Source organism: Rhea pennata, chromosome 4 (genome assembly GCF_028389875.1).
Source record: "Rhea pennata isolate bPtePen1 chromosome 4, bPtePen1.pri, whole genome shotgun sequence".
NCBI lineage: Eukaryota > Metazoa > Chordata > Aves > Rheiformes > Rheidae > Rhea > Rhea pennata.
The window spans coordinates 76,947,791-77,424,879 of record NC_084666.1 but is presented as its reverse complement, the minus strand read 5'-3'; the positions used below and the strand labels follow the sequence as shown (position 1 = coordinate 77,424,879).

Here is a 477,089-nt window from a genome sequence, read left to right as displayed (position 1 = left end):
AGTGACATGTCCTGCCATCCTTCTGCTGAGATTTTTGTCACAAATTGCTTTCTTAATAAGATCTAATATCCTGCCATGCAAAATGGGGCAAACAATGTGGATATGGTGGGCTGGTGAGTTCCAGCAGCAAACCTTGGTGCTACATGAAAGTCCTAACTAAAATATGGCTTTTTAGTGAAGTTGTTTTTCATGTTGCTAAAGATGTTTCTGGTGATCAAGGCACCTGAAGAGCAGGTGGGTTGATCTGCAAACAACAGATGCTTATCAAGACAGCTCAGCTCAAAATGCTGGCAGTAGGAAGGAATAGCTGAGAAACCAAAGGCTGATTTGCCTGGAAACTTTGCACTGAATTTGGTTAATATAGATCAAATCAGTGCTGGAAGTGGGACACCAGCAAAGATTCAGCAGTGTGTAACAGCTACACGTAGGACTTTTTTTAAGTGGAGGGGAATTAGCCATTTGTAAAGGGCTTCTGGCCAAACTCCACATCCTCATTTTTCCTTGGCTGAGTGCAACTGTGAAATAGGCTACGGAAAGATTTGCACCTCACGAATCTCTAAGAGATTACCCCTGCAGCGACTGCTCTGTTTCAGGTAGTACCAGATTAAAAGAAGTAAGGGCCAGTTCACTTAAAACTCTTTCCAAACCCGATGCTACTCCAGGATACATCAGTGGATTTTATCTCTACACCCACCTTTAAACCAGACCAACCTCCCTGTGCATCATATAGCACCACCAGCACTTCTTTCTTTCCAGTGTCTGCAGATGACTGACTATTCTCTGGAGTGGCTGTCTACCCCTTTCTCTCCACTTTTTCCAAAGATTTCAGTTGTAGCGTGCCCCACCAGATCTGAGAACTGAGGCCCAAACTGGAAATAGTGATGCCTGCTCAGAAAGGTGGATCCAGCTGCCTACATTGTTCAGCATGATCTTCATAGAAAGATCGTCTTTTCCTGACAAAACAAGGTTGATGCTGACTTTCTCGTAGGATAATTTTACCCACCTCTGTACTGCCCCTTTTCCTGTCTGAGGTATCATCTCTGGTGTTTCAGATGAAGTGTCAATATTTCCTTCCTGCCGAAACTGCTATCTTTTTTTTTGGAATCCCATATGTGGGATTGTGCACAGGTCTTATCTGTTGCCTCCATATGGGGATGGAGGTAGGTCTGAAAATGCCAGGGACATTCTGTTTCCTGTAAAACTAATTTCTGTGTGTAGATGTGTGTATCATCTGTGTAGGAAAAGATAAAAACATGGCTCCCAACTGTGGCCATGTTGGATACCTTGCATCTCTGTGACAGACCATATTGTAGGTCACGGGTTTTGTAGAAAGTTTGTCTCTCATGCTGCTCTTCTCTCTAGTTGATGTTCTTTGTGCATCCTCATTGCCAGACCCTATTGGGTTCACAAACCCACATTCCCTAGAATTAGAGAGGCAATAGGTCCACACAGCCATCTTACTCTGCCAACATCCAGAACAGGTAGCAGAATCCTTTTCTGCCTAGATCAAAGGAAATTGAATGCCAGAATGTCAAAAAAAAGAAAAGAAAAGAAAAAGAAAAGAAAAGAAAGGAAAAAGAAAAAAGAAAAAGAAAAGAAAAGAAAAGAAAAGAAAGAAAGAAAAAAGAAAAAGGATGCTATGCAAGTCCCTTCGATGTTCAGGCAAACACAACTGGGTGTCGCAAACACTGCAGCATGCAGCCAGTAATTCAGCTCCAAAACATTGCCTAGTGAATCAGTAAAAGGAAAGATGTGAAGGCAGCCAGCTAATGGCCCTGCAGACAGGATACACGAGAAGAAAGGACTTTCCAAAAGAAGATCAGGAGATGAGGGCTTAATGTAGGCTAGCAGGAAGCTTTCTAGAATCTGAACAATGATAATAGACATGGTTGGAGTGGAAATCAGTCCTTTAGCTGGGGGAGCATCTCTTCCATGGCCATCAGGAAGACTAAACCCCTATCTAGTGTGCTGAGTTCGCTTCCTTCTCTCCAAATAGGAGAGGACAGAGTGGCTTCAGAGGCTGACTCCTGCACTGTGTGTGCCAAAGCTTCCCTGAAGAGTCTGGGAAGGAGCTGGCAAAGGAAACCTGGGTTCAGTTAACTCCTTCTTACAGGAAGTAACGTGGTCTTGTTGATCCCCCTGAGCAGCGGGTTGGCCTAGTGCTGTTGGACTTGCATCAGGCTGCTAGGAGAAGGAAAGGACAGTGGGAGATGCTCACGGAGCCAGGCTGCCAGGGTAAACATGTGCAAGCCTGTGATTAACACCACATCAACTTCAGACTGCTTCTCTTTGAGGTGAAAAGGGATTGAATAACTCAGCCTGGAAAAACTTGGCATCTTTTCAGGAAAGCCAGCGGACAGAGGTGGTATTTGAAGGAGACAGAGGGAGAGACTGCAAGAGAAGCAATAAAACCACTGAGATGCAGCAGCTCCTGCTGACTAGTCTCTCATACAGCAGCTGGACAAATGGCCATCAAGAGCTCAGCAATGAGTCCTGGAAATCCTCTGAGAAGGTGCTTAGCAGGCTGCTCTCCTCACTTGCAGCTGGCTGAAAGCACCCCCAAACACTGATTCACTTCTCTGTGACGCGACCTGCTGCTGTCTGCAGAGCAGTGGCCATGTTCTAGGCTCAGAAATAAAACATCAGGGAGGCAAAGTAGAGATGATATTTCTTCTGAACCCTTCATGCATGCTGCAAGATTTTACAGCCTCCTGGGACAGTGGAAAGCATCAGCCCTCTGAGAGAAGATTCCCATGATACAGGCTTCCCAACCTTCATCCCTTGGGCTCCACCATCTGCTGCCCCCACATTGCAGGCTGTGCAGGATTCAGCCTGCCACCCAAGGAGATGCATATCATCCAAGCAAATGGCACAGTATGGCCTATAGCTGGTGTGGTCCCTTCACTGTGGTCAGCACCAAGTGTGGCATGGGGCTTTTTGAAGCTGATAATGCCTAGATCTTCCAACAGAAGTTCCTGTATTACTTGAATATATGGCAAGTAATATAAGGAGTATGTCAGATGGGATAGCACCCATCATAAACTAAAAACTTCCTAGGTAAGAAAGGCAGGCACCAAGCAGACCACATCATTTTCTGCCCTACTTTTTGATGAGGATTAGTGAGGATTAGTGGTTAAAGCAGAAGGATGATACTTCGTGGAGCCCTATTCTGCCACTGGCTGCCTGGGGGAGCCCGACCCGTATCTGACCCCATGACTCAGTTTTCCTAGGTGAACAGCATCCAGACGAAAAAAAGAGACCCACTTGCTAAGAAGCGAAAGCTTGAGACGGTTCCCATGTCCTCTCCTTTCTTTCAGTTCTCAAAAACAGGTGCTTTGCCAAAAAAAAAAATCAACCCCAAGATAAGCGAGCATGCAAAATGCTGCTCCATCAACTTCCATCCCAGAAATGGAAAGGAGATGTAAGGGCCAGCCTAGAACCAGAGCAGCAGGGACTTCACGCAGCGATCACACCAGAGATGGGGGAAACAGCAAAATCCCAAAGATCCAGAATGCACTGAGCAGGCAAAGGTCCTGGACATTCATATCCGAGCATCCCTTGCCTCCTTTACTCGTATTTCCTGAGCCAAATTAAACCAAATAATAGGACTGCTGATGTCTCACACAAACTGCTTTGTACTGCAATACTGAGTTTTCCTCACCCTCCAGCATGCTGCTTTCTCTAGAAAGCAAGAGAGCAGTGTGAAACACCACTCCAAGTCCTGCTGGGTCGTGTCTCAAAGCTCATTAAGGCATGGGCTTGTCTTTAATTGACCCAGACACTAAAATTCAAGCTCACAGTTAAGCGCATTGCTCGATCTGGATCTAAATCTCTTCAAGTGAGGGAGCTCTGCAGCTGTGAGAGATCCCGCTGTTTTTCCCAGCCTGTTTTACAAGGTCTCTGCTCCATTTCTGCCAACACTCCTGGTTGCCCCCATCCACAAATCTGGCCCACCCTGCAGAAATAAGCCCAGTGTGTTAAACCTTCAAGGTAATTATTAGGTCAGCTTTAAAAAGATACACACCTTGCCTAGAAGAAGGGTTTCAGACTCACACCCAAAGCAAGGGAAGATGCGTCGTGATCTCCTATAGGACAACTGCCCCTGAACAGAGCTGAAGAAACATCTTTCAAAATCCCTCAGGTTTAGAGAATAGGAATAACCCAGCTGCTCAGGATTTACTCTGGGTGTCTTATGGTGCCTACATGTCCCTGAGATGGGAGCAAAGGCTGATGTATCTGGAGGGGATGCTGAAATAACACCACTTTTACTTCTACAGATAGGCAGGAAGTGATCACGGGGAGAGTAAACACGGGCAGGCTAGAGACCAGAAAGAATTTCACACAACTGGAACAGAAAGCCCAGCTCTATTTTGTATTTTTCATCAACGACAAGCTGACATCTTACTGATTCATTTTTATGTAGCCTTTTGATAGCATTATGGGAGTCTGCAGAGTTCTGATTCAACTCCTGATTCAATTCTCACTGCTCTCCCCACTCCTCCCATCACACCACTGCAAAGCCCGAACCCCCAGTCCTTCCCAGATACGCCTGAGCTGGAGCGATTTCTGGGATCTGAAGCCATTTGAGGGATATCTGTAATCGCACTGTGGTTTCAAGGAGTCTGCAGCATCCTGTGCACGAGACAGTCGTGGCAGGCTGCTTGCCAGGGGCTGTTTAAAGGGAGGCAGCTAGGTGAGTCATGCTGGGCACGCATGCCTGCGCGTGTGAGTGTGGCAGGGAGAGAGGGGAGACAGCAAGCATAAAATACATAACAAGCCAAAGTGAGAGAAAGGGAAGGAAAAACTTCACGCTTGGCTAACCTTGACTGATCCTGACGGGAGGGAATGAGGAGGGAGGCGCTCGGCTCTCACTGGCTGGCAGACCTGGGGGATGCCATTACTGCCACTCACCTTCAGTTATTCACTCTCTCTCATCCCCCATGGTTACTACCTGTCGCCTACTGGGCAAGTTTTCTGGCAGCACTGTTCGCCAAACTCATGATGCAGCCAGAAGAAGCAGTATCCTCCTTGCTGGCCTCCCACACCAAGGAACCATGAGTTGCCCCTATGTTAGAGGAGGCTGAGAAAGTCCTGTCCTGAGCCTGGCTGCACTGCCAGCCCACCGGGAAGCTGCTCCCGGGGGGCAGCTCAGAGCAGGGTGTGGAGTGCTCAGCTGTGTGGATGTGACCTCCCTCCCTCTGACATTACTGGGCCAAAGATCTATTTCTGTGCTTCCCTTTAGCTGTCCCTGCTGACGTGACTCTCTCTCTCTCTGGCATTATGGTAGTTCTTTCTTGCACGCTTGGGCTGCTCGGGATGCTGGGGGGAGACAACTCACTCACCTCTAGTAACTAAACTCTCGTGCCCAAAGGCTGGCTCAGAGCAAAAGACGTGCAAGTGTCCTGTAACCCTACCAGAAAAAGAGGGAGAAACAAAGCCAGCAGCACCAGCACCAGTGGAAAGGTAGCCCTCCAAGGGGAGAAAGGCAAGCAGGAGAGAGTGGGAGTCATCATGAGGGCTAGTGGTAAAATAGAGATACAGATACCCTGGGTACCCAGGCACACTGTGCTGCCTGACCCTCTGCACACCAGACTGGCCCATCAGTCATGGCTAGTAAAGCAAGCCTCAGCCAACTGCCCTACCCTGCCGCTGCGGTCCCCTCTCCACTGGTAATCTGGACATGCCCAATGACCCCAGGCTAGGGGTCTTGCTGGCGGGAGGTGGGTGAGTGGAGAAGTTCTGAAGGCAAAGGAGGAAGCTCTCTAGAAGAACTAGCAAGCATTTATTTTGGGCTGCACAGCATGACAAGCTTTGGCAGGTCTCAGCACCCAGGAGAACATGTGATGAACTATCAGGCCCTTTCTGGGGCTGGGTGAGAGGGAGGGTGTGTTGCAGAAAGACACGGTCTCCGTGACCGATGTGGGTGGCTCTTGGCTCCCTTCTTGGAAATCCTATCAGCAGAGGTAGGCGCTCCCTCTGAGTACTGTGAGCCAGGCTCCCAAGCCACCTTCACATGTGCAATGCAGTTCCCTGTCGCCTTTAACCAGCCAAAGTCTCCAATGGAGGAATTCAGCAATTGTAGGTGGAGATGCGGAGTGAAGGTGGCAATAGGGTCTTCAAAACATGTGTTGGCTGGCTCTGGTTTACGGGACAACAACCCCCAGAAATACAGAGAAAAAATGTTTGGGCTACTCTTTGCTCCATTTGCCACTAGTGGAAGATCTTGGGGGGACTTTGCACCTAGATGTATGTGAGAAGTACCAAACAACCAGAAAAGTCTCCAGGAAATATTCCTGTGCTCTGGATTGCACAAGCAGTATTCAGGCACACAAAATTCAGAGCAGCATCTGCTAAGATGAAGGACTCTAAGATCCCTCTGGTTCCTCATCTGAGATGTGTGCTCACCTTGGCGATACAGCTGCCCAGGCAAGGGCTGAAAAGCCTTAATAATATCACCCGCGAAAGACAGCACTGATCACTCATCTCTGCCTGGGACAGGTGAACATGTTCGTGTGTATTTGCTTTCTTTCTGAAACTAGTTGTTAGCAAGGGTGTCACTTGCTTTCAGTTGACAGTGAGCAAGGCGTTGCTACAGGAGTCTTCTTAGCATGCCAGAACTTTCTCACGGTCAGGAGCGCTCCTGGGCATGGGAAGGGTAGAGAAAGGTGGGGTGGTGTCACCTTCTGAATGCATGTCTCATGCATTGAGGAAACACTCACCCAAGCCAGGAGGAACAGGAACTGTGCTGAGGGGATTGCATCAGGTCCTTCTCCCCAGTATCTCATCATCCTGGCTATTTTAGTGTATCTGTCTTTACCCTGGCCTACTTCTCTTAAAATGAGCAGAGTTTTCCCGCAGATTTCTCCGCCCCTGCTCCCTCTTCATGAGGCACCTTGTGCTCTGACTTCAGCAAGCCTGCCAGGCCTTATAGTTCCGTGGGAGCTGGTCTGCCTCCAGGTGCATCTGACAGCTTCAGGACAATGGTAGCACCTTGCAGCTGAGCACTAGAGCTGACAGCTCTGAGGTGCACGTTACTGCACTGTTTGGTGCTTTCACAGCACACGCATATCCCAGTTAGGGCTACCTATGGCCTCACATCCTCCTCTAGTAGTACTTCTTACACCTCTGCTTTGATCCCATGAAGTTCTCTCTCCGTGCAGCCATCTTGTCTCTCCAAATCCTGCAGCGTTGCTTCCAGGCCCTCCTCCCACCCTCCTGCTGCACAGCCTGCCTTTCTGGCCAGAGTTCACCTCGCACCATCATTAGAAGGTATGTTGATCCCCCAGAATAACACCTGCACATTCTTTAGCTGCACTGAATTTACTTTGCAGCTGTTTTGCCTGATGTGTGCTGCTATTGAGTCACACAGTGCTTGCTGACTCACAGAAAGCATTCAAGTGAAAAGTGTCAAGAAAGGTAGGAAGCAGTCTGGAAAGGCTCTCTCCCAGTGGGAGGTGGACAAGGCTCATCTGTTTAGCATAGAAAGAGACCTCATGCGCCTACATGCATTCGTATGGAAAGAAGACTTCTGACAGTAGAGACTTCTACTTTATTAGGCAAACACAAAACCAGATCTAGCAGTTAACTGTGAACACCAGACAAATGCAAGCTGAAACCAAAGCTAAACTTTTTCTAAAGAAGGTACTGGTGTTGCTGCGGTTGCCTCCACCATCTAACATCTCAAGCAAGTACTTGCTGGGGAAGGGAGAACTGTTCATGTACGACATCTTCTAAGGAGCAGCCCTGCCACGTGCTTCCAGTATGATCTCCAGCCTTTCTTATGCTGCAGCCACACATTGCTGTGTGATAACAGTGAGTCCCAGTGACACGGCTCCTTTGCTCTGAACCACTACCATAAGGGATGAGGCACCTACAAGGGTCAGGAGACACTAACCTTATGCCCACCACCCCTTCCAAGTGTCACAACTCTATCAGTATGCACCAGCATCCTTCCCCAGGGATATATCCAGCGCACTCTCACCGGGAAAGGCCAGTCTGGCACTGCTAATCTCCCCCCTTCCCCCTCCCCCACATACACAGCAGCTGGTCTGGGACTCTATAACTGCAGTATCTCTTGTAAGGTGCTTTCTGACAGGGTTCTGGCAAGATAGGACAGCCTCCACCAGAATCAAGACTGGGGCCAAGACCAGATAAAGCTCATGGAGTGATTTATTCTGCTAGAATAGCTATTTCTCATTTCCCAGCTCAGCCATTTTGCACAGCTTGCAGATGTTCCCCCCCGTAAATCACTGTGGGTGTGCATTTGAAATGCCCCTGTGCCTGCGGAATATCTACGCAGCTTTAAGCAGGTCCTTAATCAAAACGTCAGAAACAAAGCAGATGCAATTTCTCTAGCTAACTGTGCTGGACCCTGAGGCTTCTGGAGAACTGTAGCAAGGCCCCCACGGTGTTGAGGGTGAACGAGAGCCATGTTAGTGGCACTGAAGGGATGACAGCCGGCTGTGAGTTCTGCTGGGCTGCACGTGTGTTTACCTCGTTCATTCACATCTCACATGTAGGGAGTTGCGGATTCAATTAGCAAATAATACTCATTTGCAGCTGATCGCCCAAGACATCAGCTCTAATAGCAGATGGAGAGAGTTAGACGCCTGAATTGGTTCTGAACTGCTCTTCCTAGTTATTATGCTTCTAATTAAGACAAACCTGCTATTCGTCAACAATGTTTTATCTAAGGTGGGGAGACATGGCATCTTTCGGGAGGTGGCTCAGACTTTCTATTAGGTGTTACACAAGATGGAGTCTACTACATACCCCCTCGCCTTTCAAAGAAGTATCTGATTTCTTCTGTGCCAGTGAGGATGTAGAGGCAGCCTGGGAAAAGCCAGTCTGGCAGCATGGCGGCATATCCATTTCTGTTCTAATACGCAAGGGGTGCTTACGTGTGCGCCAGCATATTTATTACTCTGACGGGATCCAGTCTGTGAGAAGATCTATTCTAGCAGCCATCACAATCTTCATTCAAACAATCAGGGCATCAGACTGCCGGGAAATGGCCTAAAACTTAGAACAAAACTTCCCTAACAGGGTAAGTGTTTGTAAAGAGAGAAAGGTCATCTATTTCTTGCTCCTATTAAAACAGTTCAGCAAGGGCTGGTCAGTGAATCTTGGTAGCTCAGTCTTGGGGACCCTCTAAGACACAATTTTTCCTGAAGAAGCTGTACAGGGGAGCAGTGTCCATTCATTGCGTGTGCGAAGTGCTTTGCTTGCCTTGATCCAGGACATAAGGCAGGAGCACTTAGGCTGTCTAGTTCAGCCTCCTGCAGAGTCAACCATTAAGTAGCATTCAGTCCTGATAGGGACACAGGGTGTCCACTCCAGATACTGTAGGGTCACTCCAGTGATCCATAGCAAGCTTGAGTTCTTCTAACAGAAAAAAAAAATCCTGCCCTAGGAAGACAGCAAAAGAGCTTAAGGTCATTGCCAGTGTCCTTGGTGTCTGCATGTCTGCAAGAGAGGGGACTTTGGTAAGTGAAATTCCCAGATGTGCCTAGCAAATAGATCACATCCCTATTACAGAAGGCAGAATGACAACTAACCCAACCCTACTTTTCCTAGCCAATCTGACTTGAAATTCCTTCCTGACTTCAGATGTGCTGTTTTCTTTAACTCTGGGTAAAACACGTTAGCCGGGCACTCAGAAGGCTTGCTAGGACCCATAGATGCAGCATCATCCTTCATATTTAGCTGTGGTTAATTTCCAATGTAAAAGCAGGTGTGTTTTGCATCTTTCCTTCAAGCCCTACCTCTGCCCTTTTCATGTGGCAGTCCTGATCATGGCCTGATCTTCAGGCACTGACAAAGTCCATCTTAGGACATGCAAAGGCAGTTCCCATAAGAGCGTCCTTGGTAGTAGCATCTCCCCCTCATTGGCTTCACCATGAACCAACCTCTTCCTTCTGCAGAGGGACATAAGCAAGTCCAGTGGGGAAATAATCAACCATTCAGGACAAAAAGAGCCCAAAGATCCCAAAGAGCTGGAGTTTCAAAACAGCAGCATTGCCTCTTCCCGGAGAGCTCTTTCAAGCAGAACAGAAAAACAACTTGTCTTGTGAAAATCACAGGAACCAGTTCTGGGCAGGGCAGAGGAACAGTCAACAAATTTCACCTTCCTGTGACCCTAACACACATCAGTTTAACCCATATGCAATGTATTAGTGATATATATAATGCCACAAAGAGCAGATGTCTACTAACCACCAAAAGGCATGTAGTTAAACCATAAGCCTAAGTGCTTATACCTATAGCGAGGTATCATGGTATTTGCCACAACTTCTGAAATCCTGAGCTCCTAGAATCCTGTGTCCTTGACAGAATCTCAGAATTTTATTTTCAAAAAAAATCTCCAGAAGATAGACATTTCTCTCCAGTTCATGGAAAAACTTGAGTTTGTTCTAAAGGTATGCGGAAAAGCCCTGCATTTATTACCTCTTCTAAGTCTTACGAGTTTTGGAGGGCTGGAAACACATAAGTGATCTGCTAGATGATGAGACAGAGCACATCCTCACCAAATTCATGGATGACACAAAACTGGGGGGGGGGGAGTTGTTGATATGCTGACAGGTGGGTCAGTCATTCATAGGGACTGTGATGGACTGGAGTAATATACTCTCAGAAATCTCTTGAAGTTTATCAAAAGCAAGTGCAGAGTTCTGCACCTCCTGCACCAGGGAATGGAGCAAACCCACTCTAGGACAAACTGGGGGCTGGATGGCTGGACACATCTGGGGAGCAGATGTGCAGAAGAGAACCTGAGAATCCTGGTGGAGAGCAAGTTGAATGTGAGTCAGCCTTCATGGCAATGAAGGCCAACCACATCCTGGGCTACATTAGCAATAGCACAGCTAGGAGAGTGAGGGAAGTGATTATTCCCCTCTGCATGGAGAATGCATCTGGAGAGCTGTGGTCAGCTTTAGGTCCTGCCAGTGCAGGAGAGTTATCAATATACTGGAGCAAGCCTGGCATAAGCCACCTAGATGGTCAGGAGCCAGAGCAGAGTGTATGAGGAAAGAGGCTGAGGGAGCTGGCCTTGTTCAGCATGCAGAAGCATCTGACTCCGTTTTTGCCATTATCCTTCATCAGGTAATTGCAGAAAGAGCTAAGTCCCCCCCCCCCTCTTGGCTGAACATACTCAGCTTCCTCAGCTTCTCCTTGTACATCATATACTTCTCCTCTTATTTCAGCCGACTGCACGTGCCGTGCTTGTGGGAGCCAGCAACCCTGTAGTTTGTGGATGCCACCAAGGAGTAAAGAGCTGAGGGAAAGGGAAAGAGGAACGAATGAAATCGCCAGTGAAGCACTGGCGGCGGTCTCTGAGCCAAGAGTCCTTTGCTTTGCAGAAGCTGAAGGATATGGCTTGGAGAGGCAGAGAGCCTGCACTGCTTCCCCCCTGCCCCATCACTGACATGCACCCATATGTGTTGCCACTCAGAGGAGGGTGAGGTTTTTCATCGTACTTCAAGCACACTGTGAGCTATGAGCAACCATTTGGACTAGATGACTGTTCTGCAATCCGCTGCCTACTCCGGGGGATTAGCATACCTAATGAGTCCCCTGCCTCTTCTAATTGTTGCATCTATACAATTACTGAAAAACCTGCTTCAAAATGACCCAGTATTCTCTCCCAACATTTGCTAATTGCCGCAGGTCCTTACCTTCATGCACGTGGCCATAGCTACTGGGAAATGTTCTCTTGCTTAGATAAAAACTGTAGCACATGGATTTAAACTGGGTGGCTTTGTTTATTTGTCGAGCTGAAAAAAAATAGCTGGAGGAAGATCCAGCTGAGCTCACAGCATGAGATGAGGAAGTCAGACACTAACATTTGATTCAGCCGTGTGCCATGCCGTAGGACCCATAACGCATGTGAGAGGCCCCAAAAGGAAGAACTCCTAAGCCACCTCTAGTCTAAGAAATGGTCCTTTTTGGGGTAATGAGCATTGGCAGGCTCCAGAGAAAGCTATAAAAGCTGCAGTCTGCTCCGAATGAGCCCATGGGATGGCTGAGGGAGCCCATTCAAAGCCTGTTTGTGGCCAGCAGCGTTGATGTGACTGGGGAAAGCTGGAATAAGTCCCTGAGATCCAGCACGGGTACTCCAGCACCTGGATTAGGAAGTTCAGGCCACAGCTCATTTGCATTCTCTTTTGTCTACTAAAAAGAGAATTCGCATTCTCTTTTGTCTCCTAAAATCACTTATCTCCCATGACACAGCTTTGGCCAGTTGGTCTCCAAGGATGCTAGGTGAGGAACTATTTGTCACTCTCTCTCTTTCAGATATCCTCTTCCAGCATCCTCAGATGTTGCTGCATCCCTAATGCTGAGATATGGACTTGAAAAGGGGATGAGGATCCTGGATCTTTACATTTAATTTTCCTAAAGAATGTGATGAGAATGGGCAGGGACTGTAGAGCTCCTTCCCTACCAGTGGGTTTGCTGCTGGGGTGAGGCAGGCCCTTGAGCAGAGGGAATACGTTGCAGACATCACTTACTACAATGCCCCCTTCTCACCATTAACTATGTTGGTACCAGGCAGCAACTTTAGATTGCAAAACCCTGAAGCAAGGTGGAATGAATACCCTCCTGGATGTGCAAGATGGGGTTTGTCTGAATCTAAAGCCACCTCTTTTCTCTCTCTCTCTCTCTCTCTTTTTCTGGTTTATTTTCAATAAAGTTTTCAAAGGAAAAATACAGTGGACTTTGTGGACTCAGGTGTACCATCAGGTACTAGGTGTATTGTGGTGCACCATTTGGGAATCTGTCCCAGATTCACCTCAAATTTCTCTCTGGTCCTTTAAGAACTTGCATACTAATTGGATTTGGTAGTACATGTGTGTGCAGATGCAGCTCCTCTTCCCAAAGAGGAAACTTAACCATCAGGTTCCTATAAGAGCAACCACCACATCTCCACTGCACAGGTATAACCACAGATCTTAATCTGCCTTTTCTTTCTTCTGTTTCTAAGGACTGGCCTCTTTTATATGACAGACCATTTTGACAGGCCAGGAGCTCACAAAGTTGCTGCACCTTGAAAGGGAGGGTGAGAAATACCCATTTGTAGACTGTATGGACTACAGAAAACTTAAACGTGTGCTGGCCACGCCTGCATCTCAGCAAAAACTGTTCAAATTACACCTTGAAGAGAAAGTAGAGCCACAGAATATGACTCCTACAATGAACAGGCATCGTCTCAACATAGTAATTAAAGTATTGTGCAACCACTGTGCTCCTTAAGAATCTGCCATAATTATGCCCCAGGAAAGTAAGCCCAACACATGCTCACAGCCTTCCCCTAACGTGTGGGTTGTTTACAGGTTCATGTTCCAATCCCATGTTTCTGGCAGCTTAGAAAACGCACCTAAAAATTTGAAGCTGCATTGCTGAAATGGCCCTCTGACAATGTCATTCGATCCAAAGGCTTTTGAAAATCACCCTTGGAAGGGAACCAGTCCGAGTTTCAGCAGTGGATCTGCGGGGCTATGTGCTCATACAGACATGAGTTTCTGTACGGTGCCTGCAAATAACACCTGATTTCTATGCATACTAGTGTCACCAGCTCCTATAGATGTAGTCCAGGTCTCGTGCTTGTGCTCCCTTGCTGACTGTCACAGCGTTACTTGCACTTTCAGGTTTACAGAGCCCAGGACCCCACTGTGAGTGAAGTCTGGAGAAGACAGAAAAGATCTGCTTTTCCATGAGAAACCTCACACGTGGGGAAAGGCCAGCTAAGAGCAGACAGAGAGCTGGGCATGTGCTCAAGCCCTGCTGCTTACTTAGCAGTACAGCCCCAGCCAGCTCAAGCCAGGTGTGACTGAAGGCTACTCAGAGAAGCTGGTCATGTTTTAGCTGTGTCCATCTGGCTCCGATAGCCTGGCAACTGACAGCTGGTGCAAATGAGCCCAATTTCTTTCTCATTTCAAACCTGATTATTAAGGTCTTCCTATTATTAGCATTTTTTCCTGTTTGTTATTTTGAGGATGGAGAGCAACAATTCTAACATGAGAATACATCCATAAAATGCCAAGCTAAAAGGTGGCAGTATAAAGCACTGAAAGAAAGGCATTATAGAAGCCTCCTAACTGTAATTACTGTTGCTGCCCTAATACTGGCCCTTACACATCATTCTTTCCTGCAGACACAGGCTACTTGATTTGCTTTTCTTATGAATCTCTTGGTTGGGTTAACACCCAACCAAGTGGTATGAGCACAACAGAAGGCAATTGCATGTAACGTAGACCATACCGTTCCACAGGTTGGGGAGACAAGGAATGGGGCTTGCTGAATTCCTTCTGGCCCGGCTTCACCAACTTTCTGCTTGTGAACTGCCTACAAACCATTTTTCCCCCCAGCCCAATAGCTGCTAGATGTGTATCAGCCAGCGGGCCCTCAGCTTTTCCTGGGTGTCAGTGCACTTGTTATTCAGGCTGTATGACTGGTCATTGAAGTCACTCATCATTTCTTTCAACTCACTACATAATAACGAAGCACAAATAAGACCAGTTCCTGCAGAAATAGCTTCAGCTTGCCCATAGACCTGAAGTTCTTCAAATAAGACAGCCCCTCTCCAGGGCATGCTCTGCAAGTTTTGAACAAACCTTTGTGAGCTAAACACTGAGTATTTTGAATTTCCACAATAGTAGTGCCATGGGCCTGATCCACAAGAAAAAAAAAGAGAGAGAGAGAGAGAGAAAGAAAGAAAAAGAAACAAGAGTAAACACTTCCTGGAGAAGTGGAGTCTGAATGGATGGTAGAGAGAAGACCCTCTGCATGCCAAAAAAATACTCCAGTCATTTGAAAAGACATGGCTTTTCCTGGGCTAATATTTCATACAGATTTAGGCTTAACAGTGAGGTCCAGAGAGGTCCCTGGGACTCCATGATGGCTATCACTTCTATCTTCAATTGCTGCATGCTTCGCTGCCTCAAAAGCCAGGTAGACTGGTCATACAGAGAGGAGGCAAAATATCCCAGACAACCCCAGATAAACTACCAAATTTGGCGATGCCTTGTGGAGTGTAGCCCAAATTCCAGGCCTTGCTGAGGTGCACTCCTCTTGACTCATGGCACAAAGATGACAAACTACTCTGAATGCAGTCTGTAATTAATTAGCCACAGGGAAACCTCTAAGGCGAGATGAGAACAATTTGACACAGCTGTCAGCGTGACAAAAGATGCTGAAATTCTGAAGGATTAAACCCCTCCCTTCCCCTCACCAACCTGCCCCTTAACAAGACTTCCCATGGGCCATTCCTCTGAAGGGGAAGGTCCCAGCTCCAGGACAAATAAGTTTAGTTTGGTGTTAGTTTTCTAACTAACTTTTCTTCGGGGTTAGTTTGCCGAGTCGTGAATCTGGCTCCCTCCCATCTTGCAGTTTTTATTCAATAGACAACGAAACCGGGTAGGATGACTCAGTGGAAAGAGTGCCATCAACTTCTACAGCAACAGAAACAGGCCTTGCTCTGCTGCTGCTCTTCCAGAGATGCTTCTCTCCCGAGACACAGTCTGTCCCTCTGCTATCCCAAGCACCCTCTGATCCATATCCCAGATCCATACGATAGTAAGTCTTGTGCACAAGATTGGCCTCCTTCTGACTCTTGCAGAATGGTCAAATGGCAAAACGAGTCTGCAGCATGGCAGGAGAACAATTTGTACCCAAATCTGTATCCACAGAGATCCTCGATCAACTTGTCCTGCTCTCTGGGTATTTCCCCCAAACGCATCTGTTTAAAGGAGCTGAAAATAGGTTGAGCCTGGTGAGCAAAAAGAGTCACTTCCGCCATGAGGGGAATTCCTCCTCTACCTTCCAGCCTACGTCCTTCATAAGTGAGTTTGTCTCATTGTGGGCTTGCGTCTGTGACATTTAAGAAAATGGTGAATTAATTCACCATCACAACATGATGCAGAGCAGCACACTCATAACTTCCCAGACATTTACTTAAATTACTAGTGAACAAGTGAATCAAGCTAAATCACAGCGAGGAGAAGGAAGAAAATGGTGTCCTTGCCTTCGATTTCGGTATGTCACCTAAGTTCCAAATTTACTATATAATTACATCTTCTGATGTGTTCAAGATGTAGGGGAAAAAAATGAGGGATATGCGTGGGTTCTAAACCATTTACCTAAACAAGCCTTCTGCTAATTTTGAATTGGAAACTTCGAGAAATAAAAGAGTTATTTTTCTCTCTTAAAGGCATGCCACTTTAAACGACCTCTGGGGTACATTTCCCCTCCCGCCCTGGCCCAGCCCACCGTCATTTCAGTGTGAGCTGCTTCCCCATGACTGCCCAAGTCATGATTCAACATATTCTGCCACTACGAGGAAATCTGCTTCGGCCAGATATGGGCCAAGCAGCAGCAGTTCTGTGAAGACAGCGTGGAGTGAAGACATCAGAGCAGTCAAAAGCTCAGCAATGGCCTCGTTGTCCAGGCTGCAAACACAAAAAGAGTGCCCAAGCCGTGGCCCAAGGACTTCACTCAGTTTGAAGGCTCAAACTGGAGGGTGCATCTGCTTTCTGAGGGCAGCTGGGCTGCACTCCCAGAGCCCTCTTGTGGCAATGAGGGAGAGTCAAGCGAAGGTCCTTGCCTCCCCGAAAGCCAAGAGGAAGTGCCCTGGAGGGGTTTTGCCACCCCACTGTCACACGCTGAGGGCTGAACTCAAAGCTGACCTCAGCTGGTACATCTCCCCTTGATGGCAGCAGAAATGTTCACACCACAGATTGCTTGATGCAAGACCCACGACGGCTTTCTGTTCTGAATGTTTGTTGCTGGTCTTGTCTCAGTTTAAAAAGGAAGCACTTCCAGCTGGTATTTCCACTGCCTTTTCATGGTTTCACATTAGAAAAGGAGAAGAAATGTAGTAATTTGAAATGAGTTGGGAGCCTAAGATTGTTCATAAATTTGAATAGAAATGCCTCATCCTGTGGATCTGGACTGGGTATGTTTCCAGGCTGACTACATGTGACCACAGCCAGCTAGGACTCAAACTCGACTTCAGCCAGAGATTATCCTAAGTTTCTCCCCAGATATTCACCCAGAGAGTATATGAAATGTAATGGCTTCCTCAGGTCCCAGAAACACGTATTCTGGATTTGGCTATTCAGGAAAGAATTTTTTGCTCAACATTGCCCATGAGGAAAGAGCTTTCAGTCTTCCTGGTAGGTAAAGGCAGGCAGTAATCAAGTTGTATTTGAGATGCCCCGATGGATGAATCTCCAGCAAGGTGTCCAGCAAGGAGTTCAACACAGCAAGGTCAACTTACTTTGGACAAGAAGAAACGTCCACATGTGGACAAAGAACAAGACACATCTCTCCTGGCACTGCTCACCTAGTATCCTGCACATGAGGAGCAGGCGAGTGGAAAATCCTTATCTTCAGTCACAGATACATCTAAGACACCTCAAAGAAGCATGTCGCTTGTTTGTGGACCAGCCCAAAGAGCTGGAACAGCACAGACGTAGACTAGCTTTACCTGTGGGCAGATCACAAGGTGCACATCTGTCCTTTCATCCTACCAGTCAGATCTAGGCAAGCAGATATCTGCCTGGGGTTGCTCAAGACAAACCTGTAGGCTGCATGGCACACTAGAAAGATCATTTCTCCCACACCAGCTTGCCCTGTTCCCAGCTGACAAACAGTAGACTCTTTTCTAATGCCATTTTATATTACCGCAGAGATAGAGCTGGTGTCCAAAAGGACTGCTTGATCTGTTGGATTTTATTTCCTTGCACTCTACCTGGCCAGGAGACATTGACTTCAAGCCTAAACTCTCAGGACAGCAGATTCTGTGTTGCGCTGCAGTGCTTCAGATTGAAAAACCTTTAGAGGCAATGATACACCTCCAGAACACTATGTAGATATGTATTAAGTCGACAGCCAGAGCAGACATGCAGTCTTTGGTTGTCCACAAGTCCCCATCTAGTTAAAACCTAAACCCAACTTTTAAAACTGTATTAAAATCAGGCAAAATTAATCTTAGACAATACTCATGCCAAAAGGGAAAATTCAAAAATGTTAGGACGGCTAAGATCCTGTACATGAAGGCCTCATCAGACCCTCAAAAGCATGACTTTTAAACAGGTCTTAATGAGTGCCACATGCCTTGGTTTAAGGCCACTGCCATACGATACTTGAGCATAGCTATTTCAGGCACCCTGGCAGGGAGAAACTGTCCTCAGTATCCCAAGGCTTAATACCTCCAGGGCTGTCAAAGGTGCATGCTTCAGAATTTCCTGCTTGGATCTGCATTATCCGGTGCTGTGTCTGCTGAAAAAACAATGAGTAACATGTTGGGAATCAACCCTGGCTCTCTGGGGTGAGACACCAACCCCAGCATGGGGAGTAGCAAATAGAGCAAAACCCAGCCAGGCAAGAAACAACAGCTTTCCTGTATCACTGATGAAGCTCATCAAGCTCTCCTCCTCTAAGCAACTATTAAATTTCCTTCTTGTGTTTTTTTTCTTAAGAGAGTCTCTTGACAGTTATTAGCCTCTAATCTACCCAGTTTCCTCTTACAATCTTTTTCATTAAAAAGAAATTAAGACAGTAGTTCATCACCCCAAGAAAGCCCATTGATAGCTTTTCATAATTCCTAATTCATCTTAATCCTGAGACAGGCCCTGTCCCAGGCAGACAAAATGCTGGATTACACAGTAGGGGATGGTATCCTTGCAAACACGGAAGCCCCACACATCACAGCAAATGACTAACTGAATATGAGCTCTCAGCATACAACACTGGCTAAGACAACAAATGCTTTCCTGGGTCTATCCAGGTGAAGCAAAGGCACACAGCATTTCTGAAGGCATCACTGCAACAGAGCCTTCAAACGAAGCCAACATCAGGCTTTCAAAGGCAGTACAAACTGCACTGAAAAGTGGTTTCTGAGTCCCAGCTCATCTTCCATGTCACTGAGTTCCTAGAAACTTGCTTCGTAAAAAAACTAAGGAAAAAACAACCCAGGATGCTCACATGACATGGCTCCCAGAGATGGTGCCAAAGTAAAACCAACTGCTGGGAAGGGTGACACCACAGATCTCCTCCTGCTGCTCCTGTAAGAGCCTCTCATGTCTGACTCTCAAGGAAAGGATCACTTCATAGTGTTTGCCCCTCGCAACGCAAGCCTGCACCTTGCTCTTCTGCAGCTTATACAAAAAAAAAAAAGGTTTGGTGTTTGTTTGAAAAGATCTTCTTTAACACAGAGGCCCAGAAGAAATGTATGGGAACAAAAAATACTCTTGTAGCTAAAGCACCATGAAAGTGCCCTTTTTCTATACAGAACGGTTCAATCTACCAAGAAAGGTGAATGCAGCTGTTACCCTCTTCCTAGGATTCAATGAAAAAAAGGAGCGTTTTTATTCAGTCGGCACGAGTATCTGCATAGCACAGGAATTCCTGCAGGAAGATCAGAATCTTCCTCCAAATGGACCATTTGGTCTTGATACAAGCAGTCCACAGGACAAAGAGTCTCCCAGCTCTATAGGCATATTGTTCCAGTGGCTAATTAGCTATCCACGCTGTTAAAGATGCAGGTCTATATTCTTTTATGCGGTACAAGTGATTTATTTCATGGAATTTTGAGTGATTTTTATTTCACAAGATTGGAGAGCTGTAATGGCCTCCATTAGCCAAGGAAATATTCGCATCATCATTTAATCTTGGGGGGGGGGAGATTTAATATTTGATGAAGACAAAGGGATAAACTTTCTGGGCAGCGCATTCCATCCTTCCTCCTGAATCACGGTTTGTAATCTTCTTACCATTCATGCTTGGATTCCCTTGCCCTTTCGTCTCTTCAGGAACACTAGCTAGAAAACAGACCGTCCTGCTGTAAGTGCATCTCCAAGCCCTGCCATTTACAGCAGGATCACGCTGCCAGCTCGCATTTTGTCCATGTTCCTCTGCAATCCCCAGATGTTTTTTGCAGTGCTGCTGTTCAGCCAGTTATTTTCCATTCATAAAAAAGTCATAGCTCGCAAGCTCACAAGGTCTTTAATTCCATCCATCTAGCTTGGCATTGGGAATCTGATTTCTCCTTCAGAAGCGCAGGGTGTTACACTTGCCTTTCATCAAATTTTATCTGGCTGATTTCAGACCTGCTGTCCAGTTTGACGGATCATTCTGAACTTTTAATCCTTACTGTCAAAGTGCTTGTGATGTGGCCCTGCAAATTTGATAGCATGCTCCACCTCCCCTTCCTCCACCTCCCCAAGTTCTTTGTCCAACTCATTAAATTTCAAATGGCATCTGGACTGGTATGAATCTCTGGGAGGTAGATCTGTAGAGACCCTCTAGTGTGACAGTAAACTGTCAGCAACTACTTTTTTTTTTTTTTAAATAAGGATGCATTTATTTTTAACAAGAGTCTCACCTATGCTGTGATTCCTGGCTTGCTTCTGAGATAGTCACTGAGGACAGCCTTAAAATGTCTTCTGTCAAGGCATATCACACCTATGACAGTGCCCTCACCCCAAGGCTAACTGCACTGTCATGGGAAAAAAATTAGGTTGAATTGATATAATCTGCTCTTGACAAATCCACGCCAGCCATAAGTGCTCTGAATATTTTATAGCAGTGAAATGTTTCCAGTGAACACTGATTCTGCCTAGTGTTCCCCTTTGCTGGCTCTTGTTAAACAGGCTGCCTTTCAGCAACTTTTTAAGCGGAAACCTTTGGGTTTTGGTTTCGACCGGTTCTAGTTGGTGGATGCCGTAAAAGGTCAGACACAGCCAGAGAAAAACTGATCTATGCACTGCGCGCCCCTCTTGCCATGTCCACTCCTTCTCGCTCTGGAGACCACCCTGGAGACCACCAGCAAGGGCGTGCCTTCAGCAAAGCGTGCAGCTCTCCTGCACGACATCTGTGGCTCTGCCCAGGTGAGCGATGGGCACGTGGCATGGGGGTTTCAACCACAATGTTCCTTAACTTCGCATCAAGACCTCCATCAAACACACACCCGGAAAATGTAAGCTTCAGCACTTCCTTCTGCTGCACCATTTGAAGGCAAAAAAAAAAAAAAATCTCATTAAAGCGGAAATAAATCCTACGTTCCCATCTGTTAGTGGTGATACCACCCTGATAATGCAGAAAAACCACTCCGAGACAGAGGCATCAATTGCACTTGAGAAGCACTTCTGAGAAAACAAAACTGAATGTTGTCTGTTGTTATGGATATTAAATAAAATGTGGGGGAGGAGGGTTACTAGTGCTGTTATGGGAACTAGTCTTCTCCTTTTTGTGCTGGATTCAGGGAGCTCTAGGAAGCTTTCAGCACACAAATGACTAAAAAGGAAGTGATTTCAGTTCGATTGAATTTGACATCCAAATCTCAAAGAAAAGGAAAAAGACCTTAATGCACACAGAGCAATGTACACGCTACCCTTGTCTTCTGTCGGGTGGAGGTTTCCCAGACTGTGGGCTGTAATTTTTTTCCTGCCAGGTATCCACCTGGAAAGAACTGTTTGGAAATCTTCAGGAAAACCGGCTCAGCTGTCTGCAAGAACAAAGCCAGCGACAAATTAAGCCGCTAGCAAGTGTTACAATGCTCTGGGCTCTGCTTTGAAAACGTTGGCTGCCCACAGCATTAGAGCCACCGCATAAACCTGAGCTCATGGCACAGCTGAAGACAGAGGCAGGTTTGCTGGCCAGCCCTGCACGAAGACTGGGAGAAGGAAGGTACTTCTGAGCACAGGAGCACTGCTGTTTCCCAGTGATTTATACATCCACTCAGCTCTGGATGGATTTTCTACCAGCTTCCAGAGAAACTGCAGATTGCAGCTTGAACCTTGGAAGCTTTTATTTTTTTTTTTTTTTTTTTTTTAGCTGAGGTGAAAGATGGATTTTTCCCCCAGCCTCACTCTCAGAAACGGCTATGCCTGTTTTGACTGAAAAATACTCAGCCCAAGGCAGACGTGGCACTGAGAGTGTCAGACCTGACAGTCTGACGAAGTTACAGGCAAGCAAAATAGGTTGTTATGAGAAGCGTCAGGCAATCATATTAAGAAGCGCAGCCTATCGTACTGCGGTAACACAGTCAATTCCCATACGGTTTGCTCCTCCAGAGCGAGTACCGGGCCATTACCTTGTCAGCCCACATCCATCAAGAGTGACTTCTAGCATCCAAACAAAAGAAACCGGCACAGGGTTGGGCCATATCTGACCTGGAGAGGAACCATGGAGCACAAAACACCGGCAGCACCGGCCTGGTGTTGTTCACTGTCCTGGCTCAGATCCCTTGCCTGTCTGATCCAGAGCAGGGCTTGGGCTGGAGCATCCCATCTCCCAGCAGGACACTTTAACTATTAGGTCTCAAGTCTCAGTCCTGAATGGGTTTCATTCGGAGCGGTGCTTTGCTGGCGAGTTTTATGACAAAGGTTCACTATTAAAAACAGAAAGTTTGCTGAAACCTGAATGAACAGAAACCTTTAAACAGCCACCCAGTCTGCAGTTTCTGCTATTGGAAACTTTTTTTTAAACAAAAGGACTTCCAAAAATACCTATTTCAAACAGGCATTTAGGTGTGTTGGAGCTGAAATACCTCCTTCATCCTCCACAACCTCTCCTGAAGGCAATTGTTCCAGAAGGCTGAAAACCCTTTGGACTCCTCACCAGCCTCTTTTCAGCTCAGCCAGGAGGCTGGCAGCCTCCCTCCCTCTGCCTGCTCTCATTGCTCTTCCCAGAAAAATTCAAGGGGGTGAACCTTTTTCTTTTTTTTTCTTTTTTTTTTTTAAGCAAAACCCCTACATTTCTGCCTCCATGGGCAGCCAGGAAGGATGAGAAGGTCTGAGGTGGAGGTAGCCAAGGAAGGGGTTTGCAGCGCACAGAGACGCTCATGGGCAGAGCAGGTTGGGTTTTACCTAGCGCCCTGGCTACTGAGGGCCTTGGGGTCAGGAGAAGGGTCTACATCTGCTCGGGCATCTGCATTACGGAGCAAACCCCATGGGATGCGAGATGCTGGAAGGGTCCCCAGTGCTGCCCCCAAAAAAGCCTTTTCTGCTGATGTCAGGGTTCCTATGGCAACAGGAGGGATGAGTCATTGCCGATGGCCTTAGAGGAGTGGGGTTGGTGCTGAACACATCCCCCCCATCCAGGCAGGGGGTATCCGGCCCCTTCCTCCCCCTCTATGTGGGTCTCTGTCTGCTCAGCTGTCTGGAAATTGCCCTTGCTCTATTTCCCTCCCTCTCAAGGAGAGTCTCCACTCCTAGAGAAACCTTCACATCCAGAGGGTTAGACAGATTTTTCCCTTCCTAACTAATCCTGCCCAAGCCCGGGCTTGGCCTATGGACTGGTCTTCTTGCAGGCAGGGAGTTTTCCAGCGGTCACTGCTTACATGGATGCATCTCAGCTCATACCTGTGCCCTTGCCACACACTTGAAGTTATGACCAAAAGAGTTTCAGCTGTTGACACCCACTTCTAGGGTGGTTTTGGCTTATCTTTTTACATTTTAGAAAAAATTATTTTTGGTGTGGTTGGTATTTTTTTTTCCCTTGGGAGGGGAAAAAAACATAAAAGCTTTTCCCAACTGTCTCTTTTTTTTATTCCTGCCACCTGTTTGTTCCTGCTTTCTTCAAAGTAGTAATATCCATACAGCGAGCAGAAATCAAAAGGGCAGTTTCAGTGTGTGTCTCAGCGTGCAAGGTTGGCCCCATGAGCCCTACACAGCTTTTGAAGTTCATGGTAGCGCTACTTCTCGCAGGAGTAGCATTGAGCTCACAGGCACCGCCGCGGCCCAAACTGGAGCAGGAACATTCCCCCCCCCCCTTTTTTTTTGTGTGTGTGCAAACAGCAGGAAAGATGCAGTCTTGGGCTCTGTCCTGGGCACAGTTGCTGAAAATGTTTCTTCCATCTCTGCTGGCAGTTGCCGTGCACCGTCCAATGGCCCATCTGCTCCTGGAGCTCAGTTACTCATTCAGATGAGCTTCTTTCTTCATCACCTGCTCTTGCATCATTGCGATTTCCATCAGCGATTTCCAGCCTGCCCAGGGGAGCTCCAGGGTCTATTTGCCATCTGGCCTTATCCTTCCCCTGAGAACACTTGGGCAACGTTTCATTTACTTTTTTTTTTTTTTTTTTTTTTTTTTTAAATGCAAGTCCAACATCTCTTGTTAATAAATTGCTCCTGATATCCCTTGGAGGCACTTCCATCTCCTTTGGTGACTTCTTGCTATTTCTGTTCATTACTGTGGCTTAGCGTTCACCTGCCTTCTTGCCATTTCGTCTGTCCACATTTGACGAAAGAATAACCCCTGAGTCATGATCCTATTACCTTCTGGAGAGTGCTTCTTACTTCCCAAGATTGCTTTTCCCCTTAGCTCTACTCTTTTCTCTTTTGCATTCTCTTTTTGTCTTCTGTCTCATTCTCTGCTCTTCATTACACATCTTTACTCCTGGCACCACTCTTCCTTTTCCCTTTGAAAGACTAAGCTAATAAAGCCTGCAGCAGATTTTTAGATAAGGAGCTTTTTTTGTAATTAACTTTTTATTGGCTTTCTTCAAGAGAATAAAAAGGATTTTTGTGTACTGAACACAGGAAGGGACAAACAAAGATAAAACCAAAGATCTTATTTAGGCTAAATAATTGGAAGAGAAGTACAGGATTATATTTAAGGTGATGCACAGACAAAGAGAGAACAGCAAATGAAAGAAAAATCTGGGAGTGCTTTCACCTAATCAACTACTAAAGACATAATCTAAAAAAAAATTGGGTTCTTCTAGTCCGATAAAAATACATACCTGGGATCTAGGACTCAGATTTGCCTCTCTGTCTATTCCCTCTTGGCCCTGACTATGATACGTGAAGGATATGTCTCTTACCCTCCTGGCACCAGACAGATGCATAGGAGCACAGTAGGAAACAGTCTCCAGAGATTCCCAGACTTGTCCTGGCTCCCACACTGAGCCTCCCCTTCTTACACTTTCTTTTCTTCAGAGCTCTGCTCCTGACATTTCATGTAGCTGGTGAGACATACGCAGCACTAGAGCACCGGTTCTAGCAGGTCTCTGATGACTGTGCTCTACCTCCCACCCTGCAGTCTGCATCAAGGGCAAGATAGGTCCTTAACAAGAAGGCAAAATCTAGGCAGGTTGTCCTTCCAAGGAACACAGCCAGCTCCCGTGTCCTACCACAGCCAAAACAGTTCCCCAACTGTGGTGTTTCAGAAGGGAATCACAGATGTGCCTGTGGTTTGTTTGTTTGCTTTGAGGTTTTTTTTTTGTTTGTTTTTTGTTTTTTTTTTTTGTTTGTTTTTTTTTTTAATATAAGGATGAGGAATACAACCCATAATTGTGTATTACTATTCAAGGGCTGAGCTGGTGGACTCCTGGCCCAGGTGAGTGACAGAGAGAAGTTCTGACTCATTTGCAACAAGGCAGAGGAAGTGGAGTTACACCGTGCGCTCAGAATTAGGGGCAGCAGGCAGATTAGAGTTGGAAAGGCTGCCTGCTGAGAGCACAGTGTATTTAGAAACATCTAAAATTATTTGTGTGACTCAATGCTGTTTTCCTAACACCGAAAGCAGCATGTGGTAACTCTTCCCCCTTAGGATGCTCTTTTTATCCTCCTCAAATTTTTGACGTGTAGTTGAGAAGGGGGAAGAAAAATGAAGAAGAGGGAGAATTTCACTGCTGTGCAGCTAAAAAAAAACCCCACCACTTTGCATTTCTGCACCGATTCAAGGTGTCTTTCTCATGCCAGAGACTTGGAAGCATAACAGTGTAGGACATCACAGGCAGTTTGTACACACAGGTCACGGAGCGAGAAGGAAAAGCCATTTGTAGTCAGCGTCGCTCAGAGATAACCACACACCTTTACTATCACATACAGTAGCAGATACCATGCGGTACTGAACCAGATCCAGTTCCAAAATCTCCAGATTCACCTGCGAGATGCTAGTGCTCTTGCCTCTGGAGAAAGGCCACACCACTGCAGCCTGCAAAGCCCAAGGCTTCACCACCAAGGCTGTGAGGGCTCCCGCTGCTGTCACAGATGCCACAAACATGTGACTAGCTGCGTTTCTCAGTTTGGCAACCCAATCAAAGCAAAGCAAAGGAAGGAGGAGGTTAGTCGTGGTTTCTCATGTTTTGTGTCAAGCTGAAGGACTTCTTTGTCCTGGAACAAAGCATTTTCTTTCTGTTAAAGGCACTTGTACGCAATCAAAGCCATGACGAGATGTGAGAACCACTATGAAACTTAGGATGTCTAATACAGCGACTTGGAGCCATGAGGACCCAACAGCAGCAGAATTAGGAAATACTACAGTCAGATGGTAAGGTCTCTACTACAGCATCTAACTCACTCACCTCTACACCTCTATGTACCACCATAGGTCTACCACCTATGTACCTCTATTACATAGGTCCTTGGCCAGCCAGAACTACCAGAAAATAATATTTGTTTTCTTCCAATTTTTGTCAACTACTCAAACCCCATTATCCTCCCCACTCTTAACCTAATCTAGTAGGATCATATAGAAATGGATATCCGCTCTTGATGCATGGACTTCAGAGAATTTTCTAAAGACGTTGTCCAAGGAGTTAATTTTCCTCCCAGTTAATAAAACTAAGCTCATCATGTCTTCCCTTAACATGTTCCACTTCCAGTTCCAGACATTATATTGGCCCCTATCTACTGGATCACACAATAGTTGGGGCCATAAGGAATCTCTGGGGATCATCTCGTCCAACCCATCACTTAAGTAGGGTCACCTACAGTACGTTACTTAGGACCCTGTTCAGATGGCTTCTGAATATCTCTACGGACAGATAAGCCCCAACCTCTCTGGGCAACTCGTTGCACCCTTTCAGTAAAAAACTTTTTCTTCATGTTCAGATTGAACTTCCCGTATTTCAGTTTGTGCCTGTTGCCTCTTGTCCTGTCGCTGGGCACCACTGAAAAGAGTCTGGCCCATCCTCTTGACACTCTTCCTTCAGATACTTAAACACACTGACAGGATCCCCCCTGAGCCTTCTCTTCTCCAGGCTGAACTGTCCCAGCTCTCACAGCCTTTCCTCATATGAGAGATGCTACAGTCCCTTCATCATCTTTGTGGCCCTTGGCCGGACTCGCTCCAGTAGCTCTATAGCTCTTTTCAATTGGGGAGCCCGAACTGGACACAGCATTCCAGGGGTGGCCTTGACAGTGCTGAGTAGAGAGGAAGGACCACTTCCCTCAGTCTGCTGGCAATGCTCATCCGAACACAGTCCGGCATGTCATTGGCCTTATTTGCTGCAGGCCCAAATGGATTGCATACTATGAAGGTAAGCAGGCACGTCAGTTCAACTAGAAGCATGGCACCACCACAGTAGTGAGGATAACATGGCAGTACCCAGGTCAGCTATTCCCATCAGTGATTCATTATTTTTTTCTCTCTGATCTCCCTCCCTAGCCATCTTTCCTGACAAAATTAGAAGCTACCTACTGTACATTTGGTGCAACCAGTTCCAGCGAAGAGGAGAAATAATATAAACGGAAGCAAATGGATCCACATTAAGCCCTGAACAAGAAGCAGCTTACATTTGCGTTATTACATCAAACTGAAAGGTGTGCTTTGACTCATTTAATAGAAGCCATCATGGAGAAGAGCCTGCCTGGCAGAAGAGAGGATGGCCAGGTCTGGATAAGAAGGGATCTTGTCACACCAACAGTTGTCTAAAAAGCTGTGCAAGTATCTACCACAACGTGTTTCTTCCTTCAAATCCACTTCGGCATCAGTCACTTTTTGGGCTAGAGCACAGCCTCATCCACCCAAACCACAGAAAAGATGGAATGGGCCTACAGTGAGAGATCTATCAAGCTTTCCCTCCTCTACAACAACCTCCAGGGCTGAGCTAACTCAGCACCTGCATTCTGAGAACTAAAAATGCAGAGCAGGAAAACTCAGCTGGGGACACATGAATTCACACGCAAATAGTGCAGACTGGTACCCTGCCTGACTTCTTTAGGCTCCACTGGTTTTGTCTGGGTACTTCTGATCTACCCAGGATCTACTGGTGGAATGAATCTACTCCTTTCCATGATTGAGTTGCAGCTTAGTTTCCTCAAGCATTCAGAGGTGGTGCATCCTTCACAGGAAAGACAATGTGCAATGCACTATCAAAATGCATTGCACTGAGCAATCCCTTGCATCTACATGAAAGAAAGCAACGATCTCAGGTGAGTAGTAGACTACATGCACCAGGTAACAGGCCTTCTCCATACCATGAAACTGGACCCATCAGAATTGTTCCAGTGGACAGCTATTTAGCTAACCCTGCTATCGACTGATTTGAGTAGAGCCAAGTGTTGGCACAGCCTGACTCTGTCAGCCAAAGGCAAACATTGGAGCAAAGCAAGAAGGGACCTCCTCACCAGCCAGCCATGCACAGCTTTGAAGGAACCCATTCTACCCCTTTCCAGAAACCATGGGAGTTGGGAGGAAAGTCTCATCCCACTGATTCACCCTAAACCCCCAGCAAAGTCACCAAAATGAGGGCTATCTGCCAGAGTAGGACACTGGCCATGCCCTGGAAGTGTGCAACCTGCTGATAGCCAGAACATCCCTAGAGAGAGATCATCAAACCCATGAGTGAGGCCTTAGCTCATTCCTAGGTGTCCATCAGTCATACTGCAGAGGATATAAGAGGAGTCACAGACATGCTCTTCCACAGGGGCAGCCAGTGCACGGACGAAGCAATTGTTACAGCTTCGAAACATTGCTCCCACTTTCTTTTCCTAAATCACTTTCCCCATGGAAAACATCCCAGCAGAAGCACATTTTACCCCACAAAGTGACAAGCTCCAGACACAACAGCATTCTCGTCGATTCAAGGTCAGCTCCAATCCTACGGCACCAGTTTATTTTTTCCAACAAAGTGTTACAAAACCATGGTAATGGGATCAACCTTTGCCTGCAGGCTGCTAATGACTTCCTGGTGAGCACCCAGGGAATGGATCCACTCCGGTCTGCGTGCTGCTGGGGGTATTTAACTGCTGGAAGGGCATTACTCAGCTGACTTCCAGCACTTCCACAGAAAGAGGAGGCAAAGCAATGGCTGGGTGAAACCCATAGATTGCCAGGGGGGTTGGCTGTTGTCAGATGCTGTTAAGTCTCACAGCGCTGCACAGCCACTGAATGTCCCTAGCAGACAGGGTGTTTTCCTCCCGTAATTATTTGGGAGCAAAATGCACTAAGGTCCTTAGGCAAGTATTATTATTAATTCTGATTATTCACTACTGTTTTTGCTATTACCATACACCTCAGAGAGGGCACAGTGACTCAGATCTACCACTTAGAAAGCCAGGGAGAAAACGCATGGACCACGGACATGAGCAGGCATGACAAGCTTATGTCTCAAGCAGTCACAGCAAATCCAAAGATCCCACATGCTGTCTGCAGCCCACTGTTGGCTGCTGAGCCCTCCTAGGGCATGTGGCAGGCATTTGAGAGGAGACCGCACCCCTCATTTCACATGATGCAAATCAGAAAAAGAAAAGGAAGGGGAAAGGATTTTCTGCAAACAACATCCCACACAAATGAGTCTGAGCCAAATCTCTGTGTCCAGCTGCACCATGAATATGGCCTAGCAATGAAATTGGCTCTTTGGAAAAATACATAAAGCAAAATCACATCAAAACTAGGCCTGTTCCTGTTGCCCTTTTGGACCCAGCTCCACTTTTGAGCTCTGGTTTGCAAAGCCATCCCACCGACAGTCAGAATGGGAACAAGTCTTCAGAGGATAAGAGAGGTGAACCTCTTACTCAAATTACCCTGCAAAACCTGACATAGCTGTGAGGGTGGCCCTGCTTGTAGTGGGGGTTGGATAGAGATCTCCACAGATGCCTTCCCACCTAAATCTTTTTATGATGCTGTGATTTTTTCTGCTGAAAACCATATGAAGGGGAAAACACAATGCTTTTCTTTTCTTTCTTTTCTCTCTCTTTTTTTTTGGGGGGGGGGGCACAAATCCTTTCTGCTTCTAACAGCTGGCAAAAGCCTCTCGGGGAAGTGCACTCTCCTCTCCAAGGAATCATGAATGTGCACCAACCCTTCCAGCACCGCTCGTTAGCACCTTTTCAGCGGCTTTTTTTTTGCAGCTACCGGACAAGTAAAAATCAATAACAGTTTCTCTTGTCCTTCCACTGAACTCACAGGAGGACTGACTCAAGCGGCTTTGCAACCACCTAGCTAAAACGCCCACACCTGTAGTCCAGAGGGATCTAACAGAGATCTTCCCAGCTTGGCCTTGTATGTGCCTTGTCACCGTGAACATGCCTGATGATGCAGGCTCTTGGCTGAACCTGGCTGCCATGCCCATGCCTGCCCTGCTCGCTTGGTTCGGGTGCTGTGGGGCTTGACCCCGGTCAGTGAGGCACCAGCCCTGCCAGCGGTATTATCACAGTCAGCTCTTCTCCCCGAAGGAGCAATGAGCCCTCACTGCTCCTTGACACTTACTCTGCTACTGAAGCCCTCAATTACCTTGGGGAAATTGCTCTCACCTATTCTTGCTTTAGCACGGAGGCTTTTAAAAACAGCACTTGATGACGGATGGGGACTGCAACCCAAGTGACAATCCAGATAAGGATAAAAGTCTTGGCTGTAAGGTTAAGTCTGAGTCACTAGGGTAATCATCTAGGTCTGTGGCTGTCTTCACTCATGTGGTTGTCTTCAGTGTTACACTATCTTGGATTCTTATCTAGACTTTGTCTCTGACTCTGCTGTTGCTCACATGGTGGAATCCCAGGAGATTTGCTTGTCACAGTGTTCACATACATGCAGACAAAACATAGTCTGTGTGTTTGCTGACAGCCCAAAGCTAACAGGCATCATCAGTAGAAGGGGGGACCTGGGAACACCAGAGATTGGCTGGGCACCATAAGCTGGGTCCAGAATGCCAAGATGCTGTTAGGAGCTGAGAGCTCTTTCATGGAAACCCAAAGTTGGAGACAGGCCAAAGTGAGACGTTGGTTTTGCGGGCTGGCTTTATCTGTGATCCAGAGACACGTGAGCAATTACCTCAGTTTTTTGAGTGTGCACCAAAGAGTGGCTTTCACACAAGAAAAAGGATCAATTAAAAAAAAGGAAAAAAAAGAAAGAAATTCAAGACCGCAGACCTGGTTCTTGTACGGCTTCAGCTTTCAGCTCATCAAGGATTCCCTTTCTTCCACAAAGAGGTGATGTTTTTCTGCAACTTGTGCTTTCAGGTGAACCCACCCAGTGCTGGATCCTGGACCTCTGCCTGGGCTAAAAGCTCCCCTTATTTTCCCTCCACCAGTGAAATCCACAGTTACAGCTTATGGAGTCTTCAAAAAGAAAAATATACAAGAAAAGCAGCTCCCCTCCCAAATATGCCAGTGTAACAACTATAATTTTGTAGCACTAGATTTGGTTACAAACGCTTTGCCACTTGTCTGAAACTTAGGTATCCAATCTAAGCAACTTGGCATAGCTCTTTCCAGATGGCATTCATCTCATCCCAAGGTGAGTGTCTAAGATGGGCAGATGATTCATTATCTGCAGGTATCAGTGTTTCCAGTCCCTGCAAGTACTTACAAGTACTACGACCTGGTACTTGCTCCGTACTCACCTCCAGAAATGGTACTTTGCTATTCATCAGCTACTATTTAAGGGAAGAAAGTATAAATACAATAATGCCTTGTTGCAACAGATCTTCTGATTGAATCTGAAAGTGACCATCTGACAGTAGAGAGATGACGGTGTGCTACACCTCCTTCCCTTTGCCACTCAAAAAGGAGATCTAAAATGAAAATTTAAGGCTATAGCAAATGGGAAAATGGCAGGAAAGGGTTAATAGTTTCAGCAGAGTCACCCAGAAAGGAAGATTATGGTAGCTTTTCAAAGCTTACTTCTTACACCTTCTCTCATCAAGTCTTTCCCTGAGCAGCAATCTTTTTCCCTCATTCCCACAGAGAATGATCCTTTTGCTTGTCCAAGGAAATAAGAGCAAACAAAAGCAAAGAACCACCTTAAATTGCTCGGGCAGCAGGAGTGTTTGGTTTAACTAATTGCCTTAAATTTGCAAAAACATCTGGCATGCTGTTTACATCCTAGGAGAAGCAGACTTCCATTAGGAACTGAGTAAAGAAGATAACTGAAAATCTGCAAAGTCTCACCCACAGGCGAGCATGAGTTCTTTAGGCTAGTCCTATCGAAACCTTCCTGCCAAGTACATCTGCTTGCACTAAATTATTCAGTGTGAGAATTTCAGAGTAACGGAGCTTTCAGTTGTTCACAGGATCTTTCATCCTAAGGGTGGCGGTAAATGGAGAAGATAAGAGTCTAATCATAATTTTTGCAGGTAGACTTAGACTTTCTGACACTGCAAAGTGTCCCTAGTCCTCAATCAGTCACATGCCAGCATGGATGCAGGGATCAGAGACAACACGCTGCAAACAAAACCACTGGCTAGAGCCTTCATCCAAAACTCAGGTCTGTGTGTTTCTTGGACAGAGTACTGGTCAAAAGAGGCTTTAGCTATTTCCATTCCATGTTTCTCCTCCAGGAGATAGGGCAGCATGTGCCCTTCAGAAACAACACTGCTCCTCACCAAAATGAAAGGTATCTTTTCTAAAACACAACGTTGCTTCCTAAAGTCACAACAGGGGGCTTGCACAAGTGCTGCTGCGTGCCCTCAGCACTCCTAAACTTGGAGGAACTGGTAGGTGAAGACCTTGCTCTCTCTGACTGGTAGGAAGCCCAAGGGAAGACAATTGGCTGGCTCAGACACCCCTTTCCAGCCCTGAGCACATGAGCTGGTGAATGCAGAAGCAGTGCAGACCCAGTGGGAGGCACTCTCAAACTTCCCAATGGGTTAAAAGCTCTTCGTGCTCTGCATTTCCAGCTGGGAAGGACAGGGGCAGACTGAAGGATCTTTTCTGCGTTTACAAAACACAAAGGAGAAGAGGGGGAACAGATCTCAGAAAATAATCCTGTAAATAATTTATTGAACAGTGGAGGAACCAGTTCCTTCTGTCTTTCACGGTACATCTGGCTTAGCCATTATTTCAGCAGCCCACCAGCGCAGAGCAGGCAGAGATGTGTAGAGTGGGCGGATAGGTATGGCTCATCTCATACATCATTTGCAGCTAACTGCAGGGACTGTGTGGAGCTGGCAGAAGCTTTAATTAGGAAGAGAGGTATGTTGCGCTGAAGACAGCGTTCTTGCTGTGCTTCTACTGCATGCTTCCAATGCTGAACATAAATGTTTCTCCTTCCTCCTAAGGGTCAATTCTTGTTCCAGCAAAATCAGTTTCTGCCTGGTCTTGTAACTATACACATCCCAACATGCTCCTTCAGTTTGGTGCGGAAGGCAGTTTTTGAGGCCTCAGACTCTTGTCCCATTCTCCTTTTTGGCTGGAAGGATGTTTTTAACCTAACTTTGCATTTCTCAGGGTGCTTCACAGGCAAAAGTCTTGTGAGGTTTAGGAGGTATTTTGGCTTTGATTTAGCCATGGCATTATCAGTCATTTCACCTTCCACCTTCCCTGCTGTTTTTCAGCACAGCCTTCCCCATCCATCTTTCAGGCTCTTCAGCCGCCTTCTTTCACTATTGTTAAAGCTTAATTAACAACCTTTTCAATCCTCTTTCTGGAGCGGGCAGCTCATGTACACAGCTATTCGGCTGAGCATGTGCAAGTGAGTACACAGAGAAGAAATTGTTGACCCTGTAGTGAATAGAGGGTAGCAATGCACTTGTAGGACTCTGCTGACACCAGACACCAAGGTCATGGCATACGCTCTTGGAAAGTATTAGCAGAGCCCATTTAGTGCTTCACTTCTCTCAGGACTGGTTTCTTTTCTTCATTTTATTGATGATATATTACTTGCAAAGATCCCCTATGAACTGAGGAGACATCACTTCACTTTTTAACGCTGGATCACTCGAATGGCTCTCTTTCTAACATCCAAAGGCGGGGAGTGGAAGCCACGGCAACTGCCACATTGAAGGCTGCATCGGTCACCGTGCTAAGACACGTCTTTCTTGCTGCAAAAGCTGCCACCTCATGAGGCACTCTAGGAGTCTTATCGCCTGATTTCAGCCATCTCCTTAAGCTCAGCATTGTGAAGTCCCTGGACAGAGTTTACCTGATTGTGCAAGTGGGAAGAACGGAACTCAGCCAGGAAATGATGCACTTGGACTAAAATGTGGGTCTGCATGTGCCCACAGTAAGGTGCTGACTTCATCCTCTTCAGGAGTGGCTGGCGTAAGAGCAGTCAGTCCTCACTTTCCTGAGTTGTCTTCTGGCAAGAGGGCAATGGATGAACTTGTCTTGGGTTCCCTCAGGCTTTCTTCAGGCTAAAGCCAGATTCCAGGATGACTTCAGGCACCTGCTCTCCACAGACAGGGCATCAGAGGACCTGAAGAAAACCCAGCACTAGTGGCAGACCATCTCCAACCCAACTCTTTGGGCTCAGTGGACCCAAGCAACGCTGGATTTTTGCTTCAGTCAGTTCCCTGAAATGCTTAAAAAAATATCACCATGTATAGCCTAAGTGAACTGCTCTAGTTATTAAAAACATCCTGATGTTTACCCCTCAGTGCTAGCTATGACCTCTTTAATACACGCCGATAAACCCACTCTCTTCCTAAAGCACAGGCCAGAAATAGACTGTGGCAGTGACTCAGAAAGGGAGAGAGGAGAAGACTCATTCTGACTCAAACGCTGAGGTGGGTCTCCAGAGGATGGCATCTGGGACTCTTCTCAACAGCATTCGCAGCTCTCTATGTCTCAGCTGCCCAAGATCACGCCCCGACACCTACAGCGTGCTGAGAATGTCGCTTCTGCTCCCAAAGTGGAGGACGTGATGCTGTGCTGACTCTGCAGTATGACTCAAAGGCCTTGCATCTCCAATAGGTCTCAGTTATGGGCTGAAGTCCCAGTAGATTTATCTAGGCTGGTAAATAATAAAAAAAGGAGGGGGGGCAAGTAGCACAGCAGAGCTCTCACCCACATAGCTATACTATGTCAGTGCATCCTGGGAGCAGCTCCTGGCCCATGCTACTTCCTGAACCACAGCCAGGCACTGCTGCAAGTCAGGACAGTCAGAGCCATGGCGAAGAGTAAAAGGCTAGTAAGTAAACCGTGCGGACAGTCTCACCACTGAGCACACAACGCAGTGCAGACGCAGGGAGAAAAGCCAAGATAATGAGCACCCACATTTAAGTGTTTTCCTAGGCTGGTCCCACTCTTGTAAGCACCAGCTGTCCAGCCAACCAGTATCTCCTCTAAAGAAACCATCACTCCATTGCCCCACTTGCTGAAGGCACAGCTGAATGGAAAGCTTCTCCATGGGAAAGAGGAGATAGTCTGCAAGAAGATAAACACATGTGTTACCCAAAAAGAGAGAGCAGACCTTCATTACCAGAACCTGAGCGCCAAGGAACAGGGACTTCTCTTTTCTCTCCCTTGAGCACAATGATTTTCTCTCCTTTCCTGTTTTTCTCATGTACTGTGCCTTTCCCCCTTTGCCCAGTGACACAGCTAAGGCAATAACATCACAGGGACTCTCAGTATCTAGAAGCCTGTATAAAATGACTGGATAAAACAGGGCAAAGCAGGGCAAAACACAGAAAAGGCCATTCCCAGAGCAGCACCCTGTCCCCCATCCCCTCCACATCACCATGAGAAGGGGGTTCCCTTCGCAACCTGCTTGAGAAAGCAGCAGGGAGACGGTGCCCCAGCCTAGGGCAGGCTCACTCACAGTGGGGAAAGCAAGTCAGCAGAGGATGTAACCACATCCTCGCCACTAAGAGGAACACATTCGCCTCTCCATCCTCACCACTTGAAGTCCAGTCCGCAGGAGCGTTGTTAGTTGCTCTGGCTGGCTATGAAGACCAGCAGCGGTCAGTCCAGGGGTGGTCCTGGAAGAGCTGAATACTTCTACTTCTGGCTCCCAGACACCCACCTCACTGATTTGTTTCTTCTCTGGCAACCTGCCCTCCGCTCCAAAATACACAGGTACCTCTCTGTTCATGGAGCAGTTGCTCTTACTAGTAGCTAACTACCTGGCTCAGATTTGCGCCAGGCAGTGAAACAGGCTCGGCCCACACCTCTGCCCACCCCATGCCTGGGAAAAGGAAAGGGAGGATCACACCTTTGGGAGTCTCTGCCCCAGCCATCACTTCACTTCCTCAGGAGTCCAGGAAAAGCCGATCCTTTGAATCAGTGGCAGCAGTTCGGAGAGCAGCTTTGTGTGCACGACCGCCTACAGCCCTTCAGCAGCTTCCGTTCCTGGCTTATTTCCCCAAAACATTAGAAATCAGGATGCTCTTTCTGCCAAAACACGGGGACATCTGGGACCTGAGCCAAGCAGAGGAGCTACCTGCTTTTGGACTCTATTCTAGTGCTAAATTTTGAATGGCAGGAGGTTTTCATCCACAAAATTATAGCCTTGATCACTGCAACATCTAGCCAGAGTTAGGAAAGCTCAATCTTTGGCTGACCAAATGTCACGTTCTGCTTAAAAATAGAAAGAGTCCTGAAGATGCCAGAGATTTTTTAATGCATTGTTTTCCCTCAGGGTATTCCAGGAAACAGCCAACTAATCTGGGCTGCAAGTTTCCAAAAAAAAAGTCAAGCCTGGGCCAGACAGGCAAGCAGGGACATCATTGCTTGAGTGGATCATGTTTTGCCTAGAGATCACATCTTGAGGGCCAGCTCCTCTTCCTTTAAAAAAGCTGGCCAATACCACCGGTCTTTATTTTAAAAAGTCATTTAGTGCCTGATCATGAGAAACGTTTCCATATTTTTAAGGTTCCACTGGGAAACACTAAAAAAAAAAAAAAAAAAAAAAAAAAAAGTCAAAATAGAAACATAGAAACACATTGCTTTTCTTGGGAGATTAGAGTGATCTCGAGGTTTTATTCTGGAGCCCGTTGGCAGTATTCCTCGTCACACGGGTGGTATGTGTATATACAGGTACATTCCTCATATTACTTTCTGATCTTGTTTACACCAGGGTTAAGAAGTGAGCCCAAGGGTGGCCAGGAGGCGCACCAAGCTTATGCTGGGATGAGGCAGGTTTCTTCTGGGAACCTGTCCACCACATAAGCGGCAGCACTGAGCAAAACCAAGCACATTAATTTTCTGCAATGTGCATCTGTCATCCCGTCTTGTGACACCCCAGTTTCCGGCACGAAGCAGCGGAGCCCTTGTTGTGAACGCGTAATTGATTCTGCAGTTCACCGAGATGAACATGTAATTGCTTTTGTTATTGCCATCTGTGGGTTAATCACAGCTGACCCCTAACGTTTTTCCATGCGCGCAAAGGAACTTCAGCTTCTGTGGCTTGACACCGTGTTGCAAAGGTTTGTTGCTACACAGAAACCACGCCAGTCACAAGGCTTTCCACCCAGGAGAGACCGCGTCCCTCCGTCTCCTTACTCCCTGGCTGGGGGTGCTGATAGTTAGCACCACACAGCCAGTGCAGTGGTGTCCGATTGCAATCGCTCTCCCAGAAGCTGTTAGTGGGCAGGAGCAAACATTGCTTCGTGTAAACTTGCCTCGTGGTCTGGCAGGTTGAGCTTGGGATTTTCTCGGCTGCAGCCACAGTTCCTGTCGGGAAGCTGTGCTCCAAGCGGTACAAAGTTCAGCAGGCCTGCGGCAGCGCTCTGGGAAAGCGCTTGGCCCCTCTCTGATCCATGGGGGAATTGTGGCTTGCTCACTCTTGGGAACGAGCAAATTGTGCCCTTTGATCTGCACTTTCCTTATTCTCTTCCAAGTGCAGATCTGCAGCCTCTGGTCCATTTTCTTTGCTACAGCTATTGGTCTCTCAGGATTTATTTTTTTCATGTCACGCCCAAAATTTAAAAAGTAACTTTTTTAAAAAATAGAAACTTTCTTGCTCCCTGCAAATGGGAACAGATGATGCCAGTGCAACTTGGACAAACACTTCTTCATACTTCTCTGAGTACAGCTTCAGCGGAGACCAGAAGAAGTTTACCTAGGGCCACCTGAGAACAGTCTGCACTATAGCTGGGCTGCTCTTCTGCCTCCTTCAGGCTGGACCTATGGTCATCTGTCCAGTGTGACCCTGAGGCAGGCAGCATGGCAATTACCCTCCTACGCTTTCCCTCACATTTTGGCCAGGGAAGGGAGCAAAGAGTAGAGAGGACTGTCCAGCTGGCGGCTCCTCCTTCACTCAGTCTGGAATTAAACACCGCTTCTCCCATGCCACCTCACATTTCAGTAGACTGATGCAAAAGAGGTGCATTTGGCACCTTGGCAGGATGTGAGAAGGGAAGATGGAGACAGAAAAAGATAAGAATCATTCTGCTGGGCGTTCAGAAGACATCAAAGAAAGGCTATCACCAAAGACAGCATGAGAGGGAGGGCTGAAGGCCCTATGACCAAAGACCCTCTGCAGCCTGCTGTAGGATTCATTTTGGACTGGTTGTTCTGCCCAGAAAATCGTATCTTTCTCAGCCATTTTTTGGGGAATTGGCCCATTATTCAAGCCTGACCCAAAAGGCAAGGGAACACACTCCAGTTAGCACGCTGGCTAGAGGAGTGATGGACCCCTTGTTTAGTTTAGATCTCTCCCAAGGCTTAGACAGTAGCTGAGCAGGATGGCTGAAGATCTGCTTGATGGGTTTTTTAGTGTCCAGGGTTTCAAGCTTCCTGTGTCCTTAATTTCTTCTTTCCAAGGGGAAAGCCCCACTTCTTACTTTGCCGGGTGAGATACTATGAGCAGGGATAGGGGAAGGCTGTGGAAGCGCTCAGCTCCCACTGTAACAGTAACTTCCCAGCCTCTCATAGCTAAGGAGCCACCCTTGAGTCCTATTTATTTGCTCTTCACACCATCAATTTCTTTTTGCCACAGGACTTAATACAACGGCAATGCTGAACCATCAGGGACCACCCACATGACTCAATACATGGAGAAAGCTTTGTGTCCCCACTCATCCCAGGAACCTGGACTCATTTCTTAAAGGTCTTCTGAAGAAGCTTAACAGAAAATCGCATCTGGGAGGACCAAAAGGTCTTAGTTGCTTGGCAAAGGCTGTTGGATCTAGTTCATTTGGTGTGATGTAGCATTTGCCACTCCTTACCAAAGGAAAAGCTTGATATGAATTATCTGAAACAAATCTAAGGCTGAAATGTCTTAGATTTCATGTACCCATAATGCAGGCTAGAAGACATATTTAATGGCTTTGACTGTATCAGAACGGGAGAAGTCACAGGGCTGATTTCTTTCAAACTAGCAAATCCATCCGAGTGAAGACAACGGATTTGACATTTCCCATCACAAACACTTTGAGTGTTTGAACTTTGCTCTTTTACTTACAGATTTCCTTTATGCACTTAATACTCGTTGCAACATCTCCATGGAAAAAAATCTTCATTTGCTTTTGCAAACAGAAAGCCAAGGTCTGTTCTAACCAAAAGATGCACTCCATGTACATGAAATACATGTCCCCAGTGTGCATTACAAAGATTGGTTGATAAATTATGTCACCCGACAGGTAGTCATTCTCAGCAATGATTTATTATCAAGGGGAAAATGGCTGCAGGGAGAGAGGGTCTGTTTTTTCTTGCTGACTTATGCAAAAATTCTTTTGCAGCACGAATATAAGGGTTTCAAGGGAAGAGCACACTCTCATACAAATCCATAGGGAAGAAAGCTGTGCAACATATAGAAGAATGGATACTCACAATGCTGTTTTCATTCTTGGGTTCATTTAGCTGCTACCACCAGAGGCAAAGGTTTTACACTGGTTTGTTAGAATCAGAAGGAAATGGAAGGAAAAAAATTACAAAGAAAAATGAAGAAAAAAATCTTTTTGAAAATAAGATCAAACTTATTGAAATAAACTACTTCTATCAAGCTCAGATGTTTTTCACTTTATCTCAAGAGGTTCTTCAAGACCCTTTCATTTTCATTCTGATCAAGTTACAAGAAAACACCAAAACTTGGAAAATCTTTGCCTGGTTTCCTCCCCTTGCCACTGCCATTCTCAGCAAGACTTGAACAGGAGCGTTGATTCATTTTCTTATGCCCTCCATTTAATCTGACCTTAAAACCCAAGAAGAATTCTCACTTCTCCCTTTGCGCTTTCATGTGTAGGTAGTACTTTATGGCAACAGTCGTTGTTAAATGTGTTTGCAGGGACTACAGCCTACAGACAGCTAAGACTCCATGCTCACAACTGTATCAGGAACTGAACATCTTGGAGAGATCACACCTTTCCATAACTTCAGCTGGAGAGCAACAGAAATCCATTTTCATTAGGGACAACAGCAGAATTGTCACACGTGGCACGGAAAACCAGCATGTAACTCCTGATTCATCTCCCCTTGAGTCTTTATGTGCCTTTCTGAGTCAACCTGGTAATATTTTTGCAGCATGGCTCAGGATTTGCTGGATTTTGGACTGGACATTCACCTAGGAAGCTGTTCCTGGCTCCCTGCCACCATTTCACAGTCACTAGCTCTCGCACAGAAAATCACTTTGGCCCTGGACTGGGGTATCTTCTGGTATAAATTTTGTCCATCTCTTCGATTGTATCAATCATCCATAGCTGTGTCCTGCTCAGAGCATCTGCTTCCCCCTTTCTTCTTTAGTTTCCTCATGACTAATTGATGGAATTGTTGAGTGTAGTTGTCTGGGGAACAGCCATCTCCTTAAACATTTTTGGCCCCGGAAGGAAAACTGATCTCCTTTATGGGACAAAGCATGAAACCTTCGCAAGGCCCCTGACAGGACCGCAATGAAAACAGGACCCAGCTTCTACCACGAGAGTTTTGCCAGAGGCTAAGACACGGAGGTGAAGGCTGTACCTACTGGTTAGGGCTACTGGCAATAACGCTGGGCTGTTCCCTAGCTGCTGCAGTGTTTAAAGGGAGAGGTGCAAATGCACAGATAGGAAGGACCATGTGCCGTTCACCATACTCGGCGTCCACATGGTAAACGTACTACTCTCCAGGCCGTTTTTCACCAGGCAATGGCTACAACAGTTCTCAAACTTGTACTGATGGCATTATACAGCTAGTGTGAACCACAGTGCAAGGCAGAAGTGGGCATTTTTGCACTGTCACTGTCTGCCCTCTTCTTCCCCTGCTGTTCAGCACCTAAATGCCCCGGCAGCATGCTTACAACACTCCTGGGTGCCTTGCACAGAGAAGACCCAGAGTGCCTGAGCCTCAACTCTGTGGTGTTTTTCTCTCTCTCCAGCGCTCACACATCACACCTACTGCTACGCCCTGGCTGCCCAAAGAGGACTCTGCAATGAGTCAGATCCTGCCTTGCAGGGCTGCCGAGAGACGGGTCTCCTCCCTCCTTTGCAAAAGTGCCGGGCAAGCCTACCCCCTGCTGAACGGCATGCACAGAGCCTACCAAAAGGATTATACAATCAAAAACACTGGGACTCTTATCATCGAAAGACTTGATTTACCAGCGAGCCTCATTACGAGATAGCGAATGAGACGTAACACATGGTGAACACCACTGTCTCATGCATAATTTCCTAACTTGTGAGAAGCCCAGGGGACCAGAGCATCTTCTCTGGATGCAGTCTGGCTCCACTTTTGCATGAGCCAGGGGAACTGAAGTCGGGAAGACTCTAGAGCTGGCTTCAAGTGGGGGTTATCTCTCCTCTGCCGCAGCAGGGAGGAGCTCTGACCTGTTCAGCTGACTGCCACTACGTAAAACTGTTAATGCCAGTGCTGCTCTGTCCATTGGTCTTTCTTTTTCGTGAATGTTCATTGATGAGTGAAAGGACTCATGGTACACTACTTTCTCAGGCTGACTCCCTCTGCTTTTATTTGGCTGGAAGAGAGAGTAAATAACAGTTCAACAGTAGCCCAGAGATGTTTATGGTCCCTCAAGCTTTTGCTCACAGCAGCAGAATAATCCTTAATTGAATTCTACTAGATGTTAAAAACTAAGTATTGCAGCTACTTGAGGCTGATGAGAGATGACACAAGGCAGTGTAAATCACTGAATTTTGCTATTAGCTAGCACAGATGTTGCAGATGCCAAGACCTTGCCCATCAGCGATTTTTTTTCCTCTAAGCAGGCACGCAAAGTACTGCATCCACTGGTCCAACCAGTAAAGACCAACAGATGGGGCCCAGTGAGTGCAAACACTAATAAGCGACATGTTTTCTGACTGCCATGGCTTTGGTTGGGAGGTAGTGGGTGGCTACGCCCCTATGCCAAACTATGTCAAACAATCCTAGCACCATCTTCTCCATCCAAAACAGGAAAACATTTTTTCAGTCTCAGTAGCTTTCAATATCACATGCTCTAGCCTGGATCCAAGAGTGGCTGAAATCAGAAGCAGGAGGCATCCCTTTTACAAGGGAAGCTAAATTAAGTAGTCCAGTCTATGCGGAAGCCCTGGCCTGGGAACCAGGAGCTCAGATTTCTAGTTTCGACACTTAGCTATAGGTCTTGGGACTAGTCTTGAGTTAGTCTCTTCTGTGGTCACACATCCTTTGGGTAGAGACTCCTTCATACACACAACCCCTAGCACTTGGCACAACAAGCCACTAGAAATAACTGTAGCCTGAAAATGAATTAGCAAAATCCAAGTCTTTGGCCTTGTGTCTTCAGAGCTTTCGGACTAAATGCATCTTTTCCCCGAGGAGAACAAGCTTTTGGAGCTAGTTGTATCAACCAAAGAAGAAAGGATCCAGCCTACCACCGTCCCTTCAGTCCCAGACACCATTTATCCTGGGTCACCCATGCTATACCACTTATGGCCCACCTTCCCCCAATACAGAAGTGGGTTTTTTCCATCAGAGCAATCAGCTGATTACCCCAAAGGAAAGAATGAGGGAAAAAAAAACAAGCAGAGCTGGTGAATATGGGCTGAAACTCCCCTATTGCCCAGAGAGGCAGCAGGTGCCCAGCCTGGGGGCAGACATTTGCCATAGGAAGCAGGAGCCTGCTTGAATTACAGACAGAAATCCAGTTTTAAGAGGATTTAAGGGATTACAAATTGTTTCCTGAGCAATGGCTAATGGCAGGTAGTAGGGGCCCCAGAAACAACACAGCATCACATTTTTATTTTCTGTTGCTTGTGATCACAGTGTCCAGCTGCTATTTTCATCCACCTAAGTAGTATAATGGATAATTCCATTCACATTTCTGCTCTTTTACTTTGCCAGAGGTGTCACCATTCCTATTTTTTATACGAACACAAAAATGCAAGATTCTCTCCCCCTCCCATTGCTTCAATTCTCAACTAATATAAAGTGGCAAAGTCAGTGAAAAGTCTATTGAGCAGACTTCTCCGTAGGAACAGCTTAGCAGTGTTATGCATAATATGGCTTTGCTTCTTTTCTTTTTCTTTGAACAAAAAAGATGGAAAAGGGAGCTATTTTAAATTTATGAACTGATGAGACAGTGAGTAATGGTGAATCACTATTTAATATTTTAGGCAACCAACTGCAAGGTGAGCTGTACTCTCATTTCATATTGCCAGAGCTAAGAAGACACCTTGAGTTTTATGAATGGAATCAGCCTTGCATAAACTCAAAAAGGCAGGATTCAGCACCAAAAACAATCATATTCCACCCAAGGATCTCAAACACACCATCTCTGAAGAGAGAATAAAACAAGCACAACCATAAGCACAGTGTATTGGGGGCAGGGGAAGAGAAGAGTAACACACTAAATAATAAAGCTGCGAGGATAAGCTGGATTTTTTTTTTCGTTTGTTAGCTGTGACATGCTGCAGGCAGAGATACAGGGAGGAGCTCATTCCTGGCTGAGCAGAAGCCAATGCTCATGGTGCCAAACTCTGATCACCTCGTCTTCCTGGGCTTCCAACATAGATGCTAATGCTTCAGAGGCACTAAATCTCAGGCCAGCCTGGGCTTTTTGAGGTGGTTTCCTGGAAGAAGGAAGCACCAGCTTTTCTTTCCCACTTTCTCTAGCATGGTGACATGTGCAGACTGTCTCTGTGCATTGGTGCCGCAGCTACCCCAGAAGAAAGCGCAACAGCGCATGCAAGGGCTGAGGAGGCAGCATCTTCCTGTGCGAAGGTCTGTCAGTAGTGGGGCACTGCAGATCCACAGCGGACACCAGCCTTGCAGACCAGTCACCTGCCCGATCTGCAGCGACACTGTTGGATCAGATAACTTCCTTTTGCCCACTGCTCATACCCAACTCCTCTGCTCTTGCGGCCACCGTGCATGTGCGTCCAGTAAAAAACAGCCTCTAGGCACAGCCTCCCAAGCTGTCTTTCTCCAAGGACATCTTCACGTGCCCTCCCTTGATTAATGTGTGTTAAGGCTGACTAACTTCATACTTCCCATCTCTGTAGCTGCTTTACAGCAGGGGGAAAATGCAATTTCCTCTTGGTTGTCAAGTGTCACCAGAGCTTTGTGAACCATGACAATGTACATTGCTTACTGCTGAACCCCACACAAAATCTAATGGGATACAAATAGCAGCTTTGCAATAAAGGGGAGTTATTAAATTACTATGGAAAGTCAATGCTACAAAGAAGGGTGCTGTGAGCATCTGTGGCTCAGTAGAAATACAGTTCTCTGTACAGCAGGCAGAGTGCAATTGCTCTGGAGGAATATACGGCCCTGGCCGATTATCACAGGAGTGGGGGGGACAAGCTTCATGTCTTCTGCATCCTCTGCATCTGGAGGAAGACCACTTGTGGCTTTACATTGCTGCAAATGGCAGAAAGCTACCCCACTGCATCCAGTTCTTGCAAAATGTTTTATTTATACATATGAATGGACAGGTTAATCTCCACAGTGGTTGCAGACTCTCTAAATTCCTTCCACAGAAAGTGCTTCAGCCACTGGGCAATGAAGCCTGATGTCAGCTTGATATAAAGGCAGAAATAATTCCTCCCCTCCCTAAAAGTAACCTACTGCATAATGTGTAATAAAAATTTGGGGAAACTGAGATGAGCTGATTTAGACTGGAAATATATCCCACCCTCCTCCTATGGCAGCAGTTCACTGCCCTCACTGTAAGATACACAAACTTTATTCCGCATTGCAATTTGTCAGCCTCTGTTCTTTATCAGACCTGTCTCTATCAGCTGAAGGAGCCTCCTGGCATGTAGTGTCTTATCCCTGAGAACATATGAAGACACCCTGTTCAAGTCACCTCCTGAACTTCCCAATTAACTTGGCAGATTTGAGGAAATGACATTTTAGTGCTGAAGAAGGTGCTCATATTATCTGAGAGTCTCATCTCAGGGAGGTAATCTGGCACTCAGAAAAATGTAGGATTGCTTTCTGAATGCTGTGTTTCTTACATAAAAGCTCAAAAAGTTTGCTCACAAACTTTCAATATCTTGAAGGGACAAAAACAGAAGAAAACAAAACACTCAAAAATGTACTTCTTTTGTCTTTTACAGGTCTTACAAGTGAGAAAAACAAAGAACAAGAGAATTTCCACCCTCTTATCTTTTCAGACTTAAAAAAAAATCTCCAAGGAAATATATTTTCCTATTTTTTCTGAAGTGAGAGAAGCAAAAGGAAGAGTTGTTAAAGAGAGGATCTCCCTCACTTCCTCAAAATGTAAGGAAGAAAAATGCAAAGGCCTTTTTTTTTTTTTAAGTTAAGATGAAGCTCTGGCTTTTCCAGCCCTCCCCCAATCTATACGTGCTTTGATATACGTGGGAACTACTTCTTGAAGCCCCTTCAGGAGCTGGCCTTGGCTCACCATGCAGGTACCTGCCTCGTGGAGCAGTGAGCCCAGCCTGGATGAGAGGGGCTGCCTGGCACCATCTTTTGCACTCCCCTTTCTCCTGAAATCCACCACACTACAGAATAAAAAAAATATATTAAAAAAAAAAAGAGAGGGAAACTGCTATGGTAACTTAGTGCTACGGTTTGGCTAGGAGAGTCCAGCATGGCAGTGGAAAAAGACACCCTCCTACTACGGCGCATACAGTCATTTTGCCTCCCTGAATTTGTCTGAGTCTCTTACTGTTCCCCTTTCTCTGCGCACTCATCGTACCACACAGAGCCCCGGTCTGAAAGTCTCGTGTGTATTCATCACCACTTCAGAGCAGATGATTCACCTACCCCTCTTTATAATTTTATCTCAAACCATCTGAGAAGTCAAAGTCTGCATAATGCACCATTGTTGTTTTCCGAAACGGGCTTGTCACTGTGATATGAATGACACCAGGAGAAAAAGTATGATTTGAACTGAAATAAAGGGTCAGTAGGTAACGATCTTGGACTCCAGAGCTAGCAGATTAAAAATAACAGCAGTGCAATCACGTCTTCAGGTGGAAAATAATAATAAATAATAACAACAACAATAATAAATACAATAGCCCTGAGGATAGCACTGTGTAGGAGGGTGAAGGTTAAAGGACATATATATATGCTTGGCATGGAAATATGCAGGAGGACTGGGACAGGAAGGTGTGCTTGATATCTGGGCCAGATCTAGCTCAGTCTCTATGAGAAGATGTTAATCCGTGGAAGGCATCAAATAATCTTGCCCTAGGCTGCAGCTTTGTGCTCACCATGAACAAGAGTGTACCTGTGACAGGGAAATCTAAAATAGCTCTGAGTGGCACACTGGGGGCTGAGGTCTCCTGCATGGTCAGCAAACACCAATGGGATTTGCTCCAAAGCAAAGTGCTCTCATGCCACAGATGGGCAAGGAGCAGCTGCAGGCTGGGTGTCAATGCCACCTTACAGCTCTTTGGAGCTGCACCATGTTCTCCTGGATGTCACTGTGCCTTTTGCTTACTTCAGCCCAGCTCTGTTGACTGCAATAGAAATGGCATCCTCTCATAGCTCCAGGAACTTCTAGGATGGTCCTTGAAGGCCACAGCCTGCAAGCTGAGTCAACGCATGTTGTTCCTTCAGTTCATCTCTTTCACCGTCCAGGCTCAGATGGCAAGAGACTGCTAGCCAACCTCCCTCTGAGCACCAGCTCCCGTAACAGCACACGAAGTGGGGTTGCCCTCTAACTTTCAGTGTATGAGCCTGCCTCTCCCATCCATCGCTTTGGTGTCACCCCTGTAACGTACAGGGTTGGTCTTAAAACTCCACCTATCTCCCTCCCATTTGAAAAGCTATATTGCTAACGTGTCCACAGAACTACTTCCTCAGATAATAAGTAAGTAGTTAGCGCCATTGGAGAGACAGAATACTTCACAGTGAGTCAGGCCTACTCCATCCTGAGCTCTCTGAGGAAAATGTTGTGAATGGAGATGACATGGACATCTCTAGATACTAATATATCAGGTACAGAGATTAGTACATCACTGTTCAGGTCTTCCTACTCAAAGAGCAGCTCTCCACTCTAGGACACTCCCCCAAAACCCCAGCCAACACATTGTAAAACTGACTGATACCCCAGGGTATTCAGCTGGCCCAAAATAAAGATGATGACAGGGTGGATTGTGACGCCTGGGAAAAGATGAACTGCCAGAAGACAGTGGCTCTTGCTAACTGCTGGGCTACAGTGCCCAATCTGACAGCACATTCAACTCCCCCAAGAGTGTTTGGATGATGAAATGCATGTTTGTTTCCCTGGCTGTTGGTGTTGTCACCCTGTGTCCCGCTAATTGAATTGCAGAGATGGAGTCTTGAATGCAGCTGTAACTTCCCTGTTCCACTGTGCTCACAGAATTGAATTATCTATCATAAAGGACATGTCTCATTTTTCTACGTTGTCAGTGGATTTTGCACAGAAATTGGGCCAGATGGAAGCAAACCACTTCCCTAGTACTGCTGGATCCCTGCCAACGGGGCCAGATTTCCACACACAGGAGCTATAGGAAGGACATTGATGGCATGTCTCCCTGTGTATCTTGCAGAATATGGAGCAGGCAATGCCCTCATCTCTAAATCTCCCCTGAGATTTTTTCTTATTTAAGGCTGAGCTTATTCTTGCACAAGCATTCACCCCTTATGCCTGTGCTCTTGATGGTATGTCACAGAGCCGCTTAAGATCTGCCAGAACGTCACAGGGCTAAAATCAGCTAGCTTTTAATGTGTTGCCACAGGCTTCTGCAGAGCAATTGCTGTCCTTGGTTAAGCATCGAGTTGATGAACCTTTTCTATTTCCACTGGCCACTGAATCCCGCAATCATGCCCCTCTTTTTTTATGAGGATCCTTACTCATTTGGGGAACTAGGGGTTGGGTAGTGTTTTCCTCTCCATTCATCCCAACGTGTTTCACCTTGTGACAACATTTGGGGATTTAAGACTTGGCTCAGCTCATAGTTTTTTTGACAACAGTAGCCCCTGCCCTGAGACATCAAGGCCCACCCACCCGTTTCATTGCACCAATCCTGCAGTTTGTGTGGCCAGTCAGTAAATTGGATCAGAGAAGTGATACTGCTGAAAAATAATCCAAACAGACAGAGAAAAAAAAAAAGGACTGTTTTAAGCGGAGCCAGTTTCTCAGACTACATTGGTACAATGCAAGGAGCTGGACAGGAGCAGGAGTGTGTGCTAAAGGGAAAAGGAAAAAAGTACGACACTTCTAATGGCAGGGCCTGTCAAACTATTCCCTAAGTTAGAAAGTGGCCCCTCAGCTCCATCTGTAGTCAAAGCAGGAGAAAAGGATGTATCAGAGCTCCTAAGCTAAGCTCCAGCTCCCAAATGCCCTCCCTGAAGGCCTTTAAAATGATGAGCATTTTAAAGGACAGACGTAGTGTGAATACCCTCCTACACAAGCAAGAAATCTCTCACTATTCCAAGCTGTGGCTCCACGCAGGCTGGCTTGACTCTTTAGTTGTGCTACCACCAGCACAGTTATTAATCACTTCTAGCATGTATTCACCCTCAGTGATGATGAATCCTCTGCGGTTCCTCTGGGCATCACATACCCCCTGCTGCTCCTTTGCATGAAAGAGATGGTAACCTGAAAAGCAGTAACTCACAAAACCACCTGGTGTACTTGGAATAAGCAACCTTCACAACAGAAATTGGCTCAGAAGCAAACATCCCACAAGGACATCCATGAATTATGGTCCATGTGGATGTCACAGGCACATGCTTCTGTGTCCTGGGGCAGAATATAGACCTATGTTCTGTCCCAAGCCTACCTAGGGTGGTAAGAGGCTACCAGAAAGAACCAAAATTTACTGACGTGTGGATTAATGTGTTGATTGGGTTAACAGCTTCAATTAAACATGTCTTTCAGCTACATATCTATCAGAGAGATTGATGAAGTCTCTGAGTGCTCAAAGAAAAACAAAAGGAGCAGCTTACTCTGTCCTCTCATAGTTACAGGTGGAGACACCTGATGCCACCAAGCTTGGATATATGGCAAGGTCCCATCAGGACTGTGCAAATGGGATTTATCTTGCATTACTTCGGACATCTGCAACTCAGACACTTCTTTGGTGTGTTCTCCCAGGCTCCCTTGACAGCCAGTAGGCAAAAGGGGGTGGTGAAAGGCAGCTCCTCAAAAGGCATGCCTCCGAAACAGGCCAAGTATATGTCCATGCTCTGGAGAGAGACTGTTGCTTGTTCTCCACAGACAAAAATGTCACACCCAAAAAATGACATCTGCACTTTTCTCTTCATAGAAACCATCCTGCAAGGCTCATCAGCTCATTCCAGAAGCACTGTTTACTATATTCCTTTATCATGCTCCTCCTTCAAAGACTGGCTTACTCTTCCTTGAAACCAACAGCAAAGTTCACTTTACTTTTTGGCTGGAAAAGACAATGTTTATAGATCAGAACATACGATAGCTAAAAATCACCCTACACTTCACCAGCTCAAAGCATCTCACATCACTATCAAACTGAGAGCCCAGCCCTGCTGCCCATGCTCTCTGAGATCTCCCTACACCCTGAGAGAAATCTTGGTGGCATAGGAATCCTCCTGTGGGGATTTATTCTGTTTCTGTGGCTGAAGGATATGTTGTTGAACACACAGCTACTACGGTTTGCCTGCAGCAACTGTCCACAAGGACTGCTATTTCGGGAAACACATTCTGCCTGGAAAAAGTAATTCAGTTATTTTTTCTTGAGATGAGCCTAGTAAAAGCTAAGGACTTGCCTTGATTAACTGTCTGCTACTTCATGCATATCCACAGGAAATTCATATAAAAGCCAACAGAGACCAGTGTGAGGGGGGAGAGTATGCATGGTTTCCAAACCATATCACACAGCTAAGCAATAATTCTACAGCAGGTCTGAAAATACAACAATTTTGTGGTTACTGAGTGAGCAGGTCAAGGCAGACCCCATCTGTGCTCCATTTTCAGCAGAAAAGTATGCAATATGTCCAAAGCACTGCTACTAAGTCTTAAACCAGCTCTGTCTGCCTGCAATGGTTGCACAGACCATAACAAACATGCTGCCAGTTCCAGTACCCAGCAGTGACTGATGCTGCGTTAAGAGGACATGAGTGGTTCCGGTCTATTTACATTTCCAAGGAGCTTGGCTGGGTTTTGTGCTGTCATTTTCTTTTGCTACTACCAGCTGTGGGAGACCAAAGGGTACAAAAATTACTGCAACTCTCAAGCAAGGAAATGCTACTGTTGAGAAAACATCCTATTTATGCCACATTTTAAAAGGAGCCCCTCTTAAAGAGTTTTAAAGAGCTGCCACTAGCAACAAATGCGGCTCTAATTTGGCCTGGCAAGCAGGGTTTGCTCAACACCATTTCAGGTTTTAATTCATCACATGCAGATTTGGAATTGGAATTCTACTAGCAAAACCCTCATCAGTGTGTTTTTTTCAATCCCAGCTCCCTTTCTTTTTACAGCAAGCCCATCTCCCCCTTTTCTCCCTCTGTCTTCCACAGCTGTCAGCTGTCATCAGCCAGGAAAGCAGATGAGCCATTCCCTGCCTTGCGAGATCTGACCTAATCTCCTGCAAAACAGATGCCCAGATCCCAGCTCCTGTCGGCTCCCCAGCCCTTCATTTGTCTATGGAAGCTGCATGTCCTACTTGCCCTCCCGCAAAGGGGGACTCCGTCCTGGGCAGGGACAAGTGGCATTTTGGGAAGCAGACCAGGGAACTCTCAGAGCAAATGCGGGCATCCCCATCAACCGCACTCTCATCGTCCTCTGACGCAGCCCTCTCTTGCTGCTTTGAAACTGCCCTTGTAGCTTTGCCTGACCTACTCTCAAGCAAAAAACTCCTTAGTGCCTGCAAGACAGACACAGTGATGTCCTCTGGCTAGGAACTGGGTAGTGGGCTACTCCTAATTCACCTGCACAAAAAGGGTCATCGAAAGAGCTATGCAGCTGGCACCTTGCTTTTTACAACAGTCAGGAGTGCGTCTGCTTACTCAAAGCCTGTACTGGGACAAGCACACAGGTTTCTCTTTCCTGACAGGTCTTGCCAGGTACCTTAGGACCATGCTGGGACAGAATTTGTACATGACATTTAAAGCAAGGAGTTATATTTTCATAGCACAGTGCTCCAGACTTCAAATATTGGAAGCCAAATGTTTAACAGGAAAGAACTGAACTAGCAACCTCTTCTATTTCATGTTTCTGGTATTTTGATATCTGTTTATTTACTATTTTATTTTACAGTAGGGCACAGGAGATGAACATCACATTGGAGTGACTTCCAAAAATCAGATCCCAGCCTTTTTTTAGCAATCAGGCTTTTCAGAATTAAGTGGAGCCCAGGGAGTGGGGAGTGCCTTTGCCAAGAGAGCTGAGCCAGCTGCCAGGAGAGAGTAGAGTAGCACGAGGAGGGCAGGTTTCTGAGGTGGGCTAAAATTCCCAGGAAAAGGAGCTGTCTAGATCCAAGAAGAGGAGTCATGTTTTGAAAACTGCTTTCTGAATGAGTCAGCAGAGCCATCTCCCAGGGCTCTGGAGCCTGCCAGAAGGAAGAGCAGATAGTTTTGTTGTTTTTTTTCCCCTTCCACTGTTGGGATCGATTATTCACCATCTTGAAGTACGTCATCAGCCTTGGGAAGCTGTTTTTGACTAGAGCACTTCTGTTTTTTTCTATTTCTGAGGACATTTTCCAGCCTGCCTTGCTGCTGCTTTGTCAGAGCTGTTCTGTGACAGCGAGGCATGGAGGAGAAAGCAGAGCAGACCAACATGTCATCCCCACAAGCCTAGCCTAGGGATGCTTTTCACTTCCAGAATGGAAAGCTGTGGCTACCAAAGCACTCTTCATCAGGACACACTGACATCTCATGCTCTCCCCTCAAAGACAACTTCTTCCACTTCTCTTGCCTTCTCTTTCTCACAAGTATGAAATACCTTTTCTTCCAGAGATGATCTCGCTGGTACACATCTAATTAAATATTGAGCAGCTGTTCTCAACTTGGATTAATCTTTAAAGTCTGCTGCTTCTATTTCAGACCTGAGGAAGGGACAAAAACACGTCTCTCTCATTCAGCTATAGCTATTGGTCCAAGAAGGATATGCTCTCTCTTGCCCTGAGTTTTTCCAGTCAAGATGATTGGTGCAGTAAAATGACTTCCAAGTGACACAGCAAATGCTCCAGCTCTTCAAATTAAGACCCATTCAACACAGCCATCCTTTCCAGAAGAGATGTTTTAGCTATTCATCTGCCCCATGTCATGGCTCTGCAGGAGGTATTGCAATTGTACAGGCCAGAGGTAGGCATAGCGGGTTGGCCTTGAGGAGGTCCAAATTTGACATTTGCCTTGTTGCTATGATGATGAATGTGAAAAATTGAGCTGTTTTACCAGCAAGCATTGTTGCATCCATGCAAGAAAATATAGTCTGGCTGATCTCAGGGAACGGGCTAGAGTTACCTCTCTCAGACTGGGGACAAGGAGGTGGTCTCCAGCAACAAAAACCATAGAAACAAGAGACACCGGTGCTTTGTGCATCAGCAAATAACAGCTAGGGGCCAGAAGCAGCCTAAGAGCAACAGCATCTCCATGGACTTTCTTACCATACGCCAAGTGTAAGTCTTGGTGAGTCTAAAAACTAAAAATCTTAACTTTCCCACACATCTAAGGCCACAGATTCTACCATAGATTTTATTTTCATGGCATATTGCAATTTTCCCCACCATTTCTTCCTCTTACAGAACAAACTAAACTCTCAGTTTTCTATCCACTCTAATTACCAGTCTCTCCCTTTTCCCAAAAAGGCTAGCCATTTCTTCATTTCTTCCACCCTTATCCTTCTAATTGCCTAACTGATTAGCATAATTAAGTTAAACCCAGAGCAATTGCTCCTGACTTGGAAGCAGCAGCTTCCATTCCTGACCTGGGGACAGGTTTGTGTGCTGGCAAGCATGTCCATCCCCTCCCTGCAATATCAGACAGCCTAATAATAGATACGAGTTCTTACAGACCACACTGCTGGCTTTCTAAGGCACGATGCTAGGTTGCTTTTTGTAAGCCCTTTTCCACAAACAAACACATATCACTAAGAATCAGCTTGATAGTAAAATGGCCAGAAAGGCAAGATATGAAAATCAGCGTCTGGCTGCGTTTGGGAAGGATTAGCTCCGACAGATGAAGCACAATTAATGCTAATTTGTCACTGCTGCAGCCAGCTTTCCTACTTCTGACCTCCTGAGGGAGCAGGGATTACCACTGCGCCAGCGGATTCATCTAAAAACAGATGTGGTCTGCTCCAGGAGCCAGTTTTACACCCAAATCTTTATGGTCCAGTACCTCTTTTTGTGATTTTTTTAAAGCCAAGCAAAACTATTGTGATCCCTTGTTCTGATCTGCACAGCACAAGGCCAGGTAATTTTGGCCAGCACTGTCAGTCAGTCTTACACTGACTTCCTTCACTTGTGATCACTTCTATTTGAAAAGCCATCCTGCTTTCCAAACCTATCACCTGCAAGTGACCGAGTTTTTTTAAAGCAAATCAATTACTGAGGTTTCAAATGACTTTAATCCATACCCAGACCACCTTGCTCTAGTGTGCAAAAAACTGCTGCTTTATTCAGAATACCCAATTCCCTGGGCTTAAGGCACCTTGCAGCAATCAGATACAACAGAAACAGTCCATTTGACTGAAATAGCCAAGTCCCCTTAAAACAGGAGGTTCTTTGTCTGTTTGTTACACATTAGTACGCACACGCACGCAGTGGAAGTTCAGAAAGAAGAGACAACATAACCTCTGGTTTATGCATCCTGCTGGCCACAGAAGAGGGTTCAGGGTACATCTCTCTCTCTCTCTCTCTTTTCTTTTTTTTTAGTTTCTCCTTCATGTGATAACCTTTCACCCCAGGCTTTGTGCTCTTTATGTGTTTATCAGCAAAGCACATCCATATGCCCTTCAAGGGAGAGATGACTCATACCTGACTCACAATCACTCAAGCAAAGCTGCAACCTTTAGTTCATTTCCTGGGAGAAGCATCTGCTAGATTCATCTTGGAAGATTAAGCATTTCTCACTGTCATTTTACAGATGAAGGCATTTGTGACTGGCTGAGGAAGGGTCAACCAGTTCTCTGCAATGAACGGAAAACAAACTTCTTCGGCAGTTGAAGCTAAGCATTGGGAACTGCGAGATACTGTTTAGCAAATGCTGTCAATCCCCTCCCGGTAGGTAACTCTTCCTTTGCAGAACCTCTAGTTTCACAGTATGCCTTAAAAGTCACCCTTCCTGCAGCAAGTGTGCAAGTGTACAATGCAGGCAGCCTGCGTGCTCCCATCCCACATTATTCATATACGGTCCCTGACTCTCTCACTGGCTAATTAACTGCCATACAGGAAATGCAAATTGCCCTTCAGTTTGTGCTTGGCCTGACTGCAGAGTCACAGCCTAAAAGTTGCCTATCATCTGGCTATAAATAAGAAACATACTATGCAGAAAGCATCTTGTTTCATGCAGCTGACAGCTTTTCTCTCCCAAATGTTTCCTGGTAGCTTTGGTGCATCTGAGCGCTTCTTCCTAACAGGGCCTTTCATTCCTGGGGGACAAAATGGAACAGATCTGCCAGGCACATCAACCAAGGGCAGTGCTGAAAACCTGTTTGTTGCTATCTTCCTTATCAAAGGAGCATTAGTTCCCCTTTGGGCTAAATCCTCATATGCAGGATTAGCTTCACCTAACTTTTAGACTCCTTGTGTCTGCCAGATAGCCTTCCATTTTTTCAGAAACAGAAGGAGACCTAGCAAAGACACTGCCCTGATCCATTGGACACATGTCTTAGGATCAGAGGAATAGCTCCTGTTCCTCCTTGTGAGGATTCAGTCACATGGATGTTTAGGCACAGACATCCCAATGAACCCAACCTAGCCACATTGTATCAGCTTTTCTTTCTTCTTTATGCCACATAGCAACAAAATGCTAATAACAATGCATAGTCCTGGGTGCACACATTCCTCTGCTCACCACTGTCTCTTTTCTTGGCTGAATAATAACAGATAATTCACTTGTCTGGATATGACTCACAGCTACTTTATTTCACACAAAGCAATTTCTAATTGCATGTTGTATATCTGTGTTATGAAACCCAGCACTATCTGTTATTACAAAATTAGTGCAGAAAACTCAAGGGAGAGGAAAGCAAGTGACAACCTAAAAAGGGGCATGCCAAAACTGTGTGAGGTTTCCCTGCTCTAGGACAGACATCTTTGCCAGAATCAAGCATATCTTAGCCACTTACAGAGATATTTAGAGGCAGCGAGACAGCTAGGGCTCTTGTGTCTTTCTTTATCTTCAGAGGGACTGAAAATATTTTGGCAACAGAATGCCACGGCTATTTGGTCAGTTAGTGCTTGGCCTTATATTTGTGCTCAATAAGGTTTATAGCAACACCCATGCAGAGTCACACGCGGCAGCTATGGGAGGCAGATGCTAACCCCTGCCAGTCATTACAGTTCTGATGGCACCTTTAGGTGAATTTTATATTCCTCGGAAGGGCAAGCGGAGAATCAGAACAGATCATGATTGAAGTAAGCAGAGTTGATATTATAGACCTCGCATTTTTCACATTTTTGGATAAGGCCAAGTCAGGAACATGTGAATTTTCAATTTTGCTTAGAGCTCAGCCCAATAGATGCTCCAGTGCCCTCCTTCAGAGCATGGCCAGGGACACTCCAGGAAAGTTAAGAAGAAACTTAGTATCAGGCAGATAGGACATATTCCACCCCTTAGGGCAAACTTCATCCCCACTTCTAATGTTATGTCTAGAGTGTTAAAAGAAACAGAGCCAAGGAGAAAGATGAACTCCAGAACCCTGGTTGTCCAAGCTACTTAACCATTCACACACTGCAGCCTGATTTTGGCCCATGCTAACATGGTCTTTCCCCAGGACACAGCTCAAAGGACAGCACACACCAGTGACCGCTCCCAGCAGCGATATGGGCAAGGCCAGGTTTGGCTCTTCACTGTTATACATTTCCCTCATGCAGCCCTGCAGACTGTACATCCTCATGCTCCTGCATATCACACACTCTCAGTTTTGTGCTACAAAAACACTGCTCTCGGGTGCTGAAACATAGTCCTGTCATTTATTTCAAGATCTTTGAACTGGAAAAACATCCCTACAAAATAAATACAGCCGTATCTTGCTATCCACTGAGGATGTATTTCTTCCCTTAATATCAACAGCCAGACCTGGCCAGAATGACAAACTCAGGACAAAACATTTTCAATCATCCATCTATCCTAGAGCTTAAGGGGACAGAAAGGACCATCTAGAGGGACTAGAAAGGTCCTCAGCTGTGTATGAAGAAGGGAGTTGGTAGATGCTGACTGCCCATAGGCAATCAAAAATCATGAACGGGAAAACTAATGCCAAACAAGACTCGCCATGCATGTCACAGAGACAGATTCTTAGCAGCAATAGGTACTTAAACACCCGGAAAGACTGCCACAGGGTATGGTGTTCTCCATCACTATCATTTTTATTTATAAAAATGAGACATCTTCTGAAAAGGAAATCTCAACTCAGCCAGCACTTCTGGGCACAAAGCGGAAGTCACTGGATGGGAGTCACTGACCTGTGCTATGCAGGTGGGCAGTCTGGAAGCGCCAATGGCTCTTTCTGGCTTCAGAGCCAGAGGATATATTGTGATTTAATCAAGCATGAAAAACCCACACAGGCTATGGCTCAATTTTGGTGAACTAGTGAGTTTCTGCAGTGGGCTGTAGATGATGTTCCCTGTCCTTTACCTGTCATCTGCACCACTTACAATCACAGGAGCTGGTCCCAGGGCCCAGGATAACGCAGATACTCAGGACCCATCAGGATTTGAGCTGTAAGCAGCCAAAGAAAACAGGCAGGATGGGTATGACGTAGGCTTGCTGTTTCTGAGGAAAGTAAATGACAAGGACAGTGCTGGGTGATCGTTCAGGTCCACAAGGGGACAGTCATGTTAGAGAAAATGGCATCGTCTTTCCTCAAATGCCTCTTCTCCAAGCCCCGTGAACCTCTCCGACAAGCTGACTTCATTCATGTCAAACACAAGAATATGAATGAGAAACCTTAGAAGTGGAGAGGCAGAGGGGGAAGGGAGGAGAAAGGATTTCATGCTACCAGAGCAACGGTCACCATGGCAACTATTTAATTAATGAGCTGCTGATGAACCCTACCAATATGGTTCCAGTGAAGTCACGCTGTAGTAATTACCAGAGTTTCATTCATCCTGTCTTGGCAGGGGCTGCTCAGGCTGCCTAGAGAAGGCTGAAAGCTCCAGCAGACGGGAAAGAACAGCTTGCTGAATCAATGAAAGGAAAGCGCGTGCCTTGGAGCGTGCTACATTGTGCCTCTGAGCCAGCTCCCGAGGCACTCGAGCATGGTGTGTGCATGCAGTCCAACCCATTTTACAGTCCCACACTGTCAAAGGGCAACCCAGCTGGCTTCGTGCCACCAACACGGCTGCGTTCACAAGCAGTCTGCAGGACTAGCTCTCCTCCTCCCTGTTATGCCTTCAACTTCCAGGATTTAATACAGAAAATCAGTAAACAAGTAGGTGATTTGTGTTCTCTGCCTGGAAGATTTCTCTTTGCACACGAGCAGATAGCAGCATAGCTGCTGCATGGACATCCCAAGTGGGAAGAGAGCTCACAATAAACATGGTGAGGTCTCAGAAAGGCTGGTATGTGCCCAAGCACTCTAAGGAAATGAGGGCTATTCTATCTGGAAGGAAGGTAAATAAAAAATACCAAGGACAACTTATGCAAAGCAAAAAATGCTATCAAAGGTGAGCATCAGGTCAGCTGACTTACCCACTCCCATGACACCAGAAGATGCTCCATAACACTGCAAGTGCTGAAAACACATCACACTACTAGCCTGTGGTGTTACTGTTCTCAGCTCCTCGAGCTTTGTGGGACACAAACATGATTCGCACCAATCGCACCGATTGCTAGGACACCTTAGAGTTATGTTAGATTGACAAAGACATGGAGATTCACAAACACATGTGCTGCAGGACATACCCTTTTTTAGCACTTGCAGTTCTCAAACCACTTTCCCCATGTAGGGAACACAAACAAATGACTGCCAAATATTTTCACAGAAAGTGAGAGAAAGCACCAGGATATGCATCCCGCCCAACAAAATTTCATCCCACAGGATTAGTTTTGCACCCTGGAATTGCCACCAAATGCACTGCAAGAATAAGCATCCATTATAGAAAATTCACAATACATCATATTGACCATCTTGGAGACCAGGACTAGAAGGAGTGGGATTTATTTTCCCCTTTTAAACAAGCACATCTACATCTGAGTTGATAATGCATACTCCTTTTACAATCAACAGAGAGCAATAAGCACTTCTTGGAAGTGGTTTTAGATGTCTACTCCAAAGAAAATTTCCTTCTACAAGGTCTCCTTGCTAAGCAAACAGCATCTGCCAAATCAGTGAGCTTGGATGCAGATGCCTACACAATGGACCTCTGTACCTGAAGGGAGCAGTTCTGCTACAACATGCTCATTTCTACTCTACCCATAAGCATTAAGCTGGCTTGAGCCAATGGTTAAATATAGCAGCATGGTTAAATATCCCCAGCAGGAAACAGCTCATATGAAATACTGAGGCATCAGCCAGGTCTCTGGGACACACTTTCATTAATCCTCAATTGTCTGCTACTTCAGGAGCAGAGTAGTAGAGAAAAACAGATGCAGTCCGGATCATCACAGCTGTCTGGGGTATCACATCCTATGTATACTCCAAAAAAAAAACCCAACAATTACGTCATAGCCTGAGATCCAGATCACCTAGGAAAAGCCATTTTCCAGCATCTCTCCCTTCCCTAAGAGGAAAGTAGAATGGTTAAACAAACATTTATTCTTATGCATTCAGCGGGCATGTCAGATGTTATATCAGCGTTCCCTGGAGCATGCAAAGAAAGTGGGAGGCAATGATTCTTCCATTTTCCATTAGTATCCTCACTCATGTGAGCTAAAAATGCTTCCATAGTGTCTTCTGGGCATACAGTGGGATTAACCATTTGCAATGAGCAGAAAGACGAATCACATTCATCGTTCAAGAGAAAAATCACATCTGCCCAAATATTTTAACCAGAGCTTGAGTCATGAGCACATTCTGCACTCCAAGCTGACTTTATCCTTGGTACGTTTTCTGATTTTCCCAGTCAATGGATATTGCACACTGCCAGGACCCATCCTGGACCTCTGGTTTATCAGTTTCCATGTAAACACACCTCTGTCTCTGTGTTCTGACAACACCACAGATGTTCTCCACTCTCTCTGTCATATCTGCAGAACTGGCTTGTCCTCAGCTTTGTCTCTTTTAAGGCAGTGACAGGGCTTGTGACCTGCTACAGATTAATGTTACTTTGAGAGTAAAAGCACCACAGGGGAAATTTGTTGTCTATACCACTGTTACAAGGCTAGCTACAAGCTTATGTGTGGACCTTCTCACTGGATCTCCTTTTTACACCATAGAGTCACAAAACAGTAGGAGTTGGAAAGTATCTCTGGGGATCACCTGGTCCAACTCCCCTGCCTAAGCAGGGTCACCTAGAACACTTTGCCCAAGACCAAGTCCACATGGCTTTTGAATATCTCCAAGGATGGAGATTCCACAACCTCTCTGGACAACTTCTTCCAATGTTCAAACATGCTCAAAGTAAAGAAGTGTTTTCTTATGTTCAAGTAGAATTTCTTGATTTTAGTTTGTGCCCATTGCCTACCATTCTGTCACTGGGCACCAGTGAGAAGAGTCTGGCCTCATCTTCTTTATGCCCTCCTATTAGATCTTTTTACACATTCCTCAGATTCCCCCTGAGCCTTCTCATCTCCAGGCTAAACAGTCCCAGCTCTCTCAGCTCCTCCTCCTATGGGATGTGCTCCAGCCCCTTAATCATTCGTGGACTGAGTTTGAGAAAGCACTTTTCAGTCATTATTACCCGATTATATCTCCCATTTGAACCAGGAAAAAACTATATATGTATTTTCTCAAAGGCTAAAACTTGGCTGTTTATCTGCAGTGTGTCAGCAAAGAAATTAGTACTAATTTTCCCCGAGTTTGCATTATTATAGGGAACACTCATAAGAACGTTTGATGCTGGCTTTCCATTGCAAGGACTTGAGCCTCAATTATTGCATCATTTTTAGTTAGTCCCGGCTCTCCTGTGAACTAGTGAATGGATATAAGAGATAGGATCCATCTCACACAACTTCAGATGTCCACCTTAGTGGATATCTCATCTCTCCACTTTCTGCAGGAAGGAATTCAGATAGCTAGCACAGAGATAAAGCATGATACTGAAGATACCTCAGCTTCAACAGATGAGTTGTCAAAGTAGTCAAAGAGACTAAAGGTTACATTGAGCAATAGATTTAGGCACCTATTGCAAGGTCTAGGTGAAACCAGAGCACCTACACCCAAATTTAGCATCTAAAATCACTAATTAGCACCCATCTCACCCCACTGACTTTTAACTGAACCTTGCCCACTAATGGTAAATCTAAATATCTTTCTCTGTTCAAGACCACATCTAAAAGTGCTCTTCAAGATAATATCCCAAAAGGTGTGGGCAAACAAGGGTGTTAAAGGTGCACATATCAAGGCCTCTCTCCCTTTAATTTTGCACACCAATGGCTTTTATACAACAATCCTGTTGCAACATTGCTCAAATTCCAGGAGATCTAAATTCAGCTTCCTTGAAACTTCATTTTGGGGCCCTGAATACAAACAATTCAGTGACACTGACCCTAGTCTGGCACCACCGAATCAGCCTTGCTGGTTATTTCTGTGGGGAAAAAAAAAGGAAAAATGATTTTGCCCAACTTCCAGGTTTATTCTTTATAGAGTTCAAAATGGAGACAAGGCAGTGGTTTGCCCTCAAAATCAGCCACCAGATTAACTTTGTCATCCATGCTGATCCTAAAACATCCACTGCTTTCAAGCAAGAGCCACCAGGAGCCCTCATAACTCAGCATGTGCAGGCTTTGTAGCAGAGGTCTGCCATTTTCCCCTAAAAGCCCTTCTATTTATACCCATCTTGGCAGGCTTCAAAGTACCTGCCAGATGGAGATACAACTGACATCCGGAAAAGACACTCCACCAGCTGCTGCGTGCAGGGGTTGGGAAGCATGGGGGCTGGTTAATGAGAAACCTTTTACTTCCTCACTGTTGCTAGCTGCCCGTTCCCTTCCTAGAGCTTAATGGAATTTGGAGACAGTATTTCAAGTCAGGCCATCTGTCAGCATACATATATCAGAGAACTCCCAGCACCTTGCCTGCATGCCAAGCACAAGCTTTGTTCTGCACATGAAGCCCTCTGCGCTCTCTCTCTGATCTCTACAACTTCCACAGTGATGCCCACAAGGTGAAGATTTGATCATGAATTGTACTTATCGATGATGAGATGTCGGGCTGAGACCCATGCAAATAGGCAGGGGGCTCTTTGAATAGCTCTTGGCTGCAAGTCCAGGGCAGCTTAGCCCAGGGGAAGCGTATGAGGGAACTGTCTTCCACATCACTCAAAGACAGCCAGCCTCCAGGCCATGGCAGCTCTGGGTTAAAAGGCCCTAGGAGTGATGGTGGACACAAAGTTGACTGAGTTGGCAATGCATTTTCATTGCAAATAAGGCAAACCACATCTTGCACTATACTGGACAGGGGGCCAGTAGAATGAGGGGAGTTGTTCAAAAATCATGCCAGTTCTTACCCCTTGCACAAATCACATAATTTTGAAAATGCACCTATATTTATGAATTTCCTACCAGTCTTCCTGATATTGTGATCTTCATCACTTACTTGTTATTTTGCTAAGAACTGTCCACAAGACAACATAAAAACTGTATTTATGGACACCCTGAAAGACGATGTCTTGCACTTTACCATGTTTACATTTTCCTCTGCAAATCCAAAAGCCAAAAGCTTTCTTTTCCTTTTCATTTCAAGCATGGAGCTTTGCATAATCACAGGAGTCCAGCAGCTGGGGCTTTCAGACCAACTGCAACTTGTGTGAGGCTCCTGATAAAATCACAGGCATTTTCTCCATGTTTCTCTTAAAGACAGTGTTTTGTTCTCATTTTATATCTAAAGGGCTGCCTAGACTCCCTTAACAGATGATAGCTGTGCTCCAGAGGGTAGCAACTGAACAAAAAACACAAACATTTTTGCAGTCTATTGACTGAGGGGCTCTACGGGAATAAAGCCACATGCTCCCCTACACTGCATCAGTTGCTGTTGGCTAAATCACCTCATTTCTCCCTCTGTCTTCACGCTCCTGTTAGTAAAACAGGGATCCCATTCTCCTTCAAGAGCTCCTGAGAAGGATTATTTATAATAGTAAGGAACTGTTGTCCTTCAGCTTGCAGGGAAGGACTCCAGCCTGCAGGTAAAACTTAATTAACATGAGATCGACTGACAAGTCAGTTTGCAGCTGCTTTTGTTCTCTGAAAACCCAGACATAAGAGTAAATACTATGTTCTGATGCATTAACATGGCACTTACTTGTAGTTCATTCACTGCAACTTACTTCTGTCTTATTAGTACATTTACCTAAGAGGAAGGATAAATGGGAGCAAAGAACTGTCTGAATATTTCTTCCGGGTAACATTATTTTAGAGATCTGCCTTGTAAAATACTAATATGAAATATATGTGACAAATATTACAGCTTCTCCACGTGTATGATCTTATTCATAATTAGAATAATGTTGAATAACTCTCCTGAAATCAAAATTGAGTATGTTTTAATTTAATTTAAGGGCTGGAACTGAGATCAGCATCCACTTAATGCAGTTCCATGAATGGATTCCACTGCTCCCCAACAGTTTTGCCTGCACTTGCAATTTCACTCCAAAAAATGGCATTTTTTTTCACAGAGAACAAATCTTGGAATCTTTTTTTTTTTTTCCGCTTTTGTTTTAGTAAGGGTTGTCAATTTCAATCCCATGGAGTTAGGAAGAAGTTTGAGACACTCCTGTAGTAGGAAACAATTCACAGTGAATTGTTTCAGAAAACTTCAAGTTTCCCCAGGTGATTTCACAGCTCTGAAAGTGTGCTCAAGTTTGGCGTTTAGCAATGCCAGAACGATTCTTTGAGCTGATGCAAGAGGTAAACCACCACTTCCGATTCCTTGAAAGCAATAGTTATAGAAGCAGCTATACTCACGTGTAGGTGATAACCAATGATGAGTGAATTATACTTGGGAGAGGGAGTCAGAGGAATGAAATGGGAGAAAAGATCATCTTGAACAGGGACACCAGTCAGCCATACTGACACCGTAAGCATGAGAGGATGAACTGAAGGAGATCCAAGTGATGCAGGCTGAAAAAAATCTAGACGATCTCAGCATTCCTTCCATGATAGCATTTAGGTGTCCCAGGTTGGAAAATTCAGGAAATCAGCTGTTTTTCTTCTGGGGGGAAAAAAGATCGTATTTTAAGAGCAGTCAACCCCAAACAGGCCCCGTTGCTGAAGAACCCTGGCCCAGAAACAAAATTGAGTTTCCAGTCCTCTTCAGTAGGGCATGGTTACCAATTAAACTCAGTTTGGTTTTAGGTGACAGGCTTTTCCCATGCTTTGCAGCTGTCAGCATCACAAAGACACATTCCTGACCTGTGATCCAACTGCCAACAGCCAGGGAAATGACAAACTTTCACTACAGTGGCAGTCTGGGAATGATGAAGCAAGAGCAGTGGCTAATTGCTAGTATTAGAACATAATCATTAAAGGTTGCTAGTTCATGTAAGTACTCAATTGTCACTCATTTCAGCATGAAATTTGCTGCAAGAGCATAATTTCAAGTGTCCTGAAACAATAATCTACAACATTGTAGCTCTTGATGATCTCTTAATGAAGGGAAACATTTAAAAATTAATACTTTGCCACTAGAGGATTGGCCACTTTGTCAGGGACTTTGATGCTATTAATATATTCTACAAAAATGTCTTATCACATCCTTTTGTGAGCAATTTCAAGGGGTGCCCTCTGGAAAAAAAAGAAAATGGACTTTTTTTTTTTTTTTTGTCTACATGAAAAGAGCTGTATCGAGTTTGTTCATGAGGAGGCAGGAGTGAAACACGCACCCGATATGGAATCAGTAATGTCACTGCCATGCAGCCTATGATTAAAGCAAAGCTCAGCCTTCAACTAACAGGATTTAAATCAGCTTTTGTAAACTCAAAAGCTTACCCTCTCTATGCTACTACTGGGTTCCAGGAATACAGTGGTATATTACCTTCTTCCTAGCTCAATACTGAAATTGCCCAGGTAAGACATCTGTTGGGATGTATCTGCATAAAGATCTGAAGAATCCAAAAAACGACAGGGGCTTTGCATGACAAAAACTACTTTATTACTTACTTGTCCATCCCAAAGGCTTGCTGTATAAGTCAAGTGGGATATTTTTAGGAGAGGCCATGGTGCTACATAGAATTCATTACAACACCCCACCGGAGCAGTATGGGGTGCAATGCTTTATGTAATGCCTCTGCCTTGCCCACAGTAGTGAACAATCATCTGTGCCCAAGAGACACACTGTGTCTTTATTTCTACACTATTTAAAAGAGGGTTTTTTTTAAGTAGTACAATGAATTTTTCATTAGATGAGAGCAGGAGCTGGCGAGGGCAGGATGTTGGAGAAGGCACACTGAAGCTACCCTTTGCACACAACACAAAAGCCATCCCTCTGCAAATAGTTCTCAGTGAAAAGCCAACTTGGTTTTGCAAGAATAGAGACCTCCTGTGTTATTATGCTGCAGGCAATACACGAAATAATAAATGCTAATTCTGCTCTTACTTTTCCTTTTTCTCTTTATTTTCCTCCCATTCTCTTCCTCCAGTTTTTATGGTCTCTTTTTTTCCTCTGCTCCATTGTCCACCTTCTCCCTGCCTATTTAAAATGTAAAAGGAATCTGCAAGAGAAATTAAGGTGACTTGTAATGTGAAGAAGAAAAGGTAGGATTAAAATATTGCAATTTTATTAGTAATTTCATTATGGTTAAATGTGGACGTTCCCAGGTAAATGGTAAACACCTCTGATGAAAAAGGCAAAGCAAAAGCCTCCATCTCATAATCTGGCTGTCTGAGCAATACCTGAATTTGCATGCCTCTCCCTTCCCCAGGCAAGCTGTGCAGAGGAAGAGAAAGAGGCTGCAGCCTGTGGAGAAGCTGTCCTCATCAGGACCGCATGTTTCCATCTCACCACAGCATAAAGAAAAGAACTCAAGAGACAAAGCACGTCCCTCTTTACCTTTGCTTTAATGAACGGACCCTAACAGGTCCAATGTCTTATACTTAAATATGTGCATCTCCCAATTTGGCAGTAAATATTTGTGACTTAAAATCACTGTTCAGCCCGATTTGACAATTGCCTTTGCATGAAGACAATGAAAATGTCCTTTTTTATTTGCATAGACCTGGAAGAGAGAAATAAAGAGTGGGTAATAATGTAAGCATAGAGATATTCACAGAGAATGTATTAAAGTGGAGATTTTCTGGACAGTTATGTAGCTTCCTTCCTTACGGGAGGCTTTCTGGGCAGAGAGAAGTCTGCACAAAGCAACATCATCTGGTGTGGAGCTAACAGCATACCTGGTACTTGGATCCTCGAGATTTTTGCCCTGGATGGATCAAGTTCTCCCCAGCAAAGTCAATGCAGTAATGCCCTGGGATATGAATTGTGTTCTTTTGTTCCAACACAGCTAAGTCTTCTTTGTCTTCTCCTCCAACAGGATTTACACAGAAAGATAGAACTTTCTGATGCCAAACTCATAATTCAGCTCAATTTCTTGTTGTATTAAATTGCTAAATCCAGTGATTTATTGATTCAGTTTTAATTGTGACCTTATTTTCATCTTGTCTTGTTCCTCTTTAATTAGTTTCATGAAACTGTAGTAAATTAGCCTTGTTATGTGCTTGATAAGCATACTTCTTTTGATAAGCTCACTTTTTTTCTTCTACTAAAACCCATAAAGGGCACCTGGGGGTGGTCTATTCCATCAAGCCATCATGTGGGCCATGAACATTTGATTCTGCCTAAGTATCTAAGTATCTAAGGCCCAAAGGAGCCTAATGCCTATGTTAATAGAACCTGGTCTCATAGCATGAAAACATCAGTTTGGCTACATTCTGCACAGGACTCTCAGGATTAGTTGCTCTAGCACTTGGCTGGTTTCCATTCATCATACAAGGACCACACATAAAATGATACTGAGGGCGATGGCATGCTTTCCACAAGTACGCCCCACTCCAAGAAAGGTCCAAGTTCAGTGGGGAAACAGTGCAAGCAGGCCCAAAGCAAGCCTGAGCTTTACAGATGGGTTCATTACCAGAGCAAAGCAAAATGCTCAGCCTGAAAGGTCGCTAATCCCCAGTCAGTCAGAGCCCATCCTTTTGTCTGCTCTGGGCTTTCCGCATCCAGTCAAAATATTTGGTAATCAAGGTCCATGACCGATACCATAGTCAAATACAAAATGAAATGCACATTTTTAACAGTTTGGCAATCCACAAGTGGACCATGCACCCTGGGAACCACCACCTGGGAGTTTTTAAATCCATACTGAACCAGCACACTCCCCTAGGAAAATAGCAAATAGGGAAGTCCTGTGACCCAGACCACTGCAGTCCTCTCTGGCCTTCCAGTCTCTTGCTACACACCCCTTACCAATGACTATGGTAGTTTTTTCCTCTTTTGAAAACTGCACTTCTCATCTCCATCAGATTAAATTGTGAAGGGAGAACTCACAAGGTCCCTGGACAGTGACCACAATCAGTGGTCAGTTTGGAGAACTGAATGAAAAGGCGCAGCCACATTCAGGAGTTTTGCCTTCTGGGCAGAAAGTAAAGGACAATTTAGTCCTTTATTACCATAAGTAAATGGTCATTTCTAGAAACAGAACAATTCTGCCAAATACCATCCCAACTTGTGAGTTTTCCTAACAAACAAATCAATTACCACTCTTAGTTGTGATCATCACACAGCCTTGTTCCTTTCTGCATTATTAGCTCAGTAATATTGCTCTATTTCTTCATTAACTAGCAGTGATTTGGAAAGAAACAACCATAACTCATATTCCAGAAGTCATCCTCCCATATACCCATTCATTCACCATTCTCAATTAAGTTCATGAAAGATTAATTCCTTAATGATTATGGTTTGTAATGTTAATTAATTAGCTACTTTTCCACTAAGCATTCAGAGGTTTGCAGCATTACATTGATCTCTTAATTAGCCCATAGCGACTTTTAAAAAAAAAAGTGAGTAACCTTCTTTATTCTTCCTGTCCCTTAGGCAAATTATCTGCTGCTCGATCTTCCAGTTCACTTCCTATCCCTCTCTGTGCAGTCTCTTTCCTCCAGTGCTGCAGACATACATGCTTTGTTCACTCATCTTGCAAAGACAGTAACATAACCAAGGAACAGGCTCAGTTGACTCACATTATTCTCTTCCTTTGAGAAGGAGACGCTTTGATATAAATCTTACCTCTCTTCAGGCTCCCCAGTGTGGGGCAAATCTGTGACTAAAAGCTGTCTACTACCCTGCTGCACTGAGACTGTAATTACTAAGTTTTGTAATTACTAGGTAATTACTGTCCATACATGCATCTCTGATCAGGAACAAGCAGTGAAAGCCAGAATTAAGAGAAGACCAATACTGCAAACCACCTTGCAGCAACCTCCTTTCTCCTGTGGCCCAATGAAGTGTGAATCAGTGGCAGTACACTGCAATCTCCATGCAGACACTCTTATTATAGCAGCATGTGTTTCTCCCCTTGAATATGAGATGTTTCAGCTATTTCTAGTAAAGGCAGATTGCACTGAAGCAAATATGCCCTAGGACAGCCACATCATCCTGACAAGACCCTCGATGGCTAGACAAACTGATGGGTAAAAGGTTCTCCTGTTAACATCATATGCATCTGCCAGGAAGACTCTACATCAACTGGTGACATGGGGATTCAAGACAGTGACCATAGCTGAGCTATGTTCCCAGACCACCTTGGGTGACCTTTCAGTTTAGATGCTTTCTGCCTGTCCAGGAAAGCCTTGCCCCTGTGTCCAGTTCCCACCAGGAAGAGCTAAACAATTTCTGAGCCATCCCTCCTCCCCTCTTTCTGCTGTTATTAGTGCTCAGTGACTCACTCCCAAGTATGCCCACAACCTGCTAAGCCATTGCTGCTGGAAAGCCCTGTCAAACACAACACTGCCTAATCAAAATAAATACCACCTTGCTCCTTCCTTCCCACCAACACTATCACCACTACAGGCAAACCCGTGAGCACAGAAGAGATCCCAGCTCTGCAAAATGGGGCTTGGGGTGAGACAGAGTGCAGAGCAGTCAAAACCTGTGTGAATTAATAGGGGAAAAGGGAGATGAGTCAGCTGGGAATGACCCTTGCTACCTGCTGAGAAACACCAGGCCTCACTCAGAAGCTCCTAGGGGCCTCTGCAATTGCCAGGCAGAGATCTGAAAAGCTAGTGAGGCCAGGCATGACCCAGATATCTTCACTCCTGCACAACCACATCATTTGTGCTGCCCTGACAGTATCTGCTGGAGCACTGAATCCAGGGTAATGGGCTATTTCATACTGAGTTATAGGTATCTCCAACATGGCAAGGAAATCAAGCAGTTGTGCATTACTAGCAGTGTGGGGACAAACACAGTATATTACAGTACAATATTATCTGGCTGGCAGTATATATGGTCCATTGAGTTCTTCACCCTAAAAGAAATGATTCATATAAAAAAATTAATGCAAACAGGCAGCAAGGAGCCTGTATGGCGAGCAAGACTGCCACCACGTGGACAAGGACAAGTATGCAGACTCCCTGGACCAGAGCAAGAGTGCGGAAAAACACCCCCGCACCTCCAACCAGCCCTGGCCTCTTTAACCAGCTGTGACCAAATCCTGATGTCTCAGCTTGGGCAGCTAATCTGGCCAGGAACAGTGGTTCTTGTACATATTCCAAGAGCTGTTACCCTTCCCTCCCCTCCAAGTCACTAAAATCTCTTGCAAAAAAAACACCAGAGTCTTGCAAAGCAGGGAGTCCTAGGAAACAGACGGGATCCAGTTGTTCTCGTTAGGGGAGATCTGAGCTAGTTCAAGAGCTCTCCAATGATCAGAAATGTCTGAGCTCAGAGCAACCTGGGACATTGGTATATAAAAATACAGCAGCTCTTGCAGTTCCTAAATTCTCACTGCTTGTGGAAACGATATTAATTTGAAAGCAGGATGCTTCCAGTAATGGCTGAGGAACCTTGACTCCTCATATTGAATTACACAGCAGTTCAGGTAACTGTGATTCTGCTCTTTCAGAACAATGTGCTAAAGATAGAAAATATTTTTTCTTCCTCCCTTCATTCCCCTCCTCCCCTCCCTCCCCCCCAAATCCCCAAGAATTTGGAGAGAGAGAGAGAGGAGTTAAAATCCAGAATAAAATTGAGATTTTCCCATTACACATGACAATGCCCTTTATCACTAGAGAAAAAAATGGTAGACATAAATATTTCAAACACTATTTTGAAAAGTTTTCTCTAGAATGCAAGCTTCAGCTGGACAGAGCTGTTAGAGAAAGAGAGGATGGTCAAAATCCCCTCCTTTGTGAGAATTAGGTGGGACACTGAAGAAGATGTCTTTGGCTTTTCAAACTGTCTTCCCATAAGGAAGTAAGACTTGCAGAGTTGGAATGAGTCACTTTCGAGCACCATGCTCTGTCTCAGAAGCAGCTTTGCTCCCAACCTGCAAGGACACTCTCTTCCCTTCGATAGCTAAAAAAAGCTCAGTTCGACAGCTGAAACAATCCAATCTGAGTTGTTGCTCTATAGCTGCATGCCATCCATGGGGTTTAGGTGTAATGACCAAAAAAGGCAAAATATGACCAGTCTTCCAGGGTAAGTGCCCTTAAACCAGTGTTCTTTAACAGTGTCAATAATTAGAGAAAGCTTTTATAGCCCGTCTTGAAAGTTTCTGCTCTTTGAGATAGCTTTCGATACCCTTAATATGAGAAATGAGACTGGGAGCAACCAACTCCCTCCAAAGAGCTTCTGATCCCGGGGCCAATCACCAAGACAAAGCCCATTTCCCCCCAACAAGATGTGTGTCCCTGGTCTGCCATGCATCATTTGAACAAGCACATAGACAAATCAAGGAGATGATAGATGGGCTGAGGTGAGTCAAAGGCAACAGCAAAAAAAGACTTCTCGAGGAGAGAGGAAAACTCCACTGCTTTCTGTGCCTTAAGACACCCCTGCGGGACCATTTTAGAGCCTCCAGGCACTACTGAAGTCCCTTTCCAAGACCAGTTCACAGTGGTCCACCCACATTTCTCCATCAGGCAGAAGGCTGCTGCTTTCTGCAGTCATGGTGACTGGTGGCTAGGGCAGATCCTCCAGGAGCATCTCAGTCACTCACAGTAGCTCTTTCCCAACCACCCCACAGCATGTGCAGGATTCCCATCCAGCAGCACTGCCCACAGGTGCGCAAGGCTTCTGAAGGCCACGGTAGGAAGCAGCACATGTAGACGCTACAAGATGTTGACCCCCCTTGGGAGAGTACCCCCACACACATTATGCACAGACAGAACAGAAGCAGGGACACAAAGTGGTCAGCTGGCCAGTAAATTAATTTCAAAGGCAGGCAGGTGATAGATGAGGTTCACATGGGAAACAGGAGAGAATAAATTGCCATTTGTGGCAGATGTGGCAAAGAACAGCTTAGGATGGAGCAAAATGAATGGGCCCAGAGGAATCAAGGAATGAGAGACTGAGCAGCTTGTACATAATTGAATCCCTGAGGCCTAGATCTTGCCTTTCAGGCTACATGGGATTGCAAATGCAGGAGCAGAGCTGAAGTGAATGATTCATGGGCTGTGTGTGACAGATAGGACCCCCAGAGCAATCTTTTATTGGCGTGGGGGTGGGAACGCAACTGACAGAATGGTGAGGGAATTTGATGAGATCAGGAGCTTCCTGCACATCTTTCTGTGAACCTTTGAATCCAGCCCTTACGGAAAAAGCCTGAAAGAGTCTGCCAAAATTAAAGGCAATGCCACGACCACAACTCAGAGCTCTGGTCCTGGCCAGGGAGACAGCTCGTCAACTGGAACCAATTCCTCCCACAAAACAAACTAGACTTTATCAGAAGGTTATTAGTCTTCTCAGTGCTGCTGACTTTTTCCCTAGGGGAATCATTGTCAGGGGCACTAAAACACTCATGGAGATCACTTCTCTCCCCTCTGCCCTTTTTCTGCCTTGCTGCAGTGCCAAGTTCAAGTTAGGAGAAACAGCCAAACAGCAAGCGCTAAGGCATTTTCAAGGAATTTCCACTCTCAGCAGAAGCAGAGGGCCCTCCAAGAACTCAAGAAAGAGCCCAGAAGAGAGGCTTTCAGCAGTATCACTCCTGGGCTGATGCGCTGAAATTAGCTCAGAACATTTTTCCCTTGTCCTGTGCTATGCTCCTTCTACAGTGGTGCTTGCTTTCACTCCAGTAATTACCCAGGAGGGAAAGCACCCTCCCGTATGTGTGGCCAGAGACTCACATGCACAATACAAGTACAGTGGGGGGATGCAGACTGCAATGCGCCCCAGTAACGTGCCTTGCCAACTGCACCGTGACACTGCTTCTCACTGTTCCGTGGAAATAACCATCCTCCTCCACGATAGGAGGCTGTGAGGGGACATTAACTACGGATCATGTCGGCAGCCCCCTTCTCATCAGTCTCCTCTCTCCAAGACAGGCTGGTAGCGATGGTCCAGGGAAGAGAAAAACAGCACAGATGCATAGCCAGACTTCCCACATGTCACCTACCACCCCACAGGACGCTGCAGATCAGGGCCTGTTCGAGTGTGAACCTTCATGTTTAAGAGCCCTGATTGTTTCTTCCTCCACAGCTCTAGTTATTTTTCCCCATATATAAACTTGGTGACTCCTAGTCTGTTCCCACCTTGTCCTGGCACCTAAGCCTATGCTGTTCTTATCCTTGGGCAGAGCTGAGAATCATCTTGACTCCTGTGAGCAAACAGCTATCATCCCACCACACAAGTGTGCAAAACAGCTTCCCCTTGTCCAATCTTCACCAAAAAAATGTTGTTTCTTAGTAGACTCAGTAGCCTCACTCTCTAAAACACCAGGAAATGCCCTGACTAGATGCTTATCCATTAATTGAAATGCTTTCTATGAATCAGCTGATCACTGCTTTAGTACACACACAAAAGAAAAAGGCAGAGGCTAAACGCTACATCCATATACCAGAGAACTCTGCTAGGGTTTATACCAGATCCCCATCCAATTTCTCCAGGTGGTAAAAGAGTAAGGAATTTACTGATGCACTCTGCACGGCATTTCTGCACTCCCAGAAACTGCCTGTGTCTCACTGTCCTGTTCCTGCGGAACTAACAAGGATCGACAGCCTGCCATCCCTTCACCTTTGGGGCATCCATTCTGGCACATGAATGCCATGTGCCAAACCCTTTTTCCCAACACAGTCAATACTAATTCAAATAATGGGGAAAAAAATGGCACCACCACATATATCCTTAATGCCTGCGCAAGCTGCACCTCCAGGGTTTCACTGGTATTGAAATGCTACAGAATAATACTGGTGAAAGTTCTTAGCACAGACATGAGCTCTGGGCTTTCCCTCGCTGGAAGTCTCCATCCACCAAGTGCATGATGCCCGTAGATTTCAAGAGCAGAGGCCATGTAACTGAATGCAACATCAATCACCAGATGAAAGCTCTGAATAGATTTCAAGAACAGGGATATAGACCCACGGCAGTGCTAGCTGGAAGGAGCCTCCAGGGTCTCTAGCCCAACCTCCTGCTTGGACCAGGACTATCACCAGCACTAGATCAGGGCAGTTGTAGCTTTATCTTACTAAATCTTATAGTTTTATCTTGCCAAGAATAGAGATGTCACAGTCCATATCTTCAACGCATTTCCTTTCAGAGGAATGCCAAGAGTGGGGTAAGCTGTATTTTTCACAGGGGGACTCAGTATTAGAAGGGAATGGCAGATAGTGCATATTTGTCATTCTTTGTCTAAAAGCTTTTCTTTATGTTGAATCCATTCCATATTCAACCAAACTCTTTTTGCTGCACAATTTGTTAACGTCTGCAATAATCACCGGCTATTTTATCTAAGACTTACCCGATAGTGACTCTGTATAAAAACTGCTCCTGTTCTGCTTAACACAGTTGGGGGAGATCAGGAATAAACACTCTCATCTTGGAGTAAGTTGGGGCCATCCACCCCAAGACATTGCGAAAGAAGCTGCCATCTTCCAGCTATCCACTTCAGTCCAATGCAGCTGGGTTACTTGGGGAGTTCTAGCAGTAGATCTTTGCTCACCTTGGTGATTTGGACAGATTTAAAATAGGAAACACTCCCAAAGGCAGACCCAAGCACTCAAACATCTCCAGCAAGCAAAACTCTCAAGGAGCTGTGGATGAGCTAAACAGGTGGGATCCTAAGAGGACCTCACCTTCCTGCCACCAACACCTGAGAACAGGCATGATGATGGTCAATCTTTGTAAGAGGTCCATCTCAGGTGCACCAGGGCTAGCACTCACAGAGGCAGTGGCAAGACTAAGGAGCACCGGGTTTACACCCTATAGGCTGTAAAACCTTGATTTTTTTTTCAAGATGCAGCTAAACTACAGGCTAGCTTTGAAGTGCCTTTCCATCTGGAAGCAGTGGTAAATGCTAAAATACTTAGTCACTCCTTATACAATCACCATCTTATTTCATGAACACTAAGGCTCTAAAATATGCCTTTTCTCCTCCGGGCCAAACCTAAGACTCATGTGTGACTCTTCTGCATGGCAAAAGAACACAGACAGGCACTTCCAGTGTGACACCTGCCCTTAGTCAGTTCTGCTGCTTTTAACATTTTGCCATCACAAAATCTCCATGTGCTGGGTCACAATCTTTCTAGTACTTAACCACTGGTTAGCAGAAGAATATGGAGTTGTTATGAACTCACCTAAACAGCCTTTTTCTTTCAGAGAATCCTGCGCAATTACTTAGAGAAGTGACTAAAGTTCAAACAAATTCTCCCTTCCAAGTGCAGAGGGTTATTTCACTGAGCATAAGGCAGAAACAGGCACTTCTCTGTAGGAATGTAACTTCTAATTATGTATTGCTCCCTGCAGGCCGTATGCTGGGATTTTTATTCTCTGCCATGCTTATTAATCATGATGTTAACAAGGAGATAACTTCTAGAAGATATGCAAATAGTTCTGCAGCTTTTTTTTTACCAGTGACGCAGCATTAATATCAGAAGTGCATTAACAGGATACAAAGCCTATTAAAAAGCCCTCTGAATAATTATTAACTTTCTTGCCTCCAGTTCTTAATAATTTATGGAAGAAAATGGGTATTTTCTGATAGATAGCCCATCTTACCAGGAACAGAGCTGCAAGATATCCTTCCTTCTTTAATTTAAAGTCTCTTTTCTTCCACTCTCTCTTTTCTTCTGTAAAGACCTGCAGGTAAAATTTTGTTCAAATAAGGTAAAGCTAAATATCCTCAATGGAAGGAAATTTGAATAAATGAAATGCTGCCAGCAGCAGCATGGAGGAGACTGGACTGGCACAAAGTTAAAATATGAGTATCGTGTTGAGACTTATTCAAGCACTTGCAGATTACTTTCCCATATTTCCTCTGCAACATCAGAAGGTAGCCTCTGGGACAGAAAACATGGCTTTGAAGTGTGGGCACTGTTCAAGCAGGCATCCAAAGCTCAGAGAGTTTCTGAAGCTAGTTTCAGCTATCTCCAGCTCTTTGGCTTGCAAAGTTGTTCCTGTGCAACTAAGCACAAGCCGTGCTTAATTGGCAACTACTGCATAATTTGGGGAGAGGGGTTCCCCAAGAAAATGATGTGGATTAGTGACTCCACAGGGACCTGAGCTGGGGGGAACCAGCACAGACTTGCTTGCCAAGGATAGCATTCAGGCACCTTAACCCCACACCCCCCAGCATGCCAAAGTCAGGGCCCTGTCCCTTCTCTGCTCCTGGCGGTACCAACAGAGGTGCCTGTCCTCTCCCTGAGCCTGGGGGTGCTGCAGCATCCCTCCCCACCTCTTTCAGTGCCCCCTACCCCACAGTTGCCAGATCTTCCCACTGCTGAATACAGGGTCCCCACTCTCCTGTGTGTCCAAGGGCCTTCCCACTGCTGTAGGTGCCCCTGGGTTCCCTGACCCACACATCCCAGTGCCTTCCCAGTGCCCTCTCATTCCCTCCGAGTCTCATCCTGGTGCCTTCCCAGGCTCAACCCCAGCCCCAGCGCCCTCCCAGCCCCAGGCCATGCCCAGACTGTGTCCCGAAGCATGGACTCCGGGTCCTCCCAGTGCCAGGGCCCTCCTAACCACAAAGGCTTTGCAGTCCCAACCCCAGTGCTCTCCTAGTCCTTACACCAGTGCCGGTACCCTTGCCCTCCAAGTGCCAGCCCCAGTGCTCTCCCAGTCTCGGGGCTCTCCCATTCCCAGTCCCACTCCCAGCGCAGGGCGCTCGCCGCGGCCGTTGCCCGGCGCCGCCCGTTGCCCGGCCCCTCCCCGCGCCCCGCCCGCCGCCGTCGCCAGTTGTCGCTGGGGGCGATGGCGATGGCGGTGCCGGTGCCGGTGCTGGTGCTCCTGCCGGTCGTCCTCGCGGGTAGCGGCGGCGGCGCCGGGGGCGGCGGCCATCTCGGCGGGGTGGCACGGGGCCGGGCGAACCGGAGCCGGCCCAGCACGTCGGGGCCGGGCCGTTAGCGGGCTGGGGAGGGGGGTTGGGGTGGGGGGGGGAAGGCCGGGCGGGCGCGGGTGCCGTTAACGCCAGGTGCTCTCCGCAGGGCTCATGTCGCTGCCCTCCACGACTGCTAGCATCGCGGTGAGTAGTCCCGGGCGCGGTGCCGGCGCCCGCTCCCGGCAGCGCCTTGCAGAGCCGCGCTGGCTGCCGCTGAGCTCTCCCGAAACGGGCGGGCTGTTGGTGCGGGACGGAGCGCTTCGAGAAAGCCGTTGCAGATGGCCTGTCTGCCTCGCTACCTGTCTCGTCTTTCCCTAGCCCGCGTGCAGCAGGTACGAGACGCCTGGATGTCCGAGGGACTACAACCCAGTCTGCGGGACCGACGGCGAGACGTACCCCAACGAGTGCGTCCTCTGCGAGTCAAACAGGTAGCCCTACCTCCCCTTCCGTGCGGCCTCCTCCGCAAGGAAAACACCCACCCTCGCACCCCCGCTAACTAAAAAACTAGCGGCTTTGGATCGTGCAGTCTTGTTAAACTGCAGTTTTAACACCCCCTCAAATGCCAACCCCTTGCAGCATTTTTTTTTAACCATCAGACTGTGTCCAGTTAGCTGGTAGTACTGACCTGTGCATTTTTGCAAGTCTCAAGGAGGAACATCTCAGAGAAGGTTTAGCCTGTAGTGTTGTACAGTGGCACTTCAGCATTAAATGTAATTCCAGACTTTTCCAAACTTGCTATCAGAGAATCACAGGAAACATGAAAGATCCTATCTACATGTGGAGTGCAGCTTTTGCTACAAATTTTTACTTCAAGAGCCAGTATCTTGCACTTCTTTCACAGGGAGGAGTAAGAATGCCAAATGTTAGCAGAAAATACTATTTTCCTATTCCAGTTGTTTAAACAGAAAGAATACATCTTCCTAATATTTGATAGACATGTATTTTGCTCTGAAGGACACAGGGCGCTCAGATACTGGGTTTTTTTTAACGATTCAGTAGTTGGCCTGCTCGGTGGCTTTCTAGTGCATTCTGGAGAGAGGGCTTTGTTTTGAAGTGTTTGGCTTGGCATGAGCACAACAAGGATGGAACACTTTCTTATTAGAAGAATTTCCGTTTGGGAAAGCTGCGTTCATGGTCATAAGCAACGGCCATTTCACTTCGGGGAGTGCACTGTACAGTTTGTCACACTCCTTAGAAAGGGAGAACTAAGAGATCCTTCTGCCCCTTTTAACAAGCTGCATGCACAGTAATTACTAGGATATTTAGTGGCATGTGCTGATTTAGATTAATTTTGGTGATTCTCAACGGTCAGCTCACTGGTCACGTCCAAGCCATTTAAGCCCATTAAAGTGGAGTGGTCCACTTAAAAAGTGGAGTTGTCCTTCCCTGGCGGCCAAGACAGTACCGACCACTGGCTCTCCTAGCTATGTAAGACCATGCAGGCTCTTGGAGGCTGGAGCCATGCAGCACCTGGAGAGTCTCATGTGCTGCAGAGCATCATAGCACTGCAGGAGATGTTGCTGACGCTGGTGCATGGCAGCTTGGGATACCCAGCCACCTGTATTTATTTATTTATTCATTTATAATGCTTATATCTAATCCATTCTGGAATGGGTACTCAAATGCAGATCTCAGTGACAACAGCTGATCTCAATTCAAAGCCAGTCTGGCAGCAGCACAAGCCCTTTGGAAACAGAGCCAGCAGTTGGAGGTGCCTCTGCACGGTGTAGCATGAAGGCTGTCTTCAGCTGGGCTTTTCCTTACATCCCTTAGGCATGTGTGCTTCTAACAGAATCCTTGACTTTTCCTTTCATGTTCTTAAGTTGCTCCACCTCCTTCCAGTAAAAAGATCTCTGGTACAACTGTTACAACAGATCCTCCCTACTTTGGGGTAATCAAAAGCCACATGAATTTCCTGAGAAGCAAATAGCTTGTGCATGGTCTGATTTTACTGAGATATGGAGGCAAACTGAAGATTTATGACAGCTTGCATGATGACACTTTCTTCTTATATTTGCACTTGTTGGTAAACTAGTATTTGTAAATGGAGCACGCCAAACTACCACGTATGGGACTTCCAAAAGAAGTCTACCATTCCCAGACCGAGGGAGTGTTGGCTAAAATTTTCTTTCAGAAGATTCCAACATTCAGAGACCCAAACATTCAAAATTTAGTGACGTGAGGGATGCAGAGATGCACCAGGATACACACCTTTCCCACTGAATTCTCAAATGAAAGGGGTACATTTTGTCAGCATTAGATCTGGTTCCCACTTCAGGGACTGTGCAGCATGTCTTGGATTAGAGAGTGCTTCGTAATGAACCCTTCATCCCACAATGTGGGATTGCTGTCCTGCGATTCGGTACTTCCCAGGTTTGCAGATGACTTTTTCAGCTTTTCATAGGTAACAAAGTGAGGTTGTCTCTGGTAAGCTACTTGCTCTAGGTGCGTGATTCATAGATCTTCACATCACAGTTACTGTGCAGTAAGATTTGCTGAAAACATCATTACACTGAATGCACAGAACTGGAAGAGGTCGCTCTGTAAAATGTCTGGTAAATTAAAGTGGAGTGCTCCTCTTCTAAAATATTTTTGTTCTGCCTTGCAGGGAAAATAAAAAGAATGTCCAAATTTTCCAGAAGGGAAGTTGCTGATATGACAGATGGAAGCTTTTAAGAAAATGAGAAGGGAACACGAGTCAATCCAAATAGAAACATCTTAATGTACCTTCTACATATCCTGTCTTAATAAATAAGTTTGCCTGCTTAAACAAGACTTGAGTACTGTTACTGTATTAAAATCAATGTTCTTATAAACATAGCTGTAAAATATTTGTAATCTGAACCCCAGTGTATTCCCTGCTGTAGGACAGAGTACAGGGAAGGGGAAAAAAAAGTGCCCCAGCTATATAGCAGTAACCGTTATTCAGAGAAGGAAATGGCATGGCAGTCAGCCCCCGGGCAGCGCTGGGGGCAGCGGCAGCTCGTCGTTTCAAGGATCTGAGCGCGCAAGCACCGAAAACCACCTGAGGGCGTTCCCGTGTGGGCTACCAAGCTCCCGGTGACGGCGCCGGGATATGTAACGAGCCTTCCCCGGGGCGGGGGAGAGGGTCCTCACCCGCCAGCGGGAGCCGAGGCGGAGGGCAACGACCCGCGCGCCAGCTCCGCCACCCCCCACCCCCGCCGTAACGGCTGCTCCGGACCGTTGAGGGAAGGGCTGGGGCGGGGCGCCCGCGCGCGCCCCGTAACGGCTGTTACGGAGCGCTGAGGGAAGGGCTGGGGCGGGGCGCCCGCGCGCGCCCCGTAACGGCTTTTTCGGAGCGCTGAGGGAGCGCCCGCGCGCGCCCCGTAACGGCTTTTTCGGAGCGCTGAGGGAGCGCCCGCGCGCGCCCCGTAACGGCTGTTTCGGAGCGCTGAGGGAGCGCCCGCGCGCGCCCCGTAACGGCTGTTTCGGAGCGCTGAGGGAGCGCCCGCGCGCGCCCCGTAACGGCTGTTTAGGACCGTTGAGGGAGCTGGGGGAGGGGGAAAGGGGAGGTTGTACGCGCGCTGGCCGGCTGCGGTTGCCTCCAGCGGTGCGGTCGCAGCGGTGCCTCCTCGTTTCGTTGGGCGCCGCAGTCACCGGCCTGTCTGCAGAGTGACTTCCCGCGGCAGAAATCGAAGTGCAGTTGGAAAAATAAAGAGCCAAAGAGCCGTGTAGAAGAGCGTGCCTCAGAGTGGCTCTGGAGGACCTTCCGCTGTGGAGGACCCGTGTCCTTCCCCTAAAGGCAAACCTGGGTTGCAGTTCTCTGATTTCCTCACTCGTGTTGTAAATGGAGCAAAAGAAAAGTGGCGTTTCTTGCTTCTGTGCCATTCTGCCAAAACACCTTTGCTGTCTGGGGGTCGAATAGCAGTGAAAGGTATTTGGTGAGTATTGCACTGCTTTGGTGCTATAAGGATGACCTCCACATAGGAGCACACTGAAATGGAGTCTGCTTTAATTCCAGCTCCAGGTAATGGCTTTGTCAGGCATTACTGGGCAGCAGCAATGCAGGCACGCATTACAAGCGTGATGAATGTTCACAGGTCACTGACTTTGAGTTTTGACAAAACAATAATCCATTTGACTTAACAGTTATTTTAAAAGGTCAGTGCTATCCTTATCCGCCAGCCTATTTTCATTTCCTCAGTGCAAAGAATAATCACTGAAAAGAGTTGCTTGACGTGGTACAACTGGAAGCTTAAGATAAAGTGATCACAGTGAGACAAAAATGCAAGGCTGACAGATGATCAGGGTCTCCCCAGAAATGATCAATTGTTGATGGAAAATCAACTTTTTCTGTTGGTGGCAAATCTGTTTTCAAAAGTTCCTGTGCAAACCCAGGTCTTGTTTCCACCTCCAGGTCTGGAAGTTTTTACTTATTCAGTTGTACCAAATGCCAATGCGCTTATTTGTGTAGCTATACACAAATAGCTTAATATGAATTAAGGAATGAACAGGAAAAAAAACTTGTTTGCTTATTTTTTTTTCTATTCTTGTTTACTATTTGTGCTTACAAGGCAACTTTAACAACGGCAATCTCATTAGTTATAGAAATGCCCCTTCAGTATTTGAAGAAAGTGTTTATGCACTGCATTTTCTGCAAAACTCAGAAAAAAATAGTAGCTGCATAGTCTGTTCTTAGGAGACTGAATTACTACACATCAGATGTTTATGAAGCACCACTGAAGAAAACAATCAAAAAATACCATGTAGGATAAGGATGATCATTATATAACACTGTTTCCAGCATAGGAATGCTGTAAGATACCACCTTTGGATAGATTTCAAATCCTACTCTTCTTCTGCGTATTTACAAAGTGGTGCATTGAGCACAGCATGTAATTAGCACCAAATCTGCCCCAAATATTTGTACTTCATTTTCTCCAAGTTAGAAAGTGATAACAATATTATGGAAAAGGTTCCCATGTTGCCTTTTCTAGCCAATACCAAGATGCTGAAGGTTTTCTATTTGTTTTGGGGGTATTTTTTAAATACTATCTTTCATTTGGTTTCAAAGAGGATGAGGAAGATGTCTCATAAAAGTGCCAGTGGATTTTGCACCTTGTCTATGCTAGGGTTGCTGTTATATTTACTCAGAAATGGAAGAGGGGAATCTAGCCAAAAACATTTTTTTCTGAACAAAGAAATTGGGACATCTCAGTGCAGAGATCTACATGGAAGGTAGGGGAAATCGGTCTTGTGTTTGGTAATGTGTAGGACACTTCAGGATCTTTAGAAACGTAGGCCACTTTACAAGTGACAGTAACTTCTGTACGACTGTCTGTAAAGACTAATGGGGAGAGACTGGTACGTGGATGTAAATAATAATCTCAATGGACATTTTATACAATTTTAAGTAACGTTGCCTCAGTTCTTATTGTATGTTATATTACGAAATCCTACTCTTGTTTTATGTAGTCCTATCTTTTTGATGTGCTTTGTGATGATGAAAAGTAAAATGTAGAAAAATGAATGCTGTCATTTGGATCCTTGCAGAGCAGAATGTGAAGCATAATTTATGTCCTTTCCTAAACTTAGTATTGTACTGTAATCCAGTTTGGTGTTTAAGGAGCTTTATCAATGAAAAAGTTGGTGACTCAGAGTTTCAGTATGGTGGAATTCATTTTACTCTAAGTTAAAATTGTATGGTGCATTGAAGAGTTGTCATTCTTGTGGTTCAGTTCATTTGTCTTCAGTGGCTCTGTTGGAGATCCATTTTACATACAGTACGGTAGGAAATTGCCTAGTTGGTGGAGTGCTAGAGCAGCAAAATGATGGTAGAAAGGGAAAGCCACCTTTTGGGTGTTGCAGCAGTAGCTACTGTGGATCAATGGAGGTGACTAAGTGACTTCCACATGCTGTAGTTGCCCTGCAAGTCTCCCAAAATTAACGTCCAAGCTGCCTCCTTGGCTGCAGAAGTAAATCTGCCGCTGGCAGCTCTAGCCTCTACTACTCAGGGAAGTCACAAGGCATGGAGTTTTTTGGAGTCCGGCTGTGCTCCCATCCGTCCATTTGCTGGATGTGTGATGGAGGGGGACACGATGAGGCAGGCTCTGGGTAGGACAAGGTGCCCAGGCATTGAGGCCGTAGCGACATTTCACTGAGTCTAAGTAAAAGTCTCAGTCTTGGTACCCTGAGCTACTTCGAGCAGATGGCATTAAGATTTCCACTAAACCCAGTCAGATGTTTTTCTTTTCTCTTGCGAGTTTTTTTCTCTTGTAAGCAGTTAAACATTTTACATTGCTCATTGTAGTAATTAAACAGAATGATTGAAAGCAGAAGTTGCTGAGGATCTCCTTGTTTTTGAAAACTTCCTTTTAATCAGTCTTCTAGTTTGATGTATCTTACTGTTCATGCTCCAGGCAACCTGTTAGTGAGGCAAACTGTTTCTGAATAGCGGAAGGGGCGGAAGAGTTCTGAAATTCAGTGGCAGTTGCTGTAGCTATATTGCCCAACTTTTCTTTTCCCTTTGATGTTATGTTTTAAATTGTGCCTTACACTTTTAGTTATACTTCAAATTGTCTAAACATGCATTTCCAGCTGAAGCAAAGAGAAATATTTGTCTTTAATGAAGAGAGCTTGTGGACTTTGTTATTGCTCACTAGGTGGCAGCACTTATTTTCTTTTAAATCCCATTTTATGTTCTTAGTGCAGGTGTAGTAGAGACCTTTTATGTATAGTTATCTTTTGTATATTTAAGTGTTCTGTTAGGGGCTGATTCTTTTCATCTGTATTATTAGTGTCATTACACTCTGATGCACAATAGATCTCTTTTAATCGGTCATTGAATGCAATTGTGTTTGCTGCAAGATACTGTATAGTTTTGTATTCTGTAATAATTTTATTCTATGGGCAGATGTCTCATAGATGAGCCTGTGACATTCATTGCTTTTCTTAGGATTGCACCAGGTTCTGTCTTAGCTTTGTAATTCCGTAACTGGCCACATAACAATTTTTGAAAGTTGTTTCATTTTCTTAAAACTCCTAAAAATTTATAGAAGCAGCATAGCCTTCTGGATAGAGCGTTCTTAACTGGATAACCAAAGTAAAAAGCCACTTTCCTCAGTGACTGTATACTTTAAGGAAAAATTTACTCCTTTGAAGTGCTTTCTTGTCTACTGATGAGAAATTATGTAAGATTCTGCTACACTTGTTTTATTTGATATTTCAAGGAGCTCTGAATAACTTTTCTTGATGTTCAAAAGCCTTTAGAGTTGACCTAAAACTGTTCCTACTTAAGTTAGTGGGGTCCAGTTTCACCAATGATGGAGTTAATCAGGTGCTGAAAATCCTGTTAGGTGCTCAAGGGCAGACAGTAGGACTCAAAATGAGCTGTTAAACGTATTTAGTGATTGTCTGGTGTCATTGTAGGTTCTCTGTGATATCGCATCTGGCTCCAACTGCTAGCCTAAAAGGACCTGGATCTCCTGCAAGTTCTTTGTTATATCTGCCAATCCCCTGCAGTCATTTTGGATACCCAAGAAGCTTTGCATTTACTTGGAAGTCAAAGCTTTTCTGGGGTTGCTTTTTATGGAGTAACTTGTGTGCTGTTAATTTGTGCCTGTGCTTCCCCCATGTTATACTACAATGCACATACCTTCTCTAAGCTTAAGCTAGGAGACATAAATACAGCTACAATGCACAAAGTGGTAATGAAATGAGTGTGAATAGTAAGTCACTTCAGTAGTTAAGTCACCTTGAATACTGTTTCAGTGCTCATGAAAAAAAAATGATTTTTACCTGATGAGCAACTCATATAAACTGTGCCAAGAATTAGCAGGGAAAACATTACCAGAGTTATTTTTCGTTTGCTGGTAGTCAGTCATTGGGCTACAGGAAAGGAGGGCTTTTCTTCTACCTTCTCTCCATCTGTTAGTTCACTGATCAGCTGGGAAAGGACTTCAGTCCTTCTCACCGGAGCTTTGCTGTAAGGCAGATTTAGTGAACAGTCAGGAGAAGACTGGCTCTTTGCTGACAAATACGCTTAAAAAAAAAAAATGGGAAATCCATACATACCATCTTGTTTTAATCTCTTCTCTTGTTCGTGTTAAAAGCATCAAGATAGAAAACCAGGGAGATTCTCAGGGTTGGTGAAGAAAAACTCCAGACAGTGTATGATCTCAGTCTTTAAGGAATTTTGACTTGTTTGTCCATTTGACAACACATCGTTCTCCTGGCTTTGGGCTTCTCCCCATTCTACTGTTCTGAGCTTGTTTGGTCTTGGGCACTAAAAGAAGCAATGAAAGATAGTCTTGGCAAGCACATTCCTGAGAGTTTTCCCACCACCACTGCCCTGCTGATGTGATGTGCAGCAGCTGGCAGAGAATCTGCTCTGTCTCTGTTTTTTGTCTCACAGCCACTTGTTCCCCATCCTGTGTTTTCCTATCAGGACACTAACATTTATTTGGTCAAGGCTGGATTGGTCACTGACAGCTCTGAGAAAAGCAGCTCCTGTGTCGGTTCTCCCAATCAGTTGATCTTACACATTCATTGCAGCTGCCATTCCTGTAAGCTGTGGGCTACAAACCCACCTGGTAAGGGCTTCAAGTTTCTTAAGCTGCTACAATCATTTCAGTGCTATCCGCCAACGGTAGCTCCCCACACTCTACTTGTCTTATGCTGGCAATCTTATGCTGGCATATTTCCTCCCTTCGTATAGATACTTTGTTCTTGGCAGAGAACTTTGTCCATCTCCCAGCTCAACCTGCCCTGCCTGAGCATGAAAACAGAGAACAAGGCAGTCAGAAGAGATCTAGTGCTCAGAGACTGACCTTCTTCATAGCTTATCTTCTCGATGCAGAATATTGACCTTTGCCAAGAGAACAGATGCCCTGCCACAGGGGATCAGTCCCTTGTCTCAGAAAAGCCATTACAGCCTGATCCTGTGCTCCCTGGCCATGCGTACATGCTGCAAGCAAAGTAGGATTTCCTAACCACGACCCAGATACAGTTTCTTTAGCTCACTTTTTTTTTTATAGGTGTTTGAGCTTGTTTGAGCCTGTTGGGCTCTCCCATGGGTTGAGCACTATCCAGGTGACTGCCTATGCAGCACAGCACCCTGTTCACATTGCACCTCTTTGTAAAACACCCCCATCCACCTACTCAATCAGTAGCTCCCTAGAGATACTTCAGGAATCATCTTGCCTCCACTCTGGGCCCTCCCAGACAGACATGCCAGACACAACTGCCTCTCTGGGAACTGAGTGCTCCTACCCCAAGATGGGAGCACTGTTTAGATCTGTTCACTTGCCACTTCTGGGCAGTCACTCAACATTTCCCCCTGCCTGTGTGTCCTCCTGTGCTCAGTGTGTTGGCAGGGCAGGAGTCCTCACCAAGGCTGAAGTCTTGAATGTTCCTGACTCTGTTGTACTGACCCAGCATTCCCTGTGCTGACCAAAGCCCCTCGAGAGGAAATGACAGCAGAACTGCAGTAGGAAGAACACCACTCTCTCTCAAGTAAGAGTTCCCAGTTCAGGCTCCCAGCCCATACCAACTCAAACTTACAATAAACACAGTGCGGTAACCCAGAGTCTCTCCGATACAGATCAGCAAGAATCACAGTGGCCCCCCACAATGTTAATTAGACAAAGCAACTGCAGTGGATATAGTAGAGAATTCAGCATGACCCAGACAGAACTACCATGCAGAACTATGCTTTGCACAAAGCCCAGTGCAGTCCCCTTCTCCAAACAAGTCCCTTCGTAGGAACAGTCAGGGAGCTCCAAGTGACCGAGGATGTTGCTGTGCAAATGATTGCTTCCCCGAGGTATCAAGGCTGTCAGAGGAATAAATAATTTGGCTGTGAGCTTGCTCACCCGGCTGTCCCCGTGGTTGGCCATGTAGAGAAGACTGTTCGCAGCTAGGACTCAGGTTTGCTGTGAAGTCATACTTGTATGCTGACTTCCTGAAAGCAACAAAAATCAAGTTACTACGGGCAAAACCAGCTTTTGAGTTAATCACACAGTGTCCCTGAAGCCTCAAAGAACTGTTCCTGACATTCAGTAGCCAGCAAGCACAGTGTTAGTCTTCATTTCTCCCCTCTTTTTCAGTTGCCCTGCCTGCCCCCCTCAGTCACCACCACCCACCATCGTAGCAATGCTGGTTGTTTTTCTTCACCTGTTGTGATTAAGCCAGCATCTAGAGAGATCAGGGCATAGATTGAAACTGCTGATCCGTGGCCTTCCGATAATGTGGCCCAGCTCTAACATCGGTCATTTCTGAAACTAGTTGGGAGAGACTGAAATCTAGAAACATTTTGTCTAGATTTTTCCAATTTTGGAGGTGTAACTGAGTAAATACCATTCAGAGAGACGAACATCTCACTATACTCTCACCAGCAGGCTTATAAGCAAGGCTGTGTCATAAGTCTATCTCTGACCAAAAGGAGACTAGTTTGGGAAAGACACTCTTGAATGGAACAGACTTCAGAAATGCTTTTCCCCTGATACCTGGCTGGGTTTGTTTACCTGATGAGGTTTAAGAACCTGAGACAGAGTTTAGCTTGCTGAAATGGCATTTCAGAGCAATGCATACTGATATTATTTCCAGCCTGTTAAGAGATGATGTTATAGAACAGTTGGCCAAAAAAGCTATCCTTTGCATCTTCCTTAACTACTAAGTCACAGCTAATGTCTCAGTTCAGCAAACTGAGAAGGGGTAAGAGAGCTGACCGTTACAAACCCACCTAGGAGATAAGCTGTGATTTCTCCCAGCAAAAGTCGTACTTCCCAGCTTTGGTTCATTTAAAACAAGCACTAAATAGGCATTTTCACCAGTTTCTGAAAGCTGTCGAGCAAGAGTTAGCTTATGCTAGGAGACTGACTTCTTAAAACAGAAAGCATTACAAACTGTGCTTTAGAGATGTACTGCAGCGCTGATGGATGTGGGAACGCATACTTGTTAACGTGAAAGCAGGTCTGTACTCTGGAAAGGATTGTACTGGGCAGCCCTACAAAGCACCGCTACAAATCTGCCCTTCTGCTTTAAAGCTGTCAGCACAAGCTGAGGCCCCATTTCATGCAGAATGTATAGTGTCGGCTCGGGAATGTGCCAAGTGATTAAACAGAAGGCATGCAAAATGCTCTGGGAATGGCTGACTGGATCATGTTTTCGTCCCAAACAGGTCCCAGCACAAGGCACCTACCTGTTTCCATAGTTCCACTCCTAACTGGGGTTTGGGAGATACAGACTGAGACAGAGAAATGTCTAGATGGCTGCTGTAGAAATGTTTCCTCCATGTGTTCGAAGGTGTCTAACTGTATCTCTCCAGAGTTTTCTCCAGGTCAACTACCTTCCCTGGTGAGAAGGAAAGGAAGAGCTCTGCTCCTGCCGAAACCCCTCTGACCCTTCACTCATCCCACAACACGCAGGATCTGAACCAGCAGTGTACTTCCTGTGCCCTGTGCAGAGCAGCCCAGGAGTGCACCAGCCCCCCTGGTAATGTACACAGAGTTTGCACTGTCACTTAAAGGCCCAGGAGCAGATTTTTTTAATGATTAAACTAGGAGTCTCTTACTGCCCATCCTGAAGCCCAGCTCCAAGGCCACAGGAGAAACCCAACCTGGGGCACAGCCAGTCCTGACATGCCACGCTGGGCAGAAACAGGGTCTATCAGGGCTGGGGATGGGGCGGTTGGGCCCCACCACCCTGCGGGCACTCAAGCCCCTTGTACTATGCTGGGACCCAATATATCAGCTTTAGGAGAGCTGCTGAGCTGGGGGCAGCAACCCAAGGAGCCCCCAAGGGGACTGCAAAATGTGGTCATCTGCAAATACCCGAAGGAGGCCCTAGGTGCTTTGTATGGAGATGCCTGCGTTAAGCACACTCCTGGCTTTTGGGTCTGCAATGATATCCCAGGAGCCTGTAGCTCGGCATGGTGAGGGCCTCCCCAAGGTCAGCTTTCAGTAGGCACCTGCGGTCACCCTGTACCACTCGTCTGCCCAAACTGGTCTGACGGAAACTGAGCCCACCACCAGCTATCACATAACAGCTGTTGCAAGGCAGGTGTTGGGGCCGGGCACCTCCCACAGTGCTGGCAGCCAACACCCACAGAGGGAAGCAGCCTCCCAGTCCCCCTGCAAAAAGTGGCACTCCAATCAGAGGTGGAGAAGAGCCTACCAGGAAAGGGAGGGAGGTCAGGAGATGGCATAAAAAGCCTGGTGAGGTTTCATTTAGCTAAATGGATGCCTCTCATGTGGCCCAGGGCACTGATTTATCATCCAAAAAAGCCCCACTATTGACACAAGAGGTAGCAGGGAATGTTCTCAGCATGTCCTGCTGCCTCACAGGGACATGCCATCGCAGGGGGGATTGAGCAGGCAAGCTCAGTCCCCCAGCGACAAACATTACAACGTCGGCAGGAGCAGCTCCAGCACAGAAAGCGGGGTATCCTGGGGTAGGCCTTCAAGGCAGCATGCTATCCTGGAACAGAGAGGAAGGGCAGACTCTGCTCTGCATTTCTATGTAGGCCATGTCTGTCACATGTGAACCTTGCAGCAAAGCTCACTTCTGGTGAGAATATGCTCCAATGGCTTTTGCTCTGGATCCCAGAGAGATAAAGTCCCCCGTGTTGGCCTGGATGTAAATATTTTGGTCAGGATTTTCAAAACCTGCTTGCTTTAGCCTAGAGGATCTGTCTAGGACTGATTTCAGCAGATATTTTCCAGTCTCGCAGCTGCCTGAGTTGCTCTGTAAAAAATGCATGACTGTCTGAATTTCCAGAAGGATTTTTGGAAGGTGTTTGCTCTTCTTTGCGTTCCTCTGGCATTCCAGGAGTAAAGAGCAGATCTGCTCGTCTCCTGCAGTTTCTTTCCTGCTTTTCTGATATCCAATGCTGGAGCCAGTGTTTTCCTGGGCTGGGTACAGCAGGCAGCTCACATGTGTGATGCCCAGCTGGTTCTCTGCGTGCTAGGGCATGCTTTGCCTACAAGCAATGGCAACACTGTTGAAAAGTCTCCTGGCAAGGAGCTGCAAGTGTCAGTGCCTGTTTTAGTCACTTCAAAACAATCTGGTTAGAGGAGGAGGGAGGAAGACTGTACCCCAGGCAGAGATTGCAAATGGAAATACCAATGAGATGACACTGTTCTCTGGGAAGTGTTGGAACAACTGGAAGAGCAATAAAATGCTACAGTTTCCATCCACATGGCTGTATCCCATGGACAAGGAAAAGGTGGGAATCATTTCGGAAATGACAAGTGATTCATATCTCTCTGGTCTTGGCCAGTTCTGCCACTGAGGAAAAAGAGGCTGAGCCCTGCTTTCTAAAACAAAATGAAACTCCATCGAACAGGAGTGTGGCCGAGACTATTGCTAAGCCTGGGTGGGCTCTTGGGCTGCAGCTAGCATTGGTATTCCCAAAGAAAATGTGGCAAGGGGGCAGTCCCAGAGCTGTGGCAGTAGTGGCTCAGCACTGCCCCACAAGCGTCTACAATATCATGCTTTTCTGATGAAAGGCTGTTTCAGTATGCAGTGATTCTTGATTTTCTCATCATCCTGCTGCTGTTTTGCCAGTTTTGTGATCAAAAGATCAGTGATTAACTCAATTTCTTGTGTTTTGGGGTGTCCCATAATAGCAACTTTTAGCTGCAGAGCTGCTGATCTCCTAAGGTCTCGTGGGGCAAGTGGTTTTTGCAGGTAGAAATCTCATCTGAGTGCAAGAATTATCCTTTCAGTCAGTACTGGCCTGTTAGGAAACTCTTCTGAATGGAAGGCAAAAAAATCAGTAAAGCTGTGTTTTCAGTTACATTTTTCAAGTTAATAGCCAGAAAAACCCAGTACATCATTAAGAGAAAAAAAGAAAAAAGTGAAAAGAAAAGAGAAAAGAGAAGAGAAGAAAAAAAAAAGAAAAGGGGAAGGCAAGGCAAGGCAAGGAAAGGAAAGGAAAGGAGAAAAGAAAAGAAGAAAAGAAAAGAAAAAGAGAAGAGAAAAGAAAAAGAAAAAAGAGAAAAGGAAAAAGATAAAAGAAAACCACTGGGGAAAAAAAAGGAGAAGATGGCTTTTGCAGTTTTCCTTTGCATTGGTTTGTTCAGGGAAGGGGAGGTTTTGCTCCTTTTGAGGTTGGTTTTCTTGGGGGGAACATAGTTTCTGAGAAACATACTTTTTTATCTCACCTAATTAGAAAAAGGAGAAAAACTCTGCTCAGTGCCCAGACAAGAGATGCTGGGATTAACTGCAATTTACAGGAAGAAAGACATCCCCACAAAATACAGGAGAGAGACGTGTGGGCAGAGGTGATGTGAACGAGTCAGAAAATCAGGAGACCTGCGTTATACTCCTCCCTCTCTTCATGGGTCAGCACTTCCAATCTATCCTCTTCATCATTTTTTCACCCTGTTTCCACGCTGCTTCAGTGGAGCAGCGTTTGGGCCAGGATGGCCATGAGTTATATGTCCAACGCCCCTGACAAAGCAGCTCCAGCCAACGTGCTGCTATCATGCAGGTCTTGGAGGTTCCCAGGAACAACAGTGAGTCTTGAAAGATTGCAGGATCCAAAAAGCGTTAGAGTTTTCCAGCCAGGCACAGTCAGATTCACAACATGACATTTGTGCTGTCACTGCAGCAGTCCCGGCAGTTCAGAAGCCATTTCAGTGGCATGTCTCAGCCTGAAGCATAGTGCTGCCAGGTCTCCCAGTGCAAGTCTGGGCTGGGTTCAGAGGCGAAAGCAAAAGGTTCTTTCCACATTAAAGACTTTCTTTCCATTGATGGTAATAAACAAGGGAAGAGAGGAACCATCCTTGTTCCTGACAGCCAAGTTACTCACATTTTGCAAAGCTTGGGGCACATACATGCAAGAAAATAAAAAGACAGCATGCAAACATGAAAATACCTGCTCTGTACCAGACTATCTTCCCAGCTGTCCTGTCTGCAAGGGTGGCCAACAGCAGGTGCCTGGGCAGAGCACAGGCAGAGGGCAGCTAGGTAGCAATACCCACCAGAGCCTTGCTGGGCATCTGGCAGGATGAGATTCAGAGCTTCCACCTGTGCTTCGTACACCAGGTTCAAAATCTAGGCCTGCGCCCCCCTGCAGGGGTATGTTACAGCCCCTTTGAATGCACTCTCATTCCTCCAGCCACAGCCACCAGGAGCATCCCTCTGGACACGTCCTGAGACTTGCTTCTCTATATCTAGTGCTACCCACGTTACGGTTGCTTAGCACTGGCAATAAACAGGACATATCCCCTTGGACAGGCGCCTGCCCGAGGCACGCAGGAGCAAGTCTTCTACCCAAAACCTCCTCTGGCAGGGATCAAACAGCACCGCTTGGTTTATCAGGCAGCGAAGCTACTTGTATAGCGCAAGTACTCTTGCTCAGTTGGCATCAGCCTGCTAGGAAAATCAGCATGGATCTGTCTGCCCTTCAGCACTGATCACTTCGCAGTCCCCTCATCTTGGCCCATGTCTCCCCTGACACTACGTAGCCATCCAATCTTCAGGACAGTTTTGGCTCAATTGCTAAAAATAGGGCAGATTTCTTGGCTGGGTTTGCACAGTCACCTCTCCCAAGGGGCAGCGATCCCTGCCCCAGGCTCCAGCCAGCTCTTCAGCTTTTTGCTTCCAGTGCCAGTTTTCCTTTTGCTCTGGCAGATAAGCCATTGCAGCCCGTCTGTCAGTGTTTCACAAGCCCTTTCTCCAACCCCTCTGATTTTCCAGCATCCTGAGAGCTGAAAAATAACCAGCTCCCCCCACTAAAATGATGCCTCTCTTTACGCTGCTGCCTAATGCACCCAACCCGCCCCGTCACAGAACTGGAGGCTTGCGGCTGCTTTCGCCGGGGAGAGCGCAGGCTGTTGGCAAAGGGGGATGTCCTGCCCTCCTCCCCAGTCCTGGACTGGAGCCCTGCACCGGCATGGGTGCTTGGGCTGCTGCAGCAGTTTGGAGCTGAGACCCAATGCTTCCCAAGCTCTGCCTGCCAGGATCACTGGGCTGACTAAAGCAACAGCAGAGCCAGGAGCCTGAAACCTGGACAACTCATTTTCAGGGGACTAAAGCAAGATAAGAAACCAGCCCCCAGCCAGCCAGCCAGGGAGACCCAGCCAAAGCACAGAACGGCTCGGCGCTGTGTTCTCCTCACTCTGCTTTCGTCTTTCCTGTGACTCTGCAGCAAGCAGCCCCCCAGCCGTGAAACCCCAGCAGTCTCCGGCAGGAGACCTGCAGGACAGCAGCTCCCGGTGCCGGACGCAGTGGTGACAAGCGCCGACGGCTGCCCGCGCCCCCAAGAGCCCCGGAGTGTGTATAACCATGCGCTGAGCCCTGCCAAGGCGGGCGGGTGCCAAACCTGAATTACCAGCCCAGAGAGCAGCTGTGGATCCCAGGAGCTCTGGCGATTTGTGGCAGGTTTTTCAGGTCCCGGCCTGTCACACACGCGCACGCAGGTACTTAAGCGGTTGCCGAAGACCTGTGGTTTTTTGATTTTTTGATTTTTTGATTTTTTTTTTTTTTTTTTTTTTTGCACACTGCCTGCTCCCTGCCAGCTCCAGGTAAGTGCAGACTTTGATCTGCGGGGTGCTGGGGTGGGCATATGGTCAGGGATGGACTGGAGGATGGCGGGGGGGACCTCACCTGTGCTGCTCGTGCTGGGGAGGCTGGAGCAGCACCCGGCCAGGCAGAGACCCTCGAGCAGGACCTCTGGGGAGGGAGAGTGACGGAGGGAACCACAGGGACCTGCCTAGGCTTTGGCAGCCGCTGCTCTGTTGTTTATGCTGCTCACATCAGGTATTTTCATCTAAAAGGCCCAAGTGGATAGTTTGCAGGATGTGTGACAGGTGACTTTTCCTCATTTATGGCAGGGTCCTGTTTATTTTGAAAGCCTCCGTCCCACCTTATCCTGTGTGCCGTCCCCGTTGATGTTATCCACAGCTGCCCCCGGGCTCAGCGGGAGGCCAAGCAGAGCTCAGGACAGGCTGCAGCTCTGTGGCTGATCAAGGGATCAAGGGAGGGCAGGAGGGGCTGCTCGCTGTGCTGATCCTGGCGGTGGCAGGAAACAGCTGCAAGCTAAGAGCGAAGATCATCTCTTTGCTGGAAAAGCAGCTGCTTTCTGCCACAGCAGTAAACACTGATTGCACTGGCAATACTGGCCGTGCACCCCCAGGAGAGCAAGGGAAGCCCTTTCCCATCTCATGCCAGAGCTGGATGTCCTTCCTCTATCCCCCCACCCCACCACCACCCGGGGTCTCTCTGGGGAGCTGGGTGCAGCTGCAGGACCAACAACAGCCATGAGAAGTGACCCCCAGAGGTGCCTCTCCACCTTGGTGCTCCAACCTCGCAGTTACGTTAGGTCATTCAGGGCTGCGAGCTTTGGCCGGGGCAGCTCTCACCTTGCTCCACCTAAAAGCAGCAAGGTTAGAGCCAAGAGTGACTTCCTCAGGACTTCTCAGCTGGGCTTGTACCACAGAGCAAGTGTCTTCGGTGCCATGGTTTTGCTGTGACAGCGCATCCGGCATTGCCACCTCTGCCCCAGTGAGTCACCCCCGGGTGCCAAACGCCTGTTCCTGTGCTGCTGAGGGTGGACATGGGGCTGCTTGCAAACCTGAATGCGTAACAGCCCTCCAGCCTTTCTGAAAGCCAAACAGAGAGTTAATGCCTTCTATGCTGAAAAAGAGATGTTCTTCCAAAGCCTATGAAAGTGCAGACAGGAGAAAAAAATAATATATACACACGTATATATATACAGAAAGAAGTGCTTTTAAGCAGCTGAGCAAAATGTTTGTGTTTCTCTATGTTTCTACCAAATTAAAAGAAATGTAGGCAAGAAAATCACCTCTCCTGGAAGGGGGAAGGGTCCTGCACGGCCCTAGGAGCAGGCTTGGCCCTAGGCTTCAACAGGGCTCCCAAGTGGTGGGTGTGTGGTGGTGGGCTGGGTGAGGCTGCTCAGGGTGCTGAGAGGCTCTTGGTACCCTCAGGCCCTCTCATATATCCCTATTTTTACCAGCGGAGAGGTTCTGAGTGCCAGGTGGCATTCATGGCATGGGGCACGTGGCTCCCAAAAAACCACCTCGGGCCCAAGGGGAGCAATGTGGAGAGACCTGCAGAGCCCTTCAGGATTATGGCGCTCTCCTGCAAGCCTTCACTCAGGCCCAGGGTGGAGAAAAGGCAAGGAAAAAACATCAGGCATCACATCCAGGCGCCAGAGCACCGTGAGCTGCCAGTGGGTAGGAAATTCTGCACCCGACAGGAAAATGCCGCGGGCACCCGGAGATTGTCAGGAAAAGAAACGGCCATGAGCGTGAAGCGGGGAAGTTGGATTGGGCGTTGCTTGTGCAAATCCATGCGCATACGCTAATGCGGCACGCCGCAAACAACGATTGATGAACTGCTGTGCCCTGCTACTGACGGTGATCCGGTTGGACGCATCCTCTGGAGGTGACAGGAGATGCAGGAGCCTTGTAGCTGCTGTGCAGCCTCTGATTTGGATCAAGGAGGAGCTCTCCTGACGGAGAGCCCGGCTGCTGCGCTGTGCTGGTGTTGGAGAGCAGCAGCACACCGGCTCACACACGCCAGGACATGGATTTCGCCTGTCCCCTTCCTCTCCCAACACCTGAGAAGCAAGTTCACACTGGAGCAGCCAGCTGGCCTCATGGTGCCCGAGGGTTAAGGGTGGCCTTGCGCAGTCCAGTGCAGCGGTGACGGATGAGGCCGCCCACCAGCACGCTCCATTACACTGGAGGACGCTCCAGCCTTGTGCAATGGGTATGTTACAATCCATATTTAAGTGACTCAAGCAGATGAGGCTGTTTCACAATCAGCACTGGTCTATTTATAAGCCCCTACTCGACTGCTAAATGATCCGTTTATCATTCAAAGCAGCCTGGTGCATACGAGGCTCGGTGGGGCGTTGCTTCTTGGATTGAGGCTTGGAGGAGAGGGTCTCTCCAGCCCATTGGGTGCAGGAGAGCTGGCTTCCTGCAGGCTGTGGAGCAGTTTTGGAGCTGAGCCCCTTCCCAGCAGTGCTGCCAGGAAGCAAGAGAGCCCTGGGGCAGTCAGCACATACCGGGGTAGAGCACGAGCTGAAGGTGAGTAAACCCCTTACCCAGAATGGCAGTCAGGTTTAAAGCTCCGCAGCTGGGGTGCAGCACGATGGAGGTGTGTGGCAGAGACGGGACAAGTTGCTCGGAAAGCGGGAGAGCAGATCAAGAAAGGCCACATTTTTGAATGCAGCTCCTCCCCGCGGCCACCACCCCACCTTGGTTTCGGAGACATGGAAGTAGGTCATTGTGTAAACCCAGTGAGGGACTTGGGCGCATCTTCTGAGGGCGATGCCTTCGTGCTTTTGTCAGCCACAGGGGCTGGCTCAACTCCGTCGCCCGTGGGAGCAAAACTCGGAGGCCTGTAGAAGAAAGAGATGGGAATTACCCATCTGCAGGAGTTTTGGGCGATGCACAAGACGGGCAGAGCGGAGGAGATTGTGGGTGCCTGGCTTCTGGCACTGATTAGAGCCAAAGGCAGCCAGCACTCAGGTGCGGTCCTCCAAGGACAGTCCAGTGAGGCTCGGGAGCAACGCAGCTAGCTGTATTTCCTGACGCATGGTAATGGAAAGGCGAAGCAGCCCACCCGCTCGCAGCCAGCCTTGCTGGCCACGCTGCTGGAGGAGCAAGGAGGAGACCAAGGTGTTGAAGAGGAGGGGAACTGAGGCCACTGCTGAGTCTCCAAGACCACGTTCCCAGTGGATCCTGCATCCTTTGGCTTGCAAGGCACCTATACAAACTCAGCTGCTGGTTACGGAGAAAAAGAAAAATCCCATATTGATTTCACTAGCCTGGATGCGAGACCCTGCCCCAGAGAATAAATAACATTTTTAATTAATTAACAAATTGCCTCCGCCCTGACGTGCCCATTGCCATGACATCACCCCAAGTGACGCCCAGGCCTAAATATGGCTGTAAACAGGAATCATCCCCGCGGGAGTCATACTGGCTATAAATACAGCGACAGGGGGCTGCCGCTGGACAGGCAGTGTTTTCCTGCCAGCTGAGGATGGTGAGACAGCTCAGCCCGGACGCTGCAGGGCTTGGGGCGGCTGCGGCGAGGAACCCAAGGCAGGGGTGGCCAGCAGCATGCCTTTGGGATGGGTGCTGTGCTGCACCGCAGCGGGGGGGGCTAGCGGGCATGGGGATGGCCCGCTCCCGGTGCGGGCAATAACTGCGGCCTCTCTCTCTGCAGCGCCCAGCCCCGTAGCCCTGCCGTGGGAGGAGATGGCCACGGAGCAGCCGGTAGCACCCACCGAGGAACAGCTGGAGATCCTGGAGTACAACTTCTGCAAGGTGAACAGGCACCCCGACCCCACCACGCTCTGCCTCATCGCGGCCGAAACAGGGCTCTCCGAGGAGCAGACACTGGTGAGTGCACGGCCCTTGTCCTGCATGCTGCACCACCCGCGCACCCTTCTGTGCCCCACATGCTTCATACTTGTGCCCCCCACACACACCTCTCCAACCCCATGCTGCACACCTGGCACATGCTCCTGCCCCCTGCATCCCTGAAGCCTTCGCCTTTGCAATCGCATGCCCAAGCGCCGCTGCCCCTCTATCCTCCACAGCCTCCTGCACCCTGGCCCTGGGCCCCACTGGGATCTCCGCAGTCCTGCTGAGATCAGCTCCATCCCCAGCTCAGACTCAGCCCTTCCCACAGCAAGAGTGAGGGTACGTGCCAGCAGGCACTGGCTAGCCATAGGGTCCTGGATATACAACTGCACGTGGTCTGTTCCTTCCAACCCCTTTGCCTCTCCGGCAGATGTAGCATCTCCCAAATGTCCCACCAGGCTGCCCTTGTCTGGGACCTCTGCCAAGCCCCTGTGGTCCTGCTGGTACCTGCAGGTCCCTACAGGCTTCAAAGCAAGGTGGTGCCTTCCCACCCCCTTCACACTGCAGCGCAGCCCTGGCTGTGATGGTACCACAAGGGTGCTGGTGCTGACGTTTCCTCCTTAGAAATAGCACTGGACCTTTTTTTCTTAAAGTGAGGACTAAACACAGGCCATGTAGGCCCACCATGCCTCCGGAGATATCTTCACTGACAGCCACATCTTCCACTGAATCCAGGGTGCCCCTAGAGATCTGGAGATGAAGGTCATGTTAGGGGAGGTATGGAGAGCCGGGCACTTAGCTGCAAAGTGCCTGCATTGCGTATGACACGGAGAGTCGCCGTGTCTGATCTAGAGAGCTTTATCAGCTATATATAGCAGCTGGTTTACTACCAGTAAAAATGTGATGCGAAGCAGTAGAACAACGCAACAGGACACAGCAGTTCAGGACAGGAAGTGAAAGAGGAGGTCAGCCACGACTGGACGTGGTCCAAGGCAGTGCTAGCGCGAGGGAGCCGCTGGTGGTGGACAGCACGTTTGTACCTTTAGACACCACAATAGCCTCAAAAATAGCCACGAACAAATATAGCAACCAAATGAGCAGCAACAAAGCAGATCACAGGCGCGTTCCCAAACAAAAGGCTGAGCTGTGCTTCCAGCACATGTGAATTTTACCTCCGGTCTTACAAAAGTGATGTGGCTTTATCCAAGCTGCGTTTTATCCCCCATTTCGAACTGCAGTTGTGCTGCAGCAGCATCAGCAGAGCCGGGGGCTGGCTTAGCAATGCCGAGTTACATAGAGAGTAGCACAGCCATGTATATTGCTTGAAGACTGGATCATTTCTAATTCATTTTTTAAAGCTATTTTTCCTTAAATCTACCAAGAGTCACTGAAATTGGTTTCTGAAATGAGTTCACTTTGGGATCCCATCATTTTTGGTTTCACTGCTCTGGGTGCTTAAGCAGATGCCGTCCAGCAGCTGCTTAACCAATCTCTTACTCTGTTTATAAGAAAAACCTGGCTCCGTTTGCTCTTTAGCAAGGTGATTAGGCAGGTCTGTTCAGCCCAGCACACTCAGTTCTTGGGTTTGGGGTTTTTTTCTTTTCCCCTCCAGAAATGGTTCAAGCAGCGCCTGGCGGAGTGGAGGAAGTCTGAAGGGCTGCCCTCGGAGACTGGGTCCGTCAGGGACTAGAGGATGCTGCTGCCATCCCCATACCTGCCGCAAAAGATGGCTGCGCTCTTCGGCTTTGGTGCGTTTCCTTGGGTTTCCCCTGTCGCAATAAGTTTTGTGACACAAATTAATACCCTACTATTTAATATAATTTTTATTTAAAATGTACATAACCAGGAAAAGGGGGAAAAAAGATTATATACAGATAACGTATATGTATACAGCTTTCGACAGCTGCATAACCTGTCAAGCAATTCACATCATTGACACTGACTGCCCAGGGCCAGGCAAACTCATGCCTGTGTCCTGGCCTCTCAGAAAAGCTACCATGAAAGATCCAAATATAGGAATGAGGGGGAAAAAAAGGCTTTCTTTTCCTTATGGTCCCCAGATACAAAGTATGTGGGCTAGCTTTAACATCTGGAGCATTCCAAGCAGAGGCCATTTGGAAAACCGGAAGTGATATTGGTGTGTTCTTGGTTAGCTCCAGATGCAAACAGTAGCTCTAAGGTATTGGCAAACCGGTGCCCAGACGGAGCCAAGACCCCTCGAATGCATCTCTCACATCTTTGTTAAATGTCACCTAGGGGAAAGAACTGGTTGGCTTTTTTTCTGGTGCATTAATAAAATGCAAAGTTTTCTGGCTCAGAGGAGCTGTGTCATGTCCTTGCCCACGCTGCGTGTCCCGGCAGCAGGAGACAAACGCCTCTGGAAGGGCCGTGGTTCTCCAAGGTGGCCTCAGCAGGCACCACAATGACGTTAGCAGGGAGCCGCATCAGCCCCTTTTTGGCCACCTATGAGCCGTGGTGACATGGCTGTGCTGGAGCTCTTGTGCTCCAAACTCTTCCCCCTTGTTTGTACAGGCCTGTGCATGGGCAAAAAGCAGAAGCAACACCGTTGCCCACTGACCTTACCTTGTTCAAAAAAATCCTCTGCTTAGTGGCTTAGCGGAGCAATTAGTGGATCCTCTGATTAATCCCCTTCTGGTTTGTGGTCAGCTGCCTCTGTTCCTCAAGCGGAAAAATCAGCTTAACACAGGGAAGATTAAGATACATTGACTGGCACCAAAACTGCCACAGGCTCAGGAGAATCCCTATTTTTGCTTGTTCTTCTCCTTCAGCTGCACTTTCATTTACGCCTTTTGTTCCTATTTGCAAGCATTTCTCTTGCTTCAGTATTTCCAGCCCAGCGCCAATGGTTGCCAGTGCAAAACACACTGAACTCATAGGAAGCATGGAAATGATCTCCTGTGTGCCATGTCCTACACTGAAGGCACACACAGCCTGCGCTGCCCACTCGGCAATCCGGCTGCAAAACTGACTTACCTTCAGACCAAAGCTCGGAGTTTGTTTTGCAGAGTCTGGCACCAATACCCATTTCCTTCTTGGCCTTTGCAACATGCCTCCCCACCTTATGCTGAGGGGAACTCTGCTTTTTTGGGTTGGACTCCAAAAACTCCAAAGCAAAGCTCAGCTCTTCCGCCCCACATCACACAACTGAGTATCCGAACCATGCAGGCTCAACCAGCCTGCAAAGCTGGTATCAAAGAGGCGCGTGAAGCAAAACACTGGGTCTGCCCATTCCCTGGGCCTTCCGGAAAATGGGGTCCAGAAGAGCCATGTCAACTCCATACTCTTCCCCCCCAGCACCATTTCCAAGCTCTTAACTAAACCTTTGCACCTTGTCAAGCGCAGCCCTGGATCTTAATTTTGCAGCCTGGTGCGTCTCTATTTCTGTTGCAAGCACAAAACTCTGCATGACGCTAGTAACATCACTAAACTTGAGCAAACATTTTGAAACGCAAGGCAAGGAGTGGCATTACGTGTCACATTTCTGCATGCGAAAGAACAGGTCCCGTGCTGGCTTCCCCCAGCAGCACCGTTATTTCATTACTTCTTTGATATTAAAATGAAGCAAGAAAAAGAGTGGTTAACCCCCAACATAACCCCTCCTTGCGAGAGAGGCTTCCCGCATCAGGCCAAAGTCCTCTCTTTTCCTCTGTCGACTGTTTTGCTCTTAAGGAAGGACTATTTTATTTAACTCCCTGGATAAGCCCAGGAAAAGGGAGCTGCTCACGCGGAGGCCCGTTCCTGCCCCTGTGCTGCGCTCTGGGAGATCTTCCAGCCGCAGTCCAGTCCAGAGGTTGATCTCAGCTGTCCAAAGCGGGACGTGTTTCTGCTGGAGCTCAGTGCTTAACGGGGCGAGCCAGATCTTGGAGTCGAGCAGAGCAAGTCGCCTTCTTGGCGGTCTCCTTCACCGTGAACGCCTCTGGGTTGAACTGAGTCAAGTCCATAGGAGGCCTGGGTGAGTGAGGACAGAGCCAGTCAGGCTGCACCGTGGTGGGGCCAGCTCTCGGAGCCGCCCGTCGGCTGTCGCCCCTCCGCCTGCGCCCTGCCTTTAGCAGCGGAGGGCAGCAATCTAGTTGTGCCAGCCAGCCAGCTTTTTAATTGCAGTTAAGATACCCCAAGCAATCACTCCTAACAGCTCTCCTAGTTCTTCTGGGGTGCCATTCCGCCTCAAGAGTGCTTTTCAAACTACAGTCCATGCAGCACTGACACAGCCTGCCGTAGGAAATCCATGCATTTTTGGCAGCAGAAGGGCAGTGGCTTAATTGCGCCAGCCAGACCCAACTCTGTAAGGTGCCATGGCCTGCACAAAATGGGCTGAGAGCTGAGCAGCACCTACCTTTTGCGAGGCTGGGCCAGCTCCACGAGCCTTGGCGTAGCCACTGCATGCAGCGCTGCCTTTGTCACCAGCCACTCAGCATCTCGCAGGGGCATGTAGTCGGGAAGCAACCTTTTTGCCCCAGCCAGCTCCAGGGTTCGAGGACTTGCGACTGCTTGCTGAGCTGACTTGGACACCTGTGGAGGAACCGGGAGGGAGAGTCCTCGTGGGTGCCCTCAGCATCCAGGGGTGACAAACATGCAGCTCAGCGTACCCAGATCTGCAGCCACTGGCTGCACAGAGATGGGACATTGTCCCGGCTATGGCTGTGTCCGGTGCCAGATGAGCTGTGGAAGGGGAAACCACAGTCTGGCCAGTCCCACAACCCAGCTGCCAGGCTCTGCTTCTTCATAACCCTCAGCTGACTTGTCCACCAGCACACCCCGGCCTGGACATCCCAACTAGACGCTCGTCCACCTCTTCCCAATCCCCAGCCCACATCTCACCATGCTGAGACACCAGGCACAGATCTGCCCTTCTCCTACTGGGAGCCAGGTCAGGCGCCAGAGAGAGGGCTAGTCCTGGTCTCCTGCCCAGGGAGCAGCTTCAGGGACACCACCACATCTGAGGCTGCCATGCGGAGCTCCAGGGGCCCCATGCCTCCAGTGCAGGCAGCAGGCACCCGTTGCCCTCCCACCAATGCCTTACCGGCCGAATGGCAGCCTCAGGGCGTCCCCGGTCATAGCAGCAGGTCTCCTGCCTGACCCGGGGCTCTGCGAGACGCTGCAACCGTAAGGATGGTCTGGCCAAGGCTGCGGCGTTCGTAACGTGCGTCTCCACCTGCACAGGTTCAAGGTGGCCATGGAGGGACGTGCGCACGGGCGGCAGCACCAGCCTGTCAGGAAGGCTCTGTCACCCCACAGCCGTGGCATCCCAGGATGGCATAGCGGACACCCTTTTGCCCCTAACACATCAACACTTCATCGTTTTTTGTTTCACCCCAGCTATAGGGGTGATACATAGGGGATTTATTCCAGAGTAGAGAAATCCTCTTCATACCCTTCCTTCTGACTGAATCCAAGAATTTTCTTGCTAAGGAGAAACACTCAGATTTCAGGTGAAGGGTGAAGGTGCAGTTAGCTGCATTCCTATAGCAAAAGAGATTGCTGCAGTAGCACATGACTCCTGGCTCTCCTTTTTGCAGTTTTACTGATGTCAACTCCAGCACCTCCTCCCACATCTCTCAGCTCAGAGACCGAAGCCAGGAAACTTGGCCTTTGCCGTGGAAATAAGAGCAGTCTGGGGTTGCCCTAAGCACTTTTCCTGCTGCCTAAGCAATGATCTGCCTAAAAGGAGCAAGTTCAGAAATACCTCTCTAAATCAGGATTCTGGCAAACCAGTATCAAAAAAAAAAAAAAAAAAAAAAACCATATATATATATATACTGCTTGCAGGCTTATACCCGGTCTGCACGCAGCTTGGAGCATGGCTGCCCAACTCCAAACCTGGCTGTGCTCCCTAAAAACCTCGGGCCGCCGCACCACCTCACCTCTCCAGCTGGCAGGAACGCAGGGTGCAGCGCCTTGGGCCGGGCGAGTTGCAGGATGCGCGGGGAAGCTTCGCAGCTCAGCGCGCCCGGCGGCACAGGCCACTCAGGCCGCTGACGGGGCCTGCAAGCAGAGAGATATGGTGCAGCTCCAGCCCCACATTCGCCCAAAGAGAAAACTGAAAGAAGCCCAGATGGGCTTCTCTGATGCAAGCCCTGAGGACTCACCTATAGCACCCTACAGCTCACCTATAGCACCCTACGGCACACCTATAGCACCCTAGGGGCTTTCTGGCATCTCACCTTTGCCGCAGGTAAGCTGCCTGGCATTTTTTCGGCTCAGACAACTTCAGAAGTCGATCAGACGGCAAGCCAAAATCCACCAGCAGGGGACGCTCCCAGATTGCCGATTCCCGGCCACAGCTGTACAAGAAGAGGGGTCTTGGGGGGGGGGGGGGAAGCGTGGAAGAGTTAGTGCAGCCAACAAACAGCAAACATGATCCTGGCAAACAGCATCCAAAGGCTGGATAAGTAGCTGTGCTTGGTGCAGGTACAAAAGTTGGCCCCGGCACCCACGGAAAAACCAGGAACCAAATGCGCGTTTACACGTGGTATTATCTGAGCTGAAAAGTAAACGCTCGTTTGCCTACGCAAAGGGCTTTTTTAAGCACCCCCAGTACAACGTTTCCATCAGGGCATGCGTGCATACACACAATGTCTCTTTTTTCAAGCAGAAGGAAAGCTGGTTTTTGGAGGACTTTAGACAGGAGAAGGTTTGGATAGCAGCAGAGGAAATTACTCCCATGTGCTTGGAGACTGAGATCAAGGCTGGCTCCCAGGGCAGCTAATCCAATCTCTAACCAGAGCTGCAACCACAACGTTGCCGCGGGAGCCCTTCCCACAACGACAAATAGCCCCTGCCAGAGGCTACGAGGAAATAAAAGGGCACCAAAATTGAACACTCCCCAATTCCTTCTCTTTTTGGAAGCACTTTCTTCCCTGCTGCACAGAGCTCTTGTTCCAAGCGTCGGCACAGCCCAGAGGGTCTCAGCAGTGAGGAGCTCCCCATGGGAGGGCCCGAGGCGGGATGCAGCTTCACTAGCTTCTGCCCTTCTCCTGGGAACCAGCACATCCCCCTGTCTACTGAACACCACCCGAACCACCTCTTTCATGGGGACGCCATCCCACACCACTGACCTGCGCTGGAGCTTGCCATCAAAACTGCGCTTGGGCTTGGCCAGGGCCACCGTTCTTGGGGATGACTGAGCAGTGACGGCGCCCCGTGAGAGGGTCCAGATGGTCTGTTGGTTTCCCCATCTTAGCCTAGCAAGAACAGAGTGTGAAACGTGCCCTTCAAATGTGCACGAATGTGAAATGTGTTTGCTGGGGCTGGCTCCCGTCTCTGCCTAGGGTGGGATGTGCTCCTGGTCCGTAGGGCTCCCGCGGTGCTAAGCGTCACAGCCATCCCCTGAGCTCATGCCACCTCTGACACTGAAGCTCCTACCATTGTGTGGGCAGTTGCTGTCAACTTTTTTTAAAAAAAAGGACCTTCAGGTGATGAATATGGTTTTACAGCTCCCAAGGCACACGCAGAAAGGGTCATTTCATTACATCTTGAAGCTCCTGGTGAGGACGATTCACAACTGCCTTTTACTTGCCTCACTAGTACCATCTAACTATGCCACAGGAATGATAGTAAGAATACTAGTAAGGTTATGATCAGGGTGTGCCGTGGAAAGTGGGTGACGTTTTGCAGCATGTTCGTGCTAACTCGCTCACCCCCGAAGTGAATTTGGAGTTGTTATCTGCTCACTGAGAGAGGGAGACAGCATGAATCTCTGCCATGGCGGGAGAGAGTACCAGGGAAGTTGGGGTAGGACAGCAGGGTGGTAGGTTTGCAGAGCCCTTCTCAAGCACAGCAACATGCAGCTGGACAACAGAGAAGAGATGTTATCCAGAGGCTGATGCCCTTGCTTGATCCTGTGCCAACAAGGGCAATTCTGTTTCTAAAGTGGGGTTGTGTCCTCCAGGGTACACCGGCCTGCAGCTCCAACAGGGTCTGGTCCGCTTGCACCACAGCGGACCACACTGCAACATCTGAGATGCCAGACCAGGGCAACAAAGACAAAAACTGGGCCAAGCACTGTTTTTGGATTGAAAACAGAAAAAAGCAAACTGAACAGAGACCCTGGCACCTCGACTGTCTCATTTTGCTGCTTTTGGAGCCACTTCTGCTCTTGAGATCAAAGCCACAGCAAGACAGAAGTCTCAGGCCATGCCAGCCGAGACCTTGTCTGTCCCAGCCAGGTTGTCCACGTGCCTCCTTACCCAAGAACTCTCTCCAAGTAACTGTCCATCCATTTAACCTCCTGGTGAACTCACCAGCCTGGGGGAGTTCGTGCCATCTCTTGGGATGCCAAGACATGCATCTGCAATTCTGCCCTCGCTGCAGGGTCCCTTCAAGATGTGGCAGGGAGAGGAGAGTTTCTTGGTTAATAACATGCCATGGAGCCCCAGCGGGTGGGGGATGGACAACTCCCCAGCCCACTCAACCCCAGAAACACCCATTGTCATCACCCAGGTGTTTACTAAAAGGCACCATGGAAACGACACTGTTGCCACAGGGCTTTAGGAGCACAGGTGAAGACGTAGTCCTTAAACTTCACAATTTAATTTATTTCAGTCCAATTATCACCCAGGAGGTCTTAGATGCCACAGAAACACAGGCATATACCTGTGCCCCAGGATCACGTATTACGCAGCCCAGATGTTTCTACTGAATATTCAGACCAAAATCAAATGTCACTGTCTGGTCCTGCTGATCAAGTGTCCTAGGCCTGACACCCCAGGGGCTCGGAAGCATTCGTGCTTTGCGATCCTGGGCACAAAGCAGAAGGATGAGAGAATGTCACTGCCACGAAGGCATTGCAGAGCGTCCTGGTGCATCTGCCCACCAGGGCTGCAGGCACCTGCCCTCGATGAGATGGAGAACAACCATCCAACATGGGTGATCATGGTCATCTGTACCACAGAAAAGACCACAGAGGGTGAAAGCCTGGGACATTGATCTCCTGCTTAACATCCCTTGGCAACGGGGCAGTGTAGCCCTAGAGAGCGGCGAGGACACCGATGTAGAGAGAGATCGCTCACGGCAAACTGCCTGCGCTTTGGGAGCAACCTCCTGAGCACTGGCAAACATTTGCTGGAAAGCTCGGCACCAGCGAGGGTCCTCAGGTGTCCTCACCACACGCTGGCTGCGAGCGACACGCTGTTTTTTCTCCTCATCACGCCTAACCACTGCTTATGACACCACAAACACAGGATCGCAGCAGGAACTGCCCTTGGGACTCACTTGACAAGCACTAAGCAGGTTTTTCTCCAGTTGTTTCCCTGGTACCTTCCCGGCAAAGCTGCGCAGCAACATGCTCCAATCCTCTCTAGTAGCTGCTGCTGACTGCAGGCTTCCAGCAGCTCCCAGGACCGCAAGACAGCATCGGCGCCACATCCGCTCCCCATCATCACCCTCCTGGGACATGCACCAACACCACTGGTAACCTGTAGGCTCCCGCTTGGCACAGTCTAAGAATCTATTACTTCTTTAACCGCAACTTCAAAGGGAGCTTTGAAAGCCTCAGAGGAGTAGCGGCTGTATTCAGTTGGACTCTGTAAAGCATCAAAAGAGCCGTCACATTTTAAGATGTAGGAACGGGAAAAACTTGAGATGCGGCAGTGCAGTAGCTGCAGAGAAACGATGTCAGGTGTGATGAGGGGCGGCCACACACCCCAGTGGACCCCAATGGTGATGACAGCCAAGCAAGGTGCAGAGATGCCTTTGCCTGACGAATGCTGCAAACTATCACTTCAACTTCAGCACTTCTTCGTGAATTTTGATCCCCAATTCCAAGGTGTGCGTGCTGGGAAGCGGTTTAGCTTCAAGGGCCAGAGGAGCCCCACCATGCAGGGGGAGCCCACCAAAGTCCTAAGGTGCTTGCAGCACCCTCCTGCTCTGGCTTCTCATTGATTTCCCTCCCCCTTGGGCTGACCTCAGCAGAAGGACTTGCTTCAGCACCTATTTCTCAGGCCAGCAAACAGAATGAAAACCGTGCTACCAAGAGAAGATAGAGCCTTATCGGCAGTGATGAGTGAGCTGAGCATCCATCCCCTACAGAAGAGCGAAAAGTTCTGATTTTAAAGGTAACTGCCCAAGGAGGCCCCTGAAGCCATCTAAGGGCATCTGATGCCCCAGTCCTTGTTCGGGTAAATGAAGCCCAGGCCACCGATTAGCATAAAATTTCTGCTTTATTTATCTGTCCCTAAGGACAAAACTACAAAACCCTTGTACAATAAAAGCAGTTACAAAACGCTCGTGTGCCTTTTACAGCATTGCCTAGAAGCCGAAGCATATTGTTGGGGCGAGTTAGGACAGTACCAGCACAGGGAGAGCAACGCTCCCTGGCAACGTACTTTCCTCATCTGCCACGGTAACAGAAGCCACTTTCAAAACTGACAGATTATCACCTGCTTATTTTTCTCTGGCACAATCTGGACTCAACCAAAACAAACTGATGAAGCTGATGAAGGAATCCCTCCATCTTTGGTGCCAATTTAACTTCAATGCTTTAAGTCTCTGCATGAATTGACACAGTTCTGTTTTTTTTCTCTGTAGGCAAAGAAGCTTAACGTCTTACTGCTTTCATTTCCTTAATCTCATCCACTAAATAAGCAGGAAACCAAAGTTTCAGAAGCAGCTCATGATTTCGAGTATCAAACTTCAGATTCACCCACCAGCCCAACTTCCAGCCATTTCCCTTAAAGAATGGGATCCCATACAGCTACCCCAACAATCATTTGTCACTGTTGAAAAATCTTCTTTAAAATAGAAAGTAAAGGTGTTTCAATTACAGGCTAAGACACCAGACCATGTTAAATTCACTGGATGCAACTTTGTTTCATTAAAGTCAGTGCTTGATTAGCACCTGGCAAGAAGTCACTTTGGCCTGTCTGAGCTGTATCTTCTCACCTCTGTTTTCCGAGAGTCTCATTTCCCCCTACAAATATTCTAAAAAAATACACTGCTTTTCAAAGATATTTTAAAATCACTAATTAAAGTAGACTTTTAACAATGATGCATCATTCTCACAGGAATGTCACACCTACAGAGAAGGGGAAAAAAATATCTGCACATTTCAGCTGCCCTGTGGTAAACCGACCATGTACAAACATTGCATCTCTCACAGCTGTGGTTGCCATGTTGTGGGAAAAGAGCTGTCATTGCATTTCCAAAACCAGCTGCGTTATCAACTCCTTTGCATCCTTCATGCTGGAAGAGATCTCAGAGCCATCTTCTGCCACGTGGGTACCAATCAAGAACATCTTCCTCCGGTCCCCAATATCAGACAGCGCCAGAGCATCGTGGATATCCGTGATGCTAAATGCACCTTCAAGGTCCTGATACGCAAAAACAAAACAAGCCCGTTAGTTGCAAAGGACCGTCGCACCATTCCTGCTTTGAGCTACTGCTGTTGTCCAGGAAGGGGAAGGGTTTCAGATGCTCAAGGATCACTATCTTGTGCCCTCTTTGAGATCAAGTTCTCATGCTCTACAATGCTTTGGGGGAGAAAAAAATAACTTTTATCTAATTTCTTCTCAAATAAGTGTACAGCCCTACTTCCAGTCATTGCAATGTTCCAGTAACAATGTAAGTCTAGCTGTAAAAGGCAGCTGAAGGTTTTGCTGGCCCAAGACCCTGTTTCTGACAGCAGAAGCCCAGTAAAGAGTTACAAGAACAGGGCAAATACAGCAATTCTTCCCCAGATGCCTTCTCACCATTTCTTGGTCAGGAACCTAGCAGATCAGAAGTAGCATTTGTGCTTGAGGAGGCCAAAGTCTGCCATTGTGTGCCAGAATAACACAAAGGATCTAAGTCGTTAGAAATTTAGGAGGTAACAACACAGAGTAAACCAAGCACAGAGCCCGCGCAGAAGAAAAGGTGGGGTTAAAAACCCTGGGCAGTTCTGTCATCTCATCATACACCAGGCACAATCCTGTTCCAAGGATAGCACCAGTCACTGAGACTTTAACAAAGGTTTTAGGAGAAAACACAACCTTGTGATGAAAGCGAGTCTGCAGTTTCTCTTCTCTCACACCACAGCAGCAGCTTTAGGACAACTGTGCTTCACTATGTGGCTGCTGCCAGGGAAAGCGACACTTGTGGATAAACACTCAGATCACAACCCCTGACTCCAGGTCTAGCTGTGGTCTCCCTTACAGTTCCCTAACCTTGCAACCACACAGCAGTTTTCATCACTATTTCCACCCGCAGCTCAGATCGCACTGCCTACGAGCACAGGACCTGCATCTAACAAACAGATGCACAATTCAGCCTCCGATTATTTTCTTCTGCAGTCAACAGGTACCCTGGAAAGTCCCTCAGCTACGTGGCCTCCTGAAAGGCATCAGGTCTCCTTTGAAAGATTTTCTTGATGTTTTTGGAGCTGCTGCCAGGCCAAGCTCTTACCTGCTTGTTGGCCAGGACCACCACTGGCAGGGTGGAGTCGTTCTGGATGAGCTGATGAAGCAGCTGTTTCGCCACAGGCAGTCGGGCATGGTCAGCTGAATCCACGACGTAGACGAGCAGCAGCACTTGGGGCAGGTACATCCTCCAGTAGGAGCGCAGAGACTCACTGCCCCCGACTGCAAGAGAAGACAGCAGCACAACATTCACCAAGCAATCAGAGCAGCGCCACTCCTAGAGGTGCAGGCAGCAGGCCCTGGGCTGAAACCTCCCATACTTAGGCTGCTGTACGTGAGACTGGAAATGGCTTTATTTTCCCCGAACAAGTCTCATGCAAACCTATGTGTATGATCAGAAATATATATATACACATATATATTTTCAATCTTTCCATTTTAGGCTCTTATTTTGAGAGGTATCTGGGCTCATTTTATTTACTGCTGCTTATTGCTTCCTTCGTTATTCCTCTAGAGCTAGAAAAGAAGGGGGATGAGACGCTCAGCATAAAGACCACGTGAGAACGTCCTCACTCAACCTATCTCCACATGCTTGCCTCACCTTAAGACAAAGCACGCCTACAATTTCCAAGGGAGAAATTCAGTTCTGGGGTGAGGTGAGAGCAACTTCGTCCTGCGGCATCAGATTTGGGCGACACTAGGGACTCCCACAGCTTTCAATAACCAAAGCTGCTTAAGGAGAGAGCAAAATCAGGTCCCAGACTCTTTGAGTGAGCAAGGGGAGAAATCTTTGCACAGGAGATGTTTCTACCTGACTTTTTCTCTGCTGGATGTGAAGGGAAGCTAACAGCCTTCAGAAGCAGGGCTGATGGTGAAGCCATATACAGCAAGTAACCCCTGGACTAAGCAACGGTACAGACCAGGTAAGTAACCAGATTAGAGCGCCGTGCATGGATTTACCTGGCTCAAACTGGCCTGAGACATTTCATTCACATGGGTCAGTCCGCAGCCATCACATCTCAGCCACTACCAACCTGGACCAGAGAGGGAAGGATGACTCAGAAACACTGGGTCCTGCCGGGGGCCGCCCAACACCGAGCCCAGACGGTCCCCAGGCTCGCAGGAGCACGGGAACGCGGTGGTGGTGGTGAGGGGGTTCCCTGTGCTCAGCTGCGCAGCTGGCCTCCACCTCCAGCAAAGCCGGGGGGACACAGCGGCTGCTGCCGTAGGGTCAGGGACTGAGTTGCCCGCAGGGTCTCTATCTCCCCAAACCCTCAACGGGGGCTTGCCCGCCCCTCGGACAGTAACAAGCCACTAGCAAACAAAACCTATGAGGCTTTTAAAGAAAAAATACCCCCCCACACACACACAAAAAAAAGAATAAGCATCTTTCTGCTCTGAGCTTTCAGATCCGATAAGCTTTCCGATCCGATAAGCTGAAAGATCAGGGTGTAACGGGCTGGCGGGCACAGGGAGCCTCCTCGGGGAAGCTGAGCCCCTCCGGAGACGCCAAGCGTGGCCGCTGCAGCGCCGGGCGCGAGCGAGCGGGATGCCTCTGGGGCACCGGCTTGGCTGCCCGTCGCGCGTGACCCGGCGCTCACTCACTCTCCACGAACTCCATCGGCGCCTGCCCGGCGTGGATGCAGACGACGTTGAAGCCCTCGGTGGGGGCCGCGCCGCGTCGCCCACGGCCAGCGGCCAGGCAGCGCAGCACGCTGCTCTTGCCCGCGCCGTCGAGGCCCAGCACCAGGACGTGCCGCCTCTGCCCAGCGTTCGCCGGGGCGGGCAGGGAGCCGCGCGGCTCCGACGGACGGCCCTGGCAGCGGCTCCGCACGCGCGTCCAGACCACTGCGGCGGCAGCAACGGCGCCCACCGCAGCCAGCGCTGCCCCCCAGAGCGCCACGGGCCGCAGGCGGGAGCCCATGGCGGCCCCTGGCTCGGCTCGGCTCGGCTCGGCTCAGCACCGCCTCTTCCCCCGCCCCACGCTCCGCGCGCCCGCAGCACCACCCACCACACACATACGAGAACATGGAGCTACTGGAGCGAGTCCAGCACAGGGCCGCTAAGACGATTAGAGGACTCTCTCCTATGAGGAACGGCTGCGAGAGCTGGGCCTGTCCAGCCGGGAGGAGAGAAGACCAAGAGGGATCTTCTCAATGTCTACACACACCATAAGGGGTGGGGGGTGTCCAGACTCTTTTCAGTGGTGCCCAGCAACAATAGGCACAACCTGAAACTCAGGGAAGTTCTGAGCATAAGGACAAACTTCACTGTGAGGCAGACTGAGCACTAGAATAAGCTACCCAGAGAGGTGGAGTCTCTCCGTGGAGATGCTCGAAATTTTGAGTTGCTTCGTTCTTAGCCTTTTGCTATTCAGCAATCAGATTTGCTCCCCCGAGGCAGGGACGCATCCCCAGGGCGAGCAGCCAGGGCACCATTCAGGTAGCCTGGTCACAGCTTTGGCAGCGTCGCAATCAGCATTTCTAGCCGCTTAAAGCATTTCAGCCAGGTTGGACCAGAAAAGCTGCCTGGAGAACATAAATCAGTTCTCCCCCACTGTCTACCCCCTCCCAAACACCCTCCTTCTAGAAGCTAAATGGCAGGAGGCCGTGGCTTGCTCTCTTGTAGCCCCTAGCCATGGGCTAGGAGGCACATCATCCAGACCAGTTATGCAGAGGAAGCCTTCCTGTGCAGCAATCAGTCTGCAGCAGCAGGCTCTACGAACCATTTTTAAAGCTGTTTTCTGTCCTCTGTGCTTTCTTCTTCCCATTCACAGAGCACGACACACATCGGCTCCCTTCCAGACACTCATGCTGTACAGACAAGGTAACAAAGCCTGTATTCTACTTAATAGATTGTCTCCATGGGGACTCTGTCTTGTTTTTTAATCCACAGTAACGTTTCACAGGCTTCCAGCCTCTTCAGCCCTTGGCTTTCAATTCTTTCAGAGAAACCTTTATGTTCTGGGATGACATCTGATAACTCTCCCTGAAGGTGTTGTTTGTATCTGTTGGAAGTCCAGGCCACTCTCTCCCTGCTCATTTGAGATTAGCTGAAGCCAAATCACCAGAACCCTTCACCCAGCCTGGCACCCCTCTGACAGCACCTCAGATACTCCTGCATCCAACATCCCAGGCCACTTGCTCGTGCAGAGGGAACATAGCAGATCTCAAACCCACTCCTCCCACCCCCTTGTTCTGATCTACACCCCCCGAGCAGGCAGAGCTGGAGTGAGACAAGCCACAGTGCGGGCAAGCGTGAGGAAGGCAACTTGGTGAGCAGACAGATCATGGTACCTACACCAGCCCATCTCCCCCAAGACTGCCGCCAGACAGGATCGAGTTTTGGGTGCCAGGAGCCTTTGGCCACCACTTGCTTTTGACCTTTATTCTGCAACCAGCATCTTCTATTGAGGGAGGGAGGCAGGCCACACTCCCTTCTTTTTTTTACCACCCTCCTTTTCCCCCTTTCTTCTTCTTCTGCTGCTGTTTCTTCTTGGTGGCTGGGGCCCCAGCTGGCTTTTGGTGCCTGGGAGGGATGACGTTACTTGTGGCTGACAGAGCAGCAGCAGCGCTGCCAGGCCGAGGGGAGGTAGGCGGGCTGCTGGCAGTCCTACTGGCATCCCTGCAGAAAAGAGGAGAGAAAAGGATACCACATAGGCTCACAACTATCTGCAAGATGGGCAACTTCAACAGCTGGGCCGGAAACTGACAGCAAAAAACAGCTGCTGCCCCATGAGCTCTAGATGGCATCATGGGTGTGAGGGCATTCAGGCAAGAGACCTTGTTCATCTGAGATGAGCTCCAGCATATATAAAAGGGTCGATGGAAATGTGCCTCAAAGGGCAGGCAATCAGCTTCTAACTCTGACGTTCGCTAAATATTACAAGTCCCCAACATCAAAAGCAAGACTCACTTTTGAATAGCCAACAGTCTCCCAAAAAGGCTTTTCGTGCTCACATTTTGGAAGAAAGCTGTATAAAGGGGAACTGCACCAGTCAGCATTGTGAACTCTCTGTATTATTCTAGAGAGTTCTTTCTTCTCCCAGACCCAGACAAGTCACCATCTTGCTGTGAGGCCTCATACACAGCAGCAAGCCTTGATTCCAGCCCAAATCAGTGTCATGTTATAATGGAGCATCATTTTTTCCCCCAATCACAGCTAGCAGCTCTCCAGCAGCCAAAAGACTGGAGACAGGTGGACATACGTACTTCATCTCATCTTCGAAGCTAACAAAAGGTGCAAATGATAATGCAGAGCTTCACCTGTGCTACTCGGGGCTGGTAGGGCAACAGAACCAGAGGAAACCCAGCCCTCCTGGCTGCCCAAGATCTACATCCCACGCTGAGCCCTCCAAAGGGTACTCACAGCTCAGAGGAGCCAGCTGTCGTTGAGCCCTGAGTCCCCTTGCCAACCTGGTCCTTCTTCTTGCCCTTCTTCCGCCCACGATAGTATGAACGCTCTCGCATTGGGAGCCACCGCTCAGGGTCAGGGGTTACCTTAGGGTCATAGTTTTTGGGCAGCTTTCCTGCAGAACAGCCAGTGCAAGGAGATGAGATTGGGGTCAACACACTAGAGAGGCATCAACAAGGGATACACATGGGATATCAGCAGACAGGAGATGTGCAGAGCCCAGCAAGTCACAGTACATTCCCTCACCAAGCCAGGAGCTGCTCTCACTTCTGTGGAGGAAAGCTCCAATCAGAAGAAGCTGTCATGAACAACGGGGTTCACAGAGACCCAGTCCCAGCAGAGAGCTCCAACTCCTGAGGAAAGCGCCAGGGTGCTCAGGGCTGGCTATCGGACGAAATAATCCCGTCAGCTCTCTGGAGCTGAGCCTTGTCAATAGCTAGGAAACTACTCACCCTTCTTTTTCTTCTTTTTCTTCTTCACATCCCCTTGCCTAAAAAAGGAAGAAGAGGGGAAACAGCAGCTGTGACACAGCTCAGACACAGTGACAAGTCAACCAGAAACTATCTCTGGAAGAAGCTGAATCATTCTCATCTCTCTCAGAACTTAAGTTTGCTGCTATGTGAAGCTCCCGCACAGAGTCACTGAGCTCCCACGCCACAGCCTGCTATCTACAGTGATACCCCTACCAGGCCAGGTGAGGTTCTTCTGCCACCCAAAAAAATGATCAAAGCAGCACTCTTTACCCTTGCTCCTTCTGCTGGCTGTCGCCAGTGAGCTTCCCAGCTTTCTTCCGAATATAAGTTGCTCCATGGGAGTTTTCCAGCGCATCCACATCTACTTTCAGTGACATGGTGTCCGAGGAAGGCAAGTGTTTGCTAAGTCTGCAAAGCGAGAGTTCAGGGATGCAAACCAGGAAAGCTGACAAGTCAGCAGCAAGGGGCAAGCACAAAAGGTGAACAGTCAGCTTGGTCTGAACAGATGCAGATGGGCAACTCCAGCTTGAACAAACTCAGCCCGTTAGCAATACAGAACCAGACAGCTATTCCCAGCTCTGCTCACTGCGCATTTTGGGATCAGTTCCTTAATTTCCCCCTGCCTCATTTTTCCCTTCTTTGAGATGGCTGCTGAGGGAGAAAAAAGCTGTATCAGAACCCAATATTTTGGGTCAATGAGAGCTTAGCTATATTTGGTTGGGCACAGTCCTGCATTACTACCATAGGTATAAGTTTTCAACAGAAAAGACAGAAGATCTCCAATTTGGGTTCTTCCCAGTCTTAAGATGCCCCTCCTCAAAAAGAAGGTGCCCAAGAACAAAACAGGCCTGGGATCCCCACAGGAATCAAGCCTCAGTTAGTGAACAAAGCAGCTCCAGAAGACTTGGCCTGGACACACAGCTGTTCTGGACACCTTCCTCACCTTTCTTCAGGTGAGAATAGGCCAAAATTCACCAGATGCTTGAAGACCAGGGAGCCAAAACACCTCTTTCTTTCCCCAGACATGACTATCAAAAGGATACACTTTAGCTTTCTCAGGGTCCACGAGGGAGTATGCAGAGATGAGCTGTGCCAGAGTATGCACATCTTTTGGGTTTTGCCTTTGGAGTAAGAAAAGAAAAGATCAAGTCACCAAGGCACACATTCATCCCAAAGACTGGTACCAGTTTGCAATACTGGCTGCCTCAGCACAGCCGCTATCTGTGGGGACAGACACGCCAGTTTACGGTCTCCTCCGGAGCACATCGCCACATGCCACCAACACAGACGAGGAAAGGGATGGAGAGGTCTCCAAAGTATTATGAAGCAGGCAGTCAAGGAGGAAAATCTCTCAGGTCCCAAGAGCAAAAGGGAATTAACAGTCCCCCCTCAAAAATCCCATCAATCAGACAATAAAATGAAAAACTGGAGGGCTGCCAGTCACCCAGCTATGTGAGACACCACCTGGCACGAGACAGCATGCACAGAGGTCTCCAGGCTCTTTTCAGTAACTTCTCAACTCACTTCCAGAGCTCTTCCAAGTCACTGATTGCTTCCTTCTTCCTGCCATGCTTCAGTTTAAAGTTGGCAGCTTCCCTTATCAGTGACAAATGCACGGGAGACTCTGGCTGGAAGACATAACAGCCGTGATTAGTTCCTCACTTTCACAGCATAGACCACAGCTCTAGCTGGCTCTAATACCCCAAGGCCCGGAGCCCAGTGCCCTGTCATGCAGAAAGCAGGGCCACCTTTGCACTGCAGGATGCGAGGCAGGGCTACCTGGGACACAAGACTGCTCACTGCTCTGCAGAGCTCTGCAATCAAGCAGAAGGCCTGACTGCTACATTTGAGCACCCGTTATCCTCACTCCCTTGGTGTGACAGGAACCAGCAGGACTGGGACTAAGCATCAGCAGGAAAAGCTGAGCTTGGAAAAGCTAGAAAAACTAGGTAAAACCTTGCACACTGCATCCTCTGATTTGACTTGCCTGGAACTGCTGATACCACTGGATAGCCTGTGTGAAGACTTCAATTGCACTGTCAATGTCTTCTTCATGACTGTACATTGTCACCAATGCAGACACCTGCAAACATTCAAGAGCAGCTTTTAGCAGACCCTCAAGCGAGTCACCTGTAGCCAGGGAGTCAGCAGTTATTTAAGGAATTTCCTAAAAACGGAGTCAGTGTGAGCTTCTTGCTCTGTGTTCCTAAAACCAGCTGTGGTGACAGGCAGAACAGCCAGGCAAGACTTTCCTGATAGGTCTCTCCCGCAAAAATGTCCCTGCTAATCTTTCTCCTACGGTACAACCTTAAGGCAGCAATCACAGAAAAGACCTCCTTGCCTGGCACTTTCTCTGCTTGTCACTTGACAAGCATTTCCTTTCCCATTTCCTCCCCGAAGAAGCTGAAAGAAAGAAATCAGTGCTAAAGAGATGCGATGCAGACACAATTTATCTCCTCTATATCCAAGTCACAGGCAGAGATGATCCAGGGCAAGGAACTGATATCGCTGACTGCCTCCATAAATTACTTCAACCACTTGCACATGCAAGTGCAACAGACCTATAGCTTCCGCTCAAGAGGCTAATGCTGTACACTTGAGTGTTTTCAAGGTCCTGAGGCTTTTCTCGATACCAGATACACACACGCATGCAGATGGGGGTCATGCTGTGGCAATGGGACATGTGGGATCTTCTCCCTAATGCCTGTTGCCCCAAAGCAGCTTCAAAAACTTCCCAACGGCTCGTACAATGTAAGCAGCTGCTTCAGCGATGTTACACGAGCAAATCCAGGCAACATGCAAATCGGAGGGTGATAAGAAAGTGGAAAAGCAGGTCAAGAGCATCTCTGCTGACAGATAAAGTACTTTTACAGCCAAGTCAGGCCATCTGATGCAAATTATATCCCCAGCTTTGCCCAAGACAAGGAAGATGGGCTCAGATTCCCTGCAAACGTTCAGTTCAAGGGAAAACCAAAGGAAAGGAGCAGCAAGGAGCAACCAATACAAAGCTGTTCTATGAGGGAAAGCCTCACGCGGTTCAGACTGAGTTTTGCTTACCATACCAGGCTTGTGCTGCAGTTCTTCTATGCTCCTCAGAATGATGCAGGCTTTGGTGACACTGCCTAGGAGAGAAGGAGGGAAGAGCGTGCTCTGAGCGGCATGGTAACACTTCACCCTGTCTGATGGGCAGGGCAAGACACCAGCCTGTGAATTTCCCCTAATTGCAGGTGCAGGAAGGTAACAGGGACATAACGATCCCTTTTTCTTCAAAATATGTCTCCCACTTCCAGGAACAACACACAGACCTCCACACCTCCCAAACTTTGATCTCCAGACCTCCTTCCTGCCCTCGCCACCTCCCACAAGGGTTCAGGAACAACCTTTTACAAGCAGTTTCTTCACTTTTGGGAACAACTCCATGCTATCTGAATCTATGCAGGAGAGGTACTATCAGGGAAACCCGCTCTGTTCCCAAGATAGATTCAGCCCTATCATTCACAAAGATTGTGAGAGGCTCTTCCAGGGATCTGTGGACCCCAGACATCCATACACTAAGACATGAGCTCTACCCTGCCAGAGCCTTATATACAGAATGCCTGACTGCAGGTATCTCTGCTCTGCACCCCTGGCACAACACTGACAGTCTAGGTTTTCTTCTCCTTTGTATCGTTATTGTGTACAGACACTTCCCAGCAACAGGAGGACGCTGGATACCTTGAGCAATTTTTAGCTGGGCCATCGTCAGCTTGATCTCAGCTGCGTTGGCAGGGTGCTGGTCCGCAAAGTCCTGAGGGTCAGAGGAAAGAACAATTCAACATGTGTGGGCACCAGGCAGCTGCTCTGCTGAGCCGAATCACTGCAAGCTGGCAAGAGCTAAAGGAAGTTTTCCAGCACCAGCAGGTTTCAGCAAGTAGCAGAAGAGGGCCCTAAACCATACCAGTGGCCCACTGTGCCCTCAGATTTTAGTACCAGGCCACCACTCCCTCCAAAATGAAGCTGTTGCAAACTGCTTGGAAGTGGACTGCTTATCCTGGAAGAGGCTTGCTACAATCTCCTAAGTACAAAAATCAAAGGTTTAAGGGAACTAATTCCCTTTTAAAGCAGTATAGTTCAGTTAGTGTAAAAGCTGTCTAGCAACATTAAACTAAACCAAAATAAGCACGGTCGGGTAATCCCAGAAATTTAAACGAAACTAAGTGAAATAGCAAGCAAGAAGGCAGGCAGCACCAGTTTAAAGGGAGACAGGTGAAAAGAGCAGTTTGTCTCACCTACCTGCAGAAGCGCTATCGCCTTTGCATGCTGCTTCTCACGACACAGTTGGGCTGCCTGGATCAGCACAGGGAGCAAATGCTCAGGGCTCTGCAACTGCAGGCTTGCTGACAGCTTGCGGCACTGATCTGCCTGAGGGGTAGGAAGACAGAACACGCTTTGCTCAACCTCTGCGAGCATCTAATGCAGTGACCTTCCCAAGGAGAACAGGAATAGGGTTGACGCATGAGCTACACCCAGGAAGAGCTGCTAGCAACGACTCGCCTGAACGGGGCACACAGGACTAAACAAGATGTCTTGGTGACCGTTCAGATGCATCTAAGAACCCCACATTCCTCTTCCACCTAGTCAAATTCTTGCTAAATTTGTAGCCAGCTCCTGCAGATCAGTTTCCCCTACCTGGTTAGTGTACATAGCCAGCAAAGCTTTGTTGAATTCAATTGCCTGGAGCTGTTTCTTGGAGAGTTTATGCTCAACGCCTTCTGCATTGGTCAGCTTCACCTTTTTCTTTGAGTCGAAGACATTTTGGTCCTGTGGGAATTGCACATCATCAATTTCACAACAATGCTGGAACAAGAAAAGGCCTGTGATTTCATTTCTGCTTTAGGAAAAAGTCTTTCCAAATTATCCCCTTTCCCTTCACATGACCACAGAAACAGTCTGAGCAATGTCCAGGAAGACCCACATTGAAAGCGGCCAGGTAATTCTATACCTTGTTAATTGTGATGATGTTATTTGCAATGACAGCAAGCAGTCCTACGTCTGTTGGCCTGTGGATTAGAAAAAGAAGAAAGGATATTGTTATAAAACAGCAGTCTCTTTACAGCTGGAAGAATGAGTTCTTGTTTTAGAAAAGCCCCTACTTTAACTTGATTATTTGATTGTAGAGCTGTAGAGCATCCTCTGTACGACCCTGCAGTTGCATGATATAAGCCATCTGTCCATGAATAATGGCCAGTTCAGCCTCAATATCTTCCTCGGTTACGTCCTGAAGGAAAATTAAGGCGGGAAAATAAAAGGGCAATCTCACCTCTTTCCCCCTGGCTTCAGCATTTTGCTCCCAAATGTTTATAAACTCTGTTGGCAGCAAAGACCACCAGCTACTACAAGGGAACGTTGCAGCCATAGCACAAATACAAACTTATCTGGCTTAAACCAGGACAGAGGAAAACTCTTTACCTGCTATTCTGAGAGTGAGAAGACACCCTCAACCCGTACACTGCACCTTCCTATGCTCGAAGCACACCAACAGCAGGGGGTACGAATCACCTCAGTTTCCCACCGCCCACCCAGCAGGTTCATCCACAGCGTGGACCATCCTGCACCAAGCCTGCCCGCGCCGGCACAGGCACTTGTGCAAGGCACAGCAGCAAAGAGCTGGCAGCATTACGCTTCCGCAACCAGCACGACAGGTGCGCAGCCTCACAAGCTGGTATCAGCAGCAGCGCAAGCCTTGCTGGGCAGTACGGCGCAGCAGCGCTGGCTACTGACTGCCCGTTTACGGTACGTTTTCTGACCACACACTTATTTGAAAAGCAAACACCTTTCAGAATGTCAGCAACTTACAGAGTCTTCCGAGAGCGACTGGCGGCACAGCTCTAGGGGGGAAAAATTGAAGAACCTGATTTAGAAAACTTTAGAGAAGACACAGACTAGAAGCACATTGGGAGCATATACCGATCACATGCATCCCTTGCAGATACTAAACCTGAGACTTCTGCAGCATCACAAGGGCACATTAGATTACCAGCCAAAAAGATACATGCAGAAGAAACATCAAATACACAGGAGATACTGTCTGTCCCAGAGACTGACAGTAAGCACAGCTGTGCACTGGTTTTCTCTCCTGATTAATTTTTGTTAAACCTAGTTCCAGATCTTTTATACAGGTACCGCTCAGCTGTGACTAGTAACCACTGTGGTTAGTAAGTGCAGCAAGCCCAGAATATTTAGATTGCACCCTCTTTCAGGGGCAGCAATTCCAAATCTTTGTCTTCAGCACAGATACCACTCATTTCTTAACTTTCTCATCATTTGTTTTGTTCTCTAAAGGATTACTAGTACAGAGCAGAGGTTCATTAAGCCCAGAAATTACACACGCTCAAGAAATTAGTTGGATGTATGTATGCTATCACCAAAATCAGGACAGAATTGAGCTATTCATCTGCAAAAGTAAATAAATCATAAAGAAATTCATCCTCTCCCCCCTGCTCCCTTATTCCCCCCCACCCACAAACACACACACACACACACACACACACACACACACACACACACACAAAATACCTCTTCACTCTACAGGAAAATATCCAGCTTACAAAAAAAGCTCATCTATTTCTTGTACTAATTTTATACATTACTCAGACAGTGAAGTATTTTTAATATATACTGAATAACTAAACTAGGATTGGGAATAGATTAAACATTTTAGGCTTATGTGAAAAGATTATTCATATCTGCTCCTCACTTCAAAAAAAACTGCTCAAAGGAATTCTGTCCCAATCAGGAGGCTGGGAGAATGCCAGATGCTACATACACTGTGGCTCCAGAAAAGATTTGCAAATAAATGTTTCTACAAACACACTAAACCTGGCAGGAAGCATCTGAAAATCTACAGCAAATTCCGTTTCAGGTCAATTTTTAAACTGAGTCAGAATCTCATTCTCTAAGTGTGTATATAGAGAACAAAACTACCAATACACACAGAACTTCCTTCCAACCTCACTATATCTTTACCTTCTGCTTTCTGTAGTTTTTTCATTGCTTCATTCAATTTTCCTTGCCCAATCAACGTACATGCACTGTTATAACACAGCTCGTAGGTAGCTTCTCGAAGGCCCAAATCTTCCTAGCATGGGAAACAAATGTAACACAGCATAAACACCAACTGATCTATACAGATTTGACAGGCAACAGACACAAGCTGCAGTCTTCCCAAATACTCAAGCTGTTCTTTGCAGAGTAGGATTTGCTACGGAAACCTGCACTCAAGAGGCATTTTTAAAAGGGCAATGCATCTGCCAAGTCAGTCACAGCGTAAAGGACGTTCCATTACACCGCACAACAAAGCCAGAGGCAACCAGCAAGGTAGCAACTGAACTCCAGCCTGAACTCGGGGATTGCCTAGGCTGGAGGAGGACAGGTAAGAACTGCTACTCTGGAGAGCAGAAGAGGATCCGCAGCACAGAACAGAATAGAAAACTGAGCAGGTCACGCACAACTCTGAGGACAAAGATCTTTGAAAGATGAGAGCACTAAAATCTGCACTGCTCTTTAACAGAAATATTCTTCAGCATAGTTGGGTGACCCGGGCAGTTTGTGTTACCCAGAGCAAGAGCGCAATGAGAAGGAGAAAAGTGCTAGTCACCACTTCATGCTTTGCTGAGACATCTACTAAGACGGATCTCCTCGGAACCAAAGACCAAGTGTAATTCAGTAGTCCACAGACCAGTTAGTGCATTCATTCATCAATACAGGGGAAACCCTGAGGCCATCTTCAGTACATTCAAAGACAGGAAAACATTTCTCTCCTGATAAAGATCTAGGACACCAGATACTTTTTCTCCTGTTTTTCTCACACACATTCAAGCACATACTTACTGGCACCACTCTCTCCCACGTGCTCTGGGCTGCCACAACAGCAGAAAGGTTGGTTTTTCTCTCTTCCTCATATTCATCTTGGGAGTTGCGGATGAGATCCCGGTAAGCAGCTAGACAATCATCGTAACGCTCCAACCTGTACAACTGAGAAAAAAAGGGATTAGTCTTCAGAACAGTATTTCCCTGCGTACGCCAGCAATTAAATCCTCCTTCCTCCCCACAGACTGGCAGTAACAGAGTATTACATGGTTTAGGCTCAGCATTACTAATATTCACATCCAGCCTTCAGGGCAAGTTCTGTGGATGATTTTTGCCAGGACTCAAGCAATGGTAGCAGATACCCAGACACAGACCACACCGTTTTTTTCTCCTAAAAAAGCTTCTTTTTAAAAAAAGTAGCTTACACAATTTTGTTCTCAGACAGGCTTTTTCCTGATTAGATCACCTCTCTGAGGCAAGTTAAATGAACAGCCTTCCATGCTACTGAAAGGACAGTCAGTTCTTCAAAGAAACTATTTTGATCAACCAAAGAGAAACCAGAGGTGAACAACAGCTTCTTTTCTAATTCATCTCTAAAACCCGAGATGCCAGGTCCCACAGACCTTCCATGAACAAGTATCTGACGCAAGCAGAGGGCTCAACCACAGAAAAAAATCCAATCAGCCTTCTTCCATCCCCCATCTCTTTCATTTCTAAAACTACACCAGGCCAGACCTGGGAAGGGAAGGGAAGTCATGAATATACTGCTTTGGTTTAGTTCCTGTTCCTTCAGCAGCAGGTACTGTACACCTCCTAACCTTCAGGACAGAGAAGGAAATCCTGTCCCCATACTTGCCCCACATTAGAGCGTGGACAGGACATCCAGCACATGAAACGCCACTGGGAAGAGATGCTTGTAATTACCACTTGTCCATAAAGTTCTTTCAGTTTGTCTGTCTGCTGGCTGGCACTCTGAATGGTCTTGAGTGCGTTCTCAATGCGATTCAACCTGTATTCGCAGTAGGCCTTCTCAAATGCAATAATGTCACTGTAAGGACAACACAAAAGCTGAAAACAAGCATCTGGAGTCTTCATTCAGCAGCACTCACCCACCTGACCATGCTTGTCTAAGCTGTCCTAATTAGCCACACGCTGCTATACTCCCACAGGTCGCAAACATCAGAGTTAAGCACTTGATCCCAGAACACTGAGTTATTTATCTGTTGAGTACTGAAAATATCTTATATATGGTTTGTATCTAACAGAAAAGAAATATCAGAACTCCAGCTTAAAGAGTAGGTTCATTTTTCTGGTCTCTCTAGACATCCGGCATTTTAAACCTGCTATTTATACAGGCAGAATTTTCCCAGAACTCCTACTGATTATGTGAATCAAATGCTTAAAGATAAAACAAAAGCAAACGTCATTACATGACTCCTTAAGGAGAAGGCATATTGCTACAATAAAAGGTTGTTGCAACAAACTTTCAAATACACATAATCACGTCCCAGAGAGAGAGAAGGAAAATGGGATAAACAGTCCGATATTAAGCCAATGGCAATACTGACCTATTTTTAAATACCAATACGGTAGAACTGAAGTGAAAGGATTTGCTGATATAAACATGAAATCAGCATCAAAGCCAAATTCACACCGGCAGAGAAGTGCTATCAGTGAAGCCGAGTCCTGCAAACTACGTCCCAGCTATCCCCCGCTACTGCTTGAGCCAAAGGCAATGCAGTAAGCGATTCCCTTAGTTCATCACTGGTGCTGAGAAGGCAGTAACAGGCAGTTGTCACCAGCCACTTCTCTATTTAAAATGTTCTGGGCATAGCTAAGTAAGGGCGGAGGGTCCGAGAATAAACGAACAACATTAAGAATTGAAACAAAGGACGGAGTAGGCCTCAGCGCAAGACAGGGAAAATTGCAAGAACCACAACTTTTCCTGCTCTGCAGAACAGAGAGCGAGAGAGAGAAACAAGATAAAGGAATCACAGGGAGAACTCTGAAGCCAGTTGAACTTACAGAAATCATTCCTCCTTCCCAACACACATTAAGAAAACAAGCTACAAGCTTGAAACAAACCTCTTTCCTCCCAGGAAAGAAGAAACTTTTGAATAAACTAACCTTCTTTATTATTTATTTATAATCCCAGGTGTGAATATAAGCAAGGAAGTGTTTCATTACTCTGATACTAAACACACTTTTCTGTTGTTTTTGTTCCTTGAATAGAATGCAAATCTTGAGCATCTGAAATGCAAAAATGTTGCTGTCATGCAGTTACTGAGTGGCAATTTTCATCCTAGTCATTGCACAAAGATCAGAAATAGGAAGACAATTACAGAGGCTGCTTAATGACACAACCAGAAATGCTGAAGCTCGATTTGCTCTCGAATCCGAGTGGTCTCCAAGGTCCTGATCTTGCAAACATACACACACAGCCACACCAACCCAAAAGTTGGCAAAGAAAAGGACCCCAGGAGCAGTCAGATGAACCAACCAAGCAGAAATGAAAAGCTCGCAACCACTGACAAGGGCTTCTGCCTCCTCTCTTCACCCAGCTATGAGATCCCTCTCCTTTGGAACAGCCCTGGTGTTCACCCATGTTGGCAAGCAAAATCAGGTCATGGAAGCGGCTGAAAACTAGATTAGGGACATTTCCTTCAACAGTAACAGCAAACTGTTAGATAGGCTCAAACTGACTCAGATCATCTCTCTTGCACCCAGAGGACTTCAGTGTCTCGCTAGAAATACCACCCCCCCCCGGCTCAGAGCACCTCCTGCTCTTGGTACTGCTGGCCATTAGTCCCCTCCAGCTTCTCAGGGACTCAACAGTTTAATTTTTTTTCTCCCCAAGCGCATCAAGACACGACTCACCTGGTTAACACTTTGGTGTGGGTGTTGATTACGCTGAGGGCTTCCTTGAAGCTCCCATTCTGGATAAGACACACCACCTTACACTGAAGGGCAGTCACATCATCTTTGCTGATCTGCAGTACTGGAGAGGAGACCAGTTTCAATAACACGCGCTAGAAAGCTAAGCGGGTTTAACAGGTATGTGATTTTTATACGCAAAGCTAAGTGGGTTTAACAGGTATATCGTTTTTGGGGGGTTTTGTTTGTTTTTTTTGTTTTTTTTTTCCTCCAAGCGATTCCAACTCCCAGATCCGCCCGGACGGGAGATCGGCCCCGACTCCCGGTGAATCGTGCGAGACGAAACCCTTAAGTCGTGAGGAGCCTCTCGGGGGCCGCACCATTTTGGATGGCCAACACCTCCACCTGAATCCCTGCCCCCGGGCGAGCCGAGAGCCACGCGAAAACACCACGCGGGGGAAAAAAAACAATATATATATACACACACACACACACAAATTATATATAATATGTATTTTTTAATATATATATTTTTTTTTTCTCGGGGCTCGTGGCCCCGCAGCTCAGGGCTTTGCTCGCTGCAGCCCCCCGGCCGGATCGAACCGGATCGGGCTGGACCACCGTGGGGGAGACGGGGGTGGGGGAGGGACGAGACCATCCGCCACGGCGGCGGCGGGCGGGGGGGGGGAGTGGGGAGTGGCGCGCGCCGACTCACTCTTGTTAACGGACTTGAGCGCGCGGGCGAAGTCGCCGTTCTGGCCGCAGCGGTTCACCTCGCTCCACAGCGCCGCCGCCGCCGCCGCTGCCGCCCCCCCGCCGCCACCGCCGCCGGCCGCCGCCATCTTGGGAGCGCGCCGCCTGGTACCGGAGGGGAAGGCGGGCCCGGAAGCGGAAGGGCTGCGGCGGCCACGTCGCTGATGGGGGGGGCCGCGAGGGAGGAAGGTGGTCGGACTTGACTATTTTCGTTGGATTTTTTTTTTCCTCCTCCCTTCCCTCAATTTTTGTTTTCCAGAGGCGTTTCATCGTGTTAACACTTTAACACCCCCACCTAAAACGAGATCAACTCCACTAATAGGACCAAAGGGAAAATGCCCCCCAAAAATAAGTAAATAATAAGTAAGTAAATAATAAGTAAATAATAAGTAAATAATAAGTAAATAATAAGTAAATAATAAGTAAATAATAAATCTATCCTCCTCTCTCGCTTAGATGAACTGAAGACCCGAGACACAACCAGCAAAGCCACCTCAGTGCAGCGAGCGGTGCACCGGGCGACCAGTGACATTTTACACCTTTCCTAAGCAGTTCGGAGCGCTCTGCGCTGATCTTCCTCGTCTGGTAGCACAGGCAAATTAAGTCCGAAATATTGGTACGTTAAACGTCTTAAAGTGGTTTCACAAAAGAGAAAACACGGGCAACTGAAAGGGATTAACTTTTTAAACTCTACCCAGTGCTGATTTTTGAAGTTTTGGGGGATTACAAATCCTGTGCTCCTTTAGGATGATCCTAGACTTTCAAAGACAGACACTGAAATACACTTAAGAACTACTTAAGAACCCGTTGAAGAAATTTCCCCAGGAATGACAACCCCGTTAAAGACAGGAGAAAAAAAAGCACAAACAAATTAATACTTTAAACAAAATACTCTTTTATTAGAGTATTTTTTTATTAAATATACAGAACTCGAATTGCTATTTAAAATTTTTATTGTTCAAAATTTTTGCCTATAGAAGGATGGTAATGCTATCTCAGTGCATATTAAATAAAAGAGTGCATCTCTCAAACATCTAGCTCAGAAGTGAGAGCAAAGCTGCATGTAGTTGGTGTGCAAGCTAAAGAACATAATTCTGTCAACACAATTAACACATACACACACATACAAAAAAAATAGCCATTACATGGACATGGACAGGTTAATGGCCCAGAAAGCAGGACGGTAGCATCACACTGACAAACAGGTTAGCAGCATGGGAATGAGAAAGAAAACTGTCCGCAAAAAGAGTCCGTAACAGATTCAAAAAAGGTTTGTCCAAGTCCCAAGTACTCCTCCTTCGCAAGGACAAAGACTGCACGCTTAACCGCCAGTTCAGAACATTTTCAGAAGCGTCTGCTGTGGTGGAAGGTGGGTGGGGGGTGCAGAAGTTACACTAAAAAAGTTCATAAAAGGAGTGATTCTACAGTCCTGAAGCACCCTCCATCATCATCATGAGTTTGGTGAGGCATTTACTTATGGCTGAAATGCTGTCTGCTGGAGACTCACTTCTACACTATGGTCTTGACACCTATTTCTTCATTTAGCAGTACAGATAAAAATTGACCTCTTATTTTATATACAGGATGACATTAGTAGAGTAGCAAGTGTAGATAACCACACCCCTCCTGCTGGTATAAACTCCCTGAACATACAACATAGGTAACTACCATGATTACCTCCGACTTCAAATATTCAAGCTTTATATTTTCCTTACATCTGCACACAGGAGTATTATAAACAGAATACAGCTAAGACCTGCTATTCTATGCCTTTTCACACCGCTGCACTGTTAAGCAGATCTAAGCAATCACACACAACAAGTTTCTGAGATTTTTTTTTGAATAAAAATATAGTTAGAAGCAATTTTTGGTCAGGTTTATCACTGCATGTGGTACAATGAAACCCAGTTAACTGGTATTCATCAACTGTCTTGTGATGGAATGTCTGATAGCAGATTTCTTTAAAAGATTCAGACAATTGAGAGGTATGCAGACAATCTGCCTTAAATATTTGAAGTTGTGTGTAATCTTATAGAACAAGAGCTACAATTAGAGACATAACATTAAATATTAACAAATAGTGCATGAGAACTTAAAGTCAGTGAAATCAGTTCAGTCAGCGACTTGCAAAAGAGTCATGCATCAACTGCATTGTGTGGAGGAAAAAAATTCTTGGGTAAATTAAAAATATAAAGTGTAATCTACATTTGAAAAGCAGTTTTACTCTCTATATACTATGTATAAAATAAATTAAAAGGGGGAGGCAAGGAATAGTTTTGTATATGCTTCAAATAAACACAGATCAGTAGTTCTATTAATGAACATTCTACCACATCTGTGGTGATAAGTGGCCAGAAATACAATACTTACAAATAGAAACAGTCCAAAAGAGAACTACAAAAAAATGGCATTTAAACATTATTTTTCCCTTTCCTCACAATGCAATTTAGTTTTGTATATCGTGGCATCGATAAATTTACAGAATATTTGCATGTCACATTCACACAGAAGTTGAAAACACAGCAGGCAGAAGTTCTAACGATATTAATATTTAGGATTTTTCCCCAAGTAACTCTACCTGCTCCTCAACCTTCTCTTTAAATGAATGTCATCAACATTCATCACACACAGCAAGGTACGAACAGTAGAAGAATCTACAACTGGTACTTGCCCGCATTGTTCTTGCTAAAATTCAGTGACAACCTATGTATCTGCTAATTGACAGTGGTCATGTACAACCTCTTACCTCACCTCAGCTTTTCTGCATCATAATTTAATCACCATATTCAAAAAATAAAGTTTTCTGAAGCTTAGTTTTACTGCTAAACTTAAAAAAAAAAAAAAAAGTTTAATTTTCTCTGAAAGTATTCTTATTCCGGCTTTCAGGTTTTACATAAACACAAAAAAGAACAAGAACAACAATTTTAAACCAAGAGAGCACCTAAAAATATACTGTAGGTAAAAGTGAAATCAATCGTCTCTCCACTTTGTAAAACCTAGAAATCCATCAGCAAAACAGCAGTACGCTCAGAACGAACACGGAGAAAAGGAGTAGCTAGAACACTCTAGACGCCTGCACTGCTGCTTCTCGTTATTGCCCATTCTCCCGTTTGTATGGATGGCCACTGAATGACAAGATGTCTGCGATAGTTCTGTCTTCCTTTCACCACTGCTGCCAGCTGAAGTCGTCATTGCTGCCAAAGACCAAGAAAAATCCTAGGATTGTAGCAAAGATGACTGTGTTCCCTGTGAGAACAAGTGCACACGCGCCCCAATAAATCTGCGAACAAGGGGAATTTAGTTAGACAAGCAGCGAACTCAATACAGGCAAGACAAAAGGCAACATCTTGATGTCACGATAGACAGAAGTTGAGCAACAAACTCACGCAGCAAGGTTTTGGTATTTGTTCTTATGCCAAGAAGGCTGCGTCTATCCAAAATGACTTAACTGACTCGTATAGCTGGCCAAACAGCACTGCATTTCCTTCCAGTAATGTTCAACATGCTGGCTAGCAAGCTGTTTCGCCGTAACATCCAGAAATAGTTAACTAAGGCTAGGTAACAGCACCACCCAAGACTGCAGCCAACCTGGTAACCCTATTATACAACTTTTTAAACAGACAGCTAAGGATGCAGGTCTTTAAAATGTCAATATCCTAGTACAAAAAATAAGGAGGGGAGTGTTTGTTTTCCAAGGAGAGTAAGAGAATTTGCTCAAAACTCTGTCAAAGTCAAAGGTATCCTGCACTCAAATGGCTCCTCTGGACTGTTCTTGCCTAAAGAGATTTTATGAAAGTGTACTTTAGTTTTTTTGATCTAGTAATGTTCTCTGAGGATTTCCAGCAAACAAGACCATCTTTTAAAGGGTTTAAGTGACATAAAACTAAGTCATATACTGAGAAAGAGCTAATGATAACCTGAAGGCTTAAAAAAACAAACAAAAAAACCCTCCATGTCATTTACATTGAGTGCCAAAACGCATTGTTTATTCATGCTTTCTTAGCCCAACTATTTCATAAATTACCTTTGGCATATTCTGTATACTTTTACCTTTGCTTAATTGTCTGCTAAATTTTCACACTGCTATTTTCTATCTCATTGTCTTTGCCTTGCATATATAGGATGTTTGGGTTTATTCCTAGCATGTAAAGCAATTGGCAAGCATCAGTTTTGCCATGCTTCTGTATTAGCCTTTCTTGCTGAAATAATTCTCTTATTCTGTATTCAGTTTCCACTGCAAGCATCTTAAGTAGTTATTTATAAATAAGTCACTTAGTGCATCAGAGCTTTACCTTCAATAAAAGTGATAAAGAACAAAGTTAACTAGCAAAGAACAATTTTGGAGATTGAAATACTACTAACCAGTTCTGCTCTGGCAAACACTATAGGTAGCCCAAATGCTGAGACAACAATGCCTGTTGTAAGAAATATTGCTAGCTCCTTGCAGGCATTACTCGTAGCATCTGTGTCATCTACTAATCTTCTTGCTATGCAGTACGGGATAGGAGAAAGGATGTAAAAAAACAGAACAAACAGTGGCCAGTACTGGCTGAAAAAGAAAGGAGAAAAGTTAAAGTTAACTTAGTTTACATCCTACTCTTCAACATCAACGTAAGGTATTTTCCCCATGTAGCATCAACATTTGGGAAAGACAGACACAAGCCCATGCAGAGTAAATTCTTTGCTCTGGAACAAGCTGCCATTAATCCAACATACTGTGCTTTGGAAATGCTTCAGCTGATGTCAACTGCAGCAGCAGAGAACTCATTAACAGGATATTCACAGAGCAAGGTTTCACCAAGCAAGCCTGAACACCTGGCAAGATGAGCTTAACTTATGTTTAGCCTGCCAGATTTACTTAATAATTGAAGAGATCGCTGCATTTCTTAGCTCATTTTGCCTGTAAACTCTCAATGCACATACACAGAACAGCCTACTGCTCTTAGCAAATACTCAACAGGCGTCAGGCATCAAGACCTTTGATGTATTAAAAAAAAAAAGAAAAAAAAGTAACCACCACTACATAAATTGTACCATCGTATCTGGCAACATTTTCTTCCATTGTTTGCAGCTTGCTAGTATCTGATTTCTCAGAAGCACTGAGGCATATACCCATTTTTAAATAAATACCTTATTGCTTTATTTTAAGGATGACTGCACAATGATCATCCTTCTAAGCCATCATTTCACCAGTACCAGTTTTGTAACAAACAAGAGCTGGCAAAACAAAGTTAGTCATACAAATAGAGAACTGTACTCCCTCTAACACAAAGACTAACAAATACATTGGTAAACATATATATATATATATTTTGGAAGATTTTTTTTTAAACTAGCATTCGTAAAAGCCATAAGCCTGACATGCACCAATCCTTTAAGAGATTAGGGGATATGAGATAAAAGGGCAAAATCAACAACAGCTGAGTTGTAGCAATTGTTCCAGATGCTACTTTACCTAGTGTGTTCAACAGCCAAGAGTCCCCCTTTGATAGTATCCAACAGCCCAAATGTCATGAACTACTCTGAGAAAATGCAAATACTTTATTCCTTTTAACACATACATGCTACCTACTTCAGTAGATACTGCTAGTTTATCTGCCACAGAGAGAAAAAATACTGGAAACATGTTTTGCCAGTGTATTCTTTAACAGTTTGTATCCAGTCTGGTAACTTATTTTTTGTTGCTTTCTTTTCTATGGCGAATTAACTCCTGGATGATCTTCTTACCATCCCAAACTTTGGAAGGCATAAAAAAAAAGGAGGAAAAAAAAAAAGTGCTGCCTACAAAAATGTAGGACTTAGCACTTACTAGCTATGGAAACTGAACTATTGTGGATCAGAGGCATGCAAAAAGAGGGACCGCGAGGGGCGCACACATTACTTGTACTGGGGAAGGGCGCATCCGAGCATCAAGAACATTAGTCCAACTGCTCCCCCAAAGGACAGGCTAATCAAAGCTATATTAAAGGAAAAAAAAAGAAAAAAAAAAGGTCAGTTTAGGGAGTGACACACAACCCCACCCTGAACCCTCAAGCTTCACCATCAAAGAAACACCGGGGACAGGTCGGCCTCGTCGGCTCGCCGCCTGCGGCGGGCGGTTTCCCCCCCGCCCGCCAACGCTCCCGAACCGGCGGGGCGGGTGGCGGCCCGGGAAGCGCTGCTTCCCCCCCCCCGGAAGCGCGACGGCGCCCCGCAGGCAGCCGAAGGCCGCCCGCCGCCGCCGCCCGCACCGCCGAGGGAACATGGCGGCCGCCGCCGCCCCCCAACGGTTGCCAGGGTAACCGCTCTGCGCCCCCCCCCCCGCGCGGCGCGCGCACCTTTGATACCGGCCATGGCGCTGCCCGTCCCGCGAGCCGCAGAGCCGCCGAGGCGGAAGTGCGCGGCCCGGCCCAGGAGACGCTTCCGGGCGGCGCATGCGCGCACGCCCGCTTTGCGCGCGAGCGGCTCCCGGCACGTGACCGCGCTCGCGACGCCTTGCTCCTCCCCTCCCACTCTCCTCCTCCCGGCCCCGCCTAACGGGAGCGCGGTCAACAGCGACCAGCCGCGCGACTACTCGGAGTAATACAGCCCCTCCCGCAAGGAGCGGGGAGGTACTTCCACTTACTCGCTTCCCATTGGCTCTGCTCGCTGCGTGGGCGGAGCTTAGTCGCGGCAGGGCGGCGCGCATGCGCCATTCGGGGCTGCCGTCACTTCCGGCCGGAAGGAGCGATGCTGCGGGGGGAAGGTTGACTCGTCGCCGCGCTGTCATGGCGGCGGGAGGTCGCGTCCGCGCCGCTGCCGGCTCCGCGCTCGTCCTGCTCCTCCTCTGCGCCGCCGCGGGCCCCGCGCACTGCTGGGCCCAGCCAGGTAGAGCCACCGGGGTGCGGCGGGCTGTCGTGCCGCTGCCGCGCCCGGCGTCGCCATGGCAGCGGCGCGCCCGGGGCCTCCTGGGCTAATGGCGGCCCGCGGAGGGTGAAGGGAGGGCTCGGTCGGTCGGTGCTGGCAGGCGGGCGGGCCGGCTCACCGTGTGCCTGCTCTTGCAGAGAGGGTTCTGCTGCGGGAGGTGCAGGCGCTCACCCTCCACCGCGGCCGGTACACGACGGCGCGGCGAGCGGCTGCCGTGCCGCAGTTGCAGTGCACGGGAGGCGCCGCGGGATGCGCCGCCGTCCCCGAGGTTGTCCAGTGTTACAACAAAGGCTGGGATGGCTACGACGTGCAGGTAAAAGCGTCTCAAGTTAACGCTGCGCGGCAAAACCGTCTTTCGGCAGACTTTATATTTTCTGAGCTAGAGAAGAGAATAAAGGTTGAGGTGTCAGTTCAGTTTCCTCCTGTCAAATGATCTTTTATAAACAAAGTTCAGCTTGAGTGTATAAGTCTTTCCAAGTGATTTTTGAGAGCTACTGTAGGTATATCCTTGAAATATTTCTAAAGGATTTAGGTTAAGAACACTACGTAAGAAGCTCTCAGTGGTTTTACTTAAAAATGTTGTTTGAGTTTATACCATGAAACTCATGCAAGACCTTAACTCTTGAAGATGCTCTTGCGTTGGTGTAGATAAATGATTTCCCAATTGATATAGAATAAAAAGGTCTATAGAGACTTTCATTGCTTCATATAAATTTGAAATAAAGGTCAAACTTATATGATATTGTCTTGTGGGTTAGTACTTATCTCGGATGTTTCAAGAGAGGGAAAAATAATTCTGCTTTGATAGCTATTACCTATGCTCCTACCAATAGATTAATCAGGAATCAAAGCTGAAGTTACTTTTTAAAGCTAACACAGTATTTTAAAAATACAGGCAAATCTAAACTGAGAATAGCTACTGCAATTCTGAGTTATTAATTTAGAAACTTTTCTTTCCCCAAAATCTCTACCATTTATGGATAGTGGTGATACTTAAGTTCACATACTTCAAGGAAATACAAGACTGAAGAAGAATCCACATAACAATCAAATTGCAATTATGCAGTTGAACTTAAATGAGTTGTATATAAATGCCCATGAGGGTGTATCACAAATTCTTTTTTTTTCCTTCTAGATATAAATGTAATCACATGCGTTGGGTTTCAGATTGTCATAGGATTTCCTTGGAACTGCCCCACGGGCTACATGAGAGAGGCATTTATTAAGTCACTGTTGCACAGTATGCAGGTTGTTTTGAGAAGCGTTGGTATTGATATATGAATATTTGAAAAACTAGTGCAAAAATCTTAAGAGTTGCAATCTTCTGTGTTCTGAACAATCAGCTTATATTAAACTCTTTTAAAATATTCCTTGTTATTTTCAAATTAAAAATACTAAGAAATTCCTTAGCCTATGGGCTTTTAAATGGTTTGTTGATGGTTACTGCCTTATTTCATAGCATATTTGGGGATGCTCAGAGATACTTTCATCTTCCAAGAAGCAGGTGCTATTTTGTATTACTTTTTTTTTTCTTTCCAGTGGCAGTGTAAAGCAGATTTGGAAAACAGCTATCGTTTCGGACAAATAGAAGTGAGCTGCGAAGGCTACGATTATCCAGATGATCCTTACATCTTAAGAGGATCCTGTAGTTTACTGTTCAGGCTAGAGCTGACTGAGGAAGGTGAAAGGAAGGCAAAGAACTCTGGAAGCTTTGGCTCTAGCTATTACCAGTCAAGAAAGGATTTTTCTGATTCTGGTGCCGGAGTGATTGTGGTAGTTGTTCTTCTGATTCTTGCTTATGGAGTTTACAAGCTCTTCCTCAGTAACCAGCCACCTCAACAGAGTTTTGGTGATGGATTCTCTAGGCCTTTCTGGCAGAGTCAGCAAGCTCCTCCTCCTGGTTTTAAAGCCAGCTTCACAGGTAGGGCTCTAAGTCTATTATGGGACTCAGTTGGGTTGTACTGTGCCAAATGCAGGTGGGATAGACTTTAAACTAATACACTGGCAGCATACTGTGCTGAGCTTGTTGTAGATGCTGCAGCCAGTTTTCTGTTCTATTCTTTGTTCGAAGGCAAAAATTAAGAGCTTGTTTTCCATGGGCTTTCAAGGCAGGCCATTCAGCAAACATTTGAAAACCTTGAAACTTTGAAAGCCCGTCCTCCAAAGCTCTGCAATTATTTATTTATTATGCCTGGTAATATCAGATGGAATGTGAGGATTGTGGTGGGGGAAGAATAACCTTTACCAGTCCTCTGGAAGAGAGGAGAACAAGCTCACACAGACAAAAGAAAACTCGTGCTAAAGAAGTGCTTTGAAACTTCGCAGTAGGGCCTTTCCACTGCTGGGCTGCCTGACCCTTATTTCATTAATTCCTAATTTGCTCGAGCTGAGGATCATGTACCAATCATCTCTGTAACAGATGCTTCAGTGTAGCTGCGGTGGTCTAAAGCTGAGGCTCCCAGAGCAGGGGAAATGATCTGTGAACTATCATTAGAGGAGCAACAGCTGCATCTTATGCGTGCTTTTCATCTGGAATTGAAAAATGTATCAGCAATGACAAGGTAGCTGCTAGGAAAAAAGCCTCCTTTTTCCTTTCCCACAATACTAATAACTCTAATTTTGTCATTTAAGAAGACTGCATTAGACACTCAGGGCACTTAAGAGCAATAAACGTTACTTATCTGGTGTCTGACTGACTGATTTTACTCTGCAGTCAGGTGGAGTGCTCATGGCACTGGATCAGATTGTGTTCTGACAAGTTGTTTTCTCTCTGTCTTGTTTGTCTTCTGTGACATAGAGAAGTGATCCTATCAAATAGATAAATTGTAATGATTAAATTTACTTAGACTTTACTACTCAAATAAAAACTCTTGACAATTAATGCTGTCTGTGAGAGCAGAATTTACGCCCACTGCTAGGTTTGCTCCAGCCAATTAGCCAACAGAGGGTGCCAGTATGACTCTTTAGATACTCTTGTGCAGGGCATGCGCAGCAGAGACTTTCAGGTGGACCTAAAGTGTTTGTGCTTCTGTATTACTGATGACTTTGAAAATTGGTTTCTATTGAATTATTTCAGACTTCAGGCAATCTGTCTATGCTATATATATGTTAGTGATCTTGTGTGTATGTGTGCTGCAGATGTTATTGTGGTAGTTAGTAAAGAGCCCTGGTCATATGACAGGGCTCCGTGGTATTAGGCAGCAGCCAAACAAAGTAACATGTCATGTTTTCTCTTTTTCTTACCCTCTCTCCTCCTCCTTCTTTTTATTCTCTCTCCTGCTCTTCCTCCTATTTTTCTCTCTCTCCTGTTGCTTTTCAGTTATTTGCACCAACACAGCTTTCCTTGCAAGCGTCTGAAATCTAGCAAAGTTTGAGAGGCTGAAAATATTTTCTCTAGATTAATACTGAAAGTTGAGAAACTTAAATGCATGTTGGGAGCTGTATATGGCTTAATTGATGGCATTTAAGTTACCTCGTGGATTTAGTGTCTACAGTTCTAACGTCAGAGCAAAAGCATGTTTCCGAGTGTATATGTGCATGTATACAAAGCATGTATTTACCTTTCAAATCTAGTAATGACTAGCAATGTAGTTCCCTTGCTGCTGTTAATATTTAGTTTGCTTCATTTTAAATCCTCTTGACATGCCAAATGTATCCTGTGAAACTTGTTTAGCTAGCGTATCTTCATTATATTCCACTTTTCCTCTGTTAGTGGTTTGACGTGATCCTTAATGTTTACTCTAGGTTTTTCAACAAAAGATGACTACGTTTTCTGAGTCAGTGTTCAGCCATGGCGCTCTTGAACAAATGAGTTGGTTCATCTCCCTGGTTAACATAGCTTTTACAGTAAATTAAATGCTATATTTGGTTCCAAAGCAGCATCCTTTAGTGGTTATAGCATCCCTGTGAGAGTTACTTTTCTTCCAGTGCGTTCAAAATGAAACTCAATATCAAGTCTAATGTAGGATTAAACTGATAACTTAAATTGGGATTTCTGTATTCTGTGACATCAAGCAATCCTCATCAGTTTAAAGAAGAGAAATCAGGCCATGTACAACTCTTGCATACGAAATATCTGATCCACTTATTTATTCCAGTCTTTGTCTTTTTTGCTTTGTTATGAAATAGATTCAAGCTTCAGTTAGGCTTATTCATGCATCCCTTTTTTTGGTCTAGAGGAAAAAATGATTCAGCTTTACTTTTGCAACTTTGCTTTTTGATTCTAAACAAAACACATTTATTCTGAGTCAGAACTCTATGCTGTTCAGTTCACACGTAAAATCAATGATTCTTCTACCCTCAACCCACTTGATATGCTTGTAGTTTCATCAAGGTATTTGTCAAGCTGGGTGATTCATGCATAATAAAAACTTTGCCATGTGATTGCAGTTAACAAGTCTTTTGATGGCAGATGCCAGGCTAGAACTATCAGAAATAATACAAAGTAATATTATCTACTAAGCTAAGCAACTGTTACTCAAAAAGAGCAGATGTTTTGAGTGAGGTTCAAAGCAATGTGTCTTAGTGATTAGATCACTGCTAGGACTTAAGATACTTGATTTTTTGTTCCCAAGTCTGCCCTGATATGCTGTGTGACCTTGAGCAGATTACTTTTTGCTTTTTTTTTTTTTTTTCCTGTCTGCTTTGTATGTTTACAAATCTGCAGGCAGGGGCTGTTTGTGTTTTGCAAACATTGGGGGCTGTAAGATTGAGTGGAAGCTAATTTTTAACATAAAGCAGCTTACATTTGTTGCTGGTGGGATTTTTTTTTTGGGGGGGGGGGGAGGAGGGTTCTGCTTTCTAAACCATGATGCCTTTCAAGTTAGATTCAATCTATGATCTACTGAGATCAACAGGAATTTGTCTACTTTGCTTTTAGTAAGACAGAGCCTTGTAATAGCTGGCATGAGGATTAGGTGCCATTAACTGATATGTTTTTTTTTTATTTTCCACTTGATTTAAGAACCTGACAGCTTTGGGACTCATTCCAGTCATAGAACCAATTCAGGACCAGGATTTTGGACTGGATTAGGAGCAGGAGGCTTGCTAGGCTACTTGGCTGGTAGTCAGAGGTAAAATGCTGTCACTCTTGCTTTAAGCCTAAGTATTTATGCTTTGGGGGGGCGATATGCTCTGCTTACATTATTTCTAAGTTTTTGTCTTGTGTATTCAAACTGTAACATGCTACTCCTAGGGCAGTTTAGAAGAGTAATCTGTAGCTCCAGCAGTGAAACCATTTCAAACCTATTTCTGGGAGAGAGGAATTGGGAGAACTGAAGTTCTTTGTTCTGCTTTATCTGAGTACTCTGACCTGGCAGATGGCCTGCAAACTTAACATGAGTGTTTAAACAGTTTTCTGTACAGAGCGCCTTAAAACACAGATAAAAGTATTAAGCATAAAACTATTTGCAAATAGATCTCTAGTCCCTAGTATCAACTCTACTAAAGTCAGTCTGGGTGTCAGCTGCTCTTCTGTGATATTCAGAGTGGCCAAATCAGAGAGGTTTGACTCTCTAGTCTCACGATGGCCCATGTATGGCAATCCAAGAGGTGTGGTTTTTCCAAAGGACTTGTAGGTCATCTGTAAGTTGCGTTTTGGAAAAAAATAACACAGCATTCAAAAGCCATTTCAGTGGCTGGAGCCAACATCTGCTTTTCATATTTGGTAAAAACTTTTAAACATTTAAAACACTTTATTTTTAGATAAACAGCTTAGTAAGGGAAGCAATTGCTGCCATTTTAGGCTTCACTAGAGGGAATAAGTGGCTCCTACAGGAACTCTGTAAAGCCCAAGTAGTTTGCTGTGTTTATCAAACAACTCTGTGTGTCTATCAGTTCTCCTTCTGTAGACATGTAGTAATATAATAGGTTTTATATAACTAGGGACTTTTTTTTAATTGAAGGTGGGAGAGTAACATACCATGTGGGCAAGACTGCATTGAAGCATCTTCCTGCCTTGTAAGGTTGCTTAGTAAAGATAGAAGCCTGATCAGGATTGGCTGTTTATTTAAAAAAAATGAAAGCTTGAGAGGTATAAAGAAAAAAAGTGTCCAGTAGGAAGTCTTGATGCTGAGTCAAGTGAGGTAAAACTGCGACAGTGATTCCATCAGAAATAGAAATTGCCTATAAATTCATTTTGAAGAGAGCTTTAAAGATCAAAGGACAAAAGGTCACATCTTACTGTATTAGCCGTGCTAAAGATTTCTAATGGGTAGGGAATGTTAAAAGTTTCCTTGGCTGGATGCTTGTTACATTTTTAAATGCAAAGTCTGTATTATCGATTCTATGACTCTTATTTCTCTTGTTTTTCTGGCCTGTTCTTGGCACTCAAGATACTAGCGGCCTGACTTAGCACTTAAGTCCAAATATATAAGTAAAATTTCTAATTTAGACTTATTTGATGTAGTATTACTTTTTGTTCACTGTTTTTGAAATGATGTGTCCAAAAATCCTTGGTGATTGAAAGTGTGAGATAGCAATTTGTGAATTTCAGCAGCAGCAAATTCCATATCCATAGAAGCAAGTAATTTAAATCAGTGAGTCAGAGGCTGTGACACAGTAGCTTTCTTGATCCGACTTTTTCATGGTAGTTAGTGGCGCAGAAGAATGCTTTTTTACCTAACACAGGTGGGTCATAGGCACTACTAAACTGCGTTTAAGCTTCTGATACGCTGAATCTACTTTTTTTTTGCAAGTTCTGTATGTGTTGTGTATGATAACATTAGCTATCCTTGCTATCAACGTGTTAATTCTTTTAAATAGAGAAGATTACAACTTTGAAACAACCGCATGCATTCAGTTCTCCCTCATAGATGCGTTTTCTTGTTGTCTGGGTTTGTAATACCTGCTTAATTTTTCATGAGGTCACTATAATAATCTCTTCTGACTTTCTCTCGTCAGAGCACAGTCACGTTCTCCATATTTCAGTACATGGACAGATCACATGGCCGTACCTCCGATGTATGGACAGTCAAGCAATTCCACACAAGCTAGTAGTTCAGGAACAAGAACTGCTTCTGGTAAGGCACTGAACACTTTAATCTCCTAAAGCTCAAGAGACTTTGAGCGTATCCAAAGTACACAGATGTAAGTTGGTGCTTAGCAAGCGTTTTGGCCAGGACTTCGTTAGAGATGGCCATGTACTCGTGTCTCTTACCTCTATTTTATATAGAAATAAGGTGGCATTGTGAGGCATGAAACTCCCCCACAGGCCTGCACTTAGCCTGGTACTGCCAGCACTGGATTTGTCTTCATCCGCGAGGTGCATTAGTTAAAGGTTTTCCCTTTGGAGTGCACTGCACGTGCCCTTCTCTAGCAAGCATGTACAAACACGACTTCTTTGTAGAAATCAGGTTGTCTTAAGCTGCAAAGAATTTCTTTCAGGGCTGTCAGCCCACAGTTACTTACTGCTGCACTTTATGTGAGTTCGAATCAATTCACTTACTAGCTTGCCTTCTTTTTTAAAAAAAAAAAGAAAAGAAAAACGCTTTTCTTATAAATGGGGAGAGCCTAGGGAAAAGGCTGTGCTGAAGTTGATTTTTTTTTTTTTTTTTTTTTTTGCAGGCTTTGGTGGCACAAAACGAAGATGAAATCCTTGATGTTATTACATCTCCATAATTGAACTAAACCACGTTCATGTGTGCTAGCACTTTTTTTTTTTTTTTAACAGTAGGCTTTGGGAGTGAATATGAGAAGAGATGTGAAGGACTCAGCAAATAATTCTTTTTCCCTGTGGAAATGTGGACTCTCATTCTTGTTCAGGGTATTGCAGGTACTGGAACATCCACTATCACAAAAACAGCTTCTCATAAGAAAAGAAGTCATAAGATACAAAATAAACTCTTCCAAGTTAAAAGAATGTTACAATTGCCTATACTTGACTGATGATGTCATTGGTAGCCTTACCAGATTTTCAAAGCAAGTAGCTTACTCATGCTCTGGAGTAAACTTCGTTTAATCCAGAATTTTCTGTGTATTTCAGTTGCTTTCTGTTTTCTTTTGTTTTGTTTTTCTTTGTGATCCAGCACCAGGAAGGCCTAGTATGTAATCCGTCTGATATCTAAGGAGTAACACCTCTTTTTGCTTGTCTTATAGTACTGTTCATTTGATTTTAATAAGTGCAGTGAGCTGATCAGATGAGTCTTGGGGTTTTCCTGTAGTGGAGAGGAGGGCAAAGCTGTAGAGAGACTAACACTAATGTTTGTCTCTGTCCTGTGTGATTTCCTGGAGTCAAAAATGAGTGGATTTGAAGATATCTGTGTTCTAGGCTTTGTCCAAGTGGGCACACAAACTTGGAGGATTTTTATTCTTTTTGTAATTAATAAGCTGAATTGTGACAAGATGCTGCTTGTGTAATCTAGACCTTTTTCTGGAAGAGGGAGGTCCCGTATGTTAAGGTGGTTATAGGCACTTTACCCTCATTAAGATCCCAATTTTTTTTTTTTTTTTAACTGGGAATGTTAGCAATATTGTGAAATCTGCAGATGTGAGGTGGCTTATGTCAGCTCCTGTTCTTCCTATAAGACCCACCTGTCCAGGACAGATTAAACCAAAGGTGCTTATTACAAATGGAAAGGGAAAATTCTTATTCCAAAGCTGGTAGTATCCCTAGAACATAGCAAGCCTTAAGACTAAGCAAAGAAAGGGACCCAATATCTGATGGGACACAAACCTTTTGAGAATGCCCTTTTTTTCCTCCTTTTTCTTCTTTTTCAGTGCTGTCAAAGAGTGAATGGGACTCTTTCAGTATGAGAGAGGCCTTGCTTTGTTCAGTAACGATATTTTTGGACTCTGAGAAGTATATTAGTCCTTGTGTGATTGGCTGTGTTGTGGGAGAGGAAGAGGAATTGCTGGAAAAAAAAAGTGACGTTTCTCATGACTTTGTCAGGAAAATGTGAATAAGGAGCTGCTTGACTGGGCATTTTCCAGAAGCCCTACCTTTTTGCTAATACAGCTCAGAAGCATCGGTGTGTACAGCTTGCTTGTGCAAAAGGAAAGTGTTCTTGCTGGTATAAGCTGCATCTCCACAAGGGAGTTTAGCAGGTATGGTTAGTCTAGGAAGATGACTTTAGTGTTACTCATCCAAAAAGTAACTGTGTCTTCTCATGAGCGCAAAAATAATTGGCTAGAATGGTTATGCCTGAATTCAGTATCTGGCTTAGGGATCAGGAAGTGTACAGAAATCTTCAAGAAGCCAACAAAAGCTGCTAAAGATAGTGGAGCTTGTCCTGAAAAAAGTGAAGATTTGATGCAGTTGATAACTTGTTGATTAAAAATAATGATTTATCATTTGAGAGGTGCATGTTTTTAATATTGGAGGTCAGCTACACAGAGCTGCTTGAGCATTATGTGTCTGGAGGAAAATATGGAGAATCCAGTGTGACTAACAGCCTGCTCCAGCAACCTAGAAAGCAAGGAAAAAGTGAAGACCTTACCGTTGGCCACTTAGAATGTCTGCTTTGAGGTGAAGTATCCAGTAAATCTTTTATCTTTTTGTCAAGTAGAGCAAAGTAACCCATTTTAAATGTGCATTTTTTATTTACAAGTAAGTGTATTCAGGCTGAAACTTGTAGCAGTGCTCTGTGTACCCACTAATTAACGACGAAACTGGATTTTTACTGTCTGAGTGTGAAGCTAGATCTAAAATAATGATATGCTGTAGAATGTTCTAGATGTTTTTGTTTATACTTCCTGCACTGAATCTGTTGTGATGCATAAACCTGATGACTTACTGTAGCCTCTGTACTCTGAGTCTGTTTAAAGGATGTTTTTGCCCTTCCCTTTGATAAAGTAATAAAGAAGAACTATGGGGATATTTGCCTCTGAAGCAGTATCTTGAGGCCTGCAGGGTTCTCTGCATTACGATGAATGTTTCATACACAGTAGCACTAGTTAGAATATATGACAGCACTGTCTGTTTTTTTTTTTTTTTCTCTCTATTTTGGGGGGTTATTTCTACCCATCAACTTTCCAGTTGATGTAGTATGATCCTTTACCTACAGCTGCACAGCTCACCGGCTGCATATTTTATTTTGACAAAATAATACAGTAGTGGGAATAGTTATCTTACTGATTAGACTTTATATGGAAATACTGAACCCTGTGAAGAAATGAAGGATTTAATATAGATCAAGGTTTCACTTCTAAGCTGCCCTAGAAGATCCATTATTTTAGTTTCTAGTTTTACAGTGGGTTAGCTGAACCTTTCAAAAGAAGTTGTGATCATTGCTTTGGTTGCTCCTTGAGAATATTACAAACTCTAGGTCTGCTTTTTATACTGAGAACATGCCACTGCTGAGCAGAGACATGGTCTACAGGTAGAGGTGATACAACTTTTGGATGGTAGTTGTTCAAGGTTAAACCAGGGCCTGCAAATTTCAGGGTGCATTTTGGTTTAGCTCAAGGGTGTTGGTGAGACTCCTGAATGAAAAGAGCAGCTTAGGGTTCACATAAATATGAAACCCTGAGCTTTCTTCCTGAACATCTGAACTGTTGGTCTCAGTCTGCTTTCTGCTGCTGGACAATATTTTGGTGACATCTTTAACTTCACAATTGCAAGGCATATATTAGTGTTTAGAATGTTTTACACCTTTGTATAGTTGCAGTTCTACTTTGCACATGGGCCTAATTCTGCTTACACCTTCACACAAACCTCATTACAGGGATGAAATTCCTGGTTTACTGCTCAATTCCTCAGAAGCATATGGTGAAAGAAAACAGATGCAGAGAGAGAAACTTTGTCTGTGACATGTGGTCTTGTGATTGAGCTCAACTCCCAAATCAGATCTTGGCTAGTTCTGCAGACTGCCATGCTGTAAAACCTGCCATTTTCTCTGGCTGCAAGGTATGTTAGACTTACCAGCAAGGTTAGATTTATTTATTATTTTTAATGTTCTGTGAGTGCATAATCCTATAAGCCTCCCAAATTCTTTGGTTCTAGAGAAGTTTTCCCTTGTCACAGTCTCAAATTAAATTTGAAATAATCTTCTTGGGTTCAGGTTCATTTTGAAGTTGAGCCACGTGATATGACAGGAGAAAGCTTGAAGGTAAACTTTCGTAGTAACCGTTAGACCTGAAAAAAGTGTTCTGTCTCTATCGGGCCTTTTTTACAGTGCTAGGAAGGCAAGCCATCTTCTGCAACCTTCGAAACAAGGTATTTCACCGCTGACTTCTCTGGGACAAATCTATTTGTTTCGCTTAGGTGCTGCTATAGCCAAAACATGTTATAGCACTTCCTCTCTTGAGTTTCTGAAAGGCAAATGAAAAACAAATTCAGGAAAACAGATTCTTCTTTTGTCCTCAAAGGAATCTAGCTGTGTTTGAACACATTATGAAACAAGTTGACTGGCTTTACATCACTAAGTCTCAAAAGGAAGTAAAAAAGACAGGTGCCACAGTTCTCAGCAGTCAGAGACGGATCACAAAGAAATCACTAGAATAAGGCAGCAGGTCAGGACTGCCTGCACAGCCATCTGAAAGCTGAAATTGCAGTATTTACGAGCAGAGTCCAGTTGCAAGCATTTTGTAACTCTGCTTATTAAAGTAAGTTGATGTTTGTTCTTAATACTTCCATATTATTTATCAACCAATGATTCTACCATAGAAATAGCCTTGCTGTCCACAAACTAAAGTACATGAGCAAAGCCACAGAATAAAGGAAAAAACCATAATAGAGATTAGGATTGTACCAACGGACAGTGCTGTTGTCATGCTGCATGTAATAAGGCTACGTGTTGTCAGGGACCTTGTCCTTCCATACCTGCTGTGGCAGTTCAGGATTAAGTGCCAGCCTGGGAGAGGCTGCATATCCCTCAGCAGGTTTTGCTGGAGCTGACTCTCTTGCTCTCCTAATATCCTGTCTGATTACAGTAGTTCTCACTTTCAGCCATTTCTATCTCACCTTTTCTATGGCAGCTGTGGTTTGCCAGTGATGTTCCTAGTGCTAATGAAAATAATCAACAGACTCCCTTTATATGGCCTGTATTTCTCATCTCCTGCTGTACCTGAAAGGATAGCAAATGTGATGAAGAGTAGCCAGTTTACCCTTGTACTAGCCAACGCCAGGGCTGCAGGTGGAGCCTTTCCCCTACCTCTCTCTATCTATATATATATCCTCCTTTCCATCTCCTACAACAAGAGGAAACTCCAGGAAATAACCGTGGAAGTTAATTCTGATACCAGGCATATCAGTAATGTTAGGATTTTTTTTTTTTTAAGAGTTGAAAGTTTCCTTTTAATTTTGTTCAGCATGCACCCCAAATGAGTCCCAAGAGGGAATATAGGTGCTATGTACCGGTGCCTTTTTATCTGTGTGCTATCTGAGTCATAGCCCTGTTCAGCCCAATGTGAAGGTTGATGAAAATGCCACAAAATCATGTTCTTCTTAAAGACCAGGTACTCCTGAGTTGCTATACAGGGTATTTGGCTTGTTTAGTAGATTTGTCTTGACTTTGCTGGCACTAAATCTTTTATGCAATCTTTGCTATGCAACTTTCTACAGATGTCAGTATACGGGGTCTTCTCAGAGTCGGCCCTGAAATGGTTCCCTGGTAGTCCTCTTCAAACACAACCCCACAGGCGGCCTGTAGTTGAGGAGACAGCAGAATTACCAGCAATGCAAAACACCCTTTGCTGCTGACTGAGGGGAGTTACCTGTCTCCTAGTCAACTCATGTGCTTTATTACTGTGGTTTTGAATAACACCATCAGTGCTTTTTTTTTTTTTAACTACTTCAGCAACAATAGGAGCCCTAGAGCTGTGGTAGGTTTGATGGTTGATAAAGTCAGACCTTTTCTGAGCAATCTGTCGTTGGAGCCACAACTCGTGAAGAGCGCATAGTGCAGCAGCAAGTGAAGTTCAATCACTGCAGAAATTCATTTGGTCAGAGGCGTAGATAATAACTGATCTTTGTTATTTCGGAAATTGAGGTTAAAAGCTGGTCAAAGCAGTCTGACATGGCTCAGAAAATTGCTTCCATCTTTGCTTTCAAGTCCCCACCGATTGAAATGCATCTGCTTCTGACAACCACTGTCAGCAGTGGATTGATATTTTCCTTATGTTGACAAACTCCATGTTCTCATTGTGACTATTACAAAAGTAGCCAGCCCTATAGGTCACAGCGCAGTTTGATTCTCTCTTGGCAAACTTGGTGGGTTAATTCTGCATGCTGCCCTTCATAGCAGATGGAAGGTGTTTTTTTTTTTTTTTTTTTTTCCCTTCCTTTTTAAGAAGGATCTGGCCATAAGGCTGTAACTAAGCAAATGTGTGTTGAGCTGAAACACTGCAAACAAATGACAAGACTACATTTGAATGAAGTAATCCAATTTTGCTCAAGATAATACATGCCCTTTTTAATTAAAAAAAAAGAAAGGCAACAACCTCAAATCTTGGAATTTATTTTTCTGAAGAATGTAGTCTGTCCCTGAGTGCTTACTGCCAAGTTCACTTTTACTTCAGCTAATGCATTTCTTAAAGAGAAACTAGCATTTGGACAGATGCTGACATACTGCAAAGTCTCATTGGCAATAACCGAGAAACAAAACTTTGCACTTCTGTACTTACCTCCAGAGGTATTCAACCTGAGAAGAGCAGAAGGAATCCCAAGCAGCAGGGTATAGGTAAGCGTTTGGAGCCTGGGAAACACTGCTGGAACATCTATTTGTCTTGATCTTTTGTTTGCCCAAGCACTTGGTGGCTCAGGCCTTGTGGAGCAATGAGTGCTACCACTTAGCCAAAGCTTGGCAGACCTCCAAGAGAAGAGGACAGGACGGGGGTGAGGGAAGGTTGTTTGATGCCCTTTGAACAGCATGTCGATGGAGGCCCAGAAAGACAGCAGAGCTACAGGAATGTTCCATGCCCTGGAATAAGAAATGAAGCGAGAGAGGAATAAGCCATGATAGGGCAGTTTAACAGAGCATCCTGCATCGCTTTTCAAAGCCAGACAATGTGTTGGAGGATATTGCTATCCTCTATCTGCAGTGTGCTAAAGGAGCTAAACCTCTGTGTCTGAGGAAAACCTTATCAGTTCAGCTGCTGGGTCAGGCCCTCGTGATGCCACGCTCTTCGGCATACCTGTAACTTTACTAGGGCTTTTGCTGGCATGGTTGGAAGGAGGGAAGAGTTTTCACTCCTGTCCCAACATATGTTCTTGCAAAAATTTGAAATGTGGAACAAGCCTCAATAAAATTGAATTGGTTAATATTACTTAATATTAACCAATTACTAATTATTACTTAATATCAGTCGCTCCTCATGGAGCGCTTCTATTTAACTGATTCAGATGATAAGTTTCCCTATACTTCAAGCATCTTCATACTTTTCAGCCCAAAACTGCTAAACAAGTGTAACTTTGGAAATGCCAGACAAAGGTGGGTAATGCTATTACCTGCCTTTTCCAGAAGGAAATTTCAGGCATGAGACATTGTTATTACTATTGTTCGTTTTAGTGCACGACCCAATTTCCCACTGAAGTCAGGAGAGAAGACACGCTCAACATTTCTGACACCTGTGCCATTTGTACCGAGCGTCCTAAATAAAATAAAAAAATACTGAAATACTTCATTTGTATTTCAAAATAGGCATCTGTAGTCAGTGCTGTATTAATAGTGGTCACATAAGCTACATGTTAATACAGCAACAGCTTCACAGACTTGAACAAATAAAATCTCAGTGTACCGGTGCCCATTTCCACCTGAGACAAGGTTGTAGAAGCAGCCTTGGCCTAGCAAGAATGCTCTATGTTTATAAGTCAGGTGAGATTTCTAATGGGGAAGAAATATCTTTTATTAGACCAAATGAAAGGAGCTTGGGTGTTGCTTTTTCCTCGCTCTGCTAGTTTGTTTTTCGCTAATGACTTGCTTTGCTAGTGGAGCCTGCTGAGTTCGGATGGCTGCAGCTGAGATGCTTTGAGCAGGACGACTTGTTGGCAGCAGAAGAGTTAACACTGCTGGCATGATTTTCCTGTGCTGCCGTAGTGCCTCCAGGGCCCCAGCCCAGACTGGGAGAGGAAACCGATTGTATTGGGCACTGCATCTATGGAGTAAGTAAGACACAATCCCAGTCCTGATGGGCCTGCAGACAAAAGGGTGGGGGCAGGGATCATAGCACAGGGATGGACATGATGCGGTTTTTCCTGTTTCTTTTCTTACCTTGTGGGCAGCGTTTTGTTAAGGCCGAGATGAACTGCATAGATACTCCAAGGGAAAGCGTGGAAATGAGTGCATTCGTTACTGGGTTTGGAAATCAACTGCCTGTCTAGGTGAACCGATGAAGTAACACGTCTTTTAGTGAAAGCGATCGGGGTTTGGGGTTTTTTTTTTTTTTTCTGATTTCCCATTCAGAGAAACAGGCTGGCACTGACTGACAATAGGAAAGCTATTTTCTCCACGCAGCAACTGACTTTTCTGTATGTAAAAGAAATTTTAGGTCTTGCTTAAATCTGCATGTGAGCAGTAGCTGCATCAGAGAAACCTCCCTCACAATTCCTCAGCTTAACCTGGGTGTGGAAAAGGCAAAAACACTACCAGGGACTTTGTCCGGCCAGTAAATCGGTGTTCTGCCTCGTGCAGCTTATGGGTAATGAAAGCCACAGCATCCACACAGAGTTCATCTTTTAGAAAATCCTGTAAAAACTCTAGGAAACTGTGCAGAGACTGTAATTCCTCAGAAAAACCCTAGAAGTGGAATTGATACATAGTTTATATGTTTGTCTAGGCTGTGTTTTTTTTGTTTTTCCACCAAGGTAGTTGCGCTGGTGCAAACAGCAGCGGTTGGAGAGCTGGACAGGAGTAAATAGTTAGTTGGACTGATGAAATGAGATTGTATGCTCATGCGTTTTGGAAAAAACAGTGCGCTGAAGTAAGTGGCAAAATTACATTTACTGCATCCCCAAATTGAATGCTGGTGGTATTTCAGTCCTGCAGCGTAATTTAAGAGTACCGTGCAGTTGCTACTGTCCAGCCCCTTTCCTCCCTGGTACTGGAAAGCTCCAGCTCTTCCAGGAAGTCAAGCCCAAGGTTAGATATTTTCTGGTTGTCAGTGAGCTGGTCCTGCAGTCGATGGAGGGAATGGGCAATGGCTCGTGTGCTGGGGGAGATATGACTGAGTCCACAGCCTTCAGTGGAGGAAAACAGAGGGGAAGAGCACGCTCCTAAAGACGGGTTGGACATCTTTACATTGGCTGAGTAACCGTTTCAAGACAGTAGGCATAGGAATCCCTGTGAGAAGCAGGAACGTGAAGATTTAGGGTTAAAAATAGAGATGGTTAGGAAAGTTGTGTGGAATTTTGGAACTTCGCATGAATAAGCCAGACTCCTCACAGCAGGAGAGATACTGAAAGCAGACATGCAAGCATTAAGTTTGACTCACTGGGAATGAGGGGAAACCAAGGTACAGGATGCATGGACAGAATGGCTAAGCCCTACTACACAAATGTGTCCTTTCTAAATAGGACCTTCCTCCATTATCGTCCCTCTTACCCCATAATTGCCTTTGATGTCCCCATTACATGCTCTCTCCGCCCCACATAATCCCTGTCGCTGTCAATTAGCCAGTGGCAGGGCAAACAACAAAGAGGGCTATTGCTTAAGAAACAACTGCTCATCCAGAGAACTGTTGTCAAATACCAGAAGCGCTGTTCCCTACTCTGCAATCACCCAGGACAAAAGGCAGACGGCTTCAAATGCAGCTGCCTTAGAGAGGATCCAGTTATACCAGTACAAACTCCTCCAATTCCATGCTAGAAAGGTCATTAACAACAATTCTACATGCTGCAGCTCTCTTTAGGCTGTGGTGCTAACTTCTAGTACAACATCACCCTCCCCTCGAAACAGTTGCACTGACAGCTTTACTTGTATAGTCTAGTAGCCAGGAGTTGCTGCACAGGATTAGGTGTTACGATTCCTGGATGCAACACCTAGCTTCGACACCTGGTTGAATGGCTTTCAGCTACAAACTTGAAAGCAGATTTTCTACAGCACTCGGTACCTACCAGCTCTCCCCGCTGCGGCCTGAAAGCATTTGGAAGCCCTGCCACGTAAACGGGAGCTGCTGGATGCTGAGGCTCTCTTGAAAATACTTCATCTCTCAGCTGCAGCTCCTCTGTAAAGTGGAGGTGACACTTCTGAACCTCACATGCAGCAAGGTCTTCAGCCAGAGGCACCCTAAAAGTCCAAAAAACAACTACATTTTGCAAGAGGTCACTTAGTCTAAATTAGTTCTGTGCTATTTCTTTACTCCTAAAGATGACTGTCTGGTGGCCTACTAGCCTGTCCCCTTGGTGGCAACAAGGCCACATCCCCTCGTACACTGAATGTATTTGTCTTAAGAGCTAATGTGGATTTCCTCTAGCTCTTCAAGGTGGGAAAAGCTGACGCTGCTGGGGAAAGAGGAAGTTTGGGGGGTGGTAGGTTTAACAAGTGGTTTTCTCCTGATACAGGTACCCATGTGGCTGCAGCAACGTTCACAATGGAACGAGGGAGAGGCTTCCACCACGGTGGGTACAGCTGGAAGATGCAACCGCCTCTTTCGGCTACGTTGCTGACTTACACTAGTTTGAACGTCCATAGAGCGCAGTGTTCCTATCTCTATGAATTGTATTTTAATTGCACTGACAGTAGAAACAGTTTTTTTCAAAATGAAGGCTGGAAATTTCTGAAATATGAGTGATTCTGCCCAGGGCTTGAAATTTTGGCCTCTTAGGACCTTCAGACATGAGATGTGTTATGAGTAGCAAATGAGGCAAAACAAAACAAATGGAGCTATCTTAACACAGGCTTTAGTGACAATATTTCTTCTCCATCAGCAGCAAAAGAGAGTCCTCTCAGAGCACATCAGATATAATATATCTTGTGATGCCCTAAATAGCTTGTTAGAGGTTCAGTACAGGCTATATGGTGTTTTTAAAGCAAGTGTTTATCCTTTTTTCTTTTCCTGGAGGTAAAGCAATTAATAATCAAGTTATTTATAACACTGTAACCATACACACGTTTTCAGAACATTACCATTGACAGTTACAGCAAATTGGTGTACTTGCAAAGTACAGAAGTTGAGAAATCTGGTCAGACTGGTTTCCAAAAGGAGAAGGAGATCTCTGTGTAAGTGATAAACATTAAAACACTATTGAGATAACATTAATACTGGAGTTTCCAAAGGAACTTAAGGGATCTTGTCATTTAAAAAATACAAAATGTTGAAAACCAGACTGTACAAAAAAAAAAAAAAAAATTTCCATGGAAGGAACCTAAAAGGACACTTATGTCAAACCCACTTGTGGAATTATACATGAAGGAAAGAACCTAAGTTCTAGCAGTAGCCTTAAGTAATTCAAAATGCTTTAACAGTTAAAATGCAGTGTCCCTCCCCCCCCCCCCCCCCCTTTTTTAACAGATGGGTTTTAGTATGCTTTCAACTCCCTTCTCCCCAGCTCCTCCAGGATGGAAACGATCCATCCTAGAGTTAACCTAAGGTTCTTATTTTGGCAGAAGTCTTTATTTACTATTACGTTTTTTTGCAGACATTAGTCTTTGATGTGGGTCGTTTCTTTTAACGTACAGATTCACTGCAGAATTATCTACATTCAAGCTGCTTGAAAGCTTTCCAACCACAAAATAATTGCTGTAGCCACTTCCCATGTGCTGATGAGATTTCTTGGGGTGCATACGTGGGAATTTTGGAAAGCACTGGAGAACTAACAGCACTTGACTGCCGGAGCAGCTAATGAGTGGTGTAATTTGGGTTTTAACCTATAACTCTGGCAGGGTAGACGCTGGACCTAAAGGGGTCTGTGACAAAGAAGTTGGTCTTTAGGGACCAGAAATAGGGTGAGCAGACCTAGGGCTATTTGGGGAAAGATTTGCAAGCTTGGCTGCAAATTTCTGTAACTGCTAATGAACAACTCTTGTTCAAAAACACCAAGAAAATTATGCAATGAAGAAACTCTTCCGCAAAGGCAAATTGCAAAAGGCGTTTTAAAAACGTGCTTCAGAAGAGGTGGAAACCAAATGAAAACTCCTTTGAAATCGCTTAAAAACGTAAGCCTTATAGAAGGAAAGCTAGATAACGGCAGGACACTTATATGCGTCGGCAAGTTTTATGCGGGAGCGTTATGAAAGACAGAAAATCCACGTAAGGCTCCGTTTATATACTTACATGGGAACATGGGGCGTACGGGAACGCCTCGCTTCCCCCGGAGAGTTAACAGCCTACGGTCCGCTCCAGAGGCTGCCCTGGGGTACTTGCGGCCTGACCCCCGCACCTGTACGAAGCCCCCCAAGGGGAGGAACCGCCAAATAAGCCGGGCTTTTTGCCTGCGGAGAGAGCCCCTGCGAGGGAGGAAGGCGAGCGGGAGGGTCCGCCCGCGTGGATCGGATTGCACGGCTCGGGTTTTGCCGGGAGAGGAGATCAAATTAAATACCGTAGGGTCGCTTTGAAGCCGAGCTCCCCTACCTGACTCGAAACCGGTCTGGGGGACCAGTTTAATCGCATACATTTAGAAACCAAAAACGACTGAAAAAAAAAAAAAAAACACACTAAAACTAAAAACCCACCTTTCCAAACGTGGGGAGGGAAAACGTGCAGAAACAAATGGCATACAAAAGCCGTCAGCGAGGGAAGCTCAATGATTTTTCCGCAACTTGAAGCGCATGAAGCAAGCCGGGAGTATCGACACCGACTGGGCTCAGCTGAGCTGAAATTCCTGTTGAGATAAAGGCCACGAGGAGAGCGGACCAGGGATGCTCAGTGGGGCAAAGCCCTGCGCTCCTTAAACGAAGCCCGACGTAGCTTGAATTCTCCAACCGTTGTTGCTTCTAGGGAAAACAACGTTTGCTTTCGCTGTTTTCTGAAGTTTCCGCTCAGCCGGCTGCTGAGCCTGCTGCCTCCTTCACGTCTTGCGCGGGCTGCAGCGAAGCGCACTTCGAAGTCGATAAGGGAAAAAAAAAATCTTTTTTTTTTTTTTTTAAAAAAAGAGGATTTTGTGTAAGCTTCCAGTGCTGCACTCCGGCTTAGGGGCTTGACGCTTACAAATCAGCTCCAATTAAACGTTTACAAGCCCAGGATGACTTCTGAAATATCAATGTCTCGGGGCCGTGCGCCTGCCCAGGCGAAGCATTAGGGGGTTCGGGTTCCCATTGCATCTGCTCGTTTAATATTTATCACCCATAGAGACAAGATAAGTTACCATTCTCACACACCGTATTTTTTTTATTTCTTTTAGGAACCTGCCATAGCAAATAGTCATGTGAGTGGCCTTTGCAATAGAAATGCTTTTTTATCTTTCTTCTTTTTTTTTTTTTTTGGTTTCGAAACAAAATCACGGTACAGGCACGTGGTCCTACTATCGCTTGTGATACTTGAAATTTTAAGGGCAATTTGGATTACGCTTAACTAAGCGTCGAGCAAGTGCCAAGGCAGAACGGAGAGAAGATGAAGACACGGGAAACGCGCTGGTGAATTTTGCTCTTCTTCCTCCCCCCCCCCCACCCCCCCGCCCCCCCCCCCATAAACTCAAGGAAAAAGAGCAAAGCGAGGCAAATGGGCACCCAAAAGTACTTAGTTTCAAATCACCTACACCCCCCATTGCCCCCTTGCCCCATGTCCCCCCATGACCCACCCCACCGGCCCCCTCTTTCCCCATGACCCACCCCACCGCCCCCCCTTGCCCCATGTCCCCCCGTGACCCACCCCACCGCCCCCCTTGCCCCATGTCCCACCCCACTGGCCCCTCCCTTGCCCCATGTCCCCCCATGACCCACGCCACTGCCCCCCTTCCCCATGTGCCCCCAAGACCCACCCCATGTGCCCCCAAAGACCCACCCCACTGGCCCCCCCTTGCCCCATGTCCCCCCATGACCCACCCCACCGCCCCCCTTCCCCATGTGCCCCCAAGACCCGCCCCACTGGCCCCCCCTTGCCCCATGTGCCCCCATGACCCACCCCACCGCCCCCCTTCCCCATGTGCCCCCAAGACCCGCCCCACTGGCCCCCCCTTGCCCCATGTCCCCCCATGACCCACCCCACCGCCCCCCTTCCCCATGTGCCCCCATGACCCACCCCACTGCCCCCCCCCTTCCCCATGTGCCCCCAAGACCCACCCCACTGGCCCCCCCTTGCCCCATGTCCCCCCATGACCCACCCCACCGCCCCCCTTCCCCATGTGCCCCCAAGACCCGCCCCACTGGCCCCCCCTTGCCCCATGTGCCCCCATGACCCACCCCACCGCCCCCCTTCCCCATGTGCCCCCAAGACCCGCCCCACTGGCCCCCCCTTGCCCCATGTGCCCCCATGACCCACCCCACCGCCCCCCTTCCCCATGTGCCCCCAAGACCCGCCCCACTGGCCCCCCCCTTGCCCCATGTCGCCCCATGTCCCACCCCACCGCCCCCCCTTGCCCCATGTCCCCCCCTCGCCCCCACGTCACCCCACCAGCCCCCCCCCTTTAGCCGCGCGTCACCCCGCGATCCCCCATTGCCCCCCCCACCCCAACCGCCCCTCAGCGCCCTCCCCCCCCCCCGCCCCCCCGCACGAGGCGCGCGCGCGGCAGCGGCAGGCGGGCGGGGCGGGGCGGGGCGGGGCGCGCGGCGGGGGCGGGGCGGGGCGGCGCCGCCGCTGCGCGCTGTGTGCTGGAATGCGCGGCGCCTCCCGCCGCGCCGCCGCCGCCGCCGCCGCCTCATCCAGCCGCCGCCGCGCGCCGCCGCCGCCGCGCGCGCGCCCGGCCCCGCCCCGCGCCCCGCAGCAGCCGCGCGGCCGGGCGGCCCCGCGCCGCCGGTGAGTGCGGCGGGGCCCCGCGCCGGGCCGCGCCGGGCCGGGCCGGGCCGCGGGGGGTGGTGTGGGGGCGGGGAGGGGGGAGCCGCGCCGCGCCGCGCCGAGCCGAGCCGCGCCGGGCGAGAGGCGCTGTCCAGGGCTGATCTGCGGCGGGGCGGGGGCGGCCGGGCCGGGCCGCGCCGCGGAAGGACGGGGCGGGAGCGAGCGGGCGGGCGGTGCTGGGGGGGGATCAGCACCACGGCTAAGGAGCGGCGCCGCCGCCGGAAGGCGATGCCGCCGGGCCGAGCCGGGCCGGGCCGGGCCGGGCGCAGGCCGCGGTGCCGGGGCGCCGCTCGGGCGGGCGCCGTGACCTTGCCGCTCCCGGGCCGCGGGGGTGGAAGAGGAGGAGGAAGGTGGGGGGGAGCGAGGGAAGCCCCCCTCCCCCCCCCGCCTTTCCTCCTTCCTCCTCCCTCCTCCTCCTCCTCGTCGTCGGGCCGGCGGCGGCGGCGGCGGGCGGGCCCGGGGAGGGCCGCTTTGTGTGGGCAGGCAGAAAATGGCCGCATGCCTGGCTGCGAGCGGGGAGGGAGGGAGCGAGGGAGCGAGGGAGGGAGGGACCCGGGCCGGCCCCCCCGCCCCCCGCCGCCGCTGAGGCCCGGCCGGCTCGTTACACCGGTGCCCGCGCGGGCCACCGCTCCGAGGGGGCGGCCGGGGCTGCCGCGGCCCGCTGGAGATCCGCCACAGCCACCGCCACCCCACCCCGGGAGGGCTTCACCCAGGTTTGCCACCCCGCAGGTGGCACGGAGCAGATGACGCCCCCCTTTTTTTTATTTATTCCCCCCCCCCCCGATTAATTATTATTAATTATTTCTTCACGCCACGGGCGCTCTTTTTCTCTGTTTCAGCAGGATTGCCGCTATGGCGACTCAGGTGCTGGGGCAGTCCGGTGGGAACGGCCTGTTTCCCGGCAGCGCCGGCATCGGCATGGCGCTGTCTAACGACATGTACGACTTGCACGACCTCTCCAAAGCGGAGCTGGCAGCTCCTCAGCTCATTATGTTGGCAAACGTGGCCTTGACGGGAGAAGTGAACGGCAACTGCTGCGACTACCTGGTCGGGGAGGAGAGGCAGATGGCTGAACTGACGACGGTGGGGGACAGCAACTTCTCCGACAGCGACGGAGAGGGCATGGAAGATAGCCGAGCTGCGGAGAGCGACCGTGAGGCGCCCGAAAACGTGGAATTAAGCTCTCTTGAGGTTCCTAGCGTGGACACCCAAGATGCGGTTGCTTGCTCCGCTCCTGAAGCTCCCAGCGCGGACAAAGATGTCCCACTGGAAGCACCAGGTACTCCAGAAAGCACGGAGGACAAGTGCAAGAGCTTGAAGAGCAAGCCGTTTCGTTGTAAGCCGTGCCAGTACGAGGCGGAGTCCGAAGAGGAGTTCGTGCATCATATCAGGGTTCACAGCGCGAAGAAATTCTTTGTGGAAGAAAACGCGGAGAAGCAAGCCCAGGTCAAGGAGTTTGATTCCTGCAGCACCGAAGAGGTGGATTTCTCTAAGGGCCCAATCCGTTGTGATCGTTGTGGCTATAACACTAACAGATACGATCACTATCTGGCTCACTTGAAACACCACAACAAAGCGGGAGAAAACGAGAGAGTCTACAAGTGTACCATATGCACTTATACTACCGTCAGTGAATATCACTGGAAGAAACACCTAAGAAATCATTTTCCCAGGAAAGTCTATACCTGCTCACAATGCTCCTATTTTTCAGACAGGAAGAACAACTATATTCAACATATTCGAACTCACACGGGTAAGTTTTTGTACTTTTGGGTTGGTTTTGGGGGTTTTTTGTTTTGTTTTGTTTTGGATTTAAGTATGATACGGGTGCCGGAACACTGATGAATGGTGAAAACCAAGGCTCTTGTTATGTGCAAACCTATTGCAACCTGCCCAGGTTCTGTGCTCTCCTGTTCTGCTCAGCGCTACCGGGTTACTGCCCCATGGAAGTGTGTTAGGTTTGAGCTCCGCTCTGGAATCTGAGGGGCCTGGGAAAACCTCTCAAGTGTCAAAAGGCCCAAGAGGAGATGGAGAGCGCTGTGTCCATCCTGCTCAGTACTTTTAAACGGCCTCTTACGAAGAGGGCTTGACAGTGCGTGCGTGTGATGAGTTTCAGGGCCTGCAACGTGAAAGGCTGCACAACCCTCTCCCATCTGCAAAGCCAGAGGAAAGGTTGAATGGATTTCCTTTGGCACGCACAGGCCCCATTTTTCGGAGGTCTCTATCCCTGCAGTAGCCAGAAGAAGTAGATGCGTACTTCTGTTGGCCTATGGGAAGCCCTCAGGGGGGACTTCAGCTTGATTTCCTGTCGTCTGCTGATGTTGGTTTGTGATCACAAGAAAAAGTGCGGGGCCCCTTTCTACTCTGATTAATACTGAGCGGCCTCAGAGGACCTTCAGTGGGGCAGCCCGGAGTAGAGGAGAGCCTGGCCAGCCTCTTACACGGGACCGGGGTGGCGGGGGGAGAGGGGGTCGTGCAGCGTGTAGCCAGCTTGAGACTCCTTCAGAGCCAAAGGCTAAAATCTGCGCGGGGGATCTGTGAGCGTGTTCGCCTGTGGGGCAACGAGGTACAGTCGTTTCACCTCCCCGTCTGCTTTCGTGACAGAGAAGTCGCGGAAGACTCCTGTACCTCTTTCTCACAGCTTGTGAGCAGCTTTAATTCGCACCTTGTTGGGAGCGGACTCGCTGGAGAATCGCTCCGTTGGGAGCCGCGCTCGGTCGCGCCGGCGGCGCGAGCGGTTTTGAGGCTTTCGGCTCAGCTCTCTGCAGCTGTTTGGAAGGGAAGGGTTGGACTCCGGAGGCCTCTGGGCCGGGACCGAGCTGCAGTGTGGCGGAGCGTGTGGAGGAGTTCCTGTTGTGCCGCCGTGCTTGGCGGCTGCTTTGCTGAGGGGTTTTGGTGGTGGTGGGGAGGGGATTCTGTTTGGGTTTTTAGTATGTTGAAACGTACTTTTCTCTTTATAATAGCCGTGTGCTTTGTTCAGCTTAAAAATCAGTTCTGTCTTAAATAGTTTTCTTAACAAAAAAACCTCAACAAAGATATTTTGTAAGAGGTGTTATGAAAATGGTGTGTTTTATCTTGCATTTTCTTTTTCCTTTGTGGGTGTCTTTAGTAGGTCAACAGGAGAGAGAGAGAGCAGGTAAAAATGACAAAATAGTGTGAGAAAACTTTTATCATCCCAAGATCTTGGGACCAAGTGGGAGCCCGGGCGGTGGTGCCTGTCGGTTTTACATTTGTCTCGACTTCAAATTCACTCCCACTTGTGTGTGGACATAACATTAGGTTCCCACTGGGATCTCTAAAAGCTCTCCTTGAGTTTTACGTGCTAGGGGCACCCACTCTGAACCCACGATTGCTCAGGAAGCGCTGCTTCTGGAGCCAGGCCATGCAGGGCAATAACCACAACTGCAAAGCTGCGCAGAGAAATCAGTGAGCGAAACAGTGTCCAGGACCCGGCTTACATCCCAGAGCGCCGGCCCTGGCAGGGGGTGCCTTGCAGTTGGGAGTCACTGCTAGGTGTTTTGAACTGACAAGTGCTTGTTGCATTTTTTTTTCTTTTTTCTCCTCGATCAGTTTGTATCAGTGAACCATATTTAAAAACAAACAAACAAAAAACCACCACCAACAAAAAAAAAAACAGGCGTGTTAAACTATGTAGAACACTATCCAGTTCCTCTTTTCTCCTTTAAAAGTAGTGGTGAAGCCCAGGTTTCTGGTTCTTTGGTCATGTCTTTAATTTTTTTAATTACATTGAAATGAGCAGTTATGAGATTTCAGCACTTTTTCGTTCTTCTCCAGTAGCTGCTTTCTTTGCTAGCTCTTAACTTGTTAGTTAACTTGTTAGTTAAGAGCTACAGTGATAGATCTTTCAGTCAGTTCTTGCTTGGTTAAAAACCTTTTGTATATGTTAGGAGACTCATTTGGGAAGATGCCTTCTTTGCAATAATGCTGATTTTGTGGGGGAGGGTGTTAATGCTAAAGGAAGAGTATTTGAAGAACAAATAAGCTACTGGCAAGTATGTTTACCCACCAGGCTAAACAGTTGCTGCTGGTACTAGTGCTTAGTTGTTTTGCCTTAAGAATCCCAGCGGGTATTTAATAGTCAGAAGTGTTTGTAGGCTGTTAACATAGCAGTACCGAAATTAAAAAAAAAAAAAAAATCTCTGGCCAATGCTGAAATATCTTTGGATTACGGTTTTCTCACTTAAGTGAGTGCCACATACCTGTTCCTTATTTTCTTCCTATTTTATGGATTCACATTGCTGAAGAGAAAATTGCAACTGTTTATTTCTGAAGTTTCTTGGTTGCGAATAGGGTTTATAATTTTGGATAGATATACTTTTCCCTCTCTCTCTTTCTTTCATCTTTTTATTTTTCTTTTTTTTCCCCTCCCTTCCCTTGTTCCTCTCTGTGCTGTGTTTGAGCCGTCCGGTTTTCCAAAACACTGACTCCGCAGAGAGCTGTTCTGCGGGATCAGATGCGCTGCTGCTGTCGCTGAAAGGCAGAGCCTGTTTTCTCCCTGTATCCTGGGACTTGCTGATTCAGCTCACTAAGAAGGCGGAAAATTATTCCTTTCTTGCTCCCACGCTTGGTTTAGCGAGGTCCCGTGCGGCCGGGAGTGGGGAAGGGGGCTCTGAGCTGGTGCCGTGCGTGGCGGGAGACGGTGTGTGCCCTCCGCGCGCGCCGGGACCGTGGGAAGGCAGGCGGAGGTTGTCCGCTTGCTTCCTGCTGTGGATGCCTGCGCTGTCCACGGGTGCCCATAAGCCTGCAAGATCCCTTGCAGCTTTGTGTTGGTAAATATAGGGGGGGGGATCTTGGGTGGAGGGATGGTTTCGAGACCCTGCGGGTAGCGATAACCTTGTCTGCTGGGAAAGCTGCCGCAGGAGGAGCCTGTCCGCGGCCTCCGGAGATGGCTGGAGACCTCCGGGCTGTTCCCTTCCTCGGCTGACGGGGTGCAAAGGCCCCCGTGGATCAGAGCCGGAGCATCTTGGGCTTGACTCCACTCATCAGACGCGTCAGACCAAGTGTGAACATGATTTACTCCCACCAGCTGTCCACGCTGCTGCTAATGGGCCTGTACTTAGTGTGAAGCAGTGCCATATTGTCCCCCCTATTTTTTTTTATTATTTTTCCTACCCTTTACAAGTTAAAAACAATCTCGAGAAAACTTAAAACTGCCTGAAAATCACTTGCAGGGCCGTACAGATAAGGCCTCCACTTCAGGGAGTCCTAGTCTTGGAGAGTTGGTTTTTATTTTGGTCTGTCATGGGAGCTCTCTCCTGCTTGCAACCGTGCTGGAAGTTTCGCAGAAGCAGTTTGGTTTGGAGGAGACAGAGCTTTAAATAACATTAGAAGAAAAGCTTTAACGAAGATCTTAAATCTGTTTGCAGACATCAGCCTGCCTGGTTATTTCCATACAGTTAAGTGTCTACTTAAGCTTTTGCGAGATTGGGGCTTATTCTTTAGTGTCTCATGGAAAGTTTTTTTTCCTAGTTTGTTTGCATATAACGAGCTTGTAAAATTACAATAAAGATCCTCTGGGAAGTAGCATTTCATAAAACAACCCTTACAATGTAGTCATACATTTAATTCTCAAGTGGCAGTAACATATATTTTAAATTAGTTGCATTCATCATACTTTAAATCTAGTAGGTTTAGTTGCAGTATAGAAAGTATCTCAAAAAATCCCATTTCTGTGTTCTTAAAGTTGTAGGTAACATTAAAGATACAAAATGTCAGGTACTGGGAAGAAGGCATGACTGAATATTCAAGGACCTTTGGCCACATATTTTCAGACTGTAAAGAGTCATTTAAAAACACAACCGGTTCTTTATAACAAAAGGCCTACCTCTCCTTTGTATGGGACTTAATGTGACTTAATTTTATTCTGCGTATTGCACCAGTCTCCTGTCTCCTCTTAACTGGAGGAAGGGGGGGGGGGTTGCAGTTGTTGGGGGGAATATTCCTTTAAGCTGCTGATCTAATCAAGAGTGATAATCTAAGTGAATTGAGGGGAGGAAGAAATGTGGGATTAGTCTGCATGACAAAGACTTTGCTCCTCCTGCTAGACCAGCAAAGGCTTGCAGCAGCGGAGCCTCGCTTCTTGTACAGGCAGATGCCGGGCTTTCGCTGACGTCCAGGTCTCGGTGGTTTGGAGACTACTGATGTAGTAAAATGCTGCAGCGCGGCGCTGACCCTCACTGGAATAAATATTACAGATGAGCACTTCTGCCTTCCCAGCCTCACTTCCATCCCCTGTTGGGTGTATCCACGGTAGACTAAAAAGTGTCTTTGCGACTGTAGGGGAGATAAGGCAGCCTAGATCTTTCAGATGTGTTCCCAGTTTGGGGTAAACACTCCCGGGACTTATCTGGACCTGCCTAACAGATGTTAATTCTATAACTGTCTGCCTTTATTTGGGGCTTGTCTTCACTTGAAAAGGGTTTTCAAGTATCATTGTACTGATAGTTACTAGCTAACTGTTTTCCTTGTGGAAACCTGCTTTACAACAGGCTCGTTTCCATTCTCCAGACACAACAACTCTGCAGGCAAAAGGATCCGAGTCTTCAAAATGTTGCTGCCGCTCTTGAGCTTTTGCTGGCAGTGTAGTTTCACTGAGCAGGGCATCGTGTTTTGCCACACCCCAGGCTATTTTCATTCTGCCAATAAAGCTTCGGAAGTGCAGTCCCAGCCTCTATCTGTGCTTGTATTCTGGCAAGTGCAAGTGTGATCTGAAAGGGTGGTTCCTTCTCTCCCCTTAATCTGAATTAAATGTAGAGGTTTCAGGTAAGGTGTTACATAAGGCAAGAACATATGGGGTTTCCTGTGGGTGCATATCATTTCTTGTATCTCTTCTGAGTGCTGGCAGAAGTAGCCTGGTGAAATCAGCTTTGGTGGCTTAGGACTTTCCAAAAGTGGTTGTCCTCGCCACTCTTGCCTGAGGTTACTGTCCGACCCCAGCTGGGCCCGGTACATGGATACATGAATGTGCCTCTCGCATGCTCTGCCCCTTTGCTGCCCTCATTTGTAAGACATGACGTGTTGCACTGGTCTGGCCAAGGCACGAGCTTCTCACTGTGGTCCTTTGCTGAGAGACGATGTGCCCTCTGTCTCAGAAATACAACTTGGGGATCTAGCGAGGGTTCGTGATGGCCTCATGCGTATGGCTTGGTAATCGAAAATGAGAATCAGCTGTATTTTGGTGACTAATCTGCTGTTTGTTTCACAGGAGAGCGGCCCTATCAATGTGCTATGTGTCCCTACTCCAGCTCTCAGAAGACCCATTTGACCAGGCACATGCGCACTCACTCAGGTTGGTACGAAGCAGCAGCGGCATGACTCGGGAAAGGGGGGAGCGGTTCAAGGCAAACAGCTCGTCACATTTGGCCTGAGCTTCAGCTCCTGCTGTTACAGTTAGGTTGTCCTTGCCTGCCTTGAGCTTTACCGCAAGTTGGATGTGGGGTAACGTGGGCTGCAGAGCAGCAAGTCTTTCAACACAGGGGTTGGAGACGGGCGCTGTGTTAGATCATTAAATGAGACAGTTTTCCTCAGATGTCGTTTTAATCTTACTGTCAGACTTCCTTCCCTTAGTGAAGGAGTTTGAGAAGTGGATGGAAGAGGCTAAAGAAATGCTAAATGTTGGTTAAAACAAGTGATAATGGAGGACTTCCATTTCCCTTTCTTTTCCCTTTGCTTTCCGAGATGTATTCTGGGTTTCAGAGGCTACTTTGGGCCTCAGCGTGTCCTACAAGCAGGTATAACATTGTGGTGACATAGAGGCAGATCCCTCCCTTCTGTCTCCTGCCGTAACTCACTGCGAATCAGGGAAGCTGGAAAAGTTTTGAGCAGCTGAGAATCTCTTCTGAAACATCTGCAGTCTCGTCTAGAGACTATGAGAAAACCCTTAGCTTAGTACTACAAAGAGAAGCAAAATAGGATCTGCTTGTTGCAAGGAGACGCAGAGGAGGAATGAGCAGGCTCAGAGGGTGCTTACGCGTGATTCAGCCCAGTGGGACTACAAGCCAATTTAGCAATTTTTATTAGCTTTTATTTCTTGTCTTTGTTCATAAAGCTCTGCCCGTGATGTTACGACCATCTCCTGCTCTTTCTCCTGTGACTTTTTTTTTTCTTTTTAATGATATAAGAGCTGTTACAGCGTAGGAGCAGCAGGCAGAAGTACACCTGTGCCTTGTGAGCCCCTCAGGAAAGCCTCAGACAGATCTCAGTCCATGCTCTTCTTTTGCTAGTGTCTGGATTGACACTAGCAAAAGAATTCACACTAACTAAGAATTCACAAGGTGAATTCTTATGCCTAGCAGACAGTGGTGAGAACCTCCCAAACAGTAATGGTTTCGGTTTCAGGAGTTGAGGCTTTTAATTGAAATCAGAAGACAATTTTAACTGTTTGGAGCGGGGGTTTGGAGCCATTAAAAATAACCAGCTCTAAGATGGCATACCAGTATTTTGGTTTGAGAACTTTCAAATGAAACGTTCTGCCCTCAGAAATGAAAATCATTTGTGGCTGAACCTCCTGGGCTAAGTGTGAAATTGCAAAAACGATTTGGTGTACCCCGAACGTCAGTTCTTAGTTTAGAAACTCTTTCCAGAACATCCTCTCCTCCACTTGTCTGTGCAGAGAAATCTAAAATCTGAAAGAGGTGAAGAGTGTGATTTGCCCTTGATCCTGGACTCGAAGGTCAGGGAGGGAAGGTGGGCATGAGCCTTGTTGACAAAAATGGGAGTACTCGCGGGACTCTTGCTCTCGGGGGTGTTTTATCACCGGCTCTCATAACTCCTGTTGCCCATTTTGCCCCGTTGCCAAGGCAATCTAACCTCTTCTGTGGCAGTTTCTGTGCAACTTCTAGACTCCTGCAGTTCACAGCCTGGTCTTTTAAAGCAAACCGGTGCTGACTGCAGCTTTCTTGGAGTGTCAGGCTGTGAACTGCAGTGGTTTAGAGGCTGCTTCACAGCTGCAGCTGTCGTCTTAGCCATCCTGGTGCACATGATCTCTGCTTATGCAGCCAGAACCCTGGATTTAGTAGAGGCACAAGCTCACGTACAGCCTTTGAGTTATCCTGTTGCACTACAGTCTTAGCAACTGCCTCTGAGCATTTTATCTCGTAACATGGAGCTGATCCGTGAAGTGTAGGTGATAGAGGTTCATCCCTGGGGGAGGGGTACGGTATCTGTTCCAGCGTAGTCCTTAAGGGCTAAAATTGTGGAAAGGGGATGAGAAACAGGGGAGAAAGGAAAGAAAATAGGCTGAAGATGATGGGCAACCAGCATAATCCTGCATTAAATAGCGAAGAGATGCTTTCATTCTTGAATGGGAAGCTGGTTCTGCTGCAGCAGCATATGCTGAGCAGAGCACTTCCAGGAGTGCTTCTGTGAGAGTTGTTGCAAAAATGTAAATGCATATTTCAGTAGCAACATGATGGCTTTGGACTGGAGGCGGTTGGCTTGCCAAGAGTAGCCGGCAGCCAACACACCACATGCTTAATACGCCATAATTCAGTTTGCTGAGTTTTTCATTTCAAATGTTATCAGAGGTAAAGATCATCTGAGCAGTGTATGTTTTTTCACATGCTTTGTTTTTTTGCTAGCTTATTTTCCCTCGCTTCCTTTTCAATGCAAACATGAAGTATGCTAAATTTGTGTAAAGTTGGACTTTTTTGAAACCTGTGTGTGAAACTGCTATTCATCAAATGTTAATTTCCGTTTTTCTACAATGCATTCAATGGACCAGTTGGGTATGGATTCCATTTGCTAATATTACTGTAGAGAGATCTCTGCCGGTATGTATGCATAGCCAGAACCTGTGACGTTGTTACTGCTTGTTTGGTTGTGGATCCCCTTCCTCCCAACCCTTGCCCCTTCTCTCTCTTTTTTCTTTTTGTATATTTTTTGTTGTGTCTTGTGAACGTGTTTGTGATTTGTGGATTCCTCATACTGACTTTATTTATTTAATTTTAAAGGCGCATGGAGAAATTTCGTTTTCCTTTCCCCCTCTATTTATCTGTATTAGCGGGAAGCAATGGTTTTTTTTCCCCCTCCGTGCTGAATAATCACCAGCGTTCCCTTCCACCCCTCCTTCCACAGGTGAGAAGCCGTTCAAATGTGATCAGTGCAGCTACGTGGCCTCCAACCAGCACGAAGTAACTCGTCACGCGAGGCAGGTTCACAACGGGCCAAAGCCCCTGACTTGCCCACACTGTGACTACAAAACAGCTGACCGCAGCAATTTCAAAAAGCACGTCGAGCTCCACATTAATCCACGCCAGTTCCTCTGCCCCGTTTGTGATTACGCGGCGTCTAAAAAATGTAACCTGCAGTATCACATCAAATCCAGGCATCCCGATTGTTCTGACATCACCATGGATGTTTCAAAAGTGAAGCTACGGACTAAAAAGAGTGAGGCTGATTTTTCTGAGGGCGTTAACGACAAAGCGGAGAAGGAACAAACGAAAGGGGATTCGGCCGCAAAGAAAACCGAGAAGACGGTGAAAGTGGAGAAAAAAGAGAATTTGGCGAAGGAAAAGAAGCCAACGAGCAATGTTTGCGCGGGCCAGGTGACAACCAGGAGTCGGAAATCAGCTTCAGAAAACAAGGAGGTGGATATTAAAACTGAGAAAAATATTGAGAAACCATGTAAAACTAAGAAGACCAAAAGAAAGGCAGAGGCTGAAGTAACTTCCTCAAAGGAAGAGCCTGAAAACGACGCCTCAGCAGTAACAAAAAAGAAAAAGAAAGTGGAAACTAAACCCAGAGATTGCCAGGAAGCTCAAAAGAGTGATATTGCACCAGAGGAGGAGCCTAAAAAGCAGAATGCTTGCCTTAAGAAAAACAGAAAAAAGAAAGCTCTGAAAAACAAGCACAGTAAGAAAAGCAGTAAGCCTGATCAGGAGAAGATCGAGGAAGAGGAGAACGCAGAAGAGTGTCCCTCTGCAGAAGAGGAAGGGTGCGCGAAGCCCGGCGGTCAGGGCAGCAGCCAGGAGGAGCAAGACGCGGCCGACGGGGCGGCGTTGGACGACGTCGGCGGTCGTGCCCCCAAGGGGGAGAGCTGCGATCCCGGCGGAGGCTGCGCGCAGGAGCCAGCGCAGCTTTGCTTGCCGCCTCGAGACGCGAACATGGAGGCCGAGGGAGAAGACCAAGAAGAACCTGCCGCAGCAGAAGACGACAAAGACGCTACTAGCGAAAAAGAGGAGGAGAAAGAGGCAGGAGAAGGGCAAGACGCGGGCTCTGAGGAAGCTCCCGGCGCGGCGTCTTCTGAACAGAGCTTGGATTTGCCCATGGAGGTTTCGCCGGCTCCGGCACCCGAGACGGAGCGGGAGGAAACGCGCGTGGCGGGAGCCGCGAGCAACGCGGACCCGCTGGACCTCGCTACGACGCGCCCGCCAGCGACGGAGCCGGCGGGAGACGCCGTGCCGGCCCCCGCGCCCCCAGAGGGGTCTGCGCAGAGCCGTACCGCAGCTCTGGACTTGCCGCCTCCGGGTAGCACAGCAGTGAACGAATCTCAGGAGATGGAGGAGGACGAGGGTATCCACAGCCACGAGGGCAGCGACATCAGTGACAACGTATCGGAAGGAAGTGACGATTCGGGGTTAAACGGCGCTCGCTCCGTTCAGGAGGAAGCGAGCCCGAAGGCATCGCAGGGAGCCGCAGCCGCTGCCGCGGCAGCCAGCGAGAACTATGTGTGCATTTTTTGTGACCGCTCGTTTGACAAGGAAGGTGAATACAGCAAGCACCTCAATCGTCATTTAGTCAACGTGTATTATCTGGAGAAGGCAACGAAGGGGCAGGAGTAGAAACAGCTGTGGTTTGGGGGCACATTTATCTTCTTTTGTAAGATCTTATACAGCTTATGTACAGATACTGTAGATTTTTTTTTTTTAAGCACGGTTTGCTTTAATTAGCATCTGCGTTTTTTTTTGGAGTTGAAAATATTTTTGCCAACTTTTTGTGTAATGGTGAACTCAGCTGTTGGATCTCTCTGTTAGAGAAGGCAGGTCGGGTATACGAGGCAGTGTCCTGTGAAATCAGTGTAAGCTTCTAGTCTATTAGCTTACGCAATTATTTTCTAAATTGAGCTTTAGAAACCAGAGTGTAGCTACCCATACACAAGTGAGACGTTTATAGTACCATTGGCATTAGTCGCTTTTTTTTTCATTCTAGCAGCCAATTCTTTCCTCCTTTCTCTTTTTAGTTCTTAACGTGTCTTGGTGTTCGAAGCGTTAAACTACTCAGTGGTTTTTCTACCGGGAAGATAGCTTCTATTACATAAAAGAGCACTTTGTAAAACAAATCAAAGTTGGCTAGCAATGAACATAACTGTTGGAGATAATTGTAATTGTGAACGTACATTTCAGATCCCCTAAGCGTGAATGGTGAGCCAAAATCCGGGAGCAGTCCTTCCAACTTTTGATTGGAGAACCTCTATCTTGATTAATATCTTAATAACTATGCTGTGTAATGGGCTTTGTTGTGGGGGAGCAAGTTTGTTTGTTTTTTTAATTATTTTCTACTCTTCTTTTTTTTGATTGTGCTTTAAGGGCTTAAAATATTGCACATTATGTTTTTGATTTTTTACCTATGCAGTTTAATCCTTTAGGAATAGCGCTTGTGCAGTACATGTACACTTTATATATGCATGTTTGGTTTTGTTTGTGTAAGCTTTTATTTTTATTTTGGAACATTCAGATTCGTTGCTTACCATGGGCCAGTTTTCTGTGATGCTCTTTCTGCAGGTTTTCTTGTTTTCATGGGGTATTATTAGCTGTGCATGAAATAATTGCTGAAATTACGAACTGTTTGGTTACGTATTTTTGACTAGCTTTAAAATTGTGTAGTTGGTGGGTAAAAGGATACCAATGCAAGTTCAAAACACTATTTTGAATTGTAGTCATGACATTTTCGTAGGTTTTATCCCATGGAAATGCCACTTGTGATAGTTTTAATATGTATACAGAGTATGAATTGTTATTTATAATTTGGAATCGTCAGAAAGCAAAATATTCTCAGTGGAAATGGTCTGCAGATTTTGCAAGTCTAGATGATTTCTTTCCCCTTTTCATTTCAGTGGTGGACAGCAGTCAAACTTCATGAGCTAAAAAAAAATAATAATAGTAGTAATAGTAGTAGCACTGATGTAAGTATGGTTCATCAATATGTAACATCTCACGCACCAAAAAGAAAAAAAATAAAGATAAACCAACTGGTAAGCAACAAACCTGGCATTAAGAACTGTAGGAATTCCTGCTCCTTATTCATTCAAGTTGCAGTCAATAGGATCATCTTGCTTCCCTGCAGACAGAGAAACACGTAAGTGGTCAGACTGTGACCTCAGGTCTACGTGCAAGAAACGTCCTACCGCGAGTTTCTAATTCTGACCAGATTTCTCTTCTGGCACACAGAAATGTAAGAGAGTTTGCATGCCAGTGGCAGAACACAAACAAAAATCCAAGCCAGGAAAGAAAGAAAGGAAAAGGGAAAAAAAAAAAAAAAAAAAAAAAAAAAAAAAAAGCAAACTCCTCCAGTCCCATCAGTGCTGCAGAAGACTTTCTTTAGGTCCTTTCCAGTTGGAGCAGTGGGGGCAGCTTCTCCAGCTGTCAGCTCTAAAGAAGCAAATTTGGAGGCAGGTATCCTCTGGGGAGCCTGGAGTTGAGGAACTCGGTCAGTATTTGCCAAAGCACTTGATGGCAAGTACTCGCAAAGCAAGCGAGCTCCGGAATAAACTCCGTTCCTCTCGGCCGGACCCTGCACCGTCCTCGCGGCCGGCCGGACCCTCTGCCTTGAATGAATAGAGAACAAGAACGCTACACTGCTTCGGGGCGAGATTGGTGATAGGAGGCCAAAGATTTGAGAGGGAGGGCATCCCTCGTGGCAGAAATAAATTGTATAGTGAGGTTTTTTTTTTTGTTCGCTTGAATAGTGTTCGATCCTTACCTTGGCTGCGACAATCATTGTCAACTGAAGATCAAGTTGCAACTATATTTATGTTGAGAAAATAAATCTAGTTGAATTGTTTTTCTAAGCAACCGGTTGTAATAGTCATAGATGTATTTTTCCTTTTCTTGATAATAGTGTGTTTCCTTTGTATACAAGCGTTGCCACTGTTTTGTGAGCGATGAGAGCAGATGCTGGGAATTCCAGTATTATGTAGAGGTTTTATAGCTCCCTTTATATGCTTGCGAAGAGCCTTTTACCATCTCGCGAGAGACTTCAAGGACTTTAGCTATATTCAGATAAACTTGTGGACCGGCCTCGCTATTTTTGTTCGTTTTTTTATTTTATTTTAATGGAGATACGGTGTTGATATTGACTTTGACTCTCTCGCTACGAGACGAACACAAAGGTATGGCTCTCTGAAACACGCTGCTGTACGTCGCTGTGAAGCGGTCGAGGCTCTAGTGCTTGATCTGACAAGAACTCTTGGGAGAGGACAGTGCTTCTGTTCAGCAGTGTTTCCTACCACAAGATTAGAAGCTGAGAATAAATTACTGAAACATTAAGAAGAAAAGTTGATCCTTTCAATTGGAAACCCTACCAGCAACGACCTGAAATACCCAGTGTCAGGGCGTAACTGCGTTGGAATTCTCCGTTTTGGCTTTTTAAAAGAACTAAAAGACCAAGATTTGGGAGTATGTTAAGGTAAGGCAGCAAATGTGTAACGTGTCCTGTGTACCTAACAACATTAGACATTGCTAATGCTGAATATTTGACGCAGGGTTTACAGGGTAGGTAACCCACCATGAGCAGTGGTCCCTTTAAACAGTGATTTCCCCCCCCCCACCCCAGTATTTTTAAATTACCTTGCGTAGGTTTTGCCATTGCTAGCCTTTTCCCTGTTTCTTGGCGCCAGCACCCGTACGAGCGTTCAGTCTCCAGCACGTGGCCGGAAGGATTAGCGCAGCGATACCCCCGTACTGCTTCTGCCCGTGTGGATCTCTGTACGCTCAAAATAACTGCCCCGAGACGTGATCTAGATGGGGGGTAGCTAGGCATTTATAATTCACTGTATCGTAATTGCTATTTCTGGGTTGGGATGATCTAGGCCGGAATTTTTAGGCTTTTAAAAGAATATTTAACAGCTGACAGGCCAGTTAGGATGCGGTAATGCCATCGATTTCAACAGATTTAATGTAGCTTAAAAGTATTAACCACCTTCGAGAGTCGTCCTGAATGGTGGTTGTGTAGATATGTGACTTGCATACAATATTAACAGAATCGAAATAGCTAATGGAATTGTTTTATGTGTATATATATTTCCCTCTAAAATTACACTAGCTAACAGACCTTTGTAAGCTGGCATGGAAACATGTTTATGATGTTTGGTTGCACCATATTTGATGCTTTTACAGTGCAATACTTGTATTCTCTGAATTAAACCAAAGGTAATTTTTTTTTCATGCTCTTTCTCTACTGTAGTGCATGACAGCCTTTTCTACTTTTGTAATAGATGTAAAACAAGCCAGATCATACATCCTGTTTTTACCTAAAACACGTATAAGTCTTTTGTCCAAAATGTAGTGTAAAGTTAAACTAAATTGCATTATATTAACCCTTACAAGTGTATTTTCCTAAGCATAGTTATGATTAAATAAACTTTATTAAGGAATTTGTGGCTTCCCTTTACCACTCATTAATGGCTATGCTTATCTAACAGCAGCAGCGCGAGCACTGGACAGAGCTCTTCGAGCCCAGCAAAGGCAGCAGGTGTCAAGCCAGCGTGGTCTTGCAGAGCCAGCGCCTAGATGCCACGTGCACCAGCTTGGTTGCAGACAGGGACAACGGCTCTGGAAACGTACTCATTTTCCATCTGTCCCGTGGCTGGAACATTACTTAGGTTTGCAGGTACACCAAAGTTTGGATCGAGCAAAGTTCGAGGACAGAAATGCCAGGGTCCTGATGGTTGGTTGGTTTGGTTTTAAAGCTTAGCAGTGCTGGCGCAAGCAGACAGTCACAGGATAGGCAGGGAGAAGCTGTTCCTAGCAGGCCAAAACCCTTCCCCAAAATACCACTTTCTTGGTGGTGCTTTCCAGGGGCCGGACGAAGGTCACAGCTGGGTTTATTTCTGCTGCAAACAACTAAAGCAGAGTCAGGGGCAAAAAGCTCAGCAGGAAGATAGTGACTGCTCCTTTGGACACAAGCACGCGGGCAATGCTCAGGCTGGTCATGAAGCAGCAGGCCCACCTCCAGAAGAGATGCCCCCTCCCCCACAAGTGTCTTCAGCAGGGACTCCGAAGGTGAAACCGCCACCGAGGAGTAATTTTTGGTTGAAGTGGAGACTTCAGGAGCTACCTTGCCCTCTCATCCGGCTCTGCTACCTGCACTGCTTTTTGGATGCCCTGAGCCCTGCACTTACGGAGCAAAAACCAAAAAGGCAGCTGAGCCCTTTGCCCATTGCTGGGTTGGGGGACCTGGTTTTAATAAATGTCTCTTATTTATTATTTTCCCATCTCTTGCCTTTCTGCTCTGCTGTTTCCAAAAGGCATCAAGTCCTGGATCTGCTCAGAGCTGTCCAGAACGACCCTGCAATGATTTGAGGGCTCTTTTTGACCCCCTCTTTCATGACCTTGTGCTGCCTGATGAGGCTGAGTTGAAAACCTGAGGCACAGAATAATTCGGAGCTGGGGCTAGAGCAGCACCGGGGCACCTAATACTCATGGCATGGGAAGTTATCGCCAAGTCCTCACCTGCAGCCGGCCAAGAAGTCTCCTTGTCACTTGAAGAGCTGACCTGGGTCACGTAGTCCTCCTTCCTCCAGCACCGACCGAGGCACAGAGCTGCTCTCAGCCTCCGCTCTGCCCCCAGCGATGCCATGCAAAGACAGTCGCCAGCGAGAGGAGGTTATAGGGAATTACGAGCTGTGAATCACAGGAAGATCGTCAGGAAGCAGATGCTCGAAACGTCTGGCCCGTTTGGCTCCCAGCCCCGATGCGCCCATCTCCGCACGACAGGCTGCTTTGGGCCCATAAAAGCGGGCAAAAAAAATCTGAGAGCGAGCTTTGCTTGGGTGTTTGCTCTCACCATTGGGGAAAAAGAAAAAAGGAAAAAAAAAAAAAAGCCTTTTTCCTAGGTTGGGAGTCCCAATCTAGGGACTGACAAGCGAATCGCCGCTGGGCAGGGAACGGAAGCTGCGTTTGATTTTTTTCCGGCAAATCAACGCCAGATCGGACGTGCGCCAAAGCAAACGATCCTGGGCTCCCAGCCGCAGCAGCAGGTCGCTGCGTGCGGGGCGGCAGCGAGACGCGACCCTCCAGTGCCTGGCTTGGCCCTGCACGTCGCCGTTCCCCGAGCTCCGCGGGAAAGCCGGGGCGCTGCCTCGGCTCTCGGAGGCTTTGCCACTGGCTTTAGCTGCTGGGTGTTGACACCCGTCCCGTGGGGTCCTGCCTGTATTTTATGCACCCCACTTTGGGCCAAGAGCAAACTTTTGCTCTGCTCTCCAGCAAATACCCTCCGAACACTCCTTTTCCAGATGATGTCTCCACTCCTTCGGAGCAGCTATAAGTAACAGCACCCAGGTGGTGAACACTGGGAGAACCACGAAGGACAGATCTTCCCAGGGTTTCTGAGCTTTCCTAGTCCTTCCCTTACGCCGTGTTTTTTTTTTGCACACAGACTCAAACCACCTTTGCTTTTGGCTCTCATGGTAACATTCAATTAGCTCTAGTCCACAGACACGTTGAACATTGCCTTGCTTTTCAGGCTGTCCAGCTCAGGCGTAAAACAGACACGAGCTCCCGCTTTGAGAAGCGTTTCAGAGCCAGGTCCTCAGCTCTAGCATAATTCAGCCCCACAAGCTCATAAAAGACGTTTCTAGGCTTCTATCAAGCTAATTGCTTCCGTGTTACAACCTTCTACGTGTCAAGCTTTAGTATCTGTCGGGAATGTACCCGACTGGTATTACGAACATATTTTTATGCCTAACCTCTCCCAGACTTACAGCAGTGGAGGAATGTTTGGGGGAATCCTGTTTTATATTTGTCAAGCTAGCCGAAACAGCTCACAACCAGACCCTTTTCCTGTTTCCAAGTTTAGCTGATGGAGGAGTTTTGTTTTTTTTTCCACATCTGCTTTTCCCAGGACTGTTGCACATAACCTCCACAAATGAGATGTTAGCAGAAGAGGTGCTTCCAGCTGCTTTCTCCCACACCCACCATGTTTGAATTAAACACGCTACTAGCATGACAGAGGGTCTCCTCACAGCACAAAACAGCACATGGCTGTGTACCAGCTTAAGTAAAAAAACAAATGCCTGTTGTTTGCTCTGGCTGGGAACATCATTTCAGTGTTTCTGCAGACAGGCCATGCTGATCTGCCTAAATGGAGCTGCAGCACAGGCTGACAAAAAGGCACCGTTGCACATCTTCCAAATTACTTCTCAGTCCAAGCTGTCCTGCTGGTGCATCTGTGTAGTTAGCGGGCCAGTTACGCCTGCAGAAGAGTGCTTTGCCAGTGATCTCAAAAGGAGACTAGGTAAACATCTTTGAAAGGTTTTATTACATACCCAGTTTCAGAAACCTTCAAACAAGCTAGAGATCAAATCAAAGCAGTGAGTTGCAGAAGCTTCCTCTCCACACGTGTGAGCAGCCCTGCTTTTTGTTATTCACCTTTCCCATCTCCAAAAGCAGGGCGATGTACTGCCTAGTCTACTCTAGATGTTGAAGGGCTGATAGGACCTAACTTCTGGTTGTTATAAACAGATGTAGTCCTACTCTAGAAGCAGCACAGAGCCAGCCTAGGGCAGGCAACTGAGTTTCCAACCTGTATTTTAAGGGGGGGGTGGAGAGGGGAAGAGGAACTCTTCGACACTGGCTGGTACCTTGAGGGAGGTGAAATGTAGCTTCTCCCCGAGACCAATCACTCAGCTCATCTGAGATGGCTGCAGTTCAGTAGTCAGACCAGGACTCGCAGAGTCCTGAAGCAGATGCTTTACTTCCCCCTCCAGGTCTGCTCTCCAGAACGTGCTCGTGTTTTAAAAGGGAGTCCAAGCTCTCCTGAACATCAATAAGCAAGGAGGTTCTCCAGAGGCTTTTTTTCCTCCATCTTCTTCTTCTCCTCTGAGACAGCAAAAGATGTGGACTTTGGTTGCTATCTGCTCCCTGTGGTCTTCAGGTTTTCTACCCGGGAAGGAGGCTTTTTGGTCCTATAGGCAGCAGTGCCTGCGATCCGGGCACCTCTGATGTTACAGATGTACGGCAAAAGCGGAGGCTCCCGCACCACCAAGGCGGTTCCCTTGGGAGTGTAGGCTCGCAACAGCAGTTTCTCTTGCGCGTGAGCTGTCACTGCCACCCAGCCTGCACAGCCAAAAAACAGATAGTTAGCAAAGAGGGTCACTCATAATAGAACAAGGGCACCCACACAAACTCAGTGCCTCCCGCTTTGGTTAAAAACTACCTGAGCTACCCACACTTGATTTCTTTGAGAAACCTAGCTGAGAAGGTGATATCCAGCCCTCTGACAGAACAAGGCAGCACTAAAAATACATCTCATCCTGGCGAACTTGGAGATGGTGGGAACTACCAGGGACACAAAGAAAGAGCTTTCCAGTCTACAGACCCTTCCCTTTCACTTATCCAAAAGCCTGCACAGTGTTACAGCCACTGCTGATATTACGGTACTTGTTTGGTAGAAGGAGCATGACGTATTCAAATGCAATCATCATGTACAACCAAGGCTGTGCAGCCCCCTCTGCTCCTGGAGGTTGCCAAGCCTCAGCTAGACAAAGTCACAGTTGTTCTGACTGTGGCAGTGATAGTTCTGCTCCAAGCAGGAAGCAGGGCTGGAACCCTCTTCCCACTGATGTTTCTAGGCTGATGATCCCGCATAGTAAACTGTAATGAGAAAACATTAAATTACCTGCGGAGGAAAGCTTGATGTCCGCGACTGCCTCGGTGGTACCAATTCCCTCCAGCGTAACGTCCTGAGGGATAAGTGGGGGGAACTCCTTCATTCGCTCTTCGCCACCCATAGGAACCTAACATCAAAACAAGGAGAAAGGGTTTAACAGCTACCAGATGCCTCATAACCCCTAAGTTACACTGGTGAGCAAGACACAAGCAGAACTAAGACTATTACACCTTTTTTACTCAAGCAAGAGCTGTCTCAGATACCCCTGGAAAAGCTGTTCCAGGCTTGCCAAGAGAAGAACCATGATCACATCCAGAGCAACCCAGTGGGAACTCAGAGATGAGCAAACACGGAGCGTTCACTGCAGGACCCAGCTGGCGCCAACACTTGTTCTCACAGCGTGCAGAAAGGGGGCTGCCAAGGCAAAGTCAGCTCACCCTGTCCCTGACCAGCCTGCAAGTGCCGCGTGGTCTGTGACAGCATGAAGGAAAGCGTCAGAGCGACAAAATATGCAAGGATGCAGAGGACCCAGCAGGTGAGGAATGAGAAAAGTATGTTTTTTGACTACAACCTGCTGCGAAACCCCACTCTGAAGTTTGCCATAGAAAAGTTCCCCACAGCTGCCAGTACTCTACCGCTATTCAAAAAAGGCCAAGCAAGCATGGACAAGCAGGGCAAATCCTGCAATCAGCCTCTACGCCGGAAACAGAAGCGGTGCCGAAGATGCGTCAGCTCTCCCTAGAAGCACACCGCAGCCTCGCTAGGGCAGTCTTTCCCAGCTCCGCCACAGCCATGTGGTCCATGCTCTGCACCAACGGTCTCCTTCCTGCCACCCTAGGAGTCCCAGCAAACAAAACTCTTGGCACGTGCTGTTTCCCCCCCCCCATCAATCACAGGGCACTTCACAAGGCAGGATGACCTACCTGCAATCAAGAGCCCATGACAGCACCTCCATCTCTTACCTTCAGTAACTCCTTGCCAGCATACTTCTCATAGATGGCATCTGCTTTACTCAGGGTAGTAATGTAGACTGGCAACAGATTAGAAGCCACGACAGAAAACCAGGCGGGTTTTTCTCCCTGATGTACATCAAAAGGAGGGGATGTTACTTATGATAATAGAAAAGGACCCCAGACTGCGCTCTCACGCTCCATTTCTCTCCTACACCTTGGAAGCCTGTTTGAGTGACATCTCTTCCATGCCTAAGGGCAGGTCATTGCCTCTGCATGACTGCAGAGCAGCCAGGGTTTATCACGGAGCTGAGTTTCCATCCACGGCTTCACCATCCCACTCTGAAGCCTCCCCGACACTGCAGCCCCTGCTGTATCTGCCTCAGGCAGATCAGCTCAGGCAAATCACCCAAAAGATGTCTTTCCTCAAAGTTTCGTTCTCAAGAACAAACTCATTGCAGTTACCTAGTCTGAGAGGTGGCGGACCTCTCCTGTCAGAGGCATCCTTTCCTATCACTTTGCATATCCAACACAACTCTCACCGAGCCATGCTCGGATCCGAGCTGCCTCACCCCTCCCTGCTTTGTGCTGATTTGTTTGTCGCGGAAAGCCCACCAAGCTGAAAGTGCTGGAGAGCATTCAAAAGCAGCGTTACACAATACAATTATTCCAGGCCAGTAAGCAGTATCGGACCCTTCAGCTGCAACTCTCATCCTAAGACACTTTTACTTTATGCAGTGCTGAATTAACAGGTCCATCATCTCAAGAGCAGCAGATAAGGAAAGGGGCTGAAAACTACCCAGACAGCCATTTATCTTTTAGTACTATAATGAGAGCTGGAGCAATTGCTCACAAAATCTTCTCCCCTCCTACCTGTAAGTAGTCTATACGTCCCAAGGCTGCTAAAAACAAGACCATTTCTGGCTTGAGGATGAAGGTCCGTGGAACAATGGCATGCATTGGCAAAACCAGCTTTATTTCCTTGTCTGTCAGAAGATTCAAAACCTGCAAAAAAATTGCACAGCCATAATTCATTCCAGATGTTTCAAAGGGGACAATGAAATTAGTACTTCACAGAGGAAAAGGATCAAATAGAACAGTGTGGAGAACATCTAACAGAACAGTTCTCCAGACATGGTAAGTGATAAACAGGAGGAGGTAGGGGTATGTGCGTTCTGCATGGCGATGCAAGGTCCATAACAAAGTCCAGCAGCTGCCAGCAGCCTGCTAGACCAGGGATTTGAGAATTCTGGTCTCGCTGAATCAAGCTCACACATGATTTACAAACTAACACTACAAAGTATGCAGTTCACCCTCAGTTGGAAAGCTGCTCATCTTTTTTCTCTTTTAAAACCTGCTCACGCTCCTAACAACTCTGCCTGCAATACCAAGAGTGCAGACCACAAAAACAACTGAGTCCGTGGTCCACATATGGTCTTTGACAAGGAAAATCTTTACTTGCATTCGGTGTGCTTTACCATGAGCGCAACCATCTGCGGAACAGCTAGAGGCCACCTTTAGCTACAGCTACTTAGCTAGCTGCATAAGGCGCGTCATCAAATCAGGTGTTGGCTGCAAGTCTCAAGTGTTTCAGTGCAAGCAAAGTGCCACTTCACACTGTGAAATGAGCAGTCCCATCCTCAAGAGCTCCCAAATGCTCCTGCTGCTTTGTCTTCCTCTCTTCTACCTTCCCTTGCTTCCCCTGGCTTATCTGTCCAGCATCCGTTCCCTAAACACTGGGAACCAACAGCAGAAATGCTTCCAGCTGTGCTCCCCAGCCATGCCACAGCCTCATGAGAATTCAAGTTCACTTAGCCATGAGGATTCGTCTCATTAAAAGGCTGAGCCACAAGGGTTGCGATGCAGCCAGAAAAACAGATGCTTTTCCTACGTTGGTAAGCAGCTGATCTTGAATTTGAAAGCCTCAGCAGCCTTCACCATGGATTCTGAAACACCAGGAGACTTTGCCCTGCCAGCTGCAGGTTTTGTGATATGTTTGGCAATGCTTAAACCACAATTTGAGAGTTACCCTTTGCTATGCTTTCCAAAAGTTTGGCTATGTAAGAAAGTATGCAGAAGCATCTGTAAACAAACCTCTAACGAACATGGACAAATACATTAACAGCTGCTTTCCCTCCCTCCTCTTCCAAAATATAAAAAAAAAAAATCTCCCCCCACCCATAACTGGAAATCTCCCCTCCCAAAATCTGGCACACAGACCACCCTGCTTCTCGTCCAGCCAGAGCAAACACTGACTTCAGAAACAAAGTTTGATCTGAAACTTGACACATACTCCCTCTCCAAAGGCACAGCAAGAATCAGAAACGTTATTGCGAATTTCCTGGATGCAGGAAAACCCACTCATTTTCCACACTTACTCAACTTCAGAAGAACACGCCCAATCTCTGGTTACCAAGCCAGGGCTCCAAGCCCCTGACTCCTTTTAACCAGATGCTTAGCAGCCATCAGAGAGCGAAGAGCCGTAGCAAAGCAGGTTATGATCTGGCAAAAACATCTATTAGAAAACTAGTAGTAGCTCTTGCTATGCAGCCTCAGTATATTTCTTGCATTTCATCCTCTTTAAAACTTTCCTACAGGAAGTTCCGCCTGAACGTGAGGGGGAATTTCTTCCCTGGGAGAGTGACGGAGCACTGGCACAGGTTGCCCAGAGAGCTTGTGGAGTCTCCTTCTCTGGAGATCTTCAAGACCCGCCTGGATGCAACCCTGTCTAAGATGCTCTAGGTGACTCTGCTGAGCAGGGAGGTTGGACTAGATGATCTCCAGAGGTCCCTGCCAATCTTACTGATTCTATGATTCTACTTCCTTAAACTTTATAATTCTCCCAAAAAGAATGACCTTCAGCTCTGCACAAATAACAAAACAATCAAAAATCCAAACACATCTTTTCCAGACACATGTAATACATCAACACTAGCTTCAGAGCTGCTGCTCTACTGAAACAGAGCCAGGCCTCACATACTGGGGCCTGTTGGCTTCAGGAAGATGGGAAGACACTTCAGGTCTTTCTCAGAGATTTGGTCCAGTTACACAGCATTAGTTATTCTCCTAATGCTCCAAACGCGATAACTTCACCTTGTTCAGTAGGCCGGCAGAGCTAAAACAATGCAAGCTTCCTTGAGCAACACTGGTATAAACTTGCTTGTAACAATATTATTTACTTCTCTTCATTTAAACGTTAGAAGAGTTTGCCCGGACAGTTCCTTTGCGAAGATCACAGCGTACATCACTCAGAACACAGCAGGTAAAACAAACAAACAAGAAAAAACCAAAAATTCCCCTACCCTTTAACACAGTCACCCAAACTGAAAGATTCCTAAACCTAGGAGTGCAGCACAGATTTTCTTGCCTGTGCCCAACTAAGGCAGGACAGTCCTCCCAAACCCCAATCTCCTGTGACAGCACCACCACAAAGTACCTACGCAGTTTTCCTTTGCGATCCCTGGTGTATCAAAACACCAGCGAGCATCCTTTACTTCATTGTATGTGAACTCTTCCTTCTCCTTGTGCTTGTGAGGCGAATAGCTGGGATCTTCGTCCACACTGTACGAGAGCACGTCAGGGTCAAAGTCAACCACAGGGCTAGGCTTCGGCCGTTGAAACGTTCTCCCGACTCTTCCTGGATTAAAATGAAAAGTTTCCTGGTAATTAATTTATTACCTTACATTTCTTTTAATTGGAACTATAAAGGAGACTGCTTTTAATTTTGGGGCCTGAGCTTTCAAAGACATAACTATCTAGATGCATGCAAACTGTGCTACAGTCCAACAAGGTCCCTTTTTCATTTTAGGGAAAATGGATTATTCCTCTTAGACTTGCTTTGTGTAATTATTACATCAGTCTTATGACACAGGTGTCCAGACACGGCCGTGCCTCCGTTTAAACATGAACGATTGTGTCTTATCTTTGCTCTGGATACAGAGCAATGAAGGATGATCCAAACTACCATTTCACAGGTGACTGCAGATTTCACAGACATTTCAGGCTCCTGAAGTCAAAAACATCTTTTGGCAATCCTCTTTTTTAGGCCACATATTAAATTGATGTGCAGCTACTGTGGCCTGCTAACAAAATGTCACCATTAAAATGCAATTTCTTTGCCTCCTTTAGGAATGAAAGACGTGCTATTATGCAGCATTCTTGCAATCCACTGCAATATCTGAACTGAACGGAGGTGCACAGCACAGATGAAGCCTCAGCCCCATGACTGTGACAGCTGAAAAACAAGCACTCAAAAGAAATACTAACGATACTACTTTGGGAGGAGCTAGAGCTCTTGCACACATTACTTGGGATGAAAACTGCTTAGAGTAACTTCGATGTCTGTTTGAAAATTGCTTATTGTAGCTAGCGTGTTCTTCCTGTAAATACACGAAAATGAGCGGCTTCAGAGTGGGAAGAAATTACTCGTCAATAGCTGGACTTTATAGTAAATCAAGGAGTTAACAACCCTTCCCATAAAACAGTATTTCATCAGGACAGAAGGGGATACATTTTGTCAGACAACACTCACCCACTAAGTAACCTTGCTTTTTAAGGTGATTAAGGTACTTTAATTCTTCATTACTCAGCTGGTCTTCTGTTTTTTCTGCCTCTGCATTAAGCCTCTCCTGCCTTCGGAATATCCTGTCACAGGTGGGGTTAATGATTGGAAATTTTAGCAGATTGAGTGTTGTTCCTGGAAAAAAACAAACAAAACAAACGTTTAAATAAATCTTACTGCCTAGCGCATTTAAGCTCTGAGCAACAAGAACAGTAACAAAAAAAACCCTCTGGTCCTCCAACTTTGGGGGGGAAATCAGCAACGCAAAGTCGGCAGGGGAATTAAGCACGAAGCAAACAGCTAACCCTTTGTGGAAGCACCGAACCTACTCTCGGGAGAGCGGCTGGCACCTCGCGCTTCTCCAACAGTGGAATTAAGAGCGACTCAACACGGCCTCGCTCTGTCCTGCTCGCGGGCGGCGCGGAACGGCTTTGCCTACGGCCAGCCCGCAGACCCTCCCGAGTCCAGCTCCCGGCCCCCCCTCCCTAGCCCGGGGAGCATCCCCGACTGGCAGGGGCGCCGAAAACGGCGGCGCGGCCCTGACCTGGCCAGGACGAGACGGTGGCGAGTCCGACGGCGTCGGGGGCGCGGGACTTGCAGTAGTCGGAGCGCAGCAGGGCGTTGAAGAGCGTTGACTTGCCCGAGTTGGTGGCGCCCAGCAGGTAGACGTCGCCGGCGGCCCGCCACGAGCGCTGCAGCCGGCTGACGAGCCCCTCGAGGCCGAAGCCGGTCTTGGCGCTGGCCAGCCGGACGCCCGCCAGCGGGGCCCCGCGCAGGCCCGCCCGGGCACAGGCCGCCACCACCCGCCGCCGCAGCCGCTCCAGGTGCCCGGGGCCGTCGCGGGGCAGCAGGTCAACCTTGTTGCCCACCACCAGGACGGCGGCGGCGGGGGTGGCGGCGCTGAGCAGCGCCGGCAGCTGGGGCAGCACCGGGTCGGGCAGCTCCAGCACGTCGAGGACGTAGAGGAGGAGCGGGCCGCGGCCGTGGCGCGGCGGGTGGCGCAGCGCGGCGCTCACCACCAGCCGGTGCCGCTCGGCGGGCAGCTCCAGGCGCGGCGCCCGGCCGTGGTGCGCCAGCAGCCAGCACCGCTGGCACACGGCGGCGCGCAGCCCCGCCGCGCCGCCCGCCGCGCTCCGGTACTTGTCGGCCGGCAGGAAGCCCGGCGCCGCGCCGTCGCGGCACTGCAGCTCGGCCCCGCAGCCCGAGCAGCTCACGCCGCTCGGCGCCTCCGCCCACGGCTCAGCGCCGCCCGCCGCAGCCGCCGCCGGCCCGCGCCGCCGCCGCTCCTCCTCCGCCGCCGCCGGCGCCGCCTTCGGGCGGGCCGCCGCCGGCGCCTCCCTGCGCTCCGGCACCGCCTGCGGCGGCGGCTCGTACTCGAGGAAGACAAACTGCTCCTCCTCGCCGCTCGCCGCCGCCCGCCGCGGCACGGACCCCCGGGCGCGGGCGAACCCGCCCAGGAGCGCCCGGCCTAGGCGGTGCATGCCGCGGGGCCCCGCACGCCGCCGCCCGGCCCGCGGCGGAAAGCGGAAGGGGCGGAGCCCCGCAGCCGCGCACACGCCCGCCGCCTCGGTGCTTCCGGCGGGGCGCCAGGGGACGGCGATGGCGGCGGCGCCTGCGCAGAGCGCGCGGCGCGGGCAGGCCCCGCCCCTCCCCCCTCCTCTTCCTTCTCCTCCGCTTTCGCTGGTGGCGGCCCGCGGTTTCCCCGCGCTCCTCGCTCTTGTGTCGGCCGCTGCCGCTCGCGGCTCCCCTCGCCGCCGCCATGTACGACGCGGATGAAGGTGAGGCTGAGCGGCTGTTCCCGGCGGAAGGGCAAGGAGAGCCGTTGCGGCCGCGCGCGGCCTTCTGGGGGGGGGGGGAGCGGCAGAGCCGTTGGGCTCGCGCGCGGCTCATTGTTGTGTGTGGGGAGGGCGGTAGAGCCGTTGGGCTCGCGCGCGGCTCGTTGTGGGGGGGGGGGAGGGGGGGGGGAGGGGGGCGGCAGAGCCGTTGGGCTCGCGCGCGGCTCGTTGTTGTGTGTGGGAGGGGGGCGGCAGAGCCGTTGGGCTCGCGCGCGGCTCGTTGTTGTGTGTGGGAGGGGGGCGGCAGAGCCGTTGGGCTCGCGCGCGGCTCGTTGTTGTGTGTGGGAGGGGGGCGGCAGAGCCGTTGGGCTCGCGCGCGGCTCGTTGTTGTGTGTGGGAGGGGGGCGGCAGAGCCGTTGGGCTCGCGCGCGGCTCGTTGTGCGTGGGGGGGGGCGGCAGAGCCGTTGGGCTCGCGCGCGGCTCGTTGTTGTGTGTGGGAGGGGGGCGGCAGAGCCGTTGGGCTCGCGCGCGGCTCGTTGTTGTGTGTGGGAGGGGGGCGGCAGAGCCGTTGGGCTCGCGCGCGGCTCGTTGTTGTGTGTGGGAGGGGGGCGGCAGAGCCGTTGGGCTCGCGCGCGGCTCGTTGTTGTGTGTGGGAGGGGGGCGGCAGAGCCGTTGGGCTCGCGCGCGGCTCGTTGTGCGTGTGGGGGGGGCGGCAGAGCCGTTGGGCTCGCGCGCGGCTCGTTGTGCGTGTGGGGGGGGCGGCAGAGCCGTTGGGCTCGCGCGCGGCTCGTTGTTGTGTGTGGGAGGGGGGCGGCAGAGCCGTTGGGCTCGCGCGCGGCTCGTTGTTGTGTGTGGGAGGGGGGCGGCAGAGCCGTTGGGCTCGCGCGCGGCTCGTTGTGCGTGTGGGGGGGGCGGCAGAGCCGTTGGGCTCGCGCGCGGCTCGTTGTTGTGTGTGGGAGGGGAGCGGCAGAGCCGTTGGGCTCGCGCGCGGCTCGTTGTTGTGTGTGGGAGGGGAGCGGCAGAGCCGTTGGGCTCGCGCAGAGCCACTGTGGCGGCTACGGAGCTCCCGACACCGCCCTGAGGGGATTACGGTGCCGTGGTGCCCCTCTGCTTCGTCTTCCCCCCCCTCCCCCCCTTTAGTAGGTAAGTAGACATCACGGTTGAGGTGATTGAAGTCTTGACTTGAACGTCATGTTTTCTGGACAGATATGCAATATGATGAGGATGATGATGAAATCACTCCTGACTTGTGGCAAGAAGCATGCTGGATTGTTATTAGGTGAGCTTCTAAAATTCTGGGGTTCTCCTTTGTCACTAATGTTCTTAATGCTTCAGGTCTTAAAGGTAAAATCTAGTTTGATAGCAACCTGTGATGGAAACTCTGGAATTATTCATACTAAATTGTATATTTTGTTGCTTTTTGAATGGAAGGATTTCAAGCAGAAACAGCAGGGTTTTGACTAGTGCTGTGTATAGATTGTTAGAAAGTGAAAAGCCTTACTGATTACCAATTCAGCTAGACTGTTTTGACTGAAGTATGAAATGATTTTGATCTGAAATCACATTCATCATCTTGCCCATTACTGTTGCAGTGGGTGCTGGATGCTAGGATGCAGCATTGGCATTCAGGTTTGGATTATCAGAATTAGGTGTATTGGGAGGTGACACAAAGGTTAGGCAGAATCCAGAGGTTGCAGGAAGGGGGGAAGCTGGTCATCTCTGTGTGGCTGGAATAGAGGAGGGGATCTGAACTAAGAAAAGTTATAAGAACTGTTATCTTGAATTAAGTATGTACTCAATTTACTGCAGCTTGGAAAATGATCTGAAACAAAATAGTTTGTCATCTACATTGCAGAAAATATTAGCTGAAGCCACCTTTACAGCTATGTTTGAAACTTGTGCCTCAGGAACAGTCAGTGTTTATGTTTTCATTTTGTATTTAAAGACTTCTGGAGGTTTTGTAATAAATGAATATTGGACTTGTCGATATATAAAGTGAGTTAAATTAAGAGCTGTTATTGAGTGATTTTTTTTCTTTTTTAGCTCCTACTTTGACGAGAAAGGCCTGGTCAGGCAACAGCTGGATTCTTTTGATGAGTTTATTCAGATGTCTGTGCAGAGAATTGTTGAAGATGCTCCACCAATTGATTTACAAGCTGAAGCCCAGCATGCCACAGGAGAAGTGGAAGAGCCAGTAAGTGGAGACCCTACAGAGCTAATTTGGTTTTGCAATGCAAAATGATTTTCTGTTATTTAAGCGGATTTTATTCAGACCTCTATCAAGAGTCAGAAATAAATTAAGAGGTCTGACGTTGTTCTTGCAGTGAATGGGACAGAAGTGTGACATGTCTGGATTCTATGAGATACATGCCCAAGTTTTCAAATAGTCAAGCTTACTGCCAAGAAAAATGTGTAAGAGCATTGTTATCCATGGATTCAGACTTTCCTCTTCTGTAGAGTTAGTGACTCCTGCTAGTTAAATTATTCTTTGAGTTGAGGAATGACAGATTTGCTGCTGTAGATCATCCTGTCACGATACCACTTAGGACGAGGAGAAAGCGTCGCTGGCAGGGATGTAGCGGAACAAGCCAGCTAGCCAAAAGCAAACGTTATTTTGATGGGGTTTTGCACTTTCAACAGTTTAGCTTTATAGTGACAGGAAAAGTTTATGACTAAAATATTCTGTGCTAGCTTGCTTCAAATGAAGCTAGGCACAGGTTTTCAAAAGGTGTGTTGCTTGTCGTCTCCCATTGGTACCATGTTCCAAAGGAGAACAAAATGTTTAAGGTCTGTCTTGTGTGATGGGTCTTCATGAGTTGTGTGTGCCTTCTCTGGACCACGGTGCTTTCATCTGTATGCGCCATATGGTGTTTTAATCCCCATTCTGCAGGTGCAAAGAGTGATGATCCAGTTCCCTAACACCAGTCACTACCTTGCTGCTTCACTGGTAGAGATTTAAAAGAACTTTAAGAGGACAATTTGTTTCACAGTTAGACTGTCCACTTGCATTTTTTTGTGGGAAAACAATTTTATACAGAGAAGAGCTAAGATTTCTTTCCTTTCTTGGCTGGGCATACGGTTCATAAACTTTTTTCCTCACAATAGTTCCCCTTGATGTTACCTCCATTACTCAGCGTATATCGTGCTAAGTTCTCTAGGAGTACAATTTGTAAAATACTTTTGCTGTATGCAGTTGAGCTTCAGATTACAGGCTGGTACGTACCTATATTCTTCTTTACTGAAATATGGTGCTGAACTTTCTCGAATTAGAGAGTTTAGGTTTCTTATTTTTACCATCATATTAAGGTTAGTTAGGGTTAGGTCAAGACATGAAAAAAAGGAAATCTGTTTTTTCCTTTATACTTGCTTAGAGACAACCTCCTGCCACATATGAGGATACTTAACGTATTTAAGGAGACTTTTTGATCCTTCTTCTTCCCTCCACTTCATGGTCTTGAATTTTGAAGGCTATTTGGACTAAATTTATAGCACGAAGGAGCAGTAAGAATGACAATAAATGTATTTCATTGCTCCCAGGATAAATTGAGAAACTTGCTGCATCAGACTAGTGCTGCTGGAAATCCAGGAAAAAAACGTCCATTTGAGTAACAACTGAGAGAATGTTTTGACTTAAAAAATATATGCCAACGAGGTGGGGAGCAGCTCTCCTACCTACCATTGTAGGAAATTTTTCTATCTGTTGCATTTTTTAAAAATAGATGGTTTTCAGGTCTTTTCAGATAATGCAAGTCTTATATTGTTTATTGATCCTATAGGATCATCCTAGGAATAGATTTTACCCAACTTGCTCTGTTTTCAGATGCTGAAAATGATCATCCTTTTTCAGTAACAGTTTTGGTTAGTAGTAAGAGAGAGAGAAGATTCTGAATACAGAAGGCTCTTTGTTAGTATTTCTTGTGGATAGCCACAGTGAAACTTCCATTTTGTCTGAAAGTTGTGTTGATTTTATACATTAATACATTTTTTTTCTTCTATAGATCAAACATTATCTACCTCATATGTTGAAAGGGTGTTTTCTGTTGCTCTGTTTAGGACAAAATGGATGGAATGGATGATTTCCTCCTTTGCCTGTAATAGTGGGTTCAGAGAGAGGGTTGAGTGTGAGGACTTTGAAAATAGACTTCGGAAAGCCTATAGCCACTTGCAACATTGCCATAAGCTGACTTTTTTTACTCTGTATTAGAACTTGCTCTGCTAAACCAAGTGTTGCCTTACTGGCAAGCTACAGCAGAGACTTTATAGCTCAGATATGGTAAGGTGCCTACATGGAATTCAGGTTCTATTTTAGTAACAACTTGACTTCTAAGCAGATACTTAATTGGGGTGTCAGCACTGTAGTTCTTTATTTGGGTGAGCTTCTGTTCCATAGAAGGACATGGTGTGAGTTTAGGAACTGAAGACAAGGTTTTAGGTCAATGGGTCCTTCATGTTGCGTACATGCAGGTCTGATGGTTTGCTTATATTTCCATGCACCTGGATTTTGATCAGTGAATAGAGTGTCTCATCTCTAGGTCATTGGGCACACAAGCAGGCCAAGCTTGTGATCAGTTTCCACAAGTTTGTGCATTAGGCCTGAAACCATGCATACAAAACACTTGAGCAAAGTTACTGTTGTGTAACTGCTTACCTTCTTTTAAGTTCTATGTCCCATGCCAAATTCACAAATGCACTTTGATCAGAGTATTGTTTTAAAACTTACAGACCTTTGCTCTGAAAGCCAAGCTTTTGGTTTAGGTAAGGTGAATGCTGCAAGTCTCATCACAGTAGGATTCTGAATAGAATGTGTTGGAGGTTAAGGCAAAGTGAGGATCCTGAGAATTCTTCTGTTGCCAAAGGTGTTGTAACAACCTGAGAGGATTTCTGTGGAACTAAAATAAAACTATTAAATTTGGTATGTTTTATGCAAGGGAGCAATACTTTATGAAAACCCACACCCTATCTAGATGTGTAATAATGGTCTCATGCAAGTATTGAAGAAGTTGCAACTTTTGCATTGTAAAACTGCTAGTGTTAACTAAACCTACATAAGGAACATTTAAAAAAAAAAAAAAAAAAGGAGAGAGAGAGAAAAGGTATATTCTGTTTGTTAATATACTCCCTGACTTGGCAGATTTTGAGTTTGTTAGCTATTTCACAGGAGAAGGCCTATTGGGACAGTGTTTTTCTTCTTTTGCCAAAGGTTTTGATCTGTCCGTTTCCTCTATGTGTTTTTATTAATGATCTGGTTAGAAAGTACTGAAGGTTTTTAAGTGCTTTTTCAATGTAGCCATTTGAAGAGGGATTGTTTTCTTACCCTGAGCTGAATACATGCAGCAGCACTGGATCTTAACCTCCAGGGCTGCTCTTACACAACCAAAATCAATGTTTCTTCTGTTACGGATAAATGTTGTCTTGTTTTGCAGCCCCGCTATCTGCTGAAGTTTGAACAAATCTATCTCTCCAAACCAACACACTGGGAGAGAGATGGTGCACCATCCCCCATGATGCCAAATGAAGCCAGACTAAGAAACCTCACGTAAGAAAGACCTCTAGGGGTGTAGCACAAGGAGGGAACAGCTTTCTGCATTATAAACTGATTGTCTTTTGCAGTTTAGTCATACATTGAAAACTTAATAATTACTGCTCTATTTAAATCATGATGTCTAGTTGTTGAATACAGATGATAATTTGGTAACGATGCTCAATATTGCTACTGAGTGCATGAATAACTGTTTTCATCATCCTTCTGTGCTGTCTGGAGTAATAAGAGAGAACATGATGTTATTTTTGTTCTGTAGGTATTCAGCCCCTCTGTACGTGGATATAACTAAAACGGTTATTAAAGAAGGGGAAGACCAGTTACAGACACAGCATCAGAAAACTTTTATAGGAAAAATCCCTATTATGTTACGTTCAACGTACTGCTTGTTGAATGGCTTAACTGACCGTGATCTTTGTGAACTGAATGAATGCCCTCTTGACCCTGGTGGCTACTTTATCATTAATGGATCAGAAAAGGTAAGGGATGATATCTTGCACAGTCTGCGTTACAGACGCTGAAATTTTTGTTACCTATTGACATGTCTTTTGCCAGGAGCACAAGTGCTTTTGTCTCAGTGTGTTCCATTTACTTCAGGTTCTCATACTCTTGTAGAAAGATGAGCTTTTAGTCCTCTGTTTAGTACTCCCTTGAGCCATCTTTTCTCCTCCTTCTGAAATGTATTTCTTCCTACAGTTTTGTAAACTGTATTGAATTGACTGCCAAGTACTTCGATATTCTGCTTTTCATTTTCAACACTGTAGAGCAACATTCAATTTAAGCTTGATTATCTGTTGGAGGAAGATAATTCCTTACAGTCTTTCCCAGGTTGTTCACAGCTGTGTAGGCTCATTTTATGGTAAGAGTAGTAAAGTATTCCTTCCTTCCCTTCAAAGCTGCAGACCCAGCTTTAGTAAAGCATATCTTTTATATTCCTGTGCCCTGTCAATGAAACAGTCAGTTTTTAGTGACTGATACCTGGACTAACCGAGGAAAAGAACTATGTAGAACTATTAAGTTTTTGTTTGGTATCATTCTTGCCAAAAAGACTCTGAGTTTGACCATTGGGGCTGGTGTTTCCATCTTTGTGTAGTGCATTGGCCTTGCAAACAGAGAGGTAGGGAAATGCTTTCTTTATCAGTGTTGTGGCTAAAGCTAGCACAAATGTCTCAGCACGGCTAGCAGCTGTGCTAAGTGCATCATAGTGCTCTCAGTGACTTTTGTTTCTGGTATTCCATCTTAACTAGATGTATGTTTTGCTTAATACTGTACTTCTAAGGTGTAGAGAATAATCCAAATGAGTTTGGCAAGTTGACTTCATACTGTGTTGCTGGCAGCACTCTTGAAGATAAAGCACCTGAAGGAACAGAAGAAACACACTGTGCATGTTGCTTTCAGCATACCTTTTTGTCAGTTGTTTACTAATGTTCTTGTTTCTAAAACAGGTTCTGATTGCTCAGGAGAAAATGGCTACAAACACGGTGTATGTGTTTGCAAAGAAAGATTCAAAATATGCCTACACAGGAGAGTGTAGATCTTGTCTGGAAAATTCTTCTCGGCCAACAAGTACTATATGGGTTAGCATGCTGGCCAGAGGTGGGCAGGTATGTCTAAGCAGTAAAACACTCTCTTCCCTCCTTCCCTGCCCTCATGGAAACAGCTAATACTATGTCTGGTCTCATATTAAAGATTGTTTTAGTTCTGTTAGTGCCCTGTCACTTCATGTCATTTCCTTTGGGGATTTTGAGAAGGAATTTCTTTTGATGTGAAGTTGTGAATAAGGTAAAATGTATGAAAATGTCTTTCGTTCGTCACAGATTGCGCTTGTTTTTGAGACAAATGTTTTGGGGGCTGAAATGAAGACTCTGGCAGGCTGGGAGATGTGGCTAAAGAATCTGTTTAAAATTACTGTAAAGGAGTTTTTAGAAAGTCCAAACAAACTGCTTAGTTTTTGACAAAGGTCAAGAATAGGAACAGGGACGCTATCTTTGCTGACAGCCAAGTTAGCATTTAGATATGTTTTACAGGCCACATATTAACTCATGTTTAGCATCTTAAAATTGTAGCACCTGTCAAAGTCCAGACACTGTGCAGTGATTTCCCCATACCAGAGAAGTCTTGTGAGGAGAAATAAGTCCTAATCGTAACAGCATATGCAGAGGGTCTCGGAACCTATTTACCACTACTTGTGTTTGGATATTCCCAAATGCTTTCGAAGGTTACCTTTACCAGAATCCTTGCAACACTTAAGAGTGCCCCAGGCATGAGAATGGTTGTCTCTCCCACCTCACAATTAATGAAAGTTATTTGCTGGGGGGAAGAGAGAGAAGAAGTATTCAAATAATCATTGGAACAGAGTGTTTCACACAGTGGAATAGATCAGATTTTTTTTATTTAGGCTGTAAAAAGGCAATCAAAGTGGAGAGGATTGCCATCTATAAATATACAGGGGGAGGACAGTGAGGCGTATCCGTGAATGAAAGTTAGTATTTATTTTTTTTTCTGACAGGGAAAAAACCTTCATGTTTTTGTAGGCTTAAGGGTGGAAACATTGAGGGGAGAGGGGAGACTGCTGGAGGAAGGTTTCAGAACAACCCGTTAATTGGCCTACTGAGAAGTCATGTTTTCCTATAGTGCTTCAATCGGTGCATTTAAAACGTATCATTTAAGTCCAGAAAGAGATTTTTCTTTAAAGGCAAAATCATTTAAGACTAATGTATTTTTTTCCTATCTTTTAGGGTGCAAAGAAGAGTGCTATTGGCCAGCGCATTGTAGCAACTTTGCCATATATCAAACAAGAAGTGCCCATCATAATTGTCTTCCGTGCGCTAGGGTTTGTGTCCGACAGGGACATTTTAGAGCACATCATTTACGATTTCGAAGACCCAGAAATGATGGAAATGGTAATAAATAGAAATAATTTTTTTCCTTGCTTAAGATTAGGTGATGTCTGGGTGTGGCAAGTTGTTACAGTGTTTAAAGTATTTTATTTCTTTCCCAGTTATGATATATTTTTTCATTATTTTTGTGGGTTGTATATTAGAAATGATAAAAAGCGCTCTACCTAAGTGCTTTAATTGAAGTGCAGTAGAAATTTTAAAGGGCTAATCAGTATTTGGAGAGGTAGAGTCTTATCCTGCTGACATTGATTTTACTTCTAAAATCCCCATTTATATTTGAGACAGCAACAGGCCAAGAAGGTACTTGAATTAGAGCCATCTTCTGAAGTCTAAATTTTTGTTTTATGTGCTTCCTGCTGTGATTCCTTAGTATTTTCTACTGCTTTTGAAAGAGCAACTGTAGTAAAGTTTGAAGCTGTTGTTAGAATTGGATCTGTAATTAGCAGTTCCCCCAAAAGAATCCTCAACAAATTGCTGTGTAGTTTCCTTTAACCGTAAAGGACAGGGGATGCTTCAGGGTTTTGCTGTGTTTTGTGCATTAGGTCAAGCCTTCTTTGGATGAAGCGTTTGTCATCCAGGAACAAAATGTCGCTCTAAACTTCATTGGATCAAGAGGTGCAAAGCCAGGTGTCACCAAAGAGAAAAGAATCAAGTATGCTAAAGAAGTCTTGCAGAAAGAAATGCTCCCACATGTTGGTGTCAGTGACTTTTGTGAAACCAAAAAGGCCTATTTTCTAGGGTATGTCGGTTTTTTTCTTAGGTGTGCTGTCATACGTCTGCAAATGAACACTGAATGAAGATTGTTTTGTAGTTTAACTTCTTATGAAGTACATGATTGATAAAAGCAAATAATGAATATGAGTTTTCATTTATTGTGAAAATACTTGTGTCCGGATACTCGATGATAAATCCGAGGGCACTTGCATGTTTTCCCAGCTGAGAAAAGGCAAATGATGATAAAATAGCAAAAAATTAAAAAAAAAAAAAACTCCATACACCCTGAATCTTAATTTAGGTATGATAGTCATGATAATGTTCTTTTCTTGACATCACATTGCATGGACACCATATTTTCGTAGTGGCTGATAACTATTGACAATCTGTGCGTAATGTAGTCCACTCAAAACTATTAGCATGTCCCTGTGATCACTGTTTCCTGGTAGGCAGATGAGTCATGGTATCAAGAGACTTATCATTTTACACCTGATTCCACATTACTTTTGATATGCATCTCGTCCAGAGTCCCACCAGTTTAAATATAGCCTGTCTTAATGTATGGGACAGACATGTAGCAGAAGGCCAAGGTGCATTGTGATATAAATATTAACTTCACTTGTAGTTATCTGAACTTGCAGTGGGTCATTCAGCTTTCAGGATTTGTGTCTTGTAGAGCTTTGTATTAGAACAGCAGTAATCTAATTTGGTCTAGATTTGGCGATGTTTGTGAAACAGTTTACTGGTGTACCTTATGAAGTGTGTAATTTTTGTCATGAATGTCAGCCCATAGTTTAAAATATAAACTTACTTTATTTGATTAGGTACATGGTTCATAGATTGTTGCTGGCAGCCCTGGGAAGAAGAGAGCTTGATGACAGAGATCACTATGGCAACAAAAGACTGGATCTTGCTGGACCACTGTTAGCTTTCCTGTTCAGAGGGTAAATAAAATAGATAAATACTCTTTGGAGATGCTTAGTGGGAGCAGCCTTGCGAATTCTGTGCTTCTAGTTAAATTAGACTGTTCTGTCGTGTCTGATAGCCAGTCTTGGGCAACACAGCCTGTATCTGATTATGGCTTTGTTTGTGGAGTGGGGGTGAATTTTCTTTAATAGTAGATGGTTAATATCAGCTTATGTTTTGAAGCATAAGAGGTTGATATTATGCCATATTTTTATTGCTTTTTGTGTAACTCAGTCCAGCCCTTATGTACAAACAGATGAGTTTGTTTTTTTTTTTTTTTTTCTAGGTATAAATTACTTGCTCCTGTTCAGGAGGCCAGTGACGTTTTTTGCAAGTAGCGCTAGATAGACTGAATTGCTACAGTACTGTTTAATCGTATTTCTGGGCATCTTCTTTTGCAGAATGTTTAAGAATTTGCTGAAGGAAGTGAGAATATATGCACAAAAATTTATTGACAGAGGGAAAGATTTCAACTTGGAACTGGCAATTAAAACAAGAATTATTTCAGATGGTTTGAAGTATTCATTGGCTACTGGAAACTGGGGTGATCAGAAGAAAGCTCATCAGGCAAGAGCAGGAGTATCTCAGGTAAGATAGCAAAATAAGGCATGATGGCATTTTTCTGGTTTACCTAAGAATAAAATTATATTGTGGAAGAATTTAACGCTGCAGCCAGAGGCCACTGTTGTCTTAAACAGAGCTTTCCTCTGAAGGAAGTTTCCATACCTGAAACAGATTAGGATCCAAACAGCTGAAAGAGGTGTTTTTTTGTGGGTTTTCTTGTTTGTTTTTAACTATTATGGTCTCTGCAGGATGGTTGGTGTTACTGTGTAATTGCTCCTTTTTTTGTTAGAGCATGTTCTTGTGTGTCTGGTCAAGATTCAGGGAATATTCAGGGAGGGTGAATTTCTTTCCTTTAATTAGTTCAAATGTTTCACAGCAGGCTGGAAAAACTTGAGTAGCTTTTTGTAATATTACAGGTACGTGTTCCACAGCTATTGAGGAGGAGCACTGACTTCATTAGCCCAGAGCAGGGCTTAGTGTAGAGCCTGTTCCTCATAAAGCTGGAAACAAGAAAGAACTGAGAGTTCTTGAATGCCAGCTCATTCTGTTTTCTGGGGCTCATGTGAGAGTGTAGCTTGGAGAAATCAAAGTGGGGAAACAAGGGAGGTGGTAGCTATCTCTAGACGGCTTGTTTTCTGCAAGTCTATAAGGGGGCTGTTTTATTTATTTATTTTTTAAGTAAGCTCTCAGGATATAGGCTGTAAAATTAATTTTTCTTACATTTCTGAGAAGCCTTGAGCAGGCTCTGAAAAGATAATACAAATGTTGATTTGCTCCTAACGACTAAGTCTGCAATTGAAAAGATCTTTCAGTATTACTGTAGTGGCAAAGCCTCCTGGTAAAAATAAAGCTTAGAGAGTGTTTTTGCAAGTATCACTTTTTATTTTTATTATCTGATCAGAATAAGATATGTTATCCAAAAAAAAAAAAAAAAAAGCCTCCTTGGCTAACAGCATTGGTGCTGCGGCTTGCCGTGGTATAAGAGTTCTCTTAAAAAGAAAAAAAAAGAAAAAAAGAAAAGAAAAGAAAAAGAAAGAAAAAAAAAGAAAGAAAATTGGTGCTAAGCAGTGTTTTAATGGCAAAAGCTTTTAAGGGTAGACTTGGCCTAAGATCAGTGGAGGTGAACTGAAAATATAGGTAACAAAAATCAGAGATGTTTTAGTTCTTTTCAAAATCATTAATTTCTTGAGAGTGTTGATTCTTTCCTCTAATATATTACAATCCCTATTAGAACAACACAACTAGGAAGCTTTTGCTAACTGAATTCATTACTACATGCAGGTGCTAAACCGTCTGACGTTTGCATCTACTCTGTCCCACCTGAGACGCCTGAATTCTCCAATTGGTAGAGATGGTAAACTAGCAAAGCCCAGACAGCTGCACAATACACTGTGGGGAATGGTTTGCCCTGCTGAGACTCCAGAGGTAATGAAAGTAATATTTACATTAGTACTTATTCATTTCCAGCTGCTTTTATCTGGTTGTCACTTGACAGCCTTAGCACTTGCAGTGATCACTTGCACTTTATTTAAAGTACTAACATTAGCTTTATAGCTAACTGTGCCGTTTGATGGTAGAAATTAGAGTAAATAGCTTGTTTTGTGTCCAGTCTCTTGAGGACTCAGTTTAAGTGCTCATTTTCTTGAGGGAGCTGTTGATTTGGAAATAGAAAATTATTTCATGTTTCTATTAGGGCCACGCAGTAGGGCTTGTGAAGAACCTAGCCCTGATGGCTTACATTTCCGTGGGGTCTCAGCCATCCCCAATTTTGGAATTCTTGGAAGAGTGGAGTATGGAAAACTTGGAAGAAATATCTCCTGCAGCAATAGCTGAGTATGTGCAAATGAAATTGTTTAGACAAGCTTGAGGGTTTTTTTATCCTGTGTATTATTTCATTTTTTTTCTCTGTCTTTCTAGTGCTACTAAGATTTTTGTTAATGGCTGCTGGGTAGGAATACACAAAGATCCAGAACAACTTATGAATACTCTAAGAAAGCTGCGTCGTCAGATGGACATCATTGTGTCGGAGGTATAGACTTCAGATATCCCTTTAAATGAGCTAGGATAATGGACTGACGCTACTTTGCAAGCTCCAAACACGATTACCTCCAAGTCTATTTTTGAACACGTCACACTGCTTTTTTTAAGAGGTCCAGTTGTGAAATGTTCTTACTAAAACAGTCTCTTGAAATACTTCTGCTTATAGGAATTTGATAAATTTCTTGTGCTGCTGACAGCAGCAATAAGGTCTTTGGTTTAGGGAACTTTGTTACCTTATTATGTGTGTCAGAGTTCTGACTCAAGGCTGTGACTCTACTCACTGGGTGCTCACTGCTTATTCCTATAGGTCTCAATGATTAGGGATATCCGGGAACGAGAAATCCGCATCTATACGGATGCAGGCAGAATTTGTCGACCCCTTTTAATTGTGGAAAAACAGAAGTTGCTGTTGAAGAAAAGGCATATTGACCAACTGAAGGAGCGAGAGTATAACAATTACAGGTGAGATGCAGTTCTGAAATTCAACTGAATGCCTAGTTTTCCGTACTGGAAGCTACGAATTCCTTCAGATTTGAAGTGAGAAATGTTTAAAGCTTTGTGCAGCATAAAGCTGCCTTCTCTGTCTGATGATGTAATTTTTTTTTTATATATGTGTGTATACAATGCAAAAAAATCATGCTATGGTGATGATGGTAATAAGATGGAGAAGTTCTTGTTCTTGATACTGCTGAAGAGACCTGTTTTGCATGTTAGTTGAATATTTCACACACTGGTTGTTTAGCTGGCAGGATCTTGTGGCCAGTGGTGTAGTGGAGTATATTGATACCCTGGAAGAAGAGACTGTGATGTTGGCAATGACTCCAGATGACTTGCAAGAAAAAGGTGTTGCATATTGCTCAACGTACACACACTGTGAGATTCACCCATCTATGATCCTGGGAGTATGTGCATCTATTATCCCTTTCCCTGATCACAACCAGGTTAGTAGCATTACTTCTGACATCCTGCTTTTAAGGTTGATAGAAATCTCACAGTTATATGTGTAAAGAGCTTGATGTGTATGTGTATGTATGTGTGTGTATATGCATGTATACTTGTGCATATATATGAGACCTGGATGAAGGGACAGAGTGCACCCTCAGCAGGTTTGCCAACGATGCAAAACTAGGAGGGGAGTGGCTGAGAGACCAGAAGGGCTGTACTACCATTCAGAGGGACCTCAGTAGGCAGGAGAGATGGGCAGGGAGGAACTTCGTGAAGATCAGTAACAGGAAGCAGAGAATCAGTCACCTCAGAAGGAATAACCCCACACACTAGGACAGGCTGGGGTTGACCTACTGGAAAGCAGCTCTGCAGAGAAGGACCTGGTTCTCTGCATGGATAGCAAGTTGACCATGAGCCAGCAATGTGCCCTTGTGGCCAAAAAGGCCAATGGTATCCTGGGGTGAATTAGGAAGAACATTGCCAGCAGATCAAGGGAGATGATTGTTCCCTCCTGCTGAGGCCTCATCTGGAGTACTGGGCCCAGTTCTGGGCTTCCTAGTAGAAGAGAGAGACAGGGCTACTAGAGTGAATCTGGCAAAGGGCCACTAAGGAGATGAAGGGACTAGAGCATCTCTCACATGATAAAAGGCTGGCAGAGATGTTCGGCCTGGAGAAGACTGGGGGGGCGGGGATCTTATCAATGTGTTGAACTATCTGAAGGGAGGGTGTAAAGAGGAGGCCAGGTCATTTTCAGTTGTTCCCAGCAATAGCACAAGGGGCAATGGGCACAAACCAAAACACAGGAACTTCCATCTGAACATAAGGAAAAACTTCTTTACTGTGAAGGTGATAGAGTACTAAAACAGGTTGCCCAGAGAGGTTGTGGAGTTGCTGTACTTGGAGATACTCAAAAGCTGTCTGGATAGTGTCCTGGGAAATATGCTTTAGGTGACCCTGCTTGAGCGGGGGGGGGTTGCACTAGATGATCTCCAGTAGTCTCTTCCGACACACACACACACACACACACACACACACATCATTCTTTCTTTGTCTGTTTAGTCTCCTAGGAACACATACCAATCTGCTATGGGTAAGCAGGCTATGGGAGTTTACATTACAAACTTCCATGTTCGTATGGATACGCTGGCACATGTGCTGTATTATCCTCAGAAGCCCCTTGTAACAACTCGTTCCATGGAGTACTTGCGATTCAGAGAGTTACCAGCAGGTATGTTGTCAGTGAACGTTTATTTAAAAAAACGTTACTGTTGTATTTAAGCTAAAAATGTTGTGGGTTTATCTTACATAAATATTTAATTTTTAAATGAATGACAAGTTAAAATGTTAACTTGCAGCTTGGTTCCTAGACTACAAAAAACATTAATAGGCTCTTAGTGTTGCAGTTCAGACTGTTTATCTGTATAGTTGCCTAATATTTAGATGAAAAGTGCATTTTTTCAATTGATGTTTGCTAGGTTCTCCACAAGGGGTCATTCTTCTCCTGATAAAATCTCTGATCTTTTTTCTACTCAGTTGCATTTACTGATTAGTACGTACATGGTTTTCACCTGCAGTTTATGGAGATTTTATCTAAGAAAGGATAGCTTCAATGTAGAAAATACAATTTATTTTGAGTTATAAGTAACACCTTTCTAGTATGCACGCATCTTTTCAAAGTATTTGTTCTGCATATTATAGGTATCAACTCGATTGTAGCCATTGCATCGTACACAGGCTATAACCAGGAAGACTCTGTCATCATGAACCGTTCTGCTGTGGACAGAGGCTTTTTCAGGTGTGGTATTTTGAAGAGTTTGGGGCAGGGGAGACAGTGTTTTAAGTTGTTCAGATACTTGAGAAAAGCTGATCCTACACCTGAAGACACTGTTCTCCAAATTTGTTCAGGTTGAAAAGTGGTTAAAAAAAAAGGTGGAGGGAGAGAATAACAGCACAATGAAAATGGTGAATGCTGTCATATTTCCTGTTAAAATGTTCTTACTTAGTGATAGTCAAATTAACAGGACTTCAGAGTTAAGTTTGCATGGCATGTGACTGTTTTTAGCTTTGTTTATTGTTAATAACAGTAGCCACAGTATGTGGCAAAATGTGGTTATAATGAAATTTAGATGTATAGGTAAGGAAGAATGATGCTGATCTCATAGCAGAAAGCTGTATGACTTTGTTTCAGATCTGTGTTCTATCGCTCATACAAAGAGCAAGAGTCCAAAAAAGGGTATGACCAAGAAGAAGTTTTTGAAAAGCCTACCCGTGAAACTTGCCAAGGTAAGATACAGTAGTGTATAACAACTAGGTTTGTTAAATAATTTTTTTTTTCTGGGCAAGATAGTTAATGTTGAACTACATGTTTTTTGAAACATAGTAGCAGAAATGTCTGTGTTAGCAAAGTGCTTTGGCTCAGATGCTCATTTAAAATGTTCTTTGGGTGTTTCAACACTAGGCTGAAGTTGCAAGCACACCTGCTGAATTTCTCCAAAATGTCAACATCAGTGTGTTGAAAATTTGGGGAATCTAAGTTTGTTTGTTTTTTCTTTCCTTCCCCAGGCATGAGACATGCTATCTATGATAAACTTGATGATGATGGTTTGATAGCCCCTGGGGTACGTGTGTCTGGGGATGATGTCATTATTGGCAAAACAGTAACTCTGCCAGAAAATGAAGATGAACTGGAAAGCACTAACAGACGTTTCACAAAGAGAGACTGTAGCACTTTTCTGCGAACTAGTGAGACTGGTATTGTAGATCAGGTCATGGTAACCCTTAACCAGGAAGGATACAAGTTCTGCAAAATTAGGGTAAGCATTGACATGTATGCATTTTCTGCTTAATGCTTTTTCTTCAGGACTTGAGTTATCCACTGAATATTTACCTATGGCTTACAGGTACGCTCCGTTAGAATCCCACAAATTGGAGATAAATTTGCCAGCAGACATGGTCAGAAGGGAACCTGTGGAATTCAATACAGGCAGGAGGTAGTTTTTGTTTGTTTTGTTTTCCTACCCTCCTCCTTTTGAACATTTTATCTCTGACCTTAACTGACTTGTCTGGAAAACCACTAGTGTGTGATATATTGATTGAAATTTAGCTAGAATGTGTTTAGAAAGGGACACAACTTCTCCTTATCTTACTAGAGTGTCCTTGAAATGCTTTAAAATATTTCCTGTGAATCCATGGAGCTGCTTTTCTTAAAGTTGGTTATCTGGGAAGTACTGACTATCTCTCTTCCTGTTCTAGGATATGCCCTTCACCTGTGAAGGCATCACACCTGATATAATCATCAATCCCCATGCCATCCCTTCCCGTATGACCATTGGTCACTTGATTGAATGTCTTCAGGGGAAGGTAAAAAGAATGACTTGTTGCATGTCTGAGAAATATGAATTAAAACAGTTTGCTTTTTTTTTAAGATACTACTCCCTGCTATTTGTTAATCCACTGAGAAGTCACAATTGTCCTCCATTTATTTGACAGCAAAAGCAAGTTTCTTGAGGGGGACGTACAGCCCTGTTAGTTTTGTCCAGCAAGTGAGATTACAGTGTACTCTGTAATCGGTTGTTTACATTTATTCCAAATATTCCCTGTCACTTAAGAAAAGGAATAGCAAGATGGTTGAAATTGTGCATTTTTGTAAATCTCAGCTATGTAGGTGATAAAGCAAGATAGGCTACTGTCTTGGGCATGAAGTCTTAAGTTCTGGTATTAAGAGTTAAAACTTTTTGATCAGCCTTTCAGAAATCTGACAGGCTTTTGCAAATCTTTTCTCTGTAGGTATCGGCAAACAAGGGCGAAATTGGTGATGCTACGCCTTTTAATGATGCTGTCAATGTGCAGAAGATTTCCAATCTCTTATCAGATTATGGCTATCATCTAAGAGGAAATGAGGTATAACCTAAATATCAATTCATTATATGTTCTTTTTATTTTATTTTTTTTTAAATACACATTTTATGGGCAGTAGGGCTGATGATTTCAGTGACTGCATTGACTACTTCAGGTCCTCTACAATGGATTCACTGGCCGAAAAATCACGTCACAGATTTTCATCGGTCCTACCTATTATCAGCGATTGAAGCACATGGTAGATGACAAAATCCATTCTCGTGCAAGAGGGCCAATCCAGATCCTTAACAGGCAGCCCATGGAAGGTAGATCTCGGTAAGGATGTTTATTGGTTTCTATGCAAAGTTTCCTTTTTCTTTGGAGTCTTGGCCCTAAAAATTAGCTGCCTCGGCTGCGTAACTAGAGCTTAATCAACTTACTGTGATTAGCTATCCGTTTTGGTGTGTTTGGCTTAGATGAGCCTAATTTAATCACTTACATCATTTTGCAGTTGGGTTGTCCTGTGGCTGTTAGCTGTTTGACATTTGCTTTAGAACTGCTCAGCCATATTGACTGCAGCAGTTATACGTGATTGTGTTAGCATTCTCCCTAAGAGTTTTATTCTGAAGAGTTAGAGGAAAATTAATGCTTAGCTTTATTCCTGCCTTGTAATACTGCCATTGTGATTCTGCCAAATTACTTGTCCCAGCAACAAGCACTGATATATTTTGTCAGTGAACTCAAAATGTCTTTTCTTCCTCCTCCTCAGTGATGGTGGCCTTCGCTTTGGAGAAATGGAGCGAGACTGCCAGATTGCTCATGGAGCAGCCCAGTTCTTGAGAGAGAGATTATTTGAAGCTTCAGACCCATACCAAGTCCATGTCTGTAACCTCTGTGGAATCATGGCAATTGCAAACACAAGGACTCACACCTATGAATGCCGGGGATGCCGTAATAAAACTCAGGTAGGTGTGACTTTCATCAGCCAGTGTTTCTCATGGTGGGTAAGAGGCAATGTCATGGAGGTGAACAGGACGATGGAGAAGTGGATGGCTAAAGAAACTGCTGAACAATTGCTAGGTTAGCTTCGTAAGTACAAATGTTTAAGCGTTTACAGTGTGTTAGTTAACTGAGATATTTCCTTCTGAGTTTTGAGTATTGGTTTGTCACTTGGCAGGAAATGTCGTTCAAGTATTTTGCAGTGCAGGGTTTTCAGAGACTTGAAAAGTAAAGACTTGAGAGCTTATTTATAGACTATTGAAATAGTAAAACTCTGAATCACAAGAATTCAGAGCTGTCACCCTTGTGACTGTCCCTGTGAAGATGTTATGTTCCCAAAGCTCTACAGTGTATGCTTGGTTACAGAGCTATGTCAAGGGAGTGGCAGCACGGATAAAAATAGTTGTCTTGAACAATCTTGTTCTTGTGCTGGGGACTAACTGCTGCAATTCTAACAGTGGCTGGGGCTAAAGAAGAGATGTGTGCCTAAAGTCTTCACTGCATTTAGTGCATGCCAAACAAAATTCTCTATGCACATATTTCCTTGTTAAATGGCTCTTGTTTAAGATCAGATTTCTTGGCTGCAGGTTTTATCACTAAAAATGAATTCTTAGTAACTGTTGTGTAGCCTCTATAGATCATCTCAGCCTCCCTCTTGCTTTGTTATTGCCTTTGAGTGGTTCTTGTTAAATGCTTCCATACATAACTTCAGATCTAGTATTGAGCCAAAAACTTGACAAGTTATTATGGAGAAGGTTGGTGGAAGTTCATGCTTTAGAAATGCTAATCACAAGTCTTTTGAAATGTATTTCCAGATCTCTTTGGTTCGAATGCCCTATGCCTGCAAGCTCCTTTTCCAAGAACTGATGTCTATGAGTATTGCACCTCGAATGATGAGTGTTTAGCCTTTAAAAGGATTTCTTTTTAATGGTGAGACTGAAGTGCTTAGGTTTGGTTTCGTTCTGGGTAGGTTGTATTCAAAATACAATTTTACACATCTGCTATCTACTGCTCAGAAGTATGGTATGTTTATTTCCTGTAAATAGAATTAAAATTTGTAATCAAACTTGTGAATCTGTTTATTTGTATATGTGCAAAAAAGTGTGCAAGCAAATCGATAGTCAAGGAATAACGAAGGTAAGAGGGAACTGATCAGTGGGGTAGAAAAAGCCAGAGGTTGCAGCTTTCCAAAATACTAACTTAAAACTTGCGTAAGTGAAAGTTGTCACATCACAGCTCTGCACCATCATCTGTGGAAAAACAAAAACACATTATGCAGTGTATTGTTCCAAAGGGTAATATTACGGCTTGGGCATTAGTACAGGGAGCATTTTTGATGTCTTAGTTGAGGGTGAGACTTGACAACTTGATCCTAACTTTCCATCGCCTTCCCCAGTCCAGCAGCATGGGGTGGGAACTGACAGCCTTTTTCCATGCTGAGGTCCCTCGAACATGGGCCACAGACTTCCTAAATCTGTAGCCATGGAGGAGTGAGTCGGAGAGTTTGGATTCCATTATCAGTGTCCTTTACATAATTGTGGACTGCCAGCTTATTGCTTAGCTATGGCCTGCTTCTTTGAGAGCTTTCCTAGAGCTGAAAAGAAACAGCAGTAGCATGTGGGGTGCATATAAGAAACCAACCATGAAGGAACAACACTACTACAACCTGGCAGTAGTGTTCTTATGAGAGGGAGCAAATCTTTTCTGAGCTGTGGCCAAGTGTAAGTGTGCTGCTCATGGCACAATACGGTAAAACTCAATTTCAGACAATTCTGTAAGTAAGAATACAGATAAGTAAGATATTTGAAAAGGGATAGAGAATAGCTAAAAATCTTACGTGTAAGTGATAGTGGGATTCATTTTATGCTCTTATTTCACTACCAGGCACTGTTAACGTTCTCCTAAAGGAAGTCTTGCAGCTATTCAGGGATAGAAGGATCCAGGAACTCAAGACTACCATTCTGATAAAGGTTAGCAAGCAACAGCAAAGCTAGTGAGATTCAAATTGGGCTTATGTTCTAAAGAGGACTTAGGCATCCCAATACTCCCTAGCTGGATGCTTGGCCCCCTAGTGCCTCTGCCTCCAGCACTGTTACAGTTACTGTCCCAACCTTCAGGACTCGCTCCTAAGCACAAGCAGTGTTGGTACTAAGCCATCTTCTTTGCAGCTGGAATGAGGGTGGTTGGCTTGCCATCAGCTTTGCATACAGCCTGGCAAACAATCTGGGTTTGGAGACCCAGTCAAGCTGGAGAGGAGAGACTACAGGTCTTGCCCACAGGCCTGTAGTTGTCCAACACTCCCGGGAGCAGGGGCTAGGTTGTTTTCAGATTGGGGAAGAACAAAATGGTGCAGAGACTTGGTAGGAATTTAACTGCATTAAGTACCCCTGTGTCTTGGGGATGATTATGCCAGTACTTCTCCCAGAAAAGTAGATGGCAGATTTGGAAGTGTTTGGAGAATACCGAAATGTATCTTGAAGATACAAATTTGGGGTTAGAAAACCACTGAAAGTTCTTTTGTTAAAAGCCCCAAATTATTTTTAATTTGGTATCTTAACCTCCAGTATTCAACAGTACTTGGGGACTATTTGACAATCTCTTAAGAACTCTAGCTGCTGAGACTTGCTGGGGCTGTTTTACCAAACATAGGAAAAGTTGCATGTTAAACTTATTTCCAGTGTAAACTTTTAGCAGAAAGCATTAAATAGAGGCAGCCCTTCTGTATCAGAGCTGAGCAAACTTTTGGAGAAAGAGCTTCTGTGTTTATCCACAATACCTTCATGTAGAGTTTCCACAACATGGATTTTTGCAGAAGCTGTTGCTTCTCCTTTGGCATTTGATGCGTGACACTCGTATTCTCCGGCATCCTCTTTGCTCAGAGGAGATATCTAAGGGAAGAAACCCACCCCCCAATAAGTATCCTGTGTGTAGTTCATAGTGCTTCTGTTCTAAGAAACCTTTTGTAACTTCTGAGTAACTCAAGATGGATAATGCAGCAACAAACAGGACAGACAAACAGCTAGTGGAAGAAACAGCAGTTAATCCATAGGGACCATACTGACTGCAGCACAGTTCAGACCTGACTTCTTCTGTGTGCGATCAATGTTCTGGTTTAGATAGTAGGAGCTTTCTTTCCCCTGTCAGGATTGGGAGGCAGTAGCCCCCAAGGACAAGCACCCACTCCTGCAGTTCAGCCAGGTCTGGTTTTGTTCTGCTCTACTAGGCCAGATGGAGCATGCCTCTGTGCTCTTTAGTGTTTGCTTAGTTTGGAGATGTGTTGGAGCACTGCGCGCTTGGCATGGGGAGGGAGGCAGGGAGAAAAAAAAAGTGTCACGGAATGTGCTGCGTCCAGCGTGTTAGCTCAGCACAGTCAGGCTCAAACCCTTCCCTGTCTGCGCTTCCACCTCTGCTTTGGCAAGCAGTCTGGGAAGGAGATGCGCTCCCTTGCTGCTAGCTCCTCTGCAGCTGGGAGCCCTCACCTGGGGTGTTCTCATACTGTCAAAGCTCATCTGCTTGCGAACTGATGGAATTCCCTTACTGTGGTGCATGGCAGTCCCCTTTGTTCTCCCCACCACTTCCATCTGATGTGTGGCAATGATTGATTAAGCTGCAAGGAGCTGCTCTTGCTTAGGAGGTCTGTTGAGTGGGAGAGCAGATGCATCTCAGGTGATGTGCTTCATTAGGGCAACTCGGCTCTGCCAAATCTATAAGGGTTCCTCAGCCCTTCTTTCTTAAGGATGCCCTGCCTCTGTACTGATTGCTTTCAAGACACCAAGACGATTTCTCCTTCCCAATAACAGCAGCAGCAAACAGCTGGCATACTGAAAGGAGATCTTCCATTTAAGTTTAGTCTTCTCTGGACACAAGATGAAAAGATCTCTTCAGCTGCTGTTCACTGAAAAACTGCAAGGGCGAGACTGGAGCCAGCAGCCACCTTTGTGTCTGATTCACACAGATGTTTTCTGCTTCTAGAAGCTATTGCCATGTGTTTTCTGTACTGTACTGTTTTTTGTTCAGGAATTGTTTGCAAACTGCACTGTACTATTTATGCAGCTCTGTGCATGCACAAAATACTTACCAGTACCCAGCCAGTCACTTCATGTTTCTCAGGCCCTCCTCGGGTCTGGATAGCCAAGTTCTCTCGGTCCCCAGGCAGAAGCTCCATCCTTTGGACACCATACTGTCCCCGAATTATCTAAATGGAAGGGCAGAAAGGCGTGAGGGCTTGGGGGCCCTGTTTATGCTGGAACTATTAGGACCTTAGCTGCACACAGGCAAAGTGCAATACTAGTTTTGCATGAGTATATTTTCTGCAGTAGCAGTTGTTTTTCTAGAGCCTGCATTTTACCCCGTCCTCCATGTTTTGCAGCTCCACTACAGTGATGCCTCTGTGTCTGCACTGCATTCCCCCTTCCTCAGCAGGAAGGGTTAGAGCAGCCCAGCTTTGCATGGGTGGGGCTGGGCAGCAGGGTGTGCAAGCATGCTCTGTGCTGACCTTGTCTCACAGAACTCCAACGCACGCGCCCGAGGGAGCGTTTAGCCCAGGAAACGACGCCTGTGCTGAACAAAGAGGATCCAGCTGCCTGCAGCTGCTGGTTCACCAGGCCAGAGTATCCACCTTTTGGCTTGGGTAGGGTGTGGAGTCAGCAGGAGCTGACCATTGTCCTCGTTAGGAGAGGCCACACTCACAAAACTCTTGATGATCAGGCCCAGAGCAGAGCACAGAGGAAAAGTTGTGTTCAGCCTTTGTTATCACCAGGACAAGCAGTCTTACAGGCATGAAGAGCAGAGAGCATCACTGACAGCTGGTGTAAGCACAGCATCTGAGAACAAGTGGAAAATGCTACCTGGGTCAGCATGCAGTCTTAGGAATAGGGTTCCCAAACATCCTGAGATGTTTGGGCCAATTTAGTTTTTCTCCATAGTATTCTTAATGTAGTATCCTTTCAGCTCAATTTTAAGGCCCTTCCAAAGTGTCCATGAGCCTGTGGCATCTGAAGAGGCTAAAAGGGCCAGGCAGTAGCTCTCAAACCCAAGGTTAAGGTCCCTTTTGCTCAAGATTGATTCCTGCTCTAAGCCAGGTGTTATCAGCACACTGCCAAACCAGCACACTGTTGGCTGCCGGGAAAAAAACTCCGTGCAGCTCGCATGGCTGACCTGGGTGAGCTGCACCCAGCTGTCTCAGAGTCACTGCCATCAGCAGTGTGAGAGCAGGTCAAGGGACATTCTCTGCATGCTCTGAATACCAGGCGCTACCAAGAAAAACACAAGTCTAGTTCCACATCGGGATCAACAAGAGTTTAGGAAAAGAGACGACTAAACATTAAACAAAACCAGATGTTTGGGGGTAGACAGAATTGCACGGATGGGAGAACACATCTGAGATGTGTGTTTATAAGGAGGGGTTTGCTATGGCCTGGAAGTCTGGCCGCTTACCAGGTAGTTCCATCTGTCTCAGCTTTGCTAGGCCCCAAGAACTCCTAGCAGGACCATTACCTTGTTCCAGATGAGGACAGGGGTTGGGATGCCTATCACTTCACAGCTCAGGTAGATCTGTGCGCCCGTCATGTTCCAGATGTCCTTAGGAGGAGTCACGATGGAAGGTCCTGCAAAGAGGGAGAAATGCTTTTAAGCACTGGCTGACTCCAAGTCCATCTACTTGCAAGCCTTTTAAGTGGGGCCAGTCGCTTCCGATGGGTTTTTTAGGATGGGATAAGTGGGGCTCTGTCTGGAGCAAAGCTTGCTGGACTGTTTTCATATCACAGCGTTTCTCTCTCCAAAGCCTGTACCTGTAGCCAGCCTTGAACTGTACAGGCTGATGACTGGCCTGGGCACCTGCCTCAGATGGAAACTCCAGTGTTGAGCGGTTTAGATCAGTCTGGCTACTCCCAAGAGCGATGGTAAAGGTAAGATGGCGTTTGTGTTCTGGTATCTTAGGAGTTGGGCAGGATTTTACTCACCATGGGGTTGCCACATGCATCTTATCACTGGATGTCTGGCTGGTGTGGAGAGAACCTGCTGAGTGGCACGCAGCTGGGGGGGGCTCCCGCTTTCCCATGGTGGGGAGAGCTTGGCTAGCTTCACAGCATTCTTTACCCACCATGATTTTAACACATAACAAAGCATGTGGCAGTTGTGTAGTGGGGTCTAAGTTGGTGCTGTGCTGCTCCTGTTTTACCTGCGTGCATATATTCAGCCAAAAGGGGCTGGCTGGAGGGTCACAAAGCTTTCTGTGTGGGGGTCAGGGAGGGGACCAGGTGAATGCCAGGCTCTCGTTTCCCCAGAGAGCTCTGATCCCTGGTTGAACAGGGAGTTGTTTCTAAGGCCAGAGAGGAACAGAGCTGTTTTACAGATCTGGCTGGAGATGTTTATCCCTTAGGCTGGGAACTGTTGGAGACACTAGCTGTATCCTGGGAAAGAAGAAGGGCCTTTTCTGTTTAATCCTTCCTTAGCAGGGCTGCTTTGCAAATTGCAGCTATTTCCCACAATAGGAAGTGCAGCCCGAAGGAGCACATAGTGTTTATTTCCACTTGTTGATATACCTTGAAGAACACAGATGATTTTCCGCAGGCAGTTACAGGGCACTGAGGTTTATTTCACCAAGAGAAGGTGTTTCCTGTAGGAACAAGCACCCGTGACTCAACCTGACTGGTAGTCCTTGGCCTTGCTTGCTCATAGCCAATGGCTCATCCCCAGCTCCACAGAAGATGGGCACGTTTGGGTCCCGATGCTTTTTCAGGGGTCATGAACATGCATTGACCTCTGCACCTCCGCTCTGCCCTGCAGCCTTCTCTCAGGTAGTGGGGAGCATCCCATGGCTAAGACCTTCCAACACAGAGCTGGGGCATGGTTCTTTTGCCAAGAGCACAGCTGTATCTCCAGGCAGTGCTGCGCACAAGCAACGCTATAGCAGTGCTCACCTCTACACTCTCAGCAACACCCCACCATAGGTTGTCCCTCCTAGTACAACCACTGTGTACTGCAGCGTGGTGAGCCGTGTGGCTAACATCCCTGTCGTGTTCTTGCCCAAAGCACTGCCCAGCCCCTGTGCAGCAGCAGGACTGGCCAGCTCACGGTATCACTGTCCCTGTGATGGGGCCAACTCAGGTCGCACAGTCTGCTCCGCTGCCCCAGCGTGGCTGCTTCCGGTGGAGCCGTGCTATTGTTTTTCTGGTATCCCTTAAACAATAGGGCGTTTGGCAGTTCCGTTGGGACCCGGATGTCCCCAGGCTGCTTAGCTCATCCTGTACCCTGCAAGAATGTCCTACAGATGTGCACTGAGTGTAGCCTGCTGCTGCCTTCAGTTCCAGCCATCCAACACCCTCCATGTGCAAGGTGCCTTTTCTAGGGCAGAGCTCAAGGCCTCTCCCGGGAGAAGAAGTGGGAGGTAGGGTTAAGTTTACTCCTGTACAACACCTTCCTCTATCACCGTTTGCTGAAGTTCTCTGTGATGCAGGAGAAACCCAGCTGCCTTAAGAATAGTCACCACCTCCCTCCATAGAAGAGAAGAGACTCTGATTATGTTAAATCACGGACAAATTTTAAGGCACCGTTATGCTCTCCCATGAACTGGCTCAATTATTTCCTGGCTGGGAACAGGCAGCATTCAACACCCCACTAAATTCACTGATTTCAGGGTCTCAGTCTCAGCTGCCACCGAGTTGAACCCTGTATCATTGTGGACATGGAGCAGGAGGGAGCCAGTGGAGGTGAGCTGATGCACTGAGCGTTGTGTTTGGGAGCTCAGCACACCACCTGTTCCTTGCCACTATGCGTCTGGGTCCCCAGCCATCCTCGGCCCATCGGCGTTTCCCTCGCTCTGCAAGATGCAGGACATGCTGGGCTTTTTCTGCAGCAGCTGGTGGCAGAGGAAAAGAGAGAGGGAATTTCACCCGCTATTCTGACTGGGAGGAGAAATTGCTCATCTGCCCTGCAAACAGGAATACAGCTTCATTGCTAAGCTTCGGCTGGCTTGGCACAGAAGCCAAAACCCGCGAAGAGCTCAAAGGCAGCCCTGAGCCTGGTACCCAGACCTGGATCTAACGAGGAGGAACGTGAGCGGTCTGCCTTTGGCTGCAAAGCCCAACTGTGAAGCTGAACTGGAAGCATTCACAGGCCTCTGTCTCCATCTGACAGCACTGAGACTAGGAGGGGCTACATACACATCCCGAAAGAAACACCCGTGTCATGAGAAGAGTTACTTTGGTCTCTTGGGGTATCCAGAACTCTGGAGTCAGACTCATTCCTTCACTAAAAATAAATGAGGAAGGCCAAGAGGTCAGCAGATTTAAACTAGGATCACAGCAGAACATGCCTGATTTTTTTCATCCTTTAGGGAACACCACTTGGTTCTCAGAAGAAAACCATCGTAATTCAGTGATACCCGCACTCCTGACACAGCTCGTTGATATCTGCACGCATGGAAGGATACCCTAGTTACCACTCATGTTGGTACAATGTCACTCACAGTGACACGTTGCCTCCCACAGCCTCCTCTAAGTACCCCTCACCCCAGAGATGGGCAGGGGACCCGACAACCTGCAGCAATCAGTGAGGAAGTAGACGCCCGAGCCTTGCGGGGTCTTTGGAGGACGTGGGCACATTTCCTCCTGCAAGCAGCCCCTCTTGCTTCAGGGGTCAGGTGAAGGAAGCAAGGTCACCGTATACTTGGCAGGACTGAAAACAATCCCACCTTGCACAGAGCAATTTAGTTGATTCCTGCCAGCAAGGATCCTGCTAGTCCTACCCTCACTAACGAGAACCCCTCCGGCCTTCAGAAGGCATCTGGCATCTTAATGGCCTTTGCGCTCAACTGGATTTTTGCTGCAGTACTCCCTGTGAAGGGGAATGTTTCTCTGTCTGCTTCCTTTGGGCCAGGAATTTGCAGCTTACACGTGCTGATGAAAATGCTCACCAAGATGGGAGCCCCCCTCCCCAAGAGGATGGAGACATCAACTTGGCCAAGTGGTCTCTGTTTCCCCCCTGCCAGGGATTGACTCGGGGTGCTGTGCATGCATAGGATATTCCTCCCCAGTATTTGCCCTGAGCTTTTTGGCTGAACAGAGAGTGCAGGCTGTTCATGGAGAATAGCTGCCTTCCACAGGCACTGCAGGCGTTTCTATACGGCTCTGCCCATTGCTCTAAGACTTCTCCGTGGCCAGGGAAATAGCTTATTTACAGAGCCAGCGAGCTCATTCACCCTGGAAGAGGAGCCTGCAAGTCCAGGGCTTGTTTTTCTGCAGATCCTAAGGAGCTGATGGTCTGTGTTATGTCACAAGCTGCTGTCAGAGAGGAGTTCCCATGGCTGTTATTTAGTTGCTTTTCTGCCAAAGCACCATACGGCAGAGCCCGTCACTTCCTCGGTGAGGTTATCATTTGGCATTTGTTTCCAGCACCCCTCCGGCACCTCTTCCCTGCTCATCAAAATACCAGATTTCTACTTCTCAGCACCCAGCACAACCATACGCCCCTCACTCGCACCACAGGGATGATCCATCACAGCTCAGCGTTAGCTGTTCCTTGCAAATATCGATGCTGGCATCTCTGCAGTGCTCAGTCCTGTGTACAGAATGTGTACATTCTCCCTTGCTCTGGCTTACTCCAGGGAAAACAAGGACAAAACCCACAACTGCTGGGGGGGAAGTGCCTGATCATAGTGGAGACAAAGCTGTCCTTTTCCATACCCCAAGGGGTTGCTCTGCGCACACAAGGAATAAACTCCCAAAAGGCAGCAGACACAGGCAGAACTAGGCACAACCTAGAGGCTGTTGAGTCTTCAAAAAAGCTTCAATAAAGTTCTCCCCCAAGCCCTCCAAAATCATAAGATCAGAGCAACACCTTAGAAATCACAAGCTTTTAAACACATGGTAATTCAGCCTTTTAAATTCTTGGAGTTTTCCCCAGTGAGAGCAAAAAAATCTCACTTTGACCAGTCAAGAAGTGAAGCGCGCCCCAGCTGGCATACTTGGCCTTTATTCCCCAGCTATTCGAATGAATCCAGTTAAAGATGGTCCCTCTTCCAGTGTGCTTATGCCTCTCTTAACGAAGCATTTGCATTCTTGTAAGACTCAGTGGCCTGTGACTAAAGCAAAACAGTTTGAAGAGGCACAAGGAGATGACGGTAACTAGGAAACTAACCCCTGTGATATGTCTCATTGCCTGGCATGTGGACAATACAGTCATTTACTGGACATTTTTAACGTAATGAGGGGAAGGCTGGTGACCTTAAGGTAGCTGCCTTGTCGAGCAATGTCAAGAGGATAGTGTATCTCAGATTAATGCAGCCAAAAGTCACGAATGAGGCTTCAAGCACACACCGGCAGGCAGAGCGACGACTCTTGCCGAAATCATGCAGGTATATAACTGAAGGCAGAAATAGGCTTAACACTTACGCAGTGTGGGGCAGGCTTTGTCACCCAGGTGTGCGTGGGAAGTCCCAGCCACAAGAATATGAAGCTGTGTACCACACACGAGCCTGTGTGGGTGTCAGCCTGGTTCCCTGCCAGCCTTCCCAAGCGCTGCAGCTCTGGATAAAACACTGACTAGGAACACTCTCTTTGAGACAACAAATTAAAGCAAACCCAGGCGGTTTGCGCTCTCATGTGCTCCTGCAAGCTTGGAAATAGACCCACTCCAGTCTCCTAAGCTGCCAGGAAAGTATTTTCCCTTCAATATGACTTTATATGGAGAAGGGGAAACCTTCTGTAAGCAGCATTTTCTAATTCTAGCTTACATGCTGTCAGCTGCTCCTTCCCAGGGCAATGCTCTGGGAGGGGCAACAGCAGACGGGAAGTCTAGCTTCAAAGTAGTTTGTCTTTTCCCATTCTCAAAGCTGCCTGCTCTTTTCTGGCAGATTTACAAGCGTGGTTCCTTCCTCTGAAGGTATTTTTCTCCCTCCTTGAACCTGAACTCAAAGAGACCAAAGAGTTACAGAAAGGTCCTCTGAGAGCAATGTGCTGCAGGATGTCAGGACCAAAGGAGAATACAGATGCAGGGCCTCCTCAGATACCCTCTCTGCTCTTGCTCTCAGACTTCAGCAATCCAGAGACCCCGGGGAAAGTCTGCAAATGCAGACACAGCCTTGCCAAAGAGCTATTTCCTTGCCCCAAGCCCTGGAGAGTTGAGGCTAGGGCAGCATGAGGCCAGGCCCAGTGGCTGGAATACCGTCTACCACAGACCTTTTCCTGCTTCTCACCCCTCTAGGCTCAGCAGGGAACAGGGACCTGCACAGCTAGAAATCTTTCCCCAGTTTTTTTACCACAGTTCAGGCATGCTACCTTCATCACATAAAGAGACCTTGTGTGTGACCTTTGTATAGCTATTTACCAGTCCTCCTTGGGGGCTTATGTGTGGGGTAAAAGGCGAGGAGGGGAAGGCGGCATTGCAAAGAGCGAAACCCAACCCATTTTTCTGTTCTCTGACAAATTCAATTCTCCATTGGCTCTAGTGTTTAATACAGAGAAAAGGCTGCAATTCTGCATGCCTTCTGCCAAGCACAGTCCTCTGCCGCATTCAGCAGCACCCTAAATGCAACCTAGATCTCAAAGCTGCAACAACAGGGAACCCAGTCTTTCCACGGCCATAAGCAAAAGGTGTTTTCAGCACTTGTGGTGTTGCCTGATGGGGAAAGGCCAAGATCTTGGAGCAAAGATGAAACAGCCCTTGCTAACAAACTGCAACAAGCCAGTCTATGACAACTGTCTTTCCTTTTCCCTCTCTCTCCTGCTCTTTTTACCCACCTCACCTTCCTGGTGTTGGTCTCTTAAGAGCTGCTGTCCCTGTGGTCAAAACAGATGTTGGCTTTCTGTAGATGCCTTCACAGCCTCACAGCCATGTCTATTATGTACATTTGTGTTTTGATCCTGACCTCCTATCTATAAAGAAATTCTTCCCTTCCTGCTTTCCTCGTTTTCCCCTCTTTTCTCTGTGTAACCTTGGCTCAGTTTTATAGAGAAAACCTCTTATGGCATGAGAAGGGCCATGAGCTGAAGCGAAGCAAGACAAGAGCTAATCAGCAGCTCAGTAGGGTCTCTCCCAGATAGTGAGGGTGTTAATGCTCAGCCTAGCAATTCATTATTCCCAACTTCACCGCAGTTTGCTGTCTGAGCTGCTCCCTTCGGTGCATATGTAGTTGGGGGAGTTACAGGAAGTATTGGTGTGCGGTTGTGGGAGTGCACTGTGGCAAGGCAGAGGAGATCTAGGAAATGGCTCAGAAACTCAGCCTCTGAGAACACCCTCATTGGTGACTCCTGCTCGCAAGCCGTGGGCTTGTTCAACACGCCGAGCTGCTCTAAGCCACCCTCTTGAGCAGAAAGGACCCCGTTCTTGCAAGATACCAGTTGTTAATCAGTTTGTCTCCTTTCAAGAGCTCTCTTGTCAAGCAGACATAAAGCTGGAAGGAACGTGAAAACCTTGTGGTGTGAGGGCTGGGAGATGCGGAAACTAGGCATGGCAGCATTTATTCATGGTAAAGTGAACAGGGCTTTCAAAAGTCCAACCTGATTAGACTCATTAATTGGTAATCTCCAATTTAGTATGAACCTCAATCAACCTCTGCCCAACAAAGGATTAGAAAGATTTTTTAAACACAGCATGCTTTTCCATCAGCAGAAATAACAAACATAGGGAGGAATTTGCTGATCTAAAGTCATTCCTCCCTAGCAATTTTATTATGCCATGATTTTGAATGAAGACATAGGTAAAATATGGAATACTCTTGGTTAGCTGGGGTGTTGAAAAGCCCCAGATATGCTCATGCTCTCCTAGAGGCATGCCAGGTAATGTGCTCTGAGCTGCCAAGTTATATATTAAACAGCTTCCCTAATAAGATCTTAGCCGTAAAAGCTCAAAGTGTATTAAGCTTCAATGAACCGAAACCTTTCCAAATAACTAAATGTCTTTTAAGAAGGAATTATGGCCTATCCTTTAACAGGGGAAAATCCCAATGTCGTAGATGAATTAAAAAAAATCAATTACACAACTTCAGCCCTACTAACCGTGTCTCAAAAATCCTAATCCACTATGTGCTGGAAGAGCAAGCATGGCATTGAAGGACAGCTGCTTCCATACCCCTTTAACGCTTCATCTCAAAGGGCCCTGTGGTACAAACAACCATGTTTCCCCAGCACATGCACACATGGCTCCACTGTGCCATGGTCTCTGCAGACCCTGCTCAAGGACACTTGCAAGATCCACACACAGGTGCATAACTCCCGTTCATGGTGGGAAAAAGCAGGTAGCAAGCCACTGCCGCAAGACCCTGTGCTCCCATGTGATGCACAAACCCAAACCAGCTGCACAGGAGGAATGGGAAATTTTTCTCTATCACATACTTGGCAGAAACTGCCCTAATCTTCTCTTTCACCAGCAACTAGAAAATGCTCATAAAATGTGGATATTCTTTGGACTCCCTTAAAATCCAGGGAAGGAAGAGCAGTAGGAAAGGGTTAAAGCAATCCAAGCCACTTGATAATTATAAAACACAAATCCAGGAATTTCTTACAGAATGTGATCTGATATGGGTTGTGCTGTCTAGTGCCTGAAAGGCTCAGGAGCCTTTGAGTTTAAGGCAGATGCGTCAGGAGAATATGAGCCTATGCCAGTGATAAGTAGAAGCCTCCCAAGATCCTTCCCTAAAATACCCTGCTTCCGCTCTACTCTGGCAGTGGATTAAAAATAAATAAATAAAACAAAATACTCTTGGCTCCACAGCTGAATTTAGATGGAACAAGCTAGCAAGTGATTTATGTTTCTTATTTTAAAATTGATCTGTGGGAACTCATTCCTTCTCTGTTTGCAGAGCAGAATTAGCTTTATGGGATGCTGAGCCATCTGCAAGGAAAAAAGCACCACTGAGGTGAAGTGGCAGGAATTTGTAGGGGCACATTTCCCCCCAGGACTGTCGATTTCCAAAAGAGCCTGGTAGGCCCAATCCTACATCCATCCTCCCATTTTTTAATCCTTGTGGACAGATGAGAAACCTTGCACCCACCTTTTCCCAAGACCCTGTGCTGGCCAGAGACACCCACCAAAAATTCTTCTAAAAGAGGGCTGCTACGTGAGCATCCAGCAAGCCAAAAAACATTCCTCTGCTGCAGAGGCACAGCATCCGTAACCTTCTGAGGAGAGCACAGTTGTAGCAACTGGGAATGCCTCAAACTGGGCATCCTTTAGTGCTGGTTACAGACAGCTTTAGAAGAGTCTCTCCCCTGCTCCTGCTTGGTCTAAATTTTCCTACAGAAAAGCCTACAACCTCACCCCAGAAGTCTCCCCTCTAGGGAGAACAGGCACGTCTCCATGCATGTAAATCTCCAAGTGATTTACAGAGGATCCTGGGTCTGATCTCCATGTGGCTCTGCAGGGACCGCAGTGCCCCCGCAGTGGGAACAGGGTTCTCCAAAGAAACGGCTGACTGGCTGCCATTGCAAACCGCATCCTGTTCATAGGCTCCACATCTTTCCACTTTGTGAAAGGAAACAAATGTGACCTGTGCTGGAATGTCCAAAAGAAATCACTTCGAACCCCACAGCCCTGCGGGTCCCTCAAGTCCTACAGGTTGTAATAAGGCAACTTCAGTGGCGTTCAAGCAGTTGCAAATTGTCCCTTGAAGCAGGGATTTGCCCATGGCTAATGATAACAGTGACTCAAGACAGAATTTGTCCTGAACGAGGAGCCTGTCTGTTCTTGCACTCATTGGGCAACAAGTGCGTGCCTGGCATTTTTCTGCTCAAAGAGATCGTCACACCAAAAGTCCTTCTAGCTTTTTGATGGGGGTTGGTGCTTTGAGGGTTTGTTCTGCATGGCTTGAGCTGAGCCATGCAACCCTGATTCCCTATGCCAGCTGGCTTTGAATGGCACTGGATACCACAGTCCTCATGCCCTGGGTCCTAGCTGCCTGCAAACAGCCTCAGTGCGTGCATTTCTGCCTGAAAAATAAAAGCCGCCAAGCCCGTAAGAGGCTCTTCTCAGCATCTGAACACACCGATGGCAGCCGAATGGCCACCGAGGACAGCTCCCAGGCTGTCACCAGAGCCTCCCCTCCTGGCCAGAGGGCTAACACAGCTGTCCTGCTGCGCTGGTCCCACCAGCAGTATTCTGGTTTGTGTCCATGCCTGCCAGAGCTGGCAGCAGATGTGAATGTAACTATTAATATTCACAGAGCAAAGTGCAAACAAAAGCCAATCCATTTAAAGGCAATGCTGGGTAGCGGCTTCGCAGCACCCATCTCCCTCGGGGCCTCCGGACCAGAGTTACAGAGAGGCTCCTGGAGCGCAAAGGAAAGTGCTGCAGGTAGTGGCACCCTGGCAGGGAGCGGGGTGAACCTGGAGCCCGCGCGAGCCCCGCCAGGAGGAGCACTGCAACATTGCAGCCTGTTTACCTGAGAGCAAACGCATGCAGCTCTGGCATGCCCTGCTAACGCAGCCCCGGAGGCAGGCACACAGCCTCAACGAGATGGGAGTCTCAGTGCAAAAAGTTAAAAATCTCCGGCAAAGAGATTATGCCTTTCTCCAGCCCCTTCCGGATGGTCCTACCCGTGTGCAGCCTACGCCAGGAAGCGCTGGCTGCATCCCTGCACCTGTCAAACATGGATCGTTACTTACATCCTCCCAAGCTCTTCTTGACTGACTTCCTTTGCTCTCTAGCAGGTATCTTTGGCTGCTCTGGAAATACCTTTTTCTGCACTGCTTCACTGTTTTCACACAAAGAATGCAGGCATCAGATTAGAGAGGTTTGGAAAACACATAGCACAAAGCAAATCCCAAGTACAAGGTCAGGGCAAATTATTCAGGCCCAAGGCCTGGCTCCTTTCTTTCACTTTAACAACAAGAAATGTCCAAGTCATTCCCAGCTGGCAGGCAGTGCCTCTCACTAAGCAAAAACCACAGAGGGCTGTGCAGCAAATGCGATGAATATGGAAAGTTCAACAGGCCACGTATTTTGTCAGCTTTGTCAAATAGCATTTTAATTAAACTTTATTCCCTTGGAAATAAATCTATGGTGGAAAATATGTGCATCTTTAGCAATTACATGCTAAATGTTATGTAACTCCCTCTGTAATGAGTGAGTTCTTTGTTTCTGAGCTGCTTTATTAGGTCTGCAAATGATCTTTTGTGAAATCCAACGCAAGTACTCAACTGGCACTGCCTGTGCATTTTGATCTCCGAATACTTCGTTGGACGCTTCTGTGCACATTAATCTTTATCACACACGCAACTGGCCAAGTAACAGAGATAAAAAGCATGCTCTGTAAGACTTCCCTCTGGGGTGGTTAGAAAGGTGCTTAATGTCTCCTTAAGTGGGACTGTTCAGAGATGATAATGATGCAACAGATTCAAGCAGCGGAAGAGGTAAATAAATCGACTTGCTATGCCTGCACAGTGTCACCTACAACAGATCAGTAGGAGTGGCCCTCCCAGAAGGCAATGAGATACTCAAACGCTTTGAATACCTGGTGTATATGTGATGAAAGGGAGACAAGATGGCAGGAAGGATATGAAATGCAGTGTCAGTTAAACAAGTAGGATCTCAAATCTTTTAATTGCTTGAGGTGACCCCTGTGTCTCATGCACGTGTTTGAGGCCAGAAGGAAGCTGTGGAAAGACCCACTGCCATCTGGCCCAGGAGGTGAATTTTGGGCAAACACCAGCAGGAATGACGAAAGGAATAAAAATGTCAACGTTTGCCCCACTTGCATCTCTGTGTCTCGTCTCCTGCCCTTCAGCTCCCAGCACACCATGGTGGTGGGGTGGGTGAGGAAGAGCCTCGTTCTCTTCTTCCGCTACATGCTCCATCTCTAGCCACCTCCCTTCCTGCAGACGACAGTGAAGGCCAACAGCAGACACAGCTCTGCATTTCCTCCTGTACAAATAAGCAACGTTAAATCAAAACAAGCTCTCTCTGTCTGGCTCCACTCGAAGAGAAAAAAAAAAAAAACTTAGATATATATCCAACAGAGTCAACATGTAAACATGTTTTTCTCGATCGCTTCTCAGACTTCAAAGGCTGCTGCCTGTTGTCCCCAAAGGACACAAGCCCAATAGTCCAGGGATTGCACACAGATCCAGTCTGCCATGAGCATGAAGCCCAAGTCCCCTGTCTCCCAAATTGTACTTTCTGTGCAAAACACACTTGGAAGCCATCACACACAAGACTGATGGAGGCAGGATCTTGCCTGATTGGGTCCTTCTCTGCAGGATCTCACCTCAGCGAGCTTGCAAGGAGACCATGCCTAATTGTGGCAGGAAATGGCAAAAGGCCAAACTTTCACTTTTGGACCTTCACAACACTTATGTTTCTTTAGAAACGCAGAAAAGAGTTAACATCTATCTGGAAAGACACAGAGAGATTCTGCCCTGAGGCTTTGATGGGATGGGATGCGCCTTTCTATTGCTCCCACTGTTGTTTCAAAATCAATGTTGAGATTTACAACTCCCCTTTTCTCCCTACCCAGAAGTCCCCAGAAAGAGCTGAGAGGCACTCTTGAGGGCCAGAGAAATACTTCCAGATGTCTTAGTACCAGGTGTGGGGGCTGAATCTCTGCCTCCCGGCTGTGAGCCAGAGTGATATGTATCACCAGAGGAAGGTCTGCAGCACAAGGGATGATAATGCACCCGAGGGAGGGCTGAGAAGGGTCTCTTGCAACACGGCTGCTGAGCAAAGTGTGCCTCTCCCGCTCCCTTCCCTGCCATGCCAGGTCAGAGCTCTCCTTTCAAAAGGCAAGCAGCTCCCCAGAGCCGGAGAGGAGGAGATATTTTACCAATGACTCATCACCGTATCTCCAGTGGAGCTTTTAAACATCAGATAATAGAGAGTCAGTGCCAGCCTGCAAAGGTATCCTGCTGCACATTCACAGGGTCCTTTTCCAAGGAAAAGGTGTAGTTCGGCTGTGTGGTGGATGTCCCATACATCCTGGTCCTATTCATAGCTCCCCGACTGCCACTGTGACTAGCAGAAGATCAAGAGAGTCTTGTGGAAGTTTTCCAGGCTGGTGGGTCAGAGACAATCATCTTCCCCTCTGTGCCTCTCACCTTCTTGCCTGACAGGTCATGTTCACAATTACCCCTTTGGACTCTGTCTCCATAGCATGGGTCAAAGCCCAGCCAGGCCTCGCAGGCATCCAGCCTGGGACAGACACAAGGAACAGCAGCAGCTTACAACACAAGTACGGATACCTGTTCTGTAAGGAACTCCTGGATAACCTTGGGCAAAGGGGTGGAGAACACAGCCCTCCTCTAAAGCACAACCTCAGCCATTGCCTTCCAAACACATCCACTTGCTTAAACTGAGTTAGCGGGGCCAAGAAGCAACATGATTGTTCAGAAGTGCTGTGCCCATCTTCTGACTCCTCTGGGCAGGAGAGGAAAGAAATCTTTCCCAGTGCTAGGCAGAGGCTCAGGCAGAGGCTCTACTTGTCCCATCCCACCTTGCCACGAGGGCAGGAGCCCCAGTTTGCTGGCTCCTGGCTTGCACAGCAACCACCTGCAGACCCCAAGGCAAACTTACTGCAATACAGATGAGGATCCTTTCCAGAGGCTGCCAGCCTGGTAGTGTGTTGGCAAAGGAACAGTGAGCCTACAAGGATCTGTCCTGCCGCAGGAAGCGTAGAGAGACCCAAGCTAGTTTTAGGTAGCTGCTAGCACAGCTAACCTGAAGCGCAGTACGTGGTAGAGCGGTCTCCACCCTCGCTAGCTTGCTCTGCCTCTCAGTGCGTTCCCTCCAGGGTTAACATTTTGCTTCACAACATTCCTGGCTAATGTACAAGCCCAATCCTTTGCACAAGGTTCGCATGGAGCCACGCAAGGTGTCGGTGGGGAGCAGCAAGTTGCATAATCCGATTCTTGCCCAGCCTTTACTGCTTTCCTTGGGCCACGGGTGTTCCAGAAACATTGTTTTGCAAGACATAGTTGGCCTAAGTTATGGGAAGAAGGAGAAGGAGGAGGTGGAGGTTGTGACCCTGCACACACTGCGCTTATGAAAACATTCCTCCAGCAAAATAGCATTGGCGCTGCAATACTGTCCTTGAGACGTGCTGCAGGCTGCGCGACTGGGGTGTCCTGTGCCACCCTGCCTCCCAGCAAAACCCGCTCTCCTAACCACTCAGCTGGAGGGCAGCTCGGAAGCCAGGATTTCTAGCGGAGGCTTCGCAGCTGAAATTTCTTCTTCCTAGAGTGCTTTCTCTAAGCAAAAGCTTGGGAAGAACTGAGCTCCTGCTGTTCGGATTGGACATGCTGCAAGTGCAAATCGCTACAAGCTGATTCGAAGAAAGCTGCTACCTGTTCTACCGCATCAAACCAGAACAGCGATGGTAACACGGACTCTGAATTTCTGCGGCTTTCACATCCATTTAATCGGAGGATTTCCGAACCTCCTCTTCTCATCGTTTGTCATCTTCCCCTGGGTGGCTGTAGCCCTTCGTCCCGTGTCACGGCATCCCAAATCGCAAGCAGCAGCTGAGCACATTTGAGCACAACAGAGCAGGAGGGCCCTGTGGCTCTTCCACAGCTGGAGGCCCATGGAGAGTGGCTACGTCTCTGTGTATTTCTGGGACACAGCTAAAGTTTTACTCCCAAGTTTAGGCAGCTTCATGTGACTTGGACTCCCAAGTCCATTTAAGGTAGTTTTGAAATCATTCCGACTGTAGAATAAGCATCCCAATAGGACAAAACACTACCAGGAGCTTTCAGCACCAGCTTTTGCACCGGGGAAAGACAGGTGGCACAGCTGGACATCTGCTGGTACCCCGGACAGCTGCAAGCACTGTGCCAGCCTTAATCAGGCTTTTAACCTGCTCGGCACGAGTTTGCCTTGGCATACAGACACGGCCTCCCTGGCACGGCTCAGCCGCACGTAGCTGTAAGAGGAAGACAGCCACCAGGGCGACATTACTTACGTCGGGGCGCTCAGCACAGTGCTTGTTTTACCAAACGCAGCTTGTTCTAAGGGAGACAGGGAGAGGAGAGCAGGTGACACCCAAAAGGCAGCTAAACCCTGCTGCAACGTAGCGCTTTCTCGGCTTCCTCTGCTCTGGGTGTATGGGGGGGAACGCAGGGCCCGTAAGGCATTTGGAACAAACCGCGCAGGGAAAAAAAAATAATTAAAAAGCGAAGAAAGAAAGAGAAGAAAGGCTTAGCTCGGCCTCGCCGCCCCGCCGACAGCGGCAGCCGCCCGGTGCCGCGCACTCTGCACGCGCTCCCGCGCTGCGCGCCCGCCCGCCCCGCTGCACGCCCGCGCACCTTGCTCGCAGGCTCCCTTGCTGCGCTGGCTGATGGCGGGCTCGCCGCGGCTCTGGGCGCGCAGGCTGGCAGCGCGCAGCTGGCAGCCGCTGCCGTAGGTGAGCCCGTCGCTGCCGCACACCGGGTAGCGGCTTTTGCACACGCACACGCCCAGCGGGGCGGCGGCGGCGGCGGGGCCCGGGCTGCCCTTGGCCTTGCGGCGCTTACGGCTCTTGACGCACTCCAGGCCGGCGGCGCAGCGCCCCTCGCCGCCGCACGCCTCGCCCTCGCCGCGCCCGCACTGCCAGCAGCAGCCGCAGGCGTCGCGCACCCGGCCCAGCGGGCAGCCCCGCGCCGGCAGCGCCGGGCACCGCGCCGCCACGCACGGCCCGCAGCCGCCTGCCTCGCCCGCCAGCAGCGCCGGCGCGGCCGCCGCCAGCAGCAGCAGCAGCAGCGCGCAGGGCGCCATGGCAGCACGGCCCGGCCCGGCCCGGCTCCCCCCTTAAGCGGCGCCGCTCGAAACCCCTCCCCGGGCGGGCCCGGCCCGCCCCCGGCCCCGCAGCGCAGCCTGGCTCGGCCCCGCGCTCCAGCTGGGGCAGAGAGTGGCTCGGCACCGGGAGCAACGCCGGGCCCCGAGGCAGGGTGCTGCGGCACCAGCTCCTCCCCGGCGGCATCACGGCCGCCTCCAAGATGCCCTCTTCCAGCGGCGTAAGCCACCTGGTGCTGGGACGCGCTGGGAAATAGTACTCTGGTTGCCTCCAGGTCAGCGTAAATCTCTCAGCACTCCAAAAATGCAATACCACCCTGGCAGTGTGATGCTCTTAAACTTGTCAAAGGGCAGCGGGATTTGGATTTGGAAGTGGCACAGAGGGGTCTTTCCTGGCACCACGTTCATTTCCTCCACCCCGGTTCCATCGCACTGGGAGGGCTTTGACTCATGCTGGAAAGCCCTGGCCAAGGCACTGCCACCGCCGCTTCTCCAGCCCTCCTACTGCCATGGTGTACACCGTTGACTCTGTCGTGGCGCTTTGCAGTGGAGAAGGACAAAAGTCACTAGTTTCCCTCCCAGTGAAAGCGGAGGATGTAGCGCTGTGAGGTCTCGCCTGCTGCAGAGCAGCAATGCTGCACGGCCCCAGCGGGTTTCCAGCGCCAAAGCCTCTCCAGCTGGGCTCCAAGGGGGCCACATCCCTTCCCACGCGGAGCAGCCTATACGCTCGCTGCCGTGACTTTGGCCAAGAGCAGCTTCATGGGGCAGGAAGTTTCCCAGACTCAAAAACTCTGCTCCAGAGGGACAGATTTGCTCCTGCTGATTCTGCTGCTGACAGTGTGGGAATGGACTCCCGGCGCGCTGCTCCCTGGCTCCCTCGGGCCCGCGCCTCTGCCCGGAGCAGAGGCAATTCCTGAACTGCGACCTGAGAGGGGAGGCCTCAGGATTTGAACACGGAGCCTCTCGGAGCCGGATGCCTTCACAGAGCACCAGCAAGGAAGGCGCAGAGGGCTGCAAGTGAGGGAAAAGGTGCAATGGGGAAAAGAGCCGGAGCACAGTGCTGTGAGAAGGGACGGTGCAGGAGAGAGGCACCAGGAAACGGCATTTCTCCAACAGCTCAGCCCCGTGAGTGAATCCAAGCAAGGTCAATATACCTGAATATCCAGAGATGCGCTGCGGGCACTGTTGGCCCCTCGGGGCTTGATCTCCCAAAAGCCTGGTGCCCCCCTCTCTCTGTCTCACCATTTTAGCTTACACGTGAAAGCTGCATTCTCCGCAAAAAAATGGCCTTGGAGGCGAGAGCAGCTCTGAACACCAGCAACGGCTGGATTTTGTGGCTTTTGCACACCTTCCGTCGCGTTTGTCCGCTCCTGTTACCCTAGGAGTGCTCTGTGCTCTTCTCCTGAGAGAAGTGCAGCCTTCTGCAGTCATAATCAAGCACCGTGCAAATCTCTAAGTGTCTGAAAAGTTGTTTGCATTGGTAGCTCACTATAAAAGTGGCAAATTCTACCCTAAAGTACGGTCACATCTTTAAAACCCAATTCTGGCCAGAGGAAGCCATTTGATTTTGTAAGCTGGGTATGAAAATCATTTTGTGCGGTTAAGCTCTTTCACTTGCCCTGTTCTCTTGCTGGTTCCTAGGCATCACTCTCTCAGGCCTCCAAATTTCTTTAGAGGCAGAATATCACATCTAGGGGGCAGCAAACTGCAGGGCATTTAAGAGAACTGCAGTGCCTTATCAAAGTGAACCTTTCCAGCAGGAACTAACTGTCAGTAGTCCATACAGCGGGAGGAAAACACAGCTCAGCAAGGGAGAAGGGCATAAATAAGAGTCCCTTCCTTCCCTGAAGTTACACATTTCTATGTAAAATAGGAGGAGATTTCCCTTTGCTCTACCTGGGGCACATTTGCACTTGTGGAGGACATACTAGCTTATGCCTTGGGATAGAAGGACCTCTGGCGTCTCTCCGACTCTCATACTTTGGCCTCACAGCTGTAGCTCAGTATTCCTCTGTCTAATGTATCTCAAACATCCTCCTAAAGCAACTTAACTTGGTAGCACAGTGGTGGTATTTGCAGCATGTTCTTCAGGAGAGTGGCCATTGAAATCTTGCACTTCATACTGGGGACAGGGGAAGAGATCAGCAAGGGTGCCTCTGCGAAGGGAAAAGGCCTCCTCTGCAAGCCCTGACCTCCAGGCACCAGGCCAGCATTCTGCAGAGCACCTCATTAAAGGTGTCTAGGAAACCAGCATGGCCAGATTTGAAGGGAAGCCGCTGCATTGCCCAGGAGGAGGCTGGAAGAAAGTGGAAAGTGCCCCAGGGTGTGTTTATTTCTTCTTCCAGTCAGGGGGCAAAAACCAAGAAAACTCGTGTTTGTGAATTTGAAATTTTAATTGTTGCTGTTTCTGAAGGCTCCTAAAGCCCAGAGCTGGTTCTGCTGGCACCCTAGGGAGAGTGCAGGGCTGCACAGCTCAATGCCAGCCCTTGCAGAAAAGGCAGAGCAGAGGCGCTGGGCAGCAGATCACATGGGAGCCCAGGCAGGTTGGTTGCCCCTTGGAGGAACTGATCCTCCTGCTCAGGAAGGGGTGATGGAGCTCCTTGCGCCTGTCAGAGACTGGCAGTTCCCAGGGAAGGGAGCTGCCTGCTTCTGCTCACAGTTACTCCGCTAATTGAGATGGGGGAGGTTTGTGTTAAGCAGTTTCATATGGGTGGAATTTGTGTGTTTAGTTTTTCAATATCTTTTTGTTTTTTAGGAGTCTAAACAGAACATTGGTCAAAAATCTTCCACTGTCTTGTAAACTCAAGTTCTCAGATATTAGAATATTACCTCGATGAAAGGTTATGTGTTGTGTTACACACTTAACTCACAGCCCACCTAGACTTCCACACTCAAGACAGGAATTGCTGGTGGTTGGAGGGTGCTTGAGGAACAGACCTGATTTTGCCATCTGTAAGATGCCTGCTTTGGTTGTTATGAAAGTCATAGTTTACAGAAGGCAGAGCACTACAACAAGTGATAATTTCATAGCTAAAGCCAGTAGGGGCTGGTCTGGGAAGCTGGATTCTCACCTGCCCTCACCATAGGGTCCTACAAGACACTGAGCACAGCTGGCTGCATAGTGACAGCTGAGAAATTGCCCTGGGAATCGTGACCAATTGAGGTTGAGCTGCCAAAAGTCCCACTACCAGCATCCCTGCTCCTGGGGGACAGACAGGACTGTGGCACCTCTGGGCTGCTTCATGGCAGGGGCAAGAGCCATTCGGGGCTGCAAAGCAGCTCTGGTCCACCATGAGGCCAGGAACCAGTGGCTTTGTGGGCATCAAAAGGCCGTGAAAATCAGTGGTGTGCCCCAAAAAGCCCCTTCAGTTTTAGGCAGTGCTTGAAACTCGGCCCTTTGCTCTTCAGGAGCCTTCAGGCCTTTGGGAACCGGCTGCTTCCATCATCTCGGTGCCCTCTCCTGACAGCGACGTGGAGCTCTCCCTGGACAGCAGCCTTCAAGAAGAAATTGTAGTGAGCAGCGTAAGGTATCTCGCAGGTCTCTCTAGGGAAAGATGCTCAGGGCACAGCTCATGCAAGAGCCACGACTAGGGAGGGAATATGCTTTCAGTAAATGGGGTGGTTTCGGCACTGGGGCAGCGCTAGGAGCTCCCATCCATCCCTGCCAGCTGCCCCACAGCTCCTGGACTTGGCACGGCCCTGCTTGCATCACAGAGGGCAGTTCTTGCCTCGGCAAGGCAGCTGCGCCCGAGCTGCAGGCTCCGTCCCCGCGCGCCACTCAGGGTCCCTGGGTCTCCTGCAGCAGCATGGGCAGGTTTCCCAGCACCCTGTTGGCCCCAGCTGGGAGGAGGCGAGGATGGTTTCAGTGGAGGGTGCCGCAGCACTGTCTGGTAGGAGGTGCCAGGTGCCACCGGGACGGTGGGAGAGGAGGCAGGAGAGGGGCTGGGGCCAGGACAGGGTGCCTGAGGCTGGAGGGATGGGGATCAGCCCTCCCCAGCCCTGGTGGGCCCTGGAGAGCGGCAGCGGGCCCTCAGCAGCTGCCCCATCCTGGGTGCCCCTGGCTCAGCACGGAGGGCTCAGCCGTGACCTGTCCCCTCTCCCCTCAGGGCATCCTCACCCCTTTTCTCACTCTCCTGGGGACTGTGCTGCAGCACTCATGGCAGCTCTGCGTGGGCCACCTGAAGGCCAAGGTGTCCATCTTGCAGCATCCCAGAGGAGGGAAAGCGAAGGCCACACGTATGTGGCTGGGTAAGAGCCTCACGGCCAGAAGCCCCCAGGTGCCTGGCACAGGAGGTGGGGTCAGACCCCAGCCCGGTCCTTGAGGGCATGGGCTCATTTTGGGGTCTGAAGCACAGCGGCACTCCTCTTGCAAGGACAACCTTAGCTGGGGGATGCCAACCGTGGCAGCCGGGGTGACGGCAGCCCCGTTGCACCTTGCAGGAGCCACGCGCAATTGCCGCAGGCAGCCCCCCAGGCTCAGGCTGAGCCATGCTCCCCACCGGAGGCAGCTGGATGACTCCTTGCTGGAGCAGGTCACCTCCACCTCGGTAAGCCCCAGCCTAGCCTGGGCAGTGGGGTTCCCCCAGCACCCCTATCACTGACACTGTCCCGCTGGGTTTCTCACAGGCATCACCTCATGTTCCTGGTGACAGAGAACAGCAGATGCAACAGGCTTTGGACATCCCGCAGCGACAGCCCCCAGACACGCGCGTTCCCTGTGAGGTAGGGGAAAAGGCTGTTGCATGTCTTCCCTTCTCCCTCCTTGTCCCCATAGTACCTGCTAGCCTCAGTTTCCCTCTGTGGCACACTCAGCTTGAGGTGGGGGGGCAGGTCAGAGGAGAATCAGGCTTGAGGTTCTCCAAGCAGCTCTGGAGCCATCGAGCCCAGAAAGGCCTCACTCTGCACAAGAGCATGTGGCACGTGGGCTGAGCTGTGGTCAGAGTGGGGCTAGGAGTGGGAGCAGTGGCCTCCTTGGAGGCCTTTGCTGAAGGCCATGGATGGCATACCATTGCAGTCCCTCACGATGAGCAGCCAGGCACCGAAGGCCCCCAGAACGAGAGCCCGGTGGGGATACCTCGGGGACGCCACCCTGCTGCTCCCCAACAGGCTGCCGCATCCTGTCTGCGTAAGAGGAGTGGGCAAGGGGCTTGGCTAAGGAAGGGCTTGGGGAGCAGGAGGGGTGGGCAGAAGTGGGGGCCTTGCAGTCGTCCCCCTCCGAGGGAGGGGAGTCAGGGACAATGTGGAGTGAGAGCTGCAGTGTCAGGTGCTGCAGGTGGAGGGGGGCGTTCTGGTGGCCCTAGGCTCCTTGCTGGAGCTAAGTGTGGGCTACGCTGGGGTGTTGCAGGGCTGGAGGGAAGGGTGGGCTAGGCTGGTGGATGGGTTAGGGCCAAAGCTAAGGAGTGGGCTAGATGGAGCTGCTTAGGGCGGAACTCTGACTCGTGCTGGGACCCACTGCACTGGGAGCACACGCCCTCCTGGAAGCTCCTAGAGCCCCAAGCCAGGTGCCCGCTCTCCTCAGCAGCTCCCCACGGACGTCATGCCAGCAAAGGCCCTGGGTTCGAGCACCTTGAGTAGCCAGACCCGGCACATCCGCCAGTGCCTGGACATGCTTTCGGATGCACCGGAGGTGAAGCAGATGCCTCTTCTCTGTGGGGCGGGCGACACTCCATGGAGGGGACTAGGAAAGGGTGTAGCAGCCAAGCCCGGCCATCTGATGCCATGGGACAAGTCAGGAGGGAACGGGAGCACCCAGTGGCAAGTCCTCATGGACTTTGGGATCTCGGAATTAATCCCTTGGAGTTTTACTGCCTTGGGGTTATTCCTTTGGGATGAGATCGTGTGCCTGCCACCTAGAAGCCCAGCACCCACCTCCAAAGGGGGAAGAAGGCTGCTTCCGACCCAGCGCACTGACACTTTTGTCCATTCTCAGACTCTGAAGACGTGCAAGATGCTGCTGCCGGTCTACAAAGCCAGCCTGAAGAGCGTAAGCACTGCTCACAGCCCTCCCACGGCTTCAGCTCTGCACTGCTCTCCTGGCAGCGCAGAGCGCAGCCGCTTTCCTGCGGACAGGCTGCTCAGCACAGGTTTCTCCGGGCCAAGAGAGCTGAGCATCCTGTGGCCGCTGCAGGAGGTGCTGGGAGCCCGTGTCAGGGCCCAGGCTCACAGCAGGATCAGCATGCCTGGAGTGACTGCCCTGTCTGCTGGACTTGTCCCAGCCCCACAGTGCCGGTGGGGATGTACCCACACCTTCCCCTTAAGACGAAGCTCCTTAATGATCCGCCCTACCTGGTTTTGCAGGTCACAGAGAGGAAGCCCACAGATGTGGCCAGTAAGGTCCCACGGAGGCTCCCCACCAAGCGGCACCTGGCAGCACCTCCAGCACACGAGCTGCCTGTGCTGGTGAGGGCTGGGGACAGGGCACCTATGGGGGATCAAGTGCCACATGCCCGAGGGAGGGGGATTTTCTGGGAGCTGCCAGGCAGCAGGACCACTTGTGCTCTTGCCGGGACCAAGCCTACTTCTCTTTCTCAGGCTCCGAAGAGGGCCAGGAGGGCCAAGCCAGATGCTGACCCACAGCAGGCCCAATCGAGCAGTGGGGTTGGTGCCCAGGTATCAAACACAGCTGCTAAAGCCATACGGTTTTTTGTCAGGGAGGGTTTTTCCAGGGCTCTGCCACTGGCTGCAGGGCCAGGCTCGGGTCCTGCTCCAGTGGACAAGGATTAATTGCAGCCCACGCAGAGCAGGAGAGCATCTTCCCTGCTCTCCACCAACCCCACCACCACCTCCTCCTTTCCCCCACCACCTTGCCTTGTGTTGACCTCACCAGCGCCTTTGGTCCTTGCAGGGCTTTGTGGCCTCCCTCCCATGGACTCCCAGTGAGGTCAAGGATTGCCGTCCTCGAGCAGGGCTAAAAATGAGGAGCGTGCGAAGCCACTACCAGGCCAAGGAAGATGAGGAAGTGAGAGCCTGCGCATGGCAGCTGTTAGGCACCCATGGGCTCTGCCAGGGTCCTGACTTCTGCTGCCCTTTTGCCAAGCTCAGCAAACCGCCCATGCTGCTGGTGGGCCGGGCACAACCATGCTGCAGGCCTCAGCACATGGTGGTGGTGGCTGCAGCCTTGGAGGTGCACAGGAGGATTGCTTTTGGCCCCAAAACTGATCCAGCGCTTGTACCCACAGGAGCTGGTGCTCCCCGATCTGTCCCACATCCGCCTGGAGATCACCACACTGCCAACCTTCATCTGAGCACAGCAAGGAGGTGAGCCAAGGCCCATTGAGCTCAGGGACCACCCAACACTCTTTTCCCACCATTGCTGAGAAAACATCTCCTGTGGGGGAGGCATAGGGGAGGGAAGCATTGGAGGGGCAGTTCCTGCCATTGCTGAGCTTGGCAATGGGTGCCATAGCCCAGCACGCACTGGGAGCACAGGCAGGAGAGCCTAGATTGTGCAAAGTCCTGCAGATGCCAGAAGGGCACCCAAAGATAGAGCATGCTGCAAAAGCCCAGCATCATGTGTGCCATAAGAACCTGCAAAGCAAAAGGGGGAGACATTGAGCCCCAGCTCCTGCTCCTATTCAGCGCAAAAAGGCTCCCAAGAGGTTTGCTCTGAGAAGCACTCTGGTAAGAAAAGCTCTGCTGGGAGAGGAACAGCACAGCTCTAGGTTCACTAACACTGACGGCAGCTAAGCTTCACAGTGCTACCAGAACAGCAGGCCTGCAGCCCCAAAAGATGCTTTTTTGACAAAGGTCACAAATCCAGGAACTGATGTCAGCAACAAGCTTTATAACCTGCACAATGCCCTTGCCTCTAGCCCCAGAAGGCAAGTAAGCACCACCAGAAGACAAAGCACCCGTTGGCACCATTAGGGAATTTCAGAATCCAAAAACAGTTGAGGCTGGAAGACAACTCTGGAAATCTTCAAAGTCCACTTTCCCTGCTTAAAAGCAGGGTCACCAAGAGCCCAGGATCTCATCTGGATGGCTCTCCAGAGAGAGAGACTCCACAACTTCTCTGGGCAACCTTTCCAGAGCTCTGTTACCTTCTCAGTAAAGAAGTTTTTCCTGATGTTCAGGTGGAACTTCCTGTGTTTCCCTTTGTGCCCATTGCCTCTCATTCTGCCACTGGGCACCACTGAGAACAGTCTTGCCCCATCCTTTTCACAGCCTCCCTTCAGCTATTTTAATTCCTTGGATAAGAGTCCCCCCTCAGTCTTCCCTATTCCAGGCCGAGCAGTCTCAGTTCTCTCAGCCTTTCCTCATATGGGAGCTGCTCCGGTCCCTTAATCATCTTAGTAGCACTTCATTACACTCGCTCCAGTAGCAACATGGCTATAATTCCAGGGTATTTTGGGGGCATGTCTGTGAAATCTATTTGTAATTTCTGAAATGGCATTCAAGCCCAAGGGTGCCCTCCTTTTATTTTAGCTTCTATCTGTGACTTAGCATTTTTCTGTGCATACTAAACACCCTCTCATTACTTGTAAAATTGCTTGAGTCAAACCTGGCGCTGCCCGTGACTGGGAAATTTGGTTCTCTAAATAAGGCATTCCCCAGTACATCCATCCGTGGAGTTCTCTTACTAGCAGCATCAACATGACCTTAGGGAGCAACAGTTTTCCCTACAAAACCCATCTTCCATTTTTTTTGTTCTGCTCCTAAAGAGGTGGAAGAATGGAAACATTTAGGTCTGGCTTGCTGTTCTTTTCTCTGTTCTTCATGAGCCTCACTCCCTACCCTTTCTTCTTGCAGCTCCAGGTTGGTGGGCAGAGGTTGTAGCGCAGCTGCTTTCACTGCGGCATCAGCGAGGTTATCTCCCTTAGTTGTATCTGAAGCATCTCATCAGTGAGCCTTCTCATACAGGATTGCTAACTCTGCAAAGGTTTTTCCAAAAGGCTTTTCCAAAGCCTTTAATAACTCTAAAACCTGATCTTGGTGGGCTATTCGATGTCCTACTGCTGTCTGAAAGCCTCTTTCTTTCCAAGTTATTCACGTTGCAAATATCACTCCCAAAGTATATTTTGAATCTGTATAGATATTAGCAGTCTTACTCATGGCAATAATACATGGTCAGGTTAAGGCTATCAGTTCTGCCTCTTGAGCCCCAAATTGTCCTCAAAGGGACCCAGCTTCCAGCACTATATATCGCGTAGCTACTGCATACCCTGCAACCTTTTCATAGTATGATGATCCATCACAGAACAATATTAAATCCAGATTGCGCAGGGGCTCTTTTCACAAGATGTAGAATACTTGGCCTCAAATCTGTCATTTCCAAATAACTGTGAATTAATTTTTCTTTGGACTGCAGTATTTCTGGTAGCAAAGGAGCTGGGTTTAGCATATCACACTCTTCAAAAACCGCTTTTGGTTCAGTGAGCAAAACTAGCTCATACCAGTGCAAACGTTAGTGGGTAAATAACGAGCGACCCTGCTGGGTCAGGAGAATTTTCACTGCATGAGGCACTATTACAGTTAAAGGGTGCCCTAAAACGATATTCCTCACGTCCTCAATCATTACAGCCATTGCTGCTACAACCCTAGAGCACGTTCAGTTCCTTGAACTACTGGATCCAGCTCTGCTGTATAATAAGCTATTGCATGCCAGCCCTGGGCAGTTTTCTGAACTAGAACACACCACTTGCAATTCCCTTTCATTCACACTAACATACCACAAAGGACTTTCCATAGTCCGGTAATGCTTCCATAACTGCCTGCTTTAACTCTTTAAAGGCTTATTCCGCCTCCAGAGTCCACACCACTAAATCTGGTTCACTATCTTTAGTTAGCTGTGTTAACTCTGTTGCTTTTTCACTAAATCCAGATATCCAATACCCATTAAATCTTGTTGCATCTGAAAAGGCCCTAACCTGCCTTTATATCTGAGGGACTGGTACTTCTTGGATTGCTCGCATTTGCTCCCATGAGATCAATCTCTCTCTTGAGAGAGGACTGAATTATCCTCCCCAAACAATTAACTTGTTGCTGGCACAACTGCATTTTGGCAAGAAAGACTTTGTGTCCCTTTTCCATTAGGGCACACAACAATGTTCTAGTGTCATGCAAAAAAAATACCACAATCAGTACTCGCAGTCTACAAGGCACCTGCATACTGTATCCATTTAGTATTTTTTGACAGCGTAATTGTTTGTAAATCTCCTTTCAATATTTCCTAGAACATGCACAGTAATTTGGGTTCAACTGTCCCCTACCCATTCCTGCTCGTCTGGTCCCTCTTCCCTTTTAGCCTCATCCTCTCGTGTTTATATTCCCCTTCCTTGCATGTTTGGAATTCTCCCAGTGCTGCTGCCAACACACTCACTTCCTCCTGCTTTTGTATTTCCTTCTCTTTCCTTCCTTTTTCCTACCTTCCATTGTATATAAAATCACTAACAATAGTATTTTCTGTAAATTCTCTCCCTGCCACCCTGGAGTGTGTTTTCTGAAATCCTCATGGGTATCTGGTGCCGCTTGCTGGACAAATACACTCATTGCCGGCCTTTCATGAAAATTTTCATCCCTCCATAGCGTAACAAGGCTTGCCGCAAGCAATTCCAAAAATCGCTCAGGTGTTTGTCAGACTTCTGCCTTACTTCCTGAACCCTTTCCCAGTTAACGCCCATTTGCCCTGTAGCTCTTGTTGCTAAAACTAGATTTTGGCATGCCATTTCACATGCTGCTCTATCATTTGCATTATTATAGTCCCAATTTGGATCTACTCATGGCCAAGGTTGTCAGCATACATCTCTGTCTGCCAATTCCCTGTCTTTTTCCAGTATCCATCATTCTCTGTCCCCTGGCTGAAATCTGTTTTAACAATGCTTGAATGTCGTCCCAGTCTCATTTTACCTTCCTTACCAAACCCCTCCATGACTCGCGCTGGCCTGGCGTTAGTACCTTCCGAGAGAGCGCTGCCACCGCAACGACTCTCAGGCTACGGCCACCGTTGAGCAGCTCTGTGCTGGGTTTGCTGTCCACCTCCCTCCACGGTACACCAGTAGGTCTTGTGACACAGTGCTGCGACTTGTCCTTCCTTTCTGTTTCATGTTTACTTGCCTGTTTCCCAGCTTCCTGTTTCTGGATAGCTGGGCTGACCCAGGTGAGGGAAGGCACGTCGCTCCTGCTCACCCAAGTATGCGCTTGTCCCGCTGCACTGCTGCTCTACAGGAAGGGAAATGGGAGCATGCCAGAGTCTCTGACCGGCAGGAGACTTTGCACCGCAGGCTGCTTTCCACCCAGGCCAGGCTTGCCCGGGCTCAGCAAGAGCAGTTCAGGGCAGTTGGCATGCACTGCAGGGCTGCAGAGAGCAGCCACAGGTCAGGCAGAGCTGCCAGGGATCGCAGGCTCCATCCCTCAGGAGTGGGATGGTGATGAGGACAAACTCCTCCAAGGTCTCCTCCACAGCCTTCAGGTGGCCCTGCAGCATCGTACAGGTGGGAGTGGGCCAGCACCACCAGGACGTCACTAGCAGCCGTTCCCACAGCGGCTGTCACACCCTGAAAGAAGGCAGTTTGCGTGAGCAGGAGCACGAGCGGCCATCTCCCATGGCTTGGCCTCGAGGCAGGATGGGGAACCAGTACCTTGGCTTCAACTCAAACAGCCCTGCGGCCACCACTGCACAGTTCCAGGTCACTGCCTCCACTCATCGGGACATGGCTCCAAAGCCTCTCCTGTAGGATGGCCATGCTGAATGCAGGTGTCATGCCACTGTTCTCACCACACACAGGTCCAGACTAGGAACCTACACGAGTGGAAAAAACCTGAAAGGAAAGAAGCAGAGAGTTTGCATAACTTTGGCAGCTGGACGGACTAGCCCTGAGTCAGGGCAAACATCTCTCCATCTGGAGCACAGGGCATCAGGAGAGGCCAGTGGAGCCAACTCTGCATAGCATGAAGAGGAGAAGCCTGGGGCAGCTTGGGGCTGGCCCCAAGTGTGTGACCCCAACTCTCCCCAAACTGGGAACATGAGTGCAGGAAGGTCACGGTCACCTCCACCAAGCATGGCGCCAACCCCCACCTCAGAGCACTCACAGCACCCCCATTGCAGCACGACTCTCTGGACAGATGTATTGCTCCACCAGCACCTTCTCCCTCAGGATTCACATGCTACCAGGACAGTGCTAGCCCAACACTGGCTGCTGGCCACACAGGGCCACGGAGGCGGGGAGCCAGGGGTCAGGCATGGCCACACTAGGGACCCCATGCCTGCCCTTCCTTCCATTTCCTCCAAGGACTTATCTCCTGCTCTAGCCAGGACAGAACTGGGCAGAAACCCCAAACCCGTCACCATCCCAGCTGCAGTATGAAACCAGTGACACAGGAAGGACTGAGACCCTTTCCCCAAGCCAAGGCCCCCCAAGCAACTATGGGCAGCTGGCCCTGCTCCCTGCACCTCTAACTCTAGCACAGTGCATCTGTATGCGATCACACTGCAGGTGACCAGAAGGGAGCAGCCCTGCCATCGACAGCATCAACCCAAACGGTGTCAAAGGATCACTCCCATCCTATGCGGTTTGGCTCACCAGGGGAAAATAACCACAAAGAAAATGAAGCAAAACACAGAGCCTTCCCAGAATCACTGTTTATTTTCCACTCCAAATCAAGCCACACCAATTCCAGGGACAGATACGTTGCTCTCCAGGCAGCTGAGTTATATTAAGGCATTTTGGGATATCTAAAAACTTCTCCCTACCTGCAAGGAAAATTTGTAAGGGGAAAAAGGGAGAGAACTTGGGCATCTGATTGCCAAGATGATGCACTGCTCAGAGAAATCAACTGGCTTCTGCACTTCAACTGCCGGCTCCTTGGGCCCGCCATTTCAGCGTAGCGTCACCAGCTCTTCTGCAGAAGTAGGGTGAATGGCAACCGTGTTGTCGAAGTCGGCCTTGGTAGCTCCCATTTTTATGGCCACAGCAAAGCCCTGCAGCATTTCATCACAACCCAGGCCTTGCATGTGCAATCCCACCACCTTCAAAGAACAAGGGAGATGGCAGATTGAGCAAAAAGGTGGGTAGACAGTCCTGCTCCAGCAGCGCTGAAGACCACTTGCAGTCCAAATTTCCTCCCGACTCTCCACACATGCAAGTTTTGCCAAAAGGCCTTGCTCTGCTTGTGGCCTTAACAGACTAGGGTAACCTCCAGATCTTCAGCAAGAGGGAAATGAAATATTTACTGTATCCAACCCTTCCACAAGGAGCCCTAACACTGTCTTCCTGGAAGTGTCCAGCCAGAGTATTTTCAGGACTAAGGCTACAGCCAGGAAATGCTTCCTTTCAAGCCTCTGAGAAAACACTCTATTCTCTAGCAAAAGGCACAGTCTAGTATTAGGCTTGGTGTGGAGGTAGGTGGATCTAAGTCTAAGACCTAATTTGTGCAGGTCAGAGCAGATCACACAGAACCCTTCTGGCCCTGAAACAGGCCAGTAGCAAGTACGTACACGAATAAATACTGGTGGCCAAACACAGGGAAAAAGATGACAATCAGCACTATTCCCAGCAGTGTCACTGTGCGGGGCCATCATGCTACTCCAGGTGAGAGCTGGACACATAACCGAGGTCTGAAAGACACCCCAGCCACCTTCCTATGGCACTCAGCCAGATCCCTTAGCCCCTCACACACCTTCTCCTCCTTGCCAGCACAAACCAGTTTCATCACACACTTGGTCTTCCTTTTGGTGACTGCATGATACATGGGGGTAAATGAAGTCCTATAGATCTTCACATTCTCTCCCCCATGCACAGAAACAGCTTCATCTGGAACAGAAGACAGCACATCAGACAGCGGGAGTGTTAAAGGGTATATCCATGAGGCGTTTGACAAGATGAGTCGAAAGGCATTTTACAAGACTTGGACTGAAGACACCTTTCTGAAGGTAAGAACATTTCCTTAAGCAATAAAATAATCATTGGAGCCACTCAGCTTCCATTTCTTCAGCCTCTTTTTATGTAGTCCATAGCGGTCTGTCAACGCAAGCATCATGGACTCCCAAGCAGTGGTTTAAAGACCCTGGACTTCCAAAAGATGTGCAGCAGCTCTTTTCTGAAAACCAAGTCCCTTTATCAGCAGCTTGTCTCTGACCTTCCTTGAAGTACCCTCTCGTGACTTTGCATCCTGATTTCTATCTAACTGTACAGCACACAACTGCAGCAGAAAAAAAAAGTAGTGTTCCTGCGCAGCAATAGTAGTCTACAGGAAGCCCTGTGATCACCCTCCACCCTTCTCTGCCAAAGGACCACTGCTATATGGTTAAACTTGTTACAACACCATGCAGCATGGAGAACCTTTGCGTTTCTTCAGCATGTTCTCAAAGAGCTTATGGGCTTCCTCCCCTCGCCGTATGTTACGGATACCCCTCACAGCAAACAACTCGCCTCTTCCCAAGGGGCATCTTGAAATAAAAGACAACCTACAGTTTGGCTACAAAAACAAGTATCCCCAGGAAGGAATTCCCAGCTCTCTCCTGCGAGTGCACTAGCTGAAGCGCTAACTGTAAAGCAGGGGACCGAAATTGCTCAGGAAGACCCTGTCAGATTCATGTTACACCTCAGCTGCCAATAGCTTGAGCTTAAACTAACATTTGAGCTTAGTCCACAGAAAATCAGATCCCTTTGAAGTCAAACATTCTCTTAAAGCAACTGCTTCCCATATCTACCTTAGTTGTGGTGCCTAGAGGCAATTCTATCCCCCACTTCCTTAAAAATTGGGGCTTGGAGAACTGTCAACTCAGAGTAGGAAACTGAAGTCAGAGCAGCACATTCATCCCATCCCTACCTTCGGTGAGGCCCACGGTCCCAATGGGTGGGTGACTGAAGACCACGGTGGGAATGTTAGTGTAGTCCAGCTTGGAGTCCTGCTTGCCTTCGAAGAGTCTGTGCGCAAGCTTTCTGCCAGCTGCTATCGCAACTGTGAAAAGGGAAACAGAGCCTGAGGCACAGCTCAGCTCAAGTGGATGGGAACCTGGTGGCAACAAGCAGGGAGACACACACACACATGCATACATGCATGTGCACAGCAAGTTTAGGCAGAAGAAAGCACAAGAGATCATCCTTTGCTGAAGAGACTCTCATCTCTTCAGATTAGCAAGGTCATCTTCGTCAGGCCCTGTCACCGCCAGGCCTCCTGCAGAAAATCCCTCCAGTTTTAAGCTCCTGAGGTCATACTCTTGCTGATCGATGCAAGCAGATGATGCAAGCAAACATCTCCTTTCAAGGGCATGGAACATCAAGGTGACACCAACACGTTACCTGGGGTGAGGAGAGCTTTTCCACAGACATCCCCGATGGCATAAATCCCTTTCCTCGTGGTGTTCTGGAACTCATCGACCAGAATGTGACCTTTTGCATCCAGTTCAACACCCTGCCAGTGGAAATAGCAACGGTATCAGTATGCACACAGAGTACTGAGAAATAGTGTGGCGGTCTGAAGGAAAGGTTGTTCTCAACAACAATCTACAGATCCCCATCAGAAGGAACAGAGCTCAACAGAAACATGCAAAATTTTCATGCTCATACATGCCATCAGGAAGCTCTACACGTGCAGTACAAACCAACAAAAATGTTTGTGCCAGTGACAGCAACACCTGCCTCAATTTTAGAGCCAGCTCAGCGACACAGCAGGAATATAATCCTGCTGCAAGCTCCAGGTGGACAAAGGACTCTGCGAGCAGAACATCTGCAGCAGGGATGGGCCACCACACACTGATATCCTCAAAACAGGGAATGACTGACGTGCTCCCATCTCACCACTTGGTCCAGGAAAAGCCCTTCTGTGTTTGGGACTCTCCCCAGGGCCCATAGAAGGCAGTCCACATCCTCGATCACTCCAACCGTTGGCTTATGACCAGGCACAGAGGATGTCACTGTCACATCCAGCAGTCCACCAGGGGACCTTGCAACTGTCTTGACCTGGGGGGATTAACAGCCAGAAAACAAGGTTAGAAGGTGCTCACAGCTTCTGGGGATGATCACCCTCTCTTTGAAAGAAATCATGTAGTTTTGCCAGAGAAAGTTGAAATTGTATTCCCCATGAGACGAGAGATGTTGAAAACCTCTTTGCTATCTCACGTTCCTGCTCACCTGTCACCATTAGTGTGACAAAGGCTGGGTCAATCTCTGCCCTGCAAGATGCAGTAATGGCTAGAGGAAGCGGTGCTTTCAATAGGCAGGCTACTCGTGAGGTGACACAGAGGCCACACCGCACAGCCAGGGCTGCTGGCTGCAGCCAAAGCCATCATCTCGCAAACAGCGCTCAAAATGTAGGCTTTTCCTTTGGCACATCAGCAGTGCTCCTTCCTCGTGTTTCATGAGCAACGCGGCAGGCCAAGGGCTGTTTTGCAAGTCCATACCAGTGCGTGCTTCCACACGTCGACCCCGGTGTTCTCCAGCTCCTCTGTGCAGTTTGAACTTATCAACGAGTCAAACGTCCTCAGCACCTGGGCAGAAACCCAAACATCGGTTTCAGATGACAGTCCGTGTACATAGGCACCAGCTGACAGCTCCATCCACTGGCATTCCTCTACCTATATTCTTGTCCCATTAACTGGCAGATGCGTTGGATGCTTCTGGTTCATGATGCAGTTTATTTTATCCATCTTCCTTCCAGGTTGTGACCTGAAATAAAGCTAAGGGAAGCTGGGCCAGCAGTATGCACCTCTACATCAATGCTCTGCACACAGGTTAGTGCTGCAGAAACACACTTAGCAGCACATCTGTTCTCTACTTCACTCCCAGAGAAAACCCTGCCTGGCCAGTCCCAGGCTCTCATTCTGCTAAGAACCACTGAATAGCTAATGACATCCTCGTCTGCATCTCCATGCATTCCCATTATGTATCAAAACATCTAAACAGCAAGTAAGCATTAAAGATGGCCCAAGTATGAGCCTTTGCTCTCTCCACGCGAAGCTTTTAACTCTGCAACTTGAAAAGTGCTGAAGAACCAGCCTGAATGAGGCGCTGTAGTATTTTTACACTCGTGTTCTTTCAACGCCGCGTTCACATGAGAAGCCCCAACGTCCAGGGAAACACCCAGCAGTTCCGCTCTCGCCAGAGGGCTACAACACTGCCGGCTGGCTAGGAGACTGCTGCAGAGCATTGCAGCGGGAAGCACCATGGGGGCTTGCTAACAGCAGTACCTTGTCATGACGTATCAGCAAGGAGGACTTGGAGCCCAAAGTGGAAAGGATCCCTGCCATTTCTACTGCAATGTACCCAGCACCAACAATAACGCTGCGCCTGTGAAGAAGCAACAATACAATGCACAAATGCACAGCTTCAGGGTAACACGTTCAACCTGAACTGACAGTGTGAGGCACTTCCTAGAAGCCAGACTTTCCCCTGGTCTTTGAAACGCATCTTTGTGTCCTCCTCCTCTTGCTCCCTGCTAGTCCTCTGATATAAGAGGAGGGGAAACCATCTTGCACTCAAGCTACCTGGAACCTACAGCATGAACTTGCCATTTCACCAACCACAAGCCTCAAGAAAAACCAACTCAGGTGCTGACTATCTCTTGTGTCTCTACCACACTGCAAGATGGGGATTTCTAGCATTGCAGTTGTAATCTGGGCTGACTTGCATCCCTGTGGCTCTCTGAAATTACACTCTCACTTTCCCTCCCCCAATGCAAGCAAAGAAAAGAGGAAGGGAGGCAGAGCAGTACAGGGTGCTGCAAGCAGGCAGGGCAGGGCTGAGGTGTTGCAAGAAGTTGGTTCACTGTGCTCAGGCAGGCAGGTTATCCTCGGGTCAGCCAAAGGTGCTATGACCAGACATGCACAGGCCTGGGTGCTGTGCCTAAAGAGACTTGCTGGAAGTCTGATGAGGACCAGGGCCAAAAGCTTGGCAGTATTTCCTCCATCCAAAACGCAGAGAAGCACCAATGAGATACTCCCAAGGACAGCAGTTCTGAACTGCTTATCTGAGGAAGCACAGCAGGTTGAGCCCTATAAAACAGGGCACCCACGCAGCCACAAGCTTGCAAAATGAATCAGCTGGATGCATGGAGGAGTCACAGAGCACCAGGGATCACCTCCCTGCTCACAGGCTCATTAGCCAGAGGGAGAGCATCGCTTTACCTGGGCAGCTCTTGAAGATCAAAGAATCCATCACTGGTGATACCCAGATTGGCACCTGCAAAGCAAAGCCAACTTTCGTGCATGTCAGAACAAGTAATGCTTCTGGTAGGAAGCTTCCTACTCCTTGCTACTTAAACCTACATCCCCCCCTTCAAGCACTTTAACAAAGATGGTCAGACTCGGATGATCTTTTTGGACAAAAGAAGAATCCCTGTTTTGCCTGCAGAGAATGTGTGCACAGTATCACAGGGCTAACAGGAAGAGGAGGAGTTTGGAGAGTGTATTTTAACCATGTATCTCCTGAAATCCCAGCAGAGTGGAGATACAGAGAAAATGTTCTCACTTTTCCTGTGCTGTATTGGGCCGAGAACCTTTCACGACCGCTGACTCTTTCAAGCAACGCAGTCAAATGCAGTATCAAGTTTCAATTCTCTTGGTCTTCACTTGCCCACTGTTTCGTACTTGACAGCCCCAAATGTCCTGAAAACAACCTTAAGTACAGTCCTTTCAGTAGGCTTTGGTAGACCTCTTTGAAGGCAACCCACAGATAAGAAAGACCAAGCAGTATTTTCACCATGGAGAAGCTCTCCACAAATGCAGGAGGCTTTCTAGAGCTGAATAATTTCCTTTTGAAAGATGCAAAACAAAAAGGTGGCCTGAGCGTCATCTCCACCCTACAGAGGTTGCACATTGCAGTATCTCTTGCATCATGCAAAGACTTACCAGGAATCTCACTTTCGAGAGGGACTGATGGTCGTCCGCCAGTAGCTATAAGGATGTGAGGAGCTGTGTACTTTTTACCATCGACTTCAACTGTAGGCTCTGGATCAGACGTAAACTTTCCATAGCCACGAATGATTTCAATATTACTCTAGAAAAATAATTGCAGGGAATCCAGTTATTGTATTAACCACAGAACTAGATGCTAGATCCAGCTAATGAATCTTTCCAGTTTATGAGTTACCCAGCTACAGAAGGTAGACAAAGAAGCTTGTAAGGCTGGAAACGTGGCCTAAAAGGCATACCCTCCCGCGCTCTGGATCAGCCGCTCCATTCCCGAGAACGGTGAACTGAATGATGAATGCCGTGCAATACGGATGCATCGCACTCCAAAAATCCCTCTCCGAGTTAAGCCCTTATCTTCCTGCCATCTCAAGCTGTCAGCCTGTCTCAAAAGTCACGGTAGCTTTCCGGAGAGTTACAAGTGGCCCAACTCCAGGCCACTGGTACACAGCAGTGCTGGCAGGAGTATCCTTACTCTTTCCTCCAGACTAGGCATCAAATGGTTTCCTTGCTCTGCTTTGCAGAGAAGGCACTCTTGCAGCAACCAGCTACCCAAAGCAGACCCTCACTTTCATTCTGGTCCCAGAGGGACAATTCCCAGTTACTAGAATAGGAAATTAAAACAGGAGCTCAAACCAGCTTAAATTCTCAGAAAATCTCTCGTGGGGGGGGGTCTGAGGAAACACAGGTGCACAAAGGAGACTGATTCCAGATCCGGTTCATGGAATGAAAATTTACTCACCTTTTTTACGTTATTCTCGTAGATCTCATTCAGGCGTCTCACGTAAGCATCACGTTTTTCTTTAATAGTTCTGTAACAAAATAGTTTGTCACTACACAAGTTCTTCCTCTCCTAATGAGCACAGAGCTTAGCCAAGAGATGCAAAACTCTGCAGCACATGGTACATACACTACAAGATAAAACAGGTATCAGCTGACAGTTTTTCCCCTGTACTAGGTTTTCATGCTCTTCCTCCCTACCACGCATAAATGACAAGAAACCATCTTTTGCCGAATGTTTTCAACAGATTGTTTGCAACTCCTCTCTTCTAAAACACAGGATTCAAAACCCCATCAAATTACCAGCTCTACTGCAAACCAAGCTCAGCACCCATCCACGCCAAGCCTCAAAGCAGACAGGAGCACAACTTGGGTGTGAAATACGAGCTCCCCGCTATGGGGACACAGCACCAAACAGCAGATGCTCAACCTTTGCTTTGCCAGAGGATAGGCCTGAGACCCCACCACGGTCGCTAGCAGACATAAATGCAGCAAAATATTTTCAGAGAAGCACATCTAGAAGACTGAATGCAAATGGGTCGTTTTCAAACTCACCTCCAGTTAAATTTGCTGCCAGCCACCTCAAACCCGTAATCGGCGTGATCGTGCATGAACTCCGCGTGAACCGCTGTGTTCCACATCACCTGCTCGCACAAAGAACAGCGCGCTCAGCGCACAGGGAGCCGCAGCGCTACACGCTTCAGCACAGGCCACTCGGATCAGGAGGAACAACCCAGCTCCTGCTGGCTCTCAAATACCCATCTATGTGCAGCATGATGCATTTTTTCCTCCACTGGCTTATACTGGGACACAGAGGCCAGGGGTTTTAGCTCAGTTGCAAGGCAGAGATGCACATAATCCTTGCAAAAAAGCACAAGGGCAGCGGACTTGATCCTACAACCCTCTCTCAGGTACTTAAAACATCATGAAATTCATACAGCTCAGAGCACACAACCAGGCCTCTTAAGGGGAAAAAAAAAAAAATCAAAAAACAGGCATCAGATTCTGCTTCAAGATCCTGCTGCAGTGCAAACTCGCAAGAGAAAGCCTGTGAGTCAGGTTTGTCCTCCGAATCATTCCGCTTCTCTTGTGGCTTCTCACATACCAAATATATTTTTTTCCCCCTCTCAGTATAGGTGCAGAAACACCTGCACCAGAACAAATCTGAGGCCAACATGCTGGAACTGACTGGACAAGTTGCAAAGAGCAGCAAAAGCACACTCACCTTTTTGGGGACACAACCAACATTGACCTACAAGGGAAGAAGAGCACAACATTTAGATTCTCTATGCTCCTGCAAGCATGACACAGCCTATCTGACAATCCCACAGCTGGCAAATCCCAATCCTCTACCTAGCAAAACAAAGAAATAAAACAAACAACAAAAAAGCCCCAAAAATCAGTCCACCCACAGGACTGTGCACTCTCTGAGGCGAAGAGAGCTGAGCAATATTGCCATGTTTGCAGGCTGCACGTCTGTTGCTTTATCTTTCTTCACTTCCTTAAAGAGCAGGCAGTCCTAAGGTCTTCAAGTACAAGGTGCTTTCTCCTCCCACAACTTAAACGCAGTTCTGCTGCGAGCAAGCACCTCAATCCCCAGCCCCCCTTGTTCCCTGTGCTTCCAGTCGGAGCAGGGCGACGCTTGCTCGCGGGGGGCACGGAGCAAGAAGCGCAGAAGCAGGCTTCCGCGGGCAGCGCGAAATCCATTTCCTCCGCTCGCCGCTGGCGCGGCCTTTCGCCGTCTGAACTGGGCCGGCCTTAGGCGCTTTGCCGACCTCGGCATCCCGCCCGCCAGCGGGAAGGAGAGCAAGAGGAAAAAAAAAAAAAAAAAAAAGAAAAAAAAAAGAAAAAAGAGGAAAAGGAGGAAACAAATAAAGGAAAATAAAAAAGAAAAAAATAAAGGAAAATAAAATTAAGGAAGCAGGATCCACTCACGCAGGTGCCGCCGAGGCGGCACGGCTCCACGAGGGCGACGCGGGCACCCAGCTCGGCGGCACGGCGCGCCCCCGCCAGCCCGCCCGACCCGCCGCCCAGCACCAGCAGCTCGTACGCGGCCGCCGCCATCGCCTCGGCTCCCTCCCGGCTTCCTCCCGGCTCCGCCCCGGCCCCGGCTCCGGCCCCTCCCCGGCCCCGGCTCCGCCCCGCAGCACCGCGCCGCCACGGTGAGGCTGACAACGGGGAAAGAGTTTATTCGTTCCAATACACCGAGGCAAGCACTTCCATGACAAATATACATAGGAAGAGAGAGGGGGAGGAAAAAAAAAAAAGTAACAAAAAAAAAAAAAAAAAAAAGAGAGAGGGGAAGGGTCAACACAGAACAGAAATCGAGCTGGAAAAGGGCAACGCCACTGTCACCTTGTTATGACATTCCCTCCCCCCCCCGCCCCTTTCCAGAAATTGCTTCCTTGCTCCAGTTAAGTCGCTTGTCTTCCAATAAAACAGGAGTGGAAGGTTAAGAAGTTAGTGTCCCTTAAAAATAAACTCCAAACTCTACTTCATGCCAGTTAACCACTAGAACTAAAAATTTACAAAGAAGCATAAAAGGAAATGGAAGTGTTAAGAGTTATCTTTTCTCTCTGAACAGTCCAGAAGAAAAAAAAAACAAAACAAAACAATGACCACAAATACAGCAGGCAAACTGACTGTTGGACTGATCGGTATAGGATATATAGTGTTGTAAGGAATTCAGTCTCAAAGTTGTGCTAAACACTCTTCGTCCTCAGTATGGCACATTTTGGTCCATGATGGGGATTGCAAGTTGAGACGAACCCCAATTTCTTAGAGAAATGTGTAAATATTGTTGCTCTTTAAAACGCCAGGTGTACTTCCTTCTATGGAGGTTAGGAGACATTTATAGGAAGTAGTCTGGGGTACGACGGGTAACATGAGGCTCTCCACGACGAGGTGCTGGGTCAAACTGAAGGCTACAGAAAAAGAGAAAGAGATGGTTTCTCCCCCTCCGCACAACGTATTTTTAAACGCGGCACGTACGAGATGCTCTCCCGCTGCTGTTGCTTCCGTATCCCAGCTGCTCCCACACAAAACGGTTCAGACTTCCCACAGCCCTGCATCTAAATCCAGAGGCCATGTGAGGTCCCCAAAGCAACAAGTGGTAGGAGGCAAACTCATCAACTGATAGAAATTCTGCTTACACAGCGAACATTTCCACAGCCCGTCTGTGCAAGGCAGGTCAGCTGAATGCAAAATTCACTCACTAACCTTTACAAAGCCCGGTGCTACCCAAAAAAGACACATACCCCCACAAAACAAAACGAAAAATCTTTTCTTCTCCCACAAGTTTGGGCAAAGGAGTGATTAACAGAATGCAGAAGCGAGGAGAACGAGGTACGCAGTACTAAAGAGCTTTTTAGTGCTTAATTCACTACTTATTTTTAGATCATCTTACAGAGAGAGTACATAATGTGAAACGCAGCCTGGTTTAAGCAGCTGGCTTTTCACAAAAGTCTCCCTTAGAAAAGGATCAGCCTCTCTCACCAACGCAGAACTCTAATTAAACAGGAAGAGAGAACAGCCTGAACCAGGTTACTCACAAGGAATATTTTAGAGTGTCATCTAGTTCCATGATAGCAGCCTGGTTCCCACAGCGGTAACAGTAATTGGGCGCACTGAAAATGGTAACCACATTTCGATCATGGCACCAATTATAACCCTGCCGGAAAAAGGGGAAAAAAAAACAGTTAATGTTAAATCTCTGCTCTCAGTCCAATCTGAATTCCCTCCTAAGGCCTAAAGAGATAGAAGTCATTTGTGAAACGGTACATTTTTTAAGTGTTTTCAACTGACCTAATCTTCCTTTTAAAGAACACTCTACAGCAAGAACAAGCTGTAGTTAGATAGCAAAAAGCTTAAACTACTCTACACAGAACACACAAGCCATTGTCACTTGTGTGATCATCCATTTTGTACACCAATTACGCGTTATACCAGTGAAAGAACCAGAGGGCTGAAATAAGCCTTCAGATTTAATTCACCAAGTATTAGAATTCACCAGCTCACACACGAGAGACTGACACACACTACTACTACTCACATAGGATCGACTTGAATCGGATTTAAAAATAAGTCTGCTCCATTGACCCACCTGGCATTTTTCCAGTAAGGCATACAAGAAAGCCTACCAACAGCAAAAATTATAGCTTAATCTGTCACATCTGACTGCTGTCTATTACAGGACTGCCTATTTAATACAGGAGGGGAGAAACAGTCAGCATTTAAGTAGATTATTACTTCCACATGTGCTACGTGAGCAGGTCTCTTTGGCAATTTACTGGAAGACTGGGAAGAAGCACAGAGTATCCCTTATTTAGGTAGCAGGTGAAGGATAGCATTCCACTTTGCTTGCTGTTTTCACACAATAAAAATTTCTCTCAGGTGTGTGCCTGCTTGGCATTTAGGTGTCAGCATCCACAAACCCATCAGTGGAAGATCCCAGAGCAAACACCAGCATTTGCAGCCCCACCCAGCACAGCACAGAAGGCTCCTGCCCTACCTCCATGACAAGTTGGTGAGCACGGGAGACCAGTGTAAGACCATTGGCATGGTTAAATGTTTCAGAAATATCTTGCCCAAACGTGTAGCCAGCACCACGAGGAGATATACCCCAGCCGCCACGATCGTCTGGATCCGACCATAACAGATCACACATAGGGCCCTAGGAAGAGATCAGCATGCTTCATTAGTCTCCTTTTATTAGTAATACAGATATAAAAAGACCCTTTGAAAACACATTTACAGTAAAAGAAAAAAAGAAAAAGAGAAAAAAGACTTGCCAACATTTTATTCTATGCACACAAGCCACAAGTGTTTATATATCATATCACCAGCTAGTTATTCAGTGTATCAGTAAACACCCTTTCACGGGAAGCAACTGTGTATGCAGCTGATAAAGAAGTCCATGTTACCAGAAAACTGTTCCCACCTCCTGCACGCAAACAGTATATGACCTAACTTCAGCTAGCATAAGCAATACGAAGACACGGAGCGCAGATCCACATTCTCACTTCTGACACTCGAAGCTTAATAAGGCCCACATGTCCAAGGAAAGGCAAGGGGCTAATTACACCAGCCAAGCTGCAATAAATGAAAGAAAGAGCAAGGACCTGCAGAGGGCTACGAACTCTCCACAAGATGGACGTCTAGTCTTCAGCAGCCCTTCTGCCAAGGGATTTACTATTCATCTGATTTCCTCTCCTAAACAGCATTGCTAGACTTGACATTAGAAGATTGATACCAGAATATTTCCAACAGGCACAAGTGAAGCTTGGTAGTTTTTCTTGTCAAGTTATTTAGAAACTAAGTGTCAGTAGAAACACCCACCAATCCAAGTCTGTTGCTGTTTCTGGCCCACTGTTCCGAGCTAAACAGCAGGTATCACACTAACCACACACGTAAGTTTTCAGGAAAGTCAGATTTCAGCACACAGATATGCAGCAGGGGACTGCGGAATCCACAGAGCAACAAAACAATCATCAACGCTAACTACACTTCAAAACCCCTCTAGGTGACTTCCTAGTGCAGGGACAATTCACGTAGCTTATTTCAGGCTGTTGGAAGGTTTGAGCAGACCTTGCTGCACAGTCCTTGGTGTTGTACCCAAGACACGCAGTGTTTCAGGAGAAATGGTTCTTTTTAACCAGCAGACATCCACCTCTCTTACTAAGCCCCTGCCACTCCACCAAGGCAGAGTCATCCGCTCCCCTGGGCCCTTGAAAAGAGGCTTCTTCAGTCCAGGTCTCAGCTGAGCATCCCCCAAGCTGCCCCACATGAGCACATCTCACAGGGCAGGCCCTGGAAGAAAGGGCTAGCAGTCCCAGTGACTCAGCACAGAACACAAAAGCACTGGTCGGGGAGGAGGGATGGACGGTGACGTGACACAGCTTCACGCAACTGCAGCTTGCTTGCAAGCAAGTCTGCGACCAGGATGAAGGTAGTAAACGCTTTCCCTGCCAAATAATTCTTCAAGGCAGCGCTACAGTCCAGAACAGCTGTAAAAACCCAACAGCTCCCCTTCTGCAGACTGCTGTAATTGGAGTATATTGTCTGGGGGCTGTTTTGCCCAAATTGATGTTCATCTGCTCTAGCTCTAACAAAGGCAATAGTTTGCTGCATAACAGTGTATCTCACTGTGTAAATGCATTTCAAAGCAAGGCTGCACTTGCATTGTCAACTAACAGATACCTAAAGTTAGAATACATTTCTTTTCTTGTTACCTCATGTGGAACTTCCTGCAGGCGGTCCAAAGCCCTGATATGGTCCAGTGTATCTATCGATGGAGAGAGGCCGCCATGGAGACAGAATATCTGTTCCAGAAAAGAGACCAATCTATTCAGTACATTCTGTTACCGGAAGATTGACCTCAGAAACAGCTATGCGAAACTCTTACCGTTCCTTCGCGGTTACAACATTCTTACCCTCGCAGCAAAGGAACTAATCACAGATTTAATTCCAGAGAACGGAAACAAAACTAAAAGGCTACGAATTCTATACGAAGATCAGAGCAGCAACAACGATAATATTTCTTCAGTTTCAAGGATATCTTGCCTCACATTAACAACGCAACTCTCACATAACAGATCCCAAAGGGCCTCCCACTTGTTGGGAGTTTATTTTAAACTCAATGTGTAATACCCCAGTGTTCCTTAGGGAGCAGAGGCAAAGGCCTTGCTGCTCTATTAGCTTGCACTAATACCTCATTAAACTCTTCCCACCATCCCTAATAAGTAAGTGAACTTTAAGAAGTTCTGCCTACGAGCTAAGGGAGCTCACTTGAGACTGTTCCCATACAGGTCAGACAACACAGCCTGCATAGCTCTGCCTGACCTCCTCTCTATGAGATGGAGACTTCTCCTTATTTAAGGCACAAAAGCTTACCTGGCCATCTACTAGAGCCGTAAGTGGAAGATAATCAAAGAGATCTGTGAAATACTTCCAGACATTGGCATTTCCATATTTTCGCAGACATTCATCATAAAAGCCATACACTTGCGTAATTTGTCTGCTTTCGTGATTTCCCCTCAGTATTGTAATGCGTTCTGGGTAACGCACCTATCGATGAAGAAAACATTATTTATTTATTTTTTTAGAGCATACGCATTGTATGGTCAACGTGGAAGAAAACGCTAGCGGTAATTTTCAAAAGGCAGCCAAGTATTCAGCTCTTACATAAAAGCATTTGTCCATTAACATTCAATTTTTACAGGTCTAGCTCAAGCCAGCCGCAGTGTCAATTCCCTCCCCCAAAAATCCGTCTTACCTAAGACTGCTTAAAATAAAAGAGTTGTCAGGTCATACCTTTAATGCTACTAGAAGAGTTACTGTTTCCACCGAGTAATAGCCTCTATCCACGTAGTCTCCCATGAACAAGTAATTTGTGTCCGGCGATTTGCCACCAATTCTAAAGAGTTCCATAAGATCATGGAATTGACCGTGGACATCCCCGCAGACAGTGACAGGGCAACGTACCTCTTGCACATTCGATTCCTTTGTGAGAATTTCTTTAGCCTAGCAAGAAAAAAGACAGTTAGGACTAAGAGCCATGGAGTGCCTCCATAAGCAGATTGCAAATTATTCCACCGCGTTCGCGTCACAACTCTGATTTTGCTCTGGTAGCTCAAATTGACCACTGGAAAAGCAGACTGCTGGATAAGCAAAGACAAAGCGCATTCTACAGATTGCTGTGGAAAGAGATAAGCAAGTCTGTTACTGTGAGGCCAGGTCATTAGGATTTCATTAGTACTACAAGTAACAACAAACAAATTTTATCTCTGATAAGTAAAACGCACTAAAATTCTTGGCAGACTCAAAATCAGCTGGAAATGTTGAGACTGGAAAGGGCTGAATACTACTAGAAGGCAAAATGCTTTACAACAGAAGAGTCATAAAATATTTCAAACAATAAGGAGACTGTCATTTCTTCTGGAAATTGGCTTTCCCAATGCTCAGCAATTCACTCAGTTTGCCTTTATTTTCAATTAAAAGCTAAAAGTCTTTTTCACAGGCCTCTATTGAAGCACAGAGAGCTCTTCAAAGAGCTGTAACCAAACAAGTTGCCTCTCAGCCTCCCCTGGAATTCAGAAGTGTGAATTCCAAGACTTCCATTGGATATAAGACTACCATTCCTGGGGTTCATCTACTAATCTTGTGCTTTAAAACTTTTTTTTTTTTTTGAAGTGCAGACAATATAAAGCACTATGCCAATACGTTTCATTAGTCTCATGTGCGTGGCCTTAAGCACAATTTTATTTTTTAAAACATATCAGTCCCTTCATAGATCTCTCCATCCACATGTTCAACAGAGCTCAAAGCCTGTTCATCTCAACTAAATGAGTTTCAGCAGCAATCAGCACTCTGACAAAGTCAAGTACCCTTAGGTATCTTGATACCAAGAAGCTGTTACCTCAAGAACTACAGTGATCCCCCAACTAATGCAAGGCCATCCCACGTCCTGTCACCAAGTTCAGCGCAAAATTGGTACAAATAGAGCTTACTCAATAATTTTGCTCTCCACACTCAGGTCAGAAACACCCAAGGAGCTGCTGAACATCACCCAGGCAACTATTACAACTTCTTAAATAACTCAATTTACAAAAGCATGCATGGAAGTACTTGGTATTAACATTAACAGGAAAACTATGACCTCCTAGGCATCTTGGAGAATTCACCACACTTGCAATGATGCGCAGCATGCATAAACTCCCTCCTGCCACACCTGAGGCTGGCTACCATCTCAACTGCTTGGCTGACTGTTCACAAGCCCCACAGAGCCACAGGGAACTACACACGCAGCCACTTTTGCTGGCAACACAGCAGCAGGCTGGAACACCACTTCTGCTGCCACACAGTGCTCCTCTTCACTGCCTTCCTCTCCTGGGATCACTCAGTCCCTACCCCTCCCCCCCCCCCAAAATCCCTGCACACTCATAATGCAAACACGCTGCTCCAAAACCCAGGCCTCTGCAGAAGCGGATCCGTGCCATGGCAACAGCACTACGAACAGCTTGTTTGTTCTGTATCTGCTAAGTCAGCTCATCGAGTGATCACAGAGCGGAGATGCTGTTAGGGAAGGCTCCACGTGAAGAAGCGACTTGTCTGGCACAAAAGCTGGGAACCGCTATGGCGCCAGCGTTGCTCAGCAGAACAATACCGAGTTGTGAGTGCCTATTCACTCTGGGGTGGCCCCAGCTCCCCGGAGGCTCTGCACTTACTCATGGCAATGCTATCTGAAAGAGATAACGGGAACCGTACGTCAGCAAAGGGAGCCTTTCTTTGCTATTTCCAGCCGTTCCTGGAACACTTGGTCACTAACCAACAAAAACCTCCTTTGGAGAGGGGCAGATCTCCTCTTTTTGCTAAAGCGACTGAGGAAAACAAGTATTCCTAATGTTAACTTTACTAGCCTTGCAGAGAACATCACTATACAGTGCAAGAGGAATTTCTGTAGCACTCTTCGCCTGCCAGTTTTCCTACCCTCTTCCCAGCAGAACACTTCAAGAATTTCTAAAAGCAGGACAACCTGGAAAAGCAAAGGGAGAGACTCTAAACATACAGAGCCACAACCAGCTTCACAGGCACTACCCGACCACTGCCAAAATGACCACGGACAGAAGGAAGGCATCCTTGGGCTTAGGCCATATGTTGCTGCTGACTGTGATTAGCAGAGAAATCACTGGGTGTAGAAAAAGATGACTATCTGCATCACCTTATTATTGTTATCAAATACCACATCTGTTTTGTTGTCTCCACCTCATCGACTTGAGTAGATCAGAGCCCCAGGCACATCTGAGGTACAGAGAACACCCACGAATAAGCTCAGTCCAGAGCGGATAAAAGGAAGGGAAGACCACCAGTGCTAAACAGTCACCACACGTGATCTTCTGGCTACTCGTCACCGAGTCTCTCGGCTCAGGATGACTTAGGCCCCCACCTGCCATTAACAGCAGGAAAAGCTGGTTACTGAGGACACTCTGGCTCCCTGACGGTGCAGGTCTTCACACTCAAACATTAAGTTACGTACTTCCCCTGAAAGAGGCAAAAGGGGTATTTGGAAAGAGTAACTAAAACCCGAGCAGACAAGGGCAAAGGCACCACACAGCTGCCATGTGTAGAACAAGGTACGTGACTCCAGAGATGCGACACTGACACTCAGATATCTACAGCAGACATCTCTGACTTCATGTTGTGGAGTTTACCTTACAGTTCTGTACTGACTGGAAACTGATTAACACATTGCACCTCTCAGTGCAACAGCCTTACCCAAATTCCCTCTGTTCACAGGGGGCTTGTCTTTAAAAGCATCTGTGCTGCCTCCTGAGAGCTTCCACACTCTGTGAGAGACAGATACAACCACAAACCATCACAAAAGTGTTTCTCAGTGTGTTCTGACACAAGTTTCATGAAAGAACTTTTTTTCGTGTGTGTGTGTGTGTGTGTGTGTGAGAGAGAGAGAGAGAGAGAGAGACAGAGAGAGAGAGACAGAGAGAATTAGAGTTAATTCTATAATACCAAAAGATATTAGGCATTTTTTGACTTTTTAGGTCATGCACACTGCTTCTTTCCCTTATGCATAGAAAGGAACACCCTTGGTTCCAGTCTCTGGGGAAGAGATACAGGACACTGCATGTACATATTATACATAATTCCTCATGTCTCAACCATACCATCGTCCTCCATCTCACTAATCTGTACAGATTGCAGATCTGATTGCAGATCACTGCCCATCCTCAAACCAAGTGCAGGTAAAGCAGCACGGAGGGTGGAGAGAGGAGGCTCCTTTTCTGCAGTAACAGGTCCCACACGCTCACATCAAACATATACTAGGAAGCCAGACCAGTGGCCAGACTCTGGAGATTTCAGTACTAGCAGCATCTAGAAGTTTTCCCACAGCAGAGAGGAGAAGTTAGCAGCTGAAAGGGGGCAGTTTCTTAAGCTGCCTGCCAGCTGTTACCATTTAGCCTGTTTTAGCTGTCTCTAGGCTTGAACAGAACTCTTTCATGCTCTGCTCTGAAACATGAGACACTGCACTGGCTTTAAGGCTAAAGTCAGGATTACCATGAGGCCAATCCCTGCAGCATAGACTTACATCAAGTCTGCATCAAATACCACACTTTTCAGATCTGGCTACAAGAATTGTGTAGTCTGATTCCATGGCTGAGTGGATCTAACTAGAAGACAGATTTTCAGCATTGGGCTTTCTTCAAAGATCCCAAGCACCTGAGTGTTATACAGAATCTTTTGAGAGGACAGCAGCTCATCTCCTTTTGGAAGATTCACTTATTGTGGGATGACCTCAGTTTGATGCTCCCAGGCTTTGAATTCAAGATCTGAGAAAACAGCTACAGAATTTCTGACCAAAATACAATTCAACAGTCATTTGATTAGCTGGTAAACATCAAACTAGAATGTCCATTGGTACACTGAGGCTATTAAAATATTAAAATCTTACAGATCCCCAGCGAGTCTGGCCTAAACAAGAACCAGCAGCATGGTGAATACCAGTTAGATTACCTCTAAACTGAGAGCAGAAACTGGAGGGATGGAGCTGTCCTGCCCTTCAGCAGCAAGGCACTGGAGGACACTCAACAGCCCCAAGAGTGACCCAAAGCAAATTATCAATGTGCACACATGCTTACAGAGAGATGTGTGCTAGCATACCCTAGGAAGAACTTCATCACAGGAGAGATGACATGCTCCTGGCCACAACTCAACACAACACTTGGAATTTAACAGTTTGAACAGCATCCAGAATGCTACTTGGCTTCATCACTTGTACTAATTTCACTAATTAGTGCAGAAGAGTTTACAAGCTCATTCTATGAAAATTCCTGGGTGAAATGATCTCAGAGGGCAGCAGTGTCATAGGTATGTGTCTGCAACAGCAATATTCCCTACAGCATTAACTGGCTCCTCCTGCTCAGTTTGAAGAATCAATTTAAAAATCACCATTTGATAACTGTGCAAGAAATGCAAGTCTTCCTTAGCTATTAGAATACCCGACTCCATCAATTCAGAGCACAAAGCTCTTAAGCTGCTGGCAGCTACAAGACTGTAACCCCTTATTCCACATAGAAACAAGAATCAAAAAAAAAAAAATTAAGCTGCAAGGAATTAGATGCTGATGGATGGCTGTTTGCCAGTGCTTAAGAAACAGCCTTTTACTTGCCTTCTTTTACACTCCCTTGTATACCCAATGAAAACAGTTTTTCATCAACATAATTAGAATTAGGATGGCTCTCTGCCTGATCTGCATCTGAATTAACTTGCTGACCCAAGCTGAACTTTAAAACAAGAGGCATGCATTCAAAGATTTCACCGCCTAACTGGGGATTACTTCCTATTAAATGACTCCAACTCCCTGGCCTCTTAGCCTGACCTAAGCTACCTGAAAACACAGTTTATACAGGGCAGCAATAGCTAGGAAAGTTCAAAGCCAGTTCCCTAAAGCAAACACTACGCTGCCAGCAGTACCTGAGTTAACAAGTTTAAAGATAGCATAAGCACAGCTACAAAAGCTGCCATTGCATTGCTGATGGAAGTGCAGACATAACCCAAGACAGAACGCTAGGTTTTAACTGCCTATTTAGAGTGGAAAACGGTTTATAAAACGGCCTTCTTCTATAAAGAGAGTCTATGATGATGATGTCAAGTGAAGTAGCACAAGATGCAAGGCATCTGATGCCATTCGCCTAAAGTGCCAGAACATTTCTCATTTCTGCAGGCTCCACTAGTAATCATAATCATCTGTCCTTCTATTATTGTTTTAATGTTAGCATGATTTTAGTTACATTTCATTTTCCAGATCACTAAAACCAGCAACGAGTGCTTTCTTATTTTCTTTAGATGAAATCTTGGTAACTGCATAAAGTTACAGATGCATTAGCAGCCAAAATTATATTGCAACTGGGAAGCTGAAGCCAATTGACAGAGCATGATTTTACAAGTGAAAAGTTCAAGACCTCTCAGTATGAAAAATAATTTGGCGTACGTTAAGCAAGCCTAACTACATCCAATCTTTTCCTCATTACTGACCATTACGCTAACAACTAAAATGAAGAATAAGCCACACTTTGAAAGTCTTGGAGAATTTTTCACAGTTTATTTCATTTTTTTTAATGCTATTTTGTTTTCAATGTTTCTGTTCTTTTCCCATTGAACACTTTCACACATCTAAGCCAGTGGCATGAGGTACTGCCATGCCTGACCTTTTAGAAATGAGTCGCATGAAAGGGAGTGCTTAAAAAAAAAGTTTATAAGGATTTCTCCAGACACTATCTCAGGCAAACAAACCAAAGTAGCTTTCTGGCAGAGCTGCTTCACACTGAAAGCAAGCCTACATACCCAAGTGCTCCCTTCTACTACCATCTAAATGCTACCACTCTCTAAAAAAACTTAAGTAGAGTAAGACTATTGCAAAGCATTTACTTCATACCCAGGTTGTTTCAATCAATTATCAGCACCTTTCCTCAATACAAGGCAGTGTAATAGCTTACATCAATTTAAAAGGAAACACACCACAGCTTCAGAGTTCCTACTCATCACGCAGATGGCAAATGTCCCCTTCGTCTTCAGCTGTGTTCTCTACTCTGTGCCCTAAGTTGCCACTCCGTACAACCACAAACTGCTGGTGTTATCCTTCAGCTTTTCCAGACATAGCAACCACAGCTCCTTAATTAACAGCATAACTAGAGGAGGAGAGTGATGTCTTATCTCACACCTTGCTGGTTAGAACAGCAGTTCCCAACCAGCAATGCTTGAAGCAGGCTTAAAGCAGCTCCCTCAGAGCAGGTGAAGGCGGAAAGCCATAAAGCAAGTGGACAGCCATGGTATGAGATGAGGAGGGTAGAGCAGCAAGAAAAGAAAGGCTGACGGACCTATCTAGAAGGCAGAACCACTGACGAAAGCACTGACCAGGAAGCCAGAGTCTAGAGTCCTACACAGCCTCCACCCGCAGCATTCAAACAGACAGCTCCTACTTTTCCAAAGGGCACCCTTGGCACTTAATGAGCTTTCAGCACAGACCCTCTCTGTCTGTATCACTGCTGTAGCCTACCAGAGACCTGGGAGAAAGAGAGAGCTGCATCTTCCAAAGTCTGCACTGAGATATTGAGATGCTGATTAGAATATGTTGCCAGCTATAGGTAGGTATCAGCAAACAAAGCTTTTGCTTCCAAGAGAACTGAGCAAGACACACAGGCAATATACAGCCATGTGAAGTTCACCATCAACAGCATGATGGTGAAAGGAAGGCTGAACTGATCTCCCCTATATACTTCCTAGTTTATCAGTCAGCTCAAGAAAGCAAGCCCAGAGCTTCTTCCAATAGCCTGATGCACAGCAATCATCTCCGCTAGTTAGTAAAATAAATAAGAAACAAGTAGAAAGAACAATCTTCGCAACTATATTAGGAAGAGGCCTATTTCAATTCCTCAACTCTCTTCAAAAAGAAAAAGACAATCCTCATTTAGTCATAGATTATTGTACTGAGGGAATCTTCACAGACAAACATCTAACTTCTCAGTCAAAATTCCACACGAATATATAAAGACATAAAAATCTCGAACTACCTGGGAAAAAAAAAAAAAAAAAAAAAAAAAAAAAAAAAAAAAAAAAAACAAGCCCAAACAGGAGCCTGCCCAACTACCGCCGCGAGAGCAGTCCCGAAAAGCAGATAAAGTCCTTTACGCTCTCCCAGCTCTGTGCCAGTGCCCCCCGGCAGCCCGTGAGCCCCGCACTCAGGTGAGCGCTACAGCTCGTCTCCCAGCAGCTCCCTTCCGCGGCACATCACAGGCCGCTAACGCGGGCGCTCACCTTCTCGCACAGGCTGCGGACCTGGCTCTCGCTGAGCTGCCGGCACTCGTTCAGTTGCTCAATCCACTGGTCCAGCTCCTTGGCGAAGCCCTTCTCCTCCATGGCGGCGGCGGCAGGAGGAGGAGGAGGAGCAGGCCGGGCCCGCGCCCGCCTAACGGTCGCGGCGCAACCTCCGCGCCGCTAAGGCCCGCTCCGCTCCCCGTAATGGCGGCGCCCACCCGGCCCTGCGCACTTCCGCTCCCGCCCGTCCCCGGGGCCGGTGACGTGCTTCCGGGCCGCGGCAGCGCACGCGCCGTCGCCTCGCGACGGCCCGCCCCGCGCCCGTAACGGCCGCGGCGCGAGGGAGCCACCGCCGTTGGCGCCCCGTGGCTCTGTATCCCGTGGAAACCGCTTAAAATCAGGGCCTTCCCCTGTTCTTCCTTTCAGATAGAAAGGCGGAGACATTCATTTCAGGTCCCGAGGTTGCGCTTCGGTATTCAGCTGCCAGGAATAACGAGAAAAGATTCGGTTCGTGTTCCGAGATCCTTAATTCTCGCCGGGTCGGACAGACAGACGTGTCATGCTTCCGCTTCCCTGAAGTGAACTGGGAAATTAAGAGAGTTTAAAACTCCACGAACCCCTAAATGAACTCACTGGTTAAAAATACGTTTAAGAAAGAAAAAGGATTTTCTACATAAAATACTCTGAAGCCTGCCCATCCTTTGCCATGGCAGTATCAGCGGAAGGCAAGCCGTTAGGGAACTACTCAGAAATTCCCATCGCCTCTCTGCAGCAGAGAGCTTCCGCTTAACTTGGAAAACGCAGTCAGCAGAGCTCTGAGTGCTCTCTCTCTGTTCCTATAATTCCTATATATGTAAAAACAAGGCTGCTGGCACGGTCTGTATGTGCATGCTATAGGTTCTTGGATGACCTTCTCTTTACTTGGAGCTGGTATCCAGAAATGGAGAATAGGCAATCTTTATGATTTTGTAAACATCTGAGGCCATCCCATTAAAGATTGTGATCATAATGCTCTGGTTATTTCACAGCTTACTCTGGCAACCTGTGTTGAGCACCTGTGTCCAAATGTTACGTCAGACTCACGGCTGCCTCTCTGGGTAATTCCCTGCTTGGCTCTCAGCAGCTGGATGCTGGCACAGCACTGAGTGCATGGAAAAACCAAGTGAGTTTTACTGCTGCCTCTTATCTATTAAGGCTGAGGTGGGGGAGGCCAAAAAAAAAAAAAAAAAAAGAAAAGAAAAGTCTCCTAAATCAAAGCATACTAACATTTATCTGTGCCTACCTCAGGATGCACAACTATCCCTGCCATTCAAAGCAAAGGCACGCAGCAGCAGCAGGCTTACCCTGTGCTTCTCATAGCTGGAAGGAGTTGGGACCTCTGCACTTCCGGAGATGTCTGCAGTACAGGACTCTGACACTGCTTACTGGGGCCTGAGACTCCCAAGTCCCTCCTGCACTGTTAGGTAGGTCAACCAGCATCATATCCCCTCCTCCCCCCCTTTTTTTTCCAGCAGCAGATTTTTCTCCGGTTGCTCAGCATTTGGTACATCAGCAGGGAGAGGGCACAATTTCTTTTTCTGGCCCAAACAGACCTCATATAATCAATAGCCTTCCTTACTCTCATACTACTAGCCATTTCCCCCAAATCTTTCCTGGAAGACAACATTAAATGTTCAAGCAATGATGAACATAGTTATATATAGTTGTACTCAAGCAGTAGTCTGGCTAATGGTGCTTCCATAAGTATAGTTCTGTAAGATGGTATAAGGTACACAGTCAACATATGCAGAGAAATAACCATATTTCTGCAAGTTCAGCAAATTCTCTGGTCAACAGGTGAAATGTGTAAGAGCAATTTATGCTTGCCAATGGGTGAAATGCATAGGAGCAATTTATGCTTGCAGAAGGATCCTAAATCACATTTAGCTCCCCCTGAAGCTCAGAGATGGCCAACTCAACAGATTTGCCTTGATTCTCTGATGATTTATCCTTCAGGAATGAAAAGGAAGCCATTTCTTCTTGGCAGTGAACTAATTCAGGGAGAAGTGCTGAACTGAACCACAACAAGCCCCATATCTTTGTTCCTCTACTTTTTTTGCTGTTGAATTTTTTAGGAAGTGAACTGTTTTGTACATCATAACCACTTCAGTGTAGGTCTCAACAGCTTTGGGCTTTAAAATTATAGGACTGAGGCTGTTGTACCCAGCATGTTTTCATCAGATATCAGAATAATGCTCACAGCTTCTTCCTGCAGAATGTGAAGATGCTTTCTCAGGGCTTCAGAATGCTCTGTACCACTCAGCATCAATCTCAGCATCAGCTCCTCCAGCCTCTCAACGTCTGCAAACAAGGCTTTTTCCAGGATCTCTCCCACACAGCAAATAGTGGGATGGGAAATCAAAACATTGGGGAAATAAGGATTTTCTTGTGCTGATTGCCTGTGACTTTTGCAGTGACTTGACACTTCTGTCCCATGTTTCTTATCTATCACATTGTGTGATTTTTCAGTTTTAAGATCTTTGGCAAAGGGCTCATAGACGTCATTTAATTAGGACAAGGCCTTTTAGTTAAGTTCAAACAGAAGTTGTTTCTTCTCTTGACCAGCAGCTTTATTTAAAGACATCTTTTTATCTTTCCAAACAAGGCTTTTAGCAGCATCAAAAAATATTTGCTCAAGGACAAAGAACAATACCTGCGTGTTCACTGGTGCACAAGTTTTCATGAAGGCTACCTTTGTAGAGATCATTTCCATTATAATCCACAGATGTTCCTCTTTCTCTGCCCAGGAGCAAGTGTTTGGAAGGCTCCTGAAGATGTTTATCACTTTCAGAATATTTTTCTTTGACTTTTCCAACTCTTCTGGTGTATTTCCAGAATTAACTCTGCAGGTAAATGGCACAGAGAGAGAAAAATTATCACAATCTGAATTGTGCCACAGAACTGCTTCACGTTCGTCTGTCTCTTGCTTCAGTTTCAAGAGTGGGTAGAAGGATATTTCCTTCTGCTATTTTCTCAAAGACTTCTGAAAAGCTGCTGTGATAGCTGTGAAGCTCCCTGAAGATATTACATTTCATCCGTCCAGAGATAATGTCCCTTCAGCTTGCCGCAAGATCCCTGAAAAAGCAGTGATGGACAGCAGGGATTTGTGCACCGAGCCTGCCGGCTTGCCAGTCTCCCCTGCCCCCCGCCCCCCCCCCCCATGGCCTGGAGAGCGTGGGAGTGCATCAAGTGGCAACTCTTTTGCTTCCCCTGTGTTGTCCCCTTGGTGTTTAGACCTGGACTGTTCCACCATTTGCTTCGTGCTACCTGCCTGCTTCCTTGGCCTTTTTCTTGCTTTTTCTTTTCTGGGAGAAGTGATTGGAAGATGAAGTTCTCCTGGCTGCTGTGAAATGGTGACCCTCGAGATCACAGCTCTCCCATAATGTGTTGCATGTGGCCTTGTAGGATTTTGGTAGGGGACCCCTGTGTGTCCTCTGGCTGACTTTACCTATGATTTTCAGAGCTCTGTGAATCCTCCTGTGAGCTTTCCTCAGATGAAACACAGCTCCCGCAATTTTGCTGTGGAGGCGCTTGCTCTGGCACATGGCCGCCTCGCCCCGGAGCACCCCGAGGGCGCTTCTCACACGTCTCTCAGACCGTGCAAAGGCTTTCACCCGTCCCTTGGCCAGCGAGGTGTCTCTGCGGGCAGGCGAGCTGTGCTCGGGCCCCTTCATGCGGGGGCACCGCCATGCGGGGCCGGTTTCAGCCATCACCGTGATCTCCAAGTCAGGCCAGACAGCCATCGCTGCGGAGCAGCAGCCGCTGTCGCCCCGCGTGCTGCCCTGGGCCAGGTGGCCTTGGAGGCACCGGTAGGCCCTGCCAAGGCCCTTGCCGGTGGCATCCCCCACGCAGACCTCAACCTCAGCCCCCAGCCTCAGGCTCTGCAGAAGCGGCTCCGCAGGGTCATCCTCCACCACCGCCACTGGTGCAGCCATCGTCCACGGGGTGTTTCCAGAGCACCGTGCATCCCCTGTAGGTGTTTCAAATCTCAGGCCCTCAAAGGCATGCGTTTCTTCAAAGCTGTGGGGAAGGATAGCTGCTCGGGGCTTGTCTCGGGTTAAATCCCTCCGGGGAATGGACCAACAGCCGCCCACGTCCCCGCTGGCATCGCTGCAGCCTCTGCTCCCCGGGGGCTCACAGGGATGCGCTCCATGCCAGCTGGCTCTCTTTCTGCACCCTGGGATCCAGCCGCAAAGGCCTCTCCCCACTACACGGTCCAACGGGGGGACACAAAGCTGGAGCCCCAAGTCACATTTTGCCAATTTGCGGCTGGGCAAGGGAGCTGCTCCTCTGGGGTGGCAGCTGACAGACCCCCTGGTGTCCCAAAACACTCGTGGATTATGGTGGTGTGGGCTCCTCTGCCGAGCTTTCTTGCTGCTGTGCTGGTCCTTCTTTCTCCTGGGAAAGCAAAAGGAGAAAAAGGACCCAGCTCTGGCCATAGGAGCTGCCTCTGTCCCTGCGTCTGCTGGGGCTGCTCGTTTTGTCCCTTGGCTATTCTGCATAGAGGTCTCTGAAGTTTAATAATTTCAGTGATGAAATCTTCTGAAAAGCCAATAGCCATGAAGGCAACGTAAAGAGGCACAAAAGAAACGCCGGCTCTGGAGCATTCAAATGCTTAACTTGGACCCTTGGTTTTTGATTTTTCAAGATTTTTTTACTCTGTGGTGAGTTGCTCTTTTAGGGTCTGACACAAAATGCAAGGGAACAAAAATCACTATTTATAACAGGAGCAACAGCAGGTAAAGCGGAGAGTAAATCTGATAAAGCTCACAAATGAAACGCCACAAAAAGTGTTTTCGAGTCCTACCAGAGCGTTAAGGAACTCCTTCGGGCATTCAAAGAGTATCTCTTACCACCTGGTGACCAATAAATTTTACTGCAACTGCTGCATACGGCAGGCATTGCCTGGGCTTATCCACCAGTTTTGAAAGTTTTTTATATTCATAGCATTATACTTGTGTTTTAGGGGAAAAAAATCACAGCAGTGAAGTCATTGCTTCTATCAGGCACTAAAAGCACGTGAACCAGGACAAGCCCTTGCACTAGAGTCACTATATTCCTTCTAATAGGCTCAAGAGAATAAAGATGATGATGAAAAAAATGAGCTATTTTTATTTCCAATTCTAACTACATGTTAATAGTGCATTCACATCATCTTTAACTAGTTGTGCATCTTTGCACTGCTTTCTTTCATGAGTTTCTTAAGTGTTAATAATGTTTCCACGTGAAACAAAAAAATGGATTAAAAAATGGATAAAACATGGACTTTCCAGTCCCCTTGCTAGGATTTTGCATGCTCTTTACTTAGCACGCCATCAAAAAAGGCTATAAATAAAGAAAATCAGCTGGGTGGCAGGTGGCCGTGCCCTGCAAACAGTGCGCTCTCCTTAGGGTGCCGGCGTGCCCTCGCAGCACCGATCACGGAGTAGCACTCCCCGCCTGCGATGTCCTGGGAGCAAAACTAAGCGTGGGGAGACGGCGGCGCAGCGATGAGCCAGCAGACAGGCTCCCACGGTGCCTCTAGGCAGTTGCATATTAAAGCAAAGAAACTTTACTTACCCTGTGAACAGTCCTGAAGGCTTTTAGCTGATGGGAGGTTTGGAATAAACTAAGCTGCCTGTTTGCACAGCTTTAAAAAGCCAAATTTGGCCCCAACACAGACCTTATGAGTATGAAATGGAGGTGGTTTTGAGGAGAAAAGGCCCACGTACCTGTCAGAGCAGCTGCTGTCGGGATGGGCTTTTGCTTCCATGCCACTCTGTGGAAAATCAGCTGCTTCTCCCCCCAGGACTCACCAACAGCCCCTTGTTCCTGCGCTGCAGTCCCTCACTTCAGCACTTCTCCTGCTCTGGGATTTAAAACCTGTGGAGCAGCGGGGAGAAAAGAAACCACTGGCTGTGCTCAACACAGCCCCGCTGCCCGCCCTCATCCGGTGATGAGCCGCAGGGACCGTCTGCAAAAGCCTCGATAAACTGGGAAAAAAGGGTGGGGAGAGACCTTTCCATCAGATTTACTGGGGAAGCAAAGCAGCAATCGCAGCCTGGAAGGAAAGAAGGCAAGAGAAGGGTTTCGTGCAGGACTGGGCGAAGGACAGGGAAATAAGCCCCGTCCCCCCCAGCACTCAGCTTCCCCAGGGGACAACGTGGTGCATCTTCAGTCACGCTGCTCAGCCGGGATGTGGCCAGACCGCGACGAGCCTGCAGGTCTGATCGGCCCTCTGGCAGCCAAGCTCTGTTTTTTTTTGGAAGGAAGAGACCTGAAATAAAACGCTTTGGCCAACGACAGTCATCATCAATCAATAGAGACCTCCCATGGGCTCCTCTGAAATATTTACTGGAGATTTGCATACATTTTAAAGCAGCATAAAGCCCCCTAATGGAGCAGCCCATGAGCTTTTTAACCAAAGAATAGCTTGGGGGGGGGGTGTGGGAGGGAACATGAAAACCTGAAGGTGCTGCAGCAGGTTTTGTTGGACAGCAAACACGAATCTGGAATGTGTGTTCATTTCTTTTATTCAGTCCATTTCTTTTACTTAATCTTTGATTTAATCCATTTAATAATTTATTTCATTTTGTTTAATCTCATTTGTTTAATCCCTGGAAACGCATGTGAAAATGGCTTTCTCAGCCCTCTGTAAGCACTACTTACCAACAAGATGCCTCCAGTGCTGGACCCAGAGCTCCTGTTAATGCGTTGCACTGTAAGGCCACACCGGAGTTATATTGGTCTTGTAACAGAGAAAGGGGTTTGCTGAATCTCAGCCTGCTGCTCTCCGCGGCTTTGGGTTGCTGCTGCTTTCAGTGAGCTCCTCGCAATAAATCCTTTTCATTCCCAAATGCAAAACACTGGCTTCCAAAATTACTTAACCTCCAGAAATCTGCTAGCAACAATTTATTCCCATAACTGGGAAGAGCACTGAACCCCAGCAATCCCTCTAACGTGCACTTACCATATAGAGCAAAGGGGCAAAAAAGACATAAAACTGAAAAAAAGAAAAAACCCCTGAGACAAATGTGAGATAACCGAGAGGGAAACACTTATACTCTGAGTCTGAAATTATTTCCTCTGCCAGGCAGATACATCTCCTCGTCGTGTTCACAGCAAGCACCCAGGCGAGGAATGCCATAGAGGCACATCGAAGCGGCTGATCCCCGAAGCAGCCATCCAAGAAACCAGATTGTAATAAGCAGACCAGACAGTTCAGACTACACAAGTAAGCAAATTTATTTTAAGACAGAACAAATATTGTGGCAAACAACGATATGCAAATCCAGTTGGTAACAGGGGTAAATACCAGACTCCGTTTTCAAATAGATATAAAACATACTCAGATTTTCTCTTGTCCAAAAAGCAGCTCACGCAGGGATTTGGGGAGGGGGAGCTGTTTGCTCCCTTCATCCGACAGGCCACAAAACTGCGGCATCGGGTGGGAGCTCCTCTGGCAGCCAAGATGGGCGATGTTTGCCCTTGTCCCTGCACACGGGGGTGCTGGGGCTAAATCCAAACGCTTTCAGCCCTAGTCTCCCCCAAAAGGCAACCCCTCCACAAGACCTCCTCCTCCCTGCTGGCTCTTAGGGGATTAACCTCCCCAAGCCGAACCCACAAAGCAGGCGGGACAAAACTGCCTCCCAGCCAAAACAGGCACCTGCGAAGCTGCTTTCTGGAAAAGCCAAATAAAAGCACACATAGAAAACATCGGATTGTCAATGGTACTTCGAAACAAATTCAAGTTTATCGCTGCGTGTGTGTGTGTGCATGTGTGTGTCTTACGTCATACAAACAGACGGGAAAGACGCGTAGACTTCAAGCAGTGATGAGCGTGTCCTCAGTTAGCATCCACAGGAGCACCATCAGATACAGGAGAATTAGCACCACTGAGTTGTGGGACGTAACTGATAACACGCGTCACCGGAAAACCCGGAGCGGGGGCGGGAGGGACGCGTGGGGACACGGGACAGTCCGTTATAAACGATACAAGGCAATTTATGAGTTTTCATACAGTACAATACAGCCACTGATCAATTCACCCTTTCAGTACAGTACAGGACAAGTAACACTTTGCACCCTGTTAACACTAGAACTGGCCACGTCCCTCGCTCGGGATGCGGGCAGGAGGGAGGCGGTGGTGGCGCCGGGCGCTTGCTCCCCAAATTGCCACTGCTGCCGGCTCCCTAGGCACCGGCATCCCCCCCCTCCCCCCCAAATCCCAATCACCGGCATGTCCCAGTGGCACCGTGCCAGCCAGACTCTGCCCCACGCCTGCCGCTGAGCAGACAGGAAAATCCCTTTTTAGAGAGATTCCAAAATTTGCGCTTCCTTCTGGCCAATTCCAGTAATGGGATATGCTGGAAGGATTCAGAGCCTCCCCCTCTTTCCGATGCACTAATGCAAGTGGGGACAGCACCGAGGCACACGGAGAAACCGCCCGCCAGCCCCCTCCCGGCCAAACCCACCTCTTACCTCCGGGACGTAGTGAGAACAGGGTCCATTGGGAAAGTGCTAAGTTACAGTACATTTGCATTTTTATATGTCGACTATTGAACAGCAAAACAGCTCGTTTGAGAACAGATTCAGTATCGTACAGTAAAGTTCACACTTAATTCTTCACCGTTTCTACACTGGTAACACATGCATTTTATTTCCGTTATTTTAATGCCAGGAGGACCAACATCCCTCAGAACAATGATCTAACATGAAACAAAACTTCCCAAGGAAAATATTAAGCATCACATAAGTTTCAGAAAACCTGTTAATCAGCATCACAATGTACTCAGATTTACAATTAGTTTTTTTCATGCCATGACTTTAAAACACCTTTTGGTTAATATCTCAAAAAATCAAAAATAGAACAGCTGGGGAAAAATATATATATATATATATATATGTATATCTATGTATCCGCACACATACACACATGCACATACACACAGATAGGTGCATGGGTATATGTGCGTTTTGGGACAGCTTCCTGCAATGCACAATTTTGTTTTTTTTTGATAAACTTGACTCATTTCAAGGTCATCTGTATGTGTCTGAAATACTTTCCAAAAAGAACTCTAAACTATGGAAGGAAATTAAAACGTCCCCTAAAAAGAAAAGTTGAGTAAAACACTGTCTGTGTGCCGTTACAATGCATTTTCCATGAACTACCTTAAAACCAAACAACTAGAAATCCCTAAAAGAACTTTTTTCCTCTTAAAAGGTTCTTCAAAAGAAAGAGGTGCTATGCTCCAGGTTACACTTGGGCCTCATGTTGTGCCATGCAGTGGAAAACCCTTTTTTTTTCTTAGTCTCCAAAGGACAAGATGCCAACTTGAAAGGGCAAAACACTACATTTGTGGGGAGGGGGGAAGAAAAGGGAAAAAAAGGCGGGAGGGACCCTGTGTCTCTCCTCCCTTTCTTGCAAGCTTCATTTCCAAAGACTAAACGAGACCGTTCAGCTCACTGTGGGGTTACAACACAGGGGCTGAATTTTCAGAACTACAAGCCTACATCTTAGCAAAAGTGAGCAGGATCTAGGCTCTAAGTCAGAAAGCTACTTTCTGGAAAGGCTGTCCCCACGTCCACGATAATTTGAGGGCTAAGATGTAGCAACGTTGCCAGATAGTATTTCTTTAAAGATGGATTAGCAAAGTTAATCTGGCAGTTAAAAAAAAAATCTGGATTCTAGTATCACTTTAAAAATCAAATGATACAGAATATATGAGCGTAACTCTTCAGGCTGCTCAGGGTTTGTTGTTTTTTAATCACTTCTGACTGAATACTCAAACCTATAAAGGTCTCTTGAAGAAAAAAGCTTAAACTGAACCCAAGCAAAAACACCTTCCCATACTGGAGTTGGTCAGGAAAAAATGCTTCATCTGAGGAAAGAAACAAAAACTATATTCCTACCTTTTTCTCTGAAGGTTGTGGGTTTTTTTTTCACTACATCCACTTGCTAGCGGTGAAGGACAAGATTCTCAGTTCGCACCGATCCTGCGACTGACTACTACAAACAGTGGCCCTTATCCATCACGTCAGGGCAGAAACTGCTACCAAGGGGTATTGCCAAAATGGCCTCAACAGACTCTGCTAGACCAGGATGAACAGGAGTCTGCAATGCCGACTTCCCTATGGAAAGGACGTGCAGCACCCTGGCAACGGCCATGATGCTACCCAAAACCCATCAGGGTTTGGAAAGACGTAAAACACCATGAGCAGGCTGCAAGTTTACAGTTTGGGATATCAAACCTGGAACAGTCTGCATGACAAAGATCATCGCCTAATGCCGAATCCCCAAGGATCACAGCTATGTTTTGCTGTTTGGGACAAACTCTGTCCGATCGGTTTCCTGCCGGTGAGGGAGCTCAGGTCGCAAAGCATCCATACCTTGTGGCACAGATTTAACCAGAACAGCAATGCACGTCAAAACTTCTTGCTAATGCCAAACCTGATGAACTCCCACCACCGTTTTTGCGATTCAACAGCAAACCCAACGGTCATTATGCTCCGGCTTCAAAACCATCTGCAAGTGTTTTGTTTTAAACCATCTGTTGTAGTTTAAGCCCACACCCTATCTTGACAGCACTTTCAGTACAGGCACAGTGATGGCTTTTATTGCAATGGCTTGAGCACAGTCTTTGTCGACATCAGCATCTAAGAGTGGTTTTAACTTTGCTTCTCATTGACCCATTCTGATAGTGAAGGCCAAGTTCTCATGCCCAAATTGAGAGTACCTGCCACACGCTTCTCGTCGAGCGCTATGTCACATCCTGTGGTCTGTGCAATTCAGGAAGTGTAAAATATACAATCTTGCACCCTCCCGGCCCCCTCTGCAACTCCTCCTGCATCTTTGGTGTTTTTAAAAACCATGCTCTCAGTCCTCTAGGTGACTTCCAAGTTCAGAACAACCATGTCCACCAAGATTTCAGTGATTCAGACGTTCGTTCTGTGATTTAAAATCAGTTCTGATAGGTTTATTCCTCTAATTTATAAAATCGCTAACACGTACGCAATGGAAATTAGGCAGCAGACTGTGGTCACGTACACCTCAAAATGATGTTCTGACAGCCCCTACACGATTAATGCTGCGCATCAGAGGCTGCACGGACTGGGAAAAACAAATGGTTCCAAACTCAGTGCTAATAGTACTTACAAAAGTGCAGTGCTCAATATAGTCAGGAGAAAAGTGACTACTAGTACTTAAAGTGCTAGTTTTAAAGTTGGTTTGGTTCAGTGTCCAAAATGTGGGGAGACCGTGTATGCTAGGTAGGGACGAAATCAAAAACATACAGTACCGCAACTGCACGTGCCACATCAAAAGGGCTTCATATCACAGCACTGCAGAGCGGCGCACGCTGCTGCTGCCCAACTCTTGGGCACACGGACAAGCAAACACGTCGACACCGTTTCAGCTACGCTAAAGATATGGTTCCATTAATGCCATGAACACAAACCGGTTGGGAAAGCAAAGGGACACGGCTTACAAGAAAAACAAATGTCTCTCAGGACAGTTACTAGTCTTTGCGATTACGGTACTCCAAGTCTAGCAAAAGCAAGCCTGGCGAGCCTGCCCGGCGTCACGGCAAGCTGCACCGCTGCTCATCATGCACTTTATGGAGGAGCTGCTCTGCTGACTGCCTCCTTTTACATGCTATCTTACACTTAGCCTATTTACTTACTTATTTGTGGGTATGGGTATTTTTTAAGCTTGCTGACTATGCGTTAAGCTAGTGGTTTTGTTTTTTTTTTTCTTAACCACCCTACCAGTGAAAGGACATTTCATACAGTAACAAGATGATGAAAGCAGCCCACTAAACATGATGATTCTAATGTTGGATCTTCATTTCTGTAAAGGGAAACATGCCAGAGAAGGACTTAGGATAAGCAGGTATGACCTTAACGTGTCTATCGCTGGGTCCTGCCTGCCTATGAGAGAACAAGTAACAAGCTACGTATGGTAAGGTGTGAGGCTACATGAATACAAAGCTGAGCACCAGCCACCAAATGGATGCCGGGTATATCTGTCTGTGTCAGACGCTTCTAGGAGTCTCTCATGCTCCTCAGAGCAGGGCCAACGTCTCTGCTAGGTCTTGCGCCATCGTTCAGGCCAGTAAAGATGCACAACTGAACCATAACATAACCAATCGCACCCCTGAACAAGCCGAGTCAGACAGAGGTCCCAGCTAGGGTCACCTTGAGAGAGAAAAGCAGTTGCGATTAGATTTTTGTAGCTTTTCGTCCCCTGATTTTGGGAGCTCATCTCAGTTCAGCAACAAGGTGTTGTTTCTCAAAGTAAAGGGGGGAGGGAAGAGGAGGCGAGTAGGAGCCGGACTTTCAGTCCTCAAAATGTAGGCACCAAGAAAATGGTCACTGCATATCCCGAATGACACCCCGGGCCCTCACAAGACAACAAACACAACACACCTCGTGATCAACCACCCCGAGTGCTTGCCAAGAAATGAGAATCTTTTTATGGAGAAAGCTCCTTTAAAAACAAAAGTGCTCGCTTGCTGGAGTTTACAGTCAGAGTCCATTGTTACCGTTCGGCAGCACTTTGCATGTTTTGTAATCATGTTGGGGTGAAGCGCATGGATTTGAAACATGCCTTGCGTTTGTAGCGGTACATTTGGGTTAAAGCTGTCAACGTTTTCATGTACCTTCATGTACCTCGTAAAAGAGCGGACACTAGGGAGAGGCGTACTCCAGGAGCAGACAACACAAATACCATGGGAAAAAAATTGCAAAGGGCAATAAGTGACCTACAAAATAGGTCACTTATATCCAATGACCTGTATTTAAACAAGCAAAGAGCTAGGCCGCGCAGCCAGGAGTTGAGATGCAGACCCGGCACTCCAAGTGCAGAAGTGGAAAGCAACGGCTGGGAAAGGCTCCAGAAGGCAGAGGAGGGGAGCCCAAGATGCTGCCCAGCTCCTGCAGCGAGGGGGCCCCTCTCTGTAAAGCAGCAAATTCACATTCATAACTTTACATTTTTAATATGAACCCTCTACACAGCTTAAGGCAGCAACGACTGAAAATAAAAAGCCAGCCTGCTCTGCATCCATCCCTTTCTCCCTTCCAAAACTCACTAGGAGAAAAGTGTCCACACTCTCACAATATTGCTTTGAGGTAAACGATGCTGGAGCCTTCCAGTAGGGAAAGCAATTACTGGGCAAGGCAGCATTTTCTATGACTGTTGTTATCAAATACAATGTGAGCTCTCGCAAGTCTGCGTGATCACATATTACTGTGTCATAATTTCTTATAGCCAAAAAGGAACAACGTTGCTAGTAACACTGACCTCAGAATTGAGGCCAAAGCCAAATATTGTAGATACTGCAAATCTGCAGTACCAAAATTGTTCATTTGCTAGGTCTTTTTATTAAATATTCCTTTCTCACAGGAGAGTGTGTTAGCTCATGGTTTTACCTTCAGCTGGAGCTCTGCTCAGAGCTGCTTTTTAAAGAAATGAGTGAAATAGTGCTTTAGCCAGTGCACCAGACTTTCATGTAAATAATCTTGGCAACTTCTCCAGCCTCCGAAAACAAGACTAATTTGAAAGTTTATTGGAAGCAACGTTTTATTTTTGGATGCAGAGGCTTTTGCTGCATCAAGGCCTGCAGGTATCCATATGCTACAATTAAATGCAGGCTTTCAGGGGTGAATAAAGTGTTTCCCAGACAGATCGTACTGCAGAGTGAAAAGCAATCCAAGATTGCACAGTATCAAAGGCGTAATGCAAACACAGGGCCATTTCTAATTATACGCAAATTATCTCTACAGAAGAACAGACTCTACAGCGGAAGACTTCCCTTCCAGGAAGATATAATCATCCATCTTTTGTACACATTCACGCTTGGGGACTGCACTCTGCAAGCAATAGAGTAGTACAAGCTTCATGCATTGGAAAATGTACCCTACTCAAAAAAACACCAGCTGTAGGTTTAATGCAACCCACAGAACAAAACCGACAGTTGGAAATTCATGCTTTCAACTTAGGGGGAAAAAAAGTGGGTTTTTTTTTTGTTTTTTTCTCTGCACAAGAATATCCATTGTGTAGGATGATAAAAAACACACCTTTTTTATATAGCTGAAAATAAAACCTATTATAAAACAAAATAAAATTGTGCTGTGAAACTATTCCAGTCAGACTTGAACCTGCCAGAGTCGGTCACAACCAAGAGACAAAACAAGCATCTTAGCATGTCCACCTGTGTCAGTGCCTGCATCTTGGCCACGAAGACAGCAGTCTCTGCCAAAGAGCAATGCAGTTTGGAGCGCTGGCAGTTTTATGAGGCCAAAAGACTAAAATACCACTTTATGCCTGTTCAGTGTTACCTAGTCCTACCAGGATATTCACATGCATTGCTAGATGTTGATGCCTGCACCCAACGGTATGAGACACGTTCCTGAGAAACTGGGGGGCAGCAGAATAACTCTAATACATTGGTTCTTGAAAATGGGAACGTTGGACCACAGGGACCGCATGCTGAAAGCAAAACATTTTATTACCATCAGTTAAGTTTCGTAATGCACGCTTATGAGTAAGATAGAGGTCATATGGAGATCTCTTTGCTTGCTACCAACTACAGCTTCTGGGCTTAAACAGAGCAGCTGTCGAGTATAATACTCCACTGGAACGGAAAGGGAGCAACGTACAGCTGAAACCATGGTGGGAGTTTAGCTTGGCAGGAAACAATCTCTTAACTTGAAATCCAACCAGGAATCACGAATCAGTCACCAAACACCGCAGCATCCTTTACAACAGCAGGCGATCAAGTATTACACCAAGAGCCAACGGCTCCCGAAGGACAGCCCTCCAACACCATACCTGCCTCGACATTTACCACACCTACCCGCAGTGCCACACGGACACAAGAAGGGAAAAATCAGAGGGGCCACCACTAACTTGGGGGCTCTGCAATCAGTGGACTGAGACGTGACTCAGGGCAGGACGCTGCCTTTGCGAATACGAGAGCTGCTGGCTAGTTGCACCTTTGCTCTGACATCAAAGATCTACGCAGCTTTCCTAGATGTCTGAGGTCATGAAAAAGCTATTCCAAACCATATACTAAAGAATCAGTAACATATTTTAACAGCACAATTTTTTTCCCCCAATCAGTTTACGCTTCAGCCAATCTTCTACAAGCAGCTCAAAATTGCATCAAACTATATCCAGAGGATCACTATGTTCTGATCTCCCCTTTCTTGATATTACAACTCTTATTTCACAGTAGCTTCTGTGTTTATACAAAACTTAAATGAGAGGGGGAGGATTCCTTCACTGGTAAAAGGTAACTCCAAGCATTGCTAGCACAAACTGCTGATTTGCCTTGTTTTAGAAAATGAGCTGCTTGGCTAGAAAGCTGGGAAACCTTTGGTGGAAGGCTGAAGTGAAGCCCCTCTGGGAATGAATTTAGAAGAACATATGGTCCAGCTACCTCAGGCCAAAACTTCCCTGGGAATCACATTTTCTGAAACTGATACTATTTTGCCCCACGGTGTTATGTCATGCAGCTCACCTGGACTGCTCAGTTTGCCAAGACTTTCACGGTGAGCTGGACAGGAGAAAAGAGCTCTTCTACTGAACTGTGAGGATTTGCAAGAATGATGGCTAAACATGCTCTGGGAAGACTGAAAGACTGGAGAAGCCTGGTGTTTATGCTGGGGCAGGTGAAAAATACCCAGTTCTTACCCTCTTGCTTGTCCTCTTTTGCACAGCATCTTTGGCCTCTCCAGTGTGGTGAAGAAGAGGAGGGCATAGGTCTCAAACAACCAGAGAGGACAGCTGTAGGGCATACTGCGATAGCTCAAGGGTGGCAGGGTGGCAGCTTGGACAGAGCCCCACGTGTGAGCAAGGCTTTCACTGCATTTACTGTACTTGCCTCAATGCTCAAACGTTGCAGTGGTAAACTTGCCCCAGGTGTTATTACAGTGCATCTCATAGGTTTTGAAAACAAGTGCGGGCATTTTGGCAAATATTTTTCTTTGATTTTCCTCTATTTTAAAAGGGAAATGCACCACTTGTGAGCAATTAAAAAAAATACTGAGTGCTTCACTAGGCAAAGTTAAAATTCATTAGAGCCTAAAAGCAAAGAGCAGTGCATAGACAAATTTATGCTTTCTTTGTCACTGAGATAGGTGAACATTGAGTGCAAAGTAGCAGTATGGAGGGGGATTGACTGTGTTCTCCATACTTCATGCTGTCAAGATCCTTAGGATAGCGAGGAAGTTACGGGGATCTCTCAGTTTAGGCTTTTCTCTTTCTGATCCTGCAGTAGAGAAGAGGATCCCTGCTGGAGAACGTTTAGGAGCACATCTCAGAAGGAAGTTCAGAGATGGATAACATGAGCTGCAGCCCAGTCCTCCCCTAGAGAGCTATCGTGCTCTCCAGAAGGACCCGTGAGGTCCAAGCTGTGACTCAGCCTTTACTCTTACCTCTTGCCTGTGTTTCAAGGGCCCGTTCTTCTAACTTTCTTTTCCTCCTTTCAGGGGCTTGTAGAAATACTTTGGACATGGCATCTTCTGAACCTGAGTTCCTAGTGCTGACTTAGAGATGAGCCAGCAAAAATGACCATTTCTTCGCCAGGTGTGGAATTGCAGTCCCTTCCCATCCTTGGTCAGTTTGGAAACGGTAAGAAGTTTTCAGGAATTGCACCTGCTGTTGAAAGCTGGTGAGACTGTGGGTCATCTAAAAAGGAACAAGCACACTTCTGGAGGTTATCCCTACTTTAGAGGCTGCCTCCTAAGAGTAGAAAGGAGGTCTGTTCAGAAAAGCAACAGATTAAACCGTGATTTGTTTCTGCTGATGTCGGGAGGGCTAAGCAGGCACTTCCATTCTGGACTGTGGGTTTTCTTTGGAGCATCCACCTACACCAGCACAAAACACACACTACAGAACAAACAGGACAGCAGGGCAGTTTTAGGCTTTCTTCTTCTTCTTCTTCTTTTTTTCTTTTTTTTTTTTAATACATAAATCTCTGTAGTGGGCCTTGATCGACAGATCCCACAATCCCTGCACAGCTAAAAGCTGACAATATCCATGAATATGTTTGTTGGATTACTCCAGCATCTCCTCTTTTTACCAGACAGCCGGGAGAAACACGATGCTTTTCTTGAGCACCAGGCAAGACTGAAAATCCCACAGGACAGCCAAGGAAGGTTAAAACAGTTGGGCTCTTGCAGTACCCAGAAGAGAGTTGTTTTTGTCTTGTGTGTAGTGATATTGTGATATTCAATACATGTGGGAAGCGATCCCTTGCCCAGCTCAGGTTTCTGTGACTCAAGGCCTCCTGGGTCTCTGTGGCTGCTTTTAGCTCAATGGGTTGAAGTAATGCGGGACTTCAGGATCACCTGCCTTCTGGTTTTTGTCCTGGTCAACAACAGCGGGGGTGCTGGCAGAGGTGCTCCCAAAAAGCTATGGATGAGGGGGAATCTCTCTTGAAGGTACAACCCAGCTCGTCCTCCAGCTCATTTTCATATCCTGCATTTTTGGAGGGTAGCTGGAGCGCCTTCCCTTTGCTGCCACTTCAGCCTGTGTCCTGCGGGCAGTGCCTGGTCGTCCCTTGTCCTGGTGGCTCCCATGATGGCCACACACTGCTGCAACAGGAGCTCAGACGGGCCGGGGCACTCGCCTCCTCTGCGGGTAGGGTCCTCACGGTGCCACACTGAGGCTCAGACAGAGTGGCAACATAATTGGGGGGGATGGGGGAGGGCAAAGCAGTGTGACAGCTCTTCCTGACACCCCAATATGCTCATCCCACCTACCAGGATTTACTAACTCACACCACTCCCTTGGGTTGACGCACAAATCGATATGGAAGCGCGTTGCAGTTACACACACAGGAAGGCAACTCCAGTTACTCTGCAGCTAATTTAAACGTCCTGGGGAAGAGGAAATTCTGGCAACGTTTAGCTTAAGATGTACTTCCAGGCTACAGCCTATTTCTGCCTTCAAGGAAACAAAAACGAAACAAAATTAAGGCTGCACATTACAAAGGATCCAGCCACAGCAGCCAGCTGTGGTGAGAAGCAGGAGTCTAAGCTCCAAGCAGTATTTGTAGCAGATGCAATCACACTCCTCCCTGGGGAAGCTGTTACACACTGACTACAAGCAAGACGTTGCACACTGCCTGGTACCCGCAAGCAGCCAGCTTACAGTAAGTCCACGATCAAATCTGCCCCAGGTAACTGATCTGTGCAGCCTGTCTGAACATGAGAATGAGCACAGAGGGGATGAGTTGGAACCACTGGATGGCTGAATAACCACCGTTTTGCTGCCACATTGCCCAAAACATGACAGGAACCTGCTGCAATCTGCAGTTAACATCTCCCAGACCTGCATCGTCCAGTAATAGCTGCATGGGCTTTGCTGGTGCAGAACAGGATGCCTTTAGCAACAGGAAGAGTTAAGGCTGAAGCATACCAACGAGACATAGAAGAAAACAATTGCCTGGAAAAAAAAATAAAGCCAACTATGTATCTTTTTTGTCCTAAAGGACTTATTGGCTGCTGCAGTTAGCAAAGGCATAGGGAAAAAGGGAACCAAGGCTATTAATTGTCTCCAGGAATGAGAATAGAAATAAAAGCACATTACACAGTTGGGTGTGGAGTGGATATAATTAAATGCTCAAATTAAAAAAAGCTACCTACAGTATTTGGAGGTTAAAGTAAAAATGTAGGCTAAAATTTATGGACAAGCTCTGAGCCTGCATGCAGACATGCAAAGAGAGTTTCTTCAAGTGTAACAGCTCACCACTAACTACTGTAAAGCTCAAAAAACATTTGGGAAGCATTCAGCAAAAGATTTTGTCTCCCCTTTCATAACTCAGAGAGGAAGAAAAGTGATTACATCAACAGGAGGCACACTAAAGCTTTAAAGGATCTAAAGGTAAGAATTTTTGATGATTAGGGGGGATGGATGTGAGAAAAATCACTTTCCAGTCAGCATTTACAGATTTGAAACATGTAATTACTTTAGTCAAACAAAGTTTTAGTGCTGGGCCTTGCATTTAGTTCCTCCCTGGGTATTTACCATTTTCTTGCACATGCAAAAACATCAGAGCTTAGGGGAACATGACAGTCAGCGCTAGCAACTCTCCCGCCAGCAGGTCTCTGAGGAAAGAAAGTGCTTTTTCATTGCAGCTTGGGTACCCTAAGTTATGTTGTTCTGTATGTTGTCTGTCCGTCCCACGTGCAATCACATTTTCCAGATAGGTGGACAAAATGGTGACCTGCAATCTGGGCCACGCAACATGCCAGGGTGTTGAGCATTGCTGCATCTATCTTGTTGATATTATCACAGCAAATACATGATTTGGAAGAAATTGAAAGGGAAGCAGTTTTGTGGCAATTGCACATGCAATCAAGAATTAATGCGAAGAAGCATGCAACTGCTTGGAAGCAATGCCTGGTCGAAGCAGCACACTAGGATAACCCTTCACCCACTGCCAAAGGTGAAGAGAGAAGAAAAGCAAGCAGCATGTTTTAACTAAGTTTTAGGGTACAGGATAAGGAGTAATACAGTGAACTAAATTAAGACTTCTTCATCAGCTTGCTGCTGTAAATGACCTTGGTCTGGTTTGAAATGCGTTTCAAATCCAGCACGTGGTAAGCATTCATTAATGGAGGTATGAGCCCTTAAAGAACCCAATAGTAGGAATTCAGCAAAGTCTACGAAAGCAGGATATTCCAGGGATAATACTGTGGCAGGTGATTCCATATATGTGTCTTTAAACAGTCCTTCACAGCTTTTTTCCGGTGGAGTCCCTATCCACACACAGGTAACTTCACAGATCCCAAGCCACGCTTTTGCCAGGACCCTCGCAGCTCTGCCCTACTGCAGCCCATGCCTGGGAAAAGCTCCTCTCAAATCAGCGGCAGCCAAGCGCCAGCAGTTTTTAAACCCTTCCCAGAGTTTACTGGCACCTCACCAAACAGGCTGTCCTCAGAGGCAGTTCAGTTCTGCTGCAATTATTTGTTCTGATCATTGCTATAAAAATCGTGGGGGTATTCAGAAATCTGTGAGAAAAAAAAAAAGTAACCATCGTGGATGCATCGCAAACAGAAATACATCTGCTGATTGCACATTGAGTTTCATTTGATACACAGAAGCTGTAAATGGTTGTTTCTGTGTACATTTACTGCAACAATTCATATTTTTACTACTAAGGTTTTTACACAAGGCTGTAGAATTTATTTCCATAGTAGCCCCTGGCCACCAGCTCCATCTTCTGACTAGCAGAGCAAGGGGCTAGATTGTCATCTTCTGAAAAGCTGAAACCTCAACATTTCCCAAAACAAAAACACCTCCCGAGATATGAACGGAGGCGGCACTGCTGTTCTGAATCTGAAACAGTAGCTCAGTGCTTCCGCTGTCATGTGGACAAACTGCATCCAGCAGTAACATGAAAATGAGACTAATTCTTTACGGGGATAATTGCAGTTTTACTCAGCTGTTCCTTGAGAACAGAGAGCACCGGAAATCTGAGGGATGGAAGGTAACTACAGGCTACACGAGAACCCAGAAAAGCCTTGTTACAACCGTGAAGCCCTGGACATGTAGGAAGGAGGAACACCCCAGAGCCTGAGGAGGACAGGAGGAGAGCCCATCTCTCAGAAAGACACATCTTTTTTTGCCCCACATCCAGAATTAGTGATGCAGGAACTGACTTGCAATTACCTCTTTGTCTGGAAGATGAAGAAAAGGGGCCAAGCTGTGGAGCAGAGCTGTGCTGCAAAAGCTGGTGCCCTCCATGCCCCAAGCAGGACAGCTTGGGGTTTGGATGCCCAGAGGAACCGGGTCCTCACACCTCAGTACATCCTTCCTGGCAGGCAGACGGAAGGACAAGTAGAAGCCTAGGAATCATTTCAAGCCCTCTTTACAGATTATTTTCACATTCATGCATGAATCCTTACGCTCTATAGCACAACACAACTTCTGCTAAGTATTCTATTATGGCATTTGCTGTACACTCACTTGAAATTATTTTTCTCTTTTTACATAACAACATCAGACTCAACTATGAGCTGCAATTTGCCGTTTTGAAAGCTTCCTGCTTGTTGTGTTCTCGATGAAATAACACAAGCATGTGACTTGAAAATTATTTCAGGCCTCATGAAAATGGGGAGACAAAATGATATTGCTATACCTTGCAGGACCTGAAAAGCTATCGGTAAAGATTAGACCAAGAGGAACAGACGTGACTGGAAATTTATTTGACGTGAGCGTAGATGAAAAAGTAAAGAAAATGACAAGATGCCATCTGCCCAACCTGTTAGAGCTGCTTTGCAGTGTTAAGGTCTTATAACAGAATGTAAGCAAAATTTAGAAGATACTCTGACTTTAAGGAAAAACATATTGGAAACAATCTGTGAAATTTCAGGAAGGAACAAAGCTGGATAATTTTTTAGACTACATTTATAAAAAAAACTTTCTCTGGGAGTACTGGGCTCAGAGAGCGTAATGAATTCTGCTATCTGAGGGATTTCTGAAATTCCAGCGCTGTTATCCTCAGACACATGAAACGGAGAATGGGACCCAACAGTGAGTGCTTCCTTTAGCCTTTGAGATTAGCACTACTGGAAGAAAAACACATTCTCTTAAAAAAGCCAACTCCCGTTAACACCATTTTTTCTTAAAGGATGCAATGAAGCTCTGTGGATAAGAGGTGAGCTTGCACCAAGGGTTTGAGACAGGTGACACTGCCTGAGGAGAACCTGGAGGAGATGCCTTGGGCTGCTCTTTCCAATCCTGGGCTAGGAGCGCCGTGAGTGCAGTGGGCAGCAACAACAGCAAGGAGGTTACGGTCCAAAGAAATTAGCTGTGGCGGGGCAGCTCTGCCCAGAATGAGGAGACTAGTTATTTGAAGATGGCATCACTTCCTTGGAAAGTGCTCAAAGCTGATCTTTAGGTGCTTTGACTGCCATGACACTAGAAGAAAAAGCTTTCTCCAACATGTCAAAAGTAAGTTACTCTCTTCATTTTCAAGCCCTTCCTGATTCCCAACCTGCACTTTCTCCCATTCGACAGCAACAGGCTATTTCCTACTTCTCAGCAGACAAAGGTGCCATTCCCCACTCGCTGGTACTACCTTTTTCAGAGAGGGCTGGGGTTAGAACTGAGACTGATCTCAACAGGCTCAAGAACAATCTGGAAAATGATAAGCTACAACTTGCTCAGGATAAATGGAAGCTTCTATGTTAAAGCTGAAAAAAAGCCTCTGTACAGATATGGAGCGGGAAGTACCTGTTTTGCTAGCAGTTCTGCCAAAAAGATCTGGGAGGACACAGTCACAAACTGAGCACGAGTCAACGAGATGCTGTTGCAAAAAATCAGCATTTTGGGTGTACAAGCCCTTGTACCATTTGCGGCCCTTCTGCTCAACCCTGGGTAAGATCGCAGCGAAGGTACTTTTTCCAGTTTTGGATTAAAGAAAGAGATGGACTGGACAGAAAGAGTCCAGATAAAGGAACAAGAACTAGATGAGGGCTAAAAATTACCCTTGGTGGAAGGCTTTGTATTTGTTTAGGAAAGGATGCAGGAGAGACTTGACAACAGTCTTCAATTATGGAAAAGCGCTGCAACAAGGAAGGGAACAAACTGTTTCCAGATCTCTTCTCACAGTACATGCCCAAAAGATGAAAAGCGACAGACTTAGATGGTAGCAAGCAAAATATGGGTTTGACAGGAGGAAAATTATCTAACAGTAGGCTCTGAATATCCATTTCTGGAGATCCTGAAAACCTGATTTGACCAATTGTTTAACTTAGAAAAAACATAGATGCACTTTACTGTGTAGACCCTGAAATACACTATTATAGGTAAGGACCATCAAAGAGCAAACTGAAGTTTAGTGTTAACTGGATTATTTTCTTTTAACTTTGTGCAGACTGGTGATTATTTTGATACATCTTACAAAACATCCTCTCACTCTCTTCATCCTTGGACTTCTTGTGGTCTTGTGGAAGACACGGGAAGTCTGGGGCAACAGAGAAGCTCTGCTCAACACCAGCAAATCAAAATTGTTTAACGACCCAGCATTTTTTGCAAGAAGCCAGCATGCCAATGTAGAACAGTAAAACATGTAAAACAGTGGAGAAAAAAAAAGCCGTAAAACTGAGCAATCAAGTCAGGAAGTGCCATAATTAAGGAGTGTCTGAGTAACTTTAATTCCGACCTTTGGACATATGCATAGAGAATTTAATTACGCTATCTCTTATATCTTTCCCCTCTCCTCCAGCACACAGGTTTCTTTTTCATTCTCCATGCTGCGCACAGTCCAAGCTTATCCTATATGTATCTTCCAACCACCACATGAATATCTACTCCGTATGTTCCTCACCAAATTTCTTCTTGCTTTGTTTTTGGAGGATATCAGTACTGATCAGTACCAGATCATCTCACAAACTCCAAAGCCAAATGAACTTATCTTTATCATACCCCTTTGAGGTAGGGAGATATTAGTCACCCCATCTGATCAGTGGGGAACCTAGGCACAGGCAGAATAAAGGCAAAATTATGCAGTCTCCGTTATCAGGAGGGCCTGGGTTGAGATGCTGACAGATTTTTCACGGTACTTGCAATTATACAGCACTTTTCTTCTTGAAAGCGCAGTTTTCAACAGCCATTAACACCGACCACTTCTGCAAGTCAGACCTCAGTGTACCAGCATTGGTGTCCAGGAGAAAAAAAAAATCAGGCTATATATGGGGCGATCATCTGCAAAATGTCTTGTTAACTATGACACAAACCCTTTTGCAAAGCCAGGCACAGAATTTGCTTCTTGAAAGCTGCTTTCACCAGGGGCTATGCTTGCTTTCCCTCTAATCCCCTCGAGCTTTTGCCACACCTTTCCTCTTCTGCAACGAAACAGCTGCCCTACAAATGATGTTCTCCTCCGTTACACAGTCCCAAACAGTTCCTGGGAGCATTAGGCAGGCAGAGCAGCGAGTGGAGCAAGACTCTTGTGAAAAACACACAAAAATCATGCATAAACTGAGATGCTTGAGCAAACTTGGCAGGCAACCAACCCTTGTATGCTCCCCTAAGCTACCACACACAGCCTGTGCGAGCCTCAGTCTCCTCTAGCAAAGTAAACATAAAGTTATTTGAAACTTGCAAAAAGCAACGTGAAAAGCAGTATTCCCATCAGGTGCGCTGACTCGGTCCTAACAGGATTTATGGGCAAGACCAAACGCTTCAGGCCCGCAGGACTGCAGAAACTTGGACTGGTCGACCACTGAGCAGTAGCACGCTACTGCTGGACAGACCCAGAGTGGCAGGAGACCCACGCCTGCTCCCTGCAAGCAGGACTGGGATGCAGGCACTCTGCTCCATTCTGCGGGCAAACACCTTCCAGGACCAACGGCAGCGCGGACGCGGGTCACCATGGCCCCGCAGCTCCCTGGAGCGCCGGTCGTGCCCTTGCTCCCTTGCCCTTCCTCCGCATCAGAGGGAAGCGCTTCGTCCTGCTCCTACTCAGCTGCTTCTGCTCATATTGCACGTTGGACATATCCGATGCAGAAAACGGAAAAGACGACATTTAAAAAATTTAAGATATCAAAAGTTAAGGACCTACTGGAAACAGGAAAAAGATAACTATTTTTTATATATATATATATATATAAATATATATATATATACACACACAAATATACATATATATATACACACATACATATATATACACCTGTGTGTATTTTTATATATAAATATTTCCCTCTCCCCTCTATGCTAATTTGTGTGCTTATATATATAAATTCATAGATGTTGTATCAGCACTGTGCTTGGTGGGGTTGGGCAGAAAGCCTTAGCTGCCTTCAATCAACTGACATGAAGAGTGATCTTTTTCCCAAATTAATCCACCTATGGTAGATTACCGAGATTAAGAAACAGCTAGAGACAAAGTCCTTCTGCCTACAGGACGAATTTGCCCCACATTGATTAAGGACTCAATCTAACTGGCAGTATTTCTAACCAAAAAATTAAAATCCAGGAGCTATTATCCTTCCCTGTTGACTACTAGTAAGTATGTAGGGTAGGTCTGAGATGTCTACAGGACAGAGCGTATTTCTGCAAGGAGTTTAAAGTGGCTACTTTCTAAAGAGTTAGCAATTCCCATTTGCCACTTTACGCATTTAGAGGTAGCCTGTCGAAGACGAAGGGGAATCCAAGTGTCGCTGATGACAGTTTTATTGGAGTGGGGCCCAGGCACCCCAGTGGGGTGGGACTGGGACCTCTGTGTACAACACAGACACAAAATGCATACAACAAGTGGGAAAGGGCCAGAAAAGAAATCCAGTGTATAAAGGGCCAGAATTTAACATAAATAAAAGACCCACGAGGGTTGGGGTTTATGTTCAAAACGATGCCTCAGCATGTGCAAGGAACAAGTCAATTGCATCAATCGCAGAAATGCCAAAATGATACCAAAGTGCTAAAACCAGACATTTTTGGGAAACCAATTTTTAAATCAATGCCATCTAAGACTTTTACTTATGTTAAAAAATATTTTAAATAGAAGTAGTATTTCCCTATGGAAGAACACAATTGAACTGCTCCAAGAATCAGAGGGGAAACCTGCTCCACTGAAATCTGGCTGAACAGCTGCTTTCGGCGTGCTTTTAAGCACCCCAAAGGAAAGCTGCCATACAATTTAGTCGTCTACTGTATTTCAACAGCTGGAATTTTACTGAAAACACACCATTTTGGCTACACTGCTGTTCGTGTTTTGTTCTGCATGCCACTACAGCTAAGTGCAGTTTACGTGCAAACCGTTCAAACCTGTGCCCATCATGGGACAGATTGCTCTCTGGGGAGCTTCTGAATCTGGATTTAATAAATATTGTTGCCTTTATGGTGATGCAGGTGGGGAACCAAACACAGGCACGACAAAATATTCGGAAGAACAATTCTATTACAATGACAGCTGCTAGCACCAAAATGACTTTCCAAAAACTGGTATCAGCCTATTAAAGCTTCTGCATACTTTGAAGAGATGTAGTGGTTAAAGATCTGGCTTTCACTTTTTCAAAATGCCTGAGTCCAGAAGCACCTTGTCCCCCGGCAGGGGCTTTTGTCTGTGATCAGTGCAGAATTCAGCTGTTTTTAGGCAAGACAGTTACTATAAAGAACGTCAGCAGCTAGGATTTCGTAGCGCCGACAGACTAAGGGATAACAAACTACAAGCACGTAGGATGTAGAAGGAAACAAAGCAAGTTCACAAAACCCTAGTTTCACGACTAGAAAGAACAAAATAGTGCAACAGATAAATCTTACGTTTCTCCAGATACTCAAACTTGCTTGTTTTTGTTTTTGCAACTGCAGCTTGAGCAAACAACACTTCATGTGCAAATGCAAAGAAGTTTTAACGACTCCAGACAAAACCAAAGAACAGTGGGGTCAACCAGAGACTGCTACAGATAGCATTAACGATATAAATAACATATAGCTGTCACTGAATAAAGAATATGTCCTGCAGGCATACCTATGGAAAAACAACTGAGAAATAACTTGTGGATACTGCAGCATCCACTTGTATAAGGAGATTGGCTTAAATCTCTTGCCAAAGTGCGCATGCAGCAGGATGAGGGCCGAGGTCCAAGCCTACAGAGGAATTACCGAAGTGTTTCAGGCTCACACCTTCCCTTGGGGGGAAAATCTCAGACAGGATGGGGCGCACGAGCCAGGTCTGAGCTTCCTAATGTCAGACGGCTCCTAATGGAAAATCTTGGGGAACGGCCACATTCTCTTTTTTTCTCCTACATGCACAAAACCTGTGTGTGGAAAAAAAAAAAAGCATATGTGCGAAAATTTGGATGTAAAGCAGCGCAAGATACATTGGACTGTGGCTTTGCACTGCAGTGCAACTGTTCGTGTCACTAGGATTAACTCCAATAATAATACTATTTATTTCAGCAAAGGCTGTTGGATTACAACTTCACTTGTGTTTGCAAATGGGAATATGTTTGTCCAGGTATTGGACATACGCATTATTACATACACATCCCCACAAACTGCTGAATCCTTAACCGTGTTATTGTGATCTTTCCAAGATTTCTGCTGAATTCATCCAGGAAGAAGACTGAAATGGAAGCAGTTTATGATACGTTATGATATGCTAAGTGTAGTCCATATTTTCACTCTTATTTGGATAAATAAGGGAATGGAATAGCATTTTAAATACCACAACAAATAAGTAATTAAAAATAAAGGCCATTTTATTTTTGGAGGAAAAGACATAGAAAATTAAATGGAAGGTATATTTTTCTTTAAGAATTATTGTATAAATTATACGCACATGCGCATGCTACGAACAGCAAAAAGGTATGAATGCAATGGAGCTAAAACCTGCTTATTACTTCATTTTCCAGAAGGTGCAAGATCTCCACATTGAAAGCACACAATGATAAACCCTTTTCTGCTATAAAAATTACTACACTTTTGCATAAAAGGACTGTAAGTCCACTGAGCAGTAGGCTTCCTAACCGCCACCAACTTGCTACCCCATGAGTTTAGGTCACTTGAACAGGCCACGAGAGAAAAATGATGCAATCATCAGACTAAGATGTCCGTAGCAGAAAAAAAGTATGCCGATACTGATTTGGGTAATTGCTTGGTTTTTCCGCTTAAAGGCCAGTTCTGTAACACTAACGGCATGTTTGAGATTTATGAAGTTTGTACCAAAGGTTACAGTTAGGGGATTTTAAGATGTGGCCTGCAGGACATGCAGCTATCAGTGGAGCACAGCTCTTTGTTCAACCGAACAACGCCTCGAAGTACACGATTCTCCTTTGTTTTCAGCTATTTTTTCCCCTTGCACCTTCACTGAAAACCGGATGCAAGCACTCAGAAGCAGAAATCTTAAAAGGGCCACGATAAACACCATGTGAATAGCTCTCAGTGAAATAGCACGTTTATCCAGACTCGTAGTAGAAGGAACTGCCTTTTATGTCCCATTGTTAGACTGTGTTCTTTAGACAAATAGATTATTTCGCTATGAGCTACTACAAGGTACAATACACACACGTAAATATATTAATGCCTATATGTAAATATGAGTTTTTATATACTGAATACACATAAAACATTTATGACAAAGAGCAGATTACCAATACCACCGCAGCTTCTTTCTAGGTAAAGTACACGGCACGCATCACAGAGACATATCTGAAATATGCGCCCGGGCTATGGGTCAGCGTTTGTACCTTTCGCTGCTTGAGAACAAACCTCTCTCCGGCGTGAAAGCACGGCTGGGGCATCGGCAGGGCCCGGGCTGGACCTCTATGCAAGGTATTGTCACTTTTTTTTTTTTTTTTTTTTTTTTTTTGCATTTCGTCAAGCGGGATGGTCTACGCAGTACGCAGTCACCAGTTTGGGGACTTTCCACAGGTGAGCCTCACCGCACCAGTGCGGAAAGCTTTCTGACTCTTCCCGAGCGCTCTCCTGTAATAGCACTCTAATGAGAAAGCAAGCTTATCCTAAATGGGCTGGAGTCAACACCGAGTGTCGCCTTGCGGCGCTGGAGAAGCCCACGGAGTCCCCTGCACCCGGAATAAACTTCCCAGGGCCTGCAAGAGCTTCTACGCCAACAGCAGAGAAAGCCAAGTAGCACAGAGCGACTGTGCTTGGCTTTGCCAAGACCACAGGTAGAAACCATATGCTTAAATCTCAATGTAAACACTCAGGGCCTGATGTACAGAATTCCTGAGGAGCCACAACGACAGCGAAGGCTGTCCAGAGCTGCGGACACTCAGCAGCTCTGAAAAGTCAGAATGAAAACCAGACTCTCGGTGATTTGGTCGGATTTTAATACAGTGCTTGTCCTTCTCTGATGTACGGATGGAATGGGATCAAGCAACGGTAGATCTCTAACAGATGTGTGCATGCAGGAGACGACTTCTTTCTCAGACTACGTTACCGAAGCACCCCCTACTAGACCAGTAGCAGAAATGTGCTCCTATTATTTACACAATATAAAGTGCATTATGATTTAATTATTGAACTGACAGACTTTCTGCCTGGACCATACAATTTTGTAACAGAGGTGAGGGCTTAAATACGAAATTCTCTCATGAGAAAAAGAGGTTCAGACTGGTGCTCTTCACCCTGTCCTCCTAGAATTGTTTTTGGCCGTTCTTTCTAGTGCAAATAAGCTTATGTTTTCTCAAGTTTAAGGGACATGGCAGTTTTAGGGCAGAAAGAATGAAAATTTAAAATGCATTAGGAATTCAGCATTCCTAAGCATTGCACTGGGCCCTTCTGCGCATATGCAGCCTACATTATTGCGGCCGTCAAAAGTTGAAAACGCACTGCCAAAAATAATGAGGAACCCGTTTCCAAATCTAACCATTATAATCTTGCATTGCTACATTTTGAGTTAGTCTGTTTTTATCCTCGAATAACAACATTTGCAAACATCAGTGCTTTACATTTCCGTGGAAACATGTTTGCTTGCAGTTTACCCACTGGTAGTCGGCTATTAACTTGAAGATTTCGATCCAGTTTCAGATACTAAGGTGCAACCCGCTCGGGGAGAGTAAATGCATTAGTTAATCCTACAGAGTACCTGCGGACCAGAATTGAGCCCTACCCAGTAGCCAGCAGATGCTGATTTCCTGGGCTGTATTTACAATAACCTAATGCAATTAGAAGGCCAATTAATGAACACAGGAAAATTTAAAAAATGGTGTAAGCAGATGCTGATCTCAGTTTAACCAAGATGCAGCCAGACTGCATTTAGTTACCCATTAGTCAAAATGGCAAGCGGACAGCAATAACGAAAGCCATTTTGCATCTTTTTTTTTCTTTTTTAATCTGTGAAGAAAGATACCTTTTTAATCACCTTGCATGTAGCAAATATTTTCTTCACTAACTCTAAAGGAACCCATGGAATGCATGATCGCTCACAACATACGCGTAACTCAGGCAAATTCCAACATAGGAGCTTTTACTATTCATCGAGGCAAACATTTAGTTTTGACTGGAAGATGTCAAGGTTGTAAGGGAGGAATGCCACACAGGAATGTGAAAGGGGAAACACAAGTAAAAAGTTTGTACATTCATAGCTCCCGTCAGTTGGAATCTCTGCTAAGTTACTCTTTGCTCCAGGCACTGTGATGGGCAGCAGCAGTCAGCGATACGCTAACTTACGCATCAACGAATCATTCACTAAACTCTTACCAACAATATGATACAAATTCATCTTAACGCTATTTTTGACTTGCTAAAAACACTGGGACCAAAGCCCTAAAAGCCAAAACAAACCAGGACCCACATAACCTCCAGTTGATCCATCACGGTCCACTAGCAGTTCAGGTGGTGGAATGAGGAACCTCTGATACTATTTTAAAAGTACCTGAAAGAACAACCTACGTGTAAACGGATGGTAGTTTTGACACTAAGCCAAATCCTTGTTTGCGGTAACTGCTGTGTGTGGTTTTACATAAAGGGGATATCACCTAAAACAGTGAAATTAACTTTCTTACTTCCTGTCACAACTGTAACATTTTTCTAAAGGTTCTTTGGTGACTTTGGTGCAAGCTTATATTTTTTTTCTTTTTTTTTTTTTTTTGTTAAAACAAATTGACTACTTTCAGAATCCAAACTTAAATGCAGATTACTCTCTTACTTCCCACCTCTGCATCCCCAACCTTTCTTGTTGTGGCTAACAACATAACAGAGAACAGCATTTGGATTTTGCGTGGCCATACAGCGTGCAGGTGGATTCAAACTAAGAGTGAGGAACAGTTTGGTTTCAGGTAAATTTGTTTCTAAACAGATTAGAAAGAACACGTAATGGTTGGATCAGAAGATTGCTGGCCTACATGCACATGAGGCCACTCAGTAAAAAAACAATTCACATGGTTATAAATATTTGATCTGATACAGTAACACATACTTTTTAAGAAAACATCTTAAAAGTAGGCAACACAATACTTAGAGTATCTGGAGCTCAGTCATACTCCCATTGATATCAGAAGAAGAGAACTGGTCCCTCAATAGCCAAGAAAGTCCCTTAAACGATACATATTCATCTTTGGAGAAATGCCAAAGAATTCTGAAAAACCTTCTGCAAGCCTCCTAAACAGGTAATTCTACGCATTTTCCCTCCAGGCAGAGAATTTATATTGCAAGAGGGAACACCTGTAAAACTGATGTTACGGAGACTGATAGTTCTCTGTGGGACTTTGCAGACCTACCAGTAGGCAATTAGGTATCAGCTCGCTTGATCGTAACCTCAGCTTTGACAAGGTGGGAAGGAGGTGATGATAGGACACGGATATTACCTTGTAATAACAACATCTGTAAAATCAACACGATAGAAAACCTGACGCAGCTTTAACCACGGCATTGAAAACGTACTCCAGATAAATATGATCAAGATGCATTTTTATGCGAATCAAACGGTGCACCAAACCCCCCAAAGGTCTTTCTCACAGAAGGAGCAGAAAAATGCCCAGATGCTTTCCTCACACTTTTAACATCATAACTGCATTGATCTCCCATTTGGGAGAGAACCCTAGAATTTCAGTAACAGCAATCATTCCACACCTGCTTCACAGCCGCTTGCTGGAACCCATAACACCCCTACTATAAAAATATCTTTTGAAATTTTGAGAAATGCATTAAAAAAAACCCATCATCCTCGCAAGGGCAGAACACAGAGATGAAGAATGGATTATTATTCATTGCCATTAATTCAGAAGGTTTAGAACTCAAGCACAGCTTAGCATTCCTCGATACTCAGGTTATTTTGGTCAGCATAAAACCGCAAAATTAAATAACAGGTCTCCCATCCTTTACCACCGCATTATAAAGGTCTGACCGGTCATCAAGATTTTACCCATACAGAATATGGTTTCAAACTCAGTAACCAGCAGATACCAATTTCAAAACGTCCACCTCTCCTCATACGTGTATGAGCAGTTAATATGAAGTTGGCAGTTTTAGTAAATACCCTATGGCTAAGCTTCCCAGCCTTTCGACTGAGCACAGACAGAATTCATTTCCAGAAAATCTGTCTTAAGCAGAAACTAATACATTTCAGCATGAGGTTTTCTGTATCGCGTTGAAGTGCAACGCAAGCCTTATCTAGACTATTTAAAGGTCAGAATGTCGATTCTTTTTTTGTGCTGATATGCATACTTCCATAGTCTTCCACGCTCGAAGCAGCTGACTCATACAGACTTGGGAGGTTGGTATTTCATAAGAAATACAGAGATGTTTTGAGTGTGATTTAACATAATAACCAGACTCCTGCAACATTATGTATTGGAGTTATTACTAAATACCCAAAAAGGATTTTTACAAAAAAAAGGGGGGGCAACTTCAAATTACTTTAGATCAGTCAGTCCCTCTCACGAATTTCTGCCTTTTATTTTTTTTTTTCAATTTTGCCAGATGGCCAGTTCAATGCACTCTATTCAAGACCCTCTTGCTCTTCACCACTGTCCCCTCTGACATCCATTCTTTTTTCTTTATGGCTGTTGTAAATCCTCCTCATCTCTTCTTCATACTTGATAAAATTCTCCCCAAACCTTGTCCACGCTTTGTACGGAACAGTGATGGTGTTACGGTATGGCGGCCTCACCTCACTTACCTTCAGAAAAATGCCATACCTGTTGGATCCCACATCAAAGTAGAACCGCTTGTTGTCCACTCGGAAGGAGGTGCCCTCGGGGAGCTCTGGGGGCTCATCGCCTCCACCTCGGCGGTCCTCGATGTCCCCCTCGCCGTACTCTTCGATCAGCTGGACCAAAGCATCCCTGAACTCGATCATCCCTTGTGCCGGGAGGACGATCGTCTGTTCCTGCCCCAAACTGTGGCCAAAGTAGCCGATCATGCCGGGTCCTCGACTCATGGTTTGCCTAATGCGTAAGAAGCGCCCCCGCTGATTCTCCTTCAGATCCAGGTAGTACTTCCTGTTGTCCCGCTCGATGTACTCCGTCTTGAGAACGCTATGCGGGTGCTCCTCAGAGCCCACGGACACCGGAGGTGAAGGCGGAGCGTGCTGCTGCCTCCGTCGCAGGTGCTGCTCTTTGCCATTGCTGTGCTCCTGCCGGTGGCCGTGGCCGCCCTTCAGGCCCAGGTGGGCGTAGTGCTCGATGAAGTCCCCCAGACAGTCCTTCAGCTCAGCAGCCACGGACAAGGAGAGCGTCAGCTTGCTTTTCCTGATGTTGTCTTGCCGGCCTCTTCCGATCCAGACCTCCGCTATCTTCAGGAAGCGGCCTCGGGAGCTCTGTTTCACGTCCAGGTAAAATCGCTTTTTCTGGATGTCCACCCTCTTGGAGGCCAGCTCCTGGATCTCCATGCAGCCCCCCGGGGAGGAGGCCGGGTAGTGGTACTGCTGCTGAGACTGGGAGTAAATGCTCCTGTGCAGGCCTGAGCCTCCCAGGTTCCTTCCTCCTCCTCCTCCTCTCCCTCTTTCCATCTTTACCGATCAGCTGGAAATAACACATAACAGAGACACGGATGAAAACAGCAGCACCGGGGGCCTGCTCGGTGCCTCGGCCGCGGCTCGGCACGGCTCTCCCCACAAAGACGCTGGCATCGCCGCGTCCCCCTCCCCAGCGGGTCCCGTGCGCTGCCAGCGGGCCCCGCTCCCCCGCTCCGCAGCGGCTCCCGCCGCCGACCGCGGCCGCTGCCCCTCGGGTCCCGGAGCAGCGCCGGCTCCGTGTGTCCCCCCCCTCCCCGCCCCGCTCCCAGCCTCAGCGCCGCGGAGCCTGAACAGCCCCGCCGGCGCTTCGGCCTCCTCTCCCGGGCCCCCGGCCCCCCGCGACCCCCGCCTCTGCACCCGCCGCTGCGGTGCGGGGTCAGGTGGGGGGGCTCCCTAGGGCGGTGCGCGACCCACCTGGCTCCCTCCTGGGGGGCTGCCCCCCCCAGCGCTGCCCCCCAACTCCAGTGCCCCCCCTCGCGGTCCTCCCCCCCCCAGCTCGGCAGGGCCTCACCTCACTGCCCCCAACGCTGTCCCACTGCCTCACTGCCCCCCAGCGCTGCACCCCACCGCAACCCCTGCCCCCCCGGCGGTGCCTCACTGCCCCCCAGCGCTGCACCCCACCGCAACCCCTGCCCCCCCGGCGGTGCCTCACTGCCCCCCAGCGCTGCACCCCACCGCAACCCCTGCCCCCCCGGCGGTGCCTCACTGCCCCCCAGCGCTGCACCCCACCGCAACCCCTGCTCCCCCGGCAGTGTCTCACTGCCCCCCAGCGCTGCCCCCCAATGCCCACCTGCACCGCCTCACTGCCCCCCAGCGCTGCCTCACTGCCCTGCCTGCCCCCCAGCGCTGCCCCCCCCGCACCACCCCCACTCGCCCCCCCCAACCTCGGCGCCTCCCGCCTCCCCGGGGCGGTCACTCACCCCACAGCGCCCATCGCCGCTGTTGCCCTTCAGCCGCCGCCGCCGCAGCCGGCAGCCCCGCCGCCCCCCGCCGCGCAGAGCCCCGGGCAGGCGCACCCCGCCGCCGCCCGCTCCGCTCCGCTCCGCTCCACCCGGCCCGGCGCGGCGCGGCCCGGCCCGGCCCGGCCCGCCCGGCCGCGGACGGCGGCAGCGCGGTGGGCGCCCCCGGCTCGCCGGAGGGTGCGCGGCCCGCCCGGCCCCAGGACTACACTGCCCACAGTGCCCCGCGGCCAAGGCGGTGGGGGGGGCCGCCACCGCCCCCGCCGCGCATGCGCGTCACCTCGGGTAACCTCCCGCTGCCGCGGCTCGGCGAGACGGGCCGCGCGGGGAGAGGCGGCGGCGGGCGTGGGGCTTCTCGGTGACGCATTAAGCGCGCGCCCTGACGCTTAGTGCGTGCGACACCGGAAGTGTGCGGCTGGGTGCGCGGTGAGTGATGGCGGCGGCGATCCCGGTCCCGGCCTGATCTCGCTCCCGCTCCCCCCACCCCACCTCACCCCACCCAACCCCGGCCCGGCCCGGCCCGCTCTTCCTGGTCCTTCTCGCTTCCTGCCCCCGGAGCGGCCGGGCTCGGGCTGCGGCGGCCTGCAGGGGCGGGGAGCGCCCTGGCCGCGGCCCTGCCCGCCCCTGAGGCGCCGGCCGGGCTCTGCCGCCGCCCGCTGCGGTCGTGAGGGCGTAACGCCCCCGGGGGGGGCAGGCGGGCGGCGGCTTTGGGCGTGGAGCGTGGCTCTGCGGGGTGCCGGACTCGGGTTCAGGTCCCGGTTCGGAATAGTCTTCCTTCGCTGGTGAGCGGATCCAGCTGACGGGGCTTCTGAGCTAGTTAGGAGGTTCCTGTGCTGTTCTCAAGAGGCTGCGAGTAAATCCACTCCGAGGTGTGTTAATCTGATTATCAACGACTGCGTGGGCCGGAGGTGGCAGTGAGAATACCCTGGCATCCAAATTAGTGTTCTGCCTAAAACCAAACTGAGCCTACTCTCTCCCAGAGGAGCTTTCAAAGGCTTCTCCTGTTTTACTTTGTATTATTCTTGGCTACCTCTGTATTATGCAAAGCGCTTCCGCAGTTTAGTGCAGGTAGCTCTATAGATTTCCCTCCTTGTGCACAGAGTGTTCAGGGTGGTGATCCTGAATTATTTTTTTTTTTTCCTTTTTTCTGGCCTAAAAATAGAAGAAGTCACAATAACTTGTCTCTATACAAATGACTGACTTTTCTAATTCTTTATTCTCTTTCAAAAGAAAAGTAACGGACATGTGAGAAACAAATGAAATGGATTTGCTAACTACTACTCTGCACAGTAAATATCCTCAGTGGATGCTTGCACAGAACCAAGAGGGAATTCTTGATGATAAAAAGGTACGCTGTCACACTAGGAAAACACAGCCAGTTTCAGGCTGCACAATAAAACAGTGCTGGCTTGTGTGTATCTAGTTAGGCCCATGCCTCTGATTTCTGTTGTTGGAACGTTTACAGCTGTTTTGTCAAATGAACTGTAATTATATTTAGGTTCTTTTGAACATCTTGTTGCTGTTTTAATTAGCTTGTTTAACTAAAATACTGATCGTCAGTATTCTGTCTAGCTTCTAGTGTTAGCAGTTAACGTGTTTCTAGATGTATTTTTTTCCTATATAAATAAGCAGTTTAAGTATAAAACTCTTCAGCTCTTACAGCTTTTTATTTTTTTTAAATGAAAGAGCATTAACAATCAGAACACTAAATAAAAAAAAAAAAAAGATTAACTTTCAGCAGTTTTCATCTATAAACTGGGAAGAAAACTAGTAGTGTGGAGATTTTAAAGTCAGTTGAAACAACATGATTTTCACTTTCTCTGCCACAACCTTTATACTGTGGCACACTGCCCAAAAAACTATTTGCAGAGTATTTTGATGAGCTCTCCTTCATTAACCAGAGGAAATAACGGTTTGTGTAAAAAGGAAATTGTTGGCATCTTTGCTTGTGGTTTCAGAATCTCCCTTTTCCAGGCTGTTTATCACTTCATTAACGCAGCTTCAGAACAGTTTTATGTTTTTTTCTTTTTTTTTTTAAAAAAAGCTTTTTAGTTGACAAGCTTTTTCTGTTCCTTAAAGAATAAGGTAAATGTCCCATATTAAGATTTATTACTTTTTGTAGCTTACTTGCATATTTGTTACCAGTCTGAAGGTTCTGCATGCGAGTGGGCATTTCCAGATGTTTTGCAGTTGGAGTAGGTTCCTAATTCAGCTGTGTTGGATAATTAAGCTTTGGGGGGGGGGGCAGAACCAGCACTGACTGGAAAGTTCAATTTCACCTTCTCTTGTGTGTTTAAGCTTTAAAACTGTAAAGCAGAATTCAGTTGGTGGGGAATATCAGTCCATTTGAATATTGGGTGTGGTTTTAAATCTGTGGATTTAAACCATGTGCGTGACAGACTTCACAAAGATCTAGCTGCCAGTGTTTAGTATAGAGTGAAGTGTGTGTGTACTTTATATAATATATGTGTATATACGTGTGTGTGTGCGTGCATGTATACAGCAAAATGGGCTGGCAGAAACACGGGACCAAGGAAATAGGTAACTGAGCTGTGGCATACCCTGCAGTGCCTTTGCTCATAGCAGCATCCTTTCCAACTGCAGCTTACCTGCAGACGTTGTAGCTCTTCGCTGCTTCTGCGTTCTCCAAGTATCGTTGAGCTGCCCTTAGTTTACTTCCACATGTTGCACGCCAAATGTGGTGTAAAAAGAACATTAATTAAATTGCGGGGCTGAATACCCAGAAGATGACAAATGACTCGATTGAGAATTACCTCAATTTTGTTCTCGCGGAGTGATGCAGCTTGTTTTGGAGAGCCTCAGGCACATGAGCTACTGTTCTCAGCTGAATTTGTTCTGCAAGTGGAGGTGCTTCAGAGCTTATAACCTGGCCAAATATGAACAAATTTCACAATGACCTTCAAAGGCCACTCCAGTTTCTGAGCTGGGGTGGTGCTACAGCATTTGAAGTAGCACTGAAGGTTTTTAATGCCCTCAAAATTGCACTTTCCCCCCCGAAGTGGGTGTTTTTTTTTAATGAATTGAATCTGTCTGGAGTAATCCAAAAAAAGAAGTAATTTGAGGTGCAAATTCGGTCTGAATGCTTTCAGTCCAGACATTTGGAGCTTAGCAAAGAAATCAAGGAGTGAACCCAAAGTTTCTGATTAGGAAGCATTAGTCCATGATTAGTTAACAGTGGCAGTAGCCCTGCACAGAGGCTGGTCCTGCAACAAGGTTTTAGTAACGACAAGTCCCAGACTTGTTGGGATGCGACTCTGAGATAGCATTTAACGGTTGTAGTGTTGATGCCTCTCTGTAGCAAGGGTACGTGTGGCCTAAAGCAGACTCTCTCCCCGCTGTCGTTCGACAGAAGCCTAACGTTCGCCGGAGCGTTCTGGAGGACGGGCTGCCCTTCCTCGAGTTCCGTGGCTCCGTCGTTTACAGCTATGATGCCAGCGACTGTTCCCTTCTCGCTGAAGATATCAGGTACTAGCTCTTCCTCTGTTTCTTTGGGGTGTATTTTTTTTCCCCATGCTGGAAAGGATTTGGCTCTTCTCTCTGACTGCTTCTCCTCGCTGTTTGTGCGTTTTGCATACCCAGAGGTCAGCCAGAGAAAAATTCTGGTCCTGCTGGTCCATACTGTTCTCTTTATGTGTGGTAAAGCGCAGCGGTAGCAAGCACGAAGGGAAGCTATTGCTCGTGACAGCCAGTTATCCGCATTGAGGGACATCCCATGCTCAGCCGCAGTGGGTGAAGTTTTCAGAATGCATCTTTGCCTTCTGCTGTACGATTGCGTTTTTGCATTTGGGCTTTTCCTGGGAGATACCGTGGTCGAACCTTGCACTCACTTGAAACGGAGTCGTGCAGAAGAGGCGCTCATGAAGACTGTCACGAAGTCGCTTCCGTGTCCCGTGGGTGTGAAAAGAAGAATATCCTAGCTGCAATTCTTGCGGACGTCTTTATACGCGATGACTTAAGTCTGATATTTTAAGTACTGATAGAAGGAGAGTTGAACGTGAAGTATGTCGATCTCTTTTCAGGGAGAGCTTATCTGATGCGGCTGCTGTTGGATTTGATATCGAATGGCCGCCATCGTATACTAAAGGAAAAATGGCCAAAATAGCTGTAATCCAAATATGTGTAACTGAGGAAAAATGTTACTTGTTTCACATCTCTTCAATGTCAGGTACTGTTCTTCTCCATCCATATCAGTCTGGGCATGAGTTACTTACCACACTGCACTTAGAGTACAGGAATTTGTTCATGGTGGCTCACCTGGATATGTCAGGAAGATCGTGGCCCAACTCCTGCACTGTATTCTAGCCTGCAGCTCTTTGGGTTCTGAACAGTATTTTCTCTTGAGAGTTTCCTCATGGAAAAAGAGTAGCTGAATTCAGGTTTTTCTTTAATTGCATATTCCTGTACACTTCTGCCTTCTTCTTGTGCCAAAATAAAAACCTAAGTTTAGATGGCTGTGCTTCTTTTTAATTTAGATTGAATTTGACAAAAATTGCCAAAATGGGCCTCGTGCTGCCTGTAACCATACCTGCATTTTTTTTGCAACGCTGATTTTCACAAAGAACTGTGAATACCTGGTGTGCTGTAGCCATGGGAAAGGCGGGGGAGGGGGGCGCCAGGCAGCATGTGAACTCATTATGGTTGTGAATAAAAGCTCCCAGATAGGAATGGGGGTGAGCCAATGCGATTTTGAAACCTTTAGTTTGAATGTTAGACTGAAAGGATGCCTGGGAGGTGTCTCTGATTTCCCCGGGGTGTGTACGCTGAGGTGTAACAGCGGTAGTTTAAATGGTAGTGTTCAGTCCTTTGCCTTTTATAGCAAATGGGGTGGAAAACTTAATTGCTGGCGCCTGTTCAACCTGGCAGGCAGAATGGTATGAGTGCACAAAGGAGATCTGAGGGAAAGGAAGCTAAGGAAAGAAGAGATGCAAAGAGTGGAAATGCCTTTAAATCTAAAGGTGAAATTATTTGATGTTGGATGTAGTTGCCCGTGAGCTGCCACTAGGCACATTGCAGCTGAAGGCAGTGTTTCTGCCTGGGTTGCTTTCTAAAGCTTCCGTTTCTGGCAGTGGGAGATGCGCTTTGAACTGACAGAGGTAGAAACCTCATGCCATGGACCACGGCCGGTTTCCGATTATTCAGAATGCTTGACTTACAGGGCTGTTAATGCTGGCAGATCTAGTCAAATGGACAAGGCTTACTATATTTTGTTGCAGAAATACGTATTTAATTTTTAATGTTCTGAACGTGATGAGTGTATGTGTATGAGTCCAACAACTTTTTCTCCTCTACCTACAGAGAGAAGGTTTTTTTTTTCAGTGAAATCCTTTGTAATTTTCCATTTCTTAGTCACTGTTTTCCTTGAAAAACTTTTTTTTAAAAAACGTGGCCTTTTTCTCAGATTGTGGCCTCTCTATAGCATTGAAATTAGACCTTTGTAGTTCGTATAGTGGTTTTTTTGCTTTTTTTTTCCCTTAAATGATGTGGCAGAAGTGGAACAGAAATCCTCCTCTGTGAAGTTCCCATCCTTGAAGGTTTTCATGATGACATTAAGTGAAAAGTTCAGGAAGTTATTGGCGTATGTTGTATGCCTTAATCCAGCTCCTCTGTATGTGTCTCCCCTTCAGAAGGTCCCCCAGAGTTGGTACGGTTGAGGCCCTGTGGCAGTGTCGTACCTGCATTTTTGCAGCCACAGGCTAACGCGGTTTTATCCTGGAAATGGTGGTTTTCTCACATTTTGGTTTGGACCTGCAACTCCACGGTACGGCTGATTGCCGTTATCGTTCTGTTAGTCTGTACAGGATATCGGCAGAAGCGGTAAAAGCAGAGAGATTTTTGTGTCAAATAGAATGCCAGTGATCACTTTGCATCACTGGCATATATAAATGTTTATTATGTCAGTGAAGAGGTGAAATCTAAAGTCAAAAGCAACCAAGACCCTAAGTGCTTTGTGTTTGTGAAATGCTGCACTGGAATTAAACTTCAGACCAGTTCAGGATATCCAGCTGTGGGTTCCTGGAGATATATGTTTAAATAAGAAGTCGTAAATTTTAAATATTGATGAAATTGGGGGGGTGGGGGTGGAATGCAGCTTTCATTTTGGTATCAAGCACCTGTGACTGTTTCTTCTAGAAAATGGGATTTAAGTGTGCTCTTACTCAGTCCTGAAAACTTCAAAATGCCTTTTGATCTGGGATTGCCATGAGATCAATTTGGACTGATTATTATCTTTTTGATTGACCTATCTGGGCTAGGTGGAGGATCTGGTTGCCTAACTGTGTGTTTTCAGTGTACTGGTTTTGGACCAGCCTGGTGCCAGCGATGAGTATGTACCACAAAGTCTGTTCTCCTGATGGTTCCCCATACGTACAGTATTAAGTGTTTCTGCTGAACGCAGAAAGGCAATAATTGGGAATGATTATCATGTGGAAAGTAGTAAAACAATATTGCATTTGATTTCCTGTGCATCCAATTCTGTAGATTAAAATGTTTTCTGCCCTAGAGACACTGTCTTTTTGTCACCTGGTTTGATGATGAGTTAGACAAATAGAAGTCTAAAGCAGACTTTACTTGCTTTCAGACACAAAATGAACGTGCAAATTTTCAATACTTGTTTTCTACTTGTCTATATTGCAAGCAAGTGTTGTTCCAGTCACTCCAGAGTACAAACTCAATCATATAAATGTCAACTTCTTGAGTTTCCCTCCCTATTAAAAAAAAAAAAAAAAAAAAAAAAAAGGCTTTCCCTAGTGGTCTTGTGCTAGGATTTTCTCATTTCCATTAGAATATCTGTTGTCTTTCGGTGTATTGTTTCTAAAGTTTGGGCTTAATCTATTTTAGGTTTTCCCAAGGGACTCAAAAGACTGCTGGAGGATGAAGCAATTAAGAAGGTTGGCGTAGGAATTGAGGGAGATCAGTGGAAGCTGATGAGTGACTTTGAAATCAAGCTGAAGAGCTTTGTGGAGCTGGCTGACCTTGCTAATGAGAAAGTAAAACTGGACTCTTTTTTGTTCTGGGAGGGCTCCTTGTTACTGTGCTAAGCAAAAGGAAGCTTGTCCTGAATTTTAATGTAGTTATATCTCTGTGCCCATTTATTAGGGAAGAGGGCGAAAAGCTCGTTCCCTTCCAAATCCTCTGCGTTGTGCATATTTCTGTGTCCCTCCAAGCTTTTCTGCCTTTTTGTATATGCAGAGCTCTTCCTTACCTGTACTCAGTCTGTCAGTAACCTCCCTTTTCCTGTGTTTTTGCTTTGTTTTGGGAAGGGATGGGTTAGAATAATAGTACCAGTCATATTTTCCTGGTAGAGAACAGACATATGCAGAGGAATAGTATTTCTCATACCTTCCTCTGTTAGAGACAGAGGGATGTGAGCAGTCTTCAGCGTTCAGGGCAGTGCTCCCAGACTACTGAGCCACTTGAGATTTCAGTTTGCAGTGGTCTGAGCTATAAAAATGAAATTTATTTGCTCAAGTAGCAGAAGAAGCTGTGTAATGTTTTCTCTCCCCAGACCTGTAGTTCCCAGAATTCATGTCTCCTTTGGGAGTTTTTAGTTGTTTTGTTTGTTTGTTTGTTTTCCCTAGTGTCTACGTCCAGGATTTTTTTTGAGGATGAACAATGTCATCCCTGATAGCAACTCTGAGGTCTTTCTTAAAGAGAGAACAGACTATCAATAAACTCTAAAAGGTGAAGCTTGAGACAGGAAAGACTAGGATTATATATAATGGCAAAATGTGGGGGAATTGGGGAGAGGACAGCCCTAAAAATAGCAGATAGCAGGTTTTTGACAGCAGGTGTTGGAGTGTGAACTCATGATGCCCCACTGCTTCGTTACGCTTGATGGACATTCGTGTTCTGCAGATACTTCCAAGTTAGAGCAGTGGAGGACTGTGCCTGTGAGTCTCGTCCTTGGTGACTTCCACTGAGCTGTTCCAGAGTAGGCTGCGCTCTGAGTAACTAGTTTGTACTGACTAACGCAGCGATCGTTGTCCCTAATGAATGTGCCTTGCTGCTTTTGGGAACATGTTTTGCTGAGCTCGATTGCTTTTCCCCTTTAAACAAGTCTTCTTTGCTTGCAGCTGAAGTGTAAGGAGATATGGAGTCTAAACGGTCTGGTAAAACACCTTTTTGGCAAGCAACTTCTGAAAGATAAGTCTGTCCGCTGTAGTAACTGGGAAGAGTTTCCACTGAATGAGAAGCAGAAATTGTACGCAGCCACAGATGCTTATGTACGTATAGAGAGATCACCATTTCTTCCTTACTCATTAATTCCTTTCCTCCTGTGCTGTTTGCAGCTGTTTTCTTGCCTTTCCGCTAAAGAACATAGCGAACATATGAAGACTGTGGTCTGCCATGGGCATGGGATGCTCGAAGGCGGAAATGCCACCAAGTAGGCTGCTATTGAATCCTTTTTCAGTCTTAAGTGGTATTTTAGACTGTGGTGTTAATCTAGAGGTGATATAAGATGTAATGCAGTTAAGTGTAAAGGTTTTTTTTTCTTAAAAAAAGAAATGTCACGTATGGGTAATGTTTCTTCAATTCTCTTGTCTGCAGATGTTTGCTGTAACTTGTTAGTGCTTTCAGGTTGTTCTCCCAAGGGTGTGTGTGTGTTTTTTTTTTTTTTTTTTTTTTTTTTTTTTTTTCCCAAGCTTCTTATGAACCAAAATTCAGTTTCCTCAGCTCCTTTTAAATATATGTGAGATTAATAAGCATCTTCGAAAAAACAACCTTCTCCAGTGATTAACGGCACAGAACCAGTGTGGCTTACCAGGAAGAGTAATTAATACGGTTGTGTATGAATTTTTATAGCTCTGTAGCAGTATCTGCTGTTTTCCGCTTTGGAAAGCGGTAAGTTTTCCCTCCCTTCTGTGCACTGGGAAGGGATTTACGAAGGTGCAGCTGAGTGCTGTCTGCTTACTGGGAGAAAACTGTTCGCTATGAACGCCCTTGAATGCTTTACTCTGTCTCATTTGCCACTCGTGGTTTTATTCCTGTGATCTGGCTAGATAAACTTGTGCCACTTTTCTCCCTGTATTTTCTTCTATGACTCTGACAACATTGCATATTTCTATTCTAGTTAAATGTTAAACTTCAGCGGGGTTAGCTCCTCTGAAGGAGCAGGAAGCAGTGCAAATACTAAACACACACGATGTACCTTGCTACACGCTGATACACACTAGATTTTATTTACCTATTTATTTACTTCTACCTTGCTGGATTCGTAAGTGTTCTCTCGGAGTGTTATGTAAAACCCGACTGAACTGGAGCAGCTGGTGCGATGGGGCATGGAGTATTCGGAGCTCTCCGTTAGCGGCTAGTTTTTATAAGATAAAACCGGGATCTACTTGGAAGACCGTCCGCCATGGTTTGGGCCTCAAGTCAGGGCTTCACCTTGCTGTAATATTCAATGAAATGTTAAATGATTGCGATTGCTCTGCCTCAATGCTCTGTTTACAGTTGTATGATGTGACCCAGGAGCGCCCTATGTGTGGTATCTGTAAGGAATTCACACTGTGGCTTGCTGAGCTAATTCTCACCTTTTTTTGTTTAGTCTTTAAAATGCGTACCAGTCACTGAATTTTGTTTGCTTTTCTCTGCAGGCTGGCTTCATCATTTATCAAAAACTGAAAAATATGAATAGTGGTAACCAGAAAATATTTGGTTTAAGAAGAGGTAAACTGACTTTTCATCTTTTTTTTTTCTTCTCCTCCTCCTCCATAGTATCTTTGTGTCAGGATTGTGTCCGATTTACTGGAGATTAGAGACTGCTTCCAGAGAGAGCAGACAGCAAGGCCTGTTACACGACCTGTATTACCATACTTCTGAAACTTTTCTACAGTGATGAGGGAATGCAGTCTTGACATCCTATTTTTCTGCTGTATGAGTGTTACAGTGTGAGGAGATGGCAGGAGTCTGTGCTCTCATTCCAGCTTGTTAATGCGATTGCTTCAGTAGGTTGGTATCAATTCTGCTGATCCAGGGACCAAAATCTAGTTTAAGATGGAAAAAACTGTTGCTTACAGTTGTTCTTGAGGCATGCAAATAGGACCTAGATATTTTTCAAAGCATCTCAGCTTTATTTGCTTGATCAGAAGTAGTGACTCTGAGATCTTGATTTTCACTTCTCAGCTGTATGCTTCATGAGGAAAGTGGAGTGTTGCGTGTAGTACATGGCTTAAAAAGAAAAACAACCTTTTCTTTCCTGTGCTGGCTGCATCCTCCTTTTCTCTCGAAGCATGTTGTTATGCTGAAAGCTACAGTAGTTTTTTTTTTTTCTTGATCTGTGCTCAGGAGTGACTTTACAATAAATTTCTGGATTCTTTTCTTGTCAATACTGCAAAAGTCCTGAAACGCACCTTCTCCTTGGAAAGGAGATGGCAATCTGTGTTCCAGACTGCTGCAATCTGTCTTAAAATAGTCTTGTTTAAAAAAACAAAAGCAAATAAACAAAACAAGCAGGTGAACAAACAAAAACAGCAAGTAAACTTATTTCTCATTCTCTCTTGATTCTTGTGAGAAGAGACCTTGATGTTTCTGAAGGGCTTTTACTTAGCTGCTTCCAGGGACTCGAGATGAAAGGGCTAAACGAAAGAACAGCCAGCTGCTGCAAAAATGGAGAGTGCAAGTGAGTTCAAAAAGCCATTGGACCAGGTCACAGAAGAAAGTGTGGGCAGGCCGGTCAGCACGCAGGCTTCCCCGTGCTCTGCCACTGCTTTCTGGAAGCTGGAGGATAGACTGGGGGAAGGATCACTTCAAAGTGGTGCTGTTCTGTCGTCTTCCCCGAGCATATGTAACAGGCCCCTGGAAGAGGTGCAGTGCTGGAAGAGATGGAAGCTTGATCTGATTCAGTGTGCTTGATCTAAAGCACTGAGGAGGCTGGTATTATTAGCCATAAATCTTACGAGGCTCCTTGAACAGAGCTTCTTTGAGTATAGATGTTAAATATCGTGAAGTAACTCTGTGGCACCTCTTACAGATGAGATGTCAGATGATGTGAAGGAGCGGTTGACTTTATTAGCTGAAGAAATAGTGGATCTGGCTGCTCATGTCCCTGGCTCTTCTGGACAACTTGGAAACTTGCAGAGGTTACTTTTCTTCTGTTTTTTGTTTTTGTCACCTATCACTGTTTTGTGTACTTGATTTTTTTTTTTAATCTGCTGAGGTCTGACACAACACAGGGTATTTGTGTTAACAGCTATCTGTTATTTCTGCATCCTGCTTAAACAAGAAAGCAAAACTCACTCGATGGGTAAATGCTACCTTTATACCTAGATGTGATAAATATAGCTCTCTTTTCTTTTCTTTATTTTTTTTCCCTGACCTAATTGCAGTGGGTTTGAAGTTGAACTTTGCTAGATGCACTTCTTGCTGAAATGCACAGTAAGACCTACTTCCACAGGTATTCAGGGCTCTAGTGTGACTGATGATATCAAGTATCCAGACTTCTAGTAAGTGTGGGAGCAATACCATGAACGGTGTGTTTGGAAAGTTCTTGTAGCTTTTCTTTGGTGTTGAAGAGACTTGACTTGTGTTCTGATGGAAAGCAAGCTGCAGCCCAAGTGATGAGTCCTTGTGTATGAGGTTTGGGAGAAATCTGAAGAAACTGAGTGTCTTAAAATTTTCATGTTGTTTGGGGATAAGACGTATGCAATAATACTTTGTCATTTTTGTTCAGCTTTCCTATTTTATCTTACAGAACTGCAGAAATACTAGCTGATATATCAGAAAAAGTGAATGCTTTAAGAAGCACGCTGTTTGGTGGTTCTAGCTCCCCGTCCGAATCGGAGAGGAACTGTAGGGCACTTCCCGAGTCAGATGTTGAAGCCAAAAAAGCTGAAGTGTCTGAACTTCATAAAAACCTGCAAGGTGACTTCAACATCTGCTCAGATGCTACGTTAGCTGGCCTCTGGGAGGGAGAGTTTAACGAAGGAAAAGCAGAGTGCAGTAACACTGACAAGACAGACGGGCCTGCAGCAGCTGATTCTAAGGACAGAGCGGACAGAGATGACTTCATGTCACTAGACATTACTGAGCACGAACTACAGATGTTGGAGCATCAGGCTGCAAAAGAGCTTCTGAATGAAGCTGTGCCTGAGGTAATGAGAAAAGCCCTTGTAAAGCATAAATGCTTACCAGAGGAAGTGATCTCATCCTTAATTTCCCATGGGATTTTAAAAGCTCTTCTTGCTGAGAGAAAATTAGGGCAAGCTAGAGGAAGGGCTTGGAGTCTGGAAAGTATTTGTGGAGGTAGTCAAATGCTGAGCTGCTCTTCAGACTGTTGGGAAAACTAGTACTGACTATAAAAGTTCAAGATACTCTGATTAGTTTTACTCTTTCAGTTCTTAACACACTTATGGTAAGAAATTCCTGCAGTATGAGGACAAATTCTGCAGTCAAAACCACCTCCTACTTTGGTCATGAATAGAAAGCAGATCTTCTTCTAAGCAGTCTCTAAATTTTAGCCCCTCTAGTGATTGCTGAATGTGGATTGATGCCTCTTGCATCAAATCATAATTTCCTTGTGTTCCAGGTGTTCCCACATCTGGCAATACCAGGTTTGTTTTCGTATCACAAGACTTGTGCTTTAATGTGTCCAGATGTTTCATTATGGGCAGGCATCAGAAGAGCTCAGTGCTGAGCTGAGTTACTTTCAATAGGAGTTAAAAGCATAGAGAAATTGCTTATAGCAGGTAAGAAGCGTGGAGGGACTTGATAAAATAGGAATAGCTTTCATGATAAGATAACTTTTTTTTTTCCTCTTCTCCATAGGAGGCATCTTCCACAGACAATGAACAAAATATTTCCTGTGTAATTGAAAGCGATGAAGAACTGGAAATGGAGATGCTTAAAGTAAGTGCCTTTGAGTTTACTCTTGGGTCAGCATGCAACACAGCATGGAGGGGAGGGATCGAAGCAAAAGGGTTGCTTATGAAAGATGTGCAGAAGTCAGGTGAGCGTGGATACTGAAAGAATTCAAGTTACCTGCATCAGGCCTCAATATCTCACCTATCCTGCCTTACCACCTTGGATTTTCCCTTCCATCCGTGTCATGCATTTGTGTAGGTTATAGTTGACCAGCTGATTTGCTCTGAATATCACACATTCAAACCCTTGCCTGGGGGTTTTAGCTGAGGAGGCAGGTTGTGCGCTATGGATGCTGCTCACCTGAGCTGCAGGGTCGAACAAACTGCTTCGTTCGTAGCCATGTGTTTTGCAGGGCTCAGTTCTTTGGCATTCTTATCGATTCAGATGTTCTGTCTCGTCTCTACCCTTGCTTTGCCCCGACCCTCTGGAGTGTTTATGCATTTCAAGTGAGGCAGTTAAACGGTTCTGTTATGGCAGTCCCAGGTTTCGATGAGACTGGGCACGTGTAGAGGTTGTGTGTGTTGCTTACAGCTAAATAAGAAGGAAAATACAAAAGGTCTGGGGGAAAAAGTGTTGCCCTTCCTTTTAGGGAAGGACTGACCAGATCTGTCTTAAAGGGGTCTATACTGCATGTCCATTTTCTAGAAACACAATTTTAATCCACATCAAAGTGGATTAACTTTCTCCTCAATTCTTAGTCTTTAGCAGATGTTGACAATTCCAAGGCGGTTTTGGTTGATAGAGAGTCTGATAAAACCGGGAAAACCTCTGAGACAGAGTTGAACCTTGCACCAGATGTTGATGAAGACGAAGGTATTGAGGAGGAAGAGGAGGAAAGTTGGGGTATGTTTTTATAGTGTATAAAGTGTATAGTGTATGGATTAAATAATAATGTACTGTCTGTAGAAGCAAATGTGGAGGTACAGTGGCATGTTGTACTTGGTTTGTCAAAGTGGAAAGTAAAAGCTGATTTCCAAAGGAGCATTTGTTACTGTGTCAAAACCTAAAGCTAAAGGTGTCTTTGGCTAAACCCAGTTGACTTCTGCCATGATCAGTAGGCACTGTGTGTACTTGCTGGGAGTAGGAGTGATTTGGGAATGCTGAGGTAATGCACGATAGGGGAGATCTATTCAGAATATAACACCGGAGAAGACACTGCATGCACTGCATGTTTTCTTCTGCGGTACCACCACTGCTGCTTCTTTGCTTGGTAGGAATTTGGGAAAATTCTGACTTGGAGGCGATCTTGACGTGATACTTTAGAGCTGGCCCTGTAAATGGGAGAACAGGCTGAAACGTGAGGCAAAGTACCCCTTGGCTTGTTTCGGGCCTTGCTGCCTGGGAGCCTCCATCCCCAGTGGTACAGGTTACGCTTTAAAAGGTGCCATTGGTGGAACATCTCTGTTACTGCTCCTGAATGTATTCCAAGCAGTGCAGCTGTACGTTAGGGTATCTAAGGAGGTAACAAAGCAGTAATATAGTTATATGTTCTCTCTGCATGGGGTTTCTCAGAAGCCTGTTTGCTTTTTTTTGTTTATTTGTTTTTTAATCCTTAATTTTGGCTCATAAATGTCTTTTTAAAACTGATATACCTCTTTTTACTGAAGTTACCCACATCCTAGGCCCTGAGCATCACTAACCATAAGCAACCTGTTGTCTTCTAAGCCGTTGCTGCTTCTCTCTAAAATGGAATCGTAGATGAGTTTTCTTTCTCCCCCTTAAGATCCATTGCTGCCAGCACCGAGTGAAAGCCAAGTCACCTGTCTGAAGACTTACTTCGGACATTCCTCTTTTAAACCGTAAGTATCTCTTCAGTTAAACTGTATGCTCTGGGCTTCAATTTTTCCCTTCTGTCAACTGGAATGACTTTTTTAAATCACTCAACCACTAACAAACTTAGACCTTTGGGAAATCCTTAGAAAAATAAAATCTGCCTTTGCTGCAATGTGTTATTGAAATAAATCTTACAGAGAAGTATCTGGAATACTGTACTTTAACAGTGGAGGATGAGTTTCTTGACTCTCCTGATGGCAAGACTCCTGTGCTCAAAGCTTAATTGTACCAGATCTATGGTTGGAGAGCAACATTTAGAAAAAGCTATTTTAATTGTTTAGACAAAGGGGTAAAAGTAATTTTTTTTTTTTAATTCACTCCATTTTCTTATGGACACATGAAATAATAAAAGGATCCGAATTGTATTTGGTCCTCTATATTGTGGTGGTGATGACTATAGCTCTCATAGCGTGTGCCTGTCAGCTTATTAAAGTGTGAGAGAGAATTTGTTTTGCAGTCTTCTGTGAATGACTGCACAAATGCACCTTGTCTTACTTCTGTTGAGAAATACCCCTGTAACATCAGTAGGACTTCCTGCAATACGATAAGCAGTATTTTGCTCTATGCAACATGGAAGGAGAGGAAACTGTTGAGCAGCCAAAGGATTTCATTAACCTGAAATTTGATCAGATAGGCGGCTTCACAGAATTGCGTGTTGTGTGTGTGTGATGGCAAAAAATAAAATATTCCCCTTTAATTTAAAGGGTCCAGTGGAAAGTGATCAGTTCTGTTTTAAAAGACAGAAGAGATAATCTTGTTGTCATGGCAACTGGTAAGTTACCTTTAATCCATGCTTAAGGTGATGTGTGTCTTGTTCCTTCAGCAGAGGGGGCAATTTTTACGGGGCTCAATGTGATGGAAACGTTGTCTTTTGTAGCTGCACCGAGTGACAAAAACCACAATGCTTTGCCTAAGGTTTTGTTGTTGTGCTTTTTCTTTAAGGCTATGGGAAAAGCTTGTGCTACCAGTTTCCCCCTGTTTACACTGGATGTACTGGAATTGTCATCTGTCCTCTCATCTCTTTGATGGAGGACCAAGTGCTGCAGCTGACGTGAGTAATGCAGTAGTAATTAGCGGCTGCTGCTGTAGTATTTCCTCTGGGAACCCCCCAGATTCTGCTTGGGGTGTTGGGTGTTTAAGGCTGCAGCTTCATACTGTAGGCTGTTTGTGTGTCAGCTATAAAACATGTGTTTCTCAAACAACTGTAAATAGTCTCAAGATCGCTGCGTTTGCCAACTAGATAGACTGTAGGCTGGCCGTGCAAAGGATCTCTGACGGTGGGTGGCTCGTGAGGAGGGTTGTCCTCAATTGCTTCCTGATCCACAGGCCCTTTTCTGTTCGGACCAGGCAGATGGAGCAAACTCCAAACGCTTCGCTGGCTATTCCAGCCTGTGAGAGCTGCCCTCAAGCTTGCTGGGCATCCCTTGCATCTGAACAGTAGCCTCTGAACAGCATCCGGCTGGAGGTGTTTCTGGTCAAGGTTATGGCACAGACTTTTAAGATCAACAGTAAAGAGATTTCCTATAACTTAGCCTCTTTTTTTTTTTTTTTTTTTTTTTCCCTCCCTAGTTATGGGGGCCTGATGTAGGAATTGCTGGGTGACAACGAATCATTCTTATATGAGCAGTCATAGGTGTGGCCAAAATATTCCCCTTCCTGTTTGCTATAGTTAACAGCTCTCCAGTTCTGATATATTTATTTTACTGAGTGCTGCGGTCTGCAGAAATCGCACTGAGTTGTCTGGATCACTTCTGCCCTGTCCAAGTTGGAACGAAAATCCTTTTTATGAAAGAAGGTATACAAAGACTTTAAGAAAGAAATGTTTGTGTGGTATTTTCTGCTGCAAATTATGACTTCGTGCACCTGAATGGCTGCACAATCTAAGCTGGCATGAGAGCCAGCTCTTGGGCCAAGTATTGATCAGCAGAGTGTCTATAATATATTCAATTTCTTTTTCTGGCTATTGTACTGTTACCGTCAGCATAAGATGATGAGAGCCTTTTTATTCAGTGGCTCATTCATTTTGATGACTGAAGAGACTGAATTTCAGTAGCCTTTTGCATCCAGTAATTTGGCTGTCAGTCCGGATGCAGTCCTACCGCAGACTGAAACATGGAGGAAGGAGAGGAGAGAAGGTAATGAAACAAGTAGCTTTATTAAAAAGCAGTAAGTCACCAAGTGAAGAGGACGAGGGTCAAAGGGTCCCGGGAAGGACTGGGTATCAGGTGACTGAGTTGGTAAGTGTAAGTGTTGAACCTGTCACTAAAAGCAGCCACCCTGTTGAAACTTGGTGGATGTGGTACCAGTAGCTCAGAGAAGATGTAGACGTGAGGCCAATGACGAGAGGCCTGTAAGTCTGACTTCTGGAAGTGATGAACTCCATAAGACAACTGAAGAATATTCCTTATCATATTTTATTTCTTCAGATTTCTTTTAGTCAATGTACCTTTTGCAAAAGGAAAATGGTTTTAATTTGCTTGACTGTTCTAATAAAGTGCATGTGTTGTGGTGAACAATTGGAGAAGCAGAAGAGCATTTGAGCGGGTGGAATAGTGACTGACCGTTCTTGTTTTTCAAGAGTGTTTTTCCACAGAGATCCTTGGAGGGAAATACTCTGACCCCATAGCTTGAGGTTTCTTTAAATGTTTTAAGTGCTTTGATAATTGGCCTAAGCTGGAAAGCGAGGCAGGAAACATCAATTAGATCAGTTCATGACTGTACTTTTTTAACTGCAGAATGTCAGAGATTCCAGCCTGCTTACTTGGATCAGCTCAGTTGAAAAACATCAAAGAAGGCATCAAAGCGTAAGTCTTACCTAAGCTTTCTGGGACTGCAGGTACTGACATAGTTGTATTTGAGTCAAGTAGGATGCTGTGATCTGACAGCTCTGAAGCTCTTGACTGTGGCTCGGGCCTGGAGCTTGGCAGTCAGCAGTGCTGCTTGCACGTACCCATTAGCAACGTGAGTGCGTGGGAGGGATGTAGCTGCCTTCCCGTGCCCTGTGGCTAGGGAGACGAGGTTTGTTTGACTCAACTTTGTTAGGTTTTGTACAGGAATTACAGGGTGACAAATACAGATTTATTGAAGTGTCTTCTACTTCCGAAAGCTAGTACATCTTTTTTCTGTTTCTCTTTTCCTGTTGCATTACTTACTGGATCACTATCCTGCTGATCTTGCATCCTTTCCACTGCATTCATCATTCGCTTGCTTTTATTCCTATCCGGAAGTCTGTCCTTGTCCCCATTTAAATTATCTAGGCAGTCATGCTTTCATTTCATTTGGTTTCATTTGGTGGAATTTTGGGGCGGCTTCTCTGACAGAGTATTTTCCTGATGTTGCAGGGGTCATTACAGAGTCATATATATGACTCCCGAGTTCTGTTCAGCGAACGTATCATTGCTTCAGGATCTTGACCGAACAATTGGTAAGTTGTGGTTAAGGTTGGGGATAAGTTGGTAGATGGCTTGAATTCATAATTACACTTAAACTTTTTTTTTTTTTAATGCTTTGAGGGTATTTTCCACCTCTATTTCTCACCACTAAGCAGCTTAGAGGCTGAGGTGGTGACTGCCAATAAGCTGGTATCAGAAGGTCATGTCACTAATCAAAGATGGTTGGAAGCAAGTAGCGTGTAGGGCATGCTCTTCGCGTGGGAATGCGGAAGACAGCAGGGTTGCTGTTAGAGGATCTTTTGGTCATACGATGAAAATGTGCATTCCTAAACAATGCTTTGGCATATGTCAGCCTTTCAAGTATTTTAGTCATCAGACTTCTCTCAGAATGTGACAAAATTGTGCGTGTTGAAACACGTGATGCTACGTCGTAGTAAACTGTCTTCTCATCAAGTAGACTGATGCAGCTGCCACATCTCTTAAATAGTAGGGCGAATTTAGGGAACAAACTTCTTTTTCTTTTATGATTCAGAAATTGAGTTTTCAGTGTTGTAGGCAGGCAGGACCATCTGGGAATAAGCTGAGCAAGTTGAATATCTCTGGAGACCTGAGAAGCTGTGTGCTTGGCTTGTTCAGGGCCAAGATTAGAATATGTGGTATCTGTACTCAGACTGAGGAGGGTTTTTGTTTCTGCTTAGGAATACGTAGTGTTAGTTTCCAGGGGCATGTTTGATCCCTTTCCTGTCATGTTTTTCTATGCTTGTATTTTTCTCCTCAGTACTTTCCAGAGACTCGCAGGCTTTGTTTTACAATCAAGGAAATACAGCTAGTGATATCAGTAAACAACGTGTGTAATAACTGGTGAGGAAGTGTGGAAGTGAAGACTAAGTGTACTCTAATTGTTGGGGATAGCTCATTGGTTTGCCCCGTTGGGAGAGATGAGTGAGATTTGGAAATTGGAGAAGGAAACAAAGGTAGGAGAAAAAGCTGTAAAAGCTCTTAGGCTCTCTTGTGTAAGACTGCAATATAAAAATGGGCTTGAGGAGTCATTACAGCAGAGGACATCTAGGAAACAAAAAGGAGAGCAGGCTGCCAGGTGGTGCCTTCTCAGTAAAGCTTGAAAAGGAGCAGAATGTGATAGTTTGTGTTTTCCAGCTTCTTGTGTTTGTTCGTTTTGTTACTGAAGTACTGTGCCTGTGTTGTGGCTTTGTCTCCTTAGGTATCACGCTCATAGCTGTTGATGAAGCTCACTGCATTTCAGAATGGGGACATGACTTCAGAAACTCCTTTAGGAGTTTGGGCTTGTTAAAGAAGGCTCTGCCATCGGTAAGGTTTCGTGATGTTTGATTTCAAATTGGAGAGAAGGATTCCACCCCTCTCTATACGATAGATTCTGGTGCTGCTTTTCTCTAGGTTGACTTACCGTGCCATTTTGGAGTTCGTACGTTCTCTGTCAGTCAGTAGCCTTTGTGGTTTTTTTCCAAAACTCGCTATTCTATTTGATTCCCAACTTTTTTTAATGGTGGTTATTCTGTACCTGGAATACTAGATATTTCTGAAAGTTAGAGTTAAGATTTAGTTGGATCCCTTTATGCTGGAAGATTGTGTCTCAAAGCTTCTCGCTTACTATCTAAGGTTTTTTTTTGAAACTGGTCAAGTGACTTGTTAGGACAAGCAGCAGAGATTTCTAGGCACTCCTGAAGCACTGTTGCATAAGGTCCCAAATTAAGCTACCACATCAGAAAAATACTATAATTCACTGAAGATACAAATAAAGAACACACAAACTCTGGAAAAAAACCTCGTAAACAGTGTTTTATCCCCTCTCCTGAATAGTATAGACCAAAAGTTTAGGAGGCTAAATATGACCTGTGTTCTTTCAGATCACTGAGCTGTAGTGAACATAAGATTAAAATGCCTGTTCTCATGCTGCTACTTAAGTTTTGACTCGTGATCTAAAAAAGCATCAATGAGGGGTCTTGAACTACTTGATTCTACTGTTTTTAATTACAGGTTCCCATTGTTGCTTTAACTGCAACTGCAAGCCCTTCGATTCGAGAAGACATAGTGAATTGTCTGAACCTGAAGAATCCCCAGGTCACATGTACTAGTTTTGACAGACCTAACCTGTACTTAGAAGTTGCACGACAAAGTGGAAATATCCTTAGGGATTTGAAGCAGTTTCTTATTAGAAAAGGAAGGTGAGGGTTTAAGCCTGTACTCTCTGTTCCCTCAATACTTACCTGCAGTGCACCAAGAACAGGTGGTATCTTTAAACTGCTCTGGTGAGCAAGACATCAAGCTCAGCTCTGATGTAGTTGGAGTCACTTATTAGGTTCTCCACAACTGCGACACATTCAAAAAAACAAAAAATCAAACAAACAAAAAAAACAAAAAAACTCAAAACCCTCTTTTTTTTTTTTTTTTTTTTTTTTTTTTTTTTTTTTGAAGCAGGGAAGGGTGATCCCTGACTGTTCCCTTATGAACATACCAATGTGCAAAATGACTTCCAACTCCCTTTTCCTAAAGGACAGATAACTTCTGTTCAGTCCAACTACTTTCATAAAAGGGGCAAAACACCTTTTCCTCCTTTCTTTGTTAAGAGCTCATTGGCAAGCTCTTTGCATCATATGGTGAAGCTCAGATTGGTCCCAAGCACTGAAAGCTACAAGCAATGCAAAACTTATGAACACAAACTGACTTTTGTTGGACTAAAGCAGCTCCATGGGAAGGTGCTGAACTGGTTTTAAGCTGCAGCACCTCTGAAATGTGTGGAGTGATGACTTTCCATGCTACCTGGGATCTTATCCATATAGAGAAATATTTAAAATAAGGGGGGTATAGAAAACAAATTTTAAAACTCTTTAAACCTTTAATCCTGAAGAAGTTGAACTCCTGCGAAAGCTACATCCCCTTTTTAAATAGGGTGAAGGATAGTTTTTGCAGATGGGTAGCTTCTTCTCTGCGTCCTTACGTGTTAGCAACATCTTTGCATGTTGCTGTTTGTTTTTCAGTTTTGCGTACGAGTTTGAAGGACCCACTATCATCTACTGCCCTTCAAGAAAGGCCACTGAACAAGTTGTTTCTGAGCTGGTGAAACTGGACGTGGCCTGTGGTGCATACCATGCCGGTATGGGAATCAAAGAAAGGAGAAACATTCATCACCAATTTTTGAGGGATGAAATTCAGGTAACACGGAAAAGTAAGAGCACACGCTCCGATCTGTAGCAGTAGGGTTTCTGGTGGAAAATGGGTTAGTTATTGTGTGAATGCGTACAGAGGGAAGAAACTGGAAACATCGGCCTATTTTTCTGGTTTTCTCTGTATATCTTCTATTCTGGGCAAGAAATTGCTGGTCTATGGTGACAGTAATATTGCTGCTGTATGCTGCCGATTCCTTTACTAAATCTCTTAAGGTGTAGGGCTCAGGAGCTTCCTCAGATGCTATAGGTTGCTTTTTTCTTCCTGCAGCTGAGCGGGCAAAGAATTATCCTGGGGCTTCTTGCATTGCCCTTCAGGATATGTTTTATGCCCCTCTTCTGGGGGAAAAACTGCTTGAAAACTCTAGTATCTGCCACAACACGTTGCTCATTATAACCCTGTGCTCATGCTCCTACCAGCATTGGGGTTCTTGAAAGCGTAATCTCAAAGCAACTCTACAGAAGTAGGAATTGAGTGTAAGCTTGTAGCCTGTGTATTTTAGGCTGAATTTTGAGTCTGTAGTGAGAAGTTATTACCCATTATCTGAGCATTGATAGAAATCTAGACATGTTCTCAAGGTTCAGTTCAAAACGTACTCTGTGCGGTCGTTGTTTTGTAGTGTGTTGTAGCTACAGTGGCATTCGGAATGGGCATCAATAAAGCAGATATCCGGAGGGTTATTCATTACGGTGCCCCTAAGGAAATGGAATCCTATTATCAGGAAATTGGGAGAGCTGGTCGTGATGGGCTTCCTGCCTCTTGTCATGTATTGTGGACGTCAGCGGACTTGGCTTTAAACAGGTAAGCGATTGAGAACAGGTGATTTGACGTGGATAGCCAAAATTTACCACTGCAAAGGGAAGAGAGGCAGGGGAGTTTTGACTGAAAGAGTAACAAATTTAACAGTGTGATTCCAAGAACTGTTTTCTGCATGCGTTCAGTACCAGACACTAAGTGACACAAGCAGTATTGGCTTGTTACCCACACCGTGCGTGCCGCAGGGATGTGGCGCGGGTGGTCTGGCTCACGTGCAGCAGCTCAGAGCATGGGCAGAGTGAATTGCCCATCCTGCAAGGTTCTCCCATGCTATTTTCTCAGTTGCTTGCTTTCAGGGAATACTCTGGGGGATGTTAAATTAGACAATAGGTGTCCTAATCTATTGCTCCTTGATTTCTTAACATGGTGGCCGATGCCCTAGCACGTTTGTAACTTGGCCTCTAGTGTTGGTGAGAAATTACCAGAGCTTGCTTGGAAAACTGGAGGCTGAGAGGGATTTTCCTGTATAGCTTCTTCCTTTCCCGCCTTGCACCTTTCTACATTTAATTCTGTAGCTTAGTGGTTTGTGGGGTTGGAAGAGGCTCTGGATGTCTCCATCTGCCCTTTTGAGAATAGTTGCCGTATGCGGAAGGGTATGAGATGCTACAAAGATCAAGCTTCTGCAGAAGCAGGCAGGTTTTGGCCTACTTTTTGTAGGAGGCTTTTCCTTGCTGCTTCCAGTCGGCTGGGTTCAGACAGTTCTCTGGCATGTTTAAATTTCATTGCAAGACAGAGGGATAGTGCGCAGTATTTAAAGTTACTCCTTTTTCTTCTTGGCTGACAGACATCGTCTAAATGAGATACGCAATGAAACGTTCCGATTGTATAAATTAAAGATGGTGGCAAAAATAGAGAAGTACCTTATCTCAAATAGCTGCAGGAGGAAGTGAGTACTGTATTTATTTTGTGTTTTCTGTAATCTCAAAGCATCAAGCCATTGCAGCTCAGTTGCAACTGGAGGCTTTTCATTTGCAACGTGTTTTGCAAACATGTTCTTCAATATTTAAAAGCATCAAGAAAAGCATTTAAAATCTAGAACCTATATGTTTTATATGCATGCATCAAGCTTTTGTTATTTACTTTTCAGGGGAAAAAAAAAAGCCCTTCCTTTAGCGTAATGAAGGCCAAATAATTGGCTCCCTGGTGAATTAATTAGTGGTGCTGATTTCAACTTGTTTTCTGGAATGAATTTCATGGGTAAATTCTTGTGCTTTTATTTAATTCCCCATGCTCCCTTGGGTAGAATCATCTTATCTCATTTTGAAGACAAACAACTCCGAAAGGTCTCCTCGGGCATCATGGGCACAGAGGAATGCTGTGATAACTGCAGGACCAGGTAAACGTTCTTCCCTGAAGACTGATACGGGAGGTTAGGTTCTCTCGGGGTGACTTACCAGGCAAACAATCAAAAAAAGGATTGACTACTTTTTTTTTTTTTTTTTTTTAATCCACTTCATCTTGCAGATGTTCAGTCTGAAGTTTTATTTTTGAGCAACTGGCTCTGTTAACTTGCTACTCAGTAGTTGAACAAGCCAAGAAATAGCTTGTCAGTGCTAAGTTAGGCTATGGAGAAGTCTGTAAATGAAGTATGGTCATGGTTTCTGAAACGGAGTAAACGATTCAGAGCAGTGTTCTTAAAGGCTTTGAAATACACTTTTTCTTTTTTATAGCAGTCTGCAAGTCTGGCATCGGTGCTGGATAATTAATCCCTGAAGAAAATACTTGAAAATGGGGTATACTGCCATGTGTCTGAGGCTGTATGGCCTGAGTGCCAAGGGAGCCCTTCTCTTGTTACAGCGGGTGCTGACCCATGTTCTTTTTAGCGTTACTAATGGTCTCATAGATGTGCCGAGGGGAAGCAGGGAGGTTGGTACTCGCGGGTATGAATAGCACGAGCAACATGAGTACCTCCTCTGCCTCTCGTGCACGTACACACACTTCTGCAATTATGATAAATGGACTATCTGTGCTTGCTAGCAGCAGAGTATTTTCCCATTGGAGACCCCCCAAAAAATGATACTCTGTGCAAAAAGTCTGTTTTGGCTACGTTTCCTGTATGCTCCGGACTTAAGGCATTTTTTTGCTCAAGGTCTTTGATAGCTTTCAAAGAACAGAATTTGGTTTAGGAGATTTTTGTTTCAAGCTGCTAACAGTGACTTTGTGTTAGGAAAGGACCACGTGGTGGATTTGTGGGACAGATCTGAAATCACTTGAAATAGAACATTTTTTTTCCCCTCCCTTGGGGTGATCTCTAATTTTTCAGGTAGGCTCTTCCTCAAGTTACCTTCAATAACGAGCCATAGAAAATCTTTAGTAGGGGTTCCCCCCCTTTTTTTCCCCCCCTCTTTTGTAGGGGAGAAAGAGTCCTTAGGCTATTAGATGCTATTAAAAAATGTCTTAAGTGCTAAAGACAGTCGAAATACTTACATACTAAATTCAGAAGACTATTTAAATAGTCTTCTGTCAAAGCACGTGCTGAGAAGAACTGCTTAGTGTTTGGTTGTCCGGCTGTTTAACTGCACGGGATTTTGGTTTTTGCTTGGTCTCGTTTTCATTCCTAGGTCTTTGCTTTCAAAAGTATGTTTAATTGCTTAGTGAATGGAACTTGCAAAGTGTGTTGTTTTTTTTTCTTAAGTTTATCATGCCCTAAACAAAAAACAAAAAAAAAGAGGGAGGAGGGCTGGGGGATTTGATTTGAATGTAACTAATCTTGGTTTTCTTTATACATTTCAGAACTTCAGGTTTTGCAGCTTCCAGTGACTCAGAAGGAAGTTTACAGGATTTTGGAAAGCAAGCCTATCAGCTGATGGCCGCAGTGAGCGCCCTGGATGAGAAGTTTGGAACTAAACTTCCCATTTTGTTTCTCCGAGGGTCTGTAAGTGACACTTTAAGAACCCTTGTGTTTGGGGAGTGGAGGCCTTGTTATGGGAGCAGCACTTCCCTTGCAGTTCGTGAGTCTCTCTTAAATGCTACTGCAGTAAAGATAATGCGCTTCCTAAGTGTGTTTCACTTGACTGTGTGCAAGTACCACTAAGGAACAATTTCTGTCTCCAAGACCTCCCTGTCACACCTTCCTTTTCCTGGAGGTGGAACAGGGGCCCTTCGTGGTGCAAGAGCTCCGCTTGGAATTAGCGTCTGGTGCTTGTGTTGTGGGGAGTCGTCCTATGTTTTTGTGGGCAGTGTGTTTGAGCTGGTTGTTAACAGTCCTGTGTTAGGCATGTAAAAAATGAGACAGGTGTCAGCAGAAGTACTAAAGAAAGGTCTTCTGGTAGGCCTTGAGCTTTCATATTCTTCTTAGTGAATTGGATGTTTTTACAGAGATGGTTAAGTTGCTTCTCCACGATTTCCGGTATCCTGGGAAAAAGTAGCATTTTTCAGAGCTGAACAAATGCATCTTTTCATGGCAATCTGCTGGTTTGAGATGTTTTTGTGTTCTTCCTTAGTACTGCTGACCTGCTTGGGGTGGTGAGATGAGAAATAGAATGTTATAATGAATAAAAAATTAATATAAACTGTTTATGCGTATCTTCAAATACAAAGCTTTTCAAATACTAGAGGGGAAACTTCCCAGAAATACTACATGGGAGTAGTAACAAAAGTGCTTCAAATGTCTTCAGCCTGGAAAAAATCACCTGCAATGCTTTATAAAACTAGCTGAATGCTGCTACCTTATCTTTTTTCCCCTGACCCTCTTCTTCCCTCCAGTTTTATTCAGAAAGTAACTTGTTAATAACTTCTCATAGATGTGTCCAGGAAAAAAACATGGTTACAGATTTTAAAGTAGTCTGGGCTGTTAATTTGTTAGACATTGTTGGGAAAATTGATCATGTCAAATTTGCAGTGTAAATTAAGCTTTTTTTTTTTTTTTTTTTTTAAAAAAAAAAGCTTTACTGTTTTTCCCCCTCAAGTACTAGCTAACATAAAACATCTGTTTTTTTACTTTGTTGCATTACTTCTAACGTAGAAAAAACATGGTGACACTTATTAGATAGTCCATAAGTTACACATGCTATCTATGTCTGAACATGACTGGATTCTGAGTTCAGGGGGTGACAGTCCATCAAACAGGAACTAACTGGGGTTTTCATCCCACTTTGGATCATTGCTAAGAGACCAGTAAACCAGTGAGTAAAACACACCCTTTCTGGAGTTTCGAATGGAAAGGATCAAACTCTGTAAAAGGCAACCAAACCAGAGGAGGAGAAGGAGCAGAGGCAACATGCTGTGAGCCTGCTCTGCCCGCAAGGAGTTCCAGTCTCCGCGTTAGGTCACTACTGGAGAAGGGAGCAGCACCCTTGCCGCCCCCGGGAGCACCCCACCTGGACCGCCGCTGGTTGGCCTTTCTGCCGTAGCTCGGCACGCTGTCCAGTCCTCTGACTTAAGCAGTGCTCGTGGCTTTTTTTTTTTTTTTCTGCCTTAGGCGCTTGCTGACTGAAGAAGACAGAGGTAAATGCTTGTTTGAATTCATGTGATGTGAGATTGATTACCCTGGCATGGATAAACATGAGCTGTGCTGGGTTATTTTTATTTTCTGCCATTAATGGTTCCTATAATCTGCATGTGAGGTGTTTAAGAGCTCTGATTTTTGTGCAGCTTTATCCTGGGTCTTACTACATGACCAGTAAGTCACTGGTCGTGATCTCCTGGCAGGAAGCCCAGAAGTGGATTAGGTTAGGTGCAGCTGCTGCTTAGGTGATGTGAACAAGGACATGGCTTATCTTGTAATTCAGCTGTTGTAAATGAGATCGTCTTAATGGGTATTATGGAAATCTGAATAAAATACTTTCATTTGTAGTTTCACAGAAATGCTCTCAATGTCTTCCTCTGTGCTTAGGGGTTTAGCTCACCAGTTATACTAGATTCTTTTTTTTTTCTTTCCTTTCCACAAAAACTACAGCGATCTGACCAATTCCTCTGATAATTTCAGAATTCTCAACGTTTGCCAGACAGATACCGAAGACATGCACTTTTTGGCAGTGGGAAAGACTGGCCGGAGAGTTGGTGGAAATCGCTGGGCCAACAGTTGATAAATGAGGGGTTCCTCAGGGAAGTCTCTGGGCATAGCAAGTTTGCAACCATATGCGTGCTTACTCAGAAGGTAATTTTTTGTTTTAAAACAATCCCATCGGAGGCTTCTGTTCAGCAATCCAGAGCTAAGCCATATGCTGTGTTTCTTACAGGGTAGAAATTGGCTTTCAAAAGCTGGATCTGTCTCAAGTCCAAGCCTTCTGTTACAGTCTAGCGAAGACCTAAATCTAAGGAAACCTTCTAGAAGGTAATAAGAGCACACGCGTTCTCTCGAGCGCTCCTTTCGTATTTTTTTAACATCAGACAGCCTGTTTGCTACGGTTGCTTTTGAAGATGACTGGAAAGTCTAGTATAGAAATCTCCTGTCTGGTCTAGCTGAAGCGTTCCCTTTGGCAGCTAGAGACGTCTATCCTGGCAGCTGCTGCCAACCTTTCTCAGACTGTGAAGCTGCCACAGATAGAAAAGGTAATATGTTGTGTAATGCTCTTGAAAGTGCGCGTTGCTGCGTAAAAGCTGACAACGTCTCATCATTGAGGTCTTCAGCGCAGCTAATCAAATGGTAGTGTAACCGGGAAGCTTTGCAGGGAAAGGGAATTCGCAGAAATCTTCCTGGCCTCCCCAGCTGAAGCTATTCAGAAAAAGGAGTTTCTTCATTATCAGTTATTATGAGTAGATAGAAAGCACGTTATAGAAACATGGGGAAAATAATTGGCTAAAGAAAAAAGCAATTCATTAAGACCTGCTTTCATTTTAATGCTAATATGCTACACTGAGTCTCATGTTGGAACTAAAGCAGTTATCAGCTTGTTTTCCCAGCTACACACTTGACCAACATTATCGTGAAAGCAAGCTAACTGTCTGAAGCGGAAAAGCTAGGTACAACATGCTTATGCTGTAAAAAGAATTGTTTCAGTGCAAATGTCTTTGGTGTTTATTTTCTATTTATTTTTGCAAAATGTCAATTATTTGAAGTCTTAAGTGTAGCTGCCAAAGTTGGTTGTTTTATTCATCGCCAGGTGTTTGCAGCAGAGTATGCTGTTAAAACAGAAAAGTGTGTGAAGCTTGGCTTGTAGTCTTTCACTTCCAGTTGCATTTAATAGACAGCAGTTCTGTCTTGCTGCTGGTTTTCACAAATACCACTTGTGGCTCAGTCTCCTGAAGGGCAAAACAATGAACCAGAGGTTGCAGCGACTTTGCTGTAGCAAAAATAACTTGAGAACTAAGGTCTTCAATGGAGACCTTGCAGGTGTCTACATTGTCATTACCCATTATTTTTTAAATTATTATTTTATCAACACTAGGACACAGAGTGGCTTTTTTCTTCTTTTCTGTAATTTTCCATTTTCGTAGGTTTTTTTAAGCAACTGTCTGTGGGTCGTATAGAAGGAGAGAAACTTTTCTTTGTTCTAAAACAGTAAGAAGCAGTGAAAGCAGTGTTCTTAGTGCACAGCAGAAAGCTTGTACCGAATTTTTTCCTCCAGAAATGGGATGTTAAAAGTAGATTTTTCTTTTTTTACAGCAATATTGCTGTAAAGATTGTTTGTCAAAATCCTTGTCATCTTTTTGTAGGACTAGATTCCCCTTCCCCCAACCTCCAGGAAAAAGTTCTAGCATGCTTTCATCTTTGAGGTCCTTGATGTTTCCCTATAGAATGGGGGTTTTAATATCTTTAAGAAAATCTATAAGAATTTTTTCCCCTAAAAATAGCCATATTCGAAGTGCAGTTCAGTTTGCTTAGCTGCTTTTTTAAAAGTGGCAGCTTCATTGTGCAAATGATTCTGTCTGATTTTTAGTAAGATTAAATTCATTTTCTTACAGCAGTAGACCTTCGGCTGCAGTCTCCGAGCAGTGCTCGCCAAACGGGAAAGTAACAAAGTTTTCACCAGTCAAACAGGTCTGTATGAGCACAGCTCTTCTTGCATTTTTGTTGTGTACATTTGTGTTTGTTGCATTAAAAGTTTTAACCCTATTATGATCTTGCAAATTAATGTTCTGCTGCTTATGTCAAATGCACTGCAAAGACTGTTAAATCAGCATTTGTTTGTCTTGTGTTTCTAATAGGTGTCTTTATATGAAATGTTTTCATATGAGAGAAAAGATAAAATTTCTACAGGAAGCAAGGACACACTTAAAAGGTACAGTATTATAAATTAAAACAGCTAGCAATGGTTTAACTGCATAATAGGGATAGTTTGTAATATGACCCTTAAAATAGTATTCCTGTCTGAAGCAACCATAAAACATGCCTGGTTATGATTAAAAGTTACTGATATATCATTTAAACTGAATAATTACCACTGTAGCCATATGGAGAGAGATCACTTTAGGAGCAACCGCGTTCCAAAGCAAATGTTATTTCACACTTGGCTTAGTAAATCAAGGAAAAGAGCCTTTATTCTAGCTTGTCTGCTTGCAATATTGCAATACTGTTTTGGTCCTATTTACCTCTAAGTGGGCTGCTGTTGTTGTAATAGGACCCTATAGGCTGGTTGCTGTGACACCGCTCTCATCGTGCGGATGCACCTAGCACTAACAACAGCTAATTCTGCTTGCAGCACAGCAGCTGCATCTCTGCCACTGATGCTTTTAAATTCATTAGCTCTATTTTGGCTAGGATCAACATTGTCAGCAATAAGGGAAAAATGCAGCATTTTTGCTTGTGGAATGCTGTCAGAGTAACATTATGAATGGGCAAGAGCTTGTGAGAACACCTTTATTAATATGAGAATCCAGCTGTAGGTAAGGATGTAGGTGCTTTGCTTACAAAACTGTAGTTTTCGTTGTCTGCTTGAGGTTTGGACAGCAGAAGGTTAATCTTAAGATACGGGATCAGCCATAGAGAGAGATATTAGGTTTGTTTTTGAGAGACTGTCTGAAAAAAAAATCAAAGGGCAAAGGTGAAATAGCTTCTTTAGAGGCTGTGACTGGAAAGAGTAGTGATGCTACAAAAATGCTCAATGCTGGCTAATGTTATGATCTGCTTGCAAAAGATTTTTGCCTAAAGCTAGCGCTGCCCTGATCAGCTTAAGTCCTGTGTCAGTGCTCCTGCTAGCACGAGGTGCCAGGTCACCAGACAGCAGGCAAAAAAAATAAGTTGGGCAGCTGCTCTCCCACAGCCTTCTGTACAGAACATGAATAAACTGGTGCTGTGCAAGTGCTGACCTTGTGCTTCTTTATTTTTTTTATCAGCATCCCTGTGCACTCGCCAGTCAAATCTTTTCCTTCAAAGTCCACAGAATCTGTTTCATCTCAAGAAAAAGAACTGCAGGTAAGTCTGAAAGGGAGCATACCTGTGAATTGCAGTCCAAGTACAGTTTTGCTGTACTGGAGCAGCTGTGATGGGCAGCTCTTAATATCAGAACATTGTTCTGAACAGAAGTTCTAGGAGAATTTAAATGTGTTAAGATTGTTAATAGGTTGCAGTATTTGGTTTTGCACATTTGAGGAAAGATGATGCATGCTGTAACTTGTTTTTGTTTTTTTGGGTTACTTTAGATGTGCTTGATCTAAAGTTTCTTCAAAAGAGTTTGGCTCTCTTGTTCACAGACTGCCCTGTATGGCAAGTTGTTGACAGCTAGGCAGAAGCTAGCTAATGAGAAGGAAATTCCTCCAGCTGTCCTAGCAACCAATAAGGTCCTGGTGGAGATGGCCCGAATAAGGTAAGGTCTGCATGCATGCAGGCATGTAACTGTGAAGGATTGCAAGCCAGGTCACTAAAATAAAACTAAGCTACTATGCAACTTCTCTGGTGTCGTTGGCTTGAAGAGCTTTGTTCCCATATCTGCTTCTGGTTCTGTTAGGTTTTATATCAGCAGAGATGTTAGCAGATTTTCAGCTTGTTAGAGAACCTAGTGCCACCAAAAAATGGGGGGGGGGAGATGGGGGGGAGTAGAGTGCATCTGCTGTATGTCTGATGAACCTCCCCTGATGTTTCATTCTACTACCCCCGTTTAACAGGCCTGAGGAGCAGTGAGATTTTGCACAGTAATAAGATGAAAAGAGTCACATCTGCTCTATTTGTGTGAGAGCTACTCGGGGTGCGTTTTCTTGCTTATGAGCTATCTACAGACAAACTTTGTGTTCCTTTGCTGCTGCCCGACTATAAGCCTTTCATTGACTTGTGCTTTGAAACTTAGGAACCTCCCTGCTGATTTTGTTGAGAGAGCATGCCTTGTTGGTAGAGTGGCAGGTTTTTCCCTGAGGATCTTTTACTGTAGTGCCCTTATGGACTGCTCACCTGTGTAAGTTGAATGGTGTTACTGACATCAGACTTGCATCTTCAATGCAGCTTAAAAAAAAAAATCTTTGCACATGCCATTTTAATCAAACCTCCTGACAACTTGACCAGTCAGAGGGAAAGAGGTACTGTGCAGATTCATACTTTTCCCACTTTCTCTCCAATATGCATGTGGTTTTTCAATCAGTTTACTATGTTCTTATCCTGATAAGGATTACAAAAGCTACAGGTCAAGAGCTGTCTCCTACATGTCCATGGGTAGCTCAGTAGCATAAATGAATAAACACAAGTTAGTGTTGCTCTCAGCTATGAAAAGGAAACAAATTCCTTCAGCTTTCCCACTGTAAGACTGGGTATCGGAGGGCAGCTCAGTTTGTAATGCATCTGAAATGCCTCTCCCAGCTACTGACATGTTATGTAACTGTTTTGGAATGTGTATCTTATTCCATGGAAGATCTCTGTTCTTACACATGCTTGGAAGGGAAGAACAAATTAAGATTTGTGTGGTTAACTGATGCTATGAAGTGTCACGCAGCAAATCCAAGGCACCTGCTGTGGCAAAGTTGCCTGACACAGAAATGCAAACAGAGGAATTCCTTAGGAGTTGCAGAGATGATGGCAGTACAGTACTGCCATGTTCAAGTAATGACTGAGAGTTGTGGTTAAGGTGTGTGTTGCTGTTCACAGACACGTGACTTTCCAAAGCATGAGCTTAGGAAGTTTCCATTATTTTTATTGTTCACCCCAAACCAGGCCTACGACTGTTGAGAATGTGAAGAGAATTGATGGTGTGTCTGAAGCCAAATCTACCATATTGGCTCCTCTGCTGGCTGAAATTAAGGAGTTTTGCCAAGTGAATAATTTGCAGGTAGGACTGAGCGAAGTGTCTACTACTGTGCAGACACCTTAAAGAACTAACAGTGTGCAACTATCCAATTTTTCTTTCAAGGTTTTTATTTTATTTTTTTTTTATTTTTTTTAAACACAGTTATCCCATTCAAGCAGGGCAGCTGAACTATGTTAGCTTTGCCTATGAATGTTTCCCAAAGCGGAGTGTGCTACTTAGCGCTCTTAGCTCCCGCTTAAGCAGACCTCCATGGTGATATTGAAAGACCAGGGTGTCTGGGCAGGACACCTGGACCTGGCTGATGTTCTGGACCGCTGTTTAATGCGTGAGAGCAACATGTTTTCCACTGTAAGGAGTTTCTTTTCTGCTTCATAGATTGAGCTGTTAGGACCAAGCTAAGGGAACCGAAAGCATTTGTGCTTTTAAAGAAATCTGTGCACGCGTATGTGTGTGTTAGGCGTAAATTAAAATAAATAGATAAATGGAGGGAAATTCTCATACAAAACAGCAGACTGATTATCACCATTCTAATGAAATAGTTCCACTTATGTATGTTAGGATTACTTACTAAAAAGTTCTGGTTTTACCTATATCCTGTTTTTTGGGGGGCAGGCTTGCAAGTCCCTTGGACAATCCCATGCTTGTTTTATTAAGGCAGGAATACGCAGATGTCCATCTTGTTTGTTACTTTTGTGGAGTTTATTTTATTTATTTATTTATTTTGTGGAATATGGAGCACCAAACCCCAAACTTCCTCAAAGAGGAATGACTCCGTTCCTGATACTACTTCAGATTACATAGGGGAGGCTGATCCAGCGGTTATTACTGGGATATCCTAAATCCTTTTTATATCCTTTAGATGGATGCATTCCCTGTATCTGGACCTAGAGACCAGAAAGAAACAACTCCCTGGAAACATGCTGGAGTACTCTCTCCATCTGAGCATGTCACATACGTCCTGTTCCAAGAGAAGAATCTGTCCCTGGTAAGCTTTTCCCCATGGAGGTCTTTTCGTCGTTTAAAATTAACAAGCGGGGTATTGTGTCTAGGAAGTGAGGGGTTTGCAAGTTTGTGCTCTTAAATCCTCTGCGTAGTGCTGGAGAGGGTTTCTTTAAGGCACTGACCAACCTGAAAGCGTGAAGAACTCATCTTGCTGTATAAGGCTACAGCAAGGTGGTACCCAGCTCCCTATTTATTATAGAACTATTGCAGCTCTTTCATTGGCGTGTTTTAGTACTTTCATGAACTATGTTTTGCTCCAGCCTCTTTCCTCTTTAATTTGGCTTTTTTGATGTATACCTTCCTGCTTTAAAAAAAATGCTGTTTGTTCCATGTATTCCTGTGTATTTTTGTGGTGAGCATCATGAACTGTTTGTAAACAGTTTTATTTATTGCTTTTTAATCCTGCAGTAGGAAACAAGTTGCTTGAAGTTTTACTTTGCCATTCCCAAGAGTATGGGTAAACCCTGTCAGACAGTCACTAAAATAAAGTGTAACTAAGCATTAATTAACAAGAAGCTATGGTATAGTTATTAGTTGATAACTTGACGTTCTGTATCTACTAACCCTGACTTTTGCGTGCACTGGATGTGTGTTGTTTGGGGGAGAAGTCAGAAGAATGAAAGCTGTTCTTCCAAACAGAAAAAGTTAATCGGTTTGAAATCTATCCTTGAAAAAGTCCAAATTTAGGTAGCAAAAGTTTTGATAATTCTCTTCAAGGCAAATATCTTCGGACTTTTTAAATGAAAATGTGAACAGATGTGAATTTGTTTTGGCACTGTTAGCCGTGTTCTACATGATGTCCTGAATCAGACAGACCCTCGAAGGTCAGGTGTAGATGAAGGACTGCTTAGCAGAAGACGTCTGAAGCTTCAGCGAAGAAATGCCCAATGAAGTAGAAGCTGGGTTAATGCTTTAGCCTACGAGGTGAAAATACTCATTTGCTATGTAGTAGAAATTGCTGCGTTCTGAGACGTAGGTGCCATATGGTTGGAATGAGGATGATGGTGACAGTCTTGACGCAAAGGAATATGAGATATAAACAGGCTGCAGGAGAGGTTAAACCACAAGGATACAAGAGGAGAATATCCAATAACATCTCCTTGTCTCTTTTTCTACTCTTCCAGGGTGTCTGGACTAGCTGTGTGACCTTTGGGCTCTGAGCCTCAGAGGTGGTCACACAGAACCTCTTGTTATCTGAGATAAGCTCAGGCTGAGGCTTAGCACTCGAGTTCTGGAAGTAATAACCTCAAGACAAAAATGGTCTTCACAGTCAGCGATATTGGGTGTAACTAAGTGCTTTGGGTTTTCTTGTTGTGCTGTCCAATTTCAGCATCGCCTGGTTACTCCTTGGGAATGTGAGCTTGCCAGGCTTTGGGCATTTAGATGTATTTCAGATGCTTATCACCTTAACTTCTTCTGTCATTGTTTCCCCAGCGGACTATAAGTGAGAGCAGATCTCTTCCTCTTTCTGAGGTTGGCACTCACCTGTGCCAGGCGGTGAAAGCTGGCTACCCTGTCAACCTGGAACGAGCAGGTTTGACCCTGGAAATTCAACAGATGATTTCTGATGTTATCCGTAATCCTCCCATTGACTCAGGTGAGAATCACAGCCCTAATGTGAAGCTTCTCATGATAGTGGCATGCTGATGAAGAAAATGAGAAATCTGACAACTTTTTTTTAAGTAGAACACATTATTTTAGAAGGCTCGTGGCAATATCAGGGTAGAGTATGGCAATGCCAAGGGCACTCCTGTCCTTTCAAGGTTATCGTCTGAAATAAGACAATTTTGACTCATTGAAAAGTAGAGCAGAGTAGCTCTTCACAGATCCTTCCTCAGCTCTATAGCTGTAGAAATGATTCAGGCATTATTCTTGACTAAATCATATTTACACAATTTAAGAGCAGGTAAGTTGAGCACGTCAGCCTGGCAACATCTCCCTGGTATCTGCAAACAACATGTGCATTAAGAACTGTAGAATTTCTCCAGAAGAAATCCAGAGAAGTTGCTTGTTTGTGATGAGGAGATTGAGTCAGTGCAGGAAAAGCAATTTTCAGTTTTAGCCTGTTTTTGTTTTCACCCCCTGAGCTAGTATCAGTTCACAGGTGAATGGGCACCAGAGCACTGTTAAGTTGTGGCTCTGAGGATGAGCAACTTGAAGTTTAATTGTGCCCCACTAACTTAATTTGGTTTCTGGAGTTTCTGACTTCCTAGCTTCCATACTCCAGTCACATTGCAGATTAATTGATGCATCTTTTCAGCAGCAGCTATGGGCCCAACCAGACTTCGTTAGCTTGCGTGGCACTAAGTTTAAGCACTCCATTCTAGCAAGGGAGAATGTGAGGGCTTTTCAGCCTGAACTAACAGTCTGCCTCAAACACGGTTGGAGGCAGATGATTATAATACTTCAGTCTAAAGTTAAGGACAATACGACTGTGTGAGTAGGAATGAGTTGGAAATTTACCCCGTGAGCTCATGTGCTGTTTTCCTATGGGCCCAAACCACACACTGTGTTTTGTTTCTTAACCTTTTTTTATGCCTTAATCTATGCTAGGCTTTAATGAGAACAAATGCTTCTTAAAGCGTAGAAGCACTGTGAATAAGGGGCAGGGGAATCTAAGAACATACACGTATACATACAATTTTTTTTTCCTCAAGACACAACCAAAATTCAAGCAATTAGAAAGCTGGTTCCTGCAGATATTGAAACATATCTTATCCGGATGACTATTGCACTATTGGAGAAGGAGGATGGAAGCAGGCCTCAGGATGGTTTGAGCTACAAAAGGACCCTGGTGTGGTCCAGCAGGCAGCAAGAAAAAGCAGGAGCAGATGAAGCAAGCAGGGAAAACGCTTCAGGGACCAAAACAAAGGTTAGTAAGAGAAGCTATAAATGTGGGTTTGTGTGTGTGTGTGGGGGGAAGCATGTTCTCCCTGCCCCACTTTTCCTGCAGCTCTGAGCAAGACTGCCCCGCTTTCTTTGTGCAAAGCTCAGGCTAGAACAAGAGGGTTCCCCTTGCAAACTGTTGACCTAGGAAGATGACAGATGCTGCCCCTGCGCAGGCATGCTTGGGCTAAGCTGTTTCTCTGTTGCACTGTCCGCTCATATGGAGTGGGTCCTGGTAGTGCAATCCAGGAAGAATGCAGATGCTTAGTGGTCCGCTGCCTGTGAGCATCACAACTGTGACTTAACAGTAATTCCAGAGAGTAAGAATGAACGCTTTCTCCTGTCCTCCACCCCTTCAGAAAGGGGATGTGAGTAGTCCACTAAGACTTACAGTAGCTGGGGCAGTGGAGGCAAAAGCTGACGTTCAAAATTCTCCTCAGTATGAAAACCCAAGCTTGAAAAGCTTGGACCCTTTGTAACCACAAAGTACATGTTCTGCCCTCACCTCAGTTCCATGCGTTGGTACTTTATGTGGGGAAAGTGATTGCCTTTCTGCCTAGAAGGACATAAAACTCCAGGAAAGCTTAGAAAGTGAGGAAGTCAGTGACAATGCCTACTGGAATTGTCTGACGATCTTCCATGGATGCCTCGATCTTCCATGGATGCCTCGGTTGCCTTGAGGCTGCTGGACATAGCTGTGATCACAACGGAAAGCATCAAGCTGTAACTCTGAGTCACCCAGAGGAAACTTCTGTTCAGAGCAGAAAACTGCTGTTTGAGGAAGGCCAAGCTGGCCTCTGAATTTCCCACCCATCTCCCAAGTTCTAGCTCAGCTTTTTATTCAAAAGGCCACCTTGCACTGAGTAGCTCATGATGGGATTGTTAAACAAATTCTAAACTGAATCCTTTCATATCCCTCCGCTAGGATTTAATGTCTGTCATTTACAGGGGTTTGAGTGTGTGTGTGTGTGTGTGTGTGTTAACTTGGATTCAAAACTTTTTTTTCAAAATGTGCCATTTCACCATATTGATTTTCTTGCCTTTCTGATCCCTTTTTTTTTTTTTTTTTTTTTTGTTTTCAAAATGTCCATGTTTGAATGTTCTTTTTCCTGAAGTTGACTCCCTGGCAGCTATAATTACACTTCTTTTTTTTTTCCTGTTACAGTTAGCTGCTGCAGCTAACAACAAGAAAGATATGCTATTAGAGGTCAAATTAATACTATAAAAATGAGCAGACTGGGAATCCAAAAGATAATTGAAATAGTCTTCACTGACTTTTGTCTCCTTCAGAATATACCCTCCTTCTAATAACTATCTCTAGCAAACTGCCTTGAAAATTGCTAATGGATGTTCTTAGATATTTACAGCTTTACTTCTGTTGTTTTTACAGGGTAATTTGATCAAGCCTATGCTGAAGGAAGGAGCTGAAAAAAGCCATCCACAAGTGGTGCCATCAGCTGTGGTAAATAGGTGTTCTTCCTGTAACAACACTTGCAATAGGTGTTCCATTAGTAATGCTTTAAGGAAGACTGAGATGTGTACTTGATGTAAAATTTCAGCTTTGGTTGTTTTGAAAAGCTGATAATTTGAAACTTTGCCCCATTGCACACTAGACAGCAAGGGTTATACAAGAGCTTAGAGAAGTCAATGTGTCTGTGCCTACTACTCCATTTTTAACTAACCTCTTTGCTGGAAAAACACATCTGAAAACAACATTTCTGAGTTAAAAGTAAGTATTTCAAGTTCTTAGAGCCACTGAGATGAAGTGTCCTCTGCTATAAAAGGTGCTTAAGTACAAGTTCAAATTCTCTTGTTTATGAAATAAATGCATCTCGCATGCTCATGTCTTACTGGGTGAAATGGATAAGAAGTACCAGTGATCTCGTGAGGCAGAGGTGTTGGATCTCCTTTCAGAATTGCAGACTAACTTGCTTTAAAAAAACTTTCAATTCAATTTAGTTATTCAGATTGCAGCCTTAATGCAGTGATAAATATAATAGCCTGCTTTATTACTCTCAAAGTCTGTACGGAGCATGGATGACAACCAGCCTGGTAACAGTAAAGGATGTGCAGCAGGTGGTCAGATGCCCATCACACTGGCCTCTTGGAATCAGTCTGCCCTCAGTCTGGATGGGGAGGAACTGTTTCCTGAGTGTCAACCAAAGGTGAGATTGCCTGTAGTGCTCTGCTATGAACAGAGTGCAGATCTGGTCATTTGGATGTTGATGTTAAACCAAAATCCCAGCTTTTATTTTGATTCTTCTCTGTGCATAAAACCTTGATAGAAAGGTCTGGCCTGAATTGCCAGCCAGCCTCTCTTGTTAATATGCTTGATGTAATGACAGCTTCCCCTTTTCTGTTCTTGCTTGTGCTTGAATGTGCCAGTGCAGAAAACTTCTTCCCCAGTAGATCTTGCCAGCCCTCTGGTGGAAGAGGCTTCCAATGCTTAGAGAACATTTTGCTAACTGACTTTCACACAGAAGGTGGTGTGAGATTGCATGTTGACCATGTTAAGGATTTTTGCACTGGTGTTGTATGAAAAGAAATCTCATAAGCACTTGTGTCGTTTGTCTAAAAGGAGCTTGTATTGCTCTGAGCAGCACCGTTCCTGGTATGACTTGCCTTGACTCCCAGTTTGAAGCTGGGATACGGATACGGATGCGAATGCAAAAACCGAACGCAAACAAACCATCGTGCAGTCTGGCCCGTTTTTCGACAAACGTCCCAGAGAAGTTGTTGGGTCTGTAATTCTTTGAACACCACAGCAGCTATTTGATCTGAACCATTACTCATATGAGATGATCATCTATGTTCAGCTCTGTGTTGTGTTAATCCATTGATACTTTCCTGGACACAGACACTGCTTCAGTGTAGTTCTTATCTTCACCCAGTGGTAGTATCGTAGTAGAAGATGCCCTCAGCTCTGGAAACCAGATGTAACCCTAGTAATAGACCTCACACCAGGCAATTATTTTGTTCTGTGGCTATTAAATTGTGAAAATTGAGTCTTAGAATACATGCCTTTTCAGCAGCCTCAACTGAGTTTCGAGTCCTGCAGATCTTTCCTTATTCGTATGCTGGTCATAGCTTCAAAGAGCATCCAGAACATCTGTTGTGAATAAAACCTCTTTGATTATGCTTTGTTCTCGCTTCTGAACAGCGTAATGCTCTGTGCCTGCCTGCTGCTCCAGCCTGAGCTTTGGCTGGGAGCCCTGTGTGCACACCTCTGCTCCAGAACCGTACCAGGCTCTCCATCACTTTGAGATCAGGCCTCCTGTTGTGTTCCTTTCAGCAGCTTGGCAGCTGTCTTGTTCGTCTTGATCTGAGGAAGGATAGGCCTCGAGGAGATGAGGTCTTGCGTTGTTTAAACGCTGAAGAGCTGGCAGAAATTTACCTTCTGTTAAGGTCATGACAGCTGTGGGGGTTTCTGTGCTGTTTCCTTTTCGTTCGGTTAGTGCGTTTAAGGCAATTCCTGAAGATTTCAATAACAACTTGATAAGTTTTTTTTTTTTCCCCAGTTAAATGTTTTCAAGGCTTGGTTCTTTATGCTAGTGGTGTGCGATTCCTGTTCGGTGAACTACTTTGAAAAGGTGTTGCATTTGGAGTGGGTGATGAACCTTCCAGGAACGCTGTGTCCACTTGAAGGAGCGTGGCTCAGCATAGAACCAAACATGTTACAGTAGGACTGCTTAAACTTTCTTTTGCATGTGCAAGTAAGTGTGTGTAATATAATATAAATTTTTCTTCCAGACTTCAGCTGTCCCTTCTAAGAGAAAGATGCCAGAGTGGTTTGGAAACTCCAGGGCAACCATTTTATCTGTTGAGAAGAATAAGAAGCCAAAAGCAGACCCAAGAAGAGGACTTTTTAAGTGATTTTTTTCTTTCCCCCCCCACCTTGCTCCCTCCTTCCCTGCGAGAGCCATCACTGCCTTGAACGGGGAAGTACATTGAAGCTTTTCACTATGTGAAACTTCTTGTGGAAAGACTTTGGAACAGAAATAACAATAATAATAAATAAGTGAAAGGCAGGCGCCGCTTGAGTCTCCCTCGTGTGCGGGCGCCGGGCGGGGCCCGCGGCGGCGGCGCAGGCACCGTGTCGCCACGGCAACGGCGGCCGCGCTTCCGGGGCGGGGCGGCGGCGGCGCGGGGGCCGCCGGGACGGCGGCATGGCCCCATAGGCGGAGGCGGCGGCGGCGCTGGGGCTGCGCTCGCGCTCGGCCGCGCAGGTGAGAGAGCGCGCGCGCGGGCGGGCGGCCGTTGGCGGGGAGGGGGCGACCGTTGGGCACGAGGCGGAGGCCGCGCGCCTCGGTTACCTCAGGCGGCGGCGGCGGCTGGCGGTTGGTGACGCTCCGCCCGCGCGGCGTTGTCGCGGCCTCCCGTGCGCGGCCCGATGCGAGACGGGGCGGGACTGCCGGTATGGCTGCGCTGCCGCCGAAGTTTGAGCTTTCTATTTTATTCCGTTTTATCTTATTTTTAATTTCAGTGACTTTAAAGCTCCGCGCTAGTGTTGTGGAGCTTTCGGGCAGATTTGGAAAAAAAAAAAAAAAAAAAAAAAAAGATGGAAGCTCGGTGTTAAGCAAATAGGCTTTGCATGTATTTTCAGAAGCGTGTGCGAACTTGAGTACTGATTCAGAAAGTGTATTCTGCGTTCTCAGAATCTTGTTTGGAAAGAAGTGTTTTTTTTGACACTTAAATCCCCGTAAAGGCCAGTTTCTTAGAGTTGGGAAAGGGAAGGAAAAAGACTGCACACAACTTTATAATTAGATGTTTATACTTCTGATTGTTTTATTGACTCTATCTAATCTTTATTTCTCTTAACAGAATTATGGATCCAAGCTTGCTCAGAGAGCGAGAGCTATTCAAAAAGCGTGCGCTCTCTACACCAGCAGTAGAAAAACGTCCAGCACCATCTTCCGACTCCTCGTCTTCCAAGAAGAAGAAAACAAAGGTAGAACAAGGCAGCTCGTCAAGCTCAAAACAAAACACAGGTTGGTGAAAATGTCCTGCCTAATGGATATTCTATGTTCTGCTGTCTGCCTCTGAGGTCTAACTCACTGGCATGAATCAGTCTGTGAATTCTGGTAGCAGATGTGGTCATTCTTGCTCTTGAATTCTCACTTAGTAAAAAATTTATTTGCACAGCATGAAAAATTCTTGTTACCACACATACAGGTCAGGCCTTGTCCTGTTGCTTGCATGCTGTTAGTGAGTTGGAGGAAGGGTTGCTGCCAAAACAGTACTTCAGATGAAGCTGGGCTTTGATTTGTGAATAAAAATAAACAGTAGACCGCACAAGATAAGTAGTAAGTCACACCCCTTTCATCCCCTTCTCTCTTTATGTCCCCCCTAATCTGGCAAGAAAAAACGAGATGGGTTCTGTAACTTCTGTAATTACTTGATATACTGCGATTAGTAATTATTCTTGTTTTACCTGAGAATGAGTCTTTATTCACAAATGCCAGGACTTTTGCAGGTTTCTGTTTGCATCAGTTAGGAGTTTGAGCATTTCCCTAGGATGGTGATGCTGACAACATATGTCTCATAGAAAATAAGCAACTAATAAAAACAGCACCAAAAAAGCGCGAGTAAATGAGGAGTGCAACAGTTGGAGCAGTAGGAAGAAGATTTGCATATGCACAGCAGTGTGCTTCGTCTGCTGTTACTGTGAGAGAAGATCAACTTGAATGTCTTGTGAATAGTTCTCTGAAAACAGTTTTCTGATACACTCTAAAAGGTAAATCAAGCTAGGAATTATTAAAAACAGAAAACACATTGCTGTGTGTGTCCATTGCATGCTCGTGTCTCAAATACTGCCTGCAGTTCTCTTCTAAACTCAAAAAGTAAACAATAGAAGTGAAAACAGTAGAGAAAAATGTCAAGGACAATGGGAGGAGTGGAGCAGCTTCTCCACTCCTGAAGAAAGAGTAAGGAGACTATGTACCTTGAGCTTCTCAGAGCCCTTAGGGCACACCACATAAAGTTTTCAGCTAGGCACTTGAAAATAAATGAAGATACTTTTGTGTCTAGCCCTGGCAAAAGGGCTTGTTGCTGGAGTGAGATATTTGATACAGAAAGTGTAAATGACCTCAAAAACTTTGTGAGGGTAAAAGGAATGGAAGCAAGTGTTTCCTCATATGTGTATGGGAGCTAGCATAGAGCTGCCATTTTCTTTTTGCTACTGCCAGTGATAATTTGGAGGTCTGTGTCCTCTGGCACTTTGGGCAAGGAACCTGTGCACCTAGTGCAACAGCAGGCTCTTGACTTGATGGTGCTGTTCTGATGCCACGGCTGCTTGTCCTCGTTTCTCTGACTGAGGCTCTTCCTGGGCTCCAGGCTCTGAAGAGGATTGTAGCCTACGTTAGGCAAGAGCATGCAGATTTCCACAAGCACTGTATGCTTTGTTTTGCAACCTGGACACTGCCCCACCAGGGAGGCTAGGTTTCTCTCAGCTGCTTTGCCACATTGCCATCTACTACTGGAATCAAACTGTATATGAAGTATCCTGAACTGTTTATCCTGGCCAAGAGAGGTTTTCAGGGAAAGGGGGATGAAGGAGGCAGGAGGAGGGCAGATGGTTCAAATGTAACTCTGGTGTGGAGGATTTGAATAGGTATGTGGCCAGCCAGCAGGCCATAAAGAAAATGTAACTTCTGTGATTTTGTGGGCTCTGTATTTCTGTGAGTGCTTTTGAAGTTGTAAAATAATAAATCTAACGTAAATAAGATTGTGTGGCTGTGAGGAAATAGACTTTTTTTATTTTTTTTTATGCTGCCAGCTTAATTTTAGATAGCGTCAAGAAGGTTTCAGGGTTTATATAATGTTTTGTGTGGAATGGGTTTAGTCTCCTTTTGGTTTTCTTCTTTTGGGTTTCCCTAAAGGGTATATACTAACTACTGTGGAAGCAGCAAGGATGAAAGAAAAATAACAGAGAATGAGTGAACGAAATTTCTCCTTAGGAATGGCTTCAGAACAGGTATTGAGATTAACTGTGGGGCATCATGGGGTGGCTTGCATTGCTTGTGGCAGTTTTACCTGTTCTGTAGATAGATAGAGGTCTTGCATAATCACCAGTGTCATGTGTTAGAACTGATTTCAAACTTTGAATTCTCAGTTCAAATGTTTGCCAAAGTCCTTTTGTTCAAAACCTGTTTTTTCTTTGAATCACCATTAGGCCTATGTAAGGATATGCATGTAGCGAAGATTTTGTCTTGGGGAAATGGAGTAAAAACTACTCTTCTAAAGAATCCTCCCTTGAAGAAATGAAAATTAGGAGGATAGTCCCTAGTTTTGCTGTGTAGTGATTGAAGATCATAACTAATGTCTCAGTGATTACGTGTTGGCATTTATAGTCCCTGGGTCTGTAGAGTATGCAGGTTCCTCATCATTCTGTTGTTCTGTGATTCATAGAACCTACCCTGGTCTTTTTGGGTGAGGAGGGGCATTGAGATCACACTAATCTTCAAATGACTGTATAGCTAAATCAGTCCTGTGTATGTTTTGGGTTTTGTGGGGTATCTTTTTGGGGGTGTTTCTGTTTTTAAGCTTTTTTTTGTTTTTGTATTTTTGGAACCTGCCTAATGAGGATAGTTATTACAAAGCTAAAAAAAATATCACACTTTTTTTTTTAACTCAAGAGTAACTGGAAAATAAAGGAAATATCATATGTGTTTATTTCTTTTTATTGATCAATAGTAAGGTGTGGTTATGGTCTCAGTCTTTAAATAAAAGACCTTTGCCTTGATAGTCCAGGCCAACCTAATTCAAGAGCTGAAATCTCCAGGAGCTGTGTTTGACAGTTTTGTTTCTCTGACATAGTTTGTGTGCAGGAAAGAAGTGAGGGCCCAGGGCTGTGCATGGCAACACCTTTTTGTCTTCGGTTCCTTGTGCAGGTTCCCAGCCTCCTGTATAGATGTGTAAATATGTGGCTGAAGTGAGTCCCAAGAGTCTTCACTATGTGTGCTTCTCAGGAGAGGCGTAAGAACGTGATGCAAGTGTAACGAAGGCTAGCTGTGTTATTTCATGCATGCTGCCTTGTTGTGTGCAGTGAGGATACATGTTGCGTAGAAGCAGCGCAAGTGGAAAACAATCCTATTGCTCTTTGGAGTGTTCACTTTCAGGAAGTAGACGTGTTAATTTGGTATGTCCTAATGGCAACTCTTGCCCCTCTTAAGCAAGACACCAGTATTTCAGAGCTGACCTCGTCAAATACAGCAGAGGACAGTTAGGTGTCTTCCCAGTGTCCCCTGATAGCAGAAGACATTCACATGACTAACATGTTCATCACATATCTTAGCATGACTTTTAAATTTTCTTATCTGCGGTATCAGCTTCCATTAACTGTGCTTACAGTTAAGTATTCAGCTAAAAGCATCCTCTGCATGTGGGACCAGTAGTAGTGACAGGCAGTATTGGCACATCTGAGATAAATGTTTGTGGTGGTGGTTGTCTCATTTTGTGATTGAAGGCGTCGAGATGCCCTCTCCAGACATGTCACTGGAGTAGCTGTTTTGTGTAGCAGTGGCCTGGGTACCTTGTGGCTCTTATCAGCCAAGAAAAGCATGAGTCAAAATTGTGAATCTCTTAATGTCTACATCTTCTGGAGCTTGAGCATGTTGAACCTGAGAGAAGGTGTCTGTCAAAAGAAGTAAGAGATAATTACAGGTATTAACCATTGTGCAGAAGTATTTCTGACTTGGATAGACTGCAAGATCAGTGTTGTAACTACTTCTGTTTGGCTACTAGGCAATTTTGTTTCCTTAACAACGGGAATATTATTATTATTTTTATATCATTAAATACTTCATCTTACAAACCTCTCTGGTCCGCTTCTCTGCGTGACCTGAAGCACGTGCGACTTGGTGGCTGGTACTGACGGCCAATGGTTGGACAGGTATGCTGTTGTATTATGGTAGTTTTTTGTAACTGTAAAATTCTTCGGCTTTAAAAGCTATAGATGTGGCACAGTAATAGAAGAAAAGAAGAATATCTGGTGAGCTAGAGGTGTAAAAATTGATGGTCCAAGCATAACACAGTCTATTTGTTAAGAAAGAGGTTTGTGTGTAAACTGTGGGACGCGTTTGCGGGCTGATGGAGCGTGTTGAGATTTTCTTGCGAAAAACGAAGTCGCTTCTTGCTGTGCTTCCATCCCACCATCTGTAACGCAAGGCTTATCACAGTGTAGCTTATTCCGTGAAGCATGTTGATGCCTGCTGATGAAAACTGTATGCAAGCTGGGTGGAGTTACTGTCATCAGCAGAGGAGATCTGCTACTTGTCTGCTTGCGTTTCATGGTCAGCTCCAGTTTGGCTTTGAAAAGTTGAGATAGGAATGATATATCCAGCCTGTCTAATTCCCTACAGCCAGGAGCAATGGCTAGGTGATTTATAAAGCATAAGAGAAAATCTGTGCAATTTTAGACCCAAAGATAAGAGTGTTGTGGTTGCCATAAGGGCCTTGAGGCAGAAAGCCACTCCTGTTTCTTCTGCATCGTAGTCTTGGTTCTGTACGCTCCTGGGGGAAATAGTAGGGTGGTGCTGTTGAAAGCACTAACACAGTAGCTTACTTCAGGGTAGTTAAGCTGCTGTGTTAGTGCTTTCAACACCCAGAAACTGATAAACAAGTTGAATATGAAGTTGGGGAAGGCAGTTGTCTGGACAGCAGGGAGAAGGGGTCATACTTTGGTGCAGGAGGTTAGGAAAGACTAACATTTTGGGGATGGATTTCATGTTGGCTTACTTTCTTCCCACCTTCCTCTTTTCCAAAAACAAAGAATCTGGAATAAGAAAAGCTGCTGAAGGTGAGAATTGGTTCAAACCTCTCCTGTCTCTTGCTGTCAAACCCTCCTATCTCATAAATTTTTTCCTCTCTTTGTATGTCTTCCTTGTCTCTGTATTATTGACCTCAGTGGGAGGATATTGTTGTGTGTTTGCCCTATGTATGATTGCTGAGCAACTTTATAAAACGTTTTCTCCAATTAAACAACAGTTTTAAGCACTTGCAGCAACATTTGTTGGTTCAGGTAAACAGATCTACTCTAGTAACTTGATATCAACAGCAAAAGTTCATTTAAAAACAGAAATGTTTTCTTCCCCCATGACACTGCAACAGATCATCCTTTTGCTAAGCACTCAGAAAGCCTTTGCTAATTATTCAAGTTCAATATAATTAATAGCAACAGTTACCATTTTATCTCTGGATGTGAAGGGGAGGGGGAGGGGAAAAAAAAGCAGGTGACTTGATCATTTGTAAGATTCAAGAGGCTTTGCTGGAGGTGTTAAATGTTCTTCAGGTGGTGATGATCAGTCCTTTCTACACCACTTCTGTTTCACGCTTTCTGAAGCTGTCCATCATTGCTCTGACAGGATTGGGTTGATTCTCGAGGTCTTTCATAGTTTTATTTTTCACACAGCAGCAGCAGTCTAGCAGTTCATAGAGGAAAGCCAACACCACCAGGGAAACTACAGTAAAGATAAATATAATCAAAATAATAAAGCAGGCTGTGTTCCAATTGTCATGGAAGGGGTAAATTTTTTGCACTTGAAAGCCTAGGTATTGGTAAATGGATGTGGTCTCGTTCCAGTGAGTGGTGTTGAAGGTTGCCATTCTTGGAGAGTTTCTTATTGTATTCAGCGTCACGGATCTTGGGGCTGAAAAAGAGAAATAAAGTTGTTGAGAATTTTTTACTGCATGCACTGACACAGTCATTCTGTGTTCCAGACAAGTCCAACTTGTACATTTTGGTTCGATACTTCTTGAGCAAACATGTGCATATTCAACAACTCTGTTTGTTGCAGGTGTGACCGCTTGTTGAGATTAAATTCTTCCAGTTTGGGATTTAAAAAAAAGGGAGGGGGGCACACAAAGAACTTGCTTTAATTTTTAATGCGCTGATCAGGAATTTTCTTTAATCTCACTGAGTGGTCACACCTGCAACAAACAGGGTTGTTGAATATGCACGTGTACAAGTTGGACTTGTCTGGAATGTTCGTTTTGAGAATGACTGTGTCAATGTGTGCTTTGTGCAGTGTAAGCTTTTGTGTGATTGAAGAGCTTTGTTCATTCTTTTAAGTGCATACAAATACAAAAAGGTTGCAAAGATTATTTTCAAGGTATGCAGTAGTTTCAGCTACTTTCAGTTCTTGATATGTAGTACTTGCATGGTGTGGAGGCCTGCAGGACTTTTGCCATTCATAGAAAAACAAGAGATCTGCGTAGCATCTCCCCACAGGAGTGATTAGAGCAGTGATTAGAAGAACTTGCTATATATTAAAGTCAGGTGAATTTGCTTGCTTGCTTGTTTGTTTCTTTTCCTATTTGGGAGAAAGTTTTAAAAATTAAGCAAATTCTTTCTATTAAAACTAATTTAATTTGGAGGATATTTCCAAAGAATGGAGTTGAACTTTTCATTTGTTCTATTTCATACACATAGTCTTGGTCTCCAAAAAACCACTATTTTAGATTTTCCTGTTAGCACAGACAAGTTAACATTGCAAAACTTTTTGACTTATGAGAGCCAGATCTATCGTAAAAGAGAACTTTTTTATTATTATTATTTATTCTTCTGCCATTCCTAGTGTTGAGTAGAAGATTTTGCTGAAGAAATCCAGCTGTTGTTTTCAGCTGCCTGAATGGCACTGAGTGCATTTGAAGATCTTGTCTTGTTTGTGTTGTGGTAATTAGGGTAAATACAAGGAACACCCAGCCCAACCCTTTTAGAGGACTTCTGATTTCTTCTTTTCAGCCTTCTCCACTAAACTTGCAAGGTAAGGATGTCATCTGTTGTCCAATACTGTATTTCTATCAAGTAAGACAAGACTATTTTGTGATTTCGAGGAGATAATGGGAAAGAAATTTGGCTACAGCAAATCTTTTTGGCTTGGATGGTGTCACTGCAAAGGTCTACTATTTTGGGAAGCCCACTAATTGAAAATATGATAGTAGGCAATGTCTCAGTACTCTTTCTAGTACATCTAGAGGAAAAGCAGCTGTTTTCTTTCTGTCCCTTGATTCCTGTCTGAATTATGGATAAGCAGCCAGGTGAGGTGTTTGGGGTTGACATCTTCACAATTACGTGTCTGGTTTTCCCCTGCTTCTTTCTTCTCCAGACCTTGTCTTCTAACACTTGGGCAACTTAAAATACTTCTGTTGTGTTGTCTAATGAAATAAATGTCCGAGGAGCCACAGTAGCTCCTAGTTACCTGGCTTCACATACTGGAAGACTTATGAATCTCTGAATCCTTTAGGCAATTTAAAGCTGGGTGTTGGTGAAGGAAATAGATCCAGATCGCTGTGCGTGTTAAGGGGAAGATACGGAGCTTTTAGGTGACACGTAATGGTGGGCAGCACTTGACTGCACATCTCCTGGAGGCCTGTCAGCTAATATATGCCAGCTAACAGGCAAGCTGGAAAATGTGCTTTTAACTGCTCAGATGCCCTAGAAAATGTGGCTTTTTTGGGGGGTGGTAGTGCAAGAGATACAGGATGGTAACTGTAGAAAACTAAACTCTTAGACATGGAACTAACTGAAAAGACTTTTGCTTTGTGTTTAAAGCAACAAGTAAAATTACTTACTAGAAAATATTCTTTTTTATTTATTAGAAAATATTTTAAGTATTTATCGGAATATATTCTTGACAACCTATATGTAACTTAATTTTGTCCAAGTGAGACAATAGTCAGGACTACGGAACAAAGGGGCAACACTGGTGTTCTGTTTACTAAATAAGCTCACAGATAATACTTTGAACCTCGTATGTTACTGAAATAATTCTGCTCAGTGTGTTTAGAAGGTGAAAACCACAAAATGCCTAAATAAATGGAAAGTGACAAAAGAGAAGTGTGATGGTGTCTGCTCATACAGATTGCTTAAAGTAGTCTAAGTACCTGTCATGGTTTTTAAATTGTGTTGTTGTTAAGAAAGAGTATGATGAAAAACAGAATGATGGAGCCAAACCAGCTGCTGATGTAAGTCTTATTTTGTTGTTCAAATACTGTGCATTTTGTCTGTCATTCCATCTTTAATGAATTGAAATTGAAATAGGTTGGCCTTATTGCTGAGAAGAGAACCTGAGTTAGGGTTTGTGCTACAGCATTTTGTTGTAAGAGGTGCAGTAACTTACAGTTTCCTTTGTTAAATTTGTGATTCAAGGTAAAGGAATTGACTATGTGAAATACAATTGAGATGGGTAGGATTAACTCAGCTGGCTTTCTTTAAACGAGAGTTTACAATGTAAACCACCGTAAAAGGAGTATGGAAATGAGACTGTTTCTGGCTTTGAGAGAGCAACTTGGTTTGGTTATGATCTAAGACGGAACCTTGGTTGGCCTGTTTTATGGGGATGGTCCTAAAAGACAGGAGGGTTTTTGGTGGAATATTTGAAGATTCATTTAAAAAAACTTAGAGAGACAGATAAAGGCTGAATAAAAGGATGTGGAGTCCCCTTTGAGGGGTAATTAAAATAAGTGAATGTAAGAGTATATTTTAAATAACAAGAGAAAGAAGAGAGAGGGTTTTGTTTCAAACTTTCTGAACAGGTTCCCAAGACTGTTGGAATATGTTGCATGTTAATGTGTTTGCTTCGTAAACACTAGGCAGAAAAATAAACCTTTTCTGTTGATACACATTAAAAAAAGAAACAGGATTTGGGCCAAATAGAGAGGTCAGACTTGTTTACATTGTATAGCCAAGACCCTTTCCTGTATCTGTATAGCAGTCTGCAAAGATGCTAGCTCTGGCCTCAAGAGGAGGCAAGCGGCTCCCCAGGCAGCCGGAAGCCCTGCTGCTCCGCCACGGGCACGCTGTAGCATCCCACCCCTTCCCGCAGCCCGCACAGCCACCGTTAGGACAGGATTTGCACAGTGAAGAGAAGCTCGTCTTTACCCAGAGAGGCTGGTTTTAGTGCCTGTGCTGGAGGTGATTCATGTTTGTTAAAGATAATCATCTCCTTAGATTTGACTGAGACGAGCAGATAAATATCAGCTACCTGTGTCATTTTAATTACTAAAATGCAAGACTGAAGGAGCTGTTTCTGAGCCTTCAGAATTGGCACTAAGAAGGTTAGCATCTTTGGAAGCTGTCAAAAATAGTCTAGTTTCATGCAGTTTTACCTGTTTTATAACAGCATAATTTAAATTCATATTGTGAGCCAGTCGGATTTGTGTGCATTTCAGCTATTGTATGTGTCCAGAATATAGTAAGTTAAATATTTAATGAACTAGCTTCTGTAATTTCTATATTAGGCTTTAAATTAAAAGTACTTATTCTTTAGAAACTGCAGAAAAACAGATTTATTTGAGATTATATTCATGGAGCAGGGAGAAATGACTAGCAAAATTCATTTTGATGCAGTACTGAGGAAGTCCTGTGTAAGAAATGATTGAATAGACATCTTGGGGTAACAGCATTTACAAGTCTCAGATGAATTCTAATCTGTTAATATTGTATGGATCGGTGCTTCAATATTTACAATGATAATATGCAATAAGATCTTGTTTTTATTTTTCTTTTTCCCTGCCCTAACATACCAGTTTCTGACATACCAATTTCTGGAACATATTTCTAGCATATCCACAAACACATATCTCTTGTAGGTAACTTAACTGATGACACGAGATAATCACTTTGGAGAGAAAATTCTTAAATTTCAGGTTATAGTGCTTTCTTTGTCCCAGCTCCCCACCCCTTTTTTTCTTTTTTGAAAAATCCTTTTATTATTATTTCCTTAAAAGAACGTAGAATAAATTACAAGTAATGTGAGGCTGCAGAGAACAAGCTACCTCACTAATAAGCATTAAATCCATTTTGTTTACTGAATGCTGGCTCGTGTATTAGCCTTTCTTGTAAGATGGAGTGGTCATCAATTTTCCATTAGTGCACAGATGGTGAAAGTGCTTGTCTGATAGTGCAAGACAAGCTCCTCTGTGATTCGCAGAATAAAATCCTGCTAAATATAGAGAAAAACCAACCTGATTCTAAGAAGCTTTTTGCAGGCTTATAGGTTACAGGCATATTTTATTTCAGTAATCAAGATAAACCTAAGACAATGTTATAAAATGATACACACCTACCTCTTGTTTGAAAGGATGCTGAAAGAGCGCTGCTCGTTCCCTTTTTGTAACGCAGCCTAGGGCACAGCTAAGATGGAGCTTTCCCACTATTGGCCAGAGCATGATGCTGCTGACAACTTCCTTTATGCTCATTTGCATCAAGCCCTCAACAGCAGAAGAAAATCATTCATAAATTTGACTTTGTTTTGAATTAGAAGTTGGTCTTTCCACTCTGATTTTTTGCACACTTTTTTTTTGCAGTGAGCGTATTAGCTGAGAAGCATCTCAGGAGCATAATGGTGGCCGTGATCTGCTTTACTTTGTGCTCGAAACCGCTGAGTGAACCATGACGTTTAATACCTGCAGATTCCAGCATCACAGCGTGGTTAGATTTACCTGTCGTGAACAGTAGCATGCTGTAGCCAGACAGATTAGGCAAGATAATCTTCCTGATGCAATTGCCAAAACAACAAATAGTAAAGATTTATTATAGATTTGTAATGCTGATTTTTATTTTGGTCATTTTAGATCTTCTACTGCACTTTTTATTTGTAAAATTGACTTCACAGAAATAAATATTTAATCTTAGAAAAGGATCTGGGTGGGAGGAATCTGTATAGGCTGGATTTTTAGTGGGAGCTGGCTTTGTATTTCTCCCTTTTTAGATCCTAATGAAGTTATTAACCAGGAAAAAAGTTTCTTATGAAATTGAAGGTGTGTTGATTCTCCTGTGTTAAGTTCAGAATTTTGGTGCTATGTAAAATCTCTAAGATGGTCATGGAATAGCTTTAAAATGATCTGTTGCTGAATTTTTAGGTTTGACACTTGTTCTGAGGGCATTATGTTTTTACTTTACTAGCACCTATTCCCATGCAAGTCTTTGTAAAAACTATCAAAAGTGGATTTTTTTTAAATTTGACTAGATGCACAATTTCCATTGATTGTTGCCTTTTTATAGTATCTTCTACATAAACTTAGTACTAGACTTTAGGCAGTGTGAGAGGCGTAAACAAAATTCAGCTAAAGCATATTGACTTCAAAAACTTAATTAGCAATTCCCTTAAAGAATTTAGCAAGGGCATCTGAATTTAAATACACTGAATATAACATTTTCCCCAAGTTTGCAACTTAGTGGAAGTAATGAGTCTCTGGTGTACATTTTGGATGTATTTCCTACAATATTATGAAGTGTGTTGAGCAGATGGTTTTGATTTCTTCTTGTACTGTCTCAAGCGGGAAGGAACATCAGTGCTTCCTTCCCAGAAGATGGGAACTCTAAGATGTCCATAACTGGCCAGAGAAGGGTCAGGAGTTTCAAAGTGACTGCTGGCTTTTGTAAGCTTCTGCTTTGATGCATCTGGCTTGAAGTATCTGCTGCTGTACAGTTGCTAAGAATCAAGCTTTGTCCGCTTGCGCTTCCCAGATTTGCAAGTTGAGCTTGGAAAATCTCAAGTCTCTCCTTTCAAATGGGGATTCCTCTCTTGCTCTTACATTGATAAAAGAGCAGTAAGGCTTCCTTTTTCTTTTGACAGAAACTTTAGAGCTCTTCAGGCCAGGAGGGTAATGCAGCTGAGTGTCACACTTGCTATCTTTTTCTAATTGCTAGTGCTGCTACCTTTTGTCTGCCCAATCGGTGAAAATGGGTTGTGTAGAGGGATGTGCGCTGTGCTCGCTTGTGCTGGGATTCCCCAAGATATTCCTGTGTTTGCTGCCAAGCTTTCTGAAAATGCTGCCTTTTTTCAGGTACAGGCTAGCTAGACCAATTATTTGTATAGCAGCAGAACAAATAGATAGTAGTTCCTGCAGCCTAGTTTGCTAGACACACTGCAGGTGAAGAACAGTACTTCCCTTTCCTCACCCCAAGCTTGCAAGCCCTTTCTCTCCTCCTTAGCACCTGCCTCATCCATAACCTTCTGTCTGGTGGTTTTTAAGTGCTCTGCTTAGCAACTTCTGGAGCCTTTCCTTGAGCTAAAGGACTAACTTTAATTGCTCTCTCTTATCCCTTAATTGATTTCCCTTCTCCCCTCCCCCCCTGCCCCCAGAATAATAGGAACTCTGAGATATCTTTTGTCTTGTCAAGTTTGATTAGAAATTGCCAGAGGATTAGAGGAGGAGGAAAAAAAAAAAAAAAAAAAAAAAAAAGCCTCCTGTGAGGAAAATAAGAGAATTTTCTTTCTCTGGAGTAATTGAAATTCTGAATAGCTCTTCTGTTCAGTGTGAACGGTGGTATTCTTGTAGTGGACATCTGGCTTTTCATAGTGGTTTGTGAATGTTTCTACTTAATAAGTTGTGTTATAAAATTAATGTAACTGATAAAACACAGGCTTGTGAGAATTGAAACAAACTACACAGTAGCAAACTCCATGATATGTTCAGACAGAAACAGACTTAAGAACAGAGTGGACACTGAATTGTTGTACTAGCAGTGCAGTACACCAGGTGAAACACTTGAAGGGGGTTTTGATAAATTCTCTGTTAGAGGAGGAAGAAAAAAAGAAAACACATCCTTACTTTGCTTGCTGTTTAATATCTTCTGGTTATAACGAAGTGAAACTTATCTCATGCCTCAGCAGTATGAAGGTATATAGCTATCTGTAGAGATGATCATTTGGGGCAAATGCATTACTTCAGTGTGATTTAACGTAATACAAATGATTGTGCTATATTAAGCTACGGAACTGAAACGTATGCTCTTATGTTATTAATGCTACAAATTGCTTGCCATCTTCTTAAAGCTCTGATCACAGTATTTTTACACTTACGAAATTCTACCCAGAGGCACTCCAGGCCAGTGCGTGTCAACAGGCAACTGTGGATCTGGATCAACATGTTTGTCCTCTGAGAGTAACCGTTTCTGGAACTCTTAGCATTTCTGTTCATAGTTCTGAAAGGCTGTGGAAGAAGAGTATAAAAGAGACAGAGTGCAGAGCCAGCAGGGTGTTGTTGAAAGTACTGTTTATTTGTCTGTTTTCTTTTCTTGTAGATCACAGCAATGGGTCATTTAACTTGAAAGCCCTTTCAGGAGGCTCTGGCTACAAGTTTGGAGTCCTTGCTAAAATAGTGAATTATATGAAGGTACAGTGATTTGAATTAAAAGTATAATATTTTGAAACACTTTAGTTATTTATTCTCTTGTGGTAGTTAAAATATACTGAATATTTCAGACTAAAATTCTTCCACTGCAAGAGTAAGAACTTTAAGAAACTGTTTGTTAAATACAAAAAGATGTCAACAAACAAAATGACCAGCGTTCTATTCCATTACTGAGATCTCAGTGATTCCAGGTCAGTTTAAAAGCAGGAGCATGCTTTTTCCTTGCATTAGAAACAGGAACTAGGAGAATCTGTCACCTTTTAGTATTCGCCAACTGTATATCAGAATAACTTGTAATTTAGTGCTTTACAGATGACTGCCATCAAGTTCAGTTGGTACTAAACTAATTTTTTCTTCATTCTCAAAGCCTCTAAATTGTTGCACGTATATTATTCGTATATACATGTGCGTATTTTAACTATCCTAGTTTAGTAGAAGTTACTTTGTCATCACATTATATCAGTTGTAGTTACTTTGTGATAATTTAGTCCCTGAATAAGTAAACACAGGTTTCTAAAAGATGCTGTTTATTCTTCAGACTCGGCACCAGCGTGGTGATACACATCCGTTAACCCTAGAGGAAATTTTGGATGAAACGCAACATTTAGATATTGGACTGAAACAGAAACAATGGTTGATGAGTGAGGTAAAGAAAAGACATGTTTAGATTTTTTTTTTTTTTTTGTAATTAGAGATCAAAGAAATAGGCTGAGTCTGAATATTTTTTTATGTTTAATTACAAACTGTAAAGGTTTTACTTTAAGAAGCTGCATTGATTTACATGTCTGTCTGTCTTGTATCTTCTGCTGTGGAGACAGGTCTGAAGCAAAAACTATTCTGACACTCCAAAGGATCAATTAGAATCATTACACAACGAGTAAATTTGCTGTGAAGTGAAACTATTCATTACTAATTTTATATAATCAAGCTGTTTTTCTTAAGGAATTTCTCTTAATTTTTCAAGTGGAGAGTTATTGTTTTGAGGATATTGAGCTAACTAAACCAAAGGAGTTTGTCACAGTAATCACAGATTTACCATTAGTTGCTGGTTACTGAAATGAAGAATTGTGGTGTGAAACTTATGTCCGGAATTACCAGGTAATAGATCTCAAAATTTCAGTACTGGAGTTTCACTGCTGTCTCTCTACACACTAGATTTTGCTGTTACAGAATCACTGCAACTTGCCACCATATTCATCATCTTCACCCTTAACTGATCTGAATGCCTCCATGGAATGTCAAAATTAATAAAACAGCAAAATACCATACTTGGTGTTTATATTTTATTGGTATATCTGATGTTGCTCAAATCATATTTAAATCCTTGTAACAGAGTAGTAAAGACTGTTGATATGTTGGAAAAAAATCTCTGGTAAAATTAAGATGATTTGAACTAATACTGCCTGTAACATTCCTTTATTACTGATACTCCTATAAACCCCTGAGAACTGTGAAAAGACAAAACAGAAAATCCTAGACTGGTGGTTTTGTTTGTGATGAAAACTGGGCTCTACTGAAATCTTTTGAAAGGTACTCAAGGATTTTTCATCATGAATCAGAATATAAAGATTGAACCGAAAAGCTCCTCTGAAGACGTTTATGCAAAACTTTCATTGAGTTGCTACTCAAGAAGAAGAAGAGGTGAACAACAGTATGATAGACAAATAACAGGCAAATTACAGCAGTTCATTTTACGTGTGGTGGCTTGCTTAATTTCCTGAGAAAGTTAAACTGCCAAAATTAAGTTACCTTTTCTGTTACGAATGTTTTTTCCCTTTTTTCTTCTGTGTCTTTTGAGGTCAAGCTGGCAGCTGTCGAAGAAACTAGGTAGGGTTGCTCTCTGTTACAGGTGAACTTCCGTTGCGGTGCTGGCTGCACAGCAAAACTGATTCAGAGCATATCTTAAGTTACTTCAGTTGTCCATGGACTTCTGGTCAGTTTTGCTCTGAAGCTGTCATCATAAGTAAGTTCTTTCTGTGCAAAAGGTGTGCTCTTAGTTTCTTCTGCACCTGCTGGTGCCAGTTGACAGCACTTGGGGAAGACTGACTCCTGTTTTGGTCATCTCAGAGTAATGCCTTTAACACTTGTAGCATTAAAATGACTTGAGTTTGATATGCTGAGTTGTCTGTTTGCACTTGATATTCAACCAAAGCACAGGTTTTTTTTGCATTTCCTCTTCTTATTCTCATTCCTTTCTCAAAAGAGAACATATGTGCCTTTCTGCCATAAGACGAGGTTTTGTGGACTTTCAAGCTAAAAGGTGTTAAGTGAATGGTGCTAAGCCTACTCTGTTGCTTTGGACTTTATGCTCTTGGGAATTATGTGTAGGTTGAATCTAAAATTCTAAATTTAAAATTCCGTTCAAACTCAGGCCTCCAAACTGGCACCTGCAACATGTGGCTGATGTGCTGTTGTTGCTGAAAGGCACACTATTTAAAAAGTACTAATATGCGCTGCTTTTTCGGTGTCTAAAATTTACATTTCTGTTGCAGGCTCTAGTCAATAATCCGAAAATAGAAGTTATAGATGGGAAGTATGCTTTCAAACCCAAGTACAACTTGAAAGATAAAAAGGCTCTTCTCAGGCTATTGGACAAGCATGACCAGCGAGGGCTGGGAGGAATCCTTCTGGAAGATATTGAGGAAGGGCTACCCAATGCACAAAAAGCCATAAAGGTGAGTAACACTTGCTCGTGCTTCAGTGAACCTGTTCTAGTTAGCTCCTCAAAGGGGAGGGGGTGAGGGGTTAGAGATATTTTTCTCTTGGGTTGTTCCTGGGATTTTTTTTGATAACTTGTAAGGTATTTCACAGGATCTAATATTGTAGCATTTTTTTGTAGTTCATCCTGGTTTTCAGGTTTGGCCTGGTGTCTTACCAACTGACAAAGCTTTATCTCTCAAAACACTCTTGATATCCCATATTCCAACTGTAGGCATCTAGTTGTGCTCTTATACATTGATCTCAGTCCTTTGTACCTCGTTTCGGCTTCGTTAGCATGCTTATCATCAGTATGGCTTTCAGAGGCATTCCATTGCAGGTCACATTGCTACTTCCCTAGGTGTGTTTTTTGTAGCACGAGATCTGTATATGATGTTGAGGTTGGAATCCTTTTTACCTTCCACTGGTCTAATTTAAGTATGTATTTTAAATATGCAGCAATATTAGAGATTCCAGCTGTGAAGGTCTTAGCTATCCTCTCTTGGTCTTTGCAACCTTTATTAAACATAGCCACGCGTTCATAGTTGCAGGCAATTTTATTTTCCTTTTGAAATGGTTACGTTATTTACATCAGTGCATTTATCTACAGTAGGATATGCAGAATATTGTGTGCAGCAACACTACAGCAAACACGATGGGAATGGGATACTCGGTGCCAGGTCTCCCTAAAAAAAAGTGAACATCAGGCAAGATGCAAGAGAAAAGGAAAATAAGTTTATTCTAATACTAGATTGAGATCTATCAGGGACAAAATCAGTGTGTGTAACTGTGACCCCCTCGCTTCTGGTTCTTCTGTATGCTTTATTCATCTTGTAGAGCTGAGAAGCAAAGCTAGCATGCAGGATGTGTTTCACTGCTGCTAGAAGTTTCTTTGTAAAAACTGTGTTTCCCCCCTACTTACTGAATAGCAATGCTTATTTGGGATAAATGCTTTTCTCTGTTCCTGCTCGTTCAGTGATGACACAACTGATGCCAGCTGCACTTTATGTTTATTTACACATTCTCCAAGAACATCGTGATGCAGGAGGTATCAAAGATGATTTGTAATCAGTCTTGTACTACTGTAATTTTGCAGAATTTTGAAATTTTATTGCAATCACTAATACACCTTACAAAGGTAAACCCTTAAATATGATGTTTAATCTCATTTGTCCTTGGCTTGGGGCATGTGTTAAAGTGAAGGAAGAGAACACTGTCGACCTTTCCTTTGATTCTTGGAAATAAATTAATTTTGAGTTCTTTTTCATGTGTTGTTGAGGCTTTAGGGGACCAGATCATCTTTGTTAATCGTCCTGATAAGAAGAAAATTCTTTTCTACAATGACAAGAGCTGTCAGTTTACTGTGGATGAAGGTAGGTGTTTCTTTGCACCTGGTTCCATGATGATTGTTTGGGGTTCATCTTAAGCACTTCTATGTGTAAGCAGTCTTTATGGATAGTAATTCTTTTAATTTGGTAATGAAATATTTGGTGTATTCCATATTCTGTCAGATAGCACAATGGTTTGTATTAACACAAGGCTAACAGGACTGCAGAGTGTGTTCAAGGGTAATTTCCTCTCTGTTTCGTAATGGATACGTGGCACTAAGAACCCAACTTTTTTGTTGAAATGTAGTAGTACAGAAAAGACTGAAAATCATTAGACTGGTGTCCAAAATGCAAAGGAATGTCTTCTGGGTGGGGATTTACTGCTTTTTTTCCCATTTATTGAGCGTGTGCCTTTTATTAGTAAATGTGACAAGGAACTAAGAATGCAGCAGTAGGAGCAAGCAAATGGGGAAGAGATGTGAGCAAAATTACTGAGAAGGGGTGGTTTGCAGCTTGGAGGAGGAGAATAGATGTGGAGTGGTGTTGCTACCCGGAACTGAGGGTGGGACTGCAGCTCCGGAGTTTTAGCACATGTTTTCTAACAAATAGCTGTAAAAACCTCTAGTATAAAGTGCCTATTTGCTGATCACAATAAGAGTGTGTGTGTTATACCGTAATGCATATGCATAGAAGTTAATTATCCAAATTAAGGTGCTTTCAGGTGCATTAAAATTAGATTTATACCAAAATCGGGTATCTGTAGGTACAGAAAGGAGAAGGTAATCCACTTTAAAAGATGTTACTTTAAATGACTAAAGGATACAGAATGCTTACTGCTGTTGATTTGTTGTTCTAGCAGCTTGCCATGTAATGCCATTTTATCATAATGTTACTTTACAATAAATGAAAAGAGTTTTTCTTAAAACTTGAACTGCTTTTTTATTAGGACCCTCAAACAAACAAAAGCTTTAGGCTTTTTTTTTTTTGACTAGCGTAGGCTTTTTACTTTAAATAGAATCAAGCAACTGAAAATGTGTCATCAATTTGCTTGTTATATAATAATAGCTTGCTTGCTTAAAGGTAGTTTAGTACACGTCACCTACAGTATTTAAAAATATAAAAACAGTTTCAAAATATTTAAGTGAATCTCTTTAAGCCATAAATTCTGTCTTGTCTTCAGAGTGGTAGCCCGAACCATACCTGAAATGCAGAATTGTAAACCTTCAGTCCTGCATTCAGTAGGGAAATTCCTAACCTCCCAAATGTCTGCAAGTTCGCCATCAACGCTGTCATCTAGTTCAGAATCTCTTCAGTCCCATCAGCCCGCAGGTCTCAAGGGTCTGAATGTTACCAAATCCTTTCAAAATCAGTGTTCTTCAACAATTAAGACAAAGCTTTTAAGTTTTTAGATCCTACTGGTTGTATTATCTGTCACAGTTCCTGACTATTTCTTCCTGTGTACTTCTAGCTTTTATTTATTTATTTATTTAAATCTGGATAATTTGCACACAACCATCCTTAAAAGCATTAGCAGAGGAGATCTCTGGCCTATTGCTCTTTGTTTGAAATAACTCCAGGATTAACTGTGAAATTTAGCCAAAGAGCCCGTTTTATTAAAATGCTTAGCAAGAAAAATCTCTTAACTTTTTGACAGGTAACCTACATAAATCTGTGGCTGTTCACGCATGAAGTTAAATTTCAGTGTATTTGTTGCAGATCTGTGTTTAGGAGCAAGAAATGCAGGCTGTTGCTTTGTAAATGCATTAAAAGTTTAAATTAAGCTTGAAACAACATGTTTAAGCCCTGTGGCTCGATCTCCTGATAGAGATGCTTAAGTCTGTAGTGTCTGTAATGACTGGACCGGTAGTGCATAGTGTCAGTAATGTGAGGTCGCTTTGCTTTCTTTTATCCGCAGGTGGCAGCATGTTTCCATCTGATCACAGAGGTATTTCAGTTCTGCTCTTTCTGGTTTTTCTTAAAAGATGATGCTTGTTCTGAGAGGGGACAGAATACTTTCTCCTCCGTGAATTTTGTGGTCTGGCTGCAAAAGCCGCAAGTCTTAAAATGTCCCTGAGTGGGTTCACTTGCTTATTGCAGCTGAAGCAGGGCTTTTCTCCTGACTTCTTCTCTTAGGAAGAAGCAAGCACATTCTTCATGAGCAGTTTCTCTTTGAGATTCATTCCAGAGCAGTAGAAGCACACCTCTTAGGGAGTCAGTGGCAGAGCTGTCTGTGTGCAGGATGAGTTATGACATGTTTCTGCGTTAGTGGTGCTATTTCAGCTCATTATCTCCTGCAATGTTAAAGCTAAGTTTTTTAGAAGACTGCAAAATAAGCCTTGAAGTGTTGTCAGACTTTTTGATCTAGCAGCTGATGACAGTTCAAAATGTTTCTAGTTTTGTGTTCATCCTTAGAAGAAGAAAAAAGGGGGGGTTCCATATTTTTCAGAGCGTGATTATGCTGTATGACACACTACAGTTTTAAATGTATGCTGTCTGAGATTAACATCCTGTAAAAGTTAGATGTCCTCTTCAATCAGTGCCTGGGTGCTCTCAGTAGTCGCTGGGGGGAAAAAGGAGCGGGGAAAATTTGGAGGCTGATGTCTGAAGTAGCTGGAGGAATTTCCCTCTGGCAGTGCTTATCTCTCTACACTCACTACAGTTGTTTTGATGGCTGAACAAGCTTTTCTTTCTCCCCTTTTGAAAAGAGATCCCAACTTACCACAGTACTATATCATGGTGTTAAGCATCCTGGAGAGGTGTTTGTAGTAAGAAATGGCTTTTGTTCTTCCTTTTATGTGATAAGCCAAAGAAGGTTCAGATTGCATGTGTTCCTTCTTGACTTCCTGACTAATTAATCTTCTGTCAGTAATGTGTAGCAGAAATGGTTTATAAAAGCTGGGCTAGATTTCAGGTACTTCAGCCAAGTAAAGTACTGCCCTGTTGTGCTAGGGCTAAGCACTTAGCGTGTGAACCAAGTTTGCACCATGCGGGCTGAATGCTGAAAGCCTGATCTGATTGCTTCACTGTTAAAGATGTCTTTCACATCTGAATGCAGTATAGAAAGTATTTTAATATGGAAAAAATTGGCATTTTACTGTGTGTGTGTATGTGTGTGTGTGTGTGTGTATATATATATATATATATATATATATATATACATACACACACATTCTTAATATTGTTCCAAAGCACCTTTGAAGAGGTTTTGAGAACGACTGAAGCTTGTTAAGCTTGAAAGTCTAAAAATTTTGTGTGAATTGTGATGAGTTATGGCTTGGGCTTATAACTCTAAGCTGGTCCAGGGGCTGCACAAACTTAGATGCAAGCAGCTTTTCTTTCTGGTATAAATCTAGCACTGTACTCCCTAGGACTGTTAGGAAACCGGACTCTATCTGTTTGCTGCTTTCATTCTGTCCTTTCCACAGAAATGTCATTGTCTGTTCTTCTCTTGTGCTCAGGTTTTTAGCTTGACTGAATAAAGATTTTTAAGTTTTTGTTTGTTTGTTTGTTTTTGTTTTTTTTTAAATCTCTAGCAGATTTTATTACCAGTCTGATATAAAACTGTATCTGCAGAAACCATTTCAACCTTCTCAAGAGAACAGGTGTGGCAGTCAGAGATAAACTGTGCCAAAGTTGCTATATAGCTATTTACTTCTGACTCTTTCCCTCAGATGTAAGCATTTTTAGAAAGAGAGCATGTTCAAATACAATTATTCCCAAGGAATGCCAGGGCAGATTGCTTTTATATATCAAGCACCCTGTGATTGCAATGAAGTTGCCTTAGCTGTCCCATCCTTCCGCCTCAGGTATTTCAAGGAAGCCTTTAGCAAAAATCTTTGTTACGCTGCCCTCTGCTTTGCCTTATATTTGTTACTGCTGGTCAAAGCTCATCATTTAAGTTCATGCATGCTGACATCTTGAGGCTAGAGAATATTAGTCAATGTCTGAACTGGCCTTTTGGTCAGCCGTGGGGGAGCGTGGTGCTCTTTGTCTTGTTTCCTTCTCTGGTTACATGAAAGATGAGAAATTAGCAGTTTGGAGGAGCAAGGGAGCAGCATGCGATTAGTGTTAACTCTGACAAGCTTCTGAGTTAAAATATCTTAGTGATCAAATTGCATGATTTTGCAGATGGGATTTGTTTTTCAAATTGTAGTCTGAAAGAGACACCAATCATCTACATCATGGTGTCGCGGTCACAGCTTGCTACATGTTCTGGGAAAGATCTACTTTGGCACCAGGACTCATGAGTTCTCCGCTGAAAACATAAACCTCCCTGAGGGTTCACAGCGCTTCTGTTGCTTTGGCCAGAAACCTCTTGGAAACTTCTTACCGAGGGATTTTATCTGGGCTCTATCGTAGCATGGCAGTAGGATAAGCAGTAGGAGGAATTGTCAGCTTGTCTGACTGCAGTCTGCTGAGGCCAGAGGAAGTCTTATATCTTGACTGCTGGACAGTTTTTCCTTAATTCTAAAGCTGTCATATCAGGTATTCAGACTGATCTATGAAATAGTTTAAACTATCTGATAGAAGACTCTCCCACCTTTGCATTGCTTTGATGCTTTAAAGATCACCTCCCAGTTGACAAGACGTGGAGAAGTAAAACTGGATGTGCTCTGTAACTGTAATGGTTGTGTGTGTGCTGCAGGAATGCATGCAACTGTGAACCTGTTCATCATGGTTGGCTGAAGCAAGCCAGCATGTGGCAACCTTGCTGCTCCAACATCCTCCCCCTGCCCTTCACAGAGGTACCAAACCCTTTCTGTGCCTTGTCCGTAGACAGAAAACAGACCTTGGTTTGCCTTTTTTTTTTTTTTTAATCTAGTATTTTGAGATCATCCTGTAGGAACTGTCTTCTGTCACTGTTTTCTACTCTTCAGGCATATCAGATGATCACTGCATTTTTCTTTTTGTATTTTCTCTTCTGCCTGGTCCACTGCGTGCTGCTACCTGGACACACATTTCAGAGGTAGTAGGGGACGGTAATCAGGTCCTTTTGTGCCATTTGTGCATTACAGGCCCCTCCAACTATTGCTTTTTGCAAGTGGTGACCCTCTTGTTGCTAGGAGCCATAGCAAAGGTCCCAAGCCAGGGCGACAGTATTGCAGGTGCTGCTCAGAGTTGGAGAGAGCTCATTCTATCACAGGTTAGCACCTAAATTTTAGGGCTGCAGGTGCAGAAAAACTATGATTTATAAACGTGCGAGGTTGTTTCATGAGAACTGTAGTTATTGCCACCTTTTCCTGTAGGCAGTCATGGCTCAGAGAGGATGTCACAGTAATTTGGATAGTATTCCCCAGATCTAAATTTTCATCAGCTGATATGACTGCAGTGCTTGGAGGCTTGTGAGTAAATCTGACAGGTAACACAGAAATGGTTCAGTGCCAGGCAGGCAGCTTCTCTGCCTCCAGTCCTGCTACATTTATTTCAGGGTCTGCTGCGAGGTCTGTTGTGCTGAACTGGTTTTGTGACAAGATTATAGGTATATCTCCTTTTCCCTTTAGGTGGCACTCCAAGTACAGACTGTTAGTATCCACAAGCATCTGAAGAGTGACTACTCTGATACTCCACCTTTGTCTTGTGCTCTTTAGTTTGCCGAGTTTAAAAGGCGAGTGTGAACATGTAATGACAGTGTAACCATTGCATTACAAGAAATGAGAAATGCTGTGGTTAGAGGTTAACCGTGGTCTGCATTTCTGTGCATGCTAGTCTTTGAAAAAGTGGCTATTTATTTTCTGGTGTTTAATTTCTCACTTCTGTTCTTCAAAAGAATGTATCCAGTTAACCTTGGGTATCTCTAGCTTTTTTTTTTTTTTTTTTTTTTTTAAGGTGGCTATTTTCTAGTGTTTAACTTTTCAGTTCTGTTCTTCAAAAGAATGTATACAGTTAACCTTGGGTATCCTTTTTTTTTTTTTTTGCACCAGAGTATATTTGTATATTTGTCCATGTAGCATGAACTCTAATAAGGAGACTCCACTGTTCCTAGCAGAGTGTTGTACCTAAAAGTCATTGTCATGTAGAAGTCCAGAGTTATCAATTCTCTCATCTATTGTCACCTAGTATACATGTGCCTGTCACATGTCTTTGGGAAGTGGCCTGCATCTCTTCAGCTCTTACAGGCCTTGTCTGTGCAGAACCAAAGGCAGTATGACACAACCAACTTCAAAGTATCTTTAACTGGGATCTGTAGTATTCATGTGTGAAGGCCAATGGTGTCCTGGGGTGCATTGGGAAGAGTGTTGCCAGCAGATCGAGGGAGATTTTTCCCCCTCTGCTCAGTCCTGGTGAGGCCTCATCTGGAGTACTGTGTCCAGTTCTGGGCCCTCCAGTACAAGAGAGACAAGGAGCTACTGAAGAGAGTCCAGCGTAGGGCTACGAGGATGATCAGAGGGCTGGAGCACCTGCCCTCTGAGGAACGGCTGCGAGAGCTGGGCCTCTTCAGCCTGGGGAAGAGAAGACTGAGGGGGGATCTTATCAATGTGGATAAGTACCTGAAGGGAGGGTGTCAAGGGAATAGAGCCAAGCTATTTTCAGTGGTTCCCAGAGACAGGATGAGAGGCAACGGGCACAAACTTAAACACAAGAAGCTCCATCTGAATATGAGGAAAAACTTCTTTTCTGTGGGAGTGACAGAGCACTGGAACGGTTTGCCCAGAGAGGTGGTGGGGTCTCCTTCTCTGGAGATAATCAAAACCCACCTGGACCTGATCCTGGGCAACATGCTTTAAGTGACCCTGCTTGAGCAGAGAGTCACTTAATCTCTAGAGGTCTCTTCCAGCCTCAACTCTTCTGTGATTATGTCATTTTATGTGCAGCCTTGTCACTTAATACATGAGTTGCAGAAATATATGATTTGGAATATGGTTTCCTGCAAAATGTGATACTGCATTTGCACAGCCATCATTTGATTCTGCTTTCCAAACACCACTGAGTCTTGGTGTCCAGTTGCAGAGACTCGCGTATTCAGGACGGGGGGTCTGAACAGAGAGGAGATAGCTCGAAAGAGCATGTTGTGCTCAGTCTAAAAGATGCAGTAGGACCCTTGCTCCATCTTCTGCAGTGTAAACTTAGAGCCAAGTGCTCGTTGTTGAGAAAGCAACCTCTTGTGTGTTCAGCTTTGATCACAACACAACCTTTCCCACCTGCTGCAACAAGACTAGGTGAGAGATGATCTGTCATAGCAGGCACCACTAGCTGTGCCAAAAGCCTGCAATCGCAGCCAAAATGGATGAGCAGACAGAGAATGTCTGGACTACAGTGTCAATCTTTGCCTTAAGTTATCTGGAAACTGCAGCCTGTGATCCTGCTGTGTAGCCTGAACTGAACTGGAAGTGGTAGCTCAACAGGATTTAGTTCTCTTCAAAAGCATTGCCTTACTGGAAATATAAAAATGTTTTTTTTTTTTTCTTCACTGGCAAAATTCCTTTCTTTAGTTTCCTGGGAAGCCTGAATAGCCTTTTAGTGTTGGGAATGGGAAGAAAAGAAAGATCTAGGACTTAAAGCGTGTATTTTGATAGAGAAACACGATGCTTTAGGAAAGGAATTGGTCCTAGTGCAGCAACAAATTCTCTAAATAATACCTTTGTACAGTACTACTTTGTTGCAATGTGTCTAGAGCTGATGTGTCTTTGGCAGGTTTTCACTGGAGTATTTCATCACCTGCTGCATAGGACTGCTTCTTAAACATGCAAAAGTTGTGGTTGTTTTGACAACTGTGTACTAAATTTATCTGGAAATAAAGGGAAAAATTTAGTCTTGCGTTGCTATGTGTGCCTCGTGTTTTATTTATAGTTTGTTAGCCAAACCTGCTGACAGGATATATCTAACTTACTGCCTGGGGAATGAAGGGAGGTAGAATTGTACCAGCCGCTGCCTGGAGAAAACATTCCAGAAACTCTGTGCAACTTAACATGATGCAGAAAGTGTTCAGGCAGATGGCAGCTGCTCTAATTAAGACTTACTGTCTCTGTCTTTTTTTCCTGATGCTGTGGTTTTTAAGGTATCTTTCTTCTTAACGCAAGAGGAATTTTAGTGATATATTATCTGTACAGCATGGTATGTGTTCTATTACAGTGATGAACGAGCTCAAAATCACTGAAGTAAATGTCCTGAATGTTCACTAAATTGGAGTATGAGATGACAAGTCTCCTCTGACACTGGCAGCTGAAGATGTTTAAATGAAGTTGCCATTTATGGTTAGTCATTACCCCTCATCAAGGTGTTTCGGATGGAGGCTTATAAAACTCATTGACAGTCCAAGCAGCAATAAAGATGCTGGGTAAAAAGATAAACTCCATGGCAAATTAACATTAAAAACATGCATTGCCTATGTGTGCTCCTGTTACTTGGACTCTGGAGCACTGTCAACACAGATAAAGAATCAGCTCATCTTTTCCATGAGCTACATCTTTCTTTCCTTTGTGCTTGCTTTCTTTCTCTTCTCCTCACCCCTCCCCTGGAAGTGCACTTGGCATTTGGAGTGGGTGAAGGTTGTGCTGAGGACTGCTGGCAGTGTTTGCCAGCTCGGTGCAGTCACAGATTGATGTGCCAGAATACTTCAGCATTTGAACTCCAGTCTCTCTCCTGTCATGTGAGGGCTTTGCCCAAGGATTGTTTATTGAGATATAAAATGGAGGGTTTGTTTGTTTCAGAATTTCAGAAGCTGTGGAGAAGCATTCCCGTGGATTCTATGGATGAGGAGAAAATTGAAGAGTATCTGAAACGACAGGGTATCTCTTCCATGCAAGAAGCTGGACCAAAGAAAATAGTAAGAGTTACAAATTACACATCCTTCTCAGAGGCTCCCCATTCTCAACCCCTCAGTCTCGATTCCAATCGATTGGACCAATTTAACGAAAAGTTGCAAAAGAAACAATGCTGTAGCCAGCAGTCTGTGTTTCTGTAACTTGTTTGGGCCAGTGTCATTCAAGCGGCATCAAAAAGAGGGCATATGCCGCAAATCCCTGTACGCCGCGTGGCGGAGGCTTCTGCTTAAAGTCGTACAATGCATTTGGAGCAAAAGAATGGTTACTTTTCTGGGAGGTTTTCTTCCTCACACACCCCCCCGCCCCACCTCTTTTTTTTTTTTTTTCTTCCCCTCCTCCTCCTTTCCACTAAATAGCTTTGAAATCTTGGTAGGAAGCACATAACCTGCCCTTGTACACAGGCACTGCCCCAAGTTGAGTGTAATATGCTCATGCTTTACCAGGAGGCCAAAATAGTTGCGTGTTCTCCAAAGATGCCTCTTTCTGGCTTTAAAGCATTTCTTACATAGATACGCGTGTGATAAACCATTTATTTTCTTTTCTACGCTTGGCTTCAAATTGCCGTTGCATCAGAGTCCTTCCATATGGGACTTTTTCCTGGTTTCTACTAGTCTGTGTTAGTTGTTTTAGTGCCTGTCATCATGTAGGCACTTCTCATGGATTGCTTTACATATTAAATGCAAAGTCTTTGTGCACATAATTGCACATAGTATTACGGAGTATGTATGTACTTCTGTATCTGTGTAGGAGCGTTTGGAGACTTTCGTTCTAAGCTCCAGCTGTACCACAGTGCCCGAGATAGAGAGGCTCCGCTATGTCCTCTGCCTGAATTTGAGTTGAATGTGCATGCTTCTTACAAATCGGGCACCTCCCTCTCCTGCCCACCCCCTCTCCAAGCACGGTTCTCCTATGCAGCAACAGCCTTTGAGGCACCGATGACTAGCACAGGGTCTGGTATCAGGTCAGATGTCACAGCTGGAGGGCAGACCTTGTGAGCACTGTTTACTTTCTTCTTGTAGGCTCCTGTTCAGAGGAGAAAGAAACCTGCTTCTCAGAAGAAACGTCGATTTAAGACTCACAACGACCACTTGGCTGGAGTATTAAAAGATTACTCTGATGTTGTTCCTGGCAAACAGTGACTGGCTGAATTCTGGAGCAAACACGCGTTTTTATACAGGCTTTTTGCCGCTCAGGCTCAGTGTCTGCTCGCAGAAAGAATGACTGTATATAGTAATGTGATATTTTTCCCCATCCCAGCAACTGCTGAGATAAAACAGGTCAGTTTAAGAGCAAGTATGAACTACTAAATTTAGAGTTTAATTTAATTAGCTAATGGGAAATGCCTCTTTAAGTAAGAGACTCTCACTAGTTGCCTCTTGGTTTAGAGTGATAAATGGTGCTCAGCATGTAATGCCAGAGTTCCTGTTCAGTGCTTAACTCTGCTTTTACATTGCTTAATGGGTATTTACCTGGAATTACTTAAGAGGAGCTTTCTGGTAGTATTGAATACATTTGTTTTGCCTATTTCAGAAAAAACTATTCCTAAAAATCACTGCAGGTGAGTTGCTTTCAGAGAGTTAAATACACCCACTGTTTGCATATTCCTACCTATGGTGGGATTAAGCTTTACTAAAAGTTGGTGATATCTGAGGCTGGACTCAGAAATACCCCTCTCCAGAACTCCCAGCAAGCTGCAGGGTAGCACTGCAGCTGCATAAAGAGCATCAGAAACTGCCCTTGGCAATTTCTCATCACGGAAGTGGCTGCACATATGTTTCACAGTTATGCGCTATGGACAGGAAGGAAATAAAATGGTAGTGTAATACTAAGGCGATTTTTTTTAAGTAATAAACTTATAATACTGGTTTCCAGTGTGTGGCTTCGTCAAAGAATGAGAGAAACAGCATCTTTCACATTTGTTGAGTTTTCCTTTTTCAAAGAGGTAAAACAATCTTTGCTATATTTTATTTTCTCAATGACTTATTGTTCTGGGCTAACACTATCATCTTATCTTTCTTGTTTGGAGGAGGGGGGAAAATCACCTTGGATGAAAGCTCCCTGTAGGTGCCTGGTGTTCTGTGCAGTACAGGCTGGCTAATGTGGAGTGTTGCCAAATTATGCTCTCTTGATAGCTTATTTTTATGTACTGAACCAGAGTCGGTCAATGCTGATATTGTTTTCGTGGCATTGCAGGAGAGGGGCAGTTTTTCTACACTTCTGGGGTTAGGATCAAAGATAAAATAGGTGACTGTGATATCTTGCCAGCAGCATATTACTGCTGTGTGCATGCAAGCTGTTGTCTTGCTTGACATATGAGGCAGGGATTGAAGCAGAGGCCACCAGATCAGAACCACGTGAGCTGATAAAGAATAAGATGTTGTTGCTGGAGCACTGAGCAAGTTATGCCTGCTTGCAGAAATGCAGAAGGCAAAATAAACTTGCCTAAGTGTAGCATTTATCCATCTACATAGTACAGCTGGTTTTATAGTGTGCTTTTCTGAGAAACGAACAATATTTCCAACACTGCATGTCAGTCCTTTCTAAAGAATTGCTAAATGTCAGTAGGAGATTTATTTTATGTGTTCATATATATTTGTTTATATATATGTGTGTATATATACATATGTATTTGCACAGAGCATGCTGCTCCACTAGGCTTTGAAACTTTTTCTTTTGTCAACGTAAGCTATTTTTCTTGGTGCTTTCTATTTTGCCCTTGCAGCTCTGCTCGAAGACACCCCTGACACACTTGGAAAACTGTTCACAACTCATCTGTTATCTTTGCTAAAGAACAGAGATTCCCTTCCATCTTCAGCATTTTTGAGCAGCCTTTTCTTTTTTCCCCTCTTCTGTGGTGATGGTCAGTTTTCTTGCTCAAAGACAGAGCTCTTAGTGAGCTCTGAGCTACTTTTCATGTCTCACAAAGTTTTAATGCCTTTAGGTGCAATTTCCCAGTCATCTTGCACAGCATTTACCCTTTCTGCTCCACAAACCAAAGCGTGCAGGACAGACTGTAGGGTAGGCCATCTGCTTTCTTTTCCTTCTGAAGTGGTTAAGATAATGAGGCTAAAAAGAATGTCTCTGGCTGTTCTTGAACATGGAAATTATGTTAGGACAAAACAATGAAATAGTAGGAAATGCAGATTTATCTAGCAGCTCTGTGTGCTGTACTGGCAGTGCAAGGCTTCAGTGTTTTAAAGAACAAACTGATCCAGTTGGTGACCAGTTGGAAAGATTGGATTGGATGTGTTGTCCCACTGGTAGACGTGTTGTCCTCTGCTATGCTACTGGAGAGTGCAAAATAAGTTCTGAACCTTAAAGTACATGAGCAAAGCTTGAAAATAGCTGAAGGGAGGCTCATGTTGGCCCCTTAGAGGTGGTGCAGAGTGTAGAAGGGCAGTTATAAAGAGAACAAGTCAAAAGAAGAATGAGCCCTTTTTTTTTTCTGTGTGGGTTTGAGGGACTGAGTTTCATTTCTTGAAGATGCTTCCAGGAGTCCCAGAATTCTTTTTTTCCAAGAACTCTGAAAAATCAATGAAATGTCTCAAATTGTATCAACATAAGTCTGATTGCTGAAATCATCTTAGTATCACTCCAGTCCACTCTAGTGTCTTCATGGCGTAATATCCAAATCAGACTTTTTACTCAGTGCACAGCTGCTAAAACCTTAAACCTACTTCACCTCCCTCCAGGGTGTTCTCATCTATTCTGTTTAAGATGGTGGTTCTGCTTGTGCCCCAAACAATCATAAATTCAGTTTGCTTTCTTCAGCAAAACCCTCATTCCCTCAATCTGATAGTACAGAGGACTTCTAAAAGGCATCTTGCCCTCTCTTGAGAGCTGTTGACCTGTTCCATTTTTTTCTCTTCCTTTCCTGGCAGGCTCTGTGCCCAATCAGGGCAATACAGGGACTCAGGCTACCCTTAATGTAAGATGGCAAATCCGTTGCCAGGTGGGGACTTCTCTCTTCCACCTTTGTGAGGCTCCTCAGCTGATTTGTGTCCTATGTAGTGAGGATGTTTCTCTGTAGCTCAGTTCAGAGTGTTGATGCTGGCAAGGCTTTCACTGGAGCCTTTCCTTCCCCTTAGAGGGAGAGAGGGATGCGGATACTGAGGATTGATTCTTCTGACGCAGCATCCTTCTCTTCCTCCATGGTCACGTGCTGTCCCTTTAGAGTTCGTCTAAAAGCATCTTGGCTAAATGTGCCAGTGTTTTTTTTTTCTGCACCTATTGCAGAGCTGAGGTACAGATGGGCTCTATCCTCCAACTTAGGCCAGAGCCTACTACTCAGCGTCAACACTGTGGACATCACCTGCCAAAAATGCAGAAAGCTTAGCAACCTCCATACAGGCAGTTTCAAAGAGATTGATGGGCTGCTTGAGCTACCTGTGCCCATAGGGAAGAGGACTCCTCTGCGGGGACAGCGTGTGCTGCAATGGGAACCGAGGTGCATCATGCTTTTGCTGGAGGGCTTTTCCACGCAGGTTGCTGGCTGAGCTGCTGTCTAACCTTGTCCAAATTAGCCAGAAGTGGAGAGATGTTCAGCTCCCCCTCCCATAATGCTCGTAGGTGTGTGGAAAGGAGCTTAGGGATAGGAGAAAGTTTTTTTTCCAAGACAGGAGTTCTCTGAGATACGTTGTTGCTGTGTGCGCCACCCTCTTGCTTCCACGATTGTTTCTGGAGCTGAGAGGAAGTTGAGGGAAGTAGACGTTTCTCCCTCTGTTGGACAGTTTGGAGCAGAAAGGGGGTCAGAAGAGATGTGAGCCAAACCCATAGGTAGATATGGACGAGGCCCCAGTTTGGGTGCTTGCTGCACATGTGTCTGCACCAGGACGGATGTGCGAACTACACAGCTGCAGCAATCACTGGAGTCGTCCCCAAGGGAACACACCTCGTAACAGCTCTGCAAGTAGGGAGTCGTGCGCGCACTGCTGAGTTTCCCCCTTGAAGTTACACTACTTACCCTTCCCGTTTGGAAGGAGCTGTGCAAGTTCCCCTGGGATGAAACAGGGACGAGGGAGCCTGTGGGGCTGGCTGACCAGGATCACTGATAGCTCTTTCTCCCTACCCAGGCATCGCTGTTCTACTTGCCTGGTTTTTGCTTCTGAAAACGTAATGTTATAGTTCAGCAGTTAGCATCAGCGCAGCTTACTTGCAGGATCCGGGGCTGTGTGGGCCCTTCGGGAGGAGCGGATTAGGTAAATGATGGCTGTTACTGTGTTGCAGGCAGGACTTGCTGTTCATTACAGGTATTTATTTGAATCAGCCCTTTTATTTCACCTGCTCCTTCCCACTCCCAAAATACAAGCACTGAAGGTTTTTAAGGGATGAATGCCCCCCCCCTTAATAGCCCAGTAGTGTCACGCCTCTGAGCATTCAGCTCTGCTGACTTCTCCCCTAAAAGTTGCTGCAACTGAAGATTTATTCTACGTCTGTTACAATGATCATTCTGGAAGGGGATGCAAAACAGCAGGATTCTGCATGGTTGAATGAGAAAACTGACATAAAGCAGTCTGTATCAGAGCTAATCTATAATTCATTGTGATCATTCAAGGCTTTTAGAGAGCAGAGGAAAGAGAGGCAAGGGAGCCCTGACAAACGGTGTAAAGACCTTGCATGTGGATGGAGCCAGCGAGCGCTGTCACTTCCGATGAGCACGGGCAGGCGGTGCTGGGCCACCCGGGAGAGCTGGGCTCATGGTACCTGCTGATGAGGGGGGGATTGCAAACTGCAGATGACTAGAAGAAGCCATGGCAGTGACATCTCATTATTTCCAGCTTTGCTGCTTGCTTTCCGGTCACTGCTCATGTACCAGGCCTGGATGTGTTACTGCCTCGGGAACTACTGGCAGCTACTGCGTCTGCGGAAGGAGTCCGGTAGGGTTGAGTGCTTATTGTTTACTGGTTAACGCTGGTAAGGCAAATGGCTAACAAACATCAAGGAGAGGAGAGCTCAGACCTGAGTCTTCCAGTATGTCCCTGCAAAGGGCTTTCTGCTGCTTGTAAAGTCAGGGATACGGTTGGCTCATCGAGACCCACCGCTGGGTTGTCACCATGAGATGAGTCAACCCTGGAGCAGCGTTCTCAGCCGTCTCAGGTAGCTGACACTGCCGCAGCGCTGCTCAGCCTGGCTCTGGAGGTGTACAAATGGCAGCACTCTGTCAGCCAGGACCTCTGAGCCTGCGTTTTGTTAAAATGCAGCAGACTGGGTGGCTTGGGGCTTTGTCCTCGCCGCTGAGTACAAAACCCAGGAGCATTTCTGCTGAGGGAGGGCCTGCTTTCGTATTATTTCTTGGGTCTATTCTGGTTCTGTAGGTGTATCCCTAACCACGTCTGTCTTGTCAGTCTTGCGCAGGATCTCTGGACGCCTCTTCTTAAAGCAGATGTGAAAGAAAGACCTTTCCTAGGACAGAGCAGGACTCTCCACAGGGAAGCGAGTTCTCAGTCATCCTGGCTATTGTGTAGCTCCATCTGCACCCTTCCCAAACGAGGCAGCCATGTGTTGGGCCACGTGAGCAGGTTTGTGGCCAGCAGAGTGAAGGTAGCTCAGCTGAGGGGAGGCTGCAGCTGGTTATCGTGTCCGGTTTTGGGCCCTCCATTCAAAAGGGATGTGGGGAAACTGGAGAAGGTCTGGTGGGCGCTACTAGGGAAGGTCAGGGCAAGGTCCCAGGGCCTCTGAGGAAGAGGGGAGCCTGAGCCAACTTGGTATGACAAGGAGGTAGTTAGCAGGGGGTGATGAGATTGCGGTCTGTGGTAGATGATGTAATGGGTCAGTTTGGGAAGTTTGGCTCAAATAGGAAGAGAACCTTGTAATTAAAACTATATGTACATATGGAGGGAGATGGTGGCTCTGTCCTTGGATGTTTAAAGTATCACCTAGACCAAGCCCCTGCTGCCCCACTCTTGTGCTCTGAAAACCCATCAGTGCTTCTGTGGTTGGGGCTCACGTGTTGGACTCCACCGGCTTCATGGCCTGGGGTGTTGTGCGGAGTGTAAGCACAGCAGGGGAAAAGGGTGATTAAGGCAGGAAGTTTTCCTTCTGTTAAGTTAATTTTTGACTGTAGCTGCGCTTCTGGGCTTAAGTGCAAGGCATGTGTGATTCTCTCCTGTCTCCATCAGTTCTGTTGTCTTCTCTGTTCCCTTGGGAGCTGGCTATTAATTATGGAGACTGCAGAGATGAAACACAGATTCTGCTAATGGTTGATTTTCCTGTGTTTTAGAAATATTTCAGGATCAGCTAATGGCATTTCTTAACTTTGCTTTTAAGCACCACCTTCAGTTCTTGCCTGAGCAGAGTAGTGAGGCAAACAGCAGTGTTTAAATGCTGGGTGAAGCCTGGCTTTCTGGACAGCCTGCAGTGCTGGGGATGGATCTGGGGCATCCTGGTCAGCTCTGCTTTTTGAATCTGTCTCCCCTGTTGGGGTACTGGAGCCTGAGAGAGTCTCCTTCGCGGGCACTATCTGGCTTGGTGAGGACTGCCCCCGTTTTGAGTGCTGACAATCTGCAGGGTAAACTTCTAGGTGTGCTGCCAAACCCCCGTCCTTCCCAGGGTGGTGGGGACGGCTGATGCTCTAGCAGCGTGCTTTCCAGGGCATAGCCCTGTTCTGCCTTCTTACCTCTCCCCAGGAATCTGCAGGAGCAGGGGCTGGACTTGTCCCTCCTCCCAGCCCCATCCGGGCAGTGAGCACCGTGGCCGTGCCTTGGCGCCAGCTCCGTCTGCCCTTTGCTCTCCCTGCCCTGGCAGGCCCGCGTCTCCGTTCCTGTACCGTGATCCCCCCAGCCCTCCTGCTCTGTCCTCGCTGCCGCCCGCACGCACGGCCCCTCCTTGACCCTTTGCCTGCGTTGCAGCAATTCCTCTGTTCAGCCAGGCCGTGCGGCTTAGTTGTGCCTGTCGGATTCGGGGAGCCAGTGCTGTGCGTTTCTCTCCTGGCCCCCTTAGGGACTCTTCTCCACCCCTCTCTACCTCAGAGACTGCTTCGCCAGCCTCCTCCTCCTCACTTGCGAGCTCCTTGGGGCAGCAACTGTCTGCCTAGGGATGCGGAAGGAGCTGCTCCCGTGCTCACGGAGCTCAGTCTTGCTGGGAGGGAGGAGAGGAGAGAAACACTTTGGAAACAATGAGCGTGCATTTTCTCATCTCGGTTTTTCCAGCTCTGCCTGTTTGTACCCCCCGGGACTCTCTCTGGTACTTGATGCCAGCACTGGCCTGGGAATCCCAGTCCCTGTTTTGCAATCTGCGTGCTCGAGCCTTCCGGTAAGTGGCCCGATGGTAACTGGAAGGGACTGTTCTTGGACGCCTGTGCAGAAAGTTTGTCAGGGGCAAAGGAGACCCTGGGGTCTGTGCTAATGGGTTGCAGCCCAGCTGCTCCAGCCCCTTGCTAGTGTGTGTAATGGGAGTCAGCACAGAACCAAAAACATTCTCATTTTCTTTGAGAGGTTACATATTTTCAGCAGGGCCTTGCTTCTTTCACGGGGCAGATACGACTGTGGAGATGCTGCGCCCAAGCGAAGCCCAGCAGGACGTGAATGAGGGCTGCTTGCTTCATGGCTTGCTTAGCTGGAGGATGTTTGTTACTGAATCTGCTCCTGGAAGCTCCAGCATCTTTCACTAGCAGCAGTTCTCAGGTCGGTGGTGTCAGCCAGTTACTGCTGCTCTGAGGAGCAGTTCGGCTGAGCCGTGCATTCGTTTTGCTCTCGCAGCTTGTTGCTCTCTCCTCCTCCTACCCCAGGCCTGCCAGCAAACCTCCTCTCCAAGCGCAACTCGGAAAGAAAGCTGGGGCTTGCCATGGCCGCTGGGGGATTAGCATCTACATTAAGGGCTTAGCTCTGCAGCTCGTCCCTGACAGCCAGAGGTTTCAAACGGCGCTATCCCTTTTTCTTCCATCCTGAGAAGCTTGCAGCGCTCTTTAACGTCATTTAAACATGGTTCTCAAGGCTGCTTTTGCTAAGCTGGAGCTTTCTACTGCTACTTCGTTTCAGGAGTCCAGCCTGTTGGCTGAGGCTGCTAGAGAAGCTCGTCACGTTTGTTTGTCGGGGGGGAATTTATAGCTCAGACTTGCAGACGGCTTTTAAAAAAAATCTTAGCATGTTTAAAAAACAAAGTCTAGCCCTTCATCTCTGTGTTACATTTGCCTCTTCTGTGGCTGAGCTCATGGAAAATTGCAGCTTAGCTTCTGTGCTCAGCGCCAAGATTAGTAGGTTTAAAAACTAACAGATAACATCTTTGTGCACTTGGAGTCATTTCTTTAAATCCTGCTGATCTCTTCCAGCCTGGATTTTGGAGCTTTCCTAAAGATCCAAGCAATCTCGGTGGACAGTATCTGCCCTGAAAAATTGCTGCTTCTATTAGAAGTGTTGCCTTCACCCTCCCTCTCTGAGCAAGAAAGAAGGGTGCGGGGCTGCCATTCCCTGGGGCCCTGCAGGGTGTTTGGGATCTTCTCGCCTCTGGAGCGCGTTCACGGCCAGCCGGCTGCCTGACGCTCCATCTCTGCGCTTGCAGCCAGCACTGTGTTCACCTTCCTTTATTTCAAGGCTAACAAAACCTGAACTGTTCCTTCCTGCCCTGAGAACTGACCTGACATCCTCTCGGGCTGATTTTTGGTAGCGAGTGATGACTCATTAGAAACAGAGACTCCTGATTAACCTGTTTTGGGTGCTGGTCCGTACTCCTTTCCAGAGAGCAATGCCCTTTGCCTGGCATGCTGCAGGGCTTACCGAGGACGCACTGCTCTGTTCCTAACCACATACACAGCACATGGCACTCTGGGCATAAGTTATAATAATCACTGGTTTTATTTTTAAAAAAATTACAATAGAAAAGTACCTTTAAACATATTTCCAAAAGCGGAGTAGACAATGTGGAAGCTTCTCTCCTCTCTTCTCCACAAAACAAAATACAGGAAATAGTTTGCTAAAGGAGTTAGTCCGTCGCTTAGAAACGCTGGTGTCATTCCTTTTAGATCCACCTGATCATTTGTCTTGGTATCGATTTGTTCTCAAATCACCTTTATCAGTTTCACTTTTTAATAGAAAACCCAAATGAGCCAGTTTCCTTTTCACCATCTCATCCCCCACCAAGGCGCTGGAAGGTGAAATTCTCAGTCATTTTATTTTGGCCCACCCACAAAATAAAAGAGGGAAGGGAAAAAAAGAAAAGATTTCTGATGTTTAACAAAGCCTTGGACACCCTCGGTCTTCAGTACAGCTGTGAAACCAACTATGGTGGAACTTGGGCATCCACTTTGACCATTTAGCAGCAGCTGAGCCCAGTGTACCCTGCCGCACCACTCTCCCTGCAGGAAAGGGGTTGGATAAACGGCAATTAAAGGAGGAGGGTTTTGCTCCTCTTTTTGCAAGAAACTGAAGTCACTTTGGGTTTTTTAATTATTATTATTTGAAATAGCTCCTGGAACAAGAAGGGTAACGAACTGTACTGCTTGAAACAGTCTCCTCGCTGGTACACCGTCTCTGTAAACATTACAAATACTGCTGCAGTGATGTTAGCGGGCCTCCCTTCTTGTCTCTATTCGCACGTGGAAACACAGAAATGCTACGCAGCAAGCAGCCGGACTGGCACAACCTTCGCTCTTAAACCCCAGCTCAGCAGAGTGCTTTGGCATAAAGGCAGGCATGTGTCTGAGTCCCTCAACTGGCTCAGGACTTCAGCCCAGCCTTGAGTAAGCTGGTAAAATGCGAGTTTGGTTTTTTTTTTCATACAGCAGTTCCGGTTGCCAGTAAGAACTTCAAGCAGTCGCGGCAGGAGAAGGAGGCAAATTCTTACCTTGCTACATATGTGGGCTTTCTCTGCCCGTCCCTGATCTGAGTGTTGTACCGTGCCGAAGCTTTGCACAGCAAGCTATTAACATAGCCCGAAGGTAAAAAAAAAAAAAAAAAAAAAAAAAAAAAAAAAAAAAAAAAAAAATCACCATAAGAAAGTTTCTGATTGTCCTGCCTGGTGTCATTTGGTACAACTGGGAGTAAAACTGTAATACTGTAAGTGTACACGGATGTGTTGCTGACACAGCCAGAGCGCACTAATTCCTGGCAGGCTGTGTGGCGGGGGGAGCACAATTCCTGCAAACTTGAATCACGCATCTTTAGGTAAAAGTCATGCCTTTGACATGCAGCTGGTGGGGCGGGACGGGGGAAATAGAGACTCTTAATTACACACGTTCAAAAGTCAAGCACAAAAACTGTGGTCCAACCCAGTGTAAGATTGTCCTATTTAAAAGGTTTGGTACAAAAATACTTGCTCTCGTTTTGCTTTTGTAGTCTGTTTTCCTATGGTTCTGTTTGAAAATACTTTTCAAACGCTACAGCAATGCCTGTCAAACCATGCTTTCAGAAGTAACACACTCTTTCTTACAAATATACAGTGTAAAAGAAGAAAATATTATTACTAGGTATGCTTTTCGTTTTCTTCTAGGAGAGCAGATGTGTGATAGAGGCTGTGGGAAAGTCTTGGAGGAATCCAAACTTGTGTGAGGTTTTTTTCAAGCCTGTAACAATAAAAAGAAACGTGTTAAAAAAGCAGCTGAGATGTTACACGAGGGAGCTACCCGTGTATGCTTCCACAGCACCCGGAGTGCGGGGACCAGCGCAACTTCCAGATTCCCTCTCCAAGGCAGCTAGAAATATTTACTATGGACCTTGAATTCCTGCGGTGGAAAGGTGCAAGCTTTGCTGCCTGCTCAGAGCCAGGTATGCCACTGGGATTTTAACTGAGGTGCTACCAGCTGGGAAGTTCAGAGTTAAATCTGAGCTGAGTTTTGCACTTACGAGGAATTCAGCCTCCGTTGATCAGAGGCAGGAAGCGAGAATGGCAGCGAGATGAGATTACAAACGGTAATTTAAAGCTGAGAGACATTCCAGGGCTGTTGAAACTCTCCCCCAGATACAAATGATAAAAGCAGGAAATGTAGAGCTGCAGTGAAGGCTCTGGAGAAGTTACACCACGCGGTGGCACCAAGCCGGGCAGCTCCCGGGGAAGAGCCTGCTTTGCTCCCCCTTGCTGCCTCCTCTGCTCCCTGCCCGTCCCCGCCAGTCCCCAGGAATGGCACGCGGAGCAGCCCCCTCACCCAGTCGGCGCCGGTGGGCTGGGAGACCTGCGGCAGCCTTACCAGCACACTGTGGTTTTGCGGAGAGCTTGAGAACCCAGTAGCCACCTTGGAAGACTCCATTAATACCCACAAGACTGACTGTAGGCCACCATCACACACCTGAGACCTGCGAGAGGACACAGAAAGGGTCAGGGACAGCCAGCCAACAGCCAGAACGAGGACAGCAGTGAAACCCATCCTCCCGCGTGGCCATGCCACAGCCTAACAGGAAGCGGGAGGTCCCCGCCTGCCTGCCCAGGCAGCATCTGTCCCCACCACACCCCACAGGAGCCATGGCCACCGCCAGCCCGCCTGACCCTGAGGGATGGCAGCTGGCTGAGCAAGCCTGCGTTGCTCCGGGCAGGCGGATCTTTTCCAAGGGAGCTGCTCGTCTCCCGTTCCCAAATACGGCTTTGCTTACGTTTCAGCTGGAAACATTGGCATGCTCTATGTTTTGGAAGAACCGCTGGTTCCCAAAGCCTCACCGCTTCCTATTTTTATCTACTGGCAAACGCTTTGCAGATAAAAGAAGTTTCAGGCTGGCTGCTGCAAGGCAGTGTGCCTTTGCCACGGGCATCGTCCTGCCGTCCCCGGGCGTGTCGGCGTGCGGGGCCCACTCTACACCGCGGAGGCAGAGCGGTAGCGTTTGGCTGCAGCCGCTCAGCAGGGGATGGGGACACAGGCAGCTAATGCCAGCAGCACACCTGGGCACCGGGGCCTCTCTGCCTCATTGCAGCCACTGAGATTTCTCTGTGGATGGGTGCAGAAATGGCAACGGGAGCCTCCCCAAGGGTGTTCCCGACAAGTTTTCCCTTCCAGTTCTTCAGGCTCCTTGCAGAGCGCTGCAAGCCGGGTGCTAACAGCGTGTGGGTGGACGGCAGTCCCTCTCCTGGCTGCAGGGGCCGTTGCCTGCAACAGTCGGGGCAGTCTGGAGTCATGGTGCGCGTGGTACTCTGCGTCAGCCGAGCCTATTCCCTCTTCCATTTTAATCCTCATTGTTTATTTATCCACTAAAGGCTGAGTTATTTGCAGAACTTATCTTTCCAACCTCTCTTTCAAGACATTTTCCATCCAAAGAGGTCCCAAGTGTAATCAAATCAGCCCCCTGCCCCCCCATGCAGCAGGCAGCTGGGTGCTTAGTAACGCCATGCTTTTCATTTTGGCCACCTGGCCACCCCAGGCTGCCAAGAGATTTTTCATTAAGTTTTAATGAGATGTTTGCACAGTGCTCAGAGATGGAAGCTGTCTTGAGCCAGGCAGAGAAGAGCAGAGGCAGAGCCCCTGGTACCAGCTTGGCTTGCAGGACCCATGCTGTCTCCACACCTTCCAGGCAGGCATCCGCCGCGGGCAAGGCTGACCGAGACCGTGTAACTCATCTCCTACGGTAGCACAGGCCAGGGAGGTACGGACTCACCTTTCTAGCACACCGTAAGGGGGGCACTGAGACTTTTGGGAAAGCTTTGAGGATGGTATCGAAGCTCTAGCTTGACCTCGAGCCTGGAGGAGGGGGTGAGGAGGGCACCGTGTCCCAGTGAGTTGTTCTCAGGAGGAGCCGTGTTGGCCAGAACTGAGCCAGGTCCTTGCTGCTGTCCGTGCGTTGGCTGCAGTCCGGGCTGGGCTCGCCTGCTTGCTCGGCATGTGCTATCAAGCATCTCTTCCTGCAGAGCCTGCTCAAGCCTCTTATGTGGGGTCAAGGATACTTGGAAAAGAAACCCATTGCCAGAAACCATATCTGGTTCAAGAAACACCCTGTACTGGCAGTTCCTAGAGACTGGGAAATATCATCTTTACTTGGCCTGTTCTAATTTTTCTCCATGCATCTACTTGTGGCCACCGCTGGAGACAGGACTGTGCGCCAGAAAGACCTTTGGCTTGTCCTGCCTTGGTCTTTTATTATGCATGTTCCTTCTTCGTTTGAATAAGCCTGTGCCAGCTCCTCTCTGAACCTTTCCCAGCTGCGATCAGCCTCCTCTTGTGCTGCAATGCCCGGCCCTGAGGCACACACTGGAGAACGGCCGCCCTAACACCAGCGCTAGGGCGGGCTGCACACGCTGCTGGAGCCCTCCTGGAGCAGCCCCGAGCGGTACTGCACCTGAGGCCGCGTGGTGCCGTCCTTCCACACGGCAGCATGCCTGGGGAAGGTGAGATGGTGGCCGGGAGCTCGTGGAAAGCGCTGGAGATGGCACCAGCCCCACGATGCTGGGGACTGGGGCCTGATGTGCCACCTGCGACTTTCCAGACAGCTTCATGTGCCTGCGCTGTGCTGGAGTGAGTGCCTAGCAGGCTGGTCCCTGCCAGCGCAGGAAGGAAGGGACCAGGGGACTTTCCTCGGAGAAGCCAAAGCAGGCGGCTGCCTCAAGGCTCAGCGTGGGGCACTACGTGAGGGCCCCCCAGCACCCTCCCGGCCTCGCTAGGCTTGCTCAGAGTCAGGGGCCGCAGCAGCGCCTGGGAGGTGCCGCACTTACATGGCATTCAGCAGAACTGACGGGACTTCCAGCCCTGAGAACCAGCCTCGGACGGAGGGAGCCAGCGCATCTGGAAAGACAAGAGAGGCAGGGGTAAGACAGGCGGCACCGGGCCCCCAACACCACTCGAGCTCTGGAAGAGCCAAGTACTTCTGGGCTCCAATTTCCTGACGTGTCCCCACCTGCCCTCCCTCTTCTGTGTCCTCCTGTTGCCAGGGAAAGGACAGAGAGAAGCAAAACACAAGCTGGGGACAGGGGCAGCACATTGCTTCCAGCTCCGGTTTGCCCAGGCTGCTATCCATGGTGCCCAGCTGCATCCCCATGGCACTGCAGCCCACGGTGCCAAGGTCTCCTCCCCACCTCGTGTTGCTGCCCGTGATCACAGGGACAGCGGAGCAGGCGGGGGGAGCCGGGAAAGGCACACAGGGGACCTAGAGGGGACAGCAGACCTCGGGCCCTCTCCTACTTGCAGCTTAAAGCACTCACAAAAGAGGGGAAACGTTTGCTCCGCTGTCTTTCCAAACAACACTTCCTCCACAGGCTAAGTCCTGCCATTAGCTGCCAAAGTGCTCCTGTATGAGCCACCTGCCCAAAGGCAAGAGAGCCAGAGCCAGTGCTCCACAAGTCCCTCGGGTGACAGTCAGACAAGCTGTTCTGCAGGTCTTCATCTCGGTGGTTTCTGCAGCAGCCCACTGAGGAACCTGTAATTGCATTTCTTCTTCCGTGCCCTGCACGTCACTGATTTCAGGCTGGGGGCTGGCTGGCTCTGTGGCGATGACTACCAAGGTTTAGCCAGCAGCTTGTTCAAAAGCTTGTTTGGCATGCTTTTGCAGAAGGATGCAGTCCCGTACGTTGCTGTGACGGGTTGGTTGTGTGGTGCTCCTCCATAGCTCCCTGGTCTGTATACCCAAGCGGAGCACAGGAGGAGCATGCTGAGTTGCCCAGGTACTTGCTAGAGCTACACGACAGATCCTTCACTTGATGCAACTCACAGCAGCTTGCAGGGAGGTGACCCTGCAGAAACCAGCTCCAGTTTGAGCGGTGGCACCCTTCTCTGCTGCCACCCACCAAATCACCACCAATCCTCAGTGCCAGCAGCTGGGAGGAAGATGAGCAGGCTCCAGCTTGCAGGCACAGGAACAGCAGCACCCAGGGGCGGCTATGGGGAAGGTAACGCTGCAACCTTCCTCACCACGCTGGAAACAGCCCTGCCGAGGGGCTGTACGTGTGTTGGGGATTGTGAAGGGATGAGAAAAGAGGCGAGAACGGAGGCAGGCGAGGTGGCATGGTCCCTTGGGGCCAGGTTGGAGCTGCTGCCGATTGAGGGTCGTCCCCTGCTGCGCTCAATGAATTACAGCAGCCTGGGGCTGTCCGCCCTGTTATGAAGCATCAGCAAAACAGGGTGACGCCAAAGAAAGGCCACGAAGGTGCTTAGAGGTGGGATACCTGCTGCACAAGGAGAGGCTGCCTCCTTGCCTAACCTACCCACCGTCTGCCACTACCTAACGGGAGTTAAAGGAAAGGTGGTGCCCAGCGCAAGGACAAGAGCCACCACGCACAAGCTGCAGGTGGGGAAACTCTGACAGGCCAGAAGGAGAATATCCTTCTACCAGAGAGCAGCGGGAAGGTGGTGGCACCCATGTGGACATGGCCCTGGGCACCTTGACGGGGCTGCGAGGTGGCCCTGCTTGGGACCCGTTCCCTCTCGGCCCATCCAGGAGAAGCAGCACATGCCGCAGTGTGGGTATAATAATAGCAGATAATATGGCTTCAAATGCCTTTTTGGTTTCTGGTCGGAGATTTGGCAACCTAAGCATCCAGCACCATTTCTGGCCTCCTGCCACCTCCAAGCTGTGGCCGAGGCAGGGATCAGAGTATTTCATTGCCCTGGTAGTAGGGGTTGGGCTGGCAGGTTTGCCAGTGTTGCTCCCTCAGGGATCACGGCGCTGGCGCCTGGAGCTGAACTCAGACGGTGCCACCAGCCTGGCACTCAGGCCTCACTGCCTGCTTTCCTCAGGAAAACCTTGGAGGGGGGAGATGCCAGGCGCAAATCCCGAGAGAAGTCATGCCAGGTGCCAGCACGCCCTGTATGGCTCTGAGAAGAGGGGCACAGGCACTTTCTGCTCCTTTCCAGGTTGATCCTCTGTAACCTAAAGGGAATACAAATGACCGCAACTTCCCCAAGAGAGGCCAACTAAGCAGAAGCAGCATCTCTGTCACGTGGAAGTGCCTGCGTACCGCTTGCTGCGAAAGGGTGCCCCCCGTCCTGAGATCTCAACCAGTGCCTTCGTGTTTCATGCTTTAGCGTGTTGACTACTGCTGCTGCTTTTCTTTGGATCCTTTCCAGATGGAAAAAGGCTTCATGTTCAGCTGGTATCTTAGACCGATCCAGAGCTGACTTTTCCCTGAACTTTGTGCCGACTGCACGTGCTCCTGCTTGAGAAACACGGGAGTTGTTCCCCGAAGCACTATGGAAAGCTCTGCCGCCACTTGGAAATGAGCAGGCATCCAACGAGTGCGGTTTGGCACCAGCTTCCCGGGGCATTCCCTGCAGCAGGAGGAAGGTGTTTGGCCAACACCCACCTTGTGCAGGCAGTATCAGCTCCGAAGTGGTGCCCCAGCTTCTCTCTTCCCCACTTGCCAGGCCGTTTCTCTGAGCCGCAAAATTGTGTGGGAGGGGTGTGTCCGGCACGTGCCTGCCCTGCCATCCCCTCTGCCAGTGGTCCTCCGACAGCACTCACCGTCTCCGACCAAAGACTGCAGCCAATGCCAGGAGGCTGCCTAGTCCTCTGCATCAGGCGGGTCCACAGGGTTCTTGTGATGGCCAAGAGGAGTTTGGTTAAGGTGCCTATGGGAATTATCTCATCAGGCTAGACGCAGTGACTAAGAAGACTCCTACCCCTACTGCACACCCTCCAAATTACTGCCCAGCTGCTGTCTTGTGCCTGTGCCTAACTGCTCACAACACTTAGGGTGTTTCACCAAAGGCCACTACAAGCTGGTGACAGCCCTGGGTCTGAAATTCTCCAGTGAGGCACATTTCTATCAGAAAACTGGCACTTCCGTGATCTTTTTGCACAGGTCTGTCCAGCTAGCATCAACATAGCACCCTGTGCTGGGCAGTCTGCTGCCCCACCGTGCTCCTCACATCACAGGCATGCGCAAGGGTGGCTGGCGGCCATCTCCATGTGGCCCAAACTGGTGGGGTTTTCCCCCAGTCAGACACGGTGCTGCTGCAGGACCCGGCGGACCGCGCTACCTGCCAGCTGAGACATCAGCTGTCTCAGTGGGAGATGGAGGAGCTTTAGCAGCACACGGCAACTCTGCTCAGCGGCTGAACGACAGGCACTGAGGAAGCACTTTCTCTGCTAACTAAAATAACCCATGTTCTAGGCAGAAGAAGATCGAATACATCGATCACATCAAAATTTAACTTAGGTATTTGCTAGCAAGCAAGTAGGATCATATGAAATGACCCCAACGCTCCTAGACAGACACCAGGTTTGTGCTTGATAGGGAGAAAATAATAAATAAAAACACTGCAAACCGGAGCACGCCCGCCGTCAGCAGTCCCTGAGAGAAAGCCTCTGCATACAGTCACGAGCGCCAGGTGCTTTGGTGGGTGCACAGTACCAGTGTGCTCACGCAGCTGCACTTGCCTGCAGCCAAGCATCACTGCGGTCACCATGCTGCAGGAACGCTGCCCCTGCAAAGCTCAGTTCCGATTTTAGCGGCTCTACTTCCCGGGTCAAGAGATACAAGTAACGCAGCACGGGAATGCCAGCAATTACTTGCTCAGGCTCGAGCTGCCAAGCCAAAAGTGCCGTGTGGCTATTTTGCGTTTGCAAACCTCGGAGAGCAAGGACCGCACTTACGTGACTTTTTTTCTCTAACCGACCACCAAAGGAATTATCTGGACATTTCCTGTGCCTCCAAAACAGTGCAGGTGCTGGCTGTTAACAGCTATTTGACAAGAAAAGAATGTATCTGCAATAATATTTACTGTTCCTCTTCCTATAAACAGCAGGGCCTGAAAAGCCAGAGTTTTGTCCAAACGCTAAATTTTGTTTTTAAGCCAAGCAGTTTTCCTCCAATCTCAGTTGCAGGACTAGCAAATCACCCTCCCTCTGATCACTGCCTGTGTTGAAAAGCTCATTTCTCCAGAGTGTAACAAATGGCTGTAGCCCAAGTTTCCTGCATTCAGCTTCCAGGAACAGCCACGCAGTTTTACAGCAAGCAGGTTCGGATAACCAGAGGTGCCCATGGTCCTGTAAATAAATGGCTAATGCCATTCTTGCTGACCTCTGCGGGAGCACTGTGCTTGTGGGGACGGTGGGCTGGGGCCAAAAGCCATTTGGATGCTGCAGAGCTTATCTAGCAAATCTGTTTCCATTTGCTCATTTCCTTCAGCTCACGGCCAAACTGGAGCCGACAGAGAGGAGCAAACCTCGGGGCCTTTAACAGCATCCTGTGCGCCGGCCCCTCGCAGCCCCGGCCGCTGGCTGCAGTGGGAAGAGCTGCCCGTTTCCGCCTGGTGGGGAGACGCTTCCCGGCTGCTCTGGATGGCTGCCTCTGCTGCGAAGGTCACCTGAGATGGGAGCTGGGGGCTGGTGCTGCAAAGCAGGCTGATCTCGGGACAGGACAGGCACCTATCGGCCACGAACAGAGAAAACCTCTTGTAACCATCACTCTCTAATTTTTACCAGCTCCTCTGGATGCAGGATTTTCCTCCTCTCCATCTCTGCTAAGAGAAAGCAAAAGTACTGCGTAGTGGAGAGGCCTTTCTGGGGTTTTACCAAGTCACGGCTTCACATGCAGACCTTAGGGGCACAAGCCCTTCCTTTCCACCATCCTTCCTATCTTTTTATCAACCAGGCTCTGAAAAGGCTTGAGCAAGTATCGGAGTCTTGGGAGAAAAACCTCATTTCCTGGGCTTCGAAGCGAACAAAACTCTCGCAACAGATAGTGCATGGCGTTCAGACCAGGTCTGCAGCCCCCCAAACCCATCGGAGTGAGAGGGGCGCGGGGCTGGCCACAGATGGCGCGGGTCAAGTGATCGCATCTGGCAGCCAGGGTGGTATCCTCTCCAAGAAACCCAAAGAGCAACCACGATTTTGGCCCTGAGGATGAGGACAGTGTTAGAGAAGGCACAGCACGTTTTGCAGAAGCCCTAACAACACGTAAGCTTAGGTGGCAGCTTTGCGCTGATTTTCTGCAAAACCATGGGCCGGAAAACCATTCTCCTCTGCCACCCCCTACCCTGGGCCTTGCTGCGTGAGGTCTGTGCCGTGAATGAACCACCCTGTCCCCAAGGAGGTCGGATAAAAGCACGCAGCAGCAGGAGGGGCTGGCGTAGCAAGTGCGGAGGAGAGAGTGGTGGCAGAGGGCAGAGATAGGGCTCGGCCAATGTGGCAAAGGCCACAGCTTCCCCAGGACGGGCACCTGTCCCAGGGTGAGCCAATGGCACCTGCTCATCTACCATATTTAATTCTGTTTTTTCTTTTTTTTTTTCTGACCTCCTTTTCTTTCCTCCTCTCTGGGTTGGTTGTTAATTTTTAACTGCTGTGTGCTGCTATCATGGGCCGTTAATGGTTTCAGCTAGCGGGGTGCAACGAGCAGAAAAGCACTTGTGACAGAGAGCACATTACTTGGGCTTTCTGCCTCTCGCTTCGCGGGGAACGGCCACGCTGCCAGGGTCGGCTCTGCTCCCTGCCTGCTCTACCACGCATCGTGAATAAAATATGGGCCCTCCATTTGCGCTTCATTTCCCTTCTTCCTGTCAAAGTTGCTTTGCTTCAACCCCCAAATTCACTGCCCTCATTCCAGCTCCCAAGTTCGCAGGCACTCTTCAGATGACGATAGGAAATGGCCCTGTTTCAGCCCAGAAACGGCTGGAAATGCAGGCTGCAGCCGACTTCCTGCGTACCGCCCCGACCGCCAGCCTGCCGGAGGCTGGCTGCTAGCCTGGCCTGGGTGGCTCACCTTAAACGCACGCACGTGCAACACAAACTCCCTACTGGATAATTCGGTCCAAACAGATGGCCCAGCCCTGGCTGGACACCGCATATGGGAAGGCAGGGCATCTCCCCTGCCCGTGAGGTCTCCCTTAGCTGCCCCAGTCTCTAGTGTGGACAAGAGTGAAGGTATTAAGGAAGAGAGAGGTGTCTGGAGAACATCAGGCAGTGTGCTGTCATCTCGTCCCACCAGTCCCGGCAGTACGTGTCAGCTTGATTTAGGTGACATCATTAATCTCTGGAAGGAGTGTCTTGTTAGCCGGACAGAGGTTAGTCGTATGGTGAGCACTGAGGGGAAGGGCGAGGGGCAGGGGCACGGCGGACCAGGTTGGAAAGGACGGTGCTAAGGTGAGCGAAGTCGTGGCTGATTGGTATCAATTACCTGGGCATGCAGTGAAGTGGGATACGTGAAAGCAGGAGGAGGTAGAGCAGGTGCTAACTCCGCTGGGTACAGAGGGTACGGCCCCCACACTTCAGGGCTACTGGGATAAAGTGCAGGCACTGTGAGCTCATCTGCAAGAAAAGAATAAGGAGAGTTAACGGTTACCACGCAGCTGTGGCTCGGACGACAAAACAAGAGACGCCAAATTGCACCTGCAGCCAAATGACCTCGACTGCGTTCCCCTGCCAGCTTCCTGGGGCCTGAAGATCAGGGCAAAGGCATGGCAGAGCTGCGGCAAATTCTGCTGAAGGGGAAGGATACCTAGCCTAGAGCCGCTCCGGCTCGGTCCTGCGCTGGAGTGGAAATGGCTGTGTCCTCCAAGACTTCCCTCCACGGGATGGAGACCTTCGCTACCTGCGGCGCTGAGCAGCAGCAGTAGCACCACGGCAGCCCTCGCAAGGAAATTCAGAGGACCTTTAATCTGCTTTTTTTTTCTATGGCTAGTTGGTAGCTGTCAGTTTACTGATCCCAGCTTCTTCTAAATAGCCTGCAGGGGACACCATCCACGAGTGATTTAATAACCTCGTAAATCCTTTATTTTCCCCTCAAAACAGTAGGGAAGCAGAGACCAAGCACAAGCTTCTGCCTAAATTGTGCAATTTATGAGTCCCAGGGCTTGCATTACTGCTACAGGCTACTCTTTCCTGAGGCTTGTTCACAGCTAACGCTTAGGACCTGATTCATTCATGGGCTTCGCCATAAAAAGCAGTACGTTCGGTGTCGCTGTCAGCAGCAGCTAATGAGAAATAGTGAGAGCAGATGGACCGACTCAGAATACAATGCTGTTATTTAACTCGCCTGCTTGGAAAACACAGAGCTCGGTTTTTCAACTTTGCAGCCTTTAACAAGACGTATCGTGAGGCTAGGTACGCTTCCTTCCCGTTTCCAGGGAGGCCAGATTGGATTCTTCGGCTCTGAGAGGTTTAATTATATTTAGGAATCCGATGTCAGCTAGTTTGAAAGAGTTTATGACCTATAAATACACCCACGCATCAATACGCTTGTGCAACAGAGATGCAAGCAGTTAAGGCTTCTGTTTCTCATCTGGACACAAAAGTTAAAATGGAAGCAGTATTCTAAAGGCAGCGCAAGAAATGCTTTCAAATAGCAAAAACTCTTAAGACATGCTTCACGGTGAAATATCCACTACAACGAAATCTCCAACCGCTGCTCAGAAACCCCCCGGCCCAGCTGGTGCCACTGCTGAGACGAGGCCGCCCCCAAATATCGCAGCCCTGGAGCTTTAAACTGAGGTGCCACGGTGGAGCTCCTCAATGGCGTTGCCACGCTTAGCCGATGCTTCGCACGCCCTCCGCCTCAGCAGGCTGGAAAGGCACAGCCCTTTTGCGACCTGGGGAGACGGCCGGGTTAGAAACACCGGCCGCTCGTCGGCGTCGCGCCATCACAGCAGCTCACGCCGGGGCTGAAGTGCCTCTGAGCGGTAGGCGCTTCACCTGCATCCCGGCGCAGCGGCTGGATCCGACACCCCTAATGTCTCCTGGGTTACCCCAAGATTCCTGCCTGTCTCTAAGCTGGTGTTTTGGATACCTCAGCGAGGCCAACACGTTAGCCCATCTGGACACCTCTAACAGCTCTGCTGCCCCACACAGGTATGCTGGAGGCATCTGGCAGAGGTTTCTCTAGCTTCCTTCTGCTGCTGGCAACCTTGTGCCGCTGGCAACCTTCACGTGCTCAGAGAAGGCTGCAGTCCTCTCCAGCTACACTCCAGGCTCACTAGGACCCGCTTCCCGTCTCCACAGCCTTCCTCCACAGCCCTCTACAGTGAGCCGTGAGAGCAAGCAGCGGCCACCATCCCCTGCACCACCGCCACCCCCGAGGTTGCGTTTCAATGACACAGGAGATTACAAATTTACACTGTTGACTTGAAGGCAAGGTAAACAGCAAAAACTTGGCAAGGGCTAGCATAAACAACCGCCTCTACCACAGCTCATTCCTAAGGGTCGTGTTCATCTCTCCAAGCCGGAGCAGCAGGACTGGGCAAACCCAAGGACAGGCCCTGGCTGCAGGGTGGGTTAACACGGTGCCGAAGAAACCCCTCACGAGGGGGTGAGACACAGCAGGGATGCCTGGGGCTCCCAGTGCCCCTCACTGCCTGACCAGGAGGGCTGGACACCGGAGAAAAGCTGTCTTCTCTGTCCTGGAGAACGAAGCACAGCTCAGACATTGTGCTTTGATTCCTAGCTGGCAGCATCGGGGACGAAGCAACGGGTTTGCCGGTCTGGACGGAAGACTGGTTGGCTCCCCTCACCTCTTCCCTGCTATAACCATCCCTAAAACTACAGGTGTGGAAGAGAGAGCCGCCTGTCCTGAAGTGCTGACTTTGGCGCAGCTGGGGCTGGAAACCGTGTCAGCATCTGTCAGGAACCCACCACAGGAAGAGCAGAGGATTTCCTGGCAGGAATCAATTATTTCTCCTGTCTGGGCTGACCATGACCTGCCTGCAGGTCCTCTCCAGCACTGACAGATGGGTTTGGAGATCAGAGGGACCCCACACACATCCACACCCATATCCTACCCATCACCCTGGGAGTGGTGCACTTTTCCTGACCGTGTCAGGCTCTCAGGCAGGCGGCACGCTCCAGGCTTGGAGACACTCAGGTAGAAATGGGCTCTTTAGTGGCCACCAGTAGTGAGGAGAACCCTGAAGAAAAGACCCCCACAACCACAGCAGCAAAGGGGGAAGGGGCATCAAGAGGTCTCCAGTCCAACCTCCTGCTTCCAGCCGGACTGTTGCCATCATGAGATCAAGGCAGCCATAGTTTCATCTAGCTGAGGCTTGGAAACCACCAAGGATGGGTTTTTCTGCCTTCTTTTTCACAAGTTTTTCCTAATACTTGAGCCAAACTTCACAAGCTGCCCCTGCAGTATCATCTGCTGTGGCCAAGAAGAGTTTGGCTCTGTGATCATGATGCCTGCCCCGCAGGATGCCCCCAAGCCTTAGATACCCCATACATCACCAGACCAGGCTGGCCCGGCTCCCTTTCTCATTGCAAGCCAGGTGACCTCAGCCCGAACCATCCTGGTAGCCCCACTAGATCCGCTCGAGTGTCCCCATAACCTCCTTGAATGGGGGGCTCAGACTGGATGTGGTACCCTGGGACGGCCTCCCGGCCCCTGCTTTGCTGGCCACAGTCCCACTCAAGCAGCCTGGCGTGTGGCTGCCTCATTCAGGATGAGCTTGCAGTTCTGGCTCAAATTTAACCTGGTGCCCACCAGCAGCCCCCTGAAGGTACATCAGCTCCCTCGTGTCCCACATCTTTGTCCCAGCAGAGCTGGTGGGTCTGCATGTCTGTGTGGGATTTCTGCGTGCTCTGAATTGCCTCAGCGAGCGATTTTTCCCCATGTCCAATGTCCTCACTGCCAGGACACTGGCCAAGAGGCAGGCGGTGGGGCGAGCTCCGCCTGGAACATGCCCTGCTTTGCTTGCACCAGCTCCCAGCTGGCAGACCAAGGGCTGCGTTGGAGGGTCATTTCCCCACTGCTGTTCATTTGAAAAGGAAAGCAAAGCCAAGTACTTACATGGCTCCCTGGTGATGAACTGAGGTACAGCGTTGGGGAGAGGCGTGCTGGGGTTCGGAGTGCCCACCAGTTTGCTCTTGGCCATCTTGGTGTTTGCCTTGGCGAACTCCAGCCGCAGCGTCTGGGGAATCTCGGGGTCGAAGCGGATGCCCTTGGTGGGAGGAAGGAAGGAAACGCAGCCGGTCAGCGAGTTGGGCGAACAAAACCCAAAGAGCCCTCGCACGAGGGAAGGGGGGTCAGCCATCCACAGCCCCGACAGTGGCCTGGTCCTGGCACGGTGCAGCAGGCGCATTTCCCGCAGGCCTCATTTGTCCTCTCTTGCACGCACAGACCCTCTCCCCCACCTGCACTGACCCCCAGTTCCAGCTGGAAAACCAGCACCAACGACTCGTTGAGTAAAAGTTCGGTCCGTAGCTTGGGCCTGTTTATTTTCTCTGTTGATAAAAGCATTCACTAATAATGACTCTGTTTTCCTGGTTTTGTCCCTTGCTCGCATAAGGAACGTTCATCTGGCTCCCAGGCTGCTCTCTAATCCAGACTGAACGATGCCACGGCATTACCAGGATGGAAACTGATTGCACCGCGGAGATGACGTTTTGCACGCCTCAGCTAGAAGATGTCCTTGTTCCCGGTGAGACATTTCCGTCAGGCCAAGGGGCTCTGGCTCGGTTAAGCGTGCGTGGCTCCCAGCACGAGGTGTGCTCGGAGCGAGGGGGAAGCAGGCAGGGAACCTCGGGGAATTGCTTTCCAAAGGAGCAACGCTTCCTCTGAGCCCAGATACAAATGACGCCGTGCGGAAGGCTCCTCCAGCACGAGCCACCGCCTCCCAGAGCCCCTGTGGCAAAAGGACCCCAGATTTCTGTCCTTGGTTCAATTTCCAACATCCTCGCAAAGTTCCAGAGCTTAAATGACCTAATTTGTTTGGCAGCAGGCCCGCAACGACTCGCATTCCTCTAACATCTTTAGGATCAGCACCATATTTGGTAGTCGGCATCCTGCTCAGCCAAGCTCTTATCCAGAGGGATTAGCAGAGCCAAAAATATTTTAAATTTAAAACGAAGACAAGGAAAAACACAGAAAGGCATTAGAGAGCTGGCTTCATGCTGTTATCGCTGCCTGATGAGCTTTTCCAGTGGGCAGGGTGACGTTACTCGCTGCAGCTGCAGCAGCGGTTTAACTCCGCAAAGGTAGAAGGAAGCTGCGGGACAAAAGCAAAATCTGCTCTTTGGCCCGTAGCAAAAATAAAGCCGATGGTGGCTGAGAGCTGCCTCCCCAAGGAGCTCTGCCCACTGGCGGTGCTGATGCACTCGAGGCTGTGATGAAGCCGTTCAGGGGCACTGAGAGATGCTGCTCCGCAACCCGAGCCACCGTCCGGGCGCCCTGGCCACCGGAGCTGCCCTTGAGGGGCTGCAGCCGTGCTGCAGCTCTGATGGCAAGAGCAAGGCGAGCCAGGGCAGTGCGAGGCTGCCTGCCAGCCGGGGTCAGGGGCACCTCTGAGCTCACACGACCAGGGAAGGAGGGTCCCGCCAGGTGCCGTCAGTCAACAAGTGCTCCAGAAGCCCCGGAAAAAGCAGAGCGGCGTGACAGTTCCTGGAGAACCACTTCCCGGCCCGGCGTTTCCTCTGCCGGTTTACAACTGCCACCTGGTTAGGAGACACCTCCAGCAAGAGCTGGACAACAGCACATTCCCAGGCTGTTTTTCCAAGCCACGCTGACAAACTGTGGCCTCTTCTGCTCGGACACCAAGCCCTGCAGTACAAAACCCTGCACGCTGGGAGCTAGCGAGAAGTTAAAGGCTGGGCAGACATTTTTTCCCACACGTTTTTTTTTTCATCTCTCTGAAAGCTTTTGCAGCTTTAGCTGCCATTTTTCCCACTGAACAAACAGGAAACTCTGGGAAAGGAGTCGCTCTATGACTCATATCTAAGAGCCTAATCCTTATTTAGATAAACGCTTTAGGTTTTCCAAGGGAGAAGGGAGCTGAGGAGGTGCCAGGATTATTGTCTGGCCAGCGATATCACACTAGCTAGCATGACAGCCGCCCAATCTAGCGCGCCCTGTGACAGGGAGCCGCTTCATTTCACACGTCAGGACCAAAGGCAGATCGCTGGCGGGTCAGGAGGTAAAGCTACCCGCAGCGCACTGCTGCCAGCACTGCATCTCTCTGCCGGGAGGTGCCTTCCCAAGGTCAAAACCCTTGCGGTGTTCACGACCGTGAACACCTTTTCCGCTATTAACAGGATCGCCCTTGGAAAGGGAAGAGAGCAAAGCATTAAGGAATGTGAGGGCCCTCGCAGTCCCACCGCTGCCCTCCAGCACGGGCGGAAAAGCTGCTCTTTCTCCTCCGCCCTGCACGTGCAGCCGGCACATTTTGTGGCTTCCCTCGCGTTTTCCATGAGGCATTTCAAGGCAGGTGGCAGAATTAACGCTGAGCTGGCACCGCAAGCACAGGGCCCTCCTGGGGCTCCCCATTTCCTGGGCCTCCCGCGGGCACATTCGTGCCCTTCAGCCGCTGCGCGTTTTTCCCAGCCCGCCCAGATCCAGCTGCTACGCAAACGTCACGTCAGCCCCGCCGCCCCGCTGTCTGCAAACCCGCTGTGGGCAGAGGCACTCACGCGTTCGAGGCTGCAGCAGACTGGAAGAGAGGGTGCGGGGAAGGGAAGCCCAGCTGGTGCTTGTAGAACAGAGGCAGCCACTTCCTTTGACCATGCTTTTTTTAATGACACACTGTTTATGCGATGCCTGGGAAAGTGTTTCCTTACCCCTCTCCGCCAGCCCCGCAGACCTGCTTAGGCAGACGGTTTGGTCCCTCGCCCGCAGCCTAAGTTGGCAGCTTGCAACACAGCTCCCGAGCTCAGCAGGCCGCGGTGGAGCTCACAGCAGGATGAAGGGCTCCTGGAGGGTGGGCTTTCCCCCAGGTCTGTCCTGCGCACCAGGCTCACGCTGCAGCCCTAGCTCCGAGGAACTGCCCTCCGTGAGCACGCAGGAGCTGCTGCGGGGATAAGTCCGCCTTGCTTTGCAGAGGAAAACCGTCTGGAAAGGCTCCCCGAGGTCGAGAGAGAACCAGTGCTGCTGCATCACCTCCCACTCCTTAATCTCCCACAGACAGGAGGTCGCAGACCTGGGCGCTGGCTAACGTCAGCCAGATGGGGTCCTGAGACAGGGCCCCTGGCTGTCTGGACTCCCAAATGCAAATGTCAGCCATCTCCATGAATAACGTCCCCCCCACACACACACCTCCCTGTAACCTTTTCCCACCCCTGCATTTAGCAGGGGAGGCCAGGGACTGTTCACGCAGCACCTCTTCCCCACAGGCACACCCTGAGCGAAACGAGATCAAACACACCCGTCGCAGCGCCGAATAAATCTGGGATCCGGAGAGCCTGCGCTGGGGAGAACAGGGCAGACGCCTCTGCTGCTGTCACTAGTGCAAACAGGGAGCGCCCCGGCTGGCCGGCACACTGTGAAGCTGGCTGGGAAGCGCTCTGCCCCCGTGCCTCAACTGGGCACAAATCGTCGGCCTTCCGAAAGTGAGGCACCGGTCTAAAAAAGGGAAACACGAGCTTTCCAGGGCTATTTTGCTGCTGTAGACAAGAGGGATGTTTTAAGAGCTTTGATGCAGTGATAAGTCGCATATCAAACGAGTGGAACAAAGCAAGTTCATTTACTGGAAGCAAATAACCTCATCAGTGCCTGCATCTGGCTTGGATCAATGTTGAGGATGGCCCTGTGCACTCACATTCTTGCACAAACACGTGCACACGCACAGCAGCACAGCTCATGCATGTGCTGTTATTCACAGGCACTCATACACTTGCTCATGCAGTCTGATCGCTCCCACAACATCGCCAGCAGTAAGGAACCGGGTTCAAACCAACTGAGCAGATTAACGCTGATCTAGAAGCACTATCATCTCTGCAGCCACGTGTCTCTCTCTCTCTCCCCTCCCATTTCAAAGCAAAAGGGGGCTACAAATTCTTCCCGACAAATCATCTGCGCTCTGTAATCCTCTTCCAGCACTCTGACAGCACAGAGCTCATGGGCAAACGCTCTGCACAGAGAGGTCCTGTGAGCCCGTGCGCTAGGACACAGCCCTTTTTGCTGCACACAGCCAGGACGGAGATGGGACAGCTACCAGCTCTTGCTGGCCCTGGCCCAGGGAAAGATCTTTGGGCCAGTTGGTAAAGGCCAACTTCAGCCACATATAAAAGCTCTCTCCAGAATTAGCATGCAGGTGGTACGAACAGCCAGGGCAAAGCAGGGAGCGCACGGACTTGGCAGTGTGCTCACACCCCAGAGCTATTTCCTTGCTCCAGTGGTTTAGTGTGACTGCAAAGTGCTACCCTGTCAACAGAAAAAAGTGCAAGTACCCACCAAGTGCTCAGGGAGCTGGTAGGACTTTCCTGGACGTTCTCACAGAAGATGTGAGTTCAGACTCCCCTAGGAAGAGGTCTTGGCTAGATGCTCTTATCTCAACCATTTTTTGAGGAGGTGGGAGAGGGGAGACAGAGAATATAACCTCCTTCCCCTCCAGGAGAATTAAATAATATAATTCTTGCTCTTAAAAAAAACTGCAAATCTTACAAATTGAGAAAAACTTTGTTATGATGTTGGGGACAACACAAACATTTTCACCGTGTACATGTGATCTTGATCACAAGGTCTTCACTTCTGGCATCTTCACTCTGGCCTTCCCATCCTCGGAGATCATGAACTCTCTGAGTTGGACTAGAGCCCTCCAAAAGTCCCTTCCTCCATAAATCTCTCCATGCTCCTGTGATAAGAGTTGCCCTGTTCCAGCGCTGGTAACATGGGCCTCAGCTGGAAGAAGGCAGAGGCTACCTGCTTTACAGAAAACAGAGGCCAGCAGAAAGCCTTATCTCCCTAACATTTTTTAAAGCTGGACTAAGACTTGACCACGTGCCAAGACAGTGAAAAAATGTGGCCAGCAAAGAAGAGAAGCCATTATAAAAGCAGGAGTGAGGGATGGACATTAGGAAATAGTGGAGATTACAATGATAGCAGATGATAAGTAGCAGATCAGGAAGCGGTTGGAGAAATGGAACATATTCAAGCTAGCAGGTGCGGAGGATACACATCCCCAGGCCGGAGAAACTTGGAGAGCAACTGGCAGTCATTTGGGGAAGGAAAAATGAGAGAGGAATTCAGTGACGGGAGGAAAAGAGGAGCGAGCTCCCTCAACTTCCTCGCAGAGGTCCCGTCATACGAGAGTTGTTGGAGAAAAGGCAGAGCTCGTGGGCACAAGCGCTGAGTAGTACGCACCCTCATTCCTGCCTGGTCCACAGTCACCTTGTAAGTGTGGGAGCAAAACACGATGCGTAAGCGAGCTGCCCTTCCCTCCCGGCAGACACAACCGTTCTCACCAGCTCTCACAGACAAGCGTGGCTTTAGGCTTTGGCCATGAATCAAGGAAAGATGGTTCTCCCCATCTCCAGGGTAGCAAGCACAAGCGTCTCCTCTGCCAGCAGTACAGTTCCCCCTGCCTCCCCAGGACCTGAGCCCTGGCACTAGCTGCCAGGAAGGGCACCACGTACTTACGTTCAGAGCATTTTTAGCAGCTTCTGCTTCTGAGCGGCTGTCAAAACTAACGAACCCCACGGGCTGAGGAGGGAAGAGAGGAGAGGCGAGTCAGGCACGTAGGGGAGCAATGGCACCTCCTTCAGCTGCATACAAAGCAGTTCCCTGTGATGGGAAATGCGGATCTGGGATCTGTGCCCACAAGTGGTCTTTGCATCATGGAGGGCTGGGGCCAGCTGAGGCTTTTTTGGAAGCGGCTAGACATTTAGGCTGGCACTCAAGCAAAGGGCAAGGCCTTGGAGCAGCAGCCTCTGGTGATGCACACAAGGGCCACAGCCCAAGGCAGGTTGGCTCTGCTCTCTGCCTGGAGGACAGGCTCGTGTCGCTGCAGCCCTCCACTGCAAAAGGCAACTCATTCCAACACAAGGGCCGAGTCCAACAGCCCTGTGACCCTCCTGCTCCCAGGACACCTGCCCTGATCGCCCCTAAATGGGCCCTTGCCTCTGCTGCAGATGCATGGCTCTGCCACTGGAAGCTGAGCACTCCCCGCAGTGAGGCTGCACACAAAAATCAGGGGATTGGAGAGATGAGGAAAAAAGAGGACTAAACTAAGACTGGAGCTTAGAAGAGATGAGACTTTGTGTTGAGACACTGTTCCCAAATTGCACAGTGCTGGCAACTACGAGCATCCGGTTCTGAAAGGCTCTTACCTGCTTAGACGTGAGTTTTATAAGAGACCCTTCATATCCCTGCAAGAAAAGAGAAAATCTGTGTTTAGCCAAGATCCTTATGAGACGGCCACAGACAGATAATGCTCAGCATAGCCAACCACGTAGAAACTGATGTTACCCATCCCTCAACATCTGAGCAAGTTTTCCCCATGCAGCCACACAGCAGAGCATGCTGGACCAAGACACAGCTGCTGCAACAGCAATGCCTGGTCTTGGGAACAGCTGGCCAGCAGCAAAACCTGCCAAGAAGGGAAATTTGGCCAGGCGGAGATACTGGGGAGTAGGGAGTATTAGGCAGACATGATAGTGAGCTTGTTACAGTTGTAAAGGATTAGCACAGGCTCAGTGGCTCAGTGCCGCTGCATTTTTTGCACGGCTGTTTAATGCCTGATCGTAGCTTGATAATACCATCTTTTGTATTTTAAAAGAGCCAATATATGAACTCCAAATCTGTCATGGTCAAGAAACGTAGTGGAGATTTTTAGAGGTTTAAAGTCAGTTCTCTTCTGCTATTAAATGGAGTGTAAATCAATGTGGAATTTAAACCTGTGTATAATCAAAGAGCATGATACCACTTCTCTACATTTTACTGGAGGAAAAAACATGGAGAAACTTGTATGAAATGACCAAAGTAGTTTTTTTTTTTTTTTTTTTTTTTTTTTTTTCTGGGAAACCAGTGGGCTCCTGGATCCTGCTAAGCTTAGAGACCACTAGCCCATACACTTTGCCCAGCCTTGCCAGGAAATACCATGACAAGGACTGGAAGCAAGCTCACACTTCCTGAGTCTTGCTGCAGTATGCTAAACTGGGGCCCAGCTTGGAGCAGTGAATGGGTTTCTAATGCCTTTGCAAAGGCTAGGTCCCCACAACATAACCCCAGACACCCTACTTGATCTTAAACTGCTCTGTTTGCAAGGGCTTTTTGCTGTGCAGGTATGTTACCATCTTTTGCACCCCTTTTTGCTTTCAGGTCTGCAGAGAGGAACCACGTGGTGACATTAGGATAGTGCAGGTTGCCAGCTGAAGGAATGTGCTGCATGGGTCACCGCTACACTCCATTGCTGTACAGATGTTTGCAGACCACCTCTCCCCCCAGGGGACACAGATTTCGTACCTTAAAGGGCCTGAACAGAAGGTAAAGTTCCCGGGGCTTGATATCCAGAGGCAGCCCGCTCACAAAGAGTGTCCTGACCTAGAAAAGAAGGAAGAAAGGTTCATGGGGACTTTCATCCACTATCTTTGGAATAGATCTGTAAATAACATAGATAACCCACGTTGTGGACACTTCCACTATTTCTTCTATAGTGCAGGAATGTCCATGTTTTGAACGGGGCTGATTTTAAGTAGTCTGTCCAGATTTCTAAAAGTCACCTTTTAACAATGTCTGAAGGATTTTAACTCCTTTTGGGTGGATCTAAGAGCGGTGATAAATTATTTGCTGTCGTGCAGCATCCTAGAAGTAGGGACAGCTTGCAGAAATCCTGATTCCACAACTAATGATAACAACAAGATTGCAAAAGTGAGAACTTAATCATTTCCCCCATGGGAATCAGACTGCACTGGTAGATCACAGCACTCTGCAAATAATCCCTGATGGACTTATGAAGTCGCTCTGTCCCACTGAAATTGGCTACGCCAACAGGATCTAACAGCGTTATAATCTTGTTAACATCCTGGAGAGATCAGGTAAAAATAATCCCACAATAGTAAACTCCGCTGAATAAATAAGCCCTGAAAGTCCTCTCTTCCTCTTTCTATCAACAACTCACACTGTGGTATCCAGCAGTGTCCACAGGGAGCTGATTTCCCCTCAGCGTGGTGGGAATGGTAGGTAAGGCCAAACTCTCACCTTCGCCTAATTGTCGAACTTGGCAAATACTATACATTCCTGCTGGCTGAGTGAGGGTGTGCTACGTGCAAAGCCACCAGAAGGCCCTGGTGGGGTTGCTAGCTGCGACCTTACTTTGGAATAACTTGCTTGTCCTTGAAAGCATATTTAAAACATTAGGCGAAACGCTTATCTTTGAGTCTTTACCAAGGAAATGAAGCCTTGCTCTTACGTGTGCACCCCCTCACGCACCCTCCCCTCATCCTGGGGGACTAGATGCACCCTCCAGAGGCCCCAAAGCTTTGATATCAGCGCATTTGCTCCAAGCCAGACATAAGCTCAAACATACGCTCAAAGGATCAAAAAGAAAACTATGATAGTAAAAAGGAACGAGGGCAGGGGGAGATGCCCTCCTTGCTTGCAGGGACCCTTTGATCCTACTGTTCAAATTGCTCCTGCCATGCAGACAGGATGGGGGGGACTTTGCCCTTCCTTGCAAAGAAAACGTTGACCACTTCTGCTCAGATCAGTGCTTGACCTGAAGAGGAAGAGAGGAGGTGGACACACTTGGATGCCTAGGGAAATGGAGGAAGTAGGTGACAGAAAGAGATCAGACTGGTTATTTTGAACCTACCAACAACACAAAGTCTGAGAAGGACTTGATGGCTTCATAAATACCCTAAGGTAAACATCAAGGAGGGACAAATTTTGTTTAGAGTGAAGAGCCGTACCAGCATAAGCTCAGAGGAGCTGTGCACTTGAACCACTTTCTGCGAGTTCCCAAGACAGCTTGTGGGTCTCTCTCCTGTTTTGGAGGCCGAGGCATAAAACCAGCAAGGTCGCGTCCAAAACACCTCATCTCCTCCCATTACACCAGCCTTGCTGCCAGTGGGGAGTTCACTTGCCAGAGGCTTGCTAGCCCTTCTGAGCAGGCACTTGCTCAGAGACCATGAGTTGGGGAAGGCCTGTGTGCCTCGTGCTCCCCTTAAAAAGCCGTACGTGATCTGCCACTTGGTTGCCCAGTTTCAGTGGCAGGCTGGACAGTGGCCTTTTGGCAAGGCCAGTTTGCTAGGGCTACAGAGCCCAGTGATGAAACGCTTGCTTTAAAACCATGAGGTGCACCACAGATGCTTGGAAAAGGGGTCTTTTCCAGCCTCCGGGGCCACATGGTTGCTCCACATGAAAGACTCTGCAGCTAATCAGACGGGAGTTAATCTGAGTGGTATGACCTGCAGCAACTTGCCAAAGAAATCCCTATCTCCCCTGCAATGTATTGCAAAGGCTTTTAAGCCCATTGTGTTAATTGAGGCAATCCATTGTGTTAACCTATCAAGATGAGCTAGCTTCACTCTAGGAAATTGTTGCAGCTCTGCTAATGCAGCAGAAACGAGATCTGCAATTATGTCAGGCTTTTCTGAGGCAGGTAAAACCCTGCCTGGGTAAAATCCCTTGAGTCAGAGCTGGACTGTGTATAAAAGCTGGGACTCTGAGTAATTCTTATGCTTTTTTAACTGGAAGAGCAGCGTTGGGTGGAGAAGATTGATAGCCTAAGAGTTGTATCTGCTGCCAGTCCCTTACAAGTTGTCCAGCAACCTCATCCAAAGACTGACCAGGCAGGAAGCATCGAGCTGTGGCTTACACAGGTTTGGGGCCTGTCACCCAGGAAGCCCTCAGAGCTCAGCCTGACACATGTTGTGTTGAGATCCTAGGGCAGATGAGGCCACCCCACCCACACAAACTGCATTTAGGCTCAGGCCTGGGGCTGAGGCTGGCCCTAGCCACTCTAACAACTGACTATGCTTGTTTGGGGCTGCACCCGGGCTGGTCAGGTCCCTACTGCAATCCCTCGCCATCCCAGCAAAGAGCTGCCTGAGGCAGAAGCCCTCCCCCCCCCCCCCCCCCCCCCCCCCCCGTCCTCATCCCAAGCATGAGGTCACAGGTAAAGGCAGGGAGCATGTTGTTTTATATGTATATATATGTATATACCCTGCAGTGAGAAAGCTTCCCTCATTTAGGGTACGGAGGAACTCAAGTCCCTCAGACGTGAAGTGCTTTCTAGGCACCCAAATGCCTTGGGAGAGGTGGGCAAAGGAGTCACAGCAGCAGTCAGTTGTACCAGCCCTGGGTGACAAGTTGCCCATTCTGGACTGGAAGAAGGGAAAAGAAAACCTTGATTTTTGGCCAAGTTTCCTGGCCTGTAGTTCTGCCAGCCCACCCACTGTCTGAGCTTAAATGCTGGAACACATAAAACTGCCAGACAAGGCCTAGTCTTCAGCTGAAATTTGTTCTTTCTCTTGTAGATAAAAGATATCTAACACATCTCTGAAGATCTCGGGAGTGCAAACATTCCTGCTTTGTGTAACAAAACCTCTGGCTGACCTACGGCAAATATCTATTAAATAACAAAAGGTACTCAGCTCTGTCGGCACAACACGGGCCATTTGCATATAGCCCTTATGTCAACAGCCCAGGCACTGCTGATACGGATCACTTTATGCATGCGGGCTGGAAAAAAAAACAAGCTAGCTATGAAAGTACAGAGAGACAGCACTTAACCTGTCTCAAAAAGACAGGTACCTGGGTTTAGATAGCCACAAGCCAAACCAAGAGCTGTGAGCTCATGTGTACCTAGTCTGCAACCCAAGATGGGACAGACCAAGGTGGGAAGGGGTTTCTCGAGGGGGCTTTCTTGAGGCTGCTCAAGGCTTTTGCCAGGTGGATGCCGAGATCTCGGTGTGAATTGGATCAAGGTATGCATGGCCCAGCGTGACGATCCTTCCTAATCTGGAGTTGCTGTCTGTTTTGCAGCTAGAGACCACCCTGGAGAACAGGCCCAAAGCACCCTGAAAAAAGCATTTTCGTGACACTGAGCTAGCAGGAAAGCAGATAAATGGGCCCCAGGCTTCTAAGTGGCAGGTTCTCCTTTCCAAGCCTCAGCTGCTTTGCAAAACCGTCAGATCGCTAGTTTTTGCTTCTGCTGTGGGAGTTTCTTGGAAATAAACCTTGTGCTGTTCCCACCCTTCCCACCTAATCTTTCCTCTCTCCTGCATGAGGAAGAACAAGCAACAAGCCTGCTGTTTGTGATGGGACTATCTACAGTGGACTGGTGGCTGTAGTGACTGATCCCTGCTCCTTGAAGCTGCTCACTACTGGAGCTGTCACCATCTGGCAGCATGTGCTATAACGCAGCCAACACGGACAAAAAACAGGGACTGCAGGTTGTACCTCAGCTGGAGAACCATGGCAGGGAAACCAAGCTCTCCAGACTTGCATGCTGTAAGGAAATGTCAGCTACATAAGGAGAGAGAAGGGGAGATGGGATTTCACTTCCAAATTCAGCTACTTGGACTCTTCTTGCTGTTGTGATGTTAACATGTCACACTGGGTGGAGACATACTGTGGCTGGCGACCTGTCAAATGTCAGCCACAACAGATAGGGCATGAAGAGCTTTTAAGCATCACTGTACCTCATCTTCCCAACCTCAGCTCCCAAATGCCTCCCCAGACATTTTCCTTTAGCAAAGGTGATCCAATGCGCTCTAGCTCAGGCTGCTCTGGGCCAAAAATGGAAGTTCCTCCTCCAAACAAGACACAAAAGCTCACAGTTTGCCCCCCTATACAGCATTGTGCCTCACTGCCACCCACGCCTCCAGAACCGCTGGATCTCTGGGGAGAAAATGTGCCGCGGATGCTTTGGGGGACATTGTTTCTGTTTTGGAGAAGATCAGCCAGGATGAGCTGCAGCCTTATAAGGGAAAGCTGAGCTCCAGCCCCAGCGCCACAAAATTTGCATTGCTCCCGAGTAAGTCATGGCTGAAGCCTTTCAGGCTTTAAGGACATGTTGGATTTGGAGCAAGTGAAAAACCTGCATTGGGAAGGACCCGTGTGTTCCTCCCATTGATCTTCAGGCATACTGTGAGCCTGGAATGAAGCACAGGGACCTGCTCCCTGTCCTCATTTGATAAGATTTGACCTCCTGTAAAGAGGGATGGCACTACAAGCTAAGCAGCTATTTTGGCTAAGAGGGAGTTAGCACAGAAAGACTTTCTGTAAATGCTCAGAACTCTTTTGAGTATAGTCTGGGTAAATGATTGTCAAGCCTCCAGTTAAAAAGCACTCATATCTTTGTCCTCCACAAAACCACTCAAGAGAGTCCTTGAGTAACACCTCAAATGCCACGCAACTGCTGAGAGAAGTTATAACCACATAGCAAAGCTGCTGGGAGCACCCAGAAAGCCTTCTGCATTGTTCTAGCATGGGGAGAGAGGAGATGAGCCACACAGTGAGGCAGCATCCACCATCAAGCTTGATCCATTAAACACTCCACCATCTCTCAAAGGAGGCACAGCAATTTCCTGAATGCAGGGAAGATAACGGAAGGGAAAACCCACTGGGTAGTGGCTGCTGAAAGTATGTCACCAGATATTACCCCACAAGTGCCACACAGAGCTCCATACACCATAGCAGCTCACATCAACTAGGAGGGGCTGACCAGCAGAGCTGTGGCAGAGGTGGAGCAGAGCTATTTGTCAGAAGAAGCAACCAGCCCCCTTGAGAAGGTGCTGCAGTTCAGCCCCTCGCAGCAGGCCATGGCCAGGCATGCAGCCTTGTACAGCTGAGGCCTGTGTGACGGTCCCAGCAGGGCTGTGGAGCTTTTGCTTGCAGCATGCCAGGCTCTAATTGCCTGGGAGCTCCTGCCAGACAGACTCAAACTATGCCTGACCTCTGCTATCCAAGTTTCTTCTGGCAGGAGCTGCGGAGAGAATCATGCAGCTAAGCTCCAGAAGAATCTCTCGTGCCCATGCTGGGGCTAATCCTCCAGAAGATGGCCAGCCCAAGATGCGTGTGTGCAGGCCAGTCAGCTCAGCTTCCCTGTCCAGCTCGGACACCCCTCTCCACCGCAACGACAACAGAGATGACGGCAGCAAAAAGGTTAGCAGTGTCTCCCATTCCCTCGTTAAACTGAAAGTAATACTGAAATCCCACTACCCCCAGACCAACAAGCCCTCACCCCATAAATGCAGATGCAGATGAAACGTCGCACTCCTTAGGCTCTCATAAAACACCATGCAGCACTTATAAACATAAAACAGACCTGGAAGTACTTGCTCTCTCTAGGTACTTGTTTCTCCCCACTACTTGTCCAGCGAACCATAGCACTGGCTTAGCAGATCCCACAGGCAAGTCCCACCTTTACTGCCTGGGTCACGGAGGAAAACAACATCACCATGGGAAAACATGAGGGCTGCCCTCAGAGCACAGTTGTCTTGGGTGGGAAGACATCAAGAGAGTAGGACTCCTCCTACAGCAGCTCTAGCCCTGCCCAGTCCCTGCCAAAGAAGGGAGCTGTGCTGCTGCAAGGCTTCAGCCGGGGTAATTTCCACATATCTGGTCCATCCTGAATGTATCGTGCTCCTTTCTAAATCACCAGGGCAAGGTTTCACTGCGTGGAGGTCTAACCACTCCTGTTTGTAACAGAGGGTGATTAATTCCTCCCAGCATCCCAGAGGTCATTCTATTTTCAATGCGCTTGGCATGTTTGTTGGCTGGAAATTGATGCTAAATGTATAGACTGTATATATTTCCTCCTGCCAGAATATTGACTTTGCTCTATATAAGCTCCCTCTACTGGAATTTAATGTAAACAAGGCAAGCTTATCCTTTCCTAGAAGAAAGGTATTTTGCTTCGAACACAACCGGAAAAACACTGACTGTCTTTTTTTACCCCCTACAAATAGCTACTTTCTGTGAGCAATAAAAAGAGCTGCAGGGAATTAGGGGTGGAGTGGGCCCTTCCTGGAAGCCCCAGCACTCGCTCTGCTGCTGTAGTTCCAAAGGGGCTTGGCAAAATCCAGCTCTCCACCTATTTAACTGCATCAGAAGCCATCAGAGCTCATCCCCATCTTGCCTTGGGGCACAGGACTTGATTGCTGTGAACCCCAGCAGCTCCTCCTGCCATTTTCTCCCAGCATTTTAGCAGCATTTAGCTTTTAACAGGACAAAAGTCTTGATGGGTTTTTGTCTCCTGCCCTACTCCCTCCTCCTGCTACCAAAGATATCCAAGCTGCTTAGCGATGCCCAGTGGATGCTGATAGGTCCTGATGGTACTGACCTCCACAGCAGCCTTTCATCTGTAACTGGAGGGCTGAGCTGGCTGCTGCATTACAGTTTCTGCTATGTTACCCGCTGATGATAGCTTATTTTCAATAGTGATGCTTCAGCCGGTGAAAACCTTGATTAAAGAACGTGAAATCACTCTGACTGTCGTAAAAATGCCGACCAATGCGATTGCAAAATAAAGAAGATCAGACTGCGGAGCAGTTCAGGCCTCAAAAGGTAGGCTTGTTTTTTATCTCATGTGCCCCCCTCCCACACACACACCATTTGACATAGTCAAGTTCCTTCTGAGGCACGCTGCCCTCAGTAATCCCACACTCCTTCGGCAACAGCAGCAAGGAGAGTAGGGTCAGCCCTTGGGCATCTGACCACTTCGTGGGTTGGGACAACACCATTTTTCTTATTTTTGGCTCAGCTCCTCGTGCTGCTTGTTCTCCAAGACCTACGTAGGTTCAGCTCTAATTGCTCCTCAGTCAGAAGGTGAAAAAAAAAAGTGAAAAAAAAATGGCAGGGGAATCTTTCCCTGCTGCTGCAGTCCCTGAGCAGAGGACTGGAGAAATCGTAGAAGAAGAGAAATATTGCTTAAAAGAGAGCTTTGGAGATCTCTAGTCCAGCCTCTGGCACAGTGCATGCATGACTCCAAGCTTGCCTGGCCACTCTAAGAGGAAAGGAAAGAGTGGAAGGACACTGATGGTGAAAGAAGAAATCTCTTTGGCAGAAAAAAGACGATGCCACGATGTCAGTAGCAAAGAGTGAAATGGATGCAACAAAAATACATAAATTCAGCAGAAACAAGTATCCTGAAAGGAATGAAATGAGGGACCACAACAATCCACCTCTAGTACGCGCTTATTAAAAGAAAAGCAACTTGAAATCTTAATACATACGTAGGGAGAGCGAGTTTCTAGCTCAGACCCTTGGCATCCCTTGGTCAGCTTAGTGGCTTATCTGCATCTGCAAAATATGTGTGTTTGTGCAAGTCTTCCAGGACAGCAGGGATATTTGCACGACTGGGATACAAAGCCAGCTGAGGAGCATCCCTGCATTCTTCAAGCAGTGGATGGATGGAGCAAGGAGATGCTTTCTGAGCAGGGAGCATGCCCCACAAAAAGCAAGTGGGAGTTTTCCCACCAATTTGAGTCAAGCAGGCTGCCTTCAAGAGCTGGCTTGGGTCAGCTTATGGCTTGGCCAGAGTCCATGGGGGTAGGATGACCCAAGCAGTCGTGAGCAGCCTGGCCCAGTCCTAGCCACTGCCAGACAAAAAAGGCCAGAAAAAACAGCAGACCCCTCTGCAATGGTTCCAGAAAACCAGAAAAATGGTTCAGGCACTGACCATGCTTCTCAGCTGACTCTGCCATGTGAGGTGTCTTGTCCCATGCGCTCTCTGGCTTGGAGAGATCCATTCTTCAGGCTGGCACGCCAGGACTTCTTTCTTTTTGGTGCCTTGGAAACAAAGCTGAGGACACAGGATGGAGGTCCTTGACCCTCCCTGACCCTTCCCAGGCTCCACTGCCAGTGAGGAATTTTGGGAGCTAACAGGAAGCCATGGCGGTGGCTTAACCTCCCTCTGAAGTTAAGCCAGTTTCATCTTGCAGCATGTAATCTATTAAGGCTCTGGTTAATAGTAGACCTGGATCTTCTGGGCAATCTGCAGTGAGAGTTACTGACCCCTGACACTCCGCTGTTGAGGTAATTAGCAGCGTGTTGCAGACTGGACTCTGCAGCACTTAGCCCATGCTCCAGTTTTGTAATGAGTAAGCTGGCTCTGGCTTTTATAATTCAACCCAGGCCTCCAGAAACAAGACGTGCGCCCTGGAGACAAAGCCTGCTCCTTGTCGCACTCTGTCCAACAGGCACAGGTGCCCTGCAGCCAGCTCTGCAGGCTTTGCAGCTCCCCACGTGGCTCCAACAACCGGCAGCAGCATGGGAGAGGCGCAGCAGCAGGAAGCCCCTTGGAGAGGGGTAGCGCAGGCCCTCTCACACCGAGGACAGCCTGATCACAGCGGCTTTATGCCAGGGAGGAGAAGGTACCCGTTCCCTGCAGAGGGGTGGCAAGAGCCAGCTTCGGCTCATGGTCCTGTCCAAGCAGCAGCTTCGTGGGGCCGGGAGGCAAATCCCGCAGCTTTTCAGCAAACGTTGTCTAGAACAGCTCCAGAGCAGACTTGGTGGGTTAGGAGTCAACTTGGAGATTAATCCAAACTTTTATCTTTGCTAAAGCTCATATATTTGTTAGTTTTTCCTTTACATATAACCACATGGTGTATCTGAGCAGAAGATTAATGGCTTTAATAAAATGCAACAAGACGTTCCCTCGTTCCAGGAATCAAGAAAAACAAAGTGACTAACCAGCACACGAAGCATCCGACCCACGGACACCAGCTTTCTATTAGCTTAAAGTAACGCAGCAGTGCCACTGAAGAGTCCCACTCCAAGTGATAGATGCCGAATTTGAAAAAGGCTTAAATTCACATTTTTATGTTAAGCAAATATTGATCAACTGAATTTACATCTCTCTCTGTGTTTGTGGGTACCAATTAAATTTCCTTTCAAGCTGCAAGCAAGTCAATGCCTGTGAGTCAGAAAGGAGTGGAAGGAGCCCTTTGGGGAACATTAGTCCTTGTGGCTAATCCTACCCAGCATTACTAACCGGCAAATGGCTTTGCGTTAACACTCACAGTTTAATGTGTTGCGCTTTGCACAAAGTCAGCACACCAGCTAATTGGAAACAAGGAAACACGGCACTGTTGCCACTGTTGGCCTCAAATTGCGAGTCAGCTTACCCGGCTAAAATCACTCAACTGGCTTAGACATCCTACGAGCAGTCCGCAAAAGGGAAGGAGCTCCCAGAAGGAGCAGCCACACCAAAACAAAGCCTCTAAGGTGAGCCACAGGCACAGGTCCCTCTTCTTTGCCTGTGTGTGTTCCTTGTCCCTGTTCCTGCACAGTGGAGCAAGAGTGCAGAGGACACAGATACCCAACAACTGGAGTTTCCACCTCTGGTTTCAACCTCTCTGACTGGCAGGGCCTGAGACTGAGGGGCCAGAAGAACCCTGCACACAAGAGCACAGGCCCCACAGTAATGCAAGAACTTCCCAGCACGAGGATCCAAGGCAGCAATTTTGCAGCATGCCCTGCATTTGCAAACCTGCCACTCCAGGAGCCGGCACGTGCCACCCCCGTGCAGAGCTGCTCTCCGGGAATCTGCTGTCCGCAGTAGGACTGGCACAAGCTCTGCACACCCAGCACCCACATCATCCCCTGCTCTGCAAAAGCCAAGGCGCTGGTCTGCTCATTGCACGGCAGGCAAGTGCCTGCGGGGTCCTGGCTGTGGTACTCACCAGCCCTGACCGCAGACCTGCTACCACCAAGGCGATGCAGCCACCTTTCCAGCTCGGTTTTCCTCCTGAAGAGGGTCCCAACTTCATGAAACAGGTGCCCATGGAGAGGGCTAAGGCCCCTGGTTGCTAGCAAGCATCAGAGCTATTACAAACACCCTCAAAAGCTCAATATAAGAAAGCATATAAGCCTTCTTACCCCAAACGCTTTAAAAGCAGAGTCCAAGAGTCCTTGAACCAGAGCGACTGATCAAGTGGAACGTGCTCTTTAAAGGGAAGTTGAGATCAGCACATCATCCCAAGGCTCCTGAAGCTGGAGATTGCTGATAAATAACTCTTTAGGCAAAGTCACCCCCGAAGCAAAAAATACACTGACAAATTCACAGTGTCAGAAAGCCACGTCTCCCATTTCTTTCTGCTCCCTTATCCCACGCTTCATCATGCAGCGCTGCCACTCGTTGAACAAATGGCAGGGAGCTAAAATGCCAGGATCAGGGCTTTTCCCCCATATTCATGCTGCTGCAGAGCTTGTGCTACATACTGGCCATTCAGCAGTCATGCTCCTCCAGGGCAGGGACAGCAGGATGAGGCTGTACACAGAGAGCCATGTTTAAGAAGTGCCAGAGCTCCCCAGAAAACTCCCACTTGCAGGTTTACACTCTGATTTCATCCTTTCTGTTTTTTTCCTGCATATGTTCTCAGGTTTGGGGGATTTTTGTCTTCCTGTTGCTCGAGGAGGTGCAGGAAACAGCAAGCTTCAGAGATGGTGCTGAGGAAGGACCCGACACAAATTTACTGCATTCCTGAAATTCAAACCCATACAAGCCCGACTTACCAGATAATTTAGTCCCATAACTGTGTAGCAGATAAGAGAGATAAAAGTTCTGAAAAATCCTCTGAAATTAGGCCTCACAAAGAAAGGGCTTCTCTTCAGTAATGACTTGTTTTCTTTGAGAGTTCAAACACAGGTCGGCCAAGTTTCAAACAGTAAAATTATATTGCCGCGTTAGCTGAGAACGGGAGACGAAGAAAAGTGTGGATTAAAGAGGGATCTTTAAGGAATCCCTTATCTAGTTTCTAGCCCCGAAAGGTCTGAATGTTTTGAGGCAACGGGAGCCTTTCAGGCAGGAGGGAAGAGACAGTGTCCTCAGCGGCCCAAGCGAATTAGCACTCCTCAGCTGCGCCCTGCAAGAGGTGGCACCAGCTCGGGCACCCAGCGCAGGAGCTGCCATCCTGCGAGGCCAGGCCGGTGCTGCCTTGTGGAGAAACCAGCCTGGATCCAGAGCAAACCGTGACTTTATGCCTTGCATACTTCTCTTTTAATTCAACTAGCCAAACAAGCTAGGAGATGCCCTCCTGGGCATTAAGAGAAAAAAATTTCCACAGGCTCAAACTGCTTTGCTGTCAGGAGAATGTTATTCCTAGCCCTGGAGTCTCCTGGAGAGGAAAAAATCCTTCTTACTCCTTTCGGTTGCGATATCGCCCCACGCAGCTAAACCCAACAAAATAGCTATTTGAACGGGTCCTATGCAAACATCGTCCTTTCAACTGGAACGGTCCTCCAGGTCTGATAACAAGCAGGTGGGAAGAATTGGAGCATGTTAAAGTAAGGTAGAAGCAAAGCAGAAATGGAGCGTCCTCAGAAAAAATTCCCAGCAGGCTACACAGACATCTTTTGCCAAGGGAAAGAATTTACAAAGAAATATTTTTCTGCCCTTAAATGGAATAGGAGTCTCTGCAAGTAGCTGTTTGATGGTTTCACAGAATCACAAAAGGGTTGAGGTTGGCAGGGTCCTCTGGAGATCACCTAATTCAAACCCCCTGCTCAAGCAGGGTCACCTAGGGCATGTTAGGATCGCGTCCAGGCGGGTTTTGCATATCTCCAGGGTAGGAGACTCCACAGGCTCTCTGGGCAACCTGCTCCAGTGCTCTGTCACTCTCTCTTTCATATGCAGAGAAATCCCGGGGCCTTTTATGTCCATCCTCTACCAGAAACGCTCCCAGAACCAAATCCTTTTTTTGAAAAAGAAAGCACCTAATCAAAGAAAAGCCTGAAAATTGCCTGCCCAGTGCTCAGAGGAGCACTCATAGAGGAATCAGAAACCAAGGAGTACGTGTGATCACTTGGGTTTCTTAACCAGACACTCATTGATTCCCAGGGAAAAATACAGGGCTGGAAAAAAAAAAGTATCATCCAGCGCTGAGATCTGCAATATCACTAACTAACTGCCCTGCCTGACGATAGAGAAGCTGGAGGGCAGGCTGCTGATAAAGAGATGTTTAAGTAACCAAGATCTCCTGGGCAAGAGCCAAGCAATAGGCAGCTCTCCACAGCCCTGCTCTGAGAATTGCTGGACTAGCACAGGGTGACCCTGATGGTTTAGATCACCCTCCAGGACGTTAGTTAATGAATGCCCTCCTTGAGCACCCTCCCGTTCCCCTGCAGGTAGTTGCAGCTTTTGGTGAAACCATCTCAAAACTTCCGCTTTGCCAAGCTAAGAGGGTTGAGCGACTCTGCTCTCAGAGCGAGGCAGGTATCGCAGGCTTCTGACAGCTCCTAGGGCTGGCCTCTCAGCTCTCTCCAGTTTTTCAACGCCCTGCCTAAACTGTGGGCTGCAAAGCTAGACAGACTTGGCCTGCAGCTGCAATCAGAGACAGGTTGCGATCCAAAGAGTGGTCGTGCTGTGAGCTTGAGGATGCCCAGCTTGATAACCCATGCCCAACCGAAACCCAAGTGCAGGTTCCTCTGAGGTTCAGCCCTGACATCCCGGAGGCCAGGAGCGCTGCCCTGTGTGTGCCTCCTCATGCTACAGCAGGTACAAGGCAGCAGATGAAAGAGGCCACAGGGCATAAAAAGCAAGACAAAGAGCCCCAGCACAACCCCAGCCATGGGAGGCTACAGGGACAAAAAGTATAAACAGTTTCCAAATGGATGAGACACATTAATAGAGCAAATCTATAGGTGGCTGCAAATCAGCACAAGAACTTGGTGCCCACCAAGAAGCAAGGGGAAAGGGCAAGTTTTATTTCTTATGTATCTGCTCATGGTCAGCCTGGGAGACCAGGCTGAGCTAGCTGGACCTTTGCTTTCACCTTGCTGGCATCCCTTTGATTCCTGGACACAACGACCCTGCTCCTGCTGGAAATGAAGGAGAAAGCCAGCAGCTTGAGAAGTTTAAGCAGTAGCCTGAGGAGGACAGAAGAACAGACTCCAGTTCCCATACCTCCATCTCTGTTTCTGATAAAACTCTGCAGCTTGTGGAGCCCATCCTGACACGTGCAGAGACTGAATAGCTGTCCTAAGTGACGTGTGAACGTGCAGGCATCAAGAGGTGCCACAGGGAAGGGGCAATGCTTGCTTTGTTGGTGCTCACCATGCTCAAAACACATTTCCCCGCTTATCGGTGGAACCAGTGGGTCAGTCAAGCTGGGAAGGAGAAGTTGGGAAAGAGAAAGCCAGGACTGGGGACATCCAAGCCAATACATATCCCCTGTCTCCGTCTCCAGTTTCACCAGTAGGAAAAACAAACACAGAGTCGTTCAGCCATAGCAGCGCAAGGGGAAAGGGGCCTCGGCAGGTCTCTGGTCGAACCTCCTGCTTGCAGATGGACTGTCACCAACATGAGAGCAGAGCAGCAAGGCACAGTTTGTCAAAGTGTGCCTTGAAGCCTCCAGGGTTGCAGATGCCCCGCCACCCAGTAACCTGTTCCCTTGCTTTCCTGCGAAGAAGATCCCCTTCTCCCAAACCTGAACCGTGCAAGCTGCCACCTGAGGCCATTGCTTTGTCAATAATCTGCCATGACCAAGAAGAGTTTGGCTCCGTTATCTTGGTCCTTCAGGTAGCTTTAGGCTGCAGTTAGGTTTCCCTTTAGCCTCTTCTTGGCCAGGCTAAACCAGCTTAGATGGTAGGTCATACACCATAGGCCCCTGACCGTGCTGGCAGCATGCAGCTCACACTGCCCCCCTCACAAACACCTAACTCTCTTGTCTCTGCCACTGGCTAAAAATGAGCAGTAATCACAGCCCTTAGCGAATAGTTGCCTTTATTGTTTTGTTCAGTCTCGCTTTCAGAAGGCCTGGAAAATAAAATAGGAGGCAATAGGGGAGTTTTGAAACATGGCAGATGGCTGAAAGGCCTAACCTCCAAATGCCTAGATTGGTTTAATTGCAACCAGAAACACAAATATTCTCCTCCAGCCACCAACTTCTCAGGGCCCTGGAGGCACTGGTTAAATTCAGAGCCCAGAAACTCTGCATTTAGCGGGTCCAATGTCCAGCATACATTGTGTAGTGAGGGGGCACTTTCCCACATTATGGCCTCAGCTTGGCTAACACAGTTGTGGGAGGACAAAGCATTTTAACCCGAGATTGCAAACCCTCTTTGCTTGGTGAAACCATCATTTCCAAGACCACATCACCAAATCACAGATCCGCAGGTGGGAAGGCACCACTGAGGTCTCCCATGCAACTGCCTGCTCAGAAGCCCACCAAATCAGGGCAGCCACAGCTTCGTCTGGTTGGTTCTTGAAAGTTGCCAAGGATGGAGATCCCTCACCCTCCATCTGGTTTTCCCCTTGTGAGACTAATCTTTGGCTAAGGTCCTGCTGACAGAGCAGCCTTCCAGCACCTTGCCAGAGCCACCCGTGTTCACGACCTAGACGTCCTACAACTGCTGTTAGCTGTATCTCTGCTGTGACAAGGGTCCAGGACTGGACTGCAAACAGATTCTCCTCTCCGTTTATATAAGAGCTGTAAGAGCTCTGCAATATTTTCATTTACATTCTCTAATCGCCACTAAAACCAAGCCTGCCACCACGTTGGCTTTAGAAAAGGCGGGAATTTTCTGTTCAGAGTTATTTACTGGGATAGTGACAGATTTCCTACTGGAAAATCACATTGACCTTCTTCCCTCCCTGCCTCTTCTAACATCGCTTTCTACTCGGAAAAATGAAACAGCTTCCCTCTTTGAGGTGTATCAGGCAAGACACATGCTTCTCCAAATGTGTTTTGGGAATCACCAGTCCAGAACTGCAGCTCCCAAGAAAGGGTAAGTGAAATGCACTCAACTGTGGCAGTGGGGCTCCAACAGCCCAAATGCTCTTAGTTTAGGAAAGCTGAAATATTTTATTTTGATATTGCTGCATAAACATTTTTCAGGATTTCTTCTTGGTGGAACATTTCACCATTTCCACTTTGTGTTACCATTTGGGGCAAAACTGAAAGTTTCTTCCAGGTCACAAAGGCTGTCATTTATTCAGCTCTAGCTCACTCTTGGGAAGCCACTGACTATGGCTCTGGTATCTCCCCAGGGAGCACCTTCTTGATTTCTTTCGGCAGGGATGAGAGCACACCAAGTCTCCTTCCTGTGTTCCTCTCTGGACCATTCCACTCCTGCCACTGTACTACATGGCTCTCAAGTTTACCAGGGTTCCACTTTGGTAATGTTTTTCCCCTCTTAGCTTTTATTATTCCTGCAGAATTTTTTTTTCCCTAGCCTCTGCCATTTTCCAAAGGATCCTCTCCAGTCTGCATGGCTCCTCTGCTCCTCTCTGTAGGAAGCTGCCTCCATCCCATCTCCATCGCTGGCACATCTGTCTCCTCACAGTCCTTCCCCTCTGCCTGCCCCTCTCATGTCTACTCCTGTATGTCTCACCACCATTTTCTACTTTTCCTGAAATGCTGTGTCCAGACTAGAGTGCAGTTTAAGGAGGGTGTGGAGATACTGAAAAGAATTCAGTAGGGGTTGCTGGCATGGTCAGGGTTGGGGACATAGGGCCTGTAAGGAGATGGCAGGATCTGGACAGGCTCGGTCTGGCAAAGAGGTGGCTCGGGGAAATCTAATCACAGAAACAACTACATGAAGCGCAGGTACCATGGTGATAGAGCCAAACTCTTCCTGGCCACAGCAGATGATAAAGCAGGGGCAACAGCCAGGTGAGGTATGGTGCCCCGAACAGCCATTGGTGGCATGGGGTAACAATTCTGCATTTGCTCATCGCTTTTTGCAGAGCCAGAAGCTGTGGTCTGCAGACAACAGATCAAGGACTGCTCCAGCGGGCGGAAGAGAGGCCCAGAGGTTCTTCTGTCACAGAGCGCCAACTGCCGCACATCTCTCCAGGCAGCCCTCTTCTGCTGCACACCCGTACTCGCCTCCTGCCAGCTCCCTGAAGGTACGTGACCACAAGAAAAGCTTGTGTCCATCTTATGTTCAGTTCAGACTCCTCAAAGGGTGCCGGGCACCCTGTGAGAAGACCAACACAGTCATGCTCCCCTGCCCCTGTGCAAACCACCTCGAGTAAACTTTAACAGGAAAGGCAACAGACAGGAGAGGCAGAAGTGATTCATTCACAAGGTATTTAATTACCTACTTAGACCAAAGCTTCAGATCAACCACATTTCAGCAGGGCTTGCTTTAATTTTCTACCAGTGGATTAGCTGGTTGACTGCTCACCGCTGAAGAGGAACCACACTCATTTACAGGTTCAGCCCATGGCTTGCCGATGCGGCTGCCGATTCAGCAAGGCCCCACGTCCGGCTTTGTCAAGCTCAGGCCCACCTCGTTGAGCGAGCCCTTTGCTCCTGGGTGTTGGCCCCCGCTCCTGTTTCGCCACACCATGGGCCTGCTCAGCACACAAAGCTCAGACGCCAGACTTGGGTGCAAAGCATCCCCCCGAGCGCCATTTGGCGCAGAAGGCACGGTATCCTTCCCCTTTGTGCCATCACCGCGGGGAGAAAACAGCAGAAATCTGGGAAGAGCCTCTCCGATAGAGGCTGCTCAGCCGGCACAGCTCTGGCAGGAGGGCCACGTCCGGAGGACGGGATCTCAGCAGCAAAGGATGTGCGCGCAGCATAGAGGGCCAAGGGGAAGGGAGCGCCGCGGCAGCAGAACGGACACGGAGGAGGAGGAGGAGGAAGCAGAAGAATCAGTTCCAGCCAACCGCACCGGCTCAGGGCCGAGATAAAGCCGTAAAATACGGAAAGCGGAACTTCACCCCCTCCTCCCAGCGAAGTACGGAGCCGGGGCAGAAGCGGAGAGGCGGAAGCCCCTGCGGCCGGGTGCGCTCCAGCCCTGTGCGCGTTAGCCCTTGCGTAAATACTCTCTCCATTAACGGAGCGTTCCCCCGGTTTGGTTTAGATTACCAGCCTCTGTGTACGCATGTCACCAAGCCCAGGAAACTCACTGACGTAAACAAGACTTCAGTCCCTGAGGCCCCAGATAGTCGCTTTGCAAGTGGCACCGTGTGTGTCCCGGGCCTGTGCGTGGCACACCTGGGTCCCCGTGACACCAGGGATGGAGAAAGCACAGGGAACAGCTCCCTCCTCAGCACCGGGTCATGCAGCATAGCGAGGACGGGCCTTTTCCAGGCAAGGAGGTCCGAGCTTCCCTTCCCTTAGCTCCGAGCTCCGGCTCCAGGACTTGGGAGCCGCGTCTCAAGATCACCGACGAAACGACTGCTGGGGCAGGCAGGGAAAGTGAGGAGAGGAGTGGCGTTTGGGAAAACAAAGTCAGGCGAGGGCTGAGGACAATGTGGGGGAGCCGCTCCGGAGGCGAAGCTGGAACGAGGAAGTGAGCGAAAGAGAGCAAGAAGCCAAGGGAGCAGATGGGAGATTGCAACAGAGAGGCTGGATTGCAGGGCAAGGGCTGGGGCCTGAGGTCATCATGCACAGTTGTGTCATTGCTTGGAGCTTTCCTCCCAAATCCCCAAGTCCGGACATTTCTTAAAGGAGAGAGGGAAGCACAAGTACATGGGAAGCGACCCCAGAGCATAGGCAGCTCCTGACAAGGTAGAGGGAAGTCTACATCCCTCCACCACAAGGTGAGGTGGCTGTCCAGGGAAACCTGATTGACTTGCTGGAAATGTTCCCGCTAGGAACTGTCCCGAAGGACGTCTAGCCCCCCCCCTTCTCTCTCCACTTCCCACCCTGGCTGCCCCCTGCCCAGGCTCCCCAAAGTCCCCTGGGACGATGCAGTCAGCAACACCAGCAGCGTTTCCACCAGCCCAACCCCATGGCGCTAGGAGCCATGCCGGAGGAGCTGGCACGGGGACGGGGACACGGGCTACGAGCCGGGTTCCCTGGAGCCACTCCGCTACCAAATAAGGGCTCTGTCTAATTTTTTTACATGCCGTTCCTGCCCGGCCAAAGCTACGCGACCTCTTTTCCAAGGGCTCTATCCCCTGCCAGGCTCCACTGCCGGGACCCCCCCCAAGCTCACATACGCCAGCAAGCAGGGCTGGAGCGAGAGGGAAGGCGATGCCCCACGCATCCTGCCAGGAGCGGCGGGAGCGACTCCTGTGAGCCACAGGAAGCCAAAGGAGAAAACTAAGCTCGGGGCCAGACCCGCCTCGCGGCACCGTCGCTTTAACCCTCGGGAAGCCTGGGGGCTTCCCTGCCTTGGGAACGCACAGGGTCTGCTTCTCCCTCTTTTGGGGGTACAACACAGCATCGGGGGGGGGGCCAAAGCTCAAGGAAAAGCCCTCCGGCGTGACCCCGCGCGGAGGGGAGAGGTACGTACTACCCAGCAGTTAGGCAACCCTCTCCGAGCGCCCTCACGCAAACACTGCCAAGCGCCAAGCGCTTCCAGCCGGGGCCAGTATGAGCTTATGCCAGTGAAGTACCTGCCGGCTCGGGGCAGGAGGCGGCAGGCGCGGGAAGGAGCCGCTCTGGCGGGGAAGCAGCCCGGCTTGCGAGCGCCAGCGGCCGGCCCTCTCGTAAAGCCGCGCTCTGAGCCCTGTCCGCCCTCTCCAAGCTCCCGGGGCCGGTTCCCGCGTCTCACCCCTCTCCGAGCAAGACAAAGCCGTGGAGACGCGGCCCCCTCCTCCCTCTCCGGGAGCGCCGTCCGTCGGAGCGGGCCTCGGCATCGTCGGAGCGGGCCTCGGCATCATCGTCGTTGGCCCAAACAGGCCGGGCACCGTCCCGAAAGCGGTTTCCTTCGCCTGCAACCATGCTTAGCATCACAAGCTTAGGGAAGGGAGAGTCCTTAGGGTGCCCCAGCGCCTCGCAACGAAAGGCCGGGGCGAACCATCCCTCTCCTGCATCCTCCGGCGCCCCCCGAGCTGCTTTCGGGTCCACGCAAACAGGGCCCCCCCTGCCTCCGGGCTCTCAGCGCACCCGCCGATAGCCGCGTCCCGGGAAAAGTGCCCCAGGAGCACAGCGCCCAGCGCAGCAAAATTCAGCTTTACCGCAACCACCGAGCTAAATACTCGCACGCTCTGTGGAAACCCCCCCCCCCCCGGCTTCACATCTCCAGTGCTGCCGACTTCGGTCAAATTCACCTCCAATGTGAATTGCTCCCCTCCCACCCCATCTCCGCGGGACTTGAGCTAAAAAAAAAAGACAAAAAAAAAGACAAAAACCCAAACCAACCATCGCAGCGACACGCGGCAGGCGAGAGCAGGAGGGTCCTGTCTGCCCCCCAAAGCCGCCGACCGGCGGAAAGCAGCCGCTCGGGGGCCGCGACAGAGCCGCGGCGCCGGGGCGATCCCGCGCCCGCCCGCCCGCCCGCCGGGGCCCCGCGCCGCTACCTCCTCCTCGGGCAGGCCGGGCTCGGCGGGGCCGCCGTCCCGCTCGGCGGGGCCGCTGCTCATGGTGCGTCCGGCCACGCTGCTCCCGCCGGCGGCCGCGGCGGCGGCGGCGGCGGCGGCGGTGGGACGGGACGGGGCGGGACGGGGCGGGACAGGGCGGGCGTTAGCGCGGGGGGCGCCCGCGGCGGGTGCGGCCCCGCGGGGAGGAGGCCCTAAGGCTTCCTCGGAGCAGACGCAGCGTGCTCGGTGCAGCCCGTCCCTGCGGGGAGGAGGAAACCGCCCGTACGAGGATGTGGAGCGAGGAGCCGGGCGGAGCGAGGCAGCTCCGGCTGACCGGCCCTCCAGCCCCCAGGAAGCCGGCTGCCCGCGGGGATCGAGCCCAGGAGGACTCAACAAGTCCTAATCGAGGTCAGGATCACAGAAGCGCAGCACCATGGAAGGGCTGAGCTTGGCAGAGACCTCTGGAGATCGTCTAGGCCAAGCCCCCTGCTCAAGCAGTGTCACCTCGAGCACATTGCACAGGATAGTGTCCAGGTGGGTTTTGAGTATCTCCAGAGAAGGAGACTCCACAACCTTTCTGGGCAACCTGCTCCAGTGCTCCATCACCCTCACAGACTGCCCGGAGGGAAGCGGTCCCATCACTGTACACAGCCGTGAAGGCTCAGCTTGCCTTTCTGGAAGGAGCGAATAGCCGTGTGCGTGCAGCGAGGACGCCACGCCGGAGCCGCTCGGTCCATGGGGGAAGGCAATGGTATGCGAGCTCCTCTGCTCTGGCAGCTAAGCGCCCCTTCCACACATTAGTGCTTACCCAAAATACCCAAAACGTCACCTGGCAAGCCTCCAACTGCGTGAAAATACTAACTTACAGAGCAGAACTTCTCCTGATGGGAGCTAGATTGAAACCAGCCGTGTGGTCTTAATTTCCAGGAGGGGGAAAACGTCTGGCTGTGATGGCAGGTGGCCCTGCGAGCCACCTGAGCAGCCTCAGGGTCAGAAAGAGCAGGCACAGGCCTGAGCGCTCCTAAAAACCACATGGTATTACCTTGGGGAGCAGGGGAGAAAGACGGGACCTCACTTGACACCGGGAAAAAGATGGGACAGAGGGTTTTAGCCGTGCCACGGTAGCCCTGGTCTGCAGGCTTCTGCAGAGACGTAGCGCGGGTGCAACCTCACCATGTCAGGAAGGAGATGCAATCGGGAATTGTTCGAGGACTGGTGTCTTGATCTCCCACCTCTCTCTCCTTCTGGTAGGGTGGTGTCTACAGCCAGAAAATCCGAGCCACCGCAGGTAGAAATCATATCCCGGGCCATCGGGGTAAATCCAGCGTGCTAGACTGACATGAGGATAGTGCTGTTTGTTATCAGAAGGTGAGTGAGCAGCCCAAAATCGGCCCCGGAGAAGGGCGGGGGTGCAGGATCCCACGGGGAACCTGTCACGCACCGTCTGCCCTTTGCTACTTTCTCCAAAAACGTGTTGCTGAGCTGCTCAGCAGCTGCACGGCAATAGGGCTCTTGCTGGGAATTTACCTGCAAAGCCAGAGATTTTGAAAACTTGCCTCATTTTTAGGTTATGAGGAAACAGCTGGGTTTAAAACACTCCCAAAGGAAAGAACTGGACAAATTGAGCAGTATATTCCTCCTGGAGTTGGGTGTTTGGTTTTCTAGGATAGGGCCCTTATAGGCCTGGAAATAGCCCCTTATCCCTGGAAACTTTTGGATGGGCTGGTGGCCTTTTTTGGCAAAAAAAAAAAAGGGGGGGGGGAAAGCTTGCTTTTGAAGCACAAGCACAGTGTAATATTTACCAGCCCTCTGGGTGCCTCTGTAATAAGAGAACATATTTCTGTTTCTGTCAGAACTGCATTGACTGTTCAAAGCTTTCTCGAAAAGCAATCAAGGAAACAAAGCAGCAGAACAAATATGACTAAAAGTCTGGCAGCTCAGAGAGAAACCTGGCCTTTCGTCACCTCTGAGAGGAGAGAGAGAAAAAAAAAACAACTCCCGTAGCAGCTATTGAGGACGCTGTCACCCGTCAGTGTATGAAATTTAAGGTGGCTCGAGGAGGAGAGGAGAGACTGCTTTAATGTCTCCCATGACAAGCCTCGGGGTTTGCCCCCTGCACTCGCAGCGCGCGGGCCGTCAGAGGAATGCTTTGGCTGCCAGCGGTAGTCCCTTCGCGGGCCCGAACGGCTCTTCGGGGGCTTCCTCCTTGCTTTCCCCTGTGAGGCAAAGGCACAGCAGCCCCTCACAGCTCCAAAAGGGAGCAGGAAAAGCGAGTGGAAGGGAGGGATTTCCACGGGTGCCCAACAGGTCAGCTCAGGCCACTGCACGAGGCTTATTTTTTCATAGGCGCCTTCAGATGCCTGCTTCCGAGCGCGGACCTGCGGGAATATTGTGCTTCCTCACAGCCACCACCCGGCGCTCCGTGTTGGTGCATCTTTTCTGTTTTCTCAGCTCAAATATGTCTTTTTTTTTCCAGTTGCCTTTTTGAAAGGACACCACTATTTGGCATTATTTGGGTTCGATGGCATATATGGAAGTCTGCACGGTTCGCTCTGATTTCGTTATTTTCTCTTCCGTTGTTTTCAGCTGTAATATCTTTCTGGTCATCTGAACGAAAAAGCTTGGCAGGGTCTGCCTCAACAAGGTGGAAACTGTGCCGTAATTGCGACAATATTTGCAGCCATATTTAGACTCTGCTTTGGGGGAATAGCCACACCGTTTCCGAGCAGCGACGGGCTGCCCAAAAAGCCAATTGCGTCCAGACCAACGCCGGCTGGCAGTGCCGCAGCGCGTCGTAAGCACCGACAGCGCGGGGAGTTTGCCGGTCCGGCGGCAACTCGTCTCTCGCATACGTGCAAGTGCCGGAGCAGCGGAAGGCCAGGCGGGAGAAAAAGGAGCCCTGAAGAGGCTGGCGGGAGGGACGGGCTTGGGGCAGGCGCGGGCCGGTGTCGCCGGTCTGCCTGGGTGGACCGCCAGCAAGCTCCGGAGCAAGGGCTTTGCTGGGGAAAGCTGGCCCGGTTGCCCGCAAGCTCTGCGGGGAGCCCCGCTCGCTTCTGGGGGCGACCTCGAGGGCTCCTTTCCTCTCTGCTTTCCTTCGCAAGCCCGTTCCAGGCCTTCCTCGCCCGCCAGGCAGCACCGCGCGCGCCAGCTCCGCGGCTTAAACCCGCTCTCAGGGCTCGGCGTCACCGAGGGCCCTTGCTGACCCTGGGCTGCAGCCCTCCGGGAATTTTTTTTTTTTTTTGGGGGGGGGGGGATGCAGCCCGGCCACAGCACAGCTGCCACCCCGCTCGCTCCGAGGAGCGTTCCCCCAGCGTGGCCCCGTCTCCCTCTGCCGGCTGGCGTGGGAAGGAGCAGGCGGCCAAGCAGCGGCTTCTCCAGCCGCAGCTGTCGCACAGCCCCGGCGCCGGGCAGGAACGGGGGGGCCTTGGCAGAAGAGGGGAGCAGCTCGCCCAAACAAGGCCGTTTCGCACGGAGGGAAGGGGGTTTGCCTGATGCCTGCACAGAGAACGTCTCTGTTGTTGTGCGTCTCCGGGATTACTTTCGTCTGAAAGCTTGGATAGAACAGCACCACTGAAATCGTAAAGCAGTGGTCAAAACTTTTATTGACAGTGTACAGCACGCTCCAAGGTGTTACCTAACCCAGAATCCAGTCAGAAAGGATAGCAATCCCACGTGCTATTTTATTCCCAAAACGAAGCACGTATAATATTAAAGTTAGTGCCAAAGAAACAACAGATCCAAAGCTGTCTTCATATGCTTAACAGGCTATAAATAAAGGACACGAATAAGCAAGACAAATTTTTCGGAATGGGACGAAGGATGCAGAGACCAGCTGCTTCCAGTGGCCTCGTAGTGCTTGACAGGACGAGATGCAATCCCAGTTCAGCAACCGACAGCAGAGCACTTCTCAGCTCTTAACAGGAGTGGATGTGGCCTTCATGGTCTTCTTCAGATGATGGTAATTTGGCAAGATCTTCATCAGGAAATCCAACTGCAGTGTTTGGGGCTGGAAAGAAAGACACTGTAAGAACTGACCTGGAAACAAAGGCACAGGAGCTTACCACATTATGTCAGGCACAGGCCTCACCGCACCAAGGAGGGGGATGGAGACCCTTACGGCCCGGCCTGTGGAGACACAGATCCCTGAGCGGCATGACACTCACCTGCGGCCGCTCGGTCTGCACTCGACGGAGGCAGTCGGCCCCATAGATGACGGTATTCTCGGGGATCACCTCGTAGGTGTTGATGTTACAGCAGGCCCCGATGATGCAGCCGCTTGTCAGAATCACGTTCCTGCCAACAAACGCTGCAGCAGAAAGAGAGAAACCTCTGCATGAATTGGAAAGGGCAGACTGGCATAGGCAGCCTTGCTTAAAGCCAAATCCAGCTTTTCAAACTCTTTTCTCTGCTCTGTTTCCTTCAGTCTTCACGCTTGGTCAATAACCTCCTTCTATCCCCAATCCTGTCACGTAATTCAATGGTTATCACCCTGAAACTCCTCTGGGAGCCTGCAGCAAAGCTTTACCATGGATACTTGGATATGTGCAACAGTGAGTCTTCACAAGGGCAAAGACAACCCTGACACTTACCTTTTGATTCAATGACATTGTTATCTCCCACTTTCATTGCCTGTGAATCTGAAGGTTAACGTTAAGGAGAAACGTAAAATTATTAGCTTTTACTTCAAAGAGTAAACCTTCATAGTCAGTTTAAACCAACGTCTTGCATCTTAAATAGCCTTAGGATGTTTAAACTCTAGAGTCCACACCTGCTTTCTTTTGTGCAAGTCTGGAAGCATGGTGTATTAGAAAGTCCAATTTCACTGCACAGCAAGGATACAGCACCCAACTTCAAAAACATTGTTAGTGCCAATGACCATTGGTTTTGGTTCTACCTCTTCAGTTTCTGGGGTGATATTCTCTGGATACCTGCAAGATGAAAGAATACATTCAAATCTTGACATGAGAAAGATGCTGTGCAAAGATACTGTCCTGTTTGACAGCTGACCCTCAGGTCTGTTACAAAGGCTGAAGTCACGCGTATCCTATCCACGCAACCCTTTAGATGGGTATCGACTGAACAAAAAGTAAGTGGCTAGGCTAGACTGTCAGGGTTTTCAGACTGCCTCTCCTTGCCCTGGGTCTCCCATTATAATCGGGACCTGTCAGTAGGAAGGCGATTCCCAGAGAGATTTCTCCCCGAGACAGGGGACCGACCCGTTTATGATGAATGCCTGTTCTTCTATGAGGTTGCCTTCGCCGATCACGATGGGCCCCGCTTCTGCGATGATCCGCGCCTTGGGGTGGATCACCGTCCGCGGCCCTGCGGGCGAAGGCAGACGCGCCAGCTGTCAGCAGCGCCACGCCGGGCCGCCCGCGGGGCCGCCCCTTACCGCCTTACCGATGGTCACGTCCCCGCGGATCTCGCTCTCCACGCACACCACGGCGCCCGGCGCGATCTTCACGCTGCGGGGACACGCGCGTCACAGGTCGGCGTGGCGGAAGAGAGCGCGCGCGGCGCGACCGTTAGGGCCCGCGGGGGACGGCGGGGAGGGGGCACGGACCGTTAGGGCGCGCGGCGGCCGTTGGGGCGCGCGGGGCGGGGGGCAGAACGACCGTTAGGGCCCGCGGGGGGCGGCATGGACCGTCAGGGCGCGCGGCGGCCGTTGGGGCGCTGGGCGGGGGGGGCGTTAGAGCGCGCGGCGGCCGTTGGGGCGCGCGGGGCGGGGGGGCAGAACGACCGTTAGGGCCCGCAGGGGGCGGCATGGACCGTCAGGGCGCGCGGCGGCGGCGGCCGTTGGGGCGCTGGGCGGGGGGGGGGGGGCGTTAGGGCGCGCGGCGGCCGTTGGGGCGCGCGGGGCGGGGGGGCGGAACGACCGTTAGGGCCCGCAGGGGGCGGCATGGACCGTTAGGGCGCGCGGCGGCGGCGGCCGTTGGGGCGCTGGGCGGGGGGGGGGGGGGGGGGGCGTTAGGGCGCGCGGCGGCCGTTGGGGCGCGCGGGGCGGGGGGGCGGAACGACCGTTAGGGCCCGCAGGGGGCGGCATGGACCGTTAGGGCGCGCGGCGGCCGTTGGGGCGCTGGGCGGGGGGGGGGGGGGGGGGCGTTAGGGCGCGCGGCGGCCGTTGGGGCGCGCGGGGCGGGGGGGCGGAACGACCGTTAGGGCCCGCAGGGGGCGGCATGGACCGTCAGGGCGCGCGGCGGCGGCGGCCGTTGGAGCGCTGGGGGGGGGGGGGGGCGTTAGGGCGCGCGGCGGCCGTTGGGGCGCGCGGGGCGGGGGGGCGGAACGACCGTTAGGGCCGGCGGGGAGCTGAGACGGGGGCAGGCGCCGCAGCACCGGCGCGTCCCGGACCCGCCGCGTCCCACCTCTTCTGCCCCTTGTCCGCCATGACGGCGCCGCGGCCGCTGCCTGCGCAGGCGCGGAGCGGGGAGAGTCGGGGAGCGGCGCGCGCAAGCGCATGCAGGGGCGGAGGAGGAGGAGAGGAGGGAGGAGGAGGAGGAGGAGGACAGGGAGGAGGAGCGAGGGAGCCCCGGCCGGCCTCGAGGGCCGCGGCGGTTCAGTGCGGGGCGTCTCGGACCGTGGCACGACATGTGCCCGGAGGCAGCTCTCCTCCCTGGCGCGCCTGGTCTCAGGGCGATGGGCGCCGCGATGGGCGTCCTGCTGCACGCGGAGCAGCACCCGCGTGGGTTCGCGCTCCCGCGTGGGTCTCCCCAGGGGCCCCGGGGCTGGGTCGGTGCGAAGGCTCCTGAGCAGAGGGGTAACCGCAGGTAACCGAGGCGTCCTGGGAGCCCCCGCGGGCGCCCTGGGAACGGGGAGGCCCCGCGGCAGGGCCGCAGTCACCGGTGCGGGGGGCTGAGCGGCGTCCCTGTCGCTGTTCCTCGGGGGGATCTCGGAGGGTGCCGGGGCCATGCTCTGGCCTCCCCCCCAGTGCGTGACAGATCTGACTGCGGTGCTGGCTCTTGGCCCCGGGAGCTGAGCGGTGCTCACCAGCGCCCTGGCTGGAGCCCATCCCGGGGGGTCCTGGTTTGCACCCCGACCGAGGATGCTGGTGACCGCCTCGCCGAGCTGCGGGTCTCCCTGGTTGCAGCCCGTTCCGGGGGGGGTCCTGGTTTGCAGGGACAGGGGCAGGGTTTAGCGGGCGACGCCGCTCTCACCGGCCTCTCTTTCTCCTTGCAGCCAGGCTGCTGACGCCGCAGGCCCTGCTGGCTCGCCTGCTGGTGAGTAGGGCCCCGGGGAAAGGCTCCCGGGGCCTCAAGGCGATGGGAGAGGTGGGGGCAGAGCCGTTTCGCGGGCCAGGGCCAGCAGCCTCCAGGCAGGAAGGGGCATGCGAGAGCGAGTCGGAGCCTCCCCTGCCCCGCGGGGACCCCACTGCGGTGCGGGGGAGAAGCTCCCGGCTCGGCCGGGGCCCGGCGACCGCCCTCCCTCCCGGGAGAAGCGGCGGCTCTCGGGCTCCCGCGGCCGCCCCAGCCCGGCTCTCGCCTGCCCTCTCCCAGGTGGTGGCAGCGGCTCCTCACACCAGCGGCGGCTGCGGCATCGCTGCCCTGCGGCTGCTGCAGGCCTTGTCCACGGAGATCCACGGCGCCGTGGGCATGGTGTGGGCTGTGAAGATCCCCTTCCTGCTGGAGCACCTGGCAGGTAAAGTGCCGTCGGTCGGGGAGGAGGAGGCTGGGGAGGCCGAGGGGGAGGCGGGAGAAGGCAGCGCCCAGGCGCGAGGGAGGGGAACTGGCGCTGGGTTTCTGGGCGCTTGCTCTGCAGCCGTCCCCCTCCCCGGGGGCGAGCGCTGGCGCCGAGGGCAGGATGGGGCCCGGAGCAGCTCCCGGGAGCGGGGGCCTTTGCTGCCCGTCACCGCCGTGAGCAGGCTTTGCAGCAGCCCAGCGTCCTCGCCGGGGGACGTTTGGGAGGGCCAGGCTTGGCGCTCCGGGGGGTGGGTGAAACGTGCCCCAGTGCAAACGCCTGCGTGCGGTCGGTGCCCTCGTGTGACGGCCTGGTTTGCTCTGAGAGCCGCAGTCGAGCGATGGAGATTGGGGCCGGCGGGGCTGTGGCTGACCTGAGCCAGTGACCCTGTCCCCAGGTCCCTCGGGTGTCCTGGGCCTGGCAAGGAGTTTGGTGCTGGGGCTTGAGCCTCCCGGCTTCGGCCCCTTCTGGCGTGGGACCCAGAGGGTGTTTGAGTGTGCGGGAGACCCCGGGGCTCCTCTCCAGTGCTAAGTAACGCGGGGTGTTTTCTTGCTCCGGCTTTGTAGAGAGAAGCGAGAGCTCCCTGGACTCTGCCGAGTGGGAGCATCTTCTGCTTAAGGTACGGCGCCGCTGCGAGGCAGCAGAGACGGGCGGGGAGCGGGGAAGGGGTGGGTGGAAACAGGGGGAAGCCGAGAAGGAGAAGGCCAGTTCTGTTTAGAGAACGGGAAAGCCAGCAGACGCCCTGGGAAGGCCCTGAGGATGTTGTCTGCAAAGAGCTGGGGATCACGGAGGGTCGTTTCCTGCTCTGCCCTGTCCCGGCGTTGCGACCCGCTCGGCGGGGACACGGGCAGCGGCCCCGTGCAGCCGGGGAGCTGCCGGGGGAAGGCTTGCGCTGGGCGTGCCTCCGAGTCCCACCAGAAGGATCTCCCATCGCCCAGATAGATGGGAGCAGGGAAGGGAAAGGCGGGTGGGATTTGGGGCTGTCTCTCGTGGAAAGCTCTCCCTGGGCACACGGGCAGGATTCCCTGACCCCACGCGGTGCCTGCAGGAGAGCTGTGCCCCACGGCCGGTCCCTCGGGCTCCCCGTTTGGAGGGCGGGAGAGGGCAGGAGCGCCGGGCGCTGGCCGAGCAGCCCTGGGGCCGGGGAGGCTCTGCCTCAGCTCGTGTTCCCCCTAGTTCCTGAGGACGTCGCTGGAGACCATCGAGAGCCAGGCCTGGACCATGGCCTTCAGCTTCGAGCTGAACCAGCAGGCGGGCAGCTACTGCCGGCTCTCCCGGGAGCAGGTGGGTCCCTGCCGTTCCCGCTCCTGGCAGGCGCTGGCGGGAGAGCCGGGACGCCGCCCCGACGCCGCCCCGACGCCGCCCCGGGCTGCGCCTGCAGCTCTCGCCCCCTGCGGCCGGCCGGGCTCCCCGGCTCCCCGGCCCTTCCCGAGACGGGCTTTGCTCTCCGCACCGCGGGCAGCGGCGCTGGGCTGAAGGGCCGGCGCTGCGGCCAGCTCGGCTGTGCCTGGTGCGGGCTGGCGCTGCCCGGCCCGGCCGTGTCCCGCCAGGGCGCGCGTGACCGCGTCTGGGGTGGCCTCTTCTCTTCCAGGCCTTCCTCTACAAGGCTGTCGGGGTGTCCCTGGCAGCCTGTCAGCACGTCCCCTACGTCCGCGAGGAAATCCGGAAGTACTTCTTCCAGACAAACTATTTGGAGGCGTCTGAGAGAGAGGTGAGTTTCCTCTTCTCCCCTTGCTCTCCCCGGAGACCCCCGTGTTTGGGGAGCAGTGACCTCTCCCAGCAGGGCGCTCCCGGGTCTTCCGGTCTCCGTGTCGCTGCTGCAGCCGTCGGACGATACTGCGAGTATTGCTCAGAGCTTGCCGTGGCCGAGGGCCAGCCAGAGGCTGACTCCCGCTCTCTCCTGCCTTGCAGGCAATGATTTCTGTTGTCGCCGGCTCTGCTGAGAGCCACTTCCCCCTCGCCTTGGAGGTGGTGCACGAGTTCGGGGCTACAATGGAGGAAAGACCAGTGTCCGGGGCTTTCAGACGCCTCAAGGTGAAGGATCCCGCGTGTCTGGCTTGTTTCCCTCTGCTTTATCCCCACCCCTAACCAGAGGCCGCCCAGCGGTGGCGGCTGCGTGGGAAGTGGGGCGGCTCCTTCGCTGGGGGGCAGCGGGAGCTGGGGCCGCCTGAGGCGCTGGGCTGACGCCTCGCGGCCTCTCCCGCGGCGCAGGAATACCACCAGGGGAAGAGAGCGGGGACGCACACGGCGCTGGTGCTGGCCTACGGCCGGATGGCGCTCTGCGCCCCCCGGGAGCAGCTCCTGGCCCGCGTCGAGAGCGACGTCGTGGGGCCCATCCTGCGGCACTACCGCGCCAGCTGCCAGGTGGGTGCGCGGGCGACGCAGGCGTCCCGGCTCGTCCCCACCGTGCTGCAGGGTCTGCGCGCGCCGCGGCCATCGCTGCGCGAGCTGCGTCTGGGCGCCGCGGTTCGTCGCCGCTCACCGTGTCCCCTTTCCCCTTCCAGGTTCTGGGCTTCACCTTCTCCACCAAGGTAAGTGCTGCCCAACGGGGCCTCGCTTCCTGCCCTTCCCGCACACCTTCCCTACTGCGGGCGTGCAGGACCGGCGCTCCCCAGGCCACGGGCCCGGGCTCTTCTGGCGGTAGGTAGCCGGGAAAGCTCATGCCGTCCCCAAGGGAGCTGCTTCCCGGGAGGGGAGAGGAGGTTTCCTTCCTCGGGGCCGTGTGCCGAGCTGCGGTCCCTGAGGCGCCCGGGAGCCGTAGTCGCCCCTGTGTGCCGTGCTTTGGGGCTGGGCTCCGCGCCGCACCGCTCTTTCGGCCCCTGGCGCTGCGAGGAGCCCGTCATCGGCGCCGCTGTGTTTCTCTCTGCTGGGATGCAGGACGTGCAGCTCAAGCTGGCGCTGGTGCGGAGCGTCGCCGAGGTCAGCCGGGCCATGCAGGGGGCGGGGGGCTCCCAGCGCACGGAGCTCTGCTGCAAACGGGAGCTGCTGAGCATCCTGCTGGTGAGTGCCGGGGCCGGGGCGGTGCCGCCAGGGAGTCGGGGCTGTGCCCCGAGGCCGGCTACCCTGAGGGGTGATGCTCTCCCTGGGCCGTGCGCCACCTCCCCAGTGCCTGCGCCTTGTTCCCGGGCAGCGGGGCCCTCGGGTGCTGGCGCCCAGCAGCCGTTGTGGGGCTGAGCAGCGGGTCTGTCCCCAGCAGGACCACAGCCTGGTCCCGGGGCTGTTGCGGGAGCCATGCGGGCCCCCGGGGCTGGTGCCTGGGGCAGGGCGAGCGGCAGAGCCTGTCCCCGGCGGGAGGGCGCTCGGTCGCTGCCCGCTGCACGCCTGTCTCTCTGCGACCTGCAGGGCTTCGTGAGGGCCGAGCCCCGGGATTGCCTGGCGTCCCCGGTGCGCCAGGAGGCGTTTCTGGCCGTGGGGCACCTGAGGTAGGGTCTTCCCGCCGGGGCTGCGGGGGCTGTCGCTTGAGCGCGCCGGGGAGTGGCAGTAAGACTCTTCCCTGGTTTCCCTGTCCTCTGCCAGCAAACTGAAGCCGTCACTGAGCCGAGAGGAAAGCCGCGACCTCCTGGATCAGTGCCTGCAGAGCGTGATGCCCCTGCCTGCCCTGGAGCCGGCGGAAGAGGAAGGGGCGACAGCGGCGGGCGCTCTGCACCTGCGGGTACCTGCCGGCGCTTCTCTGCCGGCCTCTCCGGGGATCCCCCCGCAGCACCCGCTGCGCTCGGCCCCCTCCGGACGAGCCGGGCGTCTCTGTGCATGGCCGAACGCCCGTCCTGCCCTCTGCTCTCAGGCTCTGCACGCTCAGACCATGGGGGCGCTGGGCGAGCTGGTGACGGCGCTGCTGGAGGAAGACCTCACCTCCAGCTGGCTCGTGGAGATGCTGCACGTGAGCACCCGTGGGGCGGTGGGGGAGGCGTCCCCGGCGTGGGGCGCAGGGTGCGCGGGAGAGCCGGGCTGCGGAGTCGGCAGGGTCGGCGCCAGGCAGCCGTGGGGCACGTCTGCGCCACTGCCCGCGCCATGGGGCTGCCGGGGATGGTGCGGGGCTGGCGCCGCTGGCTGCCGAGGCGGCAGCTCCCGAGCGGGACGCTGTGCGGGAGGGAGACGTCTGGGGCGGTGGCGGGCAGGCCGGGGCCGCCGCTGTGAGACAGGGCTGCTCTTGCGCAGGTGCTGGAGTACTGGCTCAGCTCGGCCCGTGAGTGGGAGCGGGAGAGGGCCCTGCAGGCCTGCGCCCAGCTGCTGGGCGCCTACGAGGAGCGGTTTGAGCTCACGGTGAGAAGGGACCCCCGCGCACCGCGTCCCCGTCCCCGCCGGCCGCAGGGCTGCCATGACCTCCTTGCCGGCTGCTTGTCCCCAGGGAGAAAATTCTTTCGGGCTCTTTGGCTCCACGGTGGGACTGCTGGCGCCTTTCGTCTGCGACTCGCTGGCCACGTCCCGCCAGCGGGCAGGCGCCTGCCTCGGCCACCTCCTCCGCATACAAGGTGGGGGCAGCCCCCTCTCGGCCCCGGCCGGCCGCCCTTGCCGCACGGCTGCGCGGGGCCGGGCTGCGTTCCTGCTGGCCCGCGGCCCAGGGGTGGGGTCTCCGTCACCACCGCTGCCCTTTCCTCCTGGTGCTCGCTGCAGGCAAGGCCCTGGAGACGACGGCCGAGGAGGACGAGGTGCAGTCCCTGTGCCAGCGGCTGCGAGCCCCCGACGCCGAGGCTCTGCTCCAGGCGTCCTCCAGACTCTCAAAGGTACCTGGTCCCGACAGCATGGGGGAGCCGGCGCCTGGGCTCCTGCGCAGCTCCTCTTCCCTGCCGGGGCCCCGCTCCGTTCTGGGAGAGCTGCTGCGATGGGCGGCGGGGGTTAGGGAGTCGCGAGCTGTTGAGTGTGTGTCCGTCCTCCGGGCGCGCTGGGGAAGGAGGAGAGGCCGTGGGTGGGGGGGTGCACTCCTGTGGGACGGCCGTGCACCCGCCCCGAAGCACACGTAGCTGTCGGTGGGGCCCGAGGGGCTGGAGGGAAGGCGGGAAGCTCCTCGGAGCCCGAGCAGACATGTGATGTGGTCTCTCCTGTGCCTGATTTCTCCGCAGATCGTTTGCAAATACATCCCCCCGGCGCAGGCGGCGGATTTCGTTTCTGCCGCCCTGGACGGGATGCTGTCGGCGAGGGCGGCGTGCGCTCAGGGAGCTGGCGAGTGGCTGCTCGCCTTCCTGGAGACGTGCGGGGGACAGCTGCTCATGCAGGTGCGAGGGACGCCTTTCCCTGGGCTTCGGCCTCCCCGCCTCAGCCGCTGCCGCGCACCTCGCGCGCCGGCAGCCCAATGCCAGAGCTGCTCTTCGCCCGGCGACACCGACCCTCCTGGGTCCCATCCTCCCGATGGCTCCAGCGGCCGAGGCCCCTAGAGCAGGGGCACACAAAGCACCCAGTTCCTGCCTGGTTCGCGGGTGCGATGCTCAGCCCTCCCGGCCCCGGGTCAAAGGGGGCCGCATGGACAGCTGTGGCCCCCGTGGTGGTCCAGCGTCCCCCCGCGGCTGCGCAGAGCCGTGGGGCTTTAGGGCTGGGTCTTGAGAAACGGTCGGGGAGCAGGACGAGGACAGGATGGAGAGGACGGCTCCTCCGCTCTGCGTTCAGGTGCCGGAAATCCTGAGCATCATCTACATCCGGATGCCGACCATGCAGCAGGACACCCTCCGCGGCCTCCTCTTCAAGGCGGTGTCCCTGCTCGCCCACTACCACCCCGGGGCCGTCATCGACAGCCTCCTGCAGAAGCAGCTGCCCGTGGACAGGTACGTGTGCTGCGCCGGCCCCGGGGGCGGGCAGGACCCCCGCTGCTGGGGCGAGGAGGAGCCGGCGGGGAAGCCAGTGCCCGGAGCCTGACCCCCGTCGGCCCCTCCGGGGGCGGGAGAGCGTTTGGCCGCTGCTGAGGGCGTCGCAGGTACCGGCGCTCACGGGGGGTCTTGTGCTCCCCTGCAGTGAAACCGTGGAGCTGTGGGGGGTCCTGGGGAGGACGTTCGTTGCCGGCCAGCTCCTGGGGGTTTTGATGGAGAAACTGAAGGACTCGGGAAGCGACCGGCCCAGGACCAGCTCCACCGAGCCCGAGGCAGACGACAGCCAGGCTGCGCTGGAGCCTCTCAAGGTGCGTGCGCTGGCCGCCGCCCTGCTGCAGCGTCGCGCCCGACGTCCCGCGTAACCTTCAGCCCGGGGGAGGCTGTGCCTCGCGCGCGCTGCGCGTGCCCCCGAGCCCCCCGGTGCCGGGCCGGGCCCTGGGCAGCGCTGGCGCCCGAGACCTTTTGCTGCTCGCAGCCTGCAGGGCCGCTGCCGAAAGCCAAGGCGCAGGCAGGAGAGGTCCCCGAGGCGGGCAGGGGGCGGCGGGAACGGCGCGTTTTCACGGGCCGCGCTGGGGGCACTGTCTGCAGATCACCCGCGCCATCTTCGAGGTGGTGTCAACGCTGCAGAGCCCAGAGGCTGTGCAGCACCTGCTCCCGGAGCTGCTCCCGGTGCTCCTGCAGCAGATCAGCGCCACGCTGGGAAAGGAGATGCCGTTCTCCAAAGTCAGCGGCCGGGGAAAGCTGTTCCTGAAGGGACACACGAGCGACGACAATCCGTGCAGGTAGGAGCCGGCAGGACGGAGGCGCCGGGGCTGGGCTGCGAGGCCCGTGACCAGGCCGCGTTCGCTCGTGGCCCCGAGGCAGCGCTTTGGGCTGCCCGTCCCCTAGGCGGGGAAGCCGCTTCTGGTTGGTTTCCTAGTGCTGCCAGCGCGTTTGGGGCATCAGGAGGGGGAGGAGGGCGGTTCCCTTGCTGCTTGGCAGACCTCGGGGTCGTGGGGTGTCACTTCAGGGGTGCGGTGCCCAACCCGCCCCAGTGGGGCTGAGCGCGAGCGACCAAGCGCCTCGCGGGCGGCGGTTCCCTAGCTCTGCCCGAGACGCCTGCTGCCGCGATTCGGGAGTCGCCGCTCTTTTTCCGCCCAGGCTTTCCCTGGAGACCTTGGAGGCGGTGCTGCGCGCGTGCCTCCACGGGGGATGGCTGTGGCTGCTGAGGAAGCAGGGAGCCTGGGCTGCGCTGGAAGACCCCCGGGCTCACCACGATGGCGTCTGTCTGCTGACGGGGTGAGAGCCCGAGGAGGCGCCTGGCTGCTCCGGGGCGGCCGCGCCCGGGGGGCCGGCGGGACCCTTCCCCTCGGCCCGGGCGTCTGCGAGCTGCCGAGCAAAGCCCGCGCGGGAGCCGGTGGGTTTGGGGGGCCAGGTGCCTCCCCGTGTAATCGCGCACCGCCCGCCTGTGCTCCGCACGCAGCGTGCTGCTCCTCGCCGGCGTCGTCTCGCTGCCCGTGGTGCTGGTGGTGACCCAGTGGCTGGACTCCCTCTCGGCCAACCGGCGGGTCATGGCTGCAGCCTTCTGCGCCGAGGTGAGAGGGGAGGTGCAGGGGGAGGCTCGGGGGGTTTCTCACGACGCTGCTCTTTGGGAAGGCGCCGGCGGAAAGCATCACCGTCGGGGCGGGAGCGGGTCCCCTGGCAGGAGGCGCCCCGGGAGCTGCCCTGCCCCGGCCCCTGCCGCGTCCTTCCCCTGCGCTGTTGCGGGGGCTGCTGCTGCCCCTCCACACCGCTCGGTCCCGGCGCTCGTCGCCGCAGCGGGCGTCGGGGCAGTCCGCCGGGGCGCGGGGGGCTTCTTCGCGTGGAGCCCGGGACGACTGCTGGTCCCAGGCCCGGTCCGTGCCCGCGTGCGGGTGCTGATGGCCGGTCGCTGCGCCCCAGCTGATGAAGGCGCCAGTGCCCTGGGAGAGGAGGTGCCTGCAGCCGATCGTGGGGGCCCTGCTGCAGAAGTCGCGGGACCCGAGCGGGACTGTGCGGCAGATGGCAGCGCGTGGCCTCGGCAATCTGGCCCACGGCGCGCCGGAGACGGTGAGCGGGGCTTTCCTGCGCCCGAAACGCAGCCCCGGCCGGCCGGGAGCCGGGGGCGGAGAGTGCGGGGGGACTGGGGAGACGGGGCGGAGCGGCGGCGGCGGCTGCGTGTCTTTCCCCCGACAGTGCTCTGCTCCCGGGCGGCAGCCGGGTGGCAGAGGGGACCGTGGTGCGGCGGGAGCGGGGCCGTGCGCTGCTCGGGGCCGCTCCTGAGGGCTTCGGCCCCGGGGGCAGGGGCACCACGAGCGGCGGGGGCCGGGCTGGCGCGAGGCCCGTGCGCGTGTCGCACCTTACAGCTGCGCGAGCACAGGGGAGCCGTGGTGGCGGCGCTGCGGAGTGGCCTGGAGCCCGGGGCGGCGGTGGCGGCAGAGAGCCTGCTGGCGCTGGCCAGGGTGGCGGAGGAGCTGCGGGGGAAGGGCCTGGGCACCTCCTTCAGAGACCTCGCCAGGGACGCAGCGGCCTTCTTCAACGCCGTAAGTGCGCGGTGCCGCCCCGCGCTGCTCGGAGGGTCCCGCGCGGCGGCGGCCCCGGGCGGAGTCCACGCTCCGCCAGTGGCGCTCGGCGCTGCGGAGCAACCGCGCGCGGGGGCCCGGTGCCCACGCGGCAGCCCGGGTTCCTGGGTTGCAGGAGGAGGCGGCGCTGCGTGCGGCAGCCTTCACCCTGTACGGGGCGCTGGCGGCCTCTGCCTCGAGGCGGTGGAGGCCGTTCTTGGCCGAGGAGCTGGGGAGCACGTGGGCCAGCCTGGTGCTGCACCTCGGGGACCCGGACCCAGGCGCCTGCAGGGTAAGAGCCCCGGAGCGTCCTCGCGGGGCCGGGGCCAGGGTCGGGGCGGGCGGCACCACAGAGCTGAGGACTCCTGCGCGGATCCGGGCGGCGGGGTTCGGCCGTGGCGGGCGGCGGCGACGGGCTCCGCTCTCCACTCTCGTCGGCAGGCGTGCCGGGGCGCGCTGCAGCTGTGCGTGCTGCTCCCGGGGCTGCAATGGCTGCGGCAGAGCATCGCCGCAGGCGCAGGGCTGAGCGCGGCCGAGCTGCTGGACGACATCTGCGGGCAGCTGGTGAGGAGCCGCGCACCCGGCGCCGCGGGGCCCTGCCCGGCCAGGCCACGCCGCGTCCCCTCCATGCCCGGGCGTCCTGCTCGCCGCGGGGCGTTCGGGGCGGAGAAGGACGCTGCGTCCCCTTGTCGCCAGGCCTGGGAGAGCCTCGAGCAGCAGCAGGCGCTGTACGTCGCCGCCCGACGCTGCTTCCTGCAGGGCTGCGGGGAGGTGCGGGCCGCCGGCCTCCAGGTGGCTGGTGAGTGGCCGCGGGTGCTGCACCGCTGGGACTGGGGCTGTGCGGGGCGGCGGGGGCCAGGCCGGGCCGGGCGGCGGCAGCGCCCTGAGGCCGCGCGTGGCTGGTGCCCGCAGGGGTCCTCGTGGCGCACGCAGGCACCGTGTGGCTGACGGCGGAGGAGGCGATGCTGCTCGGGGCAGGTAGGCGACGGCGCCCCGGCCCAGGGGCTCCGGCAGTTCGGGGCTGCGTCGACCCCGGGGCGACCAGGCCGGGCCGGGGCCGCGGTGACGGGGCGGCCGGTGCCGTTGCAGCGCTGCGGGTGCTGAGGCGCGACGCGGACCCGCGGGTGCAGCAGGCGGCCGCTCGGCTGCTGCAGGACACGGGCCTGGACCAGCTGCAGCGGCGGCGCTGAAATAAAGTCGGGGCGGCGGCAGGGCAGAGCAGGGCGGTGTGCGCCGGGGGCGGGGCCAGAGCCGGGGGGCGGGGCCAGAGCCGGGGCGGGGCCACGGGAAGCGAGGAGCCAGCGGAGGGGCGTCGGACGGGAGGGGGCGGGGCCAGAGAGGGGCGGAGCCGAGGAGGGGCGGGGCCAGGGAGGGCGGGGCCGTGGGCGGGGCGCGGCGGCTTTTCCCGGCCTCTGAGCAGACGCTCGGGTTTGACCGCGGCGCCTCGGGCGGGGGCGGTCGGTGTCCGCGGGGCTCCGGCTTCCCGCAGCCGGCGGCGGCAGCGAGCCCGAGGTGAGCGGCGTGGCAGCAGCTTCCCAGGCCACGCCTGGCGGAACCACCCGATGGCGGGAGTGAGGCTGGGGCTCTGCCCGACCACGAGAGAGCAAGTACCCGCCCGCCCACCGCTGCCGGGAGCCGCCGGGCCCGGGAGCCTTGGAGCAGCCGCGCTCGGGCGCGCCGGGGCTGCAGCGCCGCTGGCTGGAGCAGGGGGTCCCGCAGCGCTGGGGCTGGGCGGGGGCCGCGGGCGCGCTGGGGCCGGGAGCCGCTCGCGGAAGCGGCGGCTACGGGGCTGCGCGGGGGGGAAGGGGCGTGAAAAGGGGGGTGCGGGGCTGTTGGGGGGCAGCGGGGAGGGTGAACTGCTGCGCTTTGGGGCTCAGACGGGTCGGGCGGCTGCTTTGGGGGCTCGCTCTGCGTTTGTGAGCCCCAAAGAGCCGCCAGAGCCGGTCGCGAGCCCCCGAGGGCAGCGTTCAGCCTCCAGCTCTGCACGCTGCCTTTGCTGGGGCCTGAAGAGCACGTTCTCGGGGCTGGTGCAGAGCTGCGGAGCGGAGGCCCAGTCCTGCCTTTGCAGTGCTGAGGAGCAGCAGGAGCGGGCTGCTGTCAGCGCTGCAAAGCAGGGGCTGGGTGCTGCGTTTCGGAGCCCTGCAAGCAGCTTCGGGGGCTGGGAGCCGGAGGCCGAGTGCTAGGCGTTTGCGGGGACCGATGTCCGGGCTGGAAAGGGAGGCTAAGTGCTGCGTTTGGTGGGGCTGGGGAAGAGGGTGTAGGGGTGTTTGGGGGCTCAGGAACGGAGGCTAAGTGCTGCGTTTTGGTGGGGGGAGGCTGGAAAGCAGAGGCCCTGTCACCCGTAGGGAGCCCCCAAGCAGAGGCCGGGTGGGCTCTTCCTGGGGGAGGGTGGGGGTGCGGGGCGCGGGGCCGGGACCGGGGCCGCAGCTGGGGGCGTGGCCAGAGCCGCGGCGGGGCCAGTGAGGGGCGGGGTCGGGGCCGAGGGGGCCGGGCCGGGGCGGACGGGGGCGGGGGCCGCGGGGGCCGGGCCGGGGCGGAGGGGGGCGTGGCCGGGGGCGTGGCCGGGGCGCAGCGGCTTTTCCCGGCGCCTGCGCGGTGCCTCCGGTTTGGCCCCCGACGTCGCGGGCGCGCGCGGGCGGCGGCGCTCGGTGTCCGCGGGGCTCCCGCTTCCCGCAGCCGCGAGCACTGCCCCGGCGGCTCCGGGCTGCCCGAGGTGAGCGGGGCGGCAGCGGCTGCCCGGGCCGCGGCCGGGGCCGCCGCAGGGCAGGAAGCAGCTGCGGACCCGGCCCCGTGCCCGCCCTGCCTCCTTCCCTGCCTCCCGCCACCGCCGCCCGCTGCCGGGAGCCGCCGGGCCCGGGAGCCTTGGAGCAGCCGCGCTGGGGCGCACCGGGGCTGCCGCGCCGCTGTCTGGAGCGGGGAGGGGGGTCCCGCAGCGCTGGGGCTGGGCGGGGGCCGCTCGAGGGAGCGGCGGCTGCGGGGCTGCGCTGGGGGGGGGGGGGGTCGTGAAATGTGGGGGTGCGGGGGCTGTTGGGGGGCAGCGGGGAGCGTGAACTGCTGCGCTTTGGGGCTCAGACGGGTCGGGCAGCTGCTTTGGGGGCTCGCTCTGCGTTTGTGAGCCCCAAAGAGCCGCCAGAGCCGGTCGCGAGCCCCGAGGGCAGCGTTCAGCCTCCAGCTCTGCACGCTGCCTTTGCTGGGGCCTGAAGAGCACGTTCTCGGGGCTGGTGCAGAGCTGCGGAGCGGAGGCCCAGTCCTGCCTTTGCAGTGCTGAGGAGCAGCAGGAGCGGGCTGCTGTGAGCGCTGCAAAGCAGGGGCTGGGTGCTGCGTTTCGGAGCCCTGCAAGCAGCTTCGGGAGCTGGGAGCCAGAGACGGAGTGCTGGGTGTTTGCAGCTCCCAGGCGGGTGCGCGGGACTGGTGTGAGGGCTGGAAAGGGAGGCTAAGTGCTGCGTTTGGTGGGGCTGGGGAAGAGGGTGGAGGGGCTGTTTGGAGGGTTAAGAAACGGAGGCTAAGTGCTGCGTTTTGGGGGCTCCCGGACAGGTCCAGTGGCCTGCTGGCATAGCCTGAAAAGGAGGCTAAGTGCTGCGTTTTGGGGAGGGGGGGGTTTTCGGGGGGCTTGAAAGCAGAGGCCCTGTCACCCATCGGGAGCCCCCAAGCAGAGGCCGGGTGGGCTCTTCCTGGGGGAGGGTGGGGGCGTGGGGCCGGGCTGGGCCGGGCGGCGGGAGGGGCGGGGTGGGGGCCCGCGGACCCTCACCGGAGGTGGGGGTCCGTCCGCGCGTGCCCCGAGGCCAGGGAGGCCGGCATGCACCAGGCCGAACTTCGCGTCTGAGATAGTTTCTGGGGCGAAAGGCGCTTTTGGGGGAGGAAAGGCGAGCAGAGGCTGTCCGCCGGTTCCAGTGTTTATTCAGTGCTTGTGCAAGACTCAAGGTTTATTCCACACATTTACACTGTTAATAAACTAATTGCTCCATGTGTTTGCAATAATAAACGCTGGCATGAATGTGCAAGTTGTGACAGTGATTGATTTACGGCCCTGCCAGTGCCCAGGGTGGCTGGAAGGAGCTGGGCCTGGAGGAGCCCGCGCCGAGCTCCCGGCTGGGTCACCGAGGGGGCCCAGAGCCCGGCGGAGGGAGGCGGGCGCAGTCGTCCTGCAGCACCACAGGAGGGCGGAGGGCTGGAGGTGCCTCTGGAGACCGTCTAGTCCAAGCCCCCTGCTCCAGCAGCGTTGCCTCGAGCACGGTGCCCAGGCTCGCGTCCAGGCGGGCTTTGCCTCCGGAGAAGGAGGCTCCGCCGCCTCTCCGGGCAAGCTGCTCCAGTGCTCCGTCCCCCTCGCGGCACACAGCTTCTTCCTCGCGTTCAGCGGGAGCTTCCTGGCTTTCCGTTTGTGCCCGTCGCCTCGCGTGCTGTCGCTCGGCACCCCTGAAAGAGAGTCTGGCCCCACGCCCCCGACACCGTGCCCTTGAGGTGTCAGGGGGACTCGAGAAGGGCAACGAGAAGAGCCCAGAACCGGACGCAGGGCTCCCGGCGGGGCCTCCCCAGGGCCTCACAGAGCGGCAGGGTCACCCCCCTCGGCCCGCTGGCCACGCTCCTCCCAGGGCCCCCACGACACCCTCGGCCTTCTCGCACACGGGGCGCCTCGCCGTCCAGCAGCGCTCCCAGGCCCCTCTCGGCACGGCCGCTCTGCAGCGGGGCGGCCCCCGGCCCGTGCTGCTGCGCGGCCTTGCTCCCCCCGGGCCGCGGGGCCCCGCACTTGCCTCTGCCGAGCTTCAGGAGGCTCCTGCGCGCCCGGTTCTCCAGCGCCTCCAGGGCTCTCGCACGGGCGGCACGGCCCTCGGCTGCATCGCCCGCTGCTCCCGGCTTGGGAGCGGCAGCCGTCGTCGGGGGCAGGAGAGGGGGGAAACGAACCTCCCGTCGCCCCTCTGCGCTGCGGCTCTCCCGCTCTCAAAACCTTTCTGGGAAAAAGAGAGACGAAAAAACGTTTCCCCCCCGGCCAGAAGCACGAGGAGCTTTTGCAGCGCTTCTCCGAGCGCAGGCGGCAGCGGCCCGAGCCGCCTTGGCCCCGGCAGCCCCGGCCCCGCCGCCGCCCCGGCCCGGCGCCGCTCCGCCGCCCGCGCCCCCCGCCCGCGCCTCGGCGCCGTCGCGGCAGCGGCAGCAGCTCCCGGCCCGGCGCCGCTCCGCGCAGCTTCCCGCGCAGCCCCCGGCACCCTCCGGCCGCCCCCAAGCGCCGCCCGAGCTGCTGCCGCAGCGGCCGGCAGATGCTGCCGAGCCCCGGCCCCGGCTCCCCGCACGGCCTCGGCCCCGCCGAGCCTCCCGCCCGCCCGTCCGCCCGCCCGCCGGGGCTTTGCCGTGCCCGGCCGCGGCTCCGCCTGCTCACCCGAGGCTCCGCGCAGCTCCCGCGGGCGCCGAGGCTCCCGCGCGGGGCCGGCGCGGCGCCCGGGCCCTGTGCCCGCCGCTCCCCGGAGCCGCTTCCCGGCGCGGCTGCCGCCTGACCGGTGCTGCCGGCTGCAGCGGCGGTGCGGCGCGGTCGAGGGGTGGGGGCGGGCGTCGGGGGGCGGGAGAGGAGAGCGAGGGGCGGTGCCGGGCTGGGGGCGGCTCCGGGCGAAAGGGGCCGGGAGGGAAGGGCGGGGGGCGGCCCGGGCTGGGGGCGGCACCGGGCGTCGGGGGCGGGCGGGGTTGGGCGTCGGGGGCGGCCCCGGCGCCGGGCAGGGGGCGGTAGCGGGGAGCTGCTGCCGCCCGCCCCGGACTTACCGCGGCGGGGGAGACGCGCCCCGGCGCTGCCCGGCCGCCGACGGGAAGCGTTTTCCCGCAGCGGCCCCTCGGGGGTCGCGCCCGGGCAGGGGGCTCCTCCGCGCCCGGCGCTCGCACACGCTGCCCGGGCGGGAGCTGCGGCCGCCGCCTGGCGCCGCGGTGCCCCGCGCTGCAGCCCGGCCTCGGGGCGACCGTGCGCGGAGAGCCCCCGGGCGGGACCGGGCGCGTCCTGGCAGAAGCCCAAACCTCGCGCCTTTCGTCACCAGCCCTTCCAGGTCAGCGGCTCCCGCTTGCCGAGGGCTGCGGCGCAGCGAAGGTTGCGGGCCGCAGCGCGGAGCCGCGCTCGCCGAGCCCGGGGCCCCTTCTGCCGCGAGGGGCCGCGGTGCTCGGGTGCTGCCGCCCGCGGCCGCGGAGACGCGGGGAGCTGCGCGCGGGGCCTGGGCGCTTGGCGAGAGGCTCGTCGGGCAGCGCGGGCGGAGCGGCGCGGCGCGGGGGCGCCGAGAGCGGCGCGAGCGGAGCAGCGGCGGGGAGCGGGGGCGGCGCGGGCGGGGGTCGTGTGCGGGGGGTCGGGGGGGCGTGTCCGGGTCAGCTGCGGGGCGGGGCCGGGACCGGGGCCGCAGCTGGGGGCGTGGCCAGAGCCGCGGCGGGGCCAGTGAGGGGCGGGGTCGGGGCCGAGGGGGCCGGGCCGGGGCGGACGGGGGCGGGGCCGCGGGGGCCGGGCCGGGGCGGAGGGGGGCGTGGCCGGGGGCGTGGCCGGGGCGCAGCGGCTTTTCCCGGCGCCTGCGCGGTGCCTCCGGTTTGGCCCCCGACGTCGCGGGCGCGCGCGGGCGGCGGCGCTCGGTGTCCGCGGGGCTCCCGCTTCCCGCAGCCGCGAGCGCTGCCCCGGCGGCTCCGGGCTGCCCGAGGTGAGCGGGGCGGCAGCGGCTGCCCGGGCCGCGGCCGGGGCCGCCGCAGGGCAGGAAGCAGCTGCGGACCCGGCCCCGTGCCCGCCCTGCCTCCTTCCCTGCCTCCCGCCACCGCCGCCCGCTGCCGGGAGCCGCCGGGCCCGGGAGCCTTGGAGCAGCCGCGCTGGGGCGCACCGGGGCTGCCGCGCCGCTGTCTGGAGCGGGGAGGGGGGTCCCGCAGCGCTGGGGCTGGGCGGGGGCCGCTCGAGGGAGCGGCGGCTGCGGGGCTGCGCTGGGGGGGGGGGGTCGTGAAAAGTGGGGGTGCGGGGGCTGTTGGGGGGCAGCGGGGAGCGTGAACTGCTGCGCTTTGGGGCTCAGACGGGTCGGGCAGCTGCTTTGGGGGCTCGCTCTGCGTTTGTGAGCCCCAAAGAGCCGCCAGAGCCGGTCGCGAGCCCCGAGGGCAGCGTTCAGCCTCCAGCTCTGCACGCTGCCTTTGCTGGGGCCTGAAGAGCACGTTCTCGGGGCTGGTGCAGAGCTGCGGAGCGGAGGCCCAGTCCTGCCTTTGCAGTGCTGAGGAGCAGCAGGAGCGGGCTGCTGTGAGCGCTGCAAAGCAGGGGCTGGGTGCTGCGTTTCGGAGCCCTGCAAGCAGCTTCGGGAGCTGGGAGCCAGAGACGGAGTGCTGGGTGTTTGCAGCTCCCAGGCGGGTGCGCGGGACTGGTGTGAGGGCTGGAAAGGGAGGCTAAGTGCTGCGTTTGGTGGGGCTGGGGAAGAGGGTGGAGGGGCTGTTTGGAGGGTTAAGAAACGGAGGCTAAGTGCTGCGTTTTGGGGGCTCCCGGACAGGTCCAGTGGCCTGCTGGCATAGCCTGAAAAGGAGGCTAAGTGCTGCGTTTTGGGGAGGGGGGGGTTTTCGGGGGGCTTGAAAGCAGAGGCCCTGTCACCCATCGGGAGCCCCCAAGCAGAGGCCGGGTGGGCTCTTCCTGGGGGAGGGTGGGGGCGTGGGGCCGGGCTGGGCCGGGCGGCGGGAGGGGCGGGGTGGGGGCCCGCGGACCCTCACCGGAGGTGGGGGTCCGTCCGCGCGTGCCCCGAGGCCAGGGAGGCCGGCATGCACCAGGCCGAACTTCGCGTCTGAGATAGTTTCTGGGGCGAAAGGCGCTTTTGGGGGAGGAAAGGCGAGCAGAGGCTGTCCGCCGGTTCCAGTGTTTATTCAGTGCTTGTGCAAGACTCAAGGTTTATTCCACACATTTACACTGTTAATAAACTAATTGCTCCATGTGTTTGCAATAATAAACGCTGGCATGAATGTGCAAGTTGTGACAGTGATTGATTTACGGCCCTGCCAGTGCCCAGGGTGGCTGGAAGGAGCTGGGCCTGGAGGAGCCCGCGCCGAGCTCCCGGCTGGGTCACCGAGGGGGCCCAGAGCCCGGCGGAGGGAGGCGGGCGCAGTCGTCCTGCAGCACCACAGGAGGGCGGAGGGCTGGAGGTGCCTCTGGAGACCGTCTAGTCCAAGCCCCCTGCTCGAGCAGCGTTGCCTCGAGCACGGTGCCCAGGCTCGCGTCCAGGCGGGCTTTGCCTCCGGAGAAGGAGGCTCCGCCGCCTCTCCGGGCAAGCTGCTCCAGTGCTCCGTCCCCCTCGCGGCACACAGCTTCTTCCTCGCGTTCAGCGGGAGCTTCCTGGCTTTCCGTTTGTGCCCGTCGCCTCGCGTGCTGTCGCTCGGCACCCCTGAAAGAGAGTCTGGCCCCACGCCCCCGACACCGTGCCCTTGAGGTGTCAGGGGGACTCGAGAAGGCCAACGAGAAGAGCCCAGAACCGGACGCAGGGCTCCCGGCGGGGCCTCCCCAGGGCCTCACAGAGCGGCAGGGTCACCCCCCTCGGCCCGCTGGCCACGCTCCTCCCAGGGCCCCCACGACACCCTCGGCCTTCTCGCACACGGGGCGCCTCGCCGTCCAGCAGCGCTCCCAGGCCCCTCTCGGCACGGCCGCTCTGCAGCGGGGCGGCCCCCGGCCCGTGCTGCTGCGCGGCCTTGCTCCCCCCGGGCCGCGGGGCCCCGCACTTGCCTCTGCCGAGCTTCAGGAGGCTCCTGCGCGCCCGGTTCTCCAGCGCCTCCAGGGCTCTCGCACGGGCGGCACGGCCCTCGGCTGCATCGCCCGCTGCTCCCGGCTTGGGAGCCGCAGCCGTCGTCGGGGGCAGGAGAGGGGGGAAACGAACCTCCCGTCGCCCCTCTGCGCTGCGGCTCTCCCGCTCTCAAAACCTTTCTGGGAAAAAGAGAGACGAAAAAACGTTTCCCCCCCGGCCAGAAGCACGAGGAGCTTTTGCAGCGCTTCTCCGAGCGCAGGCGGCAGCGGCCCGAGCCGCCTTGGCCCCGGCAGCCCCGGCCCCGCCGCCGCCCCGGCCCGGCGCCGCTCCGCCGCCCGCGCCCCCCGCCCGCGCCTCGGCGCCGTCGCGGCAGCGGCAGCAGCTCCCGGCCCGGCGCCGCTCCGCGCAGCTTCCCGCGCAGCCCCCGGCACCCTCCGGCCGCCCCCAAGCGCCGCCCGAGCTGCTGCCGCAGCGGCCGGCAGATGCTGCCGAGCCCCGGCCCCGGCTCCCCGCACGGCCTCGGCCCCGCCGAGCCTCCCGCCCGCCCGTCCGCCCGCCCGCCGGGGCTTTGCCGTGCCCGGCCGCAGCTCCGCCTGCTCACCCGAGGCTCCGCGCAGCTCCCGCGGGCGCCGAGGCTCCCGCGCGGGGCCGGCGCGGCGCCCGGGCCCTGTGCCCGCCGCTCCCCGGAGCCGCTTCCCGGCGCGGCTGCCGCCTGACCGGTGCTGCCGGCTGCAGCGGCGGTGCGGCGCGGTCGAGGGGTGGGGGCGGGCGTCGGGGGGCGGGAGAGGAGAGCGAGGGGCGGTGCCGGGCTGGGGGCGGCTCCGGGCGAAAGGGGCCGGGAGGGAAGGGCGGGGGGCGGCCCGGGCTGGGGGCGGCACCGGGCGTCGGGGGCGGGCGGGGTTGGGCGTCGGGGGCGGCCCCGGCGCCGGGCAGGGGGCGGTAGCGGGGAGCTGCTGCCGCCCGCCCCGGACTTACCGCGGCGGGGGAGACGCGCCCCGGCGCTGCCCGGCCGCCGACGGGAAGCGTTTTCCCGCAGCGGCCCCTCGGGGGTCGCGCCCGGGCAGGGGGCTCCTCCGCGCCCGGCGCTCGCACACGCTGCCCGGGCGGGAGCTGCGGCCGCCGCCTGGCGCCGCGGTGCCCCGCGCTGCAGCCCGGCCTCGGGGCGACCGTGCGCGGAGAGCCCCCGGGCGGGACCGGGCGCGTCCTGGCAGAAGCCCAAACCTCGCGCCTTTCGTCACCAGCCCTTCCAGGTCAGCGGCTCCCGCTTGCCGAGGGCTGCGGCGCAGCGAAGGTTGCGGGCCGCAGCGCGGAGCCGCGCTCGCCGAGCCCGGGGCCCCTTCTGCCGCGAGGGGCCGCGGTGCTCGGGTGCTGCCGCCCACGGCCGCGGAGACGCGGGGAGCTGCGCGCGGGGCCTGGGCGCTTGGCGAGAGGCTCGTCGGGCAGCGCGGGCGGAGCGGCGCGGCGCGGGGGCGGCGAGAGCGGCGCGAGCGGAGCAGCGGCGGGGAGCGGGGGCGGCGCGGGCGGGGGTCGTGTGCGGGGGGTCGGGGGGGCGTGTCCGGGTCAGCTGCGGGGCGGGGCCGGGACCGGGGCCGCAGCTGGGGGCGTGGCCAGAGCCGCGGCGGGGCCAGTGAGGGGCGGGGTCGGGGCCGAGGGGGCCGGGCCGGGGCGGACGGGGGCGGGGCCGCGGGGGCCGGGCCGGGGCGGAGGGGGGCGTGGCCGGGGGCGTGGCCGGGGCGCAGCGGCTTTTCCCGGCGCCTGCGCGGTGCCTCCGGTTTGGCCCCCGACGTCGCGGGCGCGCGCGGGCGGCGGCGCTCGGTGTCCGCGGGGCTCCCGCTTCCCGCAGCCGCGAGCGCTGCCCCGGCGGCTCCGGGCTGCCCGAGGTGAGCGGGGCGGCAGCGGCTGCCCGGGCCGCGGCGGGGCCGCCGCAGGGCAGGAAGCAGCTGCGGACCCGGCCCCGTGCCCGCCCTGCCTCCTTCCCTGCCTCCCGCCACCGCCGCCCGCTGCCGGGAGCCGCCGGGCCCGGGAGCCTTGGACAGCCGCGCTGGGGGCGCACCGGGGCTGCCGCGCCGCTGTCTGGAGCGGGGAGGGGGGTCCCGCAGCGCTGGGGCTGGGCGGGGGCCGCTCGAGGGAGCGGCGGCTGCGGGGCTGCGCTGGGGGGGGGGGGTCGTGAAATGTGGGGGTGCGGGGGCTGTTGGGGGGCAGCGGGGAGCGTGAACTGCTGCGCTTTGGGGCTCAGACGGGTCGGGCAGCTGCTTTGGGGGGCTCGCTCTGCGTTTGTGAGCCCCAAAGAGCCGCCAGAGCCGGTCGCGAGCCCCCGAGGGCAGCGTTCAGCCTCCAGCTCTGCACGCTGCCTTTGCTGGGGGCCTGAAGAGCACGTTCTCGGGGCTGGTGCAGAGCTGCGGAGCGGAGGCCCAGTCCTGCCTTTGCAGTGCTGAGGAGCAGCAGGAGCGGGCTGCTGTGAGCGCATGCAAAGCAGGGGCTGGGTGCTGCGTTTCGGAGCCCTGCAAGCAGCTTCGGGAGCTGGAGCCAGAGACGGAGTGCTGGGTGTTTGCAGCTCCCAGGCGGGTGCGCGGGACTGGTGTGAGGGCTGGAAAGGGAGGCTAAGTGCTGCGTTTGGTGGGGCTGGGGAAGAGGGTGGAGGGGCTGTTTGGAGGGTTAAGAAACGGAGGCTAAGTGCTGCGTTTTTGGGGGCTCCCGGACAGGTCCAGTGGCCTGCTGGCATAGCCTGAAAAGGAGGCTAAGTGCTGCGTTTTGGGGAGGGGGGGTTTTCGGGGGGCTTGAAAGCAGAGGCCCTGTCACCCATCGGGAGCCCCCAGGCAGAGGCCGGGTGGGCTCTTCCTGGGGAGGGTGGGGGCGTGGGGCCGGGCTGGGCCGGGCGGCGGGAGGGGCGGGGTGGGGGCCCGCGGGACCCTCACCGGAGGTGGGGGTCCGTCGCCGCGTGCCCCGAGGCCAGGGAGGCCGGCATGCACCAGGCCGAACTTCGCGTCTGAGATAGTTTCGGGCGAAAGGCGCTTTTGGGGGAGGAAAGGCGAGCAGAGGCCGTCCGCCGGTTCCAGTGTTTATTCAGTGCTTGTGCAAGACTCAAGGTTTATTCCACACATTTACACTGTAATAAACTAATTGCTCCATGTGTTTGCAATAATAAACGCTGCATGAATGTGCAAGTTGTGACAGTGATTGATTTTACGGCCCTGCCAGTGCCCAGGGTGGCTGGAAGGAGCTGGGCCTGAGGAGCCCGCGCCGAGCTCCCGGCTGGGTCACCGAGGGGGCCCCAGAGCCCGGCAGAGGGAGGCGGGCGCAGTCGTCTGCAGCACCACAGGAGGGCGGAGGGCTGGAGGTGCCTCTGGAGACCGTCTAGTCCAAGCCCCCTGCTCCAGCAGCGTTGCCTCGAGCACGGTGCCCAGGCTCGCGTCCAGGCGGGCTTTGCCTCCGGAGAAGGAGACTCCGCCGCCTCTCCGGGCAAGCTGCTCCAGTGCTCCGTCCCCCTCAGCGGCACACAGCTTCTTCCTCGCGTTCAGCGGGAGCTTCCTGGCTTTCCGTTTGTGCCCGTCGCCTCGCGTGCTGTCGCTCGGCACCCCTGAAAGAGAGTCCGGCCCCACGCCCCCGACACGTGCCCTTGAGGTGTCAGGGGACTCGAGAAGGCCAACGAGAAGAGCCCAGAACCGGACGCAGGGCTCCCGGCGGGGCCTCCCCAGGGCCTCACAGAGCGGCAGGGTCACCCCCCTCGGCCCGCTGGCCACGCTCCTCCCAGGGCCCCCACGACACCCTCGGCCTTCTCGCACACGGGGCGCCTCGCCGTCCAGCAGCGCTCCCAGGCCCCTCTCGGCACGGCCGCTCTGCAGCGGGGCGACCCCGGGCCCGTGCTGCTGCGCGGCCTTGCTCCCCCCCGGGCCGCGGGGCCCCGCACTTGCCTCTGCCGAGCTTCAGGAGGCTCCTGCGCGCCCGGTTCTCCAGCGCCTCCAGGGCTCTCGCACGGGCGGCACGGCCCTCGGCTGCATCGCCCGCTGCTCCCGGCTTGGGAGCGGCAGCCGTCGTCGGGGGGCAGGAGAGGGGGGTAACGAACCTCCCGTCGCCCCTCTGCGCTGCGGCTCTCCCGCTCTCAAAACCTTTCTGGGAAAAAGGAGAGACGAAAAAACGTTTCCCCCCCGGCCAGAAGCACGAGGAGCTTTTGCAAGCGCTTCTCCGAGCGCAGGCGGCAGCGGCCCGAGCCGCCTTGGCCCCGGCAGCCCCGGCCCCGCCGCCGCCCCGGCCCGGCGCCGCTCCGCCGCCCGCGCCCCCCGCCCGCGCCTCGGCGCCGTCGCGGCAGCGGCAGCAGCTCCCGGCCCGGCGCCGCTCCGCGCAGCTTCCCGCGCAGCCCCCGGCACCCTCCGGCCGCCCCCAAGCGCCGCCCGAGCTGCTGCCGCAGCGGCCGGCAGATGCTGCCGAGCCCCGGCCCCGGCTCCCCGCACGGCCTCGGCCCCGCCGAGCCTCCCGCCCGCCCGTCCGCCCGCCCGCCGGGGCTTTGCCGTGCCCGGCCGCGGCTCCGCCTGCTCACCCGAGGCTCCGCGCAGCTCCCGCGGGCGCCGAGGCTCCCGCGCGGGGCCGGCGCGGCGCCCGGGCCCTGTGCCCGCCGCTCCCCGGAGCCGCTTCCCCCGGCGCGGCTGCCGCCTGACCGGTGCTGCCGGCTGCAGCGGCGGTGCGGCGCGGTCGAGGGGTGGGGGCGGGCGTCGGGGGGCGGGAGAGGAGAGCGAGGGGCGGTGCCGGGCTGGGGGCGGCTCCGGGCGAAAGGGGCCGGGAGGGAAGGGCGGGGGGCGGCCCGGGCTGGGGGCGGCACCGGGCGTCGGGGGCGGGCGGGGTTGGGCGTCGGGGGCGGCCCCGGCGCCGGGCAGGGGGCGGTAGCGGGGAGCTGCTGCCGCCCGCCCCGGACTTACCGCGGCGGGGGAGACGCGCCCCGGCGCTGCCCGGCCGCCGACGGGAAGCGTTTTCCCGCAGCGGCCCCTCGGGGGTCGCGCCCGGGCAGGGGGCTCCTCCGCGCCCGGCGCTCGCACACGCTGCCCGGGCGGGAGCTGCGGCCGCCGCCTGGCGCCGCGGTGCCCCGCGCTGCAGCCCGGCCTCGGGGCGACCGTGCGCGGAGAGCCCCCGGGCGGGACCGGGCGCGTCCTGGCAGAAGCCCAAACCTCGCGCCTTTCGTCACCAGCCCTTCCAGGTCAGCGGCTCCCGCTTGCCGAGGGCTGCGGCGCAGCGAAGGTTGCGGGCCGCAGCGCGGAGCCGCGCTCGCCGAGCCCGGGGCCCCTTCTGCCCGCGAGGGGCGGTGCTCGGGTGCTGCCGCCCACGGCCGCGGAGACGCGGGGAGCTGCGCGCGGGGCCTGGGCGCTTGGCGAGAGGCTCGTCGGGCAGCGCGGGCGGAGCGGCGCGGCGCGGGGGCGGCGAGAGCGGCGCGAGCGGAGCAGCGGCGGGGAGCGGGGGCGGCGCGGGCGGGGGTCGTGTGCGGGGGGTCGGGGGGGCGTGTCCGGGTCAGCTGCGGGGCGGGGCCGGGACCGGGGCCGCAGCTGGGGGCGTGGCCAGAGCCGCGGCGGGGCCAGTGAGGGGCGGGGTCGGGGCCGAGGGGGCCGGGCCGGGGCGGACGGGGGCGGGGCCGCGGGGGCCGGGCCGGGGCGGAGGGGGGCGTGGCCGGGGGCGTGGCCGGGGCGCAGCGGCTTTTCCCGGCGCCTGCGCGGTGCCTCCGGTTTGGCCCCCGACGTCGCGGGCGCGCGCGGGCGGCGGCGCTCGGTGTCCGCGGGGCTCCCGCTTCCCGCAGCCGCGAGCGCTGCCCCGGCGGCTCCGGGCTGCCCGAGGTGAGCGGGGCGGCAGCGGCTGCCCGGGCCGCGGCCGGGGCCGCCGCAGGGCAGGAAGCAGCTGCGGACCCGGCCCCGTGCCCGCCCTGCCTCCTTCCCTGCCTCCCGCCACCGCCGCCCGCTGCCGGGAGCCGCCGGGCCCGGGAGCCTTGGAGCAGCCGCGCTGGGGCGCACCGGGGCTGCCGCGCCGCTGTCTGGAGCGGGGAGGGGGGTCCCGCAGCGCTGGGGCTGGGCGGGGGCCGCTCGAGGGAGCGGCGGCTGCGGGGCTGCGCTGGGGGGGGGGGGGTCGTGAAATGTGGGGGTGCGGGGGCTGTTGGGGGGCAGCGGGGAGCGTGAACTGCTGCGCTTTGGGGCTCAGACGGGTCGGGCAGCTGCTTTGGGGGCTCGCTCTGCGTTTGTGAGCCCCAAAGAGCCGCCAGAGCCGGTCGCGAGCCCCGAGGGCAGCGTTCAGCCTCCAGCTCTGCACGCTGCCTTTGCTGGGGCCTGAAGAGCACGTTCTCGGGGCTGGTGCAGAGCTGCGGAGCGGAGGCCCAGTCCTGCCTTTGCAGTGCTGAGGAGCAGCAGGAGCGGGCTGCTGTGAGCGCTGCAAAGCAGGGGCTGGGTGCTGCGTTTCGGAGCCCTGCAAGCAGCTTCGGGAGCTGGGAGCCAGAGACGGAGTGCTGGGTGTTTGCAGCTCCCAGGCGGGTGCGCGGGACTGGTGTGAGGGCTGGAAAGGGAGGCTAAGTGCTGCGTTTGGTGGGGCTGGGGAAGAGGGTGGAGGGGCTGTTTGGAGGGTTAAGAAACGGAGGCTAAGTGCTGCGTTTTGGGGGCTCCCGGACAGGTCCAGTGGCCTGCTGGCATAGCCTGAAAAGGAGGCTAAGTGCTGCGTTTTGGGGAGGGGGGGGTTTTCGGGGGGCTTGAAAGCAGAGGCCCTGTCACCCATCGGGAGCCCCCAAGCAGAGGCCGGGTGGGCTCTTCCTGGGGGAGGGTGGGGGCGTGGGGCCGGGCTGGGCCGGGCGGCGGGAGGGGCGGGGTGGGGGCCCGCGGACCCTCACCGGAGGTGGGGGTCCGTCCGCGCGTGCCCCGAGGCCAGGGAGGCCGGCATGCACCAGGCCGAACTTCGCGTCTGAGATAGTTTCTGGGGCGAAAGGCGCTTTTGGGGGAGGAAAGGCGAGCAGAGGCTGTCCGCCGGTTCCAGTGTTTATTCAGTGCTTGTGCAAGACTCAAGGTTTATTCCACACATTTACACTGTTAATAAACTAATTGCTCCATGTGTTTGCAATAATAAACGCTGGCATGAATGTGCAAGTTGTGACAGTGATTGATTTACGGCCCTGCCAGTGCCCAGGGTGGCTGGAAGGAGCTGGGCCTGGAGGAGCCCGCGCCGAGCTCCCGGCTGGGTCACCGAGGGGGCCCAGAGCCCGGCGGAGGGAGGCGGGCGCAGTCGTCCTGCAGCACCACAGGAGGGCGGAGGGCTGGAGGTGCCTCTGGAGACCGTCTAGTCCAAGCCCCCTGCTCCAGCAGCGTTGCCTCGAGCACGGTGCCCAGGCTCGCGTCCAGGCGGGCTTTGCCTCCGGAGAAGGAGGCTCCGCCGCCTCTCCGGGCAAGCTGCTCCAGTGCTCCGTCCCCCTCGCGGCACACAGCTTCTTCCTCGCGTTCAGCGGGAGCTTCCTGGCTTTCCGTTTGTGCCCGTCGCCTCGCGTGCTGTCGCTCGGCACCCCTGAAAGAGAGTCTGGCCCCACGCCCCCGACACCGTGCCCTTGAGGTGTCAGGGGGACTCGAGAAGGCCAACGAGAAGAGCCCAGAACCGGACGCAGGGCTCCCGGCGGGGCCTCCCCAGGGCCTCACAGAGCGGCAGGGTCACCCCCCTCGGCCCGCTGGCCACGCTCCTCCCAGGGCCCCCACGACACCCTCGGCCTTCTCGCACACGGGGCGCCTCGCCGTCCAGCAGCGCTCCCAGGCCCCTCTCGGCACGGCCGCTCTGCAGCGGGGCGGCCCCCGGCCCGTGCTGCTGCGCGGCCTTGCTCCCCCCGGGCCGCGGGGCCCCGCACTTGCCTCTGCCGAGCTTCAGGAGGCTCCTGCGCGCCCGGTTCTCCAGCGCCTCCAGGGCTCTCGCACGGGCGGCACGGCCCTCGGCTGCATCGCCCGCTGCTCCCGGCTTGGGAGCCGCAGCCGTCGTCGGGGGCAGGAGAGGGGGGAAACGAACCTCCCGTCGCCCCTCTGCGCTGCGGCTCTCCCGCTCTCAAAACCTTTCTGGGAAAAAGAGAGACGAAAAAACGTTTCCCCCCCGGCCAGAAGCACGAGGAGCTTTTGCAGCGCTTCTCCGAGCGCAGGCGGCAGCGGCCCGAGCCGCCTTGGCCCCGGCAGCCCCGGCCCCGCCGCCGCCCCGGCCCGGCGCCGCTCCGCCGCCCGCGCCCCCCGCCCGCGCCTCGGCGCCGTCGCGGCAGCGGCAGCAGCTCCCGGCCCGGCGCCGCTCCGCGCAGCTTCCCGCGCAGCCCCCGGCACCCTCCGGCCGCCCCCAAGCGCCGCCCGAGCTGCTGCCGCAGCGGCCGGCAGATGCTGCCGAGCCCCGGCCCCGGCTCCCCGCACGGCCTCGGCCCCGCCGAGCCTCCCGCCCGCCCGTCCGCCCGCCCGCCGGGGCTTTGCCGTGCCCGGCCGCGGCTCCGCCTGCTCACCCGAGGCTCCGCGCAGCTCCCGCGGGCGCCGAGGCTCCCGCGCGGGGCCGGCGCGGCGCCCGGGCCCTGTGCCCGCCGCTCCCCGGAGCCGCTTCCCGGCGCGGCTGCCGCCTGACCGGTGCTGCCGGCTGCAGCGGCGGTGCGGCGCGGTCGAGGGGTGGGGGCGGGCGTCGGGGGGCGGGAGAGGAGAGCGAGGGGCGGTGCCGGGCTGGGGGCGGCTCCGGGCGAAAGGGGCCGGGAGGGAAGGGCGGGGGGCGGCCCGGGCTGGGGGCGGCACCGGGCGTCGGGGGCGGGCGGGGTTGGGCGTCGGGGGCGGCCCCGGCGCCGGGCAGGGGGCGGTAGCGGGGAGCTGCTGCCGCCCGCCCCGGACTTACCGCGGCGGGGGAGACGCGCCCCGGCGCTGCCCGGCCGCCGACGGGAAGCGTTTTCCCGCAGCGGCCCCTCGGGGGTCGCGCCCGGGCAGGGGGCTCCTCCGCGCCCGGCGCTCGCACACGCTGCCCGGGCGGGAGCTGCGGCCGCCGCCTGGCGCCGCGGTGCCCCGCGCTGCAGCCCGGCCTCGGGGCGACCGTGCGCGGAGAGCCCCCGGGCGGGACCGGGCGCGTCCTGGCAGAAGCCCAAACCTCGCGCCTTTCGTCACCAGCCCTTCCAGGTCAGCGGCTCCCGCTTGCCGAGGGCTGCGGCGCAGCGAAGGTTGCGGGCCGCAGCGCGGAGCCGCGCTCGCCGAGCCCGGGGCCCCTTCTGCCGCGAGGGGCCGCGGTGCTCGGGTGCTGCCGCCCGCGGCCGCGGAGACGCGGGGAGCTGCGCGCGGGGCCTGGGCGCTTGGCGAGAGGCTCGTCGGGCAGCGCGGGCGGAGCGGCGCGGCGCGGGGGCGGCGAGAGCGGCGCGAGCGGAGCAGCGGCGGGGAGCGGGGGCGGCGCGGGCGGGGGTCGTGTGCGGGGGGTCGGGGGGGCGTGTCCGGGTCAGCTGCGGGGCGGGGCCGGGACCGGGGCCGCAGCTGGGGGCGTGGCCAGAGCCGCGGCGGGGCCAGTGAGGGGCGGGGTCGGGGCCGAGGGGGCCGGGCCGGGGCGGACGGGGGCGGGGCCGCGGGGGCCGGGCCGGGGCGGAGGGGGGCGTGGCCGGGGGCGTGGCCGGGGCGCAGCGGCTTTTCCCGGCGCCTGCGCGGTGCCTCCGGTTTGGCCCCCGACGTCGCGGGCGCGCGCGGGCGGCGGCGCTCGGTGTCCGCGGGGCTCCCGCTTCCCGCAGCCGCGAGCGCTGCCCCGGCGGCTCCGGGCTGCCCGAGGTGAGCGGGGCGGCAGCGGCTGCCCGGGCCGCGGCCGGGGCCGCCGCAGGGCAGGAAGCAGCTGCGGACCCGGCCCCGTGCCCGCCCTGCCTCCTTCCCTGCCTCCCGCCACCGCCGCCCGCTGCCGGGAGCCGCCGGGCCCGGGAGCCTTGGAGCAGCCGCGCTGGGGCGCACCGGGGCTGCCGCGCCGCTGTCTGGAGCGGGGAGGGGGGTCCCGCAGCGCTGGGGCTGGGCGGGGGCCGCTCGAGGGAGCGGCGGCTGCGGGGCTGCGCTGGGGGGGGGGGGGGTCGTGAAATGTGGGGGTGCGGGGGCTGTTGGGGGGCAGCGGGGAGCGTGAACTGCTGCGCTTTGGGGCTCAGACGGGTCGGGCAGCTGCTTTGGGGGCTCGCTCTGCGTTTGTGAGCCCCAAAGAGCCGCCAGAGCCGGTCGCGAGCCCCGAGGGCAGCGTTCAGCCTCCAGCTCTGCACGCTGCCTTTGCTGGGGCCTGAAGAGCACGTTCTCGGGGCTGGTGCAGAGCTGCGGAGCGGAGGCCCAGTCCTGCCTTTGCAGTGCTGAGGAGCAGCAGGAGCGGGCTGCTGTGAGCGCTGCAAAGCAGGGGCTGGGTGCTGCGTTTCGGAGCCCTGCAAGCAGCTTCGGGAGCTGGGAGCCAGAGACGGAGTGCTGGGTGTTTGCAGCTCCCAGGCGGGTGCGCGGGACTGGTGTGAGGGCTGGAAAGGGAGGCTAAGTGCTGCGTTTGGTGGGGCTGGGAAGAGGGTGGAGGGGCTGTTTGGAGGGTTAAGAAACGGAGGCTAAGTGCTGCGTTTTGGGGGCTCCCGGACAGGTCCAGTGGCCTGCTGGCATAGCCTGAAAAGGAGGCTAAGTGCTGCGTTTTGGGGAGGGGGGGGTTTTCGGGGGGCTTGAAAGCAGAGGCCCTGTCACCCATCGGGAGCCCCCAAGCAGAGGCCGGGTGGGCTCTTCCTGGGGGAGGGTGGGGGCGTGGGGCCGGGCTGGGCCGGGCGGCGGGAGGGGCGGGGTGGGGGCCCGCGGACCCTCACCGGAGGTGGGGGTCTGTCCGCGCGTGCCCCGAGGCCAGGGAGGCCGGCATGCACCAGGCCGAACTTCGCGTCTGAGATAGTTTCTGGGGCGAAAGGCGCTTTTGGGGGAGGAAAGGCGAGCAGAGGCTGTCCGCCGGTTCCAGTGTTTATTCAGTGCTTGTGCAAGACTCAAGGTTTATTCCACACATTTACACTGTTAATAAACTAATTGCTCCATGTGTTTGCAATAATAAACGCTGGCATGAATGTGCAAGTTGTGACAGTGATTGATTTACGGCCCTGCCAGTGCCCAGGGTGGCTGGAAGGAGCTGGGCCTGGAGGAGCCCGCGCCGAGCTCCCGGCTGGGTCACCGAGGGGGCCCAGAGCCCGGCGGAGGGAGGCGGGCGCAGTCGTCCTGCAGCACCACAGGAGGGCGGAGGGCTGGAGGTGCCTCTGGAGACCGTCTAGTCCAAGCCCCCTGCTCCAGCAGCGTTGCCTCGAGCACGGTGCCCAGGCTCGCGTCCAGGCGGGCTTTGCCTCCGGAGAAGGAGGCTCCGCCGCCTCTCCGGGCAAGCTGCTCCAGTGCTCCGTCCCCCTCGCGGCACACAGCTTCTTCCTCGCGTTCAGCGGGAGCTTCCTGGCTTTCCGTTTGTGCCCGTCGCCTCGCGTGCTGTCGCTCGGCACCCCTGAAAGAGAGTCTGGCCCCACGCCCCCGACACCGTGCCCTTGAGGTGTCAGGGGGACTCGAGAAGGCCAACGAGAAGAGCCCAGAACCGGACGCAGGGCTCCCGGCGGGGCCTCCCCAGGGCCTCACAGAGCGGCAGGGTCACCCCCCTCGGCCCGCTGGCCACGCTCCTCCCAGGGCCCCCACGACACCCTCGGCCTTCTCGCACACGGGGCGCCTCGCCGTCCAGCAGCGCTCCCAGGCCCCTCTCGGCACGGCCGCTCTGCAGCGGGGCGGCCCCCGGCCCGTGCTGCTGCGCGGCCTTGCTCCCCCCGGGCCGCGGGGCCCCGCACTTGCCTCTGCCGAGCTTCAGGAGGCTCCTGCGCGCCCGGTTCTCCAGCGCCTCCAGGGCTCTCGCACGGGCGGCACGGCCCTCGGCTGCATCGCCCGCTGCTCCCGGCTTGGGAGCCGCAGCCGTCGTCGGGGGCAGGAGAGGGGGGAAACGAACCTCCCGTCGCCCCTCTGCGCTGCGGCTCTCCCGCTCTCAAAACCTTTCTGGGAAAAAGAGAGACGAAAAAAACGTTTCCCCCCCGGCCAGAAGCACGAGGAGCTTTTGCAGCGCTTCTCCGAGCGCAGGCGGCAGCGGCCCGAGCCGCCTTGGCCCCGGCAGCCCCGGCCCCGCCGCCGCCCCGGCCCGGCGCCGCTCCGCCGCCCGCGCCCCCCGCCCGCGCCTCGGCGCCGTCGCGGCAGCGGCAGCAGCTCCCGGCCCGGCGCCGCTCCGCGCAGCTTCCCGCGCAGCCCCCGGCACCCTCCGGCCGCCCCCAAGCGCCGCCCGAGCTGCTGCCGCAGCGGCCGGCAGATGCTGCCGAGCCCCGGCCCCGGCTCCCCGCACGGCCTCGGCCCCGCCGAGCCTCCCGCCCGCCCGTCCGCCCGCCCGCCGGGGCTTTGCCGTGCCCGGCCGCGGCTCCGCCTGCTCACCCGAGGCTCCGCGCAGCTCCCGCGGGCGCCGAGGCTCCCGCGCGGGGCCGGCGCGGCGCCCGGGCCCTGTGCCCGCCGCTCCCCGGAGCCGCTTCCCGGCGCGGCTGCCGCCTGACCGGTGCTGCCGGCTGCAGCGGCGGTGCGGCGCGGTCGAGGGGTGGGGGCGGGCGTCGGGGGGCGGGAGAGGAGAGCGAGGGGCGGTGCCGGGCTGGGGGCGGCTCCGGGCGAAAGGGGCCGGGAGGGAAGGGCGGGGGGCGGCCCGGGCTGGGGGCGGCACCGGGCGTCGGGGGCGGGCGGGGTTGGGCGTCGGGGGCGGCCCCGGCGCCGGGCAGGGGGCGGTAGCGGGGAGCTGCTGCCGCCCGCCCCGGACTTACCGCGGCGGGGGAGACGCGCCCCGGCGCTGCCCGGCCGCCGACGGGAAGCGTTTTCCCGCAGCGGCCCCTCGGGGGTCGCGCCCGGGCAGGGGGCTCCTCCGCGCCCGGCGCTCGCACACGCTGCCCGGGCGGGAGCTGCGGCCGCCGCCTGGCGCCGCGGTGCCCCGCGCTGCAGCCCGGCCTCGGGGCGACCGTGCGCGGAGAGCCCCCGGGCGGGACCGGGCGCGTCCTGGCAGAAGCCCAAACCTCGCGCCTTTCGTCACCAGCCCTTCCAGGTCAGCGGCTCCCGCTTGCCGAGGGCTGCGGCGCAGCGAAGGTTGCGGGCCGCAGCGCGGAGCCGCGCTCGCCGAGCCCGGGGCCCCTTCTGCCGCGAGGGGCCGCGGTGCTCGGGTGCTGCCGCCCACGGCCGCGGAGACGCGGGGAGCTGCGCGCGGGGCCTGGGCGCTTGGCGAGAGGCTCGTCGGGCAGCGCGGGCGGAGCGGCGCGGCGCGGGGGCGGCGAGAGCGGCGCGAGCGGAGCAGCGGCGGGGAGCGGGGGCGGCGCGGGCGGGGGTCGTGTGCGGGGGGTCGGGGGGGCGTGTCCGGGTCAGCTGCGGGGCGGGGCCGGGACCGGGGCCGCAGCTGGGGGCGTGGCCAGAGCCGCGGCGGGGCCAGTGAGGGGCGGGGTCGGGGCCGAGGGGGCCGGGCCGGGGCGGACGGGGGCGGGGCCGCGGGGGCCGGGCCGGGGCGGAGGGGGGCGTGGCCGGGGGCGTGGCCGGGGCGCAGCGGCTTTTCCCGGCGCCTGCGCGGTGCCTCCGGTTTGGCCCCCGACGTCGCGGGCGCGCGCGGGCGGCGGCGCTCGGTGTCCGCGGGGCTCCCGCTTCCCGCAGCCGCGAGCGCTGCCCCGGCGGCTCCGGGCTGCCCGAGGTGAGCGGGGCGGCAGCGGCTGCCCGGGCCGCGGCCGGGGCCGCCGCAGGGCAGGAAGCAGCTGCGGACCCGGCCCCGTGCCCGCCCTGCCTCCTTCCCTGCCTCCCGTCACCGCCGCCCGCTGCCGGGAGCCGCCGGGCCCGGGAGCCTTGGAGCAGCCGCGCTGGGGCGCACCGGGGCTGCCGCGCCGCTGTCTGGAGCGGGGAGGGGGGTCCCGCAGCGCTGGGGCTGGGCGGGGGCCGCTCGAGGGAGCGGCGGCTGCGGGGCTGCGCTGGGGGGGGGGGGTCGTGAAATGTGGGGGTGCGGGGGCTGTTGGGGGGCAGCGGGGAGCGTGAACTGCTGCGCTTTGGGGCTCAGACGGGTCGGGCAGCTGCTTTGGGGGCTCGCTCTGCGTTTGTGAGCCCCAAAGAGCCGCCAGAGCCGGTCGCGAGCCCCGAGGGCAGCGTTCAGCCTCCAGCTCTGCACGCTGCCTTTGCTGGGGCCTGAAGAGCACGTTCTCGGGGCTGGTGCAGAGCTGCGGAGCGGAGGCCCAGTCCTGCCTTTGCAGTGCTGAGGAGCAGCAGGAGCGGGCTGCTGTGAGCGCTGCAAAGCAGGGGCTGGGTGCTGCGTTTCGGAGCCCTGCAAGCAGCTTCGGGAGCTGGGAGCCAGAGACGGAGTGCTGGGTGTTTGCAGCTCCCAGGCGGGTGCGCGGGACTGGTGTGAGGGCTGGAAAGGGAGGCTAAGTGCTGCGTTTGGTGGGGCTGGGGAAGAGGGTGGAGGGGCTGTTTGGAGGGTTAAGAAACGGAGGCTAAGTGCTGCGTTTTGGGGGCTCCCGGACAGGTCCAGTGGCCTGCTGGCATAGCCTGAAAAGGAGGCTAAGTGCTGCGTTTTGGGGAGGGGGGGGTTTTCGGGGGGCTTGAAAGCAGAGGCCCTGTCACCCATCGGGAGCCCCCAGGCAGAGGCCGGGTGGGCTCTTCCTGGGGGAGGGTGGGGGCGTGGGGCCGGGCTGGGCCGGGCGGCGGGAGGGGCGGGGTGGGGGCCCGCGGACCCTCACCGGAGGTGGGGGTCCGTCCGCGCGTGCCCCGAGGCCAGGGAGGCCGGCATGCACCAGGCCGAACTTCGCGTCTGAGATAGTTTCTGGGGCGAAAGGCGCTTTTGGGGGAGGAAAGGCGAGCAGAGGCCGTCCGCCGGTTCCAGTGTTTATTCAGTGCTTGTGCAAGACTCAAGGTTTATTCCACACATTTACACTGTTAATAAACTAATTGCTCCATGTGTTTGCAATAATAAACGCTGGCATGAATGTGCAAGTTGTGACAGTGATTGATTTACGGCCCTGCCAGTGCCCAGGGTGGCTGGAAGGAGCTGGGCCTGGAGGAGCCCGCGCCGAGCTCCCGGCTGGGTCACCGAGGGGGCCCAGAGCCCGGCAGAGGGAGGCGGGCGCAGTCGTCCTGCAGCACCACAGGAGGGCGGAGGGCTGGAGGTGCCTCTGGAGACCGTCTAGTCCAAGCCCCCTGCTCCAGCAGCGTTGCCTCGAGCACGGTGCCCAGGCTCGCGTCCAGGCGGGCTTTGCCTCCGGAGAAGGAGACTCCGCCGCCTCTCCGGGCAAGCTGCTCCAGTGCTCCGTCCCCCTCGCGGCACACAGCTTCTTCCTCGCGTTCAGCGGGAGCTTCCTGGCTTTCCGTTTGTGCCCGTCGCCTCGCGTGCTGTCGCTCGGCACCCCTGAAAGAGAGTCCGGCCCCACGCCCCCGACACCGTGCCCTTGAGGTGTCAGGGGGACTCGAGAAGGCCAACGAGAAGAGCCCAGAACCGGACGCAGGGCTCCCGGCGGGGCCTCCCCAGGGCCTCACAGAGCGGCAGGGTCACCCCCCTCGGCCCGCTGGCCACGCTCCTCCCAGGGCCCCCACGACACCCTCGGCCTTCTCGCACACGGGGCGCCTCGCCGTCCAGCAGCGCTCCCAGGCCCCTCTCGGCACGGCCGCTCTGCAGCGGGGCGACCCCGGCCCGTGCTGCTGCGCGGCCTTGCTCCCCCCGGGCCGCGGGGCCCCGCACTTGCCTCTGCCGAGCTTCAGGAGGCTCCTGCGCGCCCGGTTCTCCAGCGCCTCCAGGGCTCTCGCACGGGCGGCACGGCCCTCGGCTGCATCGCCCGCTGCTCCCGGCTTGGGAGCGGCAGCCGTCGTCGGGGGCAGGAGAGGGGGGAAACGAACCTCCCGTCGCCCCTCTGCGCTGCGGCTCTCCCGCTCTCAAAACCTTTCTGGGAAAAAGAGAGACGAAAAAAACGTTTCCCCCCCGGCCAGAAGCACGAGGAGCTTTTGCAGCGCTTCTCCGAGCGCAGGCGGCAGCGGCCCGAGCCGCCTTGGCCCCGGCAGCCCCGGCCCCGCCGCCGCCCCGGCCCGGCGCCGCTCCGCCGCCCGCGCCCCCCGCCCGCGCCTCGGCGCCGTCGCGGCAGCGGCAGCAGCTCCCGGCCCGGCGCCGCTCCGCGCAGCTTCCCGCGCAGCCCCCGGCACCCTCCGGCCGCCCCCAAGCGCCGCCCGAGCTGCTGCCGCAGCGGCCGGCAGATGCTGCCGAGCCCCGGCCCCGGCTCCCCGCACGGCCTCGGCCCCGCCGAGCCTCCCGCCCGCCCGTCCGCCCGCCCGCCGGGGCTTTGCCGTGCCCGGCCGCGGCTCCGCCTGCTCACCCGAGGCTCCGCGCAGCTCCCGCGGGCGCCGAGGCTCCCGCGCGGGGCCGGCGCGGCGCCCGGGCCCTGTGCCCGCCGCTCCCCGGAGCCGCTTCCCGGCGCGGCTGCCGCCTGACCGGTGCTGCCGGCTGCAGCGGCGGTGCGGCGCGGTCGAGGGGTGGGGGCGGGCGTCGGGGGGCGGGAGAGGAGAGCGAGGGGCGGTGCCGGGCTGGGGGCGGCTCCGGGCGAAAGGGGCCGGGAGGGAAGGGCGGGGGGCGGCCCGGGCTGGGGGCGGCACCGGGCGTCGGGGGCGGGCGGGGTTGGGCGTCGGGGGCGGCCCCGGCGCCGGGCAGGGGGCGGTAGCGGGGAGCTGCTGCCGCCCGCCCCGGACTTACCGCGGCGGGGGAGACGCGCCCCGGCGCTGCCCGGCCGCCGACGGGAAGCGTTTTCCCGCAGCGGCCCCTCGGGGGTCGCGCCCGGGCAGGGGGCTCCTCCGCGCCCGGCGCTCGCACACGCTGCCCGGGCGGGAGCTGCGGCCGCCGCCTGGCGCCGCGGTGCCCCGCGCTGCAGCCCGGCCTCGGGGCGACCGTGCGCGGAGAGCCCCCGGGCGGGACCGGGCGCGTCCTGGCAGAAGCCCAAACCTCGCGCCTTTCGTCACCAGCCCTTCCAGGTCAGCGGCTCCCGCTTGCCGAGGGCTGCGGCGCAGCGAAGGTTGCGGGCCGCAGCGCGGAGCCGCGCTCGCCGAGCCCGGGGCCCCTTCTGCCGCGAGGGGCCGCGGTGCTCGGGTGCTGCCGCCCGCGGCCGCGGAGACGCGGGGAGCTGCGCGCGGGGCCTGGGCGCTTGGCGAGAGGCTCGTCGGGCAGCGCGGGCGGAGCGGCGCGGCGCGGGGGCGGCGAGAGCGGCGCGAGCGGAGCAGCGGCGGGGAGCGGGGGCGGCGCGGGCGGGGGTCGTGTGCGGGGGGTCGGGGGGGCGTGTCCGGGTCAGCTGCGGGGCGGGGCCGGGACCGGGGCCGCAGCTGGGGGCGTGGCCAGAGCCGCGGCGGGGCCAGTGAGGGGCGGGGTCGGGGCCGAGGGGGCCGGGCCGGGGCGGACGGGGGCGGGGCCGCGGGGGCCGGGCCGGGGCGGAGGGGGGCGTGGCCGGGGGCGTGGCCGGGGCGCAGCGGCTTTTCCCGGCGCCTGCGCGGTGCCTCCGGTTTGGCCCCCGACGTCGCGGGCGCGCGCGGGCGGCGGCGCTCGGTGTCCGCGGGGCTCCCGCTTCCCGCAGCCGCGAGCGCTGCCCCGGCGGCTCCGGGCTGCCCGAGGTGAGCGGGGCGGCAGCGGCTGCCCGGGCCGCGGCCGGGGCCGCCGCAGGGCAGGAAGCAGCTGCGGACCCGGCCCCGTGCCCGCCCTGCCTCCTTCCCTGCCTCCCGCCACCGCCGCCCGCTGCCGGGAGCCGCCGGGCCCGGGAGCCTTGGAGCAGCCGCGCTGGGGCGCACCGGGGCTGCCGCGCCGCTGTCTGGAGCGGGGAGGGGGGTCCCGCAGCGCTGGGGCTGGGCGGGGGCCGCTCGAGGGAGCGGCGGCTGCGGGGCTGCGCTGGGGGGGGGGGGGTCGTGAAATGTGGGGGTGCGGGGGCTGTTGGGGGGCAGCGGGGAGCGTGAACTGCTGCGCTTTGGGGCTCAGACGGGTCGGGCAGCTGCTTTGGGGGCTCGCTCTGCGTTTGTGAGCCCCAAAGAGCCGCCAGAGCCGGTCGCGAGCCCCGAGGGCAGCGTTCAGCCTCCAGCTCTGCACGCTGCCTTTGCTGGGGCCTGAAGAGCACGTTCTCGGGGCTGGTGCAGAGCTGCGGAGCGGAGGCCCAGTCCTGCCTTTGCAGTGCTGAGGAGCAGCAGGAGCGGGCTGCTGTGAGCGCTGCAAAGCAGGGGCTGGGTGCTGCGTTTCGGAGCCCTGCAAGCAGCTTCGGGAGCTGGGAGCCAGAGACGGAGTGCTGGGTGTTTGCAGCTCCCAGGCGGGTGCGCGGGACTGGTGTGAGGGCTGGAAAGGGAGGCTAAGTGCTGCGTTTGGTGGGGCTGGGGAAGAGGGTGGAGGGGCTGTTTGGAGGGTTAAGAAACGGAGGCTAAGTGCTGCGTTTTGGGGGCTCCCGGACAGGTCCAGTGGCCTGCTGGCATAGCCTGAAAAGGAGGCTAAGTGCTGCGTTTTGGGGAGGGGGGGTTTTCGGGGGGCTTGAAAGCAGAGGCCCTGTCACCCATCGGGAGCCCCCAGGCAGAGGCCGGGTGGGCTCTTCCTGGGGGAGGGTGGGGGCGTGGGGCCGGGCTGGGCCGGGCGGCGGGAGGGGCGGGGTGGGGGCCCGCGGACCCTCACCGGAGGTGGGGGTCCGTCCGCGCGTGCCCCGAGGCCAGGGAGGCCGGCATGCACCAGGCCGAACTTCGCGTCTGAGATAGTTTCTGGGGCGAAAGGCGCTTTTGGGGGAGGAAAGGCGAGCAGAGGCCGTCCGCCGGTTCCAGTGTTTATTCAGTGCTTGTGCAAGACTCAAGGTTTATTCCACACATTTACACTGTTAATAAACTAATTGCTCCATGTGTTTGCAATAATAAACGCTGGCATGAATGTGCAAGTTGTGACAGTGATTGATTTACGGCCCTGCCAGTGCCCAGGGTGGCTGGAAGGAGCTGGGCCTGGAGGAGCCCGCGCCGAGCTCCCGGCTGGGTCACCGAGGGGGCCCAGAGCCCGGCAGAGGGAGGCGGGCGCAGTCGTCCTGCAGCACCACAGGAGGGCGGAGGGCTGGAGGTGCCTCTGGAGACCGTCTAGTCCAAGCCCCCTGCTCCAGCAGCGTTGCCTCGAGCACGGTGCCCAGGCTCGCGTCCAGGCGGGCTTTGCCTCCGGAGAAGGAGACTCCGCCGCCTCTCCGGGCAAGCTGCTCCAGTGCTCCGTCCCCCTCGCGGCACACAGCTTCTTCCTCGCGTTCAGCGGGAGCTTCCTGGCTTTCCGTTTGTGCCCGTCGCCTCGCGTGCTGTCGCTCGGCACCCCTGAAAGAGAGTCCGGCCCCACGCCCCCGACACCGTGCCCTTGAGGTGTCAGGGGGACTCGAGAAGGCCAACGAGAAGAGCCCAGAACCGGACGCAGGGCTCCCGGCGGGGCCTCCCCAGGGCCTCACAGAGCGGCAGGGTCACCCCCCTCGGCCCGCTGGCCACGCTCCTCCCAGGGCCCCCACGACACCCTCGGCCTTCTCGCACACGGGGCGCCTCGCCGTCCAGCAGCGCTCCCAGGCCCCTCTCGGCACGGCCGCTCTGCAGCGGGGCGACCCCGGCCCGTGCTGCTGCGCGGCCTTGCTCCCCCCGGGCCGCGGGGCCCCGCACTTGCCTCTGCCGAGCTTCAGGAGGCTCCTGCGCGCCCGGTTCTCCAGCGCCTCCAGGGCTCTCGCACGGGCGGCACGGCCCTCGGCTGCATCGCCCGCTGCTCCCGGCTTGGGAGCGGCAGCCGTCGTCGGGGGCAGGAGAGGGGGGAAACGAACCTCCCGTCGCCCCTCTGCGCTGCGGCTCTCCCGCTCTCAAAACCTTTCTGGGAAAAAGAGAGACGAAAAAACGTTTCCCCCCCGGCCAGAAGCACGAGGAGCTTTTGCAGCGCTTCTCCGAGCGCAGGCGGCAGCGGCCCGAGCCGCCTTGGCCCCGGCAGCCCCGGCCCCGCCGCCGCCCCGGCCCGGCGCCGCTCCGCCGCCCGCGCCCCCCGCCCGCGCCTCGGCGCCGTCGCGGCAGCGGCAGCAGCTCCCGGCCCGGCGCCGCTCCGCGCAGCTTCCCGCGCAGCCCCCGGCACCCTCCGGCCGCCCCCAAGCGCCGCCCGAGCTGCTGCCGCAGCGGCCGGCAGATGCTGCCGAGCCCCGGCCCCGGCTCCCCGCACGGCCTCGGCCCCGCCGAGCCTCCCGCCCGCCCGTCCGCCCGCCCGCCGGGGCTTTGCCGTGCCCGGCCGCGGCTCCGCCTGCTCACCCGAGGCTCCGCGCAGCTCCCGCGGGCGCCGAGGCTCCCGCGCGGGGCCGGCGCGGCGCCCGGGCCCTGTGCCCGCCGCTCCCCGGAGCCGCTTCCCGGCGCGGCTGCCGCCTGACCGGTGCTGCCGGCTGCAGCGGCGGTGCGGCGCGGTCGAGGGGTGGGGGCGGGCGTCGGGGGGCGGGAGAGGAGAGCGAGGGGCGGTGCCGGGCTGGGGGCGGCTCCGGGCGAAAGGGGCCGGGAGGGAAGGGCGGGGGGCGGCCCGGGCTGGGGGCGGCACCGGGCGTCGGGGGCGGGCGGGGTTGGGCGTCGGGGGCGGCCCCGGCGCCGGGCAGGGGGCGGTAGCGGGGAGCTGCTGCCGCCCGCCCCGGACTTACCGCGGCGGGGGAGACGCGCCCCGGCGCTGCCCGGCCGCCGACGGGAAGCGTTTTCCCGCAGCGGCCCCTCGGGGGTCGCGCCCGGGCAGGGGGCTCCTCCGCGCCCGGCGCTCGCACACGCTGCCCGGGCGGGAGCTGCGGCCGCCGCCTGGCGCCGCGGTGCCCCGCGCTGCAGCCCGGCCTCGGGGCGACCGTGCGCGGAGAGCCCCCGGGCGGGACCGGGCGCGTCCTGGCAGAAGCCCAAACCTCGCGCCTTTCGTCACCAGCCCTTCCAGGTCAGCGGCTCCCGCTTGCCGAGGGCTGCGGCGCAGCGAAGGTTGCGGGCCGCAGCGCGGAGCCGCGCTCGCCGAGCCCGGGGCCCCTTCTGCCGCGAGGGGCCGCGGTGCTCGGGTGCTGCCGCCCACGGCCGCGGAGACGCGGGGAGCTGCGCGCGGGGCCTGGGCGCTTGGCGAGAGGCTCGTCGGGCAGCGCGGGCGGAGCGGCGCGGCGCGGGGGCGGCGAGAGCGGCGCGAGCGGAGCAGCGGCGGGGAGCGGGGGCGGCGCGGGCGGGGGTCGTGTGCGGGGGGTCGGGGGGGCGTGTCCGGGTCAGCTGCGGGGCGGGGCCGGGACCGGGGCCGCAGCTGGGGGCGTGGCCAGAGCCGCGGCGGGGCCAGTGAGGGGCGGGGTCGGGGCCGCGGGGGCCGGGCCGGGGCGGAGGGGGGCGGGGCCGGGGGCGTGGCCGGGGCGCAGCGGCTTTTCCCGGCGCCTGCGCGGTGCCTCCGGTTTGGCCCCCGACGTCGCGGGCGCGCGCGGGCGGCGGCGCTCGGTGTCCGCGGGGCTCCCGCTTCCCGCAGCCGCGAGCGCTGCCCCGGCGGCTCCGGGCTGCCCGAGGTGAGCGGGGCGGCAGCGGCTGCCCGGGCCGCGGCCGGGGCCGCCGCAGGGCAGGAAGCAGCTGCGGACCCGGCCCCGTGCCCGCCCTGCCTCCTTCCCTGCCTCCCGCCACCGCCGCCCGCTGCCGGGAGCCGCCGGGCCCGGGAGCCTTGGAGCAGCCGCGCTGGGGCGCACCGGGGCTGCCGCGCCGCTGTCTGGAGCGGGGAGGGGGGTCCCGCAGCGCTGGGGCTGGGCGGGGGCCGCTCGAGGGAGCGGCGGCTGCGGGGCTGCGCTGGGGGGGGGGGTCGTGAAAAGTGGGGGTGCGGGGGCTGTTGGGGGGCAGCGGGGAGCGTGAACTGCTGCGCTTTGGGGCTCAGACGGGTCGGGCAGCTGCTTTGGGGGCTCGCTCTGCGTTTGTGAGCCCCAAAGAGCCGCCAGAGCCGGTCGCGAGCCCCGAGGGCAGCGTTCAGCCTCCAGCTCTGCACGCTGCCTTTGCTGGGGCCTGAAGAGCACGTTCTCGGGGCTGGTGCAGAGCTGCGGAGCGGAGGCCCAGTCCTGCCTTTGCAGTGCTGAGGAGCAGCAGGAGCGGGCTGCTGTGAGCACTGCAAAGCAGGGGCTGGGTGCTGCGTTTCGGAGCCCTGCAAGCAGCTTCGGGAGCTGGGAGCCAGAGACGGAGTGCTGGGTGTTTGCAGCTCCCAGGCGGGTGCGCGGGACTGGTGTGAGGGCTGGAAAGGGAGGCTAAGTGCTGCGTTTGGTGGGGCTGGGGAAGAGGGTGGAGGGGCTGTTTGGAGGGTTAAGAAACGGAGGCTAAGTGCTGCGTTTTGGGGGCTCCCGGACAGGTCCAGTGGCCTGCTGGCATAGCCTGAAAAGGAGGCTAAGTGCTGCGTTTTGGGGAGGGGGGGGGTTTCGGGGGGCTTGAAAGCAGAGGCCCTGTCACCCATCGGGAGCCCCCAAGCAGAGGCCGGGTGGGCTCTTCCTGGGGGAGGGTGGGGGCGTGGGGCCGGGCTGGGCCGGGCGGCGGGAGGGGCGGGGTGGGGGCCCGCGGACCCTCACCGGAGGTGGGGGTCCGTCCGCGCGTGCCCCGAGGCCAGGGAGGCCGGCATGCACCAGGCCGAACTTCGCGTCTGAGATAGTTTCTGGGGCGAAAGGCGCTTTTGGGGAGGAAAGGCGAGCAGAGGCCGTCCGCCGGTTCCAGTGTTTATTCAGTGCTTGTGCAAGACTCAAGGTTTATTCCACACATTTACACTGTTAATAAACTAATTGCTCCATGTGTTTGCAATAATAAACTCTGGCATGAATGTGCAAGTTGTGACAGTGATTGATTTACAGCCCTGTCAGTGCCCAGGGTGGCTGGAAGGAGCTGGGCCTGGAGGAGCCCACGCCGAGCTCCCGGCTGGGTCACCGAGGGGGCCCAGAGCCCGGCGGAGGGAGGCGGGCGCAGTCGTCCTGCAGCACCACAGGAGGGCGGAGGGCTGTAGGCGCCTCTGGAGACCGTCTAGTCCAAGCCCCCTGCTCCAGCAGCGTTGCCTCGAGCACGGTGCCCAGGCTCGCGTCCAGGCGGGCTTTGCCTCCGGAGAAGGAGGCTCCGCCGCCTCTCCGGGCAAGCTGCTCCAATGCTCCGTCCCCCTCGCGGCACACAGCTTCTTCCTCGCGTTCAGCGGGAGCTTCCTGGCTTTCCGTTTGCGCCCGTCGCCTCGCGTGCTGTCGCTCGGCACCCCTGAAAGAGAGTCCGGCCCCACGCCCCCGACACCGTGCCCTTGAGGTGTCAGGGGGACTCGAGAAGGCCAACGAGAAGAGCCCAGAACCGGACGCAGGGCTCCCGGCGGGGCCTCCCCAGGGCCTCACAGAGCGGCAGGGTCACCCCCCTCGGCCCGCTGGCCACGCTCCTCCCAGGGCCCCCACGACACCCTCGGCCTTCTCGCACACGGGGCGCCTCGCCGTCCAGCAGCGCTCCCAGGCCCCTCTCGGCACGGCCGCTCTGCAGCGGGGCGGCCCCCGGCCCGTGCTGCTGCGCGGCCTTGCTCCCCCCGGGCCGCGGGGCCCCGCACTTGCCTCTGCCGAGCTTCAGGAGGCTCCTGCGCGCCCGGTTCTCCAGCGCCTCCAGGGCTCTCGCACGGGCGGCACGGCCCTCGGCTGCATCGCCCGCTGCTCCCGGCTTGGGAGCCGCAGCCGTCGTCGGGGGCAGGAGAGGGGGGAAACGAACCTCCCGTCGCCCCTCTGCGCTGCGGCTCTCCCGCTCTCAAAACCTTTCTGGGAAAAAGAGAGACGAAAAAACGTTTCCCCCCCGGCCAGAAGCACGAGGAGCTTTTGCAGCGCTTCTCCGAGCGCAGGCGGCAGCGGCCCGAGCCGCCTTGGCCCCGGCAGCCCCGGCCCCGCCGCCGCCCCGGCCCGGCGCCGCTCCGCCGCCCGCGCCCCCCGCCCGCGCCTCGGCGCCGTCGCGGCAGCGGCAGCAGCTCCCGGCCCGGCGCCGCTCCGCGCAGCTTCCCGCGCAGCCCCCGGCACCCTCCGGCCGCCCCCAAGCGCCGCCCGAGCTGCTGCCGCAGCGGCCGGCAGATGCTGCCGAGCCCCGGCCCCGGCTCCCCGCACGGCCTCGGCCCCGCCGAGCCTCCCGCCCGCCCGTCCGCCCGCCCGCCGGGGCTTTGCCGTGCCCGGCCGCGGCTCCGCCTGCTCACCCGAGGCTCCGCGCAGCTCCCGCGGGCGCCGAGGCTCCCGCGCGGGGCCGGCGCGGCGCCCGGGCCCTGTGCCCGCCGCTCCCCGGAGCCGCTTCCCGGCGCGGCTGCCGCCTGACCGGTGCTGCCGGCTGCAGCGGCGGTGCGGCGCGGTCGAGGGGTGGGGGCGGGCGTCGGGGGGCGGGAGAGGAGAGCGAGGGGCGGTGCCGGGCTGGGGGCGGCTCCGGGCGAAAGGGGCCGGGAGGGAAGGGCGGGGGGCGGCCCGGGCTGGGGGCGGCACCGGGCGTCGGGGGCGGGCGGGGTTGGGCGTCGGGGGCGGCCCCGGCGCCGGGCAGGGGGCGGTAGCGGGGAGCTGCTGCCGCCCGCCCCGGACTTACCGCGGCGGGGGAGACGCGCCCCGGCGCTGCCCGGCCGCCGACGGGAAGCGTTTTCCCGCAGCGGCCCCTCGGGGGTCGCGCCCGGGCAGGGGGCTCCTCCGCGCCCGGCGCTCGCACACGCTGCCCGGGCGGGAGCTGCGGCCGCCGCCTGGCGCCGCGGTGCCCCGCGCTGCAGCCCGGCCTCGGGGCGACCGTGCGCGGAGAGTCCCCGGGCGGGACCGGGCGCGTCCTGGCAGAAGCCCAAACCTCGCGCCTTTCGTCACCAGCCCTTCCAGGTCAGCGGCTCCCGCTTGCCGAGGGCTGCGGCGCAGCGAAGGTTGCGGGCCGCAGCGCGGAGCCGCGCTCGCCGAGCCCGGGGCCCCTTCTGCCGCGAGGGGCCGCGGTGCTCGGGTGCTGCCGCCCACGGCCGCGGAGACGCGGGGAGCTGCGCGCGGGGCCTGGGCGCTTGGCGAGAGGCTCGTCGGGCAGCGCGGGCGGAGCGGCGCGGCGCGGGGGCGGCGAGAGCGGCGCGAGCGGAGCAGCGGCGGGGAGCGGGGGCGGCGCGGGCGGGGGTCGTGTGCGGGGGGTCGGGGGGGCGTGTCCGGGTCAGCTGCGGGGCGGGGCCGGGACCGGGGCCGCAGCTGGGGGCGTGGCCAGAGCCGCGGCGGGGCCAGTGAGGGGCGGGGTCGGGGCCGAGGGGGCCGGGCCGGGGCGGACGGGGGCGGGGCCGCGGGGGCCGGGCCGGGGCGGAGGGGGGCGTGGCCGGGGGCGTGGCCGGGGCGCAGCGGCTTTTCCCGGCGCCTGCGCGGTGCCTCCGGTTTGGCCCCCGACGTCGCGGGCGCGCGCGGGCGGCGGCGCTCGGTGTCCGCGGGGCTCCCGCTTCCCGCAGCCGCGAGCGCTGCCCCGGCGGCTCCGGGCTGCCCGAGGTGAGCGGGGCGGCAGCGGCTGCCCGGGCCGCGGCCGGGGCCGCCGCAGGGCAGGAAGCAGCTGCGGACCCGGCCCCGTGCCCGCCCTGCCTCCTTCCCTGCCTCCCGCCACCGCCGCCCGCTGCCGGGAGCCGCCGGGCCCGGGAGCCTTGGAGCAGCCGCGCTGGGGCGCACCGGGGCTGCCGCGCCGCTGTCTGGAGCGGGGAGGGGGGTCCCGCAGCGCTGGGGCTGGGCGGGGGCCGCTCGAGGGAGCGGCGGCTGCGGGGCTGCGCTGGGGGGGGGGGGTCGTGAAAAGTGGGGGTGCGGGGGCTGTTGGGGGGCAGCGGGGAGCGTGAACTGCTGCGCTTTGGGGCTCAGACGGGTCGGGCAGCTGCTTTGGGGGCTCGCTCTGCGTTTGTGAGCCCCAAAGAGCCGCCAGAGCCGGTCGCGAGCCCCGAGGGCAGCGTTCAGCCTCCAGCTCTGCACGCTGCCTTTGCTGGGGCCTGAAGAGCACGTTCTCGGGGCTGGTGCAGAGCTGCGGAGCGGAGGCCCAGTCCTGCCTTTGCAGTGCTGAGGAGCAGCAGGAGCGGGCTGCTGTGAGCGCTGCAAAGCAGGGGCTGGGTGCTGCGTTTCGGAGCCCTGCAAGCAGCTTCGGGAGCTGGGAGCCAGAGACGGAGTGCTGGGTGTTTGCAGCTCCCAGGCGGGTGCGCGGGACTGGTGTGAGGGCTGGAAAGGGAGGCTAAGTGCTGCGTTTGGTGGGGCTGGGGAAGAGGGTGGAGGGGCTGTTTGGAGGGTTAAGAAACGGAGGCTAAGTGCTGCGTTTTGGGGGCTCCCGGACAGGTCCAGTGGCCTGCTGGCATAGCCTGAAAAGGAGGCTAAGTGCTGCGTTTTGGGGAGGGGGGGGTTTTCGGGGGGCTTGAAAGCAGAGGCCCTGTCACCCATCGGGAGCCCCCAGGCAGAGGCCGGGTGGGCTCTTCCTGGGGGAGGGTGGGGGCGTGGGGCCGGGCTGGGCCGGGCGGCGGGAGGGGCGGGGTGGGGGCCCGCGGACCCTCACCGGAGGTGGGGGTCCGTCCGCGCGTGCCCCGAGGCCAGGGAGGCCGGCATGCACCAGGCCGAACTTCGCGTCTGAGATAGTTTCTGGGGCGAAAGGCGCTTTTGGGGGAGGAAAGGCGAGCAGAGGCTGTCCGCCGGTTCCAGTGTTTATTCAGTGCTTGTGCAAGACTCAAGGTTTATTCCACACATTTACACTGTTAATAAACTAATTGCTCCATGTGTTTGCAATAATAAACGCTGGCATGAATGTGCAAGTTGTGACAGTGATTGATTTACGGCCCTGCCAGTGCCCAGGGTGGCTGGAAGGAGCTGGGCCTGGAGGAGCCCGCGCCGAGCTCCCGGCTGGGTCACCGAGGGGGCCCAGAGCCCGGCGGAGGGAGGCGGGCGCAGTCGTCCTGCAGCACCACAGGAGGGCGGAGGGCTGGAGGTGCCTCTGGAGACCGTCTAGTCCAAGCCCCCTGCTCCAGCAGCGTTGCCTCGAGCACGGTGCCCAGGCTCGCGTCCAGGCGGGCTTTGCCTCCGGAGAAGGAGACTCCGCCGCCTCTCCGGGCAAGCTGCTCCAGTGCTCCGTCCCCCTCGCGGCACACAGCTTCTTCCTCGCGTTCAGCGGGAGCTTCCTGGCTTTCCGTTTGCGCCCGTCGCCTCGCGTGCTGTCGCTCGGCACCCCTGAAAGAGAGTCCGGCCCCACGCCCCCGACACCGTGCCCTTGAGGTGTCAGGGGGACTCGAGAAGGCCAACGAGAAGAGCCCAGAACCGGACGCAGGGCTCCCGGCGGGGCCTCCCCAGGGCCTCACAGAGCGGCAGGGTCACCCCCCTCGGCCCGCTGGCCACGCTCCTCCCAGGGCCCCCACGACACCCTCGGCCTTCTCGCACACGGGGCGCCTCGCCGTCCAGCAGCGCTCCCAGGCCCCTCTCGGCACGGCCGCTCTGCAGCGGGGCGACCCCGGCCCGTGCTGCTGCGCGGCCTTGCTCCCCCCGGGCCGCGGGGCCCCGCACTTGCCTCTGCCGAGCTTCAGGAGGCTCCTGCGCGCCCGGTTCTCCAGCGCCTCCAGGGCTCTCGCACGGGCGGCACGGCCCTCGGCTGCATCGCCCGCTGCTCCCGGCTTGGGAGCCGCAGCCGTCGTCGGGGGCAGGAGAGGGGGGAAACGAACCTCCCGTCGCCCCTCTGCGCTGCGGCTCTCCCGCTCTCAAAACCTTTCTGGGAAAAAGAGAGACGAAAAAACGTTTCCCCCCCGGCCAGAAGCACGAGGAGCTTTTGCAGCGCTTCTCCGAGCGCAGGCGGCAGCGGCCCGAGCCGCCTTGGCCCCGGCAGCCCCGGCCCCGCCGCCGCCCCGGCCCGGCGCCGCTCCGCCGCCCGCGCCCCCCGCCCGCGCCTCGGCGCCGTCGCGGCAGCGGCAGCAGCTCCCGGCCCGGCGCCGCTCCGCGCAGCTTCCCGCGCAGCCCCCGGCACCCTCCGGCCGCCCCCAAGCGCCCCCCCCGCGGCCCGAGCTGCTGCCGCAGCCGCCGGCAGATGCTGCCGAGCCCCGGCCCCGGCTCCCCGCACGGCCTCGGCCCCGCCGAGCCTCCCGCCGGGGCTTTGCCGTGCCCGGCCGCGGCGCCGGCTGCTCACCCGAAGCTCCGCGCAGCTCCCGGCGCGGCCGCCGCCTGCCCGGTACTGTCGGCTGCGTCGGCGCCGCTGCGCGGTCGGGGGGCGGGGCGGGCGTCGGGGGGCGGGAGGGGAGAGCGGAGGGGCGGCCCGGGCTGGGGGCGGGGGCGGGCGGCGGGGGGCGGCTCCGCTGCGATCCAAGTGCGGCCCGAGCAGGGCAGCGGTCGCCGGTGGAGCTGGCGCCGCACTCAGGTGTTCCCAGGGAGAAATGAGCCGCTGGCAGCTGTTCCTCCCGCAGATGAATGTCCTGAAATTAGTTTCTCCTAATGCGTGAAACACTCTCTCTTGCTTCCTCTCTCTGCCTACTTGCACATGCGCTCAAAACCTGTGTTGCATATAGAAACACACATTTATGTACAATAAATACACACACTCACGAACTACACAAACTCCAGTCCTAGACTTATCTCTGCTGTGTTCTTCCTGATGAAAGGCTAAACAACAAATCTGTGTCCCCCTTACCGCCCGGGGACGGTGATGCCCCCAAACCACTCCGGCGCTGAGCTCTCTGCTTCTGGAAATGAGGTTACCTGGCTTTTCTTTCCTCCAGGGCAGGGTCCGGCTGCTGTGCTGGCAACTCCTCCTTGGTCGCCTGGGTGCAGGGGTCAAACTGTGTCCCAGGGAGGCTCCCACTGTCCCGAAAGGGCCCATCGGTCACAGCTCGTGCAGCACTTGGGGCCCTCCTCTGGGCTTTGCAGATCGAGGGGCTCGGGGGCTCTGCCCCCTGCGCGCCTGCACGGCAGCTTTCCCGGGCCGAAGCGTGGCAGCAAGCACGGAGACAGTGGCTCTGCTCGCAGGGTCTTAGCTACAACCCCCTCACCTCCCGCTTCAGGCTGTGGCTCGTCTGTGGAGGCAGGGGTTAACCTGGCGCAGCGCATGGCAGACGAGCATCAGCTACGGCGGCAGCTGGGTCTACACTGACCCTGCTGAGGAGCAGCGGTTCCTCCCGGAGCCGGCCTCTCCCTACGCCGCTGGTTGAGCTTCACTGAGCTCCTCCTTTGCCCAAGGTCTTCCTTACGGAGGGTCATGCAAAGCTCATAGTTCATGATGTGTCTTGGTTTATAACCCCGGTTGCCACGGTGGATGCCTTCCCACCTCTTTTAGGGATTAAAACATCTGACTCACTCACTCTGCTGTTCTTGCTAAATCTCTGGCTAGGCCGTAAGCTACGGTCAGCTCAGCAGCCAGCTCGAGCATTGCAACGATGACATTTGCTAATACCATGGTTAGTCCGTCTTTTACATCCTGACGGGCACAAGGCTGCAACCACCGGCAGCGCCAGCAAGAGCCGTACTGCTAGGCTGGAGGGGCAACTGCGTCCGGCCCGCTGCAGGGAGGACAAGGTCGTGCTTTGCACCAGCCACAGGCACGAGGAGCAGGCTCGGGGCAATGCCGTCGCTGGCGCGGCAGGCTCACCGCTGCCGGCAAGCCGTGGTCACCGCGGGGCAGGCACTGAGTTGCCTGCAGCGAGCTTTGCTTTGGGTCCGTTACAGTCTATTTTGTGACTGCGCTTTGCAGTGTGGTCACATACACCGGACCCCCTATCCATTAAACTAAATATTGGCCCGAATTCACAGCATTAGAAAAAAAAGAAAAAGAATTAGACTTGACTGCTGTTGCAGCGGAGCACAGAGAGAGAAACCAAGAGTAAAGAAGGCACGTGCTGCAGGTGAACGGCGGCATCGCATTTTATTGACGATTAAAGCAAGGAAGGGAGCAATCAGCAACAACCAAGCGGAAGCGTCCGTGGCACGGCTCCAAGCTGAGGGCGCAGCCGGCGGCTCTGGTGTTTCGTGGCTCTGCGGCAGGCAGCGAGGCTGGCAGCATCCACCACGGGACGGGCCCAGGAGCGTCAGAGCCCGGCGCCGATCTGGTAGGCAGCAGAGACCGGGGAGGGGGGTGAGCCCCACGCAGCCCGGGCCATGGCCCTGGGCGTCCCCGGCCCCTAGGAAATCAGATAAACTTACCAGAAAATGCCCTGCACTTTCCTCTTGTTGATATCTCTCTTCAGCTGACACAGAGCGCAAGAGGGACAGCACAGGACGCTGAGGTAGTCGTTCAGAAGGGACCCCTGGGCGGAAAGAGCCGTCGTGAGAATGAGTCATCCTCTGACCTCAGCTGCCTTTTTTAAAAAAAAAAAAAAAATCCCCCTTTCCCCCCTCCTTCTTCTTTTTTAGTCTGTTTTGTCTCTCTGAAGTCTACAGAACCCTAGCCTCCATCAGTGCCTTATGGAGCAGGGAACGATGCTGTGGGGGGAAAAACCAAAAGTGAGGGAGGAAGCGGCTGTTCGAGGAGCTCGTTTTGCAATGGGGCTCTCCAGGAGGTCACCTCACCCCCGCTGCCCCGTCTGGTGGGGCTGGGGGCTGTCCGTGAGACTGCGAGATGCTGCCCTCCCCCGTCAGGTGCCCCGTCGAATTTCCCGGGCAAAGCTCGGGCAGGGTTGCGCCGGCGGCTGTGCCTGCGGCGGCGGCAGGGCGGAGGAAAAGGTGGGCCGCTCACCGGGATGTTGTATCTGGTGCGGTAGAGCGTCCTCATCGCCACCGTTGGGCCGCACAAGCAGCACTCGTCCATGTCCCCGGCCACCTGGCATCCCAGGCAAACGAAGCAGAAGGCGCCGCATATGCCTGCGGAGAGGAGCGGGAAGAGGAGTCGCTTCCCGCGGTGCCCACCGGCCCCGGCGACCCTCTCCAGTTCGGAGCAGGGGCAACGCGAGCGGGACTCGGAGACGCCCGGCTGCGGGGTCGGCGCTCCCCGCTCCGGACCCTCCCGCCGAAAGAGCAGAGGACGGGGCAGAGACGCACGGTAAGGGCCAAAGATAAGAGCTCCCGAGCCGCTCGCTTACACACGCCCAAGTCGGAGCAGCAGTCCAGCAAGCCCGTCTGCCACTCGCTCGCCCGTGGAGGACCTGAGAACTGAGGCTGGATCATGATCACGGGATGAGAGGCCATTCCCGCAGCTTTTGGGTCACTCCAGGCGGTTTCTGTTCTGCGAGGGAGAGACACGGGAGAAAGCTACGGCGGCGATGTCCGGACTGGATTGTCTCCCTCACGCTGCTGGGCTCAGGGACGAGCCGGTGGCCAAACAAGCTGTGAGGTCCGGGAGGGTTCCCACGAGCAGCAGTGGGCCCAGGGGCAAGGAGCAGCGTGCTCGGAGCCAGCGGGACCAGTCTGTGGGCAGTAAATCCTGTCACCTCCCCGCCTAAGCAGGGAAAACGCTTTGCTGTCCCGCGGCCCAGCTGCTTCCTTGTTCCTCGAGTGTCCCATCCCTTCGCCTCTCCCTCTACAGCAGCTTCCAGGGCATGCTCTTCCTCTTCTCCGGCTTCCTGTCTACCTGTTTTCTTGGCAGGTTTCAAGGCAGCTATTTTCCCCTTGTTGTTTTTGCGCAGCGATAAGCACGGTCCTCCTTCGCCTCCCTCTGGCCACCCCTCCCAGCCCCTCGTCCTTCCTTCTCCTCCTCGGCTCTGGGGCTCAGCAGCACGCTGATGGAGCGACCCCCCCCCCCCCCGGGCTGTTTCCCCTTCCTCGGAAATCGTTTGCTTTTGAAAGAAGCACACCTCCTCCCAGGAGGTCTTTCGCGGTAAGGAAGACCTTTTCTTTCCCATAACAGCACGCAAAAATAAATAAATAATAAAAAAAAGGCGGCGGCAGATTGATTCTGCCGTAGCCCAGGCCCCGAGGTGGAGGAAGGGCTGCAGAAGCTCTCCCTACGACTTGTTCGCGAAGGACCTTGTGCAACGAGACCGACCACCCACGAGACACCGGTGTCCTCTCCCGTTGTACGATTCCAGCTCGCTAAGTTACGCTGAAGGGCAGAGAGCCGCCGGGCAGGGCTGCCTCGCTACCCGACGCGCGCTCAGGGTTGAGAGACAAGGGAGCTGCCCAAGCAGCTGCGGAGCAGTCAAAGCAGCGCGTCGTGCATCCCTTGGGCGATAAGCTGTCGGTGAGGATCTTCGAAGCAGGCTCGGACGAGCACCCAGCACCCCACCCCAAGCGCACCAGATGCCGAGGGCGCCGGGCAGCGCGCAAATCCCATCGGTCGCTGCTCAGCATCTTCGGCATCCGACCTGGCGGCTCCTTTCCGCAGTTCCCGAAGGCTGCGAGCATTCCCCGAGCCGGCCAGCCCCGCTCCCGGCCGGAGCCGCGGCGCTTGCTACCCACGCGCGATAAAAAAAAAAAACGCGCCGCCCTCGCCGAAATAAGACGCCCTCACCCCGGCTGCCCGAGCGAAGGCACGTACCGCCGGCGAGCAGCCCTCGTCCGCGGAGGCGAGCTGCCTCTTCCTTCTCCTCGCCCTTGGGAAGTGCCCGGCGCGCACCGCCCAGGGCAAAGAGCGGCGTGTGTCCCCCACCCACCGCCACCGCCCCGGCCTCGCGTCGCGCCTTTCCCGCCGCTCCTGCTGCCGGCCCTTGCCTTTTCCCGGATGCTCTTATCGGAGCTGCTCGGTTCCAGAGAGCAACAGCTCGCGGAGAAGGCAAGTTCGCGTTCCAGCCTTCGCCCGGCTTTGAGAGGCTTCCTGGCGGAGGTCCAGCTCCTGCCAGGCAGCCCTGTAATTAAGCCTGGCTGTCATAAAGAAATGACTCCTCGGGGTGACGCAGGTGCCGCCTCAAACCTGGGGACAAATTCTCTTCCCTTCCATACACCATGCTGGAGAGAGCCCCAACGGATGGTGATTTCTTCCCTCTCCTCAGCCATTGGGCTCTGTGTGGCCGTGGCCAGGAGGCGGCAGAGTTGGCCCTTGCAGAGGACCTGGCCTACCGCGCCCCGGGGACATCTCCATGTGCAAGCAGGTATGAGTTTCCTGCTAGCCTCCCTGGAGGAGCACGTTCCCCACCGAGGCCTCTGGTCACGTCTGCTTTGCAATGCCCAAGTTTGGCTTGTTACAGATGGCCAAAAGTGGCTGAAGACCCTGCTGCCTGCGGGAAGAGGCTAGTGGGCCCTGGAGTGGGTCTCCACCCCCAACACAACTCATTTCTCCTTCCTCGTTCTTCTCCTTTCACAAAAATAGCATTTTGCTGAAAGCTGTTGTTCCCAAAGAGAAGACGCTTTGTTCCCTTTTTTTCATCTGTTTTTGTTGGTGTAGTAATTTGAAATAATGTCACTTTTTGGGAAATGCAGCTTCAGGTCAGGAAAATAATAATAAAAAAAGAATTATTTCCACAGTTTACATCTTGGGTGAGTAAAAGAGACATCTCATACATATTAAAAACAATTTTTTAAAAAGTAGTCAAAATCTCAGCTGCACTACGGACAGAGGGAAGCTGCTAAAATGGAAGTAGCATTAGGAGGAAGAGTTTCTCAAGACACCACACATGCACAGAATGACGACACACAGTGCAAGCGAAGCCAAGTGCTGCGGTTTATTGATGACCGTAACATGGAAAAGAGGAATAGATAGCGATCAAGCAGAAACGTCCGTGGCACGTTTCCAAACCAAAAGCGCAGCTGGTGACTCTGGCATGTAGCAACTCTGTAGCACGCGGTGAGGCTGGCAGCATCCACCGCTGGACGGGCACAGGAGCGTCGGAGCCCGGCGCCGATCTGGCACGAAGCAAAGGAGCGGGGGGTTGAGTCCCGCACAGCCCGGGCCGCTGCGCGTTGCCAGTCCCTCACCGTGCCCTGCTCCGCGTCGCCCCGCCGGACCCACTCCGGCAGCAGGCCCGCAGTCCCGGCATACCGTCTCAGCTGTCTTTCTGCCCCCGTCCCCCTTCCCTCCGGAGAGCCGGGGCTCCGCAAACACCCTCCCTCACAGAAGGCTCCCGGTAAGGCTTCTTGCTGCGGGACAGCTCGCTGTTGCCACTTAGTTATTTCCAATTCTGCATCACTGGTGGCCCATGAGAGCCTGAGCTTCTGCTGGGCTTCACGTGGTGGCTTCCTAAATAAGCAACAACCAGCCAAACTTACCAGAATATGCCAAGTGCTCTCCTCTTGTTAATATCTCTCTTTATTTGACAAACAGAGCACACAGGACAACACAAGGTGATGCAGTAATCAGAGCAAATGGACCCCTGTTAAACAGAAATTATTTAGGACTGTAGACGTTTCCAAAAAAATCACATTTTGTCTAAGAATAAGTTAATCGTAGTCCACATCGTGTGTCTTTTAGTTCCTCTTTGATGCTCTTTTTCACATTGAGCTTCAGAATCTAGAGTAGCAGTCTTTAAAAAAGCTAAACTATTTCAACATTAATGACTGTATTTGCTGTAGAATATAGAGGAGACTTGCAAAAGAACTACAACATATAAAGAAAAAAGAAATAACTTAATACAGTATTCACATAGCTATTCATCTTTTTGGCTCCCTAGGGTTGAGGGATTTGGCTCCCTAAGATTGAGGGGAAAAGCACCATAAAAAGAGGCAATTTTGGTGAACTGGAATTGGGCTACTTTGGTTTGTGCTACTGACAATATTAATTTACCTCTGAAAATAAATGATTTGCCAGATTTACTGCATATGCATGAACGCAGTTCTCCAACGCCTTATAATAAAGGTTTATCTGTGGAACAATAGCCAGCCAAGACATCTCCTCAAAGGAGGGAATGAATAGGCATAAAAAAAATGAGTGAATTTATTCTTTACGATGTGTCCAATTATCTCAAATCTTTCCCCATACATAATGTTCATTATGGAAGGGAGAAGAAGCCGCCCAGACCCTGTGAATCACCAACTGAAAGCGGGACGTGTTTCTGCGACCTTTTTGCGGCGCTACAGGAAGCCTGCCTTCATGTGATGAAGGGTGCTGCAAAGGAGTTCCGCGAGATTTTCTAAAGGCAGCCAAGGGATTTGCGTGGCTAAATGTCTCCTGACCCCGCTTCTGCACTCCCAACATCACTCGAGAAATAAAACACTGGAGAACGAGTGAAAAACCAGCAAACAAAGAACGCTGTTGCCCGCCACACATTTGTTATGCCCAAAGAGAGGGGCTTCGGAGGGCATTTAACGTTCTCTGAGCAAGGCGAAAGGAAAGATTAATCACTAACCGGGATATTGTATCTGGTGCGGTAGAGGGTCCTCATCGCCACGCTGGTACCGCACAAGCAGCACTCGCTCATGTCGCCAGCCACCTGGCACGCGAGACACGGGAAGCAGAACATCCCGCACAAGCCTGGAACGAGACGAAACGCAGGAACGAGTGAGGGTTTGCCTCCGGCTCCTGTAGCCTGTCCCTGTCAATGCCACCCTTAGGATGGAAGCAGCTGGGCCCAGAAAAATAGGAGGAGAAACGCAGGAGCAGGTTGGTAGGCCAGAGCTGGGACAGAGAAGGGGCAGATCTTTGAGAGAACCGAAGGGTCGTGGCATGAGAGACTGCAAGTTCCCTGCAGTTTTTTTGTCCACTAATTAGAGCTGCCTGTATTGTCTTCACCAAGAAAAGCTCTGTTTTTGCAACAGGATGAACAGCTGACACACTTCCACGAGCCCGCTGTCAGCCCTGAGGGACAGGGTCCTGCTTTCTTCGCCAGAGGCGAGGAGAGGCGAGGGACAGAGCGTAGCGTGCTAACTCAGCCCACTTCCGTCATCGGAAATGCTGCCTGGGCCTCCTATCTGGGAGCATTTCAAAGTTCATCATCCCACTACCAAACCCTACCTTTTGGGGAGTTTATTCCACTATTTTTCTGAACAAGCAGGTGTTAGCATTGCCTCAAGAACAGCTCCAAGAAGCACACCACCCATTTCAGCAGCTGTCAGAAGCCCTGCTTCACGCGGATGTTTGAGACAACTAGTTATGTACGCACACACGCCACAGTCAGTGCAACAGTCCATCAGGCCCGTCTGCCACGTATTTCTCGATACGGACGAAACAGGCACAACATACTGAGGTTGGGTTGTAACAACGGGTATAGTGGCCATCTCTAAGTTTCTTCAGATCTCCTTGACCTTCTGAAAGAGAAAAGGGAGGAACAGGACAGTTAGTGACACCTTGCAGGAAACAAAGCAGGTAAATTAGATGGATGGAGGTGGCCAAACTGTGGCAGCCAGTGAAGTCATCTAGGCGGTAAAATTCACTAATTCTTCCTCACCTGGATGCTGAACGGCTGCATACTTTCATTCAAAAGCCTCCTTCTTCCTCACCTCAAAATTAAGAATAACTCTCTGTGACCGACCAATAACCCCTGTAATGAAAAAAGGCTCAGAGGAGATGAACACATGCAAGATGCTCTTCAAGCCCAGGAAGATGCAACCTAGTAACCAGAACTGTTGCCGGAGGGTGACCTTTGTTTTAGATAAGTAGCCGAAAATTTGTTGAAGAAAAACGGAGTGTTTCCTTCTGAGTTGAACAAAAGACGTGAATATCTCTCTGAGATTAGCCAGAGCAGCATGGGGTAAGTGAATATGTATGTGGCTGAGCCCAATACAGAGTGTAAAACCTGAACAACTATCAGGAATTTTTGAGCAATGGGCTGGAGCTGGCTTCAATCCACGTATCCTTCCTGGCAGTTGGGGACACCCAGTGACCTGACGGTGAGCGTATTATAGAGACCAGTAATAGCAATTGCACTTGTAATGTGATTTCAGTATATTATGCATCACTCGGCTAAATCAAAAATCCCATGTAACATGAAATACCTTCAAAACAAACTTTTAAATTAAACATTGCCCTCTCTGTATATGTGGAATATCTAAAAGGACCTGGTCAGCAAGCATTGGACTCTGACACCCTCTCTGTTCAGAGGAAAGGAGCCATTTCACTCCATGACTAGCACCTAGTGCCTCCTTACTTATTTCTGGAGGAATTTTGCCCTTCTCTGCCACGGGTTATGACCTTAAATCTGGGAAACACAAAACACTCAGGATGGTACTGATGGAAATCTTACACTCTTGCTGCTGTTTTTCAGCGTGGATTCAGAAATTTTTCACTAGCACTTTACTTAGACAAAAAAAAAATCTCTTTTGCTTCAATGAAAGACCAAAGCAGGAAGGTTTCTAACATCAGTAAAACAGGAACAAGTAATGTGTATAGCATAACTGTAAATACCATATATATACATATATATATAGCACTTCTCTTCACGCCTAACACTCAACCCAAATATCACACTGGTCTGAAAATGTTTTCACTGGAAGTTCTTACGAGTAGCCCGTGACACTAATAAAGTTTCACAAAACTATTGCTTCCCTTCACTTATATTCACTACGAGATATTTAGAGGTCAGATACTCTTAAAATCAGTATTTTTCTTGTGTTGCCATACTCAGAGATGGACATTCTCCTAAAATACACAGCAATAATAAACCCAATAATTACAGCCAGCTAATAATCACCCAGATACACAGCCAGTTCTCAGCACGTTATTACCAGTGACGACTGACTCCAGCACCAAAAAGCACCTTTCACACGCTCACAGACCAACACGTAGGCAGGTGCACCTTACAGGGACACCACCACCCTGCCACTGGTGGCCCAACAAGTTGCAAGGTCCAGAACGGTTCCTGCAAGTGTCAGCAGGCACCGGGCCAAGGAAGAGCCCACCCAGATCTGGCGAGGCCAGTCCTGGGGCAGTAAATCTCTCTCTCTGTCCTGGAAACAAAAGCCAAGAGGGAAGCAGGCACTGAGCACCCTGACTCCAGGCTACCGTGAGCCCAGAGCAAGCAGCACTCACGCGTTCACATACCCGCATAGGTGCTGCTGGGGTCTGCGCGCCAGTGGTGATGCTGCAGCAGCACCCTTGGCTCTGAGGATGGTTCAGTGCTGCGGGTGCCAGGAGCTCCTGCGCTTCCTGGCAGCAAAGCAGTAAGGCAGGAGCTTCCCTGAATTCACCCACGAATGCACATGTGCCACCAGCAGAACCCTTCACGCTTGGCTGGTAGCACAGAGGTGGGCAGGGTGGGAGACAGCCTGCCACCAAAGGCGGCAGCACCTCATCATCCAGGCTTTGCGTGGAAAATGCTTCATTTCACAGGGGCCCAGCTGCTCTAGACGCGTAGGGCTTCGACAGTGATATTCAGATCCCTGTCTGCATTTCTGATACCTCTTTGGCCTTGTGTGACAGCTAACCTCATCAGCACAGCATGAAGCTGTCATTGAAGGTCATCTGTGAAAATTTCTAACAAGACAAGTCCCAGGATCAGCCTTTGAGGATGGATACTTGCCCTTTCAGCACTTTTGGTGGTCTTTTCTTTAGCAAGGTCCTTATCCAACTTAAAAGGCTTCTATCAATCCCACTTTTACCCAGTTTGCTCCCCCCCACCCCCACTTCCCGTTCCCAGGATGCTCTTGGGGCGGTTCTCCGTCCAGCATGGTTATGAGCACTGCTCCACAGATGTTTTATACAGCCACCGGCTTTGTCCCTATCCCAATAGGAAAGACAAGCAGTGGATTCTTCTCCACTCCCAGCAGCATCCTTTCCAGTCACAGGTCCACATTTTGGTCCACTCTGACCTGCTCTCACCTGCTCTAGCAATGGACTTGTCAATGCTTCTCAGCCACAAACTTGCCTCTCCCTGCAGCCCGTTGCTTCTTGTCCTCTTCCTGTCTCACTGCAGGCTGCATTGTACTGTCCTCTCACCATTTCCTATGGCTAGGTCTCATTTTTTTTTCGTGATCAGAGCTTTTTCCTGGCTATGATACTGTGGTCATTTCTCTCTTTTCCTGTGATTAGTTGTTCTACTGTGATTCTCTGCCACTTCTTATTTTCCCCAAAGCCTCTCCCCAGCTCTAATTCTTCTGTTACTAGATAGTCTCACTTTCCGCCAGACATTCTCAATCATGCTTTCAAGCTGGCTGCTTTTTTCTGCAAAGCATTTGTCTTCCAGCTGCTTTTAATTTCTCTTCCCCTTTCTCATCTACTGTGACCTCAGATCTTCAACTAAATTCCACTGCTGTCTTCTGCTGCAGTCCTTATAATCTTGTCTTTTTGGAGCCCTATCTCATAACACAAATGGTTTCTCTTGGCACCTCAGTAAACAGTCTACAAAAACTTTGCCCGTTCTTTAGGTCGCTGCCACTTCTTGTGCTTTTTTTTTCCTCTCCTCTCCAGAAAAGACCAAAACGCTACCAAAACTCTCAACTGCAGAAATGCATTTCTGCTTACTACATTTAAATTGTTCACTAACTAGCATTTTTGTCTAGGTCTTTTCTAGATGCATAAGATGATAAGGTTTTAGGTTGTCAGTGACACTTTTACTATTTATTTATTTATTTTTTTTAGGCTTGGCAAATGCCTTTCAGCAGAAAACAAGAGAATTTTGCCTACTGCAGACTCAGATAAAGAACACGAAGTGATTAAGCCACATATCGCGCAACAAACAAGGGCTCTTCCCTCTGCAATCAGGTTAAATACGCCAAGACTCCCTCGTTTTCTGCAACAGCCACTTCAAGCTACGTTCTTAAAACAAGCCTGCAGCCACTGGGGGAATCCTGCGACAAACCCCTCTAATCCTAACTGATCTATGTCCCTCTTCCCCCCGGCTTCCCTGAAAGCTTTTCCAAAGTGGCCTACGGAGTTCCCAGGATCAGGGTGTTAGGGACAGCAAAGCAGACATGAAGTAAAGTTGTTTCTCTTTGCTGATGAGCGTATGGCCTTTCCTCTCCTCCTCCCTTGCTGCTGTTACAAATGAAATTACAAAGTCTTCAAGGGCATCTTGATTTGCTTTTCAGTTCACTACAGCTTACGACACAGAACTTTGCTTATTAAAATTATACTTTTATGAACATGTTGCACTTGTTCTGACACCAGCGTTTACTAGGCGTTTTGCCCTTTTTCATTATAAATACTGGCCATTGCAGTGTCACGGCAATGTATGTGAAACACATCCCAGCACTCAGCAGCTCTGCTCATCTCTTCCTCCACAGCAAGCCAGTAACCAGTTTGCATTTCTTGTTGGTTGGACTAATGGCTAGGGGCCAGTGGTTTCCTGCCTACTACACCAGACACTGGATAGCTGTTCTTCAGCACAAAGTTCAGTAAATGCAGAAGCCCCAACTCAAAAAATGATTAGGATTTTGAAAACTGTAGCCATCTAGCAAGGCATACATTTAGACACTAACAACCCACCTAAGTGGTGTGTTGCAGATCTGTCAGAGGATGGAAAAACAGCGAACACTGCCATATCCTGTAGCACGTTCATGCACATAATCATTTGTTACCCATATTTGGACTCTTTTCAGGTTTTTGCCTGTGTTATCCGGCCCCCTAAACAGCATCCATCCATTCACTTTTCCTCCCATTCCAGAAAGGTTTTGCTAATGTTTAGATGCAGAACCTAGGCTAAAGCAAGTAACACAGATGTCTCAGTTGTTGAGTTTGGAGTATTTCTCAAAAGAATGCTTTGGCATGAGTACAAAGCATTTGGGAAATAGCCATAGCCTCATATTTTCTTCTAACCAAGCTAGACTCAGTAAAAGAGAGGTATGTTACAAAAAATCGCCAGGTCTGTTTCGCAGAGATTGAGAAACACAGATACTCAGCCACACATCTGAAGTCTGATCCCAGTCCTTGCTTTCTTGTGGATGAGCGAGTAGGTAGACCTTGAAAAACAGAAAGCTTCAGATCTAAATAAAAAATAAACAAACTGTATTGTTATTATGCTAGCCAAGTAAAAGGTGGCACACATTTCATGCAACAACCAAAAATAAATTCTGCCCTGAGGCAAAGTTTTAATGGTTGTGCACAAATAGAAGAAAGCGGAAGAAAAATTACATAAACCACTTGTTGGAGTTTGTTAAGATTTCTTGCTACAAATTGTTTTTTCTCTCCTATTCAAAAACACTATATTGGCAAATGTTAAGAAGAACGTTGCTCAAGCTTCAAGCTCCTCCCTGTACAGCTACTGAGCGCACAAACCAGAATAGAAACTGAAATGTCTCAGGACAGTGCTTCTCAAAGCCCTGCTGAAATTCTCCTTGGTGTTAGGGCACACTCTGACTCCACTGCTGTGTGCAAACCGCAAGCCTTCAGAAATTAATTTCTTACTTTTTTATGGCCACATGTGCAACCTTTAAAATAAGGGGAGAGTGAATCTTCTAGAGGCAAAATCAGGTATGTACAAAGAGAAGTGAGAACAATGATTGCCTCTGATTGCCAACAGAAACAAACTCACACCTTATCTATACTTTTTACACTATTACAAATGCAATTGTTCAATATATGGGTATTATCTACATCCTTTCTCCTCATTTAGCCGAAAACTTTGCAACCTGAAGATGCTCCTCCCCTCCATCCACTACATCAAACTCATTGGTATTTTAAGCTCCCAAGACAGGAGATCACGTTGAAAAGGACACAAAATGCACAAAGACACCACGCAGTAACATACAAAAGCAGCTGATATACAGCCTTCTTGTAAGATATGAACTACATCCAGGACATATTCTAGAAACTACCCAAAATGTTCCAAAAACCACATAGCTGCAAAGCCTGAACACCACTGGTAAGAGGAATTTGATTTCAAGCGCTCATTTAGACAAGCAGACAACCTAATTTAAACAGATAGCAAAGTATCAGTCTGATTCTTCTGATACATTTATACAATTCTAATAACAGGAGAAAACAGGAAAAAAGAACAAATTTCTGGTAACTCAGCTTTTGAGTAGTTTTTTAAAAGAACCCCAGTTGCATTTTCTATATAGTTTGCTTTAAATGATTCGTTGAGCAGAAAAAAAAATAATTCTTTAATTTTTCCCTTTTTCACTATCTGCCTCCTTTTCCTGGGCAATAACTAACCTAGGAGCTAACAAGTTTCTAATGTTTTAAGAAAACCAACCTCACTCACAGAAGGATGCAGTGGGTCTTGTAGGGCAGCCTCTGGCAAAAGGAGGGCTCTTCCCTGGCTGAGCTCTTACATATAAAGGGTTTTGTGGAAGATGAAACTCAACTTTTTCACTCTCAAGACTCTCATTGGTTGTAAGTAGCAAGCAAATACAATGGTGGGAGGTAACCAGAGCAAGAGAGTCAGGAGTTACACTGTGAGACTAGGAGCGGAAATTTAACACATGCAGAGCGCAGTTAGGTTTTCTTTTCAGAATTAAATCAGAGAATTTTGTTCATGTTTAAAAAAGTGGTTGCATACACATTGTCACAGTCCCTTCACTCTATTTACATGTGGTTGTTGTTACAGGAAGAATAGGCCTGAATGACTTGTCTTAATTGAAATAAGCACTTTCCCAACATTAAAGTATTTCCCCCCACCCAGAAGAATAAGCATACTCTTAAAAAGCAGAGAAAACAAAGAGAACCTTAGGATGCTGTTACTCAAAAGTTTCTCAGAAGTTGGAAAAAGAGGTTCTATGGATTTGCTGGTTTGCTTTTACACTTTAGATCGGTGCTAAGGTGAAATAGTGTGGCCCCCGTGGCGTCAGGCCGGCCCCATGGAGGAGCCCGGCCTGCGCTGGGAGCCCGGCAGCTGCCCTGCTCCTGGCAGAGCTCTGCTGAGGAAACCCCAGCTCAGACTCATCTCCTCTGTCTTCAGTCCCGACGAGCATTGCAACTATCACAAACTTTCCCTTTCAGGGAGAAAATATGATTTTTATGCAAGTAGAAAATATTTTATATTAGGGCAAAGTGCTACTGACAAAGACAGCAAGGTTAAATTGGCAGTGTATACGTTACTACACATGAAGCTAAACTAACTGCCCCTCCAAATCTCTCAGATCGTATTTTCCTAAACCAACCTGAAGATTTTCCTAATTTCAGTCTTTCTTAACTTAATCATCATATTGAATTGAAGAATGCATTACTGACACCATAACCCAACAGAATAGAACCTACATTTTGACATACGTCCTATAAAAGAAAACCACATGCATTATTTTGCATTGGGATTAAAAGATCAGTTTTCTCAGTAATTCCTTTAGCAGCTGCCTTGTGGCAGAAGTGCAAGCTCTAGCATAACTTCCAGCCTTCCATTTTCTTATCCTGTTTCCCCAATCATTTGTACTAACTAGAAACGGATGCCTACCATCCTTCACCCTTTGCAACAAGGGTATCTCAATTTTCATAAATCCTTCAAGGAAATGCTTCGAAAATATTTCTGAGAAGCATACACATTTACTTACAACCAGGCGTGTTCCCTTCGTTCTTTCTCCACGGTTTTGTTTGGCATACAGTCAATTCAACCTGGCACGCGTTCAAACCACCTTGTATTTACTTCACAGATGTTCTTAGATGTCAGGCTTTGAGCGAAGAGTATCTCAGCTCCAGGTGGTGGCCACCGGCTACGCAACAGACTCTGCCTCAAAAAAAAGAGAAGAGCAGAGAAAAAGGGGCGGGGGGGGACGCGTGAGCGAGAGGCAGAAAGAGCGAGAGCGATGCAGGGAGAGAGCAACAAAGCACAACACAGCGCGAGAGGGAGTGAGCCAGGAGACTGCACCTACCCACCCTGGAGAGGCTCTGGGATGGGGACACGGGGACGGGGCTTTGCTCTTCGGAGGCTCAGCCAGCGCAACCAGCAACAACGTCCGCAAGCGCCAAGACGACACCAAGCGCTTTGCAGCCGGCAGCATTTCAAAACTTATCTGCCCCGTTTCCACACACGCACGCGTTCCCCGGTACAACGAGATACACTGTCGTTCACTATTTCTGCATTTACATCTCCTAACCACTCGCACCACAGGCAAGCCACCAAAGCTTGAGAGTAGTTCCCACACTTTCTGAAAAGCTGTTACCTAAGGACAGAGAATATTTGAGTATTTTGCACGGTGTGCATATTGCAAGCAGTGCTGGTAGGCAACAGGTCCATACAGTAATGTACATTATAAAACACAGCTTTAAACTATTCTATATAAACTGCTGGTAGCATGTTTTAATTCTCTTTTCACAAAAAAATAGGGGGGGGAGGTGAACGAGAATTAAGGGTTAACCTGTAACCTTCAGAAATTAAAATTGGTAACGATCCTTGGATTTATGGTGTTATACATGGAACGGAAAGAGGTGCTATAAAAATCCTGCCTTTTACCAACAGTGCTGTTCAGAGAACAGTGAGCATGGCAGCAGGACCCCGAGACACTCTCCATCCTTCCGAAATTTAACAAAAATTGCCTCTACCCTGCTGATGGTACCATTTGTGAAGCCTTTAACACGGCTCCTTTGCTGACACAATGACACAGAGCCTGTGCTGTGCTGCCCAGCAAACGACTTCATGAAGAGAAGACACATCTCTTACAAGAAAGTGAAACAACAGCGCAATTCCCAGGTACAACTTTTCCAACGAGGCAGATACAGTTTTCCGTCGGGCTGGATCTTCAGCTGCCTGCCTTTGAGGCTTGCCTTCACTTTTGGAAGCAAGAAGGGTTTCAGGCAGTTTCACCGAATGTGACACCCATCCTCTGCTCACTGCTCAGCACCGCCAGGCCTTTGGAGAGAAAAGATGAAGCTACTGAATCAGTCAAGGGTTATGACTTTTGCTCTCTGAGGAATTATTCTCAATGAGATCAGCTCCCCAGGTGGCTTAGAAACACATACCTGTGCTAGAGACTGAGTAGGAATGAGTGGTCACAGCCTGAGAGGTGGGAATTAAGGGTGAGGGTAACCCTAAGTATTTAACGCTGAGTCAGCCTGGCCTCCGTGGACAGATGCCTCCTTCCCCCTTTACCAGCTTTGTGAAGTTGGGAGAGATTTGCATGGACACGTTGATTTGAGGCATGAGACTGGGCCCAAACATCGTTTCTTTATTCTGTGCATTTTTCAAAATATTCCCACAGCCTCTTGTGACACCACCTTTGCCAAAAGGTTTTAGTTCAGAAGATGCTTTCTAGAACAGAAG

General features: G+C 49.8%; 24 protein-coding genes and 8 long non-coding RNA genes across 60 annotated transcripts; 11 read left to right on the top strand and 21 right to left on the bottom strand.

Moving 5' to 3' along the window:
• The first annotated feature begins 75,835 nt into the window (after positions 1-75,835).
• SPINK2 (serine peptidase inhibitor Kazal type 2) lies at positions 75,836-78,755 on the top strand. Its single transcript, XM_062575158.1, has 4 exons — positions 75,836-75,910; positions 76,089-76,126; positions 76,301-76,410; positions 78,591-78,755. The coding sequence occupies exons 1-4, from the start codon at positions 75,856-75,858 to the stop codon at positions 78,634-78,636; spliced, it is 249 nt and encodes an 82-aa protein (XP_062431142.1). The 5' UTR covers positions 75,836-75,855; the 3' UTR covers positions 78,637-78,755.
• A 4,766-nt stretch (positions 78,756-83,521) lies between these two features.
• LOC134140258 (uncharacterized) lies at positions 83,522-85,900 on the bottom strand. The gene is made up of 3 exons (XR_009958375.1): positions 85,816-85,900; positions 84,017-84,227; positions 83,522-83,925 (listed from the first exon to the last, which is right to left on the bottom strand). It is a non-coding gene; the product is annotated as an uncharacterized LOC134140258 (long non-coding RNA).
• Positions 85,901-92,376: 6,476 nt separating this feature from the next.
• On the top strand, positions 92,377-98,613 carry HOPX (HOP homeobox). Of its 4 annotated transcripts, none has more exons than XM_062574397.1 (3): positions 92,377-92,475; positions 96,155-96,330; positions 97,907-98,613. In XM_062574397.1, exons 2-3 carry the CDS (start codon positions 96,187-96,189, stop codon positions 97,982-97,984), a joined length of 222 nt encoding a protein of 73 aa, XP_062430381.1. In that variant the 5' UTR covers positions 92,377-92,475; positions 96,155-96,186; the 3' UTR covers positions 97,985-98,613. The 4 variants fall into 4 exon arrangements, with proteins under 4 accessions (XP_062430381.1, XP_062430382.1, XP_062430380.1 ...); XM_062574398.1 differs by lacking the exon at positions 92,377-92,475 and adding an exon at positions 94,910-95,007; XM_062574396.1 differs by lacking the exon at positions 92,377-92,475 and adding an exon at positions 95,870-95,971.
• A 7,840-nt stretch (positions 98,614-106,453) lies between these two features.
• On the bottom strand, positions 106,454-110,610 carry ARL9 (ADP ribosylation factor like GTPase 9). Of its 2 annotated transcripts, none has more exons than XM_062574389.1 (3): positions 110,250-110,610; positions 108,691-108,866; positions 106,454-107,621 (listed from the first exon to the last, which is right to left on the bottom strand). In XM_062574389.1, the coding sequence occupies exons 1-3, from the start codon at positions 110,566-110,568 to the stop codon at positions 107,442-107,444; spliced, it is 675 nt and encodes a 224-aa protein (XP_062430373.1). In that variant the 5' UTR covers positions 110,569-110,610; the 3' UTR covers positions 106,454-107,441. The 2 variants fall into 2 exon arrangements, with proteins under 2 accessions (XP_062430373.1, XP_062430374.1); XM_062574390.1 differs by lacking the exon at positions 110,250-110,610 and adding an exon at positions 109,605-109,931.
• Positions 110,611-111,981: 1,371 nt separating this feature from the next.
• On the bottom strand, positions 111,982-125,094 carry SRP72 (signal recognition particle 72). Its single transcript, XM_062574391.1, has 19 exons — positions 124,968-125,094; positions 124,256-124,376; positions 122,303-122,426; positions 121,400-121,543; positions 120,536-120,647; positions 119,366-119,397; positions 118,663-118,787; positions 118,512-118,569; positions 118,199-118,330; positions 117,803-117,931; positions 117,245-117,317; positions 116,588-116,652; positions 115,518-115,613; positions 115,055-115,158; positions 114,574-114,651; positions 113,801-113,938; positions 113,510-113,547; positions 113,013-113,172; positions 111,982-112,268 (listed from the first exon to the last, which is right to left on the bottom strand). Exons 1-19 carry the CDS (start codon positions 125,092-125,094, stop codon positions 112,091-112,093), a joined length of 2,034 nt encoding a protein of 677 aa, XP_062430375.1. The 3' UTR covers positions 111,982-112,090.
• A 786-nt stretch (positions 125,095-125,880) lies between these two features.
• Positions 125,881-131,485, bottom strand: LEPROTL1 (leptin receptor overlapping transcript like 1). 2 transcript variants are annotated; one of them, XM_062574387.1, is made up of 4 exons: positions 131,323-131,485; positions 130,887-130,962; positions 129,368-129,554; positions 125,881-128,285 (listed from the first exon to the last, which is right to left on the bottom strand). In XM_062574387.1, the coding sequence occupies exons 1-4, from the start codon at positions 131,336-131,338 to the stop codon at positions 128,169-128,171; spliced, it is 396 nt and encodes a 131-aa protein (XP_062430371.1). In that variant the 5' UTR covers positions 131,339-131,485; the 3' UTR covers positions 125,881-128,168. The 2 variants fall into 2 exon arrangements, with proteins under 2 accessions (XP_062430371.1, XP_062430372.1); XM_062574388.1 differs by lacking the exons at positions 130,887-130,962; positions 131,323-131,485 and adding an exon at positions 130,461-130,568.
• Positions 131,486-131,710: 225 nt separating this feature from the next.
• Positions 131,711-141,702, top strand: SARAF (store-operated calcium entry associated regulatory factor). The gene is made up of 6 exons (XM_062574386.1): positions 131,711-131,851; positions 132,028-132,203; positions 133,430-133,811; positions 136,854-136,962; positions 138,791-138,909; positions 139,454-141,702. The coding sequence occupies exons 1-6, from the start codon at positions 131,752-131,754 to the stop codon at positions 139,477-139,479; spliced, it is 912 nt and encodes a 303-aa protein (XP_062430370.1). The 5' UTR covers positions 131,711-131,751; the 3' UTR covers positions 139,480-141,702.
• Positions 141,703-152,292: 10,590 nt separating this feature from the next.
• REST (RE1 silencing transcription factor) lies at positions 152,293-170,133 on the top strand. Of its 4 annotated transcripts, XR_009958243.1 has the most exons (5): positions 152,293-152,334; positions 154,531-155,444; positions 160,917-161,000; positions 163,787-168,334; positions 169,350-170,133. XR_009958243.1 is itself a non-coding variant. In XM_062574383.1 (4 exons), the coding sequence occupies exons 1-4, from the start codon at positions 152,312-152,314 to the stop codon at positions 165,490-165,492; spliced, it is 2,724 nt and encodes a 907-aa protein (XP_062430367.1). In that variant the 5' UTR covers positions 152,308-152,311; the 3' UTR covers positions 165,493-167,211. The 4 variants fall into 4 exon arrangements, 3 of the variants coding, with proteins under 3 accessions (XP_062430367.1, XP_062430368.1, XP_062430369.1); XM_062574383.1 differs by lacking the exon at positions 169,350-170,133 and having other exon boundaries at positions 152,308-152,334; positions 154,534-155,444; positions 163,787-167,211; XM_062574384.1 differs by lacking the exons at positions 152,293-152,334; positions 169,350-170,133 and adding an exon at positions 153,611-153,652 and having other exon boundaries at positions 154,534-155,444; positions 163,787-167,211.
• A 2,030-nt stretch (positions 170,134-172,163) lies between these two features.
• Positions 172,164-180,528, bottom strand: NOA1 (nitric oxide associated 1). The gene is made up of 7 exons (XM_062574382.1): positions 179,592-180,528; positions 179,018-179,182; positions 177,927-178,123; positions 175,360-175,491; positions 174,499-174,615; positions 173,546-173,663; positions 172,164-172,983 (listed from the first exon to the last, which is right to left on the bottom strand). The coding sequence occupies exons 1-7, from the start codon at positions 180,526-180,528 to the stop codon at positions 172,778-172,780; spliced, it is 1,872 nt and encodes a 623-aa protein (XP_062430366.1). The 3' UTR covers positions 172,164-172,777.
• Positions 180,529-180,721: 193 nt separating this feature from the next.
• POLR2B (RNA polymerase II subunit B) lies at positions 180,722-200,392 on the top strand. Of its 2 annotated transcripts, XM_062574379.1 has the most exons (25): positions 180,722-180,825; positions 182,029-182,101; positions 182,866-183,016; positions 186,246-186,358; positions 186,621-186,840; positions 187,807-187,965; positions 189,100-189,264; positions 189,804-190,000; positions 190,800-190,919; positions 191,343-191,529; positions 192,787-192,930; positions 193,199-193,338; positions 193,423-193,534; positions 193,853-194,007; positions 194,288-194,486; positions 195,550-195,718; positions 196,189-196,285; positions 196,679-196,773; positions 197,053-197,303; positions 197,391-197,480; positions 197,743-197,850; positions 198,277-198,390; positions 198,503-198,663; positions 199,097-199,292; positions 200,142-200,392. In XM_062574379.1, the coding sequence occupies exons 1-25, from the start codon at positions 180,807-180,809 to the stop codon at positions 200,229-200,231; spliced, it is 3,525 nt and encodes a 1,174-aa protein (XP_062430363.1). In that variant the 5' UTR covers positions 180,722-180,806; the 3' UTR covers positions 200,232-200,392. The 2 variants fall into 2 exon arrangements, with proteins under 2 accessions (XP_062430363.1, XP_062430362.1); XM_062574378.1 differs by lacking the exon at positions 200,142-200,392 and having other exon boundaries at positions 199,097-199,752.
• IGFBP7 (insulin like growth factor binding protein 7) lies at positions 200,333-220,020 on the bottom strand. The gene is made up of 5 exons (XM_062574380.1): positions 219,558-220,020; positions 204,823-204,932; positions 203,405-203,521; positions 202,103-202,214; positions 200,333-200,576 (listed from the first exon to the last, which is right to left on the bottom strand). The coding sequence occupies exons 1-5, from the start codon at positions 220,003-220,005 to the stop codon at positions 200,557-200,559; spliced, it is 807 nt and encodes a 268-aa protein (XP_062430364.1). The 5' UTR covers positions 220,006-220,020; the 3' UTR covers positions 200,333-200,556.
• A 7,796-nt stretch (positions 220,021-227,816) lies between these two features.
• GSR (glutathione-disulfide reductase) lies at positions 227,817-241,720 on the bottom strand. 3 transcript variants are annotated; one of them, XR_009958242.1, is made up of 14 exons: positions 241,583-241,720; positions 240,873-240,899; positions 240,203-240,291; positions 239,610-239,679; positions 238,808-238,955; positions 238,085-238,139; positions 237,149-237,248; positions 236,363-236,449; positions 235,761-235,922; positions 235,263-235,374; positions 234,790-234,921; positions 233,638-233,771; positions 231,600-231,779; positions 227,817-231,515 (listed from the first exon to the last, which is right to left on the bottom strand). XR_009958242.1 is itself a non-coding variant. In XM_062574376.1 (13 exons), exons 1-13 carry the CDS (start codon positions 241,709-241,711, stop codon positions 232,838-232,840), a joined length of 1,395 nt encoding a protein of 464 aa, XP_062430360.1. In that variant the 5' UTR covers positions 241,712-241,720; the 3' UTR covers positions 232,593-232,837. The 3 variants fall into 3 exon arrangements, 2 of the variants coding, with proteins under 2 accessions (XP_062430360.1, XP_062430361.1); XM_062574376.1 differs by lacking the exons at positions 227,817-231,515; positions 231,600-231,779 and adding an exon at positions 232,593-232,987; XM_062574377.1 differs by lacking the exons at positions 227,817-231,515; positions 231,600-231,779; positions 235,761-235,922; positions 236,363-236,449 and adding an exon at positions 232,593-232,987.
• A 96-nt stretch (positions 241,721-241,816) lies between these two features.
• Positions 241,817-254,699, bottom strand: PPP2CB (protein phosphatase 2 catalytic subunit beta). Its single transcript, XM_062574375.1, has 7 exons — positions 254,471-254,699; positions 246,959-247,168; positions 246,539-246,712; positions 245,878-245,967; positions 244,158-244,319; positions 243,199-243,317; positions 241,817-242,571 (listed from the first exon to the last, which is right to left on the bottom strand). The coding sequence occupies exons 1-7, from the start codon at positions 254,570-254,572 to the stop codon at positions 242,499-242,501; spliced, it is 930 nt and encodes a 309-aa protein (XP_062430359.1). The 5' UTR covers positions 254,573-254,699; the 3' UTR covers positions 241,817-242,498.
• A 1,077-nt stretch (positions 254,700-255,776) lies between these two features.
• On the top strand, positions 255,777-273,270 carry LOC134139681 (uncharacterized). 2 transcript variants are annotated; one of them, XR_009958241.1, is made up of 4 exons: positions 255,777-255,933; positions 261,582-261,722; positions 270,980-271,121; positions 272,258-273,270. It is a non-coding gene; the product is annotated as an uncharacterized LOC134139681 (long non-coding RNA). The 2 variants fall into 2 exon arrangements; XR_009958240.1 differs by lacking the exon at positions 272,258-273,270 and having other exon boundaries at positions 270,980-271,389.
• Positions 273,271-274,110: 840 nt separating this feature from the next.
• Positions 274,111-288,912, bottom strand: PURG (purine rich element binding protein G). Of its 3 annotated transcripts, none has more exons than XM_062575139.1 (3): positions 288,846-288,912; positions 287,108-287,932; positions 274,111-274,507 (listed from the first exon to the last, which is right to left on the bottom strand). In XM_062575139.1, the coding sequence occupies exons 2-3, from the start codon at positions 287,917-287,919 to the stop codon at positions 274,405-274,407; spliced, it is 915 nt and encodes a 304-aa protein (XP_062431123.1). In that variant the 5' UTR covers positions 287,920-287,932; positions 288,846-288,912; the 3' UTR covers positions 274,111-274,404. The 3 variants fall into 3 exon arrangements, with proteins under 3 accessions (XP_062431123.1, XP_062431124.1, XP_062431122.1); XM_062575140.1 differs by lacking the exon at positions 274,111-274,507 and adding an exon at positions 278,946-278,976; XM_062575138.1 differs by lacking the exon at positions 274,111-274,507 and having other exon boundaries at positions 285,656-287,932.
• Positions 288,913-289,229: 317 nt separating this feature from the next.
• Positions 289,230-329,027, top strand: WRN (WRN RecQ like helicase). 5 transcript variants are annotated; one of them, XM_062574371.1, is made up of 36 exons: positions 289,230-289,310; positions 290,115-290,232; positions 292,255-292,370; positions 292,925-293,070; positions 295,743-295,891; positions 296,978-297,127; positions 298,499-298,571; positions 299,875-299,983; positions 300,574-300,994; positions 301,668-301,748; positions 302,462-302,606; positions 303,487-303,562; positions 304,301-304,368; positions 304,539-304,647; positions 306,332-306,400; positions 306,938-307,020; positions 308,208-308,314; positions 309,002-309,189; positions 310,003-310,177; positions 310,809-310,990; positions 311,790-311,891; positions 312,249-312,341; positions 313,739-313,880; positions 315,933-316,103; positions 316,186-316,280; positions 317,852-317,927; positions 318,095-318,168; positions 319,223-319,301; positions 319,580-319,692; positions 321,024-321,138; positions 321,977-322,102; positions 323,554-323,716; positions 324,777-324,991; positions 326,396-326,467; positions 327,027-327,170; positions 328,756-329,027. In XM_062574371.1, exons 2-36 carry the CDS (start codon positions 290,146-290,148, stop codon positions 328,876-328,878), a joined length of 4,437 nt encoding a protein of 1,478 aa, XP_062430355.1. In that variant the 5' UTR covers positions 289,230-289,310; positions 290,115-290,145; the 3' UTR covers positions 328,879-329,027. The 5 variants fall into 5 exon arrangements, with proteins under 5 accessions (XP_062430355.1, XP_062430358.1, XP_062430356.1 ...); XM_062574372.1 differs by lacking the exon at positions 289,230-289,310 and adding an exon at positions 289,603-289,753 and having other exon boundaries at positions 317,855-317,927; XM_062574370.1 differs by lacking the exon at positions 289,230-289,310 and adding an exon at positions 289,603-289,753.
• Positions 329,028-329,152: 125 nt separating this feature from the next.
• On the top strand, positions 329,153-357,795 carry GTF2E2 (general transcription factor IIE subunit 2). Its single transcript, XM_062575137.1, has 8 exons — positions 329,153-329,231; positions 329,827-329,993; positions 343,034-343,125; positions 343,682-343,789; positions 345,636-345,818; positions 347,120-347,213; positions 355,817-355,932; positions 356,950-357,795. Exons 2-8 carry the CDS (start codon positions 329,831-329,833, stop codon positions 357,067-357,069), a joined length of 876 nt encoding a protein of 291 aa, XP_062431121.1. The 5' UTR covers positions 329,153-329,231; positions 329,827-329,830; the 3' UTR covers positions 357,070-357,795.
• On the bottom strand, positions 335,314-335,607 carry SMIM18 (small integral membrane protein 18). Its single transcript, XM_062575334.1, has one exon. It carries the CDS (start codon positions 335,605-335,607, stop codon positions 335,314-335,316), a length of 294 nt encoding a protein of 97 aa, XP_062431318.1.
• A 10,249-nt stretch (positions 357,796-368,044) lies between the features above and the next one.
• RBPMS (RNA binding protein, mRNA processing factor) lies at positions 368,045-407,656 on the bottom strand. Its single transcript, XM_062574368.1, has 8 exons — positions 407,559-407,656; positions 387,869-387,946; positions 386,734-386,772; positions 386,045-386,107; positions 380,486-380,636; positions 376,886-377,016; positions 370,490-370,559; positions 368,045-368,151 (listed from the first exon to the last, which is right to left on the bottom strand). The coding sequence occupies exons 1-7, from the start codon at positions 407,619-407,621 to the stop codon at positions 370,497-370,499; spliced, it is 588 nt and encodes a 195-aa protein (XP_062430352.1). The 5' UTR covers positions 407,622-407,656; the 3' UTR covers positions 368,045-368,151; positions 370,490-370,496.
• A 57-nt stretch (positions 407,657-407,713) lies between these two features.
• LOC134139678 (uncharacterized) lies at positions 407,714-411,292 on the top strand. 2 transcript variants are annotated; one of them, XR_009958238.1, is made up of 4 exons: positions 407,714-408,092; positions 408,173-408,309; positions 408,810-408,926; positions 410,145-411,292. It is a non-coding gene; the product is annotated as an uncharacterized LOC134139678 (long non-coding RNA). The 2 variants fall into 2 exon arrangements; XR_009958239.1 differs by having other exon boundaries at positions 409,412-411,292.
• On the bottom strand, positions 411,135-414,004 carry DCTN6 (dynactin subunit 6). The gene is made up of 7 exons (XM_062574367.1): positions 413,921-414,004; positions 412,959-413,023; positions 412,775-412,880; positions 412,398-412,486; positions 412,148-412,195; positions 411,722-411,864; positions 411,135-411,564 (listed from the first exon to the last, which is right to left on the bottom strand). The coding sequence occupies exons 1-7, from the start codon at positions 413,941-413,943 to the stop codon at positions 411,466-411,468; spliced, it is 573 nt and encodes a 190-aa protein (XP_062430351.1). The 5' UTR covers positions 413,944-414,004; the 3' UTR covers positions 411,135-411,465.
• LOC134140123 (maestro heat-like repeat-containing protein family member 1) lies at positions 411,662-417,879 on the top strand. Its single transcript, XM_062574987.1, has 10 exons — positions 411,662-411,793; positions 412,893-413,046; positions 414,732-414,772; positions 415,049-415,190; positions 415,796-415,848; positions 416,406-416,513; positions 416,821-416,940; positions 417,141-417,263; positions 417,441-417,593; positions 417,734-417,879. The coding sequence occupies exons 1-10, from the start codon at positions 411,662-411,664 to the stop codon at positions 417,875-417,877; spliced, it is 1,170 nt and encodes a 389-aa protein (XP_062430971.1). The 3' UTR covers positions 417,878-417,879.
• Positions 417,880-418,097: 218 nt separating this feature from the next.
• Positions 418,098-424,804, top strand: LOC134139676 (maestro heat-like repeat-containing protein family member 2B). Its single transcript, XM_062574366.1, has 20 exons — positions 418,098-418,229; positions 418,572-418,651; positions 418,746-418,881; positions 419,011-419,106; positions 419,385-419,489; positions 419,575-419,698; positions 419,841-419,950; positions 420,287-420,439; positions 420,828-420,982; positions 421,170-421,332; positions 421,613-421,806; positions 422,165-422,302; positions 422,487-422,598; positions 422,945-423,091; positions 423,388-423,564; positions 423,719-423,874; positions 424,024-424,146; positions 424,279-424,381; positions 424,495-424,560; positions 424,672-424,804. The coding sequence occupies exons 1-20, from the start codon at positions 418,101-418,103 to the stop codon at positions 424,770-424,772; spliced, it is 2,568 nt and encodes an 855-aa protein (XP_062430350.1). The 5' UTR covers positions 418,098-418,100; the 3' UTR covers positions 424,773-424,804.
• Positions 424,805-427,462: 2,658 nt separating this feature from the next.
• Positions 427,463-429,781, bottom strand: LOC134140246 (uncharacterized). 2 transcript variants are annotated; one of them, XR_009958371.1, is made up of 2 exons: positions 429,325-429,781; positions 427,463-428,528 (listed from the first exon to the last, which is right to left on the bottom strand). It is a non-coding gene; the product is annotated as an uncharacterized LOC134140246 (long non-coding RNA). The 2 variants fall into 2 exon arrangements; XR_009958370.1 differs by lacking the exon at positions 429,325-429,781 and adding an exon at positions 428,951-429,185.
• Positions 429,782-431,394: 1,613 nt separating this feature from the next.
• LOC134140245 (uncharacterized) lies at positions 431,395-433,646 on the bottom strand. Its single transcript, XR_009958369.1, has 2 exons — positions 433,257-433,646; positions 431,395-432,460 (listed from the first exon to the last, which is right to left on the bottom strand). It is a non-coding gene; the product is annotated as an uncharacterized LOC134140245 (long non-coding RNA).
• Positions 433,647-439,260: 5,614 nt separating this feature from the next.
• On the bottom strand, positions 439,261-441,579 carry LOC134140244 (uncharacterized). Its single transcript, XR_009958368.1, has 2 exons — positions 441,123-441,579; positions 439,261-440,326 (listed from the first exon to the last, which is right to left on the bottom strand). It is a non-coding gene; the product is annotated as an uncharacterized LOC134140244 (long non-coding RNA).
• A 1,614-nt stretch (positions 441,580-443,193) lies between these two features.
• Positions 443,194-445,446, bottom strand: LOC134140243 (uncharacterized). The gene is made up of 2 exons (XR_009958367.1): positions 445,057-445,446; positions 443,194-444,259 (listed from the first exon to the last, which is right to left on the bottom strand). It is a non-coding gene; the product is annotated as an uncharacterized LOC134140243 (long non-coding RNA).
• A 1,680-nt stretch (positions 445,447-447,126) lies between these two features.
• Positions 447,127-450,814, bottom strand: LOC134140122 (collagen alpha-1(I) chain-like). The gene is made up of 3 exons (XM_062574986.1): positions 450,811-450,814; positions 448,989-449,577; positions 447,127-448,191 (listed from the first exon to the last, which is right to left on the bottom strand). Exons 1-3 carry the CDS (start codon positions 450,812-450,814, stop codon positions 447,708-447,710), a joined length of 1,077 nt encoding a protein of 358 aa, XP_062430970.1. The 3' UTR covers positions 447,127-447,707.
• A 244-nt stretch (positions 450,815-451,058) lies between these two features.
• On the bottom strand, positions 451,059-454,871 carry LOC134140121 (collagen alpha-1(I) chain-like). Its single transcript, XM_062574984.1, has 3 exons — positions 454,822-454,871; positions 452,920-453,312; positions 451,059-452,123 (listed from the first exon to the last, which is right to left on the bottom strand). The coding sequence occupies exons 1-3, from the start codon at positions 454,869-454,871 to the stop codon at positions 451,640-451,642; spliced, it is 927 nt and encodes a 308-aa protein (XP_062430968.1). The 3' UTR covers positions 451,059-451,639.
• Positions 454,872-458,884: 4,013 nt separating this feature from the next.
• LOC134140242 (uncharacterized) lies at positions 458,885-460,438 on the bottom strand. Its single transcript, XR_009958366.1, has 2 exons — positions 460,361-460,438; positions 458,885-459,949 (listed from the first exon to the last, which is right to left on the bottom strand). It is a non-coding gene; the product is annotated as an uncharacterized LOC134140242 (long non-coding RNA).
• A 1,590-nt stretch (positions 460,439-462,028) lies between these two features.
• On the bottom strand, positions 462,029-464,678 carry LOC134140240 (placenta-specific gene 8 protein-like). Of its 3 annotated transcripts, XM_062575133.1 has the most exons (5): positions 464,633-464,678; positions 463,239-463,381; positions 462,896-463,020; positions 462,364-462,467; positions 462,029-462,266 (listed from the first exon to the last, which is right to left on the bottom strand). In XM_062575133.1, coding segments are annotated over exons 2-5 (336 nt in total). In that variant the 5' UTR covers positions 463,345-463,381; positions 464,633-464,678; the 3' UTR covers positions 462,029-462,265. The 3 variants fall into 3 exon arrangements, with proteins under 3 accessions (XP_062431117.1, XP_062431115.1, XP_062431116.1); XM_062575131.1 differs by lacking the exon at positions 462,029-462,266 and having other exon boundaries at positions 462,360-462,467; XM_062575132.1 differs by lacking the exon at positions 462,029-462,266 and having other exon boundaries at positions 462,360-462,467; positions 463,239-463,376; positions 464,633-464,670.
• Positions 464,679-465,727: 1,049 nt separating this feature from the next.
• LOC134140239 (placenta-specific gene 8 protein-like) lies at positions 465,728-476,616 on the bottom strand. Of its 7 annotated transcripts, XM_062575130.1 has the most exons (6): positions 476,490-476,612; positions 475,384-475,556; positions 468,126-468,270; positions 467,373-467,497; positions 466,297-466,400; positions 465,728-465,933 (listed from the first exon to the last, which is right to left on the bottom strand). In XM_062575130.1, coding segments are annotated over exons 3-6 (345 nt in total). In that variant the 5' UTR covers positions 468,241-468,270; positions 475,384-475,556; positions 476,490-476,612; the 3' UTR covers positions 465,728-465,932. The 7 variants fall into 7 exon arrangements, with proteins under 7 accessions (XP_062431114.1, XP_062431108.1, XP_062431113.1 ...); XM_062575124.1 differs by lacking the exon at positions 465,728-465,933 and having other exon boundaries at positions 466,293-466,400; positions 476,490-476,616; XM_062575129.1 differs by lacking the exons at positions 465,728-465,933; positions 475,384-475,556; positions 476,490-476,612 and adding exons at positions 468,411-468,503; positions 474,102-474,133 and having other exon boundaries at positions 466,293-466,400.
• Positions 476,617-477,089: the final 473 nt, after the last annotated feature.

What these genes read in the sequence shown, in the direction of transcription:
- LOC134140122 (XM_062574986.1), bottom strand. An exon ending in GGCGCGTCTCCCCCGCCGCG is followed by an intron (nt 448,192 to 448,988) that starts GTAAGTCCGGGG and finishes TCTTTTTCCCAG; the next exon opens with AAAGGTTTTGAGAGCGGGAG.
- SRP72 (XM_062574391.1), bottom strand. Translation starts at nt 125,094, where the DNA reads ATGGCGGCGGCCGGCGGCGGTGGCGGCGGGGGGGCGGCAGCGGCGGCG. An exon ending in AATCAAATAATCAAGTTAAA is followed by an intron (nt 118,570 to 118,662) that starts GTAGGGGCTTTT and finishes TCTAATCCACAG; the next exon opens with GCCAACAGACGTAGGACTGC. An exon ending in TGGCTATGTACACTAACCAG is followed by an intron (nt 117,932 to 118,198) that starts GTAGGGGAAACT and finishes CCTACCCCTCAG; the next exon opens with GCAGATCAGTGCCGCAAGCT.
- NOA1 (XM_062574382.1), bottom strand. Translation starts at nt 180,528, where the DNA reads ATGCACCGCCTAGGCCGGGCGCTCCTGGGCGGGTTCGCCCGCGCCCGG. An exon ending in AAAGCAAGGTTACTTAGTGG is followed by an intron (nt 178,124 to 179,017) that starts GTGAGTGTTGTC and finishes ATTTTAATCCAG; the next exon opens with GAAGAGTCGGGAGAACGTTT. An exon ending in GGATCGCAAAGGAAAACTGC is followed by an intron (nt 175,492 to 177,926) that starts GTAGGTACTTTG and finishes ATTTTTTTGCAG; the next exon opens with GTTTTGAATCTTCTGACAGA.
- LOC134140121 (XM_062574984.1), bottom strand. Translation starts at nt 454,871, where the DNA reads ATGCCGGCCTCCCTGGCCTCGGGGCACGCGCGGACGGACCCCCACCTC. An exon ending in CGGACGGACCCCCACCTCCG is followed by an intron (nt 453,313 to 454,821) that starts GTGAGGGTCCGC and finishes CGTGGGCGGCAG; the next exon opens with CACCCGAGCACCGCGGCCCC. An exon ending in GGCGCGTCTCCCCCGCCGCG is followed by an intron (nt 452,124 to 452,919) that starts GTAAGTCCGGGG and finishes TCTTTTTCCCAG; the next exon opens with AAAGGTTTTGAGAGCGGGAG.
- HOPX (XM_062574397.1), top strand. Translation starts at nt 96,187, where the DNA reads ATGGCCACGGAGCAGCCGGTAGCACCCACCGAGGAACAGCTGGAGATC. An exon ending in TCTCCGAGGAGCAGACACTG is followed by an intron (nt 96,331 to 97,906) that starts GTGAGTGCACGG and finishes TTTCCCCTCCAG; the next exon opens with AAATGGTTCAAGCAGCGCCT.
- GSR (XM_062574376.1), bottom strand. Translation starts at nt 241,711, where the DNA reads ATGGCGGCGGCCGCGTACGAGCTGCTGGTGCTGGGCGGCGGGTCGGGC. An exon ending in GCCGCCTCGGCGGCACCTGC is followed by an intron (nt 240,900 to 241,582) that starts GTGAGTGGATCC and finishes CTTCCCTTGTAG; the next exon opens with GTCAATGTTGGTTGTGTCCC. An exon ending in TTGGTTGTGTCCCCAAAAAG is followed by an intron (nt 240,292 to 240,872) that starts GTGAGTGTGCTT and finishes TTGTGCGAGCAG; the next exon opens with GTGATGTGGAACACAGCGGT.
- LOC134139676 (XM_062574366.1), top strand. Translation starts at nt 418,101, where the DNA reads ATGCAGGACGTGCAGCTCAAGCTGGCGCTGGTGCGGAGCGTCGCCGAG. An exon ending in AGGAGCGGTTTGAGCTCACG is followed by an intron (nt 419,490 to 419,574) that starts GTGAGAAGGGAC and finishes GCTTGTCCCCAG; the next exon opens with GGAGAAAATTCTTTCGGGCT. An exon ending in CGGACCCAGGCGCCTGCAGG is followed by an intron (nt 423,875 to 424,023) that starts GTAAGAGCCCCG and finishes TCTCGTCGGCAG; the next exon opens with GCGTGCCGGGGCGCGCTGCA.
- REST (XM_062574383.1), top strand. Translation starts at nt 152,312, where the DNA reads ATGAAGACACGGGAAACGCGCTG. An exon ending in AAGACACGGGAAACGCGCTG is followed by an intron (nt 152,335 to 154,533) that starts GTGAATTTTGCT and finishes CTGTTTCAGCAG; the next exon opens with GATTGCCGCTATGGCGACTC. An exon ending in GCACATGCGCACTCACTCAG is followed by an intron (nt 161,001 to 163,786) that starts GTTGGTACGAAG and finishes CTCCTTCCACAG; the next exon opens with GTGAGAAGCCGTTCAAATGT.
- WRN (XM_062574371.1), top strand. Translation starts at nt 290,146, where the DNA reads ATGGATTTGCTAACTACTACTCTGCACAGTAAATATCCTCAGTGGATG. An exon ending in TCAAATAGCTGCAGGAGGAA is followed by an intron (nt 311,892 to 312,248) that starts GTGAGTACTGTA and finishes TCCCTTGGGTAG; the next exon opens with AATCATCTTATCTCATTTTG. An exon ending in AGCAAGGACACACTTAAAAG is followed by an intron (nt 318,169 to 319,222) that starts GTACAGTATTAT and finishes TTTTTTTATCAG; the next exon opens with CATCCCTGTGCACTCGCCAG.
- IGFBP7 (XM_062574380.1), bottom strand. Translation starts at nt 220,005, where the DNA reads ATGGCGCCCTGCGCGCTGCTGCTGCTGCTGCTGGCGGCGGCCGCGCCG. An exon ending in CTGTCCTCATCTGGAACAAG is followed by an intron (nt 203,522 to 204,822) that starts GTAATGGTCCTG and finishes CCTTCCATTTAG; the next exon opens with ATAATTCGGGGACAGTATGG. An exon ending in TGTGGAAACTCTACATGAAG is followed by an intron (nt 200,577 to 202,102) that starts GTATTGTGGATA and finishes GTTTTTCCACAG; the next exon opens with ATGATGGTGCAGAGCTGTGA.
- DCTN6 (XM_062574367.1), bottom strand. Translation starts at nt 413,943, where the DNA reads ATGGCGGACAAGGGGCAGAAGAG. An exon ending in CAATGTCATTGAATCAAAAG is followed by an intron (nt 411,865 to 412,147) that starts GTAAGTGTCAGG and finishes TTTCTGCTGCAG; the next exon opens with CGTTTGTTGGCAGGAACGTG. An exon ending in TGCAGACCGAGCGGCCGCAG is followed by an intron (nt 411,565 to 411,721) that starts GTGAGTGTCATG and finishes CTTTCTTTCCAG; the next exon opens with CCCCAAACACTGCAGTTGGA.
- SPINK2 (XM_062575158.1), top strand. Translation starts at nt 75,856, where the DNA reads ATGGCGATGGCGGTGCCGGTGCCGGTGCTGGTGCTCCTGCCGGTCGTC. An exon ending in CCTGCCGGTCGTCCTCGCGG is followed by an intron (nt 75,911 to 76,088) that starts GTAGCGGCGGCG and finishes TGCTCTCCGCAG; the next exon opens with GGCTCATGTCGCTGCCCTCC. An exon ending in GTCCTCTGCGAGTCAAACAG is followed by an intron (nt 76,411 to 78,590) that starts GTAGCCCTACCT and finishes TCTGCCTTGCAG; the next exon opens with GGAAAATAAAAAGAATGTCC.
- LOC134140123 (XM_062574987.1), top strand. Translation starts at nt 411,662, where the DNA reads ATGGAGACCCTTACGGCCCGGCCTGTGGAGACACAGATCCCTGAGCGG. An exon ending in GTATTCTCGGGGATCACCTC is followed by an intron (nt 411,794 to 412,892) that starts GTAGGTGTTGAT and finishes CTGCGGGCGAAG; the next exon opens with GCAGACGCGCCAGCTGTCAG. An exon ending in TGGAGGCGTCTGAGAGAGAG is followed by an intron (nt 416,941 to 417,140) that starts GTGAGTTTCCTC and finishes CCTGCCTTGCAG; the next exon opens with GCAATGATTTCTGTTGTCGC.
- PPP2CB (XM_062574375.1), bottom strand. Translation starts at nt 254,572, where the DNA reads ATGGAGGAGAAGGGCTTCGCCAAGGAGCTGGACCAGTGGATTGAGCAA. An exon ending in TGCAGGAAGTTCCACATGAG is followed by an intron (nt 244,320 to 245,877) that starts GTAACAAGAAAA and finishes ATCTCTTCCTAG; the next exon opens with GGCCCTATGTGTGATCTGTT. An exon ending in GACACTCTAAAATATTCCTT is followed by an intron (nt 242,572 to 243,198) that starts GTGAGTAACCTG and finishes CTTTTTCTGTAG; the next exon opens with CCTTCAGTTTGACCCAGCAC.
- LOC134140240 (XM_062575131.1), bottom strand. Translation starts at nt 463,344, where the DNA reads ATGGCCTCTCATCCCGTGATCATGATCCAGCCTCAGTTCTCAGGTCCT. An exon ending in CTGCTCCGACTTGGGCGTGT is followed by an intron (nt 463,021 to 463,238) that starts GTAAGCGAGCGG and finishes TCCTCTCCGCAG; the next exon opens with GCATATGCGGCGCCTTCTGC. An exon ending in GCACCAGATACAACATCCCG is followed by an intron (nt 462,468 to 462,895) that starts GTGAGCGGCCCA and finishes CTTTCCGCCCAG; the next exon opens with GGGTCCCTTCTGAACGACTA.
- SMIM18 (XM_062575334.1), bottom strand. Translation starts at nt 335,607, where the DNA reads ATGGCAACCTTCAACACCACTCACTGGAACGAGACCACATCCATTTAC.
- POLR2B (XM_062574378.1), top strand. An exon ending in TCTCCTGCAGCAATAGCTGA is followed by an intron (nt 193,339 to 193,422) that starts GTATGTGCAAAT and finishes CTGTCTTTCTAG; the next exon opens with TGCTACTAAGATTTTTGTTA. An exon ending in CGAGAGTATAACAATTACAG is followed by an intron (nt 194,008 to 194,287) that starts GTGAGATGCAGT and finishes CTGGTTGTTTAG; the next exon opens with CTGGCAGGATCTTGTGGCCA.
- LEPROTL1 (XM_062574387.1), bottom strand. An exon ending in TGCGCCCTTCCCCAGTACAA is followed by an intron (nt 129,555 to 130,886) that starts GTAATGTGTGCG and finishes TTTCTTTTTCAG; the next exon opens with CCAGTACTGGCCACTGTTTG. An exon ending in TGTTTGCCAGAGCAGAACTG is followed by an intron (nt 128,286 to 129,367) that starts GTTAGTAGTATT and finishes CCTTGTTCGCAG; the next exon opens with ATTTATTGGGGCGCGTGTGC.
- RBPMS (XM_062574368.1), bottom strand. Translation starts at nt 407,621, where the DNA reads ATGAGCAGCGGCCCCGCCGAGCGGGACGGCGGCCCCGCCGAGCCCGGC. An exon ending in GTTCATCACCAGGGAGCCAT is followed by an intron (nt 377,017 to 380,485) that starts GTAAGTACTTGG and finishes CTTTTCTTGCAG; the next exon opens with ATGAGCTCACAGTGCCTGCA. An exon ending in CCACTTCACTGCATGCCCAG is followed by an intron (nt 370,560 to 376,885) that starts GTAATTGATACC and finishes TTGTCTTTCCAG; the next exon opens with ATGCGCTGGCTCCCTCCGTC.
- LOC134140239 (XM_062575124.1), bottom strand. Translation starts at nt 468,240, where the DNA reads ATGGCCACTATACCCGTTGTTACAACCCAACCTCAGTATGTTGTGCCT. An exon ending in TTGCACTGACTGTGGCGTGT is followed by an intron (nt 467,498 to 468,125) that starts GTGCGTACATAA and finishes GTCTCGTTCCAG; the next exon opens with GCTTGTGCGGGATGTTCTGC. An exon ending in GCACCAGATACAATATCCCG is followed by an intron (nt 466,401 to 467,372) that starts GTTAGTGATTAA and finishes TCTGTTTAACAG; the next exon opens with GGGTCCATTTGCTCTGATTA.
- SARAF (XM_062574386.1), top strand. Translation starts at nt 131,752, where the DNA reads ATGGCGGCGGGAGGTCGCGTCCGCGCCGCTGCCGGCTCCGCGCTCGTC. An exon ending in GGGATGGCTACGACGTGCAG is followed by an intron (nt 132,204 to 133,429) that starts GTAAAAGCGTCT and finishes TTTTCTTTCCAG; the next exon opens with TGGCAGTGTAAAGCAGATTT. An exon ending in AGGAACAAGAACTGCTTCTG is followed by an intron (nt 138,910 to 139,453) that starts GTAAGGCACTGA and finishes TTTTTTTTGCAG; the next exon opens with GCTTTGGTGGCACAAAACGA.
- ARL9 (XM_062574389.1), bottom strand. Translation starts at nt 110,568, where the DNA reads ATGGGCTCCCGCCTGCGGCCCGTGGCGCTCTGGGGGGCAGCGCTGGCT. An exon ending in GCCGATGGAGTTCGTGGAGA is followed by an intron (nt 108,867 to 110,249) that starts GTGAGTGAGCGC and finishes CTTCTCTTGCAG; the next exon opens with TCGGGGGCAGTGAGTCTCTG. An exon ending in TGGTCCTGGCCAACAAGCAG is followed by an intron (nt 107,622 to 108,690) that starts GTAAGAGCTTGG and finishes TTTGCGTATCAG; the next exon opens with GACCTTGAAGGTGCATTTAG.
- PURG (XM_062575138.1), bottom strand. Translation starts at nt 287,919, where the DNA reads ATGGAAAGAGGGAGAGGAGGAGGAGGAGGAAGGAACCTGGGAGGCTCA.
- GTF2E2 (XM_062575137.1), top strand. Translation starts at nt 329,831, where the DNA reads ATGGATCCAAGCTTGCTCAGAGAGCGAGAGCTATTCAAAAAGCGTGCG. An exon ending in AAGCTCAAAACAAAACACAG is followed by an intron (nt 329,994 to 343,033) that starts GTTGGTGAAAAT and finishes CTTTTCTTGTAG; the next exon opens with ATCACAGCAATGGGTCATTT. An exon ending in AAATAGTGAATTATATGAAG is followed by an intron (nt 343,126 to 343,681) that starts GTACAGTGATTT and finishes TTTATTCTTCAG; the next exon opens with ACTCGGCACCAGCGTGGTGA.